The sequence below is a fragment of the Chiloscyllium plagiosum genome, unplaced genomic scaffold (assembly GCF_037043375.1).
Source record: "Chiloscyllium plagiosum isolate Xiang-an unplaced genomic scaffold, Cpla_swu_hap1 HiC_scaffold_48, whole genome shotgun sequence".
NCBI lineage: Eukaryota > Metazoa > Chordata > Chondrichthyes > Orectolobiformes > Hemiscylliidae > Chiloscyllium > Chiloscyllium plagiosum.
In genome coordinates this window covers 6,252,763-6,765,564 of record NW_028270186.1, presented here as the reverse complement: position 1 = coordinate 6,765,564, position 512,802 = coordinate 6,252,763, and the positions used below count along the sequence as shown (strand labels likewise).

At 41.6% G+C, this 512,802-nt stretch overlaps 1 protein-coding gene and 1 long non-coding RNA gene across 7 annotated transcripts; one reads left to right on the top strand and one right to left on the bottom strand.

The window, feature by feature from the left end:
* Positions 1–80,965: 80,965 nt before the first annotated feature.
* On the bottom strand, positions 80,966–473,156 carry LOC122543062 (uncharacterized). 2 transcript variants are annotated; one of them, XR_015754927.1, is made up of 8 exons: positions 472,766–473,156; positions 470,609–472,099; positions 467,888–467,962; positions 451,919–452,007; positions 255,288–255,370; positions 219,240–219,398; positions 141,846–141,942; positions 80,966–81,093 (listed from the first exon to the last, which is right to left on the bottom strand). It is a non-coding gene; the product is annotated as an uncharacterized LOC122543062 (long non-coding RNA). The 2 variants fall into 2 exon arrangements; XR_015754928.1 differs by lacking the exons at positions 80,966–81,093; positions 141,846–141,942; positions 219,240–219,398 and adding an exon at positions 243,466–244,610.
* LOC122543058 (pituitary homeobox 3-like) lies at positions 467,472–490,580 on the top strand. Of its 5 annotated transcripts, none has more exons than XM_043681267.2 (4): positions 467,472–467,596; positions 470,562–470,700; positions 478,514–478,722; positions 479,766–490,580. In XM_043681267.2, the coding sequence occupies exons 2-4, from the start codon at positions 470,577–470,579 to the stop codon at positions 480,300–480,302; spliced, it is 870 nt and encodes a 289-aa protein (XP_043537202.1). In that variant the 5' UTR covers positions 467,472–467,596; positions 470,562–470,576; the 3' UTR covers positions 480,303–490,580. The 5 variants fall into 5 exon arrangements, with proteins under 5 accessions (XP_043537202.1, XP_087840588.1, XP_043537201.1 ...); XM_087984462.1 differs by lacking the exon at positions 467,472–467,596 and adding an exon at positions 469,027–469,047; XM_043681266.2 differs by lacking the exon at positions 467,472–467,596 and adding an exon at positions 470,047–470,153.
* The last annotated feature ends 22,222 nt before the right edge of the window (positions 490,581–512,802 follow it).

Genomic DNA, 512,802 nt, shown 5'->3' with positions numbered 1-512,802 from the left:
GCTCCCTCTCTCCCCATCTGCCACTTGTGCATATTAGAAGAATTTGCAGATTGATATTCAAGCTATTTAGTTGTGCAATGAAAGCATCTTGCTTTGCCATCAAACTCTGGGGTGGGACTGGAACCTGAAGCTTTTGGTTCAGAGACAGGGACACTACCCAGTGCACTGCAAGAGCTTCTAGAATGGTTGTAACACATAGCAGTATTGCCAGGAATGAACTAATAATGTAATGCAGTCACTATCACAATATATAACCCACTCAATAACTCATGGACACTAACCAATCTGAACAATGTCCAGCAGAAATACGACAGGCCTCATCCGTGCTCCAGGCTGGTTTAGCTGATTTCAGCCAGGGTTGACATTATGGTGCTAAATGTATGTTCAGTTCCCCAGACTGGAAACAGGAAAAAAGAGCCCTTATTCTTTCCCTTATCATGATCTTATATTCCTCGTTAAATTCAAACCACAATCATTTACAATGCCATTGAATGGAAGAGCAGGCTTGAAGGGCCAATTGACCAGATCTTGCCTCTAAATCCTGTGTACCTGCAGTTAGGCTCATTCATTGGTCTGGATGGGGACTGGAGTTGAGAGTGTGGTGCTGGAAAAGCACAGCAGGTCAGGCAGCATCCAAGGAGCAGGAGAATCGGCATATCGGGCATATGCCCTTCATCAGGAATTGGGACTGGCATCTGGATGGGGACTGGCAACCTATCTCTTGAATTAAAATTTCATTAAACTCTTGTGGGCTAACTGGCATTAAGTTGTTTTATATGTGAATAGTCTTCATTGATAGCTTTGGATGTTTACAGTTAAAAGTATTATATAAAACACAGTATTCAAAGACCATTTGGTAACCTTGCCTCTTGCTTCTTTGTGAGCATCTCTCATAACCTAAAATTGATGGTGAAGAAGATGTTTAGTATGCTTTCCTTTATTGGTCAGAGCACTGAATATAGGTCTTGGGATGTCATGTTGTGGCTATACAGGACATTGGTTAGGCCACTTTTGGAATATTGTGTGCAATTCTGATCTCCCTCCTGGAGGAAGGATGTTGTGAAACTTGAAAGGGTTCAAGAAAGATTTGCAAGGATGTTGCTAGGGTTGGAGGGTTTGAGCAATAGAGAAAGGCAGAATCAACTGGGGCTGCTTTCCCTGGAGCATCAGAGGCCAAGGGGTCACTTTACAGAGGTTTATAAAATCATGAGGGGCATGGATATGGTAAATAGGCAAGGGGTGGGAGAGCCATAAGTAGAGGGCACAGGTTCAGAGTGAGAGGGGAAAGATTTAGAAGGGACCTAAGGGGCAACTTTTCCACACAGAGGGTGGTGCGTGAGGAAGTAGTGGAGGCTGGTAAAATTACAACATTTAAAAGGCATCTGGATGGGTACATGAATAGGAATGGTTTCAAGGGATATGGGCCAAAGGCTGGCAAATGGGACAAGATTAATTTAGGATATTTGATCAGCATGGACGAGTTGGTCTGCTTCTATGCTGTACACCTCTAAGATTCCATGACTCTATGACTCAATTTCTGTCATTGAACTGGTCATTCAAAAATTGTGTATTGTACCTTTGCCATCTTCCCAAAATGGTGCCTCATTGATGAAAGATACTTTATACCTGACATTTATTATGGACCAGGCCAGACCCCCTCAAAATATTTTAAGAAGGTAGCCTACATCCTACTTTTTTCTTATTCTAAAGCAAAATGTGAAGTGAGTATTCCAGGTGTGATGCAATGGGTCAAACCACTCGGCTTTCAGCAAAACAGAATTTATTTACACACAACAATTGAAACACGGACAAAATAAAACAGAATTTAGAATAATTTAACTATTTGAAAACTCAACCTGTACAGCAACTTAACTAAGCAGCTGTTCCAATTCCTGCAACATTTCATAAACACACTCCTTGGCAAAAGGCAAATTCAAACATGGGTTCTTACAGGCAGGAGGGAACAACTTCCAAAGAGATTTCAGGGAGAAAGCCAGTCGGGGATCATCTGCAGAACCTTTCTCCACTACAAACAGAACCTGACTGTTACAGCTAAACAAAACTAGGGAAAAGTTGAACTGGGAGAACTAGCCACTCCCATGCCATTTTTAAACTTGACTCTGGCCCAGACATTTCAGCATCTCTGCCTTTATGAGCTCTCTTGAAAGAAACCAAGGACAAAATAACCTTGTTAAAGTGACAGCATTATCATACATTAAACTGAGACCCTGGAGAGGTTTAAAAATGATTCCAATTAGACTTACAGTGTTATGGCAAGCAAGGTTCCACAAGAATCAGAAACCAGTTGGATTTTTAAAGACAATTTAGTTCAATGTAGATGCATGACAGAACCCATGTTTCTCTTCTCTGTTGATACACATATATACCACCCAGGTGTGTTGCAATCTGTGCAGTCACATTATAATCAATAAGTTCAATTATAATTACCAAACAAATCCCCAGACAACAAGCTAAGTGCTGCCAATCTGATTTTATTTAAAATGGATGTTGGCGTTACTGTAGGTTGCAGGTATCAATTCCTTCTAGATGGCAGTGGCTGTAGAGATTATGCCAGAAAGGGGTCATCAGCATAATCAGGAGAGGCAGGAAAAAAGAACAATGATGGTGCTGAGAGCAAAGAGGAATGGGACACTTGACAAGAGAAAAAGGAACAGTTTAGATCAAACTTCCCTAATGCACCATCATTAAGCTCTGCTTAAATGGCAATTTCCATCAGTTTCACTGTATAGCATTTAATATTGTGCAATTATTCAAGTTAATGCACTTTTCCTTTCAACACGAACAACGAGAGCTACAATGGTGTTTGCCTTTTCAATCAACTTGCAGTTGAATGAATCTTTTCATCTAATTTGCATGGAAATATTGTCTCAAAGGTAATGAACCCATCATAAAGAATGCTTTATTCATGTATGCAAAACTTTTGGCTCCTCCAGATGTGTACAAACTGATCTAAAATGCTGTAGCCAACCATGTGGTCCCTCTCCTCAATTGTTAGTGCTGGTGAGTGTGTACTGTGTGCATATAGTCTGTGTTCATTCTGCCCAGCTGGTAGCTGCTCATTGATCTCTTCAGCCTGTCAATTACATCCAGGCTGCCTTGCATCAAATACTCAGTAATAGCAAACTGACGGCTACATCAAACCACAGGGGTTTCTGACTTCAGTACAGTGGGAACTAATTATGAATAAACCCCTCTGGGTATACTTTAGTCTTTCCAATAAGGAATGAAAGTCATGATGGCGGGTGTAACATTTCATTTGCTTTTGAAAGTTCAAACGGTAGGTTCATTTAATTTGAAGCATTATTTCAATTTGCCCAACAGAGGGCTTTACCTATTAGAGTTTTTTTTTCCAGGGTATTACCAACAAAGTCAAAACAGGAATCAGTGGATGTGCTGCATTTACGTTTCAGATGGCTTTTGATGAGGTCCCAGTCAATATGTTAATGAACAAAATTAGGGATGTGTTGTGACCTCATGGAAACCTACAAAATTCAAAAAGGGCTGGACAAGGTGAAGGCAGAAAAGGTGTTTCCTCTGTGTAGAGTAATCTAAAACTGGGGATACAGTGTCAAATGAAAGATAAGCTATTCTGGACTGAGACGAGGAAGGATTTCTTCACTCAGAGGCGAGTAAACCTTTGTAACCCTCACCTGAGAGGGCTATAAAGGGTCAATCATTTATTATGTTCAAGAGAGAGGACTAATTCCCTCTCTAAGGGCATTGTGTGAGCATCTACAGCACATGTAATCACCGTTGTTTAAGAGGTAGCTCAGCACTACCTTTTCAAGGGCAAGTGGGGAACGACATTAAATCCTGGCCAGCTAGCCAACGATGCTTACTTGATAAAAGTAAATGTTCAGAGGTTCTGTCCTTAAGGTAAATGCTAAACCAACATCTCACCTCCAGCGGACATAAAAGAAATATCAAACCCTTGCAAATAGCAGCTGGTGAGTTAACCCTGTGTCTTGCCCAATGTTTATCACATAAGCAGTATGAATAAAACAGATTATCTGGCCGTTATCACAATACTGCGTGTGGGAGTTTACTGTGTAAATTGGCTGCTGCCTTTCCTGCATTATAATAATGACCACAAATGACAAGTATTCTATTTGCTGTAAAGTTCTTTGGATTGTCCTGAGATGATGTAAGGCACAACATAAAATCGAGGCTTAATTTTTACATGCTGCCACAAGGGCCTTGAAGCTGTCTCCATGATTTGGAAGAGCCAGTGACAAACATTTCACAACATTAGTCTTATGAAACACGAAATATATGGCAGCAGCACAAGTCTTCATTAGCACTTGCAACATAAAAGCATCACTATTTCACTGTGTCTTTTGTACATTCCAGACCAGTCAACAATGACAGGAATACTTTTTCATTCATACACATTGCTGGCTAAGCTGGTATTTATCCCCCTCCCAAATTGCACAGAGTGCAATTCAGAGTGAACAACATTGCTGTGGATCTGCAGTCACCTCTTGGCCATGCCAGATTAAATAGCAAATTTCAATCCCTGAAGGACATTGGTGAACCAAATTGGTTTTAACAACAATTGCCAGTGGTTAAATGGCTACCTTTAGGCGAGTGTTTAATTCCAGATTTTTACTGAATTACAATTTTGCTGCCTGCCATGATGGGATATAAACCCATGCCCCAAGAATATTGGCTTAAGATTCTGGATTACCAGCTCTGTGGTACCACAAACTTCCTGCAGGTTGTGTTCTGAGGTGAATCCTCATCAAGGCACATGACAGAAGAAGATCTAAACTGTAGATCTGCTGCCACCATCCTTTTTCCTGGTAGTGCTGCTCCTTCACCAGGTGGTTGTGGAATAACCTATTGGACAATAACCTGGTGTTGTGTGATTTTTAATTTTACATTGACATGACAGACATTATGACTAAGATAGCGAGGGAAACCTCCATGTTCAGTCTTAAAGCCTGATTCCATGTGGCATCATCATACTGATCATGCTTAATATACCACGCAGTGTTAAGAATCTTACAAACCAAACTTTATACAACAGAGTGACCAGCCTGCATCTCTCGAGATAGGTAAGGCTGAAATGGTAATGTATAGGGACACCTCCATCCCCCATCACGAAGGCCTCAAAGCCCTCCGCTTCTTCCTTTCCCGCCAACCCAACCAATGCCCTTCCACTGACACCCTCCTTCGACTGACTGAACTGATCCTCACTTTGAACAACTTCTCTTTCCAATCCTCCCACTTCCTCCAAACCAAAGGAGTAGCTATGGGCACCCGCTTGGGTCCCAGCTATGCTTGCCTCTTCGTCGGATATGTGGAACAGTCCATCTTCCGCAGCTACACTGGCACCACCCCCACCTTTTCCTCCGCTACATCGATGACTGTATCGGCGCTACCTCGTGCTCCCACGAGGAAGTTGAACAGTTCATCCACTTTACTAACACCTTCCACCCCGACCTCAAATTTACCTGGACCGTCTTGGACTCCTCCCTCCCCTTCCTAGACCTCTCCATTTCTATCTTGGGCGACCGACTCAACACAGACATTTACTATAAACCAACCGACTCCCACAGCTACCTAGATTACACCTCCTCCCACCCTGCCCCCTGTAAAAACGCCATCCCATATTCCCAATTCCTTCGCCTCCACCGCATCTGCTCCCAGAAGGACCAATTCCAATACCAAACAACGCAGATGGCCTCCTTCTTCAAAGACCGAAATTTCCCCTCAGATGTGGTTGACGATGCTCTTCACCACATCTCCTCCACTTCCCGCTCCTCCGCTCTTGAACCCTGCCCCTCCAATCGCCACCAGGACAGAACCCCAGTGGTCCTCACCTACCACCACACCAACCTCCAGATACATCGTATCATTTCCGCCACCTCCAAACAGACCCCACCACCAAGGATATATTTCCCTCCCCTCCCCTATCAGCGTTCCGGAAAGACCACTCCCTCCGCGACTCCCTCGTCAGGTCCACACCCCCCACCAACCCAACCTCCACTGCCGGCACCTTCCCCTGCAACCGCAAGAAATGCAAAATTTGCGCCCACACCTCCCCCCTCACTTCCCTCCAAGGCCCCAAGGGATCCTTCCATATCTGTCACAAATTCACCTGCACCTCCACACACATCATTTACTGCATCCGCTGTGGCCTCCTCTACATTGGGGAGACAGGCCGCCTCCTTGAGGCACGTTTCAGAGTACACCTCTGGGACAGCCGCATCAACCAACCCAACCACCCCGTGGCTGAATACTTTAAGTCCCCCTCTCACTCTGCCAAGGACATGCAGGTCCTTGGCCTCCTCCATTGCCAGACCATGGCAACACAACGCCTGGAGGAAGAGCGCCTCATCTTCTGCCTAGGAACCCTCCAACCACAAGGGATGAATGCAGATTTCTCCAACTTCCTCATTTCGCTTCCCCCACCTTACCTCAGTCCCAACCCTCAGACTCAGCACCGCCTTCTTGACCTGCAATCTTCTTCCAGACTTCTCCGCCCCCACCCCCTCTCCGGCCTATCACCCTCACCTTAACCTCCTTTCACCTATCGCATTCCCAACGCCCCTCCCCTAAGGCCCTCCTCCCTACCTTTTATCTTAGCCTGCTTGGCACACCTTCCTCATTCCTGAAGAAGGGCTTATGCCCGAAGCGTCGATTCTCCTGCTCCTTGGATGCTGCCTGACCTGCTGCGCTTTTCCAGCAACACATTTTTCAGCTCTGATCTCCAGCATCTGCAGTCTTCACTTTCTCCAAGAAGAAAGGCAAGCCTTCAAAGATGGCTGCTGGAAAAATGTCAGGTGATGATTCTGATATATCACTTTACTCCCAACAACAAGTTGGAAATGTCAGGTTTGGAGGTGATGAATGGTTTGTGACTGTTCGAATGATGACTGCAGAAGGAGGTCATCAAGTAAACGTGAAGACAGGCACCAGTGCTACTGCAACATTATAGAGTTGATAGACCTGTGGAAAGTGGCTCAATATGTTGAGGTGAAAATGAAAATACTCAAAGGAGAATTTGAGGCTACACTTTGGAACAAAATGGGGCAGGGAGTTGACCTGATCAGGCATAGGGTGGGGAAGTCATGGAAGGTTTTGCATGAAGGTAATTGTGAGGTTCTGGTGCTTCCCTCTCCACAGATGCTGTCAGACCTGCTGAGTTTCTCCAGCATTTTCTGTATATGTTTCAGATTTCTAGCAACTGCAGTATTTTGTGTTTAAAGCGTGGGTTGTTGGGGCAGTCTGGATCAGGATGGGAAGATTGGGGAGGGTGGAAGGTGTTAGATGAAAATTGGTTTAAAAAACAAGTCAATGTAGGCTCGCTAAGCCTTTCCCACTTCTGGCTCCAGGTCACAGGTATCAATTCTGGCCAACTTCCCAATGTTATATGATGTACATGCTGCTCATTTTCAGCTAGATTCTTTCCTTGTAAGCTCTCTCCCTAGGCTGAGAAACTACATTCCTGAAAACTGCCACCTCCTGTCCATTCTGGAACAAAGGGTAACTACCACGCACACATTGAAACATCAATGGATCAATGGGATTTTTTTAAAATGCTAGACTTCATGTCTGCAACTAAACCAATGAATTAAATCATTGTTGCCAGAGATTGATGACTACGAAAATAAATGTAAGCTAAATCTTGCAAACGTGTAGCTATGTGTGTTGGTATTGATTAGCTGTCAGCAATTCCCGCAGTTCTGATGTGTCACCTACACTGAAGTATTGAATCCAGTTCCACAAGATGAAAAGTTCAAATTAGTAACATGTTTTTGCGTCATGTGTATTTTACCCCGTTCTTCCTTTACTTCAGTTGTATTTCTCATTCCGTTTTCTGTTTAAAAGAATCAAAAACTTACAACAACACTTCATGTCACTCAAAATATCCAAAACACTTTGCGTGCAATATACTTTTTCTATAAAACAGTGATTATCATCAAATACGGCAATCGCTTCACAAAGCAAAGTCTCACTGACTGCAATCAAGATTAATGCATCTTCTCTCATCTTCACCTGGTCCCTCCCTGATTCTTCCCTTCCTTTTTTTGTAAATATATTTATTAGCAAAACAAAACTTTTTTTGACTTTACAAACATACAAAGTTATGGAAAATATGACAAAGGAGAAAGTGAGGACTGCAGATGCTGGAGATCAGAGCTGAAAAATGTGTTGCTGGAAAAGCGCAGCAGGTCAGGCAGCAGCCAAGGAGCAGGAGAATCGATGTTTCGGGCATAAGCCTGAAGAAGGGCTTATGCTCGGAAGGTTCTCAGACACCCAATTCATCTGAATATTCTTCCATGTACAGTCAGTAAGAATATTGAATATTTTTTTTCCCATTCCCGTCTAAAGTTGATAAATTCGGTAGAACTAGAAGGAGACAGGTTAGGTCTCCTTTAATTTTGGTCCTCAATACCCTCACTACCTCTCCCGCCATAGTGCTCCAATAAACACAGAGCCTGTGGCATGTCCAAAAGCAATGGGTAAAATTACCTACATTTATTTTACATTTGGGGCACACTGGAGATGCCCCTATTTTCAACTTCACCAGACAGTTTGGTGCCGAATGGACCCTGTGCAGAACTTTTAACTGCATAGCGTATGTCCTATTACAGATTGAGATCTTTTGTGCATTCTCCCATATGTCATCCCACATTTCAGAAGAGATCTCCACTCCAAGCTCTTGCTTCCCATAACCAGTTAATATCCTGCCAGGTCCTAACACCCAGTAGGCGATAGAAGGCACTAACTGAAAGGGTGCTTGTGGCACATAGCAACAACCTCTCTGTATCAGGCTTATAGGGCTTAGTGAGAAGTTAGTCTTCTTCTGGATGAAATCCATAACCTGAAAAAAAAGGAAAAGGTCTCTGCTGGGCAGCCAGTATTTGCGGCTCAATTGCTGGAAAGACATCATAACCTCCCCCTCAAACAAGTCTCCGAAACTGGAAACTCCTCTGGCTGCCCATAGTTTGAACCCTGAGTCCATCATACTAACTATGGGGGTGAGTGGCAAAGTCTTGGATAAACAACCCTCACTCTGACGCATTACCCTCCATGTCTTGACCATATTAATCACAATGGGTTCCGGCAGTGGTCTATAACTGTCCCCATCTTATCCATGAACAGCAGGTTAATAAGAGGGCACCTTGCCTTGGAGGCATGGATATCCAGCCATAATGAGCCTGGATTGTTATCTGCCCAATCACACACAAAGGACAGCAGGGGACTCAATTGATACCTCCTGATGTCTGGGAAATCTACTCCTCTCCATCCTTGAGGCTACTATAATTCAGGCCTCATTCCTGAAGAAGGGCTTATGCCCGAAACGTCGATTCTCCTGTTCCTTGAATGCTGCGTAACCTGCTGCGCTTTTCCAGCAACACATTTTCAGCTACTGTAATTTAATATGTTTGATGAGGGGCTGCCCACGATACCAAATGAAAGAACTAAACCAAACCATAAGTTTTCGCAACATTGACCTGGGAAACATTATCGGGAGCATATGCATGGGATAAAGCATCTTAATAAATGCTATTCGGCCCAACCACAAAATTGGAAGAACTTCTCACCTAATATTGTCGAGCAGGTGAACAAAGTTAATCCAAAATAACTGATCAAACATTGGGGTAATAAAAATACCTAGGTATTGGAAACCCACCCGTGACCACTTAAAGGGGAACCTAGGTCTACTTTCAACCTCTGGCACTTCCTTCAGGTCTCCCAAAGGCAGAACCTCAGACTCTGCAAAATTGATCTTATCTCCTGAAATAGCCCCAAATATATTAATACATTGTATCAGATGGGGTCCACTAAAAACAGAAGGATGTCATCCGCATATAGTGTAAACTTGTGTACCGTCAATCCCACTTCCGGAGCGGTTATGTGGATGTTCTGATGAATGGCCTCTGCCAGTGGCTCTGTCACAAATGTAAACAACAACGGTGAGAGGGGGCAGTTCCAGACTTCACCCCATTGGTCATGACCATGGCCAGAGGTTGGCGATATAAAACCTCCACCCACCGAGCAAAGACTCCACCCAGCCCAAACCGCTCGAAGACATAAAAGAGATACGGCCTTTCTACATGGTCAAATTCTTTCTCTGCATCCAAGGAAATCACCAACCCCTGGATTGATCATTGCTGACATACTTGGACCATATTCAGCAACCTTCTAATATTATTAGAGGACCTGCGACCCCTTATAAAACCTGTCTGGTCTTCTTTGACAATATAGGGCAACACCTCCTCCAAATTTAGCACCAAAATCTTAGACAGAATCTTAAAATCTGAATTTAAGAGAGACGGGCCTGTGTGAGGCACAATCCTCAGGATCCTTCCCGTTCTTAAGAATGAGGGAAATATTAGCTTCTCTCAAAGATGGTGGTAGGCATTCATGCATACAGGAGTGATTGTACATTTCCAGAATCAGCCCTGACAGAATCCCTCTAAACTCCTTATAAAACTCACCCGGGAGACCATCAGGGCCAGGCGCTTTCCCACGCTGAAGTTGCCTCGCTGCCTGCTGTATTTCCTGAACTGTCAGGGGGCATTGAGGAGAGAGACCTGATTAGATTAGATTACATTCCAGTGTGGAAACAGGCCCTTCGGCCCAACAAGTCCACACCGACCTGCCAAAGCATAACCCACCCATACCTCTACATTTACTCCTTACCTAACACTACGGGCAATTTAGCATGGCCAATTCACCGAACCTGCACATCTTTGGACTGTGGGAGGAAACCGGAGCACCCGGAGGACTCCCACGCAGGCACGGGGAGAACGTGCAAACTCCTGTTCCAAGGTTACCCCTGGGAGGTCCAGGCTCTTAAAAAAGGTTTGCATCTAGGCCCACCCATCCTCACAACCTTCAGACTGACACAATTCAGAGTAAAAACTCTGAAAAGCCTCATTAATCCTTTTGGCATCATATGTAAGGACCCCAGCGCTGTCTCAAAACTACAGTAATGGATTTGGGTGCGCGCTTCTTCCAAGTCAGATATGCTAAATACTCCCCTGGCCTATCACCATACTCAAACAACCTTTGTATTGCAAAAGCAAGTTCTTTCTTCACTGTTTGTGTCAGTATTGAATGCAGGGCGACCGGAGGGCTGTGATCCGCTGTAGCTTGGTCACCAAAGGCCTCGCAAAAAGTATCGCCTCAGCAGCTTCCAACCGCATCTCAAGTAGATGCTGCTGTTCCCCCTTCTATCATTTCTGGCAGCCGAATAGGAAATAGCTAATCCCCTAGCAAAGGCTTTCGCAGCCTCCCATAGCATAGATGGACTACCAGTTATGCCTGAGTTGATAGTCAAAAACTCCTGAAACTCCCTCAAAAAGTATTCCACAAATTTGGAATCCTTGAGGAGGTAAGGATCCAGCCACCAGTGCTGTGAACTTAACCCCTCACTTTTGGCCTTAACCTCCAAACATACTGCCGCACAATCAGAAATAGCTATGTTCCCAATTTTACAACCCACAATCAAATCCAGAAGACTCAAGCTCAAATTTTGTCCAAGGCCTGCAGCAGTTCGTGTTGAAGCTGAAGGAATAGCAGCTAATAGTCTGCTGAGGAACTTAACTTCAGACCATGAACTCTGCCCTTCATTTTGATAATCCCCTTTTTCCCTCATCACTTCCACTTTGCATGGGTTTGCTTTCAGCAGACCTGACGTATTTTCTACCATTAAGCCTTACACCTCTTTGAGACTTCTCTACTATCATTCGCAATCTCTTTCCCTTTTGCTCTGGGCACCCACATTATCTGTTCAACTTGCTCCTCTGAGCGCCCTTCTTTGTTTCAGTAGAAAACCCATCACTTCTCTCCCTTCCAGTTCTTCTAAACAGTAATACTGGGCTCAAAACATTAACTCTGTTCGTCTCTCCACAGATGCTGCCAGACCTGCTGAGTTTTTTCAGAACATTCTCCGAAGAGTAACCCACCCAGACCCATTTCCCTCTGACTAATGCACCTAACACTATGAGCAATTTAGCATGGCCAATTCACCTGACCAGCACTGGTCGGTGTGGACTAGTTGGACCGAAGACCCTGTTTCCACGCTGTCAGGAATCTAATCTAATCTAACTTCATCATTCTGTTTTCATTTCATATCTTGAGAACTTACTGAAGGTTATTGAAGACGATGTGAGAGTCATAGAGGCATAGAGATGTACAGCACGTAAACAGACCCTTCGGTCCAACTCGTCCATGCTGACCACATATCCCAAATTAATCGAGGGCCGTTTGCCAGCACCAGGCCCATATCCCTCTCAACTCTTCCTATTCATATATCCATCTAGGTGCCTTTTAAATGTTGTCATTGTACCAGTCTCCACCACTTCCTCTGGCAGCTCGTTCCACACACGCACCACCCTCTTCGTGAAAAAGTTGCCTCTCAGGACTCTATCATATCTTTCCCCTCTCACCCTAAACCTATGTCCTCTAGTTCTGGACTCGCCCACCCAGAAAAAAGACCTTGTCTATTTATCCTATCCTTGCCCTCATGATTTTAAAAAACTCTATAAAGTTACCCATCAGAATCCGACATTCAAGGCAAAATAGCCCTAGCCTATTCAGCCGCTCCCTATAGCTCAAATTCTCCAACCCTGGCAACATCCTTTTCTGAACCCTTTCAAGTTTCACAACCCTCCAATAGGAAGGAGACCAGAATTGCACGCAATATTCCAAAAGTGGCCTAATCAATGTCCTGTATAGACACAATGTGACATCCCAACTCTTATAATCAATGTTCTGACCAATAAAGGAAAGCACACCAAATGTCTTCTTCACTATCCTATGTACCTGCGATTTCACTCTCAGGGAGCTATGAACCTGCACTCCAAGGTCTCTTTGTTCAGCAACATTCCCTTGAACTTACCATTCAGTGTTTAAGTCCTGCTCTGATTTGCTTTTCCAAAATGCAGCACCTCACATTTATCTAAATTAATCTCCATCTGATCAAGATCCCATTGTACTCTCAGGTAATCTTCTTCGCTGTCCACTACACCTCCAATTTTGGTGTCATCTGCAAACTTACTAACTATACGTCCCATATTCACATCCAAATCATTTATATAAGTGACAAAAGCAGTGGGCACAGCATCGATCCTCGTGACACAACACTGGCGCAGGTCTCCAGTCTGAAAAGCAACCCTCCACCACCACCATCCATCTTCTCCCTTCAAGTCAGTCCTGTATTCAAATGGCTAGTTCCCCCTGTATTCCATGAGATTTAACCTTGCCAACCTGTCTCCCATGGGGAACCTTGTCAAACGCCTTACTGAAGTCTATATAGATCACATCTACTGCTCTGCCCTCATCAATCCTCTTTGTTACTTCTTCAAAAAACTCAATCAAGTTTGTGAGGCACGATTTCTCATGCACAAAGCCATGCTGATTATCCCTACTCAGTCCTTCCCTTTTCAAACACATGTACATCCTGTCCTTCAGGATTCCCTCCAACAACTTTGTGGGCGGCACGGTGGCACGGTGGTTAGCACTGCTGCCTCACAGCGCTAGAGACCCGGGTTCACTTCCCGCCTCAGGCGACTGACTGTGTGGAGTTTGCACGTTCTCCCCGTGTCTGCATGGGTTTCCTCCGGGTGCTCCGGTTTCCTCCCACAGTCCAAAGATGTGCAGGTCAGGTGAATTGGCCATGCTAAATTGCCCGTAGTGTTAGGTATGGATGGGTTGCGCTTCGGCGGGGCAGTGTGGACTTGTTGGGCCGAAGGGCCTGTTTCCACACTGTAAATAATCTAATCTAATCTAATCTAATCTAATAAACTTGTCCACCATCGAAGTCAGGCTCACTGGACTATAGTTCCCTGGCTTGTCCTTACCACCTTTCGTAAACAGTTAACCAACGTTAGCCAACCTCCAGTCTTCCAGCACCTCACCTGTGAATATCTCAGCAAGGGGCCCAGCAATCACTTCCCAAGCTTCCCACAGCATCCTAGGGTACACTTGATCAGGTCCTAGGGATATATCCATTTTATGCATTTCAAGACTGTCAGCACATCCTCCTCTCTGTTCCTGTGCTTGTTTTGTGGTGCTGGATTAGGAAAATGTCTGGTCAATAAATTGGAAGAGTTCCCTACTCTTCCAATTTATAGTGCCCTTAATATAGTGCAAGATGCCAGGGCACCTCATGGAAATGTTACCAAACTGAAGTTATGCAAGAATATATTTCAACAGGAGGTCTTACAGAACAAAACAAAATTAAGGCACATTTTGAAGTATGTAAGTCAGAGAGATCAAGGGATTTAGGAAGGAAATTTAGGAAGGAAGTCTAACCAAATGAAAGCAAGTCACAAAAGGTGGAGCAATTAAAATTGAGGATATGCTCGAGAGCAGAAATGAGGAAGCTGGGCGGAGTGGGTAGTTGTCAGAGGTTCCAGAGGAAAGGGGAAGGAGGCAGCTATGAAACAAGAATGTGAATTAGCAGACAAGTCCAGAGCTTGTCATTGCATCTGATTAGATTAGGTCCTGTGCATTCATCCCTCAATACAATGGTGTGTCCTAATATCCTGAGTTGGTTCCTGTGATTCTTTAAAAAAAACCATTGAATGTAGATCAATTTCAAGCCAACCTTTAACTGCACTTTCAAAATGCAGGAGCCTTTAACTTAGAGAAACATTTCCACAGGCTTCATTGAAGTACAATCTGATGAACTCTGACATCAAGCTCATACAAAGAGAAATTTGAGGAGTAGACTAAAAACCTTTTCAAAGAACTGAGTTGGTATAAAGTCTCAAAGGACGAGCAAGAGGTTGAGACAAGGAGAGGGTGATGGAGAGAATCCAGAGCTCAGAGCCCATTTCACAAAAGGCACGATCATCAGGAGTAGAATTATTAAAATTCAGGATGCTCAAGAAAGAACTGGAAAGGTGCAGACATTTATGAAGATTGCAGGGCTGGAGGAAATTGGGGATTCAGTGCTCCTGACTTCCAAAGTGTTTGACAGCAAATTTTAAAGTTTAAAAATTGGGGCGTGGCTCACCTGAAAGCCAATGTAGGTCAGCTTGTACAGGGGATATGGGTGAATGGGATAAAGTGAGAGTCAGGAAAAATGCAAAGTTTTGGGTAAGTTTATGAAAGGCAGAATATGGAAGGCAAATCAGAAATGTGTTGGAATTCTCATTTTTTAAAATTCACTCCTCGATGTGAGCGTGACTGGCTGGGCCAGACTAAAATATGGCTGAGAATTTCAGCAGCAGACAATCTGAAGCTAAGGAAGAATGATCCTATGTCACAGATGTACAAATATGCAATTTTTGGGATGTGGAGATGTAATCAAAAACTCAGCTTGCAACCAAATAGGACGCTCAGGTTGCAGTTAATTTGGTTCAGAATCATATATTTGCCAAAGAGAGGGACGGAATCAACAGCAAAACATCTACATCTGTGGATGGTGTGCAGAAAATGGTTTCAGTTTCCACCTGATTTAATTGGAGAAACTGCTTCCCATTCAAAATTCAATTTTGGTAAAAGAAACTTAAATTTTACACAGCAGACAGGTTGAGTGGATAGGTGGTGAGATTGAGTTGAGGGTTTACAGTGTGCACATGCAAAACAAAATTCTGTGTTTTCTGGATGTTACCACGTTAAAGGCAGGAAGTACGTGGAGAGAGCCAAGATAAATCCTTGGAGTATCACAGCAGGAATAATGTGAGAATGGGATACTGTCAGATAGGAATCATGGAATCCTGACAGTGTGGAAGCAGGCCATTTGGCTCGTCAAGTCCACTTTGACCCTCCAAAGAGCATCTCACTCAGACACATTCTATACCTGTTATTTTGCCAAACTAACCTGTGCATTCCTGGGACACCACAGGCAATTTTGTATGGCCAATCCACTTCACTTGCACATCTTTGGACTGTGGGACGAAACCAAAGCATCCAGAGGAGATTAGGTTAGATTCCCTACAGGATGGAAACAGGCCCTTCGGCCCAACAAGTTCATACCAACCTTCCAAAGAGTAACCCACCCAGACCCACTCCCTATATTCACCCCTGACTATGAGCAATTTAGCATGACCAATTCACCTGACCTGCACATCTTTGGATTATGGGAGGAAATCAGAGGACCTGGGGGAAACCCACGCAGACACAGAAAGAATGTGCAAACTCCACACAATCAATCAGCCAAGGCAGGAATCGAACCTGGAACCCATCAATGAAACTAAATGGTGTGTTCCCACATAACTGGATAGTGATGCACAGATATTCTCGTAAGATGTTATGAGTAACTGTGCCAATGGAAGTAGATGAGTGAATGTAGATGAGGAGGGTGAACTTATCTTTCTCACAGTCATATGGGAAAATAATTTGTGATTTTGGCAGGATCACTTTAGGCCCAGCAGTGGGCAGGGAGTGGAAAACCTTAATTGATGAAATAAACACACAAATTGGATCTGGATCTGGGAGGTGACAAAAAGTTCAAGGACCTTCAAGAGGAGAGGGAAACAGAAGATAGCTGGGAGATTCCAATGGCGGAGGGAAATCGGGCTGGTTCTTTGAACAGATTGTCACACGAATTATTTTGTTGAAAAAATGGATTGCAGTTTCTAAATACGGATTTAGATTCAATTTTAGTAATTGTCAACATCAGAATCTGAAAGGTCAAATCAAAATACTGGGAGGAGAATCATGAACTGAGACACAAAGTGGGTCTCATTTAAAGCATGACCAATACTAAATTACCATTGTTACAGTGGGAATAGACATATTCGTGGTTTTTTCCATGACCTTCATGAGAAAATTTGAGTAGCTTTTAAGTGTAAAATGGAGTATATTTTTATTCACAATAATATTACTCAGACATGCTTCAAGTTAAAAAGAATGTAGAGAACAGCATACTCCAGTTGTTGACGCTCTGCAATGCCTATCAAGTGACTCCATTGTATCAAACTTTGATGGTAAAGTAGATGAAAATATAAGGGGTAGCATGGTGGCTCAGTGGTGAGCACTGTTGCTTCACAGTACCAGGGACCTGGGTTCGATTCCCACCTCGGGCGACTGTCTGTGTGGAGTTTGCACATTCTCTTCGTGTCTCCTTGGGTTTTCTCTGGGTGCTCCGGTTTCTTCCCCCAATCCAAAGATGTGCAGGCTAGGTAAATTGCCCATAGTGTATTAGTCAGGGGAATGGGTCTGGGTGGGTTACTCTTTGGAGTGTTGGGGTGAACTTGTTGGGCTGAAAGGCCTGTTTCCATATTGGAGGGAAATTTAAAAATAGGAATACTGAGGAAACATCTTCAGTCCTTGGAACAGCAGCAGTGCAAAAAGGAAGCTCATCATTACCTTTTGAAAAGCAGTGAGGAATGGTCAGTGCATATTGGATGTGTCAGTGAAGCTCACCTCGTTTGAACAAACAGAAAGAAACTGCAATTGTCCAAGCAGAATATTTTAAATCTGATATGCATTTGGTTCCTTTGAAAGAAAATGTGGTATGAAGTATGCAGAATATGCTGAGACAGAAAGCAAACCAAACTCTAAAAAGCTAAACCATTCCACTATTCCAGTCATGAAAATATAAAATGCTGGAAACACTCAGCAGGTCGGGCAGAATCCATGAAGGGAAACCAGGTTAACATTTCTGGGGGGCACTAAGAGCCTTGAGAAACGTTTGATCAAGAAGAAAATTCTCCAGAACTCTTGAGTTAAAATAAAAACCAAGGGCTGAATTTTCCCAGCTTCCAAATGACTTGGACAAGGTCAAGACTGTTGTGAAAATAAGGCGAGAATGAAAAGTGAGATTCTTGACATTGAAAGAAGTTTCACTTTTTACATAATGTTTGAATGGTTATATAAGTATCTAATTAGTGAGTGGGAGAAAGTTTATATACCTGCATTAGCATCTCAGTATCAATTAATCTCAGCTTGCCCTTTACAATCATGGCTGATGACTCGATAACACAACACTCTGATTGGTGACAAGCATGAGTACATTACAGTCCATTCTTTCAATGAAGCCATTATAGGTCAGGTATGGAGTGCCACTTCAGTACACGATAATCAGAATTTTTAACTTTTCTTCTTTTGTGGGATGTAGATGTCACTGGCTGGCTAGTATTTATTATGATCTCTTGGCTGATCTTGAGAATGTGGTGGTGAGCTGTCTTCTTGAACTGCTTTAATCCATGTGCTGTAGGTAGTCCCACAAGGCTGTTAGAGAGTTTCAGGATTTCGACACAGCAACAGTGAAGAAATGGCAATACATATCCAGGTCAATATGGTGAGTGCCTTTGAAGGGTACTTGCAGGTGGTGGCATTTCCATGTATCTCATGCCCTTGACCTTCTAGATGGAAGTGTGGTGGGTTTTGAAGGAGCTGTCCAAGATATTCAGTGAATTTCTGCAGCAGATCTGCAGTTTGCACACACTGCTGCTTTGAACAGTCAGTGGTGATGGTGGGAGTGGATGTTTGTGGATGTTGGTGCCAATCAAGTGAGTGGCTTTGACTTGGATGGTGTCATGCTTCCTGACCATTTCTGGAGCTGCATCCATCCAGGGAATTTGTGGTATTCCACCATAGTCCAGACTTGTGGCTTACAGATGGTGGACAGGTTCTGGTGAGTCAGGAGGTAAGTTATTCTCTGCAGGATTCTGAGCCTTTTACCTGCTCTTGTAGATACTTTTGCAAGTCCAGTTGACTTTCTGGTCATTGGTAACCACTAGAATGCTGACAGTGGGGAATTCAGCAGTGCCTTGATCGTGAGTGATAGTGATGGTAATGTGGTAGTGATTGCACCATTTAATTCTTGCATGCTGTGCTCAAAATAACTGGAGCTGGAAAGAGGGATGGGATAGACGGTGAAGAGCTGGGAAAGCAGCAGCAGACTTCCAAGTGGGAAGAAGAGGATATTCAGCAGGAAAGACATTATCTTCATCAAGATAGAGCACAGCAGCATTTGGCACACTGAGCCAGACTTGAGTTAATTAACAGCTACTTCCCATAGAACTGTGATGATTTCAGTCATCATTCATTGGCTGTACATTTGTTGGTGCTGGAAAGGCAAGCAGTCTCTGTTTATACCTGCATGCAATTACAACTTTTTTAAAATTGTTTATCCTGCACATTTCCTGTTGTGTAATAAACGTTATCAGTAAGAACTGTTTGAAGGCTTCACAATATCTGATGATCTCAGATTCAACAATAACAAGATGTTACATGAATAAATCAACAAGGAACAAGAGTTAGTCACTTGGACCTTGCATCTTGCTCCATCGTTCAAAAAGATCATGGCTGATCTAATTTTAACCTAAGCTCTTACTGTATGTCTCCAATAATCTTTTATCCCCTTAGTAATCAAGAATCTATTTACCTCTTGCTTAAAAATATTTCAAGATTCTGCATCCACTGCCTTTTGAAGAAGGGAATCCTCTGACACAAAAATGTTTCAATATATCAGTCTTATTTGAGTGACGCCTTATTTTTAAACAAGAGGAAACGTTCTTTCCACACTCACTTGGTGAGTCACTTCACGATCTTACAGCATCCCATCAGCATCGCTGTGCCACAATAGCTGCTTGGAAAAACGTAGCCCTTCTTCGGATGGAAGGAAAACTAAGGAAGAGTAACCTCTAACATTTCATTAAGGTAGCTGCAGCTAAATTGATAGTCAATCAGACAGGTGCCAAATATATGTATGCAGTAGTGTCGAGTTATTATCGCTGGCCTCTTAATCCTGTGGCGCAGGTAATGCTCTGAAGAGCCAGGTTCAGCCATGACAGATTATTAAATCTGAATTTTAAAAAACATTCTGGAATTAAATGAGTCGAATGAGACCAAAAAAACCATTGATTGCTACAAAATCCTATCCGTTCACAAATATCCTTTCAGGGTAGAAAACTGCCAACCTTACCCTGGTCAGGCCCAGGTGACTTGAGACCTGCAGCAAAGTAGTGAACTCATTACAAAAAGAAAATCAAAGATACTGCCTGGCAAAGACCAAGGCACAAGAAATTACAATGGTGAACTTTATCAACCCTGAAAAGTTCTCCTTACTAACATCTGAGGACGTATGCCAAAATTTAGGGCAGCCATATGCCTGACATTGTTATACTGACAAGAAACAGCCCTCCTGAAGAAGGGCTTATGCCCAAAACGTCGATTCTCCTGTTCCTTGGATGCTGCCTGACCTGCTGCGCTTTTCCAGTAACACATTTTCAGCTCTGATCTCCAGCATCTGCAGTCCTCACTTTCTCCTATACTGACAAGAAAATCTTGTACAGATTACCAGCTGTTGCCACCCCTCAAATTATGAACTTTTCCATGCTGAACACTACTGGGAAGAAGCACTGAGGGTGGTCAGGGTGCAAATATACTCCTAGTGTGAGATGTGAATGTCCATCACCAAGAGTGGCTCAGCAGTATTGACCATATTGCTGAAATCCTAAACAACACAGCTGCTAGACTGGGTCTTGCAGGCAGTGAGGAAACCAACTAGAGAGAAAAACTTTCTTCAATTCATCCTCATCAGACGGAAATGCATCTGTCCATGACAGCATCCTTCGGTGTGACCATCATGAAGTCCTTTGTCCAAACCAAGTCCCATCTTCACACTAATGACATCCTCCATTGTGTTGTGTGAGATGCTAATAGATTTCAAACAGATCTGGAACTCAAGACTGGGAATCCATGAGGTGCCCGAGGCTGTCAAGGCATAGTGACAGACAATTAAACAATAGACTCATGTGCAACAGTCCTCAGCCAGAAGTGCCAAATGGATGCTCCACCTCAACCTTCCCCAGAGGTCCCCAGCATCACAAATACCAGTGCACAGCTGATTTGATTCACTCCACCTGATATCAATAAATGGCTGAAGGTACTGGATACTATAAAGACTATGGGTCTTGAAAAAATCCTGGCAATAATACGGAAGACTTGTATTCCAAAACTCCTCCCCACTCAGCCAAAATGTTCCAGTATAGCCACAATGCTTGCACCTACCCAACGATGGAAAATTGTCCAGACGTTACCTGAATAAAAAAAGGGCAAACCTAAGTGAGCTAATTATTGGCTCGTCAGTCCACTCGTGATCATTAGGTAGATGATGCAAGGTATGATCATTGTGATCAAGTGACACTTTGTTCAGAAATGACCTTCTCACTGGTGTCCAGTTTGAGTGCTGCCTGGGCCACTCATTTCCTGACCTCATTACAGCCTTGGTTCCATATGTAACAAATCAGCTGTATTTGAGAGAGGAGGTAAGAGTGACTGCCCTTGACATCAAGGCCACATTTGAACACTTGTAGCATCAAAGAGCCTAAGAAAAACTGGGGTCAATGGGAATCAGGGGCAAACTCCCCACAGGTTGGAGTCATACCTGGCACACAGGAAAATAGTTCAGTGTGTTGGGGGTTAGACATCTCAGCTTCACTTGAGGCCCAACCATCTTCAGCTGTTTCACCATGACCTTCCAGCCATCATAAGGTCAGAAGTGGGAATTTTCTTTTATAATTGCTAAATGTTCACCACTATTCATGATTCTTCAGATACAAAAGCAACAGAGGAGGTGGTGGCTGGAAGGGCAGTTTTTGTGTGGGAGGATGATGTCTCGATGTCATTGAAGCTCACAGAAGAGAGGAAACGAATTGTGTAATTGGGTTAGAAGCTTGAGCATGTTAAGAATTATTTTACATTGGAGGTGGGAGAGCAGTACAACACATCACAATGAATCTTACTTGGCGTCTGGAACATGGAAATCTTACCAGCCTCACATAAACTGTTTCTGGTCTCTCCTGTGAGCTCAAGGATCTTCTCCTCATACGGGATGAGGAGATGAATGTCAATCACCACACTACCATAATGGCTGTGTCAGCACTATTGCGGGCTGTTTTCTCCTTCAGTGAGTCAAAGGAGAGATTAAGTGCAAAGAAAGTGTCCGCCGCACATTAGGGTTGATGCACATGGTGGGGTATCCGGAGTGAGTGAAGAGGAAGCACAGAGACCATGTTGTTTGGGGTGGGTGACAGCAGGGAAGGGAAATGCTGCATGCAACAATGAGAGTGGTAGGCCATGTGTTTTAGTGGGAGGTGTGTACAGTGCAGTGAGCGTGAATAAGCAGAAAAATGATGATGGCACCAGCTTTGTAGAGCACAGAAGGTCACTGGCCTGTTTCCTGCAGTGTGGAGTGTCCCTGCAGACCATGGACACCACAATGATCCAGGTGGCAACTTCAGTCCAGACCTGAAGAGTCTGATGCCATGGTTCCCTTTGGCAATCCAAGGGAAGGAGGACAGGCTATCCCTCAACCAGCCCTTCCACCAGGACCTCCAGGTCCCTGCACGTGAACTGGACTGCCAATGTGCCTGTGTCAGCCACATCCTTTGGAATTTCTGACATACGGAAACTATGGACAGCAATTCCTGATTTGAAATGGTGTGCAGCTGGGATTGTAATATAGCATGAGCAGCATGAATGTCATAGGATCTAGCATTGCGTGGCCACATTTACCACAGCTGAAGGCAAAACAGTGTGAGAGCTGACCGTGGAGGTGCCATGCATGCTTTATGAGATGTACAAAATAAAACTGCATAAGAACTGTTGCCAGTGCTCACAGGGAAAACCTAAATGAAAACTCCCAAAATTGAGCCAAATTTTCGAAACATTAAGCCCAAAACCAGGGTCCCAGGTTTGATTCCAGCCTTGGATAACTGTCTGTGTGGAGTTTGCACATTCTACCCATGTCTGCGTGGGTTTCTTCCGGGTACTCCAGTTTCGTCCCACATTCCAAAGATGTGCAGGTCAGGTGAATTGGTCATGGTAAATTGCCCATAGTGTTAGGGGCATTAGTCAGAGGGAAAAGGGGTTTGGGTGGGTTGCTCTTCAGAGGGTCGGTGTGGACTTGTTGGGCCGAATAGCCTGTTTCCACACTGTAGGGAATCTAATCTATAGAAAAGTTACAATGTAGAAAAAGTCCATTCAACCCATCATGTCTGCACCATCTGAATAAATGAACCACCCACTGTCATCCCATTTTCCAACATCTGTTCTGAAGCATGTATGTGACAGTACTTCAAAAGCAGGTTCCTTTTAAATGAGTTCAGGTTTTCTGCATTAACCACTAACCCATGCAGCAAATTCCTGATACGCACCATCTTCTGGATGAAAAGTGTTTTTCCTCATCTTTTTCTAAACCTTTAATCTTAAACCAATCACCTTTAATCCGTGGCCTCTGGTGATAAACTTCGCAGCAAGGGAAACCCTGATTACTCTCTCCAAGCCTCTCATTATTTTGTTGACCTTGCTTTATCATCCTGTTCTAAAGAAAATAATCATATCCAATCCAATCTTACTCGCACCCATATTTTTCAAGCCTTGGCAACGTTCTTGGGAATCCACTCTGTAATCTCTCTCTGGCAATTATGTCCTTCATTTTTTTTTCCAGCTCCAGTTGTCCAGAGCACAAAGCTTGATCAAGCATCCCATTTGCCACCTTTACAAGCTAATTTACCTGTCCTGCTACCTTCATGGACATGTGGGCATGCACTCCACCCCTCTCAATAACTTCCCATTTATTGTTTATTCCTTTGTTTTGTATGCCCTCTTCAAATGTATAACCTCGTACTTGGCTGGATTAATTTCCATTTGCTCCTATTCCACTCACTCAACAAAACCACTGACATTGTCCTGCAGTTGATAGCATCCTGTTCATTATCAACGACCCGGTCAATTTCTGTGTTGATTGAAAATTTCCTAATCATACTTCCCACATTTATCTAAATCATTCATTAATACCACAAACAGCAAGGAACCAAATACTGAATCCTGTGGAACACAATAGGAAACTGCTTTCACACTTGCAACAACTTGCGCCAACCATTACCCTTGGTTTCCTCTCAGTGCAGCAATTTTGGATCCAACTCACCACATTGTCCTGCATCCCATGGGCTGATCATGTGGTATCTTGTCAAATGCCTCAGTACAATCCATGTGGACAACATCCACTACATGGTCCTCAGGAATCTTCATTGTCATTTCCTCAAAAAAACTCATTTGAGTAAGGCACAACCTTCTCTGAACAAAACTATGCTGACTATCCCAGGTTAATCCATACTTTTTCAACTTAAACTGAATCCTATCTCTGAGTGTTAATGCTGGCAAGAAACCAATCTGTGACATCCTTTACCCTGGCATTTTATTGATTTGAAATCACATAAATGGCTGCAGAAATCCATATCTGTTCCCCTGAATGTAGAATCCCTGGTCTATTGTCCTTCCATTCCTCTTCCTTTCCCCCCCGTGCAGCTGATTGACCCATACACCAATGGCTTTGGCTCTGGGTGCAGTCTTCTGAGGATGAAGTTACCCTGCAAATTTCATGACTGTAGAATTCACTGAAACACTTTACAATCAATTTGGTACCAATTTGGCCATGCTGTCACTCCTGCATGAAGGAAATGTGACCGCCAAAATGCTGCAACAAACTCCCACAAATAACAGTTTCTTCTTATTCTACTTTAATGGTGTTGACAACACAGACTAATATCCGCCAACAGCTTTTATTACAAATATCATTAACAATATACTGAAGATCAGATAATCTGTTTTTACTGATGTTGGTCGAGGACAAATATTGAGAAGAATTTCCCTTAAGCTGTTCTGACAGTGCAATGGATTTATAATATTCAAAGGGGCTTGACAGTCTCTCCATTTAATGCCTCCATCAAAAAGATGGCATCCCTTGTATCGGACTGATATTATTGGTCCAGATTTTGTGCATAAATCTCTGCAGCTGAACTTGAACCCACGAGCTTTCCACCCCAGAGGTAAAAGTAATCGCAAACTATTGCACCTTAGATGAAGTTAGAACTTCAATAATGGTTTTATAATGGATCACGTATTTTAGATCAGCTTTCGTCGAATTAAAAAAAACACAAACCATCAACTATGAAATGTAAACATAGCTAAGGCAGTCTCTTGAATCTGTAGTCTCTGCTGCTGTGTTGATGAGCTATTAATTGCTTCAGCAGTACCCCACGGGTAATCAGGTCTTTCGAAACGATCACAGACATGGAATTATATCTTTTCTTTAATGTGGATAAATTCAAAGAAAAATCTCGGAGTGCCAGTAGCTCAGGAGAGCCTCAACTCTCACCTAGCTGGCTCCTGTTGCCTGGCAACCAACAAACTGCTGTGCTTCATGAGTTTCTTCCATTGTAGCTGTTCCTCAGAAATCATCGTGACTATGTGATTCAGATGCTCACACAATATAAGTGGATATCCATTTGAATCTTGGTTTGCCTGTGTGGCAAGGAGTTATGGAGAAAATAGCAAACTGACATGCAAAAAAAAACACAAAGAAAAAGTCAATGAAATGTGCACCAACGCCGAGGGCAAGTGCTATCCTGATGAATGGTGTGACAACTTGCCAGTTACTGAGTAGTTCAGGAGCTTGGCAAGACTTCACGTTCAAACATTGTTATTGCACTAAGGTTTCTGGTTGCTAACTTATCATTGTCATATTTTCCGGAGCAACTTTCCAAGAAGATAGAATTTCAAAGGCTTTCAATAGTCAACAAATGCTAGAGCTGTTACAAACTCCCATCTACACATTTAGGAGACCACTCCAGATTTTGATTGGCTTTCAACGAGACTTTGTTTTCCTGTTATGGAAGCAATTGTGAAAACCACTGTTGGTGTTTAAAAATACAATCCTGTTTGAAGATGTACAATTTTCTTATCAACTTGTTCAATGTATTTTTTGGCTTGCAGTTTGAGCCTTATGGAACTGGCAATGTGACTCAGGGCAAGGAGTTGAATTGAGTTCTGCAGGGATGCATTTGAGGTACATTTCTATAAGAGATGGTTTTACTCCAGTTTCGTATGATTCTATATGTGGTATTGCTCTATGGTGAATGTGTCATCCTGGACTGATAAAGTACTTTGGTATGATCCAGCAAAAAAGCTGGAAGTAATCCAGGCAGCATCTTTGGAGAACAACAAAGTTAACCTTTTATGAACATGGTGTTTTGAATTCTGATGGAAGGTCTAGAACCTGAAAAGTTAACTCTCCTTCTGTCCACTATCACTGCATGACTGACTGAGACTTTTGTACTTCAACTGTTTTCTTTTCAGATTTCCAGCATCCTTGAATCTCTTTATCAATTTATTGAGTGTCCCAACTAATTGAAAATTAAATAGTTGGGAATGGGGCACACAGAAAAACATTGGCTGCATTTTCTTTCACAATTTCAGGTTCCTGATCCACTGATGATTTGTGGCTGGGGTAGTTCACTACCACCAACAGTTCTTCCTACTGCATTCTCCTTTTTTCCCGCAGACAGCAGTGGCCAAGATTGGGGTCTGGTTATTTTGCTTCTACCTCCTACTCTAATAGCAAAACACAGAACAGCTACTGCTGAAGGTGTTCATGAATTAACAAGGCCAGGCTTGGTTGGGTTTTTGTGGAGCAGTGGTGCTGTCCCTGCCTCTGGACCAGAAGGTCTGGGTCAAGTCCCACCTGCTCCAGAGGTGTATAGTGATATCGCTGAACAGGTTGATGAGTAAAGGAAACAATGCCAGGTTTAGCCAAATAGAAATGGCTGCCTCCAAGTGGTGGTGCTGTCAGAACTCCCTGAACAAAACATTGGCTTCTCTTGCTCTCTGTAACCAAGCACTAGAGACTCGTGACTACGTAAATCTTTCTCTGCACTTCCACAAACAGAATCGAATCTATCCTCATTTCTACTCTTTCAGGTGTAGATATTTTTAATCAATCTGTTCAGTGATCTTATTCAACAGCTCTGGAGCGGTTGGGATTTCCACACAGGCCCCTTGGCCCAGAGGTAAGGACATTACCACCATGCTTCAAGAGTCCTTGATGTCCTCTTTTCCAGATATTTCCAATTCAACCCAGTTCAGGGATGTTCTGACACATCTCTGGAACAGGTAGTCATGTGTGAATTTCAATATCTTGAACCCAGGCTTTCTGTTTCAGAGGTAGGGACTCAGTCTCATATAACAGTGGTAGAGTCTCGACCACTGCAGTATCTTAGCAAAAAGTACTCGTCTTATGCAAGATGTAGTACAATGCATGATAGCAACAGAGACAATTCACATGGGAACTATTTTATATGTAACACACATACTTGCATTGGGACCTCTTGCAAGACAAACTGTGCGGCATCATCAAGATGGATGGAGCTAACCTGACACAAAACATCTAACTGGTAAAATGAGAGCTTGAGGATCCAAATGAAATAGTTCCTACTTCTGAATACATACTGAAGTTGTACGGCTGACATCTAAACAATTAAAATAGCGTTATGCAGGTCATTCTGCTATAACGCAAATTCCCTGTAACGTGATTGATGAATTGGGGACACTGCTTCTAAAGTACAAACGTTTAAAATGTGTGTTTGCGTAATAAGGTTACACCGTCAACACTTCAAACGCTGTTTCTAAAGTGCAATTTTTCGATAATGCAGGGTTGCACAAGAAGCAACCATTGCTTTATATAACAACTACCTGTAGCTGTAAGCAGAGAGCATGGAGTCAATTTTTCTCATAAGGCTGTGTGCCAAGAGGTATCATGCAAGCCCCAAACTGTTAAGGTCTTTCTGTGTGTTGGCTTTGTTCAACCGTATTCTGGATTAGTGGTGCTGGAAGAGCACAGCAGTTCAGGCAGCATCCAGAATCTGGTTTTCAGCATCTGCAGTCATTGTTTTTACCTCGTTTGTTCAACTGTAGCTGAATCAGACCACTGTGACTCGTACGTCCCATTGTAATGGACTTTAAATGAGGGCAAAATTGGAGTGGGAAGAGGGCCATGTCCTGGAGCCAGAATTCTCTGACATGATCCTCATTTTCCCAGACTGATGTGCACTGCAAGCTGATGATTTTTTGCAACATTGAGGAAGGGACTGTTCCATTGACAAAGATGCTTTCATTTGATAAAATGGTGGACAGAGACCCCTCCCAGCTTAACGCGGAACTCTGTCATGATGCTGTTTGACCCAAATTCGTTGTCTCCAGTCTGGATCTGACCACCTTTTGGCCCCACGGTACACAGGTCAAGATTCGGCTTATTTGGTCACAAGAAGACTCACAGACTCACGTGAGCTTGATGGACGTCGTCCTCAAATTGAGAGACAATCACAACATTTCTCTGCATGAAAAACTAGCAGCCAAGTTATTTCATTTGCTGTTGGAAGAATGGCTGCTCAGTTGTCTGCACTCAGTAGACGCTGCAAACAACAGTAATTTATTGGTTGCAGAACATTTTCAGAGATTTCTGCAAGACATAATGAGGTGCTATTATCTCAAGTCTTGTTTCTTTTGATTAAAGTTTGCAGGAAGCAGCTGCGTGGATTTGACACCAAGAATACTGGCACTTTGGATTGTCTGTGAGCAGAGGGTAAAAAGAAAGAGACAAGACCGTGAGTAATCCCTTGGATTAATTATGTGTGCAATCATTGCATGTTTTCAAAATGATTGCTCTCGACATTCACAAGAATTAAATAAAGGCACCAAGTTAGCTATTGCAAACAGAAAACTGTGGCTATTGGGAAATATTTTAATGCGGACTTAATGCGACAGAACCCCCATGGCTTTCGGTGTTTAACTCCAAGGACTACTTCAAATAATCGTTGCTTGAAAGAATCAGCCCCTCATTCAATTTAATTTACAAGACTGGGTTATGGAATGTTTGTTTACTTTTAAATCTGTCAGTCATCAAGCAGCGTTTGAAGCTTCAAATACAAACACACTGCACAGAAAATCTCTCCTCATAATGATCAAGTAATTAAATTAATATCAGGCACTGTCTTCACAGCAAATGAGGCACCCAGAGCATCCTATTTTTCACACCAGCACCCAATTATGCATTTTGATACGTCATCACATTCAATACTTTGGAGCAAAGAGCAAATTGCTTTTGCGTCTTCTGAAATAATAATAACATGCCCAGAGCAAGTAGACAATTAATTTAACTGTCAAAAATGTACAAAGTATCAATTGACACAGAGTTTAGCTGCTTTTGTGTAGCAAACACAAAATGGTCACGACTGAAATATTTCACCATTTCTGAATAGTGCGGTGTGCTATGAGACAAAACTTTTGAGTCACTCACTAAAAGCATATTTCACCAAGTTTTGAAGTTGTGGATGTTGAAATCTACACATGGCAACAGAAACAAAGAATGGGAAGTGCATATGTAACATTAGTTGCCAGGTTGCTGTCACCCTTCTTCCACTATTGCACATTGGTCATGATCCACCACAGCGTGAAACACAATACAGAGCTGCAGATGTTGAAACTCTAAAACAAAAGCAGAAAATGCAGTCGGAACTCAGCAGATCTGCCAGCATCTGCAAAGCCAAAACAGTTGAGGCCAGGATGGTAGCCAAAGCTAAACGACTCTCGTGGCCCTGCCAACGTCATCAGTATGGCAGCTGCAGGAATCACACATTAGATGAATAACTTGTATACATTAAATTTTCTAAAGAATTTTTAAAATGGGCACAGCATCTGACAAGTTGGCTCCCAAAAGTCAGATGATGGTCCTTGTTGATTTAACTGTCAGCCGAATTTAGACAAACTGGTATATTTTCTCAGCATCAGCCACAAAGGGATCTCTGACTGTGTTGAGATATTTGTAATACACTTAATCCTTGGACAACACAATGGGTTCTTACAGAGATAAGAGAATTCAAAGCTTCTGAAAAAGTCCGAATCTGGATGGGTGAAGGTAATTCCACTTGAACTGACTTGTTCCTTTGTGGAAAAATGAATCATCAACATTAAAACAGCAGCCATCTTAAGTTTGATCTGCATAAATCAGGCTATGGCAGTGTTCTTAGCCAAAGGGCACACAAGATGAAAGGTGACCCAACTGAAGGACTCTGGGATGAACCACACGACTGAAGGAAATAAACCAAAATGCCATAAAAGCAAGATTAAGAGAGCTTCACACTTGCCCAGAATCTGTTCTGCTCAGTCTACTTATGGATGTAACATAGAGACATAGAGATGTACAGCACGGAAGCAGACCCTTCAGTCCAACTTGTCCATGTCGACTAGATATCCCAACCGAATATAGACCCATTTGCCAGTTCTTGACACATACCACTCTCAACCCTTCCTATTCAAATACCCATCCAGATGCCTTTTAAATGTTGCAATTGTACCAGCCTTCATCACTTCCTCTGACAGCTCATTCCATACACGCACCACCCTCTGCGTGTAAAAGTTGCCCCGTAGGTCCCTTTTATATCTTTCTCCTCTCACCCTAAATCTATGCCCTCGATTTCTGGACTCCCCCGCCCCAGGAAAAGACCTTGTCTATTTATGCTATCCATGCCCCTCATGATTTTTTAAATTGGGTCTCCATTGGGTCACCCTCAGCCACCGACGCTCCAGGAAAACAGCCCCAGCCTGTTCAGCCTCTCCCTATAGCTCAAATCCTCCAACCCTGACAACATCCTTGTAATTCTTTTCTGAACCCTTTTAAGTTTGACAACATCCTTCCAATAGGGAGGAGACCAGAATTGCACGCAATATTCCAAAAGTGGCCTAACTAATGTCCTGAACAGCCACAACGTGACCTTCTAACTAAGGTATTCAGTACTCTGACCAATAAAAATGGAACAGGAATAGGCCATTCGGCCCCTAAAGCCTGCTCCACCTTTCAATAGGATCGTGGCTGATCTAACATTCCTCATGTTCACTTTCCTGCCCTTTTCCTGTCATCCTTGATTCCCTGACTGGTCATGAAACTATTTCTCTCAGCCTTAAATATGCACAAGGACTCTGCCCACTCAGCTCTTCGTGGCAAGGTGTTTCAAAAATTCACAACCCTCTGAGAGAAGAAATTCTTCCTCAACTCAGCCTTAAATTGGCAACCCTCTATTCTGAGACTATGCCCTCTGGCACCTCTCTCAGGCGAAGAAACATTCTCTCAGAATTTACCCCCTGAAGCATCCTATATGTTTCCATGAGATCATCTCTCATTCTTCTAAACTACAGTGAGTCGAGTGCCCATCTGTTTAGCCTTTGCTCACAAGACAATTTCCCCATACCACGGATCATCCGAGTGAACCTTCTCTGAATTGCCTCCAATGAAATGTTATCTTTATTTAAATAAGAGAATCAAAATTGCTCATAGTGCTCCAGATGTGGTCTTCCCAGGACCTTGTACAGTAGCAGTAAAACCTGCCTACACTTATACTCCAACCCCCTTCAAGTAAGGGCCAACATTCCATTAGCCGTCCTGATTACCCACTGCACCTGCATGCCACCTTTCTGTGTTTCATGAACAAGAGGCCCGAAGTCCTTTTTTGATGCACCATTCTGCAGTTTTTTCTCAATTTAAATAGTACTGTTCTTTTGTTCTCCCTTCCAACTTCATGTTTTTCCATATTATACTGTGCTGGCAACTCTTTGCCTAGTGATTTAACCTGTCACTATCTCTTTGTGACTATTTGTATTGCTCTCAAGACTTGCCTTTCCACCTACTTTTCTGTTGTCTGCAAATTTGATGACAGTACATTAACTACATTCCTCCAAGGCATTAATGTATATTGTAAACAGTTGCAGTCCCACCACTAGAAACCCAACTGACTTCAAGTTGCCAACATGAAAATGAAATCCTTATCCCCACTGACCAATTCCCTATCCACATCAATATATGTAATTATATAAATGATTTGAATGTGAGCATAAGAGGTATAGTTAGTAAGTTTGCTGATGACACCAAAATTGGAGGTGTAGTGGATAGCAAAGAAGGGTACCTCGGATTACAATGGGATCTTGATCAGATGGCCAATGGGCTAAGAGACAAATGGAGTTTAATTTAGGTAAGTTTGAGGTGCTGCATTTTGGAAAGGAAAATCAGGACAGGACTTATACACTTAATGGTAAGGTCCGAGGGAGTGTTGCTGAACAAAGAGACCTTGGAGTTCAGGTTCCTAGCTCCTTGAAAGTGAAGTTGCAGGTAGATAGGATAGTGAAGGTGGCGTTTGGCATGCTTTCCTTTATTGTTCAGAGTATTGGGTACAGGAGTTGGGAGGTCATGTTTCAGCTGTACAAGGCATTGGTTAGGCCACTTTTGGAATATTGCATGCAGTTCTGGTCTCCTTCCCATCGGAAGGGCGTTGTGAAACTTGAAAGAGTTCAGAAAAGATTTACAAGGATGTTGCCAGGGTTGGAGGATTTGAGCTATAGGGAGAGGCTAAACAGGCTAGGGCTGTTTTCCCTGGAGTGTCAGAGGCTGAGGGGTGACCTTATAGAGGTTTATAAAATCATGAGGGGCATGGGTAGGATAAATAGACAAAGTATTTTCCCAGGGGTGGGGCAGTCCAGAACTAGAAGGCATAGGTTTAGGGTGAGAGGGGAAAGATATAAAAGAGACCTAACAGGCAACATTTTCACTCAGAGGGTGGTATGTGTATGGAATGAGCTGCCAGAAGAAGTGGTGGAGGCTAGGACAATTGCAACATTTAAAAGGCATTTGGATGGGTATGTGAATAGGAAGGGTTTGGAGGGATATGGACCAGGTGCCGGCAGGTGGAACTAGATTGGATTGGGATATCTGGTTGGCATGGACGGGTTGGACTGAAGGGTCTGATTCCGTGCTGTACATCTCTATGACTCTATATCCTCCAACACCATGACATCCAACTTTTCCAGCTAAACTCTAGCAAATCTCCAGCTATTCAACCACAGATGTTGCCACATCTACTGAATTCTGACTTCAAGTTACAAACACCCCTTCCATTTCAGTAAGATAATCTTGAAGTAAATAACAGGTGTGAAAAAATGAGTAATAAAAATTTGCAGTTCATGGATCACTCTGCAGACGTGCCTGCTGTGGTTATCACATGGACAAACACATGCTCTGTGATTATAGCTTTCCACGTAACAAGTTTTGCAGAGATGTCTGTAGCACCTTGGTTGATGCAGATAATCAGTTTATAACTGGCTATTTATCATGCTCACTCACTGAATACATGGCATTGCAGCATTTGCAAGGAACATTACAGTTTGGCATTTTTTCATATCTTATTATGCCATCAGTTCCCTTGTCCCAGCTTGCTTAAGGGAAAAAGAGCTTCTCTGTGCACTTACAATCTGCACTTATGTATCTGAAGTGAAATATGTCTTCATTTGTAAAAGTTTTAGATAAAGGTAATGAAAATTGATAATGTACAAGCAGATGTGGGACCATACATCCCCTAAGTGTGGCTAGATCATCCTTTGTATCAGATATCTCTACACTGGTCACCTTCATTTTGTTCATTTGGATGCCTCAGACAAGAAGAATTCACAGTAACAAACTCATTGACCAGAGTACTACTGCTGTATGCAAAAATACTTGTCATAACAAAAAGCTCATGAAAACCTGAGTGCCTAAAGAACTAAAGAAAAGTAAGAAGCAAATATGTAAGTCACTGCGGCTTTGAAATCAATTTCCCTGATTGCAACAATCGGGACATCCACTTCAGAGCATTGTGCTGAGGGTAAGATATCCTTCAGGCCAGGATACAGAAATTATTGCCTATAATGGGCAGACAACAACATGAAAGGCTGGAAATACACCAACAAGAAAGGGGGGGGGGGGAGAAATATAGAATCCGAGCCCAATTCCTGATGTGGAGCACCCAGTTTTTTTTGTAAATATATTTATTAGCAATTTTTTAACTTTACAAACATATAAAATTATTGAAAAAATACAATCAATAACAAATATCAGTATAATAAAAAGAAAAAAACCCACAAATTACAATACAACTACTGTCTACTAACTACTAATCTACCCTATAATACAAAATAAACCCTAACATTGTGCAAAGGAATACCATTAATAAATAAATAATCGATCAAAAAAAAAGAAAAGCAAAAAAAAAGAAACAAAAAAAAAGACGACAAAACAGCCATGCTCGGTGCAAAGCTCCCAAACAGAGGAGCATTGTATATATACCTATATTAACTCAGGAGACTCCCTCCAGGGCCCAGGGCTTGACAAACCTAACCATCCTGGTTAAACAAATGCCCTAGTTAAGATAATTGACAAATCTATATCCAAATAATTCAAGTAGGGTTGCCATGTCTTATAAAAATGGTCTGTTGTGTGGTGCACCATGTTTATAAAAAGGTCCAAGGAAACGTGCTCCATAATTAATTTCTGCCATCCCAGCAAGTCTGGCGGGTTCTCAGTCACCCAGTTCATCAGAATATTCTTCCGTGCACAGTATGCAAGAATATTAAATAGTTTCTTCACATGCCTGTCTAAAGATGGTAAATTAGGTAGACCTAAGAGGAGAGATATCGGGTCTACTTTGACTTCAGTCCTCAATACTCTCCCTATCTCTCCTGCCATGGTGCTCCAATAAACACAGAGCCTGTGGCATGTCCAAAAACAATGGGTAAGAGTACCTACACTTATTTTACATTTGGGACACACTGAAGATGCCCCTTTTTTAAACTTCGCCAGACGGTCTGGTGCTAGATGAACCCTGTGCAGAACTTTTAACTGCGTAGCGCATGTCCTATTACAGATTGAGATCTTTCGAGTATTCTCCCATATGTTCTCCCATGTTTCAGAAGAGATCTCCACTCCTAGCTCTTGCTCCCAGACCTCACATAACCGGTTATTATTCTGCCAGATGGAGCACCCAGTTTAACAACTAGAATTCCTTGGATTTATGCAAAACTTTAATGTGTTGAACACTTCAACATGCTTCATTGGGTAAGTATCAGGCAAACAATTTAACAGGGGACCAAAGGCGATATTAGGACAGGTGTACCAAATGCATGGTGCAAGAGGTACCCTTGAAGAGGCATCTTAAAAACAGCAGTGATACCCAGAGGGAAAGACTCCCAGTAAAGTCATAGAGTCCTACAGCAAAGAGACAGGTCCTTTGGCCCAAACTGGTCCATGCCAACCAAAATGTATGACCACGTCTATCATCTTCACTGGGAAATCTATTGAGTATTGAAGTCAATTCCTCCTGAGGATTTGCATCGTTCAGCCCAGGGTGAGCAGAAATCCCAATCTGGACAACTGTTGGGCTATTAGTCATGACAGCCCAAATCTTTCATGAAATGTTTGAGTGACCGTACAATTTCCAACAAATAATTTGCATGTCTGTGTTTTTATCTTTTCCCTTTCTGACAAATACAGAATAAGCACTCATTTAATTGCACTGGACCACACAAAGAATACCTGTATCCCACTCCGTCAAACATGAATTTAGTGGCTCCATTGCTAATTGTGCCTTTTAAATGACCTGCTGAATAGAATTGACAGCTGTAGCTAGACATAATCTGGCAGATGTCATTACATGATATCCAACTTTCATTCACTTGTCCCCAGACTCCTGCCATTCAGTGCCCAACATGTCAATCAGCACAGAGCTTTGTGTTCCATGACTTTAACGTGTCTTGGTTTTCACTTTTGAAAATCTGGTCATTCTGGCCAGGCCACAGATCAAGGTTTGGGACAACTTTTGTTTATTCCCGATTACACATTGGTTTGAACTGCCTGAAAAGCTCATTTGATAATTTTGAATACAGTGGCCACTGGAAGGCAACACAACGTGAATCTGTGAAAGTCTTGAACCTTATTAACTCACACACTGCCTTTGTCTAAGATTCCTCAAATAATGAGGTGGCTGATGGCGTGAACAATTTCTGGTTTCCTGGAGCTCAGCAAGACTGCATTTAAGATGCTTACTTCATGCTGTTTCACTCGATGGATTCTCCTTTAGAAATGCTCAGCAGTAATCTTCACCTACAGTGTACTTTTCGTGCTTTGTCAGCTTGCACCCCGCCCCACAAGCCCATATCCCACCTGAGGCAGGGGAAAGAATGAAAACCACTCAGTCTCCAATCCTATTGTCCTCCAGTAATTACACCCTTGCACCGAGTTGTTCAAAGGCATACTATCAACCCCTAAAGGGAGGGCGTGATCGACCTGGAGCTGTTGCCACAGTGACTGGGGCATTGATCAGTTGACAAGTGAAGCAGCTTTGACATTTCCAAATAAATCATATTACCAAATCTTCACACTTGGATAGTTGCTGAGGGATGAGCAATTGTCAGGGAAGTGAGGGAGGGAAAGAACTTGAAGGAGTGAGAAATGAAAGGGAGATCAATGTCAATGAAAGATTTCACAGAGTCATAGAGATGTACAGCATGGAAATATGCCCTTTGGTCCAACTCGTCCATGCCGACCAGATATTCTATCCCAATTTAGTCTCATCTGCCACCACCCAGCCCATATCCCTCCAAGCCCTTCCTATTCATATACCCATCCAGTTTTCTTTTAAATGCTGTAATTGTACCAGCCTCCACCACTTCCTCTGGCAGTCCATTCCACACACGCACCACCCTCTGCATAAAAAACTTGCCCCTCAGGTCTCTTTTATATCTTTCCCCTCTCACCCTAAACCGATGCCCTCTCGTTCTGGACTCCCCCACTTCAGGGAAAAGACTTTGTCTATTTACCCTATCCATGCCTCTCATGATTTTATAAACCTCTATAAGGTCACCCCTCAGTCTTTGACTCTCCAGGGAAAACAGTCCCAGCCTATTCAACCTTGCCCTATAGCTCAAGTCCTCCAACCCTGCCAACATCCTTGTAAATCTTTTCTGAACCCTTTCAAGTTTCACAACGCCCTTCCAATAGGAAGGAGACCAGAACTGCATGCAATATTCCAAAAATGACCTAATCAATGTTCTGTACAGCTATAACATGACCTCCCAACTCCTGTACTCAATACTGTGACCAATAAAGGAAAGCATACCAAGCGCCTTCTTCACTATCCTTTGTACCTGTGACTCCACTTTCAAGGAGCTATGAACCTGCACTCCAAGGTCTCTTTGTTCAGCAACACTCCCTCAGACCTTACAATTAAGTGTATAAGTCCTGCTAAGATTAGCTTTCCCAAAATGCAGCACTTGGCATTTATCTAAATTAATCTCCATCTGCCACTCCTCAGCCCATTGGCCCATCTGATCAAGATCCTGTTGTAATCTGAGGTACCCTTTTTCACTGTCCACTACACCTCCGATTTTGGCATTATCTGCAAACTTACTAACTGTACCTCTTATGCTCATATCCAAATCATTTAGATAAATGACGAAAAGTAGTTAACCCAGCACCGATCCTTGTGGCACTCCACTGGTCACAGGCCTCCAGTCTGAAAATCAATCTTCCACCACTACCCTCAATCTTCTACCTTTGAGCCAGTTCTGCATCCAAATGGCTAGTTCTCCCTGTATTCCATGAGATCTAACCTTGCTCACCAGTCTCCCATGGGGAACCTTGTTGAACGCCTTACTGAAGTCAATATGGATCACAGCCACCGCTCTGCCCTCATCAATCCTCTTTGTTACTTCTTCAAAAATACAATCAAGTTTGTGAGATATGATTTCCCACGCACAAGCCATGTTGACTATCCCTAATCAGTCCTTGCCTTTCCAAATACATGTACATCCTGTCCCTCAGGATTCCCTCCAACAAGTTGCCCACCACCGATGTCAGGCTCACCGGTCTATAGTTCCCTGGCTTAGCACCTTTCTTAAATAATGGCACCACATTAACCAACCTCCAGTCTTCCAGCACCTCATCTGTGACTGTTGATGATACAAATACCTCAGTAAGACGCCCAGCAATCACTTCCCGAGCTTTCCACAGAGTTCTAAGGTACACCTGATCAAGTCCTGGGGATTTATCCATGCTTATGCATTTCCAGTTTAACGTCTTGTATGGTAAACCTTGATCAGCTATATATTGCTTAAGAGGTAAAAACAATGACTGCAGATGCTGGAAACCAGATTCTGGATCAGTGGTGCTGGAAGAGCACAGCAATTCAGGCAGCATCCGACGAGCAGCAAAATCGACGTTTTGGGATAAAGCCCTTCATCAGGAATAAAGGCAGAGAGCCTGAAGCGTGGAGAGATAAGCTAGAGGAGGGTGGGGGTGGGGAGAATATATTGCTTAAATCTAACACGAGTTTATCACTGAATCACCTCTTCAGGCAGTGAGTTCCAGATTGTCACCACTCTGGGTAAAACAAGAACTTCTCCTTAACCTATTAGCTTTCTACCTTTGACTTCAAATCTATGTTCCCTGGTTATTGTCCCATTTTGGGTCGAGTGACCCTTCATCAGCATCCTATAAATTTCCTGGCATGTTCTCTGATGCAATGACATCCTCCTGATAATGTGGTGACCAGAACTGCATTCAGTACTCCAACTGTGACACAACAAGCATTTTACACAGTTCCATCATAAACTCCTCTTATATTTTTTCTCTGAACTAATGAAGGCAAGTATTTAATTTGCCTTCTGAACCATTTTATCTAGCTGCCCTGTTACCTTATGTAAGCACACCAAGATTTGATACTCAGCCCTTCCAGTATTTTATCATTCACTGTGTTATCCCTTGTCTTGTTAGTCCTCCCCAAGTGCACTACCTCACATTATTCCAGGTTGAATTCTATTTTCCACTGCTGTACCCATGTGACATGTCCATTGGTATCCCCCTACAATTTACAGCTATCCTCCTATTTACCACCTGAAACATTTTTGTTATCTGCTAGTCTCTTGAACATATTCCCCCGACAATTAAGTCAAAATCATTAAAGTACAGCGAAGACCCAGTTTCAAACCCTGGAAAACAATTGAAAACAGGCGTCTACTCACAGAAACATACATCTGACATCACCTCTAAATCCAAACTTAGAGGCAGGAAGCAATATGCCACTTCGCTTGGAATCGGATGAGGTTTTAAATTCTTGACTATTCTGCCATGAGGGACCTAGTAAAAGCTTCACCAACATCCATGTAAACCACATCAAATGCATTACACTCATCAATATTCCTGGTTACCTCAAAACATTTGATCAAATTTGTCCAGCAAGACTTTCCTCTCACGTGGAGCCAAGTTTTTTTTAAAGTTCATGCCACATTTAAAGCATGAAATAATGTGGCTAAACCAGTCACATTTTCATCAAACATAATCAAAAATGCCAAATCAAATTTCAGATGAGATACTAAAACAAGATCGCAGTCACCTTCCAAACTGAATATAAAAGATCCTATAGCACTCATTAGCAGAAGAGCTAAAGAGTTGTACTGTCTGACAGCGCCAGAAACCTGGGTTCAATTCCCGCCTCAGGCGACTCTGTATGTGGAGTTTGCACATTCTCCTCGTGTCTGCGTGGGTTTCCTCCCACAATCCAAAAATTTGCAGGTTAGGTGAATTGGCCATGTTAAATTGCCTGTAGTGTTAGGTGAAGGGGTAAATGTAGGGGAATGGGTCTGGGTGTGTTGCGCTTCGGCGGGTCGCTGTGGACTTATTGGCCGAAGAGCCAGTATCCACACTGTAAGTAATCTAATCTAAACCGATATTACACCTTGATGCTATTCAAGATAACTTATACATTCCACTCTTCTCACTGTTCTTGATAGAAGCTTTCTATGTGGAAGTTGGCTATTTTTCTTTTCCTTACCACAATAAGTATATGTCAAAAGTAATTGATTTGCTGTGTAAAACTTGGAAGATGCTAAGGTCCTCAAAGATGCATTATAAATGCATGGTCCTTCTGTCCTTGGCTATTTAATTTCAAAACACTAAAGAGCAGAATTCAAACCAAATTTCCAAAAGGAGATTGGTACTCACAGTACCAGCTCTTGGTAGCACTGTTGTCTCCCAAGTTAGAAATTTACGAATTAATATCCCATAGTTCATGTACCATCTAGGTTGACCCTTCACTACGTTACTGAAGAAGGACTGTCATGGTAAAGGTACAATCAGTCATATCAGATTTTAAATCAAAGCTCTGCCTGCCCTTTCGGGGAGATAGCAAGGATCCCTGGCACTTGCAAATTAAAAACCAACACAGTAATTCCCCCCATGTCCTTGGCTTTTATTGTCCTTGAGGCAACATTACTGAAATCTATTATTTGGCCGTTAATGCATAGATAAATAAAAAGCTCTCTTGTTTTATCAAACATCAGAAAATCTTGGATGTAAGGGCAATCCTTTCTACTGAACAGGTGGCAAATGAGGGATTGCAGTCCACTGACTGGAATTGTCACTCTGCATTAATTCTAAGGTAACCCCTTAACTCGAACCCAAATTTATGCAGCAGTCCATTAACATCTCTTCAGATCAAAAATGATACTAATTTTATTCTGGTCTGCATCCAACAAGTTCCTTCAGACAACATTTGGTAAAGCTTGCACAATAATTTCCTCACAGTTTGGCAGTCTCATCACTCCACCTTGAGCGCTTCCAATATACTCAATGGGGTTTGCATTTCTACAAATCCAACTTCTTACCTATTCTGAAGGAGTAAGTTACCGAACTCCCTTTCCTCCATTTATATTATCCCTAATTTGCAGCACGTTTCAGTCTGGATCTCGTTTGGCACTGGGAACTTTGGTTCTGTGCCTTAGTTTGCCATCAAACAAATAACAAGGGCCAGCAGCCTCACCCTGATTAAGGGATGCACTTAGCTTCACCTGCAATTGTATTATGCCATCCACCTCAGACAGGTCACCCACTGATTCTGACATTTGCTGTCTCTTAGTCCTTTCTTTCCATGTTTTCATATCCTGGTGGGGATTTGGACTTGTCAGATGTGTCAGCAGTCACATCTGTTCACTCTGATGAAGCTGTCAAAATAATGAAAATACTTCAAATTTTACTTGCCCTGACAGATGCTGAACAAGACTGGAGCAACAACTCAGCTGTCTGCGGTCAGTCAATTTCCATCACTCTTTGCAGCTCTGCTGCTGCAACATTTCACAAAAGCCACACACATCATAACTGGCCCATTGCTGGCACTGGAAAATGGCACAAGTTTAAAAGAAACGTTATGTGTCACAGGTGTAAGTTATTTTCTTCAAATTCAAAAACTTCTGTGCTGAAATTAAGACCAAAATATTGAATGGCAGAGTGACATAAAGTGGCAGAGGGAGACGGACGAGGTGGAGGGAGGAAGTGAAGTGAGCTAACAAGTAAGGAAACCATTGCAGTGTCAGGGATAGAATCAGACAATTAGGGTTACAAAGAGGTACTGCAAATACAAGAAAATTAAATTTTTGTCAGGAATATACAAAGGGTGGTGAACAATAAAAAAAGGAAAAACCACTATTTGTACAGAACCTTTTGTGGCAACCCTATGTCTCAAAGGTGAATACCCTTGCCAATTTTTATAGTGTACTATCGAGAGCATTCTGTCTGGATGTGTCACTACCTGGTATGGCAACTGTACCATTCAAGATCGGAGACAGTTACAGAGAGTGGTGAATTCGGCCCGGGCAATCACAAAGGCCAACCTCCCATCTATAGAATCCATTTACCAAGCCCGCTGTCAAGTAAAGGCCGCCAGCATTCTCAAAGATCCAACCCACCCTGGCAATGCTTTTCTAAAACCTCTACCATCAGGGAGAAGGTACAGAAGCCTGAACACACGCACCAGCCGGTTTTGAAACAGTTTCTATCCTACTGTTGTTAGAAACCCAAATGGACTGACAAACCCTGAGCATTTGCCTGTACCTGTGTTTTGGTTTTTGCGGCTGTTTACCTGTTATTTACTTATCGATGATACTTAACTCTGTGATCTGCCTGTATTGCTTGCAAGACAAAGCTTTTCATTGTGCCTCAGTATGCGTGACGATAAATTCAATTCAATTCAATTCAAAGCACATGATAACCAATGGAGGACTTTTAAAGTGTAGCCATGGTGTAATATCGGAAGTGTGCCAGCTAAATTGTGCTCAGCAAAAACCTCAGAAAAAGCAATGTGATGACAACCAGGTAAATGTGTCTTTTTTTTTGCAATAGTCATTGAGGGATAAATATTGGTCAGGACACTGAGCATAAGTTCCTTGCTGTTCTTCAAAATAGAGTACTTTTCTTTAATATTCATCTGAGCAGGGACATGGCTTTCATTTCATGTCTCTTCTGGAAGATGGCACCTCTCACAATGCAGGGCTTCAACAGTACTGCACTGGAGTGTCAGCCTCAACTTGTGTGCACAAGCCCAGGAGTAGAAATTGAATCTGGGACTTAATGATCAGAGGAGAATATGTGACCAACAGCTGAAACCAACAGTACAGAAGAATTAGGTATTTTGTGGAACTGGGGGAGGTGGTGCTGGAGAGGAGATGGTGAACGAGAGCAGGATGGCATGTCAGATGGGAACACAGTGAAGGTTTCAAAAGGAGTCCATGAGAGGTGGGATTCTGAGAACCATGTTGGAAGCAAGGAGAAAGCAAGTTGTTTCGTTTAATTATTATTCATTCATGGGATGTGTGTATCACTGGCTCAGCCAGCATTTATTGTCCATCCCTAATTGCCCAGAGGGCAGTTAAGAGTCAACCACATTGCTGTAGGTCTGCAATCACATGCAGGCCAGACCTGGTAAGGATGGCAGTTTCCTTCCCTAAAGGGCATTAACGAACCAGATGGGTTTTCTCCTGACAATTGACTTTATTTGACTCTTAATTCCAGATTTTTTATTGAGTTCAAACTCCACCATCTGCTGTGAATCCAGGTCCCCGAATATCACTTGGGTCTCTAGACTAGGAGTCTGGCGACAATACCACGACGCCATTGCCTCCTGTGTGGAGTGCTTGTCTGGTGAGAGCCATGAGATTTTTGTTAGCCAAAGGCATGCTGCCTGGTTTTGAACCACAACATGAGTTCCAACACGTCAATTAGTTACAGCTTTTCTGAGCAGCTTCTTAGCATCATCATTGACACGCCTTCCATGTTTGATGAGTCCAGATTTAAAAATGGCTGCAGATTCAGCTTTCCTTGAATACAGGAGAAATTAATGCCTATGTGTGCCAGCAATATCTAGTAAAGCCTGTGCTGAAATGACCAAGTGTTATATACGTGACACAAATACTGGGTAATGACTATTTGAACTAAAGAAAGTTTAACCACTTCCCTTTGGCTTTCAACAACATGACTATCACCAAATCACCTGTAAGCAAAACTGATCAGAAATTCAAATGAACTGACCAAGTAAATGGGCTGGTTATCAGCACATGTTCGCGATTGGGAGTCGGCAGTGAAAGACTCACATTCTGACTGCCTCCAACCCTCTCTCCACGCCTGTAAGGCAGCCATCAGTTATCTCTGCTTGTCAGACTATCTTCAACTGCAAAAACAGCTAAGAAGCTGAACATTATCCTGAAGAAGTTAATCAAGTTGATTGTACTCCATGCATCAGCATGCACTTCCTCTATGAATAACATACAGTGGCTGTGGTGTGAGTTATCCTTGAGTTCCATCACAGCAAACTGCTCAAGGTTCTTCAGCAACATCTGCAAACCCAAGATGCCAGTCACCTTGAAAAACAAAGGTAGCAGCCACACGTGAACACAATCATGTCCACCTACTTTTCCATGTCACACATCCTGGCCTATTTGTACATGTATGATCAATTTTTCATTACCAACATCCTGGAAAACTTTATCTAACAACACCTTCACAACGTGGACTTCAGTGATTCAATAAAGGTGGTCAGAATAACCTTCTCAAGAGCAAAAAGTGCTGACCTTGTCTGTGAAAGTCGCATTTCAAGAATGAATACAAGAAATGACCTTGATGGTATAACACTGCATTTCTGTGTGCTTCCACGCTAATCACCAAGAGACATGTGCAAATTCTTTTATTCATATATAGATACCTGTCTGGTTCTTCAATTCATACCCTGACTTAGATTTTGACTCGACTGACATTCTCCTACTTGACTCCTGCTCCTCAGGCTCAAAACAGTAATTCTCCTGCTCCTTGGACCTGTCGCATCCTCAGCTTCCTTCTCCCCAGCCCCACCCCCTCCCATTTATCTCTCAGCCCTCTTGGGCCACCCCCTCATTCCTGATGAAGAGCTTATGCTTGAAACGTCGATTCTCCTGCTCCTCAGATGCTGCCTGACCGGCTATGCTTTTCCAAAACCACACTCTTCGACTCTGATGTTCATACATAACAATACAAACTTGCTTGACAGTAAACAAAACAGTAAACAGTGGAATTGAAATGTTAGATGCAAGATTCATTAGTAGACTAAATCACTGACCTATACATATCAAGGTAACAAACGTACGTTCAATGAAAAAGAAAAAGTAGCAAATATGATTTCAATCCAGAACTCATGCACACTCATTATGTATCTCTCAAATGCTCCCCACTTTTAGTATTAAATCAATGGCTTTGTTTTCTTTATTTATCAGAGGAAGATAAAGGTTGCACGTGAGGCTGTGAATTGGAAAGAGCTACTTTGGTTACTCACAGGTGCAACAGCATTATAAATCTCCAAAAATGAAATTATAAACTGTTCTGTTTGACTTTGAGTGGGTTCCCTAAGGAAGTCTTTCCACATGCAATCTTCATTGCTACAAAACAGCAACCAGAAAATTCTTGCCTGTTTGTGTTTAAGGAACAAACAGCATGTGTGCACACTGCAGTCATTTCATCTCACACTGCTAGTTTCTGTATACTGCATCCACACTCTACCGTTTCTGCCCAGTATTCTTCATGCTGGTGAATCAAAGCTCGTGAGCCTCAGATTCACAGGTAACACAGTAAGGAAACTCATGACAATTCCTATAAAGAAGAAATGTTTCTGATACTATGAGATGCAAACAATTCTGCTCTCCCCACATTAACTGAAAAGAGTTGCAGAGGGAGTGAATGCTTATTAGGCAATGTTCCACTCGGGTTTTTGAGAGCCAATTTAAAAGAAATGAAAAGCAGCCTCGAAAACCTCAACCATTATCTTTATAATTCTCTGTTTACAATTGATTAAAAATCCACTACAGATGCTGATACGTGAATATATTGTAAGGTTTCTTTGGGTTCATTCAAACTGACTTGGTGATCCTGAAGATGTTTTGCCTCTCTTTCTGGCGAATATGTGTTGAGCACAAGGGTCAGAAGAGTGTTTGCTTCTCTCAGCATGGCAAATATTACAGTCACAGAGTATTGTGTAACTCACCCTTATGATCCTCCTCAGCTATAAGGCCAAAGAACATATACCCTTAAAGGGGAAATTAGTTCGACCAGGACCAAACTACCATATAACCCATAAAAGTGTCCAGCATTTGTACTTTTTCTTCAGCACAAGGAGAGTATCAGATTTTTCAAACTAATTTGCCTCTCCTGAATTTCACTTGATAAGGCTTTGGAGCTGCCATTACTTCCCTAAATGTGAATCTGACAATGACAAGACTGGACTATGCAACCTTGTCATAGTGCACAGTTTATTGTGCGAGAGTGTTCTTAGCAGCTCCATTGGTAATATATCCTTCATCTTTAAAATGCCCAGAAAGAACTCATTCAGAATTCTTTTCAATTCACTAATTGGATGTGGGAGTCACTGGGCATTTCTCGCCCATCCTGATTCGCCCTTCAACTGAATGGCTTGCTCGGCTATTTCAGAGGGCAGTTAAGAGTAAATTGCATTGTTGTGGGTTGAGTCATTTGCAGATGAGAACAAGGAAGGATGGCAGATTTCCTTTCCCAAGAGATATGAATGAACCAGGTGTGTTTTTACAAAAGTCAACCAATAGGCCAACATTTAGTTCCAGATTTTTATGGAATTCAAATTTCATAATCTGCCACAGTATGACTCAAAACCAGAAGACCAGCCAGACATTCTAGATTATTAATCCGGTGACATTGCCATTCCACTGCCACCTCCCCAGTCTTTATCAAAACTCACAACACAATTTGGCCATGGAAAATATGCCTTGAAAAACAATATTGCTCCTTCACATTTCTCATCATCCCCAACTGTGAAACAAACTTAAGATTCATCTTCACAGATAGAGCAGACTAACATTGACTATCAATTGTTAACTGATTGACATTCATGTCAAGAATTGTTGCATTCCAGTCGGAGTTGGAAGTAAAAATGCTCATGACCGACTGAATACTGAGTTAGAAGTCAAGTACATGACAAGGAAATTATATTTGCCTGGTATAAGTCCAGTTGCAATGCTTTTTTTTTCAATCCTGGAATGAGAAATGGAGTGTTACATTTAGATCGAGTGGTTCAATTCCATGTCGAGGTTTAACCAACAATCGCCGCAGATTTTTTTATTCACTTGTGGGACTGCTGAGCCAGCATTTATTGTCTGTACATAATTGTCCTTGAGATGTTGTTGCTGAATGACCTTCCTGAACCCCTGCTGTCCATGTGCTGCAGGTTGACCCACAATGCCATGAGGGAGGAAATTCCCAGAGCTTGACCCAGTGACAGTGAAGGAATGGCGATGTATTTCTGAATCAGATGGTGAGTGGATTGGAGGGGAACTTGCAGGTGGAGGCTTTTGGCTGTTCTTGTTCTTCTGGATCGAAGTGGGTTTCTAAGAAGCCTTGCTGAATTTCGGCAGTGAATGTTGTATGCACTGCTGCAACTGAGTGTCAGTGGTGGGGGGAGTAGATGTTTGTGGGTGTGGTACTAATCAAGCTTCTTACTGGAGTGTTGTTGGAACTGCATCCAGCCAGGCAAGTGGGGAGTATTCCAACACACTCCTGACTTGTGCCTTTCAGATGATGGACAAGCTTTGGGGAGTCAGGAGGAGAGTTACTCGTCACAGTATTCCTAGCCTCTGACCTGCTCCTGTCGCCACCATATTTATATGGTGAGACTATATCTGATCTTCTGATCAATGGTCATCACCAGGATTTTGATAGTGGGGGATTCAGTGATGGTAGCACCATTGAATGTCAAGGGGTGGTCGTTACATTGTCTTTTCGTGGAGACAGTCATTGCCTGGCATTTGTGTGCTACAAATGTTAATTATCACTTGTCAGCCCAAGCCTGGATATTAGGTAAAAGTGAGGACTGCAGATGCTGGAGATTAGAGTCCAGAGTGTGATTATGGAAAAGCGCAGCAGGTCAGGCAGCGTCCGAGGAACAGGAAAATCCTGATGAAGGGCTTTTGCCCAAACGTCAATTTTCCCACAAGCTTGGATATTGTCCAGGTCTTGTTGAATATGGACTGTTTGTCATTGGAAAAATTAGTTCAGTCATGATTCATCTAGTCAGAACGAAATCAAATTTTTTGCTCTTCCATCCTTGTCTCAGACAATTAACTTGCCTATTCATCCTCCATTACATCTCCTACTTAGGTGTTCTTGATGTGAGAGTCTTGCAGTGACACTGACAGGCAATCTGACTTTCATATTGGGTTCTGGACACCAACTGTTGTTGGCTTACAGTTGAGGAGATTCACTGCCATCCTTTTCAATACTGAATCTGAGGCTTGGATCTCATTAGCCAGAGAGCGTAAACAAGAGGGCATTGGTATAACAAGGTTCAGTTCATTGTACAATAGGAATAATAAATAACATTAAGTCGCTTGGCGTAATTACAGCTATCTTAAGCCAGAGATGGCACGTCAATCTCCATCATGAACATGTGCTGGGCTGCCTGGTTCTCCGCCCATGACCTGAGTATTGCCATGAGTTTCTGTACAGCTAAAACAACTTCAACATTAATTCTTTCAGAATCATCGCCTCATGTAACACTGACAAGGTCTTGTCTGTCACTTCACACCTCACCTGCTGTCATGGATGGTGGGAGAGGGAAAGAGAAGGTCACTCCCGAACTATGATGAGTCTGAATCCTAGCCAGTACTTTTTGTCTTGGTCACAGGTGATGCAGCTAGTTGTCATGCCCTGACACTGTTACAGGAGATGAAACCTGAAGTTGCAGATCTCTGAGACAAGCAATTTCACTCTTGAGTCCCTGGGGCAATTTTATCAGCGTAAACACAGGAGTTAGTATGCACTTCACGGACACATGACTTGCTTTCCCACAAATGACGATAGAAAATAAATACTATTGTTCAAATGGTACTGTCCTTGAAAAATATATCTGAAAACTTAAAATTCCCACGTGAGTAGTGAGCAGGTACAGTATTTTGCTGTGAAAATCCAGGGAACCATGTCTTCAAAAAAAGAATTGTCAAACAAAAGGACATTAATTAAGTATTATGTCTCTGTTTCATTAAAACCTCTAATGTTGCTAATAATGAAAAGGTTGAAGACCTCAGAAATTACAGATGGGTAACAAGACTGTAATTATATTTGCTTTTCTCTCCAACACTACTGTAACATTTGTGTGCTACTTTTCATACAAAAGGAGGATGATCATGCTTCAAATCCCGATACGATCATATTGTCATGAAATAATGCCTCCTGATGCAGAAAAGATAACTTTAATTAAAATTACATGCCTAATTAAAATGACAAACTGCTCCAAAGTCTTCAATACAGGGCAAGGAGGTTCATAATGGAAGGCTTTATAATGATTAGCTGATGGATGAAAGACCATCTATGATTAAATAAAAGTTTGTAGCTCTGACAATGTTGCATCTTTTGATGAAGCAATAACTGTATTTTAAACTACCGCATTTTTCAAGATGTTTTTGGTATGGAGTAACTGTGAAAATGCCTTTGTAAGATTGTTTTTGCTGTCATTGTTGTTGTTGGCTTTTTGACATGGAACTAACAATAAGTCAAGAAAGTATCTTCTTCAAAATAGAGATTCTACTTCCATTTGTAAAACATTATTATACAAGCACAGCATTAATACGATGTGTTGACTTTGTCAAAGTATCTTGGTTGCCACAGTCTTACCAGATGACAATGTGGTTCTTTCATTGGACAGAAATGACTTGTGATGATTTAACCTGAAGGTCGCCATGCCTCAGGCAAGGGAAGAGGTTGAGAAGAAGGAATTGAAGGAAGTGCAGGAATTGAACTGTTGCCACTGGCATCATTCTATATTGCAACCAGTTACCTTGCCACATTGGTTCACCATGGATTATCTCATGTTGTGAAGGCGAGCTGTGTTTGTGGATTGTGGTTCTATAATCATTCCAATTTGGAATTGCTGACACTAACTGACAAAGCACTCAACTACTCAAAATTTGGTCATGACAGGAGCGCTCCAGGTGAACAGTGGAAACGATTCATTGATGTCCTCAAAGCATCTCTGAAAAGGTCAAATGTATCTGCTGACTTACGTGGAACCTTGCTTGTGACTGATGAAAATGGAGAAGGTTCATGCAGAAAGGGATGAACACCTTTGGTTGAATTTTGCTTAATTTTAAGTCAGGTGTCAATTTTGATGGCAGGCTTCTCTCCATGACCCTAGCAGAATTTCTCATGCTCCTGTCCTAAGCTCATGTCATGAGCCACCAGCCCCTGTCTACAGCATCCTTGTCTCATGAAAGCTCAAATCTACCTCTTGCCACAGCCGAACATAAAACTTGCCACTGCCCTAATATCCCAGAACAGACAGTGTCCAAGTCACCAATACCATCTTCAAAAGGTTGATGCACATGCAGACAAGCACCGTTAGTCCAGAACTCCCTTGCACCATTTGTGACATTTGTCCCAGACATGGCAGATATGGAGAATTTGGCACCATACATTGGAGATCAACACCTTGTGCTTGGAGTGGTACAGAGGGGGACCATCCTCTTCCCCCAGGATCAGCAGAGGAGGCAACGATGTCTGGCCCGAACTTCCCAATGTGGTCAGTGTGGTTTTGGCCATCTGGAGGAATGCACAGCAGTTTACGAAGTCAGTCAATGACCTCCTTGGATCAGCCAGAGTAAATGTCATCATCAGCTGACTGCCACCTCACATTCGACATGCACACAAGTGGCCAAATGGCCTCCTTCTCTGTTGTAAATATCTGCAAGTCATTCTATCTCTGTTCCTGCACTCAACTCCCACCAAAGCTTATGGTCTCCAACTCTCACGATTGCATACCACATATTTCTTCACTTGCTCATACTCACTGCACAAGACCCCACTGCACCATCACAAACCCTAGACAGTCTCTGCGGCTGTCGCACTTGCTCAGTGCAACTCACCATTTCTTCCCCACCGGCAGCAGCACTAACGGCAACGCTAGCCACTTTCATTTATCTTAACACCTCCTCTTCTCACATGACAGAAGTAAAGAGCCCGAAACAGAGCAGAAAGAGCACAATCAGGTTATGGATAACCTGATACCAGGCTCCTCACCCCATAAAAGGAGAAGATCCACACCCTGACAGACTCGAGTGACCTACTGACCATGTCCAAGTCCGTGGACTGGTATCAGAGACTGCCCTGGACTTACTGCACTGGGATCCATGGGTTGAAGAATCAAATTGATGAAGAACTGCTGACAACCATAACAAGCTTTCTGGCTCTATATATGTGCTGAATGAAGAACTGCAAGCATGGTAGCTCTGGCTGAGGGGGTAAAGCACAAAAAGACCAGGCCAGTGAGTGAGCACCAAGAGGGCAGGAGAAAATTCTTGAGATGCATCCTGGTCCAATCCATAGGCTCAGCTATCATCCGTGCATGAAAGGTATTCTTGCTATAAAATTCCAACAATAGTGCACCCTAGGTGCAGCTTTAGAATGCAAAATTGAACTCTCAGTCAATCGGAGGTATGCCAAGATAATGGGGAGACGCTGGCAAGTGTCTATGGACATGTGTTGCATACAGTTGCTGCCCATGTAGCACTCTATGTGTCCAATATGGAGTTCCTTCAGAATAGGGGATTAGTTGGAGTCACTACTCAGACTTCCATGTCATGTCTCCTTGTGGTGGGGGTAGTCTAAGAGGCTAGATAAGATATCCCACTCAAAACTCTTGCTGTGTTGGAAAACCAGTTGGAAAATGTAGCTGGTTGCTCCTGATGTCAAGACAGGCCTTGGTGCACTTCTCGCGTGATTCTCCCAGGTTTCTTGCCACAGCCCATATTGTTCAGGTTCCTGTAAGTTTTTGACTATTGTGGGGGTTTGTGCAAAGCGTGCAGAAGTGAATTGAAACAGCAGACAAAACTCAATCTTCTACACAACCCTGCAAGCACCACCTTCAAGCTTAGAACCGTTAAAACCAGACTGGAAGCAAAACATCCCGAGGGATTGCCTGAGAACATCTAATTCCTAAAACATATTATTTAGTTAAAATACTTGCTTGGAGGCTAAAAAGAAAACTCACAATTCAATAAACCTGATGTAATGATCCCACACAAAATCTAGATGTTGGAAATCTAAAAAAAACAGAAGATGCTGAAAATGCAGCATCTGACAAGCAGCAGATTATTATGCTGAACAGAAAATGGTTGAAATACTCAGCAGGTCAGGCAGCATTTGTGGAAAAAGAAAGGGCCAATTTTTCTGGTTGATGACCTTTTATCAGAACTGTCACCATCCAGAAATGCTGGGCAGGATTTTAGTGCTCTGTCAAGAGCTGGCAGTGTATGCAGCCAGTAGCCACAGATTTTCACTGAATTGGCAAATTACTTGCTACGGGGAAAGATCTCAAAGGCAGAGTCAATGGAAGGCCTTCTCAATTTGGAAATAGCAGGCGGATAAATTTAGACAGATAAGCTTAAATAGAAATGCATTGCCTGATACTGTGGTTGAGGCAGGTTCAATTGAGGCAGTGAGGAGGGCATTGGATGGTTTTTCTGGACTGTAACTTTGTGCAGGAATATGGAGAAAAGGTAGGAGATTGGCAGTAGGTGATGGAGCCGGGGTAGGTAATAGAGCCAATTCAGGCAAAATGGGCAGATCAGCCGTCTTCTGAGATGTTATACCTCTTGGGAAAAGTGAACGAGAATGTGTGTGCCTCTCTCCAATTTGTTTCATACATTTAAATAAACAATGGCATTCGCAATTAGGTTACCACTGTCAGGATTTCTGGAATGTGTTAGTGGTGACACTCAAGAGAGCGGTTTGCAGCTACAATTACACTCAGAGTCAAGGGAGTATGGGAGTTGGTGCCTTCATTCCACATAGCTTTAAATGTCCTCTGTTGTCTGTCGCCTGAAGTCACCTTTCCTAACGACCTCTGGGGACCTGGAGGCTGACTGGAATATGCTGCTCGTATATGTTCAGCCACCTTGGATGACCAACATACCTCCCTTGAAGATCAAGCCTAGCAGTTTCTCTTATGGAGTAGCAAGTTGCTATCGATTATGTGTAATTGCCCAGTCCAGTCCAGTCCAGAATTTTTGACTTTCCAGCTTCAAGCTGAAAAAATTCCTGGATATGATTGACTGCTTCCAAGATTGACAGAAGCTGGATGGTTTTTTTAACAGGGAAATTATGAAAACTGTGTTGGGTGCCAGTGAATCAGACTGACACTGTTGATTCACTGTTGTGGCTGCTCCTAACTTAAATACTTCAGCATCTCAACCGTGCATCATCGATGAGGAATTTAAGGAATGAAAAGGAGGACAACTGACTCATGCAATCATCAAGGATATGCAGACAAAGCAGCTCACCACGCCTCTTCAACAAGATCTTCCAAATACCTGGTTCTACCATCTCAGAGAACAAGGGCAGCAGATACTTCGGAATACCACCAGCTGCAAAATCCACTCCAAACACCAGGCTGACTTCAACAGAGGACACCCTTCCTTCAATGTCGATGGATTAACATTTTGAAACAACCTTGCTATCAGGATTGGGGATGCACTTACATCACCATAGGAAAAGGAGTAGGTCAGCCAGTTCCCATTCCATCATGCATCACCCAATTCAGAAAAAGTGATTCACTGCCACCTTCTCAACAGAACTCACAAGCTGACAACAAGTAGCCTATCCATTGACACTCTTATGCCATGAAAGAATTTTTAAAATTTCTTGTAGAAACTTATAAAGCTTGTGGACAGTGTCACAACAAATTCAGCTGGAAAGATAGTTTTGTCTACAACAATAAGCTTGATGACTATGTCTTTTTATTGATAAATACTAATTTCATGACCATTCACACTCTAAAAAAATTACATATGGTGGAAAGAAGATTCTTGGCTCCAACTTTCAAAGAGAAAGGGTGTTTGAGACTGTTTTGCATGTGGAACTCACTATCCCATCAGGTTCTTGTTGTGAATAGCACAGATGCATTTTAATGAAAGCTAAATAAGTACAGGAGGAAGAAAAGACGGATGTGATGATTAGAAGGCTTGAATTAGGCTGGAAGAAGGCATGTATGGAGCATCAATGCTATCATGTACAAGTTGAATGGCCAACATTTTGTCCTGTAAATTTTATGCATTGGGCACTGCACTTGCTATCCCATTTCTTCAAGGATTGAGAGGTGTTAAAGGAACTTCTGGTAATCTCATCAAAATCTGAGTTTTGAGATGAATCTTTCAGCACTTTATGGGGTAAGAAAGAATATGAATCCCACTCCCTCAACACAATTGACACAATGTTTACCAATTACAGGATACAGTACAACAACAGAACAAGAAATCTTTGGTATCACCTGCTCAATAGGGGTGGCCATACCCTAAAATGACAGAGGCTCCAGGTAGGCTGGAACAGGGAATGATAAGAAATAGCAGCATTGATTCAACCATTCGTGCCATTGAACCTTGTCCACTGTTCAATAACACTATTATTGATTGGATCGTGACCATAATCCACTTTCCTTTCTGCCCCCCATAATTCTATACGTTTGGAGCAAGAGTCTTCCTACTTTAAATCTGTAGCCATTTTGCAATTAAGATACAAGTTCAATTTGCCTTCCTGGGTCTCTTGTGGTAATGTCCCAAACTTTGAGTCTGGGGACCTGAGTTTGGGTCCCACCTGCTCCAGAGGCATCTATGAACAAGTTGATTAAAAATATCTGCAATTTGCTTTCAAAGAATCCACATGCTAGCTTTTAGTGCTTCAGATACAAGGACATCCAGATCTCTCTGCACTCCAGCATCCACTTAATAGCCCAATTTTTCGCCGTTTACGAGCAAGCTCTCCTCGAGCAGTCAGACTGCCCTGATGTGTACACATATATCACAGTTCATTCATTTATTGCTGGGTCAAAATCCTGCAGGTCTTGTACTTAACAGCCCAGAAATAGACACAAACTACACCAGTTAAAGAAGGTAGATAACTGCCGACTTCTCAAGGGAAATTGGGCATGAGCTGTGTTATGATCCCAGCCAACCATTCCTGAAGAAGGGCTTATACCCGAAACGTCGATTCTCCTGCTCCTTGGGTGCTGTCTGACCTGCTGCGCTTTTCCAGCAACACATTTTCAGCTCTGATCTCCAGCATCTGCAGCCCTCACTTTCTCCTCCCGGCTAATCATCCCAGGTATGATTAAACAAGTCAGATTGTAGATCAAAATCTGACTTAATAGATCACTTTTTAAAATTTTTACTTTACAAGGTTTTTTTTTGACTGAAACGCAAACACTCAATGCTGCAGAGCTTATTTTAACAACAAAACATGTTTATTCTGCCAAAGAAAAAAAGAATAAATTGCATAGCCCAAGGTATTTGCCTATAACACAACTTGAAATATTTCAAAAAACAGTAAAAGTAAAACATTTACCCAGACATCAGAGAAGTTTTTTTTTCTGTCACATCGATAGATTGAACTTAACTGTTTCTTTGAATTCCCAGTGTTGAGTTTGACAGGCTTTTCAGAGAGTATTCACACAACTGAGTTTTAACTTTCTCAGCTTTGAACAGCCCCTAAGAGTTCAACCACCTCTGGTCTGGGGTTTTCAAAAGAAAACCTTTCCAGATGTATTGTATTTATAACTTAGCTGAACTAATTCCTTGCTCTGGGAGAACTGTTTCATACATCTAACTTCAACCTGTATTGCTGCAAACTGAAACCAGAAACTCTCCAAATAATGGATGTTTCTCTTTAGGAAACAAAAAAAATTGACTTCTGATCCTGTATGTGTAAACAGGCTAATACACTTTGATATTTACTCTATACCCTCTTAAACTCTCTGACTGCAAACAAATTTCCAACAGCATTCCTAGAACAAACTCTCCCAAGCTGGTGGTCTTATACGGCTTTCACAAAAAGCACGAGAAGTACTGAAAATTAATTGTACACGTGGATTACTTCAAAATGAAAACTCTAAACTCAATTAAACAACATATTAATCATATACCTTGCATCACACTTGGCCTTGCCGGTGATGTCCAAGTATCCTAAATTTAGGACCATTTCAGAATTTTAAAAAGGAGGTAGATTTTTACTTCGTGAGCAAGGTGGTTGAAACTTGAGAGTTACTGACTGGACTGCTTGATTTGTTAAGAAGAAATTATGTTACCCATTGCAAAGGGTGAGTTATGGTAGGGTGGAGTGATGAGTGCATATGGGACTCAAGTCAGAGTGGAATCTATGGCCTGCGTAGAATAACATGTTTGAGGATTGACCTTTAGCCTGTGGCATTCTCAGGTGTACAAGAATACTCCCAATATTGAGTACATAATTTCAGCAATCCAAAGATCTTAAGTTAGTGATGTGAAAGAAATTATAGCCCATATAAAAGGACGAAGATCTCTCCCATCAAACCGTGTGCTCCAAATAAGTTAGAAAAAATAGGAATGAGAATGGGCGTTCCAAGTCATTAACTGCATCCTTCCCAAACGCCATCACAGAATGAATGCTCCTCAATCCATCCTTTGAGTTCATGCTTAGGATCAGTTATTTGTCATTCCAATGCCTCAATTCTATTTTGTGGTGCAGTAACTCTGACAGATACATGCCATGTTGATCATTTCCTGTGCATTTTCACTCAAGAGTAATACTGTGTAACAGTGCACCCTGCTCACTCACAATGATCTTGGGATAAACTGGGAATTCGGTAATGGAAAACGGTTTGAAGATAGTCAATCGTCAGTGAAGAGGAGTAGATAGGGGTTTATTGTAGCTTCTGTTTGAGAAGAAAAGTTCATCGGGCTCAGGATAAATTCCCCTCACAAACTGATCCATCACCTTATTGATCTGCAGGATCTTTGCCGTGGGGATGCAAACAGTGTGATAATGAAAAATGGGTGTAGGGTGGCTAATGTTGAGACCTGGAGAAAAGGACAGAGAAGATTTATCACTACAGATTTTAGCGCACCCTGCCTGGCTTCAGGTTCAGCATATTCTTAAAATAAAAAGCCGTCTTGAATTTGTAATGGTGATGTTGCAAAGTCTATTGTCATGTTACTGCAAGGTATTTGTCAATTCAGTGACACAGCACAGTGACAGACTGTCAAATCCAAAGCAAAACAGCCTTCAATTCAAAATAAAACTAACAGATGTTGAGTTATTTGCCGCAGCTATACGTAAAAACAGCCGATTCTAGTCTCCCACCAATGACACTTGAAATCAAACCTCAAAGAAAAGCATAATGGATTTCATTTCAACCCTCAGAATAACTAGAAATGGTGGTGGACTGGTAATGTTCCTGAATTAATGATCCGGAGAGCAAGCGAATGCATTGGAGACTTTGGTGCCTCATTAACTTGTTTGTTTTGTGGAACCCTTTCTTCCTCAAAGTAACATTTTTGAGCTTGTATACAGAAACTTGATTAAGAACAGCCAGTGTACAGAACTCCAAGAAGAAAACCCCGAGAACAACTCTCAAAGAGGCATGCTTTTGAAGGTGGGGCAAAAAAAAAATTCAGAAACTAAATGCTGTCCATTGAAGGAAAGTCAGGTACTGTGAAAGTGTGAGGTCCTTTATAATACAGTCTGGTTGTTAATTTCCCTGTTTGTCCCATGGGAGACTGGAGTTCAATTCTACCCTGGGGTGGGTATTCATAACATTTTGGAAGTGCAAAGTAACAAAACGAGTGATGAACAAAGAAACATCTCTATCTCTCAAGATCAGCTGTCCAGCTGGTCCACCTGCACACGAAAACACCAACTATTCAACTGCAGGAACCATTGTAGCTATTAATGACTTCAGCATTTTGTCCCAAAGCAAACTTCAATAATGATTGCAACACATAAACCTTTAACCTATTTAATAAAAAGTTTGACTGTTTTAACTTGAACCATTACTAAGTTTAATGGGGATACCCAAGCTCTATGAATCTACATGGTCATCCCCAGTTCACAGTCCATGCAATGAATGCATCTGGTGATTGTGACAATTGTCTGTCTTTAGACAAAAATAAAATGGCACGTGAACGTGCAATATAAAATATGAACTGATTTATTGCAAAATGTTTTTATGAAGGTAAGCTATATTCTCAAACAAATATTTGTTTGGAAAGCAAGTAGTGCAGTGCTGAAAAAAAACCTTAATAATAACAATTTGTGAATTTATTTAATTGTGTGCAGTAATATGGTATGAAAAACAGATCAACATTTTTTGAAAACTAAGTTATTTTACATCACTTAATAAATATTTCTATAATTATTTTATAACAGTTTCAATTGTGGGTTACGTTAATTGTTAAAATGTAGTTTTGAATTCGGTTTCAGGTGAATTGGAGGTTGTTTACTTTCAGTTTCTATTGCATAAAATAAAATGCTTGAACAAAGCAAGAAGGATTATGGGTCCAAGCATCAGTCGAGGATCATGACTGATGCTAAATTGCACAAGATGCTGATCCCAGGCATGGTTGTGCACAGCTTGTTATTCAGGGGATAAGTACAAGCCCCAGTGTCGCACTTTTTGACATTTAAGGCAATCACAAGTAGCCTGAAACCAAAATGAAATAAAATTCACTCAAGTTAAGTGCAAAGTTTAAGATTTTGGAATTTCATCGCAATGTAGTGTGACCACAGCAATATACATTATTGCTGATGTAAATTACCAACAGATTATAGCAAGCGAAACGCAGCTCAAGTAGAATAAAAAGTTGCCAGCATTGTAGCTCAACATCAGAAAGGTGACAGGGAAAGCAATGGAGTTGGTTTTCTATTGTTTAAACAACCTGTGCATAAGACCATCAGATATTGCAGCAGAATTAGGCCACTCCACCCATTGAGTCTGCTCCGCCATTCTCCTGCCTTCTCCCGGAACCCTTAATCCTCTTACTTATCAATCACCTTTCCATGTCTGTCTTGAATACACTTAATGACATGATCTCCCACAGCCTTCTGTGGCAATGAGTTCTACAAATGAACCACATTCTGACTGATGAAATTCCTCCTCATCTCAGTTCTCAAGGTCAATGCTATAACATGCCTCTGCAATAGATGGGACTTAAACATGGGTCTCCTGAACTCAGTGTAATGGACCAGACCAAACCCCTTTCATATATATCAAGGAGATAGCCTAGACCCAAACTTTTATCTTATTTAGAGGCAAATGTAAAATCATGTGTTCCAGATGTAAATTGATTGGTTACACTACTCAGCTTTAAGCAGAACACACTTTATCCTTATCTTACAGTTAAGATTCAAACAAAAGAAAGAAGAATTGGAATAATTTAACTCTTATGGAAAACTTAACAGAATAATAGATTATTTAACTTGTAAAAAACAACTGTTCCAACATAGTAACAAAATGTAATGACACCTTTAACAAAGGCAAATTCAGTAAAATAGATTGTCTCACATGCAGTGTTTATCTACTCCAAGAAGAAAGAACACCAAGAGAATATTCTAGCAGACAGAGAGAGAACTCAAGCATTTTGCTGCGGAAGGAACAGGTTTATGATAGCTTCAAAACTGCAACGACTGTTGAAAACTAATCTCAAACCCTGAACCTGTGGAAGCCTGACTCCACCCATTCAGGCTGCTTCTATTGTTCCAACTTTTCAAGAAAATCCCAAGGCCTCACAAGCTATTTATTTTACTTGTTTGGAATAGACTACTCAACATCTCTGTCTCAATCTGCGCTCATAAAAAAAGTACGAAATCCACCTCTTAAAGCCAGAGTATCTTCACAAGAGTTGGGACACGACCACGGCACCCAGGAACTCTCAGCAAGGCTGAAGTGGCTTGGGAGACAAATTTGTGACAGGTTCCAATACAATGGCTCGCCCAAATGTAATTGCATTAGAGATGTGATGAACCCCGCAGAGAACATTAACTTTTTAAAGGGGAAAAAAACTCACACAATGCTACTGAAAAGAAAATTGCCAGACAACATTTTACCTGCTAAAACATTTTTGAACCATTTTATGCCCATCCCTAATTGCCCTTGAGACAGTGGTAATGAGCTACCTGGTCAATAACAGCCTCACACAGTTGTCAGCACTTCCATTACTTTTCCACCCGAATGTGAAACCATGTGCAACCTATCAGTCTTTACAACACCGATACTGTTTTGTAGAATTACTCACTTTTCATCTAATCGCTTCAGTGGTGCTCATCAGCAGCTGCACTCAATCTGAAGTCTCCGAACATGGTTGCAACCAATGTGGAGCAGGCCTACAAACACCAACTCAATCAGGCCACAACACGCATGATTACAGTTTCCAGAGTGACCCCCTTCTTCTACCCCACTAAGCAGTCTTGTAAGATCTGGCAATACTGAGAAAGCAGTATGAGGTCTTCAACAATCCACTATCCTTGCCTTCCTGTCTTCCGCTCTCTGAATTGCCCAGCGGTATAACACACACAGAAGAACAGACTCTGCTCTATTGTCACTTCCTTCAGCATCAGGGTCTCTTTGAAAGCTAGTCATGTCAGATTGAATGAACAAATTACCCATCATTCACAATACTCCTCAGTCTATCTTGGTTTTTAATAGGTAATATACATAGAGATTATAACATGCTTGTCATAGCCCACGATTTATCTCAGAGGAACTTTAAAGACTGTCAATATTGGACACAATTTGTAGTGAGTCAGATCAGAGGCAGTAAGCTCATTAATGAAAGTGATGGTGAGGAAAAGCTTGGATGTACTGGAGCAGATAGCACAAAAATAGTAGGAAAGGTCAGTCGTAAGAAGGATACATCAGAGATATTGCTGGAAAAGCGCAGCGTTTTTCCAGCAACACATTTTTCAGCTCTGATCTCCAGCATCTGTAGTTCTCACTTTCTCCCAAAATCAGAGATATTGACAAGTTAAGCAAGTGGTCAAGCAAGAGGCTGGAAGAACACCCAAAATGTTGACTTCTCCACCTCCTGATGCTGCCTGGCTGTAGTGTTCTTCCAGCCTCCTGCTTGTTTACTTGGGATTCCAGTATCTGCAATTTTTTTGTCTCTAACTAAGTTAAGTGAGTGGGCAAAAAGTTGGCAAATGGAGTATCAATTGGAAAAATGTGAAGTTATTCATTTTGGAAGGGAGAACAAAAGAACAGTATGCTTGAAATGGAGAAAAACACAAAGGCACTTGGGGAGTCTTGTGCACAAAACACAGAAAGCCAGAATAAAGATGCAGAAGGTAATCAGGAAGGCTAATGTATTCTACTGCTGACATGGCTTTCTTCTTCCATGACAATGGTTTCCCACCCACGCATGATTGGGTTCCCCGTGTCCTCACTTTTCATCCTACCAGTCTCCACAAACAAAGGATCATTCTCCGCCATTTCAGAAAGCCCCAGGCAGAATGCCACCACCAAACACATCTTCCCCTCACTCCCTGTGTCTGCATTTCGCAGGGATTGTTCCCCCCGATACACCCTCATCCATTACACAATCACCAACACCACTCTCCCTCTCCAAAGAACCTTCCCATGTAACTGCAGAAGGTACAACACGTGCCCCTTCACCTCTTCCCTGCTATCCATCCAAGGGCCTAAACAGCCTTTCCAAGTGAAGCAGCATTTCCCCTGTCCCTTCTCCAATCTTGTGTCTTGTATTCGTTGCACCCAATGTGGCCGACTCTACAAAGGGAGAAACCAAACGCAGACTGGGTGACTCTTCTGCCAAACACCTCCAGTCTGAGCACTAGCAGGTCTCTGACCTTCCCATAGCCAGTCACTTTAATATAGCATCCTGTTCGTATGATCACCTGTCTGTCCTCAGCATGCTGCAGTGTTCCAGGGAAACACAGTGCAAACTGGAGAAACAACAACTTCAGACTCGGCATTTTACAGCCTTCTGAACTAATAATGAGACCAACACCTTTAAATTGTGAATATTTCTCCCCATTCTTTTAGCTTGTTATCATGTCCTCCTCTCCCCCCATCCAATTTGCTGTCCTTTCAAGCCTGGCAGGAGACACACTGTTATTCTACATTTATTCCACACAATTCTCACATCCCAACCACTTAATCTGAACAATCGACATCTTTTCATCACTGGCACCCTCCACTCACTACCCCCAGACAACCCCCATACTGTAGCATAAATACTGTCCCCTCCACGCTTTACTTCAACTCTGATGAAGAGTCATCTGGACTCAAAACATGAGCTTGCTCTCTCTCCATGGATGCTGTCTGACCCACTGTGATTCCAGGCTCATGAAATGTTGGTCCTTATTAGAAGCAAGTTAGAGTATAGAGTGGGAAGCCTTGCTGCAACTGTACAGCATGCAGATCAGACCACATCTGCAGTATTTGTGTAGTTTTGATGCCCTTATTTAAGCAAAGATATTATTTTATGGGAGGCAGTTAAGAGAAGGTTCACGAGGATGATCCCGGAAAGACGGGATTGTCTTTTGAGCAAAGACAGAACAGGTTGGCATTGTACTGACTGAAATTTGGAATTTTGAGAGATGATTTCATTGCAACATCTTGGAATAATAAGGGAGTAATGCTGAGAGGATATTTTTCCTCATGGGAAGACTGGAGAGCACAGTCTCAGATTAAAGGGTCACCAACTGAGATGAGGAGGACTTTCTTTAAAAGTTGAGTGTTTTTGGAACTCCTTGCTGCAGAGAGCTGTGGCTGTAGCGTCCTTGTGTATACTGAAGGCTGAGAACGATAGATCCTTGATGAGTAGGGGAATCAAGAACTTTGGGAAAAGGACAGGAAAGTGGATGTGAAGAATGGTGTTTCGGCCATGATTCTATTGAATGGTGGAACAGGCTCAAGAGCCAAATGGTCTACTCTTGTTCTGATTTATTCTGGTCCTATGGATGTTGTCTATGTTTGCAACAAAGCTGCAATGTATTCAGAAATATCATCATATCATTCTAGACTGTAGTCTAACAAAAACAGTTACATAATTCAACAATAACATAGTTAGCACAATATAAGAATTGTACAGCAATATAATCTGACATTATAAATCAAAGTTTGGCCCTTCAAATAGATTTCAAATGATGCACAAAATGAACTGACTATCGAGAAAATCATGGCTCTTCAAAAGATTAATAAGAACTCTTTGTGATAAAAGGAACGTGAGATGCTGGAAATAAATCAGTACTGGAGAAATATGAAGATTTATTGATTTGAACAGCAAGTGTTTATTCACCCCAGCTGTCTGATCCAATGTGAGTATGATCCAAATGTTAGCCTGTTTGTTTTTTGCCAAAGCAGAATGACCACCTGTGTTATCTCTAGCATTTTCTGATGCTTAGCAGACCTTAGCTTTGAACTTCTGTGAAGGTCTGTACTGTTCCTGGAGTGTCCTGGTTTGTGTGATAAGGTGTTTAATGGATGTAATACTTCCCAACAGCTCTAAGCTAAAGATATTGTTTTCAGTTCTGTGCCTGAAGTTCATCAGAATCCAAGAAGGTGTCTTACTGACACTCATTAGGGTGTAATTCTTATTGAAGAAACATCCATCAGTGACATCATCTGAAAACATGTCAGTTTTCTCTTGCATATTGACAATTACCAGCTCTTTTTCACCACCACCTCCTTTGACCCCTCAACGATCTGTGATTTATCACACAGTCTGTCCAATATCTAGCACTTCGTGAACAGAAAATGTGTCCAATTAAATTTTCGGAAAATTGAAGTCGCTGTGTGTGTACTTGGCCTCTGCCAATAGTTCCATTCACTTGCCATTGACTTCAGCCTCCTCCACACCAAAGGGTGAGCCTGCCTGTTGTTTTCTTTGTTTTTACATCTGGGCTTCTGACAACATAGCTATCTAAACATTAAGGTCTTTACCACAGCACAACATGGTTCACCACTGACTCTGCCTCAGTTATCTGCTGCTGAAGTCCTTTTGAATACCTTGTTACGCTTGACTATGCCAGCCTCCCATCCAATATCGATTTCCTGTTTGACAATATCTTGATTTTATAATTCTCTTCCTTGTTTTCAAGTCATTCAATGGTCTTGTTACACCTCTCTATTTTTGAAATGTCTTTCAGCCCTTGACCCTCAACAAGATCTTGAGAGGTGATTTCTCTGATGTTTTTGCTACTTCAGTGCAAGTTGTGTGATTGGTTTCGTCTTGCCAATAATATGAGCTGATGGTTTGATTGTGAAACCAAGTTTTGACTGTTGTGAGAGCTTATTTGTTTAGTTTTACAGTAAATATCCAATAACATCATTGAGGAAGGACTAATTTACTTCACATGTATTTCTTTTATGGAAACTCAATCACACGGTTGAGCAATAACACTGATTGCTCCAGACCAGACTGACAGCTGTACATACCAGGACTGGATTAAATTCCAACTGAGTCAGGCTTTGTATCCAAAAAACAAGTTTCCTTCAGAGCTCTTCCATAATTATATCAATAGGTAAAACTGCAGTGGAGAGTCAGAGAGGACGTAACTTTTCATTCGTAAACTATCAAACTGAATGGTTCGTCATGAAACACTGGAGTTATGAATAAATTAGTCAGAAAGAGCAGAACTGACTGCAAAGAAACTGGTGATTTGATTTTGATTTGTTCCTTGAATTATGAATTCAGAACAAGTTCAAGCGATTGAAGAGATTTATTCTGACTTCTGCTCTGAGACTCCAGTGCATAATCTCGGTAGGTACAATATTGAGGTATTAAAGCAGTCATAAATATATGACATTCTCAGGTTTACTGTCAAATGATGCTCTGCTTCACTGGTCCACATATTGGGGCAATAATAAAGATCCTCAGGTACTACATGAAGCATCAGAAATTGTCAACATTTCCTAGTCGGCAGTCCTCCCTCAATCAACCCTGCCTAAATTCAGTCTTTATTTCTGAAATAAACTTCATTAGTAGTGCATCTATGCACTAGGTAAGCCGATCTAATAGAAAGAGCAATAAATGCACCATTCCGTTCCACTGTCAAAATGATTCTACATTATGAAAATCTAAAAATAACAACAGAGTCAGGGACATCCTTCGTACCCACTGTTGCCATTCATTCAACTTTAAAAACCAAAACACATCTTGAGAAGCGGTCTCATCGACTTTGTGTTCTAAACATGAACAGTGACTGACTTAAGACCAGCATCTTCGAGGAACTGAAGTATTCCATGTGCATTATGCCGAAATTATTGCAGCCTTTATATGTGAATTCATGGCAAATAAATGAAAGAAGAAGAAAGGAAATAAAAATTATGGTTGCCTATTTACCATTCCCAAATCAAGTTATTTGAATTTGTATTTTGCTACGTAAATGCTAGTTGTGGTTGTGATGACATTGCCGATCATTGCTCTGAGCAATCTTGAACTACTAACGCAAACAATTCACTGGCCATCTCATACGCCCTAAAAGTGCCTGTACACTGGTGCCTTACTGTGTCTCTCAAAGCAGTCCAACTACAGGAATTGACAAGGCTGTAACCTGGAAATGTGCAACAGGAAAAGATCAAGAAGATGCAAGAAAAAGCATGGAAAAATCTCCTCACCCAGGTGTGCATGAAAATTCAGATCAAATTGTAAACACAACTGACAAAGAATGAAAACTTCATTATATCAAACCCCAGGACCCATAGCTTTGAGAGGAAGGTCAAATGACTCAATCGTGCTCTTGCAGTCCAGGATGTCACCTGAGCTCCCTGACAGAGGGTGTCCAACAGTGATGCTGTCAGACCAGAAGCCTTCGGACTGCATTACAGGAATGTAAAATGTTCTACCTGGGATTCATGTGGAGATCAAGCTATGACTGGAACAGGATTTAGCATGTGCTTTGCGCAGCATGCACAAGAATTCTGAGTTAGAGTTTTCTCTTGTATATTTTGGCCCAACAGCATGCTGCCTGATGCCCTATCAGAAACATCTTCTGAAAAATTCAGTTGACATTTGCATGGATGACAATGACGCATAATTTGCTGTCAAAATAACAGCATAGTTACTGCTGCTCATTATTTTTGATACAGAAATACTGCAGGCCAAGGGCAGAAACCCAATTCTGTTCAAGTTGCACGTGAAAACAGTGACTCACTGTCACTGAAGTGTATTTAACACTTAGAGGTACTTTATTGGTATGATTGAAATGAATTAAACTAAAGTCAAGCCAAATTGTTTCAAGTTTCATTTTGTGATTAGTGTCAATTCCTGTCATTGAAAATCTAACTCCGATGTGGCGTCTCATTCCTTCAGGTGTTAATTGATGCTAGGACTTAACATATAAAATTTTAAGTCTAACGTTTTAAAAACCATTCAATTTTCTTTTCTCTTCACACTTTTTTTATTCAAACATGGGAAATGGGCATTGATGACTTTGCCAGCATTTATTACCTGTCCCAAGCTCCTCCAAGAGAAGATAGTGGTGAGCTGCCTTCTTGAACCATTGCAGTCCATTGACCCACAATGCCCTGAGAGAGGGAATTCCAGGATTTTGTCCCAGCAACTGTGAAGGAACAGCAATATATATCTAAGTTAAGATGCTGAGGGACTTGGATGGGAAGTTGCAGGTGGTGGTATTCCCGTATATCTGACGACTTTGTCCTTTTGGGTAGGGGTAGTCATGGCATTAGGAAGTGCTAGCTAAGGAGCCTTGCTGAATTTCTGCAGTGATCCTGTGGATAGTACACATTGCTGCTACTGTGCACCGGTGAAGGGAGTGAATGCTTGTAGATGTGTTGCCAATCAAGCAAGTTGATATGACCTGGATGGTGTCAGGTTTCTTGTTAGAGCGTTGTCAGAACTACATCCAACCAGGCAACTGGGGACTATTCCATCACACGCCTGACTTATGCTTGTAGATCCTGGACTGGCTTTGGGGATTTAGGAAGTGAGTCACTCAACCTCTGACCTGTTCTCGTAGTAACTGCTTATATGTTGAGTCCAATTGAGTTTCTGGTCAATGGCAACCCCAAGGATGTTGATTGTTGGTAATTCAGTGAGCGTAACACCATTGAATGAATGGCTCTGAACATCGTTTAATCGCAGGCGAGCATCTGACCTATGATGAAGGGAAGATCATTGATGAAGCAACTAAAGGTGATTGGGCCTGGGGCATTATCCTGAGGAACTCATGCAAAGCTGCTCCTGGAGCTGAGATGATGACTCCAAGAACCACAACCATCTTCCTATGTGCCAGGTATGACACCAACCAGCAAAGGCTGTGGCTCTGATACCCACTGAATCCAGTTTTGCTGGGGCTCCTTGATGTCACACTCTGTGGATTACAGCCTTGATGTGAAGGACAATCCAGTGGATTTATCCAGACTTTAACCAAGCTGAAATGAGGTCAGGAGTTGAGTGCCATGACGGAACCCAACTGGGTGTCAATGAGCAGGTTATTGCTGACTACATGCTGTTTGATAGTACTGTTGATGGCACATTCCATCATTTTACTAATGGTTGAGAGTTTGGGGCACTCATTGATCAAGTTGGATTTGTCCTACTTTTTGTATACAGGACATAGCTGAGAAACCTTACACCTTGTCAGGTAGATGCCAGTGTTGAAAAGAGCTTAGCTCGGGGAACGTCAAGTCCTGGAGCAGAAGCCTTCAGTATTGTTGCTGGAATGTTGTCAGGCCCCATCGCCTTTGCTGTATCCAGTATTTCCAACTGTTTCTTCATATCATGTAGAGCAGATCAAATTGGCTGAAGACTGGTGATGATGAGGATCACTGGAGGAGGCCCAGAGGGATCATCAATTTGACTCTTCTGCTCAAGATTGATGTGAATGCTTCAACCTTACCTTTTGCCACAATGTTTGGGCTCTTCCATCATTAAGGATGGGATCTTTCTGGAGACTCCTCCTCCAGTGAGCTATTTGTCAACCACCATTCACAACTGCATGTAGCAGCACTGCAGAGCTTAGATCTAATCTGTTGGTTGTGGAATTGCTTAGCTCTGTCTACCACTTGCTGCTTATGATGGTTAGTACACAAGTATTCCTATTAGTTAGCTTCACTTGGTTGACACGTCATTTTTAGGATGCCTCCTTTCCTTCCTTCTCTTTGTGTCCTTTTCTGCAAGTGATTGAATTCACTGCCCTAATTTACCATCTCTTCTCAGAGGTGGCAGCATTAATTTCACAATTGCTTGCCTTGTTCACTCTCACACCCCAGATACTTCAGTTTCCCTCACTGAACAATTCTGAAATCAGCAACTATCTTCACAAAATTTTGAATATATAAAGTTGTAAGGCCAAGTCTAACTCATGAGAAACGCTTAAAACATAGCAATTTATGGATTTTTGTTTTAAAATTGTTTATTTTAAGGCATTTATTATGTACAGAAGGTTTCAGGGAATAATTCCATTTTTCCAGAAGACATCAAACTCAAAGTATTTAGAAGGATATCAGGATTGTAGCGTCAATATGAAAAGGTGGTGGTGGTGGAGGAGGTGGGAATGGAGGAGGACCCCTTGAAGAGGATGCATATTTGGAGAAAATGAATTTGTCTGTTGTATCACGCACCAAGATAATTCACTAATAGTTATTAGGTCCCCAGTCCTTTAGTGCATCCCTCCACAAAAACAAACTCCAGTTGAATTTTCACCTTGGTGAACTGAAGTGCAGGATGTGACCATTGCGGAGAATCAAACTGACGACAAGTGAACAATATTCGCCAATTCTGACTAAAATAAGACAAAGCCATTTTAAATCATCATGAACTACTTCATTAGGTACCCTTATTATTATTTGATTGCCATGATTTTTCTTTCAAATGTTGTACGTTCCTTAAAATCATCATGTTAGTCCTCTGTGAAGAGGAAACAATTTGATTTGACTGTACACCTTAACATGGATGCTGTTGCGACAGGTTTCTTATCTCTGATTTATTCTGCTGCCAGACACGGATGGTTAAACATCTGTCTAGTCCATATTAAATATGCATGGAAATAGAATCAGGTACATGTGTTATATTATTTTACCGATTTATTTTTATGATATTCTTATGAAAATACAGAAGCAAACTGCAGGATGATTTGAGGGTGAGACAGCTGAATAGCTGTTCAGTGAAACCATTGTATATGGGTGTAAAAAGGATTTGAAGTTGAGTTTGAGGTCACTGAGAAGCTGGGAAATTTTGTGTCTTGATGCACAAATCAGGTGGGGTGCAGCTCATAGTGCAAGGTCAACCTCAGATTGGAACTCTGTGGGAACATTTGATCAGAGCTATGATGCATACGAAAAAGGGGAATAAAATAACACCATCACATCATTGGTAACAGCACAGCTTTGCACTTCCCTAATGTTGCTCAACTTAACCCCATCTCAGCTAACCTGCTGAAACCTCCAGCTGTTCCTCCATTTTCGAGAGAGTTGACTATTCCAACACATTAGGCGAAAGTAAGGACTGCTTGAGATTAGAGTCAAGAGTGGAAAAGCACAGCAGGTCAACATCGTTCACCTTTCTCCCACATTCTGTTGTCCATGAACTTACAGTCACCCAAAACTCTGCTGCCCATGTCTTCAACAGCATATATCCTATTTCACTGTTAATCTGTTAGAATATCTTCAGGTGTCTTTGTGAAGCATATAGTGAGACCAAAATACTTTCAGGCAGCTTCTTCATTTGCGGCTCTTCTTTAGGTACACATTAGTGGCATTTTGCATAACAAAAACAAATTCAACCAATCCTAGTAAAGTGAAAGAGGTGTTGGGGAGCACTGTAACTTAACTTGGGGATATGTTTAAAAGACACTGTTGGGGTAAATAATACACACCAGCCCACTGGTTCACAAACAGCTTCAAGCCTGCCAGTGGACTTGCTCCCTCTGCACAGGCACTTGGATTCAGACTTCATCATGATGGAGCCAGGCAGCCAGCATTTGCCACCTTGAAGGCCCACTGCCTGAACCTATTAATAAGCTACTTTGTTTCAACCCTTGAGCAGCCCATGAGGAGGTACTCTAAACTGCCCATCCCTCGGAATTTAAGTGTCACGCCACAGAGAGCTATGCCTCCAGCAGTTTAGACCCTGAGCTCTGAAATGTTATCCCTCAACTTGCCTGTCTCTCTTTCTTGCATCAATTGTCTTGTTCCTTGCTTTGGAAGGTTCTTTCTCTCCCTCTCCTCCTTTAAGGTGCTCTTTAAAGACCCCCGTTTGGATTTGCTTGTGGTCACTTTAGATCCTATCTCTTTGAATGTGGCTCGGAGTCAAACTATGTTTGACATTTGTGCCTGAGAAGGGATTTGTTAGACTTCAACATTACTTAAATGCAAGTTGGTGTGATTGGTTCAGCTTTGAACAACTTATAACAGTACCAAAATCACCCGTTCTAGGTCCAACATTGGCTGCCTTCACATGAGGCTGTAAAAAGTAACTTTAGGATGGATGTCAAGAAGTAGTGATTGACTAAAGGAATGGTGAATGAGAACAAGACATGACTTAGCAGAAAACAAAGCAGCGCCCTGGGAAGATGATGGAATTTATGTTCCAGAAAGATACTGTGAAGAAACTATTTATTAACACCTGCTTTGTGATCTATGGGGATGTACTCAGACAGTTCAGATTTTTCAAGCATTCCTCCCTGAATCTCAAGATTAATTAAAAGTGCACTCAGAATTTTTGTGAGGCTTTGGTGAGGATTATTGGTTTCAGTGACACAAAATCATTGTGAAATCCACCCAGCGGTAAGTGGTGTGGTCTAATATGCTGTGTGTTTCACTAAAAAGGCATCAATCAGTGCATACTCAAAACATTTAGAAATTCTTTCCCCCGACCCTCAACACTCCTCTGCAGCTGAGGTGCACAAATACGGTTTGTCTTGTCTCACTCAAATGACCATCTATCAACGTACTTGACCACTCAGACAATCAGAACCAAGCTCAATCCTGCCCTCATGCAATCAGTCAGAAGAACCATGGCAGATGTCTTCTTTTAGCCATTTTGAGCATGGGGAGCACAGAGCACAAGGCTGGTGCAATTGTTGAAATCAGTTAACTGGGGATCATTTGCTGGTCTGTGCAGTTCAATATCACATCAAACAGTGTGCTTATCATACTGAGACATCAAAGGAGCTTTGAAAAGTACTAATTACCAACCACTTTGTATAATTAAAAGGGCAAAATTGTCAATTAAATCCTTGTTTTGATTCCAAGTGAGTTGCAAATTGCTATGTCTCAACTGCAGAAATGAGTAGCTTTCGAGGAATCAAATTATTTTCTTAACAGCTAATTGAAAAACTGATGGTTTTTAAAGAAGAAAAAAACAAAATTTCTGACATAAATTGCTTCCCACCATGCAAACTTAGTAGAAATCCGATCCTGTTTTACCAAAGAATTCATAATTCTCTTTTTAAGATTTTGAACCTTTGGGCGAGAGTTCTGGATTTCGAGCTCTGATATCTGCAGCCCTGGACAAGGCAAAGCAAGGACTTCATTGAAGTTCTTCAAATGCAGCTACAGAAATGAATATGTGCTTTATTCCAAGACATTTTTCAAAATCTAATCATTATAATTTTGCCATCTCATCGAGGCCAGAGATAACTCCAGTAGCAAGTCATGCTTGTTAATAGGATGCTAACAATTGACAGTGGACCACTGTCAATTCATCACTTATCCCAATGATTAACCCTGACCTGCTTTTGCAAGATATCCGTAATTTTCCCCACCAGCCATGGAAGCCCTTTCAACAGTTTCAAAAGGTTCCTTGTTTGCAGCTCAGAGTCACAATCACATTTAAATTTACTGTCGAGGAGGAAGGGAGTTGGTCCTGCCAAGTTGTCAAGTATTTCTGTTCAGAAGTTTTCTTACAGTGTCTGTAGCATTCACAGTTAACACTTAAGATGCTGTCACACAAAGGCCTTCTTCCTGATGTTGACCTTGTGCTTACCTGCTCGAATACTTCAGCAAATACTCTCCCGAATCTATGCTTGCCAGGCTTTAAAATTAACATTGTCTCCAAGCAAATTTTACACATCTAAAACCCATTGCTACAAATAGCTTTGGAAGTTCTTTATAAATGTGAAACATTATTTTTCAAGATGTTTTCATTCTATGTCACATCCATATGTAAAACTGTGCTGAGCACAGTATGACGAGTAACTGTGGTTGTAGTTTCTGACTAGTATTTCAATATAGTCAGACATGCGGATCAAAAGTAAAGTAGGTTTGTGTGACAAGTATGTAAATGATCAGATTTGTTGAAACAAGACAACTGACTGTGTAAAGGATCTTAAAATATGTATTAAGTAGTTTCCTGTCCCCTCCCATTTTACTCTGTCTCACCCAAAAGTAATATTTGCAAGCTGACTTGTGATGTGGATGGCTGGTAAGACAATGATAACATCAATAAAAGTAATTCCTTATATTCAGTCCAATGTAGGACAAGTGGGTAAAACCATTATTTCACTGCTGAGAAGTGATTTCAGGAAACATTTTCACATACAAAGCCAACTGGAAATCTGGAATTCTGCCACCCCTCCAATTTCACAAGTGGGACTGATAGTTTTTGTTGAGTAAGGATATTAAGGATTTTTATTTAATTAACAGGACAGGACAAGGCAAGCACTTCCATCCCTAATTGCTGCAGAAAGTGATGGTGAACCTCCCTCTTGAAGTGCCAAAGTCCATGTTATGTTGCTAAATCAATAAGGCCACTTGGGAGGGAGTAGGCAGGAAGGGACAGAGAGAATAAAATTAAAAATACACCAACAATAAATCATAAACGTAACAAAGACGACACAAAACAGAACGACAAGCTTTATGTTTGAATGCGCGTAGCATTCACAACAAAGTAAACGAGCAGATTGCACGTGATGAACTCAAGAAACTTGACTTCATTGCAGTTATATACATGTGGCTGTGTGATGACAAGAATTGGATTCTGAATACTTTAGGATAAGTGACATTGAAGAAGAACAGAAAGCTAGGTAAAGGTGAAAGGGTAGTACTGTAAATCAAGGATGGCTTGGATGTAATCATGATTCAGGAGATTATATTGAAGAATGTGTTTGAATGGAATTGAGGATTGAGAAATGAAACAAGTCCCTTCTCAGCAACCCTCGAAACTCCAAACAGTAATCACAATCTAAGATGAAGTGTACAAAAAGAAACACTGGATGCTATTCATAAAGAGGCAGTAATAATAATGGGTGACTTTAATCTATACATAAACAAGAAAAAGCAGATTTTTAATGGATGAGAAGTTCATAGAAAACTGTCAAGATAGTTTCTTAGACAAGCACATTCTGGAACCAACAAGACAGCAGATTATGCCAGACCTGATGTTGTGCAACGTGACAGGTTTAGTGAATGATCTGTGAGAAAGGCTCCCCTTGGTAACAGCAGGCACGAAATGATTGAATCTTACATTCAGTTTGAAAAGGAGAAGCGTGTCTGAGATGACTATTTTAAACTTATATCAGGACAACTATGTGGGCATGAACGGTGAGGTAGTTGAAGTTGAACTGGGACAAATCAAGACAGAAGCAGTGGCAGACAGCTAAGGGGATATTTGAGAATAGTCAGAATAAGTACATTCCTACCAAAAAAAAAGTACTAAGCATTTGTGATTCATCAAAGAAGTTAAGAAAACCATGAAACCGAAAGAACGTATAATTGTGCAAAGCTAAGTAGTAGGTCAAATATTTAGTCAGAACATGAAGAATGACAGAGAATCTAGAAGATTAATTATCAGGAAATAATTTGTGTATGAAAAGAAGTTCGCTAAGAATGTAAAAATGGATAGCAAGAGATTGCCAGGTATTTAGAAAGGAAAAAAAGTAAGTAATGTCACATCTTACTGGAGTAAACAGTGAGAGGTTGGTGCTCCTAATGGTTTGTGAGCACAGGAAGAAAGTAAACTATTTGAACATGCTGTCTACAAGGCATAGGATTGAGAGAATAAGAGGCTAAGGTTGATTGTGAGCACAGGCTGGAAATTTGAAGATGTTAGATATCTTCAGGGAGAGGAATAAGTGAAACTGCAAAATGTTTTGACCTGATATGTACTGTACAGATTGTGTTATACTTGCAAGGTCATGGAACATGCCTGTGAAGCCAATCTGAGATCCTGCATCCTCTGAGTGTACGCTTTTGAGGTCAGAGGGCATCACAATTTTGCTGTTGACTTCCTTTCACTTCCAGCCTCAACTTTCCGCCTCGCCCATGTGGTTGAAAAGGCTCTTCTCTTCCTCCCATCCTTGAGAGAGCTCACCACAGCTGTCTCTCAGATCGTCCAGCGGAGCCTGCTGGAAAGTGGGGGAGAGTCATGATGCCCCTTGTCTCCAATTCTTTCATTGCAATAGCTTCGAACAGCCAAGTGCTGGTGAGCTTCCCCAGGAGTGGCCATAATTCTATCAGTTTGAAATCCTTACCTTTGCGGAATTGGCACATCATCCTGCCCTTTTAGTCAGAAAGGCCATATGTGGGATGGCGATTGGTTTATTGGAGTAGAGACCAATTGCCCAGCACGCCCCCATATTGAGAGCAGAGTTCCCAATCTCACCACTAAAGCAGAGCTGAAGGGGTTAAAATTCAGCCCCCAGATTTCTTATGCTTTCCCTTCAGTGTGATGGATGTGCTAAACAGAGTTCTTTTTTTGTCAGTGGATATATAAACTGTGCGTGATTATTATAACACGTTCTGAAGGCCAAATTTAATTTTTTGCAATTGTGAAACAATCTGGGGGAGGATGTGAAAAGCTTGATGTATGGATTGATTTAAATGTGACAAAAATGTCGGCATCGTTTTCAAAGTCTTGGTCATAAAGCACAAACTTCAGAAACTGAAAAGTGAATATTTCTGCAATATCTGTTTGGAAAAAAGAAGCAAGGGCTCCTCTGGTAAAACTGCAGGGTTAACAAACACACAGCTATATGCTTGCTTACCAATCAGCACACTTTGCAAAGAAATGGACCTTGCCCCAGTGATAATAAAAGCTGAGGAAATGATTTGTAAATATTTTAGGATCAACCTATTCAGGAAAATTATTATATTCAAACTTGGAGCCAATGGCCTGAAACTCAGTCTCCTGGCTTAAAAGTAGTCAGGATGAGGATTCATATACTCTGGGCAATGATTTGGGGCAGCTGATCACAACAACAGTAGGGAATATCCAATATAATATAAAGATAATAACAACTAATATTTTTCAGAAATATCTTCTCTTGTTATAGCAGTAATGTTTTCCTTCATCAGAAATATCACTTCCCCTCCTCTTTTGCCTTTTTTTTATCAATCCTATAGCATCTGAAACCCAGCATGTTGAGCTACTAGTCCTGTCTGTCCTATAGCCAAGTTTCTATAACAGCTATGACGTCCCAATCTCATGCCCTGGGTTCATCAGCCTTACCTGTAAGACCCCTTGCATTGAAATAAATGCAATTCAATTCGTCACAGTTACTTCGTTCTCTGACTTGCTATTGTCTGTTTTTTCCGAACTAACTTGTTCTTTTTAGATTCAAAACCATTCTCATCTATCTTTCTGTCTACTCTGCCACTGAGGATCTCTTCAACATCTCTCTCTAATAATTTACAGTCTCCTTATTAAAGTTAGCAAATCTTCCCACTAGGATATCGGTCCCTTTCCAATACTGGTGAAACTCATCCTTTCGAACAGGTCTTTCCTGCCCCAGAAGAAATCGCAATGATCCATAAACCTTGATAACATCTCTGAACAGGTTGATAAGAAAATACATTTAGAGCAAGGGAGAGCACTGAGAGACCATTTGATTGTGAGTATAATGTAAGGGGTTAATTGGAATAATGAACCAATTCTAAAGTGATGTGCATGAATGGATGAACGAGATTCCCACTGTCTCTACCTACTATCTCGCGAAACAACAGCCAAGGGAATGGGCTTGGCAGAATTAGTGGGGAAAGAAGACCCTGTTGACTTAACTCTAGTCTGGCACTGTGAAGAGACATGAGAGGTGTAGAATAAGTGGGAGGCTTTGGCCGCCGGTGAAATACTACTACTCTTTTCGTTTTTTCACTTTCCCGGTGAGGGGGGGTGGCAAGCCCTGAGGGGGTCTCGCTTCTGGGCGGAAGCGCCCGGGCAGACGGGTGTGACCTGCTCCAGGGACAGTGGCAGGTGGGGAGTTTGACTGGGGTGGTACATCTGTCACACCGTAAACAAATGAAATATTCCACAATTTGCATTGTTCTACAGCCTCACAGAAGATGACCATGACTGACTTACTATAAATTCTGCATTCGTCTCACAGTGCCAACAATATGAGGAGGTCTCAAAGTACACCACGAGCATGCCTACCTGAGGGCAAGTAAATCCAAGTGCAAGACCTTGCGAAGTAGTCTCCTCTACATGAGGGAGACAAAACTCAGACTTGATGAATGCTTTCGGAACAACTCTGGTCTGTCTGCAAAAATGAACTCAAGCGTCAGTTGCCTGCCACTGCAACACACCGAGTTCCCTAGCCAACATTTCTGTCGCAGCCATGCTGCAGTGTTACAGTAAGCCGCACCGCAAGCTCAAAGAACAGCTCATTTTCCCTGTGGGGACCCTGCAGCTCTAGAACTCAACACTGAGTTCAATAGTCATGAACGTGATTCCAGCCTTCCATGTTTTTTACCCACTCCACACCCTGTCCTGTTGTGGCATGGTTTGTTTTTAGCACAGTCACCCACTCTCACATACTCCTCAGTCCACTGTAGCATTATATGTGTTGCATTCAGTACACCTTACCTGTGTTTTTTTTCACTCTTAGCTCTTATTATCAGTTGTGCAGCTTTTCTTCATCCTGGCTGACCACCCGTAATCTCCTTGTTTACCTACCCCTTTCATATCTCTCTCTGCCTCTGGGCTCCAAAAAAAAGTTCAGCTTCAGTATAAATGCCACCAATTTCTAGTTGCCTACAGTTCTGATGAAGAGTCACCAGATTCGAAACGTTAACTAGCCTTTCTTTCCACAGATACTGCCCGGCCTGCTGAGTTTCTCCAGCAATGTTTGCTTTTTAAAATGTATTTGTTCATAACATGTGAGCATTGCTGGCTAGCCCCAAGTTTTTGGCCCTTCCTTAATTGCTGAGAGGGCAGTCAAGAGTCAACCACATTGCTGATGGTCTGGAGTCACGTGGAGGCCAGACTGGGTGAGGATGGCAAATTTACATCCTGAGAAGGTATTATTGAACCAGATGACAATGGTCATCATTCAGCTGGCTTTTTATTCCAAACTTCTATTTTATTTGAATTACACCATCTCCCCCATTGGGTTTCACACCCATGTCTTCAGAATGTCAGCCTGTGACATTACCACAACGCTACCACCTCTCCCTGCTAGCAACTCTTCGTCACAGAAAGTACATTCATAAATCAGCCAAACAGGTTTTCTTACAGCCCTCATGTCAAAGTGGGGGTTGTGTCACAAGTTCTGAGGCAGAAATGGCTGTCATGGTGCTCTGACCAAGTTATAACAACTCTCTCGAACAGCTCTATGTCCTTCCCCAACCACCATTTTCAAAACTTGAAAAGGGATCAGCAAGATGACATTTGTAAATACTGCTGTAAATCCTTCTAGTACATCGATGTCAGGTACAATGAGCAGAAAGACGGTTCATCAGCTCCACTATAGAAGACAATGACACTGCAGTAATTTGCTCCTAAGCCTGGCAAATCCAGTGGAGGTCCATGGCCCAAGACTCAGAATCAGAGAAAAGGCAAAGAATACTGCAGTAGGGAGATGGATAAATAAGTATGCTATCATGTATATGCCTCCTATTTCACACATCACTCTCGGGCTTGAGATTATGTAATCATAAGAAGGAAGCAAAGAATAATGCCTACTTGTGTGGTCACATGGTTATCTTCTGAGGAGGCTTTCAAAGATTGGGTGGAGGGAATTGTGAAAAGTATTCCAGAATGATAAAAATAAGCTGGCCAAAGATGGGTTGGCAGTAAGTAGCAAAGTGAATACAGTGTGAACAGCATCAATAACAAACCATGAACCCTTTCTGCTTTGGAGCAACTTCAATTTCAACATTGGCACTCGACTGAGAGCTCTATTCCACAATGTCGTGGTCACCAGTGCACAAATAGCTGTTCCAAACTTGTCAAATCTTACTTACTTTGCAGTGACAGTCACTGCTTTTACTCTAAATAAATTGCACCAGTTTTTCTGAATCACTCTGGGGGAGAAAAACACAGTCCTTATCACATCAGTTGGATTTGCAAGCTGCCACTTGGTATCTGAACCAACAATCTGGCCAAATTAATATTTTTACAGCTCATGTTTTCAGATTGGAGTCATCACATCCAAGTGATACCCATTAGAAGTTTCTGATCCTTATCTGTTCAGGCCCATTGTCTGAAATATTACTGCCACATTGTGGTGCTGAGCACATGCCCCATGCTGGGACTGCATTCAGAATTTTGGGGACTGCTTTCCTCAGAATATTGAAGGACCTGTCCTTGTGCTGGTGATCCAGCAACGCAGCCGGTAGAACTGGTTGCTGCTGAGACTTCAGGGAGAAGGGAGGTTGATCACATGTTGAGGCATCCTCGAAGCTTGGGGCAGAAAGAACTTTTCTTACTTCATGCACTGGAGCTCGGCAGCTGTTCTTCCCATTTGAAGTATCTCACAACAGTGGGGAGGTGTCAGGTATTCTTTCTGATGCCTTCCCAGTCATTTTTTCAATCCCTCCAGCCTCCCGCTGCAACTCCAGAGGAAAATCCTGTTAAATCCTTCCCATTGGTACCTTGAGAATTCTCTGCGCTCTGTCTCTTCTGTTTTTCAACACAGTGCAGAGTTTTTCAGTTATTTAATATTGCTGAATATCACTTCCTTTCTGTCGATGTTAAATTCCTTTAGAAGCTATGCGAGAGATCCCAGGAGTCTGTTAATATTTGCAGCAAGTCCCCATGACTCTGTCAATATCTGCAAGAGGTCTCAGGAGTCTGTCGGTGTTTGGAGAAGTCTCAGAGTCTGTAAATATTAGCTGGGGCATCCAAGGGCATCAATATTTACAGGAGGTGTCTGGAAACCTGTCACGTTTTTTTCAGCAGGTCTCCTGTAGCTTGTCTGTACTTGTCAGAAGTTTGTAGGAAATTGTTAATATTTGCCCAGAGTTTGTCACAGCACATCCATACTTGCTGGGCGCATATCAATAATTGCATGAATTCACAAGGAAACATTGTTTTTTAACATACAAAATTGTGATGCTGAATTTTGACGATAAAAACGTTTTGGGATCCAAATTGCCAGAACCACTAAAAATGTCTTTGTGACGATGACTTGAAAAATTGCTTTTGAGCTAACTCTATTTCGCGATATGACTTCCGACTGTTACGATTTTGCAAGAGCTCACAAGGTCACAGGTGGGGCAAGTCTATTGACCAATGTCTGCCAAATACACAAGCTTGGAGTCAACATTCGCAGGAGAAAATAATAAAAGTGTAATCGAAAAGCCATATTAAAAAATGGATGAGAGTTTTAGGGCATAAAAACTATTTTGTACTTAAGTCTATTTTGCAATTTGAAATGAAATTCGCTGCTGGGTTTATGAGCAGTAATCAAATTGTGCTCATGGCCCGAAAAGTTAATTTTGAACTCTGCATGGACCATTAAGACATGCTGATAACACATCAGTAATGAATGGAGAACAACTATCACCAACCGCAGGCTAAACTAGTTCCCACTCCAATCCACAGAATTAAATAAACTACACACAGTTTTTAAACTGTGAATGTAATACATCATCCTCAAGGAAGCACTACTGAAACAAAATTGAACTTTTAATTACATTAAAACCTTATTTATCTAAATCTCTTTAAGGCTACCAGCTATTTCAACAGGAAAGCACAAAGTGAGGGGAATGCGCCTATAATGAGTTTATGGTGGGATGCACCAAGTGGAACTAGGGATAGTGTTACACCCAATTAACACCCAATCAGTCTGTCTCTTCTGTTGGATCCAAAGTAATGAAGCACAAGAGGAATGCTAGATTTCACTTTTACGCATAATTAGCACAGAGCAATAAGTAAATTCAAAACCACCTGAAAAGTGCACAAGACAACAGCAATTCGCTTTCAACGAAAATAGCAAAACCTCCAGCCAACTCCAACAATTAATGCTCCAAGTCCGAGAATCTAATGCTAACCATTCTCAATCCTCAATGGAGCATTTAAGTAGCTAAAAATCAGTTCTTCAAACTTGATTTATTTCTTCTAAATTGGACTGCAGTCTTTTGCAGTATTTTATTAACGACAAACAATTCTTGGTTATTGCAATCCAGTTGAACAGTTAACTGCCGTTTTATTAGAGAATGTTTAATTTAAATTTGAAATCTCTTAGGGATGCATGTTTAAGTCAGCATGAGATCATGTCTTTTGCTATTTCAGATGAGGCAGTCATTCAACAAGGTTCCATTAAGGAAGAAATGTTCAGGGAGCAAAATGCATTGGTAGATGTTGTAGCATATGCAGTGCACGCAAAGTTGCAACTGAGAGAAAGTTTGTCAGGAATACATTTTCACATAGGTTTTCAAAGTAGATGGAGAAGTGCAGTCTAACTGATTAAGTCTCACTGTGTGACGCACCAGCAACACAGTACGCATCATCACAACCTGTTGAAAGTTCCTGTAGAATCTTCAGAAATCTGAAGCTCAAAGGAATTTGGTACTAGTTAATGATTCTCTTTAGGTTAACATGCAGGTTCAAATGGCAGCTAGGAAAGCATGATCTTGCTCCTTCTTGCAGCTTGTGACAAGAGGAACTCATACTAAGAAGCTTCTGAAACGTAGTTAATGTTTTCCTGACCTCAGTGGAGTCTGCAAGTATTCACAAGAAACTCAACGAAACCAAGAATATCAAATGTAGCAAGATAAAGAAGTTGTAGTCCAAGAGAACAAGGCAGCTTATGGATCTCCAAGCACCTGTCAAATGACTAGCTGGAAGTCTCAGAGTGTACTGGAAATTTGAAAATGTGTAACAATTGGCTGTGAAACAGATTACTGAGTTGGTTGCTATTTTGACAACAATACAAATTGAACTAGTTTAAATAATGCTGCAGGATACTAAAACGCAATTGATTTTGAATTTATTGTTTTGCCAACATCAAACCAAGAGACGATCTGATGTTGGGGGGATAAAAGAGTCAGGCAGTTTGAAAGTCAGACAGAGAGTAAACTGCCATCAAGAGACAATGCCACTTAAAACACCCTCTGTCAATGAAGCACAAGAGGAATGCGAGCTTTCACTTTTACGCATAATTAGCACAGAGCAATAAGTAAATTCACAAACCCAAATAGCCTACACTGCCATTCAATCATGGTTGATATGTCTCTCAACCCCATTCTCCTGCCTTCTCCCTATAACCCTTTATCCCCTTACTAATCAATAACCTATCACTATCTTAAATACACTCAATGACTCGGTCTCCATATTCTACTGAGGGAATGAGTTCCACTGAGTATCCACCCTCTTGCAGAAGAAATTTCTCCTCATCTCAGTCCCTTCACTCTGAGGCTGTGCACTTGGATTTTCATCTCCCCCACAAGTAGAAACATCTTCTCCACATTTATTCTCCCCAGGCGTCTCAGTACTCTGTCAGTTTCAATGAGATCCCCCTTTCAATTTTCTATATTCTATATTCTATCAAGTAATGACCCAGAGTCATCAACTGGTCCATGAAAAACCCCTCATCCCTGTGATCATTTTTGTAAACCTACTCCGACCAGTATTTCCTTCCTTGGATACAGGGCCCAAAACAGCTCACAATATTCCAAATGAGGTCTGACGAGAGTCTCATACAGCCTCAGCAGTACATACCTGTTCTTGTATTCTCGCGCTTTTGAAATTAATGTTAACATTGCATTTGCTTTCCTAGCTGCCATTTGAACCTGCACATTAACCTAAAGAGAATCATTAACTAGTACTAAATCTCTTTGAGCTTCAAATTTCTGAATCATCTACAGGAACTTTCAAAACTTTCAATTCGTCCTGTTCAATATGCATCAAAGCATAGCAAGAAACAACATCTGGTTTATCAATTGTGATTTGTAGTGCTATCTTCTGCTGTTCCATACCACTTCCCAATGTCAATGTTGTGCATTTATTGCAATCAACATTACGTTACAAGAAATGAAACCAATTCAGTTTACCTTTCCGTTGCAATTGTCACAAATACTTTGCTAGAGATCTTCATTTCATCAGCGACTTAAGGGTTCCTTTGCTATTCAAGGAATCAGTCACTCTACCACGTTCTTGACAATGAGTTGCCTGATCGATCGAAGCTTCAGAAGTACTCTGAAAGGACCACAAATATAATTGTTATTTCTTTGCTCTTGGTGTTGCTCATGCTGAGTTCAAGATAAAAGTGGATGTCTTTTGCCACATGGGAGTTCAGGTTAGGCTGACTGAATTGCAACGACCATATAAGTCCAAATAAATCAATCTGAGACTGGTAGAGTTGAGAACAGAAGCAAGTCAAACAGTCAGGGCAGGCAGGGACAAGGTAGGACTAACAAATTAAACCGCATTTATTTCAGTGCAAGGAGCCTAACAGGGAAGGCAGATGAATTCAGGGCATGTTAGGAACATGGGACTGGGATATCATAGCAATTACAGAAGCATGGCTCAAGGATGGGCAGGACTTGCAGCTGAATGTTCCAGGATACAAATGCTACAGGAAGGATAGAAAGGGAAGCAGGAGAGGAGCGGGAGTGGCATTTTTGATAAGGGATAGCATTACAGCTGTGCTGAGGGAGGATATTCCTGGAAATACATCCAGGGAAGTTATTTGGGTGGAACTGAGAAATAAGAAAGGGATGATCACCTTATTGGGATTATATTATAGATCCCCTAATAGTCAGAGGGAAATTGAGAAACAAACTTGTCAGGAGATCTCAGCTATCTGTAAGAATAATAGGGTAGGGTTTTTAACTTTCCAAACATAGACTGGGACTGCCATAATGTTAAGGGTTTAGATGGAGAGGAATTTCTTAAGTGTGTACAAGACAATTTTCTGATTCAGTACATCGATGTACCTACCAGAGAAGGTGCAAAACTTGATCTACTCTTGGGAAATAAGGCAGGGCAGGTGACTCAGGTGTCAGTGGGGGAGCACTTTGGGGCCAGCAACCATAATTCTATTAGACTTAAAATAGTGATGGAAAAGGATAGACCAGATCTAAAAGTTGAAGTTCTAAATTGGAGAAAGGCCAATTTTGACGTATTAGGCAAGAACTTTCAAAAGCTGATTGGTGGCAGATGTTCGCAGGTAAAGGGATGATTGGAAAATGGGAAGCCTTCAGGAATGAGATAACAAGAATCCAGAGAAAGTATATTCCTGTTAGGGTGAAAGGGAAGGCTGATAGGTATAGGGAATGCTGGATGACTAAAGAAATTGAGGGTTTGGTTAAGAAAAAGGAAGCATATGTCAGGTATAGACAGGATAGATCGAGTGAATCCTTAGAAGAGTATAAAGAAAGTAGGAGTATACTTAAGAGGGAAATCAGGAGGGCAAAACGGGGACATGAGATAGCTTTGGCAAATAGAATTAAGGAGAATCCAAAGGGTTTTTACAAATACATTAAGGACAAAAGGGTAACTAGGGAGAGAATAGGGCCCTCAAAGATCAGCAAGGCGGCCTTTATGTGGAACTACATAAAATGGGGGAGATACTAAATTAATATTTTGCATCAGTATTAACTGTGGAAAAGGATATGGAAGATATAGACTGTAGGGAAATAGATGGTGACAACTTGCAAAATGTCCAGATTACAGAGGAGGAAGTGCTGGATGTCTTGAAACGCATAAAGGTGGATAAATCCCCAGGACCTGATCAAGTGTACCCTAGAACTCTGTGGGAAGCTAGAGAAGTGATTGCTGGGCCTCTTGCTGAGATATTTGTATCATCGATAGTTACAGGTGAGGTGCCGGAAGACTGGAGGTTGGCTAACGTGGTGCAACTATTTAAGAAGGGTGGCAAGGACAAGCCAGGGAACTATAGACCAGTGAGCCTGATGTCAGTGGTGGGCAAATTGTTGGAGGGAATCCTGAGGGACAGGATGTACATGTATTTGGAAAGGCAAGGACTGATTAGGGATAGTCAACATGGCTTTGTGCGTGGGAAATCATGTCTCACAAACTTGATTGAGATTTTTGAAAAAGTGACAAAGAGGATTGATGAGGGCAGAGCGGTAAATGTGATCGAAATGGACTTCAGTAAGGCGTTCGACAAGGTTCCCCATGGGACACTGGTTAGCAAGGTTAGATCTCACGGAATAAAGGATGAACTAGCCATTTGGATACAGAGCTGGCTCAAAGGTATAGGACAGAGGGTGGTGGTGAAGGGTTGTTTTTCAGACTGGAGGCCTGTGACCAGTGGAGTGTCACAAGGATCGGTGCTGGGTCCTCTACTTTTTGTCATTTACATAAATGATTTGGATGTGAGCATAAGAGGTACAGTTAGTAAGTTTGCAGATGACACCAAAATTGGAGGTGTAATGGACAGCGAAGAGGGTTACCTCAGATTACAACAGCATCTTGACCAGATGGGCCAATGGGCCGAGAAGTGGCAGATGGAGTTTAATTCGGATAAATGCGAGGTGCTGCATTATGGGAAAGCAAATCTTAGCAGGACTTATACACTTAATGGTAAGGTCCTAGAGAGTGTTGCTGAACAAAGAGACCTTGGAGTGCAGGTTCATAGCTCCTTGAAAGTGGAGTCGCAGGTAGATAGGATAGTGAAGAAGGCGTTTGGTATGCTTTCTTTTATTGGTCAGAGTATTGAGTAAAGGAGTTGGGACATCATGTTGCAACTGTACAGGACATTGGTTAGGTCACTTTTGGAATATTGCGTGCAGTTCTTGTCTCCTTCCTACCGGAAGATGTTGTGAAACTTGAAACGGTTCAGAAAAGATTTACAAGGATGTTGCCAAGGTTGGAGGATTTGAGCTATAGGGAGAAGCTGAACAGGCTGGGGCTGTTTTCTCTGGAGCGTCGGAGGCTGAGGAGTGACCTTATAGAGGCTTACAAAATTATGAGGGGCATGGATAGGATAAATGGACAAAGTCTTTCTCCTGGGGTGGGGGAGTCCAGAACTAGAGGGCATAGGTTTAGGGTGAGAGGGGAAAGATATAAAAAGACCTAAGGGGCAACTTTTTCACGCAGAGGGTGGTATGTGTATGGAATGAGCTGCCAGAGGAAGTGGTGGAGGCTGGTACAACTGCAACATTTCAAAGACATTTGGATGGGTATATGAATAGGAAGGGTTTGGAGGGATATGGGCAAGAATGCTGGCAGGTGGGACTAGATTGGGTTGGCATATCTGGTCTGCATGGACGGGTTGGACCGAAGGGTCTGTTTCCATGCTGTACATTTCATGACTGTCTGACTCTATGACTTGAAATAAGTCAATTTCCTTGAATGTTACTGGTAACTGCATCACCTCACTGAATATTGGTAAGAAATGGTATTAAGGGATATAGGCCAACGTCAGCCCCTTTCCTCTCCCCAGTCATTCCTGATGAAGGGTTTGTGCCCGAAACGTTGACACTCCCGTTCCTCGGATGCTGCCTGAACTGCTGTGTTTTTCCAGTGCCATGCTTTTCGATATGGAGTTAAACTACCAATCAGCCATGATCTCATTGAATGGTGGAACTGGCTCAAGTCCATTATTTTGCCTCCGTTGCTTTGTAAATCTCTGGCTGATAACACATCTTTTCAATCACATATTTCATTTTGAACTCAAGCATTGTGACAGCTACAGCAATGAGATGTGCCCAGTGTTTAGCAACACTGGGAAGGACTATCTAATGACCTGGTGAACCACTCTGGGATTTGAGAGCAGTTCGAGTAAAAGAGCTTGACAGGATTGCATGAGCTGCGAGTCTTGTGATCTGTGAGGGTTGTAAAAGGGAGGTCGAGTATCTTACAGCATTCTACGGTTGCAGAGGAATCAAAGTGTCATCAGATATTTGGACAGGTACATGAATGGTAAAGGGAGAGAGGGATATGGACAAAATGCACTATGTACCCAGGTCAACGAATTCCATATGCATTGTGACATCGACTGAAGGTCCTATGGGCCAAATGCAAACAAATGGGACTAACTTAATTTTGGAATATGGTCAGCATGGACTAGTTGGACTAAAGGATCTGTTTCCATGCTGTATGACTCCCTCAGGTGAAGGTCAAAGTATTTTTTATTAAGTAGATATGGAATAGGATTTGGAAGTCTTTGAGGGGTTGGGAGCGGGACAGAGTCAGGCAGATCCGGAGATAGTCACAAACTAACAGCATGTAAATAGTCAGAGTCTCATGACCTTGTCACAGAAAGAGGGAAGCAAAAGAGATCCAAATTCGGCACAATCATTTTCAGGCCATTTGACCTTAACTGCGCATATCCCACATATCCATTGTGGTATTATCAGTCTAGGTCTTTCCTGAATCCATTTGCAAGTTTTTTTGTGCCATCAAGATTCCCCTGTCTGCCTCTCTGATTTTCCTGATCTTCTTACCCTAAATCAGTGCAAAAGCAACAGGTGCATCATAGTAGGAGAAAGCGAGGACTGCAGATGCTGGAGATCAGAGTCAAAAAGTGTGGTGCTGGAAAAGCACAGCAGGTCAGGCAGTATCCGCATCATAGTCATTGACTAATTTGCACTGATCTTACAAACATAGATTTCAGTAAACAAATAACAATGAACATACAAAATGTTCAGATGTAGTCTACTCAGCCCCTTGAGAATGCTTCACCATTCAGTAAGATCATGGTCGATCTGTTTGTGTTCCCAATTCCACCTTTCCATCAAGCCCCTGATAATCTTTGATTCCCTTGTCTGACAAGATTCTATCCAGCTTAAAAATACTCAGTTACCCCACCTTCACTGCCTTCTGAGGAAGAGCTTTCCAAAGTCACACAACCCTCAACAATTGTGCTCATCTTTGTCCTAATCTTAAATCACTGGCCCCTAATTCTGGACTGACACACAAGAGGAATCATCCTTTCCATGTCCACTGGGAACATTCAGTTTAGCATCTTCTCCATTTCAATCGTTACCCCTCAATCTTCTGAACTCCAGTTAAAACAAGCTCAGGATGTCCAACCTTTCCTCAAAAAACAACCTGCTCATTCCAGATATCAACCTTGTAAAGCACCTTTAAACCAACTCCAACACACTTGCATCTTCCCTTAAAGGAAACCAACACTGTGCACAGTTTTCCACATGTAGTCTCACCAATTCCCTGCCTTCATGAAAGACACAAATTCCTGCTGAATCTGTCTTTTCTGTTCTCGGGATAAAACGTCACCCTTGAAAATGATTCTGTTGAGATGGATTTTTCAAACAGAATATTCAATCATTTGTTTGAAAGAATCATACCTGAAATCCCCTTGAAAGAAATCTGTGAAAAATCAGCAACCAGTTTATTTCAAAGACACTCAGAAAAAGGAAAGAATCTCATGGGGTGAAGGCAGCAGCATTTTCACTCTTCAGGTCAAGAAGGTACAAATAACAATCAAAAAATGCACGTGTGCTTCCGGAAAGTTTTAAACTGCTCCCTATCTCTGAATGCAGAGATTATATTCCGGAAAGTTCAAAACTGTTCCGATTCTCCAGATGTGGTGATGACCTTCTGGAAAGTTCTATACTGGTCGCATTCTACAATGAGGAGTTAATCCTTTGTACTATCGCGAACTGTTTCGATTTTGAAATTTCAGAGAAAAAGACTGATGCAAACCAGATGAGAGTCAGTTGCCACAAACGGCCAGAACATCAAGCCTTGATGTGACAGAGTGGAGCGCAGGACCATTGCTCAAGGGGGTGAAGAGGCAGAAAACTTTCTCTTTTTTTTGGGAGTTAGGTGTCTTTGGGAATCATTGGCTCAAGGGAATGGTGTGTGTGTCCAGAAGCCAAAAAAAGGAGGAAAATAAAACTCACACATTTTCTGGAGAATTCACCTCCCTCAGCTGCAGCAGCAGGGTTTGCCCTCGAACAGGTGTCTCTCTCTCTCGCACTCTGGAGCAGCAGGTGTGAGGGGGGCGGAGCCTCCGCACACCTGCTCCGCACACCTGGCCGTACTCGGCCCAGCTGCAGGCAATCAACTCCCAGCTGCAGCTGCCACCCCCTTCCCCACCTCCAGGTGCTGCCCCCATGGACCGTGGTACCTGCTTCTCCCAGGCAGCAGGGCAAAGTGTCTACAAGACAAAAATCCCTTTAAGTCCCTCTCTCAGAGCTGCCTGTATCTTTGCACCATTTCTCCAGCGACTCCACTTCCTCCCTCACCCTCGACTCAACAGCATGGTCGAATTTCTTTAAAACACGGCTTTTTTTTAACTATCAAAACTTGTTCAGCAGCTTGAACTCTGAAGTTAGGACCGCAGACTTACCAAATGCAATACGTGCATCACAGAATGTTTACAGACCATTCTGAAAACTGTTCTGGAAACATCAGTAAATTATTCATTTGTTCAGCATTTAGAGGGGACGCGGAAAATTGTGAACTGTCCACAAGCTCTGATTCACAGCATTACCATTCTGCCCATCATGTCCAAGCTGGCTTTCCAAGTATTTTGAAGTTGGTACAAATTCCTGTCTTTTCCTCTTGCCTATTCTTTTTGGCTGAAAGAATTATCAAATGCCTTCTTGAGCATCACAGTTAAACCTGTCTCCATCATGCCTTTTAATGGTGCATTTAAACCTCATCACTCAAGGTGTGAAAAGGATCCACCTCAGCACACATTTGTTTCTTTTGTAAAACACTTCAAAATGACACCTTCTGGTTCTTGATCATTTTACAAGCAGGAACATCTTCTCCCTCGCCTTCTCTGTCCCGATCCCTCAAGATTTTGAAAATTTCTGTCAGATTTCCCTGGATCCTCCTATTCTCCTGGGAAAATAGTTTCAATTTTTCCAATCCATTCCCTCTACTGAAGTTTCTCATCTCTGGGACCAATCTTCAGTTTTGTGAACTTCTTCCGCAATCACATCCTTCCGGAAGTGTGGCGTCCAGAATGTGAACAATCCTCCAGCTGCGGTCAAACTAGGGTCGTACGCTCTTTTACTCTATGACCCAAACTATGAAGCTGATGATTATTTCTTTATAACTATCTCTATCTGTGCTGCTATCTTTAATAATTTATGCATATATTAAGCCAGGTATCCCCATTCCTACACCTTTAAAATCGTACTCTTAATTTTATTAAACATGTTCTCCATGCACTTTGTAATAATTCTGGGCCATTGGAAGAATAGGAAGGTTTTTTAAAGGGTTCAGAAGAGATTGGTCAGAATGGTTCTAGGGATGTGGTATCGCTGAGAAGGTCAGGCTCTCCTAAGATCTGAGAAGCCTTAACGGATTTAAGGGAAGGTTTGGATAGAATTAATAGGGGCGGTTTTCAGTCACTGTACTCAATCTGTGGGGAAACTGCCAAAGTCCATAGCTCCAGCCTAAACTGAATATTTCAAAGAGCCTTCTTTCAAAAATGCCAGACAATTAATTGTCTAACATTAAGCAAACAAAATACATGTTGTCTCACAACTAGTAAGTGCAGCAACCTCCCCAAGATAACCTAAAAAAGCATAGTATCACTTTTGATCTGCACCCACCACTGCTTGTCCTGGATCTCTCAACCAGTGTAGCAAGATTCTTCCTGTCTTGGATTTCAAGATCCTAAAATTCTCAAATGCATCAGTCCTTAACCTTCAACATTCAAGGGAATACTCGGTCATATTATAACATGTCAGCAGCCTGTTAAGATTTTTGTGACACCATCTCTTTAGGTTATAAATGATGCACACTGTGCACATCAATGGTTGCAAGGCAACTTTACAGGCTTTGACAGTGACTCGATTTCAACGGGTATCAGAAAATAGATATAGTCGCCTGTGGCAAAATTCATCTTTCACTTATTTAGGGCATGTTTACATTTGACAAATTCAATATCGGTTGTTTGATAAGCACCAGGTCTGAAGAAGCTCATTTGAAGTGAGCAGAGATCTTAACTCCAACTTGTTTGGTGCCAGATAATATGCAGTTTCATCACACAATTGACTTCAGAAAAGGACAAAGGAGAAATATTGGCGAAAGGTACTATGCCAACATTTTTTGGGAAAAAGGAAGCGATTCTGTCAAACATCAAGGAGCTCTCAGATGAGATATTCCTGAAATTACTTCATTGAAGATTTAGTGTACCATGCAGTTCTGCTCTTTATATTGTTGCGAGTATCTCATGCCTGACACAGCTATTTCCCAGAGAATCGCTACTCAATTTTGACAGCGCTATTGTTAATAATGAAAAGGTTATGCTTTACTGTGGGAAGAAAGACTAGTTAGCTGCAAGCACATTGCTTGAAAATATTAGTCTCGCCTTCAGTTGTATGTTGTAAGGCTTTCATTGCGCTCGCAAAATATTTCAAGGTGACCTCATACCTTGATCCGTTCCCCTAGATTCATGTTGGAAGGAACATCTTCTGAGAATTGTCATCCCTCAACTGCCAGAACCGTTTCATTCATTGTTCCAGCATGTTCCATTTCTACATATTTAATTCCGAATGACAGAGTGAAATATCACACCACAGTTTGTGTAACGATAGAGCATTATATGAATTACCTGCAACAGCTTTCATTATTCTCAGCAATATAAAAAGTTGCTCGATGTAATCTATCCGAAGCTTTTGGTTGAGAAGAATGTAATAACTTTGCACAAACAAGAGCCTCGAAATTCCAATATTAATTCCATGCATGGTCATGCAATTTATTTTGCTATAATCTCAATGAAAGCATGAACAGATTTAGGGCAAACAGGCGATATTAAAATGCAGTTAATTTTCACAGTGACATTTTCAAAGAACACTCAGTGTGAGCCTCTCAATCTCAGAACACCCATAGTAATTATTCCCTTCTGCATTTCCTTCCTCACATTTGTCCTTTAAATAAGGTCCAAGGAGTGCTATTAGTCACACTAATTTCTTTCATTAAAGCCAGGACATGTGTGCAAATTTGGGATCCAAATCATTGATCAGCAAATTTTCAAAAATTGTCATTCTAAAATTGTTATTATAAGTGATCCTTATAAAATTGATGTCACCTTAAAAATTGTTATTATAAGTGATCCTTATAAAATTGATGTCACCTTAAAATATATTCATTACACGTTTGTAAGATCAGATACAATGCTTACACTCCTTCACTCCTCATTTTCACACCCACTTCATTCACTCACATGTCCCATTCCACCAACTCCAGATGAATTCCCCCTCCCTTCATCCCAATGACTGGGAATTGCGCTTTAAGTTGCCTGATTCACAAGGTTTGGAATTCCTTTCCAAGTGCAAATCTTGATAAGTGGTCATACTCTATGCCTCTGAATCAGAAACTCATGGATTCAAATATGGCTCACTAATGACCTTCAGGGAAAGAAATCTGCCATTCTCCCCTGGTCTAGCCCTCACGTGACTCCAGACCCACTGCATTGTAGTTGACTCTTAACTGCCTTCCGAAAAAGCTGAGCCAGCACTCACTTGTATGAATCACTACAAAGTTTCAACAAAGAAATGAAACTGGATGGACCATCTGGCATCAAGCAAGAAATTGGAAAATATAATGGCAGAAATAGCCCTGTCAACTTTGCAAAGTCTTCCTTCTGAAAATCTGGGGGCGAATGCCCAATTTGGGATACCTGTGTCATGGACAAATCAAGCAACAGCCTGTCATAGTCATGTTCATGGTTCCGCACCATGCTTGAATATGTCCAGTCTATTGGCAGCACAGTGCATTACAGTCAGGAGTGAGTTGCCCTGGAAGCCCTCAGCCTTGACTCAGGACCCCATGAAGTCTCATGGCTTCAGATTAAAAATGGATAAGGAAATCTCCTGCTGATTACCACATACTATTCTCCCTCGGCTGATGAATCAGTACTCCTCCATGTTGAATAACCCTTGGAGAAAGCATTGATGGTGGCTGGGGTGCAAAATGTACTCTGGCTGGGGGATTTCAATGTCCACCACCAAGAGTGGCTCAGCAGCTGCATGACTGATCAAGCTAGTCGAATCCTCAAGGTCACAGCTGTTAGACTGGGTCTGCTGCAGGTGGTGAGGGAACCAACAAGAGGGAAAAAAGACTTGACCTCATCCTTAACAATCTGCCAGTGACAGGCGTATCTTTCCATGACAGTATCAGTAAGAATGACCACCGCACAATCCTTGTGGAGACTAGGTCCTACCTTCACATTGAGAAAACCTTCCCTTGTGTTGTGCAGCACTATCACAATGCTAAATGGGACAGACTTCAAACAGATCGAGCAACTGAAAACTGGGCATCCATGAGATGCTATGGGACATGAACAGCAGCAGAACTGTACTCCAGTACAATCTACAACCTCATGTCCTCACATATCCCCCCACTCAAATATTAGATTCAAGCCAGACAATCAACCCTGGTTCAATAGAGAGTACAAAACAAGATACCAGAAGCAGCACCAGAATAGCTAAAAATAATGTGTCAACCTGGTGAAGCTATCAATCAAGACTGGTTGCATGCCAAACAACAAAAGCAGCCAATGATAGACAAAATGAAGCAATCCCACAACCTGCCAGACCAGATCTAAGCTCTGCAGTCCTACCATATCCAGTCGTGAATGATGGTGGACAATTAAAAACTGACAAATGCATGTTTGCAACTGATAAGGCTGAAGCATTCACATCAATCTTCAGCCAGGAGTGCCAAGTGAATGATCCATTTTGGCCTCCTCCAGTGGTCAGCAGTGTCACAGACGCCAGTCTTCAGCCAATTCAATTCACTCCACGGGACATCAAGAAGCATTTGGAGGCACTACAGACAGCAAATGTTATGCACCCTGACAACATTCCAGCAATAGGACTGAAGACTTGTACTTCAGAATTTCCTGCTCCTCAAGTCAAGCTCTTATAGTATAGTTGCAATACTGACATCTTCCCAACACTGTGAAAAATCGAAATCAAGGCCATATTTGCCTGAGTCGGCATCAAGGAGCCTCAGCAGAAATGCAATCAATGGGAATCAGAGGGCAAACTCTCTGCTGATTGGAGGCATACCTGGCACACAGGAAGATGGTCGTAGTTGTTGGACGTCAGTCATAGAGTCATAGAGATGTACAGCATGGAAACAGACCCTTCAGTCCAACCCATTCATGCCGACCAGATATCTCAACCCAATCTAGTCCCACCTGCTAGCACCCAGTCATCTCAGCTCTAGTGCACCCTCCTCTCCATCAGAAAATGGGGATGTTTGCCAATACTGCACAATGTTCAGCACCATTCACATCTCCTCAGGTAGTGAAGCAGTTAATTTTCAAATGCAACAAGATCTATTTAATATCCAGATTTGGGCTGACAAGTGGCAAAGAGCATTTGCAGCACAGAAATGCCAAGCAATGACTGTCTAATGACTGCCCCTTCACATTCAATGGTGTTACCATCACTTAATTCCCCACAAATATCTTTGGGGTGACCACTGACCAGGAACTCAACCAAACTTGCAACAGTGGTTGCAAGAGCAGGTCAGAGGCTCGAAACACTGCAGCAGGTAACTCACCTCCTCACTCCGCAAAGCTTGTCCACCATGTATAAGGCACAATTCAGGAGTATGATGGAATATTCTCATTTGTCTGAATGAATACACCTCCAACAATACTCAAGAATCTTGATACCATCTATGACAAAGAAGCCCACTTAATTGATGCCACATCCACAAACATCCACTCCCTCCACCATTGACAACTCAATCACAGCAGTATGTGCTATTTCCAAGATGAACTGCAGAAATTCAACAGGGCTCCTGATACATGTTTCATACCCATGACCACTTCCAAATCAAAATGGCAGCAGATTTATGGATTCCCTTCCAAGAACCTCACCATCCCAACTTGGCAATATATCACCATTCCTTCACCAGTCACTTGGTCAAAATCCAGGAATTCCTTCTGTAATGGCATTGTGAGTCAATCTCCAGCGCGCGGACTGCAGCAGTTCAAGAAGGCAGCTCACCACTATCAACAGCAATGAGGGGCAGGCTAAAAATGCTGTCCAACCTAGGATGCCCTTATCTTATGAGCAACCAAAAGAAAAGACTCATTCTAAAGTTTCAAGCGTATTGTCTTGTCAACACTCTTTTATTGGAATAGCCAAGTAACAAGATACGCACCTTGCCTGGTGTGCTCTTTGGAATAGGAGAGGGGTGAGGAAGTCAGCTAGAGCAGCAGCTGGCTGCATTCAAGAGCAAGGGACAGGAGTTGAAACAATGTTTTTCCTTCCCCCCCAAGTCACCACTATCCCTCACAGATCCTCCTGGTCTCCTCCACCAGTTCCTCAGGAACTCTCTCTGTGACTATCTTTGCCTTCTCCCTCAGGCCCTGAACCAGCCTGCAAGATGTTTCTGCTTCCCAGCAAGAACATTCCAAACCTTCAGTGGAAGTGGGCATGAATACCCCACCCACATTTTCTGGTTGGCATCCCTTGGCAAAGTTCAAAATCATGAGGATCAGCAATTACAAGCAATGTTGTGTGTTTCATCATAGTCTTCTTATGATTGTGTCCAATGTTTTCACCCTTTGGCTAAAATGACCACCCCTTTTCGATCTTATCGTAAAAAGGTGAATTAATGGCAAGCAGTACATACTGTTGTCCCTTCAGTTCAGCTGATGCTTATTCCTGCTTGAGGCAATGTGAATGCATGCTTACTTTAAAACTCTATTTGCATCTCAGGCAAGCTCTTCCAGGATGCAACCCCAACAGCCTTTGACCAAGGTACATCAGAACAAACTGCCTCAGGATATTTTTCTGCATTAAAGATGCTACATAAATAAAAGCTATTTGATTCGCTCTCTGAAATGCATTTGCTTTATCATCCAACTCAGGTACTTAATATTCATTAAACTTACTGCTGGCTCCTTGATATTGCCAACACATTGTCTTCAACCAAATATCAGAAATGTCACTTCATGCATAAAATCTTGGGAATGAAGGTACACTGAAAGACTTTGTATTTGTCAGCCCATTCACGAGCTTTTCATTGACATTTCAGGAGAGCAGAAGCTTCTCCTTCCCAATCACCAGATTTAATATTGTAATGAATACCAGGTCATTACCAGGCCAAGAATTCTCAACTGGGGTATACCATCAACACAGGAGCCTGCAAGAAGGGTTCAGTGGGTCTGCCAAAATTCATTACAGGATGTGGAGGAGCTGGTGTTGGACTGGGGTGGACAAAGGTAAAAATCACACAACACCAAGTAATAATCCAACAGGTTTACTTGTAAGCACCAGCTCTCGGAGTGCTGCTCCTTCATCGGGTAGCTGTGGGACAGAATCATAAGACACAGAATTTAGAGCAAAAGATCACAGTTGGAAATGTGTTGCTGGAGAAGCGCAGCAGGTCAGGCAGCATCTAGGGAACAGGAGAATCGACGTTTCGGGCATTAGCCCTTCTTCAGGAATTGATTCCTGAAGAAGGGCTAATGCCCGAAACGTCGATTCTCCTGTTCCCTAGATGCTGCCTGACCTGCTGCGCTTCTCCAGCAACACATTTCCATCTCTGACTCCAGCATCTGCAGACCTCATTTTCTCTCCCAAAAGATCACAGTGTCATGCAACTGAAATGATATATTAAACAAACCTAGGTTGCTGTTAAGTCTTTCATCTTTTAGAATAGGTTGCAGGTTTCGGTTCATTAATATGTAAATCCCAGAACTTCTTTTAAGTCACATTCTCGAGATAACTTAAGGTTTTATATAAAAAAAGGTGACACCTCAACTCAGACAATGCATTAAATGTGTGATGTTAGAGTCTGTCTGTATCCCAATTTGAGTCAGACTTGTGATATTTTCAACATTGACTGCCTACAGGTTGTGCGCTTTTTGAGCAAAATAGAATGTATCTGCAGATATAATTCTGCAAATGCAAATTCACCCCATAGACTTATATGTGTGTGTGCATGAGAGAGAGAGAGAGTATGTGAATGTGTGCATGTGAGTGCGTGTGTGTGAGTGCGCGTGAGACAGTGTGTGTTTGCATTTGTGCATGCTTGGTAAAGTGTAGGTGTGAGTGTGATGGAGTATAAACCTGTGAGAGGGTGTGTGTGTGGGTGTGAGTGTGGGTGCTGTATGCCCGTGTGTATGAGAGAGAAAGTGAGTATGAGAGAGGATCTGCATGTGTATGTAAGAGTGTGTGTGTACATGTATGTGTGCTTGTGTATGTGTATATAGTGTAATGGGGTCACCTATAGTGTGACATGAATCCAAGGCCCCACTTGAGGCCACCCTCATGGATACCGAACTTGGCTATCAGTCTCCGTTTGGTCACTCTGCGTTGTTGCATATCCTGAAGTCCACCTCAGAGGATGGTCATCTGAAGATGAGGCCGCATATTCCTTACTGCTGAAGTGATCCCCAACTGGGAGGTAACAGCCCTGTCTGGCGATTATTGCGCTGTGTCCATTCACTTGTTCTCGCCAACATACCATGCCTCGGGGCATCCTAGCCTGCAGCTCATGAGACAACATTGGCCAAGTTACATGAGTACCTGCCGCGTACATAATGGATGGTGTCCCCACGGTAATGGTGGTATCCATGTCAACACTCTGACACGTCTTCCAGTGGTTGCCATGTCGGAGTTGTGGTGTTGTGGCCCATGTTGTCCCGAAGACTAAGCAGTTTGCTGCAAACAATGGTCTGTTTAAGCTTTGGTGGCTGTTTAAAGGTGAGAAGTGCAGGTGTAGGAAAGGTCTTGTGCTCATCTTCATCAATAATGTGTTGCAGGCACATGGAGTAGTTCCTCCGCTCCAGGACAATGAAGGGTGCCCTATTGGTTGCATCCCGTGTCTGCCTCCTGAGAAGGTGATTATGGTTTCTCACCATGGCACATTGGAATTGGTAATTGATGAGTTGAGCATTCTACCTGTTCTTATGAGGGCATCCTTGAGCACCCAGGTGTCTGTCACATTCCTCCTCATCCAATCAGATCCTAAGTATGTATAGGGCTTGTTGTAGGGGATGGCTGGTTTAATATGCTTCGGGTGGAAGCTGGAGAAGTGCAGCATCATGAGGTTATCCATAGGTTTGCAGTAGAGTGAGATACTGAGGTGCTTGATGAAGGTGCATGTGTCCAAGAATGAGATAGATACTAAAGGGTAGTCCGTGGTAAGTCTGATGGTGACATGAAACTTATTGATGTCACTGTGCAGTTGTTTCAGTGACTCCTCGCCATGGTCCAGGGGAAGAAAATGTTGTCAATACATCTGATGTATACTGATGGTTGGAGGTCCTGTGCAGCAAAAAACGTGCGCATGAAAATGTTGGCATATCGGGGTGCAAATTTGGTCCCCATGGCTGTTCTGTGACCTCAGAGGATGGTCATCTGAAGATGAGGCCGCATATTCCTTACTGCTGAAGTGATCCCCAACTGGGAGGTAACAGCCCTGTCTGGCGATTATTGCGCTGTGTCCATTCACTTGTTCTCGCCAACATACCATGCCTCGGGGCATCCTAGCCTGCAGCTCATGAGACAACATTGGCCAAGTTACATGAGTACCTGCCGCGTACATAATGGATGGTGTCCCCACGGTAATGGTGGTATCCATGTCAACACTCTGACACGTCTTCCAGTGGTTGCCATGTCGGAGTTGTGGTGTTGTGGCCCATGTTGTCCCGAAGACTAAGCAGTTTGCTGCAAACAATGGTCTGTTTAAGCTTTGGTGGCTGTTTAAAGGTGAGAAGTGCAGGTGTAGGAAAGGTCTTGTGCTCATCTTCATCAATAATGTGTTGCAGGCACATGGAGTAGTTCCTCCGCTCCAGGACAATGAAGGGTGCCCTATTGGTTGCATCCCGTGTCTGCCTCCTGAGAAGGTGATTATGGTTTCTCACCATGGCACATTGGAATTGGTAATTGATGAGTTGAGCATTCTACCTGTTCTTATGAGGGCATCCTTGAGCACCCAGGTGTCTGTCACATTCCTCCTCATCCAATCAGATCCTAAGTATGTATAGGGCTTGTTGTAGGGGATGGCTGGTTTAATATGCTTCGGGTGGAAGCTGGAGAAGTGCAGCATCATGAGGTTATCCATAGGTTTGCAGTAGAGTGAGATACTGAGGTGCTTGATGAAGGTGCATGTGTCCAAGAATGAGATAGATACTAAAGGGTAGTCCGTGGTAAGTCTGATGGTGACATGAAACTTATTGATGTCACTGTGCAGTTGTTTCAGTGACTCCTCGCCATGGTCCAGGGGAAGAAAATGTTGTCAATACATCTGATGTATACTGATGGTTGGAGGTCCTGTGCAGCAAAAAACGTGCGCATGAAAATGTTGGCATATCGGGGTGCAAATTTGGTCCCCATGGCTGTTCTGTGTGACTGGATGAAGAACTGGTTGTCAAAAGTGAAAACGAAGTGGTTGAGGATGAAGCGAGTGATTTGTAGGATTGTGCTCAGAAATTGGCAGTTGTTGGTATTGAGTACTGAGGCTGTTGCAGTGATGCCATCATCATAGACGATGCTGGTATAGAGTGTTTAAATATGGTTGTGATGAGGAATGTTCCCAGTTCAACAACTTTGTGCGTGCTGAGTTTCCGTAAGAAATCTGTAGTGTCGCGACAGAAGCTGGGCGCCCCTATACAATGGGTTTCAAGATGCCCTCGATGTAGCAAGAGAGGTTCTCACACAGGGTCCCATTGTCTGATACAATGGGACGTCCAGGTGCTTTGACTTTGTGTATCTTCGGAAGGCAGTAGAAGTGCCCTACGTGAGAAATATGTGGTAGGTGAGTGCAAAGGGAACTCTGAAGTCTTGATCAATGCGTTCAGTTCAAAGGTGTGTTCTTTGGTCAGGTTGGCCTGTAATGTTCCTGGTTGTTGAGTTGTCAGCACATTTCCTTGCAGTCTATTCTGAATGACAATGGCTCCTCCTTTATCTGCTCGTTTGATGACAATGTTGCGATTGGCTTTAAGAGCATGGCTGGCGTTGCATTGTGATCGGGTGGTGTTTTGCTCTAGCTTGTGGGTGCGGCTGATGAATCTGGCATTTATACATTTCCTGACAGTTTAAGCCTTGGCATTGGCAGAATTATATTTGCAGATATATTTTATTTTGCTCAAAAAGCGCACAACCTGCAGCCAGTCAAAATCGGCAGTCAATCCATGTAATATATTATAAATTCTTACTTTGGAAATAGATCCAGTCTGACTCAAGACTGGGATACAGACGGACTCTAACCTCACACCTTTAATGCATTCTCTGAGCTGAGATGTCACCTTTATTTAAAATAAAACTTACGTTATCTCGAGAATGTGACTTAAAAGAAGTTCAGGGATTTACATATTAATGAACCAAAACCTGCAACCCATTCGAAAAGATGAAAGACTAAACAGCAATCTAGGTTTTTGCAATATATCATTTCAGGTGCATGACACTGTGATCTCTTGCTATGAATTCTGTGTCTTATGATCCTATCGCACACCTACCTGATGAAGGAGCAGCGCTGTGAAAGCTAGTGCTTCCAAATAAACATGTAGAACTATAACCTCCTGTTTTGTGATTGTTATTTCATTACAGGTTGTGCATCTTCACTTGGAAATGAAAGTACTTTGTACAATATCCAGAATCAATTCCATCATAACTTTGTCCCTCCCTGATGACAGTTGTTTCTTTGTGAAAATATCTCTTGCCAAACTGTTATGTTTACGAGTTGAATTGAATTCAATTTATTGTCACGTGTACCAAAGCACAGTGAAAAGCTTTGTCTTGCGAGCAATACAGGCAGATCACATAGTTAAGTAGCACAGTAAATAATAGGTCAACAGCGGCAAAAACAAAAACACAGGTATAGGCAAATGTTCAAGAGTTTGTGAGTCCATTCAGTATTCTAACAACAGTAGGGTAGAAACTGTAACGAAACCAGCTGGTTCGTGTGTTCAGGCTTCTGTACCTTCTCCCCATGGTAGAGGTTATAGAAAAACATTGCCAGGGTGGGATAGATCTTTGAGAATGCTGGCTGTCTTTCCTTGACAGCGGGCCTGGTAGATGGACTCTATAGACGGGAGGTTGGTCTTTGGTGATTGTCCAGGCCGAGTTCACCACTCTCTGTAACCATCTCCGATCTTGAATGATACAGTTGCCATACCATGTAGTGGTACATCCAGACAGAATGCTCTCGATGGCGCATCTATAAAAATTGACAAGGGTATTCGCCATCATGCCAAATTTCCTCAGCTGCCTGAGGAAGAAGAGACATTGTTGGGCCTTTGTAACCAGTGCGTCCACATGAAGAGTCCAAGAAAGCTTGTATGGATGACCACTCCCAGGAGCTTGACACTCTCCACTCGTTCCATCTCTGTGCTGTTAATGTGTAGGAGGGCATGAGTAACATCCCACCGAAAGTCAATAATGAGTTCCTTGGTTTTGCTGGCATTGAGAGGTAGGTTGTTCTCAGTGCACCATTTTTCCAGGTCTTCCACCTCCGGTCTGTAGTCTGTTTCATCGCCATCGGAGATTCGACCGACTATGCTGGTGTCATCAGTGACCTTGTAAATGGCATTAGTCTGGTATTTGGTGACACAGTCATGGGTATACAGTGAGTACAGTAGGGGGCTGAGTATGCACGCCTGGGGTTCTCCAGTATTGAGTGTTAGTGAGGATGAAAAATTGCACCAATTTTCACTGATCTTGGCCTGTGGGTCAGGAAACTGAGGATCTAGTCGCAGAGAGTGGGGCTTAGTCCGAATTAATCACTAAGTTTAGTAATCAGTCTCGAGGGGATAATAGTGTTGAAAGCTGACCTGTAGTCAATGAGTAGGATTCTTACATAGCTGTTCTTGGTGTCAAGATGTTCTCGAGAGGAGTGAAGGGCAAGTGATGTGGCATCTGACATGGATCTGTTGGTCCGATAGGCAAATTGGAGTGGGTCAAGAGTAGTGGGAAGGCTGCAGTTGATTAATGCCATGACCAGCCGTTCAAAGTACTTCATGATCACCGAAGATAGAGCCACTGGGCGGTAGTCATTGAGACATACTGCATGAGCCTTCTGAGGCACAGGGATGATGTTGGCCCTCTTGAAACAGGCAGGGACAGTGGCCTGCTGCAGGGAGAGGTTGAAGATGCCCAAGAAGATCCCTGCCAGTTGATCTGTGCATGATCTAAGTGCATGGCCTGGTACTCCATCTGGTCCCATCGCTTTCCTTGGATTGACACAAAGGAAAACTGATCTGACCTCTGATGCTGTGATTGTTGGGATGGGTTTGTCAGGACTTGTCAGAATAGGTGTTACCTCTCTGGCAAAATTCTGCTTAAAGCAGAACCTGAGTGATCTTTGTCCAACAGCCAGAAATATTCTCACCAAAGCTTTTCTGATTGTTTACAAGACTCAAACACAAGCCTTTCCCCAGTACCCTTATTCCATATGAAACAGGTTTAGCAAAACTCATCCCTTTTTGCTTTTCAAACTGGACAAGGGTTGGATAAGTTGTATTGCCTCTGAAATTTGTCTTGACCACCAGCCAGTTTTCATTCATAATTTTCTTCAGGAGTGAAGTGTCCTCCACCCATTTTCTTTTCATTTTGTCAAGTCACTGTCACATGTTTCCATACTTCTGTTGTTGTGGTCACCAAACTTTGATCATGACTTTCACCATTTTATTGCTATTGACTTACTTCTGATTGAAAGTATGAACATGGCAGCACCAAGTGTCTCATTTGCAAGCTGGCCAGCCTGCAAGAGACCCACAGTGCCTCTTCCAGGGAAGGTGTGCCAAATTATAAGCCAATCAGACATTAACAAAGACACTGATTGACCTTACTCTGGAATCAGAACATCTGGGATGGAGTGAGAGGTCAGCAGTTCTTGCCCTTGATGACCAGCAACACAGAGCAGGCCATGGCTTCTGATGGAAGAGGAACCCAGCAGTTCCAGTTATTATAGACCAGACCAGACCTCCTCAAAACATTTTAAGAAGGTAGCCCAGACCCTTACTTTTCTAGTTGTTTTAATCAGGTATAAGGTGGATATTCCAGGAGTGATGCAGCTGGTCAAACCACTCAGTTTTAAACAAAACAGAATTTATTTACACACTACTGAATGAAACGCAAAGAAAACAGAATTTAGAAACAATTTGAAAATCCGACTGACACAATATCGCCCGCAACTTAACAAAGAGCTGTTCCGATTTCCTGCTACATCACATAAGCACATTCCTTGGCAAAAAGGTCAATTTAAACACAGGTTCTGACAGCAGAGAAAGATTGCAGAGAGGATCAGCCAGGGATTATTGGCTGAAACATGGAACCTTTTAGTTCCCAGCAGTTTCTCAGGGTCTTCAGCTAAAACTAAGCCAAACTAGAAAAATCCCTGAATAGACAGAACTGGCCACTCCCCTTCATTGCACAACGTTTTGTTTTAAAAAACCCTTAAGGCCTCCTCTGATTGTTGACTTAGGCAGTATCTGTTTGCCATTAATAAAGTAGCCAATTTAGACATATCAGCACCTCTGCCTTTACAATTTCTCTCAAAAAATGTCAAGAGCAAAATAACTTTGTTAAAGGGGCAGCGTCATCACACAGTATCATGGAGAACCAAGACAAAGGCAAGCAGCTCATGTGGAAAGGAAGACGAGGGGAGATTTAGGCAGGAACAGAATTGGGGAGTCAGAAGCAATGGGAGGGGAATGGTTCACAGCAACAGCACATGTCCAGTCCCTTGATCAGGTTTGGCTGGGAAATGCCACATTAAGGAGTTACTGCAATTTTGGGGTTTCCACGCTATTCATTTTGCTGACAACCTGAACATAAAAAGAGAGTAGCTGCACTTACATATTGTCATTCACAACTTCAGGATGCTTTACAGTCAACTAAATGCTTTTGATTCGTGTTACTGTGATAATGTAGAAACTCACCTGTGTGCAGCAAGGTCCGACCAACAGCAATGTGAAGAGTTGTGCTTCACGACATGGGATCAATCTCCATTCCAGAGCCTTGAGTATACAATCTTGGTTGTAAATTGCAGTGCAGTTTGAGTGACTGCTGCATTGTCAGGAGTGCCATCTTTCAGATGCGATATTAAACCAAGGTCTTGTCTTTGAGCCGATTTGAAAGATTCCATGACTTTCAGCAGGACCAAGGGAGTCCTACTCAATGACATACTGGTCAAACCTCATCCCTTAACTTACAATACCAAAACGCAGGGTCAGCATTACATTTCTCATTAAAGGTCCAGCTCCCTGAAACATTGTGTTCACACTCTTTCTTTCTCCACATGTGCTGCCATGCCTGCTGAGTTCACTGATTGCAATTATCAGATTTTTGTGTTACAAATATTAGATATATAACATTTTCATATGAATTTAAGGTAAAATGAAGAGGCTCATCTGACCTGTTCTGAAGTCTACCTAACAGCAAGCCTTGGTGGTTTTATCATTAAAGAAGGTGCAAGGTACTTACACTTGGTAACAATGGCCGAATTTTGTGTACTAACCGGGGATAGACTGGAAGAAAGATTTTTGCTTTCAACTCTCTAATTACAAGGAAGATAAAAGAGAGTTTAAATCTTGAAGATAGCTAATCAGCATTGCTACCTGGATCCAAGTCCCAAGAAATTTGTATTTTCATGGACATGAGCTTTGAGAGAATGATTTCTATGATGTCTTGTCAGCACAGTCTCAAAGTTGGTCTGCCAGGTTCCACATAAGAGAAAGTAACCAGAGGTTGTACGATTTTATGTTTACCATGCCGGGATATGTGTGGAGCTCATACAGTCATAGAGTCATCAAGATACACAGCATGGAAACAGACCCTTCAGTCCAACTCGTCCATGCCAACCAGATATCCAAAGTAAATCTAGTCGCTTTTGCTAGCATTTGGCCCACATCCCTTTAAGCCCTTCTTATTCATCTTCCTATCCAGTAAAGTGCCATTGTTTTGATTTTTTTTTCCCCAAAGTTCCAAAACAACACAATAGCTTATAAAACAGTAATTACTGTTCCTAGAAATCAAGAAAATTAGCTCCAAAACTGAAAATACCTCAAAAAAGAAGCAGTTCTTATAGCCACAATTTTTTCCTGTCCTTCATCTGGAATACTCAGAATTCCCACTTACTCAATCTGGTGAGACTAAATTCCTGAGTTAAAGTCCAGGTGAGAAGATTTGTCTGGCTTTAGCTGGATGATGGAGTCTCCAGGAAAATTTGCACCATGAAATACAACTGCAGAGTTAAAGGTTTTCAGGCTGGGAAAGGAAAAGAACAGAAGAAAGCTTGCAGACTTTTGAGCTATATTGGTCTACTTCCAGGGGAACCGAATGTGTATGTAAAGGACAGTGTGATCCATTTCTGTTGACTTTTGTTCAATTTTGTTGCAAGTTCTGTTCTGTGGTTTGAAGTGTAAGTTGCCTCCAAAAATATTGTTCATTCAATTGCGCTTTCAACCTGTGTTGTAGTAAACATTTCAAAATGTGCTTAGTCATTTGTACATTCATCAACTCAACATACAAATTTCATTTTATAATTAATGGCCTTTACAGGTATCACAATAGTTCCCTGTGCACGCCTGCTGTGTATAAACTGGCACTACACTTCCTTGATTAGAATCATAGAGATGCACAGACCCTTCCAGCCAACTCGTCCAAGCCAACCCAGTATTCTAAATTGATCTAGTTCCATTTGCCAGCATTTGGCAAATATCTTTTGAAACCCATCTTGTTCATATAACCATTCAAATGCCTTTAAATGTTATAGATGTACCAGCCTCCACCACCTCCTTTTGCAGCTCATTCCATGCACACACCACCCTCTGCGAGTTTCGTATAATTCAGACTTCAAAAACACTGAAGAATGGAACCTCCTTACATCACGATAGGCACAATGTAATTTTTTGTTTATTTTTCAAAGGGTGGGGTCTTCAGCTTCCAGATGAGTCTTTTTTGTGGGATTTTATTTCCCTGTGTGTGATATAGATAAAGTAGTGTTACTTCTGCAATTCTAATTACTTATACAAAGTAAATGAACTCACACCAATGTGTAATTGTTTTAGCCAAGAGCTGAGTCAACAAGAATGGAAACTATGTGGAGGAAATACATAATTGTTTTTGTATTAGCTAAAATTGTATGCAAGAATGAAACGTGACTGCAAAACAATGGTAGATATTACAGGCGAATAGATAAGATGCTGTGAGGGGAGGAAGTTAAGCTAGATATGCCTGTACAAACAGTAGGTATAAACATCTGTTTCCCACTTTTACAGAAACACAGGAACAAACCCCAATTAAAAGGGTCATAAGGATCAGTATGGTAGGGGAAGGTACAGATGGAGGGAGTAGATAATGGTGAAGAAAGGATATGCCTAACAATGACCCACAGCAGGATGAGGTCAAACGGCCTTGTGAGGCCAGCAAAAGCATTTTGTCACAGACAAGGCCAGATAAGGCAAGAGATAAACAGGAGTAATGGGTGCTGGTCTTAGGGAAGTAGAAGATGTAAACAGGGGAGGAGCAATGAAAAAAAAAGAAACCAAATTATATAAATGTCGTGTATTAATTGAATTTGGTGTGTGTGTCCCTTGCCTTGTAGACAATGGACATCACACCCTCTTGCAAGAGTAAAATAAAGGATACTACTGATTCAGATTTTGTCTCGGACTGCAATTATTGAAGTGTGTGAGTTTTGTTTCTCACACCTGCATCCAAGAGCACAAAATTTTACTACTGACAGACATGAGTCCAGAAAGGGAAAGATCAAAATTGGTAAATAAATGAAGAGAACTCATTATGGACCAGATCTCAACTTGGCAAATTTCATTTGAAAGCTTTTTTTTCTTTCATCGTATCATTGACCAACCAACCTGTGGGTCTACCTTACAGAAATTCATTTCTAATCAATTTGAGAATGTGCCTTTACAGTACATAGGCTCTCCAATATGATGGGGATAACAGTTTCATATCACTGTAGCAGTAGAAGAGTAAATATGCTGTACAGCATTGCACCTCCAACCTGACAAAGAAACGTGTCCTTCCATGTGATACGAGCAAAGCTGTGGGAGATCCAACAGTTCTTTCTATTTTCCCAAATTGCTGACTGAGTTTTAGCTTTGTGAGTCAGAGCAAAGCAAGACATTAATGAGCATGTTACCCACTACAAAGGAGAAAACAATCATCACGATTTCATTTAGACCCTCCATGCATTCTTCATTGGGCAGGGTGAGGCAACCTGATTGTTGAGCTTTTTTGTGCTGTGAACATATGCAGATTTAAATTACAGAGAACCTGATTTGTTCCCTTGGTTAGCTTCAAACTATAACTGGTAGCAATTTATTAGTGGGCATTGCAGCTGATCCTTATTGATGACAGGATGTCCTGAGCGATAATTTTTCAGTCGTGTAATGAGTAGTATCTCTCTAATGAATGAAAATAGTGAACAGAGATCAAAGAGCAGTTGCAAATAATGAATTTCACTAGAGTCTTTTGTTCAATATAGCTCAATTAAATCATACATTTAAACTATATGTGCTGCTCAGAGATTCTGTAATAAACTGCGCTGAACATGAAAGAGTTTAAAAATCCTTAGAATAACACAGAATGCTTCATTTCCAGGGCAAAGTCCACACTGATATCCAACATTTAAAAACTTACATATTGGGTGATTCTTTTCATCAATCTGTTGGAAGTTTATTCCCTCATTTTCAAAAAGAAAACGGTGCCTCTGTGATAATCAGGTGCCTGCCTTATGTCAGAGTGACATTGGGAAGTAAAGATAAGCAACAGACCACAATTTAATGATATTGGCCTCCAAATTACCCCTGGCAATCCAACTGAACAAATGCTGAATGCAAATCAAAATGCTGTGGATGCTGGGAATCTGAAATTTAAAAAATACACGAAATACTGAAAACACTTAGTTGTTCAGGCAGCACCTGAGGATGGAATCAGAGTTGATGTTATATCAGACTGAAATTATTTAGTCACATTCGCAGTGTACCTATCTTAAAGTAGCACACACAAGAATGCCAGCATGAATGAATTAAGTATTTGTTCACACATGTTACTAACAGCGATCACTAGGCTACTGCAACACTAATTATTAAGTCCATCACTTAGCAACAGCAAATAATAACTTCATTATATTTATTCTGTTTCTTGAATTACACAAACGTTGGTTACAGACAGAATAGATATGCAAAGAATTGCCATTTGATGAGGCATGAGGAGCATTACTGAAATCTTTTAACCAGCCCCAGGCAACCCGTAATTATCAAAAGTCCACATATCTCTGCATTCTACTTACTACTGCAAGGTTTAAGATGTCCTGCAGTTGCCTGTGTTCTGTTCTCCATTCCAATCTTTTAAAATAAAAACACTAAAACAAACCTTAGGACTGCAAGGAAGGAATTTAGAAAATGAAGGGGAAAGAACCAACTAGTCATGGTGTATATTGGGATGACTGACAGAAAGCAAAATGGGGAAGATGTTCAGCTGAGAGAGGACCAAGCAAAGTCTGCAAAATTAAAAGACAGGATCACAGGGGCATTCATTGTCATGAAGTACTAGTTCTCTGCAAAGGGTAAGGTTGAGGGGATTAAGGTCATGTTTCTGTTGCATTTTGGCAATACTGAACACTTTAATTGAAGGGGTCAGGCATAACTTATGTCGGAGATTTGTTTTTACATTAAAGTAAGTTGACAAAAATTCATGGCTGAGAGGAAATTTATCCATAAACTGATTGATGAGCAATGCAATAAAAGTACCTAACTTTTTCGATCCAGCCCTTCTCACCTCTTTTTACTTGAAGGTGAAACCAAACAAACTGTGATTAAAAATGAATGCTGTCTCGTTAAAAGTTCTCAGCAAATGGCCTCCATCTGAGAACTGGCTGGCTAAACAAGGCTAATCCCAACCTCATCTCCACACTTGAAGTGGACAAGTTTGAATAGATTGGATTTCAATTTCAGTGATGTCCCACTTGCTGATGTCCCACCCAAACCAAACCCAACTCCTTTTTAGAGTTAAAATTACTCCACCTCTTCTTGGTAAGCTCATGAGCATGATTATTTCCTTTGTTGCACCAAGCTATTTGGAATATAGCTTTTAGGTGACTTTTAAATCATTTGGAATTAAATTTTGCAAGCACAAAACACAGTGATACAAATGGTAGAAACTGGAAAATTACCCAAAAGGCAACAAAAATGAATGTTGTTATTGTCAAAATTGGCAGCACAGAAAGAAGCAATATGGCTCCCTAAGTCTTGCTGGTTGATAAAGTGTTAGCGAGCCTCATCCCACTTTTCAGCTCTTGATCCAACGTTAAGACTAATATTAGAATCCTTGTTAAATGCCACAAGAGCTTCTGCCTGCAACATGCTCTCAAACAATGAGTTCCAGATCCATGCTATGCATGAAAATATGATCCTCATGTCCCTTCTCATCTTCCAAGCTATTATATTAAATCGTTGTTCCCTAGTTATTGCCTTCTTTTTGAAAAGGAAGAGATCTTTTCTGTCCATTTTTTCTGTGCCCTTCATACTGATAGACACTTCAATGTAATTTCTCCTCAGACTCCTCATTTCCAAAGTAAACAACCTTGGTTTATCCAATCTTCTCTTATAATTAAAACGAGAGCTCATTCATATCAATGAAAAAACAGTTTTCTTAATGTATTTCATTTTCTCTATGTCATCACTCCCTGAGAGATATTTGCAACTCTATTTAAGAAAAGCCAACAGAAATTATAACATGTCAACAGCAACTGTCACATAGTTGTGCCGGAGAGCTTTGCCCTCCTCCTCATGGTGATTGTCAAATTCCATGTGCTGCAGGTATAGCTCTCTTGGTCTTGGGCACAGAGGCCTATCCCAACACTGCTGTCCAGCAGTGGTTCTTTCGTCCCTCAACCCCGTTCCATATTCAAAGACATTATGACTGATACGTGACATAACTCCATATGCAGCTTTACCCCAACTCCCATTCCTTCAATTAACAAAAATGTAATAATCCCAGAATTAACATGTACAATTGATTGTTCATCAATTATGAGCTGTCGAAGGTATTTTCAAAGTACTTCTCCCTTACGGCTTTAACACATGGCTGCTTGCGAGCTACTATGGAAAATAAAGAACATGAAAGCATGGCAAGGGTTAAAGCATGAAGACCACTGGCAATCTGTGGTCCGTGGAAGGCAAGATGGGATAAGAATAGTGGAATGCTCTTACACCAATTAGCAGAGAAAGGTTAACGCTGAAAGGTCACTATGGCGAGATGAGATAACAGTTAGTAGAGCTAGTTTCCCTGTTAAGTGTTATTATGACAGGATTGGGACCATAAATATTTGTGACGTGACATTAAAATATCTAATTAATTGTAGAGTCAGCTTGAGACAGGAGACTATTGTAATACATGGAATAGCTAAATATCTATCATGACAGGCTAGTCTGGAATGGAAGATCACTGTAGCAGAGGTGATAATAAATATCTAATCATGACATTAGGGAAATATTAAGTCGGGTCTGGAATGAAAGATCATTGTTGCAAAGAGTTAGCAATAAATATCTAACCGTGACATTAGAATGACATGAAGTAGAATGTACAACTAAAGCGATAATGGGAACTAACATCACTGGTTTATTGTGTAGCTAGAGTGAGGTACTTTGATTAATATAGTTGGACATGCTGATAAGCTAACAGGAACATGATTAAAAAAGATATAAAAATCCACGGACCCTGAGGCTCGGGGGCATTCGAGAATCTGTTTTCTCAGTGTCACAGTTTTTTGTTTGCAAATAAAAGACCTATTTCTTAAAGAACTCTCTGCGTCTCCTGTTGATTCTCGACATTTTCTCCATTACACTACTTGCTTGCTGCACACATGCAGTTTGTCTCCCTCGTAATGTGCTGGCACATGGTACAGGTATGAGATTGGCGTAGCACATTGTTGTACGGCTCTGCTGACTGAGGACTGCTAACCAGCAAGGCAAGTGTCTGATTGTATGACTGTGTTATTTGGCATGGTCTTGTCGGCAATGAAAACAAAGGTATGGATTGTGCAAACACAAAGTTAGGCAGTCCGAGATACTATAACAGCAAGTGAGAAGCCCTGACATGCAGCCCGGCCCAGTCCATGAGTTGAGTGCCTTTCAATGCCAGTTGCCTGGAATGCAATATGCTTCCTGAATGGCCTGCAAGTTTATTGGAGAAGTGACAGGATTGTCATTGCATTGAAGGGTGCAAGCGGCTAGCACTCATGGAAATTGCCCTGAGATGCTGTTTGCTCCAAAGCAACAAGCAGCACGCTTCAGGTCCCACTCTGTTTGAATACATCGGACATTGAATATTAATGAGGCGATTCATTGGGCATTAGCAAAGTGCTGAACAAGCAAACATACTGTCTGATTAAAAACTCAACTTTCCCCTTAACAACATCATGAAAGATGGTACTGGATGCTTCCAACGTCAAGGTCAGTTCGGGCGCACTTGCAGTCTGATTCTGCCACATTCTTGACACATCCCAGGTTGCTCAGATCCTGATAAAATTCTGTCCTTTTTGTTTACCTCAGTGTCTTGAAAATTTATGCCAAATCACCCCAACTCTTAACTTTCTACATTTCTGGTAATATTGCCTTCATTTGTGCGTATGATTTCTTTCAAAATGTGATTCTCCAATTAATTAAACATACATTCTTCAGTAAAGCTCACTCTCAAAATACACCATGTGCTGAATTCCATGACTGGATTTTTTGTTTGAATTGCAACAAAAGAACAATTGCATTGATAAAAGATATTCTGTCGATGCTATCTCCTGCGAGCATTAAAGTCAGTGTCTACATGCATTATGGGGATAGTAATTTTGTGATTATGTTAATTGAATAGCCATTAACTTGTGCACATGCAACTAAACTTTCTCCTGGGGGTATATATTTCAAATGCATCATAACACACAGGGCCTGGCTCGTTAAGCAGCAATTAACATTGAATGTGCAAATTTACCCATGATTTACTTCATTTCCATATCCTATTAATTTTTCCCATTCACTGCTGGCTTGAAAGCACAGGAAGAAGTTGGCAGAGTTCCAGTGGTGGTCAAACTAAGAAACACTGACTAAAAGAGGACAATGCTGCTAAATTATGTAGCCTAGGATCAAATGAAGACACTTCCAAAAAGCAGAAAAGTAATATGTACAATGGGAGTCAGTTGCCACAGTCAAGATTATTGCAAATTGGTTCATTGCTCCATGTAGCACAAATACCATGCATTCATTACATTGTCAACATTGAATGAGTAGACATGTTTGTTGCCATGTTCATGCTAAAAAGAAAAATATTTCATTCTCTTGAACACAATCAATGCTAATCAAATTAATGCAGTAGATTAAGATAGAAGGTATGCCAAAATAGCAAAAACGTAGTTAAAACACAACAGATGCTTGCTCAGCTTTGTCACTCCAAGTTGAATCCCAATCTGGATCTGAAATCCAATCTGAATTATTTCATGTAATTGTTCCAGATCACAATAAAGATCTGTCTGTTTCTGTGTGTTTGAAGACATAAGCAAGACTAAAATCCCAACATAGGATTGACCGACTGTTGCATTGTCAGAGATGCTCCTCCACACAAGAAATACTGTTCAATGGTTTAAAAAATATTCCTTTCTGAGTGCAAATTATTGCAGCTAGATCATTTGGTTGTGATTGGAACTTGGGCTGGGGATGTGTAATAGCTGCCGATTTGCCACATTACAAAGTCATTCTTTGTAAAGTAAGATCATGGTGATCAGGTTTCAAATATATTCCATAATGGCATTCTTCTTTCCTTTGTTCATTGAAGATTGTAATTGTGAGAAACAAAGCTCACACACTTCAATAATTGCAGTCCGAGACAAGATCTGAATCAGTAGTGTCCTTTATTTTTACACTTGCAAGTGGGTGTGATGTCCAGTGCCAAGCAAGGCAGAGGACATACACACTGAGTTCAACAAATACTCGATATTTATATAATTTGGTTCCTACATTTTCTTTCTTATCTCATTGTTTCCCTCCCTGTTTACATCCTCCACTTCCCTAAGACTAGTCCCACCACTCTTGCTTATCTCTTGTCTTATCCGGCCTTGTCTGTGACAAAATGCTTATTTCTGGCCTCACCAGGCCGTTTGACCTCATCCCACTGCAGGTCATTGTTAGGCATATTCTTTCTTCATCAGTATCTACTCTTTCCATCTGGGCTTCTCCCGAAGCCACTCTGATCTCTATGACCACTTTAATTAGGGTTTGTTCCTTTGTCTCTGTAAAAGTGAGAAACAGATGTTCATACCTACTCGGCGTATCTGGCCTAACTTCATCCCCTCACAACATCTTATCTATTTGCCCATAATATCTACCATTGTTTTGCAATCACATTTCATGCTGGCATACAATTTTAGCTAATACAAAAACAATTATATATTTCCTCCACATAGTTTCCATTCTTGTTGACTCAGCTCTTGGCTGAAACAATTACACACTGATGTGAGTTCATTTACTTTGTATCAGAAATTATAATTGCAGAATTGCAGAACTGCAAAAGTAACATTAATTTACCTATATCCCACATAATCATTGGATCCAAATTCAATGGTTTGGATCTTCTGCTCTTTCTCTATTTTATACCACTTCTCTTGACCGTTTTGAGACATTTGGACTCTCAATTGTCTTATGCCATTGTCTTAAATATCGACTTTATTTGTGATACCTTTTTGTGAATTAATTGAATTCAAGCTCTATAAAACAGCCAAATGAATGAGTAACCTTGTGTTCCTTCTGTAGTCTCAAGAAGACCCAAGTGTAGCAAGTGGAAAATGGATACTATCCAAATAGCAGGAGTCATTGAGTTCATACTGATTTTGAAAATATTGGTAATTCTGAGCTGCTTCAAAAATGGGCTTCAAAGAAAATCTGTAAGCCTTTGAAACCAATCAAGAACAACCTTCCATGAGCAATCTCATGCTGGATTTGGTTTCATGCAGCTTTCATCTCTGCAGATGAAACAGTCCAGCTAAAAACTGTTGTCTTGTTAAGTGGTGAACTACAAAGTCAATGATTATCAACAGGCTGAAAGATACATGGCCTGCTGATTATTCTTGAAAGAGATCTTGATTCTGAGAGAAAATTATTATTTTTACTTAAAATTTCAATTGCCTTTTTAACCTTACTGTGCTTTTAGCATGAGAAAAGCCAAACATGTACAAAATAACTGGACAAATGAAAAAGTCTTCTTGTTCTTACTTTTCCAGACTAGCACACAACTTTTTTTTCTTTCAAGACTTCATATATTTCTCCTATCCCAGTAGGCAGAAAAGACATCAGAATTTGAAGATCCAACATCTGCAAGATAAATAATTCACCCATTCCCCTAGGTTAACAAAATTGAAGGGGCTAATGAAGTTGGAGAGAAACAAAAAGAAGGAAATTTACAGAGCAAGTATACAGACAAGATTTGTGCACCCAAAATGAGCAAGTTTATGATTTCACCACCACATATCCTTCAGAAAGAATCTTTGTGAATGCAATGATAGTCTTAAAACATAACACATGACCCAGAGAAATTCTTACATGTGCTTTGATTTGAAAATGAAAAACAATCAATGATAATTCTGTTTCAACAAGAAATCCGATGAATATTAAATGGCTGCAAGTTTGTTTTCTTGTGAGATTCAATATCATTTGATTTCTTTATGCACCATCAAAGTGAAGCCAGTAAATTATATTTGCCTGTAGTTAACAGTCGTGCTCGTAGAAGACGGCAGTTATTCAATGCTGTCAAGGCATTTTATGAACCGCTATAAAGAACAGACTGCAGTACATAGAGAAACCATAAACATAGAAATTGTTATTTACAGCTGAAGGAAATAACTGAATCTTCACTGTATTTGCTCCATTTTTTAAGCACCATTTATTACTTCATTTCGTTTGTCATTTTGCACCTTCTCTAATCAGTTCATCCTGTGGATTCTGAGAGACTGTTGTTATTCTGCAAGTTGTCAAGGTTCACCTGCACAGAAGAATCATACATGCATAGGCTTGGATTGAGATTCACTGGGCTTGATTTGGAGACATAACTCCCTCTGATTTTAGTCACATGCATTCAAGGTAGAATAAGGAGCCTCAAGCCATTCAGTGATAAGAAATTTGACGAACATATCTTAGGCGTAGCAACTTTGTTTTTGCCATGACAATGACAGAGCATATCTGTTGAATTTGCAAATTTCGAACACTGTTATGTTGAAACATCCTGACAAATTTGTTAAGCCTTATCAAATACTCACAAATATCATTGAACATTGCAACCTGAGGAATTTTAAAATCCACTTGCACAAACTCAAAAAAACCCCAAAGTGCCCAAACACCGAGAAGCTCTAACACTCATAAGTGTCAGTAAAAGATGCCCATATGCTGGCACCCACCACAATTCTTGGCAAAAGTGGGGACTGCAGATGCTGGAGATCAGAGTCTAGATTAGAGTGGTGCTGGAAAAGCACAGCAGATCAGGCTGCATCCGAGGAGCAGGAAAATCGATGTTTCGGGCAAAAGCCCATCATCAGGAATGAAGCAGGGCAGAGGAGATGACCTGGGGGTTGCAGTGAGACAGAGACTCACTGAAATCCTTGTGGAGAGCAGAGGAGAGCTTCTCCAAGATAGGCATCCTTGCAAGAAGATTCGCAGTAAAGTTAAAATCAACTAGGCAAAAGTGAAGACCTCTAGATTAGAGTGGTGCTGGAAAAGCTTCATTCCTGCTGAAAGGCTTTTGCCTGAAACGTCAATTTTCCTGCTCCTCAGATGCTGCCTGACCTGCTGTGCTTTTACAGCACCACTCTAATCTACACCCACCACAATTCTTGTCCATTCAAATTCTACCCACCTCTATGATTTATACAATGTTGGGATTGTGTTGCTGGAAAAGCGCAGCAGGTCAGGCAGCATCCAAGGAACAGGAGAATCGATGCTTCGGGCATAAGCCCTTCTTCAGGAATGTTGGGATGTCTTGAGCAGACTGGTGGTTGTTTCCAAATACAAATGTTGGAAAGAAACAGGTATGAGTGACTCCGTGAAATAGTTTCCACAAAGACTGTCTATGTAGAGTTTACACATTCTCCCCGTGTCTGCGTGGGTTTCCTCCGGGTGCTCCGGTTTCCTCCCACAGTCCAAAGATGTGCAGGTTCGGTAAATTGGCCATGCTAAATTTCCCTTGTGTTCAGGGAGGGGTCTGGGTGGGTTACTCTTTGGAGGGTCGATGTGGACTTGTTTGGTCAAATGGCCTGTTTCCATACTGTAGGAATTCTACGATGCTCTATGGTGAATTACTAGACTGAGATGACCCAGGTTGTATCCTTGTAAAAATCCAAGAACATAAGAAATCACAACAGGAGAGGGAAATCCGGCTCCTTCAGCCTGCTTTGCCATTGAATAAGATCATGGCTAACCCTTGTCTCAACTCTACTTTCCTACTTGTTCCCCATTATGCTTGATTCCTCAATTGTCTAAAGACCTGTCAAACACAGCTTTGACTAAATAAAGCAAACTACTGCAGATTCTGGAAATCTGAAAGACAAGCAGAAATTTGCTGGAGAAACCCAGAGGTCTGGCAGCATATTTGGGCAGAAAGCAGAGTCAGCATTCAGATGAAAGGCTGCTGGTCCCAAAACAATGAGTCTGTTTTCTCTCAACAGATGCTGCCAGACCTGCTGAGTTTTTCCAGCAATTCTGAATTTTGTCTCAGCTTTGAAAATGTTCAAAGATTTCTCTGGAGCAAAGAATTCCAAAGATTCACTCCCATCTCAGAGATGGAATCCCTAATCTCCATATTAAATGAGTGACCCCCCCCCCCCCCCCCCCCCCGCCTTGTTCTGAAGCTGTGTACCAAATTATAGATCCCCTCACAAAACATTTCAACATCTACTTGGTCAATCCCTGTTGTAATTTTACATATTTCAAAAAGACCATTCTTCTAAGCTCTAAAAAGAATCACTCCAACCTGTTCAAACTTGCTTCAAATGTTGAAGAAGTGGGGCCTTCAGGAAAGTATACTTTCAGAGTATATGAATAGCATTATTGTGGAACTGGTATGCAGAGTAAGCCTACTTTGGTCGAGAACTATTTTCTTTCTATCTGAAAAATCACAGAAACAAGCCCCAGAAATGTTGAGGTCTTCTTGTTTAGGTTTCCATGTTGACATTCCTAAGTCAATCAGAAAGTGTCTTGTGGATCCTTTTATCTGTATAAGTGTCTCGTGACGGTCCAAAATGTACTGTCAGCATGGGGTAAAATAAAAAGTGACCTTGAGCTAAAGTGATGGACAAGTAGGGAGGTGACCATTTTGAAACCTTCGTTCCCTACCCTGTATTCATTGGTTAGAAAGGTTCAAAAATGCTTGACACAAAATAAACTGCAAGCCCTGAGAAATAAAATTTGTTAACAATTGCTCGGGGACCAAGCCTTATTCTGGTGGGGGAAAGCTGGAGGATTAGTCCCGAAAATGTTCAGCTTGAGAATATAATGCTCCTGAAATCAACCATTATTTGTCCCCTGTGATCAATGAACCACTCTGAGCTGTTGCAGGTCACATACTTTTTGTCTTCTTTATTCATTTGTGGGATGTGGGCTTCACTAGCTGGCCAACATTTATCACCTATTCCGAGTTGCCCCTTGACAAGGTGGTAGTGACCCTACCTCTTGAACTGCTGCAGAACATTGATATTGTTCCAAGTCAGGACAATGCGTAGCTTGGAGGGGAACTTGAAGGTGGTGGTGTTCCCGTGTATTTGTCACCCTAGTCCTTCTAGATGGAAATGGTCATGGGTTTGGAAGGTGCTACCTGAGGATCTTTTGTGAATTTCATCAATGCATCTTTTAGATAGTCCAGATCTCTGCTCCTGAACATTGATGGTTCAGGGAGTGGATGTTTGTGGATGTGGTACCAATTGGCTGCTTTGTCGTGGACGGTGTCAGGATTCTTCAGTGTTGTTGGAACTGCATCCATCCAGGTAAGTGGGGAATATTCCATTACACTCCTTACTTGCGTCTTCTATGTGATGGACAGGGTTTGGGAATCAAGAGGTGAGTTACTCACCACAGCATTCCTCATTTCTGACTTGCTCTTGTAGCTACTATTGTATGTGGTGAGTTCAGCTAAATTTCTGGTCAATAGTAACCCCAAGTACGTTGATAGTAGGGGCTTCAGTGACGGTAACGCCATTGAATGTCAAGGGATGGTGTTAGATTATCTCTTTTTGGAGATGGCTATTGCCTGGCATGTGTGAGGTGCAAATATTATTTGCCATTTGTCAGCTCAAGCCTGGATATTGACAAGATCTTGTTGCATTTGAACATGGGCTGCTTCAGTATCCAAGGAGTTGTGAATGATACTGAACATTGTGCAATCATCAGTGAACATCCCCACATCTGAGGGAATGATGGAGGGAAGATCATTCATGAAGCAGCTGAAGGTGGTTGGGCCAAGGACACTACCCTGAGGAGCTCCTGCAGAGATGTCCTGGAGTTGAGATGACTGACTTCCAACAATCGCAACCCTCTTCCTTTCTGCCAGGTATGACTCCAACCGCTGGAGAGTTTGCCCCTGATCCCCATTGATTCCAGTTTTGCTAGGGTCCTTGATGTCAGACTTGTTCGATTGCAGCCTTAATACCAAGGGCTGTCATTCTCACCTCACCTCTGGAATTCAGCTCTTTTGTCCATGTTTGAACCAAGGCTGCAATGAGGTCAATTTAGCCAATACTCAAAACTAAACTGCTACTTCTCACTAAGTTATCTTAAAATCAATTAGATTTTTCCTAATCTGTGACTCTTGAACCTTAAATCATACTGAAGATAATCCTTGTGGTACAGTATTAAACTTACTGAAAGTTCTCTGAACCGTTTTCAATGCAAATGTAACATATTCCTCCCTAGAGATCAAACTGCACAGAATATTATAGATACGTTCTCAAAACCGGAACCAGATTTTTATATTCTCCTATACCATAAAGACCAATCTTCTGTGTCTTCAAAGTACATGCTGTTTCTGCAAGTGAACCATTTTCATTCAAGGACCCAGATCCCTCTACTGCAGCATTATATACTCCCTTTAAATGATATCCTTTTTGTCTAATTTTCTTGCTAAATGAATAACCTCCCATTTTTCGCACTGTACCCTGTCAAATTTTAGCGCACATTTATCATGTCAAACCGCAATGCATATTCTGTGTCCTTCTCACACTTGCTTTCCCACCTCTTTTTGTCCTGTCAGCAAAGTTTGCTTCCAGTAATCTGGCTGTGTATCCAAATCCTAAATATGGATTGTAAAGATTGCAACAATGATTCCTCTGACCCTTCACCAGTTCAATCTGAAAATCATGAATTTCTGTTTGCTTTCTGTTAACCATAACTCTGTCCATGCTATTACGTCACCCCCAACACCTTGAGCTCTTATCTTCTGCAGAAACCTTTAACCTGGCATCTGATCAAATGCCTGTCCTTTATTATCCCTGTTTGTTACATCTTCAAATAATTCTATTAAATTTATCAAACACTATTTCCCTTTCATAAAATTATGTTGACTCTATGTTATGACTTTTTTAATGTCCTGTCATGGCTCCCTTAGTAATGAATTCAGCTTTTTCACAATAGCAAATGTTCGATTGACAGGCCTATGATTTCTTAAATTCAGTTTCTCACTTTTCCAAAATACAAGAGTTACATTTGGACTTTCAAAAGCACCTTTATAAAATTTTGGGTATTTTGTAAGATTATGTCTGATGTATCCACAATCTCAGCAACTATTTTGATTTTAAGAAGAATGCACATGAGCACCATGTGCACTGGATGCACCATGTGCATTTTCATGTGCACTGGACAGACCTCTTTCTGGACAGTGAATGTTGGTGAACTTGACAACCCCCACATGGAAGATAGCTCAATGGTCAAAATGCATTTTGCAACCTTCCCTCAGTTAGCAGTGAAAATAATTCATGGTGTTTCATATGGGAAGCAGTTGGAACTACAGCTTATTCTAAGCCCTTCTTGGACTGACAAAAAAAATTATCTCGTCTAATTCCAACTCAGCCACATAAAATCTCATCCTTGACAGTTGACTGACTTGTTTTATATTACCTGCAGATAAAGTTAATATGTGCGCCCTTGCAAACACAGCAGTCAAGACACTCTGTTCACATAATGATGCCCGTGGGAACAAGCCTGATAATCTATTCTTCAGACTAATTTATAATGAGTTCTATTACTTGAGTTCTTTATCAAACTCCAGATGTCAGCTTCAATTCTCTTAATTGAACAAATTATCCAACTCAGGGACAACATGTGTGATCCCCTCTGTTTTTTTTAAATTCACTCATGTGATGTGGGCATCATTGACTAGGCAGCATTAATTGCCCACCCCTAATTGTCCAGAGGGCAGTTAAGATTCAACCATATTGCTGTGGGTCTGGAGTCACATGTTGACCAGACCAAGTAAGGACAATAGATTTCCTTCCTGAAAAGACATTAGTGAACCAGATGGGGTTTTCCAACAATTAACAATGGCTTCATGGTCATCATTGGACTCTTAATTCTAGATTCTTGATTGTATTTAAATCCAACCATCTGCCGTAGTGAGATTTGAATCTGGGCACCCAAAAATTAGTTGAGTTTCTGAATTAATAGTCTCATGACAATACTAGTAGGCTATTACCTTCCCAAAGTCTACAATTTGGCATTCAGCACCAAAATTCTGGGGCAATATCCTGGAGGGAGTTTTAGGCATCAGGCTTACCCAAGTTCCTTTTTCTCACAATGACTAATAAAAGGCATCTTCAGGGGACAATCCTATGAACTAAAGCAGGACCTTATTTTGCACAGAAAGACAATGGGTCTGGCACAAAGTTAACATATCCAGTCTAATATGAGTCACCTTCAGACCAATCTCCACTTGCCTGGCGGTCGTATGGTCTGAATATTGCCTGCCACTTACCAGCCCAAGCCTGGAAGTTGCCTGGAAGATGTCCATCAAAGTGTGCATCATTATCTGAGGAGTTGTGAATGTTTCTGAATTTTATGCAAGCATCAGCAAACATAACCACTTAAAGATGGAAAGGGTCATTGATGAAAAAGCTGCAAACGGATGGGCCCACAGTCATATTGCAGAGGACACACACTTACAGGGAAATGGAGAAGGTGGAAGTGAGGGTGGAAACAATCAACTATGTTGGCAGGACTGGGGTCAAGGAGACCCAAAGGTTCTTGCAAGGGACAGGTCAGATTGATCCACAATTGGTGAGCTGATGGACAGGAATGATGGGTGGCCTTGAAGATGTGAATGGAGTGGGGTGAGGAGTGTTGTACTCTTTCTACTGCATTACAATGGATGCTGAAACAGGCATCTATCATTGTTTCCTAAGCCCTAAAAGTAACATTTTGCCCTGAGTCTCATTGTGAATATGTTAGTGAAGTCTTAGTTAGACTTTACCAATGTTCCTTGCCTTTGAAAAGGCAGAGGTAAACAGAATGGACAGCCATGTTACCCATCATTAAAACATACCCTTCCATGGTCCTTTCACTCCTTTCCATTCTGATTTGAAACTCTATCAGCCATTCTTTCACTATGACTGGTTAGAAATCCTGGACATATCTCCAAAATAGTACTCTGGATGCATCTACAGCACATGGAGCATAGTGGCTCAAGAAGGCAGCCCTTCTACAGGATTATCAGTATGGGTGACAGTATTGACATAGTCAGCAATCACATCCTTTGTTTGAAATTTAAAATATTCAACTTGACCTTCTGCAAAATAAATTCATCATCAACTTGAAGAGATTCTAATTAGCCCCAGTGCAAGTCTCTGCGCCCCACTTGACCACAGGAGCATCAGGCTGCGTTTTCACATGTCCACAAGGATGCATCCTAACCAGTCTCTGCCAGTCCTCCAGATACGTGGCCTCCAATCCTGACTTTAGGTCTGCTGGAATTGGGTTAAACCCTTTACCCAATTCTGACCTGATTTTTCTTGCCCATCTTTCTCAACCGTTCCACTCCTATTACCTGGAACTTCCTCCTTCCTGCCACCACACATCCACTCCATTAATCATTGTCTCTGGCTGTATTTTGGGTCCTTGCACCTATCCTTCTCAATGTTTCCTTCTGACATGATTCCATCACTTTCTCCCTTGATGTAGACGATGTAATTGTCAGTTATTTAAAAATAAAAATGCAGAAAGCAAGATTTTTGAAGATTGAAGTGGAAGTTTGGGAGGCACAGTTTGCATTTTGTCCAATCTGAGCAACAATACAGCAGTTAATAAAATGAAAGTGTCATGCAAAGTATCAAATAATGTGCACCAAAATGAATAATACACAACAGTAAGTGAGAAAAAGATACAAAATGAAAAAAAAGTATGATAATAAATAATAAATGTTTGGGAGAAGAGAGTGTGAGTTATATGTGTGAACTGTTTATTCTATGAGCAGCAATCTGTGTGCAATTGCTTATATTAGGGACCAGTATAAAAGAATAAACATTGTGACGATGAATTAAACATAGAAATAGAATGTGCCAAAATGTTTTGCATTGAAAAGTAATATGAGAATGGATGAATACTTCATCATGTCATGAGATGGTATTTTTTCTAATAATCAATATGTTTCAGTATTATCATATGGTACGAAGCATTTAATGCACATTTAAAGATGTATAAATTATTTTCCAATTTAAAGAGTTTGTACCAAATATTGACAAAGGAGTTTATCACGAAACAAAATGATCAAGGCAGGATATCTTTTTTTTTTCTGAGTGACTTCCAAACCAGATTTAATTTGGTTCTGGGAAGATCTGAATGTTTCACTAATTTGAATAAAAGATAAGCAACGTTGAGAACTCAGACTATTCATTTTTACTGCATTAATATTTTATTTGTGCCATAAATAATTTATTCTGCAGAGTCGATGTTTAATATCAGAATGAATTTTTTGGTCCTATTTTCCCTGACTGTTTTGTTTCTGACAACAATAACAATTTTCCTCTGACTTTGTCATCTTCTCCATTGTTTGGCTCCCCTGTTGCATTCAGTTATAATATGCCTTTGTGTCAGCTGAAATAAAACCAAATGGTATCATTTTTTGCTGGCTACAAGGCAGTTTTGTCCTCAAAATACTAAAACTGCTGCAATAACTTAGTTTAGCTCCTGACAATAGGGATGAAATCCCAATGTCCAACTTTCTGCACCCCTTGATAACACAAGTGAATGGAACACCTGGCTGAACCATTGTCATAAACATGCTGAATTTTATGGTCATTGAACAAACTGTGATGCAAGGAGAGAGACATGTTGAGGTGTAAGCATGGAAGTCTTTGAAAATAGCATAACAAACCAAGAAGACTTTTGAAAAGGCAAAGGGATCCTGGGCTTTATAAACAATGCTGTAGACTACAAAGGCAAGGAGCAAACACTAAATATTTATAAAGCACTGGTTTGGTACCAACTGTACTGTTGTGTCAAATTTGGTGCACCAGCCTTCAGAAAAAAACTTGAAGATCTTTGAGAGAGTGCGTTGAAAATTTACGGGATCGGTACTGGAGTGAAAGACTTTGCAGAGGTTGGGAACTGGTCTTGTTCTCCTCAGAGCAGAAAGCTTAAGGAGAGATTTCATAGAACTGTTCAAAAATACTAGGGGCTCTAATGGAACAATTAGAAATAATCCATATCCAGGGGCAAGAGGCAAAGGTCAGTCAGCTGATTAACGGAAGAAACCAGAGGTGACATTCGGGACCATTCTTTTTACTTATGTGATTTGTTGTGAATTGGAATGCATTGTCTTAAAAACTGGCAAAAGCTGGTTCATTTGTAATATTTAATCATTAACTGAATAAATACGTGAAGGAAAAAGATGTGCAGGACTGTGGGGAAAGAACACGGAGGAGTGAATTGAATCGGATAGCTCCAAGAGGCAGCGCGGGCACAACGGACAGAATGACTTCCTTTTGAACTGCATTATTCAATAATTTCACGAAGTAGCAGGCCTGCTAAGACACAGAAATCACTGCAAGGAAAGAAAATGTGCAGCATTTTTCAGCATTAGAGATCTAGCTTTGCACATCTCTGTTTTCTTTCACACTTTGCTAATTTGGGGCAGTATGGACTCTCAGAAGCAGCAAAGCTGCTCTGCCAATCTGGGCAGAAACATAACGATTGGAAATGGAGACGAGGCTGCTTTGTTGCATTAAGCTCGTGAGAGCAGCAAATCAGCACAGGTTTTCACAGCAAAAATGGACACGGTGAGCTGCCAATAACTCACCTCACTAGCCATTGCTTTTTGTCTTGAAATCCAGCTCTGTGATTGACAAGACCTGAGGCAAAAAGTGCAAAAATGCAGGAAAAAAACAGCTCACGCAGTTCAGGAAAGTAAAACTAATCTCCGCCTTGCTGTGCTGCACAGCAGCCACATGTGAATAACTGATAAGTAAATTATATTTTTAAAATCCTTTCTTAACCACCTTTTGAAATAGTTCCTTTACACATCCCAGATTTTCTTACTTCATCCTCCGACAGCCGGCAATGAGACATTCAAGAGGCAAGTTGGGGGCAATACTGTTGCGCCCAGTTGGCCAGGGAATGGAATACCATCGCGAATGCCAATGACCATGATTAAAGCAGTTATTATGATGGCTCCCATGGGTAAATAGTCCATGAGCAGTCACCGGGTTTGGCAGATGTAAAAATTGGCCTCTTGGTTCAAATGCTGGACAATGCACAGAATGTGGGGACTGCACTCCTGCATACAACAATATGAAGAGATGTTGCACCTCACAGGGCAGTTTGTTAGACCAGGGTAATATAAGGCAACTGCACTTATATCATTGTGATGAGATTGAAAACATATTCCTAAGGCTGAAGCAATATTTCAAATAGCAGTGCACAAGACTACACAATATCTGCAGAGGGGAATACATCTATGAGGACAAATCAAAGCATTCCAATTGATGTTAGCCTTACTCATGGACAAACTTTGACATACTTGTGTAACACTTCTTCAACAGTAATTGAGATCTTAACCCTCCACTCAAATGACAGTCAATACAATATGATAGGAATGCGCTGACCATAAGTAACCTACTATATATTGACCTGCTTATTTGCAATTATTCCTGCTGTTGCTCAGGTATTTGGGGTCTGTGCATCGTGGTGGCTTCCAGAAGCCCAAGTCAGTGCACCTTTGTGCCAATCAGCAGCACGGGGCTGTTGGTCTTGACACTGACGGCTGAGTCTTCCCAGGATATGAACAATGTGACCAACGGTGAGCCAGTTGAGAAAGTATGGTGAGAATGGAGAAATGGGATTCTCAACATTGGGAAAAAAATGTCAAATTTAACATGTCAGGTTTCAAAGGCTGGATGAGAATCTCATGATGAGTGGCGAAGGGCCTATTTGCACATAAGAACCATCTCATCATGACCTTATCTCACTTTATTCATATAATTTTCCCCAGCAGTGGAGAGAAACTGGACAGCAACAGTTCCGAACTGGAATAACAGAGGGTATACTTTTCTTTTATTATTCATTTATAGGATGCGGACGTTGCTGGCTAGGCCAGCATTTATTTCCCATCCCTAATTACCCAGAAGGCAATTCAGAGTCAACCACATTTCTGTGGGTATGGAGTCACATGGAGGCCAGACCAGGTAAGTATTGTAGTTTCCCTCCAGAAAGGACATGAATGAACCAGATGGGTTTTTTCTGACAATCAAAAATGATTTCATGGACATCATGAATCCAGATTTTGTTTTGAGTGAATTCAGATTCCACCATCTGCCATGGCAGGATTAGAACCCAAGTCCCCAGGACACAATCTGGATTTTTGGATTAACTGTCCAACGAAAATATCTCAAGGCCATTGCCTACCCAAGTTGGTGGCTGCAACTTGCCAATACCTTCTCCAGACATCCACGTGGCCTAGCATTGCCCAACATCCCAGGGTCCAATCCATGCATACTGCCTGCACCCAATGGACACAGAAACTGGCACCAGTGAAGCACCAGTCTCACTATACAATCACAACACATTTCCAATGTGATTCACCACTTCAAAATACTTTGCGGTTCACCAATTCCTTACATTATAATGCTGATAGACTCCCATCTTATGCATTGGAACAGAATGCATCTCAGAGTTCTTCATTGGTACTCTTAGGGCTCACTCACCCTGTGCCTTCTTGGATGCTCACAGCATCTCGAACATGTTTTGCCTTGTATTTCTGTACACTGGCACCTCGACCAAAGGAAAAAGGCTTGCAGTACCTCTGTCTTATCTTGCCTTTTAGTGAACATATCAAGACAGGCAACTAGTCATGTTTGCCAGAAATGATCAGTCAAGGGCATGGGCACAGTCGTGCTACTTCAGTGTCATACCTGCACCATATGCCAGCAGCTGACTCAGCAAACACAGCTTCAATCAAAGCGCTATGCCCACAAATCTAAGAGGAGCAGTCCTCAGTCAGGTCCAGGGAACTGTCGTCAGCCAGGAGACAAGGCGCTTGCTTGATCTTAGTCAAAGGGGTTGGAACAAGTTCAACTGGTACTGGAGCACTCAGAGTTACAGGTACCACATTGTTACAGTACAGGGAGTAATCCATTCAATCCTGAAAGTCCGGTGTAATCAGTCCAGGGATCAGTCATAAGTCAGTCAGGGAGCTATACAGATATCAGTCAGGGTCTGGTCAGCCCTGTTAGGGTTGCTGATGAAATTCAGTTAGGTGGTTGGTCATGGTTAGTCCATTGAAAGTCAAGGGGTTTTATCTGGAACTGGATTGCCACTGGACTTCATTCTTGACCCTATTGATGCTGCACTGCAGATGGAAAAGGTGATTTTTCTTTTGGTGAATGTCCTCATTTTCCAACTCAGTAAAATGACAGTGGATCACACAGCTGATGATGCGAAGTGAACATACATTGACAAATGCAACAAATTGATATCCATTTTACCAATGTACAGTTTTTCTTTTCTTCCTTTGGCTACCACAATATCTTGGTGTATTCCAAGGGCTGCAGCTGAATGGAGGGTGTCTGCCTTTATATATTGGCCTCTGAGCAAATGACCCCGTGATACATGCAGCTCAAGAGCCCAGACATGCTTTGGGTGCTGGCTGAAAGCAGGTTCATCTCCGGGGCAACTCTTGCCAAGATTCAGCTGTGAAGGGCTAATCCAGGCTTGCAGTGTTTGAATTGGTGCACAGCGGGGCTTTATATATGGCACCAGCAACAGAAAACCAGGAACTTCCTGGCCACTGATGAACTCAAAATGAGTGCTGTGAAACTGTGGTGCATTGGCCACGAGGTCAGCGCCGCAATCTTGCATGAGCAAACTCTCTGGAGCTCACGGAGAGAAATCCCTCCATGAAACTGCACGAAATGGATGCTGAGCAAAATTTGGAGAAAATTTGTGCCGGAGTTTTAGAAGCTGGCATCACACAGCTGTTTTTACAACAGTGCATTCAATGTCCCACTCATCACATAATAAATTACTTCCAAAATAATCAAATCAAAGAACAGGCTCAGACTTAAAGTGTATCATTTCACAGCTTTCAGAGACCTCTCAAAGGACTTCACAAACAAAGAAATACTGTCAAGTGCAGTTATTGTTCTATGTAGACAAATAGCTTGGTAATGGAAGCAAAATATACAGACCACAAAAACTTCCAGGGATTTGGGGAGTCAGCAGGGAGGTGGGACAAATCAAAGAATGGGAATGGTACAATGGGTCAAATTACCCCTTCTTTGAGGCTTTGTTCTGTTCTTTGATTCTGTGCATTTCTGTTGCTGTCAAGGGACTTCCATATCAAATATTTTGAAAATCACAGCTGCACAGTCAATTTGTCTTGCGGGATTTAGTGTTAATACGAGGACTGCTCAGACTAAGAAGCTTTTTTTTCAACATCATCCAACTACTCCCTTGCAACCGAAATAAGCAAGAATCATGCAAGGTAACTGCAGTGATCGGAGCAATGTCAGCCAGATGGATTGCACACTTCCCTGATTGAGACTATTAATCTGGTCCAATTAGGGATCCCTGGCTGAAAGATAGAAATAGACGTGTCAGAGGTTCTGCTCGCTCCAGTCGCCGGCTCTGTGCCAGCTGGGTTAGTGTCATGTACTATGCATGAGACATAAAAGATGACTTGGTGACGGGATACCAACCTCTGTGGAGTTATTTCCACAACCAGAAGAAAATCTAAATGTATTATTATCAAAGTGACAGTTTGGTAACAGTGCACAAAGACGTAAAAACTTACAAAGGAATATGAGTGAGACAATTAGCCATCAGATTGAATCTTGCAAGAGCTGTCATGCAAGGGTTATGAAGTTTCCTTCAGTTGTTGAGTAATTATCCTGTTCAAAAGCAAGTGATTAGAAATTCCCATACTGAAAGTACTGATGACAGGACACACATGTGGAACTAAAATATGTCACATCTAATCATGCAAGGAGAAAGTGAGGAGTGCAGATGCTGGAGATCAGAGTTGAGAGTGGGGTGCTAGAAAAGCACAGCAGGTCAGGCAGCATCCGAGGAGCAGGAGAATCGACGTTTCAGGCATAAGTCCTTCATCAGGAACGAGGCTTGTGGGTTGGGGGGTGCTGACAGATAAATAGGAAGGGGTTGGGGTTGGGGAAAATGTAGCTGAGGGTGAGATTGGTAATGATGTTAGGGGTGAAGAGGATAGGTCGGAGAAGAGGGTGGAGGGCATAGATGGGAAAAACGATGGACAGGTCAAGAGGGCAGTGCCAAGTTAGAGACTTGGGACTGGGATAAGGTGGGGTTAGGGGAAATAAGAAAACTGGTGAAATCCACATTAATCCTGTGTGGTTCGAGGGTCTCAAGGTGGAAAATAAGGCATTCTTCCTCCAGGCATCGGGTGGTAAGGGTTTGGCGATGGTGGAGGCCCAGGACCTGCATGTCCTTGGTGGAGTGGGCAGGGGATTTGAAGTTTTCAGCCATAGGGTGGTGGGGTTGGTTAGTGTGCTGTCCTAGAGATGTTCTCTGAAATGATCTGCAAGTTGGCATCCTGTCTCCCGTTGTAGAGGAGACCACATCGAGTGCAACAGATACAGTCAATGAGGCACAAGTAAATTTCTGTCAGATGTGGAAGGATCCTTTGGAGCCTTGGACAGGGGTGAGGGAGGAGGTGTGGGCACAGGTTTTGCATTCTTCCGGTGGCAGGGGAAGGTGCCGGGAGTGGGGTGAGGGCTGGTGGGGGGGCATGGATCTGACAAGGGAGTCACAGTGGGAATGGTCTCTCCGGAAAGCTGATAGTGGTGGGGAGGGAAATATATCCTTCGTGGTGGTTTGTAGATGGCAAAAGTGGTGAAGAATGATGCGATGTGTGCAGTGGTTGGTGGGGTAGAAGGTGAGGACTGGGGGGGTTCTGTCATTGTAGCATTGGGAGGGGTAGAATTCAAGGGCGGAGGTGTGGGAAATGGAAGAGATGTGCTGGAGGGCATTGTTGACCACGTGGGAGGGGAAACTGTGGACTTTGAAGAAGGAGGCTATCTGGGATTTTCTAAGGTGGAATTGGTCATCCTAGGAACAGATGTGGCAGGGTCAGAGGATTTGGGAATAACAGGTGTTGCTTTTACAGGAGGCAGGGTGGGAGGAAGTGTAGTCCAGGTAGCTGTGGGAGTCAGTGGGTTTGTAGTAGATGTCCGTGGTTAGTCGGTCGCTGGAGATGGTGAGGTCCAGGAAGGGGAGGGAGGTGTCCAAGATGGTCCAGGTGAATTTGAGGGTGGGGTGAAAGGTGTTAGTGAAGTTCAATCTCCACTTGGGAACATGAGGCAGTGCCAATACAGTTAGCGATGTAGTGGAGGAAAAGTTGGGAATGGTGCCGGTGTAGCTGTGGAAGATGGACTGTTCTATGTAGCCAACAAAGAGGCAGGCACAGCTGGGGCCCATGCGGGTGCCCTTGGCTACTCCTTTGGTTTGGAGGAAGTGGGAGGATTGGAAGGAGAAGTTGTTAAGGGTGAGGACCAGTTCACCCAGGCAGATGAGGGTGTCAGTGAAAGGGTACTGATTGCGATGGTGTGACAGGAAGAAATGGAGGGCTTGGAGGTCTTCGTTGTGGTGGATAGATGTGTACAGTGACTGCATGTCCATGGTGAAGATAAGGCGTTGGAGGCCAGGGAAATGAACGTCTTGGAGGAGGTGAAGGGCGTGGGTGGCGTCCTGAACATAGGTGGAAAGTTCCTGGATGGCACTTTCACTAAGGTAGAAAAACTGCAGATACAGTCAGATAGAATGGTTACTGCTCGGAAAGATAGGAGAGATAGGTAGGAAGTGTAGGAGTCTCCTGTGGCTATCCCCATCACAAACATATATGCTTTTGGATACTGGAGCAGGGAAATTTAGCACTGACAGACAGATTTCTGGTACTGAGACTGACTCCATTGTCATGGAGGAAATGTTATTTTCCAAGCCATAGATTGCAATCAGGGACTCTCTAATCAGGGGCCCAAACATACATTTTTGATGCCAACAACAAGACAACAGAATGGTGCCACCCGGTGCCAGACTGAAGAATGCCTCAGAGAGGGTGCAGAATATTCTCAAAGGGGAGAGTGTCGTTGTACAGATTGGTGTGAATGACATATGAAGAAAAAGGAACGAGGTTCTGCAGAGAGAGGATAGCAAGTTAGGCAGAAGGTTAAAATAGGTCTTCAAGGGGAGTAATATCTGGATTATTCATGGTGCCATATGCTGGTGAGAGTAGGAACAGGAGGACAGAGCAGATGAATGCATGGCTGAGGAACTGTTGCAAAGGCACAGATTCACATTTTTGGATCATTGGGATGTCTTCTGGGATAGAGGTCACCTGAACAAGAAGAAGGCGTTATACCTGAATTGGAAGAGAACCAATATCCTGGTGGAGAGATTTGCTCATGCTACTCGGGAAGCTTTAAACTAGTAGTGGGTGGGGTGAGGTGGAGATAGTGAGAAAACAAATAAGTCTGAGGCTGGTACAGGAGAGAAGAGAAACAAGTTAGTCACTCCAGACAACAGCAAGGCACAGAATAAGATAAGGCTGATAAATTAAACTGCATTTATTTCAATACAAGAGGCCTGACAGGTAAGGCAGATGAACTCAAGGCATGGTTGGGAACATGGGACTGAGATATCATAGCTGTTGCAAAAATGTCGCCCAGGGAAGGGCAGAATTGATGGCTTAATGTTCCAGGATATAGAAAGGATAGAAAGGGTGGGGGTGGGGGGACCATGAGAGAAGAGGCAGTGGTGTTTTTGGTTCAGGATGACATTATGGCTCTACTTAGGGAGGATATTCCTGGGAGAATGTCCAGTGAAATTATCTGGGCGGAACTGAGAAATAAGAAAGGGATAATCACATTATTGGGATTGTACTATAGGCCTCCCCCAATAGTCAGCATGAAATTGAGAAGCTAATATGTAAGGAGTTCTCAGACATCTGTAAGAACAATAGGGTGGTTGTGGTAGGGGATTTTAACTTTACAAACATAGACTGGGACTAGCATAATGTTACGGGCTTGGATAGACAGGAATTTGTTAAGAGTGAACAAGAACATTTTCTTGTTCAGTATGTGGATGTAGCTATTAGAGAAGGAGCAAAACTTGACCTTCTCTTGGGGAATAAGGTAGGGCAGGTGACCGAGGTGTCAGTGGGGGAGCACTTTGGGACTAGTGCTCATAATTCTATTAATTTTAAAATCGTGATGAAAAGAATAGAACTGATCTCAAAGTTAAAGTTCTAATTTGGAGTAAGGCCCATTTTGACAGTATTAGGCAGGAACTTTCAAAAATTGATTGGGAAGTGGGAGGCCTTTAAAAATGAGATAACAAGAGTCCAGAGACAGTATATTCCTGTTAGGACAAAGGGCAAGGCTGGTAGATGTCGGGAATGCTGGATAACTGGAGAAATTGAGGTTCTGGTCAAGGTAAAGAAAGAGGCATATGTCAGGCATAGACAGCTGGGATTGTTTGAATTCCTCAATGAGTATAAGGGCAGTAGGAGTACACTTAAGAGGGAAATCAGGAGGGCAAAAAGGGGACATGAGATAGCTTTGACAAATAGAGTTATGGAGAATCCAAAGAGATTCTACAAATACATTAAGGGCGAAAGTGTAAATAGAATGAGAACAGGGCCCCTTTCAGATCAACAAGGTCATCAATGTATGGAACCACAGGAGATGGGTGAGATACTAAATGAATATGTTGTATTAGTATTTACTGTAGAGAATGACATTGAAGCTAGAGAACTTGGGGAAACTAATCACGATGTCTTGGAAAGTGTCCATATAACAGAAAGGGAGGTGGATAAATCCACAGGATCTGATCAGGGAAAGCAAGGGAAGAGATTGCTGGGCCCCTTATTGAGATATTTCTATCATTGATAGCCGTGGGTGAGGTGACAGAAAACTGGAGGTTGACTAAAGTGGGGCCATTATTTAATAAAGGAGGTAAGGAAAAGCCAGAGAACTGTAAACCGGTGAGCCTGACATTAGTGGTGAGTAACTAGTTGGAGGGTTTCTGAGGGACAGGATTCACATGCATTTGGAAATGCAAGGACTGATTAGGAATAGTCAACATGACTTTGTCACATGAACTTGATTGAGTTTTTTGAAGAAGTGACAAAGAAGATTTATGAAGGCACAGCAGTAGACATTGTCTATTTGGACTTCAGAAAGGCGTTCGACAAGGTTCTGCACAGCAGACTGCTTAATAAGGCTGGATCACATGGAATCCAAGGGGACCGAGTCAAATGGATACAAAATTAGCTTGAAGGTAGGAGACAGATGGTGGTGGTAGAGGGTTATTTTTTGGATTGGAGGCCTGTGACCAGCAGTGTGCCACAAGGATTGGTGCTGGGTCATTTTTTATCATTTATAGAAATGATTTGGATGTGAATATAAAAGGAGAAAGTGAGGTCTGCAGATGCTGGAGATCAGAGCTGGAAATGTGTTGCTGGAAAAGCGCAGCAGGTCAGGCAGCATCCAGGGAACAGGAGAATCGACGTTTCGGACATAAGCCCTTCTTCAGGAATATAAAAGGTATGGTTGGTAAGTTTGCAGATGATACAAAAACTGGTACGTACTGAACAGTGAAGAAAGTTATCTCAGAGTAAAACAGGACCTGAATCAAGTGGACCAATGGGCCGAGGAGTGGTAGACAGAGTTTAATTTAAATAAATGTGAGGTGCTGCATTTTGTTATCACAAATCAGTGCAGAACTTTAACAGTTAACAGTAAAACCATGGGGAGTGCTGAGAAACAAAGAGACCGAGAGATGCTGGTGCATCATTCCTTGAAAGTGGGGTCACAGGTATAGGGTGATGAAGAAGGCATTTGGCACAGTTGCCTTCATTGCTCAGTGCAGTGAGTACAGGAGTTGGGATGTCATACTGGGATTGTACAGGATATTGGTTGCTGAAAATGTGTTGCTGGAAAAGCGCAGCAGGTCAGGCAGCATCCAGGGAACAGGGGAATCGACGTTTCGGGCATAAGCCCTTCTTCAGGAATGAGGAAAGATTGTCAAGCAGGCTAAGATAAAAGGTAGGGAGGAGGGACTTGGGGGAGGGGTGTCGGAAATGTGATAGGTGGAAAGAGGTCAAGGTGAGGGTGATAGGTCAGACTGGGGTGGGGGCGGAGAGGTCGGGAAGAAGATTGCAGGTTAGGAAGGCGGTGCTGAATTCGATGGATTTGACTGAGACAAGGTGGGGGGAGGAGAAATGAGGAAACTGGTGAAATCCGAGTTCATCCCTTGTGGTTGGAGGGTTCCTAGGCGGAAGGTGAGGCGCTCTTCCTCCAACCGTCGTGTTGTTGTGGTCGGCGATATTGGTTGGGCCACTATTAGAATATATATTCAATTCTGGTCTCTCCTTTATCAGATAGACATTGTTAAAGGGTTCAGAAATATTTAAAAGGATTTTACCCAGGTTGGAGGGTTTGAGCTATAGGGAGAGGTTGAATATGCTAGGGCTTTTATTTCTGGAGCGTCGGAAGCTGAGGGATGACCTCATAGAGGTTTATAAAATCATGATGGCATGGATAAGGTGAATAGCCAACGTCTTTTTCTCTGGGGTGGGGAATCCAAAACTAGATGGCAGAGGTTTAAGATGAGAGGGGAAAGATTTAAAAGGGACCTGAGGGGCAACATTTTCCGCAGAGGGTGGGGTGTGTACAGAATGAGTTGCCAGATGAATTGGTGGAGGCGGTTACACTGAAGACATTTAAAAGGCATCCGATAGGGTACATGAATAGAAAGGGTTTAGAGCTGGAAATGTGGCAAGATTAGTTTTGGTTATCTGGTCACCATGGATGAGTTTGACCGAGGGGTCTGTTTCTGTGCTGTGTAACTCTGACTATGATTATGGCTCTGAACACAGGACACCTTTTTGAGCGAATTGTGCGTTATACAAAGAACTCAAAAATCCAGGAGCAGAATACGAGGATCATGCAGAAATTGCTGCATAAAACGTACTGTAAAATTGTGATTTTATTTGACAGTTTTATCACAATCAAGTATGGTGTGTTTTGTTTTCTTATTGGCTCATAATATAAACGTACCAAACACTGATCAAAAAAGATAAAGGGTTCGTTATTCAAGAAAAACAAGATTCAATGAGCTCTGCTGCACATGTGTCATCTGCTACAACGATATCACGTTAGCTTGTGTCACTTGCTAGGGTGGTGCATCCTGAACTAGTTGTGTAACTGCTCTCTCAGGTGAATGCAAAATATCCCACAATGCTTCAACATTGTAAAAAGAGATTGTTTGGTAATTATCACATTACTATTTGTGGAAGCTTGCTGTTTGTAAACTGCTTGACAATTCCAAACAGACAACAGTGCCTGCACAGCAGAAGTACTTTATCGGATGTAAAGTGCTTTGAGGTATCCCATACAGTGAAAGGTGTCATAAAAGATGCAAGTTTTTCTTTCTTTTTTATCTGCGTCTGAGATCCAATTCTTCAGAGTCATAGAGTTTTAACAGAACGCAATAAGGCCCTTTTGACTATCGCATCTGTAACTGTCATCAAGGACCTATCTAATTCATTACCGTTTTCCAGCACTTGGCCTGTAGCATTTTATACTATGCTATTTTAAGTGTGACTCCCAACTATATTATCCTTTCAGGCAGTGAGTTTTAGATACCCCATTCTCTGGGTAAAAATAAATCTTCATTCAAATCTCCAATAGATGCTTCACTTCTTACGTTAAAAGTGTGGCCCCTGGTTATTGACCTCTATAATAATGAGAAAGGTTTCTCTCCCATCTTACCCTATCTATGCCCTTCGTAATTTTGTACATTAGTCAGGTCACCCTTCTGCCTTCTCTGCTCGAAGAAAAACAGTCCCAGCCTATTTAGTCTCTCTTCAGAGTTGAATCACTCCAACCTTGACAACATCCGGGAGAATTTTCTTTGTACTCTGTCTGCAATCATATCCTTCCTGTAAGGTGGTGACTAGAACTATGTGGAATACTCCAGTTGTGGCTGAACCAACACCATATATGCGTTGGTAAAGTATTATGGACCAGGCCAGACCCCCTCAAAACATTTCAAGAAGGTAGCCCAGACCCTAACTTTTCTAAGCAGATGTAAAGTGGGTATTCCAGGAGTAATACATGCAGCCCAACCACTCAGTTTTAAACAAAACAAATTTATTTACACAGGAACAAAAGAAAACCAAATTTAGAATAACATAATTATTTAAAACCCAATTGACTCTAACACAACTTAATGCTGCTGTTCCAAATACTTGCGATATCCCCATAAACCTCCTCTGCACCCTCTCCAAAGCTTCCACATCTTTTCGAAAGTGAGGTGACCAGAACTGCACACACTACTCCAAATGTGGCCTCACCAAGGTCCTGTACAGCTGCAACATCACCTCATGACTCTTGAATTCAATCCCCCTGCAAATGAACGCTAATACACCATAGGCCTTCTTACAAGCTCTGAACACCTGAGTGGCAACTTTCAAAGAGCTATGAACATAGACCCCAAGATTCCTCTGCTCCTCCACCTTACTAAGAACCCTACCGTTAGCCCTGTATTCCGCATTCTTATTTGTCCTTCCAAAATGGACAACCTCACACTTGACAGGGTTCAACTCCATCTGCCACTCCTCAGCCCAGCTCTGCATCATATCCAAGTCCCTTTGCAGCCAACAACAGCCCTCCTCACTATCCCCAACTCCACCAATCAGATGGAGTTCAACCCTGTCAAGTGTGAGGTTGTCCATTTTGGAAGGACAAATAAGAATGCGGAATACAGGGTTAACGGTAGGGTTCTTAGTAAGGTGGAGGAGCAGAGGGATCTTGGGGTCTATGTGGTGGGGGCATGGAATGCGCTGCCTGTGGGAGTGGCAGAATCAGAATCATTGGTGACCTTTAAGCGGCAATTGGGTAGGTACATGGATAGGTGCTTAAGCTCGGACAAGTGTTCGGCACAACATCGTGGGCCGAAGGGCCTGTTCTGTGCTGTATTGTTCTATGTTCTATGTTCTATGTAAACGTCCCCTTGGCATAAAAGGTAAAATCAAACACAGGTTCTTACTGGAGAGATGTCAGAGCGAGAGAGAGAGGATCTGCAAGGAGCTGTTTCTTTGGGTCCAGCAGCTCCTCTGGGTTCCCAGCTAAAACTGACCACCAGCTGGAAAACAGCCTGACTGCTAAAGCCAAATGAAACCAAACCCTGAACTAGGAGAATTGGCTACTCCCCTATTATTGTACAAATATTTTTTAAACTTGAAAGCTTCTTCAAGTAAATAAACCCAGACATTTCGGAACCTCTGGCTTTATGATCCCTCTGAAAGAAAAAACAAGGGCAACATAACCTTCTTAAAGGAGCAGCAGCATCACAAAAGGTAAAGAGTCAGATTGAAGGAAGTATTAAGATGCGATCGGAGGACACCCCAGACAAAGCTCATTAGTTTCATTCATTTCCTTTTCTTGTTTTCTCTATTTTTTTTCTCTTTTGTATGTTCTTTTCCTTTTTCTCTTTTCTTCTCCCGGCCTCCAACTGCTGGTCTCTGACTCCTGGCCTCAGACGCAGCGCGGACCCAGCGAGACGGACTCCCAGTCTGGTGTCGCGACTTCCCAGTCCAGTGAGACAGACTTTCAGCCCGGCATAGCGGTCTTACAGCCCAGAATGGTGGACTCTCGGCCTGGAGTGGTGGTCTTTCGGAGGTACATGGCAGTCTCTAGTCCTGGTGTGACCTCAGCGTGGAATTCTGGTCTCAAGGTGATTCCTTGAAGTGCGGTCTCACTGTGGCTAAGCACTTAGGAAAGACTGTAATATTTGAACTTTCAGCTTTCTTTCTCTATTTTCTACTTAAAACTAAGAACTTTCAACCCCCTTATTTCATACATTTTATGCTGTGCTATACTGACTGCAATATTAAGCTTTTAACTTGTTCTTTCTTTCTAGCTTATTCTTAAGGTTATGTCCCTAGGTACTTGTACCTAAGATGGCACCTTGTACAGTGACATTATGCACCTTTCACTGGACTCCTGTACCTTTGTGCTTGAGTAGATGTGATAGTATAAGTCAAATCAAATCAAATCAAGTCAAATCAATATCAACTAATGATCAGGTTTAGAACATGAATTTTGAGAGCAAGTGTCAGTTGACCAAGAAAGATGCAACAATCAAACTTAGTTCTTTCTTCACCAAGAATCGACAGCGCCTGCCCTCCTCTTCCCCCAGCTTGTCAAAACAGGAACCAACAGCTGGAACTCACTTTAACTGAGAAACATTGTGACTAATTCCAGCAGACCCTGTCGTTGTCCCTAATGAAAACTCTGGATTACAGATCAAAATTATGCCCCTTCACCATGAGGTCACAGACTGAAAATGCTTGGCTGGGTGCTCATTAAGAGGTGGGGGGAGGTGGCAGCCACACTGAGTCTGGAAAACCTGAAAGAATGAATTACCCAAAGCCTTGCAAATTTCATAGCAGCATTGGAATATCATGTCATATCTCAGTTTGTCAGCCATTGACAGACTTTGGATTGGGCATGAAAAGATCAGTGGTCAGAGACATGAGAAATAGCAGCATTTGCAGGACATTAAAGGTCTCGTGGGTCAGACATTAAATGCCAGGTAATGTCTATTTCTAGTTTTAGGAAGTTGAGGGCATGTACTTCCCCTTTAAAAGAGAGAGTGAATGTTGTTCTGAACTGAGAGCTTACAAGCTTGTAAGACTAGATGGCACTCTTAAATTGTACTGGAAAATTGGGTTCCGCCAGGGTCATTCAGCTCCTGGTCTCATTGCAGCCTGGTTCAAATATGGACAAAAGACCTATATTCCAGAGGTAAGGTGAGAGTGACAGCCATTAACATCAAGGCTGCATTGGCTGAGAATAATATTAAGAAGCCCTTGTGAAACCGAAATCAATGGGTATCAAAGTGGAGAATTCTCTGCTGGTTGGAGTCATACCTGGCACAAAGGAAGATGGTTGTGGTTGTGAGAAGTCAGTCATCTCAGCTTCAGGACTTCTCTGCAGGAGTTTGTCAAGTTAATTTCCGAGACCCAACCACCTTCGACTGCTTCATCAATGACCTTCCCTCCATCGTAAGATCAGAAGTGGGGAATGTTTGCTGATGATTGTACAATGTTCAGCACCATTTGCAAATCCTCAGATACTGAAACAGTCAGTGTTCGAATGCAACAAAATCTGGACAATATCCAGGCTTGGGCTGACAAGTAGCAATTAACATTCACACCATACATTTGCTCAGCAACAACCATTTCCAATAAGAGACAATCTAACCACTGCCTCTTGACACTAAAGGGGGTTAAGAATCCCCGACTATCAGCATTTTGGGCATTACCACTGACCAGAAACTCAACTGGACTCGCCACTACAAGCTACGAGAGTAGGTCAGAGGCTAGGAATAATGTGGTGAGTATTCACCTCCTCGGTCCTAAAGCCTGTCCACCATCTGCAACTCACAATTCAGTATGATGGAATACTCCCCATTTCCCTGGATGGGTGTAGTTCCAAAACCCAAGAAGCTTGACAGCGTTCAGTACAAAGCAGCCTGCTTGATCCCCAGGTTTTCACTTCCTCCACCACTGACACTCAGTGACAGCAGTGTGTGCTTTTCACACCCACTGTAGGAATTCATAAAGTTCCTTGGAGAGCATCTTCTAAACTCACGACCACTTCAATATGGAAGGACATAGGAACACCACCATCTGCAAGTTCCCCTACAAGCCACTCGCCAACCTGTCCTGGAAATGTATCGTCAATCTTTCATTGCCCAGGTCTTTCCTCCCTCAGAGCATGTGGACTACAGCGGTTCAAGAAGACAGTTCACCACCACCTTCCCTATCTCTCTCCTCCAATACCACCTGATTTGCCGAGTTTTGCCAGCATTTTATGTTTGGATTTCAAATCTTTGTGATTCAGAACAGCTTGGCATATTTTCCTCCAAGTCACACAAAACTACTTTATACAATTTTCCTGTCTCCTGACTGAAAATAGTTGTCAAGACAATCACTCAGTGAAAAGTACAGCAACAATTCAAGAGGCCATAAATCATTATCTGTGCCCAAGTGTTCACCTCTCTACCCAAGCAGCCCTTATTCTCACTGTATTGTCCCACCATCAGTCCATTAACAAATATCTTGTTTGTTTTCACGAAAGATAGCTGTGTTTTATTCACAACAATAACTTGTATTCATGTAACACCTTCCACATAAATATGACATCCCAATGTGCTTCATAGTCTGGTAATAAAACAAACCTGACACTGAACTCCATGAGGTGATGATCGGGCAGATGGCAAAAATTGCTGGGCAAAGAGGTAGGTTAGAAGAAGCATCTTAACGGTGAAATAAAAGGTGGAGATGTCGAGAGCTTCGGACCCAGGTACCTGAAGCCAGAGTCACCAATAATGGTTCAATTAAAATTAACAATCCTCCAGAGACCAGGCTGAGGTGAGCTCAGAGATCTCAGAGACTTGTAGGTCTGGAGCAGATTACAGAGGCGAATATGTGAAGGCAATTCAAAAAAACAGTGAAAATGCTCTAAGAAAAATAGGTTGCTTGATCGGAATCCAATGCAGGGGTCAGAAGGGAACAGAATTTGACTTAAGTGTGGACACCAGGAGCACAGCGGAACAGGGAGAGGGTAGATTGTTGGATGAAATAGGAAAGCAAGGAAGAAGACATGAGGAAAAAAAACAAAATGTATGAACCTCTGGAATAGGAGTAGATGTTGACCATTTGGCCCCTCGAGCCTGCTCTGCCAAGCAATAAGATCATGGGTGATCTGTTTACATTCCCACCTATCACTGATAACCTCTGATTGAAATGCCCAATAGAAATCTACCTACTTCTGCCTTGAAGAATATCAGTGTTTGAACTTCTGGCTTCTGAGGCAGAGATCCCGAGTCACACATACCTCTGAGAAATGAACATTCTCCTCAACTCCGTCCTGAAATATTGACCCTTGAACTTTTAAACAGTGCACACTAGTTCTGGACTGATCCACAAGAGGAATCAGCCTTTCCATGTCCACCTTGTCAACTGCAGTAAGGATCTTATACTTTGATCAAGTCATCCCTCAATCTCCTAAACTACAGCAGAAACAAGCCCAATCTATCCAACCTATATTGTCAAAAGACAACTTCATCACTCCAGGTATCAATCTAACAAACCCTCTCCAAAACATTTCCAACGCATTTGAGTCTTTATTTGAAAAAGGATCTAAAACCGCACACAGTTTTCAAACTATGTCTTGTACAACTGAAACATAACACCGGTACTTTTATATTCATTTCATTATGAAGAATAGCATCCTTTGCATCTTCTTAATTATGTATTGTACCTGCATACTGTTATGGACAAGGCCAGACCCCCTCAAAACATTTCAAGGAAGTAGCCCAGCCCCTAACTTGGCTGGTTGTTTTAAGTAGGTGTAACATGGATATTCCAGGAGGGATGCAGTTGGTCAAACCACTCAGTTTTAAACAAAACATAATTTATTTACAAGGTTACCGAATGAAACACAAGCAAAAGAGAACAGAATACCGAATAACTCAACCTCTCCGAAAACCCTACAGACTATTCCAACTTAATGATGCTGTTCCTGATACTTGCAGCAATTCCCATAATCACAGGCGTTTACAGGAGAGAAGTGGGAGAAAGAGTACCAGCATGGACCTGCTTCTTTGGGTTCAGCAGTTTTACAACTGCCTGACTGCTTTCAGAGAAAAGCTAGACAAGTGTTTTTTTTAAAACGTAGAAGCCTTTTTCCTGAGGCAGTATCTGTTAGCTATAATCAAATTGACCCTAAAACCCATCAACCCCAGGCATTTTAGAATCTGTGTCTTTTATGGTCTCTCTGGGAAGAAAAAGCCAAGCACAACATAACCTTGTTAAAGGAGCAGCATTATTACAGTACTAACTTATGTAACTACTGCACTAGAGCACCTAAATCTCTCTGCATTTCAAAATTCTCCATTTAAGTAAGAGAAACATAGAAAATGTGTGAAGGGGTAGGACATTCGGTCCTTCGAGCCTGCTCCCAATTCATTATGATCATAGCTGATCATGCAATTTCAGTATTCCACTCCCACTTTCTCTACATACCTCTTGTTTCCTTTAGCCGCAAGGGCCATGTCCAGCTCCCTTTTGACTGTTTCTAATGAGCTAGTCCCAACAAGAATTCCACAGGTTCACAATTCTCTGCGTGAAGAAATTCTTCCTCATCCTCTGATGGGTTTACCCCTTTTTTAAAACTGTGACCCCTGGTTCTGGATTTCCCCAATATCGGGAACATTCTTCCCACAGCCTGTCCTATCAGGATTGTATATGTTTCTATGAGATTCCCTCTCATTCTTCTCAATCCTATTCAGTGCTAGCTGAAGATGAATGGTCTGTTTCAAGATTTTGCTTGGCAGTGGTAGGGTCGAGGGAGTTTTTGCTAAGTTCCACAGAACAGCACTGTCATGTCATGCATCTCTGATTTTCTTCACAAAACCACTGTTGGCACCATGATTGTATGTGCTGTTTTGGTTTGGCAGTTCATCACCATCAGTCCTCTTTTCCATAGCTCAGTTTGAATCAACCTGTTCAGAGATGTTATTACACACCCTTTGGATTCTCATGCAGAACTCAAATGGCTCCAGCCAAAGACTGCGTAACATCATTAGAGCTTAATGTGACATGAGCATTAACTCCTTCAGAATTACCCTTGTACAAGAAGCATGATGGACATTCACTGTAATATCAGGATCAGGTGAAGGAGGGTCTCCATTTAAAATCCTATCTGCTGATCTGTGATAATGCAGTAAATATGCAGTGCTGTGTAGGAAGGCTGGGATAGCTTCTTTGGCCAAGACCCAGAGCTGGCTGGAACCAACTACGTCAAGCTGATGCAGGGAAACTGGAGAAGAGATTAAAAAATGAGAAAATAGGGAACATAAGCACCAAAGTCATTCAGATCAATTCCAGTCAGAACAGTACTTATTTTGTAGCTGTGGTATCTGTAGCATTGATTTTAAAATCCTAATGAGTGGTTTTGTGTGCAGACTGGTGTCTTGGAAAATGTATTTTTGACCCATAATATGTCAATAGAAAGTTTTTCCACTTGTTATTTTGCAAACACAAAAAATATGAGTGAAATTCTAGCTTCTTCTAACAGCTTTTCCTGACAGCTAGAAGACCTAAAAATGCTCGGAAATAGATTGCAAACCACAATTGCCCATTAAAGATCTGAAATATTGGTGCTACTGCAGGCAACTCAATTTGTAGATTGATGTCTTGCTGGTTGGATTTACTCAGATAACAGAAATACCAGTCAAACTTGGAAACAAAACTGTACCATTGTAATCAAAAAAGAAATTATCGGTTCATTAGTTCAGAGATCTATAAAATATCACTCATCCCTTCACTATGAGAAAAATAAAGCCCAACACATTGCTCATAGAAGTTGTCAACAAGGCTGTATGAGACACATGTCAATATGAAAATAGTGCACAACAAGCTTACTAGGTGAGAAATATATAACGTTTCACGTTGCTTCACCAATATTAGAGGGTGGGGTCACTGTTCAATCCCCATGTACTGGGATAGCAGTTTCTGCTTCTGAGAAATTATTGACCATAGGCTAAGCATTCAGGCAATAAAAAGAATCTTGTTGAAAACACAAAGTGTATCTCTTCACAGCCTCATTGGAAACCTTCAGCAGGAGGTGGCAAAAGACTTCCTGACAATAGAGCATGTGCACACATGTAATTTGCCATCAGAAGGTAACAGAGAAGAACGACATATGAACAACACTGACAGAATATTGAGAGCGGGAGCTACTCCTTTGCTGTTGGGTATAGCTTGGAACAGTCAAGGCATGAGAGGCACAGGCTAAACAATAAAAAGATGACAGATTTTAATTTACAGTCCCTCAGACTAATTTTTCATCACCTCAGTTAAGTGAATTTGGGCTTAAGTGTTGACAGGATATCAACTCAGCATAAGATCAAAACAGCATGATCTTGGAATGTCTCAATTGACAGGGTAAACCTTAATCAATATGGGCTTCAGAGGGAGTGAAGAAGAGAACAGACAGATGTGGTTCAACAGCAGTAGCTGCACATTAAAACTGAAGTGTTTTGATTCATCATAACATCAGTCAAAAACCCTAGTGACAAGGAAGAGACAACAAGAAGGATATTGTGAGAAAGTGATAAGAGGTGAAAAGAGTGGTACAAATTGGTGAAGGTTGATTGAGTTGTTTTAAACAACCCGTTGGATGTCATGGACATAATTCGCCCCTCCTTGGAGGTCGCAAGAAGGGGAAATAATTAGGCATAGTTTGCCCTGAAAAGAAACTAATCTTCTCAACAGCTCAGCAATTAAGTATTTGAAGAGTGTGCCGATGGATGACTTTCTCACTTATTAGCATTAAGGACCCTTAACTGATCAATCAAGGAAGGTCGCAACTGTAACCTTCTGATCACCTGCCACCTCATTGGGCAAGAAAGGGACCTGATTTCCCGACTGTGAAATTATGTGACCTACCTGCTGAGTTGCAGAGGTTGGCAAGAGATGGAAGTTGGCAGTGGTAGATGACTGAAAGCTCTAACCCCTTCTCTTTCCTCTCACTGTGACTCCAATCCTATATAAAGAAGAAAAAATAAGTTTTTGTTTGGATAACCCAACTTTAAGATCCAGCAGATGCTGACCTCTGATTGGTTGCTGAAAATGTGTTGCTGGAAAAGCGCAGCAGGTCAGGCAGCATCCAAGGAGCAGGAGAATTGACATTTCGGGCATGAGCCCTTCTTCAGGAATGAGGAAATTCCTGAAGAAGGGCTCATGCCCGAAACGTCGATTCTCCTGCTCCTTGGATGCTGCCTGACCTGCTGTGCTTTTCTAGCAACACGTTTTCAGCTCTGATCTCCAGCATCTGCAGTCCTCACTTTCTCCTCTGATTGGTTGGCAGGTTCTGAAGTCTGGCTCACCAGGGTAGAGGCCTGTGAAAGGGTAAGAAACTTGGCATTGTTTACCTGTCAGTCACAGAGTCACACAGCATGGAAACAGACCCTTTCGTCCAACTAGTCCATGCCAAACATAATCCCGAAATAAACTAGGCTCACCTGGCTGCTCCTGGCCCATATCCTTCCAAGTCTTTCCTATTCATGTACTTCGCAAAATGTTGTAATTATGCCCACATCTACCACTTCCTCAGGAAGTTCATTCACACGCAAACCACCCTCTGCGTAAAATATTTGCCCTTCATGTCATTTTTAAATCTCTCTCCCCTCATTTCAAAAATATGCCCCCTCATCTTGAAATCTCACATCCTAGGGAAAAAAAAATACCTTTAACACTATCTGTACCCCTCATGATTTTATTCACTGTGTTGATAATGAATTCTTAGAGGTGACAGCGTGGTGCTGGAAAAGCACAGCAGGTCAGGCAGCATCCGAGGAGCAGGAGAATCGACATTTCAGACAAGAGCCCTTCATCAGGAATGAGGCTTGTGAGCCGAGGGGTTGGAGAGATAAATAGGAGGGGAGTGGGGCTGGCAGGAAGGTAGCTGAGATTGCGAAAGGTAGATGAAGGTGGGGGTAATGGTGATAGGTTAGAGATGAGGGTGGAGCGGACAGGTGCAAGAACGAAACTGGCAATTCCAAAACTTCATTTCAATTTGCTTGAAAGCAACTTCATGGAAAAACATTCTCAATATATTTATTCAATACACAGCAAAATGCAGTTTTTTTATGGATCCATAAAACAGTACTACATGTCCACCAGTGCCAAGGAACATACATATGCTTCAACAGAGAAACCAATTATTCCAGAATGCTACAGTCCCTAATAAAGACATGACAACTTCAACTTGGTTGCAAAATGAGTTGCTGCTTACACAAACTAATACACTTCCTTATCTACAATTAGTCTACTGTGCAAGAAATTGTAAGAATGCAACGACATGTTGCAATTACAGTGAAATGTGTTCCTGATAAGCATGTTTACGAACAGCTCTTCATGTCAGCTGCTAACTTTAGATAGATTTTCCTGTCGTACACTTTATCGATTGTACCTACGTAAATGTCAAATTTATTTTCAAGATGAGTAATCTGGTTGTGACACAGCAGCAAGTAAGTTGACAGACAGGGACAGAGAGACCCAAAACAGCCTGCAATATTTTGTTCCTTTTTTGTGAAAAACTGCACAGGTCTTGACAGCTAAGTAATCAACATATCTAACCTGACCACTCACTGTGAAAAATGACACAAGTATTTAAATAGTAGAAAAGTCAAGTGCAAGGATAGACAGTTCACAAAAAGATAATGCACCCTTGACTATTCTGCTCCTTGACCCTCTTCTTAAATTTCTTGCCTGAGGAATACTTCCAGGAGCAGCTGCATCAGCCCTTTAATGACGGAGCAAGCAGCCCATAATTTTGATAAAGACCAGCTAGTGGAGGAGAGCAGCTCCCAGCAATGCTGCCAAACAAGGAAATGCTCACCTTTGAAGACTATCTATGTAAGTACAGCATCCTGATCACAAAAATCAGAAAAGTTCCTTTCCTAGAGTTTGGCTTTCAAAAAGTCATCGCTTTTCAAGACCTATTAGCACTTATTTCACTGAATCTATCGTGAATATATTATGACAATAGCAGAGAAAAATTGTCTTCATTTCTAGAAATGATGGTCAACCTCCATTCTTGTTCCAAAGCTCCATCCAAGGCATTTGTGTCATCTCACAAAATTAAAAGTACCGCAAGATTTAAACAAAAACACAAAATGACACAGAAACTCAGCAAGCTAGTAGCACGTGTGGAGAGAGAAGCAGAGTTAAGAACTTTAGAATCGTAGAATTTTACTCAACCGAAGGAGGCCACTTGGCCCATTGTGTCTGTACTAGCTCCTGAAAGAGCTACCCAGCTAGTCCCATTCACCAGCCCTATCTCTGGTTTTCTTGTAATTAATCACTTTCAAATATACATCTAGCTCTATTTTGAAACCTCCCATTCCCATCTCCACCACTCTCTTTGGCAGCGAATCTAAATCCTCACAACATTCTGGGTAAATGGGTTTCTCCTCATCTCACTCCTCGCTTGCTTGCTGACAATCTTGAAATTGCAATCTCTACTTACTGATACACCTACTAATTGAAACAGATTATCCTTCTTTACCCTGTCAAAATTGTTCATAATTTTGAACATCCCAAAAGGGTCACATGTAAATCTTCTCTGCTCCAAGGAGAGGAAGCCTCCTTTCTCTAATCTTTCCTTTTATCTAAAATCCCTAATTTCTGGTATTATGCCAGTAATCCTCCTTTGCACTTTCTCCAGGGCTTTGACATGCTTCCTTAAATAATGTGCTCAGAACTGAACACAACACTCAAAATGATTTACAGAGGTATAGAATCACTTTCTTGCTTATACACTCTACACTTCTCAATTTATAAACCCAATGATCCCATAAACCTTCTTAACAATTCTTTTAACTGGCCTGGTCACCTTCAGACAATTATGCACTTGAACCCGAAAGTCTGCTCCTGTACTCCCCTTAAAACTATACCATTGAACATGTCTCGTTACTTCCAGTTTCTTCTACCAAAATGCAGTACCTCACATTTCTCTGCATTGAAATTCATCTGTCTGGTGTCTGTGTCTGTCCATTTGGCCAACTTGTCAATATCCCTCTGACGTCACTCATCTTCATCCTCACAATTCACTATTCTCTCTACCTTTGTATCATTTGCAAATTTAGAGATTTTGCCATCAACACCACCATCTCCAAATCGCTTATTTAAATCAGAAAAAGCAAGGGTCCCAACATTGATCCCTGGGGTCACCATTTTCAACTTGTCTCCAGTCTGAGAAATGCCCAACTATACCTATCCTCTGTTCCCTGCCTTTTAGCCAACTTCCAATCCATGCTAACAAGGACCCATCAATCCCAAACATTTCTAATTTGCGAACCGACCTGCCATATGACACCGTATCAAATGTTTTCTGAAAGTCTACATAAACAATATCCACAGCAATATTCTCATCCACTGCCTATGTCGACTCGGCAAAGAAATCAGCAAAATATGTCAGGCATGATCTGCCCTTTACAGGGTCATGTTAACTTTCTGGTATTAACTTTGTCTTCTCTGAGTCTATATTAATCCATCTCTTAATATGCCCCCCATCAGTTTTCCCACAATTGATGTCAAGGTGGCAGGTCAGTTGTTCTCAGTTTTGAATCCAACTCGGCTCTTCTTCTGAACTCATCACTATATTAATGGATTAGTTTTTTTTAGATTAGATTACTTACAGTGTGGAAAGTTTTGCTGGAGAAGAATATTTCATTTCCATAATACAGTGCTTGGGAAAAAGACAAGTAAGTGTGGGTAAAAATTATTCCCCCAGGGAGTGATTGAAAGGGGCAAGGAAGCATTCCTCATCTCAAAGTGTGCATCATTTCATTATATCCTGGGTTACATGCCAATTAGCTGCCTCACGCCTAGTACAGTTCATTGCAGTATATTCATCTCATTTTATGTTTTATTCCTTCCGACATGAATGATTGTTTCTGGTACATGGCATTCCAATGCTGTTAGATGATATATTAATACTTATTACACAGCCCAGTTACATTTTTTACTCTTTGGTTGTATCTCTTCTATTAGAATTGGTGAGATTGCTTTGCAGTCTGATGTGATGAATTTATATCACTTTGTGATTTATTCAGAAAGTGTGCCTTTTCCTTTGAAAGGTGCCTTATGATACAGATTGACCCTTTTCACACAGAACTGATTTAATAACCCTAACACAGTAGGCACTGTAAAAGGTGATTGATTGTCTGTATAGAAATATTCCAGTTTAAGGGATTCTGCAGAGATTTAAAATATTATTTGTGTCAAATAATATGGACGTTATACATAAGACAATTAAAAACTGTACAGACTTCACACGTATCATATTTCAAGCATCATGTGACATGTCGCTGTGTTGAAAACAAGGCAATGTTTTGGAATGTGGAAAGTTTTCTCATAATCTAAATTGACAAAGCAGCTACATAATCTGTCCCCCACTCTAAAAAAGGACAGAAGGAAGGTCAGATTTATCCTGCATTCGGATCTACAGCCTGAAACTTGCAAAAACCTTGTAATCTGTGAACCCTCTTCATAAAATAAACTCTAATTTGGATTTATCTCAAGACATTTTTCGAATACCATTCAGATGAAATGGCTTCCATCTATTGTGAAGATAGATCCTCCAGGATCCAGGAAACAATTATGGTTGGTTGGGGATGAATCTGACAAACTGAAATTGGAAGAAAGTGAGGACTGCAGATGCTGGAGATCAGAGCTTAAAAATGTGTTGCTGGAAAAGTGCAGCAGGTCAGGCAGCATCAAAGGAGAAGGAGAATCGACGTTTTGGGCATAAGCCCTTCTTCAGGAATGAGGAGGGTGTGCCAAGCAGGCTGAGATAAAAGGTAGGGAGGAGGGACTTGGGAGAGGGGCGTTGGGAATGCGATTGGTGGAAGGAGGTTAAGGTGAGGGTGATAGGCTGGAGAGGGCTTCTTCCCGACATCTCCGCCCCCACCCCCTCTCCGGCCTATCACCCTCAGCTGAGGAAGAGATCGCTGGGCCTCTTGCTGAGATATTTGTATCATCAATAGTCATGGGTGAGGTGCCAGAAGACTGGAGGTTAACTAACATGGTTCCACTATTTAAGAAAAGTGGTAAGGAAAAGGCAGGGAACTATAGGCCTGTGAGCCTGACATTGGTGGTGGGAAAGTTGTTGCAGTAAGTCCTGAGGGACAGAACTTACATGTATTTGGATTGGCAAGGACTGATGAGGGATAGTCAACATGGCTTTGTGCATGAGAAATCATGGTCTCACTAACTTGATTGAGTTTTTTTGTAGAAGTAACAAAGAGCATTGATGAGGGCAGAGCAGTGGACATGATCTGTATGGACTTCAGTAAGGTATTTGACAAGGTTTCTCATGACAGACTGGTTAGACAGTTCAGAGCACACGGAATACAGGGAGAACTAGCTACTTGGATACAGAATTGGCTTGAAGGTGGAAGACAGAGGGTAGTGGAGGGTTGCTTTTCAGACTGGAGGCCTGTGACCAGCGGTGTCCCACAAGGATCAGTGTTCGGTCCACTCCTTTTCATCATTTATATCAATTATTTGGATGTGAACAAAGGTGGTATGGTTAGTAGGGTTGCAGACAACACCAAAATTGGAGGTGTAGTGGACAGCAAAGAAGGTTACCTCAGATTACAACAGGATCTGGACCAGATGGGCCAATGGGCTGAGAAGTGGCAGATGGAGTTTAATTGAAATAAATATGTGAGCTGCATTTTGGAAAGGCAAATCAGGAAAGGACTTATACACTTAATGGTATAAAGATTTGGGGAGTGTTGCTGAACAAAGAGGCCTTGGTTCAAAGTTCCTTGACAGTGGAGTTGTAGGTAGATAGGACAGTGAAGAGGGCATTTGGTATGTCTGCCTTTATTGGTCAGTGCATCAAGTATAGGAGTTCAGAGAATCAGAGAGTCCCTAGAGTGTGGAAACAGGCTATTAGGTCCAAACCAATCCTCCAAAGAGTAACCCACCCAGACTCATTCCCCTTCCCAATTACTCTACATTTACCCCTGACTAATGCACCTAACCTACACATTCCTGAACACTATGAACAATTTAGCATGGCCAATTCACCTGACCTGCACAACTTTGGATTGTGGGAGGAAACCGGAGCACCTGGAGGAAACCCTTGTAGACATGGGGAGAATGTGCAAACTCCACACAGACAGTCGCTTAAGGCTGGAAACAAACCTGGGTCTCTGGTGCTGTGAGGCAGCAATGCTAACCACTGAGCCACTGTGCCACCCCAGGGAGGTCATGTTGAGCCTGTATATGAATAGGAAGGGTTTAGAGGGATATGGGCCAGATGCTGGCAAATGGAACTCGACTTATTTAGGATACCTGATCGGCATGAACATGTTGGACTGAAGGGTCTGCTTCCGTGCTGTATAGCTCTATGACTCTATAACTCAAAGTCAACACTGGGAGTAATGCAATCCATTTTTTTGTGTAATGGCCATCCTTGAAAGGCAGAAATGCGAAGATACCTGACACAGCATAAGCAATGGTCAAAGCAAGATATGATTATGCCAAATGTACACCTGATGACTTATACAAAATACTTTTGATATATCACAAAAAACTGCCTTATATAGCAAGTTGGCTCTGCTTATGAAGCAAAATACAGTAATTCTGCACATATCAGAATTAAAGTACCTGCTGGTAGTCAACATGGATAAGGGTCCTAAAACTTATCAGATTTGATACACAAACCATTTTGTCACTATTGTTGAATTTAGCTAAAGTAGAGGAGTTAATGTGTTGATAGGGAAATTAGGCAAAGCTTCCTCATCTGTAGGGTGTTGTTTGCAGTGAAGCAGGGGGTCTATGTTGAAGCAAGTAGTGCAAGTGAGTTCCAGTTGTATCACTGGAAAAATAAATTGTTCCAAAAAGGAGGTATGGACTACAAAAACAAACTAGTTTATTACATTACACCCAATTTGTTGTCCTTGAAAATTCTCCTTATTTTCTTTACTGAATCTTTTGGATTTAATAGTTTCTCTCATGTAAGTCACTCATATCCTTTAAAATGTCTACCCCGTGATATGTCCTTTGTTTTGCTTTCCCTGATCACTGATTTTGCTTAGAAAATACAGGAAGATTAAATCATATTTCCAGAGGGTACTGATCAACTGCCTACATCTGTTGTTTCTTTGCAATTTTCAAGTTACTAATTTTAACTTCCCCTGTGAACTGATACCTGTGTATTATTTAAAGCAAGACTGCAGGTATTGTTAATTTTTTTTTTAAATATGTATCACAGTTTTAAACACTTATCCATGCCAAAGCCATAAAACATTGAAGTGCAGAGCATAGGCGATTTACACCACTCATGGCCTTGTTATAATGCAATTTTTGCATGCGCATTAGTTATAAAAAATGTAAGTCATATAAATCCTTTCTGAACCATTATTAAAGATTCCACACAGCTCTGTAGAATCTTTTCTTTGTACTTAACCCTATTTATCCAGACTGGACTTGAAGTTGAGCGATTTGTAATTTGATCCATGATATTTGTGTCAAATGCTGACAATTGTATCCTTGTTATTCCTTGAAAATGCAGTGATTTAAAGGTACATATCAATGTCATAGAACTGGTTGGATTTCCAATACATGCTGCTACTCCTTTCACTCAAGGATCACTGTCCAACACTTGCCTCAGTTTACGGCATTCTTGCTCTAAATCAAGAGAATATGAGTTCAGCTCCACTCTAGGATTTGAATATTTGGGCTAGTATGACACTCTAGGACATTAAGGGAGTGCTGTCTTGTCTGAGATACAATCATTCGGTTGAGACAATAAGTTTTCGGTCCTCTTTGCTTGTTCCCCTGCTCCATGTGGATGATGAAGATTCCATGGCCTTATTTCAAGAGAAACAATTAATTCTGACCAATATTGCAACATTATCAAGGCATACAGCCCTGGTCAAAATGAAAAAAAAAGGTGAACTCCATTGGTTCCAGAACTAACAGGATTGGTAACGATTGAATGGGTTGGGATTTTTCTCTTTCATCAAGAGAAGAGTTGAGGAAGACCTCATTGGTCTCCTCAAAATAATGAATAAGTTGCACAGGGTATTATTTAGGCTCAATATGAACTTCCTCTCTTCTTACATCATCTAACAGCATCAGTATACCCATCTATTCTTTTTTTTCTGTCATGTACTGATCAACTACCCTTTCAATGACCTTTCTCCATGATTTGGTTTACATTTAAAAATGCTATCACATTATCCATTGACCCTGATGTAATAACTTCTCACTAATTTACTTTGACCACTTTTGAAGTTCTGCGATATAAAATATTCAGTGTCATTACTAAAACAAGCACATGTCTCTCAGTATCTATTTTATTCAAACCAGGTCAGTTCCTTGCATTATTTTCCCATATTGCTCCTTTAAACTATCATTCAGCAGTATTTCATTTAACTCCTCTTGCTGCACACTTCCCAAAGGGCTAAAGATTAGTGCTTTTAATGTCCTCCTCTAATATTTGCCAATGCCTCAAGCTACATCGAATACCATGACCACAATTGAACTACATCATGCACAATGAGGTGTATTGAGTGCATTATGATATATCAATACGAGGGTTAGACCAAGTGAACCCAACATCAAATATATTTCAGTTCTAATCTGCTACATGGTGCACTTTACTTCCTTCCTATTTTAGACAGCCAAGATTTGGATGGACTTTCAGTCACTGGCAACAGATATGACTTTATAATTTCCAGATGAGAAGAGGTTCTGAAGATGTAACTAACGTGCATTGTGAGGACAGATTCAATGCAACAGGATGCATTTATATAGTATTTGAAACAAGAGGCCTTTTTACAAACAGAATAGGAGAGTCGGTGCTGGATCATCGAAACAGATATTCAGATCAACTCACCTCAAAAAGATTTTTGAAGGTGAAGAAGTGATTGTTCTCCACTGGTTTATTCAAACACTTCAATCAATATGTATGTAGCTATCAGCAGCCAGCCATCTATATTGTGTTGTGTTATGTCCAACAGCTAGCCCACAATCTATCTTTAAGGGATATGCATTCATATGACCAGTTTCCTCCAAACAGGAAGGCAATGACCGAATGGTATTATTGCTGAACTGTTAATCCAGAGACCCAGGTAATCTTCGAATCCCATCATGGCAAATGGTGAAATTTGTATTCAATAAAAATTTGGAATCAAGAGTCTAGTAATGACCACAAAACCATTGCTGACTGTCCAAAAAACCCACCTGCTTCACTAATGTCCTTTCGGGAGGGAAACTGCTATCCTTACCTGGTCTGAACTACATGTGACTCCAGACACACAGCAAAGTAGTTGACTCTCAACTACCCCCTGGAATAGCCAATAAATGCTGGCCTCGCCAGCAATACCCTCTTGAATGAATAGAAAAAAATTCCAGTGTGTCATAACATGTGATCTGATAGTATAGAGGGCTCAGTCTCCATCTGACTGAGTCCTTTCCCAGCATGATATGTTGAGGGAAGCATGCTGCAGTTTACATCTAAATGCTTTGCTTCAGCCCAGAGACACAAACGCCTCCAACTGTAATAAAAGTAGATGCCAGTAGGAGTGAGAAAAATCGATGGAATATTTCAGTCCGACATTACACACATCTAGTGCTTTTATTAAAGGAGCAAACATAAGTATCATCTGATCAGATATGAATATTCTCCTGAAGGTAAAATGCCTATCACTATGTTAATGACAAATTATGAGGACAGAACAGATTTAGGTTAATAATGCTAGCTGATTAGAAAGAATCAATTCCCAGATACTGACATGATATTGCATCATATGGCAGTGCAGTGCGAAGCAGCAGCATCTGCTTGGAAAAAACTTATTTGCAGACATGTGGAAACCTCAATGAAGATTATGCAGCCCTGGATCACAAAATATTTGGAAGAGTCACAGCAAGAAATTCATTTGGGTAATCTGCAAATTCAATAATTAGGATGCAGGCTTACCTTCATTCCAGTTAAAGTTCAAGACCTATCAAGCTGTAGGCCCTGTATTGCTCTCAGGTAAGAATCCAAATTTCCCATTGTTCAATAAGTTAGCTACTGTCTTTTAAACAGTGACCTTCCTTTTCGACTAAAAGTAAGTTGGATCAGGTGGTGCCTGACAATGAACCATAGTTGACTTGCAAGCCATTCTAAGACATGAATGCTATGTGGGAAGTGGCCCACATTTCATCATTGCCCAATTATCCTTGCTCAAATCAAATCCTAGTAAGCAACAAACAATGTTTTCACACTGTATTGCTGCATTTTCATAAAAAACCAATGGAGAAGGGAGTACTATACCCTGTACAATTAATACATTGAAGGCAACTGTAAATGGCCAATTGTCTAACCATTCCAAAACATGGGACATTCTTCTTGAAGTACAGAAGACAATGAAAGAGAATGAAGCAAGAGAATGACTGCCACTGAGCACTGGACCAAAAATGAGAGTGAAAAATCCAGTCAGAAATACCTGTATCTGGATGTCAGCCAAAGTTTCTAAAATATGCAACCAGTCCATACTTTATGAAATCATTCCTGATCATACTGCGATGTAAAGGAACAGAAGCTAGCTCAGACCAATGCACAACATGCCAACCATGCATGCAGACAGTATGAAAGAAAACACCAATGGTGATGATGCAATGATGCTGAGAGACTGCAACCAGCAGTAAGAAGAACAACACATAGCTCTCCAGATATGTATGCAATCACCAGATCAGGACAGTTGTCAAACTTCCTTACTTGAGAAAGGATATACCAGCATTAGAGGGGGTGCAGAGAAGGTTCGGTTGATTCCAGAGTTGAGGGGGTTGGCTTATGAGGAGAGACTGAGTAGAATGGGATTATGTTCATTGGAATTTAGAAGAATGAGGGGGATCTTATAGACAATATAAAATTATGAAAGGAATAGATCAGATAGAAGTAGAGAGGATGTTTCCATGGTGGGTGAAACTAGATCAAGAGGGCAAAGCCTCAAAATTAGGAGGAGCAGATTTAAGGCTGAATTGAGAAGGAACTTCTTCAGCCAGACGGTTGTGAATCTGTAGAATTCCATGTCCAGTCAAGTAGTTGAGGCCTCCTCACTGAATGTCTTTAAAGCTAATTTTTTGAACAGTAAAAGAATGAAGGGTTTTGATGAGAGGGTGGGTAAGTGCAGCTGAGGCCACAAAAAGATCAGTTATGATCTTACTGAATGGTGATGTGGGCTCAAACGGCCAGATGGCCTATTCCTGCTCCTATTTCTTATGTTCTCCAAAATATTACATTTAAGTTTGCTAATCATATTGTTGCAAAGTTGGGTGGAGTAATTATGGATTACGAATTTGGTGTTTTGTAAAATTGTAGAATCATAAAATGGGGAAAGCATTGCGTGGTCCCTTTAAACATGGTGCTTCTTGATACCAATGGGAGGGTACGATGTTGGGGAGTATAAACCCAGGGCATTTTGAAAATGGTCAGAGCAACTGCTACCAAACAGCTGAGCAACTGCCATAGAGCCAGAGAGCTAATTGCCCATCTAACAACTTGCTCTAAAAGTAATAAGAAAGCATTCTCTATCAAAAGGTACCTTTTCCTGTAAAAGCAGTAAAAAGAAAGAATAAGACCCGGGAAATCAGCAGACAGAAGATTGAAGACAGTGGAGAAGTCAGAGACTGTATGGACTTGAGATTAAGTTAATGTAATGTTTAATGATTGTGTTATTGGAGCAGCATTTTTATGGAGTTGGGTGAAATAGTAATTAGTGGAAGAAAAGGATTTGTAATTGCTTTTATTTAGTGTTCTGTTAGGAAAATAAATTATTTTTCTTTACATAATGTAAATTAGGAGTTCTCTTTCACTCCTTCACACTCTTAACAGATGTCGAGGTGATGCGAGCTGTTGTGGGTGTTTGGTTTCAATTACTGAAGGGGTTCAGTCTCTGCACTGAATTCAGGAAACACTCGCTATCTTAAAGTGCACATACACTCTTTTGACTTTGTCACAATATCTTCTGAGCTTGAGGAAAACTTGGAGTGGGAGGGGAGGAATCCAGTGATCATAGTCCACACAAGTACCAGTGACAAAGGGAGGATGAGGAAAGAGTTTCTGCTGAGGGATTACGAGCACCTCAGGCCTAAATTAAAAATCAGAACTAAGAAGGTAATAGGCCGCAGAATACTACCTGTGCCTTGTGCAAATTGACTTGGATAAACAAGATGAGAGAGGTGATTGTGTGCCTCAAGGATTTGTGTGGGAGTATGAATTCTGATTCATGGGCACCAACACCAGTATATGGGAAAGGCTCACTTGAACCATGTTGAGACCAAGATTGTGGCGAATCATACAACAAGGGTCGTAGATTGAACTTTAAATTAATTAATGAGGGGGAAGGGTTCCAATGAAGGGAATCTTAAATGAGAAAGAAACAGCAAGGTCCTTTGGATCAAACACCAAGTTGTTGTTGGCAGAAACCACTCTGGGCATCGAGTTTATTCAGCATATTTGGTGAGATAGGAAGCTACAGATTAATGAGGTGTGCTGTGCTTTTCAGAAGCAATAATCCCCCTTCATAAGCAACTTGCTGCTGTCTCTTGAGAAACTCAGCTTGACACCAGGGCAGATGAATAAAAGATGCGGTGAGTTGTTCCCAACATCAAGAAAGGCCTTGCTGAAATTGTCACATGACTCTGCCACAAATCTGACCGTGGCCAACATTATATACGCCCTATGAAAGATACCACCCAATTTCCCTTGCACAAAATTAATTTAAAACTGATTAATTTATACAATGGCTTTCTAAATGTCCATAATAATGGAGTCCAGCATTTTTCCACTGACAGATGTAAATCTAACTGGCTTCGAGTTTCCTGTTTTCTGTTACCTCTTTTCTTGAATGGAAATAGTCTTCAATTATGTCATGACCTCTCAATCCTTCCCACATTTATTCACGATACTATTACACATAACAATGAGACTCAGACGCCAACTAATTTGAATTCCAAGCCGAGTAATCTTCTTTGGTTGTGTGAAGCATAAAATCAAATTCTCACATTCCAAAAACTCAAGAATTCTCATCCAAATTCCATTCCAGACTCACTGATCCAAAGAGCAACCTCTAAACAAAGCTCGCCCTTGTTCGAAAAATATTTCAGTGCATGAGATCACATCAGCTGTTATCAGCATGTTACAGACACCAACAAGTGTGGACAGCATTGTCTCATCTTGCTCTTCTCATCAGTTTCTTCAATCAATGAAAAGTATTTTTTTTTTATAGATATTTTTATTAGAAATTTAACATTTTTACAAGTTTACAAAAATAAACAAAACTCTCAAGTACAAACATTGATATACAATTAAATCTTAAATATATAATAGCCAAAATTTAACAAAAGAAAAATACCGAGAAAAAAAAACAAAACTCAACTAACCACTAATCTAACCTACAACTAACCAGAGTGAATATTTAAGTCTCTTACATTATTCAAATAAGAGAAAGAGAAAAAAAACAAAAAAACAACGGATAACATAGAAATTGGGTAGTGAGATACATGCTCGGAATGTGTTAACATCAAATGTAACAAAACCCGTATTCGTGCGGGATTCCTCTCCTAAGGGGCCCCGGACCAGCCAGGTTCGTAATCTCAATTAAATAAAAGCCCTTGTTAGGATAGCCAAAATATCTGTATTCATATAATTCAAGAAGGGCTGCCATATTTTAAAAATAATTCGGTCTTTCGGTGCACTATATTTGTAAGGAAGTCAAGGGGAATACATTCCATAATTAATCTCTGCCAATTTGAAAGTCCAGGGGGGCCCTCAGCCACCCAGTTAACAAAATATTTTTCCTTGCACAGAAAGAGAGAATAGAAAATAATCTCTTCCCGTGCATGTCCAGGGAGGAAAAGTTCGAAAAGTCCAAAAGGAGAGATACAGGGTCCACTTTAATTTCCGTTCTTAAAATTTCTGTCAGGGTACTTGCTACTTTAGTCCAGTATCTACGGATCTTATGACAGGTCCATAGGCAATGTACAAGAGTGCCCACCTCTATTTTACACTTGGGACACATTGGAGATGCTCTTGCCTTAAATTTTGCCACTCGATCCGGTGCTATATGAGCCCTATGAAGTATCTTCAGCTGGATAGCCTGAGTTCTGTTACAGTTGGTGATTCTTCTGGCGTTTTCCCAAATGTCATTCCACGTTTCTATAGAGATTTCTAGTTCCAATTCTTGATCCCATGTTTTAAGCAGATTGTTCATATCTCCCGATACTTCATGTAGTAAATGATAAATGGTACTGATGGAGGATATCCCCATTGGCCGTAGCACTCTACATTCTCTATCTGATTTATAAAGACTATCTAATAACGTAGTCTTCTTCTGTATATAGTCTCAAATTTGGAAGCATCGATAGAGGTCTCCATTAGGTAATCCGAATTTCTGACGCAGCTGTTCAAAAGACATCAGGACCCCATCTTTAAATAGGTCCCCTAGACATGAGATACCCGTGGATCTCCAGAGTTTAAAAGTGGCATCTGTAAACCCCGGTTGGAATCCCCATGCTCCCACTATCGGCGCATAGGGGGATGTTTTATGTGAGTTGCCCTCATTTTGCCGCATTATATTCCAAGCTTTAATTGTGTTTAGTATTATAGGGTTTTTACAATGATCCGTAATGATTTTCCTCGTCTGAAAATAAAAGGTTAATAAGTGGGTATTTTACTTGAGAAGCCTCGATGTCCAGCCAGATTGATTGTGGATCAGACAAGACCCAATCAGCTAAGTAACTTAATGGGAAACATAACTGATATTTCCTAAAATCTGGGAAGTCCAATCCTCCCCTTTCCTGTGGAAGCTGTAGCTTCTTCAGCTTAATGAGGGGCCGTCTATGATTCCAGATAAAGGAACCCAACCAGCCATATAATTTACATAGTGCCAGCCTCGGCAGCATCACCAGAAGCATTCTCATAGGATATAGGAGACGGGGCAGGACATTCATTTTGATTAGTGCTATTCTACCCAACCAGGAAATTGGAAGGTCTCCCCATCGCTGGAGGTCCTGCCTTATCCTTTCCAGTAAATGCACAAAGTTAGCCTTGTATAACTGACCAAATACTGGGGTAATAAAAATGCCTAAATATAAGAAACCCTCCAGGGACCAACGAAAGGGAAATGGGATCCATCCACTAAGTGGGGTATCATAGCAAGGCCACGCATTGGCATAGCCTCCGATTTTGAGAAATTAATTTTATAGCCTGAGAATGCACTAAATGTATTAATAACTTGGATTAAGCGAGGTACAGACATCTGAGGATTACTGAGGAATAGAAGAACATCATCTGCATAAAGGGTAATTTTATGTTTACCTGTCCAATCCTCGGGGCCATTATATTAGGATCAGCCCGTATAGCTTCTGCTAGTGGTTCAATTATTAGCGTAAATAACAATGGCGAGAGAGGACATCCCTGACGGCAGCCCCTATCCACACTGAAGCTATCCAAACCTAATCCATTGGTAACCACAATTACTTTGGGATCACTATACAATGTTGAGACCCATTTGGTAAACACCTTTCCAACACCAAACCTTTCCAATGTGTAAAACAAATATGACCATTCAACCCCATCGAATGCCTTTTCCGCATCTAATGAAACTACTATTCCTGGTATCTTTCCCTGATGGTAGGCTTGAATCATATTCAAAACCCTTCTAATAGGGTGCAGGACCTGGAATGTAGGGAGGTTAGGAACATGGCATCAATTTCAAAGGAGGGTGCCTGTAAACAGGAAAGTGGTTTGAAGTGTGTATACTTCAATGCAAGAAGTATACGAAATAAGGTAGGTGAACTTGCAGCGTGGGTTGGTACCTGGGACTTCGATGTTGTGGCTATTACGGAGACATGGGTAGAACAGGGACAGGATTAGCTGTTGCAGGTTCCAGGGTTTAAATGTTTTAGTAGGGTCAGAGGTGGGGGTAAAAGAGGGGGAGGTGTGGCATTGCTTGTCAAAGATAGTATTACAGCTGTGGAAAGGACGATGGATGAAGACTCGCCATCTGAGGTAGTTTGGGCTGAGGTTAGGAATAGGAAAGGTGAGCTCACCCTGTTAGGAGTTTTTTACAGGCCTCCTAATAGTCCTAGAAACGTAGAAGAAAGGATTGCGAGGATGATTCAAGAGAAGAGTGAAAGTAATAGGGTGGTTGTTATGGGGGACTTTAACTTTCCTGATATTAATTGGGAAAGCTATAGCTCAAGTTCGTTAGATGGGTCAGTGTTTGTCCAATGTGTGCAGGAGGGTTTCCTGACACAATATGTAGATAGGCCAACAAGAGGTGAGGCCATACTGGATTTGGTTCCGGGTAATGAACCAGGCCAGGTGTTAGAATTAGAGGTAGGTGAGCACTTTGGGGACAGTGACCACAATTCGGTGACCTTTACTCTAGTGATGGAGAGGGATAAGTGTGCACTACAGGGCAAGAGTTATAGATGGGGGCAGGGAAATTATGATGCTGTGAGGCATGACTTAGGATGTGTGGCCTGGAAAAGTAAGCTTCAAGGCAAGGGTGTAATTGATATGTGGAGCTTGTTCAAGGAGCAACTATTGAGTGTCCTTGATAAGTATGTGCCCGTCAGGCAGGGAGGAAAGGGTCGTGTGAGGGAGCCGTGGTTTAATAAGGAATTGGAATCCCTTGTTAAATGGAAGAGGGCGGCCTATGTAAAGATGAGGCGTGATGGTTCAATTGGGGCGATTGAGAGTTATAAGGTAGCCAGGAAGGACCTGAAGAGAGAGCTAAGAGCAGCAAGGAGGGGTCATGAAAGGTCCTTAGTTGGTAGGATTAGGGAAAACCCTAAGGCTTTCTATAGGTATGTCAGGAATAAAAGAATGACTAGGGTAGGAATAGGTCCAGTCAAGGATAGTAGTAGTGGGAAGTTGCGTGTGGAGGCTGAAGAGATTGGGGAGACACTGAATGAATACTTTTCGTCAGTATTCAATCAGGAACAGGACATTGTTGTCAATGTGAGTACTGAGTCACAATTAAGTAGAATGGATGGCTTTGAGGTATGTAGAGAAGAGGTGTTAGAAATTCTGGAAAGGGTGAAAATAGATAAGTCTCCTGGGCCTGATGGCATTTATCCTAGGATTCTCTGGGAAGCAAGGGAGGAGATTGCAGAGCCATTGGCCTTGATTTTTATGTCCTCGTTGTCTACAGGAGTAGTGCCAGAAGATTGGAGGCTAGCAAATGTGGTTCCCTTGTTCAAGAAGGGGAGTAGGGATAACCCTAGTAACTATAGGCCGGTGAGTCTCACTTCTGTTGTGGGCAAAATCTTAGAGAGAATTGTAAGGGATAGGATTTATGAACATCTATATAGGAATAATGTGATCAAGGATAGTCAGCATGGTTTTGTGAAGGGCAGGTCGTGCCTCACAAACCTTATTGAATTCTTTGAGAAGGTGACTAAGGAGGTGGACGAGGGGAAAGCAGTAGATGTGGTGTATATGGATTTTAGTAAGGCGTTTGATAAGGTTCCCCATGGTAGACTACTGCAAAAAATACGGAGGTATGGCATTGAGGGTGAGTTGGAGGTTTGGATTAGGAGTTGGCTGGCTGGAAGAAGACAGAGGGTAGTAGTTGATGGCAAAGGTTCATCTTGGAGTGCCGTCACTAGCGGTGTTCCGCAAGGATCTGTTTTGGGACCATTGTTGTTTGTCATTTTTATAAATGACCTGGAGGAGGGGTTAGAAGGTTGGGTGAGTAAGTTTGCGGATGATACGAAAGTCGGAGTTGTAGACAGTGAGGAAGGATGTGGCAGGTTACAGCGGGATATAGATAAGCTGCAGAACTGGGCAGAAAGGTGGCAAATGGAGTTCAATGTAGCTAAGTGTGAGGTGATTCACTTTGGTAAGGGTAATAAAAAGATGGGGTACTGGGCTAACGGTTGGATACTTGGTAGTGTGGATGAGCAGAGGGATCTTGGTGTCCATGTACACAAATCTTTGAAAGTTGCCACCCAGGTAAATAGTGCGGTGAAGAAGGCATATGGCGTACTGGCTTTTATTGGTAGAGGAATTGAGTTCCGGAGTACTGAGGTCATGTTGCAGTTGTATAAGACTCTGGTGCGGCCACATCTGGAGTATTGTGTGTAGTTTTGGTCGCCATACTATAGGAAGGATGTGGAGGCACTGGAACGGGTGCAGAGGAGGTTTACCAGGATGTTGCCTGGTATGGTAGAAAGATCGTATGAGGAAAGGCTGAGGCACTTGGGGTTGTTTTCATTGGAGAAAAGAAGGTTTAGGGGTGACTTGATAGAGGTGTATAAGATGATTAGGGGTTTAGATAGGGTCGACAGTGAGAATCTTTTTCCACATATGGAGTCAGCTATTACAAGGGGGCATAGCTTTAAATTAAGGGGAGGTAGGTATAGGACAGATGTTAGGGGTAGGTTCTTTACTCAGCGAGTCGTGAGTTCATGGAATGCCCTGCCAGTAGCAGTGGTGGACTCTCCCTCATTATGGGCATTTAAGCGGGCATTGGATAGGCATATGGAGGATAGTGGGCTAGTGTAGGTTAGGTGGGCTTGGATCGGCGCAACATCGAGGGCCGAAGGGCCTGTACTGCGCTGTATTCTTCTATGTTCTATGTTCTATGTTCTATAATATTATTGGATGATCTACGGCCCTTAATAAACCCAGTCTGATCCTCCTTTATGATATGTGGCAGTACCCTTTCTAGTCTCAATGCTAACGTTTTAGAAAGGATTTTAAAATCTACATTTAGCAAGGATATTGGTCTGTATGTCGTACAATCTTCTGGATCCTTTCCTTTTTTAAGGATAAGAGAGATATTTGCCTCTTTCAGCAAAGGCGGGAGACAGCCCTGACTATATGCATAGTTATACATGTCCATAAGTGGACCAGCCAATATTTCTGTAAATTCTTTATAGAATTCAGCTTGAAAACCATCTGGGCCTGGCGCCTTACCGCTCTGAAGTTGTCTGATTACGTCAAGTATTTCTTGGTCTGTTAGGGGAGCATTTAAGACTGATACCTGTTCCGGAGTTAGGCCCAGAAAGGTCAAATTTTTAAAAAATGATTGCATCGTCCTCGTCCTATCTTCACAATCCTGCGATTTATATAACTCAGAATAAAATTCTCTAAAGATCGCATTAATCTTTTTATGATCATGAGTCAAAATACCCGTACTTTCCTTGATAGACATGATAGTTTGAGGGGCCTATTTTTTCTTTGCAAGAAATGTTAAGTATCTACCCGCTTGTCACCAAATTCATATAACCTTTGTTTTGCAAATAATATTTCCCTCTGAGCCGTTTGGGTAAGCGTAGTGTTTAGAGCTGTCCTAACGTCCGTAATCCTTTGCAATTAAGGTCTATCAGCGTATGCTGTTTCAGCTACTTTTAAGCGAGCTTCGAGCAGACGCTGTTGTTCTCCCTTTAATTTTTTCTGGGTCGCTGAGTAGGAGATGATAAACCTCGCGCATAAGCTTTGATGGTCTCCCACATCATTGATGGGTTGCTAGCCATATCTAAATTAATGTCGAAAAAAGTTTTAAATTCTTGAGAGAAGTACTTTACAAACTTACTATCTTTCATTAGGAAGTGGTCCATACGCCAGTGCTGAGGGGATGTCCCGTTGTTCCTCGCCTTGGTTTCCATATATACAGCAGCGTGGTCGGAAATTGCTATACTACCTATTTTACAGGATGATATGGAATTTTAAAAAATCGAGGGGGCAAAAAATATATCAATTCTGGTATGACATTTATGTGGATTGGAGTAAAAAGAAAAATCTCTGCCCTGTGGATGAAGACATCTCCACACATCTACTAGTCCAAATTCTTTGTAGAAAAACAACAATTGTCTAGATCTGGGAGATACGCCTGCAATACTCTTGGGAATCCTATCTATTTCCAGATCCATAATACAATTAAAGTCTCCCTCTATAATTGTATGACGTGCACCAAGAGCCATCAATTTTGAGAAGGCTTCCGTTATAAATTTAAAGGGGTGTGCCGGGGGACAGTACAAATTTAAAATCCCACATTCCTCTCCATTTATAAGGGCTTTAATCAAAATATATCGTCCAGATTCATCTTTTATCTGATTGAGGATTTTGAAAGGAAAATTCTTCCGAACAAGAATAACAACTCCCCTGCTTTTTGAGCTAAAAGAAGAAAAAAAGGCCTGATCAAATCCGCCCTGTCGTAATTTCAAGTGTTCGTTATCCAAGAGGTGTGTCTCTTGTAGGAGAGCTCTATCAACCCTTTCCTTCTTAAGATTTGATAATATTTTCTTCCTTTTGAGTGGCGAATTACTCCCCTTGACATTCCAGATGCACCACTTAACCGACTGATCAACCATAATCATCCAGGCAAATCCAAGACCCTTCGGGAGGGGAAACCCTATCCAGAACATCCCGAGCATAGAGCATATAAAATTCACAAAAATAAAGCCTCTCTAATACACTCACAACAGTATAATAAAAACTATTTCTAAATAATAAAAAAAAACGTATTTAAATGGAGATTTTCCCCCCTGTTCCCGGGGGTGTCACTTCCTTTCCAAAGGTCCATCATATCCTCTCCCAAACAATGCCCCACCCTTGACCCAGGCGCTCCTCAATAGGATGAGGAGAATTCAGATATAATACAAAGCTAGTGAGCACCCTACCCCCAATGCTCCCCCCCAACCCACACCAACACTTGAATATATTTGGTAATGTTAATACCATGTATAAACATACATAACTATAAAATTACAACCACAACAAATCATAATTAAATATAATAATACGAAATAACAAGGGAAAACAACCCCGCTCCTAGAGACAGAGGTAAAATAGAATAAGGTAACCACCTCCCCCCACCAACATTAACTAAACCCCACGGCTTATATATATATATATATATATATATATACACGTACATACATACATATATATATACACACATATATATACATACCCACATACATACATAGAATAATAAAAAAAAACCCCAAGGGGGGGAGAAAATCATTAAATAGAGAACAAATAAATAAATCCCTCTCCCCACCCCCCAAGATAATATTAAACAGTAAGGTAAGAAAAAATAAAAAATGGGGGGATATAAACCGGAGTGGGGGAAAGGCAAATCAACATCCATTATCTCTTACAATTTATCTAAGAGAGTCCAAAAATTCCTTAGCCTTTTCTGGCGATCCAAAGTTATACACGGGTCCTTCATGGTTAAAGCGTAGCGTCGCTGGGTCGTGTAACGAGTACTGAATATTTAAGTCCCTTAAACACTTCTTCGTCTCATCGAATGCCTTCCTCTTTTGGACCAGAGCTGGGGAAAAGTCCTGGAATAACATGATCTTGGATCCTTTATAGATCATGGCTTGGGAATCTTTTCCAAGATTTCTAGAGGCTTCTAGGAGTACCTGCCTCTCTCTTTAGCTCTGCAGCCAGAACAGGCCTAGGAGGGGGCACTGGTTCGAGCCGGGCCCGCGTATTGCGACCTGGTAGGCCCATTCTACCCTGACCCGGCCTGATCCAGCCTCCAGATTTAAAAGCTGTGGCAGCCACTGCTCGAGGAACGCTGTAAGCTGGCCTTCCTCTTCCCGTTCGGGAAGGCCCAGCAAACAAATATTTTTTCGACGACCTCGATTATCGAGGTCATCAATATGATTCTCTAAGGTCCAGACTCGCTGTTCAAGAGTCCGGACCCGATCCACAGCCGATTGCGCTTTAGTTTCGGAGGTCGCGGCCTTTAGCTCCACCCCTCCGATTCGGCGCTCGATTTCTTTAATGTCTCGGTCGTGCTTTTGCAGCGCGGCCGAGAATGAGTCCCATCGACTTGGGGATTCTTCAATGAAAGCGTTGATCTTCGCATCCAGTTTAGAGATGATTTCCACAAGGCTCGCCACCGTAGGTAAGTCCCCCGGGGCGGCTGCGGACGCCTCTGCTGCAGCTGGAGAGGGTGGGGGAGGGGTTCCTGCTTACTGAGAGCTGCGGGCTCCCTTCCCTTTGGTCATTTTTACTAAAGATTAAATTGTTTAAATTTAATACTAAGCAACTAATTAAATTAAACAGCTATTTTAAATGATTTGATGAGTGTGGTGGGGGTGGGTAACCCACTTTGCCCAAGTCTTGGGAGGAGCACTATAGACTCAGACTTGCTGGGTCGCCGCCATCTTGGATCCGCCCCGAAAAGGATTCTAAATGTAAACTCATTGCTTTAAAATTATACCACGTGCAAGATTTTGTGTTTCCTGGGGTGATGTTAAATATCTAGCTTCAATGAGTTCAAGTTCAATGATATCTCCCTGAGAAGAAGACCAGTTATAACGGTCCAACTCCAGCTCATTTTAAATAGATGAAGGGCAAGACTATAATAAATAACAAGTATCACTTTGGGACTTTTTTTTTCTTTACACCACACTCAGAACGGAAAGTAATAATAAACAAAAATCACCATGGAACCGATTGCTGCCATTTCCCAGAAACCTGAAAAAAAACTGAAAGAAATGCAGGTGCTGTAAATCAGAAATAAAAACAGAAGTTGCTGGAAAAACACAGCAGGTGTGGCAGCATCTGTGAAGCGAAATCAGATGGGATGATGCTGCTCCTTTAACACGGTTATGTTTTCCTTGATTATTTTTCAAGAGTGGTTGTAAAAAGGCAGAGGTTCCAATTTGTCTGGGTTTAGAGACTTTATTAATGGCTAACCAATCCTGCCTGAGGCAACAAGCAGGGAAAAGACTTTAGGGTTTTTTTAAACACTTGTACAATGAGAGGGGAGTGACCAGTTCTCCCAGTTAGGGCTTGCTTCCGGTTTGGTTTGATGTTAGCAAGCAGTCTGTTCAAGGTTGACGGTCAAAGAAAGCTTGAATTTACCTTTTGCCAAGGAGTGTGTTTATGGGATATTGCAAGAAATTGGAACAGCATTATTCAGCTGTGATAGAGTCGGTTGTGTTCTCAGATAGTTTACGTTATTCTCTATTCTGTTCTCTTTTGTTTCTGTTTCATTTGGTACTCTGTTTTCTTGAAAACTAAGTGGTTGAGCCAGCTGTTTCACTCCTAGAATATCTACCTTACATCTGCTTAAAACAGCTGGCAAAGTTAGGGTGTGGGCAACCTTCTTGAAATGTTTTGAGGGGCCCTGGCCTGGTCCATAACACAGAGTTAATGTTTCGGGTCCAGTGAGCCTTCCTTAATGGCAAATGAGCCAGAGGATGAAGTGGATGAAGTGGAACTGCAGAGTGGTGCAGGCCTGAGCCAGCATGAAGCAACACTCTGGATGTAGGTTTGTTCGGTGAGCTATAAAGTTCATTTTCAGATATTTTGTCACCATACTAGGTAACATCTTCAGTGAGCCTCCAGACCAAGCACTGCTGATAATTCCTGCTTTCTATTGATATGTTTGGGTTTCTTTGGGTTGGTGATGTCATTTCCTGTGGTGATGTCATTTCCTGTTCCTTTTCTCAAGGGGTAGTAAATGGGGTCCAAGTCAATGTGTTTGCTGATCGAGTTCCGGTTGGAATGCCATGCTTCTAGAAATTCTCATGTGCGTCTCTGTTTGGCCTGTCCTAGGATGGATGTGTCGTCCCAGTCGAAGTGGTGTCCTTCCTTATCTGTACGTAAGGATACTAGTGAAAGTATCCTGTTGGAGAGAGAGGTCAGGAGTCTGTATCTGACAATGCATGGCACTGAGTGTGGATATCAGGATGCGTGAGAGCAGCTGTCTGTGGGATGTTAGACATCACGGAGATAGCCGTCATCGTGGGTGGATTCAAAACACAAGGGACGAAACTCGAGTTGGAATCCATGTGGGGTGAGTCTGAGCTGGAGGCATTCCCTGAGAAATGTGAAATGGCTGTGGAAGCGAGTTTTAGCAAATACCTGCTAAGGGTCACTGGACCCAAAATGTTAATTGTGATTTCTCTTCACAGATGCTGCCAGACCTGCTGAGCTTTTCCAGCAATTTCTGTTTTTATTCCTCAAAACCCCTACCTTGCTTTCCTAGTCTGAAGTTACAGTCAGTTGGGACTCTCCTGTGGGAGATCAGTGGGCACCTGCAAACATGGCAGAGTGGTTGAAGACCACTAATTAAGACTTGAGATTTTGCTGCTCCCCTGTTCAAGCCATGCCAGGACATTCAAGGTTGTCGTTATCTGGAGTACAGGGATGCAGAGGTTATGCTGCAGTTGTATAAATCCTGGTGACATCTCACTTGGAATACTGTGAATAGGTCTGGGCACTGGACCTCAGGAAGGACAGGTAAAGAGTTGACTTTAATCCTACTGCGAATCCTCGTGCAAGGATGCCTGCCTTGAAGAAGTTTTCCTCCTCTCTCTACAAGAATCTCAGTGAGTCTCTCTCTCACTGCAACCCCCAGGTCATCTCCTCTGCCCTGAAGCTCTTATTTCACCAGTTTCCTCACTTCCCCTTCCCCCACCTCATACCAGTCCAGCCTTCCAGCTCAGCACTGCCCTCATGACCTGTCCTACCTGCCAATCTTCCTTCCCTTCTATCCACTCCACCCTCCTCTCTGACCTATCACCTTCATCCCCACCCCCATTCACCCATTGTATTCTATGCTACTTTCTCCTCACCCCCACCTCCCTCTCATTTATCTCTCCACTCTGCAGGCACTCTGCCTCTATTCCTGATGAAGGGCTTTTGCCCGAAACATCGATTTTCCTGCTCCTCGGATGCTGCCTGACCTGCTGTGCTTTTCCAGCACCACTCTAATCTAGACTCAGGAAGGATATACTGGCCTTGGAGGGTGTACAACTTGGGTTTACCTGGTTTTCCAGGTTAAGTTATGATAAGAAATTAACCAAATTAGGACTATTTTCTCTCAAATTCAGAAAGTTAATGAGAAATCTGATCGAAGTCTTCAAGATATTAACAGGAAAAGACAAGAGATAAAGATCAACCATTTCTACTGTTTGAGCATTCGAGAATAAGAACGTAGAAAGTAGAACAGTCCAGCACACGAATGGGTCCTTCATTCCTTGCTTGTTTTAGCTTTCACCGAGAAATCTAATCAAAAATTCAGAAAAGCCTCTGGACTCAAAGGGTGATTAAGTTGCGTGATTTGCTGGTGTATAATGGAATATGCAAATAATTATGACATTACTTTGAGCAGAGGAGCAGAAGCAATCAGAGTAGAAAGGTGTGAAGAAGCAGGTAAACAGGGATGTTTTAAGCATAACACTAAAAAGCTGTATTCAGGAAATATCAATGTAAAGAATGTAAATGTACAGGACCGAAGAAATTGGAAAGAGGGGTGAGCTATGAGAGGGGCACAGAGAAGCTTCCGTATGATTTGGACAAGTGAGTGGGAAAGTGCATTGCAAACGAATAGAATATTGATGTGTAAGATTAATCACTTTGGTTGAAAAACCAGGAAAGCTGATTAGTATCTGAAAGGCGATAGACTGGCAAAGGGGGAGGTCAAACAAGACCTTGTCTGAAAACAAAAAAATGCTGGAGATTACAATGGTCCAGGCAGCATCCATGGGGAGAAAGCAAGCTAACCTATCGAGTTTAGATGACTGTTCATCAGATGTGAAGTGTGGAGGGCCGGCATTTATGTTTTGGTGGGAGGGGGGTTGGTTCTGGAGTGCTGGGGAAGAAAGGATGTTGATAGCTCATATCAAGTCATTGGAATATGAGAATGGCAGAACAATGGTGTGTTTAACTGCCAGAATAGAAAGGACAGAAAGTCCCACTCAAGTGGGATGAGGAGAGAGAAGATGACAGAGAATGTAACAAGCAAAGCGAAAAGAAAAGGAAGGAATGGGTTCACAATATGAAGATTTTGAACTCAATGTGGAGCCCAGAAAGTTGTAAACTGCCCAGTTTGAAGAAAAGATGTGGCTTCTCCAGTTTGCGCTGTGATTCTCTGAAGCACTGCAGCATGCCGAAGACAGACAGGTGAGCAAGATGGCTACAGGAAGGATGTGGTCATGCTTGCACATGGACCAGAGGTGACCCAGTCTGTGTTTAGTTTCTCCAAGTGGAGAGTAGTTGGTGCAGCAAATACAATACACAAGATTGGAGGAGGTACAGGTGAAATGCTGCTTCACCTGGAACAAACGTTTGGACTCTTGCATGGTGAGCAGGGTGGAGGTGAAGGGATAGGTGTTGCACCCGCTGCAGTAACATGGGAAGGTGTCTTGTATGCTGAAAATAAGCATCCAAGTGTAGCAGGAGGTGGTATGTTGGCCTTCATTGTGAATATTTGAGTACAAGGGAAAGGATTTCTTGTTGCAATTGTACAGGGCCTTGGTGAGACCACAGCTGGAGTTTTGTGTGCAGTTCTGTTCTCCCTATCAGAGGAAGGATGTTCTCACTTTGGAAGAATTGCACCAAGTATTTACCAGATTGATTCCTTTGAAGAGAGACTGAATCAATGAGGACTGTATTCATTGATATTTAAAGAATGAGGGGTGCTGTCAGAAAAACCTGTAAAATTCTGACAGGATGGGACAGAATAAACATAGGAATATATAGAGTTGAGAATCAGGGATCACTAGGCAAAAGTGAGAACTGCAGATGCTGGAAACCAGAGTTTAGATCAGAGTGGTGCTGCAAAAGCACAGCAGGTCAGGCAGCGTCCGAGGAGCAGGAAAATCGACGGTTCGAGCAAAAGTCCTTCAGATGACTGAGACATTTTTCACTGGAGCACAAGAGGTTGAGGGGTGGTATTATTGAGGTTTATAAAATCATGAGGGCTCAGATAAGGTGAATGACAAGGGTCTTTTCCCTTGGGTGGGGGGATTCAAAACTAGTGAACATTTTTTAAGATTAGAAGATAAAAATTTAAGAACATGGGGGGCAACCTTTTTACACAGAGAGTTGTTCATATGTGGAATGAACTGCCGAGGAAGTGTTAGATGCAGGTACAGTTACAACATTCAAAAGACATTGAGGTTAATACATGAATAAAATATGTTTGGTGGGATTTAGGCCAAGGGCAGGCAGGTGGGACATGGTTGGCGTGGACTGATCAGACTGAAGGGTCTGTTTCCATGCTGGTCTGACTCTATAACTCTGTAATATGTATGAACGTATAGATTAGGACCAGGGGTATGCCACTCCTCATAAGATACTTGAATTGATAAGGAAGGATTCTAAAAGGGAACTCAGTGCTTTGAACAATATTTTATGTTTCCTGAGATGAGGGTGAGCATCTACCCAGAGCAGGTTCAGACTCAATGATATTAATCCACCAGGAAAAGGCAAAATTTCCAGTTTCAGAATGTTTATGTCACATCTGGTACAAAACATTGTCTATCCAAACACACAAGTCCCGACTATATGTCTAGATTACCTGTACGCCAGCAGATACAAGCTCAGTGAAACAAAATCATTTGAACATCCCGGCCTAAGTAAATCATTGAAGGTACATTATGTTCTTTCATTATGTCCCTTTTTATTTATTGATGTTAAATTATTTAAGTACTAAACTATCATTTATGCACATCAAGCACAGCATTGTTTCAGAAAATCTGACAGTTGAAACTTCTTTGTTGTGACTAATTTTAATACTGTAAAAAAGCATTCAACACAGGAGGAAATCGAAAATAAAATCACAAAAGGTTTTTTTTAAAATTGTTGTAAAATACCAAAAACTATGAATTTGGATTGTGCGCCTGAGGATTGAACTGCAAATTTGCACCCCTGGCATAAATACAGAAAACATATACTCCAAGGCTTTTGCACAAGTATGTGAAACAGGAGCAGGAATAGGCAATTTGCCCCCTTGAGCCTGTGGTGCGACTCAATAATATCGTGATTGATCTGATTGTGCCCCCAACTTTACTTTCCTGCTGACCTCCAGTAATCACTGATTCCCTTGTCAGTTACAAATGGTCTGATGGAACTACGTTCCTGACTTAAGTGGGGTTTCATCAGTTTTGTTTTGATTCGTTCACAGTGGCTAGGGCAGCAAGGTATTGCCCTTATTTTGAAAAAAATGAAAGCAATTTGTGGAGTGTATATTTTGGCACAAAACCAGCATAAATCAATGACAAGTGATATTCCTTTGGGATAAAGTGGTGCAACCCTATTCTTGTATTATTGTTTGAACAAAACAGTTCAGGGAATATCACACTATGAAGTAAAAGGCCAAGCTTATTGCCCACAAGTGACTCAGTGCAATTTTTCTTTTCACTGTCTGCTGGTTAATTTTGCGTTCATTTTAAAAACATAAACTTATGTAGTTTATGCTTTTTCTCCCAACTCATAAAGGAGCATTTGCCAGGTGTCTCTGGTACTTTCGTCGAAAGTGTGTTGCTCGGAAAGCGCAGCAGGTCAGGCAGCATCCTCTCCTCTGCCACAACACACTCTCGACTCTGATCTCCAGCATCTGCAGTGCTCACTTTCTCATAGTCTCTGGTACTTTGCATGGACCCAATATCTACTTGCCATTGTAGTCAATGTTATGATCCCAGCTGATAGTAAGACTGGACAACTCAGATGGTATAAATGTTTGCAGTTGGCTACCATGGTGTTTAGTGACTAAACACATTGACATGAGGCCATTAACATTCTGTATTAAAAGAATACAAGTTTCTGAAACAAAGGAAAACGAACAATCAAAGCTAATACAGATACCTGCAAGCCTGTGAGCCACAAATCTTACTTGCCACTCGTCAGCCTAAGCCTGGAAATTGTCCAAATCTTGTCGCATTTGAACATGGACCGCTTCCTGAGGGGTTGCAAATGATGCTGAATATTGTGCAATTATCAGCAGATATCCACACTTTTAACATTATGATGGAGGGAAATTCATTGATGAAGCAGCTGAATATGACTGGGTCTCAGAGGAAGTTCTGCAGAGATATCCTGGAGCTGAGATGATGGATGAGCAATTTTGGGCCCCATACCTCAGGAAGGATGTATTAGATCTAGTCCAGAAGAGGTTCACAAGAATGATCCCAGGAATTAAAGACTTAACATATGAGGAACGTTTGAGGACTTTGCGACTGTACTCGGTGGAGTTTAGAAGGATGATCAGGGGATCTGATTGAAATTTACAGAATACTAAATACCTGGGCAGAGTGGATGTTGGGAAGATATTTCCATTGGCAGAAAAGACGAGGACCTGACGGCACAGCCTGACAGTAAAAGGAAGACCCTGTCGAATGGAGAGGAGCAATTTCTTGAGCTAGAGTATAGTGAATCTGTGGAATTCATTGCCACAGAAGGCTGTGGAGGCCAGGTTATTAAGTATCTTTAAAACAGAGATAGATGAGTTCTTGATTGCCAAGGGGATCAAAGGCTATGGGGAGAAAGTGGGAAAATGGGATCGAAAAACCCAAAAGCCATGACTGAATGGTGGAGAAGACCCGATGGGCCGAATGTCCTAATTTCTGTTCTTATGGTCTTCTGGACTCCCAACAACTACAGCCGTCTTCCAATGTGCCAAGTATGACTCCATCCAACAGAGAGTTTGCCCCAATATCCATTGATTCCAGTTTTGTTGGGGCTCCTTAATGCCAAGGGCTGTCAATCTCAGCTCACTTCTGGAATTCAGCTCTTTTATCCATGTTTGAAACAAGGCTATAGGAAGGTCAGGAGCTGAGTAGCCTGGTGGAACCCAAACTTGATGTCAATGAGCAAGTTATTCCAAAGCATATGCTGCTTGATAGCCCTGTTGTTGATATGTTCCATCATTTTAGTGATGACCAAGGGGATGTTGATAGGATGGTAATTGACCAGGTTAGATATGTCCTGCTTTTTGTGTACAGGAAATACCTGGGAAATTGTTCCATGTCATCAGGCAGAGTTGTGTTTTAACTTGATTAGAAGAGCTTGGTTCTGGACCACAAGTCTTCAGTACTATGGCTGCAATGCTGTCAGAGTCACCAGTCTTTGCAGTATCTAGTGTGTCCAAATGTTTCTTGATAACAAGTGGCTGAATTGAATCATTTGAACATTGGCATATATGACACTGCGGGCCACTGGACAAGACCACTCGGCATTTCTGACTAAAGTTTGCTTCAAATGCTTTATCTTGGGAATTCTAATTCAAGATTGTCTGAAGGAGAAAGTAAGGACTGCAGATGCTGGAGACCAGAGTTGAGAGTGTGGTGCTGGAAAAGCACAGCAGGTCAGGCAGCATCCGAGGAGCAGGAGAATCGACATTTCAAGCATTAAATAACCTTAAGATAATCTTAGGAAAGCATAGCAGATCAGGCAGCATCCGAGGAGCAGGAGAATCGATGTTTCGGATATAAGCCGTTCATCAGGAATGATGAAGGGCCTGTGCCCAATCCTTCACTATGAGGCTCTCCATCTCTGCTCCACAGCATCCTCTCATTGTCATACTTTCTGTTATGAAATGATGATCACTCCTCAATGCTCTATTAGCCCTTCAGCTTATAACAAATGCCATTTGCCTATGGCAGTTTCAAGTTGTGTCAGGGTTATGCTTTTGTGCGTTCAGACAGGCCATGTTGTTAACTCAGTTTCAGTCTAAAATCTTATTAAGTGGTATGTCTTTCTTCTGTTCACAGTCCCACTAAAACCAAATCATGACTGAGGCAGCAGAAACCACAGACATCAAAGATGATGTGGATGATGTGACAGCAAGTCAGGAATTACTCCAGAAATTTACACTTGTTTGTGGCTTTTATGGAGTCTCTTAACATTGAACAATTCTTTTTAGTACAAGTGCACTAGTAGGCTCTTTATGCAAATTTTTAAATATTTAATCCTATTTAATTTATGAGGGAAGTATTTAATTTATGAATGAACTCGTTTAGGGAACAGATTATTCTGTATATTTGTTTAAAGTCATTTTCAGTTACATGTTGGACCACACAGTCTTCTTGAAAATATTTCTTTGTGGTAAATCCATTTGCAGGCATAGTAACAAAAATACATGAGGTAATCATTCTTGCATAAAACTAAGAGTTTTTTTTAATAACAGAGGAAAAATAATCATATTCTGTATTATCCTGATTGCTTCAATTGGGGACTCTAGGTATCTGTTACCTTGGCCAGTATGTTGTTGAGAGTAGGGGTTTTTGAGGTAATTTTGCTGCCACCAATCATTCTTTGACTGTACTTTGTCTCTGACCTGTCTAATGCTTTGGAGGATACACTACTGAAGAGTCTTTCCAAAACAGGCAATGTTCCTCGCTAACAAAGTCATTTATTCCATGTCGGCATTATGAACAACCACACTATAGACTGAATCATCCCACATTTTGACCAAGTGTCATTCTCATCCAGTTTCACGGAGGGTTTCTCTCTGTGAGGCCTCATGTGTTTTCTCATGTGATCATCCAAATCTTGCCTCATTAAGTAACTAGCAGGCCTCTATGGCACCCGTCGAGCCCAATTCTCCCACTGGCTGTAGCAGGAAGTATTCACCAGTGTTGGGATATCCTGGTACTCTGGTGTCAGTACCATTTTGGAAAACCAGGCGTGTAAAAATCAAGCACTGGCAGCCCTTCACCTTTGATTTGGTTGCACAGAGGTCACAAACTGATTCAGCCCCTCAAGCCTACTCCACCATTCAATGAGATCATGGCTGATTTGTGGCCTTTGGCCCATATTTCTTAATGCCTTTGCTTAACAAAAAGAAAACTGTCTCAGATTTATGATTAACAACTGATCTTGCATTAGTTGCCTTTTGTAGAAGAGAGTTCCAAACTCCTAACATCCTTTTTGTGTAGAAGTGCTTCTGAGCATCTCTCCTGAACAGTCTAGCTTGAATTTTTGGCCAATGCCTCCTAGTTCTAGAATCTCCAACCAGTAGAAATAGTTTATCTTTATCTACCCTGTCTTTTCATCAATATCTTGAAGACTTTGATCAGATCATCCTTGAACCTTCTAAATCCGAGATATGACAGGCCTATTTTATTTAATCTGTCTTCACAAATTAACCCCTGAAGTTCAGGTAACATCACTGTAAACTTTCATTGTAATCCTTCTGAGGCTAATATCTTTCCGAAGGTGTGATCTGCCCACAGTTTTCCAAGTGGGATCTCGCCAGAATTTTGTTTAACTGCAGTATGACTTCTGTGACCTTGTACTGCTGCTTTCTAGATATAAGGGGCAGCATTCCATTTGTTGTTTTGATTATTTGTCTGCACATGTTTATGGCCTTCTGAAGATCTATTCAAAGAGTTTTCAACACACAATAAAAGTATATTTCCTTTCATCACAAATCCTGATTCACATATTCCAAACAAAACACAATATCCCTTTAACATTATTCAAAAGCACTCTTGTAAGGACTCACCAGAGAAAAAAACATTTTCCTATGACCTGACAGATTGAAGGCACCTCTAACTTTAATTCCTAGTCTGGAAATGCCCATAGTTTCTTCCTGGAACTGTCATACACTTGAGCTTAAACGTATTTATCTACAAGTAACCTCTTCAGGGTTTTTATCTCAGTACTTCTAGTTTGGGACAATCACAAACTCCTTACTCTGTGATAATTTAATTTTATTATATTCTTTCCTTCTCAGGCGCATTGCTCTATATGCTATCTCCATCCAAGAGCTTTGTGGAACTGCCCAAAACAAAGTAAAACTGAATTAAGTTTCTTCCTCTAAGCTATGGGTGTTTCCCTTCAGAATGTCAAAGTTTAGACTTCCTATCCAATCTTAAAGCATAATGGTTTCTCTTGCTAATTCATGCATAACATTATAAGACCAATTTGAATTTTTGATCCATTGATAAAAAAATGTCAAGTGACCTTGACAAGTAACCAAACCCTGAATGTATTTACGGCAGTTATACATCAAGTTGACACTTCTTGGAAACAAAAGTAAGAAAATAGTAATTTGCCGAGATGCACAAAGGTGTGCCATATATGGAATACCTTCAACACAATACAATTAATAACACATTCACATTTGTCAGATTTGCTGATTCCTGAATTAATCTGAACCAGCAACTATAAGAGATACATAACAGTGCTTATCTTTTAACTTACATATTGAAAATCATCCATCGGTGTTGCCTTTCTGAGAGCAATACAGCAGAGCAGATTCCAAAAAAGTAGCAAACAATTATTCATGAGGAGAAAGAGTCATCACAATTTTATCAGGCTCAATTTGAAGAATGTACCTATGCAATTTATTCACTACTAAAGCACTTCGAGATTGTGGAAAAGGCGGAAGTTTGTGAGAAAGGTTAAGAGGGCAAGGGTGGCATGGTGGCTCAGTGGTTAGCATTGCTTCCTCACAACACCAGGGACCCGGGTTCAATTCCACCCTCAGGCAACTGTCTGTTTGCACATTCGCCCCATGTCTGCGTGGGTTTCCTCCCAAAATCCAGAGATGTGCAAGTCAGGTGAATTGGCCATGCTAAATTGCCCATAATGTTCAGGGTTAGGTACATTACTCAGGGGTAAATGTAGAGTAATAGGATAGGGGAATGGGTCTGGGTGCAATACTGTTCGGAGGGTCGGTGTGGACTTGTTGGGTGAAGTGGCCTGTTTCCACACTGTAGGGATTCTATGAGACTCAATATTAAACTAAACATGACAAAAGATGATGAAAGAAGACTCAGACCTTGGAATGACATGCACAAATCTTTGATGCTTACAAGAAATGCTGAAAAGGCTATTTTGAAAAAAAAGCTTTTTATGAGAGGCAAAGACAAAAACAGCAAGGAAGTTATGCCAGAGCTTTATAAACACTTCTGAGGCCTCAGTCGGTGTAACATATTCAGTTATTGACACTTCACTTGAGAAGCAACGTCATGACTCTGGAGAAGTGGCAGAAGAGATTCATTAAGTTGGCAACAGGAATGAGGGACTCCTGCTTTGTGCAGAGACTGGAAAAACTGGCATGATTTCCTTCAGAGTTGAAAAGGCTAAAGGTTTTGCACAGATTTTCAAAATCACAAATAGTCTTGGTCCAGTTTCTCAGAAGGTTATTATTCTTTGGAATGTTCTTCCACAGAGAACAGTGATTGCTGGGTCGTGTATGATTAGTCAGGACATTAACATTTTATCATAGACAGAGTTTAGTTATAATCACACAGACGAAGTTTATTCATTAATTATATTATTCGGCTTAACTGTAACCAATGTAGATGTGAGTACTTTAATATTATGTGATCCTGCCCATCCTAACTTAATGAAGAAATGCACCATGGGATTGTGAACAGAGTGAAGACAATCCACGAATGTTTTAGAGTTATAGCTATAAGGCTGAGGAGCCTCGGTGAACTGAGCTCATTACGAATTGCCTTAAGGAATGCATGATCTAATTGATTCTGAAGGGTGATGGACGTTGACTGATGTCACCTCCCACTATCTCCTGACTGGCTCCTTAAGTAGTCAATTAGCCATGGATCCATCCTCTTCATTAAGGTTTGTTATTGTCTCTTAATGACATTTTACTCAGATGAAGATAATTTAAAATATTCTTTTCCCCTTTGTTTAAGGAAAGTGAGGTATATGCATTCAGGACATAATAAGTTCATATTTCAATTTTTGCTTAATTGGAGAAATTCCCATTAAGACAATTATGATGGATCATTTATTCTTTCTGAAAGGCTACTTGTTAAGTGATGCTTTTTCTTTGTTTCTGTGTTTGAATACCAGGAAAGAGTTTTATTACTTATTTTCAGCAAAGACAGAAGTTATCTTGTGACAGTGCTTTTTATAACTTCAAAGCTATATAAGACTAAGACAGAAGATCACGAAGTTCTAAACTGTAGAGTAAGTAAACATACTGAAATAGGAAAAATATTGTTTACTGCATAGTCTTGAGTGATTGGAGTTGAAAGGACTACATAAGTACAAACTTTACAAATTTAATTCTGACACAAAGGTTACATTTCGTATTGAGTCTAAAGGCTGTAGATTCATATAGCATGGAAACAGGCTCTTCAGGCCAACTTGTCCAGGCTGACCAAGTTTCATCACCCATTCAAGGGCATTAGCTTGTTCATTTCAGACTTTAATTAATAAGGGAATGAGAGATAGTCTGGTGCTACAACTCAGCTAACTTTATTTAAATTGTAAATCATTCCTCCAAAGGTAGAGCAGTGACTTTATGGGCATACCACGGCTTCACCAAGGTAAATTAGAAAGTAATGATGTAATTGATCATGCTATGGATTGGAAAGAGTTAATTGGCAACAACTGATTGTGATCATAACATACATCAAGCTTGAGCATGAAATTATTCTGCTGTCCAAGTGGAAGCAGAAGACTCTGGCAGTGTTGGAGAAAGACTATAGTCCAATGCCCGAAGCTGAACTGGAAAGCAAGAGCTATTGTATGCTCATAAAGTTGCTGCCCTGCTTTAAATGCAATGATTTTAAAGTTTAGCGAAGTTTCCTGAGTTATTGCACCAGACTGCCTCCTGTTGCTTTAAATTAATAAATTAGTATTGGGATTTGAGTTTAAATTGGACTATAACCTGATGTTGTGTGATTTTTAACTTTGTATACCCCAGTCCAACACCGGCATCTCCAAATCTTGGATTTTTTTGGTCAACAAGGGACTCAAGAGTTATTAGAGGACAGGCAAAGCAGAAATAAGGTCACAAACAGATCTGCCCTGTTCTTATGATCTTAAATCAGAAACAAGTGTCTAAAGTGGCAAAGCTAGTACTATAACTTGGTGTTGTGTGATTTTTAACTGACATAACAAAAGTATTGGAAACCAGAGGACACATATTTAAGTGAATGGCAACAGAGCCAGGGGCGATAAGGTGGCAGAATAATGAAATTAGACTCCATAGAAACTTTCTAAAGCAAACTGGCAGATATTTCAAGGGATCTGCAGGGTTATAGGGAAAGCCCAGCATGTGGGAATAAATTAGACATCTCCTTCAAAGAGCCAGCACAAGTATATTAGGCCAAAAAGCCCCTTCTAAACTGAAAAGATTCCACCTTTCTTTGTAAAAATATGAATGGCAGTGACGATTATGGAGGAAATGCATAAACTTGCTTGTACCAGCAAAATACAAAAAAGATGATTTACATCTGGATAATGAGTTTTCTGTGGTGCTGCAATAATCTTTATGGTGTCTCTTCAGGGGTAAAAATACCTATTTTTATGTGCACGACAGTTTGGTTTAATCCAAGTAATCTTCAACTTCATGGTCAAGTAACATAATATCAAATAGTTTCTGAAGTATGCAGACAATTGGCTCCATTAGGGTATCACCTGGAGGGATGTTAAAAATTATGCCCAATTTCTCATTCAGTGAACAACAATATCTTGCGGCAATGCAACATTCCTCCGTGCTCGACTGAAATGTCCCCTGAGATTACGTGCTTAAGTCCAACAGTTCAGTTTGAACACATAACTAACAACAACAAATAAATTCAACATGTCTTTAATCCTGTACAAGGTATCCACATACTTCACTGTAGTAATCAGCAGCAAAATTTAATGCTGAGACACCTCCGGCATATTCAGACAAGTGACTCCAAAGCTTGTTCGAAGAGCGTGGTTTTAAGAAGGACACAGCCAGAGAGGTTTATGGAAGGCCTTCAAGAGCTTGGTTCAGGGAACATCTTTGAGACACATGCAGCAAACAACCTCACCATCCTGTGGCCAACCACTTCAACTCTCCCTCTCACTCCCCTAATGACATGCAAGTCCTGGGCCTCCTCCACAGTCAAATACAAGCCACCCGATGCCTGGAGGAAGAACGCCTCATCTTCTGCCTTGGGACCCTCCGACCACATAGCATCAATGTCGACTTCACAGTTTCCAAATCTCACCCCCATCCCCACCTTATCCCAAATCCAACCCTCCAACTTGGCACCGCCCTCTTGACCTGTCCTATCCATCTCCCCACCCATCTATCAGCATCACCTCCCACCTGCATCTACCTATCACCTTCGCAGCTCCCTTCCCCCCACCTCCAGCCCCACTCCCACCCACACCCACCTATTTATTGCTCAACCCCCTTGTGACCCGACATTCCTGATGAAGGATTTATGCCCAAAACATCGACTCTCCCACTCCTCGGATGCTACCTGACATGCTGTGCTTTTCCGATGCCACACTTTTCGATTCAGAAGGTATGGAGAAGCAGTGCAGAAAAGGCTACAAGGGGAGGAGCACAGAGACCTCACTGGATTGTCGGGTAGGAAGGGGTTTCAGAGATCAGAAGTGGCAAGGCCAGGGAGAGATTTGCACATGAGGATGTGAATATTAAAATGAGACTTTGCCAAGAAACTAATTTTGCTGAAAGATCACAAGAATAATGGGTGAGCGGGACATTATATGAGTTAGGACGCAAGCAAATGAATTTTGTGTGAACTTAAAAACCTTCTGACTTGCAACTGTGATTAATCGGAGTTGCTAAATTTGTCCAGTCTCTACTTTTACATAGTTAGGACTGCATGCGCAATTATCAGCACTCTTCAGTGGCTACATGCATGGTGTTGATATAAAATCTGACTTGTGGAACTTAAAGGCACATGCAACTCTTAAAGTGAAGGTGCATGCATTTTGCCAGCAAGAAATGATGGGAGTCTCTGTGCAATACTATCTTGAATACTCAACGTAAGAGTGACAAATATTATGGAACTTTTAAAATACACTCACAATTGCACCAGCATGCAAAAGAAACAATCCAGCATTTAACGTCATTTTTAAACTTGAGCTATTGGGGAATCGATCATTTTATTACATCATTTTCAGCATACCAGAGTGACAGAGAGCATTGGCTGGAGTGTGGTGCTAGAAATTGCAGTGCTGCTGTTCAATTGTCATCGTCCACTAAGTCATATCATCATCTCTCTGCTGCCTCTGCTGCCAGCAATCATTAATGGCTTTTTCTCCTGCTTCTTAGGCAGACCCTCAGGATCAAGGATGATTTTCAGTGTTGTGGTTCCTAAGGTGACTAAGGTAACAGTCTAATGCTGGATTTGTACATCCTGCCTCAAACGGAGGATGAGAGTTTGAGAATGTCCCTGAAATGTTTCCTCTGCTGTCTTGGTCACAACTTGCCATGCTAAAGCTCAGAATGGAGAGACTGTTCCGTCAAAAGAATCTTCTGTCAAGCATGCCAACAATGTGGCCAGCCTCATGTAGATTACTGATCATGACAGTGCCTTAATACTTGGGATAGTGGCTAGGGAGAAGACACTACTACTGGAACACTGATTCTGCCAGTGGATTTGCACGAATTTGCAGAGGCATCACTGATGATATTTCTCAAGGGATTCGAGGCATCTGCTGAGTTTTGTCTTGTCTCCGACACGTAGAGCAGGGTTGGTAACACTCCTGCTTTGCAAATTATGAGCTTGGTGTCAGGTTTATGGACTTGGTCATCAAGCACGCTTTTCTTCAGATCTTGACACCAAGGACACTTACATCAGAGTCCTGCTCATTGACTACAGCGCCGCCTTTAACACCATTATTCCTTCCAGACTAAACTCAAAACTCCAAGACCTAGGTCTCGGCTCCACTCTCTGCAACTAGATCCGCAGTCTCCTGACCCATAGTCTACAATCAGTAAAGACAGGTAACTGCACTTCCTCCATGATAACACTCAACACTGGAGCCCCTCAAGGATACACACCCAACCCCCTATCTACCCCATACACCCACAATTGTGTTGCCCAATTTTGAACGAACGTTATCTGCAAGTTTGCTGATGACACCACCGTGATAGAATGGACAACAAACAATGATGAACCTGAATACAAAAAAGAGATAGACACCTTGGTGATGTTGTACAATGAGAACAACCTTCCGCTCAATGTTGGCAAAACTGAAGAACTGACAACTGACTTCAGAAAGAAAGAAGAAGAACACACCCCCATCTTCATCAACACAGCAGAGGTTGAGAAGGTTGAGAGCATCAATTTCTAAGAAGTGACAATAACTGACAATTTGTCCCAGACTTCCTATGTGGATGCGATGGTCAACAAGGCACAACAACACTGCTTCTTCCTCAGGCAGCTCAGGAAATGTGGAATGTCCATAAGGACCCTCACCACTTTTACAGGTGCACCATACAAAGTGTACGGTCCAGGTGCATAATGGTCTGGTACGGCAACTGCTCTGATCAGGACCAGAAGAAATGACAGAAGGTGGTGTGCACAGCCCAGACCATCATGGAAGCCATCCTTGCATCCATGGACTCCATTTACACATCCCACTGCCACAGAAAGGCTGCCAACATTATCAAGGACCCATCCCACGCCGGTACTGCTCTCCTACAACCTCTTCCATCAGGCAGAAGATACAGAAACCTGAGCATACAGACCAGCAGATTCAAGAACAGCTTCTTTGGTGCTGTTATTAGACTGATGAATGGACTCTCTAACTTCAAATGATGCTGATCTTGTTCATGTTGATCTTGCCTCACATATATCTGTGCGGTATAATCTGCATGTCTTACTCTGTCCAAGTTTTTTCATCTGTGATCTGTCCATCCTTGATTACTATAGTCTGGTGCAATGCTCACAAACAAAGCTTTTCACTGTACTTACTGTGACAATGCTGCTCCCTTAATAAGATTATTTTGCCCTTGGTTTTTTTTGAAGGTGGTTGTAAAGGCAAAGGTTCCAAAATGTCTGGACATACCTACTTGAAAAGGTTTTAAAGTTTTTTTTAAACACTTGTACAATGAAAGGGGCGTGGCTTGTTCTCCCAGTTCAGGGTTTTTTTCTGGTTTGGTTTGGTTTTAGCAAGTTGTCTGTTTGAAGCTGCTGGTCAAATTTTTAGCTGGGATACCAATGAATCAGCTGCTCTCTCTCTGGGGGAATCTCTCTCCTGTAAGAATCTGTGATTGAATTTACCTTTTTGCCAAGGGGCGTATTATGGGATTTTGCAGGAAATCAGAACAGCTCTTTTTTAATCTCTTGAATTTGTCTCACTGTGGAGATCATGGCCACTGTGCCCCTTGATGAACAGAATTTGTATTGTGAGTTTAGAGGGAAATCATCAGCCACTGGGAATGCCTGTATACCTAGACCTTTACTTCTCATGGCAAGTGTGCTGACACATCTCATACCCCATTTTTAAGCCTTTATTCATCCAATTTAGCCGCCTTGACAAAAAAAAATAGCCAAAAGAAAGCCTGCACTATGGGCCAGTCAATGTCAACTCTTCAAGATCCAATAATATCACCATGTATTGCCACTACCACATGCACCACACTACATGTGTTGTGCAACACCTGAGGGGAAGAAAGAAACTTAGACTTAACTGCAATTAAACTCAACATAACTTCTTGATTGAGAATTTATTACTGCCTTTTATGCCAATGTTCATCAGCCATTTATGATCCCGTTAGAATAGATTGATATTGCAAGTTGCAGCACTGGAAAAATAGCTCTGTCCTCCTTGTGATTGATCCTCTGTCTGACTTTAAATAAGTCAGCAATCACAGAAAACCAAATCTGTTCCTCAGTGTAGTTGACCCTTACATTGATGACAGTGAATAAACTGTCTAGAGAAAGAAATTGCTGTTGGTTTTTTTTTCGCTGTTGTTCAAAGCACAATTACCTTCACCGTAACGTTGATTGCAGGTGTCTGTGGAGTTGCTTTAAAAATATGTGTCACAGCTTGTTCTTCAGTGAATACCCCACCAGACTTGTAATTCATTCACATGCTGGTGCTGCTGTCTCATCCTTCTCAATGAAGACAGGATTCTTTTCCAGACAGCAGTGCGACAATGACCTGGGGGCACACCATTGAATTTTCGACTACAGGTTTGGAAACTTCAATCTGCTCTGAATCACGAAACAAATTTCAAATCTATCTCAAGGTTCTATTGCAATGCTTCTGGATCTCTTAAAGATTTAAGAACTTCCAGTGTTCCGTGCTGAAGTGAACCCCCCCCCCCCCCCTTCATCATAAGATTCTACATCTTGTTACCCCTTATTTATAAACCATTTCATCTTTTGCTGTACGTTCTGTTCACACCAGCACAGCAACTTCAAGCTTCCCAAATGATTTCACTTTCAATAGGATCCAACTATATCCATTTTTCTTTGAGTTTGATTTTGACTCATTGTCTGAATGAAGGTACCAATCTCAGACTGCAAATGTCAAAGTTGATTGACCTGAATCTAACTGTAAGATAAGTCTTGTATTCTCTTTCCTCTGGTGTCACTGTTATCCTTATTTCTCAGTTCTTTCACCCAGCAGCTCTCTCTCTCTCTCTCTCTCTGCCACCTTCCCAGTTGTTTTAACCAAACTCCCTCTCTCCCAAAATCTTCATCCCTGTTACTTTGCCTCTCTCTCTCCCCTGAACTGAGAAAATTCATAGAAACACGTTGGTCACATATCAGAATCACCACAGAAACAGTGTTTCATGTAAGTACGGGCACTGCTCAGTTTCAATGGAAAGGAGAAGAGAGATATGGTGGCACAGTGGCTCAGTGGTTAGCACTGCTGTCTCACTGGGCCAGGGTCCCGGGCTCGATTCCACACTGTCTGTGTGGAGTTTGCACATTTTCCCCTTGTCTGTGTGGGTTTCTTCCAGCTGTTCTGGTTTCCTCCCACAGTCCAAAAATGTGGAGGTTAGGCAGAGGTGGGGAATTGCCCATAGTGTCGAGGTGAGGTGGATTAGCCATGGGGAATGCAGGGTCACAGGGATGGTGGGGGGGGGGGGTCTGAGTGGGATGCTCTTCAGAGAGTTGGAGTGGACTCGATGGGCCAAATGGTCCACTTCTCCACTGTAGGGATACTAAGAAAGGAAGACCTACACCAAAGAACAGTTAAGATTTTACCCTGCTTTGTTTGAACATCTGTATCAGAAAGGAATGTGTTGACTAAATTCATAATCACAAAAAAATGTAGAATGCTCATTGAGTGCTTTGTTCAGATGAGTTTGCAGTCAAAAGATGGTGGTACCTCCTTTGCATGAGAGCATTAATTTGCTTCATGCACTGTGATGCACCATTTTGATGATTACCGGAAGCACAGAAGTTCTCTGTCAGATGTCCAGTTCTGATGTGAGGGCTCCTTTAGACCTTTATAGTGAAGATAACATCTTTTCTGACCTGGCTGTAGAGTGTTCAGTTTTGTATCATTGAAATAAAACAAAAATTAAACAAAGAACTGCAGCTGCTGGAAATCTGAAACAATAACATCAGAAATTGCTGGAGCATGATATTGTGTGAAATTGCTGAAGTATGGCACCATCTTATAATGCTTTACAGATATCTCTGTGGGGTTTGGAGCAATGATCATTGCCTATTCTGGGATTCTTGGCTTGCAGGGTGTGAAGGGGTGCCTGGATGGCCTTTAAATATGGCACCAGGATCCACCTACTGCACTTCCACCCATCATCCATGTGTGATTTGCTACTGAACTTGCCACAGAACTCACTTGTATATGAAATAAGCTGTAGAGCGGATCATTGTTCCTGATAAGTTACCATAGGCCACAGCATATGTGATGCCACCTTACAGCTTGACATCTCATCTGAAGGATTATGAACCTCTGTGCTACAGTGGACTGTCAGACTTGAAAATTACCCGACGTCTTGGATTCAGGAAAACCCAAGTATCAGTGATATCTTTTGAGCTCAATCCACGTTTTTGTTGTACCTTAATGTCACTGTAACTTAACTGTAAGTGTTTAAAACTGTACATTTAATCTCATTCAATTTATGTGTAAAATCCGATTTGACTTCAATCACATCCAGCGAATTTACTCAGCAGTCTGTTTTTGTTCTTGGGAACACCCAGAAATTGAATGCCCTGTGAACCCATTCTACATTTGTGGAGATTATGCGTGGTGTGATGATTTTGGTGAAATGAAATGCAAGCCAGTACTTTCCATCACCCAGAAGGCCAATTCCAAGGTGTCCAAGTCAGAAAAAATAACTGTAGTAAGTGGGTTTATGACTTTCCAGCAGGAACCATCAATTATATCCAAAGCCAATGAACCAATTCCAAGACCCATGGAGGCCGCCTACATAACTTCTGTCACCAGCATGGCTTAGTGAGGGGGAGGTAATGACCTAGAATGAAATGAAAATAAGAGAAAGATGATGAAAGGCAGGAATTTTTTTTGAAGGAGGAGGAACAGGAAAATTATATTCAGTGTCATCTTGCACTCTTTCCTTTCAACAATTTTATGATGGAAGAGGCTTTCTTGCAGAAATTAAGGTTTTGGGGTGTGAGTGTACTGAATTTACATCAAAAAAAGATACTGTTATTAATCCAGGGATGAACCAGTAGCATCTGTTAATTTCAGCTCCTTCACACACGGTCTAGTTCTGTTATATTTCCAAATGAGGATCACTGACAGTGCTGAAAGAAAAATATTTTAAAAGAAAGAGCCGTAATCAAAAGTACAGGACCACAATTCCTTTTCTTAGCTGCACTTTTCAAAGTGGTACTAATGCTCCAACATGGGCAAGTGAAATTGAATGTTAATAAAAAAAACAATTTGCTGGGAGGCATATGTTAAACCTCAATTAAATGGAGGAGCAGTGACACAGTCAGAATAGCAGATACAAGAACTGCATTCAAAAGTATATGCATTTAAATTTGATACAATGGTAAGATTAGCATTTGGTGACTATTATTGCATCCAGGATGAAGAAACACTTCCCATTTCCAACAGCCGATCTCACCCCCATGAGCGCCACCCAATTAGTACAAATCTGTTCAGCAGCTTTCAACTTGGGTCACATTTAATATCAGATAATATTCAAAAAGAACAGGTCAGATGAAAATTATCAGGAGGAGTGAGAAAATTTTAATAGGTTGAAGAGGACAAAAGCTAATGCGGAAAGATAGTTACAGCTTGATGTATAAAATTCATAATATTGAGCAAATGAGAAAGGCATGAGAAAGGCACTTCCAGCACTTCAAACTGGACAGAAATTAGACATGTCATTTACACTGGATGGAAAATAAATCTTCAGGTGAGACTTTGATTATATTCATGAGTCTAAGCTGTTTCAAATGGTGCTGTGGTTAATCTCTTTTGCGAATAACATCTTTTTGTTTGAATGATGGTATTTTAAATCACACTGTGGACCGTGAAGTAGAAAATTCATTTAAGGTTTGAGTATAGCCTACAGTCATAGGCGATATGACGCTCTGTTGGTTGATTTGTGAATTCATTGCAGACTGTAACACTGCTCACTCTAATGCAGATTAAGCAGTCAGGTTTGATCCTTACAGCTGGTATGTGAGGCTGTAGCTTTTTCCTTTATGAACAATATGAAGCTCCCCTCCAGAAATCAAACTGGACACTTCTACAAAGTAATTTGCATTTAAACAGAATGCTGGAAACAATAGCTTTGATAAGGCTGTCTATCACGAGGAGAAAACACAAGAAATAGGACTTATTTCAGAACTGCAGTCATGTTAGCAATTTCTCAATTTTGCTGCAACTCAGGTGAAACCATTGCTCAAGCATGTTGCATTCTGGTGCACATTGGCTTCTTGACACGCCGTAAATTGTTTATCCAAAGCAGAACAGTTCTTTCATTTATATTTTCCCGTTATTGCATCCCACCCCCATCCCTACCCCTGTAACTTCACCTTTCTTTCACTGCTGCTCATTTCTCCACCCAGAATGAGGAACCCAAGAAATGTAAGATGCTGAGAAGAGGAACTGTGAACATATAGTTTTGATTTACCATGACTGCTTCGAAAGGTTGGCAACTATTAGCGCAGGTATATTACCCAGGAAGATGCTGGAGGTGGAGAATATCTGCAAAATCAAGATTCAACTGATGAGCTATTTTGTGAAAGAAGCAATTAAGGAATGTAAATGATGGTACATGGCATTATGTAGAGTTATGTAACATGACCTTGTTTCAAGAAATGAAAAATTGATGGAATGATAAACCCCAACATGAAGATAACAGGGATAGGAGATTCACAATGCATTGCAATGCAAAACTTCAAGGTTAAAACTGTTACATTGTTTCAACACTTCTGCACTGATCAGTTGAGCTGTATAATTGACAATATACTTTCTGTACATTTCTCAAACTACTACCGGAACCAGGATATATATATTCCATATGTCATTACAGATGGCAGGGCAGGTGGAGATAGACAATAGACAATAGACAATAGGTGCAGGAGTAGGCCATTCTGCCCTTCGAGCCTGCACCACCATTCAATTTGATCATGGCTGATCATCCTTAATCAGTATCCTGTTCCTGCCTTATCTCCATAACCCTTGATTCCACTATCCTTGAGAGCTCTATTCAACTCTTTCTTAAATGAATCCAGAGCCTCCACTGCCCTCTGGGGCAAAGCATTCCACACAGCCACCACTCTCTGGGTGAAGAAGTTTCTCCTCATTTCTGTCCTAAATGGTCTACCCCGTATTTTTAAGCTGTGTCCTCTGGTTCGGCTCTCACCCATCTGCGGAAACATGTTTCCTGCCTCCAGAGTGTCCAATCCTTTAATAATCTTATATGTCTCAATCAGATCCCCTCTCAGTCTTCAAAACTCAAGGGTATACAAGCCCAGTCGCTCCAGTCTTTCAGCGTAAGGTAGTCCCGCCATTCCAGGAATTGACCTCGTGAACCTACGCTGCACTCCCTCAATAGCCAGAATATCTTTCCTCAAATTTGGAGACCAGAACTGCACACAATACTCCAGGTGTGGTCTCACCAGGGCCCTGTACAGCTGTAGAAGAACCTCTTTGCTTCTATACTCAATTCCTCTTGTTATGAAGGCCAGCATGTTATTAGCCTTCTTCACTACCTCCTGTACCTGCATGCTTACCTTCATTGACTGGTGTACAAGAACACCCAGATCTCTTTGTACTGCCCTTTTACCCAAATTGATTCCATTTAGGTAGTAATCTGCCTTCCTGTTCTTGCCACCAAAGTGGATAACCATACATTTATCCACATCAAACTGCATCTGCCATGCATCTGACCACTCACCTAACCTGTCCAGGTCACCCTGTAATCTCCGAACATCCTCCTCACATTTCACCCTGCCACCCAGCTTAGTATCATCAGCAAATTTGCTAATGTTATTACTAATACCATCTTCTATATCATTAATATATATTGTAAAAAGCTGCGGGCCCAGCACTGATCCCTGCGATACCCCACTGGTCACTGCCTGCCATTCCGAAATGGAGCCGTTTATTACTACTCTTTGTTTCCTGTCAGCCAACCAACTTTCAATCCAAGTTAGTACTTTGCCCCCAATACCATGCGCCCTAATTCTGCTCACTAACCTCCTATGTGGGATTTTATCAGAAGCTTTCTGAAAGTCCAGGTACACTACATCTACTGGATCTCCCTCGTCCGTCTTCAGAGTTACATCCTCAAAAAATTCCAGAAGATTAGTCAAGCATGATTGCCCCTTCATAAATCCATGCTGACTCTGACCTATCCTGTTATTACTATCCAGATGTGTCATAATTTCATCCTTTATAATAGACTCCAGCATCTTTCCCACCACTGAGGTCAGACTAACTGATCTATAATTTCCTGCTTTCTCTCTCACACCTTTCTTAAAAAGTGGTACAACATTAGCCACCCTCCAATCCGCAGGAACTGATCCCGAATCTATCGAACTCTGGAAAATAATCACCAACGCATCCACGATTCCTCGAGCCACCTTCTTCAGTACCCTGGGATGTAGACCATCAGGCCCCGGGGACTTATCAACCTTCAGACCTAACAGTCTCTCCAACACCAATTCCTGGCAAATATAAATTCCCTTCAGTTCAGGTCCTTCAGCCACTGTTACCTCAGGGAGATTGCTTGTGTCTTCCCCAGTGAACACAGATCTGAAGTACCCATTTAATTCTTCTGCTATTTCTTTGTTCCCTGTAATATATTCCCCTGTTTCTGTCTTCAAGGGCCCAATTTTAGTCTTAACTATTTTTTTGCCTTGCACATACCTAAAAAAGCTTTTACTATCCTCCTTTCTCTTTTTGGCCAGTTTACCTTCGTACCTCATTTTTTGTCTGCGTATTTCCTTCTTAGAAATCCTCTGTTGTTCTTTAAAAGCTTCCCAGTCCTCAGTTTTCCCACTTATCTTTGCTATGTTATACTTTTTCTCTTTTAACTTTATATGTTTCTTTACTTCCCTCGTCAGCCACGGCCACCCATGCCTCCTCCTAGGATCTTTATTCCTTTTTGGAATGAACTGATCCTGCATCTTCTGCATTATACACAGAAATATCTGCCATTGTTCCTCCACTGTCATCCCTGCTAAGGTATTGCACCATTGAACTTTGGCCAGCTCCTCCCTCATAGCTCCATAGTTCCCTTTATTCAACAGAAATATTGTCACTTCCGATTGTACTCTCTCCCTCTCAAATTGCAGATTGAAGCTTATTGTATTATGGTCACCACTTCCCAATGGCTCCTTCACTTCGAGGTCCCTGTTCAATTCTAGTTCGTTGCACAATACCAGATCCAGAATTGCCTTCTCCCTGGTAGGCTCCAGCACCAGCTGTTCTAAGAATCCATCTCGGAGGCATCCACAAAGTCTCTTTCTTGAGCTCCAATACCATCCTGATTCTCCCAGTCTACCTGCATGTTGAAATCCCCCATAACAACTGTCGTAACATCTTTGCGACAGGCCAATTTCAGCTCCTGATTCAACTTACATCCGACATCCAGACTACTGTTTGGGGGCCTGTAGATAACTCCCAAAAGGGTCTTTTTACCCTTAGAATTTCTCAGCTCTATCCATACTGACTCTACATCCCCTGATTCTAGGTCCCCCCGCGCAAGGGACTGAATATCATCCCTTATCAACATGGCCACCCCACCCCCTCTGCCCATCAGTCTGTCCTTACGATAGCACGTGTAGCCTTGAATATTCATTTCCCAGGCCCTGTCCACTTGAAGCCACAACTCAGTTATCCCCACAATTTTGTGTCTGCCAATTTCCAAAAGAGCCTCAAGCTCATCCATCTTATTTCTAATGCTTCGTGTCACCAGGTAAGAGCTCAGGTCATCATTGTCCCTGGAGTCTATTGAGAATTCCAGGCCCAATCTTCAGAAATCAATGGCAACTTCAATACCTTCAGACGTAAATGGATGCCAGAGATCTTTCCAACTATTTCTTCAGACCACTGTGTGCACACCGGTGGTTTGTGTAAACCCCGAGATCTGTGATCCTGCACCCTTTTTGAATTTCACCTTTTAGTTTCTGTTGCCTTTCCTCATTGTTGCCACCAAAATGACCATTTTGCACTTGGTTGAATTAAACTTGGTCTGCCAAGTAAGTCAAGGGTCATTTGTTCACAAAGGCATGAGAAGAACGTTTTGATCCTCTTTGAGAGTGCTATGGATCTTTGTTTTTATTTGTTTGTGGAAATGTGGACATTGCTGGATAGATCGTAATTTAATTCCATCCCTGATTTCCCAGAGGGAAGAGTTAAGCGTATTGCTGTGAGTCTGGAGTCACATGATAAACCTAGATTTCAGCTGCATGACACCATCATCTTTTGGTACAATGTCTGTGTCTTATGATCCTACTTCACAACTAACTGATGAAGAAGCAGCGCTTCAAAAGCGAGTGCCTCCAAATAAACCCGTTGGACTATAACTGGTGTTGTGTGATTTTTAATTTTGCCCACCCCAGTCCAACACCAGCTCCTCCAAATCTTGATCATTGGATTAATGGTCTCGCTCAACAATTGCCTCCATTAATGCCTTTTTGAACAACCCTATGGAACCTTTTCCCAAGTGTTGCTGCAGTTTTTGAGTTTCTCTGACATATGAGAGTGAGAGAATGCAAACACAAAATAAATCAATATCCAAGCCACAGGAGCTTAGAAGATTGCTCTGCCAGTAACTTCAAGAATTTTCTGAAAGGCATAAACAGTTCTGTTGACCACTGTTTGAGCAAAAGTAAACTTTGCAAGAGATAGTAAGAATTTACTGTCTTTGATGTGTTCTCAGGTCTGTTGCCTCTCTCAGGGGTTTACATGGATGTTGGGTGAGATGGGTGTGAAGTGGAGATGGGAAAATGCAGTGAGGTGGAAGAAAAGGTTTTGATGTGATGGTCCACCTAAAACACTATATGGGGCAGGCTTGATGAACCAGCTAGTCTTTCTTCTGCCCAATAATTTCTTAGATTCTTGGATGATCATTGGATTCTTGTTTATCAAATGCTGGTTATGAGTAAAGATGCAGCAAAAGTACACTTGGGTCTTTTGTGGAACTATACCTGGTTGGAGGAGATCCTTCACTCTCTTGCAGTTTTTTTGGTTAGTCTCCAAGTGCAAGTGATTTCTCAGTTGCAGTGTGTAGTTAGGTTTCTTGATGATGAAACGGCCAGTGAAGCTTGAGAACGATTAACCGAGGCATTCATACCTCTGAAAACCCACGAATTGGAATCAGGTGGGAGGATTACAAATGCTCCCCTCTTGAAACGAACCGCAGATTTGAAGTGTACTTAGATTTTTGATTGGGGCAATTCAAAATTGCGCAACATTTGTTTTGGGAGTGGAAGGAAAGAGCTAAATGTTCTCAATATCCTCCACTTCATTACTTAGTGTGGAACTCACTAAATGCTTCAGACCTCCAACATGGAAGGCAGCTATCATTCGAGATTAAAGAAGAGACAAAGTTTCTCCAGGGAGAAAAGACACCTGTTTTTGTCTGTAGTTGGCTCATCAATTCCAGCAAACAGCAGCTATCATAATGACCTCATCAAACATGCCCTGAGAGCATATACTGCGGGTGCATAATTTGTCACACTCCTGGCAGCACTCTCATATGTCAGAGAAACTCAAAAACTGCAGCAACACTTGGGAAAAGGTTCCATAGGGTTGTTCAAAAAGGCATTAATGGAGGCAATTGTTGACCATTAATCCAATGATCAAGATTTGGAGGAGCTGGTGTTGGACTGGGGTGGGCAAAATTAAAAATCACACAACACCAGACATTATATGCTACTTCAAAATCAATCTGCCTCATCTCATAGTCATAGTCATAGAGATGTACAGCATGGAAACAGACCCTTCGGTCCAACCTGTCCATGCCGACCAGATATCCCAACCCAAACTAGTCCCACCTGTCAGCACCCGGCCCATATCCGTCCAAACCTGTCCTATTCATATACCGATCCAAATGCTTCTTAAATGTTGCAATTGTACCAGCCTCCACCACATCCTCTGGCAGCTCATTCCATACACGTACACCCTCTGTGTGAAAAAGTTGCCCCTTAGGTCTCTTTTATATCTTTCCCCTTTCACCCTAAACCTATGCCTTCTAGTTCTGGACTCCCCCATCCCAGGGAAAAGACTTTGTCTATTTATCCTATCCATGCCCCTCATAATTTTGTAAATGTCTATAAGGTCACTCCTCAGCCTCCGACGCTCCAGAGAAAACATCCCCAGCCTGTTCAGTCTCTCCCTACAGCTCAAATGCTCCAACCCTGGCAACATTCTTGTCAATCTTTTCTGAACCCTTTCAAGTTTCACAACATCTTTCCGATAGGAAGGAGACCAGAACTGCATGCAATATTCCAAAAGTGACTTAACCAATGTCCTGTACAGTCGCAACATGATGTCCCAACTCCTGTACTCAATACTCTGACCAATAAAGGAAAGCATTCCAAACACCCTCTTCACTATCCTATCTACCTGCCACTCCACTTTCAAGGTGCTATGAAGCTGCACTCCAAGGTCTCTTTGTTCAGCAATACTCCCTAGGACCTTCCCATTAAGTGTATAAGTCCTGTTAAGATTTGCTTTCCCAAAATGCAGCATCTTGGATTTATCTGAATTAAAGTCCATCTGCCACTTCTTATCCCATTGGCCCATCTGATCAAGATCTTGTTGTAATGTGAGGTAACCTTCTTCGCTGTCCACTACATCTCCAATTTTGGTGTCATCTGCAAACTTACTAACTGTACCTCTTATGCTCGCATCCAAATCATTTATGTAAGTGACAAAAAGTAGAGGACCCAGCACCGATCCTTGTGGCACTCCACTGGTCACAGGCCTCCAGTCTGAAAAGCAACCCTCCACCACCACCCTCTGTCTTCTACCTTTGAGCCAGTTCTATATCCAAATGGCTAGTTCTCCCTGTATTCCATGAGATCTAACCTTGCTCACCAGTCTCCCATGGGGAACCTTGTCGAACACCTTACTGAAGTCCATATGGATCATATCTACTGCTCTGCCCTCATCAATCTTCTTTGTTACTTCTTCAAAAAACTCAATTAAGCTTGTGAGACATGATTTCCCATGCACAAAGCCATGTTGACTATCCCTAATCAGTCTTTGCCTTTCCAAATACATGTACATCCTGTCCCTCAGGATTCCCTCCAACAATTTGCCCACCACTGACATCAGGCTCACTGGTCTATAGTTCCTGGCTTGTCCTTACTACCCTTCTTAAACAGTGGCACGTTAGTCAACCTCCAGTCTTCTGGCACCTCACCTGTGACTATCGATGATACAAATATCTCAGTAAGAGGCCCAGCAATCACCTCTCCAGCTTCCCACAGAGTTCTAGGGTACACCTGATCAGGTCCTGGGGATTTATCCACCTTTATGCGTTTCAAAATATACAGCACTTCCTCCTCTGTAATATGGACATTTTGTAAGGTGTCACCATCTATTTCGCTACTTTCTCTATCGTCCATATCCTTTTCCACAGTAAATACTAATGCAAAATACTCATTTAGTATCTCCCCCATTTTCTCTGGCTCCACACAAAGGCTGCCTTGCTGATCTTTGAGGGGCCCTATTCTGTCCTCAGTTATCCTTTTGTCCTTAACGTATTTGTAAAAACCCTTTGGATTTTCCCTAATTCTATTTGCCTAAGCTATTTCATGCCCCCTTTTTTCCCTCCTGATTTCCATCGAGTAAACTCCTACTGCCTTTATACTCTTCTAAGGATTCACTCGATCTATTCTGTCTATACCTGACATATGCTTCCTTCTTTTTCTTAACCAAACCCTCCATTTCTTTAGTCATCCAGGATTCCCTATAACTACCAACCTTTCCTTTCACCCTAACAGGAATATACTTTCTCTGGATTCTTGTTATCTCATTTCTGAAGGCTTCCCATTTTCCAGCCGTCCCTTTACCTGCGAACATCTGCCTCCAATCAGCTTTCGAAAGTTCTTTCCTAATACCGTCAAAATTGGCCTTTCTCCAATTTAGAACTTCAACTTTTAGATCCGGTCTATTCTTTTCCATCACTATTTTAAAACTAATAGAATTATGGTCACTGGCCCCAAAGTGCTCCCCCACTGACACCTCAGTCACCTGCCCTGCCTTATTTCCCAAGAGTAGGTCAAGTTTTGCATCTTCTCTAATCGGTACATCCACATACTGAATCAGAAAGTTGTCTTGTACACACTTAAGAAATTCCTCTCCAGCTAAACCTTTAACACTATGGCAGTCCCAGTCGATGTTTGGAAAGTTAAAATCCCCTACCATAACTACCCTATTATTCTTACAGATAGCTGAGATCTCCAGACAAGTTTGTTTCTCAATTTCCCTCTGACTATTAGGGGGGTCTATAATACAATCCCAATAAGGTGATCATCCCTTTCTTATTTCTCAGTTCCACCTAAATAACTTCCCTGGATGTATTTCCGGGAATATTCTCTCTCAGCACAGCTGTAATGCTATCCCTTATCAAAAATGCCACACCCCCTCCTCTCCTGCCTCCCTTTCTATCCTTCCTGGAGCATGGCAGGTCTGATCAAGGACAGTAGTGGGAGACTATGTATTGAATCGGAAGAGATAGGAGAGGTCTTGAATGAGTACTTTTCTTCAGTATTTACAAATGAGAGGGACCGTATTGTTGAAGAGGAGAGTATGAAACAGACTGGTAAGCTGGAGGAGATACTTGTTAGGAAGGAAGATGTGTTGGGCATTTTGAAAAACTTGAGGATAGACAAGTCCCCCGGGCCTGACGGGATATATCCGAGGATTATGTGGGAAGCAAGAGAGGAAATTGTAGAGCCGTTGGCAATGATCTTTTCATCTTCACTGTCAACGGGGGCGGTACCAGGAGACTGGAGAGTGGTGAATGTTGTGCCTCTGTTCAAAAAAGGGAATAGGGATAACCCCGGGAATTACAGGCCAGTTAGTCTTACTTCGGTGGTAGGCAAAATAATGGAAAGGGTACTGAGGGATAGGATTTATGAGTATCTGGAAAGACACTGCTTGATTAGGGACAGCCAGCACGGATTTGTGAAGGGTAGGTCTTGCCTTACAAGTCTTATTGAATTCTTTGAGGAGGTAGCCAAGCATGTGGATGAGGGTAGAGCAGTGGATGTAGTATACATGGATTTTAGTAAGGCATTTGACAAGATTCCCCATGGTAGGCTTATGCAGAAAGTCAGGAGGCATGGGATAGTGAGAAATTTGGCCAGTTGGATAGAGAACTGACTAACCGGTCGAAGTCAGAGAGTGGTAGTAGATGGTAAATATTCAGCCTGGAGCCCAGTTACAAGTGGAGTTCCGCAGGGATCAGTTCTGGGTCCTCTGCTGTTTGTAATTTTTATTAATGACTTGGAAGAGGGAGTCGAAGGGTGGGTCAGTAAATTTGCAGATGATACAAAGATTGGTGGAGTTGTGAATAGTGAGGAGGGCTATTGTCGGCTGCAAAGGGACTTAGATATGATACAGAGCTGGGCTGAGGAGTGGCAGATGGAGTTCAATCCTGTCAAGTGTGAGGTTGTCCATTTTGGAAGGACAAATAAGAATGCGGAATACAGGGTTAACGGTAGGGTTCTTAGTAAGGTGGAGGAGCAGAGGGATCTTGGGGTCTATGTTCATAGCTCTTTGAAAGTTGCCACTCAGGTGGATAGAGCTTGTAAGAAGGCCTATGGTGTATTAGTGTTCATTAGCAGAGGGATTGAATTCAAGAGGCGTGAGGTGATGTTGCAGCTGTACAGGACCTTGGTAAGGCCACATTTGGAGTATTGTGTGCAGTTCTGGTCGCCTCACTTTAGGAAAGATGTGGAAGCTTTGGAGAGGGTGCAGAGGAGATTTACCAGGATGTTGCTTGGAATGGAGAATAGGTCGTACGAGGATAGGTTGAGAGTGCTAGGCCTTTTCTCATTGGAACAGTGAAGGATGAGGGGTGACTGGATAGAGGTTTATAAGATGATCAGGGGAATAGATAGAATAGACAGTCAGAGACTTTTTCCACGTGAGTGTTACAAGGGGACATAAATTTAAGGTGAAGGGTGAAAGGTATAGGGGGGATGTCAGGGGTAGGTTCTTTACCCAGAGAGTGGTGGGGGCATGGAATGCGCTGCCTGTGGGAGTGGCAGAGTCAGAATCATTGGTGACCTTTAAGCGGCAATTGGATAGATACATGGATAGGTGCTTAAGCTAGGACAAATGTTCGGCACAACATCGTGGGCCGAAGGGCCTGTTCTGTGCTGTATTGTTCTATGTTCTATGTTCTATGTTCTATTTGTATCCTGGAACATTAAGCTGCCAGTCCTGCCCATCCCTGAGCCATGTTTCTGTAATTGCTATGATATCCCAGTCCCATGTTTCTAACCATGCCCTGAGTTCATCTGCCTTCCCTGTTAGGCCCCTTGCATTGAAATAAATGCAGTTTAATTTATTAGTCCTACCTTGTCCTTGCCTGCCCTGACTGTTTGACTCACTTCTGTTCTCAACTGTACCAGTCTCAGATTGATCTCTTTCCTCACTATCTCCCTGGGTCTCACCCCCCATCTTACTAGTTTAAATCCTCCAAAGCAGTTCTAGCAAATTTCCCTGCCAGTATATTAGTCCCCTTCCAAAGTAGGTGCAATCCGTCCTTCTTGTACAGGTCACTTATACCCAAAAAGAGATTCCAATGATCCAAAAATATGAATCCTTCTCTCATACACCAGCTCCTCAGCCATGCATTCATCTGCTCTATCCTCCTATTGCTGCCCTCACTAGCTCGTAGCACTGGAAGTAATCCAGATATTACTACGCTTGAGGACCTCCTTTTTAAATTTCTGCCTAACTCTCTGTAATCTCCCTTCAGAATCTCAACCTTTTCCCTTCCTATATCGTTGGCTCCAATGTGGACAATGACCTCTTGCTGGTCCCTCTCCCCCGTGGGAACATTCTGCACCCTCTCTGAGACATCCTTGATCCTGGCACCAGGGAAACAACACACCATTCTGCTTTTTCTCTGCTGGCCACAGAAACATCTGTCTGTATCTTGGACTACAGAATCCCTGAACACAATTGATCTCTTGGAAGCTGACGTACCCCTCGTTGCGTCAGAGCCAGTCTCAATCTCAGAAACTTGGCTGTTCATGCTACGTTCCCCTGAGATTCTCAAACCAGTTAGAAAACCACTCAAAGAACACATTGCTTGTTAGCCTCACTGGTATCTCATAACCACAGGGGATTAAATTATTTGCTCAACGCATAAGAATGAGCTTGATCCTTGGAATGAGAAGAATGATGGATCATGGTTGCCTCTGCTGTCTTGTTAGTTTGTTTCAAGTGGCACGGGTGGAGAAATCCAAACATCATTTTGTGGGAAAGATGGCAGAGATTTTTCAAGGCAACGTCATGTTCAAGGACTTGAAAAGGTAGGTTGAAGATGGATTGGTAGTTTGCAAGAACAAATGGGTTAGAGTCAAAGACTCACACAGCACGGAAACAGACCCTGCGGTCCAGCTAGCCTATGCTGAACATAATCCCAAACTAATCTAGTCACACCTACTTGCTCCTGGTCCATATCCCTCCAAACCTTTCCTATTCATGTATCTATCCAAATGCCTTTTAAATGTCGTAATTGTACCCACATCTACCACTTCCTTGGGAAATTCATTCCACACATGAACCACCCTCTGTGAAAAAGATTTGCCTCTCGTGCCTTTTTTAAATCTCTCTCCTTTCACCTTAAAAATGTGCCCCCAGTCTTGAAATCCTGGATTAATGATGATAGTTTGATGTCGTTCAGGGACTGGGACAATTCTACCCACTATTTACACCCATTAAGTGATCCAGAAGAAGAGGACGCAATTTTCATGTGATTTACAAAAGAAGTACATGCAATTTGAAAATAAACCTGTCCAAAGAGTGAGTCGTGAGGGTTTAGAATGTACAGCCTGCAAGTGTGGTGAAGGCAGCTTAAAATTGAGGCATTCAAGAGGGCATGAAGATGTGATGATGTTGCTCCTTTAACAAGGTTAGGTTGTCCTTGGCTTTTTTTTTCAGGACGTCGTAGAGGCACAGACTGCAAAATGTCTGGGGTTGATCTACTTGAGAATGCTTTCAAGTTTTAAAAAAGAAACTTGTAGAATGAAAGGGGAGTGAACAGTTCTCCCAGCTCAGCTTTACTCTGGTTTGGTTTGAGTTTTAGCAGGCTGGCTATTCATTGAAAGCTGTCAGTCAGTTTGAAGCTGCTGGTCTAAAAAACAGCGACATGGAAGAGCGTTTTCCATGCTGCTACCTCTCTCTCTCTCCTGTGAGATTCTGCATTTGATTTAACCTTGTTTGCCAAGGAGTGTTTATGGGGATTGTTGCAGGAATTTGGATAATCTGTTGGATTTTCAGACAGGTTAAGTTACTCGGTATTCTGTTCTCTTTTGTTTGTATTTCATTCAGCAATCTTGTAAATAAATTCTGTTTTGTTTAAAAATAAGTGGTGTGACCAGCTGTATCATTCCTGGAATATCCACTTTACAACTCTTAAAACAACTAGCAAAGTTAGGGTTGGGGCTACTTTCTTGAAATGTTTTGAAGGGTTCTGGCCTGGTTCATAACAGAAGAGTCCATCACAGGGAAAAGGCAGGAGGATGGTATTTAGCAATGATGCTCATGCGGAGAGCTGGTGCAGACACAATAGGCCAAATGGTCTCCTGCTGCCTCACAGCTTGTGTTATTTTCAAATCTTTGTGAATAGCATTTGGCTTAGATTTAAGTTCCATATTGAGACAGAATCAAACGGGAAAGAGAACAATTGAATCTGGACCAAGAAAGAACATTCAATACGAGAATTCACGACTGGACATTGAGAAATAATTATCATTTTAGTACGTCCCCAACATCATGAACATTTGATATGAAAACCATGTTCCTGAGGGTTGAGGAGCAATCAAAGTTTGCTTTGAGAGACCACCAGTTCTGTATTTGTTGTTATTACAGAATACGTGATAATTGAGGTCCTAAGTAAATATGAACTGAAAGAATATCATTCAAAAATAAGGGCATTAACCTCAAACTGAGCAAGAGCTAGAAAATCTGATCTAAACTCAATATATTTAACAACCAAAAGAGATGTTCTGTCACCCATGGGAATTTCCTACTTGAGAAGAAACCTCAATTTGTCCAGTCACATTGACATTGTCACCATTAGAGCAGGACAGAAGCTGGCAATTATCTCAACCCTGATACAGCAAAGCCTTTCCGCCACCTTCAAGATACATTTGGAATATTGTGAACTTGAGCCATTGGAGCTGCACAAATACTATTAAGAAGCTTGACAACATCTAGGGCAAAGAAGCCTGCTTGATTGATACCTTAAAAATTCATCCCTTCCAATATGGAGCCTGATTGCAAGATGTACCATCTACAACATGCAGTGCAGCAATTTACCAAGACTTGTTCCACACCAGCCTCCAAACCTATAACCTCAACTGTCTACAAGAAGAAGGGCAGCAGCCATATGGGAATATCTGTGAGTTGCCTACCAAATCACTCAAATCACTTAGCATTCTGACTTGGAAACAGATCACTGAGTCCAAATGAATGATTGCAGTAATTCAAGGAGGCAGCTCATCACTAACAATTTAAAAGAGTAAGTAGGGATAGGCAACAATTTTGACATTATCAACAATGTCAATATTCCATGAATGAAAAAAATAACTGATATTCCCATTAAAGACAGATACTTAAGATATAGCCAGTTACGAAAAATAGATTCCCACAGATGTCAACATTCAATTTGAAAGTTATTTGAATAGTATGTGGAAAATTTGGTTTGCATTGGGATAGAAACGTGTCTCACATGAATGAGAAACCTGACATGTTTCCTTGGACTGATTTTTAGAATTTCAATTCACTGACTTTGCAACAGAAAAGTATAATTAATAGTCAATGAAAAGCTGAAACCATCAAATGAATACAATACACCTTGGCTTTCAGTTTCCAATAATGGACAACATGTATGTTCTGTACTTGGTTCACTCAGTCCAGATATTCAGGGCAACTATTGACTTTTCTTTGATAACTAAGGAAGAAGATGTAAAGAAGGGAAAAAACAGAAATACATATATACAGTGATTTCATGGCCATCATAGGTCTTCAAGCACTTTACTACCACTGACTGACTTTTTCGACTGTAGTCACCGTTCATTTTCAGAAAGGTGGCACTCAACAACAAACTACAAAAAAACAAGCTAATAATATTAAGATAACCAGTTTTATTTCTGATTTGTTGATTGAGCATTAAATATTCACTAGGATGTCAGAGAAAACCCACCTACTCTTTGTCAAGGCAGTGTCATAGAATCTTTTACATTCACTCAAACTGGTGGAGAGAGCCTCAATTTTAACTCACATGCAGCACATGTCCCCTCAGTTAGTGCACTGGAGGGTTAGCCCTGAGTTTTGCATTCTCACTTCAGAGGGGAGTTTGAATTTGGAATCTACTGACTTGTGTGCAATGTTGCTCCTAACTGGGACACAGTTGGCCCTCATGAAAGTCAAGATTAGAGTAGTGCTGGAAAAGCACAGCAGGTCAGGCAACGTCCGAAGAGCAGGAGACTCAACATTTCGAGCATAAATACTTCATCAGGAATGTGGAGAGGGAAGGAGGCTATAGGTCAAGCTTGGAATTCTGTGTTAAATAACTTACATCATGATTCCCCAAAAACATGTACTGTGTACCATTTACATGTCACAAGCGAGGAGTGAGATAGTCCACTTCCTTGGATGAGTGCCATGTCAAAAAACCTCAAGGAGCTTAACACATTTTTTGACAAAACAGTCCAATTGATTGGCATGCCTTTCATTGCCTTCATGTTTGTTTTCCTTTTTTTTTTGAAATATCTAAGATTTTTTTTTAATAGATATTTTTATTAGAAATTTAACATTTTTACAAGTTTACAAAAATAAACAAAACTCTCAGATATAAACATTGATATACAATTAGCTCCAATATACAATAGCCAAAATTTAACAAAAAAAAACAAAACAAAACAAAAAACCGAAAAAAAGGAGAAAAAAAATCAAACAAAACTCAACTATCTACTAATCTAACCTACAACTAACCAGAGTGTATATTTAAGTCTCTTACGTGCTCGGAATGTGTTAGCATCAGATATAATAAAACCCGTATTCGTGCGGGATTCCTCCCCTGAGGGGCCCCGGACCAGCCAGGTTTGTAATCTCAATTAAATAAAAGCCCTTGTTAGGATAGCCGAAATATCTGTATTTATGTAATTCAAGAAGGGCTGCCATATTTTATAAAATAATTCGGTCTTTTGGTGCACCATATTTGTAAGGAAGTCAAGGGGAATACATTCCATAATTAGTCTGTGCCAATTTGAAAGTCCAGGGGGGGCCCTCAGCCGCCCAGTTCATCAAAATATTTTTCCTTGCACAGAAAGAAAGAATAGAAAATAGTCTCTTCCCGTACGTGTCCAGGGAGGGAAAGTTCGAAAAGCCCAAGACAAGAGATACAGGGTCCACTTTAATTTCCGTTCCTAAAATTTCTGTCTGGGTACTTGCTACTTTAGTCCAATATCTACGGATCTTATGACAGGTCCATAAGCAATGTACAAGAGTGCCCACCACTATTTTGCATTTAGGACACATTGGAGATGCTCCTGCCTTAAATTTTGCCAATCGAACCGGTGCTATATGGGCCCTATGAAGTATCTTCAGCTAGATAGACTGGGTTCTGTTACAAATAGTAATTCTTCTAGCATTTTCCCAAATATCATTCCACGTTTCTGTAGAGATTTCTAGTACCAAATCCTGATCCCATGTTTTAAGCAGATTATCCATATCTCCCGATACTTCATCATGTAGTAAATGATAAATAGTACTGACGGAAGATACCCCCACTGGTCGTAGGACACTACATTCTCTATCGGATTTATAAAGACTATCTAATAACGTAGTCTTCTTCTGTATATAATCTTGAATTTGGAAGTATCGAAAGAGGTCTCCATTGGGTAATCCGAATTTCTGACGCAGCTGTTCGAAAGACATCAGGACCCCGTCCCCTAAACATGAGATACCCCTGGATCTCCAGAGTTTAAAAGTGGCATCTGTTAACCCCGGTTGGAATCCCCATGCTCCCACTATCGGTGCATAGGGGGATGTTTTATGTGAATTGCCCTCATTTTGCCGCATTATATTCCAAGCCTTGATTGTATTTAGTATTATAGGGTTTTTACAGTGATCTGTAATGATTTTCCGCTTGTCTGAAAATAAAAGAGGGAATTTTACTTGAGAGGCCTCGATGTCCAACCAGATTGATTGTGGATCAGACAAGACCCAATCAGCTATGTAACTTAATAGGGAACTTAACTGATATTTCCTAAAGTCTGGGAAGTCCAATCCCCCCCTTGCCTGTGGAAGCTGTAGCTTCTTCAGCTTAATGAGGGGCCGCCTATGATTCCAGATAAAGGAACCCAGCCAGCCATATAATTTACATAAAGCCGTCCTCGGCAGCATCACCGGAAGCATAGGATATAGGAGACGGGGCAGGACATTCATTTTGATTAGTGCTATTCTGCCCAACCAGGAAATTGGTAGGTCTCCCCATCGCTGGAGGTCCTGCCTTATCCTTTCCAATAAATACACAAAATTAGCCTTATACAACTGACCAAATACCGGAGGAAGAAAAATGCCTAAATATAAGAAGCCCTCCAGGGACCAGCGAAAGGGAAAGAGGGATCCATCCGCTAAGCGGGGTATCACAGCAAGGCCACCCATTGGCATAGCATCCGATTTTGAAAAATTAATTTTATAGCCTGAGAATGCACTAAATGTATTAATAACTTGGATTAGGCGAGGTATGGACATCAGAGGGTTACTGAGGAATAGAAGAACATCATCTGCATAAAGGGTAATTTTATGTTTACCTGTACCAATCCTTGGGGCCACTATATTAGGATCAGCTCGTATAGCTTCTGCTAGTGGTTCAATTATTAGCGTAAATAACAATGGCGAGAGGGGACATCCCTGACGGCAGCCCCTACCCACACTGAAGCTATCCGAACCTAATCCATTGATAACCACAACTGCTTTGGGATCACTATACAATGTTGAGTCCCATTTGGTAAACACCTGTCCAAAGCCAAACCTCTCCAATGTGTAAAACAAATATGACCATTCAACCCTATCAAATGCCTTTTCCGCGTCTAATGAAACCACTATTCCTGGTATCTTTCCCTGATGACAAGCTTGAAACATATTCAGAGCCCTTCTAACATTATTGGATGATCTACGGCCCTTAATAAACCCCGTCTGATCCTCCTTTATAATATGTGGCAGTATCCTTTCTAGTCTCAGTGCTAACGTTTTAGAGAGGATTTTAAAATCTACATTTAGCAAGGATATTGGTCTGTATGATGTACAATCTTCTGGGTCCTTTCCTTTTTTAAGGATAAGAGAGATATTTGCCTCTTTCAGCGAAGGCGGGAGACAGCCCTGACTATATGCATAGTTATACATGTCCATAAATGGACCAGCCAGTATTTCTGTAAATTCTTTATAGAATTCAGCTTGAAAACCATCTGGGCCCGGCGCCTTACCATTCTGAAGTTGCCTAATTGCATCAAGTATTTCTTGGAGTGTAAGAGGAGCATTTAGGACCGATACTCGTTCCGGAGTTAGGTCTGGAAAAGTCAAATTTTTTAAAAATGACTGCATCCTCTTCGTCCTATCTTCACAATCCTGTGATTTATATAACTCAGAATAAAATTCTCTAAAGATCGCATTAATCTTTTTGTGATCATGAGTCAAAATACCCGTATTTTCCTTGATAGATGTAATAGTCTGAGGGGCCTTTTTTTTCTTTGCAAGAAATGTTAAGTATCTACCCAGTTTGTCGCCATATTCATACAACCTTTGCTTTGCAAATAATATTTCCCTCTTAGCCGTTTGAGTAAGCGTAGTGTTTAGAGCTGTCCTAAGAGCTGTAATCCTTTGCAATTTAATATTAGAAGGTCTATCAGTGTATGCTGTTTCAGCCGCTTTTTAGCGGGCTTCAAGCAGACGCTGTTGTTCTCCCTTTAATTTCTTCTGGGTCACTGAGTAGGAGATGATCAAGCCTTGCGTGTAAGCTTTGATGGTCTCCCACATCATTGACGGGTTGCTAGCTGTACCTGAATTAATTTCTTAAAAAGTTTTAAACTCTTGAGAGAAGTACTTTACAAATTTACTATCTTTCATTAGGAAGGGGTCCATACGCCAATGCCGAGGGGATGTCCCATTGTTCCTCGCCTTAGTTTCCATATATACAGCAGCGTGGTCAGAAATTGCTATACTACCTATTTTACAGGATGATATGGAATTTTAAAAAATCGAGGGGGCAAAAAACATATCAATTCTGGTATGACATTTATGTGGATTAGAGTAGAAAGAAAAATCTCTGCCCTGTGGATGAAGACATCTCCATACATCTACTAATCCTAATTCTTTGTTCAGATCCATCAATTGTCTAGATCTGGGAGATACTCCTGCAGTACTTTTGGGAATCCTATCTATTTCCGGATCCATAATACAATTAAAGTCTCCCCCTATAATTATATGACGGGCATCAAAAGCCATCAATTTTGAAAATGCTTCCATTATAAATTTAAAGGGGTGTGCCGGGGGGCAGTACAAATTTAAAATCCCACATTCCTCTCCATTTATGAGGGCTTTAATCAAGATATATCGTCCAGATTCGTCTTTTATCTGCTTTAGGATTTTGAAAGGGAAATTCTTCCGAACAAGAATAACAACTCCTCTGCTTTTTGAGCTAAAAGAAGAAAAAAAGGCCTGATCAAATCCGCCCTGTCGTAATTTCAAGTGTTCTTTATCTGACAGGTGTGTCTCCTGTAGGAGAGCTATATCAACTGTTTCCTTCTTAAGATTTGATAATATTTTCTTCCTTTTGACTGGCGAATTACTCCCCCTGACATTCCAGGTGCACCACTTAACCGACTGATCAACCATAATCCTCTGGGCCAATCCGAGACCCCTCGGGAGGGGGAGCCCTATCCAGAACATCCTGAGCATAGAACATATAAAATTTACAAAAATAAAATCTCTTTAATACACCCACAACAATACAGTAAAAAACTATTTCTAAATTTAACAAAATATAATACGTATCTAAGTGGAGACTTTCCCCCTTGTTCCCAGGGGGTGTCACTTCCTCTCCAAAAGTCCATCATATCCTCTCCCAACCAATGCCCCACCCTTGACCCAGGCACTCCTCAATAAAATGAGGAGAATTCAAATATAATACAAAGCTAGAGTTAACAATGAGCACCCTCCCCCCACCCATACCAACACCTGGGTATATTTGGTAATGTTAATACCATATATAAACATATAACTATAAAATTACCACCTCAACAAATAATAATTAAATATAATAATACAAAATAACAAGGGGAAAACAACCCCGCTCCTAGAGACAGAGGTAAAATTGAATAAGGTAACCACCTCCCCCCACCAACATTAACTAAACCCCCCAGCTTTTATATATATATACACACACATATACATACATCCCTCATATATACATAAAATAATAACAGAAAACAACCCCAAGGGGGGGGGGGGGGGAGAAAATCAAACCCCTCTCCCCACCCCCCCATGATAATATTAAACAGTAAGGTAAGAGAAAAAAAGGGGGGGGGGATATAAACCAAAGCGGGGGGGAAAGGCAGACCAACATCCATTATGTCTTACAGTTTATCTAAGAGAGTCCAAGAATTCCTTAGCCTTTTCTGGTGATCCAAAGTTATATACGGATCCTTCATGGTTAGAGCGTAACGTCGCTGGGTAGCGTAAGGAGTACTGAATATTTAAGTCCCTTAAACGCTTCTTCGCCTCGTCGAATGCCTTCCTCTTTCGAACCAGAGCCGGGGAAAAGTCCTGAAATAGCATGATCTTGGATCCTTTATAGATCATAGCATGGGGGTCTTTTCCGAGATTTCTAGAGGCTTCCAGGAGTATCTGCCTCTCCTTGTAGCTCTGCAGCCAGAACAGGACCGGGTGTGGGCGCTGGTTCGAGCCGGGCCCGCGTATTGCGACCCGGTAGGCCCATTCCACCCTTACTTGGCCTGATCCAGCTTGCAGATTTAAAAGTTGTGGCAGCCACTGCTCCAGGAATGCTGTAAGCTGGCCTTCCTCTTCCCGTTCGGGAAGGCCCAGCAAACGAATATTTTTTTGACGACCTCGATTATCGAGGTCATCAATATGATTTTCCAAGGTCCGGACTTGCTGTTCGAGAGTCCGGACCTGATTCACGGCCGATTGAGCGGTATTTTCGGAGGTCGCGGCCTTTAGCTCCGTCCCTCCGACTCACCATTCAATTTCTTGAATCTCTCGGTCGTGCTTCTGCAGCACGGCCGAGAGCGAGTCCCAACGATTTCTGGATTCTGCAATAAAGGCATCGATCTTCGAATCCAGCTTGGAAATCATTTCTGCAAGGCTTGTCACTGTAAGTAAGTCCCCCAGGGCGGCTGTGGACGCCTCTGCTGCAGCTGGAGAGGGTGGGGGAGGGGTTCCTGCTTGCTGAGAGCTGCGGGCTCCCTTCCCTTTAGTCATTTTTACTTAGGATTAAATTGTATAAATGTAATATTACACAACTAATTAAATTACACAACTGTTATAAATGATTTGGTGAGCATGGTCGGGGGTGGGTGACCCACTGGTACCCAAGTCTTGGGAGGAGCACTATAGACTCAGTCTTGCTGGGTCGCCGCCATCTTGGATCCCCTCTGCCTTCATGTTCACTCCATTCACACTGGCACACAGTGGATGCACTATCTCTTTTTATTCATTTATGGCTGGACACAATTTATTGCCCAACCCTTGTTGTCCTTAGGAAGGTGGGGGATGGTGAGCTGCATTCTTGAACCACTGCAGTCCTCATTCTGTAGGTAGACCAACATTGTTATTATGGAAGGACTTTCAGGATTTGACCCAGCAACACTGAAGGAACAGTGATATACTTCCAAGTCAGGATGGTGAGTGGGTTGGAGGGGAACATGCTGGTGGTGGTGTTCCCATGTATCTGCTGACCTTGTCCTTCTAGATGAAAGTGGTCATGGGTTTGAAAGATGTTGTCTGAGGATCTTTGGTGAATTGCTGCAGTGCATCTTGTAGGTAGTACACACTGCTGCTATTGAGCGTCAGTGGTGGAGGGAGTGGATGCTTGTGATGGTACAAAGAACACACAACAGTGAATGCACCACAAAAGTGTACAGGAAAGCCACACACACCAACCAGGTCCTGAATTACATCAGCAACCACCCCAACACATACAAGAGAAGCTGCAATAGGACCCTGTTCAAAAGAGCTAAACACACTGCAGCACTCCTGACCTACGAAGAGAAGAAGAACACCTCTACAGAGTATTCGTCAAGAACAGATACCCCTGCAACGTCATCCGCAGATGTCTAACAGATAGTGTTTACAAGGATGTTGCCAGGGTTGAAGGGTTTGAGCTATAGGGAGAGGCTGAATACACTGAGGCTGTTTTCCCTGGAACATCGAAGGCTGAGGGGTCACGTTATAAAATGAGGTTTATAAAATGAGGGACATGAACAAGGTAAACAGGCAAGGTCTTTTCCGTGGGGTAGGGGAATCCAGAACTAGAGGGCATAGGTTTAGGGTGAGAGAGGAAAGATTTAAAAGAGACCTAAGGGGCGACATTTTCATGCAAAGGGTGGTGCGTGCATGAAACGAGTTGCCAGAGGAAGTGGTACAATGACAACATTTAAAAGGCATCTGAATGGGTATATGAATAAGCAGGCTTGAGACAGTGTGGGCCAAGTGCTGGCAAATGGGACTAAATTAATTTAGGATATCTGGTCGGCATGGATAAGTTGGACTGAAGGGTCTGTTTCCATGATGTACGTCTCTGTGACTCTATGTCCCGACGCCCCAGAGCCTGCCTACCATCTCCAAGGCATAAGTCAGAGTGTGATGGAATACTCCCCCCTTACCTGGATTGTTGCAGCTCCAACAATACTCAAAAAGCTTGACATCATCCAGGACAAAGCAGCCCATTTTGATTGGTTCCATAGTCACAAGCATTCACTCACTCTGACAATGATACTCAGTTACAGCAGTGTGTACTCTCTGCCAAAGTTCCTCAGGCAGCACATTTCAAACCCACAAACACTTCCACTAGAAGGAGAAGAGCAACATATACATGGGAACACTACCACCTGCAAGTTCTCCTCCAGGCGACTTACCATACAGACTTGTAAATTTATCACTGTTCTTTCAGTGCTGCTGGGTGAAAGTCCTGGAAATCCTTCCCTTATAGCAGTGTGGGTTTCCCTAAAGCACACAGACTGCAGCGGTTTATCTTCTCAAGGGCCATTGGGGACAAGAAAATGCTGGCCTCGCAAGTGATACCCACATACTGTGAGTAATTAAGAAAAATCAATACTTTGTAATTCTTGTGTGAAAACCACAGGCAATGGTCTCACAGGAAGTCATGATCTCTCCCTGCATAAACCAACAGTATCGTGTAAATGCATGACATGAAAACTGTGTTGTATGAATTCACTTTCCAAACACATCCATTGTTCAGAATTGAAATTTACTATGTATCACAACAATTGTTGTTCTGTTTGAACTGCTAAATTACAGTTGGAGTAACAACAAGTTAATCTTTTCTCATGTGACAAAGAACAAGGGCAGCCAAGATAGATTTTTCCTAGGCATGTTCCCAGAAATACCTTGAACAGTTTTGCTAACAATAAAGTTAATGCATAAAATGATTGTGAAATGTAATCTCAAAATGAGGAGTGTTTTATTTTTATTCATAGCTTTAACACTGTTTCTCAATAACAGTAGTAATGCCATTTCATTGTGCATGAAATGCTTTGATACATCTCTGAAAGATGAGATATGGTGCATGTTTTTCAATTTCTTTTCATGTCTCCATATTCTGGGGTCCCCAGTGCACTTTGAAAATGCAGCAGGTTTCAACTCTCAATCTGCACTGAGTTCACTTATCCCAGCCATGGTGTTAGAAGAGATGCTAGATTTATTCTCAGCCCCTTGAGGTGAGGAGGGTTAAAAATAAAAGACTGGGTTTTTCAGAGTATTCACAGCAGTTACCAGTTATTCAACCCAACTGGTCCATGTTGATGTTTGCACTCACACAAGTATCTTCCTACATCTTCAGTTTAATCCCCATCAAACTAGCCTTCTATTTGTTTCTCCCTCTTGTTCTTATCCTGTTTCCCATTAATTCATCAATGGTATTTGTTTCAACTCCTCCACGTGGTAGCAAGTCCCCTGCAGTATTTTACGTTGTTTTGACTGAGAAGTGATTTGATAAGGCTCTTGAAGGTTATGAAATGGTTTGACAGAGTAGACATAGAGCACAAGACCTGAATCAGGTGGTCACTGATAAATCCAGTCACAAATTCCAGTCACAAATTCAGAGGAAACATTTTTATCCAGACAGTTGCTGTATCAGGGTTGAGGTAATTGCCACAGATAGCCCAGCTTCTGTCCTGCTCTAATGGTGACAATATCTATGTGACTGGACAAATTGAGGTTTCTTCTCAAGTCGGAAATTCCCATGGGTGACAGAACATCTCTTTTGGTTGTTAAATGCAACGCTTGCTCGTGCCAAGCATAAGCTTGTAAATGATTAAATAAAAACTCATGGTTGATACACACTTTTTATCATTCTGTTCCTGGTCACTGAAGTATCTGTTCCTACACAGGCTCCCTCCAGTCTTCTCACCCTCATAATCCTTGGATTAAGGGGCCAAGTTGCCCACTCCTGTCCCTTATGTTCAAATTCCATTTACAAACAATGTTGGGTTGTGCAAAAATTTAACATCGCACTGGTGCTGGGGAGAGAGGGGACATTCACTTTGATAGATATATGATAGGGAGGGTTGAGGTTGTGGAGAAATGTAAAAAGAAGAGTGAGAAATTTAAAATCAACACTGTGCCTGATGAAAATCAAATGTATGCCAGTAAGCACTGATGAGATATGAGAATGCATTGTGTTGTGAGTTAAACTAAGGGTTGCAGAGTTTTGGATGGATTCAAGGTTATGGGGGGGGCAGAATATGGGATACCAGCTAATACATTATATAGTCAAGTCAGGTGGTAATTAATGAAAGAATTTTGTAGTACAAGAAGATTGATTGAAAACTAATGATTCAACGCTATTTAAGAAGGAAAATAGAACAAACCCAGGGAATTACAGATAATGTATGAAGCATGAGTGTGAGGAAAGAAGAGATTATAACAACTCTAGAAACCAAATATTTAACAATGAATGGTGAACATGGACTTCAAAAGCCAAAATCCTGATTCAAGACTTCATGTTACTTCATTCAGTCATTTGGAGCTTCTTAAAATGCTTCCAATAAGATGACACATCACAGCTTAATGAATAAGTATGATGAGTCAGGTGACATGGAGCAGTATGGATCGCTTGACAGAAAGTAGAAGTTAGGAATAGTCACGGGGCAAAAGGCGGCAAGTGTTATTCCACAATGAATCACAATTCTTATCAAAAATTTGGATTTGAAATCAAAATGCAACATCTAAATTAACAGATTATTTTATTCCTTCATGGGATATGTAAGTATTGCAAACATGGCCAACATTTGTTGCCCATGTCTTACTGCCCTTTAGAAGCTAATGGTAAGCCTTCCTCTTGAGCTGACACAGATCATCTGATAGTGGTAGACAAGAATGTCATAACTGGGAAGAGTGTCAGTGTTACAGTGAAGCAGTCTGTGAGGAATGCCTGAGTGGTTTCTTCAAGAGAACATCATGCCCAAGAAGTTTGTTGGAATTCTTTGAGGAGGATCAAGTTAGACAAAAGATAGCCAGTGGATGTGATTTTCTTTTGTTTTCAGAGTGCCTTTGATAAGTTGCCATACAGGAGACTGCTAAATAAGATGAGCCCATGATGTTAGGGGCAAGATCCTAGCATGGACAGGGATTGGCTGACTGGAAGAAGGCAGAGAGTAGGGAGAAAGGAGTCTTTACCACAAAGGTAGCCAGTGACTAGTGGAGTTCTGCAGTGGTCAGTGTTGGGACCACAATTCACATTATACACTAACCATCTGCACAAAGGAACTGAGGGCACTGTGGCTAAGTTTGCAGATGACACAAGGATTGGTGGTGGGGCAGGTAGTATTAAAGAACTTGCAGAAGGACTTAGACAGGCTGGGAGAGAAGTGGCAGTTTGAATACCATGTGGGAAATTGTGAGGCTATGCACTTTGGGAGAAAAAAAATAGACATGTAGACTCTTTTTTTCAGATGCGGAAAGGCTTCAGAAATCTGGAGCACAAAGGGACTTAGGAGCATGTGTCCAGGATTCCCTTAAGGTTACTGTTATAGACCAGACCAAACCCCTCAAAATATATCAAGGAAATAGGCTTGACCCTAAATTTATCTTATTTAAAGTCAAGTGGAAGGCGCTATGTCCCAGGTGTGATTCAATTGGTTCCCTACTAGACTTTAAGCAAACCCACACTTTATTCTTACAACACAGTTAAAACACAAACAAAAAAAAAGAATTGGCATAACTTTAATTCTATCAATATATTTAACAAAACAATATATTTTATTTAACTGCAAATCATCAACAGTTCCAAGAAAGCAACATCCCAAAAACATGCCCTTGACAAAGGAAAATTCAAGGAAACATTTTCTCACATGCTGTCACCAGTCCAGAAGAAAGGAAAACTGAAATGAACAACTTGCAGCAGTCAATATTTTAGCTGCAGCAGAGAGAGCTGTAGCCAGCAGCTTCAACCCCAACCTTAACTGAAAGCAAAACTGAAACTCTGTGTGAGACTGATTCCACACACTCATGCTTCTTGTGTGTAATTTTTTCTTTAAATCATGGAGCTGAAAGCTGTTTATCTACTACTTCTGAGGCAGACATTCTGGCTCCAGGTTGATAACACCACTCTGCAAAAGAACAGCAGAGAACAAATCCCTCTTAAAGACACAATACTATCACATGAACCTGCACGTTCAGTTGGTAATTAGGAAAGCAAATGCAATATTAGCATTCATTTCAAGAATACCAGAGCAGAAATGTACTGCTGAGGCTGTATAAGGCTCTGATTAGAATGCATTTGGAATATTCTGAGCAGTTTTGGGTCCCCTATCTAGAAAATGTGTTCTGGCCTTGGAGGGGCTCCAAGAGTAGTCCTGTGAATGAGGGGCTTGTCATACGACGAGCAGTTGAGGACTCTGAGTCTGTAATTAATGGAATTTTGAAGAATGACCAGGAATTTCACTGAAATTTACACAGTTCTCAAAGGCTTGGATTGAGTGGACATGGAGAAGATGTTTTCATAAGTAGAAAAGAGTAGGATCTTATAGTACACCTTCAGGGTGAAGGAACAATCCTTTCAAACTGAGATTAGGAGGAATTTATTCAGCCAGAGGATGGTGAATCTGTGGACCACACTGCCACAGAACTCCTGAGGCCAAGTCATTGAGTGTCAATAGATAGGTTCTTCATGAGCAAGGGAATCAAGGGTTACAGGGAGAAATCAGGACAATAGGGTTGACAGACGTATCAGCCACGATCAAATGGTGGAGCAGATTCGATAGACCGAATAGCCAAATCTGTTCCGAAACCTTATAGTTTATGTGAGAATTCCTGGACTGTGATCTAGCGACAGTGAAGGAACTATGATATACTTCCAAATCAGGATGGTGTGTGGCTTGGAATGGAACTGTTTGGAGGTGCCATTCCCATGAATCTGCAACCTTTTTCCTTTTAGATGATAAAATTAATGGATTTGAAAAGTGGCATCAAAGGAGATTTCACACATTACTCCAGAGTAAATGGCACATACTGCTCCTCTGTGCACCCTGCAGATGGGAATGTTTGAAGGTGGTGATCGGGGGTGCCAGTTCAGCATGCTTCCTTGTTGGTGTTGAATGTTTTGAATATAATTGCAGTTTCACTCTTTCAGGAAGGTGGACAATATTCAATCACAATTGTGATTCATGAGTTGGAGATGTTGGGTCAGATCTGAGGAGTCAGAAGGTGAGTTGCTCATTTCAATATTCTGAGTCTCCAACCTGTACTCATAAGCATTGTGTTTGGAGTGCTTATTCAGTTCAGTTCTGGTTAATTGTCGTCCTTGGGATTTGGTAATGCAGAAGTCAGCAATGATAATGCAATTGAAACTCAAAGGATGACAGTGAGATTCTGTCTTGTCTTTACCTGGCATGTAAATTTGATCTTGCACTTATCAGACAAATCTAAATGTTGTCCAGGTTATGCTGTATCTTAGTATGAACTCCTTTCCAACTGAGAAGTCACTTAGGATGCTGAACACTGTGCAATCATCAGCAAAAATCCTCACTTCTGACCTTACGATGGAGGATTGATGAAGTAGCTTAAGATGTTTGGGCCGAGGACATGAAATTTGAGGGGACAGTCAAAACCGAGGAGGACCGAGACAAATTACACAAAGGTTTAAACAAACCTGCAGAATGGGCATAAATTAATTTCAGTGACAGTCGCTGTTACATTTTGTGTTGTACATGCCAGCTTGCAGATATTTGAATTTTCCAGGGAAATTATATGTTTCTCACTATAACTCCTTCCCTGTAGGTACATATTTCTGACACAATGGTTTGTGATCAATATAGCCTCCAGATTAAATGGACAAAATCTAAGTTGTCAGTTTGAACATTGTGCATACAAGCTCTGCTCAGATTAAAGACATGTAAAAGAAGGAGGTGTCAGGGACTGAAAACTGGTTAGTGCATTCCAGAATATCAGTTTAAGGTAATTTCAGAAAACAGAATGTTTTTTCTAACAGACAGTTTGATCAAGGTGAGAGTCCTTGAACCTAAAAGGTCAAAGCATGACCTCACAGACATGTGTGACCTTCACACAGTACATTACAGAGAGATCAGACATCACTAACTTAGTCTGAGGCAGGAGGCTGCCCAAGCAAATACAATCAAGGCAAAGTAACTGCACTTGCTGTGGTTGATTTGTCTTGAAAAGAAGGTGATCAGACAGATCAGCTTGACTTTACCAAGTGAACACAAGCCAGTCATCGACGAGCTGACCAGAGGGAATTTTGTAAGGTTTGCAAGGTTGGTCTAAAATTCTTAATCTGGCATCTTTGTTTGTTAATGTCCCAAACTAAACTGTTCCCACTTGCCTGCATTCGGTCCATATCCTTCCAAATCTTTCCTGTTCATGTACCTGTCCAGATGCCTTTTAAATGTTGTAATTGTACCTGCATCTTCCACTTCCTCCAGCAGTTCATTCCACTCATGAGCCATCCTCTGTGTTAAAAAGTTGCCCCCCCCCGGGTCTCTTAAATCTTTCTCCTCTCAGCTTAAAAAATGTCCCTAGTTTTGAACTCCCCCACTCTGGGGACAAGACATTTGCTATTCACTAATAGCAGATCTCAGTCAATCCAAAAACTGGAGTCTAGTTCATGATAGTGACTGAACCTCATGCTCAGTTCTTCACTGAAAAACTCTTCTTAGTTTGATGAACATTGGTGAATGTTGATGAATATTTATTAGGCACTATGAAGAGGAGGGGAACAAAGAGTATCCTGATAATCCCATGACTGCCCATCTCCCACACACCCAATTCTTTGTGTCATCATGAAACTAGAAGCTTGTCATTATAGTCTGGGAAAGCAACACATTTTAACCTCAGAAAACGGAGGGTATTTCTAATCCCTGGTTTGAATGCGGTGAGGTCCCTTGAACTGGAAAGGTTGAAGCATGACCTCACAGAACAAGTGTGACCTCATACCATACTTCACAGAGAGAGCAAACATCACAATAGGGTTGTTTGTAAACTGGATTAATCTAAGGCACGAGGTTGCACAAGCAGCCAGTAACTGTACTGACTGTCCAACTGGTTTTTCATTTTAGGAATGATCTGGGTCGGAGAGAAAATCTAGACTGCCTTAGTTTGTGATTTGATTGGAGAACGGAGAACAGAGACAGTACCAAGCAGCTGATAATGTAAAAGAAGTTGCTCTGAAGTGATTTGGAGATGCCGTGTTGGACTGGGATGGACAAAGTTAAAAATCATACAACACCAGGTTACAGTCCAACAGGTTTAATTGGAAGCACTAGCTTTCAAAGCGCTGCTTCATCCTGATGAAGGAATTAAACCAATTGGACTATAACCTGGTGTTGTGTGATTTTTAACGTTGCTCTGAAAGGTTTGCTTGTATCTGTTCATGTGAAAGTCTAAGTGACAACGACACCCACTGAATCAAAAGTCCAGATCTCAAAGTTCAATCATGCAAGTTGAAACCAGGCAATCTCAACTAATTTTCCTGAACAACTTTTTCATCACTGGAAAGCCAATGACAAGTGAAGAAGAAATAGTCCCAAGGAAGGGGCATTTTTAAGCTGAGAGGAGAAAGATTTAAGAGACCCGGGGGGGCAACTTTTTAACATAGAGGATGGCTCATGAGTGGAATGAACTGCTGGAGGAAGTGGAAGATGCAGGTACAATTACAACATTTAAAAGACATTTGGACTGGTACCTGAACAGGAAAGATTTGGAAGGATATGGACTTAATGCAGGCAAGTGGACCTAATGCAGAAGTTTCAGTGAGAGACAGGAGACAGGATGGGTTGAAGAGAGGGATTAGATGCAGAGCCTGAGAAGAGATTGAGCTGAGAGAAGAAAGGGAAAACTGCAACATGGAGCAACTCTGAACAGAGGTAGCTATAGGAGGTATATGGTACAGTATCAATCCTTCTATTTCTTTCAGTTATTGATCACATTATGAGTTGATAGTCTTGGTCTTTCACAGAATGAGGGTCTCGGGGTTGGGGCATGGGCAACATTATGGGTGTTCAAACAGTAAAATTAATTAATGCTCTTGAGTAGTATTCCGAGGAAGTTTAGAGCTTATTTAAAATGGTAAAATAACAGAACTCACTCTAAGCATGGATCAGAAACTCTGAACTCAAATGTCATTTCTTTCCGCTGACCTTGTTGATCCCTGGTTGGTGATCATCTGGTGATCATCAGCTTGTTTCAGTAATGTGTTTTACATTATGTCATGATTTCTGTGGAGACCAATAACATTTTTATTTTATTTAAATGTCAGAAAACTAAAATGCTTGTTCATAGAATGAAGCCACAAGGTTCCTGGTTTGAGCAAACATCATACCACCATAATTAAAGAACCTGCTATTGCAGCAGGAATTGCACACTCACTGAAATAATCAGTTACACTAAAGATATTAAAAGTGAAGTGTCATTACTTATTAATGAAACCCAACTTATATCAAATTCGGTTCTTCTCCAAATAGAATCATTTGGCCCATTTGGCCCATCAGTCCACACCAGCCTCCAAAGAGCATCCCACATATGTGAACAAACACATATTGGGATTTAGGGGTTCAAGTTTGAGTGATTTGACTGGGGAGAAACAAAACTTGGCATCTTATCTGTCCAAAGCTTTGCCAAACAAAAGGTCCAGTAGCTGCAGCACATGTTACATGATATCTTATTAAGAACACTCGGTAATGTCACTGCTAGCTTTTAACTCTATTAAAAGGTAATTGTGTGTGTGTGTGTAAGAACATACCCGCACGCAGAGGAGGGAAGAGCAAGATAAAGAGAATATGAAGAAATTAACAAATGTTCTGAAGATGTGGGTGTTATGAAGTGATGTGGGACACACTACAGTGATTTTAAAATAATGTCTATAAATGGAAGTTGTGGTTGACTTCTGGATGACTGAGGAATGGATGGCTCTGCTCATTCACGTGAAAGCACCAAAAGTTCTCAATAAGATCCAATGTAACACGTGCTGCAGCTACTGGAGTTGCTGGTTTCCTAGTTACAACAAAAATAACAGATTCGAATGAGACCAACCAGTTTAAATTATACCCGGAAAAATACCAAATTTCAATCATGTTTGAATTGAGTATATTGACAATCTTAAAAGCCAATGACACAATCCGATACTCTGGCGTATAAGACCGGGGTAAAATCGAACAGTCGGAGGAGAACTGCCCAGCTACCAGCATGTAAAAGACTGCCTGAAAAACAGCTCTCTTAAAAGTACCTTTTTCGATCAGTAACCTGTGAAGCAGAAATCCCTAAAAAGAATAAAATAAGCTGCAGGAAGATCCATATAGAAGAACAGAAAGCTGCCTGGTTTTGAGATAAGAAGCGTTGTTTTGTAAATCATAATTGGGAGTTTAATCGGACTAGTATTATAGAAGGGAAGGTAAAAGATAGGTCAGATTAAGGACTTGTGAATAGTTGTCACTTAATTATTCTCTGTATTACTTTAAGAAATAAAGTGGTTAATATTTACTTAAATTGTTCTTGGCCACTCGAACTTTTACAGATTACCGCCCAGGATAAATCTTTTCTGTTTGTTGGTTTTAAATTAAGCAGGAAGGTTTATCCTGTGTCGTAACATAAAAATGAAACAATAGTATGGATGGCAAACAAATAGCAAAATACTTTACAGGCACACAAAGGAAATTTAGAATTGGAATAATGGACAACGTAAAATTATATGAAATTAAGTTGCAATTTACATCACATTTACCAGAGTGAAATAATCCAAGGAGCTTCATGGCAATTACACCTGACTTCTCTTTATTTATTTGCTTTTGGCTCAATGAAGTGATGTGGGACAAATTACAATGATTTTAAAACAAGGTCTATAAATGGAAGTTGTGGTTTTTGTGGTTGACTTTTGGATGACTGAGAAATGGATGGCTCTGCTCATTCACGTGAAAGGCAGTTTGCAGTGTGTCAGCTTTAATACAGAATGAACATCAAACGGCGATTGAGATTGACTACAAACATAATGTAGGTGAAGAGCAAAGATGCATTTAAATTGAGGCTCGGTCAGTTCCAGGCAGAGAAAGCAGAAGAAGTAGGATGATTGAGGGCTTACATAGAGCATCAACAATGACATGGACGTATTGGACCAAATGGTCTGTTCATGTGCTGGAGAATTTTATGCATTTTACCTGAAATTTATTCATTTTCAATTATTTCTACTGTAATATTGTTTAAAAAATCAATTTTCATCATGAGAATTTTGGAGTAAACCTGGGTTGCACTACTTGTGGCCATGTGTCACTTGAGGGCCTATCACCCATGCCCAGCCTCAAACTCCACAGTGCTGGATGTTTACACAGATATAAACCTGAATATGAAGTCAACATGGACTGACATCAGTTTTCATTTCAAGTCCAATTCATTTTGTGCTTAACCGCAATCAAGACAATCTCATTTTCATTCTCATTGATATATTGATCCCACTTTCCACTATAAGTGTCAATGTTAACAAAATGCAATGATAGCAATGCTGAATTTGCATTTGAGCAGAAAGTCATTGAAAAATTTCTGGAGCTTGGCTGTGTTGCCTGCAATAGATATGGTCCACTTTGTGTGATGTCATTGCTGAAGGGTGACATGTGGTTGACAGCGGGTTAAAATCCCCAGATGCACACTTGGATTTCTTTTTGTGAAAGAAAATGCTTTTTGTTTCAGTGATAATTAGATCCATCTACTTGAAAGTCTATTTGAAGGCCAAATTTTGGTTCCAATTTTAGATGACCCCAAAGTTTACCTCAAAGTGCCAAAAAGATAGCTACAAGGGTAAGCAATCAACACCAAAAGGACACATGGAGCAGTATAAGTGGGCACCATTCACCACATCTGAAGCTTGGATTTCATTGGTTGGCACACACCAGTCTGTTTAGGATACCTCCAAAAGTGGGTGAGAAGACGTGCTGGAGAAAGAACGTCCATATCCTATGAAGTATGATTGCATATACCTTTAAGAAATATATCTTAAGTTGCTGTCAATCATTGCTCACCTCAATATGATGTGATGTGTTCATCGCATGGCTTGTCATCAGTCTAGGACAAAAACAATAAGACTAAGGTATGTATAATTGTCTCCCAATTAACTCCAGATCATTCTGCTATAACACGCATTTCATCAACACGAACTTGCTAGAACATGGTTGACAAATTGGGGACACTATTTCTAAAGCACAAAGTTTTAAAAAGTGTATTGGTTACAGCGCAATTCCGGCCCCATTAGTTGAAATGTTGCTTCTGTTGTGCGATTATCTTAGGACACTGGATTGCAGGAGAATGGAACTACTGTGTTACAGCAGAACTGACTCACTGTCTATGGTCTTATCGGTAAATACAGAACCCATGTTATTGCTTCACAAAGTTTTGTCTACAACTGGTACACTTACTTTGACAACAAGAATGTAACATCCGAAGGGCAGGAAGAGGCCACTTCACCCTTCTGTCCTTCTCCTCTGCACGAGCTCTCTTCTACCATCCGTCCTGCAGATCAAGGGGTCCTCTGGCAGGATGCCAAGCACTCAACACTCCCTGTCTTCTGATGGCTGCTGTAAGTAGAGGAACACAACATTCACTCTTGTTCGGTACAGTTAACAGAGAATGTCTGGCATAAATCTTGACAGAGTGTCAGTGAAGTCTTTTCAAAGTATCCTGGAAAGCAGGGTGGGAAAACAGAATCCTGTACCTAATCATTGTAAAATAATTCCAACTTATGCATCTTCTTTCAGAAGCATTAGTATTCATTAATATCACTTGACTGAGATTAATCACATTTCAGTAATTCTCAAAACTAAATCATAAAATGAACAGTGACATGCATTGCTGAGCTGAAATGTAGTAAACATAATTCTTGAACTGAGATTGCATGCTGTATGAACCAATATTTTATTATTGTACAAGTGTCACAAATTAGCTTGGTGGCAAGTGTGTTGTTCAGAATAATGCCAATGGCGCAAGTTCAATTCCTGCTCTGTTCAAGGTGGAAAAGGAATCTGTGGTCGTTGCATTTCCACTGAGAGTGGAAGGAAATGGCAAATCCATCACTCACCAAAATAGGCAAGACAGGCAATTCAGTCAAAATGAAGCATCATCAGAAAATAAGCCTGGAACCTGCCTTCAGGGAGAGCACTCAAGGCATGGATCAAGTGACATAATTCAAAATTTGGAGACACATGAGAAAAAAACATTCAGGCATTCAACCAAAGCCCAACTATATTCATGAATTGATGAGAGAAGTGAATATATTATAGTCAAGTTTATGGGTGACCTAAAAAGGGTGTTAGGGCAAATCATGAAGATAACATAAAGAGTCTACAGAGGGACAGAGACAGGTTAAATGAGTGGGCTAAAATTTGGCATATATGTGAAAATGTAAGGATATGCACTTTGATGGCAATAATAGAGGACCTGAATATTATTTCAGTGGAGAAAGATCAGAAATCTATAGCAAGGAGGGATTTGGGAATCCTCATGTGACAATCACAAAAAGTTAGCATACATGTTCAGTGGGTAATATGGAAGGCAAGTGGAATGGAGCATAAAAGTAGGGAGATTTAACTAAAGCTAAAAGGCGCAAATCAGAGAACGTTCATTCTCAGGTACCAGGGACCTGTCTTGTGAGGAGCAGTTAAGTAGTTTGGGCCTGTACACATTGGAATTTAGATGTGCGAGATGCAATCTTATTGCACCTCTTATGAAGTTGTAGAGGTACTGCACCTTTAAAAGAGTTGAAAATCTAGCAAGGACAAAGCACAGAGAGTCTGGAACAAGGTAACAATATAACACTTGGTCAAAACAAATAGCAGCTTCTGGGTTGCCGTGAAACAAAAACAACTTCAAATTCGGCCAATCAGTTTAAATTATGCCCCAAGATACCAAATCCAATCACATTTGAATTTAGTATTTGATAATATTAAATCCAATGAAATGATAGTGTTTCGGGGGTATCAGCTAGGAAGAGAAATGTCAAGCCACCAACAAGTACAGACTGCCAGCAGAACAGCTCTCTGGAAGATACCTGTCAATAAGAAGTTTGCACAGCAGATCATCGAAAAGACGACAGAAAAATCTGCAGAGGAAGATACAAAGAGAAGATTCAACAGCTGTCTGGTTTTGGAAGTTGAATTTTTTGTAAGTCTGAATTAGGACTTTTTCCCAGATTAGTATTGTGGAGTGGGATATAAAAGATAGGTTTAAGAGAAAGGGATTGTAAATAGTAGTTGGTTATAAGACTCTCTGTTGCTCTTAAAGAATAAAGTTGTTAATTTTTAGTTTAAATAGTGACCTCTGGGATAGAGTTTTGCTTCTCGAATTTAAAAGATTACAACACGGGGTGAATCTTTTCTGTGTTGCTGGTTTAAATTACCCAGAGGGGTTTACCCTGTGTCAATACAAAACATACAAGATTAGAATTAGAGTCCCTATAGTGTGGAAACAGGCCCTTTGGCCCAACAAGTCCACTCCGACCCTCGAAAGAGTAACCCACCCAGACCTTTTCCCCTATCCTATATTTACCCCTGACTAATAACCTACACTAGGGGCAATTTTAGCATGACCAACTCACTTAACCTGCACATCTTTGGATTGTGGGAGAAAACCCGGAGAAAGCCCATGCAGACACAGGAAGAACGTGCAAACTCCACACAGACAGTCGCCTGAGGCGAGAATCGAACCAGGGTCCCTGGCACTGTGAGGCAGCAGTGCTAACCATTGAACCACCATGCTACCTTCTTTGGGGATATGACGGGGGATGTGAAATGGTTGTTTCCCCTTGTGGAAGAGTCCAGGACCAAAGGGTATAATCTCATAACAAGGGATTACCCATTTAGGAAAAAGATATGGACCAATTTCTTCTCTCAGAGGTTAGTGAATGTTAGGAACTTTTTTGCTGCAAAGGGCTATAGAGGTTGGGCTATTGCGTACATTCAAGGTTAAGATAGACTGATATTTCATCAGTCAGAGATTCAAGGGTTGTGGGAAAAGGCAGGAAAGCTGAGGTTTATCAGATCAGCCAAGGTCTGACTGAATGGCAGACTTGATGTGCTGGTGGGTCAATTTCTGTTCTGACATCTTATGATCTTTCAAGCAGATGTGAAAGATCACATCACATTCTTTCAAAGAAGACCAGGGAAATTAACCCCAGTATCCAGGCCAATGTTCAGACCTTTAACAACATCCCAAAAGAAAGCTCCATGAATCATATAATCCCTAGAGTGTGGAAAGAGGTTGTTCAGCCCATCGAGTCTGCACCAACCCTCTGAAGAGCCCACCCAGACCTAGCCCCTTACCTATTCATGTAACCCTGCATTTCACATGGCTAACACAGCAAAAATGCACATCTTTGAACAGTGAGAGGAAACTAGCGCATCAGGCTGAAACCCACGCAGACATGGGGAGAACATACAAATTCCAGATAGACAATCACCTCAGGCTGGAATCAAACTTGGGTGCCTGGTACTGTGAGGCAGTAGTGCTAATCTCTGAGCCATCGTGCTGTCATTATCTGGTCATTATAGACTTTTGTTCATGGGAGCTTGCTTTGCTAAATGGGTTGTTGTATTTCCTGTATTATAGAAGTAAGAACTTAAATAAAAACAAAATACTGGATGCTGGAGAACTGAATCAGAAATTTTTTAAGTGCTGGACAAACTCAGCACATGGATTCATAGAGTCAGACAGTGTGGAAACAGACCCTTCAGTCCAATCAATCCATGCCAAACATAATCCCAAACTGAACTAGTCCCACCTGCCTGCTCCTGGTTCATATTCCTCCAAACCTTTCTTATTCATGAACTTATCCAAATATCTTTTAGATACTGCAATTGTATCTGCATCCACCACTTCCTCAGGAAGTTCATTCCACACATGAACCACCCTCTGTGTAAACAATTTGCCTCTCATGTCTTTTTTGATCTCTCTCCTCTCACCTTAAAAATGTGTCCCCTAGTCTTGAAATCCCCCATCCTAGGGAAACAAAACTACCATTAACTCTCAGTATATTATTAACTTCTATCAGGTCGCCTCTCAACTTTCTACGCTGCAGTGAAAAAAGTCCCAGCCTATCCAGCCTTTCTTTATAACTCAAACCTTCCAAACCCGGCAACATCCTGATAAATCTCTTCTGAATTCTCTCCAAATTGATAACATCCTTCCTATAACTAAAAGCAACCAAAACTGGACACAGTATTCCAGAGGAGGCCTCACCAATATCCTGTACAACCCCAACATAACCTCCCAACTTCTCAAAGAACTGAGCAATGAAGGCAAGCATGCCAAATGCTTTTTCAACCACTCTGTCTGTATGTGACGCAAACTTCAAAGAATTATGTACAGTACCTGCACACCTAGATCCCTCTGTTCTACAACACTCCGCAAAGCCCTACCAGTAATTGTATAACCGCTATCCTTGTTTTTGTACCAAAATGTAATATCTTGCATTTATCCAGATGGAACTCCATCTGCCATTTTTCAGCCCATGGGACATTCCAGGCTCTATCTTTCTCCAGAGAGGAGCTGAATTGACATCTGCACTTATTTTGGCTGAATCAGTTTGATTTGAAAAAGAACACATATTGAAATTCAAGTTTAATATGTCCACAGATAATCTGGGACTATGATCGTAAATATAACACAATCTATTTGAGTACAGTATAGCAAAGTATAACTTCCAACAAAACACATCATCTCGCACTTTGATAATGAATTCAGTGCAGAAAATTTCAGAACACAGACTGAGATTTGAAGGATGTAAGACAAATTCAAGCAATAGAAGATGATTCACTAACTTAGAGATAACATTATATTCCCCATTGGCTTGATTTGATTTCCTTTCCCTTTCTGTAATATTTCTACAATGTACCATGGAAGAGAAGTTACGCAGTTAATGCTGTAAAATCATGAGTAAGTATTCTTCACACTGCAAAGCACTCTTCATATAGGACTACCTCTAACTAGCCATTCTTCATTTCTCTATGGTTTGTTGGGAATAAATAACAATAAGGTAGCAAAGGGTTCCCTTTGTGCTGTGTAAATGAGAATTGAACACAGCTCATGTATACCCTTGTTTGTGATGATAACAAATTCATGGAAATCATCTGCTAGTTTTTATTCTCAAAATTTAGCAAGCGTCATCACCCCTGTTATTTGAATATATCTGTTTTGCATCCCAAGGCAGTCACATACATGGTAAAAGTGCAAAATCTGCTCAAGCATAAGTTGCTTGCTTAACTCCAGGAACATTGTGTCACCCTAACAGATGAGGTGAACAGCAAAAGGTGAGTGGGCTAAAGAAAAAAGTGCACATTTAACATTTTGAATCAGTCTGTGTTGATTATGCATGACATTTAGCTCTGCAACATGGTGCAAGATAGAAGTGCGATTGAGAGGTAATGTTTGTTCTGCCGGTCAATCAATAACGTGTTTCTGGGGAATTTCTGTCAGGTTAGTTTGAGCTGGAATAATTCCTGGTAATCTTGCAAAGGATTAACAGAGGTTCAGCCAACATTTCACAAATAGTGATATGTTGTGATTTTGTTATTAAGCATTGCTCTACAAATATGCCTCAAGCAATGAAAGACAGACCTCAAGAGAAATGTGAACCAATGTGGAGTTTGAAGGAATTAGCGGATGCAATCCCACAATGAACATTGTGAAATCAGAATATGTCTTCATAAATAACCAGATTCTCCCACTTCATTTATTAAATCTGAAAACACTGAGTAGATCTTGTTATTGTTCTCAGTAATTTAATAACAGTGCTCCCTGTCCCATGCCACTGAAACCCTACTGTCAGCGAGAGTATCAAACGTGTTTCAACAGGAATAAACTGCGTAGATTGTTGTCAGATTTGAATCATTCTTTGATGAAGGATTCCAAGTTGTAAAGTCTGGCTTTGAGTAACTGCAGCTAACGGTTTTAGAATCTTTGTTGTTTCTCGCAAGTCCTACTTTATCGAATACAAGAGAGGATTGCAATTGACAAGAAACATAAGGTAGGATTAAGAAAAAGTAAATACATGACTGAATTGGATTGAGGCGCTATAGCAGATCCAGCTGTAAGTGGCATATGTTCAATATACCTGTTTGCAATTTTGGGATGATAAAAATAGAAAAGCAGAGTATTTCTTCAAAGAACAAACAACATTTATATAGTTTTGGAGAATGACAAGTTACCTAACTGAAATGAACAAGTTTGTGAAGGAGCTGAGGGGTTGTTTCCTCAAGCTAGGAACCTAAAACATGGAGGCAAATTTACAAGATCAGAGGTCACTGATTTAGGACTGGGATGAAGAAACATTTTTTTCACATCTGGGGTTGTGAACCTTTGGTATTCTCTCACCAAGACAATTGTGGGATATTCTACCATTCAGTATATGCAAGGATGACATGGATAGATTATTGGCTTCTTGAGACATAAAGAAACATGTGGATCAGGCAGGAAAGTGGTGCTGATGACAATCAGCCACAATTGCAATGGACAGTGAAACAAATTCAAGGTATGGTATGGTCCATTCCTGTTCCTCCTACTTACTCTCTCATGGACCAATCCTGTTCCCAAAAACTCCTCCATTGCAATGTCACTCTCAGGCATCAGCAACACTCATGTGACAATTAGACCTGGGGTAGAGAGGGAAAATTAGGGTTTGTTGATTCCTGCTGGAATGGGTATGAGGAAAGCATTGTCTTGAATGGAGATGGCCATGAGGTTACTATTGATATGCATTCCTGCAGGAGAAAGGGGGAAAAAACCATCCGCTGCGTTTCTTACAATCACAACAATGATTCAATTTCCAATGAGCCCGGGTACCACCTCAGGTCGTGAAGGAGAAAATATAAACACAAGTTCTTTATTTCATTCATGTCTGAATGCCTTCCTCTTAGAGAAAACAATATGGTTCCACAGTTTCTATAAAAAAATTTGTAACGTGCAGCTATAACAATTTGTTCTTCGATTATCTGAAAGGGGACATCTGGTTCAGAGTTTGCAGCTAACGAAGCGATTCACCGTGCACATCAGATCATCTCATGCAATTTCTACGGTTCAAAGTATTTGATGCAGTGTGCAATCTTCAACACGTGAGATTGTCATGGTCTGCTGCTCATCTCCTCCAGCAACAGGTCCAGGTTGCTGCAACCATTCTGCGAATGCATCCTGTTACTAATAACCACAAAAGCCTTGCAAGATTTATCAAACATTTCAACATAGGAAACCACCGTCTGCAATGGTTCTGAACATAATTGACCCAGTGGAATACTGCGAGAGTGCTGCATTATCAACATGATTGTTTTTCGGGTGAAATATTTGAAACAAAACTTTGCATTTTCAGGTCACTTTCAAAGATAATGTGGCACTTCTCAAAGAAGAGCAAGAGAGCAATCTGATCTTCCTGGTCAGTATCATTAAACATCTCCAACGTAAATTAACCATTTTTATGCTTCTTTGCAGGACCTTGCTGTGTGCACATTGGCTACGATGTTTTCTCACGTGACAAGAGTAACAACGCATCACAAATAACGAATTAGTTGTGAAATGCTTTGTGCCCTGCAACAGCACTAAGAATACATTATATGACTTATTTAGTGTTACGCAAACTCAAAAGTTTACTTCCCTGTCATGCAAATTTAACTCAGATGCTGTTGCCAGTTACCAGAGTAAATTTTAATCCATTGAGGATGTAATTCTACGTGATACTCATTTTAGAAACAGTCATGAGTTAAATAATAACACGCTAAACTTCACATAACGGAGTCTTAATCCTTTTAACACTTCATATTTTGACAATAAAATTACGTGGCATATAAAACAGGCAGCGATCAGACCCCATCAAGAATCCCCCGCACACTCAAATACTTTTTCCACACTTCTTTCAGCGCATCATTTCGTATTTCTACGAATATCTTTCTTTGATTCACATTTGTGAAGAGAGAAATGTATGGCTTCGTTGCGAGGTGGGGTCTGATAGATCTCTCGATCCACTCATAACCTTGAATGAACTGTTCCTTAGTTTCTACTGCCTTCATCTGGCAGTACGGCGGTATTACAGGGAGGTGTGAACTTAGTGCCAGACTGAAATTGAAATCATATTCAGATTTAAAATGGAAATTGAAAGCTATTATTTTTTGCACATTTCATGGAAACTCTGAATGTAACATTAATGTGTTTGGTGTTAAACACTGCTGTCTATTTCTGTTATTGCACATCTTTCCACAATGTATCACCTCACGCATATTTTGTTCAACACTCACGGCATTAACATTAAAGTGGTATGTTTTGGTCTGTCCTTACACTACATTTATTTTTCATCCTCTTCAGTCACTGTGAAGGAACCATTCTCAAGATGATTCTTTGGACTGTCAGCTTGTGTTATTCCTTCGAGAAGGAAAAAGAACCCTCAGTGAATTCTGTGCAAAAGAGCACCAGCTTTCACACCCATTATCTCCCACAGCCATTCCTGGTGTCAGCAAGGGGAGATAATCAAAGAAGGAAAATGGGAATAAAAAAGATGAGGAGGAAAGGAAAAATTAGACATAAAGGAGAGGTGAGGGGTGAGCAAATGAGAGAAATGAAAGAAAAACAGAAAGAAAGCAGAGGATAGAGAGAAAAATGAAAGAGAATCGTCTGCATCCTGAAAAGTTTCACACTACCCACTGATGTATGTGTCTTGTAACAGGGGAAGGAGACTCAAAAAAAACAGAGATTTATTTTAAACAGCTCCGTGGGTGCTGCTCATTAAAAGAAAAAGCTTCTGAAATGATTTTAATGAAAGCTTTTCATTTGATTTAACAACTGTCAACAATAAAGCCACGAGCATTAGTTTCTCAAAGAAATTTTCTTTGTACTCCTACTCTTGCATTTAAAATACTTTGGAACCACAAAAGCAAGACAAGTTCTTGTGAAGTCGTGGCTCTTTAAAAGTTATGAATTGTGACAGGTTTGTCGGCAAAATCTCATTAGTTTCACCAAATAATTTTAATTAATCATCGCACAGTAAAGCACTAAACTTCAAAATAAAATCGTTCTTTGGGTGTAAGGACACAAGAGAAATAACTCAGCTATTTCCTTTGGTTGTGGACTGGTTAATGCATTTGCAGAAAATTTCCACAGATTTCCAATTGTGCTCAAAAAGCAAGAACAATGAGAGGGCAATAACCCCTCAGATCCAAGCTCCTTCATTCCGATTCCAAATGGAGAGAAGCAAGTATTTTCCAGTCGACTCTGGCTGCATGGTAGATTTATCATGATTGCCTCTCAGTTCCAAGAGCTGAATTATCACCGGAGTTGGCACAAATTAGTTTTGATACAAGCTAATCAAACTGAAGTGTTAACTGTGTTTCTTTCTCCAGAGGTGTCGCCTGACCTCCTGAGCAATTTCTGATCTTGTGACGTAATACTGAATTGTAGCCTCAGAAAATTTGAAGGTTATGGGCTGATATTGCCTAAGTTCTTCAGACATTACGAATGGATAAGGTAGATACAGAGAAATCATTTCTGCTGGTTGGGGGAATGTTGGACTCAGAGGGTGTATTCTAAATATTAGAAGTAGATGATTCAGGATTGAATCCAGGAAGCATTTCAACAGACAAGGAATGGTAGAGGGACAGAAATCATTTCCACAAATAGGAATGTTTGGTACATTAATTATTCATTTTAAATTTGAGATCGATATATCTTGATAACCAAAGGTCTTAGGAACTTGTGGAAAGACTGGTAATTTATAGCTGAGTCTGAGATCAGATATTGACTCAGTGAAGGTTGGTTAAGGTTCAAGAAACTAATGGCCTCCCCCTATTCCTGTTGCTCATGGTGACTTGAAAGATACACTGTCAAATGACAACAAGGTGATAGTCAATATGAAAATCTCATGGGGAAAGACTGAAAGGAAATATGAGATAGACTGGACATAAAACAATAAATAGGTGCCACACATGCAGAATTGTGCAAGGAAGAAATATGACTAAACAGGCTTCAAAATTCATTTCAAAGTACTATCAACTAATGCATGGACACCTCAATGGTGCAATAAGCTTCCCATCACAAACATGCAACCAAGATAAAAAGAAAGGCATTCTGACATGCAAATGCAATAATTTAATTTAAAGTATTTAGGCCTGCAATTACACTTGGACTGGCAAGCTCTCCTGGCTTTGCCAAAATGGAGCCAGAGCTTTGAGTCCAGATGTCCACCTGCCAAAAGCAGCAATCACCATTTTGACCAGGGGTTTGGATTGGAGGCATATTGTCACTTTCATGTCCAAAACTCAGGGAATCAGCTGCACTTGTAAAGATGGAATTGCCTGCAGTCAGATGTGATTTCCATTACTAAAATGTCTGAAATGTGACTCATTCTTCAGGAGCAATTCTAAACTTACCAGAACTCCTGATAGAACTGGGGTACCCTTTTGGATCGGGTTTGGGGGAAGAGAAAATGCCTTTTAGGAGTGGTCAATACAGACACAAATGTGCATAATATGTGGACAAACTACTTGGAACTATAATGTTCTGCATGGCACTTTATTTCATATCCTTTAAATTTATGAAGATAACAGTTTACAGTTTAAACAAAATCAATGTTTGCTATTTCACTCCTTCTGTTGACACAACCTTTGATGAGAGGATTGTTGCCCCATGTCTGATTCCACAATCTATCATTATCACACAGTCAGTTGGCAGTTTGATTGATAGCTCCATGTGGTCGTAGGATGTTTGAGGGCTAAGAATTCAAATGCCTGCTTTTACGAGGGATAAGATTAGTGAAACAAACTTTCAAGCATTTAATTGGGTCTTTCTGGATGAGAGTGTTATTGTTAAAAATAAAAACTGCAATAGATATTTAGAAACTGGTTTATTTCATCTCAACATGGCTTTTCATGTTTTCCTGAGGATTTGGGTGAGTTGACATAAAGTATCTAAAGACAAGGGATGATTGGTGGGGGAGCAGGTATAAACATGATTTCTCACTAAGCTGGAATTGGGCCCCTAAAATGCCACGACAGGATGGCTGGAAGGGCCGAGGATGGCATCGGGGCAGGAACAGAAATCATGGGCCCAGTGCTATTCACGGTCTAAGCCCCTGGCCTTGCCTTGGACCTTGACCTAAGCACAGCAGGTCTCATGTCCTGGGCTCTAATGTAAACCCCTCCCCATCCTGTCCCAGACCCTGACTGGCCAGGAAGTTATGGGGAATGGTGTGTGCATGAGACGACATAGTTGGGGATTGGGGAGAGTCTTAAAGATGTAAGAGATGAGAGCTGCGACACTGTATTTTGTTTCAATTTTTTTTCTTACAAGTCACTTCATCACAATGCAAACACAGTGCTCAATTACAAGAGCATAGCTGCAGAGTTAGGATATTTTAATTTTAAAAATGCGCTTAGACAGTTTTGAAGTGTATGTGTTGTCTTTGATGCATTGCATGTACAAATTCATACACAGCAATTCAAAACAATGCAAAAAATTTAATGCCAGGCATTTCCTTCTGATCTCTATCCGATTTCAGTACCTGTCCAACCGACCCAAGCAGAAAACAAAATTAGGATTTCAGCATTAAAGAAACTTAGTAGGTAACAAACAGTGAGAGCACGTCCTAACAGCTTGCTGATAGATTGTGCATCCCATGGATTAATGGCTTTTGCCTGTCAGTCAGTGGCTTGTGGTTGTTGGTTCCCTGCCAGAGACTTGAGCACCAGATATTTCTTTCTGATAAGATGATTAAAAGCCTGCCCTCACAAGAGGACACAAAAGATCCTGCTGCACTATTGTGTGATCAAGAAAGGGAGATCCACCCGGTGTCCAGATCAATATTTTCCTCTCGAGGAACAATACTGAAAATGAACTATTCAATCAATAACACATTTCCAACTGTGGGAGCTTGTTGCATAAAAACAGTACAAAAATCCATCAGTGGTTCCAAGTCAAAAGTACTTCATTGCTTTTACAATGCATTGGGACATCCTGACCCCTTAAAAGGCACGGAAAAAAATCAAGGCATTTCTTTCAATTGCTGCCTTAATAAAGCAGTTTACTATCCCACAGACTCTGGAGAATCCCTTACTGATTTCCTTTGTTGTAAAGAAAATGAGTCAGTTTGGAAGAGGGAAAAGTAAGTCAAAGCTTCCAAGACATGTGACAGTTCAACAGAAGCTTCATGATCTTCTGGAAGCAGGAAGGTCCATGTTTAAATGGAGATGATAACCTCATGATAGTGACTTCAGGATGGAACTGGAAATGAACAAATTCAATCATTAGGAGTTAAAAATCAGTGTGAATTTATAATTTCACACTTTGTGAATCAAAAACATTTGCTCTTATAATTTTTTTCCATTCTCTGATGAGCAGACCACCAAATACCAGCTAGATCTTTTAAGTGTAACCTTTTGAACTTGCCCTAACCTTTGCCACTTTTCTGTGCGTATCTGTGCCAACAAGCTGCTCGATCTTCAGCCACAAGAACAAATGTGTACCTTTCAGGAAAAAAAGCTAATGAATGTCACTCAAGCCTGGAAAATAAAAGGACATTTTTATTTCCATCCTCCCTCATTCATCAAGAAACCACTGCTGTCCTGGCTGATATCAACTCACTGGACACAGACCAGAATTCCAACCTGAAATCAACTCGCCAGTGCCACACCATTTGGTGAATGTATTCAGAAGATTATTGCAGGGCTGGTGGTCTTGATGAAAAAAGACAATTTTCTATAACTTTGATGAATTGGTCCATCTCTGTTCATACCCTTCTGTGGATTCAGACAATACCATTTCCCACACTTGAGCTAGTGGAAGCCATACTGAGAGGTCTGCTAATTTCCAGTAACATATTAAAGCTTATTTCTTCGAGTTCACTAAAACTTGTGTTGCAGATATGGCTTTGTATAGGATGAAAGCTTAGTGAATGACAAACATACTCTTTAGTTGGTATCATCTTACAGATCAAAGCTGACTCTGAGTTTGAGACATATCTAAATTCAATCAAAATCTTGTATTATCATAGAATTGTTCAAAAGGTAACCATTCACTGTTTTTGCCTGTGAGATCTTTGATAAAGCTACTGAATTAATCTTATTCCAGTCTTCATTTCAAGTATACATCGAACTCTCTTTTGAAAGTTATAATTGGATCTGCTCCGATTGCTCTTTCAGACCATTCCAGAACATTGTGACATGCTGCATGAAAATACAATCTCTTAATTCCCTTCTGGTTCTTCCACCAATGATCTCAAATCTGTGTCATCTCATTACAGACTCTCATGCCAATAAAAATTCGACTTGCTTTTATTTCACACAAAATGCTTTGGAAGTTTCAATATTTCAATTCAGTCCCACCTTAACTTTCTCTTCTCAAGGAACAGCAATTGCAGACTTCTCAGTTTCTGCAGCTAACTGAAGCCTTCAGCATTCAATCTTTCAAACTGTAAACTTCAGACAAGGCTTTACTGAGCTGACAGTGAAGCTAGGAGGAAGAGATTCCTGTAAAACATTGGGAAGCCATGTCAAGATACAATCCTGCCATTTTGGCAAAGGAGGGAAGGGCAGTAGCATGGTTGCCTGCAACTGAGAGGACAGGGAGTCAATGTTGATAATTTGAGGCCCAACTGAGGGTCGTTTACCTGGTCCACAAGGAGAGATATACTCGGAGAAAGAAAATAATGAGTTAAGTGCCTCTTGAGTTGACACATACCTCCTTTTGCAGGAGTTCACTATGCAGGTAATGGCCTGACTTGGATAATCACAGTCACAATTTGAACTGTACCTCACCATTTGTGGAGCTATTCGGCACATATTCCCTGGTTTGTCCTCAAGCAGTTGAGGGTAGTGCAGATTTTCCATGGAAGATTGAAATCTGGAGTTCGTCATTTGGGTTCATTAAATGTCAGTGTTGCTGATGCTTAAGGAAAGAGACAGCAACCTTCTCTTGGTCCTCCTATTGTACTTAGTTTTCCAACTGAATTCTTGCACTGAGGTAGACATTCTGGTGATATTGAAACAATTCATTCTCATCAGCCAAAGCTCTTGAATGGATGGCTGACGTTGATATCAGATTGCCCCAGTCACAAAAACAAACACAAAACCAGTTTTAGATAGATGGTGTGTTCTAGGGCACAACTTGACCTTTAGTTACAGCATCATAGCATTTTTATGGTGCAGCAGGAAGCTGTTCAGCTCATCATGTCTGTGCTGGTTCATTGAACATTTTAATTCAGTGCCAAAATTCTACCTTTTCCTGACAACCCTGTAAATTGCTTTTATGTAAATCCAATGATTCCTTGAATGTCTCAACTAAATATGTCTGCACCACACTTCCAGCAGTTCATTCCAAATGCACAGTATTCGGCATGTGAAAATGTTTTCTCTCACCTCACATTTGCTTCTTCAGCAAAACACTTTAAAACTGTGCCCACTTGTTCTCAATGATTTTATGAGTGGGAATGGTTTCTGCCTTTCTACTCTGTCCAGACTGTCGTGATATTGAAAATTTCTATCAAATCTTCCCTCAGCCTTCTCATCTCCAACAGTCACAACTTGTCTAATCAATCTTCACAAATGAATTTTACATTCCTAGAACTTCTACCACACTCTCTCCAATGCATTCATGTGCTTCCTAAAGTGTGGTTCCAAAATCTGTCTGGGTGATAGTCCAGCTGCTGTCTAACCAGTGAACTATTCAAGTTCAGAAGAAACTATGAACTGAAAAAAAATACGTGTTGGAGATCACAGCGGGTCTGGCAGCATCTATGGAGAGAAAGCAAGCTAATGTCTTCATCAGACTCTTCATTCAGCATAAACTATTTGCTTTTGAGCTCTATGATACTATTTACTGTGCTTAGAATATGACATGTTTTATTAATTGCTGTCTCAACACGTTCTACCACTTTTATTGACTTATGTACATTTAAACCCAGCACGCTCTGCTCCTGCATATCCTACACAAAAGCACTCCATTTTATTTTACGCTGTTTCTCCATGTTCTTTGTCCCACAGTGTATCAAACTACACTTCTCCATATTTAACTTATCAAGGTATTTTTTACTTCTGCAGTGTTTGCCTTAAGTTTACCATTCTTCCAGGTATTTTATTGTTTGCAAATGCTGAAACAGTGCCCTGCACATCAACATGTGGATCATTTATAACTATGAGGAAAAGCAAGGATTCCAATATTGACCCCTGGAGAAATCTTCCTCCATCCTGGGAAAACTATTGTTCTTTGTTTCTGATCCTTCACCAATTTTGTGACCATGGTGCTCTTGTCTCTTTTATTCCATGAACTATTACTTTTCTCAAAAGAGGTCAGTTAGCTTAGTTGGCTGAATGACTGGTTTGTGGTGCAGAGTGATGCCAACAGCAGAGGCTGAGGTGACCATGGAGAACCTTCCTTCTCAACCTCTAACCTCACCTGAGGCACGGTGACCTTCAGGTTAAACTTATCACCAATTGTCTCTGAGTAATGAGACAGCAGTCCTATGATCTGGTAAGACTATGGCAATAGATGACTACCACTCATCTCTCTCTCCAGTGACAGAGCAGCTCCATGGTCTGATAAGACTCCGGTGACTTTACTTATCACTTCCCTCACAAGTTGTGAGATGACTCTACCTGTAAATGAGGCTTATAAATCCACGTAGTACAGTTTAATTTTAGTGTCCTGAACTTGTTAATTGCAGCATGTAAGTTGGGCATGGGAGGTTGTGACCTTGCATGTACTCATATGCTTGCTGTCATGGCAATGTATCAGAACCCCAGATAACTTATGGACACCCTGTATGTTTAATTCCACTGTGTGTTTTTAAAAAGTGAAGTAAATTCAGTGACTGTCTGACAGGGTCCCATGTGGACATGGAATGTTACGCCTTGATGGAGTCAAATAAACTTCAAACAGAAAGTCTCAAAACGGAAGAGATAACAAGAGGCTCATCTCAGCCCCATCTCAGCAAGGAGCCATCACCTGCAGATGTGTTGTACTGACTCAGAATGATGTACAAAAGTGATCTGTGTGTGTCAGTGCCATGACATACTAGTTTATGGACTCTTGTGCTGTGAAGCTCACAGCTTGACAACAGTTTTTAAACATCCCTGCAATGCAGTAAAATAAAGGAACACCCCTGCAAGTGGTTCAAGAAAGGGAAAAGACATTTTCTCACTGCAAGTAGTGCCAGCCAGCCTTCATGAAAAAGAACTAAGACAAAAAACTTTCAACTGCCCTGCACAGTCAAGAATCATGGAATCCCTACAGTGTGGAAGCAGGCCAATAGGCTCCTCAAGTCCATACTGAACCTTCCCTTACCCTTGTACTTCCCATGGCTAACCCACGTAGCCTACACATGTATGACATTAGGGGACAATTTAGCATGGCCAATCCACCTCACCTGCACATCTTCGGAATGTGAGAGGAAACCAGAGCACCGAGAGAAAACACACTCAGAGAATGTGCAAACTCCACACAATCACCCGAGGATAGAATCGAACCCTGATGGTGTGAGGCAGCGGTAGTAACTATTGAGCCACCGCGCCATCCTCAAGAATCTCAAATCCAACTTCTATAAGATCACAAGGAACAGGTACAGCATTCGGCCAGTCAGACTTTCAAACCTGCTCCAATATTCAACAAGATCATGGCGAATCTGACCTTCCTCACATTGACTTTTCTGCCTTTTTCCCATGACTCTTGATTCCCCGATTGCCAAACTGGCAACATCAGTATGGCTGGTACCAACCAATTCCCAGCTTTTCATAAATGACTCAGGGACTTGTCTTTTAATTTGTATCTCTTTTTGAACTCCACTCTAATTCCGAAGGTGTGTGCTTGGATGTTGCATTATTACTTTGTCTCGTGTTTAATTATGAACATCACACTTTTGTTAACTCAATATAGCCTGGTTAAATTGGTTAACCTGATGTGATTTCGAAGAAGCCACTGGGCAAGGATTATTTCTTAATTGCTCTTGTTGTGACCAACTGAGGGGGTGGGTGAATGAATAAGGCAGCCAATTCCATCCTTCCTGACCCGGGAGGTTAATAATTTGGGTGTCCCAACTGGAACTGGAAAAAATTGGGATCGTTGCCCGGGGACTGATTGTGATGTTATCAATAAACCTGTGTGTAAGAAGTGTGAATCATTCTGCCTTGAGCGCTTATTTATGAATTTAGAATGAGGACCATATATGGGTGACTAATGGGGTGGTGCTGAGGGAGGTTGCTGTTTACAAACTGAAATCAACAACTTACACTTGAGAATGTGGCAGAGAGCTAATTGTGCTCAAGAATCTATAGTGGGTGTGAATTTTGGAAAAGAAAAATAACTATTCAGAAATAGATCAACTATTGCTCACTTGAGATGTAGAAAACTTTAGCTTTTGTTCAAATAATGGATAAGATTTTACGAAGGCACCATGTCATGTTGCCACTTTGGGAACACATTTCTGCTTGATTTGTGCAACAAAAACCTGTTGGACTGTAAAGACACCACTGACATTATCTGTCAAAAAACATAATACTCTGAGCCTCTGCAATGATGAAGTGGTTTAACATCTCTCCCGAGACCTAGGTATTGAGAGGAAGGCCATGCTTTTCAGTGTATCCCTCTGGCTCAATAAATAGAGATTAGACCCAAGGAAAGCATTTCATTCAACAGCTCTTGACTCCAGAAATGAGGTAGGCAGCTTAAAGCTGTTAAAAAATTCAGTTTGTGTTCCCAAAACATGGTGCTGTTAAAAGATGGCCTAAGAGTGCAGTTTGCATATGCACACATTTTCCAGCATTACCTCACATATCATGGTAGGAATAATACTCCAGCTGGGGTCTGATCAATAATTCAGAAGAGTTCGGCATATCTTCCCTGTTTGTGTTTTGTAATCCAAATTTTGGCCAGACCATTGGGTGAACTTTTAGTTTTCTTAGAATAGTCCTGTGATGAGAATAAAATGTCTCCATAAAACAGAAGAGTAGGCTGATGATGCCTTGGGGTTTGGCATTTCAAGGATTCCATTCCGAGTAATGTTACAATTCATCAGTATTGTACTGAACTCTAAAGCAACATGACAGGCTTAAGTTTAAAGATATGAAACACCTAAATAGGCATACATGTTATTTAACACATCATTTGTAGGCTGCTTGTGCTGTTCATTAAGAGAAATAGATTTATCTGCTATGTGCATTAGTTTTAGATTTCCTACAGTGTGGAAACAGGCCCTTCGGCCCAATAAGTCCACACAAACCCTCCAAAGAGCAACCCACTCAGACCCATTTCCCTCTGACTAATGTACCTCACACTGTGGGCAATTTAGCATGGCCAATCCACCTGACCTGCACATCTTTGGACTGTGGGAGGAAACCGAAGCACCTGGAGAAAACCCACACAGACGCAGGGAGAATATACAAACTACACGCAGACAGTCACCTGAGGCTGGAATTGAACCTGGGACTCTGGTGCTATGAGGCAGCAGTGCTAACCACTAAGCCACCGTGCCACCCTGCTTAGTAGCTGATTTGCAATGCAGAATGATGTTAACAGTGTGGGTTCAATTCATGCATGAGCGAAGGTTATTATGAACAACTCTCCTTCTCAGCCTCTCTCTTTACCTGAGATATTGGTGACCTTGCAGTTAAAATCAGTACCAATGAGAGAGTGGGACTACGGTAACTTTACATTTCGCAACTTCTTAAAGATAAAAGGAAAACTGAGAATGTAATGTTGTTTTAGCAGGCAATTGGCAGAATGTTCAAACTATCAGGCATCAAGTACTCAAGATTGGCAGCTCACAACCTCCCACTTGTTCCTTTGAATCTCCCGTCTTGGCAAAGTCCTCAAACTGCAATTTCCTCTTCTCACCCTCAAGGCCAGGCTATATCTGACAACCTCATTCTTTTCACCGCACCCTTAGAACTACTTCTTGAATTACTATGACTCCAGCACATGGAACTCCTTCCTCTAAAACATCCATTCTCACTTTTCTCCATGCCTTCAAACCTGCCTCAATTATACGTTCACCCCACACCTCCAATGCCTTCTAACTTTTGTTGAACCAATTTTCTGCATGAAGAGAATTTATACAGTCATAGAGTCATACAGATGTACAGCACGGAAACAGACCCTTCGGTCCAACCTGTCCATGCCGAACAGTTGTCCAAACCCAATCTTGTCCCACCTGCCAGTACCTGGCCCATATCCCTCCAAACCCTTCCTATTCATATACCCATCCAAATGGCTTTTTAATGTTGCAATCGTACTAGCCTCTACCACTTCCTCTGGCAGCTCATTCCATACACGTACACCCTCTGCGTGAAAATGTTGCCCTTTAGGTCTCTTTTATATCTTTCCCCTCTCAACCTAAACCTATGCCCTCTAGTTCTGGACTTCCCCACAGTAGGGAAGAGACTTTGTCTATTTATCCTATCTATGCTCCTCATGATTTTACAAACCTCTATAAGGTCACCACTCAATCTCCAATGCTTCAGGGAAAATAACCCCAGCCTATTCAGCCTCTCTTTATAGCTCAAATCCTCCAATCCTGGCAACATCCTTGTAAATCTTTTCTGAACCCTTTCAAGTTTCACAACATCTTTCCGATGGGAAGGAGTCCAGAATTGCACGCAATATTCCAAAAGTGGTCTAACCAATGTCCTGTACAGCAGCAACATGACCTCCTAACTCCTGTACTCAATACTCTGACCTATGAAGGAAAGCATACAGAACGCCTTCTTCACTATCCTATCTACCTGTGACTCCACTTTCAGGAAACTATAAACCTGCACTCCAAGGTCTCTTTATTCAGCAACACTCCCTAGGACCTTACCATTCAGTGTGTAAGTCCTGCTCAGATTTGCTTTCCCAAAATGCAGCACCTCGCAATTAATTAAAACAAACTCCATCTGCCACTTCTCAGCCCCATAGCCCATCTGATCAAGATCCTGTTGTAATCTGAGGTAACCTTCTTTTCTGTCCACAACACCTCCAATTTTGGTGTCATCTTACTAACTATACCTCTTATGCTCACATCCAAATCATTTATATAAATGACGAAAGGTAATGGACCTAGCACCGATCCTTGTGGCACTCCACTAGTCACAGTCCTCCAGTCTGAAAAACAACCCTCCACCACCACCACCCTCTGTCTTCTATCTTTGAGCCAGTTCTGTATCCAAATGGCTAGTTCTCTCTGTATTCCATGAGATCTAACCTTGTTAACCAGTCTCCCTTGTTGAATAGCTTACTGAAGTCCATATAGATCACATCTACCGCTCTGCCTGCATCAATCCTCTTTGTTACTTCTTCAAGCAACTCAATCAAATTTGTGAGACATGATTTCCCATGCACAAAGCCATGCTGACTATCCCAAATTAGTCCTTACCATTCCAAATATATGTACATCCTGTCCCTCAAGATTCCCTCCAACAACTTGCCCACCACCAATGTCAGGCTCACTGCTCTACAGTTCCCTGGCTTGCCCTTACCACCTTTCTTAAACAGTGGCACAATGTTAGTCAACCTCCAGTATTCCAGCACCTCACCTGTGTGTTTCGATGATACAAGTATCTCAGCAAAAGGCCCAGTAATCACTTCCCTAGCCTCTCTCAGAGTTCTAGGATACACCTAATCTGGTCCTGGGGATTTAGCACTTCCTCCTCTGTAATATGGACATTTTTCAAGATGCCACCATCTATTTCCCTGCATTTTATATCTTCCATGTCCTTTTCCACAGTAAACATTAATGCAAAATACTCGTTTGGTATCTTCCCCCATCTCCTGCTACTCCACACAAAGGTCGTCTTGCTGATCTTTAAGGGGAAAGTGAGGACTGCAGATGCTGGAGATCAGAGCTGAAAATGTGTTGCTGGAAAAGCGCAGCAGGTCAGGCAGCATCCAAGGAGCAGGAGAATCGACGTTTCGGGCATGAGCCCTTCTTCAGGAATTCCTGAAGAAGGGCTCATGCCCGAAACATCGATTCTCTTGCTCCTTGGATACTGCCTGACCTGCTGCGCTTTTCCAGCAACACATTTTCAGCTCTGATCTTTGAGGGGCCCTATTCTGTCCCGAGTTACCTTTTTGTCCTTAATGTATTTGTAAAAACCTTTTGGATTCTCCTTAACTCTATTTGCCAAAGCTATCTCATGTCCTCTTTTTGCCCTCCTGATTTCCCTCTTAAGTCGACTCCTACTGCCTTTATATTCTTCTCAGGATTCACTCGATCTGCCTTTTCTGTACCTGACATATGCTTTCTTCTTTTTCTTAACCAAACCCTCAATTTCTCGAGTCATCCAGCATTCCTTACACCGATCAGCCTTTCCTTTCACCCTCACAGGAATATACTGTCTCTGGACTCTCCTTATCTCATTTCTGAAGGATTCCCATTTTCCAGCCGTCCCTTTACCTGCAAGCATCTGCCCCGAATCAGCTTTTGAAAGTTCTTGCCTAATACCATCAAAATTTGCCTTCCTCCAATTTAGAGTTTCAACTTTAGATCTGGTCTATCCTTTTCCATCACTATTTTAAAACTAATAGAATTATGGTCACTGATGCCAAAGTGCTCCCCCACTGACACCTCAGTCACCTGTCCTGCTTTACTTCCCAAGAGTAGGTCAAGTTTTGCCTTCTCAAGTAGGTAAATCCGCATATTGAATCAGAAAATGTTCCTGTACACACTTAACAAATTCCTCTCCATCGAAACCCTTAAAACTATGGCAGTCCCAGTCAATGTTTGGAAAGTTAAAATTCCTGACTATAACCACCTTAATCTTAGATTAGATTAGATTAGATTAGATCAGTTATCTTCTTCCAGATAACTGAGATCTCCTTACAAATCTGTTTCTCATTTCCCTCTGACTATTAGGGGGTCTATAATGCAATCCCAATAAGGTGATTATCCCTTTCTTATTTCTCAGTTCCACCCAAATAACTTGTCTGGTTGTATTTCAGGGAATATCCACCCTCAGTACAGCTGTAATGCTATCCCTTATCAAAAACACCATCCCTCCTCCTATCATGCCTCCCTTTATGTCCTTCCTGTTGCATCTGTACCCTGGAACATTAAGCTGCCAGTCCTGGCCATCTTAGTTATAAGTTGACAAGAATGGCTGATATGCAGAATTCCAATGAACAAAACACCTCTCCCGTTCTTCCACTGAATGTCGACATAGAATGCACAGAACAAATACCATTCTTCCCTTTTTTTGTGCTGGAGTTTCATTAATTCTGCAGATTTCTCTGCACTTCTTATCGCTGAAGTTGTTCCTTTTAACATGTAATTAAGGGGGATGATTGCAAGACTGAAGGCTGAGCTTAATTAGTCTGATTTTTCTGGTTCTTGATTAATTTGCACAATTTCAGTCTTTAGCCTAATTGCAACTCTTCAGAATCAGCAGTGTCCTTTTGCAAAAAAGATGGTGAGCATAAGGCAGATTCTGTGAATATGCAAATGGCCAAAGCTTCTGCCCTCCACCAGGGCATGGTGAGAAAACACTTGCTAGTTTTTCAAGAAAAGTTGCATCGGGTCAGTTTCCTCAATCTCAGTTTGCAATTTGTTTTAATTTTTAAAACATAAATCAGATGACTTGCAATGGCCTTCATTACATTTAATGGATTATAGCATCAATTAATATTATGAACCAAGGTATTAACTGAAGCACATGAAACATTTGTAAATTAACAGTCAGACTGTAATTTCAAGTTCATGAGATTTGTGTGCGTGGCTGCAATATCAATAAAAATGCTGTGAAACAATCACTGTACTACAATCACTATGATACTACGGTATCATAATGTCTGCAGATGAATACATTCCTGAGATGAAAAGTTGAGTGGTCATGTAAAGTGAAGGATGGAGGTGCTGATGTGACTTTCTGAATTCACTTGCTTGTGTTCTCAACTCATGTCCTTGTGCTTCAAGTGGCAAAACTTCCCAATTGAGCAGAACAGGGCCAATCACATACAGATGCAGACGAGAATGTGATTTCTTCTCATGAAGCATTTGACCAAAGTCACAACTTCAAGAGTAAAACAAGCCTCAACTCCTCAGTCGCAATTAATCTCTGATGGAAACAGCAGATGACTGTACCACTTGGTCAAGATTGGAATTGGGTCTTGTTTCTTTTTGTTTCCTGATGATTAGTTTCAGAAATTTCATGGTTTCATGAACAAGCAGCCACAGATCAATGCCCAATGGCTGCTGGTAAATTCGTGTTAATTAATTGGCGTGTCATATTTTTATTCAAGTTGCATGTACAAGTTAAAATAAATTAACAATCTAGATTGTTTCAGTGAGAAAGGGCAAGCTTGTATGGAATTAATTAGTGAAGCGAACACTCAGGGTTGAATTTTAATCAATACCGGCTCAGAGTCAATGTCAGGGAGTTCCACAGATGGTTTCTCTCTGAGGATTTCTTGCATGATTTTCTCTGCACACTTCATCATCTCAGTACAAGCCATACCCCCCCACCACACCCCCACCATCCCCAGTCCCCAGCCCCACAGGATGTGCAGAAAGTTCAACACCTGCAGTGGGTGTGTTCGCCACAGACAAGGGTATATTGTTTTCATTGTTATATTTAAAACCCAGCTGTACGCCAGTTCAAATGCTAGAAGACACCATTTATCCAGTTCAACCATCACCGACTCACTTTCTTTCCCTTTAATTTGGGGTTTTTTTTCAATTAGAACTTAACATGAAAATTACACTTGATCTGTTCTGTGGAATAGTGCCATCCAGAAACATGAAGTATGGTCTAAGTCAAAACACCCGCAAAGGATTCCATCCCCTCTAATGTTTTGAGGAATATGTCCTGAACTGTTGAGTAAAGGCCCCAGCTGAAACTTTCTGTGCCAAATGGTGTGATCTTGACCATTGCAGAATCATTCCCATTCAAGACATTCAAAGACAGGGTTCCATTCTAAACTCGAAGTGGAATTCTCCCATCTGAAACTTTCAAGAAAGGTCTAGAAATAAATGTTGAACCCTCTTTCGCCCTAGATGCTAAATGGTCAGTTGACTAGTCCTGTCATGTCTGCTTTGGTTGTTAATTTTAAGTGATGGATGTGTCTTACTGGCAGTATTTTGGTAGGTTATTTACTGCTGATTTTGCCTTTCCAACTTTTTTATTGCCATGTGTTGTCTCACATTTACATTTTGCTCTGTGAATTATAGGCTTTAAGCATTACTGCCCAAGCAGAAAAAGTACAAAATATCCCTCATATAACAGGCCAGACTGACTGATAGAACCCTACCGATGATTTGTCTCTACTTGCTAATGTTCTGAATATGCACAATCTGAGCCACACTGAAATCAGCTTCAATAAATCTCCCCTTGAAGGGAAGGGTTTAGTCACAAATCTGGTTTATCTCTCTATTAATCGAGACATTTTTAAATGGGAAACTGTTCAATTTCACTATTCTTTAAGTCAGAGTTTAAAAGACTTGGTATTGAATTATATTTTGTATTTTAGTTTCATAGCCGGTAAAGTATTATCAGAAGACAAACTGTCCTTCAATCAATTCTATTCATGGATAATCTTGTATGAGTCAGAGTCCTCTGCCTGCACTTAGACAGCAAGTTCACACAGGGCAGTTAGGTATCTAATTAACTTTATTGTGGATAATTGGTGAGAGTTGCATTTTGATAGAAAAATAGAAACATCAGTTACACCCGAGAAAATAAGGAACTGGATGGGATAGAAGAGCAATGGAATCTACAGATCAATATCAACAAATCATTCAAAATAGCATTGCTTGTTTACAAACCAATTACTAACATTAACAAAATACTGCAATTTATTGCAAAGTTTATGTGAAGTGATGATAAACTTGTGCAGAAATCTGAATTGTGACTGCTCACATGGTCTGCTCTCCATTTTATTTAAAGGACTTGAAACCAGTGGAGAAAGTTCAAAGTTTGTAGCTCAGGTTGAGGTTTAGGGTGTAGATTTATCCAGGACGAACATATAAATAGAAAGCAGGAGACAACAGCTTCGCTTCACTTGGAGGTCGCCACTGATGATGTTACCTAGCCAGGTAATGAAACGTCTGGATATCAAACCTACAGCTCAGTGAGCAAACCTACACCCTAAAGTGGAGAAAGTGCAAAAGGATTTCTCAGGATAGTTCCAGAACTGGAAAATTGCAGGCATCAAAAAAAATGAATGGTTTGGTATTTTTCAAAAAGGGAAGAATGTGATTTTGTTCCACTTTGACTGATCTGGAAAGGGTCAATAGGAAGCAAATGTTTTCATTTTTGTAATATCTGAAGTTAGGACCCTGAATTAAAGATTATCTGCAAGTAGCAAAGAGTCATTTCTTTATTCAAAAAGTGTTGAGAATGTGCAACTCACAATTACACTTGGGGAAAATAACTGGATGTTTTCAAAATGAAATTAAATGAACACAAGATGGAAAGCAATAAAAAAATGCTGTAAGGCTGTGGTAGAATAAATGGAATGGAAGAAGACAGGTGAGTTGAATCAACTGGTCTCTTTCTGTGTTGCATTTTCTATCTAATCTTGTGCAAACTTTGAAACAGAAGCATGACACAATTATTATAAACTCAAAGAAACAACACTTGGTTGGCATAACTACCTTGCAGCAGTGTCCAAACAATTTAATGTTTTAATTTTACTTAATAATAATTATGTGCCAAGCATTAAGTATAGAAGTAACAAGTTTGTAACTTCCTCTTTTCTTTCAGTAAATTCTTTTGCTATAAGTTGAAATTCATGCGGCAGCGAAGTTGTCTTTGCATCTGTGTAATTTTGTGTGCCATTTTGCCTCAGTTATTTCCATCCAAGAGCTGTTGAGTAATCAAAGGGAAAGGGTGACCAACTTAAGTTAAGCAGGTGTTTTCTGCATGTCTGTGACAACAGTTGAATGGATGATGCTCATGTCAAGTTGTAGATCAATAATATGTGAAATAGACATGTGCAGCTCATTGTTGGGGGGCATGTTCAGATCTCATTTAATTGATTAGATCATGAGGTATCTGCAAAGAAATCACACCCAGATTGCATCTGTATACAGGCAGAGAAAAGACTTGCAAAGGACTGGAAGTACATCTGATGCCCTGATGGATGTTTTGTGTGATCTTATTATTGAATTGTAGGATATCATTTGCACACTGAGTGTTATCAGATTGTTCAAAAATTCAGAATATCAAATTCATTAAATGAAGTGGAAGATAATTTATTCTGGAGGGATGATTCCAAAAGTGAAAGCACCAGAATCGATCCACAGCCAAAGTGACTAAACATGAATTGGATGAGCACATTGGGTCATGTGCTGAAGATTTTATATTTAAACAAATTCTGATTGTGAATAAAGACAATTTTGTACAATCCTCATATAAAATACATTATATCATGTGAACTTAGTATGAATTCTTAGTGTTATCATTTTTTTTCACATTTCAAAATTGCAACCATCGAACACATCTCAATGATTCCCGTTTTTTTCTTGACTTAAAAGATTTCATTTTTGGAAATATTTTTGGAGGTTTCCAAGTTTGACTTACACGTCTTTTGTCAGAGTAATGAATACTTCTCTATATAAATGGTCTGCAATTCCGATGCCCCAAATTAACTTTCAGGAATGCAGTTTTAACAACAATACTGTGCTCACACACAACCTACTCCTTGAAAGTAAGTGCTTGCAAGAAAGTATCATAAGCCATCAGTAAAAACAAATCAAAACCTCCCAATTTTGGTGTTTCAATAATTAATTCTGCCACCCACTCGTTTATTCTTCAGTTCACCCAGTACAATTTCCTGCAATAAAAATATCTGCGGTAATAATTCACAGACTCAATTGACAAAATGGAAGTAATCAGCTGGGAGATGGAAGAAAACATCTGATTCTTGCCCCAACAGCAACAGCAAATTGATAAGTACTTCAGATGATGGCATTAGCACTTTGATTTGAAGGCCCACGACAACAAGTTTGACAAGCAATTGGTTCAAGAGGTTAGAACCATGGATCTTCAACAACTGTAGCAAATCTCAAAATAGCAGTTGGTTGGAGAGAACTAGCAATGACCATCTTTATCTGTGACATTCTGTTGACAGCCTCTGATGTGATGATTGGTTCATTTTTGTAGTTTTGCTTGCAAACTCTTTCTGTCAATACTCCTGGTAATTAGTCTTTCTGTCGCAGAATTTCAAAAGAGACTGACCAAAAATGCATAATCAAGTCAGAGTTTCAAAATTTAATGGCAGTTTCTTTTTATAAAAAAACAAGTTGACAAACAACATTTACTGCCTTGTCATAACCACACAGCTGAGCATCAACAGGAAAAAATATTGAACCTCAGCAATCTGATTGCAGAGCACAATTTGTTGAGTCACAAAGAAATCAGTTGAAAAAAGATTGTATTTTTCCTCTCGATTATTTCTAAATGAGATTTTCTGCTTTCTTCCATCTGAATCATATGGGAACACTTCAAATGAAGACAACTGACAATGTGACATTTTCAAATTATAATGCCTAGATGTCACAATCACTTACCAAGATCAATTTTCTTTTACAAGTAGCTATTTGCATACCAAAGCACCTATTTGATTTTCCACTTCAATATAAATTCAGACACATCATCACAGCCAATTACAATGGTCAACATGAGAACAAATTATCACCACTAGCCTTAACCCCTGAGAGATTCTCAATCATACAATCTTGTGTAATCCTTCTGAGGCAATATGAAGAAAGAACATGACTTGAAAATTAAATCACAAAAATGATACGAGTTTCCCTCTAATAGAGTGTTTTATCTGATGTCGCAGTGCCCATGTTATGTTCCACAAAGTAAGAAACTGGATGTGGGTATTACAGTCCTGAAGAATCTACAGATATTTATTGCAGATAACTGTTATGCACAAATGTACTTTCCATCTGCATCTAAATGTCTGGACTAACCTCAAGCCTTTCCTGGAGCATATTCTCGTGGACAACATGCTTAAAGTAATCCAACCTATGATGGAGTCCGAGACCTTTACACCCTCAGATCACATACAGTGAAAATATCATATATCTCAAAAGCATGCTGACATACTGATTGTGAGACCAAACACAACAAAATATACACAAAGCAACCATCCTTTTAGGACAAACATTCAAAACAGAAAATACACCTTTAGGTTTCTGTGTTTAGCAACAAACAAAAGAAAATTTTAAAAAAACTTCTCTATCACTTATTGCAACTAAGTGGTGTTGTAAAGTAACAAATCACTATGAAATGAGAAATATAATGTGTGTGATTTATATCCAGTTGGCACTGATATAACGTGATAGTTCCATTCTCATGTGATCTCGCATTTTAAGAAAATCGTGCAATAGTCGCACCATTTAAACTAATGAGGCCAGAATCGCATTATGGAGAATGTAAGGACAGCAGATGCTGGAGATCAGAGTCGGAGAGAGTGATGCTGGAAAAGCACAGCAGGTCAGGCAGCATCCGAGGAGCAGGAAAATCAGTGTTTCGGGCAAAAGCTCTTTATCAGGAATGAGGCTTGTGAGCCAATGAGGTGGAGAGATAAATGGGAGGGGGATGGGGCTGAGGGGAAGGTAGCTGAGAGTGTGATTGGTAGATGAAGGTGGGGGTAATGGTGATAGGTTGGAGAGGAGGGTGGAGCGGATAGGTGGGAAGGAAGATGGACAGGTAAGACAGGTTTTGAGGGCGGTGCTGAGTTGGAAGATTGAATCTGGGAAAAGGTGTGGGAGGAGAAATGAGGAAACTGGTGAAATCCACATTGATCCCATGTGATTGGAGGGTCCCAAGGAAGAAGAGGAGGCATTCTTCCACCAGGCATCAGGTGGCTCAGGTTTGGCGATGGAGGAGGCCCAGCACCTGCATGTCCTTGGCTGAGTGAGAGGGGGAGTTGAAGTGTTCGGCCACGGGATGGTGGGGTTGGTTGGTGTGGGTGTCCACTCATAAAGCAGAGATCTGGACAAATAACCAAGATAATGTGAGGTCTTTTCTCATGACAGCAATTTGATAATTAAATTCAACATAAAGAAAAGCTGCTATCAGTGACCACAAAGTTGTTGGATTGTCAAAGATTTTCATTGGTTCATTAATGTTCTTTTTGGGGAGGAAACCTGCTATTCTTACCCAGCTCTATGGATGTAACTCCAGTTCTCACAACCTTTTCCAAGTACATGATAGAGTTGCACAGTTGTATCACAACCTTATCACCAGCAGCAGAGGGCCCTGGCTTCAAACTCCTTCAAAGACTGTGGGCAGTGCTCAATGTAATATGGAGATGGGCATGGACAATAGAAGCAGCCCCCTGCTTCATGAGTGAAAGGTGAAGGATTGTCCGAAGAGTAAATACAGTCCATGCAAGACATGATATCCACTTGTCCGTAAGAACTATTAAGAGAGTACCTAATTTCTCCACTCTTTATTTCAGGAGGACAACAAATTGATAGACAAATAGAACATCTTATTTTCAACTTCCCCATCATTTAAAAGCAACAAAACCTCCTTAGCAGCATGTCTCACAGCATCCAAAGTACAATTGCCTTGTCAAACAGTGCTATACCAAGGAAATGATTTGGAGATGCCAGTGTTGAACTGGGGTGTACAAACTTAAAAATCACACAACACCAGGTTATAGTCCAACAGATTTATTTGGAAGCACTAGCTTCCAGGGCATTGCTCCTTCATCAGGTGGTTGTTGTGGCAACCACCACCTGAGACAACAACCATGTGGTGAAGGATCGGCACTCTGAAAGCTAGTGCTTCCAAATAAATCTGTTGGACTATAACCTGGTGTTGTGTGATTTTTAACTTTATACCAAGGAAACACTCATTTTGAAGAAGGATAACCATGCTGTCCCAAATACCAACAAGGTTGAGATCAGATGGACTGTGACGTGAGTTATTGCTCTGATTTTTATCGGGATTAGTTCACATCAGTAGTCACACAATGTTTACTCCATGAAAAGGTCTAAGCATTCATTTACAGCAAAGTTAACAAATTCGGTAACACCTGTGCTAAGTGGTAAGGACGTGCCAAGTACAAATTGACAGTCAAAAACTTGATTTTAACCTTATTTATTTCAGATCTAAGTAGACATGCTGTAAGTTAAGGGCTAATGGGTGCACTTAACTGCACAATCAAGAAACAGTCCTAGCCTCTTTGAGAAAGATAAAAGATCTTGCAAAGGATTAATTACAATTTTTACAGTTATGAAAGATAATTGCTACACTTGAAAGGAAGACACTATAAATGTCCAGAATTAATTATTTCCACTTCACAGAACCAGAAAATGAGACTAAAACTGACTTTGGCAGCCTTGGCTTTAAATCACAAGGAGAGTAATGCCTGGAGCAATAACCTGCATTTATGTAGCACCTTAAATTTGCTGCAGAAAGGTTTCTGAAAGAAATTTACCGACGGTAATCAGACAAAAATAGCAGACATGAGGAGGAGAGAGACCAAAAGCTTTGTCAAAGAAGGATCTTCGAAGAGGAACAAGGGTGATCAGGGTGCAGGCAATTGTTGTGCCCTACCTTATTGAAGGCATCAACAATAAAATGGGAGCACAAGAGACCAAAGTCAGGCAAAGGGCATGTTTGGGGCATGGACAAAAGAAGTGAATGGGGATTAGAGGTCAGGAATATCAAGAATGTGAATTTCAAAATTGGAAGTCTGGAGGCATGTGATCCCAGGGTCAGGAATGATGGATGTTAAGGGCCTGGCATAGGATAAGACTCAATGAGCTGAGATGAAGGTTGCAGAGAGTCGAGGATGGATGGCCAACGCGGACAGCAGTGGAACAGTTGAGGTTGGAGATGATAAAGGACAGTTTAATGTCTCCATGCCTGATGGGCTGAGGCAGAGACAGAATTCCACTAGGTTCAGAAGTGGAAGCCTTTGTATGAAAAATGATGTAAGCATGGAAGCTCACCTCAGAGTTGAATTGAACACATCAAACAGAGTTCACTATGAGACAATTACTGCTGAATCTGCAGCATTGCTCATTTCTGTTCCAGTGAAAGACTGTCCTCTTAAAATAAAAAAAATCTATCAAGCCAGATTTATGTCTGGGATCTGACTTGTCCAGTAACAATATCAGCTATAATGATAACAAGAGAAGGAAGCCATGGTGCACAATATAGGGGAAGAGACAGATAAACTAGGAATCAGGAATAAGATATATGGTGGAGGAAGAATAAGAGAGAAAGTCAAACATTCTCAGCCAGGCTTACAGCACTCCTATCCATATCTACAAAATAAAGTAAATAAGAGTGTTGAATTACAGGCAAATTGTTCTGTCCAATTGCTCCTGGAAACAAGTTGATGTTCTAAAATAGGGGAAGAAGCAAAGGAGGAAAGGTAACGGTATGAGTTGAAGAGAGTTTGTAAAAGGTTAAAGAGAAAGTCCCAGAGGTTTCAAGTTCAGAATTCATCAGAAAGCTTGTGCTAATGAACAAAAAAGGTGCTTTAACTGCATCAGTGTAGTCCATTGGCCATCAATTAAGGGGAAAGATGTAGAGGAATAAATCTGCATGGAAATTACAGAGAGGTAGAAACATGATAGAGTAGCTGTAATGGAGACTTTAATTATCCAAATGTATACTGGGATTGTGATGGTGTAAAGGACAGAGTTGGGCAAGCATTCTTCGATTTTAGTCAAAGAAATTTTCAACAACAGTATGTGTTCAGTTCAACAAGAAAGGAAGCACTGCTAGACCTGGCTTGAAAGCATGAAGTAGGCCAAGATGACCAAGTGTCACTGGGGTGCCTTTCGGAGTCAGTAATCATTCTAGCATCAGGTTTATGTTTAAAATACAAAGAGACAACAGAAATCCATAGTAAGAATTTTTACCTGAGGGCAATTGACTTCAATGGAGCAAGAACAGAGAGGGAGGTCAGATAAATTACAATCAAAGGTTGGCAGTAATAAATGCCAGCTGAACAATGGGCTGACTTCAATGAAGAGGTGGTTCATCACAGAGAAGATGCATTCCCTCAAATTGGAAGTGGGGAACATGGCTGAGGTAATAAATGAATAAAAACTTACCATTTGTCTTTAACAAGAAAACTGATGACCTGGTGACAATGAATGGAAATGCAGTCAGAAGAAGAATTGATAGGGAGGAGGTAACAGACAGGCAGTTCGTACTAAAAGTTGATCAAGCACTGGGACCAGATAAGATGCATTCAAGGATACTGGAGCAATGAGAGTGGAAATCGCTGAGCCACTGGTCAAAATATTTCAATCTTCCATTAACTCAAGAGTGGTGCTTGAGATCTGAAGAATTTCACGCATTACGCATTTGTTCAAAAAATGGCTGTAAGGATAAATCAGTCAATTATAGACTATTCAATTTAACTTCAGTTAAGGCAACTTCGGTAAAACAATAGTTCGATGCAGAATTAACAGTCATATGGACAAAAAGAATAAAAGTATGAACTATTTTCAAAATGGGGAGACAATTCAGAAGTCTGAAGTGCAAAGAGATTTGGGATTTCTCGTCTAGGATTTTCTCAAGGTAAACTTGCAGGTTGAGTCAGTAGTTAGGAAGGCAAATGCAGTGATGGCATTTAGTTTGAGAGGACTTGAATATAAAAGATGGGATGCACTACTGATGCTCTATAAGGCTCTAGCCTAAATGCATTTGGAGTAGTGTGAGCAATTTTGGGCCCCATATCTCAGGGAGGATGTATTGGCCCTGGAGCGTGTTCACAGGAGGTTCACGAGAATGGTCTCAGAAATGAAAAGTTTAACCCTTGAGGAATGTTTGAGGATTCTGGGTCGATTCTCAATGGAGCTTTAGAAGGTGAAATGGAATCTAATTGAAACTTACAGAACACTGAATAGCTTGGACAGAGTGGATGTTGGGAAGATGTTTCCATTGATAGGAGAGACTAGGACCTGAGGGCACAATCTTAGAGTAAAGGGAAGACCATTGAGAACTGTGATAAGGGAAAAACGTCTTCAGCCACAGAATGATGAATCTAAGGAGTTCACTGCCACAGGCCAGGTCATTGAGTACATTTAAGATGGAGATGATGAATTCTTGATTTTCAAGGAGATCAAAGTTTACAGGGAGAAAGCAGGAGAATGGGGTTGAGAAACATATCAGCCATGATTGAATGGCAGAGCCAACTCGATGGGCTGAATGGCATATTTTCTGCTCAAACGTCTTACCATCTTATGGTCTAAATATGGGTAAATTAAGAAGATCCAGAGTGGATTTCTTTGGGGAAAATCATGTTTAACCAACTTGCTCAATTTTATTTGAAAAGGTGACATAAGCATTGATGAAGGTAATGCTGTTGTTCTGATGTACATGGGCATCTAAAAGCTGCTTAATACAATGTCACACAACAGACTTTATCAATAAAATCAGAGCTCGTGGAATAAAAGGGACAGTGGCAATATGAACTCAAAATTGCTTGATAGATAGGAAACAGAGAGTGATGATTAAGGGATTTTTTTCAGGCTGGAGCAAAGTTTTCCCAGAGGTCAGTATTGGGACCCTTGGTTTTCATCATCGAGATCGTAGTGTGTAAGGGCAATTTTAAAATTTGTGGATAACACAATACTTGGAAAACTTATGAACGGTGAGGGGCAGTGCAGAGCTTCAAAAAGTTGTGGAGTGGGAAGATTGGTAGCAGATAAAGCTCAATGCAGAGAAGTGTGAAATGATGTATTTTAGTAGAAAGAATGTGGAGATTCAATACAAAACAAAGGCATTACTCTAAAGAGTGTGCCAGAAAGGCCTGAGAGTACCTGTGCATATGTATATTCCAAATGTCATTACAGGTGGCAGGGCAGGTGGAGGTCGACAATAGACAATAGACAATAGGTGCAGGAGTAGGCCTTTCTGCCCTTCGAGCCTGCACCACAATTCAATATGATCATCGCTGATCATCCTTAATCAGTATCCTGTTCCTGCCTTATCTCCATAACCCTTGATTCCACTATCCGTGAGAGCTCTATCCAACTCTCTCTTAAATGAATCTCGAGACTGAGCCTCCACTGCCCTCTGGGGCAGAGCATTCCACACAGCCACCACTCTCTGGGTGAAGAAGTTTCTCCTCATCTCTGTCCTAAATGGTCTACCCCGTATTTTTAAGCTGTGTCCTCTGGTTCGGCACTCACCCATCAGCGGAAACATGTTTCCTGCCTCCAGAGTGTCCAATCCTTTAATAGTCTTATATGTCTCAATCAGATCCCCTCTCAGTCTTCAAAACTCAAGGGTATACAAGCCCAGTCGCTCCAGTCTTTCAGCGTAAGGTAGTCCCGCCATTCCAGGAATTGACCTCGTGAACCTACGCTGCACTCCCTCAATAGCCAGAATGTCTTTCCTCAAATTTGGAGACCAGAACTGCACACAATACTCCAGGTATGGTCTCACCAGGGCCCTGTACAGCTGTAGAAGAACCTCTTTGCTTCTATACTCAATCCCTCTTGTTATGAAGGCCAGCATGTTATTAGCCTTCTTCACTACCTGCTGTACCTGCATGCTTACCTTCATTGACTGGTGTACAAGAACACCCAAATCTCTTTGTACTGCCCTTTTACTCAAATTGATTCCATTTAGGTAGTAATCTGCCTTCCTGTTCTTGCCACCAAAGTGGATAACCATACATTTATCCACATTAAACTGCATCTGCAATGCATCTGACCACTCACCTAACCTGTCCAGATCACCCTGTAATCTCCGAACATCCTCCTCACATTTCACCCTGCCACCCAGCTTAGTATCATCAGCAAATTTGCTAATGTTATGACTAATACCAGCTTCTATACCATTAATATATATTGTAAAAAGCTGCGGGCCCAGCACTGATCCCTACGGTACCCCACTGGTCACTGCCTGCCATTCCGAAATGGAGCCGTTTATCACTACTCTTTGTTTCCTCTCAGCCAACCAACTTTCAATCCAAGTTAGTACTTTGCCCCCAATACCATGCGCCCTAATTTTGCTCACTAACCTCCTATGTGGGACTTTATCAAAAGCTTTCTGAAAGTCCAGGTACACCATGTCTACTGGATCGCCCTCATCCATCTTCAGAGTTACAGTTAAAAACAGTTAAAAAATCAGATAGTATCCTTGGTTTTAGTAATGGGGCACAGAATGCAAGAGCAAAGAGTTTATGCTAAACCTATGTAAGACTCTGTGCAGTTCTGTGCTCAATGCTCGGGAAGGATGTGAACACATTAGACACTGTGAGGAAGAAGTTTACAGGAATATTTCAAGGACAAGAGATTTCAGTTATGCAAATGGGTTGGAGAAGTTAGGATCGTTTCTTTGCAGAGGAGAAGGCTAAGAGAAGATCAGATACAGTTGATTCTGATTAAATGCGATCGTTCCGTTCTTATGTGATCTCGAAAATCATGCAACAGCCACGTCGTTTAAACTAATGGGGTTGGAATCACATTGTAGCCAATATAGGTCAGGAAAGTTCGTATTCTACAAATAACGATCTAAATTCTTCAATTGTATTAAAGCCAAATCGCTGTACAAAGTTTTCAAATCACAAGGCTTGTCAGAATTGATAGGGAGAAATGATTTTCACTCGAGAAAGGATTGTGAATGAGAGGGCACAGATTTAAAGTAGCTTGTGAAAGAAGTAAATGCAATGTGAGAAAAGAAACATACTTACACAACAAGTAGTTAGTGTCTGGAATGTACTTCCCCCATGTTAAGGAGACACAGTTTCATTCAGATGGTTACATGAAGAAAGACAATGTGGAAGGTTGAAGGGGATACACAGGAAAATGTCATGAGGTCATCATGCTCATTTGAACAACCAATGTGATCATGATGGGCTGAATCGCCTTCTTCTGCTCTGTAGCAGTTCTGAGATTCTGTGACTACATTTTGAAAGTATTTCTTTGGCTGTAAAGTGTTTTCAGACATCGGTGTTTTTGAACAGTGGTAAATTGCAAGTCTCTCAATCCAGTTGAATCATTTAATGCCATGGCATGTTTCTCACCTTCTTGTGGGTGAATTCCTGTTTCACTCCCAGGACAGCCATCTTACACTGAAAGCTTATCTCGATCTTGTAGCTGCATAAAAACTCTGTGTACGATTTCCCCTTCCATGAAGATGATGAGGGAGGGGTTGAAAATAGGAAATAACAGGGCGAGTCATACAAGAAATAAACTTACCCTCAAATAAATGCTCAGTGCAGAGGCTCACAAGTGACTTTCTTGGCTGACCATCAATTGAGGCCCTGAAGTGATCAAATACTGGTCTCTTTAAGAGTCTTTGCTCGCTGGCTCACCAATGACCTGCCTCCCTGATGTTTAAGAAAGGTGGCCACTTTCCCTGGGAAACCTGCTTAGTGGTTTGGGGAGGGCCTCCAGATGCTCCAATCTTGCGGCAGTCGTCAGCACAACAGGTGGGCAATGAGGTGGCCTCTGAAAGTCACCTCTGCCTTTGCCTCTGACACCCCGACTCCCCTTCTCTCATCAACCCAACACTCTGTGAGAAGGAAAAAAAATAATTTACCTTCTTGCTGCTGGGGCTCCCAAGGTGCAGGCCTTGACTTGCAGATATAAGGGAAACTTCCACCTTTTGACTGGCAGCAGGTCCTGTGTTGAAACAAGCAAATGGGTGAGTTAGCTCACTGATTAGGGTGGCACATTCATTGCCAGCTCGCACACTTGGAAAAAAATGTGGGAAAATCCTATCCTCTGTTCCAATTTTAACATTGATGATATCGCAATTCAGTTTTCCTGTCAACTTAAAGTCACATACAGCACTTTTGCACTTATTACAGTCAGTTACCATAGAAAGGAAACAAAACACTTTATATTGTGTGCACAATCCTTTGTTTGTTACCATGCATCTATGATCCAAAATCACAAACCACAGAGTACTGTTTGGACTATGCTTCAAGTTTCAATGGCAACGCAGTTTGACAAAATATGTCTTATACATTTAACCACAATTGAGAATGTGTTGCTGGAAAAGCGCAGCAGGTCAAGCAGCATCCAAGGAACAGGAGAATCAACGTTTCGGGCATAAGCCCTTCTTCAGGCCACAATTGTCATCTTGAGGAGTTGTGGAAATGCTAAAATCAATGATCAATGTGGTTGCAAAGTCCACCATCACCAAAACCCATTGCAACATGTTTTAGTTACCTCAAATTAATCACTGATGAAATGAGAAAAATCTTTAACATCAGGTCCAGGGAAGAATAAAGAGAGGAAAGGGGAAAAGGAACATAGGAACCAAGCAAGGAAAGAAATAGTTGAAATATTTTAGTAGGTATGAAGAACATGAAGTGGAGAATTGTAGTTATGTAGAAGAACACAGAAGAGCCCTCCAGGAGCTGAGAATAGCATCAAGCACAGAGCCATCCTGGCTGTCAGTATTTTGTATAACACACACACACACTTGACTGATCAGTATTAAGGAAAAATATTGTCCGGGACACCAATGTCTCTTGAAGAATGTACTTTGAACAATGTGACAGGATCTGTCATGTTCATGGTCTCAGCGATCAGTGTCTGCAGCCTCGTCACTGACCCAAAAAGGTTGCATGCTTGAAGCCCACTGCAAAAATTCCCAGCTGACACTGCAGTGCAGTACTGAGAGTGTGCTGCTTGAATGGAGGCATTAACTTTCAGTATGGACAAAAAACTGAGGACTCAATTACCCTCTCAGGTGGCTATAACTTGACCTCTGTCAGTATTTTATTGCAAGTTAAGGGAGTTGCTCCTTAACATGCAGGACAATACGTTTCACCCAACTCAACTGCACAAAAAGAACGACCTGTTGGGGGGAGTTTGCAGAGAACTTGCAAATTGATTGTCACCTTTCCTACCCCACAACATTCACCACACTTTTAAAGAGCATTGTTGACTGTATAGCATTTGGGGTGGCCTGAGGTTGTGAAACATGTGTTGTAAAGGCAAGTCTTTCAAGTTAGTCCAGAGTTTCATGGTTTATTTGTCAACATTTCATATTGTACTCTGATTGAATGTAACACCAGCCTTCTGATGTTATTAGCAATAAACAGGGTAATTTAGCCAAACAACATTGCCCAGAATCAATACTGAGCATAATCCTGACCTGAATTTAACGTTCACTAATAGAACTGCAATGGAGATATTTTTGATGTGAATATAAATCTGGACAGGATTTGACAGAAGGTCTTGACGTGGAGAATATTAACCAGCATCTTACCTCTGCAAAGCAATTAACATTGTCAATTTTGATTTCAGAGAATCAAAACCTAATCTGAATGAAATTCATGAGCTGGGCCCATCAGCTTAAATCATCCAGTTTCATCAGCAACCTATCCACCAGTATAAGCATGCACATTACCACCACAACACTGGATCTACAATCTGCATGATATGCAGCAGTGATTTGCCAAGACTTCTTCAGGAGCACTTCCAGAACCATGATCTCTACCATCCCAAAGGACAATGGCTGCAAGGAAATGTCACCCCTTCCAAGGTCCCTGCCAAGGCACACACCCCATTTTGATTTCTAAAGCTGTTGGCTGTTCCTCCATAGGTGCCTGGCTCCTTAATCCTGCCATTAAACTACCTCTTTAGGGAGGTAGGAGAGTCATCAGGTGGCCAGTCCATGTTTGGGCCACGTAATGGCTATCTCAGGCCTAGCCCTACCAACATTTAACACATAGCAGGGGGAGGCTCCTGTGATGTGTGAAATCTGGCTGCATTTCATGAGGGAAATCAGGAGGGCAAAAAGGGGACATGAGATAGCTTTGGCAAATCGGGTTAAAAAGAATCCAAAGAGTTTTTACAAATACATTAAGGACAAAAGGATAACTAGGGAGAGAATAGGGTCCCTCAAAGATCAGCAAGGCAGCCTTTGTGTGGAACCGCAGAAGATGGGAAGATACTAAACGAATAATTTGCATCAATGTTTACTGTGTAAAAGGACATAGAAGATATACAATGTAAGGAAATGGATGGTGACATCTTGAAAAATGTCTATATTACCGAGGAGGAAGTGCTGGATGTCTTGAAACGCATAAAAGTGGATAAATCCCCAGGACCGGATCAGGTGTACCCTAGAACTCTGTGGGAAGCGAGGGAAGCCTCTTACTGAGATATTTGTATCATCAGTACTCACAGGTGAGGTGCCAGAAGACTGGTGGTTGACTAAATTGGTGCCACTGTTTAAGAAGGGTGATAAGGACAAGCGAAGGAACTATAGACCAGTGAGCCTGGTGGGAAAGTTGTTGGAGGGAACCCTAAGGGATGGGATGTGCATGTATTGAAAAGGCAAGGATAAGGGATAATCAACATGGCTTTGTGTATGGGAAATCATGTCTCACAAACTTGATTGAGTTTTCTGAAGAAGTAACAAAGAGGATTGATGAGGGCAGAGTGGTGGACATGATCTATATGGACTTTAGTAAGGCGTTTGACAAGGTTCTCCATGGGAGACTGCTGAGCAAGGTTATATCTCATGGAATACAGGAGAACTAGCCATTTAGATACAGAATTGGCTCAAAGATAGAGGGTGGTGGTGGAGGGTTGGTTTTCGGACTGGAGGCCTTTAACCATTGGAGTGCCACAAGGATCGGTGCTGGGTCCATTACGTTTCGTCATTTATATAAATGATTTGGATGTGAACATAAGAGATATAGTTAGTAAGTTTGCAGATGACAACAAAATTGGAGGTGTAGTGGACAGCGAAGAAGGTTACCTCAGATTACAACAGGATCTTGATCAGATGGGTCAATGGGCTTACAAGTGGCAGATGGAGTTTAATTCAGATAATGTGAGGTGCTGCATTTTGGGAAAGCAAATCTCAGCAGGACTTATACACTTAATGGTCAGGTCCTCGGGAATGTTGCTGAACAAAGAGACCTTGGAGAAGTTTGTGCGAAGATTTGTAGGTCGGGTACTTGTTGTTGTGGTTCTGTTCGCCGAGCTGGAAGTTTTTGTTGCAAATGTTTCGTCCCCTGGCTAGGCGACATCATCAGTGCTTGGGAGCCTCCTGCGAAGCGCTTCTTTGATGTTTCCTCCGGTGTTTATAGTGGTCTGTCCCTGCTGCTTCCGGTTGTCAGTTTCAGCTGTCCGCTGTAGTGGTTGGTATATTGGGCCCAGGTCGATGTGTTTGTTGATGGAGTTTGTGGATGAATGCCATGCCTCTAGGAATTCCCTGGCTTGCCCTATGATAGTAGTGTTGTCCCAGTTGAATTCATGTTGCTTGTTGTCTGCGTGTGTGGCTACTAAGGATAGCTGGTTGAGTCGTTTCGTGGCTAGTTGATGTTCATGTATGCGGATTGTTAGCTGTCTTCCTGTTTGTCCTATATAGTGTTTTGTGCAGTCCTTGCATGGTATTTTGTACACTACATTAGTTTTGCTCATATTGGGTATCGGGTCCTTCGTTCTGGTGAGTTGTTGTCTGAGCGTGGCTGTTGGTTTGTGTGCCATCAACAGATGCCTAAGAGAAAGACCACGGAACGAGGACATACCACAACCAAAAGGACTAGCCACACTACCATACATCAGGAGCATCTCAGAACTGACAGCCAGACTACTGCGACTCCTAGGACTCATAACAGCACACAAACCAACAGCCACGCTCAGACAACAACTCACCAGAACGAAGGACCCGATACCCAACATGAGCAAAACTAATGTAGTGTACAAAATACCATGCAAGGACTGCACAAAACACTATATAGGACAAACAGGAAGACAGCTAACAATCCGCATACATGAACATCAACTAGCCACGAAACGACACAACCAGCTATCCTTAGTAGCCACACACGCAGACAACAAGCAACATGAATTCGACTGGGACAACACTACTATCATAGGGCAAGCCAGACAGAGAACAGCCAGGGAATTCCTAGAGGTATGGCATTCATCCACAAACTCCATCAACAAACACATCGACCTGGACCCAATATACCAACCACTACAGCGGACAGCTGAAACTGACAACCGGAAGCGGCAGGGACAGACCATTATAAACACCGGAGGAAATATCAAAGAAGCGCTTCGCAGGAGGCTCCCAAGCACTGATGATGTCGCCTAGCCAGGGGACGAAATGTTTGCAACAAAAACTTCCAGCTCGGCGAACAGAACCACAACAGACCTTGGAGAGCATGTTCATGGCTCCTTGAAAGTAGAGTCACAGGTGGATAGGATAATGAAGAAGGCGTTAGGTATGCTTTCCTTTACTGGTCAGAGTATTGTGCACAGGAGTTGGGAGGACATGTTGAGGCTGCACAGAACATTGGTTAGGCCATTGTTGGAATATTGCATGCAATTCTAGTCTCCCTCCTATAGGAAGGATATTGTGAAACTTGAAAGGGTTCAGAAAAGATTTACAAGGATGTTGCCAGGGTTAGAGGATTTTAGCTACAGGGAGAGGCTGAATAGGCTGGGGCTGTTTTCTTTGGAGCGTCGGAGGCTGAGGGGTGACCTTATAGAGGTCCTATCCATGAGGGGCATGGATAGGATAAATAGACAAAGTCTTTTCCCTGGGGTCGGGGAGTCCAGATCTAGAGGGCATTGGTTTAAGGTGAGAAGGAAAGATTAAAAAAAGAGACCTACAGGGCAAAGTTTTCACGCAGAGGGTGGTGCGTGTGTGGAATGAGCTGCCAGAGGAGGCTGGTACAATTGCACGATTTAAAAGACATCTGGATGGGTATATGAAAAGGAAGGGTTTGGAGGGATATGGGCCGGGTGCTGGCTGGTGGGACTAGATTAGGGTGGGATATATGGTCGGCAGGACGAGTTGGACTGAAGGGTCTGTTTCCGTGTTGTACATCTCTCTGACTCTTTGACTCTATATTGCACTCAGGGTGAGGTGACAGACTCAGTTTGCCTGGAATGGAATCAGGTTGTTGTATGAACATTCCATACCATTGCTCATGTAATATGAGCTCTTTGTACTGTTGCTTACTATTCGATAGATTTACTGCCCCCATGCTCTTTCCGGGTCAGGATTTACAGGGCCTGCTTGGTTGACTATGGCAGAGGAAGACAACTTAATAATCAAACACAAAGGTTCTTGTCTGACATAAGATGTTGTTTATTGCACCACCGCAACTCTGTGCAGATAACAGGTCGTCCACAATTTGCGAATGTTCAATTTGCTACAGTTCCTACTTAAAAATGCAATCCCATTCTGGGGTGTAAAATTAAAAATCTGACAGATAAATATTCCCTGTACTGAAGAATGGCGACTTTGTACTGTCTTACGTTGTATTTGGTCCTGACTTCAAATTAACTTGCAAATGGACTCAACAATAGAACCTGGTCACAATCTAGGAACTGCCTGTTTACTGTACTACAGAGGCTATGCAGAAGACCCAGATGGGTGGTCTTATTCCTTCAAGACCCTAAGCTGTTTCCCCACTAAACCTGTATGACATTATTACAATAAATAGTGTTCAGCATTAATCCTTTCAGGTTCTTACAACGTAATGCAACACTCATGGATGTTAACAATCCCAGGGAATTATACAAAGAACAGAGGATGTTCTAGGCAACATTCTTCCCATCACCATCCCAATCACAAAGAACAAATTAATTCATCATTGCCATTTGGAAAGTGTTCCAAACAATAGCTTCCGAATTTAAGTCCACAATAAAAATCACTGCATTCCAAAAGTCAGTCATTGCACAAATCACACTGGGATATTCCAGAAAGGTACAATAATCTGACACCTAAACTCAAGTTTATTTTCCTGAAAATGTACTGTATTTAATTCTCTAACATATTCATGTTCCTTCAGATCAACATGCTGTAATTGTTCCATCAATATTAAAACCCACACATATAATGTTCTCAGCCTTTGGTTCATGCATTCACATGCTCACTGATTAATATTCAACTCCAACTGCAAATGTATAATGAAAAGAATGATAGTGACAGCACCAAACTGCCCACTACCTTTCAAAGTCAGCCTGTCACAATTTAAAACTAATCATGACACGTAAAATTATGCAGTGAATTTATACAGTTTCATATCTTATAATCCTTGGTATGCTCAGTGTGCCATCATCTGTTATTCTATGTATAAACCATCCAAATTCCTTGACTAGATTGTGGTCCGTAACTCACTACCAGGTATCCGTTATTCTACACAATAACCATCTGAGCTCATGATTAGACTGCAATACAGACATGTACCCATTATTCGATTTATAAACCATCTAAACCTTTCAAATTGCTTCTGATCTGTGACTCACTCCCGGGTACCCATTATTTTACATATAAATCAATCTATCAATTGTTGTCTGACTTGTTAGTCACTCTTAAGTATGCATTATTGTCGACATAAACCACTGAAATCCCCTCAATTAGATTCCAGTCTGTACCTCACTCCTGAAAACTGGGATCAGATAATATATGCTCGTATGAAATGCTTCCCAACCATCATTGCCAAGTTGTGCAAATAAATGGGTGTTATGCACATCTGTACAACTGTGAGAGACTGCTATCGAAGCAAGAGGGAGACCAAGGGAAGAAAATAAAGTGGGGAAAGGACAGGAAGTACATATTTTAGCTGAAATACAGAGAACACCTCAATATATGAGACAGACATTATTTTTCTTTTTTTTAGTCTCTTAAAACAACTATCCATCATTGCAGAAGTACAAAACACTTATTTTACAAATTCTCATGTTAGCAGGACACAAATGCTGCAAACTGTAAAACTACACCTTTCCAGCAGAAGTTAATGAGATATCATCAGGAAATTGTACAGCGTCTGAACAAGCTTGGCTCCAGTTGTATAAATGTTTGTCCAGGTACTCAAATCAGCAAAAAGCTCACTTTCTTATAACATATCAGAGGTCTTGACTTGAGCTGAGTAAAAGAAGCTTGAACTGCTTGCTCAAAGTAGTTGTCTGTTACAAATGCACCAAAACAGTCATGGTTACATTCAGCAGCATGCTGTTAATCACAAATCCCAGCTCTTACATTAATATGAAAGTAATGCAGGAGAGCTTTTTAATAGATTGAAGTTTGCATGCCTCCATTTTATACATGGTCGAGTTCAATAAATTTAGTGTGCTGGAGTGTTGAAGAGCAAGATATTTCATTTCCATCTTTTTAAATATTATCAAGTGGAATGCATTTTATTTGCAAAACTGATCATGACAATGATATCTGCCGACCTATTTATATTTGATCCCTGTGGAATTATCGAGGGTATGGTCCCTTACAGCGAAACAGAACAAAAACACTGAACTTACAAATCTTTTATTCCATCTCAATGTCTGAATACCTATGCATTCATAACTCTGCCCATTTCACAGCACCTCTCTAATTTTGACTCTAATCTCCAGCATCTGCAGTACCTACTTCTGCCCATTTCACAGCAACCATACTGACCACAATTTGACACAGAAAAATCAAACTTTCTAAAGAAATGTACTGAGGTATATGTCATAATCATTAATGAAGAAGCTGGTCCAGATTTTTTACTGTTACCTCTCTTTATAAACTGCCAACCCAATCAATGTTCTGTTGGCTTTGAGATGAGAGAGGTCTTAAAGTTGTTTGGGCAGGATGTCCACCAAGTTTCCATCTCCTCGTCTGTTTAATTGCACATCCTCTGCTGCCTCCTTGCTCAACTTCTGTTTTGCATGAACTGTATATCGTCTGAAAGGAGAAAGTGAGGACTGCAGATGCTGGAGATCAGAGCTGAAAATGTGTTGCTGGAAAAGCGCAGCAGGTCGGGCAGCATCCAAGGAGCAGGAGAATCGACGTTTCGGGCATAAGCTCTTCTTCAGGCCCTCACCTTATCACCCTCACCTTAACCTCCTTCCACCTATCGCATTTCCAACGCCCCTCCCCCAAGTCCCTCCTCCCTACCTTTTATCTTAGCCTGCTGGACACACTTTCCTCATTCCTGAAGAAGGGCTCATGCCCGAAAGGTCGATTCTCCTGCTCCTTGGATGCTGCCTGACCTGCTGCGCTTTTCTAGCAACACATTTTCAACGTTTGAAAGGGTTAATACTTGTTTGCATGAAGAAAGCAGCAGCCGCTGTGATGATGCCACTGTGTCTTGGTCAGAGTAAAAAGGGCACTTGTTGGAGTCAGATATGGGTTACAGCGCTCCTTCCTGGCTCTGGAGTAATGTAGTCATATTTATGTAACCCATCAGTTGTTGTTTGAATACATGTGCAACAAATTGGATTTTGTTTACTCAACAAAACTCTTCTCAGTAGACCAGAAAGGTGCGTATCCTAATCAACATTAGATCATTTTGACCTCGAAGGAAATCACATACATCAGTGATGTCAAAGACGTAATGAATTTTTGCAGTTTTGAGCTTGTCAGTGAAATTGGTCTTCTTTGGTTGCTCATTCTGCTCCTTGTCTTATTTTTATTTTGATCTGAGTTAATGCCAAATAAATTTGGGCATTATGTAAAATTTCTTGGCTCTTAGATATGAGCACATTACCCAGATTTGTCCACCTGCATTTTGTTGGTTTCTCCAGCAGGTCAGACCCGACTTTAATTCTGCCTGTTACAACTGGAGATTAAAGTGTTGAGCATAAAAATAGAAGTAGCTCCAGTTGACTTCAATGTTACTTGTGCAGTGTTCAACTTTTTTTTTGGTTTTTTTAAAAATAACTTGAATATTGGATAAACAAACACCAGCATCTGGAATATTTGCAGGTGATTCCAGAATCTCCCAACAAACTTTTCATACAAGCACTTAGGCAAATCCCAGCACTGTGGAAGATACTTTGAGATTGTTTTACATTTCGAATGGTTGCTAAAGCAGTTCAATGGTCAGAAATATCTCTTCAATTTCTCTCAAAAAGTGCCTCCTTCATGCATGACATCAAGTTTTAGCATTTGACCAGAAACAAGATTTTTGGCCCACTGAATCTTTGCTACTCTTGCAAAGAATAATCCAGTTAATCTAATTCCAAGTCTTTTCCTCATATTCCTGATTTATTTTGTCCTAGCTATTTATACATTGCCCTCTTGAAAGCTACTATTTAATCTATTTCTATAAACTGTCTTGTAATGCCTGTATTCCAAATGCTAAACACTTAATGGGAAGAAAGCGTTTAGGTCATCTCTTGTTCTTCTTTTGTCTTCAGTACATGTCGATTGGTTTATGTTTCAGCCACTGCAAAGTTTATTTTCATTTCCCCTTCATGATTTTAAAATTCACTAACAAATCTCCTGTCAGCTTCCTCTTCTCTAAGGAAAAGAACCTCAATTTCTCCAGTCTCTCCAGATGACTGAAATCCCTCTTCCTTGCAACCATTCCAGGAAATCTCTCCTCTAGCTTCATCAAAGCCTTTGTGTCATTTCTGAAGTTCAGTCCCCATGACTGGACAAGAGTATTTTAATCCCTCTGTGGCTATTTTCTATTCTTGCACACTTTTCGCTTAATATCCTGGCTTTTAGAGGGTCTTCGGATGACCCAGATCCCATGTATGTAATTAACTATTAACTCACTTGTCCTGCCAACTTAAAGATTTGCGCAGAAAAAGGTTCATCATTAGCAAATGCTTTGTCCACAGTGGGAAATTAAAGCCAAAACCTGACCTTATCTTCATCTAACAGCCACTCAAAGATATCAGATAGCAGTCCAGCTTATTTTTCTTCTTCTTCACCCAGATGCTGAGTCCAACTGTGAAAAGGACTGAGATCTGTTAACTCAGCAAAGTTGCAATCAAAACTATTCCCAATACAATGTTTTAAGCATTTTCCTTCCAACACAATGCAGAGCTTTGTGATCTAAGAAAATAATCTTTTGATCAGCAATTTGGAAACTATTATTTTTAGACGTTGCTTGTAACTCAATTTCAGCCCATTATTCAATGCAATCTTTCCTAATCTGTCAAATCATGCACATTTGCTCAGAGACTCGGTGGCCCAAATTGAAATTAAACCAAAGCTTGTTCACTGAGTTTTTAGCCTCCATAGAAAATCTACCTGCATGTCTTGACCTGATATTCCCAAGTAATATGTGGCACAAGCCAGAGATGAACACTGACACTAACAGCTGGCAAATACAGAAGAAATCCATTTACAATCCCAAGTGAAAAGCAACAGGATGTATTTTTCAGAAAACATCAGAAATTCATGCATTCTATTTTAGTAACTAAAAGAAAAGGAGAACATTGCAAGAACGAGTTAACTTGAATGTGATGTGAACTTTGCCAAATTCATTACTTAGTCAAAAAGCACTCAAGAGTTAGCAGTCCAAATGCTCAGACTAATGGTGTAATGGGTACATATATATCTCAACAACAGGTTCTGTCATCAGTAATATCACCTGACATGGTGTTAAAGCATGCACTTCAGAAACTGCCACTCAAAGCAGGGATTAAATATTAATTGGAAGAAAGAGGCACTTTTTTCCACTTGAATTGTATTTGTGCAGCACCTCACATGACCTCAGTATGTCCTAAAATATTTTACAGCCCTGAATACTACTAAATGTCGTCACTGTTGTAACGTAATGATAGAATTCTACTCACTTCTCTCCACTCCTGGCAACTGATCTGCTGTTCTCTTCTTAGATTTCTATCGCCTATCTGAGACTCCCAGGGCCACATTCCCCTCCCTCATCCACCTGTCCAGAAATGCCCTTTCTCCAGCTCCCAGTATCTTCCTCACCATCTATAATGAAGTGTGGAACACACAGTATACATTGTAAGAACATTTTCTGCTCTCTGGAAATGCACACGTATGTATGGAGCATCTTAACTTTGGGGTATAGACTTTGGGTGGAATTGTATTAGGGTCTGAATGATGTAAGGATTAATTCAAATAGGTTTAATTAACCTATTTTTCTAATCAACCTGTTCAGAGTTGTTATTTCACACCTATAGAGCAGGTGGAACTTCAACCTGGGCTTCCTGCCCCAGGTGTAAGGTAGCTAGCACTGGTCCACAAGAGGGCCCTCACTGCAGCTTTTATGCAAATGCTGAGCATTGAGGCAAAATGTTGCCAGTTCAGGGGGATTATTGCCGATGAATGACCTTACTAATGACACTTCTTGCCTCATTAATGTGCAGCTTCCTATTTTATCAAATCTGTCAAACAAACTAGACCCAGAGAATTCTCAACATAGAAATCAGAATGGGTACCTGGTGATTTCAGCTTGCCGCTGTCCATGTTGGACACCAGACACTAACATCTCAGGGCACATTCCATGGCCATGAACCACATGCATCCATAGACATTAGCATCCAATATGTGCCAGCCTTAAAGAACACTCATGGTGCATCTTCAGATGGCTTAAAGCACACTTCAGGATTTCCTCGTTACACCTCGGGACAAAGTGGCAATTATCACTTAAATGCTGCAGGAAGGACACTTTGCACTCAGGGACATGTCTCCAGGGTTTGCACCTTCAGCTGTTCTCTCCATCCCTTACTGCTCATGCACCTGAGCCTACCAGAGTCCTCAAAGCATCCCTAAATGCCTTGTCTTTCCTTTTTGCATCTTTCCTCTCAGCCAGAGATACCAGGCACACAGTTCTGCTGTATTGCTATGCTGTTTAGCACAGATGTTACGACACGGTGGTGAACCCTTCTGTTAATTAAACCACACACCCAGAAAAACTCACCTCGCCTAGTAATCTGTTAAAATATGAGTGACAGAGAACTTGCAAATTCCACTATTTAAAGAAAATAATAGCAATTTATTCCTTAACTCTAAAAGTGAACATTAAACAACTCTAAGCCCCTTTTTTCTTAGCTGCTTATTATCTGCCTCCAACTCTATAATAATAGACCGTTCCAATAAAAACACATATCAAAATTACATCAACTTAATTTCACAACCACACAGTGGCTGTCATTTCCGGTATCTTTCTTTTTTCAGCTGAAGATCTCCCTGGGTCGTCTTTTTTCTCTTTTCTGGTGTGAAGATGTTTCATATGACAATGGCAGTCTTTCTCGATGGTAATTACTATGTCTAACTTTCAAAATGCCTGGTTTTTTTATACCCCCAACATTGGATCATCTCATTGGTTCAATGTTGGCAAAACAGTAAATTCAAACTTGATGAGGTTTTTGTCTCCTGGGACATAACTTAAACTGATTGGTTACATTTGAATTGATGTCAAAATAACTCAGGTATCGATTTCACAGCCAAATGTTCCATATTTTCAATTTTCCAGTACACTCTGAGACTCTAGCTCGTCATCACAGTGCTTGTCAGCTTTCAGTTCAGAACAGCATTCACTCTCTCTTAAAGTTATAGTGCACGCCTTCAATCTCTTAACACAGACACAAAACAGGAAACTTGGAGGCCTCAGTCAAGGCAAGGAACATAGTATGCTGGGATCCCCTGACTAAAGGGTAAGTTAAAGGCAGCCTGTAATATCAGTCCAGAGGCTCCAATGTAATCATTTGGCCACAAAGGGAGCTCAGGTTCAAGATCTTTGCCACAGAAAAGCTAAGAAGCCAAATATTGCACAGCCCACCACCCATCTCTTTCTGCCCTATTGTGGGCAGCTTTCCTCCTGGAAAGGGAGAGACGAAGACCGAAAGGGAAGTGAAAGTAGGTGACATAGCTACAACCTTTGATGCAGGTGGTAAAGTGACCCAAGTGGGTGAGTAGGCAGTGCTCACACTGACTTCTTAAAGCATGGGTTCCTTAACTCATGAGACTAACACTAGTTCCTTTTACCTTTGTCTTGGATGAAATGCTATCTTGATGTTCTGATGCATTGCAATTGGACTGAAGAAGATTACTCAAGACTTCCCTTCTTCACGAGGGACAATAATTCCTTGGTTTGCTTGAAAGTTCATTAGGTAAGCCTACTGTTTCAAATGAAACTGAGCCACTCATGGAAACGTAGGAACAAGAGGTCATTTAGACTCTAGGCCCTGTTCCACCATTCACTGAGAGCATAGCTGATCTGTCATCTAATTCCAAATACCAACCTTTTCTCTTAGATTTCAATTTTCCAAAGATGTCAGCAACCTGAGATTTGAAAATAACAATTGACCCTGCATAATATGCCAGCGAGGGAAGAGAGTTCTAAATGATCGCATGTAACTTTCCATGTGAACAGTGTTTCTGAATTTTTCTCCTGAAAAGTCCAGCTCTGATGTTTTAAACCATGATCCCAAGTGCCAGATTCTGCAACCAATGGGAGTAGCTTCTTCCTCTCTTTCTCATCCGGTTGTTGCCACATATCCATTTATACACTTGTTAACTGAAATCTATTAATATCAAATTCAAGGTCAACAATTGACCAAGAATGAGCTGCTGTTTGCAGAAAAAGTTCCAATCTTCTTGCAGCCTTTGTGTGTATTAGTGCCAATTAATTTCATTACTGAAAGACCTGAGTATAATTTTTCAACTTTGGTCATAATTCAAGATTCCTGAACCACTGAAAATTGTTTCCATAGTTTTGCCCTCTCAGTTCTCCATAATCAGCAAAGAATCAGAGTCAAAACTAAACCAATGCTGACTTGACTTTCCTCAATCGAGACAGCATTAGGACTGTACCTTTTGGTTTCAATACCCTGTTGTAGTGCAGGATAGATCAACTATCTCTCTCCTCAGTGCCATTACTGATTTATCACTGCTCCTTTTACTCCATTGTAAAATAGGCTTGAAAGGACATCTTATGTTGAAGGCTGGAGGAATGCAATGTCACAACTCCACTAGTCCCAAATAAAATATTTTATTTTTCACTTGCTGAAGTGATACCTTATCTTTATCAAGTATTAAACAAAAGATTTATCAACTATGTTTCTTAACAAACACAACAATTGATTTATAATTGAACCAAAAATGATTCAATAAAGATGCAACAATTGCTTAACATTCATACTTAGAAATATAGAAGTCCCTGTCAATATCCCCAAACCTCATGTATAAACAGACACAGACATGCACACACACAAATGTACACATGTTCACTACAGATACCAATTTCCTGAAAAAAATCACTTTGTGCAGTGTGTTAGCCTTGAAGGCAAAAACTAAGGCAAAGAATGTTGCTGCCATGTTCTGGAATGTGTGTTTAAGTCACAAATCATACATGGTTGTCTCTGATATCTTGCAGACACAGCCTGCTCAGGAAATGCAATTTTGGGGTGCTTCTTCAATTACCCTTTCAGAAGAAACAATCGGTTCTAACCTGAACTCAGTTGGAGGGTTTTATGCTCTGAAATGGGAGAGATCAGCTGGCTAGCTTTTTTTTTAACCAAGCATTGGACCAACTCAACTTGTTCTTAAATGGTTTTCCTCTAACTTGGCTGATTCCCAGGCTTCCTGCAGTGATTGTAACAAGGTCAGCAGTTGGAGCTCCTAGAATCTGAGTTCCTCACTTGAGCTGTTAATTCTGGTCCAATCAGGGAGACCTGGCTGACATAAAAAGATTGAATGTCGAGGGTACTGACACTCTGGTACCTGACTCTAAATGAGACAGTACAAAATTCAAGGACTGCTCATGTGGAAACAAAGGGCAACTTGGTTACGGGATGCCAGCCTGTGTGGAGTTATTCCATTTTCCATCAACTGAAAAATGCAATTTTCCAAGCGAGTTGGTGTGTACAGCAAAGCAAAAAGGGCATAGCTATCAACCGTCACGTAATTGACAGGAAGCCTTGTCAGAAAAAAATCTTCAATGTCCCATACTGAACTTGCTCCAGATATTTCCATTAAGCTTGAAATGAATCCATTTTCCACAATCCTTCAAAACTGAAATCCTCCAAACAATACTAAATATTAAGCATCTTCGTAACAACTAGGTATTCCCATGCATGGCATATTCGGTTAATTAAGCAGCAGCAGGATGTAGTAGGGATGGTAAAGGAGGTAGAAGAGCTGGAATTAGCACATAGAAGGATTGTGGGCAAGGACAACAGATCCAAAGTGAATTGGAGACATACACTTGAACTTGGGGAAGAAGATGAAGACAAGCTAGAATGATGGATACAAACAGGAGTTCCTCTCTGAAGTGTATCTCCCAATTAACATAACAGCTGGAGTACTTTTTAATACTCATGTTAAAAATAACGTAAAAGGCATAGAAGACTTAGTGGGAGTACCTCAGTTGGATTCTTACGGCTATGAGGAAATACAGACAAAAAGAAAAGCTTAGAAAAAAGCTGATTTTCACAAATGTGAAGAAGGCAGGTTGATTTGGCGAAAGTGTTTGGGGTACAATAGATTAGGTAGAAACACACTGTTTCCAGAGGCAATATGGTCTAAAATGAGGCATATGAAGCTACAAGATTAAACATGAGATTTCGGACAGGGATCAAAAAGATGTTTTTTAAAACAGGGAATTCTGAGGTCGTGCCATTCATGTCTGGAATTCTTGATTGAATCAGAATTTACATCAAAACTTAAGGTGAGATAGATGTTGGAAGAAAGGAGGATCAAGGGACAAAGGAATCAAATCGAGTTGGAACAACACTGTAAACAGAAGGGCAATTTTTACATGGGGAAGTAGGGCCCACTGTTATATTATTGTGTTGCAATTTTCCGTAATCTGGGAAGTGGGAAGTGGTACTTTGAACTGGAGCAAGGGGAGAGGCTTCGACCTTGAAGTAGGAAGTGAGGTACAACAGAGGTGTCTCTGTGAGCCTGGAGGGACTATGAAGGATGTTTACTTGGGTTAACACGGAGAGAGTGTGTGATGTGAGGGAGAGTGGTAAGAGGTAGTACCTCTTGTGAAGAAAGAGAATGAAGATTTGTGTACTTGAAGAAGCAGAACTCTTTTAGATATTCATTGTTCTTGTAAAAAATCTAAATGTCACCAATTCTATAGCACCTTTTACACTAAAAATCTATCAATTGTAAAGTCAAAATAGTATTTAAAATTAATTGGAATGCAATATGTAGGGAGGCAACACTTAAAAAGAATATGCATAATTCAGAATTGTGGCCAGAAGCTCTGATTTAAATACGACCATGATCAATCAACAGGAATAAAATTCCTACTGACCATGCAGTACTTAATAAAACACAATAATAATTAAATAGTAGTTTCTTATCCAGCAATAAATTATCTGTTGCTGCAGGGAACAACTGTTGTAAAAGATAATCAAAAATAATTTATTCCTAATTGGTACACATAGAGTAAATTTCAATAAATTTCAACAACAGATCAAAAAACAAATTACTGTTCATGCTTGTCGCAAAATGGTGCAAAAATGCAGAAACATTAAGATGAGACCACTTCCTTGCCAAATAAATAATTTGCATCTTCAATGTTAATATTCCATGAAAGCAACAACAACTGACATGTCTCGGGTGCCAGTCAAAGCTCCGTGAGAAGCATTCTTGCCTCCAAATGACAAGATTTTAGATCTTCCAACATCTATATGTAATTGGAACATATAACCCAGGCTGCCCACTTTCAATGAACTGTCCTACCTGCCCTTTCAGGTAAATGTAAAATATCCCATGGGATTTGCAAAGAAAGCATAATAATTCTCCTAGCCAGTATTTTACCTTGAACTAAAATCACAGAAACAGGTTGTCATTTATCTTCCAGGGTTTTGGGAGATCTTGCTGAGTGCAAGTTGATTGTTGCACAAGTGTTTCCTTAACTTTGAGATACCCTGATGGCATGAATGGCATGACATAAATGCAAGTCTTTCCATTCTCCATTGTTTCAACCCTGAGTTTGGTAAACATGAGGAGAGGCTCACACCAACGAAACTCCAAAAATCAGAACCTTCAAGGGGGGCATAGAAATGAGAAGGTTTTTCCAAAAGCAAGGAAAATAGATTTTTAACAAACTTGTTGTCATGAAAAAATTTCAGATAATCCATGGACTACAATAGAGAAGCTGGACCATCATCCTGGACTCATTGAAAGAAGTGGTTCAGCTGTTGGGATGTACAAATTCCGATCCCTTCTCTCACGTTTCTTTTCTTTTCAACTAAGTATTCACTTCCCATGTACAATTTACCAGGATTATCCTTCCAATAGTGTTTCCATTTCATTGCAATGATTTTTCTGAACTCTCTTGGTCCTTTTGCTGGTGATCAGCATATGCACACAAGGAGGAATCTTTATGAGACTTACAGTTCAGTTTCCTGAGAGATAATGTGCCCAGTAAGTGAGATGTGACAGAAGTCACCTTTTACAATTATACTTTGGCCTGGCTGTAAAAATATTCTGACTAGGCAAAGAACATACAATCTTAAAAATGGTTCACATGATTTGCTTCACACAACAGTGAGCATACCCTTAACCCATGCTGTTTGATACTTCCCTGGGAAATTTGACAAGAAACCAAACCATTGAGTAATCTTGAAAACCGGCATCTTACACATTTCAAAGCCAAGGACTGTGGATGTTGCAATTCCAAAAATGTAATTAGAAAGTGCTGCAGGAAGGTCTGGCAGCATCTATCGAAGGAGCAAAAAGTATTTTATTCATTTTGTAGGATGTGGATGTCGCTGGCTGGCCAGCATTTATTGCCAGTTTTTAGATGCCGCTGAAAAGGTGGTAAGCTGCCTTCTTGAACTGTAGTCCACCTGCTGTGGGTTAACCCACAATGCCTTTAGGGAGGGAATTTCAGAATTCTAGGAAACAGTTCAAGTTAAATATGACTCCTCTTCAGGGGATTGAAAAGTAAAGGGTTTCACACTGTAGCAAGAGGGACAGATGGTAACGTTTCTCCAAAACTGAAGGTAAAGGGACTGCTAATGGTAGAAGAGATATAGATGGAGGAGATAATCATGGCAGGTAGACGTTTACAGCAGAAAATAGGTCAGTTCTACTAACAGCAAACTATGCAAACAAGGCACTTTTGGGCTGGAAGAAGGAAGATCCCTTTTTGCCTTTTGCTCCAGGGAGTTTGTGATTTTGTTCCACTTGCTCCAACCCTGCCCTATTTTCTGCACAGCATAAAACCCATCGTTTTCTAGGCCCCTTCAAGTCCAAAGATGAGTCAGCTTGGAGTTCAGGCTTTAACTCTGTCTCCACAGATAAGAACAAGAACAAAGAAAATTACAGCACAGCAAGAGGCCTTTTGGCCCTCCAAACCTGTGTCAACATATTTTGCCTTTCCATACTAAAACTGTCTTTACTGACAGGATCCTTCTATTCCCTTCCTATTCATGTATTCGTCCAGGTGCTTCTTGAATGTCGCTATTGCTTCCACCACCTCCTCTAGCAGCGTGTTCCAGGCATTCACCACCCTTTGTGTGAAAAACTTGTCGAGCACAGCTCTTTTAAACTTCCCCCTCGCACCTTGAACTTGTTTCCCCGAGTAATTGACCTCTTTACCCTGGGAAAAAGTTTCATACGTTCCACTCGATCCATACCATTCACAATCTTGTAAACGTCTATGAGATCCCCCTCAATCTCCTGCATTCCAGTGAAAACAAACCCTGTCTGTCCAACCTCTCTTCATTAGCTAAAATCCCCATATCAGGCAACATCCTGGTAAATATTTTCTGTACCTTCTCTAAAGTATCCACATCCTACTGGTAATGTGGTGACCAGGACTGTATGCAATATTCCAAGTGTGGCCTGACTAAAGTTCCATAAAGCTACAGCATAACCTATCTATCCTTATACTCAATGCCCTTTCCAATTAGGGCAAGCATGCTATAAGCCTTTTTTACTACTTTACTTACCTGCTCTACCTTCTTCAGTGATCTGTGGACCTGCACACTCAGATCCCACTGCATATCAGTACTCCTAAAGGTTATGCCACTCACTGTGCAACTTCCACCTGTGCTTGACCTTCCAAAATGCAACACCTCACATTTGTTCAGATTAAACTCCATCTGCCATTTTTCTGCTCATGCCGCTAAATGATCTATATCTTGCTGTATCCTCTGACAATCTTCCACACTACCCACAACACCACCAATTTTTATATAGTCCACAAACTTACTAATTAAATCAGCTACATTTTCCTCCAAATCATTTATGTAGATCACGAACAGCAGGAGTGCCAGCACTGATCCCTGTGGAACATCACTATTCACTACCCTCCATTCTGAAAAACATCCTTTCACCACTACTCTTGTCTCAGGTGACTAAGCCAGTTCTGTATCCCGATACCATATGACTTCACCTTTTGCACCAGTCTGGCATGAGGGACCTTGTCAAAGGCTTTACTGAAGTCCATGCAGACAACGTCAAACATTTTTCCCTTATCAATCATCTTCGTCATCTCCTCAAAAGATTCGATCAATTTAGTAAGGCATGACCTCCTCCACACAAAACTATGCTGTCTGTCACTAATATGTCCATTTGCTTTTTAATGCTGTCACAAAGCTAGTCCTTTTTTTCTCTATTCCTTGGCTCAAGGATATTCTGCCTTTGATTTTTTCAGAGGGGTAATAAACCAGGTCGGACTCTGGTCAGACTGGCTTGGTACAGAGATGAAAAGGATTTTGAAAGGCCTTTTGTTTATATGTAAACAGATGAGACTTCAGGCCAAAGTGGTCATGTTTTAGAACTGACCTGGAGAATGAAATGGGAGTGGTCAGCTCTCCAGCTACGCAGTTTAGTTCAGTCCAGACCAGGTTGGGAATTCAACAGAGAGCTGCGTAGAAACTTTCTCTTCTGCCCTTGTAACTTCAACCTGTTAGCATCTGACCCTTTTTTGTACTGTGTTTTTAAGGGGGTTTGCTTATTGGGACTGTTTTGTATATTCAGAACAGCATACTTAAGTCTAGTTTGGATAAACTGAGTTCTGTAGGGTCTGTTTGAAACCTATAGTCAACCTCACTAACTTCATCTGGGTAATTTTCATTGTACACTTACTGAAACAAATTGCAAAGTTATGGTCTGGGCTGCCTGCTTAAGAATATTTTGAGTGGTCTGGCCTTGTCCATAACAATGCATTTTGATCTTGTGCAGGAGAATCTTTCCCAATAATTTCCCTACTACCTACGTGAGACTCACAGGCCTGTAACTTACAGGATTATCCCTGCTACCTTTCGTAGCCAATGGGACAACATTGGCTATTCTCCAGATGCTGTCAGATTTGCTGAGCTTTCCAACCCCTTCTGATCTCATTTCTCTGAAATAATACCAGTAAGAATATTCATTTTGGTGAGGTGGGAAGGCTGAGTGATCGACTGCTCTGCTCTGCATGCTACTGAGCTATGAAATGAGTAAAGTCTGAGACCACTCCCTGGCTTGCAAAGGTTTTACTGGTTCCGATCAAGGTACAGTCAGAACTTTTGCAATTATCAGCATGGCTTCAGCAGAAATCAACCAAGACTAAGTACTCACATATGATGTTCCATCCATCTGGGTGTGGGCTGATGGACCAACAGATCTTTACTTGCCTGATTGTACAGCATTGCCTGACCATGACATGGTTAAGGTAGACCATTTACATTGCAAGCTAAGGGGGGCACTATTGATATGGACCAGGCCAGGCCCTCACAAAACATTTTTAGAAGGTTGCCCAGACCCCAACTTTTCCAGTTGTTTTAAGCAGGTTTGTAGTGGATATTCCAGGAGTGATGCAGTTGGCCCAACCACTCAGTTTAAAACAAAACAAAAATTATTTATACATGAACATAAGAAAACCAAATTTAAAATAACATAACTATTTAAAAACCCAATTGACTTTATCACAACTTAATGATTCTGTTCCAAATACTTGCAACATCCCCATAAACACCCCCTTGGCAAATAAAAATCAAACACAGGTTCTTCAAGGAGAGAAATGTCAGAGAGAGAGAGAGTCAGCAGCCTCAAAAAACTGACCAGTAGCTCTGAACAGTCAGATTGCTAAAAACCAAACCAAACCAAACCAGAGAAAAGTTGAGCTGAGAGAACAGGCCACTCCCATTTCATTGTACAAGTGTTTTTTTAAACTTGAAAGCCTTTTGTCTGAGGAAGTATCTGTTGGTTATAGTCAATTTGGCCCTAAAACCCTACAAATCAGACACTTCGGAATTTACCAATCCTCTGAAAAAAACAAGGACAACCTAACTTTGTTAAAGGAGCAGCATCGTCACACTGCTGCATTCTACCATTCAATTACAGTATGCTTTGTGGCATCAACATGCAGTATACACAAATCCCTTTTTAAATTAATTCATCCATTAGGCCATCTGGAAAAAGGATACAAAAGACAGCAGTCAAAGTCAGGATTCCAGCACTGGACGAGTAACACAGAGGTCATAAACTCAAATTCCAAATTGTTTCACTGAATTCAATGGGTCTAGAAAGATAAATGACCATGAACATGTGTGAAAAACCAAATACAAAGGGAGTCATGATGTGATTGTTCAGAAATGCTATCTCATCCATGTTGCCCAAATTTAGAAAAACAAGTGAGAAGAAAAAGAGTCAGCAGGGCTGACCAGGACAGTCTTTCACTCAGAGTGCCTACCATCAGCCATACTGGAGGATTGACAGGCTGAAAATCAAACTCTTTTGCAGCATTATAAATGCATCTTCTATGGCCAACAAGTCCTGCTTTATGGCTTGAGAAGCAAATATCCCATTGTGCTCATGACAATTTTCCAACAACTTCATTGAAGTTTGAAATGGCATGTTATAATTTTATTCAAGGATTTCTAGTTTGGACAAGCCAGGGAGGAAAGCATTGTGAATATTCTGTCACCCACCACCTCCCCCACACAAAAGAAAACACCGGGATAAAGAAAACAGTGCACCAGAGTGTCTGCTTCAGGCCAGAGAGGTGCTGGGACTGGGGCACCAACCAATTTCATGTGTGACTCTGATGTGAATGTTTCAGAACAAATGGAAGTCATCAAATTAAACACTAAACTGAATTCTGATCATTGTGAATGTAAACCTGTTCATCTTAATCTGGAGGTCAAAATTCACGCGACACCAGTTATAGTCCAACAGGTTTAATTGAAACCACAAGCACTTGGAACCCCTACTCCTCCGTCAGGCAGCATGTGAGAAAATACATCAGACACAGAATTTTTAATGTAATGGACCAGACCCCCTCAAAACATTTCAACAAACTTTGCTAATTGTTTTAAGCAGGTATAAAGTGAATATTCCAGAAGTGATGCAACTGGTCCAACCACTTAGTTTTAAACAAAACTGAATTTATTTGCAAGGTTACCCAATGCAACACAAAACCAAAAGAGAACAGAATATAGAATAACTTAATCTATCCGAAAACCCATCAAATTATCCTAATTTAATGATGCTGTTCTGAATACTTGCAACAATCCCCAAAAAACACTAATTGGCAAAAAAGATAAAATCAAACACAGGGTCTGGCAGGAGGGATGTCAGAGAGAGAGGGAGGATCAGCATGGACCTGCTTCTTTGGGCTCAGCACCTTCACAACTAACTGCCTGCTAAAACCAAACCAAACCCAAACCAGAATCAAGCTGAGCTGGAAGAACTGGCCACTCCCCTTTCATTGCACAAGTGTGTGTTTTAAAAACTTGAAAGCATTTTCAAGTAGTTAAACCCAGGCTTTTCAGTATCGCTGCTTTTCGACATCTCTGACAAAAAAAACAAGGACAGCATAACCTTGTTAAAGGAGCAGTATCATCACAACAAGTAAAAGATCAAAGGGTCATACAACTTATACGAATGTAATGAACAAACCTAGACAGCTATTCAGTCTTGAACCAGTTAGAATGGAGGTGCAGGTTTTGATTAATATGTAAATCACAGAATTTCTTTTAAGTCACTGTCCCCAAGATAACTTCAGGTTTTATCAGAATAAAGGTGACACCTCAGGTCAGACAATGCATTTTAGGTGTGAGACCATGTTTCAAGTCTGTTTGCATCTCAGCTTGGAGTCAGACTGGTTTTATTTCCAAAGTAGAATTTATAAAATGCCACATTGGCTGACTGTCTACAGATCGTCTGCTTTTTGAACAAGATAGAATGTATCTGCAGATGCAAATTTACACCATAGATTTATGTGTGTGTGTGTGTGTGAGAGAGAGAGAGAGAGAGAGAGAGACTGTGAGGGAGTATATGTGTGTGACAGCATGCGTGTGAGTATGTGTCTGAGTGTGCTTGCTTGAGAGAGAATGTGCGTGAGTATGAGGGAGTATATGCCTGTGCGAGAATGCAAGTGCCAGTCTATGTAAATGAGACAGGGTCTGTGTGAGTGTGTGTGTGTTGGTGAGAGAGAGCGTACATATGTGTCCATGTGTTTGAGTGTGTGTATGAAAGTGTATAAAGTAGTGGGGTCACCTGTAGAGTAACATGAACCCAAGATCCGGGTTGAGGCCGTCTCCATGGGTACCAAACAAAGCTATCAGCCTCTGTTCAGCAATTCTGCGTTGTTGCATAAGCAGAAGTCCACCTTGGAGGACATTCACCCGAAGATCCGAGGCTGAATGTCCTTGACCACTAAAGTGTTCCTTCACTGGGGGGGAACATCCCTGCATGGTGTTGTAGTATTGTAGTAGCGCTGCTTGGTCTCGCCAATGTACCATGCCTTGGGATACCCTTGCCTGCAGTGTATGAGATAGACAATGTTGGTTGAGTCACATGAGTACCTACCCTGTACGTGGTGAGTGGTGTCCCCAAGTGTAACTATAGTATCCATGTCTATGCTTTGACATGTCTTGCAGTGGTTGCCATGACAGGGTTGTATGGTGTTGTCCATGTTGTCCTGAAGGCTGGGTAGTTTGCTGCAAACAACAGTCTGTTTAAGGTTTGGGAGTTGTTTGAAAGCAAGAATTGGAGGCATAGGGAAGATCTTGGCGAGATGCTCATCGTCATTGATAATGTGTGCAGGCTGCAAAGAATATGGCGTTGTCCCTCTGCTCCTGGGAAGTTCTGGATGACGAAGGGTATCCTTTCAGTTGGATCCCGTGTCTGTCTCCTGAGGAGGTCATTACGTTTTTCACTGTGGCAGTTGGAACTGGCGATCAATGAGTTAAGCATCATATCCCATCCTTATGATGGCATCTCTCAACACCTTCAGGTATTTGTTGCATTCTTTCTCATCCAAACAGATCCTGTGCGTGCATAGGGCTTGTCCGTCAGGGATGGCTATTTTATTATGTTTAGGGTGGAAGTTCGAGAAGTACAGCATCGTGAGGTTATCCAGGAGCTTGCGGTGAAGTGAGGTACCGAGGTGTCCACCTTGATGGAAATGCAAGTGTCCAAGAATGAGACTGATTCTAAAGAGTAGTCCATGGTAGTCTGATGATGAACGTGTTGATATCACCATGTAGTTGTTCCAGTGACTTCTCGCCATGGGTCCAGAGGAAGAAATTATCATCAACGTATCTGGTGTAAAGCATGGGTCAGAGGTCCTGCACAGCAAAGAAGTCTTGTTCAAACCTGTGCATGAAAGTGTTGGCAAATTGGAGTGCAAATTTGGTCCCCATGGCTGTTCCATGTGTCTGGATACAGAACTGGCTGTCGAAGGTAAAGACTATGTGGTCGAGAATGAAGCTGGTGAGTTGCAGGATGGTGCCCGGAGTTGTTGGTATTGAGTACTGAGTCCATTGCAGCAATGCCATCATATTAATCAATTGAAACCTGCACCTCCATTCTAACTGATTAAAGACATAATAGCCACCTAGGTTTGTTCAATACATTCGCATAAGTTGTATGACCCATTAATCTTTTACTTGTAAATTTTTCTGTGTCCAATGCATTTTCTCTCACTAGCTGTTTGAGGAAGGAGCAGGGGTCTGAAAACTTACAGTTTCAAATAAACCTGTTGGACTATAACCCAGTGTTGTGTGACTTATGATATTGTCCACCTCAGTCCAACACTGGAACCTCCACATTATAATCTGGAGGTGGCAGACTTGGAAAGGCTGGAGACCATCAGACTTTTGTGAGCAAGAGCAAGTGGGCAAGTAGGTCTCTTCTAGGTGTTGGATCAAGGGTAGGGTGGCTCACAGAAGAAATCCCAATAATTCAATTTCCTCAGCAGCATTCTGTAGTTTTAAACATAGAATCCAGAACATTACAGCACAAGAACAGGCCTTTCGAGCTTCATGTCTATGACGACTATGATGCCATTCGCAACTAATCCCATCTACTTGCACATGGTCCATATCCCTCTATTTCTTGCAGGTCCATGTGTCTGTCCAAATGCCTTTCAAACTTTGTGATTATATCTGTTTCTACCACCACCCCAGGCAGCACATTGCAGGCACCTACTATACTCTGCATAACAAATTTGTCTTGCACATCTCCGTTAAAGTTATTAAGGAACAGCATTACAGGAATCATGCTTTCCTTAATTTTATACTGCAGTGAACAGACGGCCCCATCTGCAGGCTTTTAGGGCCTATTGCTCATTTTGGGCTGGATGCCCATTTCAAGACTTCCTGCACATACAATCAGTTGGATCGGTTATACATGCTCACCTGCAAAGACTGCGTTGATCGTATGTTTCCCATATGATAAGTGGACAGACTGAAATCAAAATCCAACCCCACCTACTCACAGTCCTGCTTTTCAAAGCATCCAGAGAAAATCAACATGCCAGCTTCCCTTCGGTCTGGCAGTATCTGTGGAGAGAAACAGAGTTACCGTTTCGGGTGTAGTGACCCTTCCTCAGAAATTCTTGACCCGAATCATTAACTCTAATTTCTCTCCAAGGACGCTGCCAGATCTGCTGGGCTTTTCCAGCAGTTTCTGTTTTTGTTTCTGATTTACAGCATCCACAGCACTATCAGTTTTGATTTATTTGGTGATTATTTCCATGAGAAACTTAATCAGGCTTCTTTATGATATAAAATGTTCCAAAGCATTTACAGTAATGCTATTGAGCAAAAATAACACCAAACCAAAGAAGGAGATGGGGCTAAGATAAAAGATTTGTCAAAGACATAGTTTTTAAGGCGTACCAAAAATAGAAATACAGAGGTAAAGTGATGAAGGAAGGGAATTGTAGGCTTTGATCGGCGAAAGCGTGGTCACCAATGGTGGAACGAACACCCTGCAGATAGACAAGAAATTGAGTTGAAGGAACTTGTCAGATACAAGTCAAGTTATTTGTTAAGCAGGGAGCAAGTCAGACTGCCAAACACCAGCAGGATGCTCATAACCGACAGGCCCAGCAGGTGATCAGTAAACCCTCAGCAGCAGCAGAATGCCGATAAGTTCATGATACCAGTGGTAGGTACAGTACAGAGAGAAATCAACAGAATACTTGGAACGGAAAATTCTCCCCAGAGAACTTTCATCTTCTTTAAGCTAATTATACCTGCCCCGGATTCACAGTGAGAATGCAATCATGGAAATGCTGCTCTGTTCTAGTTGAGAGAAACAGACAGGAGGAAGCAATTGCAACAGAAAATCAATCAAATTTCAAGATTCAGGCAACAATAAATCACACAATGTTTAGTCTCACTCTTGTATTGATCAAGCAATTCAGATTTAGAATCAGTACAAGCTTTATCTGACTTGAGGATGTTCATTGTGGAGACTCGGAAATTATAACCCATGACAATTAACCTGGCATTTTGCCATGTGTAGCCACAGATCACGCACACCAGAAAATATGGACATTCATCCCAGTTAATGCAGAATGATGCCATTTATATGGAAAACCTTCATCTGATGTAGAAATAGATGCAGGCCTTTCTGCCAGCCGAGGCTTTTGGATTGCTGTGTTATACCCCTGTTTTGACAGATGCTTTCAATTATATAGAATCTTTAACAAAGCAAAATGTTGCTCAAGGCACTTCACAACACAATTATCAAACAAACTTTGATAATCAGCCACCTGAGGAGATATAAAGATGGATGACCTGAAGTCCTTCGAAGAGGTCAGTTTTAAGGAGCATTTTAGAGGGTCAGGAGCAAAGATGTTTTCATTAGTGTCATGGAGAATTCCAAAGGCTAGGGCCTTGTGGTACAACCATATCCTTGCCGAAAGTTCCCCAACTTCTGATGGTTCCAGGCAAGATACGGCAAATTGTTAAGCTTCCAGGTGTGACGATACAGTTACTTTAAAATGGGCTATTTTGTTCTAAGTTTTTTTGAAGAGAGATGGTAAAGGCAGGGGTGCCAAAGAGTCTAGTTTAACAATGGAAGGGGAGTGGCCAGTTCTCCCAGTTCAGGTTTTTTCTTATAGTTTGTTTTAGCTGTTGTCGTCACAAAATGTGTGATTCCAGAAAAGTAACAGTAAATTCCTCTGTCATTCTCTGAAATCTCTCTCTGGAAGTTGTTCCCTTCTGCCTGTAAGAATCTGTGTTTGAATTTACCTATTTTTGCCAAGGGGTGTGTTCATGGGGTGTTACTGTATTGGAACAGTTAATTTGTTAATTTGCTGTATCAGGTTGGTTAAGTTTTCCAATAGTTGAGTTATTCCAAATTCTGCTTTCTTTTGTTTGTGCTTCAACTGCAGTGTTTAAATAAATTCTGTTTTGCTTAAAGATGAATGGTCTGTCCCATTGCATCACACCTGGAATATTCACTTCACATCTGCCTTTAAAATAAGAAAAAGTTAGGGTCTAGTCTACGTTCTTAAAATATTTTCAGGTGGTCTGGCCTGGTGCACAACACAGGTTAGTTGGATTGAACTGGCTCTGCTTCTTTATTCACCCACACACCCGGTTGGTCATAAGTCTGGTAATTTAAAAATGGATCCTTTTCTTTCTGGACACCTCACTCCCACATCAGGTGAATTTATCTTCTAAAAGTAGCCAATTTGACCAGGCTTTCTACAATTAACAAAAGAGTGTGGGAAGAAGTAATTTGGAAGTGACTCTGGCGGTTATGTAGTTAACTTCGTGTTGTAATGCATGCCCAGGATCACATTACAGGGCTCCAGTAACAGATAATGGTAGTGAACTGTGATAGGTTAAGTGTAATGTAGGGAACCAGTGTGGCGGACGTTGATTTGTTGAGAAAGACAAAGCAAGCCAATATGATTGGTTATGCTAATATTATCCAAAAGGTGCAGGAACAACACTGTATAAACTGCAATGAGACAAAGGACTGGTGGACAATTGTCACAGTTTTACTTTGCAAATTAAAGTTTAGCTTCGTGAGGAATTTTCTGCATCCCCTGGTAATTTTTAAAGACAATTGAGTGATTCTTCCACAGCAATAATAATGCAACACATTTAGGAATAAAACAAGTTCAACAAGAGTTTTTAAAAGGATGTGCAGATCAGTTTCTGAGTAGCAACAGTAAACAGTAGAACATTGTGCCATTACATAGGACATTACCGGTAACATTGGCAATGGGCAGTCAGTTTTAACATTCCTGTCTTTATGGCTTGTCTGAAATTCTTTTGTTCTTATTCCTATTGACTGCAGCTGACTGGACTGGCAGCACTGAAAAGGAGAGAGTGCCTTTTCTCTTTCTTTTAACCTGCAATGCAGGAATGTTTCATGTCTGTTCTCATGCTTTCACCTGCATAGAACCCAAGTCCATACACTAATATGCCAGGCCACTAACACACACAAAGGGCAGCATTTGGTTTATAACCCCATGTTATGTATATCCCTGAGAGGTAAAATGCAAACTTGTCTGCAGGAGATGACTTCCTGCTGTGAGGGGGTTTGGGGGAGGGAGGTTAATCTCTCATGATCTCTTCCTTTTTGATCTTTATGTTGGAGCTTTCTCTAACACTGTAGAAGTGTGATATTTCATGGATGCACACAGGACTCTGCTGTACAGTCAGTGAATTTATATCCATAGTCATTTTTTTCGTTGCAACAGACCTCTTTTATAAAAACATACTTGAATCTGAAAATTCAAATGCCCAAATTATTTTGATTTCTGATCAATCGGCACGCCACTTGGCAGCAAAAGGCATGGTTGACACTGGTGTAGTCATTGAAATCAGCAAAACAGGAAGCAAGAATTGGAGGACACCAGAGATTTCAAAGATCAACCATCAATCTGTTCAGTTCAAATTTCCCTCTTCCCAACAAATATATCCCAACAAATTCTGCATTTTTGATTTTTTTGAAGTAGAGTATTTCATATCCTCCCTGTACTATGTGCACACAACTGTTTTTTGAACTTTTTTTAATCAGCAGAATCTCATCAATGAATTCCTGCTAAACACAGTTTCAAGAGACTGGCACTATGAAAAAGAAACTCCATTTAACAAGTACTCTGGTGCAGCTCCTTTACCTTTTCACTGTACTGTGCACACAGACTTCAAAGTTATTTCAGTGTAACAGTGAGAGCACTTCTAAATCCACAAGAAAAATGGTTATCTTTATGACTGGAATTTTAGTTTGTGAAACGAAAGACAAAATCTGTGCAACCTTTTTCTGGTTTCTCAGGTGTAATGTGTTCATATGTCCAGTTGATGGCGATGTGCATCACACTGATGCCTCTTGCCCTGTCAGGTAACGTGAAGCAGAATTCTCAATGAAACAAAAAGTATTTTGAAGAGACTCCTGTAAAAACAGTTAAAGATCACACAGCACTAGGTTATAGTCCAACAGGTTTATTTGGAAGCACTAGCTTTCGGAGCGCTGCTCCTTCATCAGGTGGTTGTACTCCACAATCACCTGATGAAGGAGCAGCGCTCCAAAAGCCAGTGCTTCCAAATAAACCTGTTGGACTATAACCTAGTGTTGTGTGATTTTTAATTTTGTACACCCCAGTCCAACACCAGCACCTCCAAATCATGACTGTTATAAACACTGCACTCCAACCACCAAAGGCTTCAGGTCATCGCAGTGATAACAGTGATAACAATATAACCAATCTGTGAATGGCGGCCTCATAAGACGAGAAGATTTGTTCAGGTTGGATGACTCAGGACTCCCAAAGAACCAGTTGTAAGGCCATAGTTTTACCTTGTCAATAGAAGGATAGAATATGATCTCAAAAGTTGCAGGCCATGAAAATCCTGGAAGCCAGATTTTGTTTATTTTAGTCACTGGAAAACTTGGTCTGTTTGACTTGGGTGCAACAAGCTGCTGATGTTTAATACATACAAATAATACCATTCAAATGTGTTGAAAACTGAACTAACAATGGCAACAGATCATTGCACAAAAGGCATTATCTGAAACCAGATTGTCGCTGAAGACAGGTTTGAGACAAGGACTTCTTATCAGCCCATCGCCAGGTCTTATTTCTAACATTAGCTCATGCACAGTGAGCCTCTATTCCCCTGATTAAAAACTGGCAACAAGAAGTTCAGGAAGATCTATTCAAAGACACAGACAAGATGTTTCCTGGCTACTTTGGCACTTTTAAACAGGTATGTCTTATTAACACAGTACCATTTTAGTGCTTGCTTGCACCTTATCATCAAAATAACCTCCTCTATCTTTAATGCAGATGAGTCTGCTGATAGATCAAACATTTATCCATTTCTAAATTGTAGAATCACTGACAATGGATGACAGGAGGTACCCATCTGGCACATCGTCCATGTAACGACGCTGAAAAATAATATTATCCAGTTTGTTCCACTCCTCATTGATTTTCCCTGACTTGAAGTATTTATTCCACGTTCTTTTGTAAGTTATGACTCATATTGCTTCCATCACCACCCCCCCCCCCCACCCCACCCCCAACTTCTAAAAAATGTATTGCAATCAGAATAACTGTCTGAAAGAACAATCTCCTCCAGTCATTTGCCAAATGCCTCAAATCTCAGTCTTCCCGCTTGGCAGGATTTCTCCAATTTGTAGTCCATCAAAATGCTTCATTTGTAAAAGTTCTAAATTTATAGAAGTTGTCTTCAGGAAAGGAGGGGGTGATTAGCAGAGATGGGGAACAATTACTTAACACCACTGTCCAGCCAGTTCACACTTGCTCAGAACATCTTGTTGCTCAGACTCTGAGATGCAGCAGACCGACCAGTTACCGATCTCCCCCTCTTGGAGCCACCCCACTGTGTTAACAAGCTTAGCATTGCAAGTAAGTCAATGATTCAGTCACCTTCAAATAAATTAGATGCAAGCAGACAACTTACAGCCAAACCTACTGCTCTGACATAGAGCTGTGCTTGAGGATCACTCCCCTGAAATTGAATGGGCAAGAGAAAAATGCCTCTTGACAGCAAGGGAGAAGTCAACTCTTGCTGGTTACATTCACAACCTTGAAAAATCTTTGCTGAATCTTCAATTATTCTTTAACTCTCCTATCTTCAGTACAGTTAATAACCAACAGAAGCCTCTTCAACAATGGCCACTTGACTTCACAATGTACCTCTGTGTTTCGCCAAGCAGATCAGTTTCTAGGTGGTGCTGGACTATTGTGCTCAAAGAAAAGAATCTGAATTGATAATTAGATGTCAGATAGTGACAGGTCTGGCTCTATGACTCTCTGTACTTCCTCAGTACAAACTGCGCAACTTGAGCACAATTTTATCAGTTCAGTTGTTGAAACAGAGCAAATATTAGGTCGAGGGTTCTGAAGTGGCGTACACAACCTACAGATAATAGAATGGAATGCAGCAAAACCTATCTGATAAACATACACTGAAGTTCAGCATTTCTTGCAATATAGTTACACTCCCCATATCACAGCCACAAAGCAATCTTTGTCTCTCGACATTAAAATGAAGTCTTAGTCCATGACAGATCCCTCTAATTTTCAGCCTACAATTTACAAGTGGTTGTAATTCTTCCTGACTGATTTCAGGAGCTTACAAACTGTGTCACTCACTCAGATTACCTCTTTGAGATATTCCCCTCGAATTAGTTGATTAGTTGAGAAGTACTTGAGCAGGCGAGAAGTTTCAACTCAAATATGCATCCTGACTCCAAATAATCCAGGAGCAATACCCTATGGCACAGCCATTTGTCTTAAACAAATGCCTATAAAGTAGCTGTGTCACTGTCCAAACTGAATCAAAGAATTGTGGCTTTCAGCAACACTCCATGATGTGAATAAGATGACTATTCTTGGATTTCAAGGGAACAAAATTTGTGTTGAAATAACTTTAGCGAAGGAGGGCAGAAATTTCTTTCCAAGTAGTTGTATCTCTGTAAGTAACATGTTTCATCCACGTGCATGTGAATACAATGTGAAACGACAGTTAATTATTAAAACCCAAATTGTTGGTGAAATCTCAAGTGTGTTGAGCAACAGAGCCTTCTCATATAGAGCGATGTGAACATTAGCAATCAAGCTCTTAACTTGTTCATAAGGAGCATATTTTGTCCTCCACTTTAATTACAAACCAATTTGAAATAAATAGATTCAGAGCTCAGTTCAAACAACAGACAGGGAGCTTTTGACTGGCTATCTCAAATATTTGGCCACTGGGATTCACAAGACATATCATCAAGGCGCTCACTTGTCACAAATCAAAGAATGTGATATCATTAATCATTTATAAATACACCATTGAATGTATTTCTGGGTGACAGAATGATGTATGCTGTAGGTGGCTCTTCAGTCATCCTGACCAGAAGGTAAAAGATTCACTCACTATCATTCCACGATGATTGCATCGATGCTATGCGTCAGATAAATAAAACATCGGGGGCCTTTCAGGTAACTGAAGCTTATCTCAGTCAATGGAGTCACTGCTTTGCTTTTAAGACAGGGTTTGATCTTCCCAGAGCAGCCACAATATTGACATTATTCCAAAATTACCTGATGAGCAGAGTGTGCAAAACTCAAATTCCTTTGGCTTTGAAAAATACCTCACATGAAGTTGCATGAATGGGTTGGATTAGTTGAGAGGATTTATTTATGCATGTGTCCCAGACTGTAGCCATGAAGGATAAAGAGTCAATGGTTTAAAGTTAAATCAGTTTACAGGAGCTTTAAACATACACTCCCCTGCCCTTCTCATCTCTGGACTAATCAAAGACCTTTGATTTATAAATTAGTTTGACTGGACAATTGACACAAAAGGAAGTGGGAAAAACAGATTCTACATTCAATAAATTCCAAAAACTACACCAAACGTAATATATCTATTCTCCAGAGACATTTATTTTTCATCTTTAATCCTTAGATATATTTGGCAAAAGAACAAATCAGGGGATCAACATAGGTGGCATAGGACAGACATCCAGCCTTAAAAAAAAGCCCATGTCACACCATCCTACTGTTGAAAGAGTAAAATGTTTTTCCCTGAAATACACTGCCTAGAAGTTCATTTTATGTGTTAATCGCTCTATTGAGTCGCATTTCCCAATATCAGACCTAAATTTCCTTCACCAGCTTGAACTTCGAAAGAATATGAGGGAAAGGAGTTTCTCCAATATACTGCAGCACCCGTTCTCCAGAGAGATAGGTTGTTCTTGCTATAGTCACCGAACCCACCCCCTCCTCAACAGGTGGAGCTCTTGAAACAAAGGAAGCACCATGAAGAGGCCACAGAGTGGTTCCACACAACTCCATGAGAGAAAGAGAACACCACAGAAAAGGTAAGTCTATCACAACACCTCAAAATATTTCCAAGTGCTCTTAACAAGACAATGTTTCAATTTTTCTTCAGCCCAGTCCCTCAAACATCCATGAGCAACTCCGATATCCCTCTCCTGCATCTTCCCATTCTTGCTCCCATACTCTTTGCCTAGCCTGGTCCTTCATGCCTCCCTGACCAGGACTTCAATTCTGTCACTAGACCATTTCCACACACCACCTGACTACTTCACCCACTCTGTCCAAACCATTCCCTCAAATATCCATGGACTGATCCCACACTCCTCTTCATGTCAATCCCTCAACTGTCTGAAGATAACATGGTGGCTCAGCAGTTTGCACTGCTGCCTCACAGTGTCAGGGACCCAGGTTTGATTCTAGCCTCAGGCGACTGTCTGTGTGAAGTTTGCACATTCTCCCCGTATCTGCATGGGTTTCCTCCGGGTGCTCTGGTTTTCTCCCACAGTCCAAAGATGTACAGGTTGGGTGAATTGGCCATGCTAAATTGTTCAGGAATGTGTCATCTAGGTGCATTCGTTTGGGGAAATGTAGATAGTAGAGGAATGGGTCTCAGCAGGTTACTCTTCAGAGGGTCGGTATGGACTTATTGGGCCAAATGGCCTGTTTCCACACTGTAGGAATTCTATGATTCTCCCTGGGAGCCCCCTTCGCTCAGCGCCACCATCATGATGAAAGAGTTTTGTCAGAAATTCAGGAAAAATTGCTTAGATTGAGACCCCAAGCAAGGGCAAGAAAACTTAGACCCCTAAAAGTTTGGGTAATCATTTACAACACAATTATCCTTGCCAATTAGAATGCACTTTCCAGCCATGAGCAACTGTCTCACATTGTATGGTTAAGATCTTTGTACACTGACTAAAATGCTAGAGCAACAGAGTTTTAAGCAGCGTATGTGTCAGCTGTTATACCTCTTGAACTACTCCCCACTTTGCCACTCGCAGCTCTCAACTTCATCAAAAAAAAATCAAAGGATTGTGCCTTCATGACAGGGCAAGGCTTTTTAGAAAACTACAGCCTTTTTCTTCCTGACACCAGTGACAATGCAACGAGACTTGAAAGAAGCAGTACTCTATGAACAAGGCCACAAAGTCTAATCCACCTCACTGAATCTGAGAATACATGATCCAGGGATCAGTTTCATTTTTCAGAAGGCTCCTTTGTTGTTTACAATGTTGACAGAAACAAAAAGATGTTGCATTTGCACATTTCACTCATTTTTCCCCTCAAAGTTTCTTCCCTCATCTTCTTAAGATGCCATTCAGTAGCATAGAACGGTAAGCACCACACATCTTTCCCAACCTTACTCTTATAGATTTAACTTATCTGTGAACTGATGTAAAAGGCTGAATTTAATCAGCACTTTACACAGGCTGGCAGATGTGAAGGCCAGCAAAAAGACACAGAAAGGTATCATATGACTCTGCTCTTTAATTGCTTTTGCTGACACATGGGTACATTACATCTCTTGTCTTCACCTGCCGATTGGGAGCAAACAGTTGTTTGAGATCTGAGATTTAGCATGTAAGAATCATGAGATCTCCCTGAAGGATTTAGAGTTATAGAGCCATTTAGATGTATAGCAAACCCTTCAGTCCAACTCGTCCATGCTGACCAGATATCCTGCATTTGCCAGCACTAGGTCCATATTCCTCTAAACCCTTCCTATTCTGTTCTTGTGATTGTAGACCAGTTACACATTGATAGAATGAAATCCCTTAAAGTTTATGAAGGTTTCTGGCTCCCTCCTGGAGGCCTTTCAGTGGTACAATTAATTGCCCCTTGTATCTGCAAAAATCTATCAATATTATCAAATCCCACAGCTCCAATTGGCTGGATCTTAAGGAAGTCTCACAAATTTGTTGGCTTTTCTGAAGAGGACATTAATGAGCTTTTTGATACATTTGTTAAAATGAACAGCAAGACACTACAAATACCCCACTGGAGCCCTGAAAAGACCCACGGACATAGAAATTCAAAGCTCTGTTGACTTATAAAGCTATCCAAATGCTGTGGATCCTCCATCCATCACCCTTGAGTCCCACTCCACCACCCTTTCATGACCTTTGACCAATAACCTCACCAGCTATCAGTGACCATCCAGCTTCACCCTGGTTACACTCATTTTGTAATTCCTCAGCATAATCCAAGACAGTCAGAACATTGCCATCATTTGTCAGAACATTGAGTATAGGAGTTGGGAAGTCATGTTGCAGCTGTACAGGACATTAGTTAGGCCACTTATAGAATTCTAAGTTGAAAAGTGGGGTGCTGGAAAAGCACAGCTGGTCAGGCAGCATCTGAGGAGCAGGTTAGATGACATTTCGGGCATGAGCCCTTCATCAGTATTAGATTAGATTAGATTACATTACAGTGTGGAAACAGGCCCTTCGGCCCAACAAGTCCACACCAACCCGCCGAAGCGCAACCCACCCATACCCGTACATTTACTCCTTACCTAACACTATGGGCAATTTAGCATGGCCAATTCACCTGACCTGCACATCTTTGGACTGTGGGAGGAAACCAGAGCACCCAGAGGAAACCCACGCAGACACGGGGAGAACGTGCAAACTCCACACAGTCAGTCGCCTGAGGCGGGAATTGAACCCGGGTCTCAGGCACTGTGAGGCAGCAGTGCTAACCACTGTGCTACCGTGCCGCCCACTATTGTCCTTCTGTTGGAAAGATGTTGTTAAACTTGAGGGGGAGCAGGAAAGATTTACAAGGATGTTGCCGGTACTGGAGGGTTTGAGCTCTAGTGAGAGGCTGAATACGCTGGGGCTTTCTTCCCTGGAGTGTCAGAGACTGACACATGACCTTACAGAGGTTTATAAAATCAGGAGGGGGCATGGATAAGGTGAACAACCAAAGTCTTTTTCTGAGGGTGAGGCAATCCAAAACTTGAGAGCAGAGGTTTAAGGTGAGAGGGAAAAGATTTAAAAAGGACCTTAAGAGCAACTTTTTCACAGAGAGGGTGGAGCATGAATGGAATGAGCTGCCAAAGGAAGTGGTGGAGGCTGGTACAATTACAACATTTAAAAGGCATCCAGATGGATGTCTGATCAGGAAGGGTTTTGGGGGGTATGGGCCAAATGCTGGCAAATAGGACTAGGTCAGATTGGGATGTCTGGTTGGTGCAGGTGAATTGGACCAAAGGGTCTGTTTCAATGTTGCATGACTCTGTGACTCTATCATAGCATTTCCTGCATCACTCTCTTCTGACATTGACCTTTGCTGTAAAATGCAACTTCTGTCTCCAATGATTGATTAGAAGGTTACCATCATCCTCCCTCCCTGATCTGCAGAAGCCATGCTTCCTTGTAACCTCTACTCCATCTCCTGACCCTGCAGGAATCTTGGGTGAATGAGATGCATGGGTCATTTGGGAAATGGTGCTATTTGAGGAGGATGAATATCGAGCTGATTTGTCTATGGTTCTCATCCATGTATGTAATTCCTCATGAGCCCCTTTACTCAACCAATTTGCACACTATGAACCCTCACCCAATCAACCCTCCTCCCACTTCGAAAGATCTGTTTCAGAGCAACAGTGTTTGCAAGAAAATCTTGAACAAATCATGAATACTGCATTTCAGACCCGTTCCTCCACTTCTGCCTTTCCACTATTACCCACATGCTCTGCCCATCACTCTTAAGTAGAAACGACAGCACACTGGTAATATCATTGGACTATTAATCTAGAGACCTCGGTGATGTTCTGGAGACTCATGTTCAAATTCCATCACAGCAGATGGTGGAATTCAAATTCAATAAAAGTCTGGAATTAAGAGACTAATGATGACCATGAATCATTGTCGATTGTTGGGAAAAAAAACACATCTAGTTCACTAATGTCTTTGAGGGAAGGAAATCTGCTATACTTACCTGGTCTGGTCTACATGCAACTTCAGATCCTCAGCAATGTCGTTGACTCTTAACTGTCCCGTACGCAATTAGGAATTGGCAATATATGCTGGCCTAGTCAGCGATGCGTTCATCCTGTGAATGAATTTTTTAAAAAGCCTGAGTCATTCAACTAACCATTCCTCCCACTTTCTTGAACCTCCCCATGTTACCCTGGAACCTACAATCATGGTCTTCTACGTGCCATCCCTGCCCACATGCTTAAATACATGAGCATCCAAATGCCTATTTTGTCCATGACCACTTGTGTTATTTGCCTCACTTCCTATGTTCAAATCCAAGGCTCAGCCTATCAGATTCTCCAGTCCCTGAAAGTGATGGTGCACTTCTCTCCATACCACAACATATCACTCACCCCTGACTCCCCAAAGCTTGTCCACCATCTACAAGCGCTGGACTACACCCCACAGGTTATTGAATTTAAAAGCTGCACTAAACTCAGGTGAGATTGCCTTTTCATGAGCATGAGTGACACATGCATGTATTCAAAAGAGCCTGTCATCAAACTTGTGAGAACTTGATACTGAACTGTTGTTTCCTTCCAACATCTGATTTTTGGTCTCCTGTACAATTAAGCCAGCTTGCCCACCTTATTTCCCACTATTGGGAGCAGTACAAGATTCCAGCCTCTGACTCTAGTCATGCATAGAGAAGAAAAATCTGACCAAATACAATGAAGTCATATTATCATGTACATTCTTATGTATTTTTGGCAATAATTGACAAAGGAAGTTATTTTGTGAAAAATGCAAACAATTTGAAGATTTCCCATATCAAACACAATTTCTCCACGTGGCTTTTGTTACAGATGAGTTCAGATGATAGGCTTTTACCTCTGCAAAATAGGTTGTGGGTTGTGTGCATAATTGGCAACAATGGCTGCAAAGCAATGACCGAGGAAATACTGCACTGTGTTAGGGGATGAAAATCAGATGGAGCATGCATGGTTCAACTTGACATTAAAGATCCCGTTAGACTTCTCCTACTATTCTGGCCGATTATTGTCAAAAATTAACCCAGAGTTACCAACACCTTCTGGCTATTTTGTGGGATCTTGCTGTGAACACAATAGTTGCTGTGTTTGTCTACATAACAGTCACAGTCCTCAATATTTGTGAGATTTCTCAGAGATGTAACGGGGTGCAGTCGATGTGACAGTCAGTCTTTCTTTCCACCATCTTGTTGGGTTTTTCTTTTGGACAGGAAATGAATCACAATAGCAACAGACAGAAAAAAAACGGTTTCAGTGACGGGACTATAGCACTTAATTTCACCTCTCATCTTATATGGTCTTACATTTGGCTTCAATCGCCAGCACAGCCAAATCGCTCAATTTAATTATTATTAACCAAAGTAAACTGACCTTGTTGGAAAAAAAAGATATGAAAATGGAAGCTGGCTCATTATTTAAGTCTCTTTTATCTTTTGATCATATAATTTAATATTGAAAATTAATCCATTATGAATTGAACTCATAGCCCAAGGGTAAGCAATACCCATCTGACCCTGTTCAGTGTAATTGATTCCAGAATGATAGGTTTCAACTCCAGTCTGGGCCAGAGCATCTGTATGAGAGAACACTGAAGAAAACAGCTTTTAAATAGCTTACCAAATGAGAATTAGGGCTCATTTTAAAGCTGGTTTTGGCCAGAAATACAGTGAAACCCTCTTAAGAAGATTTGCGAGTAAATCCCTTTCCTCCTCCCCTGAGATTAGCCTCAGAGATAGCCTTAACGTAGTTCCAAGTTTGATAAAATCATTTCCCTCTTTTGATAAACTTTTTTGAAAGACAAAATTGACTTGACCTTGGAAGACTTTGATGCTTTTCAACACGAAAGGCTTTCAATTTATTACATACAGACCAACATTTAATTATTGGGAGGGCCTTTCCATTGTGCCAGTTACCTCATTTCCCTGCCACATGTCGTCCATGGAACTGGACAAATAGCTTTTATGAATGTTGCATGAAATAAAAACAGATGCTAAAAAAGAGGTTTGCTGCAGTGCACATGGTTGGTGGCCAGAAACTGGTTGGGAGCTCCACACTGAATGACAATTGGTTTTAAAAAAAGCAATCTGGTCATATCGTGAAAACAGAAAGTTTACTTAACTTAGTAAATTCTCAGAAAAATAAGTTTTTTTTGAGATCTAGACATATTTAGTCCACAATGATTTTTAAAGGTGCTTTTATGCTTAAAATAATTTCAGCAGATTTCAATGGAGCATGTCCGAATCTTTTAGCGTGGGACTTCCAGCCCATTGCTGGATGCATTGGTTCTTCTCCTCCAGAGTGCGTGACAGAGAATGAATTCTGGTCTTCCTCCAATAGGAAGGATGTTGTGAAACTTAAAAGGATTCAAAAAAGAATAACAGGGATGTTGCCAGGGTTGGAGGACTTGAGCTTCAGGGAGAGGCTGAATAGGCTGGGGCTGTTATCCCTGACTGAGGGGTGAACTTATAAAGGTTGATAAAATCAACCAGAACCTCAACCTGAGCTACAAATCTTCTCAAAACTCGCTCAGGGTTAATAAAATCATGAGGGACACCGATAGGGTAAGTCGACAAGGCCTTTTTCCTTGGGGTGAGGCAAACCAGAACTAGAGGGCATAAGTTTGGGGTGAGAAGGGAAAAATATAAAAGGAACCTAAGGGGCAACCTTTTCACGCAGAGGGTGGAGCGTAAGTGCAGCAAGCTGCCAGAGGAAGTGGTGGAGGCTGGTACAGTTCCAACATTTAAAAGGCACCTGGATGGGTAAATGAATTGGAAGGGCTTAGAGGGAGATGGGCCAACTGCTGGCAAATGGACCTTCATTCCTGATTAAGGGCTTTTGCCTGAAACATCGATTTTCCTGCTCCTCAGATGCTGCCTGACCTGCTGTGCTTTTCCAGCACCACTCCAATCTAGATTCTGATTTCCAGCATCTGCAGTCCTCACTTTTGCCAAGCAAATGGGACCAGATTAGTTTAGGATATCTGGTCGGCATGGACGAGTTGGATCAAAGGGTCTGTTTCTGTGCTGTACGTCTCTATGACTCTCTCTTTAAGGAGTCTCACTGGCCCCAGTGAAATTGACAACACTCTTACCAAAAACTGCTTTTCTGTCAAAAACTTTGCAGATAATGTTCCTGATATTTTTGCTGTAAAGGGCCAATTGCAATGGGAACTGGCTTCATGCAGCATCGTGATTTGAGCTAAGATAGGTCCATGGGCACATCTGCCACCTGATACACTTTCCACCACTTTAATCATAAAAACACATTGACCCAGATAGCCATTGGCCAACCGTTAGCAGAGACCAGCAAGTTGTGGTATACCACAAGAAGATGTCACAAAATAAAGTAAATACCTTCATCAAATTTTCATTTCAGTTTTGATCCACTACACATTTGTACAGTACTCTGGGTTACATCTTCTTTGGAATAAGGAAAACAAAAGTCACAGATAGACATGTTGTATTTCTCAGTGACCTCGACTTCCCCTGTCTTTATTATAATGCTGTGTATCTGCTCAGAAACATTCTTCTGTTCGCCATTTCATATGAGATCTCATAGAATAGTACATTTACAGTATGTAGCATTTCAAGAGGTTTCACGGCATTGTACTTTATGTTTGCATTTGAGTAATAAATGCCAGTAGCCAGTAACTTGTGTGTTTTTGAGTATTCCAGCACAATGAAATAAGTAGACATGAAAAAATAGACAAACAACACAGTGCTGCAAGAGAGGAAATTGGCAGAGAGGTTAGGACAACATCAAATTCCCAGGGGCCAATGGAAAGCAGTACAATATAGTCCTGAGTCACTCAGAGATTTGGTCTTCATCAAGAATGCACACTAAAAGAATTTCATCAAAAAATATATGCTGTGTTATTTTTATCATGTCTATTTATTTTCCTTGACTCACGTTTCATTTTCCAAAAAAGCTGTATGAAGAGAATCATTGGAAATCCAAACAGGAAAGCAGTCAAGCGTTTAATAATTAACAGCCAAGGCACAGTCATGGTCAGTTAATTCTTCAAAGAGAAGTATGGTACTTTGGGTTACATTCTTGTGCAGCACTAACTTCTCTGAACATAATCGAATTGAACAGTGCACTGACAACACAATCATCTTCCTACCCCAGACTCTGGGCCATGTACATTCATGCAAACAAAAATATGTGCACCTATATCATCTAATTTTCATGTGAAGTGCTCATCAAGTGCAACAACATTGATGTAAAGTGGAAATAAATCTGATATCACTGAATTGATGTAGAGATTTGTAACTGACACTGTTTTATAGTCTACAACATGCTCTGTTCATTGGGCTTGGTAGCATAACGATGATCGTACTTGCAGAGCTTCAAGTTATGGGTTCAAATCTTCAATAGCATGGTGTGAAAGCAAATTCAAACTATCTGGTAAGTCATGGACTGTTGTATCGTCGCAAGATATCACACACTTCATTCTTGTCCCCATTGGAGGCTTCCACCAGCCCTGTCTAATTTGATCAGCGATCCCATTCCAAACTGCACAGTTGATTCTCACTGTCATCAGGGCTTCTAGGGTAATCATAAACTTATCACAGGCAAGAAACACTTGTCTGTTTCCTGCATGACAGCAGAAATAGAATTCCAGCGAATGAACATAATGTAACATAACTATCTTGCAAAACCAATGGATTTAGAAATGTTGCCAAGGAGCATAAAGTGTTGTTATTTTCGTGATTTTAATGGCTGTAATGCATCCAGTTATGTGGAGCCTTTGGTACCTTTTTATTATCTCTGATTAGAGAGATCTGCTTTGCATTAATTGGCTTGAAATTTAACATACCATTTGTGGCATCACCAGTCAAGAACAAGACTGCATACTCCAGGTACGAGTCATGAATGAGGGAAAGCAGGCTTCCAGCTTAAGATCAACATTTTAAAATCCAAGATAAATTCTCTTTTGGATCTTAAAATCAGATTGTGGAAATGCAAATTTTTAAGAATGCTCATCACCTTCATCTAAAACCTTCTTGTTTGAACAGATGCATCAACATGTTGACCAGAGTAGTTGGCATGGTGGCTCAGTGGTCAGCAATGCCACCTTACAGTGCCAAGGACCAGGTTCGATTCCACTCCTCGGGTGACTGTGTGGAGTTTGCACACTCTGCCCGTGTCTGTGTGGGTCTTCTCACACAGTCCAAAGATGAGCAAGCCAGATTGATTAACCACAGCAAATGTGAGTTATGTGGATTAGGAGGGTCAGCGTGGACTTGATGGGTCAAATAGCCTACTTCCACACTGTCGGGATTCGATGAAATGCTTTAGTTTCTCTTTGAATACTGTGGAGTAAACAACATCAGGAGTAAACAACATCACAGAACTTTATATGAACACCATGCATTCAAGGGATTTATATTAATTTTAAAGAAATTAAATATTTCACTGGATCCAAATTATTTTATGTTAATGTTTTAAAATTGGCAAGCTCAACTTCAAATTTATGCTCTTGCTCTTGAATATCCCAGAAAAACAAAAACCACTTTGGAAAATGAGCCAATTTCAAGAGTTGATCTTCCAATGATAATCATTGCCCCTTGACTTCATTCCAGTTCATTAAGTCTCTTGCCAATCTATCACACTTCAGTCCACATACCTAACTCAATTCAGTAATTGGAGACAAATTACTCTGCTTGCAATGCACATGGACACATGGCAAATGTCACAAAAAACACATTTACCATTTCACTGGAGATACTGATGACAAAGGAGTTTTCACAGAATGATTTTGTAATACTCAATACTCAGAGAATTCATATGCCACTGTGCTTTATAGGAATTTTTTTAAAATTGTAATCATAGAACATCGAAAATACAAATCAGAAATGTTGGAAATGCACAAGAGTCTGTATCTGAAAGAGCAAGGATTTATCACCTCAATTGCTCTCAGTTCAATTTGATACAAATTTTCACTTTTGTTCTGTTTCCATAAGAGCTTTTGAGGCATTTTCCTTAACTGGAAATACATTTTGTGATGTGTGACAAACAGGAAGCAAAAGTGCAAGGCCAACACATCTCAAATTCCTGCACAAGGATGTTCCTTATAACAGCAAAGTATGAACTCCAGAAGAACCAGCCCTATCATAACATTTGCTTAAACCAAAGTGAGATGAGAATGTGAAAAATAGTGCCATGACCCATAATTGACTGGGCTAGCAAAACAATTTGCTTCTGAAATGCAAATAGGTGGAGCAGCTTTTCCCATGTGCAGCAATGTGGAAAGTATTTCATTCAAACCAAATTAGATTACGCCATGACCTCGGAGAGTATTCAATATGTGAGCAAGCAGCAGTTAGCAATGTCTTTCAACAATCACTTTTAGGAAAACTACTTTCTTGGCAAAAATGTGACCTGCAAAGTTTAATGAGTTGACATCACATTGTATGACTTTAGTACTGAATTAATGAACGCACTGATCTGAAATTTCTCTATCTGACGCGCAAAAGAAAAAGAAATTTGAAACAAAATTAATCAGTATAATGCAGCAAAAAAATGAATCTGTTGTTTTTTAAAGCCATTTAATAAAATTAATGAATTGGCATTAAAGCATGTTATCATTTCAGAAGCAACTTATTTAATTGCAGTGAAGTATCCCTTCTCAAAAGCAAAAGGCTTTATGTTGCAAGAAAACTCACTAAATCTCATAGCAAGATTCCCTCCAAAAACACTGAATGTAATTTGAATTTAGCCCAAAAACTGTATTATTCAGCTGCATAGGTGTACTTTTATTATTTTTGATAGAACACCAAGAAGAGACAAAACAAGACAGACTGTACTTATGATACACTAGTTATTGTTTTAGCTGTGTTTTGAATTATAAATTTTAACATCAGAACTGGTGGAGGCTATTCAGCCCCCTTAAATCTGTACCCCCATTTCAATTGATTAAGGCTCGTGTGTATTTCAAATCCATTTGCACACCAGAACGCCAATACTTTTGCGTAAATGGAACTCTCAATCTCCAGTTTTGAAATTTTAGGGAGTCTCCAGCCTTCCCGCGTCTCAGGAAAAGCAGGTTCCAGAATTTGCACCTTTTATGCATAGTGCTGTTTACCTCACCCCTGAACAGTCTAGCTTTAACTTAAAGGTAGTTTTTCCTTGTTTAAGAGTTCTGAGGGAAGTAGTTTTCCACACCTACCTTTAAAAATCCTTTAATCGTCTGGAGCACCTCAATTAAATCTATCCATAATTCTTTACATTGAAGGAAACACATGCCACCTCCCTGTAAACTTCATCGAGATGACTCAGTCATAAATGTGTGCTATCATTTGTCTTTCTCAATGGGCTTCAAGAAGCTGAGTTGAATTTTTAAAATCAGCCTAATCTTTCGTAATGATCTGATAAATCACTTTTGTTCATCAACTTTCAAATTGGAAATCTCTAAGATATACATCTGAGGATCTATCAAATTTAATATTTACAGCTATTGCTCAGAAAGTTAACAAACCATATTCTGACAGACCTTCGTTCCAATATGCCCATTTATTTTTTACCCAAGTGAAGGTGTCTCACCAGGTTGACTGTCCATCTCACATGGTGGTATTGGCAGCATTGTAATTGTAGCACAAAGCCACCTTTCAATAATTTGGTGCTCAACGTGAGTCCCTTTATTCAAAGAATACGCACCCAGAAATAATAACCCACACATTAATCTACCCCCCAGCAATGCAGGTCAACTAAAAGAAGTAGCAGTCCCTTGAGCCAGCTGAAACACTTTTAACAGAGTGCATATGGTTGTTAAGGGGTTATCGGCAGTTCAAGGGTAGGAACTCTTTTGTGCATATGTAACATGATTCCATTACATTGTCCTTGACCCTTAAAGTGAAGCCTGAACTAGAGTGAACCAAAATGCACAGTGCTTGTCTTAAAGTTATAATGCTGTCTGAAACAATAACTCCAAACTGATTTACATAGAATCACTGCAGTGTGGAAACAGGTCATTGGGTCTATCAAGTCTACACTGACCTTCTTAAGAGCAACCCAAGCACACCCATTCCCCTAGCCTATCACTTTAACCCTCCATTTCCCATGACTAACCTAGCCTGCCCATCCCTGGACACGATAAGCAATTTAGCACTGCCAATCCACCTAACCTGCACATCTTTGGACTGTGAGAGGAAATCAGAGCACCTACGCAGACACAGAGAGAATGCAAAAACTGCATACAGAAAGTTGCTGAGGCTGGAATTGAAGCCAGGCCCCCGATGTTGTGAGGCAGCAGTACTGACCACTGAGCCATTCATGCCACCCAAATTTCAGCACCCAAAGTGAGCCCCTGGGATTGTGAGTTCTCTGCCAACATACTTTGAGCAGAGGTGAAAGAGAGTCTGCTAAAACCAAGTCATCACCAGGTAATGAGTTATAACTAACTGAAGAGATACAAACTGGAAATCTGAAATAAAAACAATATCAAAGCCAACAGATTAATCAACATCTGAAAGAGAGGTTTGGTATTTCATTTGTGAATACATCTACACGAGAAATGGCACAATTGAAGTGACACAGTATGCATGATGATTGAACAGTGAAACAAATGTTCTCATCCAGATTCTGCTGGGAACTCGAACATTTTGAAAACTTTTATTTCAAGAATGGCTTATTCAATCATGGTTCGAACAGTAAATGTATTCCATAATAGGACAAAATGCTTGGATGAGCCAAGAAACTCCTGTGGGGTGACCAGATTGAGCTACTTAAGTTTCTGGGAGGGCAAATCTTGGGAAGATGCAGTTGGAATTGAGACCAGAACAAGGAGTCATAAATGAGAGTCAACAATGAATTCAATCAGAGATTTAGAAGAAATTTCTTGGCACACAGAATCATTGGAATGATCAAGCGAAAATGGCACAGGTGAATTTAAGACAAAGCTGGGTCTGTACTTGAGGAATGAAGGAACAGAGAATATGTTGATGATGTACGATGAAGAGGAATGGAAACAGAATGGAAACCCCAGAAAGGACCCACTGAATTGAATGGGCTGTATCTGTGCTGTAAATAATTTGTAGTCCCTTCTAACACATACCATGCAACAATCTATAAGGGTACATGATACATACGTGCATGTGTGTCTGTGTAATAAATGTCTGAAACTAATTTGAGGAAGACAAGTTCACTGAAGTAAAAGTCAAGCTGGGTATCATAAAATTAACGATGAAGTTACATACAAAATGTGTTTTCTCTCTGTTTACTCCCAATTTTTGATTGTATGAGACTGACTTCCGGCTTGGGTTTCTATTCTGCAAAGTTCCTTGAGACATATATATACCCATAGATAACCAAAATTGTTGAACACATTGAGATTTTGCAATCATTGTACAGGGTAATTAGAGCAGATTTTTTTCTACAAGATACTCAAAAGCTAAAAAAAGCTTCTGTCTTTATTTTGAAAGGCAATCTTATTCCATAAGATTACTTGGGGAAAGAATAGGCTGGAACATAGGCATCAGAGCATTCCCACAGACTCGGCTGTCTAATCCCTCCTTAAACAAGCTTGAGAACTCCAACCAGAATATTATGAATGAATTTGCCCAGGCATCCCACAACACCAAAATCACTACGAACATAAGCTGGAATCAATGAAAACACTCTCAACCTGATTAGGATGGAGATTACAATAACCTTTAATATTAAACAATACTAGTGCCAATCCCATTTGTCTTCTTAAGCTTACAATACTGCCTGAATTGCTTGTTGATTTACGCAGTTGCTCTCTCTCCCCTTCTGTCTCTATTTGTGGCACCATGAAGCTTCTCTCTCTCTCTCTCTCTCTCTCTCTTTTCCCCCAGATGTTCAGTTGGTCTCTGTCTTTTCCACACTGGTCTCCCCGGAAGGTCTTCTGCCTGATCTACAGGCAAGTCCTTTTGCTGTATCTTTTCTCCAAGCTTCTGCATCTTTCTATAGCTTCAGGAAATCCTGTTTAATTACTACTGAAGCTTTTAATGGCTTTATTAATGGTGAAATATCCTGCTAATGTTTGTTGCATTGCTTTAGGCTCAAGTGTCTGTTTCTTGGTTCCTAATACGCATCCCTTCTTTGTTTCGTTGATGAGATGTGTCTATCAAAATGACGGTTGACAGGATACATTACATTACAGTCTCCTAATGCCTTTAGCACCCAGTTGCTGTTTGTGCCTAGTGTCTGGATTTTGTGATTTCATTGTTTTACTTGGCCAATGTACCCAGCATTCCTTGCTGTTTGGCCAAGTTGGCAATCTGTTTGCATCTCAGCAGCCTTCTACATAATATGGTCAGTTGTCTCAGTGCTGTTTGTGAGATACACTGTGCACAAATTGTCTCAGTATTTGCCAGGCTGAATGTTATTCTTTTCTGGTGAAGACTGAACTGCATTAAGATTCTGGAAGGATTCTCATCAAGAAGCTGAGTGAGTTTTCTCAACAATCTGAGCAAATGCACCACATTAACTGTCTCACGCACACCAAGAGTATCTCTCAGGACCAAATTCTCACCCCATCTTACCACACACCACTTCTGGAACAACTAGTCACTCCTGGACATCTGCTGAAAGGCTAGAAACCCTGTGCCTGTGCCATCTTTAAAAGCCCATTGTGCACCCAGACAAGTACTGTCAGTCTGAGGTCGCCCTACACAGTTGCTGACATTTGTCTCAGACATAGTGGGCAGATGCAAATTGACAACTACTTTGTAGGCAGGGATCTAGGGGTCCTGCCTGAGAGGGTGGTGCAGAGGTGAAACTTCCTGATCCCCCACAAGGGAGGCCACAACATCAGACCATGCTAAGCCTGCGCTGAGATTGCCACCTGAGTTTGTGCAGTCTCAACCATCTGGGTGAACACATAGCAGCAGAGCAAGGAGGTCAAACTCCTTGTCAACTCTGCCAGCTTAGTTGCCAACATTTTCCCCCTAACACCTCACACTCACTCTCTCGGTGTGATTGTATCCACCTCCCACCAAGGCTCATAATCTACCAGTCTCATTATTACCTGCAACACCTTCATTCCCTTGTTGTTCACCCACTCCAATCCCTGACACCACTCACACTGCATACTCTCTGCGCAAGCTACCCACTTGGTCAAGACACCTTCTCACCTGCAGCAAAAGTAACGGCTGTGGCACCTACTTTCATTTCCTTTAATACCTGCCTCTCTCACACTGCAATGGAAAACAGTTCAAAATAAAGGAGAAAGATCAAGAAAAGTGGTGGACTGCCTGACATTTGGCTTCTCCCCACTTATGTTAAGACAATTCTGGTTCTGACCACCCTGAGTAGCTGGATGACATGTCTATGGCTTGGTATTCCTGCCCTTGACTTAATGTCAATGTTCAAAGTTTGTGAGAAGATTTGTAGCTCGGGTGCTCGTTGTTGTGGTTCTGTTCACCGAGCTGGGAATTGGTGTTGCAGACGTTTCGTCCCCTGGCTCGGTGACATCCTTAGTGCTTGGGAGCCTCCTGTGAAGCGCTTCTGTGATCTTTCCTCCAGCATTTGTAGTGGTTTGAATCTGCCGCTTCCGGTTGTCAGTTCCAGCTGTCCGTTGCAGTGGTCGGTATATTGGGTCCAGATCAATGTGCTTATTGATTGAATCTGTGGATGAATGCCATGCCTCTAGGAATTCCCTGGCTGTTCTCTGTTTGGCTTGTCCTATAATAGTAGTGTTGTCCCAGTCCAATTCATGTTGCTTGTCATCTGCGTGTGTGGCTACTAAGGATAGCTGGTCGTGTCGTTTCGTGGCTAGTTGGTGTTCGTTAGCTGTCTTCCTGTTTGTCCTATGGAGTGTTTTCTACAGTCCTTGCATGGGATTTTGTACACTACACTGGTTTTGCTCATGCTGGGTATCGGGTCCTTCGTTCTGGTGAGTTGTTGTCTGAGAGTGGCTGTTGGTTTGCAGCACACAAGAGTCTTGACAAGGCATTCCCAGGTTTACAGCCCTGACCCCGTTGCCAATTATCCACAGCACTTGGACCCTGTAGGATAATGCATATGACTTCATATAAAATGAGACCTTCGGGCACAGTCATTACTCACATGGGATATTGATGGGTTGGGGGTCAGATTTTGGCGATGTGTCAGACCGCAACAACGAAACCCATTTTGCTTCTGCAGTTCAGTCTTCACAGCAAAGCTACGGCTTTCTCTGCCTCATATTCCCAAAGAGACAAAAAAACTGCAAATGCTGGAATCCAAAACCCTGACTCCCTTCCCAGTCCCTCCCCATCCCTTCAACTGCTCCCTGCCACCAATCGGATTCACTCCTCCCATTGACCAACCAGGTCATACCCTCTACCTGTCTTCACCTTTTCCCACTTCACCACCTGCCCCCACCTTCCCCTTTATCTGCAGCTCCCCCCACACCCACCCCAAGTCCTGAAGAAGGGTTACACCTGAAACGTCGACTTCTCCACCTCCTGATGCTGCCTAGCTTACTGTGTTCTTCCAGCCTCCTGCCTGTCTATTTTATATTCCCAAAGATCAGTCAATCGAGAATCAACCTGATGAGTAGCATGAAGACCCATGGCCAAAAACTCACAATCCTGAGTAGATGTCATCCACAAATCAAGCGACAGACAGGAAAATAAAAAATACAGCATGGTAGGATGTCATTCAGCCTAATGACTCTGTAATGGCTCTTCTGAGGTAGAATCCAGTTAGTCTCACTTACCCTGCTCTTTTCCCAGTTCTGTGTAACATTTTCCCTTTGAGTATTTGTCCAATTCTCTTTTCAAGGCTCCTTCTGAGTCACAAGTCCTCACCCTATCAAATGGTAATTTCCAATTCCTTACCATTTGTTGCATTGAAAGAAAGTCTTCACATTGCTTCAGGTTCTCTTATCAGTTGCTATAAATCAATGCCTTCTTGTTACCAACCGTTCATCCACAGGAAACAGTTCTCTTTATTCACCAAAAGTAAGCATTTCATGATTTTCAATACCTCTATCTTGAGCTGCAGGGCCTGTCTAATTATCAGTGGTAAAAGAGAGACCACTGCAGAGTTTCAACAAGAATAACGCTTGTCTCACATAACAAGTTATAGATTATTGGATAATAGAAACCTGTACAATTAACAGTAGTTATTTAGGTATAAGCACAATGTTAGGAACCTGCCTTCATAGTGACCTCATGCAAGACTAACTGTTTCTGTGCCCAAAGTGTGTGTGATCTGATCAGGTTAGATAGATATAATGCAACTTCATCATTAAACCCTTTCACAACCATTACTTTATTACAAGAAACAAAATTTTCCTGTCAGCCTCCAGTTTCAACGTACTCCTTCAAAAGGAACTACAGTTGCATGCTAGGTTGATACTACTGAACAAATTTGACCCGAAAAGACTACTTGATCAGTCTGATCAGAATCAACAGAATAAGCTTGTTTGCTAGCACATGACTTAAGGAATCTCAGAATGACTTCAGAAAGTTTCAAATGCAAAATGACATTCTCACTCATGGAGCTTGTTTCTATGTTTTGATGCAAATGAGCCATGAAATGAACAGGATTCAATTATTATTTCACAAAAGGAGTGGTGCAACTTCTTTTTCAAATCACCAGGCTGCAATTGCATTGTGGCCAACCACTTCAACTACCCTTCCCACTCCACCAAGGATATACAAGTCCTGGGTCTCCTCCATGGCAAATAGAAGACACCCAACGTATGGAAGAAGATCGCCTCATCTTCCACCTTGGGGCCCTCCAGCCACATGGCATCAAGGTCGACCTCACCAGCTTCCAAATCTCACCTCCCCACTGCACCGCCCCCAACCTCATCCCAGATCCAACCCTCCAACTCAGCATCATCCTCTTAAACTGTCCTACCCATCCATCTTCCTTCCCCCCCCCCAACCCCCCATCCTCCTATTCATCTCCCAGCCCCCTTCCACCATCCCACATTCCTGATAAAGGGCTTATCCCTGAAACGTCGATTCTCCTGCTCCTCGGATGCTGCCTGACCTGTTGTGCCTTTCCAGCACCACCCTTTTCGATATATGATGTTGCTCATCTTGCTCTGCAATGAGATATCAATAGCTATCTTTCGCGGTCAGCCCTCCTACGGTCATAGAGTCATAAAGTTGTACAGCACAGAAACAGACCCTTCCGTCAAACTCATCCATGCCGACCAGATATCTTGAATTAGTGCAGTCCCATTTGCCAGCATTTGGCCCATATCCCTCTTAACCCTTCTTATTCATATGCCCATCCAGATGCCTTGAGATGGAGAATTATAGTCCAACAGTACTTTCAAATAAACGCGTTGGACTATAATTTGGTATTGTGTGATTTTTAATGTTTGAATGTTGCAATTGTACCAGCCTCCAACAATTCCTCTGGCAGCTCATTCCATATATGTATCACCTTCTGCGTGAAAACGTTGCCTCTTAGGTCCCTTTTAAATTTTTCCCCTCTCATCTTAAACCTATGTCCTCTAGCTTTGGACTCTTCTACCCTCAGGAAAAGACCTTGTCTATTTACCCTATCCATTGCTCCTCATGATTTTATAACCCTCTATAAGGTCACCCCTCAGCCTCCAGTGCTCCAGCAAAAGTGACCCCAGCTTATGCAGCCTCTCCCTGTAGCTCAAACTATCCAAACCCCGCACAATCCTTGTTAATCTTTTCGAGGTTCACAACATCCTTCCTATAGCAAGGAGACCAGAATTGCACACAGTTTTCCAAAAGTGGCCAAACCAATGTCCTGTACAGCTGCAACATGACCTCCCAACTTCTATACTCTTCTATTGATAAAGTTAAAAATCACACAACATCAGTTTATAGTCCAACAGGTTTCATTGGAAGCACTAGCTTTCGGAACGCTGCTCCTTCATCAGGTGGTTGTCAGTCACCTGATGACGGAGCAGCGTGGTGTGATTTTTAACTTTGTACACCCCAGTCCAACACTGGCATCTCCAAATCATGACTTCTCTTGATATAAAGGCATACAAGAAGTGGTTAAAAACAGAAATCAGAAACAAGGTCTGAGGAAGGGTCACTGGACCCAAAATGTTCACTCTGATTTCTCTCTGCAGATACTGCCTAGCTTTTCCAGCAAATTCTGTTCTTGTTACAAGACGTGAAGTTGGCACAAGGTTAGGACAACAGAACTATTACTGCATGGAAAGAAGCCTGTGCCAGATCACACAGCAACAGCAACTCAGCTAGTCCCATTCCCCTTCCTTCTCCCACAGCCTTGCAAATCTTTTCTCTTTTGAAGGTCATGCCTGAATCTGCAGCCACCCCATTCTCAGACAGTGCATTTTAGATCTTAATCAGTCACTATTTTTCAAACTTGTAGATGAGACACAAGACTCTCCAGCAGAGTATCTTCAAAAATTAAGCTTGCATCTCAAACAAATCACTAAAATAGTTTGTGCCTTCAAACAGATTTTGCTTTTAAGCAAAATTTGTTTTCAATATGTGCAAATTCTCACTCTGTGCGTTTCAGCACATACTTCTCCAATCTAAGCTAATCTTGTGCACTAAGCATCATGATCCATGTTTGACTGCTTGCCAATTCAAAGGACAAGAAAATATCTTTGTTGGCCTTTGCTTTGAAAAACAGCCAAAGCTTCTTTTATGTGATCACAGGCAATCTGATGTGTTTAGCATTCACACAGTGGAGGGAATAGAAAAGGGCCTTTATGACCCTTGTTTCTCATCCTAGTTAATCTCAGAGCAGACGGAGGTCACCTTGGCAGCCTCAGTCCTTCAAATGTTGGTTGTGACTGAGTCAGCAAAGCCTGAGAAGCTTAGGAAATCTGGAGCACTGTCACTGGGGTGGCTGCTTCAATCACTTCCATCAAAGGCAAGACTCCTTGCGTATTGAGTTTCACTCAGAATGTTTGGAAGAAGCTGTTCCTTTGCTCATCTTCACTTCTTTTCTGTTTTCATTTTTGTTGAAGAATATCGATCAAGAAATTTAACGCATCTAAATGTGTGGACACAACAGCTAAAAGTTTTGATGTTCTTCCATATCTCACAATTCCCATGTTTGTCCGTCCGTTCTGACATAATCCAATTACCTCCACGGCAGTTTTGTGCCATTACTTCACCTTTACTTTAATGCATTGTCTGAGCTGAGACGTCACCTTTTTTTATCAAACCTTATGTTATCTCGAGAATGTGACTTAAAAGAAGTCCTTGGATTTATATATTAATGAACCAAAACCTGCAACCTTTTCTGAGATGAAAGACTTAACCGCAATCTACTTTTGTTCAATATATCATTTCAGTTGCATGACACTATAATCTTTTGCTCATAATTGTGTCTTATGGTCCTGTTCCACAGCTACCTGATGAAGGAGCAGCACTCCGAACGCCAGTGCTTCCAAGTAAACCTGTTGGACTATAAACTAGTGTTGTGTGATTTTTAACTTTGTCCACGCCATCCGATACTGGCTCCTCCACATCATGTTCACTTATACTTTGCAAGCAAAACAAAAATTTCACTCTCAGGCTGTTTATTTTTCAATTGCCATCTCCTTCAGTAAAACTGACAAGTGACGAAACAATAGTGCATTAAGAATGAATAAACCAGAGGCCTGACTAATGATTTAGACACAACTTCAGAATCTCAATAAATCAGCTGAGTGGCTGAAATTTAGTTCATTAAATAAAGCTGGGAGAAAAAAGGCTTTTGTCAACAATGCTATAATGAAACTGCAGAATTGTCAGTAAACACCCACCTGGTTCCTCAATATCATTTTGGGGAGGAAGTCTGCAGTCCTTACCCAATCTGCTCTCTTTGTGACTCTAGATCCAGAAAAACATGGTGAACCCTTCACAGTTCCTTGAAATAGACAGCAAGCCATTCGGTTATCTTTAATGAGAAGATACACCTGTACCTTCTAAAGTCCAACTGATGATATGGAATAAATGTTGGTCCAGCTTCCATAAATAAACAAAGAAAGTATGCACCAAATTCCACAATACATTTGCAGATACTTGGGAACACAATTCCGACTACAGTTGTGCGCTAAAACTCTGGACAGAGTCTTCCCGGTCTCTGTGTGACGTGGGTAATGGTGAGTCAGTTTGGTAAATCATGGCAAGATTGAATCATTGAGGTGCTTGACAGTGAGGAAAAATTAAGTTCCATTTTCTCCCAATTTCTAGCCATGGTTTTAAGAGCAAAATAAGAAATTTGCAAAAGAGTGGCAAGTAGGCTTCTTGCATGCATTAACATCTCATTTGTGTCTAATCTCACTTAAGTTGCATGAAGTTCACAATTTCATCAGGTAGTGGAGAGAAATGAGAAGGGCCACAACTCCTGACATGTAGGTCTGAGTGGGTACCTAGTGGCTCCAGCTTGATGCTTACACATCTAGGTGTCCATCATGGCCAGAATTCCTCAACATCACAAGGCAAATTCCATGGGCAGAAACTGCCTACATTCTTCATGCATGGAAGTTGGCATTGGATACACACCAGCCTCACCACATTGTCATGGCTCCTATTCAACTCCTGATGGCCATCAAGGTGACAGCTATGATTCTAAGAATCCATTGTGGACCTGTGGGGAATCCTTCAATCCTTCAAAAAAATAATTTCGATTCTATTAAGTTACAAGTCACTGGTCAACAGTTGTACTTCTTAGAGGTTTATGCCAAATGGCCTGAAAACTGTCAAGATGCGCACTTCATGTCAAGGGCCAGGTGCCTTTCATTCATGGTTGCTAGGAGACATTGCCCAGGAGCAGTGGCAGAGCACCACAAAACGTGGAAAGGTCTGCATCAGTCCAGGGTGTTTCTGCACCACCTCCATTTCCTAGGGAAAAGTGAGATTCAGTGACAGTGCGGGTTCTGTATGTCCAGAGATACTTTGACAAAACTGTGTCCAACTGGGAGGACATCCTCTCTGCTGGCTGTGAAGTTAACTGCTATGTTGAACTTCTATATAACTGGCTCCTTCCCGGAAGTGACAAGTGACCCATGTGGGCTATCTCAACCATGCACTCATAAATGCATCAGGACAGAGACCTTTTGTGCCATTTGTGCAATATCACACCAATTAATTTTTTTTCCATTGACAAAGATCAGTATTGCAGCCCAGGATCGTAACTGGGCTCCGCCAGGTGCAGGTTGCCACAGACTGTACATACATGGCACTGAGAGGACATTATAATACTGATGCAAAATTCATCAACCTGAAAGGGTTCCATTAATGTTCAGATCATCTGTGATCACCTTGACCACTTCCTGGAGGTGTGAACCTGTTACCCTGGAAGCAATTCCTCGATCCTGGAGAACTTTAGTGTTTCTAGTGCATTTGAGATTCCAGGATGGAAACTGGGAGACAACAGATACACACTGCAACTATGGCTCAGTGCACCATTGTACAACCCCAACTGATACTGATTGAGGCTACCCATGCTTCAAATGGAACCATTCTGAAGCAGAGTATGAGGTTACTGAGGATGGAGTTCCACTGCCTTGTGTGGTCTGTCGCTGCCCTTCAGTACAGTCTGAAAAGAAGGTACTACCTCATCTCGATGTGCTTTTCCATTGCTTAGGCACAATTGGAGCAGGCAATGAGATAGGGCTTGATGTGCGTGAAATTGTCAGCCTTGTGCCATGGGCAGTGCCATGATTTTTCAAGGGGCTTGATTGCCAATGCTTATCCAAGTGCACAGCAAACTTTCAAGGATGGTGTGGGGATAAGGGATGTATCAGCAGATATCCACTGATTGGCGAATTATTCTGAAAATGTCCATGGTAAGATGAGAATAGAATCAAAAACCAGGGCAATGCCACAGGAGGGGTAGGTAATTAATGGGGCCTTGTGGTGAGACTCTCTCAAAATAACCTGATACAACTCATATGTGGCCAAAGAAAAGTAAGATTTCACCCTATGTTACCTGCTTTCAGAATCAACGCAACACCAGTGCCTGTGCAGCCAGCAGGGTCTAGTTTGTACAAACTAGAGGCGTGAAACTCTGAGAGGCATGTGAACAAGTGTCAAGCTAAATTTTCATTTCTTTTATATGAAACAAGAATGCTTTTGCCCTCAAAAAATCTTGAAGAAGCTTTGTGTAACATCATGAATTGACCAAAAATCCATCTATTGACTTCCTGAAACTCAGCACTGTAGCTCATCTATGTGCCAAGGCAAAGCAATGTTAGAAAGCATTCTCTGGAAAGATACACAGCCATTCTCCTCCAAAACAGGATCAAGACCAGGCTCCTGAGAAAATCCCCGTGTAAATGTAGCACAGTAACTGAATGCTTAGATGGTGCATGTTTCCTCATTGAACTCATTTGAACCCTTGAATTAAAATTCAGTCTATGATGAATTTGTTGGTGTCTGTGGAATCTCAAAGAGTTTGTGCTGATTGAATAATGATTCATAAAAGGACATTCCTCAATTTTCCACACTATGCTAAAATATTTGGTGAACAAATTTCACAGCTTCCCCTCCTTTGAAGACCACTTTACTGTTTAAAAATATAATTGATACAAATGTCAGCCAATTTGCCCTGAGAAGCCTCACATTCCTGATGAAGGGCTTATGCACAAACCGTTGATTTTCCTGCTCCTTGGATGCTGCCTAATCTACTATGCTTTTCCAGCACCACACTTTTCAACCCAACATGCCTCTTTCCCAATGAATAAAATCATGGGTGAACAGTTACATCAATTCTAGTTTTCGTCTGATCAACATTTCTCAATTTCCTTGTGTTCAAAAATCTATTGATCTCAGTCCTGAATATATTCAGTGAGTAAACATCCACAGTCCTTTTGGAATAGAGAATTCCAAAGAATAACAACTTCTTCAGTGAAGAAATTTGTCTTCATTTCAATCCAAAATGGCTGATCCCTTATCCTTCGAGTTTGCCCCACAGTTTTAGAATCTCCAGCTTGGGAAAACACTCTGTCAGAATCAATCCTGTCCACCTTCTGTTGAATTTGGTGCATTTAAAGATTATTATCTTTCATATTTCTGAACTCCAGAGAATACAGTCCCACTCCACTCAATCTGTCCTGACAGGAAAACCTTCTCTGTGCAGGAATAAATCCAATGAACCTTTGTTGCACTCTTAAACAAGCATATCCTGTATTTGGTAAAGAGACCATGATTGTCCACAGTACTCCAGGCATGATCTCATAAAAGTCCCATAAAATTGCAGCAAGACTTCCTCACTTGTAAAAGCCTGAAGGTGATGACTTGTATTCCATTTGTCTTTCTATTTATATGCTTTATTAGTATGTTTTTAACTTGTGCCAGCCTTCTTTATTTCGACTCTTCTATAATATTGTCATTGAAAGACTAACAGACACTCAAGAAGACAAAGAGGTGCACTTTGACACGAGCTGCCTTTCCAATCTCAGAAGAATTACACTTGGAATTGGAAAGTTATTAAGTGTGAAGTAGTAAACCAATAGCCCGACCTGCCCACAGAAGTGATCTGCCTTTTCTATCAACTTTCAAGTTGTAGTTTCATCTAATCTGCTTAGAGAAGGAGGCTCAGTCAGAATGTTGATTGTTGCATTAGTCAGTTATTGACAAATCCTCATCAGAAACTCAAACAACTGCCCATACTGGCCTCCATGTCTTAATGTTTCCTAGGAGCTGTGCAGTTAGGTTTGTTACATTTAACTCTTGCAACACTCTTGCAAAGGTACATACTTGATATGGCCTTCAGTATTATGTTGCTAAAACAATGGATGATTGCAGCTCCATGATCCATGGATAAAGTACTAAACTTTGTGAGAAAACTTTGGGCGATTGGTTTTCAATTTTCACAGAAAAGTGCAAGATGTTTAGAATGCAAATTTCAACACATTGACAAGCATTTCCAGAATGCCACGTACTCCATAGACCTTGGTTTCAGATGTTTCTATATTGTGGGGGGTGGGGTCAAACTGGCTCTAGAATTATGAGAATTATGATATTCTCCTTCATTGTCGACACACTAAAAAACATCCTCGAGAATTGACAGTACGAAAGGATTGTGTAAATGTATGTCTGAGAAGTTGCTATTCGATCAAGCCTTCTGAGTGAACATTAAGTAGGGTGAATCAGATTTCCTCACCCCTTCATTTCCATTGACACAGTAATAACGTTACATTAGTCTTTACAAGTATAGCACTCGCAGGTTTTGCTCCATCCATTTAAAATCCTGGTGAGATCACATGGAGTTACTTGTAAAATTCTGTTGCTGCATCTTAGAAAGATCCCTTGGCCTTGAAAGGGGTGCAACTCATGTTCACTAGAGTATTGCCAGGACTATAAGGATTAGATTACAAGGAAGAATACAGCTTGCATTGCCTGGAGTATGGACAATTGAGAGAGGTTTGATTGAGCGTTTACAAAATTTGAAAGGAATCAACAGGGTTAAGAGAGAGAAAAGAGGAACACTTGTTCATGCAAAGGGCAAATGAAAGGAGAAACTTGCTTTTATTTAAAGAAATAGATGTTTAATCACACCCTTGCCTTCCAACATCATCACAGACCTTCCCTTCAGTTCTTTCTTCCCTTTTTCCCAACTTCTGAATCTGTTTAAACCTGTTTCATCTGCAGCATTTTCTTGTTGTGAAGGCACTGGCCTAAAAAGATAACACTGTTTCTCAATCCCCAGATGCTGTTACATCAGTCGACACAAGCACTAAATGTTCCTTCAATTCATCATTTAAAGTCTGAGACTTTTATAAGCCAATAAAATGATTTGCAGCCAGTCAGGCAGATGAAACACCTTTGCTGTGGTTTCCATGAATGGTGGAACAGATTCAAGGCTTTGATTGGCACCCTTCTATCCCAAAATGAATGTCCATATTCAACAGAGGGATTCTGCAAATGCACCACTGATAGAAAGAGTCAGGTGTTTGAGTATGATGTCCCTGAGCAGGAGAGAATCATTTTCATGCAGCCATTCTAAAGTAGTGTCCTGAACATTTTAAATTGGCAGGTAACCAATGAAATTATAAACCATATCCCATGAAGGCAGAACTCTGAAATTAGTTTCTGAAAATTCCTCTTCTGCTGAATTTGCTCCAGAGTGCAGGACTTTAGAATACCTTGTGTGACAAATGAGCAACAATGGAAGATATTTAGTGGGAATGCAAACTGCAATGGGGCAGTGCGGTGGCTCAGTGGTTAGCACTGCTGCCTCACAGCGCCAGGGACACTGGTTTAATTCCAGCCTTGGGCGACTGTCTGTGTGGAGTTTGCACATTCTCCCTGTGTCTGCGTGGGTTTCCTCCAGGCGCTCCAGTTTTCTTGCACAGTCCAAAGATGTGCAGATCAGGTGAATTGGCCATGCTAAATTGCCCATAGTGTTAGGTGCATTAGTCAAGGGGTAAATTCAGGATAGGGGGAATGGGGCCTGGGTGGGTTACTCTTCAGAGGGCTGGTATGGACTTGTTGGGCTGAAAGGCCTGTTTCCATACTGTATGTAATCTAGTCAAAAAAAAAACTGACCCCAGAGGTGGAACAGGATATAAAGTACATTAACTGGACAATCTCATGATTTGAAATAGGGTTTGCGAGTGGAAGTATAGGTCTCATTGAAACATCATGTTTCTCCTGCCCAGTGGTTGCCCTTATGCCCTACACCTGACTGTATTCGCTAATATGGAAGAAGGACAAGCGGTGGAGTGCATGGCTTGTGATTCCATTCTCTGGTTTACATCCAAAAGGGAAAACTAGTGTCTGCGAGCATGCTACCGAAAGAAACTAAAAATAAGGATAAAAGCATTAGTGGATATCCTGTGGGATTATGGAAGTCAGTTAAGGGAATTTGCTGATTTAGAACAGGACCAACACTTTATCTCACAATAGAAAGTAAGACACAAAATGCAGATTTGCTCAGTTAAGGAGGTCATTTTTAAGTTTGTAGGTAGCACTTGAAAATGGGAAAGGGGAACCTTGAAACAGGATTTATATTCTGATGTGAGTAGTTTCAACATCTGCCTGCAAAACAAAAAGAATTCAACACTTTGGCATTTCGGTTTGAGCAAGCTACATTCCTGACAACTTAGCTCAATCTCTCTCCAGGGACTGATGCTACTAATTAATTTGAGAGGAGGCCAAAGTTAACTTTTTAATGAAAGGGAATCAACAAAAATGACAGAACCTAGGGACAATATCAGAGGAATGCAAGGAACTCTGTGGCCTGTACGTCTGAGTTGTGTTCCTTAACAGAATAATCCGCAGTACCGAAAGTAGGGTCTGCTAATATTTCTCAATACGCTTTCATTGCAAGTCAAGTCAAAGCAGGTTTACTTTTGCATTTAGGTACAATAATGATGTGACAGAGGGAGCATGACACAGGGAGTAGACCAGGAACAGTTTTTGAGGTTTTGGGTGAGCAGAGGGAGAAGTGGCAGGTTCCTGTTGACTAACAAAAAAATCTTTGTGATAATCACTTAGAAAGAAAAGCAATTCTGTATTTGACAGCCTCTTTGACACAGATTCTGCATGATGGAAATTGTACTCCAAAGCTATCAATTTATGAGACATAGCTGCGTATAATGTAAGACTGGTAAAATGAACATCTAAATGCTTGATATTTACCTGATGTTTTTATGTAGGAATTAGCTCTTTTACTTCAGATGACTGCCTTAATTTTGAAAAATGGATTTTCCACGGCTGCACTGAATTTAACTAATTTAGGAAATACATTCACTGTTAATTTCCTGTTAAAGTGTCATGATCTTTTTGTTAAATCTAAATAGAGTTGCTAATTCACAGTATCCCTTAATCAATTTTTGAAACTTTTATGGATACAGTCACTCATAACAAAATTGCAAAATGAATGTGAAAAATGTTTATTTTAGCAGGAATGGTTTATAGATTGATAGCAGAGCCACGCCAATCTTTTCTGGCTTGATTATATGATGGGTGATCTATACTTTAAACTCATGTACTCATGCTATAATTCTTCATATCCTTACTGAACAAAAATCAATCAATCTTGAATATTTCAGATGCCCCAACATTCACAGCCTTTTGGGTGAATATTTACAAATATGCCTTTAGCTGAGCACAAAAATGTGCTTCCTGATTTTAAGCTGCATTCAGCAATACCAATCTAAAACTGAATAATAAGAATGGATATGGTAAAATCATTGTTGCTACTTTATCTCCAAGGAAATATCCATTTCCCTGAATCAACTGGTTTTGTAAACTGAAACACTTCATTGTGATAGTAAAGTTCATTCGTATGGCAATTGTAAAGCGACTTAGGTTTTTAAAACTATATGTTTGATTGTGTATTTGCCCAACATATTCAGCACACCACGCTTTCTTTATTCCATGATTTGGAGGTGCTGGTGTTGGACTGGGGTGTACAAAGTTAAAAATCACACAATACCAGGTTACAGTCCAACGGGTTGATTTAGAAGCACTAGCTTTCGGAGCTCTGCTCCTTCCACCTGATGAAATTCCCTCCCTCAACCCCTCCATACCTTGAATTCTGACAATGTCTTAAATATGCTGTTTAAAATCTGATTCTTTAATCAAGCTCTTGATCACATGTCCTGATGTCCCCTTCTTTGGCAAAGTGTTAATTGATGTCAGATTATGTCCCCCTGAAAATAATTTTGATGTTTTACAGCATTGTGACATCGTATAAATGCAATTTGTTGCTGTAGCCATGAACTGAGCTCCAAATTAATTTTTTGAACTGATTAGAAGCCATAAATGGTTAACGACAAGAATTTATCATCAATCTCCAATTCATTTTCACACTCCAAAAAAGCTACTTGGTCATACCGAACTCAAGTATCACTGAAAAAATAGACACATTGTCAAACGTTTCTATATTGCACTTATCAGGAGAGATTCAAGAATTCAAAATTTCAAAGACAGCAAGAAGTTCTGGATGTAAATTTGTTCGCTGAGCTGGAAGGTTCATTTTCAGATGTTTCATCACCATGATGGTAACATCATCAGTCAGTCTCTGGTGAAGCACTGGTGTTAGTGACGCACTTTCTTTTTTTGTGTGTGTTTAGGTTTCTTTGGATTGGTTATGTCATGATTGAAATGTGGCTACAAATCTTCTCAAAACTTGCTAGCTCAAGAAATTATACAATGGAAAAAAAGACTGCTGATCAATTGGCAAGTTGATACTGATTGGCTGAGACATTGCTGTGGCAAATGTATGAGGAAATTGATATCCTCTCTGCTTTTGTTTAATTCAAAAAAGGCATAATGTCTCAATCATGCTTTTTCTACTTGCAGAGGCTAGGGACCTGTGTATGAATATATGTTGCACATTTTCAGCAACACTTCAAAAGGCAGTTAGCTATCAATGTACCAGAAACCATCAGGTCAAGAGAAAATGCAATAAATTCATCTGCAGCATGCTAAACATAAAGATTAGGTACTCAATATGTATCTGGTTATTTCATAATGATATATGAGGAATATAATTTTTTAAAGTCTTTCAAGTTATTCAAGTCAAATGTTACACATTTCTGGCTCCTAGCTAATTTAATGAGAAGACTTTTAGACTATGGAAATAGACAGCAACGACATTCATCTATCCCCTCAAATAGAGTCATAGAGATGTACAGCATGGAAACAGATCCTTCGGTCCAACTTGTCATGCCAACCAGATATCCCAACCCAATCTAGTCCCACCTGCCAGAACCCAGTCCCTATCCCTCTAAACCCTTCCTGTTCATATACCCATCCAGATACATTTTAAATGTCACAATCGTATTAGCCTCCACCACTTCCTCTGGCAACTCATTCCATACTCTACATGAAAAAGTTGCCCCTTAGGTCTGTTTTATATCTTTCCCCTCTCACCCTAAACCTATGCCCTCTGGTTCTGGACTCCCCCACCCCAGGGAAGAGACTTTCTCCAGTTATCCTATCCAGGCCCCTCATGATATTATAAACATCCATAAGGTCACCCCTTTGCCTCCGACAGCCCCAGCCTATTCAACCTCTCCCTATAGTTCAAATCCTCCAACCCTGGCAACATCCTGGTAAATTTTTTCTGAACCCTTTCAATGACACGTATCCAGCACTATGACTCCTCCAGTGTGCCATTTGTCAAAACAAACTAGTTTTATCCATATAAGAAAAAAAATGGAAACTCTTGTATTAGTTGTATAACTCCTGTATTCTACTGTTAACTGTGGAAACCATAAATGTCAATCTTTTCTGGGATTAAAATTTAAATTCCTGCAGTGTCTCAAAGATGAAAATCTTGCTACCACAGCGTTGTCAACAACACTAATTATGAGAGCCAGGACAACTGTTTCCAGTTTCCAGGACCCATGCAGTTATGAAGATGGATTTGGAAGAATCTATTTTTTAAGGAGGTAGGAGATTGTGAAAATATGCAAAAGATCCAGAAAGGGCGGGCTACATTTCTGAGTTACAAAATTATGTACTCAAATATAGAAGCATTCAGCATAGAAGACCTTTCGTCCAATGTTCTTATGTTGTCATTCTATTACAATTAGTCCCCCATTTCGGTGAACTTTCTCCACAGTGCAATTATATTGTACAAAATAAGAATTTCTTGTTAAATTCTCAAAGTAGTAACTTGCAAAAAACAAATGTTATTTCCCTTTGAAGAAAGGTTAAAAAACAAATCTTGGACATTGGGGAGAATGGAGGGAGGTGACTTAAGATGTGAAAATGGGCAAGTTGAGAACTCCAGGGAGAGAGTGGCAGAGGTGATGGTGTTGGGTGCAATGAGAATGAGAAGTTCTTTCTGCTGAACTGGAAGGAAAGAACAGGAAATATGTTTCATCACGCAGTGTGCTCAAACAGTTGATGAGAAAGTGTTAGGGAGGATTGAGCTTTCCTCTAGAATTGGCAAACATCACCATGTGGACTGTAAAAACTTCGCCTGATTTTTGTTTCCAAGACAGTTTGGTCAATAATGCTTTGACTTTCCAGACAATTTGACTGCAGAGATGATAAGGAGGAAAGCTTCAGTTCCATAATTTGAGTTTATCATTTGCTCTGACAAGAATCTGGGTGAGGACCCCCAAGTTATTATAGTTTCAAATGGGACACCCCAAAACTTTTAAGCTTCCAGGTGAAGAGAGATGAACTAACTCTTCTTTTTTTATGCATCCTGTGCCCTTGGTTTGTTGCAACAAAGGATTTCCTCACTTGTGGATATCTTTCTCCCATATCAAACAAATTTACATTTTAAAAGGAGCCGATTCAGCCAGGCTTTCTTGATTCAACAAAGAGTAAGTTTATTCGTTATTAAACATGAGAAGAAATAATAATGTAACACACGTTAGAAATGAAAATGAATCCAAAAATTCACAAAAGTTAACACATACAGCATTCAATCTCTGAATTATTCAAACTGAGAGTCAAGGAGATAATTTCAGGATTCTTGGTTTTGCAGTTGAGTTAAAGTTATTTTGGAGAAAGTGAGGACTGCAGATGCTGGAGACCAGAGTTGAAAAATGTGGTGCTGGAAAAACACAGCAGGCCAGGCAGCATCCGAGGAGCAGGAGAATCGACGTTTCGGGCATAAGCCCTTCTTCAGGAATTCTCATTTCTGAAGAAGGGCTTATGCCCAGAACATCGATTCTCCTGCTCCTCGGATGCTGCCTTGCCTGCTGTGTTTTTCCAGCACCACATTTTTCAACTTAAAGTTATTTTGTCCTATTACCTTTTGATAGCAGTTGGCTGGTAGGGAAAAAAAACAGTCCTTTATCTGCAATATAGGGGTGGCTAGTGAATGTTTCTTCAATTGTGACTTCCATTGTACACTAATGCAGGAACCCAGGTCAGTACACATGGATACCTCAGTTCATGAGTGTACTTTCTTCCACAGTCAAACACAGACCACACTTGAACTGGCTTTTAACTCCTGTTCTTGTGTATTCTTGAAACAGAAAGATAGAAAACATGCATCTCATTCAGACTGCTGCTTTTTCTCCCTGTTACATGTTCATGGTAATTTCCAGGGCAAAAGTTTGATATATCCATAGTTGAATAGAGCTTATGGTCATGACGCACTCAAACTAGACATATCATTTTGGAACTCCAGGCTCATCTTTTTCATGAGACCCATTTTGTGTTCACCTGAATCTCATTTCACTAAACTGATAACCATGCAACTTTCCTTCCTGAACCCTCTGCTGGCTAATAAATTTGGTGGTTTTCACTCATTAAATAGTCTTACTCCCAATCAAATCCGCTCTAATCACTCACACCCTCTCCACAAAATAAGTATGAATCTCCAATCAGGCTTTTGCCCCTGCAGTAGCAGTGAAAAAGGCAGATAACACATAAAGGACATCTTTATAACTGTGACCATGGTTTAAGACCTAGTCATCTTCACTGCAGCACTTCCATATGGTGATACCGCCATCCTCCTCCAGTCTGTCTCTTCCATTGTCTACCAATGTCATGTACTGAATCCGTTACACCCAGTGTGGTCTTCTCTACATCGGGGAGACAGGATGCCTTCTTGTGGATTGTTTCAGAGAACATCTCCAGGACACTCACACCGACCACCCCACCGCCTCATGGCTGAACACTTCAATTCCCCTTCCCACTCCGTCAAGGACATACAGGTCCTGGGCCTCCTCCACCACCAAACTGTTGTCACCCGATGCCTGGAGGAGGAACGCCTCATATTCCGCCTTGGGACCCTGCAACTACACGGGATAAATGTGGATTTCAACAGCTTCCTCATTTACCCTCCCCCCACATTATCCCAGTCCCAAGCCTCCAATTCGGCGCCGCTCTCCGCACCCGTCTATCACTGCCCCCTCTGACCTATCACCTTCTCCCTCACCTTAATTCACCTATCGTTTTCCCAGCTACCTCCCCCCAACCCCACCCCCTCTCCCATTTATCTCTCAGCCCTGACCCATAAGCCTCAGTCCTGCTGAAGTGCTTATGCCTGAAACGTCGAATCGCCTGCTCCTCAGATGCTGCCTGACCTGCCATGCTTTTCCAGCACCACATCTCGACTCTGATCTCCAGCATCTGCAGTCCTCACTTTCTCCTTCTCTTTCACATTGTCTGATTTAGTGGAATTATCCTAATTTGATTGTAATATCACATTTTTAACAGCAATCACATAATTGACTGTTACTGTTTTCTGTTCCTTCTCCCCACCTTTTGTAATCTATCTTTGGACCCCTCCCCTTTGTTATCTATGTGCTGCTCCTTGACAAAAGAATCTTCAGACAAGAAGTCAACTTCTAAATCTTGGCATTCAATGGCATGTCAACATTTAATTGCCCCGGATCAATAAAGGTTACGATTGACTTGAAATTGAACTGGACCAGACATCTAAATACTGTGGCTACAAGAACAGTTTTGAGTCTGGGAGGTCTACAGTGAATAGCCCATTTCCTGACTTTTCAAACCCTGTCCACCATGTACAATTCACAGGTCAGGAATGTGATAGAATAATCTCCACTTGCCTGGATAAGTGCAGCTCAACACATTCAAATAGCTTGATATCATCTAGGGCCAGGACGTCCACTTGATGGCTTCCTCGCCACCATTTTAAGCACTCACTCCCTCCACCATTGATTCACAGTTGCAGAAGTGTGTATCATTTGCACTGAAACACATGATGTACTGCAGTGAATCGCCAAAGCTCCTTGCACAGTGCCTTCCAAACCTGCAATCTCAACAGCCCAGCACAACCAGGGCAGCAAATACACAGGACCTCCATTGCGTCCAAGTTCCCCTCAAAGCCACACTCCATGAAACTCACTGATGTTCTTTCACTGTCTTTAGATCAAAGTCATAGAGTTCCTTCCAAACTGCATTCTGGGAGTTGCTTCCCCACCATGGGTTGCCAATTGCTCATGAAAGCAGATCAACAGCTTCACAAGGGCATTTAGGGATGGGTAATAAATTTTAGTTTGGCCAGCAATCCCCACATGCCATAAACAGATACAAAAAGAGCTCTGGCTGGTCACTTCTTTTGAACAGAAGCCAAACTCTCAAAGGCAGCCTGCCTGGTGGAGAAAACAATGCAGTTCAGTCTGCCTTCCCTTGCCCTCATCCTGTCATAGTACTGGTTCCTTCAGTTCTGCCTCTCAAACATCAGCTGTCCATTTGTTTAGGTGCTGTGAAAATTGTGTTCAATCTGCAACCCCATCTTATTGGGGTCTCTCTTAGTTCCCATCCCAATACCAATGGCATCACATGACATGAGCTCAGAATTTTAAATTGAGATTTTTCTATTTTGTTTCTGCTGAAGTGTCCATTTCATAACCTAATATTGCAAAGTACAGAGTGTGAGACAACCCTCATCATTTTGTTTGTATCCCTTTGGAGCCTCTGAAACTGCTTCCATCTTTAGAATTCCCCTTCTCCAGAATTCAAAATTACTCTAATACCTGTTCTCTTTTACATCCTGACTGCCTTCCCACTTCCAACTAAAGCCATTTGTTCAGCTGTCAAGGCCCTCAAACTTTGAGGGATTTCTCTCAAAGCTCTCTGCACCTTCAAGTCCTTGTCCTCCTGCCAGACCTGTTCAGAGCCATTTCCTTGACCTATGTTCTGGTCACCCTTTCCAATATCTCCAAGTTTGGCTTGACATCTTCCTTTGTCCAACTTTGTCTCTCAGAAGCACCAAATGATTTTTATTTCCATGGTTAAAAGTACTTTGTAGTTATAAACGGTGATCAACATTTTATTTCTCCATGTTATGACTGATGAAAATTGTATATCCAGAAATTTCTACACTCACTTTCAGGGCTTGGTAGGTTGAATGAAAGAAGAAAAAAGATTTGCTTGTAACAAGATGAATTACATACAAATGTCTCCTAATTTGTGTGAAAATTAGGAAACATTTGTTTTCATGAACAAGATGCAATTCTGGCTTAAATCCATTTCTATTCATCCCAACTCAGGCTGCTGTCTAGAACCCGACTCAAGAAACTGCAGATACTTGAATATTTTCACAAAAACATTTCACTAATCATATGTTAACATACACACCTACCTTGAGGAAGTTTACAAATGAACGCACTTCTGTCAAAGAATTTACAACAACCCCTCACAACTGTTCTCATGGCCATTCAAAAATCCACAATGTTGTCTTTCTCTTATCACCAGACTTAACATTTTATTCATAGCCTCAGGAGAAACAGGAAGAACACTACAGGGTGGAAAATGACATTAATCATTCATCTTGATCTTCACTACCACATTTCTTGCAAATCCTTAACAGCCCTTAGTGATGTATACTTGGTTTTCTGTTTAAGATATTCAGAAGGCCAATAAATCATAGCATTTATCACCTGCAAACAAAATACCAGAAATAATACCCCAGTTGTGACCTTATGAAACTGAGAGAAAACTCACTGGAATTTGAATACTTTCTGCACAGCATTCTGCTCCTTTTAAACTGAATCTATTTTCAGCTAATAACTGGGTGCAAACTGGTCATGAACCTCATCACAAGCACTTCAGAAATTGACAAGACAGCAGGACGTTTCACCGTGCCGTTTTTCCAAATGTCAGCTCCTCAATTATTGCTTTTCAGTAAGTTCTTTGGTAATTAGGGAAAATTGTGTGTGCAACCTTTAGAAATGTCCTTCAAGGTAAGTGGCAATTCAATATTTTGAACGTACCTTTAATTTCCTCTGCTTGTTGCGTCTCATCTTGGATTACAGTATGCATTCCATGCGAATAGAAGGTGAAAGCTGGAGCTTCACTCACACATTACAGTCAATCCTCATTTTGTATACTTCCTGGTGAGAGCCGAAGGGGTTGGCATGAGACGCACCCCAGTGGAGGCTGTCTGTAGGGTACTCCCTGGAAACAGGCACTGGATTACCAACAGCATCCACACTCAGTATCGCAAATCAATATCGTGAGCTGCGACAATTTTGGGATGATGGGGACTATTCCTCAAAACTCTGTGGCACAATTGCCTTCGAAAATGCTTGTTCAAATGTTATGTTTAAAATGTTGCGATGGTCATTGTTGACGCTGATTGCCCTTTCGTTATTGTTAAATGAACTGGAAGTGAGAATGTGGCAATGATTTCTGATTTCTCTGGAGGACACATGGGAATTATAAGGTGAACTTCTACTCTGACTGCAGCAGAGGGCAGTATTCGCAATCCTTTCACTCGTCACTGTGTGATGAGACTGCAGAAAACTTTAAAGTGTGTTGCGATTAACTTGAAAGCATAGATTTTTGGCTTCCTTCAAGGATGGTCACTGTTTCCACAACTCAGGTATCCCTTTATACCTCCTGCACCATTTTGGACTCTCGACATAACAATGGCTTCTTGGAACCTTCTCGATTGTGATGGAGTGCGCTCAATTCTCGTGTAAGGTGATGGTTGGAGAGTTGCCCAATCCAGTCGAGACAGTAGGTAACCCAGGGGACAAGAGGCCTATTTCATTGTTGTGTGCAATCTCTAAGGTTTTAGAGCAGTTCTTTCTTTGAAGAAGTGGCCAGTCGACTTCCAGTCATGCGAGAATCTTCCATGATAGTCCAATTCAACGCGTGTCCTCTAAAATGTACTTCAGTCAGCCTAGAACGTTCACTGACAAAGATTTTTTTTACATTGAAAAATCACACAACACCAGGTTATAGTCCAACAGATTTATTTGAAAGTACGAGCTTTCGGAGCACAGCTCCTTCCTCGGTTACTAGTAGGGCAGGATCATAGGACACAGAATTTATCGTAAAAGACCAAAGTGCGGAAAAGATTCACAAGGTTGTTGCCAGGCTTGAGGGTTTGAGCTATAGGGAGATGCTGAATAGACTGTTTTCCCTAGAGTGTTGGAGGCTGAGGGGTGACCTTATAGAGGTTTATAAAATCACGAGGGGCATGGATAGGGTAAATCGACAAGGTCTTTTCCCAGGGGTGGGGGAGTCCAGAACTCGAGGGCATAGTGATGTACTTTGTTATGGGGAAGGGGTGAGTAAATGGCATTGAAGTGTTTGATCAGCCTCAATTGAATAGAATAGCAAGGCAGGCTTGATGGGAAGAATAGTCTGCTCCTGTCCCTGTGTTCCTACAGCATAGCCTAACACCCATCGAAACTTCCCACCTACAGTGATACTGCTCCCTAACTTAACATTACTAAACACATTATTTAACATCAACATTAAAAGAACATCATCCATAAATTGGTTGCAAAAACTGCTGTCCTCTACACTTCGTTAGAGACAAAAAAACAGCAGATGCTGCAATTCAAGGTAGACAGGCAAGAGGCTGGAAGAACACAGCAAGCCAGGCAACACCAGGAGATGGGGAAGTCGATGTTTCAGTGTAACCCTTCTTCACGACTGGGAATGGTGTAAGGGGTGCTGCAAATAAAGGGGGTGGGGGGGGGGCAGGGTGGTGGTGAGGATAAGTGAAGGCAGGTAGAGAGTATGACCTGCTTGGTCGATGGGAGGGATGAATCTGGTTGATGGCTAGAAGGAAGGGTCAATGACAGGAATGAGAGGGAGCAGGGAGGAGCTGGATAGGGAGCCAGGTGATGGGAGTGGAGGTTATCTGAAATTGGAGAACTCAGTGTTGAGTCCTCTGGGCTGAAGGCTGCTCAGGTGGAAGATGAGCTATTGTTCCTCAAATCTGCAGTCTGATTCATTGTGGTAATGGAGGAGGCCAAGTCCTTTACACTTCTACAGACACTCTGAGTTCTCTGTTCTCTGAATACTGGTATCTGTTATGAAGTCCTCACAACAAACTTCTTAACACATAACTTTACTCAATGATAAGGAATAACTTGCATTCAATGGCTGCTCATCCTCGCAAATAACATCCCTCAATCTATTCAATGAGACCTTGCAATACTTAAAGAAATAACTCACATCAGTAACAACCATCCACTAGAATTAACCAAGCTCAAGCAGAAAACATCCTTGCAAACAAATGCATCGGGGGGAATCTGTAGGGGCCTGAGCTATGGCAGAATCCTCCGAGATGTCAAGCAAGCTGCATCTGCATCTTCTATACATTTGCCAAGAGGTGAAGCAAGTTTCTCGCTGTGCAGCAGCATGTTGTCAAAGTAAGGGAGATTATAACTTCTTGAACAACTTATTCACACCATGGCTTGCCTCATTGATATTAAGCTTGCTGTCATACCAAGCACACCAAACAAGCTAGATGTTGAGAATTCCCAGCACGGAAGCCAGAGCAGGTACCTGACAACTTCAACTTGCCACTGGCTGCAAGGAGACTCCATGTTTCTCAGCATCGAACAGTGTCTCAGGACACAATCAATGGACAACAGCTACATTCATCCATCATCCAAGAACATGATTTCTGATATTTGCCAACCCTGGCAGCCATCACAGCACCTCTCTGGTTCAATTATAAGACTCTTAGGAAGCAGAAACATGAATTGCAAGATCCACCAATGTGAAGCCCTTTAAAGAGAAACAGCATTCTGCACATGCCTACGCACTATACTGGATTCATATTTGCAGGGTTCCGAATCCCTGCCAAGTCTCCCTGACATTGCTGACCACCTTATTCACACCAGCAATATTGGACACAAGTCAGGGATAGAACAGAAATGTTTCAGGCCAAGTAGCAATGGTTTACACACAACCTTTATGATTAACCAACCCTGTATTCCTGATGATGGGCTTATGCCCTAAACGTCCACTCTCCTGCTGCTTGGATGCTGCCTGACCTGCTGTGCTTTTCAGTCCCATATGTTTTGACTCCAACTCTCCAGTACCTGCAGTCCTCACTTTCTCCCTGTATACATCTTGTTCATCTTGCTTTCACATGATGCAGCAGGTTGTCAACACAGACATTGATTCCCAGTACATCCTGTGTGGACATGAAATTAGGCATCATGTTGGCACAGTTACATTCAGAGCTATGCAAGCACTTGAACAAAGAGATGCAGTGTCAATGTTTAATGTTAACAATCAATGATATTTGTAAAAACCTGAGACTTCATATACAATCTGATATCACCCATACCATTTAAGTGTCCTAAATTGGGTTTGTTCTTCTTTCCCTCCCACTGTGTCTTATGGCTAGGTTGGAGAGAACCTGCTTGGCAGCAGAGCACATTGGTGGCTTGGTTGGGTGACCCCAGGAGTGTTTATGTCTGGATGGCCCAGATGTGCTCAGGAACTTGAAGCCTCCTTGGCTTGAACTGTCAAAGGTAAGAGGAGAGAGGCAGGGCGAAGTTGGAAGGCCTGGCCACTCTGAAGTGTGCTCAGAGAAGACATCTGAGGAGTGTGTGTGTGTGTGTGTGTGTGTGGTTCCTCCTCCAGCTGGGTGCCCCTTCACACAGTCCTGTCTCAGAAGGGGCACCTGCAGTGTGCACCAAGTTGTCCATCCCCCTAATACTAGGTCTTCAGTCATGAGGATGCATGGCTGGGGCAATGGAGAGCAGGGGTATGCTCCTCTCCAGCAGACCCTGAGGTAGCCAGATGATGGTATGGAGAGCTGCATCCCTGCAACTTCTGGCCAATAAGGGCCATTCCCTGCCACGCAATTATCTGTCACTCCTGGGGTGCCTCTTCCTCGGCCAGCTGTGGAGCTGTTGCAGTGAAGTGCTCACCAGCATATGCTCCAAAATATTTTAAACCTGATGTTCCCATGAGATATCACTATCCGAGCTGGTGGAAAGTATGGGAGGCAGCCTCGCCAGTGCTTCCTCTAAGACCTTTGTAGTTTTGCCCCAAAGGTCAATGGGGTGTCTTCTCCCAGAGCCAGGTGTTCCTCAACCAAGATGGCAGACAACCTACTTGCAAGACAGTAGACAGAGATGTCATGTCCAGTGGTTAGGAATGGTGTGCATTTGGATTGACACTGACAGCAGGATTAATGTGAAAGTTGCAGCGGAATGAAGAATGGTCCTTCCTCCGCTGTTGAGACATGATGACTCAGAATTACTGTCAAAATACTACACCCATTTATTTTTGGAGATATGATTTTAAATGTTTCAGCTGGTTGGAAGCATTGTAATTTGGACTGAGACAAGATAAACTGGGAAAAATTGTAAAGCCACCTCAACACGGAAGTGAGAAAACAAAAGAGTCACCTTTGGCAGGGGGTTCAAGAGACACTTATGATCTTTGAAACGTATTAACAAATACAAAATACTAGATACTGTCACAATTGTCATTATAGACAGAACTGTACCTTATTATGAAGCTGCCCTTTCCCACGTAGTATTGCCATTGGAAAATCATGCACGACCAACTTATGGAGGTGACCATTAACCAGAAACAGAATTAGATCAGCAATTCAAGTAGCATAGTTGCAAGGACAGGTCAGAGGCAATGAATACTGTTGTACGTTACTTACCTCCTGTCACCCCAATTTCAAACAGCCTTCCACAAAGCATAATTCACCTGTGGCCTTCTCTCTCACTGTTTCTATGACAACCTCAGCTATGTAACCCTCTGAAATCTTTACTCCCCCAATCTTATTTATATCCCCTATTTTAACTGTTCTATTGCAGTGGCCTTTCCTATAACTGTCTCAGTTCAACCCTTTGAAATTGCGTTCCTAAACCTCTTCAACTTTCTACCTCTCTCTCCTTAAAAATCTGCTTTGGACAAAGTTTTAGTTCATCTGGGCATTTTATCCACTTGGTATTTTACTAAGTTAAAACCATGAATTAAGTCTAAATATCACTGTTGTTATTGGGTTGTGACATAACGTAGACCGTAAACTGTGTTTATGTTCAGCATACTGAAGTAAAACTGTTGGACAATACCTCAGGAAAAGAAGAGCATTCAGTTTGTCCTTCACAGTACTGGAGAAGAGTGCCTTATATTTAACAAATTCAGTGGAATTAGTAATTTAGATTTTCCCTTCATATTTTTAATTGATTTGACTTTGAAGTGTGTATGTTTTAAAAGAGAGTAAGTTTGCAAGGTCAAGTATTTCAACTTAGATGGTTCAATCACAGAACCTCAGAATTGTCGGGGGCAGAAAGAAACCCTTAAGTCCATTGGATCCACACTGACTCTCTAAAAAAGCATTTTGTTTTAGGGCCAATCTCTTGCCTTTTTCCCAAAATCCTGCATATTTTTTCTATTCAAGTAATTATCTCATGCCCACTTGAATGCCTTGATTGAAAATACCTTCATCTATCTCCCGGCAGTATATTGCGGATTTAAACTACTCATTGTGTGTAAAACTTTCTTTCACACATCGCACTTATTTCTTATGCAAATCACTTTAAATCTGTGTCCTCTCATTCCCATTCCTTCACAAGCAGTAACAGTTTCTCTCTGTCTATCTTGTCCAGTCCCTCATGATTTTGAAAACCTCTATGAATCTCCTTTTGGTCTTCTCTCCAACAAGAAAAGACCCAAATTCTCCAACCTTTTCTCAGAACTGAAGTTTCTCATACCTGGAACCATTCTTCTGCATTCTGTTCAACGTGTTCATATCTTTCCAAAGTGTGGCATCCAAAATTGAACAAAGTAATCCTCCTGAGGTCAAGCTCGTGAGTGAAAGAAGCCTCTTGCTCTTGTACTCTCATATTCTATTGATAAAACTGAGAATACACTATGATTTATCAAATGTTCTTTCCACTTGTCCGGCCACCTTTCATAATTTGTGCTTGTGTACGCGGATGTCTCTCGTCTCCTGCACGTGCTTTAGAATTGTGCCCTTTCTTTACTGCCTCTGAATATTCATCCGACCAAAATGAATCATCTCACATTTCTCCACTTTAATCTTCATCTGCACATATTTGCCCACTCTGCCAACATTTTTTTGAAAGTTTAAGGTGTTCTACTCAGAGTTTACAATGCATCCATGTTTTGGATAGTGCTTCAATTACTTTTTTGTCCTGAAAAAAGATGCTTGTGCGCAACCTCCTTCCAGCTTTTACACATGTCCTTTGGAATCTATGCTTCACTTAAAATCATTTCACTTAAAGTGGCAAAGTTCAGGAACCCAACCACAACGTTAAATGACGATTGCCTGTCATGGTACCGAACATATTGAGGTGTTTGTACAAATCCAATCCATTGGGTTCGCTAAAAATAAGTTCCACACAAAAATCTGTATTTCTATTGCATTATATAAGCAGAAGATCTATACAGGCATTAGGAGTCATGAAAAAAAACTGTCTCACCTCACACAGAAAAGACTTTGACTTATCAGTTCATTTGCACTAGTAAACACGGTGATTGTTTTTTAATGGACTGGCCAGGTTAAATCAGACACAATTACTATACTACTATGCATTTCGTCCCACCAGCAAGTAATGGGATTCGATAATAAGATTTCAAAAAGCATTAAATTTAAGAAAAATTGATTTGACATGGAGTTGAACTCATAGATAACAATAACATGGAATGCGGCTTACAGTTTCCAAGTGCAAGATTAAATTCCCACATCCATCACAATCGTATTTCTCAGATGTATTTATGTGCGGGGGAACCTCATTCAGGAAGTGCCATATTCCCAGGGATCCCAGGAAAAAACAATATCTTCATTTCCCCGTTTCCTCATGACAACATTATTTAACCAAAGTATGAGCTGCAGTATGGCTGCAGGAATAAGGGAAGTCAACAATTCAAAAACAAATCAACTGAGAGAATTTTTGAGACGCAGTTGCCACAGAATATGATCTCCTCGCTCCAGGGTAGGCAATATTAAAATAATCTCACAAACTCTGTGAAGAACTGAGACTGTTGTGTAAAACTTCACACCTCCTGATTTGAAGAGAATCGATGTTCAAAATAACCCTAGTTCCTCTGTGGAAGACGAACTCAAACAGCAGATGCTGTTCACACTCAAAAAACACGTTGCCTTTCGCTTGACTAATTCTGTTCCAATTTAAATTTCAGCAGCTGTTGGGAACCAACTGAATGTCATAATTTAATTCAGGCTCGATGTCCTCTCCCAGCTTTAGGACGATCACAATACAATCTGAAATCAAGAAGCTGGAGCAAATTAGTTGCTAATGTGATTTGGACTGAATATCAGTTTTCTGAAACCCACTCCCTAGGATTGGGGAGGGGGTTGCGGTGGAGAAAGAAATGTGCGTACTTTTTTTGGCCCATTCAGCCCTGCAAGAGTGAATTCTTCAGTAGTTTTTGGATCCTTTCCCCAGAATATAAGAGCAGCTGTGTGCTGTCTGCCAAAGTAAATAGCAATGTCCCTCACTAACCGTGTTAAACAAAAACCATATAACGCAGGTGCCATTTGCAGTGAGCAATACTACCCAGAGACGTTAACAAGTGGACCTCCCTCAAACATTTGTTTACTGAGGATTAAGGCAAAGTTATTAAAGCAGCTGGATGCAGCCTGAAAGCACTGGAAAGTCACACACAGTCCAGCTCAATGGAATCTCCCTTCTCCTTGGATTTAATAAGAACTGCAAAACCTAATTATCCTTCATTAATTCAGGACGGAACACAGTGCAGCTCCTTCACTCCTTCAGCGTGATGACTTATTCAGATCGGATAGTTTGACGAGTCACACTGGCTATAGCAAAAATGTTGCAGTCTTTTTTTCTCCATGTCTCTGGGTTGTTTGTCAAGATTATTCCAGTGTTCAGAATCGTGCATCCTTTGCATCTGTCAATGATTTCATCTCTCTTTTCCCCTTGCCACTTTTATGACTTTTATTGCTGTGCTCGCTGAACTTTTTTTCCAGTGTTTAAAGTTCCTTACTGAATCTTGTCCCAGGGTGTTATCAACCTCCAATTCCCTCGCCCACATGACTACTTTTCAACCAGGTAGACATGTTATTCAACATAATGAAGGCTGGCGCTCAACTCAATAATCTTGGCATTAAAGTCCACATTATGCAAGAGTGAGAACCTGGGTTCATTTCTCCTGTTACTCCACCCTTCCCAAGAGCACTGGTACAACCAAATTTCAGCCATCCAGATGCTGTCCTAGTTGAAATCAGTTAGCTGTCCAGAGATCAAGATTTTATGGCCTTCTTGCTTAGCAAGACGCTCGATGGTGCATTTATTAAGTACATCTAGAGTACATCTGAGATGTTGAGGTAGCCAGCTGTTAACTCACATATAGTCACTCTTGGCCCAAGAATCAAGTACAGAAAATCATCTTCATGAGATGTAGTGTTGACTTGAGTATTACCCTTATGGGACCAGCTTCAACACAGCCAGGCACATTACCCATATTTTCCCCTGTGAATACCTGCAGCTGATCCATTAACTTCCAGTCTATAATCCATCTGAATTTGCGAACACTAACAAGCTATAACTTTTGATCTATATTTCATTTGAAGATAATTAATCGAATCCCTGAGTATAATCTGTCCAAACACCACTGTTATTCACCTGCACCTAAACATCATTCACTAAAATCCCAGTTCACAAATAATCTGTGTCTGAATGCAATCCACTCAAACTCTAAAAGAACAATTCAGCCAAGTACCTGTGCAGGATTCATCTGAATCTGAATACAGTTGACCCAAGAATGTAAACAAGACACAGAAAATGATGGAGAAATTCAGCAGGTCTGGTAGCATCCACAGAGAGAGAAACAGTTAATGTTTTGAGATTGGTGTGACTGATCTTCAGAACAGTGTTGAAGTCTCCTGCTAAAGCTGCTGAGTTTCTCCAATACTTTTTCTTTCTCTTTCAGATTTCCAGCATCCACAGTATTTTTTTTTATTTATTACAGTCGACAAGGACGTGTCTGGCACCAGGCCCAGATTGGCAGAAATAAGAAATGGATTTCTTAAACTGGTATAAGCAACGATCACATTTCAAAACTCGGACTATTTCAGGCAAGGTGACTAACACCAGAGATCTTTCACAGGATGGTTTGTGTTTATACCATAAGTGAGAACATTAATCACAGAATAAATGGAAAGCACACATTTGGGAAGAAAAACAACCCAGGCTATTGCTATCCATACTCAACACTGCTTTCTAACTGTCGGCTTAGGTCACTGAGTCAAACTTGTATTCAACTGTAATTATAAACCAAGTGAATTTCACCATATATTTGAGGGTTCGCCACACGTTTTATATCTAGTGTGAAAATGTTATGCTTCATTGTTTTTGAGTTGACCTCCTCTCTTATTGAACATGAAGAACTAGTGCAGTGTTTAGTTGGTACAGCGTTAGAGGTTGAGGAATAAGTGAACACAAGATTGTTCACACTAAGTTGAGCCCTCAGTTTTAAAGTTAATACATTTCATCCTCATTTTGATATCATTCTTACATTTTAAGTTAACATCTGGATAAAAATAAATATGAACATTATGATGTGAAGCATGATTGGCCCATAAACCTACTAGGTTTGCTGTGCTATTTAATGACTTCCACAACAACTCCAGCATCCTTCCTTATCCTCATATTCCTTGACTCCCTTTGTATTCCAAGTCTATTGATACATAGAACATGAAACATTACAGTGCAGTACAGGTCCTTCGGCCCTTGATGTGGTGCTGACCTGTGAAATCAATCTGAAGCCATCTTTACATTATTCCATTCTCATCCATATGCCTATCCAATGACCATTTAAATGCCCTTAAATTTGGTGAGTCTACTCCTGTTGCATCTCAGTGTTCAATACACTCACTGACTCTGTATCCACATCCCTCTGGGTAGAGAATTCCACTTATTCACATTCCTTTGAGTAAAGATATTTCTCATCATCTCAGTTCTAAATGGGTGACCACTTAGCCAGAGATGAGGACCACGAGTTCTTGACTCTCATTTTTCTGAACTGCAAGCCCATTCCATAATATAGTGAGATTGATTTAAATCAGGGTGATCTAACTTATCACATCATCCTGATGTCTGAGAGAGAAGGCACCTGGAATGAGCAAGTGCAGGGAGGTCTTGGACAAGTTGAAAACCTAATGTACGGAGATTAACAAAGGAGTGTGGCAGTACATAAATTGTTGGACAACCTTGTTTACAGACAAGGAGCAAACAGCTTCAGGGACAGTCACCCATGGCCTAAGATATTACAAACTGGTATCTCCGTGTCTCAGAAGCAGTGAACAGTGTGGCTTGAATCACTGGTTTAAAATACAACAGACTCAATACACAGAATCTTGTAGGGGTTTGAGTGACAGGGGCTACGGCAAGATTTGTGGCAGAATCAGACAAGAAGTCCTCCAAGTCCGATCCTGATGTCAGAAGCATCTTGTGCTATCTTTTTATGCTTTTGACAAGGAGCATTGCAAGTTTCTCATGGCGAGTTGCCAATTAAGGGGGGTGGCTGCTTGGTAAACACCTTATTGACATTCTAACTCATCTCATTAATATTCAGCTTTCTGTGTGCAGTAATTGTAACAAGGTCAGCTAGGTGGACCTCACAGAATCTAAGTGCCCAATTGGGGCCATTAATCTGGTCCAATCCGGGATCCCTGGCTGACAAATAGAAACAGAAGTGTCACCCTTTGTTGAGAAGGGCACTGCGTGTCACTGGCCACTCTGGTGCTTCCTTTTTCCCTGGTGGTGGAATACAAATAAAGATTTGCACACTTGTTGGTTCTTCACTGTGTCCTACACCTGTACATACATACCATGGGTGTTGGGGAAAAATAAGCACTCGTGTGGTTAGGCGGTCATGCAAGGTGAGGAAAAAAGAAAACTGGAGTATCAGACACCCTGAAAAAAAGAGGAAAACAAGAAAAATTAAAAAAAAAGGTGGCAGACTCCTGAAGAGAAAAGAAACAGGAGTGTCAGAGGTTCTGTTCACTCTGACAGCTTGCTCTGAGGAAGCTACATCAGTGAAGTGTATAATGGCATGTGAAGAAAAGAGTGTCTTCATGATGGGATACCGACCTCTGTGGAATTATTTCATGTGTTACTGAACTCACCAAACAAGCTGGTCATGGAAAAATCCTGACATTGGAACCAATGTGGGTATCTGGAAGTTGAGTTTGCTGCTTGCTCAGAGGGGCCTCCATGTTGGACACCTGGCACCAACAGCTCAGAACAAGCTTCACACACCACATGTCCACAGATGCTGGCATCTAATGTATGCTGGTCATCAAATAAACCTCTTGGCATACCTTCAGATCCACTTCTGCATTTCACAGCAACTATCATTGTAATGCTGCAGCGAGGACACTGAGCACTGAGAGAAGCACACCAAACACATGGATAAACATGCATCTCTGGGCTCTTCACTCACTGTTGTAACACTTATTTACCTTGATCCTGTCTGGATGCTCATAACATCCCTACTTTACATTGCCTTGCCTTTTTGCATATTGACCCTACAGTCAGAGACACCAAGCTCATATTACCTCTGTCTTGCCTTACCATGCAGCACAGGCACAAAGGGAAGAAACTTGTCACGATTGTCAGCAGCCCTCAGTCAAGTCAAGCCTTTGGTCAGTGGGTTCCAATACAGCAAGTCAAGAGCAGCCTTTGAGAGAAGTCCAAGGGCTCAGACATGTCAGTCAGCCACTCAAGATGGTCAGAGGCAGGATTTTCTCTTCAAAAGGGGTGGGAAGCTCACCACTTACCTTTCTGTTCTACCGGGAGCAGTTTTCCTCCTGTGATGAGAGAGAGGCAGGTATGGGAAATGAAAGTGCACATGGTGAGGTGGCCCAAGTAAGTGAGTAGACATTACAGAGGACATGTAAGGTTACTGGTACCCGGGGTTGGGTGACAACGAGTGGAGAAGATATTGCAGGCAACAGTGAGAGTGTGAGCACTAGTGGTTGGTGGGCACAGTAATAGAGTGTGTGACATTGGAGAGAAGTTGGCAGCACTTACATTGGCAGAGCGGAGAAGGTCATTGAGCTTTTTCTTACATTGTTAAGTATTTCTCCAGATAGCTGAGACTGCTTAAACCCAGGTGATAACATCAGATCAGGCTAATGTTTTCTGGTATTGTGGCCTTCACTGTTGATTCTGGGGCAAACAAAGTCTCATCTCTGTATCAACCTTTTCCCTGGAATGTCAGGAATTCTGCACAGCAACTCTGAATGGTAATGCTTATCTGTATGCATAGCAGACTTTTAAAGATGGAATTGACACTATGGATGCTCAGAAATGGTAAGTTGTTTTTGGAAAAGTGCTTGGTAAACTAGGGCCTGAATAGGACATGTGCGATACCATAGCAGCAAGTCATTCATTAGGAGATTTTGATAAGATACAGCAAGAAAACCCATTCGGCCGAATGACAAAAAGTCCTCCAAAAAACACAGTACAACTTGGACTAAGCCAAAAAGCTATGAGTCAGCCCATGTCTACTGATAGGGCAATCGTTTGTCAAGCCAAGAATCAAATTCCAGTCAAATCGCAACACTGACATAATTTAGAAAGTGCAGACTTGGAACTGGCACTATACTTTAAGATAAGGATCCTGGACAAGATAAATTGAGCTACAACCCTGCAACCACCGATAGTTGAGGGGGAACAGGTCTTCACAGTAAGAACAGAAAGTAAGAGTTCATGATCAAGAAATGTGGAAGTAAAGATTTTTAAATACAACAACTGTAATATTTACAGATAATTGACAAATTATGTCTCACTTAACATGCAATCTTTCAAAGTCAGAGGTTTACAATTTCAGCTGACCATTTATTATTTCATGGATGAGGACATGAGAAAGCTGCATGATGAAATTGAACAGCTGAATACAGAAAGTTCAGAAGGAAGGTGAAAAACCAAATACAAAAGCAAAGAGGATGAATGAAAAAAGACTGGCAGTTAACATAAAAGAGAATCCCAAATGTTTCTATAAGCACATAAATAGCAAAAGGGTGGCAAAAGAAAAGTAGGGCCAAATTCAAATGAAAAAGGAGAATTATGTTCAGAGGCAGAAGGCATGGCTGAGGTGTTAAATTAATTCTTGGTGTCTCTCAGGCCATGGTGAAAGAGAAAAAAAACTCTGCTAGCAGGAAAATTTAAAATTGACAAGCAAGAGATATAGGGAAAGCAGTGGGAATTTAAAGTTGATAAGCTATGGACCAGATGAAATGCATCCAAAGATACTGAACGAAGTGAGAACGAAAGTTGTAGAGGCACTGGCAATAAGTTTTAGCAAAGAATATAAAGTGTTGGACAACCCAACAGGCCCGGGAGCATCTGTAGGGAGAAAAACAGAGTTCACATTTCAAGTACAGTGACCCTGTATCAGAACTGAAAACCCCTGATGATGAAGTGGGGGAGTGAATACAGACAGTCCTATGCTGCCCAAAAAGAGAGGGTGAGAGAGAAGAAAGGATAGGCAAACCAAGAGATTGCTGATGATAGGCTAAGATAGAGGTAAATACTTTGTACAGTGTCAATGATAAATGTAAATGGTGGGAAATGGGTTGGCTGTGCTGGGGGCAATCCATGCAAGAGAGGACTGAGGGTTGTGGGGAAATGCAATGAACAGAAGGGAGGGTGCTCATATTCTTAAACTTTTAAACTCAATGTTGAGTTCTGAAAGTATCTAGGTGGAAAATGAAGTGCAGTTCCTCCAGCTTGTTTTGAGCCTCACTGGAGCATTGCAGCAGACCTGAGACAGAAACATTGGCCAGGGAACATTGTGGTGAAATGCCAAGCAATTGGAAGTTTGGGGCAAATTTACAGACAGAGCGTAAATGATCTGCAAAGTGGTCACCCAGGCTGTAGTTTGTCTCCCCACTGTAGAGGAGACCACATTGTGACCAGTAAGTAGAGTGGACGAGATTGACTGAAGTACAGGTAAATCTCTAGTTCACCTGGAAGGTGTGTGCTGCCTTGGATAGTGAGGAGGGAGGAAGTAACCAGGCAGTTGTTGCACCTTCCACAATTGCATGCGAAGGTGCAGTGGGGGTTTGGGGAGCTGTTGGGAATGGAGGAGGAATGGACCAGGGTGTCCCAGAGGAATTGGTCCCGACAGAATCCTGACAAGAGAGAGGGGAGGGTAATATGCATCTTGTGGTGGCATCTTACTGGAGGTGGCAGAAATGGTGACTTCTGGCCCTTTGGAGGTTAGTTGGGCAGAAAGAGAGTGCCAGGGAACCTGATCATTATTGTGGGATGGGGGAGAAGGTATAAATACAGAAGAACAGGAAATGGCTCAGATATGACTGAGATCCCTGTCAACCACAATGACAGGGAGTCCTCAGTTGAGGAATAATGTGGAAACTTTGAGCCCACCCGTGGAAATTGGCATAATCAGAACAGATGCGACATAGACACAGAAGCTGAATGGAATGCAGTCTTTATAGGAAGCAGGATGTGAAGCTGTACTGTCAAGGTAACTGTGGGAGTCAGTGGGAATAATCTTTCAATCTTCAGGGGCAGTGTCAGAGGACTAGAGAATTGCAAACTTTATACCTTTGCTTAAAAAAGATTGTAAGGATCAACCCAGTAATTACCAGTCAGGTTAAGTTCTGCTGTGAGGAAACATGAAGAAACAATTATTTGGGAGAAAATTAATGGTCACATGGGCCAATATGGGTTGGTTTGGAAGAGTCAGAATGGATTTGTTGAATGAAAGTTGTGTCTCACTAACTTGCTGGACCTGTTTGAAGAAATAACAGAGGCCATTGATAAGGGAAATGCAGTTGATGTGATGCGCACAGACTTTCAAAAGGTGAAACAAGTGATACAGTGTCACATGGAAAGCTTTTCGGTCAAGGGATAACAGGGACAGCAGCAACGTGAATACAAAAATGGTTGAGCAATAAGAAACAGAGAGTTCTGGTTACTGGGCAGTTTTCAGGCTAACAAAGGGTTTGTGGTAGCATGTCCCAGGGGTCAGTATTGGGACCCTAGCATTTCCTGATAAGTATAAATGACCTAGGTCTTGGTGGGCAGGAAACAGTTTTAAAGTTTGTGGTTGACATAAAGTGTGCAGAATTCTAAACTCTGAGATGGGCAGTGCAGAACTTCATTCAAAAGAAAATTGACGCAGTGAAATGGACAGGTGGCAAATGAACCTCAATGCAGAGAAGATGAATAATTTTTCGACAAAGAACATAAAGAGAGAGTACAAAATAAAATACTATGCCAAAGAAGTTGCAAAAGCAGAGACACCTGGGTATGTCTGTAAATAAGTTATTAAAAGTGGTCGGACAGGTTGCAAGAGCTGAAATAAAGTTCCAATTTTCTTGGCTTCATTAATGGAGACATAGAGTACAAGACCAGGGAGGTTATGCGGAAGTTACACAAGATATTGATTAGTCCACAATTGGAATGTTGTGCACAACCACACCAGAAATGCATTGGAAAGAATGCCCAAGAGGTTTATGTGAATTGTTCCAGGGAGGAAATACCACAGTTGAGAGGGTACATTTGGGATATTGAGACTGTTTTCCTTTGAGAGGAGAAGCTGAAGAGGAGCTTTGATATAAGGTTTCAAAATCAACTGTATCACAATTCAACAACATATATCCAGCAAAAGTAAGGAGAAAATGAGAGGAAAAGACAAACAGATCAGAAATAATCTACATTGTACCCAAGTGGGCTCTGAAGTTTCAGCTCAAGAACTGATAATGTCTTTGCACCGCAGAAAGTTAGAAACTGAAACAAAACTAGAGAGCAATAAGCCATACGGAAATAAGAAAATAAATTTCAACCCTTCATTAGCAGATGCGGTAAGACAGTTAAATGGAGGTAAATTGCAGTCACAGCTCCCACTGGAGGTTATTAATGGATAATAGGAAACTGAACACCTTTCTGCGACAGGTAATTGCAGCTAAACATCGATGCAAGCCCAGAGACAAAGTAGCCCAATTTACTGAGGTAAATGCAAGGCAGTCCACTTAATAAGGGAAATAACATGAACTAAGGGAGAAGTAACTAGATACTGGCAGCAATCTTAAGCCCTTTGACCAATTGCTGGATTAGTGCATGCGAGAGCAGGTCAGAATGGACTTAATTACAATCGGGTCCTGATGAAAGCATAACCAGTTTGCCACGAAATCTTATGCAGTCATCAAGATTGTGCGACGATTAGGACTCCACACACTGCAAAGAACAGACAGACAATCTGAAAGTCTCTGTAGCTGCAGCCACTTAATTAGCTATGGGCCAGTAGGTGAAAACCAGAATTACAGAAGTTACTGCACTTGGTCCATATTATCTGGAGCAGTATTAGGTAGAAGAACACAGGAATAGAATTCAGCCATTTAGCTCCTTGATATTTTTATGCCATTCTTTGATGATGCAGCTGTTCTGCAGCCTCAACCCATACACTGTATTGGCCTGTGCTCCAATTTCAAATTTACAATTGATTGGTTTGTGGTATTAACAGAACAGTTCCAAACAACAAGTGCATTACTCTGCACCAGATTTTCACAGTTTCACTCCTGAGAGATCTGGCTGTAATGTTTATGCTATTCTTCCCCATCCTCCAACCAGGGTAAATAGTTTCTCCATCAGTCTCGCCTATTTATTCCACTTCATGGACAATGCCACATTGTTGTTTTAACATAAAGAGTGGCATAAGAAACAATAGACAGGAGAATTCCATATAATACACAAAACATTGGAAGGAATAATACTGTGGAAAAGTACTACTGTTAAGATAGTTTTAGGAATAATCATGGATGAAACATTGTTGCTGCATTGTATTACACTAATAGTATCATGAAAAATATTGCATGCATCCACGTTATACTATCATCTTAAACAACATAATTAGTACTCTGAGCAAAGCAGTTTTGTAACATGTTAAAAATAAGGTCATTACTTGAAGAACTGAATACTATAATTATTCCAGCATGTTCTCTTTCACTGAAAGTATTATCATTCACTGAATGATTGGGCTGTCATCACTGTCAATATCAGCACCTGTCAAAAGCCAGTCATGAATATCTAGGATTGAATGAAAATTATTTTCTTCATGCCATAGAAGGCTGGAGGAGGTAGAACAGAGGTCTTCACACTTAAGGATTTTCTTACAGTGGATCAAGAGGATCTGGTTCCACTATTAAGATGGTCTTACCAGGAGGCACAAATTTTAGGTAATTAGTTAACGCAATGTGAAAAGAAAGAGAATTTTTACACAGCACAACATAAAATGAAATATACTAACTAAAAATACGTGTTGGGAAAGCAGATTGAAAGGCGAATTAAAGGTAAAGTCACCATTGACTTACCAGACCAATCGGCTGCACCCTCATTAGACAGGAAGAGAGAGAGAGAGAGAGAGGGAGAGTGGATGACTAGTGGTGGTTTAACCTGAGGGTCATCATGCCTCAGGTAAGGGGTGAGGTTGAGAAGGTGAATCTTTCATGGCAGCCTCAGTCAGTGTGGGAATTAAACTGATGCTGTTGGCATCACTATACATTGCAAGCCAGCTGTCCAGCCAACTGACACAAATTATGCATACTCAAAAAGAATAATGTTCAGGACAATGGGGAAAGAACGTGACACATTGGATAGCCAGCACCTGCACATTGTGTCAATTATCTCTTCCTGTGCAAAATAACTGGAGTGTCCTGACTGCACTTTATTCATAATTTTATGCACAAACATGCAGAGGGTTTGGAACATTATGCTTTTTGTCAAGTTTGTATAAGGATGCGATAATATGAAGTCAGTGGCCAGGTGGAGGTAGAAATCTTGGAGCCAGAAAATAGGTTCAATGAATATGAACAAACTAATCTCCTCCTGATTATCAGTTCTGACGGGTGTGCCGCATCCAACCAGTGTGCAAGGAAGGAAGAGCGAAATTTGAAACCTGCAACAGGGGCAAAAATAAATGGTTTGCAAAGCTAGTTCAATAGAGGTGGGTGAGGTGGTGGGTGGTGGTAGTCGGTAATCAGTAGGAGGGAAATGTGCAACTTCAACCAAAAGGTTGCAGTAATCCTGAATATAATACCTAATTTTGTGCTTATTTTGTGTTTTCAACCTGGCTGCTAAATGGCTTGGATGAGCTGGGCTTTATTTCTGCTCTGTGGGTGGCCAAGAGATGGGGAAAACATAAGCTTCAGAATATGTCTGCAGTCACTTCTTTTTCATGACTTTGCTTCAAAAGTACAAATGAATCTACTGTAAATTCTAATCCTAAATTAATGTGCATTTGTAATGAATGCTCCCTCGTCCATTAAAAGCAACATACATTAGAGAAAGTAATTGCCAGCGAAGTTCCAGACTTCCTCAAATACCACCTCCAATGGTTAAAGTCTAATATCAATAGATATTGTACTTTAAAAAACCTTCAGAATTTGAAAAAGTAATCATAAAATGAATTTTGCACACTTGGATTAACAGGAGAAACAATGCAGTGGGTTAATGCGTTGCCAGATGGTACTAAACCATCGAGACAATGGAGGTGCTAATCAGGTATAATTTCCAGTCTGCACTGTGGTAGGCAATCTTAGTTTGGAATCTCGCACAGGGCAGCTAGAATTTTAAAATCTTTCAGTGCTCTTGGACTTTTATCACATCTTACACATCCTTAGAACATCCACAAGCTTTTGACAGCCAAGGATGTTCTTCTGAAGTGTCATCACGAGCCTCATGAAGGCAGAGCAGCCAATTTGCACACATAATGTTCCCACAATTCCCTCCTGAACAGTATTGTGGGTTAACCCACGGCAGGTGGACTGCAGCAGTTCAAAAAGAAAGCACATCATCACCCTTCTCAAGGGCAATTAAATGCTGGCCAACCAGCAACACCCACATCTCACGAATGAATTAAAGAAACAAATGCAAATGACCAGATCATATTTCAATGACATATATGGGGGAATGAATATCGATCAGGATATAAGGATTAACTCCAAAATGTTGTGACCAAATCTTTTATGGTCAATCTAGGAAGCTGGCAGATTCTTTGTTTAACATCTCACCTGAAAGATGTTCCTCCTAAACTATAGCACTTTCCCGATATTGCACTGCAGAATTAAGCTCAACTTTAGCAGTTAAATGGAAGGAGTGGGGCCTCAGCATATGACCTTCTGACTCAGATGCAAGAGCACTACCCACTGAGTCATGCCTGACAACATCATGCTCACCATGAGCTTGCAGTCTCTCAATTCTTCTGACTGCATTGAACCTATGAGGAATAGAAGAAATATCAAGGTGTGACTTAATGAACTCACAGGATTTGCAAACCTTCTAATGTTTTTTGGAAACTTCTACAAGGACATGACATGCCAAAGTTATTGCTGTTAAATTACCTGGCATTCCGTTATTTGAGCAGGGGATGAAGTAAAAGGTAAAATCATCCATATCTTTCATTTTTGACTGCAGTTCTCTGATTCTTACTGAGGTGTCAAGATCAGAAGAAGTTGTTACTTTCCATATGTGAATGGGTTAACAACATCCTAGTTTTCTCATTCCATCATGTGGTACATTAGCTTTTCCACAATTCCACTCTACATGATTTAACACACAGCCATGACGGAGCAGGACAGAAGGACAGCCTGTAGCCTGTAACCAGCAAAAATGAGCCGAAGCTACAACTGCAATATCTAATGGTGAAAGCTTCAATCAGCACTACACATTTCAAACCTGCAATCCAAAGAGAGTGAAGGTAGTGCAAAAACCTGAGAACAATTAACTAACATTTGACAAGTTACCATTTTTACAACTTTACACTTGATAGTGAAATGTTGTTATTAAAACATTTTCTTCATGACGCAGAGAAAGATATCAATTTTGGGGTATGTGTCGAAAATTCCTGGAGTATTGTCTGCAACATGGACGTGTTTGCATGATAGATTTCATTAATTAAAATGACTGACCAATAAATTGTATGTTTTCTGAGTCTTCTCAAGTTTGTTGCCAACTAAATTTATTAATTAATTTTGAAAGCACGGTGTGATAAACAGAGAGCACCAGTTCAATTGTATAGGAGCAATAAGTCAGTGAAGGAAACTAATGTCATGTTGGATGAATTTTGTTTTTAGCCATGTGAAGGGGTTACTTTTCTGGAGACGCTTGTGTGGAAGTGGGATTGCCCACATTCAAAAGGGTTGGCTGCATGTTTAATTTATGACATACAGTGATGCCAACCGTCTGGATTCAATCCCTACACCATGAAGGACTCTCCTTCTCAACCTCTCCTTTTGCCTGAGGCATAGTCACCCTCAAGTTAAACCATCACCAGTCACTTGTGTCTGGAGGGCAGGCCGATGGTCTGGTAGGAATATGGTGACTTTACCTTTAGTGTGACATGGAGGAAGAAACATGAAGTGAAAAATCAGATCGGCAAAGAGGTGGGTAGATCAACAGTGAAGTGAACAATACTGACATTATCTTTAATCACATTGGAAATAATAATCATAGCAAGGACAAAAGGTAAGGGCAATGGTGTTCAATGAAATTAGTGTGAAAATGATCAAAAGTAACAGCTAATTTTAGGATATGCTAAATGTAATTGTATTGGCCAGCTTAATGATCAAGATTGTTATGAAAAACTGGAAGAACTGAGGACGCTGGAAATCTGAAACAAAAACAGAAATTACTGGAAAAACTCAGCAGGTCTGGCAAAATCTGTGGAGAGAATGTTATTCATGTTTTAGATCCAGTGACCCTTTTTCAGAAAGCTTTATGAGTTTATTGCATCAATGTTTCTTGCTCATTGGGTGAAGAGATAGCAATATAGCTCCTGTAATTTTTTAATCTATCCTTTTAAATTGATGAAAATATTTGATTATTTTGAGACAATCGAAAAAGGTATTGTTTGAGGGATTGTTTAAAATGTTATTTTTATATGTAGCCATTGTTGTTGACATTGGTGTTATGGCCAACAGTATTGCAATGTCAATTTTAATTCACACTGTGATTCGTTTTTCAGATCAGTGTGTGGGATGACCTAGTTAGAACACAACAAAATCAATCATATTGTTCAGAACAAAGAGAAAATACCAATTTAGTGATCTTCTTTTGTCAGAAAGATGAATATCCTTGATTTGTCTCTTGTTACTCTAACTCAACATGTCTGAACCTGCTTAGAGTAAGATATTTTCTTCCTGGCGCTTGTTGTAAGATTGCCTCCCCATTTAGTATTTAGCATCTATTTTTGCCACGCATTTAACTGGAGGGTCACTTGAATGAAAGGTACAGACCTCCCAGCTGCACAGGTATGAACAGGCAAGCATTTAACTGCAGATGTAATTGACGTTACATTGTGCTACCCAAGCCCTCAGAACAATAGCCCACTCTTTCAAGAAGATAAGTAGGCCTGACAAGGCTTTCTGTAGCCCAAGGCCATGAAACTTTGCAAAGCACAAAATTCCTGATAAACCCCCTGATTTAACCTGTTTGATATCACAAAATATAAATGAGTTCCCCAGACTGTACTATACAGCACAATGTTGAAAACAGCTCAGACTCCAATAATCCCTTGGATTTTTCAAATGCATTATGCAAATATAGACATAGTGAAGTCTTATAATATTGGTTGACATTTTCTGGCAGGCCACCCAGAATTAGGATCCACAACCCTCACTGTCTGGTATGATGAACTGAATTTCTGTGAATTCTGAAGCAGCAATCGTACAGTACTCCTTGAAGTAATACATGGCTAGCAACAACATGTATATAGTAATGCAAAAATGCTCTAAAAGAACCCAAAATTGCAGTACTGCTGTATTAAGTGAGCGGGGTAATTTTTTTATTCTTACCCCTATCCCCAAGAGAAAACCTGATGGAACAATCACACTCTTCAACTCCATCCCCGCACCCACCTTTTCCAATATTATGTTGCTGCATCATAACTTACAGCTTGGAAACAGGATGATTGACCAAAAAGATCTGTGCTCCACCTGCTTTTCTGCTCCTTCTATCCTATTTCATCTTACCCTCTGAAAATGGCCTGTTCCATTCTCCATCATGTGTTAATCCAGTTTGACTTCTAACATGGCTATGCAATTCACAAGAACACAAGAGACAGAAGCAGGAGAAGACCTGGTGGAAGTGATGGATGCTATATGAGTAGACAGGTAATTAATGAGGTGAGTTTGGTAAGATACGACAAGAAAACTCACTCAGCTGTGCAATGGAAATTCCTCCAAAAAATCCAGTGCAACTTGGACTTTGCAAATAAACCATCAGATTCAGCTCTGGGGATTGAACTACTTGGAAAGATCTCAGAAAGTAGCATTGTATTTGATTCTACGCACTGGAATTTAGAAGGAAAAAGAACTTAGAGGGTTCTTCAGGGGCTTGACTGGATAAATGCCTGCCTATATAGGAGGGTCTAAGACCAGACAGCATTGTCTCAGAATTAGGGGCACCAATTTCAAATGGAGATGAGAAGGAATTTCTTCTCTTGGAGGGTTGTGAGTCTTTGGAACTCCGTGACACAGAGAGTTATGGGGACAGAGTCGTTGTGATTATTTAAGGCTGAGATAAATAGATTCTTGATCAGTTGGGGGATCAAGGGTTATGGGAAAAGGGCAGTAAAGTGGATGTGAAGAATGTCGGATCAGCTATGATCCTATTGAACAGTGGTGCAGGCTCAAGCGTCTGAATGGCCTACTCCTGTTCCTATTCCTTACGGTTTATGTCCTATGTGACCGGATCTTCCTATCACGTAGGTCCAACTTAATCAGTATTAAATAATTAATCAAAAAAAACTTTTTCATGCAGAGGGTATATCGCCATGACTCGATGACTCTATAACCGGCATCACTCACATTTTCCAACAACTTTGTGGAGCAGGTATCATTCCACCTATTTAGTCATAGAGTCATAGAGATGTGCAGCACGGAAACAGACTCTTCGGTGCAACTTGTCTATGCCGACCACATAGTCCAACCTAATCTAGTCCCATTTGCCAGCACTTGGCCCATATCCCTCTAAAGCCTTCCTATTCATATACCCATCCAGATGCTTTTTAAATGTTGGAATTGTACAGCCTCCACCACTTCCTCTGGCAGCTCATTCCATACACGCACCACCCTCTGTGTAAAAACGTTACTCCTTAGGTCCCTTTTATATCTTTCCCCTCTCACCCTAAACCTATGCCCTCTAGTTCTGGACTCCCCCACCCCAGAGAAAGGACTTTGTCTATTTATCCTATCTGTACCCCTCATGATTTTATAAACCTCTATAAGGTCACCCCTCAACCTTCAACGGTCCAGGGAAAACAGCCCCAGCCTATTCAGCCTCTCCCTGTAGGTCAAATCCTCCAACCGTGGCAATGTCCTTGTAAATCTTTTCTGAACCCATTCAACTTTCACAACAACTTTCTGATAGGAAGGAGACCAGAATTGCATGATGATCTGTTTTGTTGGTCACTGAGTGGTGGGTCCAGATGCAATGGAAAAACATTTGTTGCTTCTGCTACCTGTGATTGTGTCAATTTTTGCTATGTTTGATCCGCATCAAGGTAAGGGATGGAAGTACTGTTATTAAGAATACTTCTCATATGGTACACCCAATGGGCACATTAAGCCCACTCAGCTCAGGCACAGCAGAGTAAATCATTGCCTTCCAAACTAAAAACAATGGACAAAATGGCATTCCACTTGTGCATCAAGTCTTATGATGTTTCTGCCCCGTCAGTGCAGTTCAGTACCTGTCTTAGAGGAGGGATCACTTACTGAAGAAATGTTATAGTTCCATTTCAGATGGCAGACTGAAAATGAAACTGCAAATGAAACCTTTGCAAATGAGAATGGAAGAGAAAGTGTCACATATGAACATATGTGTTTGGAATAGGAGTAGGCCATCTAGCCCCTTGAGCCTCCTCTAATCTGTAATTTCAGCCAACCCAATCTCCTGTAAGTTAGACATTTTTCACCAATGTTGCCTCAGTAAGGTCCAAGAAGCAATATGGGGAACAACATGACCAATAGGAAAGGGCTCGGGGTCTTAAAAGCAATTGTGGGATTTTGTCACAGAAAGATGACTCCAGCAGGACACATTGGATGTGTGGTGTGCCAGAGATGGCATCACCAAATAGCAGAAAAAGATGGGGCCACTCACAGAAGAATGAGTAAAGTATATTTAAGGAGACCTTGAAGAGTATGAGAGCACTTGGGTTGGAGGGAAAGAGATCATGATGGATCAGGGTCAACAGCAGCATCTTGCTGCCTATTGTCCTCAATGGTATTGGAGGAACTGAATCAAACTCACACTCCAGACCTGCTGTGGCCTCCCAGTTCAGAAGGAAAAATGAGATAGCTTTGTGCTTGGACCCACATGGGAGAAACGGCTCCATTCAGCAGAGAAAACTCACATTTAGCAACGATCTTACAATGCTAGCTACTGATGCCAGGCCCTATGAATTTGAATGTGTCCAAAATTAGGTGTACAGGCAAAGCAGAGAAAAATCTGTGTGCATGAATGCGTAGGTCAGACATCCCACCTTTACAGACACTGGTCAGATTTCCCCATTCGGTGTGGGAATTGGAAACAGAGCAGCTGACCCCAGCTTTTTTGGCAATTAGCAAGCTGTTAGGAGGCAGGATTTTCACAGAGTCAGTCTTAATGATCCTGGAAACAGGGATGCCATCCAATTTGTGGTTGGGCATGAGATATCAGGGAAGCAGCCTAAGTTCTGTCCCGAATCAGCAGCCATTGCTGTTGCTGCTACCTGGGATCTTCCTCTTCAAAGTGGCCAGAACAAATAAGATAGCTGAACCTGGGACAGTTAACAGTTTCAATTTGCACATTTTCCATTAAAAGAAACTGTTTCAGCAATGGCACCAGAGGCCTGAATCTGGAATTCCCAGCCACAAGACAACACCTATTATTTTTGTAGAGGAGAAATGGTGGTGAGTTCTTTTGCAGGTCTCTGGTTCGCAGAGGCAACTGCTCATGTTCAAGAGCAGTTGTTTCAGGCTGATCTGATTTGGCTACTGGAATGTTAAAAACATGACTTGTGAACTGATGGGTGGCACGGTGGCACAGTGGTTAGCACTGCTGCCTCACAGCGCCAGAGACCTGGGTTCAATTCCCGCCTCAGGCGACTGACTGTGTGGAATTTGCACATTCTCTCCGTGTCTGCGTGAGTTTCCTCCGGGTGCTCCGGTTTCCTCCCACAGTCCAAAGATGTGCAGGTCAGGTGAATTGGCCATGCTAAATTGCCCATAGTGTTAGGTAAGGGGTAAATGTAGGGGTATGGGTGGGTTGAGCTTCGGCGGGGCGGTGTGGACTTGTTGGGCCGAAGGGCTTGTTTCCACACTGTAAGTAATCTAATCTAAAAAAAAATGAACAATAGAGGTGGCAGGCAAAATGGTAAGACTGCATGAGTTATTCTGGAGAGGTAAGCCATCCTGAAAAATCTTTGGAAAAGGTAAACTGCTCTTTGGTAAAGGTAAGGTGCCTTTTTGTTGTGGTAATGTGCTCTATTTGAAGTGTATTGAAATGGTCAAGCTCAAGGAACTTTGAATCAGAGTTGGTGAGCTCGAGATGGAGTTGTGGACACTGTGACTCATCTGGGAGGGAGAGAGGAACTGGACACTGTTTCAGGAGGCAGTCACACCACTTAGATTAATTACATCAAATTTGGTCATGGTCAGCCACTGGAGGATCTGACCATGAGTGAGGTGAGTACAAGGATCCAGAATTTAGCTTTGAAGGAGCCTCAGCCTGTGCCTTTGTCCAATAGGTAGAAAGTTAAAGAGTCAGAGAATTATACAGCATGGAAACAGACCCTTCCGTCCAACCAAGCCATGCCAACCATAATACCAAACTAAACTATTCCCACCTGCCTCCGCTTGGCGCATATCCCTGCAAAGATTTCTTATTCATGTTCTTTTCTAAATATCTGTTAAACATTGTAAATGTACCTGCATCTACCACTTCCTCGTTCCTAATGTGGATAAGGGCACAGACAGCAGGGTGGATTAGCAAACTTATCATAGCACTGTGTCCAGAGCACTGTTCAAGTGGTGGATGAAAAGAGACATATCGTGAGAATAGGGGATAGCACAGTTTGAGGAAAACCAAAAGAAAGCAAAAACTGAAATTTTTGAAATTTGAAAAACTGAAAAGCTCAGCAGGTCTGGCAGTATCTGCAGAGAAAAATCAGACTTAACCTTTCTGGTCGAGTGAGCCTTCCTCAGAACTCGAGAAGTCAAGAACCTGCAGAAAATATACAGTTTACTACAGCAAAGACAGAGAGTCCCAAAGGCTATCTAGGTATGTCGACACAGTGCCAAGGTTCAGGCCACCTTTTCTGGCATGGAGATGATCCTGGATTGGTCAGGAAAGGATTCAGTTCCTGCAGTCCATGTAGGTACCAACGACATTGGAAACCGAAGAAAAAGGTTCTACTGAAGGATTATGAGCAGTTCAGGGCTTAATTAGATTAATTACAGTGTGGAAACAAGCCCTTCGGCCCAACAAGTCCACACCGCCCCACCGAAGCGCAACCACCCATTCCTCTACATTTACCCCTTACCTAATACTACGGGCAATTTAGCATGGCCAATTCACCTGACCTGCACATCTTTGGATTGTGGGAGGAAACCGGAGCACCCGGAGGAAACCCACGCAGACACGGGGAGAATGTGCAAACTCCACACAGTCAGTCGCCTGAGGCAGGAATTGAACCCGGGTCTCTGGCGCTGTGAGACAGCAGTGCTAACCACTGTGTCACCGTGCCGCCCATTAAAAAGCAGAACACAAAGGTAATAATTTTCAAAATACCTGAGCTTCAGACAAATTGGTGCAAGATTAGAAAGGAGAATGTGTGGCTCACAGATTGCTGTAGGAAACGTGTGCCAATTCATAAAGCACAGGCAATAGTACAGGGGAAAGAGATTGGGATGGGCTTCAGTTGAACCATACTTGCTAATAAGATGAATCATATCGAGGGCTGCAGATCAGATTTTGAACTAATTATTAGTGGGAAGGCGTAATTTGAAGCAAAGTTTAAAAAATCAAAAAGAAACAAGAGAGCAGAGGTACAGAGCAGTGCAGAGGTGAACAATAAAGTGTGACAGATAGGGGTAGAAAACGTAAGCAGAAGACTGCAGCAGAAATTAGAACCAGGGTAAATAATAATGGTTAAAGCTTAAGACTCTATCTGTATGCAGGCAGTATTTGTAACAAGATAAATGAGTTGATGCCATAAATAGAAGTAAATACATGTAAGTTGATAGTTATCACTGAGATGTGATTACAGGATGACAAGACTGGGAACTCAATATTCAAGGGCATTCAATATTCAGAAAGAATAGGCACAAATCAAAAGGAGTTGGGACAACTTCATTCAAAAAGGAAAGTTTTGGTGTGGTAACGTGCAATAATATAGGTGTAATAGATTTTGTGCCATGGAATCAATTTGAGCGAAAATTAGAGATAATAAGTGAAAGAAGTCACTTGTGGGAGTCATCCATTTATCCCCAGCTGCATCTGCAGAATGGTAAATTGTCCTGATTCTGTACTCCCAATCTGGAAACAAGGATTCTGGCATGAAACTGGGCACTGTGTAGTTTCTGTGTCTGACATGGGAAAATATTAATTTTCTCCAAATGACATCCTGATGTTGATGAATAAAAACTTGGCTTTCAAATCAGAAAATAGCAATCAGCATAATCTCAATACCTTATTTTTCCATTTTTGAAGAAACCACAATTTGACAAAAACATGAGTGAATTTATTGGTTTACCAAGGTATTGTGTTCTTGTGGAAGGTAATCAAAATTGCCCCCCAAAAAAGGACATGGTTTCGCTGCGTTTGTGAATCGGTAATCTATAGCAGTGTGATTTGAGAACAAGATGATGTCACTTATTTTACCCCTGAACAGCAATTGCCAGGTATTTTGTCCTGATTTTTTTTATGGAGAGGTTGAGACAGAGGTGTGAGCAGTCTGCTCTAAGTCAATCAAGTAGGCAGCTCAAGAGGCCATGGGTATATTTTTGTAAGTTCAAACAATAGAAGCAGCATGAATGGATGGAGTCAGGCTCCTGCAGAATCAGGGTTTTAGTGTAGTTTTCAGCAGTTGCTGGAGTCTTAAAGCTGAATGTGGAAGCTTTTAATCCTCACTGTTTTACAACTGAAATCTGGAGGGGTTTTTTTCCGGCTGCTAGAATTGCATGTGAGACAATCTATTTTATTCAATTTGTCTTTGCCAAGGATGTGTATGGGGTCAAAAACACAAATTGCTGGAAAATTTTGGTCTGGCAGCAACTGTAGACAGAATTCAGAGCTAACATTTTAGGTTCAGTAACTCTTCCTCAGATCTGTGAATGAGATGTTACTATATTGGATCAGTTGCTGTTTAATAGTTAAAAAATAATAATCAATCATTCTGTTAAGTTTTCCATCGGAGTTAAGTTATTCCAATTTTTCTTTCTTTTGTTTGTATTTTAACTGTCGAGAAAGAGTAAATTCTGTTTTGTTTAAAACCGAGTAGTGTAGCCAGTCAAATTACATCTGGAACACAGCACCCTACACTTGTCTTTAAATAAATATTAGGGTCGAGGGTATCTCCTTCTTCTATTAGAAAGGAGTTTGGTCAGGTCCATAACACCTTACATATGATACTGGACCAATAGAAGTGGCATTTACTCTTTACTTCCTTTCAAATGGCTCAACAAGCCAATCAATTAAAGGACAATTAAGCAACAGTAACAAATGCTGCCCTCATAGCAATGGACAAGTCCTGTTAAGGAATAAATTAAAAACAGCTGATTTGAAAGTCTGAAACAGAAACACAGCCAGTCTGGCAGCAAATGTGGAAATAAAGCAGAGTAAATGTTGCTGCCAGAGCTTCTGAGCTTCTCCAGCAATTTCTGTTTGTGTTTCAGATTTCCAGCATCCGCAGCTCTTTGTTTTATTTTCAATTTGAAAGTCTCATAGCTATCCTGTTCTGACGTTTCTATCTCAATGGAGACGGTGTACTCTGTGAGCAGCGATTGGTTTCTGTGTTTCTCAACTCAAGGTAACTGACACAGACAATAATGATGAAGTAATGGCTTCTGCACTTTTGTTTCGGAAAACATCAAAGGAGGAATTGCCCCACTGGCAAGGACATGGGTGAGTTGCTGTCTTGTGACATGACAGTCTCTTGTGTGACCTGTGACCTGTAAAGCAGTCAGCTGAGAAATTCTTTGTTGAAGATGTTGAACTTAAACTGAACTTACGTTAAACTGACGAACTTGATGATTACCAAACACTTAAAGTACTCTGTTCTAATGACAAAATGTCAATGCGATGGACAATATAAAACAGAATAGGAAAGAGAAAAGACAGAATTAAAGCTTTGCAGAATGGAATAAAGATATGGGATTAACATTAACCTAATAAAATATTTAGCCTGAACTGGGTTAAGTACCTGTCCCACATTGTAAAATGCACTGTGTACCTCCATCAACACTTTGGGGCTTAAATTCTTCTCTGTTCTCACAGTGGATTTCTAACGTCCTTATTGTCATTTATACTTGTATTATAGTCATAGAGTCATAGAGACGTACAGCATGTCCAACTTGTCCATGCTGACCAGATATCCGAACTTCATCTAGTCCCATTTGCCAGTACTTGGCCCATATCCCTTCCTATTCATACACCCATTCAGATGCCTTTTAAAAGTTGCAATTGTAATCTTAACACCATGTTCATAAAATGAAATTTTAACACAAGCACATTAATCAATATGTTCAACATTATATGCACCAATAACTAAACCCTGTGTACTCATGATATCTGTAATGTAAAGGCTAAGGGGAGCCTTGCAACATCAGTTCAGAAGCATGTGTGAAAAACTTTGACAAAACACATCATGGTTTCACACAGACACCATAATGTTGGAATTTTCATTTCAGAAAACAAATGTTACAGCGCTCATCAATTCCTTTTCTCCACATCAAAAACCTTTGCAGATACCATGACCATTGCAAAGCAGGGAGAGAAAAAAAAATTATCGCTGCGGTTCAACTGTATTACTACACAATGCAGATCACCATACAAAGTGGAAAGACCATCAAAAGATTAAAGGGAGGACATCGAAGCCAACACAAAGTTACGCCTGCCACACAGTGTGTTTGAATTCTTATATGTAGCAAAAGAACTGCAAGTCAACTCTTAATAATAGTAAAACAATATATGTTTATTTAACACAATTAACATTAGAACAACAAATACACTATGAACTAATGATATATGCTACAAATCTATCTTATGCTATAACTTAACTTTGGTTACCATGTACCACCCCACTAGAACGTTGCCAGGCTCTACATGGTGAAGCTGTATGGTTTTCTTCCGATGGTTTCAGAGATGCCTTCTCTTTCGGTGGTTATTCTCAAGTTACTGCTCTTCAGTTACTGCCTTGGAGTTACCATGCTGAGTGTGGTTTTGCAACCATTCTTATACTCCAAAGTCTTCGTGCCCTTTTAGGAGGATCTTGAGTGCCGTCCAATGGAACAATCAGGTTCGATCACGCTGATCAATCTGACCCAACCAGGCGTTGGCACGCTGATGACAGGGTGGTCCTTAGGTGTCCATTACTGGAGGTGCTGGGTGCATGTAGCCTCCTCCACATAAGGGCGTGAGGCATCTTTGTGTCTGGCGCACACCTTGATGTTTCCGATTGCCCCGGGCACAACATCCTGTTGTCCCGTTCAAACCCAAATTCGGGTGTGTATTGTCGGGCCTGCAGCTACCAGGTTTATTTGCAAACTGTTGGTAGCTGAAGCTTGTCTGGGTTCTGTAGCATGTGGATTAGCACAGTCACTTTGGTCAAGGCTGGTTTCTATTTCCCAGCATGCTTTAATCATTATCCATCTTGTGTACCTTCACGATAAGTTCATTATTTTCCATCATAAGGTTATCATTTTGAGTGACCTGTCAATAACCCAACAACACAACTTTAGGCAGCATCTGTTAGGAGAGTAAGGTAGACAAGCAGGAGGCTGAAAGAACACAGCAAGCCAGGCAGCACCAGGAGGTGGAGACGTCAACATTTTGTGTGTAACCCTTTCCTGCAGAGCAGCTCAAAGAGGGGGTGAGAACTATATTTCATTGTTTTGAAAACAATGTGTTAAAGAAAGAAATTCTTCACTTCAGTCTTCACGAAACATCTCACTTGTATTATGCAACAAGAATAAGTTGTATTTACCTAACTCCAGTAATGAAATTAAATGCTTCAAATGAGGGTTATCAAACATAATATGATACGGAGTGGCATTAGAACAGATGGTGAAAAGCTTGGTGAAATACATTGGTATTAAGAAGCTGCTCAAAGAGGTCAACAGAGGGAACCCCAGAACTTAGGACCCCAGTTACAACAGCTCAGGATGGAGAATTAAAATTGGGGACAGATAGAGGCTTTGGGTGATTATTGGCCTGCGGCAGCTAAGGACAGGCAAGGATAAACAGAAATTTCAAAACAAGTATGGGAATTTTAAAACTGGAACCAGTGTAGGTCAATGAGGACAATGAGCTAATGGCTGAACCATTTCATGTAGGTTTGGATACAGGCAGCATTTTGGATGAGCTTGAGTTCACAAAGTAGAGAATAGGGAGAAAGGTCTGGAGACATTTGAAACATTCCTCTAAGAGGTCAAAAAGCCATGAAAGAGGGCTTCAAAAATTTGTTTCAAATAGTCCACATGTACAAAAGACCTCCTTCATTCATGCTGGGTTTTTTCTTAGATATGTACACTAGTATCAGTATGACAAGTAGGAGTAGAAGCAGGCCATAGATCAGCCCATAAAGTCTGTTGTCCCAGTCAGTGAGATCACGGTTGATCTGATAATTTTCAAGCCCACTTTCCAGCCTTTTCGTAATAACCCTTGAATAACTTCATAATTAAAAGTCTTGTCTGTCTCAGCCTTGACTATCAGAATTTTAGTCTGCCCACCCTGGATTACGAGCCCAATTACACCAGTGTCTCCCAATATCTCATCGTTGCTTTGAGTACTATCTATGATTTTGGGGGCTGCTCTGAAGTAAGTGCAAATATTGGGCTGCATTAAGTCACAAAAACACAAAAAGGAAAGTGTATTTATGACTAGGTGAGGAAGGGTATTCAAATCCCTGTTTGAAACTGCCTCTCAGTTTGGTCACAACATTATATTGTAGCTATCACACTTTAATAAAATGTAATGAACATGACCAAATCAAATGACTAAATTATAAGCATTACTTGTGTGAGATAATGATGAGTTTTATGATGTATTTTCTCAAGAAAATAATAAAAACACAACTTGGAAAACAAACAACTTAAAAAGAAGAGGGAGAGTGTGTCTCGTAGAGGCAGGAAGATCAAGCCAATTTCAATTGAAAGTTCTTCGAGTCCTTGGATTGTGACAATGACTTGATCCCAACTGTTCAGCTGTTGTCTTGTTTCTTCAGCAATGGCAAAGTTCACAGAAACCCTGAATTCTCAATGAAAGGTGGTTTTTCCAAGTTGCTTTCTCACCAGGCAGTTACTTCAAGGTTGAGAGACTAAGAGAAAAGGAGAGAGAGAGTCTTCCAGATCTTGCTAACCAATCCATATTTCCTTGTCTCTGCTCTGTTGAACAAATCCATATATGAAATTATGATTCAGTATGTATTCTGGAGTCTAATTTTGTCTTTACTCAAGCTTGATGATCTATGGGTAAGTTTCATCCTGATGTTGAACTTCCAGAGAGGTACAAGTAAACCAGGAGATGCAGATCTGAGTTGCAGTGCTTTTTGTAACTGTATTAATTTCATTGACAAATTTAAGAATCACACAAGACCAGGTTATAGTCCAACAGGTTTAATTGGAAGCACGAATTTGATGAAGAAGCAGCAATGTCCATGATCATGGGTGATTTTAATCTGCATATAGATTGGGCATATGTCATAGAGGAGGAATTCTGGAGTGTCACCAGGTTGGTTTTCTTGACTAGTATATGGAGGAGCCAACGAGTGAGCAGACCATCTTGGGTTGGGTACTGTGTAATGAGAAGGGAATCATTCGCAGTCTAGCTATGTGAAAGCTAGTGCTTCCAATTAAACCTGTTGGACTATAACCTGGTGTTGTGTGATTTTTAACTTTGTACACCCCAGTCCAACACCGGCATCTCCAAATTATTGATAAATGCTTCCATGAGGTAAGATCAACTTGGCCAGGGAATCATGGCAAGCATAATAATGCAATATTTGTTTTCCTTTTCAAAAAATAATCACTTATAGTCCATGAAGGTCTCAGCAGGTATTAGAATCAGATGATGGAAGTTGAATGTTGATAATCTGTTTCATTACAATCATAAGAGTTGCAAGAATACTTCTGATACTGCTTCAAGTTCACCTTGATAACTTGATTCAGTATAAGTTACTCCTTGCAGTGGCACTTGACTGCAAGCTGCAGAAATTAAATATCAAATGCAAAGCAGGGGAGCTTTGTGCATTGTCAAGGGCTTGCATGTATAGCCTTATATCAGCTGCACCTGGTCAGACTGAGGTCAGTGTACATTATAACTTCAATCTTCTAACTAAAATGCACTATCATCAGGTCTCAGTCTTTGTTGGATTGATGATCGTGCAATGTAATTATTGCTTTACTTCTGCTTTCTTCTCCCATTTTTTTCATTGGTCACAGTGGGCAATGCTGAAACTAAAATTGCCTTCAGTATTCCAGAAGGAATAAAATAAATTGATCAAGGCCCTTCCCCAGATCACTATTCTGTGGCTCTCGCGTGGCTCTTCTTGGGAAGTGTGCACGTGCAGACATGAAGGGAAGAACAAAGTGAAGCTCGACTCTAAGATTTCCACAAAATGTTGCAATGCTCCAATAGAGAAAATAATCAGTTTTATGAGGTACAAGAGGATTACCAGCATCTGTGGAACCATCCCACAATTTCAGTGATGTTATGAAGATGTGGGTGTACTTTAAGAGAGTTAAAAGTAGCAGAACTATTGGACACAGCACCAAGTGTTCTCAATAAGGCAACAATGTAACACTTGCTCAAACAACGCGATTAGCTGATTGCCTGGAGACAAAAACAAATTGGAATTTGGTCAATCAATTTAAAGTATATCCCAAAAACTATCAAACTCCAATCCAGTTTGAATTTGATACATTGATAATCTTAAATTATGCAATTCGAAGATTTGGGGGAAAATTGAACAGTTGAGAGGAGAACTGACAAGTCCAGTATGTAAACAGACTGCCTGAAAATAGCTCTTTGTAAATTACCTTTTTGATCAGTAATCTGTGATGCAGAAATTCCTAAGAAGATAAAAAGAATATACAAGGAGATCCGAATAGAAGAATAAAAGCTGCCTCGTTTTGAGTTAAGAAGTGTGGCTTTGTAAATCTTAATAGGGAGTTTTATCAGACTAGTGTTATAGAAAGGAAAGGAAAAGATAGGTTCAAGGAAGAAATTGTAAATAGTGGTGAGTTAATTATTCTCTGTTATACTTTAAGAAATAAAGTTGTTAATTTTTACTTTAAATAGTTCTTGGCCACTCGAATGCTTACAGATTACTGCACAGGATAAATCTTTTCTGTGTTGCTGGTTTTAAATTTAGCAGGAGGGTTTACCCCGTGTCGTAACAGTTAGTACAGAAGCAATGAGGAGAAAAAATAGAAGACAGAAGCAAAACAAATTGATGGAATATTCTAGACCCCATCTGCTTGTAAATTCCTATTTTTCACATGAAATTTAAGGATCCAAGGACACAATTTAAAGAGTAAGAAAATATCAAGATATCCCCGCTAATACTCTTGCTTCAAGCAACACCCGTTGATATAGAACAACTTGATCATTCATCTTATTGCTGGTTTGTGTGCAAAATGGCAGCTATGTTCCCATAATGGGGGAGGCAATAGCCCATTATCATTGATCAAAGAACATAGAACTGTACAGAACAGGAACGGGCTCTTTGGCACACAATGTTGTACTGAACATGATGCCAAATTAAACTAATCCCTTTTGCCTGCCCTTGATCTACATCCCTCCATTCCTTGCACATTGATGTGCTTATTTCAAAGTCCCTAATCTGGTCCTATCACATCTGACTCCACCACCACCCCTGGCAGCATGTTCTATGTGAGAAACCTACCAATCACATCTCCTTTGAACATTCCCTTCCTTCACCTTAAATGCATGTCACTTCATATTAGACATCTCAACTTATTGGAAAAAGATTCTGCCCCATCTATGCATCTCATAATTTTACAGACTTCTATCAAGTCTCCCCTCAGCCTCTGCTGCTCCAGAGAAAACAACCTGAGTTTTTCTAGCTTCTCCTTATAGCATCCTGGTCAAACTGTTCTGCACCCTCGCCAAAGCCTCCACATTCTCCCTGTAATGTGGGGACCAGAACTGAATGCAATACCGAAGCAAACTCTTATAAAGCTGCAACATGACATCCTGACTTTTGTACTCATGTCCCCAGGTTTGAATCCTGTCATGGCAGATGGTGGAATTTGAATTCAACAAAAATCCGGAATTAAGAGTGTAATGATGACGATGAATACATTCCTGATGCTGGTAAATACATGCTGGCCCATTCTTCCCATTGCTATTAATGTGTGAAAGGTCTGTCATGGCCTTGGATCCAGAAGGAAAGTTTGTAATTCCTTAAAATGTCAATGGAATCTCTAGTTGTGGTTTAAGGATGTTTTAAAGGACCTTGTAAGCACTGCATCAATGTATATGGATTGATCATAATTTTCCTGGATCATAAAATGTCCACGTGACCACCACACGCTTGATTTGGAAGGAGTACTAACATGAAGGAAGTAAAAAGAAACCATGTGACTGAGACGTAATGGAGAGCTGTAAGTACAAGGGAGAATTATAAGCGGAGAAGCTGAAGGCATTCAGTGCACAGATGAAGCCACGAGAGAAAGCAAAGTCAGAAAGAGAAACAGTGAGAATTGCAGTGAGGGGAAAAAACAATGATCTCCAGATGAGATTTTCTGTTGGGGTCGAAAAGGTGACAGGAGTTCTTGGTGGCACTGTGCATCCTGAAAAATAAAGATCTAAAACCTGGAAATTTGGGTGAAAACCAAACGTTAATGCTTGCTGTTTCCTAACAATTGGCCAAACTGTGAACCAGGGTATTTTTGACTGGCTAATTGAATAGGAACTCTGTAAAGCTATGTTGTCAGGATGTTGGGAACTGGAATAGAGAGGATTTATAGAAGTGTATCTTGTTGATGATAATCTGATCTATGAAACTCAAAGGTGAAAGTTGCTGTCAGATGGGACTCCTAAGATATCCTGAATGAATCTAAAACAGCATGTTATGGAATTGGGTAGCCATATGATGAAGTATTGATGTGAGGAATGATACAAGCTTTTGTGCTTATCTTAAATTTTGTTGTATCTTCATGTATTTAGAGTGAAATTTTCTTGTTCTTCAAAATATCATTTCAATGTGAATTAAAAGTATTTGCAATAACACTAATTTGTGTTCAAAAAACAGCTACGAAAAGAGGACGATTGTTGGTAGTTTTCTCTTTGGGATCATTTTGCAAACTTGATTATTTTGGTTTACAGATCCCCACAGGGATCATAACAGAGAATTTAAAGTTGCAATGCACTGTGCTGTGCTTGTTGCCACACGTCCACTTGATTTTACCTTGAAAAAATGCTCTACAATGCTCATCATGACTAAAGTGATCTTGGAGCTTAAATTTCTCCACTGCCGAGATGAAAGGGTGAAAGATGAGCATATAATTTTTTTTATTGCTGATTACAACGAATAAGCTATTAGGGCTTGCCAAAGGCAGAAAGATAAAGCTTCCTCAAAAACCAACTTGCATGCCAAATATTATAATAACCTGGAATCATTGCCACCTCATGAAACATCTTGCTGTGGTCAATACATAACCTTTTTCTGTGTTTTCCCTGGGCTATTGACTCTGTCTGCAGATAACAGAAATTTCCAAAAATGTCAGGTACGTTTTCACAGATAATTGAATATTTGCAACACCTTTGTGGGCGGCACAGTGGCACAGTGGTTAGCACTGCTGCCTCACAGCGCCAGAGACCCAGTTTCAATTCCCGCCTCAGGCGACTGACTGTGTGGAGTTTGCACGTTCTCCCCGTGTCTGTGTGGGTTTCCTCCGGGTGCTCCGGTTTCCTCCCACAGTCCAAAGCTGTGCAGGTCAGGTGAATTGGCCATGCTAAATTGCCCGTAATGTTAGGTAAGGGGTAAATGTAGGGGTATGGGTGGGTTGCGCTTCGGCGGGTCGGTGTGGACTTGTTGGGCCGAAGGGCCTGTTTCCACACTGTAAGTAAGTAATCTTTCTTCCTGCATATTGGCTTACAAATACCAATTGACTGCATATTAGCCAGCAAATGAAAGGACTTTCTATTGGCACCTGGCAAGTCACAAGTTCTCTGAGTCTCACCATTCTCAAAGCAATACTAAGGGGAAATACTATCCAACTATTATATCATTCTTTATGTCATCAAGGGTGATAGCTGAAAATTTATCTGGTCTCTCAACCATCCACTCGTTCTGCCTCTCTTTCTTTAAAAATAGTGATGACATGTCCTTCTTGTTTGGCTTGGAGTTGTGCAAAGCATGACTCCAGTTCAAAAGGTCTGACAGTGTAGAACTTGTGGACTTCAATCTGAGGTAACAGTTGGGATATTTTCAATGCAATAAATAGGAGGAGGGAAATGTAGGCTGTTTGGGTTCATCCTCCATTGACTCCTGCTAGGAAGTTAAATCAAATACAGAGTAGGTACAGACCATTCAAACCATTACATCTGTGCCAGCTCTTTGAAAGAGCTTGTCACTCAGTCTGATGTTATGTCCTTTTCCCATACACTTTTCATTATTTCAAAGACTGATCTGCTATACTCAAGTGATTGTGCTTCCACCAGTGTCTGAGGGACCGTTCATTGTTTTGACTGTCCCTGCCAGAAACAAAACTTCGTAATCTCTGCCTTCATTGCTTTGTTGATGATTTTAAACCAGTGTCTTCTCATTATGAATTCACTAGTTACTGAAGGAGATGGTTTATGATTTACTTAATGCAAACCTCATATCATTTTGAGCACTTGTGTGAGATTTCCTCTTAATCTCCTGTGTTCTGATGAACAATCAGTCTCTCCTCATCATTGAAAGCTCCCCTCCTTGGTATCAAGTTTGACACTGTTTGTTCTCTCCACCAATGGTACATTTGAGATTGTGCATTCATTTTGAACAACTATTTTAATTTACAATTCAATAACTCATCCAAAACTACCCTTCAATGTAAGAAATGTTTCTGTTGACTGAATTAAGCCCAGATGTGATGGCTATCTATCACTGGCTTCAGGAAAGGGGAATAAAATCGAAAAGAATAAAAAGCAACATGAGAAATTATCATTTTAAAATTGCCATATCCAAGACACAATACAATTTCAAATTAAGATTTTGAGTAAGTTCACAATTGTTTTTTGAAGGCAGGAGTCTAGTGATATTTTTTACTGAATCGAGCCCAGATGTGATGGCTTCAGGAAAGGGGAATAAAATAGGTCTTTCCTGGATATTTGTCACCACCAACCAACCACTCACTACACATCTCCCTACCTCTGATACTGTGTGTGCCTTGAAGCTGGATGATGACCTCGTTGTCAATGTCAACCATCAGCTAATATTACTCAGAAATACCACTGAGTTTGGATAAGAGGAGTCTGAGAACCAGAGGTGAACCTTTTTCACTTTTCCTTCCTTCCTAATTAGGTAATTGGCCTGCAATGACCACCTCTCTGTCAGGGTAAGAAAATCAGACTTGACATAGAATCCAACTCATCTTTTCTTGTGTTATAGATTAATCTAGGTCCTAATTTCTCACTGAACAAACTACATTTCATTCCAAAGACCATTGACCTATTTTTTAAACATTTCTCAACATTAAATCTACCACTTCTTTCAACTTACTGTGAGCTATTTGTCATGGGAAATTCTGCTACACACTTAATCTGAGAACCTTAACTTCATCAATCATTTTCCTTCCTGCTTCCCTCTCCATCTGATAAATGACTACTCCATGAATCACAAATCTCGCAAGAAAAATCCTCAGATGAAATATTGTTCAATTGGCAAGAGGAGAAAGGGAAAATAGAATGATAATTAAATGAAAATCTGCTCGACATAGCTGCTGGTGAATAATGGGATTTAATGGCTGGGGAAGTATCCTAGTTCATTAACTGGTTTAACTGAGAGCTTTAAGGATAAATATCGACAGTTCGTATTGAATACAAAAGCTAAACACTGTGGGTGCTCAAAATCTGAAATAAGAAGAGAACATGCAGAAAATAATCAGTAGGCTGCATTTGCACAGAGAAAAACAGTGAACATTTCAGCTCCGTGACCATTTGAAACAACTGGAAATGGTTAGAGATGTGAAAGTATTAAGCAAGAGGTGGAGGGGTGGAATAGAAAAAGATACTTCTGTGATTGGGGGATCAGCAAGAATGATTAACTGAGAACAGCGATGCTGGTGCAAGAGCAATGCAAATGGGAAAGGAACCATTAAAGAAATATACAATGAGTCTAAGAGAGCCACAGACAGCCAAACCATAAATATTTGAAGATTATTACAAGCTGCTTGAACATAATTTTGAACCTTTTCCAAACTTTTCAAGTACTGCAGATGCTGGAAATCTGAAACAAAATAGTAATTGTTGGAGATACACAACAAATCTGGCAGTATCCATGGACAGAGAAACAGATTTGATGTTTCAACTCCATTGATCAGAGCTTAAGAAGAGTCATCAGACTCAAACCATTAACTCTGTTTATCTGTCCATGGCTGATATCAACTAGGTGAAAGTAAGGACTGCGGATGCTGGAGATCAGAGTCTAGATTAGAGTGGTGCTGGAAAAGCATAGCAGGTCAGGCAGCATCCGAGGAGCAGCAGTTCCTGATGAAGGGCTTTTTCCCGAAACGTCGATTTTCCTGCTCCTCGGATGCTGCCTGACCTGCTGTGCTTTTCCAGCACCACTCTAATCTTGTCCATGGTTGATGCCAGGCCTGCTGAGTTTCTCCAGCATTTACTCTTTTAATTTCAGATAATCTGGTTGTGTAACATGTGTCCAGTGAAACACATAACTTTAGATCAGTATTCTGAGAGAATTTTAAAACTATTTCATTCAGCACACTGAATGGATTGAACAGAGTTCTGACTTAGATTGTGCAAAGTATGTGTAGAAGAGATGAATAGACTTGTCTTGCCCTTGTGAACATGAAATTGGCATATGATTTATATTGGTGACGAGTGCATGGGAAGGTCCTGTCATTTTAAATAATTTGCACCTCTCTTTGTAAGTGAACCCACCCTGGCCCATAGACTCTAGCTTTGCAGGAAAAATTTAGGTTTTTGTTCTCAATTCATTTTGGAATTTCAGGCTCATCAGTAAACTAATACTCAGCCCACCATTCTGGATCAGTATCTGATCAAATCCCAGGGGATTATTGAAAAGGTGCTGGAGTAGAAGAATTTCACTGTTTGCTCAGCCAATACTGGTTGTTTGTTTTTAACAAAATCCAATACACTCACAGTCAATCTGTGTCTCTTTTATTTGTGACAGGCAGAATGATTTTTGATGGATTGTAGTTCACCCAGTTATAATGACTCATTCAAGTTATGAAATGAGCTGTTAATCTGTTCACATTATAAAACAGAGACATGTATCAAGTGCTCATAAGGGACAGAGATCAAGGAATGATCAAGAGGTTGCATCAGGAAAAGAAAGTATCCTGAGAACTTGTTGAGAATGAGTGAGTTATGTTCCATCATTGTCAACAGACCTCCATTTCAGTCAGATGTTGGACTTTGGGGATGGTATAAGTTCGTATGGTGCATTTCTGGTCAGGGCTGAAGAAAACAATCTGTGAGGCAAGTCCTGCCACAGTTGCCATATATAATGTGGTTGTCAGATAGTGTTTTGGGTTGCTGTTTTCACTGTTAGGGCTTATTGTCAACTAACTGAATTCACTGATCATCACAGTAGTGCACATCATCCAACAGGTAATGTTGGAATCTTCCCATGTCATTGACTAGCATCTCCTAGGTGTGAAAATCAATGTTTACAGCCTTTCTGTCATACATGAAAGCAAACTTGAAGCAGAAGTTTGGGTGTCTGACTAGTCTTCGGGCTCTAATTCCAAGTTTTGAATTGTTCCATCATCTCTTTTCCAGATAGACCCAAGTCTCTGCTTGATCAGTCATGGTTTAGTTGGGAGATGTTCCTTTGAAAAGTAATCAGAATCATTCACTCCTTCTGTGAGATGCAAGAACGTCTGTAAAGAAAAATATGAAATGTTGAGCTTCCTTTCTGATAATTGTAAGTTGTCCATGCTCCACAGCTGTACATCATGGCACTGAGAACACAGGCCTCAAAAACTGGTATCTTCGGTGTAAGAATCAGCTTTATGTATTTTTTTCATGCACGCTCTGTGCGACAGCTGAATGTGATATACGCTTTTCCCCATGCATGTATAAGTTCTGTGTCAAGAAAGAAATTTTCCAACACTGTGGACCTGGGGTAGCAGTTCCCTTCGAGCAGGGTGAGGTTTAGTCTGATCAAGGGTGAAGATGTGACACCCTTTCCCTAACCAGAGCTTTCTTGACTCTTCTAGTGAGGGAGAACAGTTTACAAGTATGAGAAACAATCCAAGATTCTTTGAGGCTGAGTTTCCATGTCAATGGCTGGTATGTCATCATCACCACAGTGAGACTCTTCCATCAACATTTCTGTTGAAAAGTAGCATTAATAGATTATGAATACTTCAAGAAGCATTTTTGTCTTTACTTTCGGTCTGGGAAAGCTGCAGATCTTGTAGACTGTTATTCCTGTATCTACAGGGAAGTGTGCAATGTATGGTCAGATCGAGAAAGGAATGAGACAGGAGCATATTGCCTTCTGATGATAACCAAGTCAGACTGGTGCCAATGACCAGATCTTGGATGATGTCATCATAGCCTGAAAGAAAATGCCAGTGAGGCAGAGTTCAATCAGGCCACAATAAAACTTGAAACATCATGGTCCATTGTCCTTGCTGTTACCCACCTTATGACAATAAAGGCATTTTAACCACATATCTCTGTCTGGACCAAAACATGCATTGAAATCCCTAAGGATGCATGTCATTCCAAATTGCAACAAGTTACATCAAAAGTCACAGAATTCTACTTTGTTTGCAACGCAGACATTCAAGGTTAGGTCTTAAGGCATAAACGATATTTGACAGGTCCTCCATCCTTTGACAGATGCTGAGAGATCTGGAGTTCAGAAGTTGCCACTGAGGGCATAACTAATGACTAACAACCGGTTGCTGGCTGACCACACTCATGGTCGTGTTCAATGCTTTTACCATGCTCATGTTTATTTTGCTGTGTCAGTTAATTGGTCTCATGTAGAGCAGGAATATATACAGGGTTGAATGCACTTATAGACGATAACGGCTTCAAACCTCAGAAAGTATGCTGCAACACACCAACTAAGTCCATTGAGAAGAGGAATGATTTTTACCAGATATGCTTTGTGAGTTGCTCAAAGCCAGGCCACTGAGGATTCCACAGGAAAACTAATCTGACTCTTTAGAGACCTTCTCAAAAGTTGCAATCAGCTGGTAATAGTCAAATAAATACCAACATTTGATACGTGACATGACAATACAATAAATAAAATCTTTGGCTGAAAGATCTCCAAGTGATTTGTATCACTTGAATTCTGTGTCTGTGAATTTGCTTCGCAACCTGCAAAGCATGAACCATTGAAAATGTTCAGGTAATCAAATCAGCAGAAATTTAGTGAACATGACTTCAGCTCCTATAAGTGCAAGCCAATCAGGAAATTTTCTTTGTCCCAGTTCACTGTTGTTCTGCCACTTTCTTCAACACAAGTGCTTTCCATCTTTTTAAATATATCAATTGACTGCATAGCTGTATCCTTGAAATGGGTTTTTTGCAAGTCTTAGCATATTCCACACATATGGTCAGAGTGGTAGCAGTTGATAAGTCAATACATCAATTTTGAAGCTTTTGTGTCATAGTTGTTAAAAAAAATTGACTGTGCTTTTTTTTCCTCGGAAAATGAAACGTCATTGCAAATCATATTTTCTATTCACTGCCTCCTTTTATTCACTGACTCTTCTGCATGTAAAATATACTTTCCAATTTCACCAAGAGACAATGAATATTTTTTGCTTTTTAGAATTGCATCCAAAATAACAAATTGTGTTTATAAACATTATTTACACATCTGACAGACATAAAAACTTCACAACGTGTACTGGTTGCTGTTATATTGGCAATTTTGACAGGAGATCTCAAAACACAATGGGATAAATGGCCAATCTGATTTTGGTGGTGTTCATCAAGACAATCCTGTTGTTTAGCACTTCTTCAGACAGTGTTCGAACTATTTTAATGTACCTGAGTCACTGAAACTAGCAGATAGGCCTTGGTTTAAAATCTCATCTGGTGGATATTACTGCTGAGACAGCAGAATTTCGTTGGCATGGTAATTGAATACTTTTTCAGACATTGAACACACTCTGAAAGCCAATAATTGGTCAATCGTAAAACATTCCAAATGACAGATGAGGTGCCACAAAAAAGAATAATCCCAGACACAGCATTATCTTCAATCATTTGCTCCTATTTCATCACATTAACCAATTTCCTTTTAGAAATGATTGGGTCACTGAATCTCACTTTCCCAAAAAAGAAGCTGTTTGGCTTGAGGCTAATTTTGTTGATTTACCCACCACGGAGTCCTTCACATAAGTGTCAGGATGATTTTGTCTTTGGATCCTGTTGATTCCTTTTAAATAAACACAAGAAGTCTAACCCTTCAATGAAGTAATTAACTCTAAAAACAGTCAGGTACTGAACTTAGGTCTACAAGCTCATTGTCTTGTTGCCTTTCTGTTTTCACTCCAAGATGTAAATTAAAAGTAACCTTCCAATTAATACACTCTTGATTATTTAGTACCACTGCATCTCATAATGCTGCTCAGCACAAAAAAAGTTCAAATACAGAAATTCAGAAATTAAGTAGTAAAATGCTTTGGTTTTCAATGGATGACTTCTCTTTTACTAGTTGTATTTTCTCAAGCTGCTGACAAGCACTTGTACCACAACAAAAAATCCTGAGGTGCTTTACAGAAATTTGGACACAAGAGTGATGTGCAGGAAAATAGAGTCATAGAGTCACAGAGATGTACAGCATGGAAACAGACCCTTTGGTGCAAACCTGTCCATGCCGAACAGATATCCCAACCAATCTAGTCCCACCTGCCAGCACCCGGCCCATAGCCCTCCAAAACCTTCCTATTCATATACCCATCCAAATACCTCTTAAATGTTGCAATTGTACCAGTCTCCACCACTTCCTTTGGCAGCTCATTCCGTACACGTACCATCCTCTGTGTGAAAAGGTTGCCCCTTAGGTCTCTCTTATATCTTTCCCCTCTCACCCTAAACCTATGCCCTCTTGTTCTGGACTCTCCCAAACCAGAGAAGAGACTTTGTCTCGTTATCCTTTCCATGCCCCTCATGATTTTGTAAACCACTATAAGGTCACCCCTCAGCCTCCGACGCTCCAGGGGAAACAGCCCCAGCCTGTTCAGCCTCTTCCTATAGCTCAAATCCTCCAACCCTGGCAACATCCTTGGAAATCTTTTCTGAGCTCTTTCAAGTTTCACATCATCTTTCCAATAGGAAGGAGGCCAGAATTGCACACAATATTCCAACAGTGGCCTAACCAATGTCCTGTACAGCTGCAACATGACCTCCCAACTCCTGTACTCAGTACTCTGACCAATGAAAGAAAGCATACCAAACGCCTTCTTCACTATCCTATCTACCTGTGACTCCACTTTCAAGGAGCTATGAACCTGCACTTCAAGGTCTCTTTGTTCAGCAACATTCTCTCAGACCTTACCACTAAGTGTATAAGTCCTGCTAAGATTTGCTTTCCCAAAATGCAGCACCTTGCATTTATCTGAATTAAACTCCATCTCCCACTTCTCAGGCCATTGGCCCATCTGGTCAAGTCCTGTTGTAATCTGAGGTACCCTTCTTTGCTGTCCACTACACCTCCAATTTTGGTGTCATTTGCAAACTTACTAACTGTACTGCTTATGCTCGTATCCAAATCATTTATGTAAATGACAAAAAGTAGAGGACCCAGCACCGATCCTTGTGGCACTCTACTGGTCACAGGCCTCCAATCTGAAAACAACCCTTCACCACCACCCTGGGGAACTTCGAGGAATGAGAAGCATGTTTGGGTGGTAGATAGCTGGAACATGCTGCTAGGAGACCTGGTAGGAATAGATACATTTAAGAGGCATTTAGACACATGAACAGGCAGGGAAGAAAGTGCCACAATCCCATGTGCAGACAAATGAGATTAGTTTAAAAATGGCATCATGGTTAGCACAATGTGTGTGTGTCAGGGTGGGGGGCTGTTCTTGTGCTGCACTGTTCTAGGAAAGGGCAGAAGTGTCAGACAAATGCTGATATTAAGTGAGATACATCCAAAGAATCTGAACAATGACAATGGAAATTGCAGGGGCACCGACCACAATCTCTCAAGTCTTCCCTTGACTTGGGGGACAGTGCCAGAAGGTTGAAAAAATCACAAACATCATGGCCTTAAAAATTGCAAGGAAAAGCCCGACAATTACAGGTCAATTTAAACAGCAGTGGTTCGGAAGCTCCAGAGAATAATTCAGGGTAGAATTAGTTATATAGGCATCATCTTGTTTAACTTACTTGTTGGTTTTTCAGGGTAACAAAGGCTTGATGAGGGCAACACTTTTGATGCAATACACGTGAACTTTCAGGTTTTTGATAGAATCATAACATACTTGAAGTAAAAGTTAGGAGGAACTTCTGTGGATAGTGAGAAGTGTGAAATTCTTCTGTTGAGGCTGGATCATGGAGAATGTTAAAGGCCAGTGTTCCAAGCCTTAAATCAAGGGAATCAAGAGCTGAGAAAAAGGCAAGAATCAAGTGATGATTATCAGCCATGGAATAGCAGAGTTGACTCAATGTGCCAAATTGCCTACTTCTATATTTTATCGTTTTAAAATTTCACATTTCAGTCTCCCACTCAACAGAGCAGATTCAGATCAGGAACTCTACATTTCTGACAGGCCCAAGAAAAGGTTTCAACAAATTAGTTTTAAAGAACACTTTTACTGTACAGGTTTGAGAACTGAAGGTTTAACAAATACACATTGTCACATTCAAGTTGTTAACTGCTACATGATTAGGGGTTTAGATAGGGTCGACAGTGAGAATCTTTTTCCACGTATGGAGTCAGCTATTACAAGGGGGCATAGCTTTAAATTAAGGGGGGGTAGGTATAGGACAGATGTTAGGGGTAGGTTCTTTACTCAGCGAGTCGTGAGTTCATGGAATGCCCTGCCAGTAGCAGTGGTGGACTCTCCCTCATTATGGGCATTTAAGCGGGCATTGGATAGGCATATGGAGGATAGTGGGCTAGTGTAGGTTAGGTGGGCTTGGATCGGCGCAACATCGAGGGCCGAAGGGCCTGTACTGCGCTGTATTCTTCTATGTTCTATGTTCTATGAGGTCCAATTCTACAAGTAACAAAAAACGGAGGAACAGACTGCAGAAAAAAACTTGCAGATTGAGATAAAAAATGAAATCACCTTCACATTAAGAAATATGTGTCTCAATTGTGCATCTTCGTATATGCAATACTTGTTAAAATCTCACTCTACACTCTCTTGTGACCTGTATCAACAGGCACATGTAAAACATAATTATTTTGTAACAAAATAAATAAAACACCAGGTAACTGGATGAAAAAAAGATTAAATTCAGCTGTCAGCTTTTCCTGTAACCTCTGCGGAAATGAAGTCTACAACTAAACTGTACACATTAAAAACAATCCGTTGCTCCAAGCCAAGTCATGCAACTGAATGAGACAGGGCAACAATTGAAGGATAATCTAAGACTATCCAATCAGTCTAGTCCAAACCAAAAGAAGGAGTCACTTCTCTAGCTTCCCACAGAGTTCTAGGATACACCTGATCAGGGCCTGGGGATTTATCTACCTATATGTGTTTCACAACATCCAGCGCATCCTCCCCTGTAATATGGACATTTTGCAAGGTGTCACTATCTATTTCCCTCCATTCCATATCTGGAAGTCAAGAAACTATCCCCTCCAGAGAAGCCCGTAGTGCTAAAACTAGATGAAAACCTAATGACTTTGTTTCTTACCACAGACTCATTCTGTCCCAGAGGGATGAGTTCAATTCTAATGCCTTGAACTGCCTGAGCAGCTGAAATCACAGACAACAGGTTGAACATGGGACGTTCATGGCTGAATTACTCAGTTACACATCAACTTCAACAAATCAAATAATTACAGGAAATGTTCCTGGTTATTGTTAGTTCAATAGCACGAACACTTGCACAGTATTTTGTTGACATAATACAGCACATGTGTATGAACTATTCATTAAGGAAACCTGCACAACTGGACTACTCATGATCTCTGCCATCCTTCAGTCATTTAACTCATTGTCCCTGCAGCAAATAAACTAATCGACCTCGCCAACTTCAATGCCAGAATCAGTAGAAATGCAGACCTTTGGGACCATATAATCGGGAAAGAGGGAGTAGGGAAACAAAACTCCAACTGACTTTTCTCCTGATCAAATGCTGTGAACACAACCTTCTCATCACCAACACACTGTTCCACCAATGGGACAAATACAAGACAACGTGACAGCACCCATGTTCCAAACACTGGCACCATCTTGATTGCATCATCATCAGAGCGAGGGATCAGAAAGACATGAAGATCACCTGCACCAAGATCTAAAAGTTGAAGTTCTAAATTGGAGAAAGGCCAATTTTGACGGTATTAGGCAAGAACTTTCGAAAGTTGATTGGAGGCAGATGTTCGCAGGTAAAGGGACAGCTGGAAAATGGGAAGCCTTCAGAAATGAGATAACAAGAATCCAGAGAAAGTATATTCCTGTCAGGGTGAAAGGAAAGGCTGGTAGGTATAGGGAATGCTGGATGACGAAAGAAATTGAGGGTTTGGTTAAGAAAAAGAAGGAAGCATATGTCAGGTACAGACAGGATAGATTGAGTGAATCCTTAGAAGAGTATAAAGGCAGTAGGAGTATACTTAAGAGGGAAATCAGGAGGGCAAAACGGGGACATGAGATAGCTTTGGCAAATAGAATTCAGGAGAATCCAAAGGGTTTTTACAAATACATTAAGGACAAAAGGGTAACTAGGGAGAGAATAGGCCCCCTCAAAGCTCAGCAAGGTGGCTTTTGTGTGGAGCCGCAGAAGATGGGGGGATACTAAATGAGTATTTTGCATCAGTATTGACTGTGGAAAAGGATATGGAAGATATAGAATGTAGGGAAATAGATGGTGACATCTTGAAAAATGTCCAGATTACAGAGGAGGAAGTACTGGATGTCTCAAAACGCATAAAGGTGGATAAATCCCCAGGACCTGATCAGGTGTACCCGTGAACTCTGTGGGAAGCTAGAGAGGTGATTGCTGGGCCTCTTGCTGAGATATTTGTATCATCGATAGTTACAGGTGAGGTGCCGAAAGACTGGAGGTTGACTAACATGGTGCCACTGTTTAAGAAGGGTGGTAAGGACAAGCCAGGGAACTATAGACCAGTGAGCCTGACCTCGGTGGTGGGCAAGTTGTTGGAGGGAATCCTGAGGGACAGGATGTACATGTATTTGAAAAGGCAAGGACTGATTCGGGATAGTCAGCATGGCTTTGTGCATGGGAAATCATGTCTCACAAGCTTAATTGAATTTTTTGAAGAAGTAACAAAGAGGATTGATGAGGGCAGAGCGGTAGATGTGATCTATATGGACTTCAGTAAGGCATTCGACAAGGTTCCCCATGGGAGACTGGTGAGCAAGTTCAGACCTCACGGAATACAGGGAGAACTAGCCATGTGGATACAGAACTGGCTCAAAGGTAGAAGACAGAGGGTGGTGGTGGAGGGTTGTTTTTCAGACTGGAAGCCTGTGACCAGTGGAGTGCCACAAAGATCAGTGCTGTGTCCACTACTTTTTGTCATTTTCATGAATGATTCGGATGTGAATATAAGACGTATTGTTAGTAATTTTGCAGATGACACCAAAATTGAAGGTATAGTGGACAGCAAAGAAGGTTACCTCAGATTACAACAGGATCTTGACCAGATGGGCCAATGGCCTGAGAAGTGGCAGATGGAGTTTAATTCAGATAAATGCATGGTGCTGCATTTTGGGAAAGCAAATCTTAGCAGGACTTGTACACTTAATGGTAAGGTCCGAGAGAATGTTGCTGAACAAAGAGACCTTGGAGTGCAGGTTCATAGCTCCTTGAAAGTGGAGTCGCAGGTAGATAGGATAGTGAAGAAGGCGTTTGGTGTGCTTTCCTTTATTGGTCAGAGTATTGAGTACAGGAGTTGGGAGGTCATGTTGCAGCTGTACAGGACATTGGTTAGGCCACTGTTGGAATATTGCATGCAATTCTGGTCTCCTTCTTATCGGAAAGATGTTGTGAAACTTGTAAGAGCTCAGAAAAGATTTCCAAGGATATTGCCAGGGTTGGAGGATTTGAACTATACGAAGAGGCTGAACAGGCTGGGGCTATTTTCCCTGGGGCGTCGGAGGCTGAGGGGTGACCTTATAGAGGTTTACAAAATCATGAGGGGCATGGATAGGATAAATAGACAAAGTCTTTTCCCTGGGGTAAGGGAGTCCAGAACTAGAGGGCATAGGTTTAAGGTGAGAGGGGAAAGATATAAAAGAGACCTAAGGGGCAACTTTTTCACACAGAGGGTGGTACATGTACAGAATGAGCTGCCAAAGGAAGTGGTGGAGACTGGTACAATTGCAACATTTAAGAGGCATTTGGATGGTATATGAACAGGAAGGGTTTGGAGGGGTATGGGCTGGGTGCTGGCAGGTGGGACTAGATTGGGTTGGGATATCTGGTCGGCATGGACAAGTTGGAGCGAAGGGTTTGTTTCCATGCTGTACATCTCTATATCTCTATGACTCTATGACAGGAGTCAATGGCTGTTGGATGGACTATCACCTGATCAGAGCCCAGGTGAATACAAATACAGCCCAGCCACAGCGAAGACAACAGAAGCAAAGCCATAATAAGTTCAACATTGAGGCACTCAAAGACCCAAAAAAGATAGCCTCATACAACCAACCTCTCTTCAGGAAACTAGCAACCCTCGGCACCATTAAGTTGCAGGATTCCAATGGCCTCTGGCCCACCATCAAGGCTAACATCATTAAGGCCTGCAAAACCTCGGTTGTTCACTCAACCAGGAAATATCAAGACTGGTTTGATGAGAATGATCATGAAATCCAAGAACTGATAAACCGAAGCTCATAGCATTTCTGAGTGTAAAACAGCAACCGCAATTGGAAGAGAACCTACAGGTGACTGTAGGCCGAGGTCAAACAAATCTGTGACATAAAGAACAGGTGATGGGTGAAGAAAGCACTGGAGGGCCAATGAATGGTTGAAAACCATGATGTGCAGGGTTTCTTCTGGCTGTAAAGACCAATTACGAATAAAACACCCAAGGCCCCACCCCACAACTGGTCAAGGACAGAGTGACTTTTATCAAGAAACCATGAAATAACGCTGAGGGGAGCACTTCAAAGACCTCCTCAACCAGGGATCTGTCTCAATCCAAGCATCCTTGAACACATCCTGCAGCACACCACACACCATGAACTCAGCAACACCCTAGCCCCACATGAAGCAGAGAGGCAGTCCACCAGCTTAAGAACAACAAGGCTGCTGGAGCAGACTGTATCCATGCTGAGGCATTGAAGTTTGGGGGCAAAGAGTTCCTGGTGCAGATACACGCCCTTGTCTGCCTTATCTGGAAGCAGGAGAGCACCCTTTGAGAGGCCACTGTCATGAGCATTTTCAAAAAGAGGGACCAAATCTGACTGTAGTAACTATAGGGGACTCGCTTTGCTGTCAACTGTTGGAAAAGTCATCACCAAGGTCTTCCTCAGCTGTTTCCTCCCTATGGCTGAAGAACTCCTCCCGGAATCAGTGTGGCTTCTGCCCATGGACAGACACACAGACATGATTTTCACCATGTGACAGCTGCAGGAGAAATGCAGAGAAAAGAACCCACCCTGTACATGGCTTTCTTAAACTCACAAAAGCCTTTGACATCGTCAACCAATAGCATTATGGAGTGTCCTTCTCCGCTTTGGCTGCACCATGAAGTTTGTCACCATCCATCTCCTGCTCCATGATGACATGGCAGTGGTGGTAATGATGAATGGCGCCTCCACTTATCTATTCCCTGTTTGGACTGGTGTCAGGCAGGGCTGTGTCATTGCCCCAACACTGGCCCAGCATTGCATAGTGAACCCTCAATCATCAAGGTTCACAGGGAAGCCTTCGAGAATGCTGGCCATTTCAATTGGGAGTATCCTGTCAACCAAAGCAGTATTAATTAAGAGATCCAGCATTGCCTCCATTGTACTAGCACACCCTTCAGCCGCCCGAGGAAAAGGGTGTTTAAGGGCAACAGCATCAGATCTGACACCAAGCACGTGGCAGAAAAAGCTGTGGTGGTTCCCGCCCTGCTGTGCTTTTCTGAGACATGGACTGTCTACAGCAGACACCTTAAGGTGCTGGCACAATACAACCAATGCTACCTGCGCAAGATGCTGCGAATCCGCTGGGGAAAAAAGACACACTAATACCAGCATCCACGACCAGGCCAACAACCCCAGCATCGAGACAATGACCACCCTCGATTGGCTATAGTAGGTGGGCAGGTCCAAAGTGGAGGAGGAGCATCTGCGAAGGTGTTGAGCAGCTCTGGACTTGCCATTGGGAAAAAGCCGAAGCCAGGCACGCTGCCACACCTACGCTCCACCCATCTCTTTCCATGACCACCTCCTGCTCCAAGTCTACCAGAGTCTGCAGAAGCTACACCACACTGTACATCCACCTGTGGACTCAGTCTGAGAGTAGAAGAGAGTCATCTTCATCTGTGAGGGACTGCCAATGTTAATGATGGATCATTTCATGAACAGAGCGTTCAGTAAATCATTCCCTGAATTCTTTGCAAACTATGGCAATCCTCACCATGTTGACATTGTGAATTACCCCATTTTGTACCAGAAACTCATTCTTTCAAAGAACTTTTAAACTGCTGAGTTTCCTTAGCTCCCTCTCTTAAACACTTGATGCATTCATCTTGACTTTGTCCACAGTTCTTCCAAATTTGCAAATTATCAATGTTTCATGATATTGCTGGCAAGGCCTGCATTTGCTGCCCATCCCTAATTGCCCATGAGCCCATTTCAGAGGGCGATTAAGACTCAGCAACATTGCTGTTGATCTAGAGTCATACTTAGGTCACAGAATTCCTTCTATAAAGGATACAAATGGACTGTGTTGGGTTTTATAAAAATCAGTTATGGTTGTCGTGATCAACATGACTAAAACACTGCTTTGAATTCAAAGTTAAATTGGCATTTATGTTCCACTGGCGGCCATGATAGGATTTGAACCCATGTCCCCACAACATTAATATGGGTCTCCAGTTTACAATGAAAGCAAAATACTGTGAATGCTGGAAATCTGTAACAAATGCAGAAAATAATGGAGAAATTCAGTCGGTTTGATAGCATCTGTGAATACAGAAAAACAAGTCCAATATATCTCTGGTTCAGCTGAGCTTCTCCAACAATTTTCAATATTTGACACGAGATTACCAGTCCAGTGACATTACCACGACCATGTCTCCCTTTGTTACAATTTCACAATGAAGCAAAGGTCTGTATCACTAAAGAAAGGGGGTTCATCCTTGCTTGAACAAAAGCCTTACTAGTCGTTGGGTGGGGGTGCAAGGCCGTGTCAGTTTTCACATATTGCTGGTCTCAAAACAGGAAAACGTTTGATCTGTTTACATGTCAGCATGGGTAAAAGCAGCCACCCTTCTCTCTTGAGATTGGAAAGTTTGGGATCTGTGCATTTCAGTTCAGACCCGGCAGCTGCCAATCACCAGATTAAGTAGCCGTCCTGCAGTGTCATAAGTAAACCAAAAGAGAAAGGCTCATCAGAACCACATGTTTCCAGCCAATTAACTCCTGATTTTCTCAAAACAGATCCTGTTTCTGTGTAAACAGACAGTAAAAAAAGTGCTGAGATAACCAACAATAATTCAAAACAAATGGTTTCAACAGGGATCACTTTACTCAATGGTAGTATGTTGGAATCTCAGTCACTTCACTATACCCACTTTAGCAAATGATTTAATCATCAGAATGAGCCATGACAGTATCCCACCAAAACGTGTCCGTGCACAAATTCCAATGGAATCTCTATTCTAAACATATACATCTTTTATAACTCACTGCCATCACCTACAGTCACCTGTTCCTCTGGGAACATAAAACTTTGCAATTTAAAGATAATCCAAATCCCCAATTTTAAAAATATTCACCATTTCTGATTAAACATGTAATTAGTCTCATTTAATAAATAAAGGACAGTTATTGATTTATTTTTTATTTTTTATGAGAAGTGGTTTCAAGTTCAGTGTCTTACATTTTGAATTGTTTCATTGCTGAAGTGCTCGTCTCTTTGTCTACTTGTTCAGTCATCAAGCATTTTGTCTGTTTAAAGCTTGCAACTTTCAATCCCCTCAACTTTTCTCTGCATTTTGTTTTCCTTCTAATATCACGGGAGGAGGAAAGTAGTTAATTTCATACCTGATATACTTAACTTATCGCTAAAGAAATGCAAACTGTACAGCCCTCAACCTCTCCCAGATTTCCATCCTCCACTCTGCACAAACTGATCCTGACTTAAATGAACCATGGCTTCTTGATTTACCTCATATGTTTGACTTTGATGGAGTCCTGCACTTTGTAACTTAGAGCTTTGTGTAAAAAAGGCAACTTTCTCAGCTTTTCAGGGAATGCCAACTTTCTCAGGGCAATGTTGCTTCGTGGCTATCCTCGGATGGCCATAGGGTGTTCCTGACATTGAGTGGAAGGGTAGAATCTTCTGAGACCCTGAACAGCAAACAAGTTGGAAAAATTCAAGAGGAATCAGAAGAAGTTGGATTCTCAACATTGACAGCAACAAGTTCTATTCTCCAACCAAGTGCTGAAGGGCAAGATGAATATCGCAATAGTGAGTGGCCAGAAGCTTATTGTATGTGTTAATATCTCATTATTAATCAGTTTTGTGGGCGTTAGCTTCATGCAAGTCTAAAGGAGTTTAATAGCAGCCACTGCTATGATAGGGAAGTTGGAAAAGTCAATTCTGATTAACAGAGGTAAAATGCTGGGATGCAGCAGGGACAATAATTGTCAAGTGGCAAATTCACGTGGCAAACTCACCATATAAGGGAGGATATGATGATGCATTGGAGAGTATTGGTTACTTCAAGGAGGGGAATCACAATCAGTCAAAAGCATCCTTCCATTGACAGGGGACAGTGCAGCACCATGGTTGGCATGACTAAGGCCAAGACTCGGGGTAATGTTGAGAGATGATGTTATCATTCAAAGAGGTGTGTGAAAACACATAGAAGCTCAGTACTGGACTTGAAAGGAAGTGCAAAAAAGGAACATGCAGGTTCAGGGACCTCCTTGACGACAAGGCTGAGACTGAGTCACTGTCCCAAGTGCAATCTGCATTGCTCTCCATCCTCATGCAACTCCTAAATGCGTAATGAAAAATGGAAAATGACTGCAACTACACCCAGAGTGAATGGAGTATTTATTTTCTGTCTAAGCATGCAGGCAATACTTGTCAGCGATATGAGCCCCTTCAGGAGGAAATGGCATCAATCAGGCACTTTTTCAGGACAGGCTGAAGTAATCTGTGATCATAGCATGCTTCATGTGAAATGTGTGTAGTGTCCAATTGTGTGATTAGAAATCCTGGTCACAAGCAATCTTGACAATGTCATATCTAATAGTACATTGAAGATAGTCATCCCTATGACACACAAGTCACAACGGAACAAAAAAGCTTTCCTCTCACTTTGACCTGTAACTATTCGCCAACATGATCATGTAAGCAATGCTGCCCTCCTTGGGCAATGTGAGAGTGAGAGGACAAGCTCTCAGTAATCATTCAGCATTTACAATCTCAGACCTTATTTGCTCAATATGGCTTGCGCTGCATTCATCAGAATGAGTTCCCCATTGTCAGAGTCCTCCACATCCCACTGTACAGTGAACTATGCAAAACCATCATTTGTAATGCTGGCTGTTCACATTACTGAAGACCTCTTCTGTTCATTTAGATTCCTCACACAGGTTCATTGGATCTGACAAATGGATCCAGCGTTGCAGGAGTTATAGTTATTGCAGCTGGCACGCTATGGAGATGCAGAGAAATTAGTGAACAGCAGATGTGCAAATAACCCTCAGATTAGCAGCAGTCTTCAATGACTTCTAAACAGTCTCCACAGGAAGAAGTCAGAGCTGAATGTCCTCTCAGGATGTGCAGGAAGTCAAGGAGATCCGGATTCCATCATCCGCAATGCCATTTTCTCCAGATGATTGAGGCATAGTGAGGCAATCTACAGAATGGGGATGTTCAGGACATTGTCATTACAATTTGGCAACTGCCAAAGCAGGACCTGCCACATGAGGAGTGGTGGCCATTCTATTCAGGTAACCATTAAGGTGACAGCTGTGCTAAACTCTTGGGCAACTGCTTTCTTCCAAGAACCCACCGGAGACCTATGTGGGATCACTCAATCCTCAACCCACAGGTTTATTAAACCTGTGACTTGTGTCAGATAATCCATTTCATCTTGCTTCCCCAGAACAAGACTGGGGTTGCACCTGCAGTGTAGAATTTGACAACATAGCTGGCTTGTACAAGATTCAAGGTACTATCAAATATACAAATATCATATTGAGAGAGCCATATCTTAATGCAGTAAGCTTTAGACTGTTCAGCCTCCTCAAGCCTACGGGGCCACTCAGTAGGATCGTGGCTGATCTGACACTCCTCATTTTCAATTTCCTGCATTTTCCCGTTATCTTTGATTCCCTTTCAGATTAATAATTTATCTATCTCAGCTTTAAATATACACAAGGACTCTGCTCCCACAGCTCTCTAGCAATGAGTTCCCAAACTCACAAGCATCAGAGGGAAGAAATTCCTCCTCATCTCAGTCTTAAATTGGTGCCCCTTGATTCTAAGACTATGGCCTCTGGTCCAAGACTCTACCAAGAGGGGAAACATCCTCTCAGAATTAACCCTGTCAAGCCCCTGAAGAATCCTATGTGTTTCAATGAGATCACCTCTTATTCTTCTAAACTCAAGTGAGTACAGTCCCAAGCTGTTCAGTTTTTTCCTCATAAGACAATCCCTTAATACCACGGATCATCTGAGTGAATCTTCTCTGAACTGCCCACAATGAAATTACATCTTTCTGTTAATAGGGAGAACCAAAACAGCTCTCACTTCTCTGGTCTCACCAGCACCTTGTACACTTGCAGTAAGACCTCCCTGTGCTGATACTCCAACCTCCTTGAAATAAAGACCAAAATTCCATTTGCCTTTCTGGTTACCTACTATGCCTGTGTATTCGTTTTCTGTGTTTCATGCGCAAGTACCCCCAAGTCCTTTTTGTCTTGCAGTTTTCTGAATTTAAATAATACTTTGTTCTTTTGCTCTCACATCGAGAATGAACAACTTCACATTTTCCCATATTGTACTCCCTTTGCCAACTTTTTGTCACTTAATTATCAATATCCCTTTCTGTAAACTGTTTGCACTACTTTCACAATAGTCATTGAAGAATCCAATATGCAAAGGGGCAGCACGGTGGCACAGTGGTTAGCACTGCTGCCTCACAGCGCCAGAGACCTGGGTTCAATTCCCGACTCAGGCGACTGACTGTGTGGAGTTTGCACATTCTCCCCGTGTCTGCGTGGGTTTCCTCCGGGTGCTCCGGTTTCCTCCCACAGTCCAAAGATGTGCGGGTCAGGTGAATTGGCCATGCTAAATTGCCCATAGTGTTAGGTTAAAGGGGTAAATGTAGGGGTATGGGTGGGTTGCGCTTCGGCGGGTCGGTGTGGACTTGTTGGGCCGAAGGGCCTGTTTCCACACTGTAAGTAATCTAATCTAAAAAAAAATCAGGAGCAACTTTTCTCAGTGAAATATGGCATAAATATGGAATTCACTGTCCCAGGAAGTTATTAGAACAAATAGTACACTTGCCTTTAAGGTAATGCAAAATAAGCCATTTAGGGATAAAGGAACAGGATGATCTGTTGATGTTGTCAAATGAAGTGAGGTGAGAGAAACAAACAGTCTGAGCTTCCACACAACCCATTGTTAGCCAGTAATTGTCCCCAATAATAGCTTTCATCCTCCACTCCTTTGTTTGCCCAATTGCTCTTCTCTCTCTTTGGGCGCGTTCTCCACCTATCATTTACTCCTTACCCCCTCCCCTCATCTTGTCTAAAAAAACATTGCCTCACCACCATCAGTTCTGGGGAAGGGTCACTGAACCCCGAAACGTTAATTTTGATTTCTTTCCATAGATGCTGCCAGACCTGCTCTGCCTTTCCAGCAATTTCTCTTGTTGTTTGGGGTTGGAGGAAGTCAATGTGGGGAATAAACAGAGTAAGCTGAATAAACAGGCCTGTTTAGTAATCTCTGTGATGGCAGAGTTTTACTCTTTGATGCATCCTCACCGACGTTAATCAGTCGTCACCTCTACTTGTGTAATTAAACTATTTCGGGGAGTCATCCACACTCCACTTGCTTTGGCATTTGACTCTGATCCGAAGCCTTTTTGAAAAAGGTAGTCAATCAAAAATGCAATTCATCCTATCATTTTTATGAAAGAATCCAAACAAGTATAAAGTCTACGTGCCCCAGAATTTGAATGCTGCTGAGACCTATTGGCTATTCTAGGTAACAGAAAGCAAGTGGGCTATTGGGTAATTACTCAACTGTTCGTAGCGAAATGGACGTAAATGCCACAGTGGCGAGATTAGTTTCCATGCTCACTGTCTTGCAGTGCATTTAGGTTCAAATTCCAATTGACCAATGGCTCCCTAAGATGAGAAAATTGTTTACACGTGGTCAGTGTTGGCTCACTGTTGGCTGAATAGCCAAGCTGATTGTTGGATTGGCTGTACAGCAGCAAAATATGACTTATCTCGCCAAAAGTGTTTTCAACTCAGAGTCTGAGCCGTACAACTTTGTGTCCTTTCTTAAGAGGTGTTTAATGAGATGACTATAGAGAATATCTGGTTATACAGAGTCCAAATGAGATCAGTCAAATTTATAGATGAAGACCATCCTTTGGAATCCGAAGGCAGCCAGGAGCAAAATAGATTGGCTCAGGTTTGATGGTGCAGCATATGAGTAGCAGCCTTTTACATGATGTACCAACATTCAAATGGGCGGCATGGTGGCTCTGTGGTTAGCACTGCTGCCTCACAGCAGCAAGAGTGCAGGTTTGATTCAAGCCTCGAGCCACCACCTGTGTGGAATTTGCCCGTGTCTGCGTGGGTTTCCTTGGGTGCTCCGGTTTCCTCCCACATTCCAAAGATGTGCAGGTTAGGTAAATTGGCCATGCTAAATTGCCCATAGTATGAGGTGCATTAATCAGGGGTAAATGTAGGGGAATGGGACTGGGTGGGTTGCTCTTTGGACAGTTGGTATGGACTTGTTGGGCCAAAGGGCCTGTTTCCACACTGTAGGGAATTGAATCAAACGCACAGATCTCTGATGCAGAAAATTCCAAACTTCTGGATGAAGCGGGTGCATTTTTGGGAGAACACAAATTGATTTCAATAAACATGTTAAGAAATGCTTACCGTGGATTGCAAAATAGCGACTTATTTACAAATAAACCAAACTGAAAAGAAAATATACAGAAATAAGTTACCAACTGTAATGAATTAATACATACCACAATCAGGGCCAAATTATTGATTATGAAGATCTTTAGAAAACACTGAGAGATATCACAAAGCATAATAAATGCAAATTCTTTCCACTCTCTTCCTTTGTCTGATATTTCAGTGGAAGCACTAATCTATTTCAAATAAATGGATTAGCACATGAGTTAAAGTAAGTACATGTATTAATCGAATACTCATATCAGTGCAACCATCAGCATTCAGAAGTGGAAAGAACCTGACCTTCATCGGGCAGAGATGGACGTTTTTAACGCATCCTGTGACCTGCTTCCTGCAGATCCACCAACTGTACTCCTGCTGCCCAAACAGATGGATCACTTTAGTATATCTGATTTTATAACGTCAATGGCATCGCAGCTGCCCAATGAAAATGCCAAGAGTGAAACAGAGACCCATAATGATGACGTTACTCTGCACAGATATGCAAAAAATGAACCTCATATCTCCAGCTGGCAACTTACAGAAAGTGCACTGGAGGGGAAATAATTAAATGTCAGTGAACAAGCTTAGTGGCCCTGCATTGCTCTGCCATTATTACAGCAGCAAAGTAAAAGGGTCATTATAAATAATTTATTGTCAATTATGCCAACTTTATGCAGCAAGAAAGAGTTATGTCAAAATAATTGGTTAACATTGGAAAACAGAAGCTCCACCATTCTAAAACATGGCTGATTGTAAACCTCAACACCAGCATGTTTTCATCACATTTCACCATTTCAAGTATATTTAAACATTACATTTTCATGATGTTTTGTGACATGAGGAGTCTTGTCATGATATATGCATTGTCAGTGAGACACTGTCAATTCCAAATTTCCCTACAGGTCATAATTTTCATCCAATTTTGGAATTACCATCATTGCCTCACTTCAGCTGGGTCAAAATCCAGGAATTCCCATGAAATGCTAGTCTCAGGAGAAGGTCCATCAGTGCCTTCTCAGAGCAACGAGAGAAAGCTGAGAAATATGGTTTTGTCAGCAGTACTGCAACCCAAGTAAAAATATTTTAAAATTACAGTCCATTTACCAACAAAAGAAAAAAACGTAAAAGAAGATCGTGGTTCCTCCACAATTCCCTCAACTAGCCTAATATAGCACACACAGGTTGCTGAACAATTAACACACAATAATCGCTTTGGTGCATTTTTTTAAACTCCACTGTCTAGATTTTCTTCTTCTTTGGAGTAAAAGTAATTCCTTCCATGTCTAGCAACAGATAATTTGCTCATACAGTTCTTGCTTTTTTTAAATCCATTTATTACCCAAGTGGAACCAGCAATAATGAAAAACAGAAAAACAGACAAATCCATGAGGTCAGAAGGAGGAAAACAGTCGTGTTTCAGGTGTGACATACATTTGATGAAGTGTGTACACAAAAAAAACTGACCTCTTTTCTGATCATGACTAGTTCTGCTGTTAATATCCAATATTTTGTGCATTTATTTCAGATATCCAACTCCCACAGGTTTACTGTTGGTTGGTAATAGATCCTGAAGTCACTGCAGCAATGGAGATTATCACTGAAATAAATCTACCCTTAATAGGCAATTGCTTATATTATAGCAGTAAAGTCAACAGCCAACAGCTGTGTTAAAATGTTAACCATGTTAACGTCTTCCCAGCCTTGGGGAAAAATGCATTATATTAATAATAATTTAATTAGATTCTGGCTTGCAGTTACAAAAGATGTAATGAAGGAGTCAAACATTGGCTGCCCACTCGCTGCGATACCTCCACAAGAACTCAATCCCAACAGAGAAGAAAGCAAAAATTTCTGTAAGGTTTTCTCCTTTGCATGAGAAACGCTAGATGCAATTGAGCTACTTGTCCAGCTAAACTGGATTAGGGAATTCAACGAAATATGTCCGTTATACTTGTACGACGTATTAAGAATAGACATGAAACACTAAGTACAGAGAATAAATACAACCCTTGTGCTTTGAACCAAATGGATAGCATTGCAATATGTCATCATATTTTGTTCTTTACACTTTTCAGCAAGACTGACCACACTCCATTTGGGGACAGTAAAGCAGGATGAACATTTTCTGTGCTGACAAACATTAAAGACTTAAAAATATTACAGAGGATTATGTAGAACATGTGGCACAAAAACAGGGTAAAAACGAAACATCCCCAAAGTTTAGAATTTATTTCAGCCTTCTCTTACTTTTTTCTAAATCTATGATCAAAACCCTTTATTCCCTTCTCCTTCATATTATTAGAGCTTTTATGATAAGAGTATGCCAATAATCAAGCCCCACTATTCCATAAGCCATGACAAATTTGTAAATGTCCAATTAAACCAGCAATTTACCTGGCTCACTGCAACTCAGAACAACAGTATTTCTCACCAAGTTTTGTCATTAACAGGAAAATTAATATATTTATTACAAACAAAACACTTTGTTAACAACTAGCAAAAGAAGTTACTAATTTCTAATGATGCAACTTAAGTCATACATTTTAAAAACTGCAAATGCCTATTCACTCACAAAGAAGACAGACACAAACACAGACTATTTGACACAAATATGTGGGGTGGAAAAATATAGGCAGGGAAAACAAATGCTGTTATTCAAAAACACAGTCCTCAAGAATGGACCATTATTCCTCACAGTTCTTTTGATTTTAGCATTGATAACACATTGACTGTCGTGCTACTGACAATCTATGATCCAAGAGATAATTAGTTGGACCTGAGTATCTTCTTGGATCAGAATTCTTTCTTAAGAATCTTTCATTTTTTTGTTGTTTTTCACACATATAGAAACATGAGAGAGACATGTTTGCTTTATTGCATTTACAGATCTACAACAAACTGCAGCTTGAACAATCTGAAGGTTGTCACGAGGCAATCCCTCCCTCATTCAGAGACTCATGGCAACATTGTGCTTGACAATATATAGGTATTCACCTTAACTGTTCTGACAAGTAACATGGTTCCTCATAGCCAAAGTACAACAATTCCATTTGAACTTCAGGTTTCAGAAATAAAACATGACTGGTACTTTATAGAGCAAAGTCCCACTTCCATTTCCTAATTCATATATCAAAACAAAAGAAAATTGACCCTTGCAATATGCTTGCCAAGCTTTGACTGAAACACATCTATATTGTTGCATAATTGCTTTCAGAACGATGTTACTTTATGAGTTGGATGTGCTCATAAACCAAAGACCAGGATGAAACCATGTAACCAACTGCTGTGTGCAGTCCAGCAGAAGCATAAGGTCTGGCAGCATCCCTGGGGAGTGAAACAAGTCTGGAATAACTTTCCTTCAGAACAAAAGTTTCTCCAGCATTCTGTCTGTCTGTTGCATACATGGTCATCTGTTATCTGCAAGTTGGAGTGTGAGCTGTTCAATAAATCTTGTAAAATGGTTAGGTAATCTGAATCCACATTACTTAAATGTGTTACTTATCAATTACATAAGAAATACACCATGTACAATTTGCCTCAATCACTCCCTTGGTAGCAAGCTCTATATTCTCCCTGCTCTTTGGGTGAAGGTGTTTCATCCAAATTCCCAATTGAATTTCCTGTCGACTGTATTCTGCTGACGGAATGTGAATATGCTGTCTCCAAGGGTAAACATTCTTCTTGTAGGCACTGCATTAAAAACCTTAAAGACCTGCACTGAGATTTGCAAAACATTGATGCAGACAGTGCTTGGGTTCAACTTCTTAAAAGACAGCATCTCTGAGAATATAGACTTCACTCAATTTGCACTGCATTGTTAGCCTGGATCTCTGTGCTAAAGCCCTGAGTGGTACCCTGTAACTCAGAACCTTCTAACTGAACGATGAGAGTTCCACCAGCTCAGTCACAGCAGACAACATGTCGGTGCAATTATAGTTTGGATCAGCAGTTATAAACTTTCAGTATCACAGCCTTTTGTGTCAATGTTGTGTCAACTGAGGAGCAAGAGCTGAAATCTGAAGATGTGCCTTCATGAACTCGCTGGAAAGGTGAGCATTCTTCTGTTTGCTGAAACCTCTTAGACAGACTATTTTTGTCAATTCAAAAGGAGTAAAGTTCAACTGATTGGGAGAGGAGCAGAGTGCCTTAATGATCCCTTATTAAAACAGAAATATGTTCAACATTTAAGGGCTGTCACATTAATGAGATTACTTGGAAGCAAATCTGAAGTATGTTTTTGATGAGAAACAAGTGTGACAATAATAAGGTTTTCAGAGATTTTTTATTAAGAAAGATTGAGACAGAGATATCGAGCTGACTGCTTAAAGCCAATAAAATAAATAGCTTATGAGATCTTGAGTTCCTTTTTTTAAGTTGGAACAATGGAAGCAGTATGATTGGGTGGGTTCAAGCTCTCACAGAACCAGAATTTTTAGTTTTAGCTTTCTGCAGTTGTTGGGGTCTTGGAGCTGGATGTGAAAACTCTTACTCCTTTCTCTGTTGCAGTGAAAAACTGGGGTTCTCTTCCTGCTTCTGGAATTACGTGTGAGACGATCTATTTTACTGAATTAGTCTTTGCCAAGGGTGTGTTTATGGGATGTTACAATATTTGAATATTTAATTAATATCATTATTTATTATTATTTTGGAAAGCATTTCAATAGAGTTACAATTAAGCTGATTTGCTTAAAATTGAGTAGTTTGACCAATCAAATTGCATCTGGAGTGCAATGTCTTACACTTACTTTTGAAATTAGAAAAGTTTAGAATGTATGCGATCTTCTTGACATATTTTGAGGGGGTTTGGTCTGGTCCCGAACATGAGCTAGAAGCAGATGAGTTCAAATATATCAGAATTTAAAGTGAATATTTCATAATGGTTGTACATAACTGCAAGAAAACAACAAATTAAAAATCAATATCATTTTCCCAATACAAAATTTAATAAAGCATAGAATTTCCTAAATTCTCAGCCAAAATTTCACCTTAACTTGAAACCTTCTGCAATGTATCTGCAGCAGCATAGTTCAATCCTAAAGCTCTTAGCACCATCATCTATAAGACCATCAGATACAGAAGCAGAAATAGGCCATTCAGCTCATCATAAATTCCTCATTGCTAATCATCATGACAGGCTACTACCATTCAGCAGTGTTGATTACTCCTCCAAGCTGTTCAGTCATCCAGGAGCCAATCTGATGGTTATTGTCAGGCCTTTTGCATCCACAACTGACCATGATTCCACAAACCAGTCAGCAACCGGCTGCCAGCCTATCTCACTTTGTAGATGTGCCCCAGTGCCAGGTCATCTTCTCTTATACCTCTCCCCACTCATGGCAAAGTACAATGCAAACATTTCCAATAATGGGTTTCAATAAACTGCTTTATAAAAATTCAGCAATTTCTTCCTCAAATCTTTTGTGTAAAACAGTCCTTTTCCCAGTTCAGTCATTGATCAAAGACAAAGTGAAATAAAAAGATCTGGTTCCTGTACCAGTGAACAAAAAATGTTTTGTCCTTAAGATACCATTAACAGCAGAAAAAAATGGAAAATGCTCACTGAACAAAAGAAATGGTTAAGTTTGGACTAGCAACTGAAAAATTTGAGATAGTTACAGGACAGGCATGGGAAGATTCAGTGAATGCAGATTTCAGAAAGATGATCTGCAACTGAAATATCATTTGGAAAAGACAACTGAAATAGGACTTTCATCATTCCAAAAATAAACTTGAAAAGTGTTCTCAGGATTGAAGGAAAGATAGATTCAATCTTGAAATACACAATGTAATGTATATCTAGCTATATTATAAGGAAATCATAGCTGATTGATTTGGATGATAAAATTGTACACCATATGGAAATGACCAACAGTTGGCGAGTCATTCCAAATTCTTTAATGTTGGTTCAGCTTTGATTTAAAAATCTCTTCAATTAGTTAGTAGGCATTAGGAAAACACATCCTCTGGCAGCTCATTCCATACACATAACGCCCTCTGCGTGAAAAAGTTGCCCTGTAGGTCTCTTTTATATCTTTCCCCTCTCACCCTAAACCTATGCCCTCTAGTTCTGGACTCCCTCACGCCTGGGAAAAGATTTTGTCTATTTATCCTATCCATGCCCCTCATAATTTTGTAAACCTCTATAAGGTCTCCCCTCAGCCTCCGACACTCCAGGGAAAACAGCCCCAGCCTGTTCAGCCTGTTCAGTCTCTTCCGATAGCTCAAATCCTCCAACCCTGGTAACATCCTTGAAAATCTTTTCTGAACCCTTTCAAGTTTCACAACATCTTTCCGATAGGAAGGAGACCAGAATTACACACAATATTCCAACAGTGGCCTAACCAATGTCCTGTACAGCCACAACATGACCTCCCAACTCCTGTACTCAATACTCTGACCAATAAAAGAAAGCATACCAAACGCCTTCTTCACTATCCTATCTACCTGTGACTCCACTTTGAAGGAGCTATGAACCTGCACTCCAAGGTCTCTTTGTTCAGCAACACTCTCTAGGACCTTACCACTAAGTATATAAGTATATAAGTATATAAGTTATATATTAGATTAGATGTAATCTAATCTAAAGTCCTGCTAAGATTTGCTTTCCCAAAATGCAGCACCTCGCATTTATCTGAATTCAACTCCATCTGCCACTTCTCAGCCCATTGGCCCATCTGGTCAAGATCCTGTTGTAATCTGAGGTAACCTTCTTCACTGTCTACTACACCTCCAATTTTGGTGTTATCTGCAAACTTCCTAACTGTACCTCTTATGCTTGCCTCCAAATCATTTGTGTAAATAACAAAAAGTAGAGGGCCCAGCACCAATCCTTGTGGCACTCCACTGGTCTCAGGCCTCCAGTCTGAAAAACAACCCTCCTCCATCACCCTCTGTCTTCTACCTTTGAGCCAGTTCTGTATCCAAATGGCTATTGTCCCTTTATTCCGTGAGATCTAACCTTGCTAACCAGTTTCCCATGGGGAACCTTGTCAAACACCTTATTGAAGTCCATATAGATCACATCTATGCTCTGCCCTCATCAATCCTCTTTATTACTTCTTCAAAAAACTCAATCAAGTGTATGAGACATGATTTCCCACAAACAAAGCCATGTTGTCTATCCCTAACCAGTCCTTGCCTTTCGAAATACATGTACATCCTGTCCCTCAGGATTCCCTCCAACAACTTGCCCACCACCGAGGTCAGGCTCACTGGTTTGTAGTTCCCTGGCTTGTCCTTACTACCCTTCTTAAAGAGTGGCACCACGTTAGCCAACCTCCAGTCTTCCGGCACCTCACCTGTGACTATCGATGATACAAATATCTCAGCAAGAGGCCCAGCAATCACTTCTCTAGCTTCCCACAGAGTTCTAGGGTACACCTGATCAGGTCCTGGGGATTTATCCACCTTTAACCATTTCAAGACATCCAACACTTCCTCTTCTGTAATCTGGACATTTTTCAAGATGTCACCATCTATTTCCCTACAGTCTATATCTTCCATATCCTTTTCCACAGTAAATACTGATGCAAAATATTCATTTAGTATCCCCCCCATTTTCTGTGACTCCACACAAAGGCTTTGAGGGGGCCTATTCTCTCCCTCGTTAGCCTTTTGTCCTTAATATATTTGTAAAAACACTTTGGATTCTCCTGAATTCTATTTGCCAAAGCTATCTCATGTCCCCGTTTTGCCCTCCTGATTTCCCTCTTAAGTTTACTCCTACTTTCTTTATACTCTTCTATGGACTCACTCGATCTATCCTGTATGTACCTGACACATGCTTCCTTCTTTTTCTTAACCAAACCCTCAATTTCTTTAGTCATCCAGCATTCCCTATACCTACCAGCCTTCCCTTTCACCCTGACAGGAATATGCTTTCTCTGGATTCTTGTTATCTCATTTCTGAAGGCTTCCCATTTTCCAGCCGTCCCTTTACCTGTGAACATCTGCCTCCAATCAGCTTTTGAAAGTTCTTGCCTAATACTGTCAAAATTAGCCTTTCTCCAATTTAGAACTTCAACTTTTAGATCTGGTCTATCCTTTTCCATCACTATTTTAAAACGAATAGAATTATGGTCGCTGGCCCCAAAGTGCTCCCCCACTGACACCTCAGTCACCTGCCCTGCCTTATTTCCCAAGAGTAGGTCAAGTTTTGCACCTTCTCTAGTCGGTACATCCAAATACTGAATCAGAAAATTGTCTTGTACACACTTAAGAAATTCCTCTCCATCTCAACCTTGAACACTATGGCAGTCCCAGTCGATGTTTGGAAAGTTAAAATCCCCTACCATAACTACCCTATTATTCTTACAGATAGCTGAGATCTCCTGACAAGTTTGTTTCTCAATTTCCCTCTGACTATTAAGGGGTCTATAATACAATCCCAATAAGGTGATCATCCCTTTCTTATTTCTCAGTTCCACCCAAATAACTTCCCTGGATGTATTTCTGGGACTATCCTCCCTTAGCACAGCTGTAATGCTCTCCCTTATCAAAAATGCCACTCCCCCTCCTCTCTTGCCTCCCTTTCCATCCTTCCTGTAGCATTTGTATCCTGGAACATTAAGCTGCCAGTCCTGCCAATCCCTGAGCCATGTTTCTGTAATTGCCATGATATCCCAGTCCCATGTTCATCATAGAAATGTGCAGCACAAAAACAAACCATTTGGTCCAATTCGCCCATGCCAACCAGATATTCTAAACTAATCTAGCCCCATTTGCCAGCGCTTGGCCCATATCCCTCTAAACCCTTTCTATTCATATATTCATCCAGGTATGTGGGCATTGCAAGCTGAGTCCATTTCTAATTGCTACTAGCTGGCTTGGGCCAGTTAAGACTCAACCACAAAGTTACGGACCTGACCAGGTGAGGATGGCAGATTTCCTTCGCTAGAGGACATTAGTGAACCAGGTGGGTCTTTACAGCAATCAGCATTAGACTCAATTTTAGTTCCAGATTTTCATTGATTTAATTTTCACTATGTGCCATGTTGGGAATTGAACCCATGTGCTCAGAGTATGTGCCTTGGTTTGCAGGTTGTTACTCCAGCGATAAAACCACTCCACCATTGCCTCCCTTAATTGATTTTGTATTCTAGTGTGTGACCTGACTAGTGCCTTGTACAGTTTTAGCATAATTACCCTATTTTTATATTTGTCCCTTTGAAATAAAGACCATTTGCCTGCCTGATTACCCAATGAATTTGAATGCTAGCTTTTTTGTGATTTGAGCACAATCCTCTGCAGATTTCTATCGTCTTTCTTCATCTTAATAATATGCTGCTCATTTATTGCTCCTGCCAAACTGCATAACTTCATTTTTTCCCAGATAATATTCCATTGGCCAATTTTTTCGTATTCACTCAATCTGTCTCTATCTCTCTGCAGACTTAGACATCTCTCTGTGTATACCTTACCAACTAGCCCTTTCAACATTTTTTTCTGTCATCAGCAAACTTGACAAAAGTACTTTCATCCTCCAAATCAATCACACATATATTGTAAATAAACATCTCCTTTACATAAATGTTTTGTTTCTACATTTGCCATTCTGTCTTACCTAATGCAAGATGATAGGTTTGTTGTTAATAATTTCAGCCTTTCCATAAGACTATAAGACCATAAGGCATAGGAGCAGAAATTAGGCCATTTGGCCAATCAGGTCTGCTCCGCCATTCAATCATTGCTGACAGATCTTTCAACCCCATTTTCCCACTTTCTCCCCAAAAACTTTGATCCCGTTGGCAATCCAGAATCTATCTAACTCTGTTTTAGATACACTAAATGACTGGCCTCCACAGCTTTCTATGGCAATGAATTCCACAGATTCACCACTCTATGGCAAAATAAGTTTTTCCTTATCTCCACTCTAAAGGGTCTTCCCTTTACTCGAAGGCTGTGTCCTCAGGTCCTAGTCTTTCCGACCAATGGAAACATCTTCCCAACATCCACTCTGTCCAGTATTCTGTAAGTTTCAATCAGATCCCCCCTCATCCTTCTAAACTCCATCAGGTATAGTCCCAGAGTCATCAAACCTTCCGTACATGTTCGACTTTTCATTCCTGGGATCATTCTCATGAACCTCCTCTGAACATGCTTCAGGGCCATCTGCCAGCCAGCCAATCTTCTACACATGCTAGTATCTGGTCTCTAACACCATGGATCCTTGTCTTATCCAATAGCCTCCTGTGCGGCACAGTATTAAAGGCCTTCTGGAAATGTAGTTAGATAACAATCATTGGCAGTCCTTGGCCTAACCTGCTCATTACCTCCTCAAAGAATACTAACACATTTCTCAGGCATGACCGCCCCTTGATGAAACCATGATGACTTTGCCCTGTTTTACCATACACTTTCAAGTATTCAGAAATCTCAACCTTCACAATGGACTCCAAAATCTGACCAAAGACTGAGGTCAGGCTAATTGGCCTATAATTTTCCATGTTTTGCCTTGCTCCCTTTGTAAACAGGGGTTCACATTCGTGATTTTCCAGTCCTTTGGGACCATCCCTGACTCCAGTGATACCTGAATGATCACTGGAAGTATCTTTCAACCGAAAGAGGCCAATCGCCCTATCGTACCTGCACCACTGTTATCTAGTCAGCCTCAGTTATCTACTGTTAATCTTCTGCCTCTCCCCCATATCCCTGTATACCATTACCATCAAAAAATATCATCCGATGTCCTCTTGAATGCCTCAATTACACCAGTCTTCACTGCATTTCCAAGGAGTAAAGCTTAGACCCTAATAACTTACTATGTGAAAATATTTTTTTCTCATGTCACCTTTGCTTCTTTTGCAGCTTCAACTTCCCACCAGGGTTGTGACATTCTACTAAAAAAGCAGAGGATAATGTCTGCTTCATTAACGGCTCATCACCCATCCTGCTATCTTATGCACATACACACCCAAGTCTCTCTGCTTTGGCTCACCCTTTAGAGTCATACACTTTATTTTATAGATACTCCATGTTCTTTCTACCAAAATTTGTCCCCTCACGCTTCTCCAAATTGAACTCCATCTGTCATCCATCTGTCTACTCCACCAAATTGAAAAATCCTTTTGAAGTCCTACAATGTCCTCCTTACAGTTTACACTGCTTCCAAAGGTTTGAATCATCCACAAACTTTGAAATTGTCCCCCCGCACAACAAGATCTAGGTTAAAAACAGGGGAGTTTTCTGTGGATGAAAGGTTCTGACCTGAAACATCCACTCCCCTTCTCCTCTAATGCTGTTTGACCTGAACTGAGTTGAATTTATTGTCACGTATACCAAGGCACAGTGAAAAGTTTTGTCTTGCAAGCAATACAGGCAGATCATATAGTTTAGTAGCATAGATAAATAAATAATCGGTGAACAGCAGGAAAAACAAAAACACAAGTACTGGTGAATATTTAGAGTTTGTGAGTCCATTCAGTATTCTAACAACAATAGGGTAGAAACTGTTATGAAATAGTTCTCCCTGATGGTAGAAATTATTCAAAAACATTGCCAGGTTGGGATGGATCTTTGAGAATGCTGGCGGTCTTTCCTTGACAGCGGGCCTGGTAAATGGATTCTATGGATGGGAAATTGGACTTTGTGATTGTCTGGGCCAAGTTTACCACTCTCTGTAACCATCTCCGATCTTAAATGGTACCGTTGCCATACCAGGTTGTGATACATCCAGACAGAATGCTCTCGATGGCGCACTGATAAAAGTTAGCAAGGGTATTTGCTGTCATGCCAAACTTCCTCAGCGGCCTGAGGAAGAAGAGACATTGTTGGGTTTTTGTAACCAGCGCGTCCACATGAAGAGTCCAAGAAAGCTTGTTGTGAATGACCACTCCCAGGAGCTTGACACTCTCCACTCATTCCGCCTCTGTGCTGTTAAGGTGTAGGGGGTGCATGAGTAACATCCCGCTGAAAGTCTAGAATGAATTCCTTGATTTGGCCAGCATTGACAGCTAGGTTGTTCTCAGTGCACTATTTTTACAGGTATTCCCCCTCCCATCTGTCGTCAGTTTCGTCATCATCTGACATTTGACTGACTATGGTGGTGTCATCAGCGAACTTGTAAATAGAATAAGTCTGGTATGCAGTGAGTACAGTAGGCAGTTGAGTACGCATCCCTGGGAGGCTCCAGTGTTGAGTGTTAGTGAGGATGAAATATTGTCCCCAAACTTCACTGATTGTGGCCTGTGGGTCAGGAAATTGAGGATCCAGTTACAGAGAGTTGGACTTAGTCCAAGATCTCTAAGTTTAGTAATCAGTCTCGAGGGGATAATAGTGTTGAAGGCTGAACTGTAGTCAATGAGTGGGATTCCTATGTAGCTGTTTTTGCTGTCAAGATGCTCTTGGGAGGAGTGAAGGGCAAGTGATATGGCATCTGACATGGATCTGTTGGTCTAATAGGCAAATTGGAGTTGGTCAAGAGTAATGGGGAAGGCTAGAGTTGATTAATGCCATGACCAGCCTTTCAAAGCACTTCATGACGACCGAAGTTAGGGCAACTGGGCAGTAGTCATTGACATAACATCATCCCTTCTTAGGCACAGAGAAGATGTTGGCCCTCTTGAAACAGGCAAAGACAGTGGCCTGCTTCAGGGAGAGGTTGGAGATGCTCAGGAAGACCTCTGCCAGTTGATCTGCGCACGTGCACGGCCTGGTACTCCATCAGGTCCCATCACTTTCCTTGGATTCACACAAAGGAAATCTGATCTAGCCTCTAATTCAGTGACTGTTGGGATAGGTTCGTCAGATCTTGTCAGAATAGGTGTTAGGTCTCTGTCAAAATTATGCTCAACGCGAGCATAGAAGGCGTTGAGACGATCTGGGAGCGAGATGTCATCGTCTGCTATCTTGTACTGTCTCTTTTTAGAACCTGTGATATCAGTTATTCCTTGCCCTGATCGCCGGGTGTCTGTCTGGGTCTCCAGTTTGGATCGGTATTGGTCATCAGCTGTCTTAATGGCTCTGCAAAGGTCATACTTAGATTCCTTATATTTGAGTGGGTCTCCTGATCTGAAGGCCTCACGCTTGGTTTTTAGTAGGTTCTGTATGTCCTGATTCATCCAGGATTTCCTGCTGGGGAACACCTGGATTGACCTTCTCAGTATGCTGTCCTCCACATACTTGCTGATAAAATCTGTGACGATGGTGGTGTACTCATCCAGGGTACTGAGGAGTGAACATGACCCAGTCAACTGATTCCAGACAGCACCGGAGTTGATCCTCTGCCTCCTCCGACCAGCACTGGACCTATATCCACGAGGGGGTCTCCTGTTTGAGCTTTTGCCTGTAAGCCAGGAGAAGAAACACGACATTGTGGTTGGAGTCCCCAAAATGAGAGTGGGGGATGGAGCGGTAGGCATCCTTCACAGTGGTGTAGCAGTGGTCTAAAATGTTCAGGCCCCTGATGGGGCAAATAATGTTCTGCTGGTACTTGGGCAACTCCTTCCTGAGATTGGCTTCATTGAAGTCACCAGTTACAATCAATAGGCCCTCAGGGTGTTCTGTCTCCAGGGTGTTAGTGGTGGAGTACAGCACATCCAGAGCATCCTCAACCTTTGCTTGTGGTGGTATGTACACAGCAGTTAGTATAGCAGCGGTAAATGCCCATGTAGATAGAAGGGGTGGCATTTGATGGTGAGAAATTCAAGGTTTGGGGTGTAATGGTTGCTATGTCCGTGCACCACAGGTTGTTGATTAAAAAGCAAGCCTCTTCACCCACTGTCTTACCTGAGGATGCTGTACAGTCCATATGATGGATGGAAAAACCATCAGCCTGAAGTGAGCAGTTGGGCATGGATGGGTTGAGCCAGGTTTCTGTGAAGCAGAGTGCACAGCAGTCCCGCAGTTCACGCTGGAAGCTAAGCCATAATCTGAGTTCATCCATCTTGTTCTCCAGAGATTTTACATTTGCTCGGAGTAAGCTAGGAAGAGGGGTCTTGAAACCATGTAGTTTCAGTCCTATGAGCAGGCCGGCACGCTTTCCCCGTTTCCTCACAGGTTTCTTACATTTGAGTGGCCCGGTGGTCTGGTGGAGTGAATTGTGACAGCTTCCAGTTAAGTGATCCTTCCTAGGACTCTTTGAAGCATAGGATGCAGTTTGCAGTTTATGTACTTTTGCAAAGAGAGTCTGCTTAGGACCCAGTGTATCAGGTAATTTACTGTGTGGTTTTGTTTACTGGGCAGTGTTTGCTTCAGACCCAGTGGAGAAGTTCCTGGTTTCAGTTGCTGCCGATTTGCTGCTCCAGGTCCAATCATGTTTTTGCAGACCTGCTTTTTTTTTATAGCTTCACTCTTTATCCATCCCTACTTACCCTTGTTCCATCCCTAATTACCCTTGAGAAAATGGTGGTTGTTTGTGTTCTTGAGATGATGTGGCCTGTGTGCTGAAGGCACAAAAATGATGCAGATAGAAAGTGAGTTGTAGAGTTTTAACCCACCACCAGTTAAGGCAAAACAGTTCTCACTCTGGGGTGGTCTCTGACTCTGAGGAGTATTGGAAATAATGATGTTGCCAAATATCTGTGATTGTACTCGACTGAAGTAACTCAAGGCAGACTTTCATTGTCCGGAAAACTCTTTGGGACATTCTGAGACTAATCTAAGAAGGGCATTGTAACTAACAGTTATAATCATGGAAAAGTGTAGTGATTGCAACAAGGTCAACCATGTGGACATTAGAGAACATGAGTTCCCTGACTGGGGCTGTTAATCTGGTTCAAACAGGGAGCCCTGGCTGACAGACAAGAACAGAAACATCAGGGGTTCTGTTCACTCTAACAGTCAGCTCTGAGCTAGCTGGTTCAATGTCATGTATAATGCATGCGTAAAGAAAGGGTGATTTGGTGACAATATACTGACCTGGAGTTATTCCAAAAAGGACAGCAGGGACAAACATTCGCTTTTGTCTTCAGCCTCTGAGTGCCACCAACCCAATTGGACTAATACAGTTTTCAGTTCAATACATTTATGCTGTCTGTTCAATTGGCCTCCCCTGATAATTTATTCCACAACCCTACCATCATTCACATTCCCCCTCCAAATGTTCCTTTGCATTTTTAAGCTACATCCTGGTATTTGAACCCTTGAGCAGAAATGTGCTTGGATTAACTTTAGGTACATGATGTGCACTGCTTGCAAATGTGTTCTTCAATGGAAAGATGTAGACAAGTCAGTTATTCATACCATTGGGACAACAAAATGGTTGCTCATTAATCCATGAAGTGTGTCTCAAATCAATGGGGGTAGGTAGATGGATTACTTCAGAGTCTCTTAATGACAACATGATAAGCTGCAGTCTTAAGGATGGATTAATAGGAATGATTTCTCACAATCGTCAAGGTTAGAAATTCCCAACAGTGCAGAGTGTCATTAGGAGCAAGCGAAAGAAATATAAATTTAGTTCAAATGATTGATTAGCACACATGTGCAGTGAACCTGAATCACTGAAACACTTGTCATGACAGCTATAAATAAGATAGGAGGTCAGAGAGAAACATGAGGCGAACTTTGCAGAGCGACACATTCCTGTACTGGCTGTTTATTGCTTCGCTAAGCTGGTGTCATACTTTTTTTTCATTGTAAGCAGTTACAGATCAGATTTACATGGATTTTACAGCATAAACAACATGGTCTCATCTTTCTGAGGATTTCTGAACAGCTTTAAATGATAATAGTCAGTTGATTAATGTGCAGTCAATTTGGAAATATGTTTTCCGTTTAGTTTATCTGAATTTCACTGAGCATGTATCCAGTTGTTTTACCCGAAGGGGTGGAGCATGTATCTTTTCTTGCAGTCCTTGGAAACCACATAAATTGTGCCATTGCACAGCAGTCATTGCAACATTACACAATGAATTACATATCCCTAATAGGTCAGCCTCTGAATCAAAATCGAGATGTGTTCTGAATAGTTGAAGATAAAAGAAGCCATCCCATCTTTAAATCTTAGTTCCATGCAAAAATGTAGTTCAAATTTCAGTGGCCTTCCATGCTGTTGCAAATCTTCTGCTGGCAAGAAAAAGCTCCTTTGCTTTTCAGAGCATTGAGAGCCCTATTTCTGGTCTCTTAATTCAAACCAAACCCCCATGGAAATGATTAATCCAATGTTACTAACAAGATATAGACTGTATGGAAATAGATGGTGACATCTTGAAAAATGTCCAGATTACAGAAGAGGAAGTGCTGGATGTCTTGAAACGGTTAAAGGTGGATAAATCCCCAGGACCTGATCAGGTGTACCCTAGAACTCTGTGGGAAGCTAGAGAAGTGATTGCTGGGCCTCTTGCTGAGATATTTGTATCATCGATAGTCACAGGTGAGGTGCCGGAAGACTGGAGGTTGGCTAACGTGGTGCCACTCTTTAAGAAGGGTAGTAAGGACAAGTCAGGGAACTACAAACCAGTGAGCCTGACCTCGGTGGTGGGCAAGTTGTTGGAGGGAATCCTGAGGGACAGGATGTACATGTATTTGGAAAGGCAAGGACTGTTTCGGGAGTGTCAACATGGCTTTGTGCGTGGGAAATCATGTCTCACAAACTTGATTGAGTTTTTTGAAGAAGCAACAAAGAAGATTGATGAGGGCAGAGCAGTAGATGTGATCTATATGGACTTCAGTAAGGCGTATGACAAGGTTCCCCATGGGAGACTGATTAGCAAGGTTAGATCTCGTGGAATACAGGGAGAACTAACTATTTGGATACAGAACTGGCTCAAAGGTAGAAGACAGAGGATGGTGGTGGAGGATTATTTTTCAGACTGGAGGCCTGTGACTGGTTGAGTGCCACAAAGATCAGTGTCATTTACATAAATGATTTGGATGCGAGCATAAGAGGTACAGTTAGTAAGTTTGCAGATGACACCAAAATTGGAGGTGGAGTGGACAGCGAAGAGGGTTACCTCAGATTACAACAGGATTTTGACCAGATGGGCCAATGGGCTGAGATGTGGCAGATGGAGTTGAATTCAGATAAATGCGAGGTGCTGCATTTTGGGAAAGCAAATCTTAGCAGGACTTATACACTTAATGGTAAGGTCCTAGAGAGTGTTGCTGAACAAAGAGACCTTGGAGTGCACGTTCATAGCTCCTTGAAGGTGAAGTCGCAGGTAAATAGGATAGTGAAGAAGGCGTTTGGTATGCTTTCCTTTATTGGTCAGAGTATTGAGTACAGGAGTTGGGAGGTCATGTTGCAGCTGTACAGGACATTGGTTAGGCCACTGTTGGAATATTGCATGCAATTCTGGTCTCCTTCCTATCGGAAAGATGTTGTGAAACTTGAAAGGGTTCAGAAAAGATTTACAAGGATGTTACCAGGGTTGGAGGATCTGAGCTATGGGGAGAGGCTGAACAGGCTGGGGCTGTTTTCTCTGGAGCGTCGGAGGCTGAGGGGAGACCTTATAGAGGTTTACAAAATTATGAGGGGCTTGGATAGGATAAATAGACAAAGTCTTTTCCCTGGGATGGGGGAGTCCAGAACTAGAGGGCATAGGTTTAGGGTGAGAGGGAAAAGATATAAAAGAGACCTAAGGGACAACTTTTTCACTCAGAGGGTGGTACGTGTATGGAATGAGCTGCCAGAGGATGTGGTGGAGGCTGGTACAATTGCAACATTTAAGAGGCATTTGGATGGGTAAATGAATAGGAAGGGTTTGGAGGGATATGGGCCGAGTGCTGGCAGGTGGGACTAGATTGGATTGGGATATCTGGTCGACATGGATGGGTTGGACAAAAGGGTCTGTTTCCATGCTGTGCATCTCTATGACTCTATAAGTATTCCACCCAACAATCATAAGGTGATGTTTTAATTACTTACCTAGGAACTTGAGTCATTTATTCTCACCCAACCAGCATTGTCTGTCCAACTTCAACCCCTGTCAACTTGAGATGTGTCACCCAAGTGTTTGCCCTCTTGTCTAATAATGGTACGTTGTCAGGAAAAACCTCAAACTATCCAACTGTTCTCCAACACACTAAATGTTGGCACTCTCACCCAAGTGGGAATGCTGTGGAATCAAGCCCAGTTCTAAAGACTGTGGCATAAAATCAAGACTGACACTTCAATGCAGTCGTGACTTCAATGCACTATCACACAGATGAGATGTCACATCAAAATTCATCCAATCGTGCAAAATGCATTCTTTGAAGACTGTTGTGGCAGCCAATAATCATCCTTCACAATACATTCTCCAAAATAAGTTAATATGTCATTAATATGCCATTGATCAGACTTTGCTTAGCACAAATTGGTGTCCCAGAGCAGTCTTCATTTCAGTAAAGGAATATAAAAGCACAGGGAAGAAGTGAAAAAAAGGATTTTCAGGTCCAGGTATGATGCCAAAACTGAGGGATTTTTTTTTTGCAGGCGCAATTGATCGAAACGAAGAATGAGATGTGACTTGACAGAGAGAAATACAATGTTTGATCCCCGTTTCAGCCAGAGTAGATTTAACACCTGCCTCTATGCCCTCCCCATGATGAAAGAGCAGTACTATGGATTACACCTGCCTTCAGGCAGAGAACTGATGTCAGGGTCACTTTAGACTTCCCCCAATCATTGCCCAGTCTGTCCTCACCTCTCTGCCTCTACCAAGAGTCATTACAGTTGACTCAACTTCTGCAACAGTTCTTTTCATTCACAAATTACAAGCCATTCAAATGCTGCAACTTGCATCCTCGGGCCGTGAGACAGCCGACGTCTCCTCAGGCAGTTTTTTCACAAAGCTTCACTCAAGAAGTATCTTCATCTTTGAGATTGTTACCTCTATCCTCAAATCCATCCACCCACTGCAAGCAAGTCCTTCTCAACATTCCTATGCAGAACCTTTACTCCCCCAAACCTAGTCGACTTCTTGTTCCATGCTCCAGTTGCCCCTCCAACTGATACTATTTCAACTACAATACCATCAGTCCCAGAGTGTCTTGGATCCCAAACCAATCCCAGTGATTTCCAGGAATCAATGGCAGGCAGGCACATACTGGAGGGTTTCAATTATTGCATTCAGTATTTTGAAATTACACTGAACTATTTACAGGTGTGATGCACAGAGTGTCTGGGATCCCAAACCAATCCCAGTGATTCCCAAGAGTCAATGGCAGGCAGGCACATACTGGAGAGATTGTGATTAAGAAAGTAATAAAAAAAGGAAAATATCCTAAAAGAAACAAGTTTTCTAACATTCCAATTGTGTCTCCAGACTACTGTTTATTTCCACTTCTGGGAGGTCACAAGGTTATCACTTCAACAATCAAATGTCACTGACTGCAGCCTGCTGAACTGCACATACTTCCCTTTCACACAAGCAAAGTTCAGTCAGATGGAAAATCTGCACTGTTTTCACTTTTCACTTCATCTTCTGATGGCTATTGTGTTACTGTCAAATGCAAGCATTTCAAAAGAATTTCACCCTTTTTCTTTGGACCTGGAATCACAAACATTTACAGAGAACTCAGACAGACATGCGATCATACTCAATAGGTTGGGAACACTGGACTATAGTGCTACAGATGAAGGGTGTTCTCTTTTGCCTTCCATAAGTGAGATGAAACAATGAATGCCAGCGGCATTACAGTGAGGACACCAACCCTGAGTGGTTGTCTTGGCATCTCCAGGAATGTATCTCCTGGACAGTGCTGCAATGAGCCCAGGTGAAGAATCACATGAGTATTCAAGTACATTATGTGCCCTTTTTCTTTTTCTTTCAATTTACAGTGACAAAAACAAATTGGAGTTGGGTTATATAGCATGTATGACTTGATAAGACATTCAGAAGTGGACAGTTGTGTGTTGAAACCACGAAAGCATATGTCCAACCAGAGGTGGAAATCCAAATCACAGCCAGTCCTGATCCTATCCTTCTGTCTGTTCACATCCCATTGCCAAAATGGTTATTGAGTAACAATCGGAGATTCAGATTGATTTTCCTGTTCCAACACAAAAGTTGAAGGGAACTTGTCACGTTTATTGATCATTGCCTTAATCAACCTCAGTGCAGACCATAGATACAACCAGGAACCTTCCATTCTGCAATTCTAAATCACTGACTTTGTTTCGTGTGTTCACTCAGCCACGAGGGAGTCAACCTTGTACTCATTACGATTTCTTTGATTACCTTAGTATGCGCTACACTTCAGAACAACTTGTCACATCTTGATGCTGTTTAACTGTTGAACTGGAGATGTGCTTCAATGATACATGTTCAGCACACTGCAGACAAAAGTATATTTTAAACACAACGTATTGGGACGTACACACAATCTGGATTAATCACCCTCCTTCATACACCTCAAAACCATATCGCCAAGAGAAAAGTTTGCTGGAAATGTAGTTCCATCAGAATCAGACAAGGGAAGTCAAAACTAAGCATTTTACCAGAGCCTCTTTATCAGTGTGCAACCCAGACATTCATTTACTGGAGGTTGCCATCTTTGACTAAGTGAGTTACACTCTCACCTCTCAGTAAAGTTTCACTACAGAGAACATGTCAGTCAGGCTGATACTTCCATGCATGGCTGAGGGAGTTGCATTGTGGGAGATGTTATGTTTCAAAATAGACATTAAACTGAGGGCCCAGCTGCCCCAGTAAGCACATGTACAGGATTCCCCGACACATTTTAATGAAGACGGGGATAGTTCTACCAGTGCCCTGCCAATATTTATCCCTCAATCAACATCACTGAGTAGCATGTCCAATAATATATATAGGTACATGGGAACTCACTGTGCAGAAATTAGTTGTTCCGCCTTGTCATGAACGCTGAACTTTCCAAGATGATTATACTTCCAAATGTCCCTTTTCCTTGAAGTGAGAGAGAGAACGCTGAATTCCCTACGTTGGCAAAGTGTCATTTTTGTCAAGTTTCACAGAGATTTTTCCCTTGATGATGTCTCGCAAACTTTCTTATACTATCCCATCCAAACTCACTACATTAACTAACTACCATACTTGGATTGTGTCCCTCTCATCTGCTGTGAGCCAATCCTTCCCTTTCCTATTGCTGGAAATACTTGGTTCCCTGGCATTGTCACCAGTTTTAATAGAAGGAAGTGACTGCAGATAGGGGAGATCAGAGTTGAAAAGTGTGGTGCTGGAAAAGCACAGCAGGTCAGGCACCATTTTTAATAAGCCATTGTACATCTGGTCAAGCGCTGCCGGTCTGGAGTTGCCCTCCAAGATTCATGGTTTTTGCTCAGATCTGGTAGATAAGGGGAAATTTGTGGGCAAAGACATAGAGGTGTTGGTGGATAGGGTGATACAGAATAGAGGACTGGCAAAGGAGGCCGTGAGGCCCGACACTGCCAGCTTGGTCCAAGGTTGCCATCAGTTGAGTGTGGTTTCAACCATTTCGAGGACGTCCATCAGTGTAGGAAGAAGATCAATGACTTTTACCACTTCACCAAGGAAATTGCCATCATCTTCTCTCTGCTATCTCACACTCACTCAATTTCTGCCCCCACCCAAAACTCATGCTCCAACTCTCTCACTACTCCTTGCAACATCTTTTCTTACTTTCTCTTCTCCACTCAACTCCCCCATACCGCTAGTCTTGCATGGTCTCTGCACTGTCTACTCACTCACCTGTGATACCTCAACACCCTTCCCCCCAGCTGCATCAGCATGAACAACTGTACCACCCACTTATATCTCACTCAATCCTCTCTTTCTCTCATTCCAGGGGAAAACAGACCGCAATAGGGACAAAGGAGACAAGGCAGATGGATGGTTGCCTGACATTTGGCTTGTCGCTCTGCCCACCCTGAGTGGCTGAATGACCGTTTGCCAAGTTCACTGCTGGCACATGGTGCAGGTGTGAGATTGACTTCGCCTCATAGCATATAGCAATCTGTCTACCTCCTTGATTAATGACTGCTGACAACCATGACAGGCTTCCTGATTTTTCATAAGAGCAAATTACTGCAGATGCTGGAGATCACAGAGGGTCAGACAGCATCTGTGGAGAGAGAGCAAGTTAACATTTAGAATCTAAAAGACTCTTCAGCAGAACTCAAAACATTAGCTTGCTCTCTTTCCACGGATGCTGTCTGACCAGTTGTGATTTCCAGCATGTGTTCTTTGCTGACTTTTTGTCTGTCCTAAATGGCAAGGAAAGACAGAAGCACTGTGAACCTGTTCGCTCTGGCTGTGGCAGCAAACTGCAAACAGGCAAGACAATGTAATCTGAGATGGATAATCTTTTTGTTCAGCAATGATATTGAAGAATGTGGGCCAAAGGCAGTTATATTGAGGTGGGCCACAGATCAGCCAGATCTCGTTGAATAGCGGAACAGGCTTGAGGGACTGAATGGTCTTCTCCTATTCACATGTTCCTATTTTCCAATGCTGTAAGCATCCCAGTCGGCACAAAGCAAGTTAGCAGCCCTGCAGTGCCACCTGTGGGCTGGATGACTGTCCCAGTGCACAAAATGTTCTTGCAGCAGCATTCCAATGATAGTTGCCAGTGCACCCCAAAGTTCAACATTAAAGTGCAAAGCATTGTCAAAGTGGATCAGAGATATGCCATGTTGGTGCTGCATGCATTGGATACCAGTGCCCGTGGATGTACAGCCGTTACCCAATCAGCAGGCCATGAGACATTGGAACCAGGTGTCCATACTGCTAGAAGAAGTGAGTTGCAGTTTGGAGCTAGTAGTGTTGAAGCAGAATAAGTGACTCCAGGCAGACTAAGTAATGCCGTAAGCAGACTCCAAGAAATTTGGGGTCAAGGAAAGCGGTGGAGGAAAAGATTGCACTACCAAAATATGAGTAGTCACAGGGGCAATCCCATTTTGACAGTCTATGAGAGTGCCCAGGGAGATTTCTTCAGGAGGATAGTAGAGAAATTCCTTGTGAAGGAGACAGAGATTCAACAAGATTTTATGACCCACAACATCATTGACTTTCAGCTGGGATCTGTGTCAATCACACTGGACATTTAAAGTGTAGTCTGCTGGGTATTAACCATAGTTTTTCTGTTCACTCATACTAAACTGATGTTAATCCTGAATCTAAGTTGTAGAACATAGAACATAGAACAATACAGCACAGAACAGGCCCTTCGGCCCACGATGTTGTGCCGAACATTTGTCCTAGCTTAAGCACCCATCCATGTACCTATCCAATTGCCACTTAAAGTTCGCCAATGATTCTGACTCTGCCACTCCCACAGGCAGCGCATTCCATGCCCCCACCACTCTCTGGGTGAAGAACCTACCCCTGACATCTCCCCTATACCTTCCACCCTTCACCTTAAATTTATGTCCCCTTGTAACATTCTGTTATACCCGGGGAAAAAGTTTCTGATTGTCTACTCTATCTATTCCCCTGATCATCTTATAAACCTCTATCAAGTCACCCCTCATCCTTCTCCGTTCCAATGAGAAAAGGCCTAGCACGCTCAACCTATCCTCGTACGACCTATCCTCCATTCCAGGCAACATCCTGGTAAATCTTCTCTGCACCCTCTCCAAAGCTTCCACATCTTTCCTAAAGTGAGGCGACCAGAACTGCACACAGTACTCCACATGTGGCCTAACCAAAGTCCTGTACAGCTGTAACATCACTTCACGACTCTTGAATTCAATCCCTCTGCTAATGAACGCTAATACACTATAGGCCTTCTTACAAGTTCTATCCGCCTGAGTGGCAACTTTCAAAGATCTATGAACATAGACCCCAAGATCCCTCTGCTCCTCCACCTTACTAAGAACCCTACCGTTAACCCTGTATTCCGCATTCTTATTTGTCCTTCCAAAATGGACAACCTCACACTTCGCAGGGTTGAACTCCATCTGCCACTCCTCAGCCCAGCTCTGCATCATATCTAAGTCCCTTTGCAGCTGACAACAGCTCTCCTCACTATCCACAACTCCACCAATCTTCGTATCATCTGCAAATTTACTGACCCACCCTTCGACTCCCTCTTCCAAGTCATTAATAACAATTACAAACAGCAGAGGACCCAGAACTGATCCCTGCGGAACTCCACTTGTAACTGGGCTCCAGGCTGAATATTTACCATCTACCACCACTCTCTGACTTCGACCGGTTAGCCAGTTTTCTATCCAACTGGCCAAATTTCCCACTATCCCATGCCTCCTGACTTTCCGTATGTCTGGTGTAACTGGTTTGAATAATTAAATAGCCATTCAGTGTCCCTTTTTAGTCATAGAGTATAGACTCATAGAGATGTACAGCATGGAAACAGACCCTTTGGTACAACCCGTCCATGCCGACCAGATATCCTAAATTAATCTAGTCCCATTTGTCAGCATTTGGCCCATATCTTCTAAACCCTTCCTAATCACATACTAATTCAAATGCCTCTTAAATATTGTTAATGTCCCGGCCTCCACCACCTTTTCTGACTATTCATTTTGTTTATTTTGTTCAAGTTTATGTCATAGACATGTTGTTCGGCATTTCAACTCAATCCTCACAATTCTTCGACATATTGTATTCTTTAATAAACAATGGTTTCTCAAGCCATATTTTAACAAAGGTCCAGCTTGTCCAGTATTATCACAACTGGGGTTGTTCATGGGAATCTATTCTGGCTTGTCAGGACTTGTCGTGACCTTAGGGAAAGGAACACATGTCAAACTGAGCCTTGCCACGATAATTGTTTCACGATAATAAGTTCATCTGAAAAAAATCGGTCTCTCATTACAAGAGTCACAATAATTCAAATGAACTGAATTTGCTGCAAAGTAGTTTGATCATTTTAACATTGTGAAATGGTCTTGTAAAATGGAAGTCTTTCTATTTCCACCCCGACCAAACTGCTATCTATTTCTGGTATTTCCCATTTTAACCTCCGCTTTCCAAAATTGCTGCTTTTCCTGTTCTTGTAGATTTTGTTCTGATTATGAAGTCTATCTCTTGAAGGTGGGCAGATGATCTTTTAATAAAAGGGAACTGTCCTGTTTAATGCAGGCTGCAGCTGGATTAATTGCCGCCAAGGAAGAAACTGCTGCAATGCGACAACAACATGACACATGTCCGAAGCATGCCTGGCCTGTTTACAGTGTTGACCTCTCTCCTTTTAAAAGACCTCTGATGTCAGGTTTGAATTTTTCCTATCCTAATTTCCAGGAGGGTATCATTAACGAGTTTATTTTAATCAGCCCAGCAGGAGCGTTCCTGTCATCACTTTCACACCTCATTATGGTGAGCTACAGTCCTGCTGTGACATATCGAAAAAAACAAGAGCAGCATATAATTTAGCCTTTTGATCTTCCAATGCACCCTATCCCACAGCATGTGGTCTTCTTATTCAGCATTCTCTTCATACCATTTCCTTCTTATCCAGCTTATATGGTATTTTTCCAGTTAGTCCATGCTACACTGACTGTCCATATATGAGTCTGCACCTGGTGAAGTGATTGCTTCAAATAACTGGAGTTTCTTGAATGAAATGTTCCGATATCATTTAGCCCACAGCAATTCATTTTCAGTGATGCAGGTCACATGGGCATTTTTCACAGTTGGGCCAAGAAAATTAGCAGAACCTGCATGAAATCTGCTTTTCTTTACAGACTCATAGCTGTGCAATAAAGATGTACATTTATGTAGTATCTGTGGATGCCCCACCACCCTTGAAAGTGGACAAAAGAAAAAGATGCTGAGTCATTATGAGGTATTGGAAAGTGTGGTCAAAGGCACAATTCATGATATGGATTTTGAGAGCTTTAAAAAGCAGAGAGGCAGAACATTTCTCTGGAACATTCCAAAGTGTTAAACCCAAGACAATTAAAAGCTGAGCCTTCAGTGTTTGGCCTGTTGGAAGAAAGATGTACAGACAGCCATTCCCAGAGAGCCAGATTTCTGAGCAGGAGAAATAATGCTGAGGAGAATAGATATTGGACGAAGTTTATTTTGACTCAGCCTCAATTATACTGAACTATTCAGAAAGATAGATAGTGTGTAAACAATACTTTTGTGTACTTTTAGCATTTGACATGTTCAAACACAATACTGTTGAGTTAGGAAATTTTATTGTGTTCAGGGTGCAAGAGTTATTGTTTGGTAAGGTTTTTTTTGCTGCAAGTACTTGCTTTTACCAATGGCAGCACCGGTCCTTAGATTTGACGATGATACGTAATCAGGACTGGCAGTTCCAGCCATAGGTTTTCCATTGGCCGAACAGGAATTGTTTCTTTTTTAGTTCCTTATAGAGGTTACCACTGAACAGAAACTGACATGGACCAGCCAGCTAAACACTGTGGAGATGAGACTAGGTCAGAGGAATCCTGCAGCAAGTTACACACCTCCCAACTCCCCAAAACCTGTCCACAATCTATCAGCTTCAAGTCAGGAGTGCAATGAAAAACCCTCCGCTTGGCTGGATAAATGCATTTCCAAGAACACCAACAAAGCTCAATATCATCCAGAGCAGGACATCCAATTACTTACAGATTTACAGATTACTTTCAGTGTGGAAACAGGCCCTTTGGCCCAACAAGTCCACACCGACCCGCCGAAGCGCAACCCACCCAGACCCATTTCCCTACATTTACCCCTTCACCTAACACTATGGGCAATTTAGCATAGCCAATTCACCTAACCTGCACATGTTTGGACTGTGGGAGGAAACCGGAGCACCCGGAGGAAACCCACACAGACACGGGGAGAATGTGCAAACTCCACACAGTCAGTCGCCTGAGGCGGGAAATGAACCCGGGTCTCTGGCGCTGTGAGGCAGCAGTGCTAACCACTGTGCCACCGTGGAATTGATTGACATTCTGTCCACAAATTAAACATTTACTCCCTCCATCAATGCCACATGGTGGCAGAAGTATATACCATAAATGAAATGTACTGCAGTGATTTCCCAAAGTTCTTTCAAATGGCACCTTCCAGACATGCGATCCCTATCACCCAGAAGGACAAGGGCAGCAGGTGGATGGGAACACTATCACCTGTAAGATCCCCTTCAAGACAATTCAATCCTGAGTTGCCACTACATTGCTGTTCCTTCATTGTAGCTGAATCATCATCCTGGGATGCCCCTTGCTCATTGAACTGTGAGTGTTCCTGCAAGAGGTGAACTGCAATGGTTCAAGAAAGTGTCTCACCATTGCCTTCTCAAGGGCTTCTTTGGATAAGGAATAAATGTTGGCCCTGCCAGCTACACCCATATGAAAGAAAACATTGACAAAATGCTCAGCCTTATTCATCAGCTCATGTGTCAACTTCATTTTGACCATCTATCCTCATCCCACACACAACACAAACCATAGACAGAGTAATTATTTGGAGATGATTCAGTGGCTACTTCTGAATGATCCTTTACTAACTTCTGGGAGGGATGATAGGTTATATGACACTTAGTTCACTTTGACAAATTATGTATGTATACAAAATAAGTTTGTCTCTAAAGATCTTTGTCCCAATGTATTAACATCAGGGTGAAGAAAGCTCGACAGTGATGATTAGATGAAAGGAAAGGTCACATTTAAACATACCAACAGAGTTATAATGATACATATATAATCTTGCACAAAAGATTAATGAACTATTTGTGCACACAGGCTGGAACACAGTCTGTTTGACACTTATCTGATTATTTATATCTTGGAAACATTCAATGTTAAAATAATAAACGAGCACAATATTTTTTTGTTTCCCAGGGTTGCAAGTATCTACACAATAATTTGATGACAAATGTAAGGACTAAGATTTTACCTAGTTACTGCATGCAGCAACAATATCCATAAATAAATGAAAAGGCCTTGTCTTAAATATCCCTCACAAGATCTTGCTGAGCCATTTCAGAGGGCAGTTAGGATCAGTCACATGCAGGCCAGACCAGAGGAGGATGGCAGTTTTCCTTCCCTCAAGAACATCAATTAACCAGGTGGGTTTTTACAACAATTGACAATTGTTTTATGGTAACCATTTGACTTGTAATTACAGAGTTTTAAATAGCAAATTCGACAATCTGCCATGGTGGGATTCAAACCCCAAATAATTATGTGCATCACAGGATCACTAGTCCAGCAGCAATACCTCTCAGCCATTGCATACCCCAGAAAAATTTGCTGAACAATAATTAATTGTCTGCAAGGCACATTGAGATATCTTGACAATGTGTCCTATCTGGTCTCCCAGATTATACACTTTGCAAATCTGGCACTATCCAGAATTCTGTTGCCCATATTTACTTTGCAGATTATCCCTGTGTCTGCTGACTTACACCACTCCTTATCCAGTCATGCCTCTATTTTAAAATTCCTTTAATTGTGTCAAATTCCTCCACGTTGTTGGCCCTTCTCATTTCTGTCATTTCATTCAGCGTGGCAACCTTCTAATATATCTGCATTCAGATAATTCTGGTTTCTCAAACATCCTGCAATTGAATCATTCCATTGTTGATGCCATTCCTTCAACTGTCCAGGTCCTAAGCGCTGGACCTCCTTCCCTAATACTCCTATTATGCTTTATTTCCTTGAATGCATGTCTTAAAATCAATCTCTTGGACAAAGCATTGGTTATCTGACCTAATAACTCCTTATGTGGTTGTTGTCATACTTTGTTCAATAATGCTTCTTAGAAGTGCCTTGGGGTGTTTTGTTACATCATGAAATATTCATGTTGGCAAAGGAAGCTAGGTAAATTCACTTTGCTTCTTTTCTCTGTATGTCCTTATCTTTATATCATGCAATTGAAAGAGGAAGTCTCTATCAACAGGAGAGAATCATGTACTAATTCAAAAGCACACTCATTCCCTGACGTTAATACAATGCAATCACTGAACTAATTTCCAATGTTCTCCTAAGGTGATAGAAAGCCATTCCACTATCAACTCATTGGAGGAGAACCTTTCAACTTCACTGTAAGATACCTGTGATTCATCACAGGTATACCATTTGTATGTAATGGCAGACAATAAAAGTCATGTAAACACAAAACATATTTGATTTTCCATGTGGTTACAACAAAACATGCAACATTTAAAATGGGAAAAGTAGTTAAAATAAATATACACTAAATATCAGTTGAACTCTGCTTGTTCTGGAATAGTTTTACCATGAGTCAGAGCTATTCCAAATTGCTCTGAATTAATTCTTTTACTGGGACTAAGAACATACTTGAATTGGATTTCAGATTGTCTGGGCAAACTTTGCAATTTCAGATACCCTTTCAATGACAGTAGTCTATTGTAATTTAGTTACAACAAAAAATTACAGACTGTTAACCTGTTAAACTTACTGTTCTTCAATGAATCCTTCAGGTTGCTTGAAATTTGCAACGTGAAAAATGTGTCAATATTTACGGTTCAGCATAAGTTTAAATTATTAGTTGTGAAGCCAGTTTCGTCAATAAAACAAAACTTACAAGACAGCACAGTTTTGAAGGCTTTCGACCTCAGACTGAGCCGAAAGAAATTACAGAAGTGTAAATATTGGTCACAGCAACAGCAACAACTTGAATTTATGCGTCAACCTTTGTCATAGTCAAATAGCGCCCTGCACCTCACAACTGTGATTCGGCGCCCTGGGGCCCTGTTGATTGAGAGTTGGGACATTTAAAGCAATATTACTTTGCGGACAGCAAAGAAGGTGATGATTTGGCCAGTGTTTTCAAACTAACTCTTGTCGAATAAGCTCTGGAAACTAAATATCTGAAAAATATCAAGCCCACGACTCAAGACAAATACTAGATGTTCTCATTCATAGAACATAGAACAATACAGCACAGAACAGGCCCTTCGGCCCACGATGTTGTGCCGAACATTTGTCCTAGCTTAAGCGGAGAAAGTGAGGTCTGCAGATGCTGGAGATCAAAGTTGAAACTTTATTGCTGGAACAGCACAGCAGGTCAGGCAGCATCCAGGGAATAGGAGATTCGACGTTTCGGGCACAGGCCCTTCCTGAAGAAGGGCCTGTGCCCGAAACGTCGAATCTCCTGTTCCCTGGATGCTGCCTGACCTGCTGTGCTGTTCCAGCAATAAAGTTTCAACTCCTAGCTTAAGCACCCATCCATGTACCTATCCAATTGCCACTTAAAGTTCATGTTACTCCATCTTTTCATTGCGCGTGTTTGAATGATAACCGAGCGAAACGTGCAATAAGTGCTCTGATATGTCCTTGGACATCCAGGAGACGTGACACACAATGGGCAGAAATGAGACACGGGATCCAGGGAATCACTTCTGAAATTCAGCTCAATTGATAGCACCCATGCTGTGCGTGTGTATCTTCAAAACGTCAACCCTAAAAACTCTATCGAGACGATGACAAATATATTAATCAGAGAGTTGAGTAACTTGCCCCACCCCTCTGCCATCTGAAAGGTAGACTACAGTAAATACTTGAACAGATAGAGGCAGTTTGTGGACAGATGGAAGTGCTGTGCCTTTATGCACTCCTCGGGCAGAGCAAGAAACCACAAACAGCTGCTCAGCAACGATTGACAGCGGCAACTGAGAGAATCACTTCTTTCCCTTGGATTTGCAAAGGCAAACCATTAAGTTACGAGATTTCATAACTCCTTGCTTCCTGCCGTTCACACACTGGCTGCAGTTCATTTGAAAACATGATCAGCTTGCTTTGTTTGTGAGCAGCCGGTTCCGCGAGATCAGTTTTGCGCAGTGTCTAAATGATAAAAATCCGATGACGATTTGGGTGGCAAAAAAAAACTCACAGAAGTGTTAGAGTTCGACGATTCCTCCGTTTCCGATGTAGCCCGAACCTCGAAACGGATGTAGTTGTATTCACATTTACAATTTCACAAAAACAGTGGAGAGGGAATGAGAGTCCCAAATAATAGGTTCAATCATCAAACTTTGTTTTGAAAAGTGTCCATCTTTTTCTCATCGTTTTCTCTTCATTTGTGTGGTTGAACCTATTTTCATAATGCTAAATGAATGCAAAATTTGCCATTCACCAGCTCAATCAGAGAATATTTCAGGTTGATTTTGTTTTTAAGAAAAAGCTCACATATCATTCATTTAAAAGAAATAGGATCAGGAATGAGACCGTCCATCTCATCAGTCTGTTCAGCTATTTAATCAGATCATGGCTGACTTTTTGTGTGCTTGACTGCACTTCCTTACCTCACCCCCATAACCCTGAACTCAATAAAAATGAAATGGATATCAGAAACAGAAATAGAAATTGCTGGAGAAACTCAGCAGGTCGGGTAACATCTGTGGAGAGAAAGTAGTGTAAATGTTTCAGGTTCATTGACCCTTCTTCAGAAGGTTCAGACCCCTAAACATTAACTCTGATTAACTCCACATGCACTAACAGACCTGCTGTGCTTTCCCAGCAATTTCTGCGATTGAACCTGTACTCAATGATGGATTAAAAATCTGTTCAGCTCAGCCTTGAGTAAATTCAGTGACAGTGCCTCCACTGGTCTCTGTGAAAGATAATTCCAAAAATGAATGTGGCTTTAGGCTGGCCCATCGCCATGAAGTGTTCACAAGAGCTGCCTCCATGCTAAAGGCTGGTCACCTCAGGCAGTAACAGTGTCTTGAGCAAGGACAATCTGTGCCTGAACAATAAGCTGGATGTCCAGGAGTTGCACACCCGATTGGAGCTGACCTCTGGAGCTGCTTCCAATTCTCCAGAGACTATGTGTCCATGGACCTCAATCTGAGAAACAATGCCCTCACCCTGCCCCTTTCCACGTGCACATCATTTACCTTTGTCCAGAATTTATGACAAAACAATCCAACATAACTTTTAGAAGCTCCTGGAAGGCATATAAATGAGAATAATGAGGTAAAACTCACCATGGTGGTTAATTTATCCTGGGAGTATGACCAGTTCTGTATATTAGGCCTATTTCTAACATGCATTGTTGTTTAAACTAGTGTTAACAAATTGGAATTGTCCTCAATATAATTCACACTAAAATTCCACAAGTTGTTGAGGAGATTACACTGATAAAATGGTTGCTTCCAAGTGGAAACTCCAGTTGAGAGAATCTTTCCCCATTCCATAGCTCAGACTTTCAGAGCAGGAGACTGATTTCAGGAGAAGGACTCTGACTGAAGTGGGTTATGAGGAGTTTTATATGGAGCACCACCAAAAGCATGGATCTGTAGGGTCAAATGGCCTGTTTCCATGCTCTAAGTCCAATGTAATACCACATATTTTTATGAAATGGGCAAAATTTAAAAAATGAGGATGAGAATTAGACAGGTGAGTGAAGTTTGAAAAATTTCAAATATAAAGTCACTATGTTGAGAACTAGATCTTTGCACTGCAATGATCTGTGATCAAATATCTTCATTGGTTCAGGCACTCATCCATAAAAGCCATTCAGTGATCCAAATGCAATTTTTGTACTTTTCATGTATCAGTTAATCTAATTAGTTGGAAGGAGAAATAGGGCTTTTACCTGAACCTGGGTGAGGAAAATCTCCTCCAATGGCCAGTGCTGGACAGTGAGCTTGAGTGATGATTGGATTCAAACAATACAGGGCTGGAGTGGGACATGTTGCTATCATTATTTCTATTGACAGAAAAGACTTTACATTACATCTCATGTAGCACTTCACACAGAAATAAAAAGTGGGGGGGGGGCACCTTGTTTTGATGCCTGGAGCTAGCAGCTCCTCAATGTAATTAATGTATTGGAAGAAGATCCTTTAATATGTAGAGCTTTTAGGTACTCTAATCAGAGATTTCCTCCACTCCTGTTCTCAATGTACATGTGCACTGAAGACACCAGTACAATGATATTCACTCCAATTACAAGCAGAAGTGTCTTCAATAAAATAATTCATTCAATTACTGGGAGAAGATTTTCACAAAATGCAGAACCAAACTCTGTTTGTAGTTTTCCATTGCTAGACACGTAGATTGTGGTTTGGTGATTCTAAATACTTTGGAGGTTTCTGAACATTCCTTGAAGATGAGACGCCCTTCTTTGGCCATTTCTGATCAAATTGCAAGTATTTCAGTTTTTATCTTGTTCCTGCAACTCAACAACTCATCTTTGGAAAGTCATTGGTTTGGTGAATGAGTTAATTGATCTGTTTCACATGCCTGTGATGGAGCTTTGCATAAATAGATCTTAAAACAATGATGTTATATGAAATCTGATCAGTTGTATTATGAATAAAGTGTCATGGGGGTGTGTGAATATTAATCTGTTGTCTTTTTTAATAGTGGAGCAACAGTAAATGATTCAAGGCCTGTAGCACTGTAAATAAGCAAGCAGCTCTGGAAATGCTTCAGTCATGGCAAGCGATGATCAAAGATTCTCAACTACATCAAACATATGGGTTTTCTTAGACATCGGACCATGATTTTCACCGTTCCACTATGGGTGGTCACACCTTTAGCTGACTGAATCCTAAACTCTAGAATTACCTTCATAATTGTCTCCGTACTTCAACTTCTTTCTCCTTCCCTTTCAGTTTCTTGAAACCTACATCTATGGCCAAGTGTTTGGTCTTTTGCCTGAAAATCCTTTTCCTTGGTTTGGTGTGAAAATTAGTCTGAAGCATCTTGAGATGTTTGACTTCATTAAACACATTATATAAATGCACGTTTTGTCTCTGGATTTGTTCCATAAGCTTGAATCAGTTTACTAACACATTTTAAAATTTTTTGGACAGCTGTTTTTGCTTTCAATCAGTTATCATGGTTTTGGCCTGAACCTACTGTGTGCGACACCCTCCTGTTAGTTAATGCTTTGCAGATTATCTTCACTGTAAATCATGTTCTTGGGTCTGGCAATCCATGCTGGATACCACCAAATGACTGCACAGCAGCTGCATTGATTCATCTCAGCTTCGCTTAAATCACTACTGACCCATGCAAACTGCTCAAACTGAAATATTTAAAACCATGATTTTTGTTCTCATTTGCACTTTGCAAGATAGTTAGCAAACATATTGAACTGACAGCGTTTGGCACATCAGTCAGCCTTTAATGCTGTGTGCATTAATGATATCAGGGTCAATAGCTGTAAACAGCCTGGATTAACCTCTCATTAAAAACTTCAAAATACCAGTTTCCATTTTCGCTGTCAACCAAGTTAGCTAGCTCATTCAGAACAGTGCTTCTACTTCTGGAACATTGCCTGACTCAGAACCCTCCCCCTCAGCTCATTTGTTACTTAAATCTTCATCCATGGCTTTGTGACCTCTCGACTTGACAATTCCAATGTTTGCCTGGCCAGTCGTTATCTCCCACTTCACGAAATTCGTCTTCATCCAAGATTATGTGCTCCTAGGGCATCAAATGATTGGCCTGCGTCGCCCCTTGGTTTGGGAAATGAAATCAAAACTTAGATTGGATAGGGTCTAGAAATTGACATAAAGCCACATCAAGATCAGATATGACTGGGATTGTTCTTGTTGTCAATTATGTCTCTGAAACTTGCTCTGCAGGTTGAGGTGACTAGAGAAACTATTTGAGTAAAACACTGGTAGTGGCTGGTCATGTAACAATACCGCATCAAGAAGCAATGTCACTGGGCAAGGACAGAATTATATTCAACCAAACAGTATGACAAAATATAATGCACAGAAAAATTTCTTGATCATCTGCAGTCCTTACCTGGATAATCTCAAAATGCTTTGTTCCCTTTTTAAATTCATTTTCATGACACTGTGGGCCAATTCTAGCCCTTCTTTCATTGTGTCAGTTTCATCAAGTTTCTCTCATTCCAGGAGGAAAACAGCCAACTACAACAGAAAGAGTCAAAACAGGTGGTGGACTATCTGATGTTTCCCTCCTCACCCCATATAAGAAAAGGACCCCCAACTCTGAAGGATTTGAAAAGCTGACCAACCTTGTCCAAGCCACTGGACCAGTATCAGAGCTACTTTTGACTTAGTGTGTTAGGATTCCCTGTCTGAACACTAATTCCCTTTAATTTACTGAGGACTAGAGACAACAATGACAAGCTGCCTGGCTTTGTGTCTCCACTAATCAGCATAGCAATACAACAATACTGTGAGCATCTCTGACTGAGGGGCAAGTTGCCAAAAGGCAAGGCGCCAAAAGGCAAGGCACAGCAAGGATACTGTGATCATCTACGTTGACTTAAAATGAGGCAGTGCTCATACAGCAGGTCAACAGCCTGAAGATGCAACCTGGTCCAGTCCATGAACTGGCTGCATGTCCCAGCAGAGTGACCTTGCTCCAACATTATAATGATAGTTACTGGTTCACTCCAAAATTCAGCACAGAAGTGAAAAAGTGTCCTGTAAGTGGATCAGAGATGTACAATGAGGGTTCTTAGAAGCTGGCAAACATTCGTCATTGGAACTGGGGTGCATATGGTCATTGCTCATGAAATTTGCTCTGAGAAGATGATGTCACATATCCAATGTAGAGGTCCTCTGAAGCAATGACGAGCTGAAGTCACCAGGGACCCATTCTGTCGTCCATGTTCAGAGTTCTCCACATCTAGAGATGATCAAACTATTAAAAAACTGCATATCAATCAGGCAAGATCTGCAGTTGTCATTAACAAGCAATAATCCCCCTTAACTCACCAGTGCTGATTATCATCACGGTGTCCAGAACTTAGTTAGAAGATAGAGAGAGATGTTCCTGACATCGAGATTGACCTCGCTGTACTTCTCATGCAATTCTGCCATATTTCTCATCGTAGCCTGTATTATTCAGGCCCCTATATAAAATGCGAGTCAAACCTATCTTACTTGGCTCCCAGTCAAGTATATATGAGTTCATTCAAAATTCTACAGCATGAATGTTCGCATCAGGTCTCATTTTCACTTACAGCCCTGGCTTGCCAACCAACATTGGCTTCTGGTAAAGCAATCCATTGATTTTAAAATTCTCATTCCTGTTTTCATATCTCTGCACAATCTCATCCTCCCTGTCTTCATAACCTCTTCTGGTTCTAAAACTCGCAGATGTCTGTGCTCATCAAATTCTGGCCTATTGAGCATCTTTGATTTTAATTGCTCCATCATAACTGGCTGTATCTTCAGCTGGTGATGCTGCTCCTTTAACAAGATTATGTTGTCTTTGGTTTCTTTTCAGGAAGTTGTAAAGACACAGACTCCGAAATGTCTGGGATTGATCTACTTGAAAATGTTTTCAGGTTTAAAAAAAAACACTTGTACAATGAAAGGGGAGTGGCCAGTTCTCCAAGCTCAGCTTCGCTCTGGTTTGGCTTGGTTTGGTTTTCGCAGTCTGGCTGTTCACAGAAATGAGTCAGTTCGGTTTGAAGCTTCTGGTCCAAGAAACACCTACACGGAAGGTGTTCCATGCTGAGTCCCTCTGCCATCTCTCTCTCTCCTGTAAGACCCTGTGTTTGATTTTTCATTTTTTACCATGGAGTGTTTATGGGGATTGTTGCAGGAATTTGGATCAGCATCATTAAGCTGGGATTGTTTGTTGTGTTTTTGGATAGGTTAAGTTATTCGGTATTCTGTTCTCTTTTGTTTGTGTTTCATTCGGTAACCTTGTACATAAATTCTGTTTTGTTTAAATTAAGCGGTTTGACCAGATGCATCCCTCCTGGAATATCCACTGTACACCTCTTAAAACAACTTGCAAAGTTAGGGTCGGGACTACTTTCTTGAAATGTTGGAGGGGGTCTGGCCTGGTCCATAACAAGCTGGGCAGGTTCTGAGCCTTGGAATGTTCTCCTTGCACTTATCTTCCTCTCAAATTTTACTTGCTTCTTTGAAGACATACCTTAAAATCAATCTCTTGCGTTTGGTCATCTGACATCACATTTTTCTGCCATAAAAATGTAAGTTGTTGTTAAGTCCAAAATCCCTTTGGAAAAAGCCAATCCATTTCTGCTGCTTTCTCTTTCTTTAACAATGTAATGACTACCAAGAGGGGGATATCAAAGACTTTCAAGTAGCAGCTGAGTAATCAAAACTTCCCTAAGCAATGAAGATCACAATTCATGTCACAATTTGCCTCTCCAGGAAGTACCTTTAAAGCAACAGATCAAATTAAAAAGCAATTCAATTTGGAAGCGTGTATCAGAGCCAAGACTAAATCTGAAAAATGTCAAGCTTGATCAACAACAGCCATTTGCCATTTTGACCAAGAAAATGTTTGCAGGTGCTTTCTGCACTGGGGGCAATTGATATATAAGTTACTTTCAACCTGCAGTATTGAGTGAAGATTCCATGGAATGATAGCTGCTTGTAAGTTCCTGGCCTTTGGTGAGAAGCCAAAATATCATGGTCAAAAACAGCAGGAAATGTCTGCCTTCTGTAGTATTTTTCATATTTTTGATACTTTGAAAGGGAATGTGCATTTTTTGTCTGAGTTCCCAAATAATTCAATTATCCCGCTTCCAAAACTGAAGAAATAAATGCTTTTTTTGTCAAGGTCAGCATCCTTTTGCCCATTCTTAATTGCCCTTGAGAGAATGGTGATGAACTTGGTACTGGAGTTTGACCCAGTGTCAACCGAAGAGCAATGATATATTCCAAGTCAAGTTGATAGGTAATTTGGAAAGGAACTTGGACACTTGCATGCTCCTATTGTCCTTGTCCTTCTAGTTGGCAGAGGTTTCATGTTTGTCAAAGAATTGCTTTCCAAGTCTTTAGATACTTCAATAATTTTGACGAAAAACAGGAACAAAGAAGCATTGCAAAATTAAGAACATTCCCCAGTAAGCATTACAGGGCATTTTATAAAATAGACCTTAACTGATGAGCTCAGATGAACTTTTTGAAATCTCTCAGCAAATCACATAAGGATAACATTAAATATTATTTTATTCACCGTGAGACCAGTTCATTCCTGTCTCTTGTTGCTTTTAACTTTCAACAAATCCATCATATTTGTTTAGCATTATTCATGCTCATGTGGTGCAATGATTTTCAATTGCATTGCTGCCAAGAGGTTTCCACACAAGCAGTGTACAAGCAAAGGACTTGACAAAGTGAATTCCAGTTGAACTAACTTTGAAATGCAAATCAGCCAGAGTTCCCTGATTGAACCAGATTAACAGCCCTAATCAGGGAACTCAGATTATATGAGGTCCATCTGGCTGACCTTATGGTTTCCATGTTAGCTGGGTATAATATTAAAAGTTTCAATTTGTTTCGGTTCTTAATTGAGGCCATGTTTGCTCGTGGTACAGTGTAGGGTTGTATGTGGTTTATGGAGTTAATCCATAAAATCATTCACTGTTCAAAAATGAAACTGTTTTATTAAGAAAACTATAATAGGCATCAGGTTGCGGCCACCTGAATTTAGGAATGTTAACCGTTAATTTTGAACATCAAAATCCAGGCTTGAGAAACAAAATAAGGCTTTGTGCTGTATAACACTGTGGATGATTCATTTTGACATATGTTTTCAATAAATGCACCATTTATTATTTGTTTGATCCTAACAAAACAATGATAGAGTAACACAAACAATTTAGCAAATGACAGGAATCTGGCTGAGCCCCAGAGAGTTTGACTCATTCATTTTGCAAATTTTCCCTTCGTCTTTGCATGAATTGCTTTCATAGTCCAATAGAGGCAGTAATCGTTTAAATCAACTTTCCTAGCTTAGATTTGGCACACAACATGAAAACAAAACCTCTCCAAAACAAAATTTAAATTTGTAGTCACAGTCAGAAAGTCATAGAGTCAAACAGCACAGAAGAGGTCCTGTAGCCCATTATGTCTGTACCAACTGATCAACATTAATTCCACTTTCCAGCACTTGGCCCATAGCCTTGAATGTTTGTTTATGACATCTCAAGTGCTCACCTACATATATTTTAGAAGTTGTGAGGTTTCTTGCCTATATAATAGACAGAAATATAAGGTAGGAATTCAATCCGAGGATCCCGGTGCAAATGCAGAAATCAGTTCTGATCAGTAAATCCCTCAAGGTTGAATTTCTATGTTCAATGTAATGCTGAAGCTTTGTTATTCTTTATAAGAAGCATCTCAGCTGACATCTCGCTGCTTATTTATTTATACTTTGGTTTGTCTGAACCCCGACCTATTTCTGTGGTCACTCTTCTCGTCCCTCTTTATCATTTTATTGTGATTATTGCTCATCTGAAAGTTAATCTTGCATTCTCCTGAAGCTCAAAATGTGTTTTCCCTCACATGTTTCATTGTATCATTCTTTAATTTTTATTTCATTTGAAATTAAGTTGCATTTTATGATCAACAATTCTATTTCATCACTTCAAAGCTGTGGGACTGCGCTGCTTCCTTCAGTGTACGTTCCTCCACAGATTTCTAAATTGAAAGCTTACTGTCGCAAAGTCAATACTTTGGTTGACCTTAACAGTAACTCTCTCAATTCCTCTTTTGCATTTGTGTGTTCTACTTGTCTACCACACTGTCCTGAACAAGGTGAAATTTCCTCCAGTTAAACACATTGAGATTGAGTCCATTACCTTCTACATTGCAGTCCATGTGCTAATGAAACTCTCAACCATCTTTTTATTCCAACCAGTTTTGAGATTCCAATGCTCTACTGATTGGCTTCCCACCTTCCAGACACCATACATTTATCAAAATGGACTACCTATACTCTAACCTGCACCATTTCTCATTCATCCATCAGTCCTTACATTGACTGACATTGGTGAACAGTCCAGCAATGACTAGATTGAAAAATTCACATCCTTGAGTTCAAATTCTCACTCTTCCTTACATCTGTTTCTTTTTCTTGCCCTATAATACTCTGTGATTACAAGTCATTCTTAATAAGTATTCTAAAGTTTTTGTAGATCAATGTGATGATGATGCAGCTTAACTGTTGGTCCCTTCCAAAAAAATAAGGAATGCCAAACACTTTTTTTTAATTGGAAGAGGAGCATAATGAGAAATGTACTATACATCACATTAAGCTCAGTTACGATGGATATAGATCATTCAGATTGTCCAAAATTGGATGTTACATATGCCTCTTTCAAGTTACGAGAGATCTGGATTCTCATACTGGAGAATAATTGAGAATGACTAAGTGGCCATGGACAGCAGCTGACATCTCATCCAAGTAATGATTCTTTAGGACCGTTGACAAGTAATTTCAATTCAGCAGCATCAGACATAAGCCAATCCTGTGCTTATCTAACATGTACAGATACAACGGCCTTCTTTGAGAGTGGGTATATCACTGGACAAAAGGCCAGGATGTATGAGCCAGACAATGCTGTTTTAAGTTCTTACAAGGACAGTTTGAGAAATATGAAATAAGCAGTTGCATTTCTAAAAGCAACCATGAATTTGTCAGCTTCTCATTACAACATATTCCTTCCAAATTCAGTTTGGATTTTATGTGACTCCAAGGTCCACTTCAAATTTGCTGTGAATGAACTGATCTCTGAAATGACTAAGCAAATCAATGAATGAACCCAAACTGCAAAAGTTGCTCAAGGAGGCACCCACTGCATGAGTACCTTTGTAGTGCAACTGAGAATGGTCAAAAAGTTAATAACACTTACATTCCATGGGGTCAAGCTCTGGGGAAAGATTAACTGAACTGGGTTGAATGTTTTCAATTTATAAGGTTCAGGCATAATTTCAAGATATTAACGGGAGCTGATGTGTTGAATAGAAGCCATTTCCTCCAGTTAGGGAATCCAAATCAGATTTGATTTGATTTATTGTAGTCACATGTACCCAGATACAGTGAAAAGCTTTGTTTTGCGAGCAGTACATGCTGATCATAGCAAATAAGGACCTACAGATCATTGGGTGCTTAGACAGAGCGAGGCATATAGGCTACACTAGACAGGAGGTGCGCAGAGCAAGATAAACATTAACAAAGTCACCATTATTTGAAGTTAGAGAGTCCATTCATTAGTCTAAAAACGGCAGACAAGAAGCTGTTCTTGAACCTGTTGCTGCATATGCTCAAGTTTCTGTACCCTCTGCCTGACAGAAAAGGTTGTAGGAGAGCATTACCGAGGTGGGAGAGGTCTTTGATGATATTGGCAACCTTTCAGTGGCAGTGAAAACTGTAAATGGAGTCCATGAATGGGAAGTTGGTTTCTCTGATGATCTGGGCTGTGCACACCACCTTCTGTAGTTTCTTATGGTTCTGAGCAGAACAGTTGCCATGTCAGGCCATTATGCACCCGGATAGGATGCTTTCTATGGTGCATCTGTAGAGGTGGGTGAGGGTCCTTATGGACATGCCAAATTTCCTAAACCACCTGAGGAAAAAGAGGCATTTTGTGCCTTCTTGACCGTTGGATCTAACTGGAAAGTCCAGAATATGTTGTTGGTTATTGTCACTCCTAGGAACTTGTTGCTCTCAACCCTGTCCACCTCAACTCCATTGATGTAGATGGGGCATGTTCTCCTCTTTTCTTCCTGAAGTCAATGATCAGTTCTTTTGACTTACCAACATTGACAGAGAGGTTGTTATCATTGCACCACGACATTAAGCCCTCAATCTCCTTTCTGTATTTGGACTCATTGTTTTGTAATATCCATCCTACTATTGGTGGTGTCGTCAGCAAATTTGTAGATGGTGTTCATTCGGAATTTGGTTACACAGTCGTACATGGACAGGGAGTACAATGGTGGGCTGAGGGTGCATCCTTGAAAGGGAGGCTCCAGTGTTGAGGGTTATCATGGAGATGGTGTGATAGTTTATTTTCTTTGATTGCCATCTGTGCATCAGGAAGCTGAAGATCCAGTTGCAGAGAGCGCAGCCAAGACCTGGAGGGGATTATGATGTCTGGAGTTTAATATGGAAGGGATTATTATATTAAAGGCAGAGCTATAGCCGATGAGTAGGAGTCTGACATATGATTCCTTATTGTCTAGATGTTCCAGAGAGGAGTGTAGGGCTTGGGATATGGCCTCTGCTGTGGACCTGTTTTATTGTTAAGACCATTGCAAGGGATTGAGGCAGGCTGGGAGACCTGAGTTGACAAAGGCAATGACCAGTCTCTTGAAGCACTTCATGATTATGGAAGTCATTGCCTCTGGGTGGTAGTCATTAAGGCATGTTGCACATGTGTTCTTTGATACTGGGATGATGGTGGTCTTGACCTCAGCTTGTAGGAGGAAGATGTTAAAGATTTCAACGAATACCTTTGCCAGGTGGTCTGCACAGAATCTAAGTGCACATTCGAGATCTCCATCTGGGACATCGCTGTCCTTGGGTTGATTCTCAGGAAGACTGGTCTGATGTCTGCAATGGTGACGGAGGGAACAGCATCCATGGTTATCAGGACAAGTGACACTGCGCCGCTGGCATGCTGCTTGAACCGAGCATAGAAGGCATTAATCTCACCAGGGACAGATGTGTTTTGTCCGCTATCTTACTCTGTTTCCCTTTGTATTCCATTATGTTGTATAGGCCTTGCCCCCGTACAGTGGGTGGGTGTCTGTATGGTTGGCTTTGGGCCTCTAACTTGGTCCGATACTGCCTCTTGGCATCGTCCAACAATAAAAACCAGATTTCAGGAGTGAAATAACCTCTTCACAAACATGGTGGTCGAAATTTGAAACTCTATTCCACAAATGGCAATTAATGTTACATCAATTGTTCATTTTAAAACAAAGATTGATAGATTTTTTGTGAGCCACGGTAGAAAGCAAAGGAATTAGTTCTCAGATCAGCTATAGTTTTCTTAAGTAGTAACACAACCTCAAGTTGTTGCATTCCCTAGAAATCTTTTCTTCTTGTGTTCCCAGAAATGTCAGCTTAAGAAACGATTACCATATTCCAAAATGAATTCATGAAAACCTTCTGGCACGATCACCACAGCTTTGGCCCAAAAAAAAATGATTGCAGTTAGTTATAGAACCCATACCTTTGCATCTGTGATATTGACTAACTTAGCACAGATTGAGGACACAAATCAAGTACTTTGCTGCTGTAGACTGTGCGATTATGAACAGCACAATCCAATCACTTTAATCAATTATTAAAGCCACACATGATGAAATGCCAGTGTGTCAAATTTCAGAAAGAATGCTAGCAAAGCATTTCCATTGATAGTCTAACTTCCTTCAGTTTCTGAATTTGCTGTTTCAAGATTAGTTGAATCATTTCTGTTTGAGAATCTGAAGTGAATACCTGAAGAGTTTTCGCCCATTTTCCACTCTCTGCACTTCACAAATATTTAAATCACTGAAACATGCATGTGGGCACCTAATGGTGGAGGCTGCTGGCGTCCTCAATAACTGAAGATCCAACACAGAGGCTTGAAGTGAATCTTAAATTTTTTTTATTTTGGGACACCTTCAGAATTACTGTAGCACAACATACCATATCAGTGTGAGTTCTGTCTGCATAGCATATATTCCCCAATTCAATCATCTCACAGTTGCCAAGTGGAGTCCACAAACCTTCCCTTCAGAATTAAATACCAGTTTCAATGCAGAAGTAAGCTGCTGATCTGAACAATTTACTAGGATGTTTATCTTTCACAGAAGTTGTTGTCCTCATCCCATTTCTCCACAATTATCTTTTCATGTGTCTTTTATTCAATCACCTATTTAACCTATTCTTCAATATTGATGCAGCAACTGCTGTCATCTGTAGTTCCACTTTTACAGTCCATAGTCTCACAAACTTGTATAACTAAAAAAAACTCCTACTGTCTGTCATAATTCTCTTAGATTTAATCTTGTGTTGATTTCCTCACATTTTTAATGCTTCAACAATGAAAAAGTAGTCTGTTTCTATCTATTCCATTTCATCCTTTCTTAATTTAAGCCCTTCTTTTGCACAGCAATTTACCTGTTCTGTTCTGAGAGAAAGACTGTAGTTGCATATAGTATTTCACCACCTCAAAGTGTCCCAAATCATTTTTAGTCAATTCTATATGTTTTGAAGCAGAGTCTCTGTTGTCATGTAGGAAATATCAAGACAATTTTTGCTTGACAAGTTCTGGAAAATAACAAAGTGGTAATGACCAAATAACTTCATGATATGGACTGAGGAACTGGAGTAGAGCTCCCCTAGACTTCTTTGAAATAATTTCAAAGATCTTTTGCAATCTCATGAGAGGGCACACAAGATCCCCATTTGCCGAGAGGTGCAAGGGAGGAGCGAAGGACTTCTGGGAAGGTTTTAAGTGGGTGAGATCTAAACCTGAGACCCTACACCATACGGCCTCCCTCCCACCCACCTCCTCTAAGAGTCTGTAAACTAGGTAAGTTTTCAGATTTCTCTTTTTTTTCTTCTCTTCCTTTGTTTAGTTCTGTGCAAGCTTTCAGAGTAGCGGGATATGGATGTTAGGACAGTTGCATGTTCCTCCTGCAGAATGAGAGACACTTCACATGTCTCTGCCGAATACATCTGCGGGAAGTGCACCCAACTCCAGCTCCTCAAAAACCGAGTTAGGGAACTGGAGCTGGAGCTGGATGAACTACGGATCATCTGGGAGGCTGAGGGGGAAATTGAGACGATGTACTGGGAGGTGGTCACTCCCCAGACACAGGATAAGGACAGCTGGGTTACTGTCAGGGGGAAAAAAGGGAACCGACGGTCAGAGCAGGGATCCCTGTGGCCATTCCCCTCAGCAATAAGTATGCCGTTTTGGATACTGCTGGTGGGATACCCTAACAGGGGAAAGCCATAGTTGTCAGGTCTCTGGCACTGAGCTTGGCACGTGGCTCAGAAGGGAAGGGAGGAAAATAGAAAAGCGCTAGTGGTAGGGGACTCAATAGTTAGATGGATTGACAGGAGATTTTGTGGTCAGGAACGGGACTCCTGAAAGGTATGTTGCCTCTCCAGTGCCAATGTCGCCGATTGGGTTTACAAGATTCTGAAGGGGGAGGGGGAGCGGCCTGAAATTGTGGTACATGTTGGCACCAATGATATAGCCAGGAAAGGGATTGAGGATCTGAAAAGTGACTACGGAGAGTTAGGTTGGAAGCTGAAGAGCAGGACGAGTAGAGTAGTGATCTCAGGTTTGCTACCAGTGCCACGAGATAGTGAGATGAGGAACAGTCAGCGAATGCAGCTTAACACGTGGCTGCAAGGCTGGTACAGGAGCAAGGGCTTCAGATACCTAGACCATTGGGATACCTTCTGGGGAAGGTGGGACCTGTACATGAAGGACGGGTTGCACCTGAACTGGAGGGACACAAATGTCTTCGGTGGGAGATGTGCTCGTGTGATTCGGGAGGGTTTAAACTAGTTTTGCAGGGGGGTGGGAATCAGAGCCACATGTCTGAGAAGAAGTCAGTTGCAGACGGGACAGTGACAGGATATATTGAATCTAACAGGAAGGTTTCTCAAGCGATGAAACAAAGGGACCGGTTAAAGTGTGTCTGCTTTAATGCAAGGAGTGTCTGAAATAAGAGTGACAAACTTAGAGCATGGATCAGTACTTGGGGCTACAATGTTGTGGCCATAACAGAGATGTGGGTTTCACAGGGGCAGGAATGGCTGTTTGATGTTCCAGGATTTAGAACGTTTAGAAAGAACAAGGAGAGTGGAAAAAGAGGAGGGTGTGTAGCATTGCTAATCAGAGAGTGCATCACAGCTACAGAAACGAAGGTTGTTCAGGAAGGTTTGTCTACTGAGTCAGTATGGGTGAAAGTTAGGAACAGCAAGGGAACAGCCACCGCATTGGGAGTTTTCTACAGACCACCTAATAGCAGCAGAGAGATTGAAGATCTCATAGGCAGGCAGATTCTGGAAAAATGCAAAAGTAGCAGGGTTGTTGTTATGGGTGATTTCAACTTTCCCAATATCGATTGGAACCTCCTTAGTGCAGATGGTTTGGATGGAGCTGTTTTTGTCGGGTGTGTTCAGGAGGGTTTCCTTACTCAGTATGTAGACAGGCCATCAAGGGGTGGGGCTCGGCAATGAGTCAGGACAAGTGTCAGATCTTGCGGTGGGAGAACACTTTGGTGACAGTGATCACAATTGCCTCACGTTTACCATAGCCTTGGAGAGTGAAAGGAGCTGTTACCGAGGGAAGATATTTAATTGGGGAAAAGGAAATTATGACGCTATCAGACAGGAGTTCGGAAGTACAGACTGGGAGCAATTGTTTCACAGAAAGGGCACAGCAGACATGTGGAGACTATTTAAGGAGCAGTTGTGGCGAGTGATGCACAAATTTGTTCCTCTGAGTCAGGTAAGAAGGGGTAAGATTAAAAGGAAGAAGGCAGCTTACGTAAGGTGGAGGAAGCAAGGATCTAGCACAGTTTTAGAGGATTACATGCTTGCTAGAAAGGAGCTCGGAAATGGACTGAGGAGAGCCAAGAGGGCACGAAAAAGGCTTGGCAAGAAGGATTAGGGAGAACCCAAAGGCATTTTACTCACGCGTGAGGAATAAGAGAATGATCAGGAAGAAGGTAGGGCCAATCAGGGATAACGGAGGGAATTTGTGCATGGAGTCTGAGCAGATGGTGAAGCCCTAAAATAGTTTTTTGATTCGGTTTTCACCAAGAGAAGGAAACTTGTTGTAAATGAGAACTTAGAGGATCTCAGATACAGTCTTGACCAGATCAAGATTGATGAAGTTGATGTGCGAGAAAGTTTGGAAAACATTAAGATTGATAAGCCCCCAGGGCCAGACCAGATTTAACCTAGGCTGCTCCGGGAAGCGAGAAAGGAGGTTGCTTAACCGCTGGTGAGGAAATTTGCCTACTCACTCTTCACAGGAGTCGTACTGGAGGATTGCCTGGAGGAGAATGTTGTTACTCTTTTCAAGAAGGGTAATAGGGAAATCCCTGGCAATTACTGACCAGTCAGTCTTATGTCTGTGGTCAGCAAAGTTTTGGAAAGAATTCTGAGGGATAGGATTTTTGACTATTTGGCAAAGCATAGTGTGATTAAAGGCAGTCAGCATGGTTTTGTGAGGGTCATGCCTCACAAATCTTATTAAATTCATTGAGGAGGTGTCAAGACAGGTCGACGACAGTCGAGCAGTGGATGTGGTGTATATGGACTTCAGCAAGGCATTTGATATGGTTCCCCATGGTAGGCTCATTCATAAAGTCAGGAAGTATGGGATACAGGGAGATTTGGCTATCTGGATTCAGAATTGGTTGGCTGACAGAAGGCAGAGAGTGGTTGTAGATGGAAAGTATTCTGCCTGGAGCCTGGAGGTTAGTGATTAGATTAGATTAGATTAGATTACTTAGTGTTGAGTGGGGTCCCGCAGGGCACTGTTCTTGGGCCTCTGCTCTTTTATAAATGACTTGGATGAGGTGGTTGAGGGGTAGGTTAGTAAATTTGCAGATGACACAAAGGTTGGAGGTGTCATCGATAATATAGAGGGCTACTGCAGGCTGCAGCGCGACATAGACAGAATGCAGAGCTGGGCTGAGAAATGGCAGATGGAGTTCAACCTGGATAAACGCGAGGTGATGCATTTCGGAAGGTCAAACCCGAATGCTGAATATAGGATTAATGACAGGATTCTTGGCAGTGTGGAGGAACAGAGGGATCTAGCTGTGCAAGTACATAAATCCCTCAAAGTTGTCAACCAAGTGGATAGGGTTGTTAAGAAAGCATATGGTGTTTTGGCTTTCATTAACAGGGGGATCCAGTTTAAGAGCCACGAGGTTTTGCTGCAGCTCTACAAGTCCCTGGTGAGACCACACTTGGAATATTGTGTCTCGTTCTTGTCACCCTACTATAGGAAAGATACAGAGGCTTTGGAGAGGGTGCAAAGAAGGTTTACCAGGATGCTGCCTGGACTGGAGGGCTTGCCTTATGAAGAAAGGTTGAATAAGCTCAGACTTTTCTCTCTGGAGAGAAGGAGGAAGAGAGGAGACCTGATTAAGGTGTACAAAATAATGAGAGGAATAGATAGAGTCAATAGCCAGAGACTTTTTCCCCAGGGCAGGATTGACTGGTACTAGAAGTCATAGTTTGAAGATATTAGGAGGAAGGTATAAAGGAGACGTCAGAGGTAGGTTCTTTATGCAGAGAGTTGTGAATGCATAGAATGCATTGCCAGGTGTGGTGGTGGAAGCAGAGTCATTGGAGACATTTAAGCGACTGCTGGACATGCACATGGATAGCAGTGAGTTGAGGGGTGCGTAAGTTAAGCTCATATATTTTACATTTGGATTAAATCTTGGCACAACATCGTGGGCCAAAGGGCTATACTTTTCTATGTTCTATGTTCTATGAACACCTAACCTAGAACAATACCTCCAACAATACGTGGAATTTTTTTTTTAGATTGATATTAGCTTCAATTGTTCTGACTGGTTGAGAAGGTTCGACAACTCACCTCTCTTTTAAGTCCCTCTCAGTTTGTCACAAGTTCTGTTATTTCTTATTTTTCATCACATAGCTGATACAATTAAACCCGCTAACTGGATCAAAACTTAGAGAAGAACTAATTCCAAGGTTTATCTGTATGAAAAAGAATATATTTTATCATCTCTTACCCTCATAAAGACAATAAATTGTAACATCAAACATGCCTACAAATAAACAGTTTACAAGGTCGGTTGGAGGGGTGTATTTACAGACAGGAAGAAAATGAAGGTGCAGTTCCAACTCTTAAGAGGTCCCTTGAGTTGTCAGAATGAAAAGACTTACGTCCGACTGTTCAGCTACTTTCATGTTCTTCCATCATGTTGAAGCTGCAGGTGTAATTCCAAATTTCTTTTCATCGGCTAGTTTCTGAGTTTGAGGTAGATTGAGAAATAGAGAGAGAAAGAAGTTTCTGGTACCCATGCTGTTATCAGTCTATGTTGCTTTCTCCCTCTTCTTTGTTGCTCAAATCAAGTGAGATTGAGAATGTGGTGCTGGAAAGGCACTGGTCAGGCAGCATCGGAGGAGCAGGAGAATCGACATTGCTAGCATAAGCCCTTCATCAGGAATGTGGGCAGGGCGTTGAGAGATAAATGGGATGGAGGTGGGATTGGGGGAAAGGTAGCTGAGAATGCTACAGGGAGATGAAAGTGGGTAAGAAGGTGATAGGTCGGAGAGGAGGGTGGAGCAGATTAGAAAGGAAAGGTGATGGACTGGTCAGGAGGGCGGTGCTGAGTTGCAGGCTTAGGACTGAGATAGTGTGGGGGGAGGGGAAATGAGGAAAGTAGTGAAATCCACATTGATCCCATGTGGTTGCAGGGTCTCATGGCGGAATGTGAGGCATTCTTCCTCCAGGCATTGGGTGGTAAAGGTTTGGTGATGGAGGAGGCCCAGGACCTTCATGCCCTTGGCGGAGTGGGAGGGGAAGTTGAAGTGTTCTGCCACGGGGCAGTGGGGTTGGTTCGTGTGGGTGTCTCAAAGATGTTCTCTGAAATGATCCGCAAGTTGGCGTCTTGTCTCCCTGATGTACAGGCACACAACATTGGCTGCAACGGATACAGTAGATGACATTGGTGGAGGTACAGGTAAGTTTCTGTCAGATATGGAAGGATCATTTTGGGACTTGGATAGAGGTGAGGGGGGAGGTGCGGGTGCAGGTTTTGTATTTCCTACAGTAGCAGGGGAAGGTGCGGGGAGTGGGGTGTGGTCTGGTGGGGTGGGGTGAATCTGATGAGGGAGTCACAAATGGAATGGTCCCTCCAGAACACTGATAGGGATGGGGTTATTTATGATGTTGAAAGTGGCGGAGGATAATGCGATGTATGCGGAGGTTGGTGGGGTGGAAGGTGAGGACTGGGGGGTGTGCCCTTGTTGCATTGGGAGGGGTGGGGTTCCAGGGCGGAGGTGCGGGAAGTGGAGGAGATGCGCTGGAGGGCATCGTTGACCACATGGCAAGGGAAGTTGTGACCTTGGAAGAAGGAGGCCATCTGGGATTTTCTAAGGTGGAATTGGTCATCCTGGGAACAGATGCAGCAGAGGCAGAGGTATTGGGGATAAGGGATGGCGTTTTTACAGGAGGTAGGATGGGAGGAGGTGTAGTCTCGGTCGCTGTGGGAGTTGGTAGGCTTGCATTAGATGTCCATGGTTAGTCAGTCACCGAGATGGAGGTAGAGAGGTCCAGGAAGGGGAGGGAGGTGTCCGAGATGGTGCCGGTGAATTCGAGGTCAGGGTGAAAGGTGTTAGTGAAGTTGGTGAACTGTTCAACCTCCTCATGGGAGCACAAGGTAATGCTGATACAGTCATCGATGCAGTGGAGGAACAAGTGGGGTATGGTGCCAGTGTAGCTGCAGAAAATGGATTGTTCCACGTACCCGACAAAGAGATAGGCATAACTGGATCCCATGCATGTGCCCATGGCTACCCCTTTGGTTTGGAGGAAGTGAGAGGATTGGAAGGAGAAGATGTTTAGAGCAATTCAGCCAGGTGGATGAGGGTGTCAGTGAAAGGTTACTCATTGAAACAGTGTGAGATGAAGAAACGGAGGGATTGGAGGCCTTCGTCGTGGCAGATGCATGTGTACAGGGACAGGTGAAGATGAAGAGTTGGGGGCCAGGGAAACAAAACTCTTGGAGAAGGTGAATGGCGTGGGTGGTGTCTGAATATAGTTGGGGAGTATCTGGACTAAGAGATGAGTTCAGTGGAACAGGAGCCAGCTGAGACAATGGGTCAACCGAGGAAGTCAGGTTTGTGACTCTTCGGTAGGAGGTAGAATCGGGCAGTGTGGGGTTCGCGGATGATGAAGTTGGAGGCTGTGGATGAAGTGATGAGGTTGTGGATGGTCTGGGAGATGATAGTTTGGTGATGGGAAGTGAGGTCGTGGTCAAGGCAGCAGTGGAAGAGGTGTCTGCGAGTTGGTGCCTGGCCTCAGCAGTGTAGAGGTTGGTACTCCAAACCATCACATCACCTCCCCTCCCGTCTGTCTGCTGGTTTGATGGTGAGGTTGGAGTTGGAGCAGCGGGTGTGGAGGATTGCATGTTGTGAGGGCGGGAGGTTGGAGTGGGTGAGGGAGGTGGACAGGTTGAGGCGGTTGATGTCACGAAGAGATCAAGTGCGGGTAACAGGCCAGTACTGGGTGTCCAGGTGAATGGGGTGTGTTGAAGGACAGAACCGGTCCTTGGTGGGTAGGTGGGAGCCTTGATTGAAAAATTGGACCCGGAGGCAGAGAAAGCGGAAGAAATGTTCGAGGTTGCGATGTGTGTCAAACCAGAAGCGTAGAAAGATGAAGGTGTGGCCTTTGCTGAGGACTAAACGTTCATCCTCAGTGACGGTGTGATATGGGGAAATAGTAAAGACACAGCAGGGCTGGGAGTCAGGACCTGTGGTGGGGCTGGAGCTGGGCATGGGTGGGGGGGGGGGAGTGAGGGGGGGGGCGGAGACAGTCACGTGTGAGTGTGATTATAGAGTCAGGGTGACATCACCAATGGAAGTGATGCTCAGAAGAGGGGCCGACAGCAGTGTCCATGGGAGCAAAAGTGATGCAAATAAGGTTTGTTCCAAGTCAAGCACCATTGTCTTTTTCAAAGTGAACACTCCACAAATAAGCTCTCATTTCCAATAATGTGAAGCTATTGCGTCATTGGGGGTAAAAGAAAAGATTCAAATTTCTTGATACCTTGCTTACTTTTACTTGCTCTTGATTAAAAATGGTAATTTCTTTTTTTGATATTATATTTTTATTCAGAAAAAATAGATTTTTAAATATTACAACAAATACAAAACAATGCAATTCAAATCAGTACAAAAATAGTACAAAACTAAACCCAAATAATAAAAAAACTTCCCCAACCCAACCTCCTATACAAATGTATAAACAAATTCAGAGAAGTACAAAATTTTAAAAAAAACTAAACTCGCTATTTAATTAAATAAATAAATACCTAACAACAAACAAATAAATTGTAATAACTCAGCCCAGCCCAACAAAACACTCATATATTCACAGTTCCTCCTCCCTGAATATTGGACTCATGAAACACAATCGTTAGGGCTATATAAAAGCCCTTGTTAGTGTGGCAGATAAATCTGTGTCCAGGTATTTCAAAAAGGGTTGTCATGTCTTGTAAAAATTCCCAGTTTTATGGTGTACCATATTTGTGAGAAACTCCAGGGGAATATGCTCCATAACAATCTTCCGCCAACCCGACAGGCCTGGGGGGTTTTCAGATATCCAACCCAGCAAGATATTCTTCCTTGCACAGAACATAAGAATATTGAAAAGTTTTTTCTAATGTGCTTCTGCAGGAAATACAAAGGGTAGGCCCAAAAGTAGAGAAATAGGGTCCTTCTCCAATCCCCCTACACCTAAAATCCTCTCCATTGCACCCGCCACAGCGCTCCAATATGTTTGAAGCCTGTCACAAGACCAAAGACAATGGGTAAGAGTGCCCGTGCAGACCTTGCACTTGGAACATGCTGAAGATACCCCTGGTTTAAATTTTGACAAATGGTCTGGGGCTAAGTGGACCCTGTGGAGAATCTTCAACTGTTAAGCATGGGTCCTGTTGCAAATTGATGTTTTCCTTGCATTCTCCCAATATCCTCCCATGCCTCTGAAGAAACTTCAACACCCAGCTCCCTTTCCCACATCTTGCAGAGTCAATCAGACTCATCTGAGGTGACACCCCCCTCCCCCCCAATTGGTGATATAAAGTACTGACAGGGAGTATACTCTTAACCCTTAGAACCCCTCTTTCTATGTCAGATTTGTAGGGATTAGTCAAAAGTGTGGTCTTTTTTTGAATAAAATCCCAAACTTGAAACAAACGAAAGAGGTCTCTATTAGGTAACTCGTACTTCCATACTAACTGATCAAAGGACATCATTACTTCTCCCTCAAATAAATCACCCATGCAAGATATACCCCTAGCTGCCCAACATTTAAATCCTGAATCTATCATACCCGGTTGAAAACCCAGCATACCCACAAAAGGTGTAAACAAAGATGTTTTGCCGATATTACCTTCCCTCTGCCGAATTGCCCTCTATGCTTTAACAGTATTGATGACTATTGGGTTATGGCAATATTCCCTAACTGTCCTCACCTTCTCCAAAAACAGCAAACTAGTAAGGGGACACCTTGCCTGGGAGGCTTCGATATCTAGCCATATTGAAAGAGGGTCCCCACAAACCCAATCACCCACGTTGGTCAACAGCGAGCTTAATTGGTAATTTTTAATGTCCGGAAGGTCTACTCTCCCCAATCTGTGAGACAACTGCAATTTGGCTAATTTAATGAGGGGCCTTTTACGGTGCCAGATAAAGGAGCTGAACCAACCATTCAGTCTCCTGAGTGTTTGTTTATTGAAAATCAGGGGGAGCATTCGTATAGGGTATAGCAAACGAGGGAGAGTATTCACCTTAATAAGCGCTATTCGACCCAACCACGAGACTGGAAGTGCCTCCCATCTTTGGAGATCTTGTTTAATTTTTTCAAATAATTGAGTAAAATTGGCTTTGAACAGCCAATTCAGATCTGGAGTAATGAATTTGCCCAAATTCACAAAACCCCCCTGTGACCACCTAAATGTGAATCCATAGTCACTCTCAAGAGCCAACTCTTTTGTAAGACCACACATAGACACAGCCTCTGATTTAGCTAAATTAATCTTATATGCTGAAAAAGCGCTAAACGCGTGAATGCATTGTATCAGGCAAGGCACTGAGACTGCTGGATTTGTCAAGAAAATTAGAATATCGTCTGCATACAGCGAGATCTTATGTAATTTTGACCCCACTTCTGGAGATGATATATTGAGATCCCCACGAATGGCCTCTGCCAACGGTTCAATCACCAACGTCAAAAGTAATGGTGAAAGGGGGCAGCCCTGCCGGCTGCCCCTAGAAATATTAAAATTGCCTGATCGTACCCTGTTGGTAATGACCGCAGTGAGCGGTACACTGCAGAGAACCTTTACCCATCTTATGAAAACTTCGCCCAGACCAAACCGGTCTAGAGTATAGAAAAGGTATGGCCACTCAACTCGGTCAAATGCCTTCTCTGCATCTGAAGAAATCACCAATCCTGTATTGACTGCTGTTGGCATGCTTGAATTATGTTAAGCAGCCTCGTAACATTATTGGAGGATGTGTGACCCTTTATGAAGCCCATCTGATCCTCTTTAATAATAGAGGGTAACAGTCTCCAGCTTTAACACGAGAGCCTTAGAGAGGATCTTAAAGTCCACATTTAAGAGCGAGATCAGCCTGTATGAAGCGTAGTCTTCTGGATCCTTCCCTTTTTTAAGGATAAGTGAAATATTGGCCTCTCTCAGAGATGGTGGGAGACAATCATGACTGTATGAATCATTAAACATATTCAGCATCGGGTCTGACAGTATACTTATAAATTCCTTATAGAATTCACTGGGAAGTCCATCAGGACCGGGCACCTTTCCACTCTGAAGCTGCCTCACAGCTTCCTGCACTTCTTGTTCTGATAATGGAGCATTGAGAAAGGACTGCTGTTCGGGAGTCACACCCGGGAGCTTCAGATCACTAAAAAAGGATTCCATTTTGGCCTGCCCCTCCTCACAATTCTCAGACTGATATAACTTAGAGTAGAATCTCTGGAACACCACATTCATCTTTTTAGAATCACATGTTAGGTTCCCAGACCCTTCCCTAATCGCTGTAATGGTTTGTGGAGTACTTCTCTTTCTGGCAAGGTATGCTAAGTATTTGCCTGGCTTGTCACCATGCTCGTATGACCTTTGCTCCTTCTTTTCCATCTGCATGAGCATGGAATTTAGTGCAGACTGCGGTGCCGTAATCCTCTGTAGTTTGACCAAAGAGGGTCTGACAAAATAGGCCTTCTCGGCTGCCTTGAACCGTGCTTCAAGGAGACGTTGCTGCTCATCCTTCTGCCGCTTCCTACTGGTGGAATATGAAATAACTAACCCTCTAGCTTGAGCTTTGGCAGTTTCCCAGAGAACAGATGAGCTATCAACCAAGCCTATGTTGATGTCTAGGAATGCCCGAAATTCCCTAGAGAAATACTCCACAAACTTACTTTCCATGAGAATAAAGGGGTCCATTCACCAGTACCTTGAATCCACTGTAACATCCTTAATCTTAACCATGAGGTACACTGGAGCATGTTCAGAGATGGCAATAATACCAATCGTACAAGATGCCACCAGATCCAGGGTTACCGCAGGGGTCAGAAAAAAACAATCCTTGTGTGACATCTACGTGGATTGGAGATAAACGTGAAATCCCTACCTGTAGGGTGGAGAAACCTCCAGACGTCCACCAACCCTAATTCCCCACACAGACCCAATAACTATTTAATTTGTGCAGAGGGTATCGAGGGACCTTTAGGCGACCTGTCTACTGTGGGGTCCATGAGGCAGTTAAAATCTCCCCCTATAATGATGTGCCCAGATTTGAAACTTATCAGTTTAGAAAAAACATCTACCAAGAATTTAAGAGGATGAGCTGGGAGAACAATAAACATTTAAAACACCATATTCTTCTCTATTTATCAAGGCTTTAAGAATTACAAACCTCCCATATGTGTCTTTAACAAATTCCAACAATTTAAATGAGAGATTTTTCTGAACCAATATAGCCACTCCCCTACTTCTGGTATTAAATGATGAAAAATAAACTCGGTCAAAGCCATTCTGCTGTAATTTCAGATGCTCTTTGTCATCCAAATGTGTCTCCTGTATCAAAGCAATATCCACTTTCTCCTTTCTAGGACTCAAGAATACCTTCTTCCTCTTAATTGGTGAGTGACTTCCCTTGATATTCCAGGTACACCATTTAATCTTCTGCAATTACATTTAAATTCCAGAGAGGAGGAACCCAAACCACAAATTGCTGAGCCTTAGTGTCGCATAGTCCACCAAATATAAAAACTACATAAACTAAAACCACTACATTTAACAAACATACAAAATTATTAAAATAAAAACAACAAAAACCAGAAAACAAACCAACATAAAAAGTGCCAATAGCGCTGAGTAGGGGAACTCACCCCCTGCCCGGAGGGGGCAACTACCCATCCCGAACTGCCCATAAATAGGCATCTAACCATCTCAACCTCCTTCACTTCTCCCAGCTAGAGCCGCATCGCAAGCACAAGCTAAAAAGAATAAATACGCCATGGAATATCAATCTGAATAAAAAAAATCTTTTCTAAAAAAAGGGGGAATAAATACCTCATCCATCCTTTGGTGTCTCCTAACTTAGAAATTTAAAATGTACATCTTAACCACTGCCAGACATAGTTTGAACCAAATTATAATCAACAGAGGCAAAAAAAGGGGAAAAAACAAAGCTCCAACCGGATTTCCTCCATTTCTTTTACAGAATGATAAACGCATACCCAAGCAACAATATTTATACATACTAAAAATGCTTAAATTAGGTTAGTTTGTCCACAAAGTCTCTTGCCTTCTCCAATGTGTTAAAGAGATGCATGGATCTAGCTAAGGTGATCCGAAGCACTGCCGGATATCTCAGGAAGTACTGAATCCCAAGCTCCTACAGTCTTCTCTTGACACCATCATACGATTTTCGTTTCTGGATCACCACTCCTGAAAAGTCCTGAAAACATATGATCTTAGACCCCTCGTTAATTAGGGCCTTTGGATCCTTCATTACCGGGATAAGCCTCCATGACTCTCTCCTTATCCCGGTAATGATGGAACCGCATCAGGAAAGGACGAGGGTATTGACCTAGACTCGACCTCCACGCTGCGACCCAGTGAGCCCTCTCTATCTTCAATCCTTTCATGCCAGCCTCCAAGTCAAGGAATTTCGGCAGCCAATCTTCAACAAATTCTGCAGGCCGCTCACCTTCCTTACCCTCAGGCAGACCGATGATCCGAATGTTTTTTTCCTGCCCCTGTTTTCAAGATCATCCACTTGGTCACGCAAATTACAAACCTGCGTCTTCAGGGCTTGGATCTCATCCTTGAATGAACTGGCATCAGCTTCCACCACTGTGACCCTGTGCTCCACCTCATCCGTCCTCTTCTCCAGTCTCCCAGCTTGCTGCTCATGCTTCTGCAGCATGAGAGAGACTGGAGCCAGCCTCTCTTCAATCTGTTTCCCCAGCATCTCGCAAGATTTCAAGAGCTGGTTCACCAGGTCCTGGAGAGTAATCGGCAATGAGGCTGCTGCAGATTGAGTTGCAGACCCGGCCTTGGATGCTCCTCCTCCCTTTTTAGGCATTTCTGGAATGCTGAAAATACAGGTAAGTCAATTTTTAAATGTTTCTTGGGGTTCCACAATCTTTCTAACACCCCAAGAAATCCTGGTGATCTGGGTTGGACAGGTTAAAGGACCGTCCTGCTCCTGCTGCGATGCGAAGCTCTGCAGTGCGATCTTCTCAGATCGCCGCCATCTTAAATCCCCCAAAAATGGTAATTTCAAGGCAGCCAGTTTTGGATATTCCATGTGAGTTGCAGGTGCTTGTCAGGTGATCACACCAACCATCTTATGTCAGCAGCATCCCTTATAAAACCATTTTAGTCCACGAAAGTCTCAGGCATCAAAGGCAAATGATGAAAGTTGAACATTTTGACCATGATTGTAACAATGTCAAGCTGTAACCTAATGTAAATGCACTGCAAACTGCTGTTTCAACATTTTTCTATGTGAACCCAGAAAGGAAGAATGTTTGTGAATTGTTTTTAATCAGTCTCTTGCATTTGTTACTTCAACATTCCCTACATTTCTTATTCTTGCTGAAATGGTTAGCACTTCATAATCAGAAATCCATGATTGCAGGCCTCAGAGTGCAAGGAGCAACAATATTTACCAAGGAATGTAAGTGAACTACTGCTGCATTATGACTCTCTGTGAAGCACTACATTCTGCCACAATTGAATGATAAAAGATTGGGCATCGTTGTAGTTTAAATGTGGATCAGCATGACAGATTTAATTGTGACACTCTAAAACCCAGCCTCATGGATGCCACAAAATCTTGACAGAAGTCAGAGGAAAAAACTGCTGCATGATTCTATGGCATAATTTTGAGAGTGAGAGAAGGGCAGGATCCTTCTGAGTGATTACAGCACCCATTAAACAGAACTTCTGGCCGAAAATTTATGATGTCAGCTTACCTTTCAAGGTTTTGTTGCTTTCTAATAAGACCCATAGTTCACAAGCAGCACAATAATGAGACTGTACGTAATGCCTTGTTGAAACCCTCCACTTGTCTGTTTGTGTGAAGAACGTGCTTTATATCTTAGCCATAACCTTTCATCCAAAATATTAATACACAATTCACACCATGCAACCCTCCATCTTGGAAATTATCTCTATGACTAACACGTCTCGACTGATGTGCAAACCTGTGTTCAACTTGTGTGGTATCCTGCAACTGCTATACTTCAGCTAGCATATGCACTGTCAGCATATCATATTCTCTCGCCTGTCTGCTCCGCCAGTATCATTGGCAAGTTGTGGATTTGTTTCAAATCTACAAGCCTAGGTCCAAAAGTCATTTGTTGTTGAATGCAAAGAAAAGTACTTTGAAATACAATACAATCATTCTGAGTATTGGATATTCATCCATCATTGTCAGAATTGGAGTGATGTGGGACAAGAAACCAATAAAAAGTTGATGATTGCAACAATAGATTAACCGGGGTTAACACTGATTCCTGAGATAATGACACCATCTTTAAAATTGCAGCTTAAAATCAAATGAAGGAACTTGGAAGCATTCAGAAAAAAAGTGTAAAACTGTTTCTGTACCTCAACTTCAACTTAATAACTAGAAATGTTTAATAGTGAAAGGAATGCTGTTGCAATAAGTACCAGTATATCTTAATTGGGAATTTCCAAATGTCAACATTTAGCCATAAAATTTATTAGAGTGATTTTTCATCAGATTTTGATGCTTATGAATCCTTCCACAACATATAAATAATTTCAGATCTTGAAACTATTTTCAGTGACCTCAGGGCTGGCGGATGGAAATTATAGAAGTGGTTCTCTGATGAGAAAGGATTGTACTCTGTTCATGCACATGATCATGCTGTTGAACAAATTCTGTTAAGCAACAGCTGAAGATCACATTTTTAAAATACTGACAGGAGTTAACAGGACAATTAATTTTCTCTTACACAAGAGATGAAAGGCAGGACAACCTCCTAAAAAATACAACTGATTTGTGGTCAATTGACACTCTTTAAAAGATTTGTGCGTATGGCGAACAGAAAGTAAAAGCAATATTGTGCAGAACTGATACTAACAGCATTACCTGACCTATCATTCAGGAAATAAACTAGTGCCCCTTGAAGTAAGCACTGAATATATGGCAATGGAGTGGAGGGCTAGTGTTGGAGGGAAAGCGAGACTGCATCTGGAGCAGTGTATAGTACAGGTTGTTATGGATGAGGCTAGACCACTCAAAACATTCTTTTTTAATATCGATATTTTTATTGAAAATTAAACATATTTTTGCAAGTTTACAAATAAAAAACCCCAAGTATAAACATTGATATACAATTAAATCTTAAATAAATAATAACCAAAATTTATCAAACAGAAAAAAAAGATACCGAGAAAAAAAAACTCAACTAACTATTAATCTAACCTACAACTAACCAGAGTATATAATTAAGTCTCTTACATTATTCAAAGAAGAGAAAAAAAACCGACGGATAACACAGAAATTGAGTAGTGAGATACATGCTCAGAATGTATTAACATCAAATCATAACAAAACACATATTCATGCAGGATTCCTCTCCCAAGGGGTCCCGGACCAGCCAGGTTCGCCATCTGAATTAAATAAAAGCCCTTGTTAGGATGGCCGAAATATCTGTATTTATGTAATTCAAGAAGGGCTGTCATATTTTATGGAATAATGCGGTCTTTTGGTGCACCATATTTGTAAGGAAGTCAAGGGGAATACCTTCCATGATTAATCTGTGCCAATTCGAAAGTCCAGGGGGGCCCGTAGCCACCCAGTTTACCAAAATATTTTTCCTTGCACAGGAAGAGAGAATAGAAAATAATCTCTTCCCGTGCATATCCAGGGAGAGTAAGTTCGAAAAGCCCAAAAGGAGAGATACAGGGTCCACTCTAATTTCCGTTCCTAAGATTTCTGTCAGAGCACTTACTACATTAGTCCAATATCTACGGCTCTTATGACAGGTCCATAAGCAATGTAAAAGAGTGCCCACCTCTATTTTACATTTGGGACACATTGGAGATGCTCCTGCCTTAAATTTTGCCAATCGGTCCGGTACTATATGAGCCCTATGAAGTATCTTCAACAGAATGGCCTGAGTTCTGTTGCAGATGGTGATTCTCCTGGCATGTTCCCAAATGTCATTCCACATGTCTATGGAGATTTCCAGCCCCAGATTTTGATCCCATGTTTTAAGCAGATTGTCCATATCTCCCGATACTTCATCATGTAATAAATGATAAATAATGTTGACAGAAAATACCCATAACACTCTGTGTTCTCTATCTGATTTATAAAGACTATCTAATAACGTAGTCTTCTTCTGTATGTAATCTCGAATTTGGAAGTATCGAAAGAGGTCACCATTACGTAATCCAAATTTCTGACGCAGTTGTTCAAAAGACATCAGGATCCCTTCTTTAAACAGATCCCCTAAACAGGAGATACCCCTGGATCTCCAGAGTTTGAAAGTAGCATCTGTAAGCCCCGGTTGAAATCCCCATGCTCCCACTATCGGAGTGTAGGGGGATGTTTTATGTGAGTTGCCTTCATTTTGCCGCATTATATTCCAAGCTTTAATTGTGTTTAGAATTACAGGGTTTTTACATTGATCCGTGATGATTTTCCTTTTGTCTAAAAATAAGATGTTAATAAGTGGGCATTTTACTTGAGAAGCCTCGATGTCCATCCAGATTGATTGCAGGTCAGACAAGATCCAATCGGCTATGTAACTTCACAGGGAACTTAACTGATATTTCCTAAAATCTTGGAAATCCAATCCTCCTCTTGCCTGTGGAAGCTGTAGCTTCTTCAGCTTTTTGAGGGGCCGTCGATGATTCCAGATAAAGGAACCCAACCAACCATATAATTTACATAGAGCCAGCCTCGGCAGCATCACCGGAAGCATTCTCATAGGGGATAGGAGACGGGGCAGGACATTCATTTTAATTAGTGCTATTCTACCTAGCCAGGAAATTGGAAGGTCTCCCCATCGCTGGAGGTCCTGCCTTATCCTTTCCAGTAAATGCATAAAGTTAGCTTTGTATAACTGACCAAATACTGGGGTAATAAAAATGCCTAAATATAAGAAACCCTCCAGGGACCGCCAAAAGGGAAAGTGGGATCCGTCCAATAAGTGGGATATACTAGCAAGGCCACCCATTGGCATAGCCTCTGATTTTGAGAATTTAATTTTATAGTCTGAAAATACACTAAATGTATTAATAACTTGGACTAAGCAAGGCATGGACATCAAAGGATTACTGAGAAATAGAAGAACATCATCTGTATAAAGGGTAATTTTATATTTACCTGTACCAATCCTCAGGACTGTTATATTCGGGTCAGCCCGTATAGCTTCTGCTAGTGGCTCAATTATTAGCATAAATAGCAATGGCAAAAGAGGCCATCCCTGACGGCAGCCCCTATCCACACTGAATCTATCCGAGCCTAATCCATTGGTAACCACAACTGCTTTGGGATCACCAGACAGTGTTGAGACCCATTTGGTAAACACCTTTCCAGCGCCAAACCTTTCCAATGTGTAGAATAAATATGACCATTCAACCCTGTTGAATGCCTTTTCTGCGTCTAATGAGACTACTATTCCTGGTATCTTTCCCTGATGGCAGGCTTGAATCACATTCAAAACCCTTCTGACATTATTGGATGATCTACGGCCCTTAATAAACCCCGTCTGATCCTCCTTTATGATATATGGCAATACCCTTTCTCACCTCAATGCTAACGTTTCAGAGAGAATGTTAAAATCTACATTTAACAAGGATATTGGTCTGTATGACACGCAATCTTCTGGGTCCTTTCCTTTTTTGAGGATAAGAGAGATATTCGCCTCTTTCAGCGAAGGCGGGAGACAGCCCTGACTGTATGAATAGTTATACATGTCCATAAGTGGACCAGCCAATATTCCTGTAAATTCTTTATAGAATTCAGCTTGAAAACCATCTGGGCCAGGCGCCTTACCGCTCTGAAGTTGCCTGATTGCGTCAGGTATTTCTTGAATTGTTAGGGGAACACTCAAGACCGATACCTGTTCCGGAGTTAGGTGCGGAAAGGTCAGGTTTTTAAAAAATGACTGCATCCTCCTAGTTCTGTCTTCGCAATCCTGCGATTTACATAAATCAGAATAAAATTTGCTAAAGATTGCATTAATCCTTTAATGATCATGAGTCAGAATACCCGTACTTTCCTTGAAAGACATGATAGTTTGAGGGGCCTTCTTTTTCTTTGCGAGAAATGCGAAGTATCTACCAGGTTTATCGCCAAATTCATAGAACCTTTGTTTTGCAAATAATATTTCCCTCTTAGCTGTTTGGGTAAGCGTGGTGTTTAGAGTTATCCCAAGTGCTGTAATCTTTTGTAATTTGATAATAGAAGATCTGTCAGCATAAGCTGTTTCAGCCGCTTTTAAGCGAGCTTCGAGCAGATGCTGTTGTTCTCCCTTTAGTTTTTTTCTGGGTCACTGAGTATGAAATGACCAAACCTTACCCGTAAGCTTTGATGGTCTCCCACATCATTGATGGGTTGCTAGCCGTACCTGAATTAATTTATAAAAAAGTTTTAAATTCTTGAGAGAAGTACTTTACAAATTTACTATCGTTCATCAGAAAGGGGTCAATACGCCAATGCCGGGGGATGTCTCATTATTCCTCGCCTTGATTTCCATATGTATAGCAGTATGATCAGAAATTGCTATACTGCCTATTTTACAGGATGATATGGAATTTTTAAAAAATCGAGGGGGCAAAAAATATATCAATTCTGGTATGACATTTATGTGGATTGGAGTAAAAAGAAAAATCTCTGCCCTGTGGATGAAGGCATCTCCATACATCTACTAGTCCAAATTCTTTGTTCAAATCTACCAATTGTCAAGATCTGGGAAATATTCCTGCAGTAGTCTTGGGAATCCTATCTATTTCCGGATCCATAATACAATTAAAATCTCCCCTTATAATTATATGATGAGCACCGAGAGCCATCAATTTTGAGAAGGCTTCCGTCATAAATTTAAAAGGATGTGCCGGGGGTCAATACAAATTTAAGATCCCATATTCCTCTCCATTTATAAGGGCTTTAATTAGAACATATTGTCCAGATTCATTTTTTATCTGATTTAGGATTTTGAAAGGGAAATTCTTCCGAATAAGAATAACAACTCCCCTACTTTTTGAGCTGAAGGAAGAAAAAAAGGCCTGATCAAATCCACCCTGTCATAATTTCAAGTGTTCTTTATCCAATAAGTGTGTCTCCTGTCGGAGAGCTTTTTCAACCCTTTCTTTCTTGAGGTTTGATAATATTTTCTTCCTTTTGACTGATGAATTACTCCCCTTGACATTGCAGGTGCACCACTTAACCGACTGATCAACCATCATCTTCCGGGCAAGTCCAAGACCCCTCGGGAGGGGAAACCCTATCCAGAACATCCCGAGCATAGAGCATATAAAATTCACATCAATATAATAAAAAACTATTTCGAAATTAAACAAAACGTATTTAAATGGAGATCTTCCCCCTTGTTCCCAGGGGGTATCACTTCCTTTCCAAAAGTCCATCATATCCTCTCCCAAACCAGTGCCCCACCCTTGACCCAGGCACCCCTCGATAGGATGAAGAAAATTCAAATATACTACACTCTACTGCCACCCACCCCACCCACACCAACACCTGGGTATATTTGGTCATGTTATTACCATGTATAAACATATATAACTATAAAATTACAGCCTCAACAAGTAATAATTAAATATAATAATAATACAAAATAACAGGGGAAAACAACCCCGCTCCTAAAGACAGTAATAAAATAGGATAAGGTCATCACCTCACCCCACCAACATTAACTAGACCCCCCCAGCCTACATATATATATATATAAAAAAAGGGGTAGGAAATCGCTAAGTAGAGAACAAATAAATAAGTCCCTCTCCCCACCCCCCGAAGATAATTTTAAACAGTAAGGTAAAAACGGGATTAATATTTTAAAAAGGGGGGATGTAAACCAGAGTGGGGGGAGAGCAAAACAACATCAATTAACTCTAACAATTTATCTAAGAGAGTCCAAAAATTCCTTGGCCTTTTCCGGCGATCCAAAGTTATACACGGACCCTTCATGGTTAAAGCGTAGCGTCGCTGGGTAGCGCAAGGAGTACTGAATATTTAAGTCCCTTAAACACTTCTTCGCTTCGTCAAACGCCTTCCTCTTTGGGACCAGAGCTGGGGAAAAGTCCTGGAATAACATAATCTTGGATCCTTAAAAAACCTTATTTGGGGATCTTTCCCAAGATTTCTGGAAGCTTCTAAGAGCATCTGCCTCTCCTTCTAGCTCTGCAACTGGAACAGGACTGGGCGGGGGCGCTAGTTTGAGCCAGGCCCGCGTATTGCAACCCAGTAGGCCCATTCCACCCTTACCTAGCCTGATCCAGCCTCAGATTTAAAAGGTGTGTAAGCCACTGTTCGAGAAATGCTGTAAGCTGGCCTTCCTCTTCCCGTTCGGGAAGGCCCAGCAAACGAATATTTTTCGACAACCTCGATTCGCGAGGTCGTCAATGTGATTCTCTAAGGTCCAAACTCGCTGTTCGAGAGTCCGGACCTGATCCATGGCTGATTCTGCTATAGTCTCGGAGGTCGCGGCCTTTAGCTCCGCCACTCCGACTCAGCGCTCAATTTCCTTGATGTCTCGGTCGTGCTTTTGTAGCGCGGCCGAGAGTGAGTCCATCGGCTCCGGGACTCTTCGATGAAGGCATCGATTTTTGCATCGAGTTTGGAGCTTATTTCCACGAGGCTCGCCACCGTAAGTAAGTCCCCCGGGGCGTCTGCGGACGCCTCTGCTGCAGCTGGAGAGAGTGTGGGAGAGGTTCCTGTCTGCTGAGAACTGCGGGGTCCCTTCCCTTTAGTCATTTTTACAAGAGATTAAATTGTTTAAATTCAGTACTGAGCAACTAATTACATTAAGTAAAAACTATTTTAAATGATTTGGTGAGTGTGGTGGAGGCGGGTGGCCCACTTTGCCCAAGTCTTGGGAGGAGCACTATAGATGCAGACTTGCTGAGTCGCCGCCATCTTGGATCCCCCCACTCAAAACATTCTTAAGCTGCAGCCCAGACTATAACTTAACAATTTTTTTTGGTAAGTGTACAGTGAAAATTACCCAGAGTAAGTTAGCTAGGTTGACCACCGGGTTTTAAAACAGACAAAAAAATGTATTCACTAAATTACACAATGAAATGCAAAGAACAGATTAAAGAACCCCTCCAGAACTCAGTCTATCCAAACTAGACTTAATTATGCTGTCCCGAATATACACATCAGTTCCAATAAACAAACCCCTTAAGCACAGTAATAATGAAACAAAGGCTTTCAGGTCGAAGTTAGAAGCACAGAAAGAGAGAGAGTCCAGCAGTCTGTTTCCACACAGCTCCACAACTGAACTCCCTAACTAGTTCAGGACTGAACTGCTCAGCAAGAGAGCTGGCCACACCCCCTTGACTTATACAGGTTAATTCTAAAAACATAAAAGCTTTGGCCTAAAGACTCGTCTGTTAATGTATAAACAAAAAGGCCTTTCATCTCGGGTCCAAACCCAGCTGTTTCGAAGCCATGCCTGTTTACGACCCCTCTGAAAAGAAAACAAGGACACAGGATGCTTGAGAAAAGGAACAGCTTTTGGGAAAAAAGGACCAGCTTTGTGACAGGGTTACCAAACTTATAGAAGAATGTTAATGCAATAGAAGAATTCAGATAAGTTTTAGTAATACCTGGCATGAATGAATGCCAAATGAGGAAAGGCTAGACAGGCTAGATTTTTATCCTCTGGAGTTTAAAAGAGTCAGAAGTGACTGAACTGACATGTAAGATTCTGAAGAGACTTGATCAGAAAGGAAGCTTTCTCTCAGGGGAGAATCTGGTACTCGGTATCATCATTTAAAATGAAAGGGCCTCCATTTAAAACAGGGTTGAGAAAACATTTTTACCTCGGAGGGTGGATAGACTTTGGAATTCCTCAAAAGGCAATTTCTAAATATTATTTAAAGGAGAGGTAGACAGATTCTTGATTACCAAGAGGATGAAAGATTATCAGATATATGTCGGAATGGAGAGCTGAGGTTAAAATCAAATCAGCCACAATGTTATTGAATGGTGGAGCAGGCTCGAAGGGCCAAGTGGCCTACTCTTTTTCCTTGTTCACGTGTTTATATATATGATCAGGAAATGATCATCACAGAGGTGTGTCATATCAGTCACCTTAAATACCACCATGCAACATAGAAACAATCAATCAATCCCAGATGGTGGCTTCTATTTCCGATAGTGTACTGTATATTTTACAGAGTGTTACAGTAACATACTGGTGCCATAAGGCTTGGCAAAGTTTGACAATTATTATGTCTTACTCAAATTGTTTTAAAACAAAATCAAAGCTTTAGTGCAATATTCTCAGACTGTGCCAAATGTTTAATGTACTCAATTCATGACATCACTGGGAATTTTCTACATGAATTCCTGGCAGTAGCAACCCACAACACCAACCACAGAAATATGCAAAGTGATGATGTTGTGATTTTGTACATACCTGTACAGTGCTACTGTTATGATTCCAGCTGATATTATTACAAGATAAGTCAGATTCCAGACTCAAATCTGCTTGATCGATCATGCTTTGTTTTGCTTTGCTTTAGTATTAACAAGATGAGTGCTCACTGAAATATGAGCACGCTGTATTGCAGGTGTGGTTTTAACAATAAAACTAACATTTATTGAGCAAGAGAAATTAATATAAAATAGGAAAAACCAAACTTTTTATAGATAATATAGTTTTAAAGAGTTTGAAACACAATAGAAATATAATCCCATTAATTCAAAAACTTCCCTCAAAATCACTCCTTGTACAGTAGTCAAGCCAATGAAAAGTCTTAATTGTGAATTCAGCAGCCAGTTAGGAACATCTAATGGCCTTTTATGAAACTTCCATACACAGGAGTTTAAACATTCTTCGATGAAATAAACTCATCAGGGTTTTGATCAAAACACTTCTGGTTTGGGACTATCACTAAACTTCTCACTCTAAGATATTCTATTTTTACTATGTTCTACACTTCTCAGGAACACTGTTTCAGACATCCATTTTCATTCATGGATATTTATTGAAGTGTCTAAAACCAAAAACCAGTTTACAAAAAGCTGAAACTTAACAAAAAGAACCCAAAATTTTCTAACAGAAACTTTGATGCACAATTATTTACTTTGTTCAATCATAAACTCTCTGAATGTAAATAAAATTAATGATAATTCTCAAAGCTTTTCCAGCAAGCTGTTTTAAAAGAAATAATCAAGGCTACAGAAACACCGACAAGGTAATCATTAATTCTCCAAGTACACACAAAAAATTATAAATCACCCAATCTGCATCTCACAACACTCAGCATTGGCACTGCCCACAAACACAGTCTTGTGATTAAAAGCTATTAATTGTATACAACTAGACTTCAGCTATATCCTTCTCCACACAGCTTTCAGGAATAGAACACTTCTGAGTCAGGTGGTTATGCATTCAAGCTTCGATAGAGATACTTGAAACCAAAAATCAAGACTCGGATACCTGTACAGGACTGAGGGAGCCCTGCAGTCTGAGGAGCAGGCTTTCAGAAAAGATATTAAACTGGGGTCCTGAAAGATCTCTCTGTGCCATGACAACTATTTTAAAGAATTGGTCTTGTCTGTCAATCAACTTAATTGAAACAAATTATCTGGTCATTATTACATTGCTATCTTGTGAGAGTTTGCTGTGTTCAGGTTGGCTGTCATGTCTCCTACATTGCAGTAGTGACTGCACTTTTAAAGTAATTTGTCATCTGTAAAGTTCTTTAAATCAGTAGAACATTCTAAACTTGTGAAAACCATATGGATATCAATATTGTGTTTCTTCCTTTTCAATGAGACTGCCTTGATCTCTTGGATACCTAAGCACAGGTCTGTCTTGCTGATTTTTTTTCACCTCTTTATTTGCCTTGTCTACTCTCTGATTGTTCTCAACTACATAGATCTTGTCTTTCTTTCCTAACCATTTTCAAACTTAGGAGCAGGAATTCTCATGGCTTATTTTCAGGATACTCAAAGTAATGATATAAATTTAATGCAATTAAGCTAATCAATGTACAGAAAATCTAAATATTTATTGCATCACCTTATTTGTGACTGTGAAAGTTTTGATTATGACAGCACCTTCATGGGAAATAGCAATCATAGGGATGCTTCATGATTTAGTATCTTGTGACCATAAGAATGACAGTGATATCTGATCATTTTACTCCTTTGATTGTAGGCCTACACACATGGATTCAAGTCTGAGTCATCAACTTGTGTAAAAAAATGATTTTTATATCACTTGTCATCTTCAAAGAACAGACAATCCCAGATCTCTCTCATTGTTATCTCTCACTTCTTGATTTGCACTGTCTTCCCTTCTATTGCTCTCAACCAAGCAGTTTAATTATAAATACCAAACACTGAAATGTCAATCCATTCAAAATGTAAGTTTCACAATATTCTATCATCTGTTTTGTTGTGACTAACACAAAAATGTATTAAAGCCAGGTAGCAGGCTGCACGAATAAATTTGCTTCATCTCATGTAAATTAAATTGAATAGTGGTAAATACTTACCCAGTCAGCAGACTAACTATGCTGTGGAAAAATCCTGGTTATGGGATGCACTGTAGTCTTAGGGAACTGAGGAACTGCAAGAACTTGGCCTGGAGGAACAAAACCCACATCTTATGAATGAGAGTAAAAATGAATTTTATTTTATTATTTTGATGAAGAACAGAAGAGTTCTCCTGAGTGTCCTAGATGCTATTAAGCCCTCAATCTCTTCAAAACAGGTTACCTGGCTGTCTCTTTCACCATGCACAAGTTTGTTGCTTTCCATTTCACTGCTGGGATTTGGTGAACTTGGAACATCCCTTCTCCCTCAGCACTCCAACACCCCGTTCCCCCACCCCCACCCCCCACACCCCCATTATTGCATAAATGCTGCGCTCTCCACACTTCACTTCAGCTCTGATGAAGAGTCATCTAGATTTGAAACATTAGCGTCTCTCTTACTTTTTAGAAATCTAAAAATAATTCTTGCAATTTTTTAAATAATACTAGCTAGTTTATTCCCCTATTTCATCTTCCCCACCTGATTGATTTTTTTCCAGTTATTGTCTGTTGGCTTTTAAAGATTTCCCAATCCTCTGATTTCCCATTGTATACTTTTTCTTTTTGCTTTTATGCTGTCCCTGACTTTGCTTGTCAGCCATGGTTACCTCGTCCTCTCCTTAGCATGAAAATACATTGAAAATACATCACATCTCTCAACTTCTTGATGAATTCCAAATGTTCCCAAGCAGCAAAAGATACCTTACCAATTCTATATTGCACAACTGTAAAAACCCAGCCTTCCCCACCATATTAACATTGCAGACTTCCGCCATAACTACGAGACATGCAAAATCATTTGTTTTAAGTTGCAAAAACATGTAATCTCTGAAAATTCACAACCAAAAACAAGCAGTAAAATACTTCTATTTATGCAAACATTGGAGTTAGGAGAGTCTATAGCAGCTAAAGAAAGTTTGCTCTCCTGAATTGGAATTCCATTCACAACACTGCAAATAGCTGCCAAAAATTCAAATAGTTATCTTAATTGCTTCACCATGATCAACTGCATGGCATTACATTTCAGCAAAAAGGATTCCAACAATAGGGCACAAATATGACACTGGTATTCTCCACATTTTGAGTACCTCATGGTGAGTTGACTTCTTAAACTGTGCAACCCTCGGGATGTCAGGATACCCACAATACTGTTGCAAACAAAGTCCCAAGATTTTGAATGAAGGGGTCACAGTACAGTTCCAAGTCAGAATGGTTATGGCTTGGAGAGGAACCTCCAGGTGGTCGAGGGGGTTAATACAACGGTGTCACCGTGCATTTGCTGCCTTTATCGTTCTGGTGGGTAAAGGTTGTGGGTTTGGAAGGTACTGTGTTTCACATATTACAACAGTGGCTACACTTCAGAAGTTCAACATTGGTAGTGAAGCATCTTTAGATGGTGACAGATGTTAAAGGATAGCAGGCTTTTGTTTTTCTTTCAGAGGAACTGGATCTCATGAGTTCAGTTGCTTGAGAGGATGGTAGCTTGACCACTGCATTTCCCTCCAGTAATGGTGTCCTTGATAGCATGACTCCTTCTCTGAACTCCTCGGGAGTCGCGGGCTGTTCAGAGCCCCCCTCTTTCCCCCCCCCCCCCCCCCCCCCGTATCATCCACCCACTGAACTGCTGTCAGACAGATTTCTGTCATGTGAAATTCAATTTGTTCTGCACATCCTCTATATTCCCCTTTTTAAAAAAACCGGTGCGAGAACGTTGATAATAAGCATGATTCGGAGATGCCGGTGTTGGACTGGGGTGTTGTACAAAGTTAAAAATCACACAACACCAGGTTATAGTCCAACAAATTTAATTGGAAGCACCTACCTTTCGGAGCGACGCTCACAATCATCTGATGAAGGAGCGTCGCTCCGAAAGAGAGTGTGCTTCCAATTAAACCTGTTGGACTATAACCTGGTGTTGTGTGATTTTTAACGTTGATAATAAGGTAGAACATAGCATGAGAGGAGTATTCCCAGTTAGATCGGTGAAATTGCGACCAAACATTGATGTCCCACTTCAGCCAGTGTCTGATGCTTGTACCAACCGGAGCCTGCGAACCATTATTTTCTCCCTGCTGTTTTTGGAGGTGAAAACTACCCTTAGCAGAGGAGCGGCCAAAGGTGGAATGTTTGACGGGTGCAGGCACGATGGGCCCAATCACCTCCTTCTGCGCCCTGACAATTCTGATTTACATTGGACAGCCGAACGAGAATTTTAAACCGTGAGAAACTGGTCTGGGGGAGCTGATGGTTCACCTCGAGAGTTGGAGGAGACTGCGTGCAGTGTATGTGAATCTCTCGGGGAGAAAGTGAGGTCTGCAGATGCTGGAGATCAAAGTTGAAACTTTATTGCTGGAACAGCACAGCAGGTCAGGCAGCATCCAGGGAACAGGAGATTCGACGTTTCGGGCACAGGCCCTTCTTCAGGAATGAGCAGAGAGTGTTCAGCAGGAGAAGATAAAAGGTAGGGAGGAGGGACTTGGAGGAGGGGCGTTGGAAATGTGATAGGTGGAAAGAGGTCAAGGTGAGGGTGATAGGTCGGAGTAGGATGGAGGCGGAGAGGTCAAGAAGAAGACTGCAGGCCAGGAAGGCGGTGCCGGGCTGGAGGGATCCGGCTGAGACAAGGTGGGGGGAGGGGGGATGAAGAAACTGGTGAAGTCCAAGTTCATCCCCTGCGGTTGGAGGGTTCCCAGTCGGAAGATAAGACGCTCCTCCTCCGACCGTCGGGTTGTTGTGGTTTGGCGGTGGATGAGTCCAATGACCTGCATATCCTCGGTGGAGTGGGAGGGGGAGTTGAAATGCTGTGCTACAGGTTGGTTGGGTTGGTTCGTCCGGGTGGCCCAGAGGTGCTCTCTGAATCGCTCCGCAAGTAGGCGGCCTGTCTCCCCAATATAGAGGAGGCCACACCGGCTGCAGCGGATGCAGTAGATGATGTGGGTGGAGGTGCAGGTGAATCTGTGGCGGATATGGAAGTTTCCTTTGGGGCCTTGGAGAGAAGTGAGGGGGGAGGTGTGGGCGCAAGTGTTGCACCTCCTGCGGTTGCAAGGGAAGGTGCCGGGAGTGGAGGTTGGGTCGGTGGGGGGTGTGGATCTGACAAGGGAGTCGCGGAGGGAGTGGTCTCTACGGAAAGCTGATAGGGGAGGGGAGGGAAATATATCCTTGGTGCTGGGGTCTGTTTGGAGGTGGCGGAAGTGACGGCGGATGATGCGCTGTACATGGAGATTGGTGGGGTGGTAGGTGAGGACCAGTGGGGTTCTGTCCTGGTGGCGGTTGGAGGGGCGGGGCTCAAGGGCGGAGGAGCGGGAAGTGGAGGAGATGCGGTGGAGGGCACCGTCGACCACGTCGGGGGGGAAATTGCGGTCCTTGAAGAAGGAGGCCATCTGTGTTGTACGTATTTTGAACTGGTCCTCCTGGGAGCAGATGCGGCGGAGACGAAGGAATTGGGAGAATGGGATGGCGTTTTTACAGGGGGCAGGATGGGAGGAGGTGTAGTCCAGGTAGCTGTGGGAGTCGGTTGGTTTGTAGTAGATGTCCGTGTTGATTCGGTCGCCTGAGATAGAAACAGAAAGGTCTAGGAAGGGGAGGGAGGAGTCCGAGACTGTCCAGGTGAATTTGAGGTTGGGGTGGAAGGTGTTAGTGTAGTGGATGAACTGTTCAACCTCCTCGTGGGAGCACGAGGTAGCGCCGATACAGTCATCAATGTAGCGAAGGAAAAGATGGGGGGTGGGGCCAGTGTCTCTCGGGCCAAAGTGAGGGCTAGGGTTCTGTCAGTGGCTATTCCCTTTTTCTTCCCACAATTCTCGCCCCTAAACAAATTCTCAAAGAATATTTTCAGTCAAGACCCCCATTATGCAGATCAGAAATGATTATTTTGTGGCAAGTGAATCGAGGGCAAGCGGAAAGCGGTGTGATATCAAACCATTTGGTGAGAGTCGGGTGGTTGCCCCTTGACACTGGACGAGAAGCTTGGCCTTCAGATGGTGGGGGGTATGTGTGCGAGGAGGGGAAGTTGGACGAGACGAGTGACAATGAGGAGGCGGGGGAGGAAAACCGTCGCCACCCCCTCCCCCCCCCCCCCCCCTCCGAAAGAAAGCGATCCCGTGTTTCAAATGCACGTGTCGCGATTGACATGAAGGCGGTATCACTTGCCGACTTTCGAAAATATCGATGGGGCTGAGACCGCGAGCTGACAAGTGAAAATTTTTTTAAAAACTCTCAGAATTGGTGCGCTGTCTGAAATAACAGAGAGCTTTGACCAAAAAGAAAAGACCGATTGCTGAGCACTTTGATCCGGTGCCGCCTCCCGGTGTGCGAGATCAATCCGTATTTTGAAAGCTTTCTTTGTATTCCTTTATGGGACGCCGCTGCCCGGACCCAGCATTTATTGCCAGTCCCTAGTTGCACCTTGAGAAGGTGGTGGTGAGCTGCCTTCTTTAACCGCTGCAGGCCATTTGTTGCAGGTAGAGACCAGCAATGCCCCTGAGGTAGGGAGGGAATTCCAGGATATTGACGCAGTGAGCGGCGATATATTTCCAAGTCAGGACAGTAGTGTTCCCCGTGTCTGCTGTTGGAATTCTTCAATTTTCTTGACCATAGGTGGGAGGCCAGATCTCTCCAAGAGAACCAGCAGTTCACATTTTGGACGAATATGCCAATGTGGATATCCAGTCGGTCTGAGAGAGTCGTGATGTTCACCTCTTGGCGGATTGTGTTTCTTGTCAAAAGTACTTGAAATAAGACGTGGGAGGAGAAACAGGCATTCCGCCCATTAAATCTGCTCTGCTACTTAATAAGATCATGACTGATCTGATCATCCTCAATTCGACTTTCCTGCCTTTTCCCATACCACTTGATTTTCTTACCGGTTAAAAATCAATCTCAGATTTGAACGTACTAAATGACCAGCCTAGGCAGCTTTCTGTGGGAAAGAATTCCATAGATTCACGAATCCTCTGAGAGAAGAAATCACTCCTCGGCGGCACGGTCCCACCCTCGGACGACTGACTGTGTGGAGTTTGCACATTCTCCCCGTGTCTGCGTGGGTTTCCTCCGGGTGCTCCGGTTTCCTCCCACAGTCCAAAAATGTGTAGGTTAGGGTGAATTGGCCATGCTAAATTGCCCGTAGTGTTGGGTGATGGGGTAAGTGGGTCTGAATGAGCTGCTCTTCGGAGGGTCGGTGTGGACTTGTTGAGTCGAAAGGCCTGTTTCCACACTGTAAGTAGTCTAATCTGTAAAAGATTTATGTCGTAACTGGATGATCTTCACTCTGGGATTATACCCTCTAGTTTCAGATGTTCCCACAAGGGAAAACAACCTCACCACATCCATCCTGTCAAGCCCACTAAGAATCTTGTGTGTTTCAACAAAGTTACAACCCTAAGACATCGGAGTGGAAGTAACTTCATTTGGCCCATCAAGTCCACTCCGCTATTCAATCATGGCTGATGGACATTTCAATGCCACTTATCTGCACTCTCCCTGTATCCCTCAATTCCTTGCGAGATTAAGAATTTATCAATCTCTGCCTTGAAGACATTTAATGTCCCGGCCTCCACTACGGTCCATAGCAATGAGTTCCACAGGCCTGCCACTCTATGGCTGAAGAAATGTCTCCTCATTTCCGTTTTAAATTGACCCCCTCTAATTCCAAGGCTGTGTCCACGGGTCCTAGTATCCCCGCCTGATGGAAACAAATTCCCAGCATCCACCCTTTCTAAGCCATGCATTATCTTGTAAGTTTCTATTAGATCTCCCCTCAACCTTCTAAACGCTAATGAATACAATTCCAGGATCCTCAGCCGTTTATTGTATGTTAAGCCTACCATTCCAGGAATCATCCATGTGAATCTCCGCTGGACATGCTCCAGTGCCAGTATGTCCTTCCTGAGTTGTGGGGCCTAAAACGGGACACAGTATTCTAAAAGGGGCCGAATGAGAGCTTTATAAAGTCTCAGTAGCAAATTGCTGCTTTTGCATTTCAACCCTCTTGAGATAAATGACAACATTACATTTGCTTTTTAACCATGGACTCAAGCTGCAAGTCAACCTTTAGAGAATCCTGGACTAGCACTCCCAGATCCCTTTGTACTTTGGCTTTATCAATTTTCTCACCATTTGGAAAATAGTCAATGCCTGTATTCTTTTTTCCAAAGTGCAAGGCCCTGCATTTGCTCACATTGAATTTCATCAGCCATTTCTTAGACCACTCTCCTTAACTGTCTAAATCTTTCTGCAGCTTTCCCACCTCCTCAGAACTACCTGCCTGTCCACATAACTTCGTATTATTGGCAAACTTCACCAGAATGCCACCAGCCCCCTCATCCAGATCATTAAATATAAAGTGAACAGCTGCGGCCCCAACAGTGAACCCTGCAGGACACCACTTGTCGCTAGCTGCCATTCTGAAAAAGAACTTTTCATCCCAACTCTCTGCCTTCTGTCAGACAGCCAATCCTCAGTCCATGCCAGCAGCTCACCTTGAACACCATGGGCCCTCACCTTACTCAGCAGCCTCCCATGTGACACCTTATCAAAGGCCTTTAGACAGTCTTGGAAGATAACATCCACCGGGTTTCCCTGGCCTAACCTACTTGTTACCTCTTCAAAGAATTCTAACAGGTTTGTCAGGCACGCCCTCCCCTTACTAAATCCATGCTGACTTGTTCTAATCTCACCCTGCACTTCCAAGAATTTAGCAATCTCATCCTTAATGATGGATTCTAGAATTTTACCTAAAACCAGGTTAGGCTAATCGGCCTAAAAATTTCCATCTTTTGTCCTGATCCTTTCTTGAGCAAGGGGATACAAAAGTGATTTTCCAATCATCTGAGACTTTCCCTGAATCCAGTGATTTTTGAAAGATTACAACCAACGTCTCCACTATTTCTTCAGCCACCTCCCTCAGAACTCAAGGATGTAGCACATTGGGGCAAGGAGATTTATCAATTTTTAGACATTTTAGCTTTTTTAGCACTTTGTCTTTTGTAATGGCTACTCAACTTTGCCCTTGACTCACCTTAATTGTTGGAATATTACTCATGTCTTCCACTGTGAAGGCTGACACAAAGTTTTTATTAAGTTCTTCAGCTACTTCCTTATCTCCCATCCCTAGCCTTCCTGCATCAATTTGGAACGGCCCAATTTCTACTTTTGCCTCTCATTTGTTTCTTATTTATTGAAAGAAACTTATACTATCATTTCTAATATTACTGGTTAGCTTACCTTCATTTTTTTTAGATTTCTTTTTTAGATTTCTTACAGTGTGGAAACAAGCCCTTCGGCCCAACAAGTCCACACCGACCCTCTGAAGAGCAACCCACGCAGACCCATTCCCCTACACCTAACATGATGGGCCAATTAGCATGGTCAATTCACCTAACCGGCACATTTTTGGACTGTGGGAGGAAACCGGAGCACCCGGAGGGAACCCACACAGACACGGGGAGAATGTACAAACTCCACACAGACAGTTGCCTGAGGTAGGAATTGAACTCGGCTCTCTGGTGCTGTGAGGCAACAGTGCTAACCACTGTGCCACCGTGCAGCCCCCTCTCCTTCCTTATTTCTCTCTTTGCTATCCTCTGTTTGTTTTTGTAGTCTTCCCAACCTTCTGATTTGCCAGTGCTCTTGGCCACTTTATAGGCTGACTTTATTTATCAGCCATGGTTGTGTAATTCCCTGTCACCACCAACTACACCCCCCCCCCCCCCCCCTCACCGCCCCCCCAGATAATTTTTATAATCTTTCTTTTCTTTGGGATGAACCTCTGTACTGTGTCCTCAATTACACCCAGAAATTCCTGTCATTGTTGCTCTACTTTCTTCCCTGTTAGGCTCTGCTTCCAGTTGATTTTCATCAGTTCCTCCCTCATGCCCTTGTAATTACCTTTATTTAACTACAACACCATTTCATCCAATTTTGCCTTCTCTCTCTCAAACTGCAGACTGAACTCTACCATATTATGATTGCTGCCTCTTAAGTGTTTCCTTACTTCGAGATCTTTTATAAAGTCTGGCTCATTACATGACACTAAGTCCAGAATAGCCTACTCCCCTGTGAGCTCCATCACAAGCTGTACCAAAAAGCCATCCTGTAAGCATTCCATGAATTCCCTTTCTTTAGATCCACCAGCAACATTATTCACCCAGTCCATTTGCTTATTGAAGTCCCCCATGATCACTGTGACCTTGCCTTGCTGACATGCCCTAGGAAAAAGTGAGGACTGCAGATGCTGGAGATCAGAACTGAAAAATGGGTTGCTGGAAAAGCGCAGCAAGTCAGGCAGTATCAAAGGAACAGGAGATTCTCCTGCTCCTTTGATGCTGCCTGACCTGCTGCACTTTTCCAGCAACACATTTTTCGTTTCTGACATGCCCTGTCTATTTCCTGGTTCATCTTGCGCCCCGAGTCCTGGACACTGCTGGGAGGTCTATACATAACTCTAATTCTGATTTTTTTGCCTTTGTGGTTCCTCAACTCCACCCACACAGACTCCACATCATCTGAAACTATGTCATTCAGTGCCATAGATTTAATTTCATTCTTAACTAACAAGGCAAACCTGCCCCCTCTGCCCACCTCCCTGTCTTTTCGATAAGTTTTACATCCTTGGATGTTTAACTGCCAGTCCTGAACCCCCTGCAATCACGTCTCTGTGATGCAGACCACATCATAATCATTCATGATGATTTGTGTTGTTAATTCATCTACTTTGTTACAAATACTACAAGCATTCAGGTACAGCACCTTAATGCTGATTTCCTTATCCTCATGATTTCTATTACCTCAAGTACTGGAAATGTGTTGCTGGAAAAGCGCAGCGGGTCAGGCAGCATCCAGGGAACAGGAGAATCGACGTTTCGGGCATAAGCCTTTCTTCCTGAAGAAGGGCTTATGCACGAAACGTCGATTCTCCTGTTCCCTGGATGCTGCCTGACCTGCTGCGCTTTTCCAGCAACACATTTCCAGCTCTGATCTCCAGCATCTGCAGACCTCACTTTCTCCTCAAAGATTATTACCTCAAGTAGTTTGTCCTAAGATATCCTTCATTTTTGCTTCATTCCTAGTCTGCCTCGAACCTAAAACCTGCAGACAAGCTAACCTGCTGCTTATCTTTCTAATTGACTTGAAATTCCCTGTTGCTTTTTCTTTCCCTCCCCCACTCCAACTCACAAGTTTAAGGTCCTAGTGACCACCCTGTTTATCCTTTTCACCAGAACACTGTTTCCAGATCAGTTCAGGTGGAGATCATTCCATCAGTACAGATCTTCCCGGTTCCGAAACTGATGCCAATGTCCCATGAAATGGAATCCCTCTTTCCTGCACCCATATCTTAGACACATGTTTACTTCCCTAATTTTCTTATCCCTATGCCAATTAGCACGTGGCTCAGGCAGTATTCTAGAGATTATGACTCTCAAGGACCTGTTCTTCAATTTCCTTCCGAGTGCTTGATAATCCCCACACAGGTTCTCCTTCTTAGCCTTGCCTATGTTGTTTATGCCAACATGGACCACAACAACTGGATCCTTTCCCTCCTGCTCCAATATCTTTTCAAGCTGGTCGGAGATGTCCTGCACCCTGGCACCAGGCAGGTAACACACTATGTGGGACTCCTGATTCGGCTCACAAAGGATACTATCTGTCCCCCTAATTATGGAATCCCCTATATTATAAAACAAGTACTTGTCTTTTTGCTCACTCCTCTTGAATGGACTTCTGCACCATGGTGCCATGGTCAGCTGGCTCATCCTGTCCCCAGTCCTTTTCCTCATCCAGACAGGGAGCAAAAATCTCATACCTGTCAGACAAGGTCAAGGGCTGAGGTTCCTCCACTCCTGAACTCAGAATACTCCTACCTGCCTCACTTACAGTCATACCCTGTTTTTCCTGATCACTAACTGAATTTGAATTATTTAATCTAGTGGGTGTGACTGACATTTGCTGCATATTTGACTTAACTCCAGTGAATGCAGGCTCAGCCTACCCAATCTCTCCTCATAAAACAATCCATCCTTACCCGGAATTGACCCAGTAAATATTTTCCCATCTTCCTCCAACACTGGTATATCGTTCCTTAGATTAAACTATCTACCATATATGTAATGGAGGAAAATGTTAAATTACGACTTTGGTAAGAAAATTAGAAGCAAAGACTGCTTTCTAAATTGGAAAAGGAATCAGAAATCTGAAGCACAAAGGGATTTGTGAGTCCTGGCTCAGGACTCGCTTAAGGCTTAAATGCAAGTTCATTTGGCAGTTAGGAAGACAAATGCTATGTTGGCATTCATTTCAAGAGCCCTAGAATGCAAGAGCAGAGATCTACTGCTGAGGCTGCATAAGGCATTGATCAGACCACATGTGGAACATTGTGAGCCATTTTGGGCCCCATATCTAAGGAAGGATGTCCTGGCATTGGGGGAACCCCAAAGGAGATTTACAAAGATGATCCAAAGGGTGAAGAGCTTGTCATGTGAGGAGCAGTTATGGGCTCTGGGTCTATTGCAGTTTAGAAGAGTAAGCAGGATCTTATTGAAACCTACAGAATACTGAGAGGCCTGGACAGAACAGATATGGAGAAGACCTTTCCATTAATTGGAGAGACAAGAACCCAAGAGTACAGCATCAGAGTGAAGGGACAATCCCTTAGAACTGAGTTTCTTCAGCCAGATGGTGGTCAATCTATGAAACTCATTGCTTGAGAAGGCAGTGGAGGGCAAATCATTGAGTGTATTTAAAAAATGATAGACGGGCTCTTGAATAATAAGATGGTCAAGGGTTACAGAGATAAGGCAGAAAAATGGGATTGAGAAACATGATCGAAAGGTGAAGCAGACTCGATGGGCTGAATGCCCCAATTCTGCTTTTATATCTTGTCATCTTATGGTGGGAACAAACTAGTGCCTTGATAGGTTTTATCAAGACATCCCTACTTTTAAACTTCATTCCCTCTGAAATAGGACCAATATTCCATTTTCCTCAAAGTAAAACACAGAATTGTCAATGCTGGAAATCTGAAACAAAAACAGAAATTGCTGGAGAAACTTAACCGAAGAAGGATCACTGTCTCAAAATGTTCACATGACTTTCTCTCCTAAGATGCTGTCAGATTTGCACTGTTTCTCCAGCAATTTCTATTTTTATTCCAATTGCTTTCGCGATTACATCGAGTCATAGAGATGTACAGCATGGAAACAGACCCTTTGGTCCAACCCGTCCATGCCGACCAGATAAGCCAACCCAATATAGTCCCACCTGCCAGCACCCGGCCCATATCCCTCCAAACCCTTCCTATTCATATATCCATCCAAATGCCTCTTAAATGTTGCAATTGTACCAGCCTCCACCACATCCTCTGGCAGCTCATTCCATACACGTAACACCCTCTGCGTGAAAAAGTTGTCCTGTAGGTCTCTTTTATATCTTTCCCCTCTCACCCTAAACCTATGCCCTCTAGTTCTGGATTCCCCGACCCAAGGGAAAATACTTTGTCTATTTATCCAATACATGCCCCACATAATGTTGTAAACCTCTATAAGGTCACCCCTCAGCTCCGACACTGCAGGGAAAACAGCCCCAGCCTGTTCAGCCTCTCCCTGTAGCTCAGATCTTCCAACCCTGGCAACATCCTTGGAAATCTTTTCTGAACCCTGTCAAGTTTCACAACATCTTTCCAATATGAAGGAGACCAGAATTGCATGCAATATTCCAACAGTGGCCTAACCAATGTCCTGTACAGCCGCAACATGACCTCCCAACTCCTGGACTCAATACTCTGACCAATAAAGGAAAGCATACCAAACGCCTTCTTCACTATCGCATCTACCTGCGACTCCACTTTCAAGGAGCTATGAACCTGCACTCCAAGGTCTCTTTGTTCAGCAATACTCCCTAGGACCTTACCATTAAGTGTATAAGTCCTGCTAAGATTTGCTTTCCCAAAATGCAGCACCTCGCATTTATCTGAATTCAACTCCATCTGCCACTTCTCAGCCCATTGGTCCAGATCCTGTTGTAATCTGAGGTAGCCATCTTCACTGTCCACTACACCTCCAATTTTGATGTCATCTGCAAAATAACTAACTGTACCTCTTAAGCTCCCATCCAAATCATTTATGTAAATGACAAAAAGTAGATGGCCCAGCACCGATCCTTGTGGCACTCTACTGGTAACAGGCCTCCAGTCTGAAAAACAACCCTCCACCACCACCCTCTGTCTTCTACCTTTGAGCCAGTTCTGTATCCAAATGGCTAGTTCTCCCTGTTTTCCATGAGATCTAACCTTGCTAATCAGTCTCCCATGGGGAACCTTGTCAAACGCCCTACTGAAGTCGATATAGATCACATCTACTGCTCTGCCCTCATCAATCTTCTTTGTTACTTCATCAAAAAACTCAATCAAGTTTGTGAGACATGATTTCCCACGCACAAAGCCATGTTGACTATATCGAATCAGTCCTTGCCTTTCCAAATACATGTACATCCTGTCCCTCAGGATTCCCTACAACAACTTTCCCACCACCAAGGTCAGGCTCACTGGTCTATAGTTCCCTGGCTTGTCCTTACCACCCTTCTTAAACAGTGGCACCATGTTAGTCAACCTCCAGTCTTCCGGCACCTGACCTGTGACTATTGATGATACAAATATCTCAGCAAGAGGCCCAACACTCAATTCTCTAGCTTCCCACAGAGTTCTAGGGTACACCTGATCAGGTCCTGGGGATTTATCCACCTTTAACTGTTTCAAGACATCCAGCACTTCCTCCTCTGTAATCTGGACATTTTGCAAGATGTCACCATCTATTTCCCTGTAGTCTATATCTTCCATATCCTTTTCCACAGTAAATACTGATGCAAAATATTTATTTAGTATCTCCCCCATTTTCTGTGGCTCCACACAAAGGCCGCCTTGCTGAGCTTTGAGGGGCCCTATTCTCTCCCTAGATACCCTTTTGTCCTTAATATATTTGTAAAACCCCTTTGGATTCTCCTTAATTCTATTTGCCAAAGCTATCTCATGTCCCCGTTTTGCCCTCCTGATTTCCCTCTTAAGTATGCTCCTACTTTTTTTATACTCTTCTCAGGATTCACTCGATTTATCCAGTCTATACCTGACATATGCTTCCTTCTTTTTCTTAACCAAACCCTCCATTTCTTTAGTCATCCAGAATTCCCTATACTTACCAGCCTTCCCTTTCACCCTGACAGGAATATATTTTCTCTGGATTCTTGTTATCTCATTTCTGAAGGCTTCCCATTTTCTAGCCATCCCTTTACCTGCAAACATCTGCCTCCAATCAGCTTTTGAAAGTTCTTGCCTAATACTGTCAAAATTGGCCTTTCTCCAATTTAGAACTTTTAGATTTGGTCTATCCTTTTCCATCACTATTTTAAAACAAATAGAATTATGGTCACTGGTCCCAAAATGCTCCCCCTCTGACACCTCAGTCACCTGCCCTGCCTTATTTCCCAACAGTAGGTCAAGTTTTGCACCTTCTCTAGTAGATACATCCACATACTGAATCAGAAAATTGTCTTGTACACACTTAAGAAATTCCTCTCCATCTAAACCTTTAACGCTATGGCAGTCCCAGTCGATGTTTGGAAAGTTAAAATCCCCTACCATAACCACCCTATTATTTTTCCAGATAGCTGAGATCTCCTTACAAGTTTGTTTCTCAATTTCCCTCTGACTATTGCATGTTGAACTTGTGAGCCCGTTATTTTGTGATTCATGCATGAGGATTTCCAAATCCCTTTCTGCTGCAGCTTTCTGCATTGAAATAATATTCAGCTCCTCTATTCCTCCTGTCACAGAGCATAACCTCACATTTTCCCACATTGTACTCCATCTGCCAAATCTTTGCCTATTTGCTTAACCTGTCGATGTGAGGTCTGCAGATTCTTTGTGTCAGCCTTTCCACTTGTTTTCCCATCTATTTTGTTTCATCAGCAAACCTGGTTATAGTATATTAATCTCCCTTATCCAAGTCATGAATACATATTGAAAATAATTTGCCCCGAGCAGTGACTTCTATGGCACTCCACCAGGTTGCTATCATGAAAACGCTCCCTTTATTTCAATTCTGTCTTCTTTTAGTTAGTCAATCTTCTATTCGCGCTAATATACGCCCCCAACACGATGGGCTCTTAATAAGTAGCCTGTTGCAGATGGAAAACTTGCAACATCCGTGTTAAGCTTCTTTTGAAAAGCACAAAATGCTGCCATGATACAGAAGCATCCAGCTTTGCTGTCGCATTGTTACTTTGAAACGCTTTCTTGAGGCTGCTGAACAAGTTCTTATAGAAATGAGAAGTCGCAGAAGTTCCATCCGATGAAGGAGCAGCGCTCCGAAAACTAGTGCTTCCGATTAAACCTGTTGGACTATAACTTGGTGTTGTGTGATGTTTAACTTTGTCCACCCCATTCCAACACCGGCATCTCCAAATCATGTACAAGTCGCGTTCTCCTTGCTAAGACTTGCCGGGAGACTTTTGTTTTCTGATTGCCTGCTGCAATGAAGGCGCAACCGTCGTATCTTGAGTCGGATTAAAATGTTTGACAGGCCGTGGATTTGAAACGTTAACGCCGTTTTTACCTCGTCTTTGATGCCTGACTTGCTGAGCATTCTTTACATGATGAGAGAAGTTCTTTTCGTCCAGATGGAATGAGGAAGAAACCAGATTGAAAGACGAAGACGCCTTAAGGTGGAAGGAGGGAATTTCTGCTCACTGCGTCCGAGATACAATTAAATTTCAACCTCTTACGAACATGTTGATCTAAAATACTTCTCTGTTCTGTTTGTGAGAGTTTTACGAGGTTGAGATCAATGGCCAAGACCCCAGAGTCAAGTGGGGCCTGGGGCGGAGGGTTCAACAATTGTATTTCCCAACTGGGCTTCCCCGTGATGTTAGGCTTATTACTTTTTAAACCAAGTTTATTGTATTATGGCACTGGTCGTGGAGTGGAGTGAAGTCTTGGATGGAGATCATTACTCCAGCCGCTTTGAGTCCAAGCACGATTCGACCGGGAAGAGAACGTACGCAATTCTTCAAGTATGGAAGAGCTCGGCGCTTGGCCACTGAGCGTCACGAGGACTTAGCCCCCGTCGTTTTCCCTCAGTCCATCTGATTGGGAACTGGTTTTTGCTTTCCAGTTTGTTTCTGTGTGATATAATAGACCGGCGACTGAACTTTGTCCTTTGTCCAAATGTAAGAAAAACAGCAAGTGCTGGAGAAAGAAACTTACTAAGTCTGGCAGGTTCTGGGGAGAGAGAAACAGATTTTAACATTTCGAGTCTGGTCTTCGTCAGCACTGGAGCCACAAGTCTCATGACATTAGCTCCGTTTCTCTCTCTTTCGAAGCTGCCAAACTGGCTGAGTGTCTCCAATATTTTGACTCATATTTCCAGCATCCTCAGTTTCTTGTTTCATTTTCGTTCAGACGTCAGATGTTTCAGGACTATTTAAACCTTGTCCTGCCTGAGCACTCACAGATAGAAGGAGTGAGCTATACTCCTGTGACAATTGCAGTTGATATTTTCTCAACATCTCTCAGAAACACACACCTCCTGCATCTTCGCTGTCCTGACCCTCCCATATACAACTGCGTTCGGGTTGCCCCGTCATGGATTGTCGCGAAAGGTAAGGAAATGGTCAGTAACATTTATCACAGTACTGTATATTATCAGGACAGGTGTCCCAAACAACAGCCCCATTGGCTCAGTATTTATATGAGCTCAGATCCGGTTCGTTCGCCTGGAGAATTCGGTTTCTCTCAGTTGGGACAGAATTGAGATTCCCCGAGGTGAGATCAGCTCCCCGCCTGCAAGTTGGAGCAGAGGGCGCCCCCAATGGAAAAAGCCTTGGTCGCAGGCACCCTTTGGATTAAGGTTTTGATTGGTCCGGGCTTGTGGATTCTCATTGTGAACTCACAGAGAGGGAGCAGAGTCTGCCACCAGGAATTTCACATGAACTCTCAGATTCTTTCTCAGTTGGGGAGACGTTCGTCTGCAGCGAAGAAGAACAAAACAAAAATTCTGTAATTAATATTTACATTTCGGTGATCGAAAATCCCTTTCATTTCTTTCGTAAGAAATTTTCATCGCTGGGTAACACGAATTTGGATGGGATATTTCCAAGTGTTTTTTTCCCTGTATTTTCCCAAATGGTACTATTTCAATCGAATTCACCGTTGCTCACTTTACATAAGTGTGAAGGCGGATGGTGCAGATATACACAGCTGAAAACAAATAGATTCATCATATTTTCAATGACCTCTGCAAGTCATCATCACCAAACCCAGCCCCTGCCAAAGACCTGTGCATTCTGGATGAGATAAAGCCTGGGTCCCTCATTGCTCCTTCTGAGGAGAAAGAACAGTTTTTTCGACAACCGTCCCATTAGTGTGTGGGGCACCGTCGCAAAACAAAAAGGTTACGGTAGTTGTTCGACACGAATTCAGAAGTATTGACATGGGACGACTTCATCAGCTTCATTAATATTCATGCTGCTCTATGCAACCAATGTGACTTGAAAATGAAAGGAAGCTGGTAATATATCCTCGACCCCCTTATTAGGAAACACGGTGGCAGTTCAAAGTTATTTTTAAATGAGGGAGAAAGGCACTTGACAGATGCCATATATGCAAATCCGGGGCTGAAAGCACAAATTATCATCTGCAAACATTGAACAGTAATTCCATCTGGCCTAGCAATAGCCTCTTGGCTCCAAGTCCCATAATGAGTTTTCTGAATTGCGAACTGACAGACATCTTAATCAAGTCAAATCCTCAAAATTAATTCTGATGCGCGATGCAAATGTGTCTTTCAGTCCCCTCCCCATTCAGGTCTCCACCTTTTCTGTTTGCTAACTAGTCCAATCATCTGGTAAATATACAGGGTCTTATATTGTAGAAACCCAACCTGCGTCAGAAGTCATCCCGACAGCAAATGTGACTTTAATAATTGATACACGCCTTTAAAAGGCATTTTTCTTTGAAATTACATTATAACGTTGCAAGTCTTTGCATGTTAAAACAAAAGGTTCAGATTATACAGTTCTACTGATTCAGTTGTGGGGTCGGGTTGATACAGGTAAATTACATTCTCTCTCTTGGTATTTATTGCAGCGCGAAACCGAAAAGCTTGAACGGGGGTGTTTGAACAACAAAATACTTTTTCAAAACAATTGTGCATGTTCAAATTTGCTGTCCTCCTTCTCTGCGGAATGTGGTGATTCCTTGCTGAGAATGGGGTCTCCAAGACAATCTCTGACTGAATTGAGCACGAGGCGAAAGTGCTGACCTGCGTGCAAGTGTAGAGGGACTCCTGTTTCTCTGGCCCTTAACGTGGGCCCCCACATTGAAAGTCTACAATCGGGCGACTGGCTGGACAGGCATTCCGAGGGAAATGAAACAGAAACTGCTGGCCTGACTTATTCCCCCTATTGTACTGTACTTGGTAATTTCGCTGAACCACTTGGGTCCTCGATTTAGTTAACACTTCATGTCCCGCCGATTCAATGTTGTTAAACTCGACGGGGTGCGAGTCGTGGGGGTGGGTTGGGGGTGGTGGGGGGAGTTGGAGGACATCTATGTTGACAATGACCCCTTCCACGGTGCCGGCGGTGCTCACATCTTGCAAAAAGAACACGGTTTCAAAAGTTGTCCGAAACTTCCTCCTGGTAACTCTTATTTGACAAGACTCCCTCTTTCGAGTTTAGATAAGGAAACTGTTAAGCGATGCCAATCGGTCAATAAGCAGCGTGGAATGTTACCATTTAGCAGGATTGTGTAAAATACACATTGAATTGGGAAGCCGACAAACAGACAGGTGCCAGCATTGGTGCTCATGGCTCAGTCAAAAACTTAGCTGGACCGTGGCTTTCTGCAAAATTGTAGACATGCGTTCGCCTTCGATGTATACATAACAGCAAAGGCGGAATAGCTGTTCTCTGACTGACATTAACTGGCAGGTAGCTACTGGTCTTGCAGGAAATGTGACGCTGATTTGTTGCTGTAGTCATTCCAATAAAGAAGATTTACAACGCAGGAACGAGAGAGACCTTGCCTTGTGTGCGCAGTTGTGGTTGCCGACCTTCTCAGTTAAAATATTACCAATCCGAAAACATAAACTATCAGCCAGGCAAATCCCACAGCGTGCAGCAGTGAGGTCACATTCTGACAGTATCCTGATGATGTGTGAGTTGTTCTCAAGTCTGAGGTTATGTCTTTGAGCAGGGCTGCGAATTAGAGCAGATATTTTCGGAGCCGGTACACACTTGCAAACAATCGAATTTCTTCGATATGGAGCATCGTGCAAGTGTCGTTTATTACGATCGCACCAGTTCACACCAGAACAAGATATGGACGCGTGTGAATATTTCGAGACATTTAACTGGTATTGGTGACAGAACAGTCAACATATTTTATGCGTATATTATTTGTGCTAATATTTATATATGCATAATACAAATAGAATGAAAACAATATAAATAATGACATATTATCTATAATTTGTCCAGAGAAATTATTCGTGTCACCGTGAGCTGTGTCACACCAGCTGCTTATGTTCTCGCCACTTTTAACACTGCTCTGTACTGTTTGCAGGATCAACTTCTTCGAATGGAATTTGCATTTGGCACAGTTGAACTTACCGACTCAGGATGTCCAACGCAGAAGCTGAGCAGTTCAGGAGGAGCGACGGGTTCGAGGACGGTCAACTGTTCCAGCCATCAGGAAAAGTGCGGTAAGGAAATAGCGGTGATGAAGAAACTCGCGGAAACGCAGGAAAAGGGTCATTCACACATCCTGTCCCAAAGTCGATGGCAAGTCAACCCTCCCACCAACAAAAGGAATCTTGTTAAATCCCAATACACGGCAGATTCCTTACTGCACATTAATTCGACTTTTTGCTGTGTTGCTTTTGACATGAACAAACGAAATGCGACGGGTTTAAGTTGTCGGGGTTTTGTGCATTTAACATCTACGAGATCAGTCAACTGCTGAATGTACATTATCTACATTGAGTTGCATCCGGCTTGTCGACCGGGTTGGCATTCTGGCCTGTTTCAGCTCAGAAATGTTTGAAAATCACAAAGAAAAGCGTTATCCCCTATTTTGATCGGCTAATGTAACACTGGTTCGAAAGGTATGATTCTGTTAAGATTCAGACTGAAATGTTGCTCTTACGCGTCTCTGTGCAACTGAACCTTAAATATTCCCGAGCAGGCTGACCACTAGGATAAAGCGGAATCAGAAACTGCACTCGTAGCTATAACAGGCCAGTCCATAAACAAGCGCCTGGCCATGGAAATAAGGGACGTCTAGACAAAATTACACAGGATTGTAGAATTGTAGGACCAAAGTAGAGACGAAACGAGAAGAAACGATGTACATTATTCTCAAAAATGCATTAACCGTTTCCCATCCAACAGCGTGTCGTGTCAAAAATGCACTGCACATGCTTTGTGCTATAAATCTTTTCAGAACGGGGAATGGACATAAGCGGGGACGGACACTTTATTTTAGCAAGGCTCCTCATAAATATTAAGGGTCTTTATTTTGAGTAGACACCGAGCTGTCCTGTCGCAATTATCATCAGGGCAGGGTTGGATTACTAATGTGACTGGATTTACTGGCTGCTGATTTTTTCCCCCGCAAGCTTGTAATAAATTAAACGGACAGATGTGAGTCCTGGTCGCTTGCAGTCCAGTAAAACACCACTCGTTGAACTGGTGTCAGTTGATAGACCTGGCAAAGACTGCACGGCGCCCAGATGTAATATAATATGTTGCACCAACAAGAAAATCTGCCGGTACATCCGACAATTAAATGCGATGATTACCATGTCAGAATTTTTGTTATACGGTTCGCGTAACAGTGAATGCAAAAAGGTTCGGGGCTCCATTCCTAAGAGTTTAATGCACCCTGTGTTGACCGGTATAAACTATGTAAAAACAATGACTGCAGATTCTGGAAACCAGATTCTGGATTAGTGGTGCTGGAAGAGCACAGCAGTTCAGGCAGCATCTGAGGAGCAGTAAAATCGACGTCTCGGGCAAAAGCCCTTCATCAGGAATAAAAAAGACCCGATGCAATTTCTCCTGTTGTCGCGAAGCAAGGGAGTATCTTTACTTCGAGGTGTTCTGTAAAATAAAGGACTTGATTATTAATTAAATAGAACAAGCAAGCGCCAGACACTTGGTAATGTAATAGTGTTTTATTTGAAATAGTGAATTTTGCGTACTAAATTCTGAGTGCGCTCGGTAAGTGTCTCCCTTTAGGTTACAGTAATTGCTAATTTCCACGGTCACCTGAGTTCAGGAATAATGGAGAGAAATCCGCCTCAGTGGAGGTTTATGATTTCTCAAGGCAGTTTTTTTTAAATACATAGCAGAGTAAAATCCCAGATCGGATCATGAAATGATGCATTTTCACGACACTGTTTCCCTTTGGCAGCAAGTCATTGACTCTCACCGTTCTTGACTTCACGCACCGCACCAATCCATCAGTGGGTTTGATCCAAATGAGAATTTTAAGGCAGAAAACATGTGCTGCTGCAGGGGCGCGGGGGAGGGTGGGGGTTAGACACGGTCCTGGGTCTGATGGCAAACAGGAGCCAGGGCGCGTGAACCTCGGAGGGGTTTTAGTTTCGAAAAAAATGACTGCCATAGCGTCTCAAAATAAAAAGCGGTGAGGCGAATATTGCAAGGCCTTGAGGCTGAAAAGCCCGCTGGCAGCGGACATTTTTCTGAAATATATTTCACATTCAAAAGGGGCAAAGACCGCGGTCAGGATGCGCAGCGTTTTACCCCCAGACAGAGGAAGAGGCCGGTCATGTAACACTATCAGTCCGGTTTTCGTTGTTCCCGATATCGCTTCGCCCGTACACTCTGATGTCGGGGGGCTTCTGCTGACTGCGTCTGCACAACTTGGTGAACTCCCGAGGAGGCAAAAAGGCAAACAGCATCTGCAAGTTTGTGAGCAACACACTAACTAACTGGTTGGGTTGCGGGCTGAGCCGCCGGCAAGAAACTGTTGCCGCAGATGCAGGCTTAGCTTTTGAACGGAACAATGCCGGATGAGTGGGAGTACCTGGTCGAAAAGTTCATCCATCAATTCGACAAACCGTGCGGGGCACGGGGCAAGGCGGCTTCCCGATCGGCGGCAGAACGGATACAAAGTGTACCCATGTGAAATCAGGCGTTGAGAATCCATGCGGGGGGGGGGGGGGGGCAGATAAACGAATCGTTTCTCTCATCTGTTTTGAAAGCCTACTCCGAGAACTGAGGGGATTTGTCTATGTGTGTATGTGTATGTATGTGTGTGGCAGGGAAGACGAATGACTTGAATTGCTCTCAATGGCAACGGACGCTCCGACAAAATGGTTCTAAAAATACAAAGCCCGAATAGGACACGTCAGACTCTGTCGTTGAATTGCGGGCTGGAAGACGGAGAAGGAATTCGGTGCAGTTATCAATCTGTTCTGATGGGAAGCGAGAGCTCTGCACTGATACTCCGACCCAAATCGGAGAGGCAAGAGGTATCACGGTGCTCAGATATGGAAATATACTGCATCGATTTCGTTCGGTGTTTTTACCGACTCTTTGATTACGTGGCTGCATTTCGATATTTAAATCAATCCCATTTAGAGTGGGAAAACAGTTATATGTGGGCACTGGTTTTCAGCATCATATGGGCCTAGGCCGCTCACTGCCAAGCCAAATAATATTTCTAAATACTACAAGGCCGAATAAGTGGGTGTCCCTTCGCCCTTTTTTTGGGCAAAATTCACCCCAATGCGCCCCATAATTAAATGCATCCTTCGATTCACTCCTTGAAGATACCCACGTTTCCTCCGTGCACAATCGCAGCTCTCTGCCTCGCATCGTTTAAATCATAGCATAGTCAGCACTGCAACATCGTCAGACTTTGGGGGTAAAAGATTGCTGAGGAAGATGGCCTTGGCTCAGGTCGGAGGGCTGAGAACACTGCTGTGAAAGAACCGATTCTACCTTGCCCTTGGAGTACTTTCTTGAACGGCGGTGAAACGAGTAACAGAGCTGGAAATCAGAGGACCATCCAAACGCGGTGTGAAAAAGCAAACATTTATGTAAAAAAAAACCCTGCTTTTATACGTATAGGTCCAAAGAAAGGGGAATTGATGAGATTCAGCAGAATTTCTACCGCAAGAACTCAAATATCAACGAATAATCGAAGGAGAGAAGACGAGAAGTTTTTTTTGAACTCCGCGTTATTTCCATTTGGACTGCACAGCCTGAAAGGCTAGTGGAAGCAGAGTCAAAATAGTTTTCTACAAAGAAAGGCAATGTAGACCTGTAAGGCCTAAATGTTCGCAGAGCTGAAGGGAGTGGGACTAAGTCAACTATTTTACCAAAGATGGTAAAATGTGTCCGATTGGCCCGCGGCTATGCTCTATATGATTCTACCATGATGCAGCACTTCATCACTTGTCCAAACTCGAAAAGCCTTTAAGTTTTAGAGCAGGACGATCATGTCCGCAGGACGTTTGGAAGCAGAAGGATTCGCTTGATTCCTTGAAACGAACGAACATGTTCTTGATACTTGCTGGACACGATAAAATGTGACACGTTGACGCTCAGAATAACTCAAAGCCCGCCGGCATTGGCCGCCATGGAGCGAGGAGCAAGCCGGTTTTCTGCCGCGACGGTCAGCCACTGTTTGCTCATCCCCTCCTGAGCGGCTGGTTTCTGACCCACGCTTGAGTTTTGGTACATTTTTTGCTTCAGAGCATTGCGAAGAGTATAACGAGCGCGAGGTGGCCACCATTCAGGAATGGCCTCCCTCGTGAACAGCACTTCTGGTGCTCCCTATCAATTTCCCTCCTGAAAGAAAGACTCTGGCGCCTGAATGGCGGGAAGCGAGCCCTCGTGAACTTCCTCACCTGTTTTGACACCTTTCCCCTCTCTCAGCAACCAGGCTGTATCAGCCGAACTGGAGAGGGCTTCTGTACTTTGGAGAACTGACTTGACGGCCTGACAACATTAACAAGGCATTCCTTCCCACAATTGTCCGGTTAAATTGAGAAACCCAAATGAACAGATTGTATTCTTCAATCATTCCAAAGGTTCAGGAGCATGACATCACCGTTTTGAAGGCGAAACTATTCCCAGCAATTCTCCGCCTCCGAGAATAAACCTTACAGCAGCTGTACATTGTTGACATCTGCACATCAGCCTGGTGAGGAGAGCTTATCTTTCCACATCCGAGGCTCCAGTTGTATGTTTACAACGAGCGTATAATAAACGAAACGAGCTGCAATATCATGGTGGTTTGGCCCAGAGTATAAAGTCACACCAAACTTTTCATTCCAAGTGACATTAGTTGAACTTTGTCCCGTTTAAGCAAAATCGATTGGATTAATGAGGTTGTACACAAAGTTTATGGCAGCACTGGCGTCACTTTGTGTACACAAATCAACCACAAAATGTGATTAGATTATCAGTGGCAAGACCCACGCTGCAAACCAGTGCTCTTCTGCCCTGGCGCTACATTTGTAGTTTAGTTGTCTGGGGCGCAGTTATTCTTACACCAGTTTCAACCGGGGCAAGGTCTCCGACATATACGCTAAACAAAACGCAGCCTTGAAATGCTCCGCAGATATCTCTTCTTTTAAAAAAAGGATATTCCCCTCCCCCCACCACCACTTTTGCCGCCTGTACACAGTCCTAATCTGTTTTAGATTCAACGTTGACAAAAATTGTGGAACAGGAATAAATTGCAAGTTGCAACTAAACTCAAATAGTTGTCTGGAGAAGCATTCAGGTATTTGTGTGGGAGAGAGCTACTGTTGTGGCTATTGGGACATTTAGCTTCCGAGAGCCGCTCCGACAGCTGCTTACCCGCTTGGCTACAAAGCGTCACCCATCAATCATTTCTGGCAGATTATGGAGCCAATCGACGATTTCGCTGCCCGGCAGCTCGGTGGCCAACTGCCTGAAATCACCAATCGACACGCTGGTTGGGATACATAGGCGGGATTTCCTCTGCTTACTTCCCTGGCTTCTACCTCCTCTACACCTCCAACCCCCACTTATCCAGCTCGCTTTATTCTGGACCCCACTACTGTCTGTCTAAATGGACAGCAAAAAGAAACAGACGTCCCATCGAACCGGCCAGGAAAAAGTCTAGTCTTTGGAATTAGCAACTGGGAGTAAGAGGACCTGAGGTGCAAGTCGTTTCAGGCAGAATAAGAAGTTGGAGTCAAGAAAAGAAAAATATTGTCTGTTCAAAAAGAAATCTGCATGGACCATTTGAAGCCTGCTTTTTGATCGGAATCTTTGCCCCTGATTGAAACTGGTGCGGGGACAGCAATGGCAGCGACATCTCTGAAGTCTTTGCAAAACTCATCATCTGGAAATCATAGTACTTTCGGGATCAGGCATTTAGCCGGGACGCCGAACAGTGAGAGTGGAGGTAAGATTGGGGAGAGACCTAACAAGTGCCCAAGTTTCAACTGTCCTTTTGCCAAATTGCCGAATTTTAAAAGCTGAATTCCTTGTTTGAAATTTCGCAAGGATACCGACGCCATTAGAAACTGTTGACACAGTGCTTCGGAATCCATTGACTCGGCTGCTCCCATTCTGCAGCTTCTCCGAACTTGAACGAACGGATTGATTTGGAAAATATATATTCTAAATTAACCTGAGTCGTGAAATTAATTGTGTGGTTGGACGGGAGGGGGTGGTGGTTGGGGCGGAAGCGGGGACGACGGGGTTGCTGTTTGGAGTTAATTCCTTTTGGTTTGGGAGCCAACAATATTTACACCCACGGGAAGTACTGCACATTTAAATCCCAAGTCGTAAACTCTGTTCATTCACCAGAAACATAAAGTTGGCACATCCACGAAATAGCCATTTAAACAACGGTTTGACTGCACTCCGGGGCAGTTCCTCGATTATTTTGCAATTAATTTGAATGATTTTCACAACAAACACATCAGAAACACACCCTGGTCACAATCAGGGTAACCCTGTCTATCAATAACTTGCTGTGATTTCAATGCGCTACGTCTTGTGAGAATGAATTAAGCCCGAGTCACAAGATACAACCATAATCTTAGTTTAAAGATATGAATTCAAGTCTCGAGATAATTAAAAGCTGCGGCCACATTAACGGTAACCTTTGGCACAAGTTCTGGCTCCAGTTAGAATATACTAACCCTAGCTGTACGTTGTTTAAAAACACAGTCGAAACACATTCGAAAATTATGGGAAGTGCTAGAGTGACAAAATAACATTTTACAAGGCACACGAACAGTATTTTTTTCAAACTGGCGCCGGCGTGTAGATGAGAGAAATTGCCAACAATGTCATTTCGGTACGGGCTCCTCACAGATCTGATCATGTCAACTCCCGACACTCATGGCGATACAACCTGACAATGCCGCCACGCGAACGTTGCAATACTTCCGATACAATGATTAACCTCAATAACTTTCGAGTTAAAGTAACACACACTCGTGCTCGCCCTTCCAAAGCGTCCAGGTGACAAAATCAGGGAGAATTTTCAGTGTGCAAGAAGCGAAGGCAGACACTATTAGACGCAGTAGCCCGTCTGTGAACAGTAACACTTCTCATATTCAGGTAATTTGAAAAGACGGACCGGAGTTTATACATTGCAGCAGTCTTAACATAAATATAAATATTTGAATTAATAAGTTAGACTGATCATGTCAAATTACCCCTTCCAAATTACCAAACATGAAACGGCTTTCATCAACAAGATACCACTTTTGAAAAACCACGCGTTTAAAAAAGCAATATTTTACTCTTGGTTTTACTCAGTGTCCCTTGCTATGGATTACTCGATGTTGAGAAGGTACGGGGGTTATTTTTCAGAAACCGAGCAGACCATACTCTGGGTTCATTGCAAGATTTGCAAATATAAATAAAAGAGAGAGGGGAAATGTAAAACTTTACACGTTTTCCAAATCGAAATATTCTCGGGAAGCGGCCTCGGAAACGCCACCAGTGCCGATTATTCTGTGATTATCAACAAAAAAAGTGTTTCTGTGTTGTTTTTAACCTTTTAAGAAAATATACGCCAGAAGACCGGCCGAAGTTTATTAAACATTTATTTCTTTTGTGTGCTGATCCATGTTACCGTTTGCCACCAAAGGTGAGCAAATCATTGGTGCCAATATCGAAAATCTGTGCAGCAATGGCGACGTCCTTTAAATGTATTTGTCGAAACGAAGGTTGTAATCTGAGTCATAAATTGCACGTCTTATACAGTGTTTAATACTTAATAAACGAGCTGTCTGCAAATATCGAGGGAAAAAAATATAGAAGCGAGTTTCCAACCTTGTAGACAATGATATTTTTTCCAAAAAGTCAAATATCAGTGACGAGGTAAAATTGTAGGCCTTGAAGAGGTTGGAAGAATGTGAAAGATATGTCCCAGTCAGTGATAATTTCGCCCTTGTTCTGGCCTGAGGAAGTTTGTGTCGCGGCGCAGTGAGAAAGGGACAGTAATTTTTCATTCCGTCTGTTGTGTTGCTTACCCCACCCCGGCAGGAGAGAGCGAGCAGCTTCGGCGATGTAAGTCCGACGACTCGGGTTCCGAAGACAGTTCGGCTAAAAAGAAACAGCGGAGGCAGAGGACTCACTTTACCAGCCAACAGCTGCAGGAACTGGAGGCGACTTTCCAGAGGAACCGCTACCCAGACATGTCCACCCGGGAAGAAATAGCAGTGTGGACAAACCTCACCGAGGCCAGGATCAGGGTAAATATTGCAGGTCGGCGAGAAAAAGAAAACGTTCCAATGTTAACTGCGCATTAATTTTTCGACCCCCAAATGAAAAGTACCGGCGCAAATGCGAAGCTGATTCGAATTTAAGATTTTAAATCTCCTTACTTAACAGCGAGATGCTTTTTTTAAGCTTCGTATCTTGAATGGATAAAATTGTTTTCAAAACAAGGAAACTTTACTCGAATAAAAGTTTTGGCAGGAATTTCCAACACAAGTGAGCAGCCAGGTAGTAACGGCAACTACCATTTCAGGGACCAGTGTTGTAAAATACAGTCAGTTAAGACAGGATAGTTCAGGGTAGCTCGGACTCTAGTACTCAGATCTCATTCCCGCGAAGTGTGTATTTATCTCACTCAGAGGCATTCAGGGGTGGGAATGTCTGGACGCCTTGAATTGCAGATTTGTATCGAACCCGATATCAGGTTCACCTCTAGTTTTCTTCCACTAGTTGAACAAACCCGTTCAGTCGGCGAAAGGACATAAAATGGTTCCGAAAATCGGAAAGATGGAACTGCTCGGGCACAATCAGCCCGGGGTATATTCAGGACATGCTGAATATGCGGGCTTGCATGTATCTTTGGGCGCATACACAAGTACTATTGCACATTCACCCACAGAGTTTGCAGGACGAGAGAAATCTGAGCGAGTATGTGCACAAATTATTGAAGGTCGAGGAAAAGGGTTAACGAGACATATGGGATCCTCCAGGCTTTATTAAATGTTATTGCTTGTGTTTGTGTTGGAACACTCACTCGTTTTTATAGAGTGTGTTTTGAGTTCTTGTGTCACAAGTTAGACTATAAATATACTCGGCAGCAAACCGTCAATCGGAATCCCGCTGCCTACATTATAGAGAAAAAACAAGTTTGGTTTCTCAGATGGACCCTATTTGATGCTACCAGTTTGTTTTATATATATATAATATGTAAAAAGAACCGCAAACTTGCATTCCATCTTCTCGTCATCCAATACTTGCCAGCTAACAATTAAACTGTTATACTTTTCGGTTTGGTTAGGTGTGGTTCAAAAATCGCAGGGCGAAATGGAGGAAACGGGAACGCCACCAGCAAGCAGAACTCTGCAAGGGAGGTTTTGGAGCGCCCTTCAATGGGCTTGTGCAGCCCTATGAGGACGTGTACTCCGGCTATTCGTACAATAACTGGGCCACCAAAGGACTCGCCACCACCCCGATTTCGGCCAAGAGCTTCTCTTTCTTCAACTCCATGAACGTCAACTCTCTATCGTCGCAAAGCATGTTCTCCACGCCCAGCTCACTGCCTTCAATGACTATGGTCCCTTCCGCTTTACCGGGCTCAAGCTTGAATAATTTGAACAGCCTGGGCAGCCCTTCGCTGAATTCGGCGGTATCTGCCACTCCCTGCCCTTACGGGTCTAGCTCCAGCCCGTACGTGTACCGGGATAACTGCAACACCAGCTTGGCCAGCCTCAGACTTAGAGCCAAGCATCACTCTTCTACCTTCAGCTACGGGCCCATGCAGAATCCAGCTTCCAATCTCAGTCCCTGTCAATATGCGGTGGATCGGCCGGTATAAAATGGACTTGATATTGTACACCGTCGCTTGAAGGCGAACAATTTGGGAAGGAGTGTGGGGCGGGCGGTGGAGGGGGAATGCCGACTCCAACACACAAAAGTTATGATAGTCGCTGTCTCCCCTTCAGTTTATTTCGACCAAAAGTTTCAGCGGCTCGCTGCAAAATTTATCTCTAGAGCGAAAGCACGCTTAGCACTTCTCGACATATACCACTGAACAAGGTTATTTACAATCAATCCGTGTGCACTCCGGCTCGTGCAGAAGTAATCTTTGAATTACCCAAATATGGTGAGGAAATGAGAATGAGTGGTTAAAAATCTCTTTTTTCCCCAGAAATATAAATTCTGCACAACTTTTAAATTCGCAGATGCTTCAAACAGAACGTTCAAAATATATTTTTACGTAGCTTCTTTTCGAATTTGGCAAATAGAACTCGATATAAGCGTTAATGAGTTAAAGCAGACTGAGGGTGAGTGGAGGGGGCTGTTTCTTGCTGGGTGGCATATTTGCCTGCGAGAAATCCTTCACAAATTCTCGCAAAGGCGAGGACAGTTCCCACTCTCTTCTCCCACCCACCATCTATGCCCGCCACCTCCTCTCCCACCCTGATCAGGTTTTCCATCTGGGAGGGCAGATTCTGAAATGATCATTTAGGAAATGGCCAACTTGCCGGTTTCAGTTCATGTCCCTCCGCATAACCACAACAGCCACAAGTATATCACTCTTAGGTGGTTGGCGCCTTTGGTCCAGGCCATCAACCAAAATGTATTTTTTTGCCTTGAGAAAGCGTCAGTGGAAATGATCTTTTTTTTGGGGGGGGGGGTTCTTTCAGTATTGATAGTTTGGAATATATTTTAAAATATGAATAATCTTGTAGTGTTCGATTGTTTCCCTATAAATAGGACAGTACGAAAATGAAACGGAGTCTTTTCTTTAAGTTACGATTTGGAGATGCCGGTGTTGGACTGGGGTGTACTAAGTTAAAATTTTTTAACTTTCCTTAAGTTACGTTTGTACACTTTCCTTTAATCGGGATCGTCTTGCTTTTGGAAAGTTTACACTTTGGTTGTGCTGTTTATACGAGTTTACCTGAGCTCTATATCACGAGTATGCCTGTTGATGAAAGGATTCCCCTTTTATTAAACCAAGAGAGACGCGGAAGAGCAGCAAATGCCGTTTCCTCGCCCCATGAGATTGGGCGGTTCATGGGTCAATGCACAACTGATCAGTAACGGAAGGATTTGCGCCAAGGTTCGAGTGGTTTTCGGTTTGTTGATATTGAACAGGCAGTACCAAATTAAGATTTGTTTCTATGACTTGTGCCCAATGGAAAACGAACTGGCAGAGAGATTGGTGTCCATGTAAATATTAATTGAAAGTGTTGGGCTTCGAGATCAGTCAAGAGTGTCGTCGCTGCATTCCAGCATCTCCCCGCTCGCCCCGGCACCGCCACCTCCATGAATTTTTTTCAAAGAAGGTTTTGGGATGGTCAAATCGGGCCAGTTTTGTTTGAAGGTCGCTGGTTTGCTTGTTCTTGCCGCGTCTGCAGATAGGGAGGGCGAGACAGTGGAATGATGCAGGGAGCTCTGTGAGGACAGGTCTGAATCAAAGAGGGGCATGTGTATCTTCCCTGGGCTGGCAGGACTCCTCTCAAAAGGAGGAAACGGGAGACAAGTTCAAATTTCCTTCGGGCTGGTGGATAACCACCTCAATCTGATTTGAGGCTAAAATAAATCAAGTATTGAGAAACACTTTTTAAGTTAAAACGACAATTTCGGCTGCACCCATATCGTGTCAGAAGACGCCAACACTAACTTTTTTTGCTGCCGTGTATTTTTAACTCTTTTTCAAACGCTAAAATAAATGGATGGCAGGTCCACTTTACGGTGGGATCACTTTATGAGATTTCCGCTGACTGATTGATAAGTACATCACGGTTCTGAGAGATTTACTGCTCGAAATTGTTTCCATTTAGAGCTTAGACTTTTAATTTAAGAAAAAATCTGTGAATACACCACAAAAAGGCATAGTAGGATTATTCAACAAATGAACTGTAATAAATACGTATTCTGCTCAAATCAACCTCTCCCTCTCCCGTTTCTCACACCCCACGACCAACACCAACATAAATCCTCTGTCTGAAATTATTAGTTCGCTTGAATTATTGAAATCGCTTAACGTCTGCGAAGAAGCAGAGAGGTAACAATTCCTTCCAAACTATGGTCCGAGAAAGACAGCAGGAATGGAGAGTTTGATATTCAATTGTCGGAGTCCCCAGTAACATATGAGAGACGAGATGTTTAAATATATTTTAAAGAGAGAATCATTTCGTTTGAAATTCAGACACAGTTTATTTTTTGTTTGCATGGAGAACTGCACTCAAATATTGAACCGGATACATGGCATGCTCCAAAACGTCAGCTCCAGAATGGTTGTACCAAGCCCGATTGGAATGAAGGCAGGCGTACCTATTCTGGCGATGTACATCGGAAGGGTAACGGGACGCGCAAGCAGTTTGAGCCAAGTCGCAGTGTTTGTGTGCGCCAAGTTCAAGTTGAGTGTGTAGCTGGAAAATTCGCCGGTACCGAGTGACCGCGACAGTCAATTCCCTCAATCTCTTAGGACAAGTGGGGGCATAGGATTACACCGGTCTGTTTTGATCAAATCTGCACTCTCTCTCCTGGACATCTTTTCCAAAAACAGCGAGCACCGTACATTTTACAAACGTATGGAAGCGCCTCGTCACGGTTCCACATGTGTATGACGGTGCCCTGTCGGTTAATTCCTTTATCTTGCTGCCAAGTTTTTTTTATATAAACCGCCTTCGTACTTTTTACTACTGAAAAGCAAGTTCTTGTTACCCTAATTCAACACGAAGTCCGATAATTTGCCGATGAATATTTATTTAGAGTTGGCCTGCTTCCAACACCCCTCGTCCCCCTCCCAAAACCATGAACCAACAGGCTAGTTGAATTTACCGGTAAATATCAAACGAGGGAGGGACAGTAAAGGGGAAACTCAATTTTCGGACGAATACTGAACAACGCCGGTCAGGTTTCCACGCGCTGACGGGTGGCTCAATGACAGAAAGGACAGGCAACGTTGCCCCAGCGCCGCTAATAACAAACCGTGACAGCATCATCATTTCCAGATTGACCGCACTCGGGACACCCTGGCGGTACAAAGTTCGCAGCGCACCTTTTCCAGAGGGGAACAGGAGTCCCATCATGGTGTGAGGCTGCGAACTCAAAACAACCGGACAAACATGAATGAAAGGGGGGCGGGGGGGGGGAATCAAACAAGCATGCTACTTTGAGTTGCAGCTGCTTCATCCCACCTGACTGTCAAAAATCACAGTGTGGGCATTATGTCCCCTCCCCCACCCCGTCCCCAACTTTCATTCGAGAGAAATGCACCCAGAGAAAACGAAGGGTCGCATACTGCAATAAGCGACTGGTGTTGTAAGAGCAGAATTTCAGAGTCAATTCTCCTTTTCAGCGCAGATACTGAGAGTTTTGCAGCTTGTTAAAAATCAAATTTCCAGCACATTTTCCTCCCGTTGCCTACTTTATTCCCGGTTACAAATGTCAGATGTACGCAGATGGCTCCTCGCCACGTCAGTATTTCTAAAAAGGCAAGGATTGAGAATTGGAGAAACAGAAATATAATGGATCTCTCGAGCTTCTTAGTTGTTCACATGCAATTTAACAGAGATTAAATAAGGGAACGACGCGTGAATTCCCTACTGCCAACTCCATTGTGACTGCAGTCACCGAGCTAGCCGTTTGTCATTGTGAACGGGACGAGCCTGAAGCCTCGGTCCAACTCTGGCTCAAGTCATCCCCTTCCTGACTTTCCCAGCGCAGGCAAATCCGCAGCAACGCGGGACGTAAATAAAGTTACACCGCTACACTGCAAATAAAAAAAACTTCCCGGCGCATATATTCCTGCACAAATTTACGTCTTTCAATTTGCATGACAAAACAGTTCCGACTGAGTTCGGATTACCTTTCAAACCTGAGTTCAAGTCGATGTTCTGTGATTGCTGTGGTTCACTCTCCTGGACAGTGTATTTTTTTTAAAAAAACGAACCTGCTCTGCTTCTCCGGAGACCGACGGAATCTGAAAACTGGATGGGTTTGGCTACATTCACTGCGAGGTGTCATGGGTTTGGATGAACGGTCGGTTGAAGGAGACGGAACACCTTGCATTCTGAAGCCATCAACACATTGCATCCTGTTTCACAGGACGGGGGTGAATTGTTCAAAGGTGTGCGTGGTGGTGTGGAATTCAGAGTCCACACTGGTTCTATGTTTCAGGGAGCGGGCAACTGGAAGTAACCAACAACACAGTATTGGACAATTAACAGGAAATGAAGACAGTGTCAACGGCAACCTTAACGAGTTGGAAAAAGTGAATGCTCACTGCTTTGTATGATTGATTATCAGTTCCTGGAGAATCTTTCCATTCTTGTCCGGTGCTGGACGGAAAATGCATGCAAAAAGAAACACAGCTTCCCTGATCTCAACAAATCTAGTCAACTCAAGGTCGTTGAGACCAGGAACTTAAAAGAACCGTCCCTTTGCAGGTGCCTGTAATTCATTTGATGGAGCCAGTTCGAGGGCAAGTGAGCGGATCCAGGTACATCATTCATGAATGAAAAAAAACGAGGGATTACTGCTCAGATCCACTCAGAAACTGACCAGTTCATCCATCCACTTTGGGACACAAGCATTGTGCGGTCAAGTTTGGAGATTTAGAGTCGTAAAGATGTACAGCACTGAAACAGACCATTCGGTCTAATTTGTCCATGCCAACCAGATATCCTAACCTAATCGAGTCCAATTTGCCAGCACTTGGCCCATACTCCTCTGAACCCTTCCTGTTCATATACAGGGGCGGTACGGTGGCGCAGCAGTTAGCATTGCTGTCTCACAGCACCAGGGACCCCAGTTCGATTCCAATCGATTGGGCGACCGTCTGTGTGGAGTTTGCAAATTCTCCCAGTGTCTGGTGGGTTTCCTCCCACAGTCCACAGATGTGCAGGTTAGGTGAATTGGCTGTGATAAATTTAGGTTAGCTAAATGTAGGTTAGGTGCATTAGTCAAGGGTAAATGGGTCTAGGTGGGTTACCCTTTGGAGGTTCGGTGTAGACTTAGATATCTTAATGTCATAGAATCCCTCCAGTGTGGAAACAGGCTTTTGGCCCAACAAGTCCACACTGACCCCCTCAACAATAACCCACCCAGACCCATTCCCCTAACTAATGTACCTAACCTATGTATTCCTGAACACTGTGGGCAATTTAGCATGGCCAATTCACCTAACCTGTACATCATTGGATGATGGGAGTAAACCCATACAGACACAGGGACAATGTGCAAACTCCACAAAGACAGTCACCCAAGAATTCAGGTCACCCAGGAATCAAACCCAGATCGCTGGCGCTGTGAGGCAGAAGTGCTAACCACTGAGCCACTGTGCCACCCCTTGTTGGGCTGAAGGACCTGTTCCCACACTGTAGGGATTCTATGACCCATCCAGATGCCTTTTAAATGTTGTCATTGTACCAGCCTCCACCACTCCCTCTGACAGCTCATTCCAAACAGACACACAAGGGATTTGTTGATCTTCCTCTCAGTTAATCAAACACTCACCTGTATTATTGTGTCAGGCCTCTTCAAGTCTCTATGCTGATCTGTCATACAATCTTGCCTGCAAAACATAAGTGAAGACGGTTCTTTAAACATTGAATAAATTAGAAGTTAAATTCGAATTAATTATGTCTAAATCCTTAATAAGTCCTTACACTAGTAAAGGCTTCGATATCAGAGCTGAAAGATTGACACCAGGAGTGGCCATTTCTTTACACCACAGACACAAGGCTGGGGTTAATTTCCATGCAGTAAAGATCTACATAATCCCCTGTCCTCTCTTGTGAGGTGCCTCTGTCTCTATCTTCTCCCAACATTTATGTGAATCTTAATAACTTTCCTTTTTCACAATTCATTCAGTCGTCTCCCATAGCTTACCATGATTGTTTACCATTGTTATCTTCTTCTTTGGTGAAACACCTCAGATGGTCTTTTGCTTTTGTAGGAGAATGCAAGCTGTTGTTGACTGGCAGAGTTAGTTCTTCACCAGACTGCACAGGATTTTGAAGAGATATATATTTGACAATGTGAATCAATTATCACTTTTGCGATCCGACCGACTGCTGTGTAGCCATTTCCATGCCACAAAGATACTTCAGAGTTCAGTCATTGAGGCATACAGTCATACAGCATGGAATCATACCCTTTGGTCCAATTCATCTGTGCAGATCAGAAATCCCAATCCAATCAAGCCCTATTTGCCAGTATTTGGCTTATACTCCTCCAAAACTTTCCTATTTACGTACTCATCCAGTTGCCTTTCAAATGTTGTAGTTATACACACCTCCACCCCTTTTTCTGGCAACTAGTTCCAAACATACACCACCCTTTGCATGAAATAGGTACTGCTCAGATCCTTTTGAAATCTTCGTGCTCAGCTTAAAACTATGCCCTCGAGTTTTGGACTCCCCAACCCGAGGAAAAATACCACGGCTATTCACCCGATCCACGCCACATGATGTTATCAACTTCTGTAAGGTCACCCCTCAACCTCTGACACTCCAGTGAAAAAAAAATAGCAAATCCTTCGGATCTGGCAACATCCTTGTCAATCTTTTCTGCACACTCTCAAATTTAACAATGTCCTTCCTTTTGAAGGGCGATCAGAATTATAAGCTGTATTCTAAAAGTGGCCTCACCAATGTCCTGTACAGCCCCAACATAAGGTCTCACATTTTATACTCAATGTTCTGACCAATGAAGACAAATCATAAGCATGATATTGCAAATCTGGTAACAGGGCTTCATTTCACAGATTATAATCCCAAAAAAGTATCAATGAAACCTTAAAAAAATTCTTGCTATATATTGAACTGAAGGAAATATCAGAAGTGAGCATAAGGACAGTCTTTCAGAAGCAGAAGCAAACTGGATTCCCTGAGTGTAATTTATAACCATGCAATATAATTCGTGTTTCGGGGTCTCTGTAGGTTGCTGTTGATCAAGGAAGCCATAGTCATAGAAATGCAATGCATAAAATACCCTGTGGAAAAAATAATGCAAAGGGGAGGGAAGAAGAAACAGACAAAAATAGGATGAACACACAAGAACCAGGGGCCACAGTCAAAGGACCTAGCAGAGGCCATTTCAGACCAGGATGAGGTGATATGAGGAGAAATGCCTTCATCCTGAAAACAGTGAGCCTATGGAATTCTCAATCACAGAAAGTGGTTGATGCCAAAATACGGAATACTACTTTCAAGAAGGAGCAAGAATAATTCTTTCGATTAAAGGAATCAAAGGCAATGGGATGAAAGCAAAATCTGCATACTGAATCAAATGATTAGCCAAGATCAAATTGAAAGGCAGACAGGTTCAAAGGGCTGAGTAACGTACTCCTATTCCTATTTTCCTTATTTCCATGAGGGAGATCCACAAGCCACTTATCACTTTACAAAACTGTTTCTTGATTAAATTCAGGTTTTTAGTCTTAATTATCCTTAACAAAAAAAAATTCTTGATGAGTCACTTCGTATGAAGAAAAGCTTTCTAACATTCTACTGTCTTATGTTCACAGTTTCACTTTAAATAGTGCTCAGGATCAACTGGTCCTTTTCCATGCATTCTTGCAAGTACTTGTCAAGATCACTTCTGAACCATGAGCAAATCCATCTTTTTCCCAAGATTGGTAGACAGCAGTAATTGGAACCTATTCATAATATATATTGAGTTGAAGCAAAAAGGGCAAATAAAAGCAGATGCATGGTTGTATTTTGTGTCTTTTAAAGTTGATTTATGTTGTATGCTGCAGGGTCTGACATACATAATTATAATGGTTTAACTCGTCAGGTTTAATATCTCCAAGCCTGTCACACAATGACTTACTATCGACACAGAAAGAAAATTTTGGTTTCACTGAAAAAACAACGTGTTTTCAATAGAAAACACAAAAGTATTTTCAAGAATAAATGCATTCCACAATTACCACTGACAAATCTGGATTTTCTATAAGACTTCATGCAAACTATTTTTCATGTGCAAGTCACAACAAACTGGAGTATCTTTTGCTTCCATTTACAACATAAACTGGCATTGGTTGTGTGCAGACTGATCAGAACATAATTTGTTCTAGTTTTAGTTTAAAACTTGAGTATCTCTGATAAAAAAAAATACATTTTGTCAAATAGGGTGCTGTCCTCCCAAGTGTTCAAGATAAAATGTGATTCAGCAGTTTTGACAATATTTGTGACAGAATTGTATCCATGCAAAGAATAATGCTGACAGCCAATTTGGGATTATCAGCCAGTCTCACATTGTGGTGCATTTGTCCACACTGGAAGCCAGATGTATTATTAATACACTGGGCCCTGTTCTTTGGAGACAGAAAGAACATGTGCACATTGCATTTGTTTCAATGGAAGACAGCAGGTGACAACCATTCTCTGGTTCATTTCACAGGACATTATTTGGTGTTACTAATCAAAGTCAATCTGCTTTGTTTAAAATTTAAATGTAGCTTCACAGTAACTTGTCAGTCATAATTAACTACCCAATGAAGGAGCAGCACTCCGAAAGCTAGTACTTCCAAATAAACCTGTTGGATTATAACTTGGTGTTGTGTAATTTTTAACATCATTAACTGGCGCATTCTGCCAACCAATCAAAATTGTCCTCTCAACCATTATAAATTATGTTTTTCCTTTATTTTCATATTTCTTGCAAATTATTCTATGACTGAAAAATGAAAGGCTTTCACAAAATGTATTTTTTTACTCAGCAATTCTTTTAAAACATTGTGAAGTTTCACAGTTCAGTCCCATGGTTCTATTGAAAAGAAAACTTGATGAAAGAAATGTGCTTTTCATTAGTTCACCATTTGTTTTACATCCCTAACGGTCATTCAAAAGTTTATGGTGCTACAGTCCGTGTGGTGTCAGTACGCCCACAATGCTGTCAGGATTTTCACCAGCAAGTGAAGGAACTGGCAATATCGTTCCAAGTAAGGATGGTGTGTGATTTAGAGGGGAAGTTGCAATTACTCCCATCCACCTGCTATTTCCACCCCATTAGAGATTGCAGGTTGACAGCTGCAGTCATAGGACCTGGGTGAGTTAATTCTTAATAGCAGTTGCCATTACTCATCATTGGTAATGAGAAGGTATTTCTGATGGTGGATGGACAGCTGATCAATTGGGTTGCTTTGTCCTGGATGGTGTTGAACCTTATTCAATCATGTTGGGCACGCTCATCTCGGCAACTGAGAAGTACTCCATCACACTTGTCCGTTGAAGATGGTGGACAGGTTTTGGGAAGTGAGGAGATGAGTTACTTTCTGCAGAACCCTCAGCTTTTGACATTCTTTTGTCATCATTGGACAAGCCTCATAAAAACAATCAGTTTCAGATCATGGGGCTATCAATGATGATGATGCCTTTTTGTATCAGTTTAAAAAAAACACACAATACCCAAGTTATACTCCAACTGGTTTACTTGGAAGTACGAGCTTTCAGAACGCTGCTCCTTCATCAGGTAACTAGATGAAGGAGCAGCACTCTGAAAGCTAGCACTTCCAAATAAACCTATTGGACTACAACCTGTTGTGTGATTTTTAACTTTGTCCATCCAGTCCAACACCAGCACCTCCACATCATTTTTATATCAGGGAAGATTAGATTCTCTTTTGTTGTAGATGGTCATTTCCTGATACATATGTAGTGTGAACGCTGCCTGCCACATATCAATCAAGCAGGAAATTTCCAAGTCTTGCTGAATGTGAATATCGTCTGCTTTATGATCTGAGGAGTTGCAAATGGTACTGAATGTTGTCCAGGCAAGTAAAAATCCTCAATTCTGATGACATGACTGCTTCTGAAAAACTCATTTGATGCACAATTAAAGAAGTGACTGATCATATTAAATGATATGACAAGATCAGAAACTTACCACTATTTATAATGGCGATTTTGCACATACAAACACATCCTAAGCTCCTGAACATCAAACATGACACCTTGCAACTTTCTATGGTTTTCCAAATGTTGATTTACACATTCAGTTTCTGGTTTTCAAAGTGAGGTCTTGAGGTGGGTCTCAAGAGTTACCCAATTTTATATTTTACCATATGTTTAAACCTATTAATATTGTATTTTTGTTCCTATTCACATTAATAAAAATGATGATCCACAAATAATCGCACTGTCTCCTTTTTTACAGCTTACATACTTATCAGAAGTTTGGAAAATGCCTTCAAATGTGTGTCACAGCAGATCTCCAAACCCTGGTGAGCATTTGAAGAGATTTTTCAACAATGTGTCATTGGTTACTGTGGTTCCTTGCACAAAACAGTTTGGAAACATGGATAAGTCAGTCACTGGAGCTGTGAAGAGAGATTAAAGAATGGGGATCATTTTCCTTTGAGCAGAGAATATGATTGGGACATTTAAATTCCATTAGTAGATTTATGAGTTGATAGCTAGACTGAGAGGAAGTCCTTTCTCATGCAGGATGATTGAAACCCAGAGGACATAGAATCAAGATGATTGGCAAAAGAACGAGAGGTGAAAGGATAAGATTTGTTACATGGTGAGTAATGATCTGGAATGAACTGCCCAGAGAATGTGGAAGCATCAGCAACTATGAAAACACACTTGCCTATATCCTTAAATACAAAGTTAGGGAATGGAAAAAACAGAGAAGACAAAGGAAATCTCTGTCAAACAGCCATCACAGGAATGATGGATCAAATAGTTTCCTTCCATGCAATTTAATTCAAAGATGGTGAAGCTAATTTCCCAACTGAACTTCTTAAGGAAATATTTTGGAAATGGGAACACCACTGAAAGATTCAGAGAACTCAAGCAGATCACAAACTGTATGGATAGGTATGTAATACCCTGTACTGAGCTGAAAATGTTTTGCTGGAAAAGGGCAGCAGGTCAGGCAGCATCCAGGAAACAGGAGAATCGACGTTTTGGGCATAAGCCCTTCTTCAGGAAGGGCTTATGCCCGAAACGCTGATTCTCCTGTTCCCTGGATGCTGCCTGACCTGCTGCGCTTTTCCAGCAACACATTTTCAGCTCTGATCTCCAGCATCTGCAGACCTCACTTTCTCCTGTAATACCCTATAGTACTGTCAGCCAAAATATTTCCTTGTCACAAAATTCTACTATGCTGTTAGTACAATTTTCATGTAAGATTACTGCCAGGTGCAATAAACCATTCTAGTTGGGGATGTTTTCCAAAAGATAAGTCAAACAAAGCCAGACAAAATTGAACTGAAAGAATCACATCTATGAACTCATATTCTCGACAACTCCATCATATTCCCTTGAATATGTGTTCTGTTACACAGGCAGGACTGGGCCACAAAGAATGGGTGGCACATTCAGTTGATTAATAGTGGCTTTAGAAATCCTGAACATTAATTTGAAATCCCAAGAAATTTCTTGTTTCAGGTCAAGTATGGTGAAGGTGCTGATTAATTACAATCTACTGGATGCCATGAGTTGATCAATACTTTCTCTTCCACGTGAAGACCAATTCAAACATACATTGATGGTGCAATCAAACATTGAAATAGAGGACTTCACTGTTAATGATGAAGAACGGATGTAGGTTTGCTTGCTGAGTTGGAAGGTTCATTTTCAGATGTTTCATCACCATACAAAGTCACATCTTTAGTGAGCCGCTGAATGAAGCAATGGTGGTGTAGCCCGCTTTCTATTTATATGTTTGGGTTTCCTGGGTTGGTGATATCATTTTCTGTGGTGACACCATTTCCTATGGTGATGTCATTTTCTGTTCGTTTTTTCAGGGGGGTGGTAAATGAGATCCAAGTCAATATGTTTGTTGATAGAGTTCCGATTGGAAAGCCATGCTTCTAGGAATTCTCGTGCATGTCTCTGGCTTGTTCTAGGATGGATGTGTTGTCCCAGTCAAAATAGTGGCCTTCCTCATCCATATGTAAGGATACTAGTAAGAGTGACACGTGTTGTTTTGTGGCTAGTTGATGTTCATGTATCCTGGTGGCTAGGTTTCTGCCTGTTTGTCCGATGTAGTATTTGTTACAGTTTTTGCAAGGTATTTTGTAGATGACATTAGTTTTACTTGTGTGTATAGGGTCTTTCAAGTTCATTAGCTGCTGTTTTAGTGTGTTAGTGAGTTTATGGGCTATGATGATGCAAAGGGGTCTGAATAGTCTGGTAGTCATTTCTGAGATTCTTTGACGTACGGGAGAGTGGCTAGGGTTTCTGGACATATTTTGTCTGCTTGTTTGGCTTTGTTGCTCAGAAATCAGAAATGAAAGACAACCAACTCACAGAAGAAATCCAGCAAACCATCAGACAGGCAGTCACACCAACGTTAAGCAGGAAAAAGGAAGGAAACATACTCAAAACACAACAAAGGAAAGCACTGAAAAGACTTAAAAAAGATAAAAATATTGTCCTATCTGCAGACAAAGGACACTTGACAGTCATCTTAAATCAAAGAGACTACATTGAGAAAGCAAATACACTACTTGCAGATGCTCAGACCCAACCCCACAACGAGAGAACCAAATCAGAGACCTACTCAAAAAACTTCAGAAATCTGGAGAAATAAATAAGACCAGCCTCCAAAAAATGAAACCAGATGAATCCAACACACCACACTTCTATGGATTACCCAAACTTCACAAGCCAGGAGCCCTCCTCAGACTCAGTCTCGCAAACTGGAACACCAATGTACAGATTGGCCAAGGAGCTACACCAAAGACTAAAACACTTAGTAAAAGCCTCACACCACTCCATCCACTCCACCCAAGAATTCCTGAAGACCAAAGACACTAAGATAGAAGAGGATGAAATAATGGTCTCCTCTAATGTAACAGCCCTGTTCACACCTGTCAACATCAACCTGGCCAAGGAAACACTGACTACATTATTAGACGACCCAAAGACACATACACCAAAAACCAACAACTTCATCAACAAGGACAGTATCATCAAGCTTGTGGACCTATGCCCTACCACCCACTGCACCTTCAACAACAAAACCTACAAACAAATCAATGGAACACCCATGGGATCTCCAATATCAGGGTTCTTAGCAGAGACTCGAACAAACAGCTCTGCCAACCATCCAACCCAAACTTTGGGTCCGCTATGTGGATGCCACCTTTGTCATCACTAGAGTCACAGAGATGTACAGCATGGAAACAGACCCTTCGGTCCAAGCCGTCCATGCCGATCAGATTTCCCAACCCAATCTAGTCCCACCTGTCAGCACCCAGCCCATATCCCTCCAAACCCAGCCCATACCCATCCAAATGCCTCTTAAATGTTGCAATTGTACCAGCCTCCACCACTTCGTCTGGCAGCTCATTCCATACACGCACCACCCTCTGCGTGAAAAAGTTGCCCCTTAGGTCTCTTTTATACCTTTCCCCTCTCACCCTAAGCCTATGCCGTCTAGTTCTGGACTCCCCGACCCCAGGGAAAAGACTTTGCCTATTTATCCTATCCATGCCCCTCATAATTTTGTAAACCTCTATAAGATCACCCAAATTAGAGGAAACCTTCAAGACCATCTGTACTACCCTTACTGGCATAAAATTCACTAAAGAGGAGGAAAACAAGAACAAACCGCCATTCCTAGATGTTGCAGTACAGTGAACAGCCAATGGGGAACTTCAAACCAGCGTCTATGGGAAAACAACACATACAGACCAAATATTGAGCTACAGAAGCAATTATCCAACATCCACAAACAAAGCTGCATTAGAATATTATTTCAATGAGCCAACACACACTGCAGCACAGAGGAAAATCACCTATATAGTGTAATCAAAAAGAAAGGGTACCCAATGAACACAGCACGCCGATTTTTGAACTCTAAACCCAGACAAGCAGATAATACATATCCAGAAACCCTTGCCACTCTCTCTTACATCAAATACATCTTGGAAGTGACTGCCAGACAACTCAGACCACATGGCATCATGGTAGCCCACAAACCCACCAACACACTAAAACAGCAGCTAATTAACTTGAAAGACCCTATACAAACAACAAGCAAAATTATCACGAACTTGATTGATGAGAGCAGAGCAGTAGATATGATCTATATGGACTTCAGTAAGGCATTCAACAGGGAGACTGATTAGCAAGGTTAGATCTCACGGAATACAGGAAGAATTAGCCATTTGGATACAGAATTGGCTTGAAGGTAGAAGACAGAGAGTGATGGTGGAGGGTTGTTTTTCAGACTGGAGGCCTGTGACCAGTGGAGTGCCATAAGGATCGGTGCTGGGTCCACTTCTTTTCATCAATTATATAAATGATTTGGATGAGAGCATAAGAGGTATAGTTAGTAAGCTTGCAGATGACACCAAAATTGGCGGTCTAGTGGACAGTGAAGAAGGTTACCTCAGATTACAACAGTATCGTGATCAGATGGGCCAATGGGACGAGAAGTGGCAGATGGACTTTAATTCGGATAAATGCAAGGTGCTGCATTTTGGGAAAACAATTCTTATCAGGACTTATACACTTAATGGTAAGGTCCGAGGGAGTGTTGCTGAACAAAAAGACCTTGGAGTGCAGGTTCATAGCTCCTTGAAAGTGGAGTCGCAGGTAGATAGGATAGTGAAGAAGGCGTTCGGTATGCTTTCCTTTATTGGTCAGAGTATTGAGTACAGGAGTTGGGAGGTCATGTTGCTGCTGTATGGGACATTGGTTAGGTCACTGTTGGAATACTGTGAGCAATTCTGGTCTCCTTCCTCTTGGAAAGATGTTGTGAAATTTGAAAGGGTTCAGAAAAGATTTACAAGATGGTGCCTTATGAACATCCAACTTCAGAACACTTGTAATGACAAATGCGATCCCTTATAGGGGTGCAATTTTAATTAAGAACACTTCTTATGCTTATGAATAGCTGCATTATACTGACCTGCATTGTGTTCCAACTTGTGTTTAAGTCAATTTGGGAATGCAGTTAGGAAAGAAACCCATTCACAACCCTGGGACTGCCTGTATTGACTTTATTTTTTGCTTTGAAAAGGTCCAAAGAACCTCACTTCAATGGCTCACCAGACAGATCTCAATACTAGTGTGTTGTCTCCAGTGAAATCATTTTGAACAGTGGTCTTTTTATCATAGAACATAGTACAGGCCCTTTGGCCCTCGATGTTGTGGAACCAATCTCAGGCCCATCTCACCTACACTATTCCATTCTCGTCCATATGCCTATCCAATGACCATTTAAATGTCCTTAAAGTTGGCAAGTCTACTACTGTTGCAGGCAGTGTGTTCCATGCACCTACTATTCACTGAGTAAATAAACTACCTCTAACATCTGTCCTATATCTGTCATCCCTCAAGTTAAAGCTATGTCCCCGTGTGCTAGCCATCACCATCTGAGGAAAAAGGGTCTCACTGCCCAACCTATTTAACCCTCTGATTATCTTATATATCTCAATTATGTCACCTCTCAACCTTCTTCTCTCTAAGGATAACAGCCTCAAGTCCCTCAGCTTTTCCTCATAAGACCTTCCCTCCATATCAGGCAACATCCTAGTAAATCTCCTCTGAACCCTTTCCAAAGCTTCCACATCCTTCCTATAATGTGGTGACCAGAACTGCACGCAATACTTCAAGTGTGGCTGCACCAGAGTTTTGTACAGCTGCAGCATGATCTCATGGGTCCAAAACTCAATCCTTCTACCAATAAAGGCTAACACATCGGATGGAAGACCGCAAAGACCGTTCCCTCCGTGACTACCTGGTCAGGTCTACGCCCGCCTACAACCCACCCTCCCATGCCACCACAGGAACTGCAAAACTTGCGCTCACACCACCTCCCTCACCTCCATCCAAGGCCCTAAAGGAGCCTTCCACATCCAAAGTTTTACCTGCGCATCCACTATTATCATTTATTGTATCCGTTGCTCCCGATGCAGTGTCCTCTACATTGGGGAGACTGGACGCCTCCTAGCAGAACACTTTAGGGAACATCTCCGGGACACCCACACCAATCAACCACACCGCCCTGTGGCCCAACATTTCAACTCCCCCTCCCACTCTGCCAAGGACATGGAGGTCCTGGGCCTCCTTCACCACCACTCCCTCACCACCAGACGCCTGGAGGAAGAACACCTCATCTTCCGCCTCGGAACACTTCAACCCCTGGGCATCAATGTGGACTTCAACCGTTTCCTCATTTCCTCTTCCCCCACCTCACCCTAGTTCCAAACTTCCAGCTCAGCACTGTCCCCATGACTTGTCCTACCTGCCTTTCTTCTTTTACACCTATCCACTCCACCCTCTCCCCGCCCCGACCTATCACCTTCATCCCCTCCCCCACTCACCTATTGTACTCTATGCTACTTTCTCCCCACCCCCACCCTCCTCTAGCTTATCTCTCCACGCTTCAGGCTCTCTGCCTTTATTCCTGATGAAGGGCTTTTGCCTGAAACGTCGATTTTACTGCTCCTCGGATGCTGTCTGAACTGCTGTGCTCTTCTAGCACCACTGATCCAGAATGCCTTCTTAACAACCCCATCAACCCTGGGTGGCAACTTTCAGGAAACTATGTGCACGGATACCGAGATCTCTCAGTTAATCCACACTACCAAGAATCCCACCATTAGCCCAGTACTCTGCGTTCCTGTTACTCCTTCCAAAATGAATCACCTCACACTTTTCTGCATTAATTTCCATTTGCCACCTCTTGGCCCAGCTCTGCAGCTTATCTATGTCCCTCTGTAACCTGCAACATCCTTCAGCACTATCCGCAACTCCAACGACCTTAGTGTCATCTGCAAATTTGCTAACCCATCCTTCTACACCCTCATTTAGATCATTTATAAAAATGACAAACAGCAGTGGCCCCAAAACAGATCCTTGCAGTACACCACTAGAAACTGAATTCCAGAATGAATATTTCCCATCAACAACCATCCTCTGTCTTCTTTCAGCTCACCAATTTCTGATCCAAACCACTAAATCACCTTCAATCCCATGTCTCCTCATTTTGTGCAATAGCCGACCATGAGGAACCTTATCAAAAGCCCGACTGAAATTCATGTACACCACATCAACTGCTTTACCCTCATCCACCTGTTTGGTCACCATCTCAAAGAACTCTAAGTTTTGAGAGGCACGACCTACCCTTCACAAAACCGTGTTGACTATCCCTAATCAACTTATTCCTCTCTAGATGATTGAGTCCTATCTCTTTTAACCTTTTCCAACACTTCACCAAAACCGAAGTAAGGCTCACTGGTCTCTAATTACCAAGGTTGTCTCTGCTGTCATACTTGAACAAGGGGACATTTGCTATTCTCCAGTCTTTTGGCACTATTCCTATAGTCAACAATGACATAAGGATCAAAGTCAAAGGCTTTGCAATCTCCTCCCTGGCTTCCCAGACTATCCTAGGATAAATCCCATCCGGCCCTGGGGACTTAGCTATTTCCACACTTCCCAGTATTGCTCACACCTCTTCCTTGTGAAACTCAATGCCATCTAGTCTAGTTTTCATTGTTTGTTTCACAATTTCAAATGGTTTTTCTTTTCTTCCTCTTAATTGGACAGATTTATCAGAAATTAAACTGTATTACTTCAGTGAAAGAGGCCTAACAGGGAAGGCAGGTGAACGCAGGGAATGGTTAGGGACATGGGACTGGGATATCATAGCAATTACAGAAACGTGGCTCAGCAATGGACAGGACTGGTGGCTTAATGTTCCAGGATATAAATGTGATAGGAAGGATAGAAAGGGGGCCAAGAGAGGAGAGGGAGTGGCATTTTTGATAAGGGATAGCATTACAGTTGTAGTTAAGGAGGATATTCCTAGGAATACATCCAGGCAAGTTATTTGGGTGGAACTGAGAAATAAGAAAAGGATGATCACCTTATTTGGGATTGTATTATTTGACCCCCTAATTGTCAGTGGAAAATTGAGAAATAAATATGTAAGGAGATTTCAGTTACCTGTAAGAATAATAGGGTGGTTATGGTCGGGGATTTTAGTGTTCCAAACATAGACTGGTACTGCCATCGTATTGAGGGTTTAGATGGAGAGGAATTTGTTAAGAGTGTACAAGAACATTTTCTTAATCAGTATGTGGATGTACCCACGAGAGATGGTGTAAAACTTGACCTATTCTTGGGAAATAAGGCAGAGCTAGTGACCAAGATGTCAGTGGGGAAGCACTTTGGGGCCAGTGACCATAATTCTATTAGTTTTTAAATAGTGATGGAAAAGGATAGACCAGATCTAAAAGTTGTGTTTCTCAACTGGAGGAAAGCTAATTTTGACAGTATTCAGCAAGAACTTTCAAAAGTTGACTGGATGCAGATGTTCGCAGATAAAGGATGGCTGGAAAATGGGAAGTCTTCAAAAATGAGAGAATGAGAGTCCAGAGACTGTATATTCCTGTTTAGGTGAAATGAAAGGCTGTTAGGTATAGGGAGTGCTGGATGACTAAAGAAACTGAGGGTTTGGTTCAGAAAAAGAAGAAAGCATGTATAGACAGGAGAGATCAAGTGAATCCTTCAAAGGGTATGAAGGCAGGAGGAGTATATTTAAGAGGGAAATGAGGAGGGAAGAAAGGGGACATGAGATAGCTTTGGCAAATAGGGTAAAGGAGAATCCAAAGGGCTTTTATAAACACATTAAGGCCAAAAGGATAAATAGGGAGAGAATAGGGCCTCTCAAAGGTCAGCAAGGCAGCCTACGTGTGGAGCCGCAGGTGATGGGTGAGATACTAAACGAGCATTTTGTGTCAGTGTTTACAGTGGATAAGGACATGGAAGACATAGAATGTGGGGAAATAGATGGAGATATCTTGAAAAATTTCCATCTCACAGAGGAGGTGGTACTGGAAGTCTTGAAACACATAAGAGTGCACAAATCTCCAGGACCTGATCAGGTGTATGCTAGAACGCTGTGGGAAGCTAGAGAAGTGATTGCTGGGCCTTTTGCTGAGATATTTGTATCATTGATAGTCACAGGTGAGGTGCCGGAAGACTGGAGGTTGGCTAACGTAGTGCCACTATTTAAGAAGAGAGGTAAGGAAAAGCCAGCGAACTATAGATCGATGAGCCTGGTGTAAGTGGTGGGCAAGCTGTTAGAGGAAATCCTGACAGACAGGATTTGCATGTATTTGGAAAGGCAAGGACTGATTAGGGATAGTCAGCATGGCTTTGTGCGTGGGAAATCATGTAGCTCAAACTTGATTGAGTTTTTTTAAGAAGTAACAAAGTGAATTGCTGAGGTCAGAGCGGTGTACATGATCTATATGGACTTCAGTAAGGCGTTCGACAAGGTTCCCCATAGGAGACTGGTTAGCAAGGTTAGATCTCATGGAATACACGGAGAACTAGCCATTTGGATACAAAATTAGCTCGATGGTAGAAGACAGAGGGTAGTGGTGGAGGGTTGCTTTTCAGACTGGGGGCCTGTGACCAGTGGTATGCTGCAAGGATCAGTGCTGGGTCCGTACTTTTCATAATATAAATGATTTGGATGTGAACAGAGGAGGTATAGTTAGTAAGTTTGCAGATGACACCAAAATTGAGGTGCAGTAGACAGCAAAGAAGGTTACCTCAGAGTACAATGGGATCTTGCTCAGATGTGCCAATGGGCTGAGGAATGGCAGATGGAGTTTAAAACTAGATAAATGTGAGGTGCTGCATTTTGGAAAAGCAAATCAGAGCAGAACTTATACACTTAATGGTAAGTTCCGAGGCAGTGTTGCTGAACAAAGAGACCTTGGAGTGCAAGTTCATAGCTCCTTGAAAGTAGAGTTGCAGGTAGATAGGATAGTGAAGGCGGCATTAGGTATGCTTTCCTTTGTTGGTCAGAGTATTGAGTACAGGAGTTGGGAGGGCATGTCGCAGCTGTACAGAACATTGGTTTGGCCACTTTTGGAATATTACATGCAATTGTGGTCTCCTTCCTATCAGAAGGATGTTGTGAAACTTGAAAGGGTTTAGAAAAGAGTTATAAGGATGTTGCCAGGGTTGGAGGATTTGAGCTGCAGGGAGAGGCTGAACAGGCTGGGGGTGTTTCCCCTGGAGTGTTGGAGGCTGAGGGGTGACCTTTTAGAGCTTTATAAAATCATGAAGAGCATGGATAGGATAAATTGACAAGGTCTTTTCACTGGGGTAGGAGGGTTCAGAACTAGAGGGCATAGGCTTAGGGTGAGAAGGGAAAGATATAAAAGACACCTCAGGGGCAACTGTTTCCACGCAGAGGTTGGTTGTACATAATGAATGAGCTGCCAGAGGAAGTGGAGGAGGCTGATACAATTACATAATTTGTAAGGCATCTGGATTTGTCTATGAAAAGATTAGATTAGATTCCCTGCAGAATGGAAACAGGCAATTTGGCCCAACAAGTCCACACTGACCCTCTGAAGAGTAACCAACCCAGACCCATTCCCCTACATTTACCCTGACTAATGTACCTTACACTATGGGCAATTTAGCATGGCCAATTCACCTGATTTGCACATCTTTTGGATTGTGGGAGGAAACTGGAGCACCCGGAGGAAACCCATGCAGACAAGGGGAGAATGTGCAAACTCCACACAGACAGTCGTCCGAGGTGGGAATCAAACCTGGGTCCCTAGCGCTGAGGCGGCAGTGCTAACCACTGAGCCACCATGCTGCCCTATCACGCCACAACATGGTCAGGAAATAATCACCTGTCTTTTCTCAGTTTTTTTCATTTCCATTGATTGGTCCAACACCCTTGGTGAGTTAAATATTTTTGAACCAGCTAGGTCATTCACCAAATTAAAATAAATTATATTTATTGTTATTTCTGTACTACTACACTTCCAATTTCTCTATTTACTAAGTTACTGTTTAATCTAACTCTAAATAATGTAATCAGTTTATCACCTTGTGTCTTCCACTGATGAATATTTTTATTCCTTCATTAGCTTCTTTGCAAGTCAAATTGTATCATTAGTCAGTATTGGTCACAAGTGGCTTGTTCCAGTGTCTTCCAATGTTTTAGTTGTTTGCCTTCTCTATTAGAAGAATAAGAGGAGCCTCTCCTTCAGAAATAAAATATTTAAGCTTTCCACGAATGGTTTACTTTTTTTCAGAAGAAGGGAATACTTTTCTCTTCCAGATAAAATATCCCGAACACGAAGTTGTTTGACTCTCTTTCATTAAAATTGACAAAGAATTCTCTGAACTACCCTGCTTCCTTTTTAGCAGGTTCCAACAGAACACACTTCACTTGCACCACTGCTATAGTTTTTCTTTCTTAACTCTCAGCTTTTATTTCGTCAAGTTAGATTGTCTGATTCTCTGTCTGTGGAGTTCACCCTTTCAATTTTCCATTTCCTCTCTTTTTTTCTCCTTTCTTGCTAATTCAAGCTTTTTTTTGGTTTTTATATTTCTCTTGCCCTCTCTTTGCAATTCATTTATTTTCATTTTTTCCTTCAAATAAAGTGGATGAGTTGCACTGAAGGGTCTGTTTCCATGCTGTACATTTCTATGACTCTGTGACTCTAAGTCTTTCATTTGCAACTAACTGTGATAGATCTATTTCATGTGTCTTTCCTTTTAATTCTCAATGTTAGGTAATCACTTTAACGATATCATTCTTAATTATGTCAATCAGTATTTATTGCATTCAACTTATCTGTTAAGCCTCAGTCAAAGACTTAAAATCATCCATTGTTAAATCTTCTACTTTCAGAAGAGTGCTCGCAACAGTCAAAACTATTTTATACTTTGAACCAATGTAACACATTTCACAAAGTGCCTGTTCCTATGCCCAGTGCCTCCATGTACTCATTTGTTGTAGATTAACAGATCCCTTTTAAATTCTAGGATTTTTGATCCCAGACAATGCCACCACTTCATTTTGTTCCCACTGGATATTAATATGAGACAAATCAGATGCCATCGTGAAAATTGTGCTGATCGACCTTAATTTCACTCCAGTTTAATCATGGAGGTATAATGCCTACTTAGTGAGGCAAGCTGCAAAGGAATGCATGAGATATCTTGCTGGAGCTCATGGAGCGAAGCCCTTCATGCAACTGCCCAAAATTGACATACAGGAGATTTTTCATAAAATTCAGTCATATATACCTTGGCTTCAGTTTCACCAACTGTCTCGGACTCTATTAAATTTGATAAGACTGAAGCCTCTTTAGGGTGATGGAAGCTTCTAATAAAATAATTTATATTTTCAACCTCATCATGACAGAGTGTCTACCAGGAAATGGAAATCCTCAAGGAGAAACTATATAACTGGAAGAATGTTGAGTTAAAATTGCAAGTTGGAGGTATGCGCTCCACTGAATTCCCTTTTCACTCGCTGTCACTGGATCAGAATTCTGCCTTTCATGAGCCAAACATATACCAAGTCCACCTTCACAACAAAGACCCCCACAACAATTCAGGAAAGTTGACAAATCCTTTTATCAAAGACAATGAGGGATGAACACCATATGCCAGTGACAGACACACTTCAACTGATGATGTAAAAAGAAATTCATTTTGTTGTCTTTCCATAGTGTTTGTATGGATGGGATTGAGCATTGGGATCTGCATGGTTTCGTTTTGACAGCATGGGTTGGGCCTGGTTGTCCATTGTTAGCATACAGTCATATGACAAGACCAAACACCACTTGAATTTTTTAACTGTGGACTGAGATTGAAACTGGATTGTTGCACTGTAATGTTATATTATTATTTTTATATCTTCAGTGATTTGCATTAATTTACAATAAATGTGTCATTTTACAACAGGGGATGTCCCTTATGCCTCTGCATGTTGCCACAAAATATTCTGTATGAGGAGAAAGCTGGTTTTCAGAATGGCAAGCACATCATCTTGAAAATAAATGGACCAGAAAAACTCTGAAAGGAAACCTCATTTTGATAAAATAATGTCGGAAAAATACTTGAAGACAAGAGCAAACATAGAACTGTAAGGTATCTCAATCAGTTCAGGCACAAAGTTAATAATAGCATTGTAAAACCACTTGCTTTCTTGGAGCACTGTTAATGGAGAAAATGGTCACAAGGACCTTTAGTGAAGTACAATCTTACAAAAATAGACACAAATAATACATAATTATGCAGAGAGGTGTAATAAGGACATTCCACACTTGAAGTCAATGTAACTGAAGGCACTGTCACCAATTGTGGAGAAATTAAAAGTGGAGGCACATGACAGGCTTGAATTAGAAGCATGCAGATTTCCAGGAGGGCTGCAGAGGCAAGAGGCGATGGGGAAAAACGAGACTATTTATACAGGGAATTGAAAACAAAGATGAGAACTCTAAAATCAAAGTGTTGCTTAATCTGGAGTCCATGTAAGCTGGCGAGCATGGGTCTAATAGCAAATGGGATTTGGTATCAGTTCACAGACAGGCAGCAGTGTCTTGGATGTAAAATGTGGAAGACCAGCCATTGCAACAAGCTTTTCAGCAGCAGCTGAGGGAGGGGCAAAGTCAGACAATGTTACAGATGTAGAAGCAGGTGGTCTTAGCGATGGTAAAAATATACAAAAGACAATGATCTGTGATTATGTTCGTGCTCGGTGACCTTGGAAAAGGAGCACACAGTGTCCATCAATGCTGCCTTTTGATAAAGGTGGGCACTGTGAGAGGTGCAATATTTTACTTGCCTCTCCAACTCTTTTGATTTAGTCCCTTCCCGTTTCCTTTAACAGGCATCGCATGTAAATATTTAATTGGCTGTCCTGGTGTTTTACAGGTGGCAGTGACGAGTTTGCAAAACACAAAAGAAATGGTGATTTTGGCATTGGGAAGGTGCTCAGTTCTGTGCAGTAACACTTCTGGGTAGATGAAAAACAAACAAGGAACAAATATGGGAGATGGACGTTCAGAAACATTTGAGAATGGATCGTGAAAGCTGAAATCATTGATGGCACAGCCACTAAAAAGTAAATTATGGATATGGAATGAAGATATCTCCATTTCCAAGGTTGTCCACTAACTTATTAAATGCAAAAAAGGAATTCAAGGAAACATCTTTGCACAGAGTGGTCATTCTGTGAAACTTGCTGACGCGTTGAGGTTAGCAATGCAAATGCCTTGAAATAAAGCTCAGTGAATACATCGGGGAGATGGAATAGAATAGAATAGTAATTTGTCATTTACAAAAAGATTCAGTGAAAAGTGGTTAAGTCGCCATACTCTGGCACCGATATGAATGACAGAAATGGAATATAAAAAGATATATTAGACATAAGATATGTCAATGAAATGAGGCAAGTATTGTAAAAGGAAGCCCAGAAATATGACACCGACTGGTTGGATCGAATGGCTGTGTTTTTTTATATAATCCTGGAAGGGTAATATTTGATCAGAACAAATGGTAAAGTGCTTGCATTGAGAGCCCTCTGCTGGCAGATTTGCTCACTGTACCGTCAGGAGGTTCTGGACCAAAAGTGAACAAGCTCGAAGCTCGAAAAGGACACCAGCGTCCCAACAGTAATTCATCAATCCGCAACCTACAGTTACTGTACCTTGTGAATTCTTAAAATTAATCGTTACGTAATTTCGGTAAATTTGATTTGCTGAATGTTTTATATATTATACATATATATACACACACACACACATTATATATATAGAATTTCATTGAGCTCCTGACACATGGGCATGATTCTGAATATTGACAGCAAATTCAAATAATGGACAGGAAACGTGAAATGACATGATGGAGAAAGCAAAATATGGGGAAAGCAAAGAAACAGGATCTTGTAGAGACTTGTTGGGAATCTGTCTTTGCGTTAAAATGAATTTACAATTCTAAATATCTGTAGTCCAAGAAATACTGCTTTTGAAATGTTAATATATTGTGCATCTTCATGAATAAGGAGTTGTAAAACAACGAGAAATTACTGGGATATGGAAATGATGTAGATGTACAAATATATTATATGCCAGTAATCCCATCAATAGCTCTGGCTGCCAAGTTTCGATGTTCTATTTTATGACTGAGGGAGTACTGGGCTTTTACGTGAGTGAGGTAATAAATTGAGAGCTGATCTGGCTGTTTCAGGATGATATGAGGACTTCCCAGAAATGCAGGAAATATTTTCACACAGCTGTTGAATTTGTGATTTCTGGATCTTTCCAAAGTGACTCTTTGGTTGGTCTTAAGTGACAATCGAAGTCACTGTGATACAGTTTTAAAATTGGTACGTCTCTTGCGTGTCTGCTTTCGAAATACTGACATGTGGAATCATCTGAACTGTGGTTTTTACGGGGGAGAGGCAATCGCAAGAACAGCTTTTAGTGGGACCTGTGTGTTCCACAACGGAGATTACCTTTGACAGTGCGGCAGTCAACTCATTGCAAAGTCATTGAGGTTGACATCATAGAAACAGGGCAGTCGGTCCAACTTGTCGATGGTGCTCAGTTTTCACAATTAGTCGAGTCCCATTTGTCTGCGTTTGGTTCATATCCCTCCATACCTGTCCCATTCATTTACCGACCCAAATACTTCTTAAAGGACAAATCAGTATTCGCTTCCACCACGACCTCTGGCAGCTGATTTCATACACTAAATTACCCTTCGAGACGTTTGTGTATCTGCCCCCTCTCACCATCGACCTATGCCCGCTCGTTTTACACCTTGTTGGTTATCTGCCTCTCATGTTTTTATAGACCCCTATAAGGTCACCCTTCAATATCCAATGCTCCAGGGCAAAGTCCCAGACTATCCTTTTCCTTTCAGTCCATAGCATCCTGGTAAATCTTTTCTTTTCACTTTCTGGAATTCAAGCAGTACTCCAAACATCTTGTACATCTGCAACAAGAAGTCCCCACTCCTATACTCAGTGCCCTGACCAACTAAAGCAAGCATACGGAAAACCTTCTTCACCACCCTATTTTCCTGTGACTCCACTTCCAAGGAGCTGTGAATCTGTATCCCTATTTGTCTTTATTGTATCATATTACCTTGGACCCTATCATTGACTGTGTCAGTCCTGCCCTGGTTTTACCCAGCAAATACAACACCTTGCATTTGTCTATGTATTACAACTTTGCCAAAGCACTCACCTGTGCTGTTTAATCTACAATTCTACAAAAAGACATACACAAAACAAAATGTGTGAAATACTCTTTTCAGCAAAATTGGTTACATTACTTCAGCATAAATGTATTTCTTGATGAGAAACTGTTCACCTATTTAAAGAAGCAACAAGGGTTCTTCATCACAAAGTGGCTATCTGAACTGATCCAACATATACCTCTGTTAATTAGGTGCTCATGCCCAAACTGGATGCAAGTACAAGATTGGTTGTATTGTCTCAAGCACCTTTTCAGTGTTGATTAAAACCATTCTTGTCATTTTTCGAGGTGCTGCATTTTGGAAAAGCAAATCAGAGCAGGATTTATACACTTACTGGTAAGTTCCCAGGGTGCATTGCTGAACAAATGCAGGTTCAAAGTTCCTTGAAAGTAGAGTCACATATAGATCGGATAGTGAAGAAGGCATTTGGTATGCTTTCCTTTATTGTTCATAGTATTGAGTACAGGAGTTGGGAGGTCATGTTGTGGCTATACAGGACATTGGTTAGATCACTTTTGGAATATTGCATGCAATTTAGGAATTCTTCCTACAGAAGGATGTTGTGAAACTTGAAAGAGTTCAGAGAAGATTTACAAGGATGTTGCCAGGGTTGGAAGATTTGAACGAAAGGGAGAGGGTGAACAGGCTGGGGCTGTTTTCCCTGGAGCGTTGGAGGCTGAGGGGTAACCTTACAGAGGTTTATTAAATCATGAGGAGCATGGAATGGAAAGGATAAATAGACTAGATCCTTTTCCTGGAGTGGGGGAGTCAGAACTAGAGGGCATAGGTTTAGGGTGAGAGGGGAAATATATAAAAGGGACCTAAGGGGCAACTTTTTCATGCATTGTGGTGCAGGTATGGAATGAGCTGCCAGAGGAAGTGGTGAGGGCTGGTACAATTACAACATTTAAAAGGCGTCAGGATGGGTATATGAATAGGAAGGGTTTGGAGGGATGTGGGTCAAGTGCTGGCAAACGGGACTCGATTAGGTTAGGATAACTGGTCATAATGGATGAGTTGGACCGAAGTGTCTGTTTCCATGCTGTACACCTTTATGACTCTATTGTTGGCCCAGTTTCCTTGCAGACTCTAGAATTTCTTGCAATAATTGTAACTGGCCTTTACATGGCATTCACTGCATTAGTGGCTGAGCATTATATTGTTATTGTATAGCAACCTGCATTCAAATATTGTCAAGATTGAGAAAGTAAGAAGAGTTTCCTGCTGCCAGGCAAAAATGCAAAGAAAAATAAGGCCTTGGCACAGAAGAGACATTGTTCATGTCTATAAATGAACATTCGAAGGGTTCAATGTGGAAATGGCAGCTTAGCATATTTGTATCAGGTGTCCTTACTGAGAAGTTTGATTTGATTTTTATTCAAGAGACTGTGTGGTTATCCATGAATCTGACTGCCCTGGCCGACCCATTGTCTCCACCTGCTCCTGCCCCACCGAACTCATCTCCGCATACCTTGACACCGTCCTGTCCCCCTTAGTCCAAGACCTCCCCACCTACGTTCGGGACACCACCCATGCCCTCCACCTGCTCCATGATTTTCGCTTCCCCGGTCCCCAACGCCTTATTTTCACCATGGACATCCAGTCCCTGTACACCTCCATCCCCCATCACGAAGGACTCAAAGCCCTCCGCTTCTTTCTTTCCCGCCGTACCGACCAGTACCCTTCCACTGACACCCTCCTTCGACTGACTGAACTGGTCCTCACCCTGAACAACTTCTCTTTCCAATCCTCCCACTTCCTCCAAACGAAAGGAGTAGCCATGGGCACCTGCATGGGCCCCAGCTATGCCTGCCTCTTCGTAGGATATGTGGAACAGTCCATCTTCCGCAACTACACTGGCCCCACCCCCCACCCCCCACCTTTTCCTCCGCTACATCGATGACTGTATCGGCGCCGCCTCGTGCTCCCACGAGGAGGTTGAACAGTTCATCCACTTCACCAACACCTTCCACCCCGACCTCAAATTCACCTGGACAGTCTCAGATTCCTCCCTTCCCTTCCTCGACCTTTCTATTTCTATCTTAGGCGACCGAATCAACACGGACATCTACTACAAACCGACCGACTCCCACAGCTACCTGGACTACACCTCCTCTCATCCTGCCCCCTGTAAAAACGCCATCCCATTCACCCAATTCCTTCGAGTCCGCCGCATCTGCTCCGAGGAGGACCAGTTCCAAAAACGCACAACCCAGATGGCCTCCTTCTTCAAGGACCGCAATTTCCCCCCCGACGTGGTCGACGATGCCCTCCACCGCATCTCTTCCACTTCCCGCTCCTCCGCCCTTGAGCCCCCCCCCTCCAACCGCCACCAGGACAGAACCCCACTGGTCCTCACCTACCACCCCACCAATCTCCATGTACAGCGCATCATCCGCCGTCATTTCCGCTACCTCCAAACGGACCCCACCACCAAGGATATATTTCCCTCCCCTCCCCTATCAGCATTCCGTAAAGACCACTCCCTCCGTGACTCCCTCGTCAGATCCACACCCCCCACCAACCCAACCTCCACTCCCGGCACCTTCCCCTGCAACCGCAGGAGGTACAAGACTTGCGCCCACACCTCCCCCCTCACCTCCCTCCAAGGCCCCAAAGGAAACTTCCATATCCGCTACAGATTCACCTGCACCTCCACACATCATCTTCTATTGCATCCTCTGCACCCGATGTGGCCTCCTCTATATTGGGGAGACAGGCCGGCTACTTGCGGAGCGTTTCAGAGAACACCTCTGGGACACCCGGACCAACCAACCCAACCACCCTGTAGCTCAACATTTCAATTCCCCCTCCCACTCCACCAAGGATATGCAGGTCTTTGGACTCCTCCATCGTCAGACCACAACAAAACGACGGTTGGAGGAAGAACGCCTCATCTTCCGCCTAGGAACCCTCCAACCACAAGGGATGAACTCGGATTTCACCAGTTTCCTCATTTCCCCTCCCCTCACCCTGTCTCAGTCAAATCCATCGAATTCAGCACCGCCTTCCTAACCTGCAATCTTCTTCCCGACCTCTCCGCCCCCACCCCAGTCTGACCTATCACCCTCACCTTGACCTCTTTCCACCTATCACATTTCGGACGCCCCTCCCCCAAGTCCCTCCTCCCTACCTTTTATCTTAGCCTGCTGGACAAACTTTCCTCATTCCTGAAGAAGGGCTTATGCCCGAAACGTCGATTCTCCTGTTCCCTGGATGCTGCCTGACCTGCTGCGCTTTTCCAGCAACACATTTCCAGTATCCATGAACATTGTTAAAGTGAAATCAGAAAGTAGGAATCAGCCATAATTACAACTTTAATGGATAAAGAAAGTCTTAAAAATTGTCCATACAGGAGTTTTTCTGTAGCAATAAATGAAATTAAGTTAGAATTTTGATTGGTACATGAAGAGATAAGAGTTTCTTGGAACCTGTTTACATATTCACGGGAAATAGTTATCAGATAAAATCTCCCCATGACATCAATAACATTGTTGACACATAGTTGGTAAAAATTTCAGCCATAATTATCTGTCAATCTTGCAGCATGACGAGCATGAAGAGTATTTACAATAAGGTGATCATCTGAAAACATGACTTATTCAACAAAGTTGGAGGGATCGACCTGAAGGCAAATATGATTTGGTGAATAAAGCAGTTCTATCTAGAGTTTAGGTTGTTTTCGATATTTACAGAACTGCTGACATGCAAGGGATCAAAAACAAAGCTATCATCATCATCCAGTTTTTACTGAGGCAGTTATTGTCATAATTAGTCATGTTAATAGCGCAAGGGAGAGGTCAAACAAATCAATTCAAATGTAAACAGTTGGCAATAAATGTTAAAATGAGAATTTTGAGTTTAACAGTCATTGAAATTCACTATGTTGACTGAAAAAATTGATTGGCTTACTTTGTTAAATCAGGAAATTGATCTAGAACCTTGGAGATGAATTAGTCTAGTCAGATGTTGACCAATTGAGAAAAAACAGAATTGAATTAAATGACAGTACAACACATTGGTTTTGAGCTAATTATTTTTAGCTATCAATTGTTAGCTGTGCTCAGTAAATCTTGTTCCTGCTTCTCATTTATCCTCTTGTTGTTTTATACATTTGTTTGTCTGTTAAAAGCCAAACATAACATTGACCATCATGTTTATTCCCTTTTCATTGCAGGAGGAGAAGGCGGTATTTGATACAAGTTGTTAAAATCGTCAGGTGTTCGCTAGTCTAAATGTTATCAATGGTAATAGAGTCAATAGCCAGATGGCACCAGACTTAAGGTGTTTGGGCAATAAACCAGAAACAACATGAGCAAGGTTTGGAGTGATATGGCCAGGTGCTGGCAGATGGGACAAGATTGGTTTGGGATATCTGGTCGGCATGGACAGGTTGGACCAAAGAGTCTGTTTCCATGCTGTACATCTCTATGACTCTGTGACTCTATGTAAACAGAAGCATTGATTGATGAAGACAGTGGATTTGGTTTATTTCGACTTCTAGGTTTTCAACAAAATCTCAACTAAGAGATGATTGCATGAAATTAAAGCACATGGGATCATGGATAGTGCACTGAAATGGATAGAAAATTGGTTTGTAGACAGGAATCAAAAAGTAGAAATAAAAAGGGTTGTTTCTGAATGGTAGGCAGTGACCTGTGAGCTTCTACAAGGATTGGTACTTAGACCCCAGCTATTCACAATATTCATTCATGATTTATGTGACGGAACTAAATGTACTACCCCAGAATTTGCAGATGACACAGAGCTGGGTGGTTGGGAAAACTGTGAGGGGGATGCAGCGATGTCGCAGTTTGATTTGTACAGACTGAGTGAATGGGCAAATGCATAGCAGATGGAGCATACTGTGGATAAATATCGGGTCATTCACTTTGGCACTAAAAGTAGGAAGACAGATTATGATTTGAATGGCTGTAAAGTGAGACAGGAAAATGTTCAGTGAGACATGGGAGTCCTCATGCACCACCCACTCAGTGCTCAGGCACAGCAGGCAGTAAAAATGGCAAACTCTTTGTTGATCTTCACAGTGAGACGATTCGAATTCAGGGATAAGGATTTATTGTTGTAATTATACAGGGCATTGGTGAAGCCATACCTGGAATGCTGTGTGCAGGTCTAGTTTGAGGAAGGATGTTCTTTCTGTCAAGGGAGTGCAGCAAAGGTTTATCAAATTGATTCTAAAAATCCAGGACTGATATGAAAAAAGATCGAGTCCGTTAAGATTATATTCGCTGGATTTCAGAAGAATGAGGGGGGATGGGGCTAAGGGGAGGGAAGGATGGGAATCTCATAGAAACCTATAAAATCCTAACATGACTGTACAAGTTAGACGTCAGAAGGAGGTTCCGAATGGTGGGGAAGTCCAGAGCCAGGAGTCATAGTTCAAGGATAAGGGGGAAACCTTTTCAGACAGAGATGAAGAGAAATATCTTCACCAAACAGTGATGAGCCTGTGGAATTGACTGTAACAGAAAATGGTTGAGGCAAAACATTATGTGTTTTAACACATCACTCTTGTCGCAAAAGGGATTAAGGGGTTTGAATTAAGGAGGGGGGGGTAGAGAATTAGGGCATTGAGTTCAACAATCTGCCATGATTATACTGAATGGTGGAGCAGGCTGAGGAGTCAAGTGACATACTCCTGCTCTGATCTTCTCAGCATCTATGTGCGTGGATAGGACCCATTTATAACGTTCAATCCCCTTTCCAAGTGAACAGCTCAGCAGCACAACAAGAGTAGCTCAATGGAACAAAAGAAAGTCATCCTTGCACAATTTATGCTTCTTGCATTAATTGCATATACATTTCAGTTCAGTGGGTCCTCACCTTTCAACAAGCAGGATGGCATTCTTGCCTAGTAAGTCAGGAGTGCATGTAATCATGTAATTTGTCATGCTTTGTGTTTTCACAGCTGATGCTCGTCCTCCATCCCACACTATCACCTCATGTATGCATTTGGGATGACAATTGGCAAGTAACAGTCATGCAATGACCATCTTCAACAAGAGAGAATCTAACCATCTCCCCTAGGAGGTTAGTGGCATTAACAATACTCAAATCAGACCATCAACATTCTGATAGGTTTGACCAGGAACTGAAGTACACTAAACATATAAATACTGCAGGTATAAGAACAGCTCAAAGGTGAGGAATTGTGCAGCGACTATCTCATCTCTTGACAACCCAAAGGCTATCCATCTTTACAAGGCACAAGTTAGAAATATGATGGAATCCTCTTCACCTGCCTGCCATACAGTGGCAGCAACGTGAATATAGGTTGCACAGCAGCAACTCACCACTCCCCTAAGACCTTCCAAA

Bases quoted from the DNA above. Each gene is read 5' to 3' on its own strand.
- LOC122543058 (XM_043681267.2), top strand. From the start codon at position 470,577: ATGGAATTTGCATTTGGCACAGTTGAACTTACCGACTCAGGATGTCCA. The intron at 470,701-478,513 runs GTAAGGAAATAG...CCACCCCGGCAG, and splicing joins CAGCCATCAGGAAAAGTGCG to GAGAGAGCGAGCAGCTTCGG. The intron at 478,723-479,765 runs GTAAATATTGCA...CGGTTTGGTTAG, and splicing joins TCACCGAGGCCAGGATCAGG to GTGTGGTTCAAAAATCGCAG.